The sequence below is a fragment of the Pantherophis guttatus genome, chromosome 3 (assembly GCF_059756535.1).
Source record: "Pantherophis guttatus breed Tessera chromosome 3, ASM5975653v1, whole genome shotgun sequence".
Lineage (NCBI taxonomy): Eukaryota > Metazoa > Chordata > Lepidosauria > Squamata > Colubridae > Pantherophis > Pantherophis guttatus.
In genome coordinates, this window is record NC_142065.1 from 69,725,211 (window position 1) to 70,301,926 (window position 576,716).

At 37.0% G+C, this 576,716-nt stretch overlaps 7 protein-coding genes and 2 long non-coding RNA genes across 34 annotated transcripts; 6 read left to right on the forward strand and 3 right to left on the reverse strand.

The window, feature by feature from the left end:
* Nucleotides 1-28,332: 28,332 nt before the first annotated feature.
* Nucleotides 28,333-96,957, forward strand: LEPR (leptin receptor). Of its 5 annotated transcripts, XM_034433267.3 has the most exons (20): nucleotides 28,333-28,442; nucleotides 28,714-28,772; nucleotides 50,416-50,474; nucleotides 51,901-52,179; nucleotides 52,697-52,820; nucleotides 59,537-59,742; nucleotides 65,326-65,471; nucleotides 66,508-66,652; nucleotides 67,841-68,134; nucleotides 68,223-68,340; nucleotides 71,783-71,982; nucleotides 74,931-75,079; nucleotides 75,269-75,428; nucleotides 75,536-75,618; nucleotides 76,797-77,013; nucleotides 77,912-78,094; nucleotides 78,660-78,755; nucleotides 85,931-86,033; nucleotides 86,500-86,575; nucleotides 96,026-96,957. In XM_034433267.3, exons 3-20 carry the CDS (start codon nucleotides 50,435-50,437, stop codon nucleotides 96,845-96,847), a joined length of 3,441 nt encoding a protein of 1,146 aa, XP_034289158.1. In that variant the 5' UTR covers nucleotides 28,333-28,442; nucleotides 28,714-28,772; nucleotides 50,416-50,434; the 3' UTR covers nucleotides 96,848-96,957. The 5 variants fall into 5 exon arrangements, with proteins under 5 accessions (XP_034289158.1, XP_034289159.1, XP_087747203.1 ...); XM_034433268.3 differs by lacking the exons at nucleotides 28,333-28,442; nucleotides 96,026-96,957 and adding an exon at nucleotides 87,249-89,894 and having other exon boundaries at nucleotides 28,467-28,772; XM_087891077.1 differs by lacking the exon at nucleotides 28,333-28,442 and having other exon boundaries at nucleotides 28,565-28,772.
* On the reverse strand, nucleotides 95,917-124,482 carry LOC117674989 (uncharacterized). Its single transcript, XR_004594077.3, has 3 exons — nucleotides 124,401-124,482; nucleotides 96,177-96,266; nucleotides 95,917-96,088 (listed from the first exon to the last, which is right to left on the reverse strand). It is a non-coding gene; the product is annotated as an uncharacterized LOC117674989 (long non-coding RNA).
* On the forward strand, nucleotides 120,599-124,172 carry LOC148114628 (uncharacterized). The gene is made up of 3 exons (XM_087888810.1): nucleotides 120,599-120,662; nucleotides 121,001-121,791; nucleotides 124,119-124,172. Exons 1-3 carry the CDS (start codon nucleotides 120,599-120,601, stop codon nucleotides 124,170-124,172), a joined length of 909 nt encoding a protein of 302 aa, XP_087744936.1.
* A 3,443-nt stretch (nucleotides 124,483-127,925) lies between the features above and the next one.
* PDE4B (phosphodiesterase 4B) lies at nucleotides 127,926-401,577 on the forward strand. Of its 6 annotated transcripts, none has more exons than XM_034433271.3 (18): nucleotides 127,926-128,215; nucleotides 128,774-128,917; nucleotides 168,203-168,312; nucleotides 170,466-170,695; nucleotides 340,256-340,450; nucleotides 342,828-342,864; nucleotides 345,393-345,463; nucleotides 347,207-347,256; nucleotides 371,691-371,803; nucleotides 387,597-387,690; nucleotides 388,691-388,869; nucleotides 389,619-389,717; nucleotides 389,886-390,050; nucleotides 391,492-391,591; nucleotides 392,131-392,285; nucleotides 392,390-392,512; nucleotides 395,359-395,541; nucleotides 399,565-401,577. In XM_034433271.3, exons 3-18 carry the CDS (start codon nucleotides 168,271-168,273, stop codon nucleotides 399,928-399,930), a joined length of 2,202 nt encoding a protein of 733 aa, XP_034289162.1. In that variant the 5' UTR covers nucleotides 127,926-128,215; nucleotides 128,774-128,917; nucleotides 168,203-168,270; the 3' UTR covers nucleotides 399,931-401,577. The 6 variants fall into 6 exon arrangements, with proteins under 6 accessions (XP_034289162.1, XP_087747205.1, XP_034289165.1 ...); XM_087891079.1 differs by lacking the exon at nucleotides 127,926-128,215 and adding an exon at nucleotides 128,288-128,446; XM_034433274.3 differs by lacking the exons at nucleotides 127,926-128,215; nucleotides 128,774-128,917; nucleotides 168,203-168,312; nucleotides 170,466-170,695 and adding an exon at nucleotides 225,018-225,527.
* On the forward strand, nucleotides 150,240-152,462 carry LOC148114629 (uncharacterized). Its single transcript, XM_087889797.1, has 2 exons — nucleotides 150,240-152,162; nucleotides 152,329-152,462. Exon 1 carries the CDS (start codon nucleotides 150,240-150,242, stop codon nucleotides 152,115-152,117), a length of 1,878 nt encoding a protein of 625 aa, XP_087745923.1. The 3' UTR covers nucleotides 152,118-152,162; nucleotides 152,329-152,462.
* A 27,158-nt stretch (nucleotides 401,578-428,735) lies between the features above and the next one.
* Nucleotides 428,736-429,483, reverse strand: LOC148114630 (uncharacterized). Its single transcript, XR_015733489.1, has 2 exons — nucleotides 429,454-429,483; nucleotides 428,736-428,796 (listed from the first exon to the last, which is right to left on the reverse strand). It is a non-coding gene; the product is annotated as an uncharacterized LOC148114630 (long non-coding RNA).
* Nucleotides 429,484-430,673: 1,190 nt separating this feature from the next.
* Nucleotides 430,674-555,726, forward strand: SGIP1 (SH3GL interacting endocytic adaptor 1). Of its 16 annotated transcripts, XM_060689959.2 has the most exons (26): nucleotides 430,674-430,810; nucleotides 467,023-467,086; nucleotides 471,964-471,988; nucleotides 477,168-477,245; nucleotides 479,324-479,380; nucleotides 482,489-482,543; nucleotides 483,276-483,451; nucleotides 492,165-492,176; nucleotides 493,229-493,253; nucleotides 494,378-494,429; nucleotides 497,092-497,177; nucleotides 498,463-498,561; nucleotides 499,068-499,142; nucleotides 500,841-501,296; nucleotides 507,085-507,209; nucleotides 508,980-509,106; nucleotides 513,500-513,529; nucleotides 515,876-515,935; nucleotides 540,914-541,025; nucleotides 542,160-542,315; nucleotides 542,907-543,039; nucleotides 543,191-543,393; nucleotides 546,305-546,369; nucleotides 547,621-547,785; nucleotides 548,855-548,892; nucleotides 555,569-555,726. In XM_060689959.2, exons 1-25 carry the CDS (start codon nucleotides 430,801-430,803, stop codon nucleotides 548,875-548,877), a joined length of 2,469 nt encoding a protein of 822 aa, XP_060545942.1. In that variant the 5' UTR covers nucleotides 430,674-430,800; the 3' UTR covers nucleotides 548,878-548,892; nucleotides 555,569-555,726. The 16 variants fall into 16 exon arrangements, with proteins under 16 accessions (XP_060545942.1, XP_060545944.1, XP_060545947.1 ...); XM_060689961.2 differs by lacking the exon at nucleotides 513,500-513,529; XM_060689964.2 differs by lacking the exons at nucleotides 513,500-513,529; nucleotides 515,876-515,935.
* An 8,958-nt stretch (nucleotides 555,727-564,684) lies between these two features.
* On the forward strand, nucleotides 564,685-573,197 carry DYNLT5 (dynein light chain Tctex-type family member 5). 2 transcript variants are annotated; one of them, XM_034433264.3, is made up of 5 exons: nucleotides 564,685-565,079; nucleotides 566,752-566,869; nucleotides 567,453-567,544; nucleotides 569,838-569,962; nucleotides 570,668-573,197. In XM_034433264.3, the coding sequence occupies exons 2-5, from the start codon at nucleotides 566,757-566,759 to the stop codon at nucleotides 570,869-570,871; spliced, it is 534 nt and encodes a 177-aa protein (XP_034289155.1). In that variant the 5' UTR covers nucleotides 564,685-565,079; nucleotides 566,752-566,756; the 3' UTR covers nucleotides 570,872-573,197. The 2 variants fall into 2 exon arrangements, with proteins under 2 accessions (XP_034289155.1, XP_060545959.1); XM_060689976.2 differs by having other exon boundaries at nucleotides 565,019-565,153; nucleotides 570,668-571,811.
* Nucleotides 572,625-574,240, reverse strand: INSL5 (insulin like 5). The gene is made up of 2 exons (XM_034433266.3): nucleotides 573,997-574,240; nucleotides 572,625-573,057 (listed from the first exon to the last, which is right to left on the reverse strand). Exons 1-2 carry the CDS (start codon nucleotides 574,163-574,165, stop codon nucleotides 572,864-572,866), a joined length of 363 nt encoding a protein of 120 aa, XP_034289157.1. The 5' UTR covers nucleotides 574,166-574,240; the 3' UTR covers nucleotides 572,625-572,863.
* Nucleotides 574,241-576,716: the final 2,476 nt, after the last annotated feature.

A 576,716-nucleotide genomic window follows, 5' to 3' on the forward strand; every position in this document is an offset into this window, starting at 1 on the left:
GAAAAAGATCAGCTCTCAAGTGGAGGTGAGAGTTTAAGGTACAAGAATAGAGAAGAAAGAGAACTAGATTTGGTTCTATGTATATTCTCCACTTTTGCCCCTACGCATTTACAGGAAAATAAGAAGAAAATGCAAGCTAGCCCATTATAGTAGTTACATTTGTCTGGAATTTCATTGCCATTTATTCTCATTAATTGAGATATGTTCTGAACTTGTTAAATTGCCCAGTAACTAATTCATGTCAGGTCCTGGAGATTTTTTTTCTATTGGCAAAACTTAAAAAATGAATATTTTTTTCATGTTATATACAAATTACATGCTTATTTGTTCCACAGTTCTTTCCATGTTTTTCTGTCCAAACAACTTTCGATCCAGCACGTACTTCTTATTAAGCCACAAGCAGTTTGTGTACAGCAAGGATACACAGAGTCTGCTTTTTCTACTGCATAGCATGAAAATGTATATGAGGTGCCATGCTGGTTGAGATATGCCCCATAATTAAAGAATAACTTCCCTACAACAATAAAGCAAAAGACTACTAAGAATAAATGTTAATTAAAAATGTTTCAAATTAAGAATAAACAGTGATTTCTTTGCCTGGTATTACAGGCCTGCCAAAGCTGTACACTGCCGAACTAGAAATTAAAGATCTAGCTGCATATGAGCAAAGTTAATTATAAGGCGGTGAACAGTGAAAAAGATATAGATAATTACCTGTCCCATATATAGTGGGCTTCAGAAAAGGGGTAATTAAACACTACCAAAAAGATAGATAAAATGGGCTAACCAAGGGATCTAAATAGGTATATAACATTTTATAGTATAACCAGTAAATATAGGAAAAATACTCTAAAAATATCTCTCTCCATAATTTCTTTTCCCTAGCAGCCATCAGGAACCCTGTTTTACACAAGGTTGAGAAACTTATGCCAATTTAGATTTTGCTGAATTATATTTAACTCCTGAATCGGATTTCTGAGAAAAACATAAAATTATAAATACATAAAATTATCTGCCACAATGTCCTACCTGTCAATGACTACTTCAACTTCAACCACGACAATGCACGAGCAAATAATAGATACAAACTCAAGGTAAACCGCTCCAAACTCGATTGCGGAAAATATGACTTCAGTAACACAGTGGTCAATGCCTGGAATACACTACCTGACACTGTAGTTTCTTCCCCAAACCCCCAAAACTTTAACCTTAAACTGTCTACTGTTGACCTCACCCCATTCCTAAGAGGTCTGTAAGGGGCATGCATAAGTGCACCAGCGTGTCTACCGTCCCTGTCCTAAGATTGCTTTTCATGTACTCTTTTCATGTGTTCAAATTAGGTTTATATTTTTACCTGTTATCTTATATATGCTTGACAAAATAAATAAATAAATAAAATACTATGAAAAATAAAAATAAATAAAATGTAGTTTACCAGCATGTGGAGAATCTCTGAGTGACCATTAGTTTTATGTAACTGTGGAATGAATGAGAAAGGAAAATGCTAGGCCTCAAAGATCAGTTTCCATTTTCTGAAATGGGATAGGTAAACTAACAGTGGACAATTCATCGAGTTAAATGAATACAAACCAGTATTTTTATAACAAAGAGTGAAAAATGACAGAAGAAGCAATAGGAAAAGTGTGAGGGATAAACGTTAAATGTAATCTTAACAAAAAATAGGGAATAAGCCCAGTAGTTACTATTCTATTCATAAGTGAGGAAAAAATGTAGACCTTAGTCTATCATTTGATTCCATGGAGTAGCTATTAAGGAGTAGCTAAGGGGCTCTGTAGAAGGCAGCTTTTCTTACTCATCTCTCTTTTCACTTTTCAGGGAATTTCTTAATCTAATCTTCCTAAACTTTGGAGCCTTCTTGATGGGTGCACTTTCACTCCAAAAATTCCAAGCAATGATCACAGTCTCTAGGCCAGTGGTTCTCAACCTGTGGGTCGGGACCCCTTTGGGGGTCGAATGACCCTTTCACAGGGGTCGCCTAAGACCATCGGAAAACACATATTTTCAATAGTTTTAGGAATAATTTTATGGTTGGGGGCTACCACAACATGAGGAACTGTATTAAGGGGTCACGGCATTAGGAAGGTTGAGAACCACTGCTCTAGGCAATTCTGGTTGTTGAAATCTGGATGTTGCCTAAACAAAGATTTTAACCCTTTTTGGGGGAACAATTTCCCTCAACATGTTCCCAGTTTGGTTTTGGTTTATTCAGAATTACATCTTTGGAGAGAATGGCCCCATAACATTTACAGTCAGACTACTTAAAAATTCTAGTCATCTGAAATGAATAATTGGAAATAAAGACTGTTGTACCATGAAGTGGGTGTCCAGCAAATAAGTCAGATGATTTTATTCTTTCAGGAAATGAGGTTTTGCAGGGAGGATGAGCAATGTATAAAAGGCTAAGCACTGTAATATAACCTCTTTTCCTGTTGGAGGGTCACAGGAAAGCTTCTAGTAGCAGCACAGAAGAGATGGGGTTATTTTTTTGGCTTTTGAGGAAGGGGCAGAGAATGGAATGGAAGTCTGAGACAAGTACTTCAAATCATGCAAATTCCTAAAACATCACGTTGCTGAAATTCAATATTTGGCTGATGAATTTTCACAGCCCTATCTTGTGGTGCTAGAAGGACCAGCAGTGACCTATAGGTAACAGGTTGCCTTCCATGGCTTACAATCTAATTATCTAATAATCAGAAACATAAATAATCTATTTTGAGGATTGCATCAATTTGATCCAATCACAACTTTCTCAGTTTCTTCTTCTTGACTCATAACTTTACATATTTATGTTGCCAATTAATCATTTTGTCTCAATAATGGTTTCTCCCTTTTGCATTTAATTCATATTCATTCTTGAGCCCATTGCCTGCAGTTTATTTTTATATATCTACTAAGTTACCATCTCTATTTAACAAAGTCGGCAGAATCATGCTCTTTTACATTTCTTGAAGGCATAATTGGTCACAGAAATTACCACTTCTTTATATTGGGACTTGTGAATGAAATGAAAGCCAACAAATCCCAGAACAACAACAATAACAAACCAATTATGTTATATATCTTCTTCTTCTTCTTGTGCCATATCTGTCATCAGACATTGGTAATCATGTTGGTGATCCTATTTTTATCAACAGCCTCACGAAAAAGTGCTGCTGAGTTTTGTCCAAAACAGTCCCTTAGATTTCGAAGCCATGATGTTCTTCTTCTGCCTGGACCTCATTTTCCTTCACTCTTTCCCTGGAGGATTAAGTGAAGTATGATGTATTTTTCCGGGTGTCGTATCACATGCCCAAAATATTCTGACTTTCGCTTTTTAATGGTTTTGATGATTTTCCTTTGCTTTCCCAGGCAGCTTATCACCTCCTCATTTCTGATTTTGTCAACCCAGCTTATACGTAATAGCCGTCTATAAATCCACATTTCCAATGCTTCTAGTCTCTTCAACTGGCTTTCTATCAGAGAACAACTCTGTACTCTGTAGAGCAGGATAGAAGCAATGTAACATCTGACAAGCCTGATTTTCAATATTAGTCTTATGTCGTGACTGCAGAAGACCTTTTTCATTTTGAAGAATGCTGTTTGAGCTTTCTCTATCCTTGTCTTTACTTCAGTGGTCATGTCCCAGCTTTCATGTAATTTAGAACCGAGATACATGATCCTTTCAACTTTTCTAGTGGTATTCCGAATTTATCAGTGGTAAATTAATGGGTTGTTTGCTGACAAAACCATGATCTTAGTTTTTGAGGTGTTAAGCTTCAAGTCGTATTTTTCAGATATTTCTGTGACTGTTGATGAAGAGCTGAAGGTCTTCATGCTTACTGGCAAGCAGAACTGTATCATCAGCATATTTTAAATTGTTGATCTGAACACTGTTTACTTTGAAGCCAGCATCAATGTTTTCCAGTGCTTTGTTGAAAATTGACTCAGAGTAGATATTAAACAACAGCTAAAACAGAATACAGCCCTGACAGAACATTTACATATAGAAAAAGTTATTTGGCCCAATTTTACATCTCATAATTAGACTTTAATACACAAAATCAAATTGATCAGTATTTCCATTAAACTGACAGTTCACAGGCACAGAGTAAACACATATCATTGTCCAAAAATAGAAACTTGGTGTGACATACATTACATTTACCTCAGAGAGTAATCCTTTCTACTGCACCCACGCTCAGTAAAAGAGTTAGCATAAAAAGAGGAGGTAAAACCCTACTGCTTAAGGCCACACAAACAATATAAGACAAATATAAAACAAAAGCTACCAACCACTTCCCACCCCAGTCAGTTTCAACTGCCCAGCAAAGTCCTATCCCTACCCCAAAACAGCTTTTCCAATGGATGATACTCCCTTAAATGTTGTTTCTTCAAATTTCAGCCTCTAGGGATGATCAAGAAAGGGGTCCCATCACTTTTCCAGCCCATAAGTATTATTCCAGTTTGCTGACAGATGCCATCCATGGTTTTGCTTGGTTAGCTATACTATCCGGCTGGCAGCATAATACCAATAGTTAAAACCATGAAGGTTTTAAAGTCATTCTTGATTAAGCCATCATCTCTCATATCTTGCCTTTTTGGGATGATGAAATTTAAGCCAGGTTATGCTTAATCAAAGATGATAAATTGGTCTTTAGGGTGGATACAGGAAATAGATATCAGTGCCAGGAACACCTCTCAGTTTCCAAATATATAGGGTATACTTCTTCACAGCTGAGATGAAGAGATTACTTAGAGAAAGTTCATACTCTACTTTACTTTTGTGGTTTCAGCTCATTTAAAATTCATCGGTTCATGTGATGAAAATTACAACAATTTTAAAGAAAGTGAACATACAGTACACCAGGATTGTTAATATTTTCTTGGTGGTGCTGTTATATTAGTATTCTTTCTTTCTTTCTTTCTTTCCTTCCTTCCTTCCTTCTTTCTTTCTTCCTTCCTTCCTTCCCTCGTTCCTTCATATACCTGTCATGAACTTTCCTCTCTTTTCTCTGTGATTGGTTTCAAAATAATAGCCAAAATACACCTTAATCAATGGTCTGAAGGATGTAAACTTTCAGAGGATTTTTTTATTCATTTATTGAAAAATGAATTTGTTCTAAAAAATATAAAATTTCACAGGCTAAGATTCTCTTTCTATATATTTGGCCACCAGCTTAATTGCAACCTGTGATGCAAATGTTACTATAGAAACTGATTTCATTTAAAACACTGTAAACAAGCCTGCTAAACACATGCATATGAAGAGTTGTAAAATGAGCCTGGCTGGCTTTACATTTTCCTTGCATTTTCCTAAATGATGTGGCCACCTTCTTTGTATTGTAAAACTAGGTATTTATTCTTCCATTGGTGTTATATTACCCTTAATTAGGCAGGACTCTTCACAAGTAAAGTAGAAAGAAAAAGTAATTTTCTCTTTAGCATTAGCATTACTGCAAGCTTAGCACTAAAGCTATGGTTTCTTCTTGTCTGGGGCAGACTGCAATTGCAGAAATGTGCCGAAAAATAATGTAGTTGTTGTAAGAAATGATTCCCTTTGTAGAATTCTCCCTCACTGAATATTTAGGAAGGTAGTTTTTCATATTGACCATTTTCTTTTTCCTTAAATTCAAACTTGTAAATTTTCTACTTAAGAAAACGGTGTGGCATTTTTGGCAAGATAGACACAGCATTCAGACATCAGAATAGGGTGGCCATCAGGAAGAAGAGAAGAAGATGCCATCAGAAAGAGTCAGAAATCAAGAAAAAGATATGCATATTGACTGAATTTTCTATTAAATAAAATAAATGTGTACATGGTTGCTCATAATAGGAAATTGCTTTGGATATTCTGTGGTACAGAGCCAGATTTTTTTTAAAAAAAATTGTATGTTTCAGAATTCCATAACTATTAAAATTTCACAACTGTTAAAAGTATATGACTTTTACAAATTTCCCAAAAGGGGAAGGAAGGAAATGGAAGGTATGGAAAAGCAGAGATGGTGATAGAAGGAAGTTGCAGAAAAAGCATGAGAAGCTGCTGTAATATGTTTAATGCTTAATATTTCAACAAATGCTGTCAGAAAATAGACAAAGAGCAGATCAAAATACCTTTCTGCCTAGACTGTTTGGCTTCCAGTAGCTGTCATAGCAGTACATTGATTTTTAAAACTGAAAATGTCCTCTGATTTTATCTATTCTTTGATAACATTCTGCTTCATGAATGAATCCAGTCCTTAGAAAAACTCATAAAAGTGAAAACTCTGTAGTAAAGAACATTAGCATATATTCTTTCCATGAAATGAGACACATACTAACACATGTGGGTGCACATTATAATAATGACAAAACATGATTGTGACATCACAAAGCAAGGTCTTCCCTTTCATATTTGTATCATGATGTCACATGCACATAAGGACTGTTTTCATTGCAATATTATAATACATGTTTCATCACTTGCTCCACTTTCATGAATCTTATATGAAACAACAGGGAGTTTGTTTATCACATTTATATAGCTGCCTGCCTTATAACCATATCTTGACAGCTCCCAATAAAAAACAACATAAAACCATAACAAAACTCAATTGGGACTAGAATGCTGGATTTTGAACAGGGATGATAGTTGTTATGATCAATATTTTTAGTTGAGCAGAAAAATATATAAAGATGGGAAAGTGCAGATTCAGAGAGCAGTCAAATAGCCAAAGGACAATATGTCAGGAAGCACTCATGGGAGAATAATTAGAAAGGCATAATCACATTCTAATAAGAGGTAAAATTAAAAGGGTAGAACTGGAAAGAGTCCAGGAAAAAAAATAGCCAGGCAAGCTTGGAGGAAAACTACCAAAACAGTTTCACATAATGTCTCCAGCATTTCTAGTAGTCCTAAGCAGATGTTTAAATGTTGAAAACTCCTATTCAACCCACCCTGCTAGTGCTATTCACAGTTACAGGTAGAGTAGACCTCAACTTACAACCATTTGTTTAGTGACTGTTCAAAGTTACAACAGCATTAAAAAATTATTTATAACTATTTTTCACACTTATGGCCTTTGTAGCATGCCCATAGTTAAATAATCAAAATTTGAATGCTTGGACACCTATGCTATCATTCCTGTACCTTCCTGATCTTTGAATTTCTGTGAAGCAGCAGCAATACTGACTTGTTTAAGTGGCCAAACTATGTACCAGATTGGATTTATAGGTGAAGAATCAGGAAATACGATACTTTGTTCTGCTATGATTCTGATATCCCCCTAAAATTACCTGATCTTACTTTTATTCTTTTTCTTCAGATGAAGGTTTTCTGAGAAGGGCAATGAGCTCTGTCAACCCCCTCCCCCGTAACATTAAATTTGCACAATTTTTCTAGAGTGGAGTGGAGTGGAGTGGAGTGGAGTGGAGTGGAGTAGAGTGGAGTGGAGTGGAGTGGAGTGGAGTAGAGTAGAGTAGAGTAGAGTAGAGTAGAGTAGAGTAGAGTAGAGTAGAGTAGAGTAGGCCAAGTGTGATTAGACCAGGGATCTGCAACATTAAACACTCAAAGAACCATTTGGACCGGTTTCCCACAGAAAACACCAGGAGCCACAAAACCTGGGTAGGCATGGCCAACTCAACATCACTCCCACCTAGTCACATGATTCCCCTGCAGCCATGCCTACCCAGGTTTTGTGGCTCCCGGTGTATTCTGGGGGAAATGGGTCTCTCCCTCTCTCCATAATATGTTTTTTCCTCTCCAAATTTACAAAGAGACCACCAAAGCAGAATGAATTATTTAACTGATGATGTTTATTTTACACTCTGAATTTATGGAAATCGAACCTTAAAAGTGAGATCTAGGGCTAGGCCTAAGGTTAAGGGTAACTCTAGTATTAGGGTTAGGATCAAGGTCAGGGTCATCTTTATTGTTAGGGTTAGGGTTAGGATTACCATTGGGATAATGATGGTAATCTTTTAAAGATTGGGTTAGGACTCTTATGAGTTCACTAACGAAAAACAAATCTTATGGAAAGAATAGAAAGATTCTTTATGCTTAGAAGACTTCTTCCATTTCAACTCTACCTTATTTTGTTTTCCTGGTAAAATATATGGGGGAAAAAAATCTCATTCAAGTGCAAATCCACGTGGGCTTAGTCTTAGTCTTGGGCTTGGGTTTGGGCTTGGACCTGGGGCTAGGGTTAGGGTTAGGATTAGCATTAAGGTTAGGGTTAGGGTTGGGAATGAGGTGAGGTTTAGGGCTAGGCTTAGGCTTAGGTTTAGGCTTAGGTTTCCATGAATTGTCAGACTAAAATGGACATCTCCAATAGATATGAAATGCATTGGTATGCTTAGGAGACCAGTAACTTTTTGATATGGATTTACCTGCATTTCCTGGTAAAATGTATGGAAAAATCCCATTTGTGTGTCTTAAATCAATTTAAGATTAGGGTAAGGGTTAGGGATAGTGTTAGGTTCAGAATTAGGGTTAGGTTTGTGGTTTGTTCTGCCCCAGCTCCAGATCCCAAGGAGTGTGACACACACCAAGCTCCAAAAACTCTGTTTATTACAAACAGACCCCTTTCAAAATGCAGGCTTTCAGTGCAAATGTCCTTATCAGCCTGCTATAAAGTACAAAGAATAAACGAAGTCTGACAAAGGTTGGCAACCAGCCCAGAAACCAAGATGTGATAATAAACTCACTCTCCAAAATGCACTGCGTAATAATTAAACATTGTTTCCAGCAACAATTGCTAACTGCGTGTGACTTAAATAGGCTAAGGGAGTGGCCAATTAGCCCCAAGCCTTACTCTCGAGACCTCCTCCTCCTGAGTAGCCACTCCTGCCTTTTGGCAGCCCTGCGTGCTCGAGCATTGAGGAGAGGCTCCTCCACTTCACTCTCTGCACTTGAAGGAGCCTCTGGAGGTTCTGAAGACCCTGGCTGAGTCTCTGCCTCTGTCTGGCACCACTCTTCAGCCTCCTCGCTGTTTTCGGATTAAGGTTTGGGCTAGGGCTAGGGTTAGGTTAGGGTTATGAGGGTGGGACAAAACAGAAAACTCCCAAAGGTGCTTTTCCAAAAAGCAACTGGAATTTCTTGGTTTTTTTCCTTGAAAATGTTTCACTTCTCATCCAAGAAACTTTTTCAGTTCTTCAGTTCAATCAGAATACTTGTGTATCCATTGCCAATGGATTCAGAACCCCTGGGTATGATTAGGAGGGTGTATACTTTTCAAGCCTGCCTCATCTACATTTCCTGGCAAAATACATGGGAAAATCCCATTCATGAAAAATCCATTTAGGATTAGGGTTAGGGTTAAGTCCCTATGAACTTGTAGAGCAAAATGGACATCAACATTGAATTCGGATCCCATCGGTATGGTTAGGAGGTTGCATACTTTTCAAACTTGCCTCATCTACATTTCCTGGAAAAATACATGGGAAAATCCCATTCGTAGAAAATCCATTTACGGTTAGGGTTAGGGTTAGGTTAGGTCCCCATGAATTTGGAGAGCAAAATGGACATTGTCATTGGATTTGGAGCTCATCAGTATGAGAAGATTGCATACGTTTCAAGCCTGCCTCATCTACATTTCCTCGTAAAATACATGGGAAAATCCCATTCGTGGAAAATCCTCTTAGGGTTAGGGTGAGGTCCCCATGAACTCGTAGAGCACAATGGACATGACCATTGGATTCAGATCCCATCGGTGTCGTTAGGAATTTCAAAAAATTTTGAGCCTGCTTTATCTACATTTCCTGGCAAAATACATTGGAAAATCACATTGGGGTAAAATCTGCTGAGGGTTAGGTCTCCACTGAATTTGGTGAGCAAAATGGACATCGCCAATGGATTTATAAGGTAATGATATAGTTAGGGGGCTTGGGGTATAGTTAGGAGAGTGCATGCTTTCTGCCTTATCTACGTTTAATGGAAAAATACATGGGAAAATCCTATTGGGATAAAATGCACTATGGGTAGGATTAGGTCTCCACGAATTTGGAGAGGGATTGTTTTCCCTTTATACCAGTTGACCTCAGTTCAATATCAGGCAAAATTCTGAAACAAATTATTAAGCAATAATTTTCCAGTATTTAGTTTGTTAGCATTACTTTGCATAGATTAAATTTACGATTAGGGTCATGAACCAGTCACATTACATCAATCTGATGCATCTTTTTGATACAGTAATCGGTTTAGTTGATCATGGCAATGTAGTGCATATATCTTTATTTTAGAAAAGTATTTGATATCATCTCAACAGTGAAATTCTATTACAAAAAATTACAAGCTGAACATGAGCCAACCATGTACTGTAATGCATTCTTCAGATAGCATTTGCATTCAGTTCTTAGTGTCACATTTTAGGTGCCGATATCCTATAGCATGTCCAGAGAAGAACCATAAAAAAAATACCAAGGAGGTTGGAATTGGCTGGATGTATTCAATATCCTTAGCCTGTACCTATCATCTAGATTTTGAGTTGACATCAGAAGAATTTTCTAAGAATAAGAACTGTTCAACAATGGAAAATATTGCTTGGGGGCGGGTATGCTGGAAGTATTAAAAAGAGATCAAAGGGCCACATTTTGGGTATATTGAGATAATGGAGTCCTGTACTGGGGATGGGGCTGAACCAGATCATTTCCAGGCTTCTTTCAATCCTTGTGTTGTATGATTTTATGATGTTTCATTGATAGTAATACAGAAGAGATTTGCTATTGCTTTCTTCTAGGATCCTTCCTTCCTTCCTTCCTTCCTTCCTTCCTTCCTTCCTTCCTTCCTTCCTTCCTTCCTTCCTTCCTTCTCTAACATATAGCCCGAGGATCTCTTGCTAAAAACTCATCCATATACTTGATTAGGTCTCCTGCTTATCTTTTGGGGAGAATAGTTAAGATCATCTAAGCATCAGTACTTAAAACAATAGGAACAATAACTATAATACACCTCTCTGGGTTTGCTATGGCAGATGTGTTAGAATTACTCAAACTGATTTATCACCCACTTATTTTGGAAGCAAAGATACTTTCCCCAATATTTCACCTTGCTGTATATCTTGATTGAGTCCTCAGTGGGATATTTGTGGCACTTCTTTGATCTACTCTGTACAGAATTACTAAGAAAAATATTTGCTAAAGTGAAATGTAGCTTGAAAGAATTGCAAACTAGAATAAAACTGATTGCACTTATTACCTGGAATAAGTACAGCTGTTTATTATTTAGTATACAATTATCTAATTTTGTAAAGCCTTTTTTTTTTCCTGTGTCTTCAACTGTGTTCAATTCTCAGAGACTACTGGGACAAGTCCCTGCAGTTTTCTTGATAAAGTTTTTCAGAAGTAATTTGCCATTGTCTCCTTCCTAGGACTGAAATAAAATGACTGACTCAAGATCACCCAGTCGACTTTGTGCCCAAATCGGAATTAGAACTCATGGTCTCCTGGTGCAAATATTTTGGGAGGGCAGGGGATACAGAATGTTCAGATCATTCAGCAGCTGAAACCTGTATTGAATTCTGAATTTGTGCATATCGAACATCCTGGCTTGTTTTTGGTCATTTTTATAAACTAACAAACTTTGTTCTACAACCCAGCTCAATAAACGTTAAACAATTGGAGTCTCTATATTTCAACTGTGTCCTGTGGATATTTTTGATCTACTCAGCCAGATTATACTTTCCTTGTTGCTTTTCCATCCAACCTTTTATTAACACATCAGTAGATATAGCTATTGCAATTGTGCTCCTGGCTCTGTAATAATGGTCATATCTAAAGCTGAACAAATCAGGCTTGGTACTTGCTGGTAACACTAAAACTGTAAAAATATGTCCAAGGAATAAAAGTGGTAATTGAAGATTTAAGACTGAAACAGAGTGAAGAGCTTTAACATTCTTTTTGGACACCTTATTTTTGAGACTTCAACTTCAACTTTTAAACATGTTTGGTATAGATTTTTGGGTACTTTTCATAATCAGTTATATTAGGTTAAAATTATTTATGATCACATATGATTTTTTTAAATGTTAAAGCTTTGGTTTGCAGATCAGGTCTGTCTACAAGTAATTTGATAATGCACAAGACTTAACTTATTTGTTTATATGAATGCACTAAGGAAGGGGATTTGAACACTTCAGCCTTAATACTGTATCTGAAACTCATGCATACACACAGGAATAAAGAGAGAGCAAGATCTCCAATTAGCGATAGATGATTAGCTTCTATAAAATAATAAAACAACAGAATGGAAATTCAGATTATAGAAAAGGCTAATAAATACTTAAACCAAGACAATGATGTTTATCATACAGATTTAAAACCTTAAGAGCTGTTTTGTACAGTTTGCTGTTGTTGTTAGTCACGAAGTCGTGTCTGACCCATTGCAATCTCATGAACAATGTTCCTCCAGGCCTTCCTGTCCTCTACCATCCCCTGGAGTCCATTTAAGCTCATGCCAACTTCTTCAGTGACTCCATCCAGCCACCTCGTTCTCTGTCGTCCCATTCTTCTTTTGTCCTCAATCATTCCCAGCATTAGGCTCTTCTCCAGTGAGTCCTTCCTTCGCAAAGTATTTGAGTTTCATCTTCAGGATCTGGCCTTCTAAAGAGCAGTCAGGGTTGATCTCCTCTAGGACTGACTGATTTGATCGCCTTGCAGTCCAAAGGACTCGCAGGAGTCTTCTCCAGCACCATAGTTCAAAGGCCTCAATTCTTTGGCGCTTACCCTTCCTTATGGTCCAACTTTCACAACCATACATTGCAACTGGGAAAACAATAGCCTTGACTATATGCACTTTTGTTGGCAGAGTGATGTCTTTGCTTTTTTGTACGCTGTCTAGATTTGCCATAGCTTTCCTCTCCAGGAGCAAGCATCTTTTAATTTCTTGGCTGTAGTTCCTATCTACGTTGATCTTGGAGCCCAGGAAAATAAAATCTGTCACTACCACCATTTTTTCCCCATCTATTTGCCAGGAATTGAGAAGGTCGGGAGGCATAATCTTAGTTTTCTTAATGTTGAGTTTCAAGCCAACTTTTGCACTGTCCTCCTTCATCCGCATCAAAAGGCTCTTCAGTTCCTCTTTACCTTCTGACATTAGAGTGGTATCATCTGCATATCTGAGGTTGTTGATATTTCTCCCGGCAATCTTAATTCCAATTTGTGATTTATCTAGCCCCGCTTTTCTCATGATGTGCTCTGCATATAAGTTAAATAGGCAGGGTGACAGTATACAGCCTTGCCAAATTCCTTTCTCAATTTTGAACCAATCAGTGGTTCCGTGTCCAGTTCCCACTGTTGCTTCTTGACCCACATATAGGTTTCTCAAGAGACAAATAAGATGGTCTGATACTCCCATCTCTTTAAGAACTTGCCACAATTTGTTGTGATCCACACAATAAAAGGCTTTAGCATAGTCAATGAAGCAGAAGCAGATGTTTTTCTGCACAGTTAAGGAACTTTAAAGGAAAATAAAAGGAACACTCTCTTTATTAGGAAGTACATTTATTTAATGCATTGGTTAAGGCACCAGGCTATAAAGCAGGAGACTGTGAGTTCTAGTCCCACCTTGGGCAGAAAGCCAGCTGGGTGACCTTGGGCCAGTCACTTCCTCTCAACCTTGGAAATGGGGCAATGGCAAACCACTTCTGAAAAATCTAGCTAAGAAAACTGCAGCAATTTGTCCAGTCTATAAGAATTGGACACATTTGAATGGAAGAAAAAAATGCCTTTGGTCTATATTTGTTCAATGCAAATTCTAAACTCTTTCATTCTTTTAACGATTTTATAAAGTCTGTCATATTCAATTTACATATTATATATTCATATTACATTGCAATTTAATGGAAGATTTTTGGATATTTTCCCCAAAATGGAAATTGTCTGAATGTACATATTGTTAAATAAGTAATCATTTTAGCTTTTGGAGTAAAGTTCTTTCCTAGAACTTGGAAACCAATTGGGTGTTTTTGGGCCAGTCTCTTTCTCTTAGCCCTGGACAGATGACAAGCTATTTTAATATATTCTTGCATTTAATGTATAATGCAAATAATTAATATTTAATGTATAATTAAATGTATAATATGTAATGTTAACAATGAGCATAGCAGTCTTTATAATAAAAGTAGTGATTGCATTTGTAAGAAAATGACAAAACTTAATTCTTCTTCTTTCGTGTCTAGATCAAACTTTAGACTGCCAAAATGAGGCCATTCTGATTAACACTTATCTAAAACTGCCATTTGCATTTAGAAGAAATCCCGTATTTAAACTAATATGTCCTTTCCTATTGAAACAAACAGTAGCTTATAGGAATGTAATTTTGCCAAGTGTTAAAATTTCCCCTCCCTGCTTGCAGAAATTTCAACAATTGCAGTCTCCCTAAGTGGTTTTTTTGTGTGTTGCATCCAGATTAGCCTTGACATGATTAAATATGAAAAGCCTTTCTGATTTGTCATGATTCATGTCAGATACTGCAGTACACCAAAAGTAAGTTTATGGGTAGGAAGGAGACAAAAGGCTTAAATCATAAGTTGTTCTACTCAGTGTTTTTCATCAACTCTCTCTGTCTGTTGACTGTTGATCAACTATCATTCTCATGGGTCAAAAGTAGAATATGTGCAACAGGGGGTTCACAAAAACATTTTTTTTCATCATAGGATCTGAATGCCAGTTTCCATCTGCAGTTCTTCTTTGTTAAAAGAAGTGTAAGAGCAAACTGCCTAGCAGCTATATTTGGAGATAAAGATGGGCCCCAATCATATATGAAACCCATAGACTTATTCCCTTCTCTTGCCGAATGCCAATAAAATTTTCTATGGGAAAATTTCAGATTTGATAGACCAGAAATCATTTCCATCAGTTAAACAAATGACAGGATGCTGATTAAAAGAAAGAGGGAAAATCAGTGAATGTAAGGCAGTTAAAAAAAAAGGTTTTCAGGGAATAGTGAATGTGTGGTCAAAAGTTCATTATACTATGAAATGGATATTTTTAAATAAACAGTCAATCAGTTGCCAAACCCTTTCAAAGCTCTTTCATTTGTTTGTCAACTTTCACTGATCTTTTCACTAGACAAATTAAGATTTTTGGAGCATGCTATCTCATTGTTTTGAGTTTAACTATGAAGCATACTTAAGGGAATGTTTGTTTTTGTAGTTCTGCTCTGGATAACAGCAGAATGTGAATGACTTCAAAGATTAAAAAGGGATGGTGGTAAACTGGCAAAGACAGGTTACCAGTCTTCCATCCAGTGCTTGTTCTTTTGGGATTGGTAAATGTCCTACCCTGTAACAAACAAATATTTGAATGTATAGTTACCAAAGTTTTGTTGTCTAAAGCAGCCTTCCCCAAATGTGAAAACCATCAGATGTGTTTGGACTGCAATTCCTAGAATGATGCCCACATCTGGAGTGTACCTTATTAGAAAAAGCTGCTGTTGCTTGCTAATTATATAATTTAAAGTGCTCTCATTAAAGAATCCCAATTTTCACAAAAAGCCAAATATTCTAGGAACATATTAGCTAAAATTGTAATATGTTGAATAGCTTGACTATGGGACTGCTAAAAAATAAATGAAAGAATTTATTTTTAAAAAGTTTACAGCATTTTTAAATATTAAACTTTTAAAATGGTAAATGCTTCATGAAATGAAAATACATATTTTTCTGAGTGAATAATGTTATATTATTTTAAACAATTTTAAACTAGGATAAAGTAAAATACATGTTTAAACATATTGTATACCAACAAATAAACAACTAACAAAAGGAGAAAGGAAGAAGTTTATAAACTGTGGAAAAAACTACACTTGCTTAGACAATCTGGTCATATTTTGGTTTTATTGAGGTTGACAGATTTTTTTCTGCCCAAAGAATCTCTTCACAAAATATAATTTATTGCCTCATTTTAACAGATTAGAGTATGCTGTTAGTATTTCAATATATTAAAATATAACTAGTTGAATCTCAAACATGATATTTGTAGTGGTTCTTTAAACTATTTCAAGCTGATATGTGCCCAGACTCACTTTGGATAGTTAGATGGAGGACAAACAAACAAACAAACAAACAAACAAAATATTAATTGAACGCTAATAAAGTTACAATTTCTTGTGAAGGGTCCCTGTTTCCTGTCATAAATTTAATAATGTTTGTAATATATAATTTTTCATAATTCTTATTGGACTTTTGGCTTTAACAAAATTCTAAAAATTATCAGAAAATGCTTTCCCCCCCAGGAGTTATTCTAATTTGTTCCTTCATAATTCATTTTAATAAATCTTAAGCAAAGCAGAGATCTTTTATGTTTCTTCTATCTTTTGAAGACAGAAATCTAGAAAGCATTATAGGTCTTTATTTTGATAATAACCCTGTTAGTTTTCAGGCTGTTGACATACATATTTTATGTACACTGAGAGCATATGCACCAAAACAAATTCCTTTTGTGTCCAATCATACTTGGCCAATAAAATTTGTTATTCTATTCTATTCTATTGTTTGTTGAAATCTTCTTCATAACTTGATATTAGTATCACCACAAATCATGCAGTCACGAGTTTTGTGATTCCTTGGAGCCAATGCTAAATTGAAGAAGCTTCAGCTCAGTTATTTTTTAAATTGCCATATTGTACTTTTGCATTCATTAAAGTCTTGAACATTCAGAAAATAAAATTCTGTTGATTGTTCATATGCAACTATGAATAGGCTTAGCCTGCAATACAATACTTGTTTAAATAATGTATAAAATTAAAACATTATTAAGTACTGTTTTTTTTAAATTTAAAACTGAATATACCAAAAAGCTATCAAAATAACATTTGCCCATTCTCACTTCCTCTAGATGGCAAGAAGGTATGTGTTATAGTAATAATTTCCTTCTCCTGAGGGATACAGAACACTACTTTTATTTTTCATTGTAACCCACTGAGAGATTTCTGTAATTGAAGAAGTTGTGTAAGCACTAAAACATACTAAAGGTTTAAGTTGCTGCTTGTATATCTTTTTATTTATGGATATAAACGGAAATGAAAAGCAAATGCAATTTAACATCAGGCACCAACACCTCTGATCATATTCTGAAGAAAACAACTTGGTCTTGGACCATAATAACTTTTGGACTGTTTCCTGTCATGTTCAATTTCTCCACACAAAGCAAAGAATTGTAGTTTTTCAGCTAACATTATTCAAATTCAATTGTACAGGTAGTCTTCATTTAGCAACCACAATTAGGATTGGCAATTCAGTTGTTAAGTGAAACAGTCACTAAGATTAACTATGATTATGATCTTACTTTATCTGTCCTTTGCTTTACAGACCTGCAAAAGTCATAACTGTGAGGTTTGGTTGTAAAGTTACTTTTTCATGTGAATGGTTGCTACCTGTAATAAAATTGTTTTTCTATTCCTCCCAAAGTTATAACTTGATTACCTTCAAATGCAGGAGAATGAGAGAGTTTTGCCATCATCAGTGCTCAGGGCAACTGTGGAGTAGGGTGGAAGTGCAATAAAAATAAAATCAAGATGGTGGCCAAACCTGCATGATTGAAGCACTGCTCCTTTTTCATGTGGGGGTATCCCTCTTAGTAGTATTATTTAATTTTTTTAAATTACCCATTAATTGCCTTGCAATTCAATACATCTATAGCAATTTAAGGAAGTCAAATTTATAACCAAATTATTCTCAACGTATAACAAATTCTATCATATATTCTATTTTTTTAAAATGAGGCTATAGGGCGAGCAAGTGAAACTTGTGAGAAAATCAATACTTATATTTTACTACCATGTCTTCTGCCATGACATTGCAATGGGTTTTGATGCAATTCATAGTTGCTGAGCTGGAATGATCAAATTCTATAGATCTAGAAATTTATTAATGAAAATTAGTGTTCGGTTTATAGATAACATTTTTCCTCTCCTTTTTTTTTTTTTGGCCAAATACATTAAAACTCCTTCCAAGTGTGGCATGGAAGCCTTCCGTGAATATGTTACTACAAAAGGAAATTAGAGTACACTCCTTAATTAACTTGGTGTGTGACTTAATTTAAACCTACTCAGAGCATTGCACCTATCATCAGGAGAGCATCTAACAGAACCCAATGTCTGCTACAAAGTCTTGGTAAAAGTAACAGGAAAAGTAACAGAAAATTATTCAGTATTTGTTTTTCAGAGTTTATATAAATCCTGAATGCATTTAATAATTTATCTTGGCTATTTTAAAGCACAATCTAGCATCCATTAAAACAAACATAATTAATAGGAACTAAAGTTACTTTTTATTATTATAAATTCTATCTCCAGAAGGCCTGACATGCTCCCTCATCATAGTAGTGATAGGGGCTGTTTCAAGGTGTGTATGTGGGGTGATGAGTAAAGAATGCCAGGATGCCAATGTATATATGCCATGTTATGCCAGTATTATATAATCCCAGTATGGTAGTAATCCTAGCTGTCCAGCTAAAACCAAGCAGGCATCTATATGAGGCAGTAGTGATATAGGAAGATAGAGCAGATGATCACTTTAGTGACAGAATTACAGTGGAAACATGAAACATAAGAAGTAAGAACATGGGAAAACTGAACACAGTAAAAGATGTAACGAATTGACATCTGTACACATTGACATCTTAGGCATCGGCAAATTGAAAGGGAGAGGAACTGGATATTTTCAGTCAGAAGATAACATTGTTTACTAAGGTCATAAAAAACAAAGAAGGAACAGTTTTGCTTTTTTAGGAAGGAGAGAGGCTGCTTTGGTATAATAAAAACAATGACAAAATAATATCAATTAGACTTCAGGGACCACCATTCAATATGATTATCAAAGCTTATACTTAATCACTTTAATCACTGATGCAGGAAAGAGGGGTTGATGAATTTTATAGCTAAATCAACTAAATGCAACTGATAGAACATACAAGCAAGATGTAGTTGGAAACTACATGCCAAAGTATGGAACTACATGCCACTACATGCCCTACATGCCATTAGTATGGAAAAAAAGATAGTATGTATAATCTAGGAAACATAAATGAAGAAAGAGAATTACCAGTTTCTGCCAATTCAGTGACTTCTTTTTTGTTTGCATATTCTTCAAACAACCAAAATGATATTATATACTGTATATAAACATCACCTACTGGGGTGTAACAACATCAAGTTATCTATATTGTTGGTTCACAGAGGTGGAAGAGAATAAAAATAAGTCAAGGGGCTGATTGTGATACAGAACATGAATCATTTATTTGCAAATTCCAAGTCAACCTGGAAACTGGAGGATCAAAACTAAGCAATTTCCACAATATGATATAATATTGAATGTACACCTGCCATCTTCAAGGAGAACATCTACTTAATTGATATAGAAACAGAAGAATTGTAGAATGAAATCAAATAAGTTGTTAAAGATGAACGTGACAAGAGATTGCCAAAGACTAAGAAACAGGAGAAAGTAAACTGGATGTGAGAATAGATGTTGGAAATTACCAAGAAAATAAGAGAAGCCAAACAAAAATTACAGAGATCAGGGAAACTCTTACCAAAGAATTCCAAATTGCTGTTAAAAGATACAAGGGGCAGTACAACAATGAAATCTGTAAAGACACTGAAGAAGGAAACAGGTATGGAAAAATAAGGGAAGTCTTTCAAAAGTTGGTTCTAACTTCAAATTGGTATTATAAAGCAGATAGATTCAAAGAAGATCAGAAATGGAAGGAGTATGCTTGAATTCTGTACAGCTGGGATCCAACCTATCTTAGATGTGCTATTTACAACAGCTTCTAGTTACATTCTTTTATTTGAGACTTGTGCACAACTTGTGGATCCTCCTGGACCTACAGCTACTGCCTGATGACCAGGTGGCAGCTGTGGCCTGGAGGGCCTTTGCATAAGTTCATCTTCACAGATCATTTTATTCTCATTGATGTTGTGCACCTTTTGTTACCCAGGCTTGTCTTTCATACCCTGGTCAATTCAGTCCAGGGCCCGAGTTAAATGTTGTCATCCTGTGAGACTCAGGAAGCATGCCTTCTTTGTTGTTACCCATAAGCTCTGAAACCACAACCTCCCATGGAAACATATGGCACTCACTCTCCTAAGGTTCCAGAAGGCCCTTATCATCTGGCTCAGTTCCCAATCCTTGGGGTAGTTTACTGTGAACCCCTACCATGTTTTTATTGTTCTTTTTTTTTTAATTTGATTTATATGCCGCCCTTCTCCGGAGACTCAGGGCGGCTTACAATGTGCTCAGCAATGTGCTCAGTTCTTGCTTTTAGTGGTATGTTTGTTTTTGTTAAAGCTGCCTTATCATGTTTTATGTGTTTTTAACTGAGTTATGTTATGTTATGTTATGTTATGTTATGTTATGTTATGTTATGTTATGTTATGTTATCTTATCTTATCTTATCTTATCTTATCTTATCTTATTTTATCTTATCTTATCATCTTATCTTATTGATATTGCAAGGCTAATAGAGTCTTTTAGAGTGGGTGGCCATAATGAATTTAATAAATAATAAAAAAGATTTTTATTAGAATTTGGAAAATGACATAGTAGCCAACAAATTGGAAGCGGTCAGTCTACATATTTATCTATCTATTTATTTGTTTGTTTGTTTGTTTAGTCAAGCATGTATAAGATAACAGATATAAGTATAAACATGATTATGAATACAGGAAATGGATACAGATAAATGGGGACAGTAGGACAGGGATTGTAGGCATGTTGGTGCGCTTATGCACGCCACTTACAGACCTCTTAGGAATGGGGTGAGGTCAACAGCAGACAGTCTAAGGTTAAAGTTATGGGGGTTGGGGGATGAAACCACAGAGTCAGGTAGTGCATTCTAGGCACTAGACCACTCTGTTGCTGAAGTCGTATTTTCTGCAATCGAGTTTGGATCGGTTTACCTTAACTTTATATCTACTGTGTGCTTGTGTATTGTTGTGATTGAAGCTGAAGTAATCATTGACAGGTAGGATGTTGTAGCAGATAATTTTGTGTACTACATTTAGGTCAGACCAAAGGCGGTGTAGTTCTAAGTTGTCTAAACCCAAAATTTCAAGCCTGGTGCCATAAGGTATTCTGTTGCGAGCAAAGGAGTGGAGGACTCTTCTTGTGAAATATCTCTGGATTCGCTCAATTGTATTAATGTCCTATATGCAGTGCGGGTTCCAGACAGATGAGCTGTATTCAAGAATTGTCTAGCAAAGGTTTTGTATGCCCTAGTTTGCAGTACAATATTACCGAAGAAGAAGCTTCACAAGATTAGGTTAACAACTCTTAATGCTTTTTTGGCAATGCTGTTACAGTGAGCTCTGGCACTTAAATCATTAGAGATGAGTACACCAAGGTCCTTGACAGAGTGAGGGTCATCTACCAAGTCATATCCGTCCAGCTTGTATTTTGTGTTCTGATTCTTTTTGCCAATGTGTAAGACAGAGCATTTGTTGATTGAGATTTGGAGTTGCCAATTGTTTGACCATTCTGACACATAGTCAAGGTCTCTTTGTAGGGTAACAACATTGTCGGTGGTGTTGAATAGTTTTACATCATCTGTCTCAGTTGCTTATAATATGATTGCAAAGATCATTTATGTAAAGTATAAAGAGTGTGGGTCCTAAAATGCTGCCTTGGGGGACACCACTGTTAACAGGTGCAGGGTTTGATAGGGTGCTCCCTATTTTGACTACTTGTTGCCTGTTTGATAGGAACGCAGCTAGTCACTTATGCAGGGATCCAGAAATGCCATAAAATTTTAGTTTTAGGAGTAATTTGTCGTGTACCACTGAATCAAAGGCTTTACAGAAGTCTATGTAAATTGTGTCTATTGCTTTGCTCTGGTCGAGTTGTGTAGTCCATATGTTTTTTCAGTGTAAGAGTTGCAGATTACAGGACAAATTTTTCAGGAAACCAAATTGTTTGTTGGAGAGTAGGTTGTTTGTCTCTAAGTGGAGGGTAATAGATTGGTTTATGATGGATTCCATGACTTTGCAGGTGACGCAACATAAAGAGATTGGTCTGTAATTTTCAACTAGACTGGTATATTAATACTAAATATTAAATATTAGTATATTAATACCAAAAAGGACATGTAGCAGGATATGCATATTAGAGTCTTATAAGGAAAGAGATTCCAGCTGATTTTTGAAAAGAAAAAGACATAATCAATATTATTAGTGATTCATGCTTTATAGTTATTTAAATGAATCATTAATTGACGAAATGAAACAATATTGAATACTCTTTCCTTATTTATTTACTCTATATAGGGCGAAAGGGTCTATTGGGAGAAAATGAATGTAGTTTTAAAATTGAAAGAAGAAACATCAATAACCTGTGCTATGTGGTGACACTAATTGCTGAAAATGCAGATGATCTGGAAACTCTGGTAAGGAAAGTCAAGGAGCACAGTGAAACATGTGATTAAGATTAAAATAAAAAACACCAAGGCAATGACAACAGGTACAGCAACTAGTCCGCAAACTAACAGTGAAGATATTGAAGTGTTGGATAACTTCTGATGTTTAGGCTTGATTCTCAGCCAGCATTGAAGAAATAAGCTTCAGACTAGGATTTGATCTTGGAAAAGCTATTCAGATGCTGTGTATAAAGACACTAGTCCTTTAACTCATGCTAGGATTACAGGAATGCTACATTATTGTTGTTGGGCATAACAAAAGAAACTTGAAAGCTCGCTTCATCCATCCCCTTATGCCAAATAGATTCAAAGGAGAGTTAATTTGAATAGGTTTTTCATATTTTCTTCTTATTGTCTGCCTTAAGTATTCCTGCATATCTTTTACAAGGTTGTCTTTGTATTTATCTACAAAAGATCAGAATCATGCAGGTTTACCCTGTAACACTCTAACAAAGTGAAAGTTGGGCTTTGAAGAAGTATAGAAAGAGTATTGATACTTTTAAATTTTGGTATTGGAGAAGATTTCAAAGATAAGTAAGATAACAAACAAATTAATGACTGAAAAGGTCAATTTGAGGCTTGAGGCGCAAATGGCCAGGCTCAAACTATTATATTTTGGACACATTATGAAGACTCCTTTAAGAAGCTCCTTTAAGAAATCTATAATTTTTAAAACAGCAAAGTGGACAGACTTGATTACGGCAGGAATGGGTGCACTGATAAACAACCTGAGAGGCCAAGTTGGGGACAGATTGTCCTGAGTTCATCTCCATATGGGGTCATTAATGTTGATACTGACTTGATAGCATATAACCAATCAATGAAAGTTGTTATATGAATGGCTCTAAATGATTATGGGCCTATAAGAACATCTTCAATTCATAATCACTTTCCATATTGCCAGTTTGATGAGAAAGCAGTATGCATTTAAGTTCTTACTTATATATGCAAATAAACACTATCATGTGCATATAAATTATGCTATAAATTATTCTGCATTGCCTTGTTTTTCCAGGAAATTCTCTGTATGTTATAAATACATTAATAGATATTTGCATTGCATGTGTTCGGTTCCTGGCTACAGCAATATCCAAGGCATGTATTTTGCCCTAAAATTACATGAGTTTCTAGGCACAAATGTGGAACTCTAGACAAAGATGTAGACATTCACCAATAAACAAAAAAAGACAAGGGAAAGTGTTTAATACTTTTACTACCGGTAATAAAATCATGTATGTATGTGTGTATGTATGTGTGTATGTGTATGTGTATGTATATGTGTGTGTATATATATATGTATGTGTATGTGTATGTGTATGTGTATGTGTATATATATATGTGTGTGTGTGTGTGTGTGTGTGTGTGCTGAATTTGATTCTCAAATAATCCAGTATTTAACCATAAATTTATCAAATCAGCATATCTTTATTATTATTAAACGTAATAATAATGTCATCAGTTTCATTTTACTTCATCTCTTTCATCTCCATGGAGCACAGTATTATAAGAAGCACTTCCCTTCTCATATTACTCTAGTAACATCTGCATATCAAAATTGTATGTGCTGGTGGATGAATAACCCAGCAATTGCTGCCTATTTATTTAACTTTTCTGATCCAGGAGATACATCTTAAAATCTATTGTGATCAGTTAAGAATTTTTTGCAACAATGAGAAATAAGCAGGTAAGAGCTTCAGAGAAATCAAAATCAGTTAAAATTCTGTAAATTTCAGTTCTCTAGGCAAGAACATTCTCAATGGAACTCTGCTATGAATCCAACTCATTACCTGTTCCAAGAAGAGAAATGGAGTTGACTCCTATATTTGCATTATTAGTTATCAAAGTATGAATTGGGCTTAGGTTTCCACAGTTGAATATACCGTATTTAAAATTAGAGGCAAGGACTGTGGCTTTTAGATAAATATGCTAGAGTTGACATATTTTGAAGTGATAACTAAGTTGATTAGTTAGCTCACTTATCATTTATTGAACATGCCATTACATTTTAATGACATATCAGCTGTATTAAAGTGGTGTAGTAGAGTCTCTGATATTGGTAGTATAGTCAAATTTAATAAATGCTCACCCTACAACCATCCCAACTGTGGTCATGTTACCTAGAAATTTTGATAGTTGTACTTTCAGTATATTTGGTGGATGTCAGGAAGAAGGCTGTTTTATATCTTCACTAGGTTCATAGAATATCAGAATAATGATAAGAATAATGTACCACTACAATTCATTTCAAGAAAAGTGATAAACTGTAAATTGTTCAAATTACCTTGATATACTCATTTTAAACAAATGGTTTATGTATTAATTGCATTTACAGTCAAACAGCAGAGTAAATAAAATGAATTGTTTAACTAGTGTGATGCTACAAGACGCTTTACAATTTTATATAAATTACTGCATAATTTATATTTATTTCACCTATATTACAAAAATTAGATATTCCCTGAGTAATACAGAGAAAATACTGAATCATCCCACAATGACATAAGATTTGAGAGAAGCAATATTTTAATATTTTTCATTACGCTATAGTATTTTTGTATACTGCATATTATAAAGTTATAAATAAAAATACTTGAATAAATTTAATTCTTAACAAATGCTATGGATTTCAATCAGTCCATTTTGTTGGGGAATGAGAACTTTTGGGAGTAGAGAAAGAAACAGCATGCATGCATTCACAAGATATACAAGACCTAGTGGTTAAGGCAGGCTAGAAACTGGGCGACCTTGAGTTCTGGTCCCACTTTAGGCATGAAGTCTGCTGGGTAACCTCAGTCCTAGGAAAAAAGCAATGGCAAACCACTTCTGAAAAACGTTGTCAGAGGAAACTGCAGGGACTAGTCCAGGGAGTTGCCAGAAGAAAAAAAAAGTGATCCAGAGGCACAATACACCCCTTCTTCAATCATTTTGGACTGCAATTCCTTACTTTGTGCCGTATATGACTTTTTTTTGTGTTATTGGAAAAACCTCTAGTGATGGGGAGCCCATTACCTCCCTTGATACTTTCACTATTGAACTGATATTATTTTTGGTAAAATTTCCCTAACTTTTCATCTAAATCTGTTTTCCTGTAAGCCACAGGGGTCAAACTCACCATGTCAAAATTATAACCAAAATCAGGATGCTTGGAGCTAGTAAGTCATGGTGTTTGCATCATTTGCCCCAAAGAATACCCATATAATAGGGTATTCAAAAATATGTTTCAAAAATGATTTAGAAGTGCCTATGACCTTCCACAAATACAGCACCTCTGTGCTATTTATTACAGTAGCTCAGCTTTTTTCAAGACCCAAGAAAGCCAAAAGAAAGCTACCCCGATTTTAGGAATCCAGTTACTAAATTTAAATAAACTAAAATAAATTTATGCTATTTTATTCAAACTTACCTGAATTAATCTTATAAAATATCCTTCAGAATCATTAAATATATTTTAAAATATTGGAGCTAAATGGTTGATTCAATCTGGAAGGCTGACTTGATTGAGAAACAATGTTAAGCTACATCTATTGTGAGCTGAAATGAGAACATATTTAAAATAATTCTCCTTTAAAATTGGTTAGTGGGACATGGTCTATCTTAGGTCTTATTTTTAGGATAAAAGGAGAAGTGGGGAGGACCAGGAAGAAAGGAAATAGTGAGGATTGGTATTTATTTATCTGATTTGAGGACACAATCTTCAATGTTTGGTTTGTAATTTTGTTCCACATGCAAACATATTTCAACTTATTTATCCATCTCCTTATGCTAACATCTGGCTACAAGTTCTCAGGTTGGTACAATTGTTAAAGCAGTTAAATTTGGTGAAACGGTGCTAATTGGCAAGCCAAGATTTCTTTTTGCTAAAGACGAAATACAGTTTACAATAATATTTGTACATTCTTCTTTCCCCAAAAAGACTAAATTACAATGTTTAAGACAATGAGTAGTTGTGTCCAAGGTACATCATTAGTTTGAGGAGAGCTACATACTTTGGATCAGTTTCTACTGAGCTGTTGTAATGTTATCTTTCAATGCAGCTTCTGCAGGATTATGCTACACAAAGGCTGTCATAGAAACTGACTTTCTCACCTACCGTAATACTACTGGGCAGCCTGAAAGGACCTAGAGATGTGATGGCGAACCTATGGCATGTGGGCCAGAGGTGGCATGCAGAGCCCTCTCTGTGGGCACGCCGCCATCGCCAGCTGCTCTTTAGTTTCTGCCACACGCATGCACACCAGCCAGCTGGTCTTCAGGTTTCCGGTGCTCCCACATGCATGCATGCACACTTATTCCAGTTTGGGCACTTGGTGCTGAAAAGGTTCGCCATCCCTGACCTAGAGCATCTTTTCTGACACTTGAGGACTATTCACTACAAAGAGGAAAGCTTGGTGCAAGAGGCTCAGGGGGAGAGAGAACTTCTAAAATCAAAACCATACGTTCTTCAAGCAAGAGGCTTGATAGTGTGATTCTTATCATTGAATTAGATGATATTAAACACTATAGTGATACTTGAGTATTTTCTTTTTGTATATGAAAGCCAGCTGGGTAACTGAGCCAGTCACTCTCTCTCAGCCCAACCTACCTCAAAGGGTTGTTGTTGTAGGGAAAATAGGAGTGCTGTTCATGGCCATGACTTATTTGTAAAAATAATAAAGCCAGGAGATAGATGAGGAGATAGATAGATACAGTAGATAGATATAGAGATAGATGATAGATAGATAGATAGATAGATAGATAGATAGATAGAGTACAGATAGATAAATACAGTACATATAGTAGATAGATACAGTAGATACAGTAGGTATAGATAGATAGATAGATTAGATACAGTACATAGATAGAGTAGATAGATAGAGTAGATAGATACAGATGATAGATAGATAGATAGATATAGATATAGATGTTAGATATAGATAGATATAGATATAGATTACAGTAGATAGTTTAGATACGTAGATAGATGCAGTAGATAGATACATACATACATACATAGATATAGATAGATAGATATCGATAGATAGATAATGATAGATAAGATAGATACAGTACATAGATATAGGGTAGACAGATACAGTAGACACAGTAGTAGAGATAAACAGACAGACAGACAGATAGATAGATAGATAGATAGATAAGATAGATACAGTACATAGATATAGTACATAGATACAGTAGATACATTATGTAGATATAGATAGATAAGATTGATACAGTAAATAGATATAGTAGATATATATAGATACAGTAGATCGATATAGCGATAGATGATAGATATTAGAGATGATAGATGTTAGATAGATAGATAGATAGATAGATAGAAAGATAGATAGATAGACAGAATGATAGATAGATGATAGATCAATAGAGCACATAGTTAGAGATAGATAGAGATAGATAGATAAGATAAATACAGTGCATAGATATAGTAGATACAGTAGATACCGTAGGTAGATATAGCGATAGATGATAGATGATAGATAGATATTGATGATAGATGTTAGATAGATAGATATAGATTACAGTAGATAGTTTAGATACAGTACATACATACATGCATACATACATAGAGATAGATAGATGGATAGATAGGTAGATAGATAGATAGATAGATGATAGATAGATAGATAGATAGATAGATAGATAGATAGATAGATAGATAGATAGATAGATATATGTAGACAGTAACTACCAGGGCTCCAGCCTCTTAACAAACTTTTCACTTTCACATACTTCATTTGTATATCATATCTGAAGACTATTAGCTGGCCATATGAGGGATTTCATTATACACTCAGGAAACTAACCCGAGCTGAGCATAAGACTCCAACGATTTCCTTTTCCTCAGGAGAAACTTGCACACCTTGGCGCACGCGTTAGCAGCAGGTGCGGGTCAGACCCGGGGTGGGGGTGGGGGTGGGGGTGGGGGTGGGGAAAAGACACGCCACGCTCGGGTTCTCTGCTTTGGTATCGCGCAAGGGCCCCAAAACGCCAATCTCTCCCTCCCGAAGCCCGCCGGCTTTTCCTTGCCGTCAGGAGCGAGCGAGGGAGCTGCCCAGGTAGCGCCAGCAGCAGTAGCCGCCGCCGCTTTTCCCGCCCGCCGCTCGAGAGTCGCTTGCCCTCAGGGCTGTCTCAGCAGACGGCGCCGTCGCTAAGCTGACTGGCTGGGATAAAAGCCGGCGGGGGGTTAAGCAAAGGGGAGCGGGAGGGGGGGGGCAATCCAGTACCCCGTCGCCTGACGGCGTGGCCATTGACAGGGAAAAAAAAAAAAAAACTAGAAAACGAGGAGGAGGAGGGCTCAGTTTCCTCAGCCTTCCCTCTCTTTTTCAGGAAGCCCCCTCCCGTGGAGGAGCAGTGGGGAAATGAAATGAATGCCGTCGCAACGAAAGGTACGCCTTGGTTTTTTTTTTTTTTTTTCTCTTCCCCTGCTTCCTTTCTTCCAGCTTCAGAAAGTCCCGGGTCTTTTTTTTTTTTTTTTTTAATTTTAATTATTATTTTTTGACAGAGGCTGCGCTTGGAAAAAAAAAAAAAGACATTAAGGGGGTATTTATATGTGCGTCGGTGCAGCAGCATCTCTTCTTCCGAACAGTTCAGGTAGCTGTCCGGCTACTTTTAAGCGAACTTTGGGTACCTTTAAAGAAAAGACTGATTATGAGACCAAATCTTTTCGTCCTGTAAGAGGTGGTGGGCGTGGGCGCAGGGGTTTTATTTGTATGGGTCTTTGGGCGTAAATAAAACTAAAAAACTAATGTCTTTCTTCTGGAAATATAATATGCTCACCAACCTGCCTTCATCGATCAAATGAGATGCGCATGGTGGGCTTTGGGAGACCCTCCTCCCGGATAAATTTGCTCTGGTCTGACATTTGCGCCGGTAGCCTGGGCATTGTCCTTTAATTTTCTTCCTCAGGGCAGGCTCTTTTCTGTTATTTTGGATAAAAGGAGGGAGCGGAGGGGGATGCTTTCTGCGGAGGGGGATGCTTTCTGCTCTGTCGTAGCTTGTTCGTCTTAAAGAAGCACTTGACTTGCTGGGAAAAAAAAAGTTTTAAAGTTGGACGAAAAAAGGCGAAACAAACAAAACGCCTGCGAAAGAAAGACAAGGAAGACAGGCAGCAGGACAGAGGTTTGGAAATCTGAGCTGGGCTGTTAAAGCTGGTGGCTAGGTTGCTGTTTGATTTGCTGATTTGGTTTACATCCTGTCCTTTCTCCAAGAAACTTTTCATAGTGTCTCTGTGTGGAGCATTTGTTTATGTGAATGTGCATATGTAAGAAGGATGAAGAGTTGCATTCATCAGGCTTGAATGGTCTTTGATAGTAAATGTAAAACTATATTTTATCTGACTTATACTCAACCGGAGACTGAAACAGGGGTGTTTTTGATCCACATTAAAAAAACAACAACCCTAGATTGTTCTTGATTAGAATGTACAGTACTGTTGATTTTACATGGTTTTTGCCGTCATGTTCCAAACTGTTCTTTTTCACATATAGACATGTAATGCAAGAATCCATAAGGAGACTGAAATATTAAGGGTGATGGTACTTTTGAATGAGTTCAGTTTAGAGGACTGGATATTTGAGCTCAAAAGTTTTGAGGATCCTTCATTGTGTTGTCAATCAGAGCTGAAGAAAGCCTATGGAAAACCCTCACAGTTGAAACAGTTTTCAGAAAATAAGTTGGCTTATATATATAAAATGGTTTGTCAATTAGGAAAATAACTTTTTCAGACTTAGTGCAGACATGTTACATCTAAAATGGCCCTTCCTTTTGTCTGAGTGACAATCGCAATGTGCCAACATTGCCAGTGCATGGCTCCCCAAATTTGGGGGCCTTCTGGGCACATAAATGCCCAGGTTCATTTAAAAAAATGATGTTTTCCTGATTTATAAGAATGCTACTTATCACCATATTGCCACTCCTTACCTTTTCCAGGCAGGTGGGCGTATTTACTGTGTAGTAGCTAGCCATTAACATTATGGGGTTTATTTGTGGCCCATAGACATTTGTGGAAATGAAGACGCTAAAGGCTGACATTTTGCTTTGCAACTTTAGTAAAAATAGCCTTCAGTGCAAAAAGCTATCCACAGCTTATGGGTGCCTTAGATGTCACCTTGGGAATACTTACATTAGTTTTGGGTGAAAAAATAGATTGAATAGTGAAAGGTCCTTATGAGGAGTGCTATTCATTTGCTTGGGATGTTTCTATGTAAGTTTGTATTCTGAGTTTGCCTCTTTCCGGTAGCCTTTAGTAATAATTTTTGATGCAATTAGCTCATTCATCTCCAATGCTGAGATGAAACTGAATTAAAAAGACAACCAAGGAATTGAAAGGGCTGCCCATTGTACCTGTTTATGGATCTCTGTTTTACACATGCCTTCTTCTAATCAGCCATGCACAACCCTGGGACTCATGTCAATGATTTATGGCATAAATCTGGCAATTACATTATGAATTTTGTTGGATGCAACTTCAGAAACATGGAGATATTTATAACATGTACAAATATGAATATGAGTGCAGTGTCACTGATTGGAAGACTATTACTACAGGTACTTACTATCTTGTCTGAATGTAATTGAACAAGTCAGGAATTATCATAATTCATACAAATGTTCTGACCTAGTTAATTAACTCTGATAACTAATCCAAAAGCTGTTTAGGACAAAACTGTCTTCCTCTGGTCAATACCATTAGGGAAAATGATTACCAGAAGATTAATTATCCCTTCCTACCCCTGAGACCAAAGAGAGGCCCCATGAAAATGGGGCTTTTGTAGGCACTCTATCCCCAGCTCCTGTTTGTTTCTTATATCTGAGTAGAAGAAAATATGTCAGGTACAGCCTCACAATCTCTTTTGCCATGATTGGGAAGATTCATAAAAAGCCATTTCCTAATTGACTGAATGATCCATGATTGCATGTCACCAGCTCACGGGAGTAATAGGATGTTATACAAACACAGCAATAATGATTATGTTCTAGATATCTCTGTGTAGATAGTTTTATAAAGATACTGCAAGTATTTTTTTTAAAAAATAGAATAGCTTGATTAAGTAGACTATGTAACAAGACTGTAGAATTTGAGTGCTTTATTGCACGTCTCTTTATAATATTTTTCATTTTTAAATCTTGTGGATCACGGATAAGCAAGTCATGTTAAGTCCAATCAAACTTTATTACAAGTCACTGATCCAAACTTCATTTACAAAATTAAAATGTAGTACATGAATGGCTTAAAAAGGTCTACTTTGCTATCAACAACACAAGAATTCTTCAAGCTACAAATACAAAATTTACATTTTAGGATTGTTTTGTTATCTTGGAATATTTGACAAAAGAAGCCACATAAAGAATTACGTATTTTGTCTAATGTGGAAATGAGCTTGGAGTACATACAAGTAACACATTGGGAGTGCCTTGGTAAAAATTACCCTATGGCAGATATGATCCCATGATCCAATGCTCCCATCTTTGCAGAGATAAAGTATAGGGCATTTTGAGGTCCCGTTTCCCCCCCCGCCCCGTCTTGCTATTAAACCACAACAGTATAAATGTCCTTCAAAGTTTGTAATTTGTAAGTTGAGCCAGATATAATGCTGGTTTAAAATGAGATTTGCTTTGCCCCAGTCAAGGTCTAAGTAACAACTTGGAATAAACAGCCACTTTTAATTTGTTTTGAAAATGTTAGAAGTTTATATAATTATTCAATAACATTTTAAATTATTCTTATATATCATAAATTCTAAAATAATTTTCAAACAGTAAATTAACATTGTACCATGGTTTGTGCTTGCCCTTATGTTGATGTGATGAGAGGAAAATTCTTCTTCATTAGAAGAATTTTAATCATCTTAGTTGCCTGCATTTTTGTGTGATAGTGCTATTAGTGAATTCCTTGTTGGTTAATTCCAATTAATTTAAATATTCCACCTATTTATGCCTTCATTATGGAAAAAAAAATCAGAGATGTTACAACCTATTTGTGCCTTGTATGCATCTTTTTAGAACAATTAATGTATGCTCAACTCATTCTTCCTCACATTATTTTACCTCGAAAAATAACGGTAGGTTTCCTGATTGCTTTTATGCTTGCCCTTTTGAGCAATCACCACTTCAGTCTGCTGCCAAATAAAATGGGTTTCAAAGGAGTGATACTTCACTTCTGGGATGTTGTTGGGGAAAGCACATGCTTCTTATATAAGCAGAAAAACGAAGCAGGGTAATTTTATGTAGACATTGTGAAACATGGAACATATGAATGATTAGCTTTCAAAACTCTTGCAGTCATATCACAGTATGATGTTGACTATTAGAACATAACAAGTTCCAATTACTCAGAAAAAGAAACTACTGGATAAAATTCAAGGGATACAGTGAGGAAAGAGAAAAACAACCTTTCTCCTCCGTTTCTGACCCAAAATAAACTGAGTAATTACAATATAGACCAGTAGATGAAGTGCTCAAGGGGGTGGTGGCTGATCTTGGTTGAATTGGACTCCTGGGCCTGTTAGTGGCTTTTGATGCCATCATCTATCAAATTTTTCTGAAGGGCTTGCCAGAGTTAGGGTTTTGGCAGTGCATCTGTATAGTTGTTCTCTTTAACCTTAGATGACTGCTTCCAGAAGGTGGTATTTGGAGAATTCCTGGTAGGCTTTAGGGCAGTTAAACTTTTCAAAACTTTAAGATTTCATCTTATCTCTATTCTGTTTAACAATCTGCATATTTGCAGAACAGCATCTGAGCTCCCTCCCTATGTTTTTTTAATACTATGTGGACCTTCACTATTTCACTCATCCTTTATGCTAAATAAAATATACATGAAAAGCTTAGATTGTCTTCTGAAGAATTACATTGTAGTGCCATGAGTATGCTGATAAACAAATCCAGTTTTGTTTTTACCAACCAGGTAAGGCAATGAAAATGCTGTTTGTAGAAATGATCTTGACAATGTCCAATACACTAAAGAATCACACAGGAAAATGGAGGCAGTGGAGACGGTGCTAATAGGGTTTGTGTATCTAGATGTTCAAAGGTTAGAATCTTCCTCAAAGAATCACATTTTGTGTCTGTTTACATGTATACACATGGATCCATTTCTGTTATATAGATGCACAATAATATTATTTGGTCTGGAATGCCTTTTACCAGTTTACTAGATATATTTTGCCACGTAGTATGTTACTTGAATAGAAACAATAGCTGAACATGGTTTGGGCACTTAAGTTAGAATAAAATATGGCAACTGAATAATGGAGTGAATTTGGGTATCAGGATTATCTTATGCTATTGATATATGATCTTCATTTGCTCCCAGTCTTTATAATTTAAAGACTAATTTAACATATTGGTATTAATAAATCTCTTAATTGCTTGGAGACAGAGTATTTGAAGGAATGCCTCTTCTTGTATATTCCTGTCTATTCCCTGAAATTATCACTGGAGGTCTTGCACTGTCCTTCCATGCTGAAGCACTGGGGATATTATTGTCAAGTATATTAGATTCCCCTTCTCCTCTTTCCCATATATATATATATATATATATATCGTGTTGTCTTTTAAAATAATGTATCTATCTATGACAGTTTTATATGTTCTTGTGATTCCTGTTTTAGTTATAATTGATTGCTGCTTTCTTATGTGCTGCTTTATGATGCTGCTTTTGTCCTGATTTATATGGATTTTGGATTTCATGATACTTTATTGTACAGCACATTAAGAGATGTTAGCTATAAAATGAATACATTTTTTGGGTAAAGTAATGGAACAGCTCCATGATAATAGGCATAAAAGCCTCGCCACTTGTAAACTGGAAACCCAGCTTTCTGACTGGTTTGAACTGCCTGAGACAAAACAGGTGATCAGATTTGAGAATTAGTAGATTCTTCATTGAGCGAATAGTTGTCTGTGTTACCTTCATCCTGATGTAAGAATTACTGAAATATGTTCTAAATGATTCCCTTTTTTAAGGTTAACTGGAAATTAAAATTGATCCCGTTATCTCCTTGTTGATTGGCTGTGGTAATTTTATTCAAATAACACTGATATTGTGAGAGTTGCCTTGGTCATCAATAGATTTCTTGGTACAAAAAAAAATGTCAATCATTACTGATAAGCAACTTTATGGTTCATGTTCTTATAAACTCTGGTCATAACAAGCCTGTTGGGTGATTAGGGTTACAAGTTAGGGTTAGTTGATGTTATATTTGTATTGTTGAGTCTACAACTGGGAGCCAATTTGGTGCAGTTAAATTACCAGCTTAAGGAGCCTGAGTGGCGTAGGAGGCTAATGCCTCCCAAGGCAGCATTTAACATCCAGCTGCCTGCAATTACTGCGAGTTCAATTCTCACCAGGCTCAAGGTCGACTCAGCCTTCCATCCTTTCTAAGGTGGGTAAATTGAGGACCCAGTTTATGGGGGCAATAAGCTGACTTTGTATAAATATACAAAAAGTATGAAGACTATTGCTTAATGCATTGTAAGCCGCCCTGAGTCTCCGGAGAAGGGCGGCATATAAATCAAATTTTTTTAAAAAACAAAACCTGGGGAATTGTGAATTCTAATACCACATTACAGTTACGAAGCCAAGTGGGTGATCTTGGGCCATTCGATCTCTCTCAGCCCTAGGAAGCAGGCAATGGTAAATCATTTCTGAAATCTTGCCAAGAAAACTTCAGGGAATATTCCAGGCAGCAGCCATGAGTCAACACTAACTTGAAGGCACAAAAATCACAAAGCAACAACTACACCTGGGACAGCATATAGATCACATGAAATAATGATAAATTATTAATTAAATACATTCTGAAACAAAATTTGCTATCTATGCTAACTTGACTCTGAACAGCTTCTTAAGGCAAAGGAACAGATTTCAGTGCATTTCCATTTCCTTTGACTATTATTATATATAGTATATTACTCTGCATTTTACTGTGCCACTTTTTTAAAGTTCTCTTCCCTAATGATAAACTCATAGAGAAAAAAAGTATCTAAAGTTTTCTTGTATTGACTCTTTATAGTGCTTATGAGAACAAATTAAACCAGGAGAAAATTATGGCTTAATGAATCAATGTGACAAGTTCCAGAGACTAAGAGAAAAATGGAAATGCAACAATTACTAGAAAGCAATTTTACAGAGAATAAAAAGAATGGATTGGATTAAACCTTAAATTTAAACTTAAGTCTTAAATTTAAACGTTACATGCACTATATTTGTATAATCATTTATTTATTTTTCAAATGTATTAACCACCCGACTCTATTGTACTGGTAGAATTTTGCATACCCAGTGAGAAATGGATTATATATTTCTCAAACAGAATCTACTATATAGCAAACCGTTTTGGAAGCAAAGAGAATTATAAAACTGTTTTCCATTTGGCATGAAGATCTGTTGTTGAAACACAAATGTTATTAATAAAATCAGATGAACAAGCCTAAGCTCCTAAACCTAAAATAGACTTTGGATTCTAGCCTTTGACTGATTAATTAAGAGTATTAAAGCATCATTGGATACAGCTGATTTTAACAGTATTTCATACTGTTATGGAATATTGTATAATATTTCATATTTAGCACTGAAGTTCCACAAATACTAGATGAAGTGGATGAATGTTGAGTTTGAATTTATACTGTAAATTGGCTCAATTATTTCTTAAGAAACGAGTGATTAGTGGCATTGTTGTGGGAAATTGAAAAGTCAAGATGATGGGCCTTACAAAGCAGTTAAATTCCCACCCCATTTATGCTGGTATTGATATTGCACTTATATACAATGAGGTTTGTGCACCTGTCATCTTGACTTTTTTGACCGTTCTTTGCAGACCTACTGCCAGATCCAAACCTCCAGAATCATCAAGAATTGATTGTTTTTCAGAAGTAATTCAGGCTGATACATGAAATTTAAAGTTCAGTAATTAGCAATTTAAAATAATGATTGTATGAACATAATTCCAATGATCACAGACATGTATTTACTACTCGCAAACATGGCCAAAATAAAATCTTACAGACTTGTAATGAATATTAAAACAGATGCTGATAAAAATATTGATGCATATTCAAAATTAGAATAACTACAATGTCATCTTCATATATAAATTAAAGAAAACAAAGGAAATAATTTGTCAGGCAGCTAACTCACTTTTGAATCATAGTTGGTTATCCATGATTTGAACCTTATCCTTGAATGTTTTCACTGTTTATCAGCTATATTTTTTCCTCTTTTGCTTCTATTTTTATAGAGAACATAATTTGCAATTATATCCAAACAACAAAACATTACATTGAACAAGCTGTCAAAACTAGAAATGCAAATCAAATCAAATTGGAATTTGACATTTGAATTTTCTAGAGACAAACAAATAAGAGTTTTGATATATGTGGTTTTCATTATAAAGCAGAAATAACTGGAGTATATGAAATAGAGAAAGGGAGGGAGAAAGTTTGTAATTACAAATATTCTTAATTGAATAACAACTGTTAAAACTTTCCATTTAATATGGAAGTGTGCAAGGAATGTATTCTTAAATGAAAGAGGGAAAAATATGTGGCCAGTTCCAGTCAGTATTAAGGGAGGCAGAACATAAAGCAAGAATGAAATTCAAGATAATGGTGCCAAGTATAAAGTCTTTCAAGGCTCATGATCCAAAAAAATCACTTCCCTTCCACAAGAAGTGATGGAGCCTGAGTGGCGCAGCAGACTAATGCTACTGTTAAAGGTAGTATTTAGCTTCCTGCTGCCTGCAATTACTGCAAGTTCACCAGGCTCAAGGTTGACTCAGCCTTCCATCCTTTCTAAGGTAGGTAAAATGAGGACCTGGTTTGTGGGGGCAATAAGCTGACTTTGTATAAAATATACAAAGGTATGAAGGCTATTGCTTAACGCATTGTAAGCCGCCCTGAGTCTCCGGAGAAAGGCGGCATATAAATCAAAAAAAAAAAAAAAGAGAGACCCAGATGGCTTCCACCCACCAACATTAGTGCTTAAAAATCTGGCCATTCCCTCAGGTGCTTGGGCTAGAGTGGCAATAAGACCTTATAGAAATCTTCCTATTAGTTTGAATGGGGTTTTGTTTTTTATTATATAATTAATAAAAATATATTATTATGTACTAAGCAGTGGTGAAATGTAAAATTTGTTGCTACCGGTTCTGTGGGCGGGGCTTGGACAGGGCTTGGTGGGGGGGGTAATGTGACTGGGTGAGTGTGACCATTTTTTTTTTTTTACTTTTCTAAAGCATTTTTTACTACCCGTTCAGGTGAATAGGTAGTCAAAATATTTTTAAAAAGTAAAAAAAAAAAGGTTCTGACGATCACAGCTGTGCCATGTGATCGTTGGAACCTTTTTTTTACTTTTTAAAAGCATTTTTTTACTACCTATTCACCAGAACCGGTAGTAAAAAAATGCTTTAAAAAAGTTAAAAAATGGTTCTAATGATCATGTGGCATAGCTGTGATCATCGGAACCGTTTTAAAGGCATTTTTTTTTACTACCTATTCACCGGAACCAGTAGTTAAAAAATGCTTTAAAAAAGTAAAAGAATGGTTCCAATGATCATGCGGCACAGCTGTGATCATCGGAACCTTTTTCAAAGCATTTTTTACTACCTAGTAAACCGGTAGTAAAAAAATACTTTAAAAAACTAAAAAAAAGGTTCTGACGATTGCGCAGCACAGCTGATTGACAATTGACAATCAGCTGTGCCTTGCGATCGTCGGAACCTTTTCTTTACCTTTTTAAAGCATTTTTTTTACTACCGGTTCACCCGAACCGGTAGTTTTTATCACTACCGGTTCGCCGGTAGCATTTTATCCTTGGTACTAAGTAAGTTTACAATTATTAAAGTTGTACATCATTCAAAATATTTATGGAATTGAATGGCCTTCTAAATATAATAAATAAAAAAGGATGTCTGTATCAGTGGTGGGATTTAATTTTTTTTTACTACTGGTTATGTAGGTGTGGCTTGGTGGGTGTGGCAGGGGAAGGATACTGTAAAATCTCCATTCTCACCCCACTCCAGGGGAAGGTTACTGCAAAATTCCCATTTCCTCCCGATCAGCTGGAACTCGGGAGGCAGAGAATAGATGGAGGCAGGGCCAGTCAGAGGTGGTATTTACCGGTTCTCCGAACTACTCAAAATTTCCACTACCGGTTCTCCAGAACTGGTCAGAACCTGCTGAATACCACCTCTGGTCTGTATGCGTAGGTGAAAATTAGAAGCTATTCAGCCTGAATGATGAATTTTGCTTATGTTGTAAATTTGCTTTTAGTGTTTATATGTACTCTGGTCTATAAATGTCTGCAGCTGGCCATGATGGCACTAAAATGATGAAACATGCATTGTGATGGCATGATGAGATCACTGCCCTTTTATATAGGTTGGAATCAAATATTAAGGAGCAGAATTTGCATTGTGATGTTGTGACACTTGTTTTGTTATTTCCCTTGCCCCTTTCTGGATGCCTATGATCTGACATTGTTTCATGTTCCCAGGATTGAGTAAGACAAAGATAAAACTATTTATTGGCAAGATGCATCAGATATAGTAAACTTTTCTATTATGACAAGTTCGCTGTTATTATTTTTAGTTTTAAAGTATTTAAAGGACTTTTCACTCATTCTGAATACTTTTTGTTATGTTGAGAGAGAGAGAGAGAGGGAGAAAGAGAGGGAGGGAGAGAGAGGGCTAATAATATGGAACAGTCTAATTCTTGGAAATCTGGAGTGATTCCCAGTTTCTGAAGAAATAAAACAACACACTCCCATATGTATTAGGAGTAGGATTTTATGTTTCAGAATTGTCTATTTAATATTGAAAAACAGCTGTGACATACAATTTGTTTTTCATGATAGTTTAGATACTCACATTACTATGTTGCCAATCCATATTAGCTAACACCTGTTAATATATTTAATGAAAACATAATACTGTAGTTGTTCTGGAAAGTGACTGCTAAATACTGTATATTCTTGCTCCTGTAAAGGTTACATTTGATGGTGGGTAGTGTCCTCTGAGAAAGTGCTGTTCTGGTTTTTGTGCTTTTAAAAATAGTTCTGAATACAATTATTTCATTCAAACTTAGCTGAAATAATTGGTACATACAATTGTATGAAAGTATGCATATGTTTTCACTCAATACAAAGGTGTATAGCTTTTAATTAATTTATCAAATTTATATAGCTGTCCATCTCACCAAAAGTGACTCTGAGTAGTGTCCAACAACCAAATGAAACAATAACATAAAAATAATCATTATAAAAACAATCATCATAAAATATGAAAGCTCATTATTAAAAATGAAAATACTATTAAAAATATAAAAGCCATAAACGGAAAGAGTAAATATATCAGCCACATCAACCACAATAGGGGAGCCACTTTAAAATGTCACCAGTTCCTTGAGATCCAAATCTTGATGACATAACCAGGTCTTGAGGGAAAGATCAATGGAACTAACCTGACTTTGGGAGGCAGGGAATGTTCCATAAGGCAAATGCTACAGCAGAGCAGGCATTCCTTTCGGGACCCATCAAATATAGGTGTCTTACAGATGGTACTTGCAGCATGCTCTCTCCGCCAGATCTACTGGGATAGCTCCTCAGATAATGGCCCCAGGCCATGAAGAACATTAAAGATCAAAATCAGAAGCTTGAATTGCACCTGGAAGCAAATTGGCAGCCAGCACAGCTCACAGAGCAGAAATGCAAGATGACCCAGCGGTGAAATGCACTTACCTTTGCTACCGGTTTGGATATGTGAGCGCACACACACTCGTGCACAGAGCCTTTTGAGCATGCACAGAGGATAAAAAATGGGACATAATGACATTCTGGCGTGTGGGGGGAGCCACCCATTGCTGACTACCGGTTCGCGCAAGCCAGATAGATCCGGCTGGATTTCACTGCTGGTGCCACCTTAAGTGCCCATACCACTGCATTTCATACCAGTTGAAGCTTCTGGATACTCTTCAAGAACAACGCTGTTTATCACATTACAATATTCCAATTTGGAGGCAACTAGTATATGAGTGACCATAACTAGAGCCTTCTGATGTAGGAACAGGTGCAACTAGCACTTAAAATGAAGTTGCAAGGCCCTCCTAGCCATGACTTCCACCTGCTTCTCCAGTTTAGGAAGACTCCAATATTGCACACCGGGTCTACAGTATCTGAGGCTGTACCAGTCTATCCAGCACCAAAGATAATCTTAGAACAAGTACCAGTAGATTCCAAAACTTAAAGCCATTCAGTCTTGCCATGATTCAGCTGAAGCCCACTGTTTCCTATCCAGACCCTCACAGCCTCTAGGCTTACTTCACCACGATCAGATACAATACTGTGCCAACCATCCCCATCCTCTGAGCTGATCCAGAAGGATACCAAGTTGCTGAGAGGTACAGTAGGGCAAGGATGGGTGGCACATAAATCCCTTTCCACCCTCTCCAGAAATCATCCCAAAAGTATGACCAATGCTGTTTCATCCCCTATCCTGGTTTGAATCCTGACAGGAAAGGATCCAAATAATCTACTTCATCCAAGGTCCCCTGAAGCTGTCACACAAACACTTTCTCAACCACCCAAAAGAGAAATTAAGTACAGGACAAAAATATCCTCCAAAGTATATTCATTTTTGCAAATTAAAATGTGAATTAATTTGAAGTAAATTTTGTTTTAGTTTAATTTTGTTTTAGCTTTTCTAAAATATTATATTAGAGATTCAAGACAATGATAATTCATGATACATTAAATCACTGCAACCTGTTAAAATTCATTCAAATCATCAAAGTCTTTTTCATTTTCTAATATTTATTTGTTGACATTTTATAGCTTTGTTCTGAATTTAATTTTTTAAAGGTTTAAAATGTTCATATCCTTTTGTTTCAAATCTCAATAACTGAATTGTAAATTTAAAACCCTTATGGCTCTGTTGGGGAAAACAAATAAAATACCTTTCATAAAATCAGATTTCTCTGAAGAGAGAAAAAGTTACTTCTATTAAAAAAACTTACAAATGAATATATATACACGTACACAGACACATGCATTCTTTTATCAAGGAGTCTAAAAACATATTTATAACAACATCAATTTTCTGAAATTACAGTGGAAAACTTGCTCTAAGAAGTATAATCTTAAACAAAGAAAGAAACAGAACATTTTGTCAATTCAGATTCAGATTCTCTGCATTTCCTATTATATTTATGCCAATTCCAGATACAGGTAATCCTGGATTTACCATGGACCCTCCCCAAAGATACTTATGATACGCTTCCAAAGTTCTGATGGCTAGGGGCCTGTGGCAGCCATGTGACTGCATTTGGAGCATATGGTAAATAGTGCTTATTTATGGCCATTTGCAGCATCCTGCAATCAAATGAGCATGATTTATGATGTTTTTAGCAATAGCACTTAGACTTATACACTCCATAGTGAAGAATGGGTTTGCTTAACTACCATGGATTGACATAATGACCATAGTGATTTGCTTAATGACCACCACAGAAAAAGCTCATAAAATTGAATTAATCGTATGATGACCAAGGCAATGTGGTAGCTCAGTGGTTAAAAACCAGCAGCCCAGGTTTGAGGCCTGAGTTCCACGTGATGGGATGAGCCCCCATCCTCACCTCAGCTCCTGTCAACCTAGCAGTTCGAAAGAATGCAAATGAGAGTAGATAAATAGGTACCATTCGGTGGGAAGGTAACAGCACTCCATGACATGCTGGCCATATGACGTAGAAATATCTTTGGACAGCACTGTCTCAATGGCATTGAAATGGAGATAAGCATTGCTCCACCTAGAGCCAGCGACGACTAGTGGAATAACATCTGGGAGTCCATTTGATGATCCACTTTACAACCATTGCAATTTATGACCATGATGGACAGATATTTTTATTTCACTTGCAAATTGAGATGGTGTTAAAAATGGAAAGTTTTTGATGGAGATCTCTTTTTTGTGTTGTCTTGATATTCTTATTGTTAAGAGCTTAAGAATTCCAATTTTAATCACTTATTTAATTAAGGTTATATTATTTAGCACATGATCACATGTAGCTTTTTAATAAGCACTGACCCAAAATCTGTGGAAACATCACTAACAAACACCAATGTGTTGACATAATTCTTGTATTTGTCCTTAACATGACAGAAGTTTGGCTGAAAGACTAAGGGAAATAATAGCTTCCTGAAAGCTAAAATGTCAGCAAATACATTATTTGAAGTTTCAGAAAACGCTTATTGATTTTGTTGATTTTAAGAATTCTAGTAGTCTAATATATGCATTATTTTTACATAGGTGTAATGCATTTTGGTATGAGCATGAAAATGATACCACTAGCTCAAGGAACATGTAATCTAAAGTTGACAATGAATATAAACCAAAGTTAAGTAGGAGGAGATGTGTTCTTTAAATAACTTGAACTTTAAATTATCTGACATCTCCAAGGTAGTTGAAATGAAACAAGAAACATTTTGTGAATATTCTGAAACTCAAGCAATGCTGATTAAATGCCCTTTGGATCAGATGATGTCATATAGGCCTTAAGTTTCTTCAACAAAGCTAAAAGGATATGTTGCCTATTTGAATAAAATAAATTTGCTGTCACTTTATTTCACAGTAGGCAGATGTGATTTACTCATTTCGTCCTTTTTATTTTTTCTTTTCGTAATCTAGGCTTCTATTCCATTTCTGTTACTTCAGATGTGGCAGTGAAGTTCAAACTCCCTATTTTCAGAAATATTTCCAACTTAACTTTATTGTTTTATTTATTTATCAAACAAATTTATATTCTGCCACAATCACTGAGGTGGTCAGTGGTTCCCACAAATAAGCTTAAATAATAACTATACATAAGATCATAACAACAATTTAAAATCCAAACAATTTGTGGTATCAGCCCCCATAAATCCCTCCAGAGAAGAACTTCCTTTATTTTTAATGGAAGGCAGATAGCTTTTCACAATTCTTCATAATTGAAGCCGCTGGGTGAGATCATCCGTGGCTTTGGGGTGAAGTGTCAACTGTATGCCGATGACACACAGTTGTAGATTTAAACCCCAGGCCATCCCAATGATGCCCTTGACGTGATGTCCCGTTGCCTGGAGGCCGTGCAGATCTGGAGGGGGAGGAACAGGCTCAGACTCAACCCCTCCAAGACTGAGTGGTTGTGGTTTCTGACGTCCCAATATAGCTAGCTAGAACCATCACCACTAGGGGGAGGGTTGGGTCTGGCCTCGAAGTGCGGCGGGGGGGTGGGGGACCTGGGGTCGAGGGGGGTGTTAGAGCTCATCTGGATAGTGTTTCAAACATCAATACTGTGAGTGGGAGGGGTAGATATGGCGGGAGCAGGGGGCCATATCGTGTTAGGGGAGCGCGCACCCGCTGTCTACGAGCGGTGGTGTGCTCCGGCCCCCTAGGCTCCACCCGTTCTCCAGGTTGCATAGACCCTCAGGGCCCAGGCCTTCGGCTGATGCTGTGCAATGCCAGGTCCGTAGTAAATAAAGCCCCCCTCATTTGTGATCTTATTCAGGAGGGGGGTGCGGACCTGGCAGGTATTACGGAGACCTGGTTGGGCCAGGAGGGGGGGGTTCCCCTCATTGAAATGTGCCCACCAGGTTTCCACGCATTCCATCAGCCAAGGTCACAGGGGAGGGGCGGGGGGGGTAGCGATTATCATTAAAGATGGCCTGAGACCGAGGGAGGCCACTGTTCCTCAGGCGGCCGGCTATGAATCCCTCCTTGTGAAATGGGGTCACGGGGTTCAGAGGGGTTTGCTGATCACGTACCTGGCTCCCTGCCATGTGGCAGCAGCCCTGCCTGAGCTACTCAACGTCATCGCCACGGTGGCGGTTGATACCCCTAGGCTTATGGTCATGGGGGATTTCAACCTGCCGTCCGTGGGTGAGGCGTCAGAGGTGGCTCAGGAGTTCATGGCTTCCATGACAGCCATGGACCTGACCCAGTTAATTCATGGCCCTACCCACACGGGGGGAAACACGCTGGATCTGGTTTTTGTCTCTGGACAGTGGTTGAGTGATCTCGAGATAGGGGATATAGTCACCAAGCCCTTGTCATGGTCTGATCACTCTCTCCTTTGTCTCGACCTTCGAACCGCTACACCCCGCCGCAGGGAGCCGGAGCCGGTAAGATGGTTCCGCCTCAGGCGCCTGATGGAACCTGATAGGTTCCAGATGGAGCTTGGGCCATTCCCTGAGGCTCTGGCACACGCCTCGACTGGAGACCTAGTGGCTGCCTGGGATAGGGCGGCCGCTGGACCTCTGGACCGGGTCGTGCCTTTGCGGCCTCTGACCCGGCGCCGATCTCATTTAGCTCCTTGGTTCACTGAGGAGCTGAGGGAGTTGAAGCGCTGGAAAAGACGCCTAGAGAGCAGTTGGAGGGCCAGTCTTTCTGAATCTGACCGGACACTGGTAAGATCTCATATTAGGAATTACCTAGTGGCGATAAAAGCAGCGAAATGTAGCTATTTTGCTGCTCTTATTGCGTCATCAGATAATCGCCCGGCCGCCCTGTTTAGGGTGACCCACTCCCTGCTCCACCAGGAAGCGCGGGAGGACCCCTTGGAGGGTAGAGCTGAGGATTTTGTTCAGTATCTGTATGACAAAATCACTCAGATTCGGGAAGATCTGGACTCCGACTGGGTAGTCTCAGGGGGAGGGACGGGGGCAGGTCTTGAGAATGTTATCTGGGATGAGTTTGATCCTGTGACCCCTGAGGACGTGGACAGGATTCTGGGTAGACTGAACGCGACCACTTGTTTATTGGACCCGTGTCCCTCCTGGTTAGTGCTGGCTTCTCGGGAGGTGACACGAGGCTGGTTCCAGGGGATTATAAATGCTTCGTTGGGTGAGGGTGTCTTTCCTGCCGCCTTGAAAGAGGCGGTGGTGAGGCCTCTCCTCAAGAAGCCTTCCCTGGACCCGGCAATGTTGGTAAATTATCGTCCGGTCTCCAACCTTCGTTTTGTGGCGAAGGTTGTTGAGAGTGTGGTTGCGCAACAGCTCCCCCAGCACCTGGATGAAACGACGTATCTGGATCCGTTCCAGTCGGGCTTCAGGCCCGGGTACAGCACGGAAACGGCATTGGTCGCGTTGGTTGATGATCTCTGGAGGGCTCGGGACAGGGGGTGCTCCTCTGTCCTGGTCCTGTTAGATCTCTCAGCGGCTTTTGATACCATCGACCATGGTATCATGCTGCATGGGTTGGAAGAGTTAGGGGTGAGAGGCACTGTGTTGCAGTGGTTCTCCTCCTTTCTCTCTGACCGGTCACAGTCTGTGTTGACAGGGGGACAGAGGTCAACCCCGAGGCCCCTCATATGTGGGGTGCCGCAAGGGTCGGTCCTCTCGCCTCTCCTGTTCAACATTTATGTGAAGCCGCTGGGCGAGATCATCCGTGGTTTCGGGGTGGAGTACCATCAGTACGCTGATGACACCCAGCTGTACATCTCCACCCCGGATCACCCCAACGATGCCCTTGAAGTGATGTCCCGGTGCCTGGAGGCTGTACGGATCTGGATGGGGAGGAACAGGCTCAGGCTCAACCCATCCAAGACCGAGTGGCTGTGGTTTCCGACGTCCCGATATAGTCAGTTGATGCCATCACTGACTATTGGGGGCGAATCATTGGCCCCCACGGAGAGGGCTTGCAACTTGGGCGTCCTCCTGGATTCACGGCTGTCTTTAGAAGAGCACTTGACGGCCGTGACCGGGAGGATTTTTCATCAGGTTCGTCTGATTCGCCAGTTGCGTCCCTTTCTGGATCGGGACTCGTTACGCACGGTCACTCATGCCCTCGTCACCTCCTGCCTGGAATATTGTAATGCTCTCTACATGGGGCTCCCCTTGAGGAGCACCCAGAGGCTCCAACTGGCGCAGAGTGCGGCCGTGCGGGTGGTAATGGGAGCGACATGGCGCTCCCATGTGACACCTCTCCTGCGCGAGCTGCACTGGCTCCCGGTGGTCTTCCGGGTGTGCTTCAAGGTTTTGGTTACCACCTTTAAAGCGCTCCATGGCTTAGGACCTGGTTATCTACGGGACCGCCTACTACCACCAATAGCCTCCCACCGGCCAGTACGCTCTCATAGAGAGGGACTCCTCCGGGTGCTGTCAGCCAAACAATGTCGGCTGGCGACCCCTAGGGGGAGAGCCTTCTCTGTGGGGGCACCTACCATCTGGAATGAGCTCCCCCAGAGATACGGAGGATCCCGGATCTGCGCACCTTCCGCCGCGCTGTGAAGACCTTTTTATTCCATCAGGCGGGCTTGGCCTAATCTCTTCCCTTTTTAAACATGTAAATTTTAATCTGTTTTTAAATTATTGGGGTGTTTTAAATTTGTCTGGGCCAAAATGATTTAATTTGATTTTATCTGGTTTTTTAAATTTTTTGTATCTATGTTATTTTATTGTTTGGCTGTTCACCGCCCTGAGTCCTTCGGGAGTAGGGCGGTATACAAATCAAATAAAACAAAACAAACATAAAACATATTGGGGATGAGATCTTACCCCCCTCAGAGACGGCTCGCAACTTGGGCGTTCTCCTGGACTCACGGTTGTCATTGGATGATCATATGATGGCCGTAGCCAGGGGGGCCTTTTATCAGGTTCGCTTGATTTCCCAGTTGCATCCCTTTCTGGATCGGGATGCCTTGCGCACAGTCACCCACGCCCTCGTCACTTCCCGTCTGGACTATTGCAATGTTCTCTACATGGGGCTCCCCTTGAGAAGCACCCGGAGGCTCCAACTGGTCCAGAATGCGGCCGTGCGAGTGATTATGGGGGCGACCCGTCACTCCCATGTAACACCTCTCTTGCGTGAGCTGCACTGGCTCCCGGTGGTCTTCCAGGTGCATTTCAAGGTGTTGGTTACCACCTTTAAAGTGCTCCATGGCTTAGAGCATGGATACTTACAGGACTGCCTGCTGCTACTGACAGCCTCCCACCGACCGATACGCTCCCACAGGGAGGGCCTCCTCAGGGTGCCATCAGCCAGAAAATGTCAACTGGCGAGTCCCAGGGGGAGAGCCTTCTCTGTGGGGGCTCCTGCCCTATGGAACGAATTGCCCCCGGACATACGAAGGATCCCCAACCTCCGTGCCTTCCGTCGTGCGCTGAAGACCCTGTTATTCCAACAAGCCGGTCTGATGGGACAATAATTTTAATCGGGTTTTAAATATGGGTTTTTAATATGGTTTTATAAGGGTTTTAGAATGGGAATTTTAAATTCGGCCAAAATTGAATTATTTTAATATGGTTTTTAAATTTGTCTTGTATATTGTTTTATTATGGCTGTTCACCGTCCTGAGTCCTTTGGGAGAAGGGTGGTATAGAAATATAATAAAATAAATAAATAAATAAATAAACTAACTAACTAACAAAACTTTGAAGGCTCCTTAGCTGCAATCTCTTTGGAATAAAAAGTTGAATTAGGAATATTAAAAGCTTTTTCTGTGTGTGCACGCAGGCACACACATATGTACTTTTATCCTGTCCTTTACTTTTTATATTAGGACTGACTAGAAGCAAGTGGATGGTTCAAAACTTTACAATTCATTAGCTTTAGATTTTGTAGCATTGAGATTTGACCATTTTCTTGTCTCTGCCTTATGTAATATCCATACATTAAGATATTCTGAATTTTTCATACTCCATTTTTCAGTCAAGTGTTATTGTATGCTATTCATCTAGTACTTCATAGCACAAATATGAATTATTATAGTTAGGCTTTGGTTGTTCTTTCACGCATAAATGATTCTATAAATTATTTAAGCTTTTAAAGAAATAAAGAATAGGACTGTGCAGCACTTTAGAAATAATATGGAAAGTCTGTTTTAGAGCACACTGCAGTATGATTACGTCCATCTGCAACTTTTTAAATTTTGATTTTAAGTAGATGTGATTTTTGAAAATTATTTTTCCATATTTTAGGAGATTTTTTACTCTCACCTATTCCATGATACTTTTGTAGGGCAAATACTTCTATAAGGCAATCTGGCCTAATATAAAGAGGTAGGTGCTGATACCTCCACCAGTAATTTTATAAATGTTGGGAATCTGTGGGAACCATAAACGTTTAGGGAAATTAAAAAGAAATTGAGTAATCTCCCCAAATGCTCATTTTCATCTCTTGGGAGAGGAAGTTAAGAAAGGCAAGTTGATGGATATGGAAGTACAATCAAAGCACCATTCCTTTTCTTTGTGGATCATATCACATGCTCATAGAAAAGAACAGTGCTTCCATCACACTGATGCAAATGACTTTTTTGACCTTCAGTCGCTGTGCATGCTGGTGTTGCCACTGGTTTTCACTGCACATGTGTATTTGTTATTATATTAGTGGTCACTGATTGTGCTATTCTCTACACTTTTAAAATTTCTTTTTAAAGTGAAGTAACAAAAGGGGTGTGAACATAAATTTGAGCAATACCTTCCATTAATTATGTGTTGTATGAATACACATTTTTAATGTTTTGAGACTGTACTGTAAAATATATCATTGGAAAACTTGTTTGATTGGCTACTCAGCAATCCAAAAGAAAAAAAAAATCATTGGGAGCATATGTGGACATCCCCATTGTACTTGTTGGCAACATCTTAAGGAAACCATATATTTTCCTGCATTTGGTTTAAGATGGTGCCAACAGATGCTATATATCGGCCCAGATAATTTTTTTCCTTTTCAAATCTCCTCACTGCACATCTTTTGGAATTTTCCTTCACTCTATTTGACATGTTATATATCTGTACTTTTATCTTTATGCTAAATCTATCAAAAGGGTACCTTTTTCAGAAATGCCCATTCTATATTATGGCATGATATGATGTGATGATAGATATGATGTTATTATATCCCTTGGGTTCAAAGAAAACATTTTGTTGTGCTGTTCATTTGTTGACAGGGAGACAGAGTCCCTGTTTGGAAGCACAGAGTCTAGCACAATGGGGGCAATTGCTCTGTACTAAGTGTGGATATTATTTTGTGACACTGCTCATGGTTTTCTGTCAGTTTTTGATGGCACCCATAGCACAAGGTTTATCAGCAGGTTCTGTCAGCAGCACAGCTTCTAATTTCTTGGCTGGATGTCACAGTGGCACAGGGTTTCTTTCTCAGTGTCTTTTTAGAGCTTGCATGATCGACCTCAAAGTGTCTTCACAGATTCCCGTATACTGTGGAACAATTGGCAAGGCTTATGGAACATCCATTCTGATGACATGTCCCAGTCATCTTATCAGGGCTTTGATAATGAGGTGGACTGCACACAATCCAGAACCTCCAGGTTGGAGACACAGTCTTGCCAACAAATTCCAAAGATGGAGCAGAGAGCATACCTGTGAAAATTTATTTGTTGTTTGATGTAGAGTTGAGAATTCACATCCATTTAGAAAGGAAGGGATATTCACAGCTCTGTATATTTTACCTTTGTGGTAATATGAATGTTGTGTTGAGTGCTCACTCTATATGTAGCCATCCCCGTCCTTGGTTGGCTTTACTGATCCTGTAATCAATTTTGTTGCCCAAAGACCCATCACTCATGATGATACTTCCCAAGTATTTGAAGTTGTTTATATTTGTCAGCTGGGTGGTGTCAACAGTGGTTCTACAGGCTTGGTATTTGGCACTGGCTGGTAAAGTACTTCAGTTTTGTTCAATCTGATAGTCAAGCTGAAAAGCATAGCAGCTTCTGAGAACTTGTTCAGTTATCAACCATAGATCACTATATTTGTACACTACAAGCACACAGTCATCATCAGGAAGGTTTCTTGAATTGCTGTATGGAGGCACTTCATTTGCACATTCAAGTGGCGAAGGTCAAAGAGCAAGCCATCCACTGGTTACCTGAAATGCCAAGTCCCTCTAAGACCCCCATTATTACTTTTGTCTAATAAATATCCACTCACTCCCCAAGTCTGCAATTCCTTGGAAAAGTTGAAATTTTTTTGTAAACAAAAAATTAGCTTGTGAAACATCCTTCAGATTGTATAAATGTAAATGATTTTTCTCCCTATTTTCCTCCAAGATTTATTGACCAGAACAAGATGAACTGGAACAACATTTTGACTGGATTTCTACAGTTAAGTAAGTTGAAACATTTTATCTTTGCTTCTCATTTGTAGGATGGATTCCTTTTTAAATTGCAGATGCCAGAATCTGTGCAAATGTTAAAACTAGTGATTAAGTTCAAATATATTTTATGAGTTTATAATTCTACTAACAGTTAAAACAAAACAATCATACTTATTGCCAGAGTATTTATTCCTATTCCACTGCAGAAACTGTGTCATTAGAAGATGTGTTTGACACATCTGTAATGTAATTCCACCCCTAATTACAGTATAATATCATATATGATTTCTTGTTATAGATAATTTTCTGTATAAATGTATACTGTGGGTTAGATCCAGCTTCTTCTTTACCAACTAGACTTTTTCCTGAATATAATATAATGGTAAAGACATGATTTTGCTAATTTTTCCTACCCCAAGTTCCTCAATTCTCCGGAACAGTTTTAGGAGTAGGAGTAATTTTAAACTGAAAGTCAGTTTAATGTAATGCTTAAGACACTAGGCTAGAAACCAGGATGCTATCAGTTCTAGTTCCACCTAAGCACAAAACCAACTGAGTGACCTTGGGCCAGTTCCTCTGTCTCAGGCCTACAAAGGAGGTAATGGCAAATCACTTCAAAAAAAAAGAAAAGAAAAGAAAGAAAAAAGAAAAAAAAACTTTGCCAAGAAAATGGCAGGGATTAGCCCAGGTAGTCACCAGGAGTCAACAGTGAGTTGAAGGTACCAAATAAATAAATATATAAAAATTTTACAGTGGACTAGAAGCATGCAGTCCCCAAATTAAGAATGTCCGATTTATGGATAACTCGTACTTACAAATGGAAAACTCCCTCCTCATATTGAAGCACAATATTTTCATGAACTGCTGAAGCTGCAAATTTTTAATATACAGCCTATTTTCAGTGATTCATGAAACGAAAAACACCATCCACCATTTTTAATAATAGGCAATCAATTCATATACATAATTTTGAGTTAAGGACAGACAGGGATGGATCTCACTCTTAACCCAGAGATTTTCCGTAAGCTCTGTTTACGGCAGGCAGGATCTGCACCTTGTACAATACTAAAAGAATGTTAGAATGACACATTAAGCCATTCTGAATAGTTATTAGGATTATACCAGCTCATCTTACTAAAATGGTTATAGATTTCCACAGATTTCAGTTTATTTAAGCCACCAAAGGTAGTTTAAGAATTGCAACAGATAAGAAACTGTGTGACAATTATTTCACTATTTGTATATATATTTGTCTTTCAAAACATTTTTGATATTAAAAATTGCTGCAATTAAATTCTATTGATTAATGTAACATATAATATATATCAATTAAATATATATAAATTTATGAGTATATCTAAGCTTTCCTTTACTAACAATAGAAATTTAGGTATTCCTTATTTAAAATAGTCAAACTATTCTTTTTTTTTCTCTTTAGATTTCTTTCAAATGGTCATTTCTCATTGCATGGTATATCAGATTCCTACAGAGAGCTTTGAAATGCCCTGTATACCACCTAGAATGGCAGAGGATGGTCCCGCTTGGCAGGATGTGCATGGTACCATTGGAGAAAATGCTACCGTACTGGTGGCTGGAGAGAATTTCTTATGTTGCCACTGGAGTGATACATATATGAATTGTTTTGCGTACACTGCAGAAATGGAAGCCAAAGCACTTATTTCTTCAAGAATTGTTGGTTCAACACTTCAGCAGATAGGTGTGCTTGGAAAATGTGCTTTTAGTTATTATTGAGATTATTTTAAATAGTTATAGCTGCTACACAATGAAAATATAAGCAAAGAATATACAGTAGATAAATCAAACTGTATGCAGTAAAATAGATCATGAATAAAACAGTGACCAAATTAAAACAAATTACAAAGCTTTTTTAAAAAAATTCTTTTCAGCAACAGAATTTTGACTGCTGCTTGAATGGAGTTAAAGTCAGTGTCAATTGACTTTACCTATTGCCTATAGGTATTATTGAAGGCATAAAAATATATGCCAGTAGTAGTTGTATGGAGTTATCCATGAGATGGCGGAGAAGTGGGGGATGATAAAATATGACTTAATGACACAAACTCCACCATTTTTGTATTTTCAAAAATGATTTGATATAATTTATTTTTTTACATTTATAGGACCATCAATGAGGGCATGATAAATTATTGTCAAGAGTTCAGGGTTACAAGGATGTTTTTTATTTTTTTAAAAATGTTTAACTTTGTATTTAGATTCAATTTGGAATCTGCAGTTTTGGACTAATGAAACCACAGAAGAATTGTTTTGCATTGTGAAATTATCTACTAAGTCACCATATTTGAATGAAGACTTTACAGTTAATCTATTGCATGCATTGTAAGTATAATCAAAATCCAAGTTAACATTTGTGAGGTTTTTACCTCCAGGATCTTACTCCACTGTAATATTTTGACTTCTGATAAGGGTAGCTCCAGTTTTATATTTTGCTTTAAGACTTTCTATCAGATTTACTTCATATTAGGTGATGGGGTGGGGAAATATTTCTTTAACAAGAAAAAGTTCCAATAGTGGAGAGAGGAATTTCCAAGCACCAGGTACCAAGCTGAAAGGGAAAAAAGGGCTGACATGGAACAGAGTACTAAAAACAAAATATAGCTTCTTACCCATGTTCTACATTTTAAGAACAATTTAAAAACAGTTGATTTAAGGCAAGGAAACACTCTCTTTTTTCAGAGTGAATGAGAACTTGTGTCTTCAAAATAAATTTTAAAATTTCAGTAATTATTCAGTAAGCAAGCCTATTCTCTCTGTAAAAATATGGTTTTAAATGTTATTGCATTTCAGGTATATTGTTCGTGGAACAGTTCTATTTTATAAAATTATAACATTATATCATTTTATTTAATAGATTAAACTGTAATTATGAAAAGTTTATAGTCCATACCTAACCCAATAAAATTATTCATTTTATTTGGAGAAGATATATTACACAAAATCATTCTATTGTGTTATGAGATCATAGTATCATGGCATTTAGGAACTCTGGAACCAGACCTATATTTCAAACATGAAAGGTAAACTGTTAACATTCCATCCTCTCTACTCTGTTATTTTGTAAAGTGGCATGTTTATTTTTTAGCAGGTGAAAGATATCTTCTATGAACACACTTCTTCAGCAATATCTTTTTAAGGCTTAAAACAGGAATAGCAATCGGAATAACAATCAATATTGTAGAGTTCTTTGTATTGTCATCCGATTCTTCTCTTAAAATTGTAGTTGTATTATCATGCAGCCCCTTTGAAATCTTTAAAAATGTTATTTTGTATTCCACAGTCTTCTGAATAGCAAAATATTTTGTTGACATAGTTCTTAGTTTTACTGAATGAGTACAGAAATACTTATTTTATGTGGTCTGGCCTGAATATTATGTTCCCAATATTCCTATTGGGAATATGCGTGTTTTCATTAGAAACACTATATCAAAAAGCTTTCTGCTTTAAAATCCACAGGAGGAAAAGGCATATGCATATATCATTGTGTATTTTTGCAGTGTTTATGTATCAAACTAAGCCATGATTGGTTTTAATCATGGCCAAGAGTCCAGGCATGCTGAACTCAGAAGACTTATTCTGGAATGTAGAGTTGGCTATTAAAATATCAAAAATTGAAAACTCACAACACTGGAGAATGCAATATTTGTGGTTTTATTGGCTCTCTTGTTCAGAATGAGAAGAAAGTTCTCTCATTTAAATAGAATGAGCTTCCCTTCCTTGTGCTTCTTCAAATAGATTCTCCAAGGAAACCTTGGGAATACATGGCCAACTATCGTCATTGGCCTTAATTTACCTTGTATGCCCTCTGTAAGATAAAGGAAACAAGCATAAATATTCAGGAACCAATTATAAGGATTCCCACAGACATCAAAATATATTAAGTTTGGAGGAATGGACAGATTTGAGAATCCAAAATTCTTACTATAAACCTAGTGAATGTTGATTTATATGAGAATTGATTCCCTTTAAGAGTCAGTCAGTCAGTCAGTCAGTCAGTCAGTCAGTCAGTCAGTCAGTCTGTCTATCCATCCAATCCATCCTTTTCCCCCAGATTTTACAATCATTTTTATTTTCCCCCAGAAATATTGCTTTTTCCAGATTTCTGAAATAAATTGATCTTAATGTAATATCTTTAGTTAATTTTTTGAGGGAAGTAAGATATTGAGAATTGCATCTGAATTCTCTTAAGGAGTTTAGAGGAAAATTGCAGCCAGTGGAACAATGAACATTTGCAACCAGTAAGCACAAACTTTAAACAGAGTATTCCCCCCACTACACTTCATTTATCAGAAGTGTGGTTCAAAAATATGAATTTATAACTTTATTTTTTAAAGTTATTTTTTAAAGTTAAATTACACTTTCTCTTTGCATTGAGCAGCAATGCATTCTTAATCACTATGACTCCTATTGTGAATTGGTTTATGGTATAGTAATTGTAAGATACTTGAAAAGACAAAATAAAATATCATTGTCATTGAGTATTTGTTTGTTCTATTTCTCTTAAAAAATCATTAGAATTATTCTAAAATACAAATGAAAATAAAGATAGTATAGAAATTAGAAAGGAAAATGACAAGAAAGAGAAGTATAGGGTAAAAGGGGAAAGAAAAAAAATGAAAACTTTGATTTCCAAATTCTTTCAGCACAGGTGGGAAGCGCAGAGCCCCAAGCCCTGCGGAGCCGGCCCGGGAGGCACACGGGCCCGGGTGGAAGGCGGTCTTTTCTGCAGCATCCCTCTCCCCTCTTTGGATCACCCTGCGGGGGGGGGGCTCTGCCTTTGCAGAAACGGGCCGGGCAGTTTGTACAGAGGATTGGCAGGGGGAGGATGTGCGGCCCTCCGGGATGGAGAGCGGGGCAAGAAAAGGCTCCGAGGTTCACTTGGGCAGTCAAGCCAGATGGCGGAGGGAAACTCAAAGTGTTGGGGGCTTCAGAAGGGCAGAATGTGCTTCACAATGTGCAGCTTCTGGCTCTAACAGTGAGTGAAATGAGTGACATCAAGTTGGCCATGCCCACCCAGTCACATGACCACCAAGCCATGCCCAAGCCACACCCATAGAACTGGTAGGGAAAATTTTGGATTTCACCACTGGGTAGCATTTCACCCCTGAATGTACCTTTAAAATGACATTGCCAACATATATTTGAGACCTTTATACATCTTTGACAATTTGCCAGTTGTTATATGCATCATTTTGTAACAAACTTTTTTTGCAAATTATAATTTAGTGTAAATTTTAAATCATTTGTCCACATTTTCCCCAGTACTCAAGCATTATGTTATAACAAAAATTCTAGCCCACTGAATCATACACCGTTTCACATATTCATTTTCCAGATTCAATTTCAACAACACTGGCAATAACATGGTCATTATTAGCACACCTTATATTCTATTTCTCTATAGTGTTTTTGGCTCCTTCCCTGCAATATTTTTTATGCTCTAATGTAACTAGTGACTTATGTGAGATATACTCTTTGGATATGAATCGCCTTCATGGTCTAATTTTTCCCTAATTATTGAAGGGTGGAAACAATAACTTGCAGCATCACAAACCTTTGTTCCAATGTAGTACAAAAAAAGTTCAATTACTAATATTAAATTAGTGATATTTGATACTGAGAATGTGGAACATCCATGAATCCAGATTTGGCACTTATTATTTACTATACTATAAATTAGGGCCATACATCATATAGACTGTGGTTTCATTTCAATGACACAGATGCTTTACCCATAGCCTAGCTGTGAAGTTGCCTGGAAATGAGTTCTAGGTTTTCCATTGCTAACCAGAAAGACAATGGGCTTTGATTGTGTTATTTCCGTTATGGCTTGCTACATTGCTGGAACATAGAAGAAATATTTACTTTCTTTGAAATGTTAGGGAGTAATACTGATGTGCTTTACATGTTTCTATGGAGTGTTTACATGCTGTCTCAGAATATTGGCAGTAGAATGCAAAATACAGACCGCAGAATTTATAAGCTTGGAAGAGACTGGGGATGCATCTTCCACAGGAGGAAATTATGTATTGTTCAAGCTCCAAATCCTTCAGATGCTTTTAACTTTAAGAAGAATATTTTGGGTCATTTATCTTGCTCTTCCTCCATGTACTTCTATCATAACCATTACTATGAAAAAAATGTCTCATTTAGCATAGATTGCATTGCAGAAAATTTTTGCTTCTGAATTGATCTTAATATATTAAATACAGCTTGGTATGTTAAAACTTTGAATCCAAATTCAGAGGTAGAAGAAGCTCTCATTTTGTGAAAGGTGGTCACCTTTTTCCTTCAGAAGGGGAGAAAGGAAATGAGAAGAAAATAGGTGATTGTTATTATCTGCACCATTTGAGCAACCCTATCTAACGATTGATTGTCTCTAGATTAAAAAGAATAGAACAGTGGGGTTCTTTGTGCTCTCTGAGCCTGAATGTTTTCTTGCAGACATTTCATTACCAAACTAGGTAACATCATCATATCAACCATAGTTTGGCAATGAAACGTCTGCAAGAAAACAACCAGCTGACTGCACCAAGGACCCACAGTTCAACCCTAAGCTACAAATATTCTTTTCTATCAAGAATAGAACTGTTGTCTAAAAACTAAAAAAAGATAGTAAACATAGAGATCATTCATACCAGATGACAATTCTCCATAGTATTTTTAAAAATTATTTGTTGAATTATTCATTGTTGCAGGGAAGGAAATGATCAACTGCCTTGCCCTCGCCCTCTTGCTAAACTCACTCACTGCTTAATTTATGTGTGTGTTTAGTTTATTACTTTGACAATCTGCCACAAGGACTGAGGTGTTTTGTTAGTTACTGCTTCTGTTCACACTGACACTGTTGTTGCCAAGGGCTAATTTGGTCTTTTTATTACACTTCATCTAGTACCTTCCATTTTGGATGTCACAAGTTAATATATATTCAAAAAGATGTTTGTTTCATCTGAGCACTTTTATAGTTTGGGAAAAAAACAAAATTATTTAGAGAGGTCAGCCAAAGAAGATATTTTGAACTGAATTTTTTAGAGGAAGGAAAACAAAATAGTATACTGTCAAATTAAAAAAAAACCTCAGACTTTCCATAATCTAGTCCAAATAATGAACTCAGAAGAATTTGAATTCTTTTTTTTGACAGTATTTTTTATTTTATTCAGAACATTAAAATACAAACTCCCAAAAGGAAAAAAAATACAAAAACAAAGCAAAGCTAAACAAGATAAAAAATAGATGTGCATTAAAAAAAATCATACAGATAGATGTCATGCATATTGATTCAAAAGAGTTTGAAATGAGAAAAGCATATTTATATAATTACTTAATAAACTACAGTATTAGATTTAACACCAGGAAGATAACATAAGAATATTTGAGAGATATTAATTTTGATGTTTTAGTGTAATTTTATATTTCAAAGGATATAATTTTGAAGAAAAAGCTGAAAAGAGGCATAGCCTTTTAAAAAGCAACAGATGCAATTTTATATTTCTCTTTGCAAGCCTTTTTCCTTGCCTTGTTGCATATTCTGTTAAAATTCTGTTGGTATTATGTCTGTACAGACTGAAAAAAGAAAAATTCAGATTATAACATCAAAAAAATTATACCTTTTCATTCTGAAAAGATTTCAATAGTATTCCAAGGTGAATGGATCTAATATTATAACAAATATTGTACAAAGGCAACTGTGAGTGTTTTTCAGCTGCTTCTATTTACGGTATTTCTTCCATTCTTTAACCTTCCCTAGGAATTCATTTTCCAAACAGTATAAACATGTTCAATATTTATTAACTTACTTACATTTTAAAAAACAAGATTGTAATGTAAGTGATTCTACCTGCTCCAAAAGCATGATTTTATGGTTTCAAAACAGTCTTTAAAAAGTATTTTACTCACTGAAGATTTGGTTCTTTAAAGCATCAAGCACTTTTTTTTTTTTTTTTTGCAGAAAAATAATTTCTCCTTCCCTATAGAATTTTTAAAAATATTATATAAAATTTTGAAGTTTTCAAACTTTGGCTACGTAATGGGGGAACTCACCCAAAAAATTCAACCATATGAAATTGTCCTTTAATACACAATAATATTTTGCAGGAATTTCTATTTGTCCAAAGTTTACCCAAATAACTGCCATACAGTGGTGCTAATTCTTGGATTCTTTTGAGTCTTTCTACAAAAGTGGGAAATAGCACTATTGGACTATTTCATAAACGCTACATTTACACAACAACACAATATATCACCCTACAACCATGCCTGCCTTTTGTCTGTCTTATGGTTTTTCCTTGTAAAACAATTGAACTTCTGATCATCCCCAAATTCTTTTCCCTTTGTTAAACGGGAACATTTAAAAATTGGATGTAAAACACTGAAGCGGCTTTGGACTTAGGTTTCCTCTCCCCCAGTCAAGTATTATAATTATAGAGAGCTTGTGTTGCCTTTGGATGGTTGGTGGGAGTTTTAGCGGAGAGAAGTAGCCACTAAGGTTTGGTTTTTTCCCCCTGTGGAGTGAATTTTCTGGACACTCTGCCTCCTTTCTTGTTTCTCAAATCTTTTTCCAAAAGGAGTGTCACTGCAAGCAAGCATATTTACCACTTACAGGGCAAGACAGGGAGTTCTATACACTGATCAGTGAAGATTTCATATTTTTCAACATTTTTCTTCTATTTTAAATAAAATAGATGAAATGGATAAAAATGGGATAGTTGTAATGGTACAGGCACACCATCATTCAAATGTTTGTTTTTCCGTCTGCTACAGGAATGTCTTGATAGTGCTTATAGATATTGATGTAGAAATGTATTTTAATAATATAATTGGAATGGATTGTTATAATTATATAAAATGGATGCACATTTTTTTATCATGCCTTTGTATAAGTAAAAGTGCTTTGTGGCATTTACAACACAGGGTGTTTTTTTTTTCATTTCTTGAATAGCAAAAATAATGCAAACAATTTACAGAATTTCTAATAAAGTCCTTTGCATGATCTAGTAAAAGAAATAACAAGAAAATGCCTGGTTTTCTTTCCTTTTCAGAACAGATGCATCACTGGAAAGTGCTTCTACAAATTTACTAAAGGAAAATTCTTCAGCTATTCATTGTAATATTCTAAAAGCCCAAAAATATGAATGTCAGATATCTTCAGTAAAATTGAATCATATTTACATTATGTGGCTCAAGATCACAAATGGAAATATATTACTGCAGTCACCATTGATGTCAGTCAAGCCTATAGATATTGGTAAGTTTTGATCTATTAGCAAAAACATCAAGCATGCTTGCCAAGCTCTTTCAGACTAAGCCAGAATTATTCTTGAAATTCCACAGTAATGAAGACAACCTTGGTTTATAGGTATAGATGTACATCATGGCTAAGTCAAACTTACTCTAAAGCAGGGGTGGGCAACTATGGCCCTTTTATGACTTGTGGACTTCAACTCCCAGAATTCCTGAGCCAGCCATGTTAGCTCAGGAATTTTGGGAATTGAAGTCCACAAGTCATAAAAGGGCCATAGTTGCCCACCTCTGCTTTAAAGGATAGATTCTCTCAGAACTAGGAAGAAATGGGAAAAGCAGCGCAGAACGAAATGTTTATGTTAAAATCTTTTTTTTTTTTGGCATCCCAACATGCTTTAATTAGAAGTAAAACAGTCATTCTGTTTAGTGATACTAGTCCTGAATGAATTCCCTAAAACATTGAATTAATATTATTAGTTATAAATCTAGCATTCATTGAGTATTGTGATTTATATTTTGACATTTCACTATTCTGACACTTTACTTAAATTTATTAAGTAAATTTAAATTATTTAAATTCATAATATATTATAAATAAAATTGTATTCAAGGAAGAATATATTATTTTTCATAATCTATGCTGTGGCACAAAATACACAAATGAGTGTTAAGATTTGATAAGTCAAAGATACCAATCCTATCTAATATTCTCTTATTGGTATCTTATGATATTACTTTATTGTTGTCTGTACACTGAGAGCTTATGCACAGGAGACAAATTCCTTGTGTGTCCAATCACAGTTGGCCAATAAAATATTCTATTCTATTCTATGGTACCCTTAGTTATACTGCAACCACAACTTCCAGTTTGCTAGTAATTGTGGAAATTATAGTGTCAACATATCTTGATGGAATAAAAATGGGGAAGTTGATCTGCATTCTTATTTAAAAAATCATGTTTTTAACATACTTTGTAATGCTTTATTCCAAGTGTGAAGAGTAAAAATGGGGGGGAGGGGACTTTGAGGAGATGCTGACACTCTGAAAGGTTACATTTTAGTAGCTGTATTAGTACAATGCTTGTTTCATTAAAATGTAATTTAGTTTTTTAATTTTAATTTTTTTAATTTTAATTAAATCAGAGTTTTATATAATCAGATGATGGTTGCATTTAATCTTTTGATACTTTTTGGCTTAATAAGTAGATGCTTCAAAATTACTCATTGTCTGAACTATTTTGTATTTTATTATAATAAAAATAGATAAAGAATGTTTGTTATATTAGTTTAGTAAATTATTATAAACTTTTTAGAATGAGTGTTTTATATTAGTTATAATATAGTTTAATGTTTGGGAAACATGATGGAATTACAGGCATTACACAATGTTTCTGTAAATCATGTTTTTCAATAGTCAGATATTTAAATCTTCTAGTTAGCAGAACTAAAATACCATTTGTTATAATTTAGTTACATCACTTCAAATGATGCAAGGTTTGGATCTATTTTTAAAAATATGGATTAAGATAATTTTTTACAAAAGTCAGCTATACTTTGTTGTGGAATGGAATTGCGAAAGTAAGTTTTGTGATGTTAACTTCCACTTTTAAACTTACTCTTCCAAGGCACAGGGTTTCTAGTGGTAGTTAGTTTTTAAAAATGAAGTTCTCTAATACAAGATGTAGATTTGTCCTTGTGCACACTTTTTCAAGCAGCAGCCACAGAAATGTTCATAATATAAATCAGTGTGTACTGAATTACTAGAAATGCAGTCTTGTATATATTCATAAGAATAAGCAATATTTTAAAGCAAAACTTTACATATGATCTTCTGTAAACTCCATTGCAAATATTGATTTTATTGCCTTTTCATATTTTAATCATACTTAATCATACGGTGGCGGTTGATACCCCTAGGCTTATGGTCATGGGGGATTTCAACCTGCCATCCGTGGGTGAGGCGTCAGAGGTGGCTCAGGAGTTCATGGCTTCCATGACAGCCATGGACCTGACCCAGTCAATTCATGGCCCTACCCACACGGGGGGAAACACGCTGGATCTGTTTTTTGTCTCTGGACAGTGGTTGAGTGATCTCGAGATAGGGGATATAGTCACCGAGCCCTTGTCATGGTCTGATCACTCTCTCCTTTGTCTCGACCTTCGAACCGCTACACCCCGCCGCAGGGAGCCGGAGCCGGTAAAATGGTTCCGCCCCAGGCGCCTGATGGAACCTGACAGGTTCCAGATGGACCTTAGGCCATTCCCTGAGGCTCTGGCACACGCCTCGACTGGAGACCTAGTGGCCGCCTGGGATAGGGCGGCCGCTGGAGCTCTGGACCAGGTCGTGCCTTTGCGGCCTCTGACCTGGCGCCGATCTCATTTAGCTCCTTGGTTCACTGAGGAGCTGAGGGAGTTGAAGAGCCGGAAAAGACGCCTAGAGAGCAGTTGGAGGGCCAGTCTTTCTGAATCTGACCGGACACTGGTAAGATCTCATATTAGGAATTACCTAGTGGCGATAAAAGCAGCGAAATGTAGCTATTTTGCTGCTCTTATTGCATCATCAGATAATCGCCCGGCTGCCCTGTTTAGGGTGACCCGCTCCCTGCTCCACCAGGAAGCGCGGGAGGACCCCTTGGAGGGTAGAGCCGAGGATTTTGTTCAGTATCTGTATGACAAAATCACTCAGATTCGGGAAGATCTGGACTCCGACTGGGTAGTCTCAGGGGGAGGGACTGGGGCAGGTCTTGAGAATGTTATCTGGGATGAGTTTGATCCTGTGACCCCTGAGGACGTGGACAGGATTCTGGGTAGACTGAACGCGACCACTTGTTTATTGGACCCATGTCCCTCCTGGTTAGTGCTGGCTTCTCGGGAGGTGACACGAGGCTGGTTCCAGGGGATTATAAATGCTTCGTTGGGTGAGGGTGTCTTTCCTGCCGCCTTGAAAGAGGCGGTGGTGAGGCCTCTCCTCAAGAAGCCTTTCCTGGACCCGGCAATGTTGGTAAATTATCGTCCGGTCTCCAACCTTCGTTTTGTGGCGAAGGTTGTTGAGAGTGTGGTTGCGCAACAGCTCCCCCAGCACCTGGATGAAACGATGTATCTGGATCCGTTCCAGTCGGGCTTCAGGCCCGGGTACAGCACGGAAACGGCATTGGTCGCGTTGGTTGATGATCTCTGGAGGGCTCGGGACAGGGGGTGCTCCTCTGTCCTGGTCCTGTTAGATCTCTCAGTGGCTTTTGATACCATTGACCATGGTATCATGCTGCACCGGTTGGAAGAGTTAGGGGTGGGAGGCACTGTGTTGCGGTGGTTCTCCTCCTTTCTCTCTGACCGATCGCAGTCTGTGTTGACAGGGGGACAGAGGTCGACCCCGAGGCCCCTCATATGTGGAGTGCTGCAAGGGTCGGTCCTCTCGCCTCTCCTGTTCAACATTTATGTGAAGCCGCTGGGCGAGATCATCCGTGGTTTCAGGGTGGAGTACCATCAGTACGCTGACGACACCCAGCTGTACATCTCCACTCCGGATCACCCCAACGATGCCCTTGAAGTAATGTCCCGGTGCCTGGAGGCCGTACGGATCTGGATGGGGAGGAACAGGCTCAGGCTCAACCCATCCAAGACCGAGTGGCTGTGGTTTCCGATGTCCCGATATAGTCAGTTGACGACATCACTGACTATTGGGGGTGAATCATTGGCCCCCACGGAGAGGGCTCGCAACTTGGGCGTCCTCCTGGATTCACGGCTGTCTTTAGAAGAGCACTTGACGGCCGTGACCGGGAGGATTTTTCATCAGGTTCGCCTGATTCGCCAGTTGCGTCCCTTTCTGGATCGGGACTCGTTATGCACGGTCACTCATGCCCTCGTCACCTCCCGCCTGGACTATTGCAATGCTCTCTACATGGGGCTCCCCTTGAGGAGCACCCGGAGGCTCCAACTGGCGCAGAGTGCGGCCGCGCGGGTGGTAATGGGAGCGACATGGCACTCCCATGTAACACCTCTCCTGCGCGAGCTGCACTCGCTCCCGGTGGTCTTCCGGGTGCGCTTCAAGGTTTTGGTTACCACCTTTAAAGCGCTCCATGGCTTAGGACCTGGTTATCTACGGGACCGCCTACTACCACCAATAGCCTCCCACCGGCCAGTATGCTCTCATAGAGAGGGACTCCTCCGGGTGCCGTCAGCCAAACAGTGTCGGCTGGCGACCCCTAGGGGGAGAGCCTTCTCTGTGGGGGCACCTACCGTCTGGAATGAGCTCCCCCCAGAGATACGGAGGATCCCGGATCTGCGCACCTTCCGCCGCGCTGTGAAGACCTTTTTATTCCATCAGGCAGGCTTGGCCTAATCTCTTCCCTTTTTTAAATATGTAAATTTTAATCTGTTTTTAAATTATTGGGGTGTTTTAATCTGTCTGGGCCAAAATGATTTAATTTGATTTTATCTGGTTTTTAAATTTTTTGTATCTATGTATTTTATTATTTGGCTGTTCACCGCCCTGAGTCCTTCGGGAGTAGGGCGGTATACAAATCAAATAAACTAAACTAAACTAAACTTGCTGGTTTATTAATATATTGTATGTTATTGTACATCATTTCACTCATTTTACAAATACCTTGAATAATTTGTAAATGATTAAATATTTTAATAACATGAATAATGTTTGAATTATGTCATATTGTTTGAATTATATTGCTTTAGTATGCTTATTTGCAAAGCAGTGATTCTCAAATAAATCTAGAAATGTAGTTATAGATAAAATTGTGAAATTCAAGAATAGTGATAAAAGTTGAATATTCAAATCAGTAGTACAGAATTATACATCATTTTCACATAACAGTGATTTAGATCAAATATATATTATGTGAATATAATTTATGGAAAATAAATGAAATTATTATAATATACAGGCCAAGTAAAGGTACAATGAGATGTATCATACAGTATTTAAGATTATAGCTCCTTAAACAAATACTATCAAATTCTATAATTACTTATAAAATAATTTGTATATTGTTTGATACTTGATCTTAAATATCTGTATTCAGATTTCAACCTAGCCAGGTGGCAGTTTTAGAGTTAGCATTAATATAAGGGAATATTGTTAAACTTTCCATTCCATGAATTAGAAAAACATAGTCATTTATTTATATTATTAATCTTTTTTTAAAAAAATACCTACTTTTGTTCTTTTTCTACCAAACCTATTGCCTGGTATGGGAAATCTTCCTTTCAAACTTTGACATAGTAAATAATATGAGAATTTTAATTTTATTTTGCTTCTTTTGGATACTTAACAAACTCCAGCCACAACTGTTTCAGACCACAACCACCAAGGCATTTATGCATATTATATGTTGAAATTGTTTTGTTTAACTGGAACATGAGCCAATAGGGTACTCTTTCTTGATTAAGGTGAAATTGATTGAAAAAGATGCTCTAGATATTAACTGTGTTATTTAAAAATATTCAATCCTATGTAAATAAAATAATTGTATGCACATATAGAGATGATCAAATTAAACATTTTAGCAAGCTTAAAATATTACTGTAAATAAATGTGTTTATGGCATATTGTTTATCATACTATTTTGCAGTAAAACCTGACCCTCCATTATATCTGCAAGTTGAAATGACAGACACAGGACAAATAAAAATCTCTTGGTCTCAGCCAGCATCTAAATCCAATTTATTTCTATACGAAGTGAAATGTTTTACAAACTCAACTAAAAGTTTTCAACAGGTGAGACAAATTCCTTATTCTGAGCCGCTTATAAAATAGATTTAAGAGTCACTGTAAATTTGGCAAGCTTAATTTAAGATTAAACTAATAATTTTCTTGCAACTATGAGTTTACATTTGGCAGCAGCAAGATAGAATAATGAGGAAATACATGTTGTCAGATCAATACATAAACAATATGTTTTAGATATTTGTAGCCAGTCTTCCATTATGTTTTCATTATAATGGTTTGTACTGGACACCTATGCATTGAAATGATTAAAACTAACAAACCTAATACTTCAAAATAAAAGGGATTTAATTATGCTTCATTTTCATTGGATTATACAGGTAGTCCTGGATTTACAATAGTTCATTTAGTGACTGTTCAAAGTTACAACAGCACTGAAAAGAGTGACTTATGACCATTTTTCACGCTTATGACCATTACAGCATCCCATGTTACTAATTTAACAATGTCAGTGTTCACTTAACGGATATGACCAGAAAAGGTGTAAAATGGAGCAAAACTCACTGAACAAAATTCTCACTTAACAATATAAATTTTGGGCTCAATTATGTGTCATAAATTGAGGACTACCTATATTTCATTAGCTCACAATGCAAGCACAAAAACATACTTTTAAGTGAGATGCAGTGGGATTATAATCTACTCTCCCAATTGCACATATTCACAAAAAATACTACTCCCTAAATTTACTTTAAATCTGTTTGAGGTTTGGCATGGATCATCTAGGAAGCAAGTTCTATGTGCATATGTGAAAGGTTGCACAATCCTCTCTATTTTCATTTTGTATTACTGAATGCATTTTCTATCAACCAAATTGGAAGGGGACAATGTCCCCATGGAGTGCACGTATGTAACCTTTGCATTCTGGACACATAAACTTTATATAAAGTCAGGTGTTAAAACCAAGAAATAAACCCTCTTTTGTTTTTTATTAGCTTCATTTTATCATCTCTGATTTTATATTTTTAAGTTAATTCAGTGAAAGAATGGCATTATTCTTATTATTTTTAAAAATATAATTTAATAGGTGGCTGAAATTACCATGGGAACATCGCTGACCATAAATAATGAATTACTCGAATCTTCATATATAATTCAGGTTCGGTGCAAGAACCATCAGAAATTAGGTCTTTGGAGTGATTGGAGCTCACCTTTTAACATGGATCTACAAGGTACATTCACGTAAAAAAATGTTATTAATCCAGGATATTAGATCATTTTATTTGACTGCTTTGAAAAATATAAAGCCACTTATGTATGTGTTATATAATTTGAATTGAAAAATTGAGTAGGTTCAAATTTGACATGATACATGCACTTTATGCATGGAATGATAGTCGATAATATTTGAAATCAGAGTATCTTTCTTGTAAGAATACCATGAACTATAATTCAAATGAACTTTCAATGTAATCTTAATTTGGATAAATGGAGAATTTATTCTAAATAATTGCAATTTTTAAAATAGATTTGTATTTGTATAATTATGAAAATAGTAATAATGATAGTGATGATAATAAATGTTTTATTTATTATTCGTTTTATTAAAAGAACATTTTACAAGGATTTTAAAAACTACAGAAACATAGAAGAAATAGTAAAAAGTTATAAAAGGGTAAAAGAAGCCTACAAACATAGATACACACACACTCTGCATCATGGCCCATGAGAAGTTAAACATTGTTTTTTTATTTTTACAATATCTGTAATATATCTCAATCTAAAGATCTTGAGTGGCATACAAGATGTTACTCATAACAGGTTCCAAATGTATCAAATGCATCCTGAATAGATGCCCACAATAATGAATTAAAGCTAAAGGAATGGTGGACTAATGGCTGTTTTTGTCACATTATAGAATGATTGAAAGGAGGGATTAAAATGCAAATCTGGAATCAATTAATTCTAAAATTTGGGGTATCATCTTTCATAACTAAGGAGGAAGAGCATATTATGTAATTCAGAGTTGTCCAACCCATGGTCCATGGCCTTCATGCGGCCCTGGATAGCTAATAACATGACCCCACAAGTTTTAACATTATTATGTGATTTTATATATATCAACTATATTATATATTTTATATGTGGCCCAAGATAATTCCTCTTTATTCAGTGTGGTCCAGGCAAGCCAAAAGCTTGGACGCTCATGATCTAATCTGAGGGAGAACTGCCTTTTTCATGTGTTGAAATTTGAAACTTGATTAATGAGGAAATAATTAGAAAGTATATTACAAAGTAATAAAAAATAACATGGGAAATGTGTTGTTAAAAATTCCAACATTTGTGGTTGTTTTTATAAAGAATAATGTTATAAAAATTATTTAAAATATTATAATGCTTCTTTCTTTTGTTTGTAATAGATGTCATGTATTTCCCTTCCAAACTCCTAGCAAGTGTTGGAACAAACATTTCTTTTTATTGTGTTTATAAAACCAAAGACAAAATTATCTCATCAAAGAAGATAGTCTGGTGGTTGAATTTAGCAAAAGAAATCCCAAGTAGCCAGTACACTTTTGTGAATGACTACACTAGCAAAGTTACACTTACCAACCTGCCTGCAATGAAGCCTGGAGGAAATTTTCTTTTTAATGCTTTATACTGTTGTAATGAAAACAAGGAATGTAATCACCGGTATGCTGAACTATACATAATAGGTAATATATCAGATTGTTTCTACAATTATAAATGCTGATGAACTCTTATTCTTTGTTTGCATATTCACTAATGCTGTCTTTCAAATAGATGCTAATATCAATATCACATGTGAAACCTATGGCAATTTACAAAAAATGACCTGTTTCTGGTCCATCAACCCAGATCCAATACTTTTGGAGAGTACTTTGCTGTTAAGATACTACAGGTAAATGTTCATTTCAATATAGTATTTTTGAAAAGCTTTTTCTTTCAGAGCTCAAGTTAGTACAGGGTTGAGGAAAATCCTATACAGTGATATGGAAGTGTTCATTAAAAGAAAGGTTGGATGTGATTTAAGTGGGAAAACTGAATTCTGTGCCCTTTAAAATAGCCTTTTCAAATCTGATACTTTCAGAGGTGAGTGCAACTCTCAAAATTTCAGAGAGCATGGTTAAACATAATTTAGATAATCTGGGAATTGCAGCATCTCTAATTCTAATGGGAGCTTGGGCTAGAAATTGTAGCTTTGACCGGCATCCTTTATTATATTCCCTCATCACATTAGAGCTTAATAGCAGTTTTGAGACTGAATATCTGATGCACACTATTAAGGTCCCAAATTTTGGTTTTTAAACAGCAGAAGTAGAGATATTTTGTGACCCTTTTGATTTGAAATTCAGTCCTATAAATACCAACATGCATTACATTTTTTATTCATGACACTGCTTCTTGCACTCTGGTCATAATCCTTGTTGTAATAATGCTAATTTTGTTGACTTTCTAGGGGTGAAAGATATTAAAAAATATTCAATTTAATAAATTACTAAATATATTTAGCTGGATTGGAACCATCCATTGCTGAGATCTTCCTCCTATCAAGATAATTCACTGTAATTTGGGACATATCCATGTAATTTCCATGCAATTAAAGATGTGTTTTGCCGTTACCTCCTGCAATATTTTTTTAAATGTATCAATCTTGCTGTATCACTGATATTCCATGTAGGTCAAACCAGGCCCAATCTTATATAGGTATTGAATCAACAGCAGGTTAACTAAGTGCTGCCACTTGCTGAGACAATACTTTTTTTAAGGCCAACCAAAATGGCACAAATGAATGTGCTAATAGTTTGAGTTCTTTAGAAATTTTCATCATATTATAAAATTATTGCAAGCTCCATATTGACTTCTTGGTCAAATGGTGATCAACTATACTTAATCTTATGGAACTCATCCTTCTACCTGGTTGCAATCCTTTCTGTTCCTTTGGAGTCATTTATTGGTTTTAGTGAAAGTGGTGCCTAATGAAGTTGTATGTAATGAATATGATTCTGTAAGAAAGTTCTCCACAGGTCTTTGTGCACATATATAACTTACGTGTAAATTTAATGTATAGATGACAGTTTAAAGAACGATCACTTTTTAAAGTAACCAGTTTACCAATTTTGGTAAACTGGTTACTTTGGTTTGATTGTCTGGGGTATGAATTAAGCTACCAAATTTTGTGTTACTTGCAGATTTGATAACTCCAGCTTTATTAATTCAACTCAGTCATGAAGATACAGTAGTTTGCCAAGATTATTCTTTGGGCTTAGGTTACTTAATCCAAGTTTTCTAGGGGAACTTAATGTATTAAAGATTGTAATATATAATACCCAATGTCTTTGAATCCTCAAGTCTTCCTCTTATACAACAAAACCTGTCCTTTATGAAAAATAGTGTTTATTTGTATTTATTTATTATGAAATGTATTTGTTTTTTAATGTTTTTATGTTGTAAGCCACCCAAAGTTGTTGAACACAAGATGGGTGGCAAATACATTTCATAATAAATAAATAAAATAAATAAGTAATCATTCTCCCTATCATCATTGAAGAGAAGGATGATCAGGACTGACCCTTGGGTATCTTAATTCTTTATTCTAATGTGAATCAATCTGGTGGCATGCTACCTCATCTGCTACCTTTTAGCTCTAAACAGCACCTGCTGACCAAAGCTCCTAGATAGAGTGTTCTGGGGCAGATAAACCGGTGGTCGATCATGGACTGACACTTTAAGAAATAAGTCATATAACATGGTGATCAGAAACATCCACAGGATCTAATTCTTTCTTGAAAATGTTGGAAGCTGCTTTCATAATTTGCCTTCCCTTGATCTCCCTGCGGTCATTTCTGGTAGTAACTAAGGTGTTGCAGATTCAAATCTGGCTTAATTGTGAAGACCTCTGAACTATCTTGTCTTAGTCATTGTCTCACAGCCTAATATACTCATAGTTTTATTGTTAAGCTGCAAATACAGTTCTGAGCATCTTAGAGGAAAAAAATGAGTTTCATTTAAAATCAATAAATTTAGTCTGAGGTCTTTTGCCAGGGAAAGGAGTGCGTATTACATTTGGCTTAAGGCTCCTTGGCTCAGTATTGTGGCAGTATTGGATATTAGCTTTTGCAAAGTGCTGTTCAAATCACCTTCCTTTCCTCAATCTCTGTTTCCCATTCTCAAAATGAGATTAATATTGACCTGTTTCTTAGAGTCATTGTGAAGATGAACAAGAATAAGTTTTACAAAGTTCCTTGTGTGCTAGAAGTGATCTCTGTCTCTGTCCCTCTTTTCTAACTGCAATATGGCACATACCCCTTAATAATCTTAGTTCATGTGTACACTTTCACAAAGAGAGATTATGTCACCAGTCAGTGCTATGTATGGAACTGATAATTCAATTTCCCACCCCTCCATCCCGAAGTCTGCAAAAGAAAGAGAAAACATTAATGAAAGTAAACATATTATGTACCTGTCACTTTTAGTTTTTCATCAACGCAGAGAGAAACTAGATTGATGGCAGTTCCTTTTAGTGTGGTATCTTGTAGAGACATTTATTCATTTCCTCATAGATCCTATTCATTATCAGTATCAGCATTCCCACTGATTTTAGCAGGCTTTACATCAAACTGTGAGGCTTATTTTTTTTTTTCTGGTGGATTACCAAAAAGTAAATATAAAACAGGATGACCTACCTATTTTCAAAGAGACTCTAAATCTGTGGCTTGGTTAAAGAGGCAATATATTTCATGACCAATAACAACAATCAAGTATTCAATCATGAGTACACCAGCTGTGTGTACTCAGGTTCTGGTAAGATGACACATGCCAAATGTCTTCCAGTACTTCACATAATTGACTTCCCATCTGACTGAAATGGCAGTAGGGAAAAACTCAGCCTCAAATGTAATGATGAAGCAGTAGCCTCAAACATTATAGCAAAATATGTATAGTTAGAATGAGCTTCAGGCTTGTTAGTTCATTAGACTTGAGACAATGGTGTTGATGATCTAAAATGAGAAATTCTGAGATGCAAATAGATTTTCCAGGCATTTGCCTAAAGATTTTGTTTACACCTTAATATATTATAATACATAGCTTTATTTCAGGGAGATATGCTGAAATAACGTTTAATGACATATACATTTTATAATTAAACGAATACATAAATAAAATTGTTCATTTTAGCTGAGTAAGCTGAAATAGTTAACTACAAATTTTGTAATTAAAAAATAAAAAAACTGCAAGATATGTGAAGATATTTAAATTCTTTTTTACGAAGACATTATATTACAGTACTTATGTGATCTCAAGTGCTAAGTTTATACGTATTGTTTTCTTGTTATTTTAAGGAACGATATATACTGTTCAGAATCTCCGAGCATGCATACCGATTCAGAGGTGAAAGAATGTAATTTGCTTAAGAATAATGTTTATGAGTGCATCTTTAAACCCTTTTACCTTCTGTCTGGATACACTATGTGGATAGAGATTAAGCACTCATTGGGAACAGTTACATCAAGACCAGTATGTGTCCTTCCAAAAGAAGTAGGTAAGTGAAAGGGATTTCCAACAATGGATTATAGCCTAAATTGATTTGAAGATTGTCAGGGTGGCAATTAATCCCATTCTGCTTTTGGATAATTGAGTTATCATGGGTCTTCTTCTCCAACTCCTCTTCCAACTCCTCCTCCTCCTTTTTTGTTTTCTTCTTCTCTGTTATCTTCACAGTACAAGCACCAACCAGAGGGGAGGACAGGGGAAGGGAAGATTGACATGGGGTTGTGATTTCACATCATTAATCCTTTTTTGGGGTATGCTTCCAAGTCACAGTTGATTTTGACTTGTGCCTTAACAAATCCCAGTAGTATTTTTGTTAAGGCTTTCAGAAGTGGTTTGCCAGTGCCTACTTCTTAGTGCGGAGAGAGAATGACTGGCCCAAAGTTATCCAGCTGTCTTTGTGCTTTCTCTATCCCAATTTCTGTCCTGATATCTTGATCACTACACCAAACTGACTTTCTTGTGATAAACACTACTTTACATACTATAACATTCTGTATCCCAAAGAGGCAGGGCCTGAATTTTGACTTTGAGATGATCTTTATCTTTACCTTTTATCTTTTATTAGATTTGTATACCGTCCTTCTCCGGACTCCGAAAGACTCCGTCTTTCGGACTCAGGGCGGTGAACAGCCAAAATAAAAACATTTGTACACAAAAGTTAAAATAATGTTTAAAAATAATTAAATGAAATTTGGCCCATAATTTAAAACATTTCAATTAAAAATCAGTATCAAATGTTAAAACCAACAAGGAATCATGGAGATGATGGCTGCTATTGTTGAATCTGCATGATATACTGTACGTGTTCAAATATAACTCTTTAAGGGCTTACAACAAATTTCATTTCCAAGGAAAGACAGTTTGCAAAACAGCTTTTTAAATGTAAGAATGAAAGGGAAATAAAAACTCTAGGTTTTTGCCTCCCTTTTAAGTTGTATGTAATACAGCTAATGCAAGCTGCAATACAAAATTCCTTTTAAGATGTATCCTGTATTTCAATCTGTAATTATAAAAATGTAATTGCTGCTGCTTACATATATGTACTATTGGGTTGATTTTTTTCTATTTTTTCATATTCCACCTCCAAAGTATTCCTTTCAATTGGCCATTTTAATTATTTGGTCAGCCTGTGTGGAAGATAAAGATAGCTGTTTTTATTAAAACTGAAAGAAAATTAAATGCATATGAAATTGCAATGATTTATCAGGCCTTGCAATAAACATTTAAAATAAGTTTTCATTTCTAATATGTCTTTATTATATTTCCATGTTGATAGATAGGGAGGTGATGTATAGAACAGATTATTCTCGCTCAAGAGTTACAGGATTCAATAACAAGATCATAAGGTCTTGTATGGTCATTTAAAGGTTGGTTTTGGAGATTCAGTTCTGTTGCAGCTACAGATACGACAAAGGCTGCAATGTTTGTTGTTTGCTCCTTCCACCTTTAAAGCAGCACATAAAAGACGCCTCATTTTAACATCAAAAAAGAGATGTGTGTACAGGAGTAGTTAGACGTCTCTTTGTCACCAGCTTTACCTGCCTTCAGTCCTTTGTTCTGAGCATTTTCCTTCTTACGGATCTCCAGTATTGTGCATGAGTCACCGTGCCGGGAAGGTGGTGAAGAATGAGAAAATGGGACAATGACGTGTTAAAAGGGGGAAAAATAATACATATTTACATTATAAATCCACCCCATTGCCTTCAATGGGCCTAAGATTATGGTTGCTTTCTAGCATTGCTGAAGATCAGCAACCGTTGCTGTGATTTTCTGAGCAGTTTGAACCAATCATCTTTACTGAACAGGTTTAAAGATGTTGCATTTCTAAAAGCCACAAAAAATAATTGGCTTCCTTATTAAATTATTATAAAATTTACTTAAAATTAATTTGAAAACAAAATGATTTCTAATTAGATCTTGCATCAGTGGTGGTATTCAGCTGGTTCTATCCAGTTCAAGTGAACCGGTAGCGGCGGCTGCAGGAGGCTCCGCCCACCCACCTGGACGCCATCACGTCCCATTTTTGACGCTCTGCGCATGCACAGAAGGTCCTGCGCATGCACAGAGGTGTCACACACGAGCAAAACAAGCACGAGCACACTCACATTTGCAAACCAGTAGCCAAGGTAAATGAATACCACCCCTGTCTTGCATCTGTATCATACAGAATAGAATAGAATAGAATAGAATAGAATAGAATAGAATAGAATAGAATAGAATAGAATAGAATAGAATAGAATAGAATAGAAAAACAGATTGCAAGGGACCTTGGAGGTCTTCTAATCCAACCCCTTGCTTAGGCAGGAAACACTATACCATTTCAGACATATGGTTGTCCAATCTTTTCTTAAAAACTTCCAGTGTTGGAGCAATCACAACTTCTGAAGGCAAGTTATTCCACTGATTAATTGTTCTGTCAGGAGATTTCTTCTTAGTTCTAGGTTGCTTCTCTCCTTGATTAGTTTCCATCCATTGCTTCTTATTCTTGGTAACCACTCTTCTTTCTGGAAGTTTAACATCAGAAATCCAATTCCATAAAATCTTTAGAATTGGGCAACTCAGTATTTTTCAGCTATCAGTCTTTACCAGATTATTGAGAAGCTAGATATTATATTTCTTCCAAAAATGTAAGAACACCAGAAAAACCTTGGAGGAGCAATGCTGTCCTCTGGATTTCGGGACAAGTTTAACACAGTGGTTATGAGTTAATTCTAGATTGAAAGAATCACAGATGGAGTTTTTCATGAGAAGGAACTTTTTTTTTTAAGGCAACAGGTTATTACTGCAATTGCTTACAATTAAAGTATGACAAAGACACATTTTTATAAATTGCAAGATACATTATTTTGGTGAAATGTAATAGGGAAGAACCAGTGCATAGATATCCAAGGGAGATACCCAGTAAGTCAGCCAAATTTCTTTTGTTTACCTTTCTAGTGAAGCCATTCTCTCCCTTCAATGTCAAAGCTGAGATTACAGAGGACACTGGGCAACTGAATGTGAGTTGGAAGAACCCTGAACTTCCAAAGAATGACCTTCAGTTTCAAGTTCGATATGTGGCTAGCGGAGAAGACATTAACTGGAAGGTATGTTCTGATTTAATGCAAACTAATGCTTTACTGAGGATTCTTCTGTTAGTTTTATTAGTGTCTGGTTCATCTTGGGAGGAAAAAGAACAATTTTGATATGTTTCTTTCTTTTTTCTAATCTTGGCTTTAGCCACTCAGAAATTATTTTATTATTATTGGTTAGGTTTCTTTGCTTTTTTTTTATAGATTCAGGAAGTTCCTGCTGTATCAGTTACCTCTGTGAGTATTGCTGTACAAGATCCCTGTGTAGTTTACATTATTCAGGTGCGCTGCAGGATGACTGAAGGAATTGGCTATTGGAGTGATTGGAGCAGATCTGTTTATACAGTTGTTAAGGATATCAAAGGTCAGTATATTACCTATATGCTTTTGGCTATATGCTATATTACCTATATGCTTTTCATTTAGAACAAGTTGTATGTAAACAATTTGAAATATGTGTTATTTTTTCAGCTCCTTTGAGAGGACCTGAATTCTGGAGAGTTATTAATGAAGATCCCATTATGAACCAGAAAAATGTTACTTTACTTTGGAAGGTAATTCTGAGAAGAAGAATAAGATGCTCAACATCTAATTTTTTGTATTGCTCTATTATTCTTTACAATTAGTTATATCAAACTAGCTAAAACTGTAGTTCCTTTACTGTTAATGTATGTGGGGTAATAATCAATTTGGCTTTCTCTTTCAATTAGTTAAAAATATAAAGAAGACATTTTATATATTGGCCTGATTTACACAATTCTTAAAATATATTAATCAAGAGCCTTTTTAAAAATAGAAAAGGGGAAGTTTTTAAAAATTTGAAGTTCCACAATGTAATTATTATTGTTTACATGCAACTTTCAGAAGTGTATCTTTTTTTAAGGACTATTTTTTGATTAAGCTTTGATTCAGGAAAAAAAAAATCCTAGTAGGCTTTAATGCTAAAAGTTGCCTTGGAATAGAATTTCTAAATTTGTTTTCAAAGGAATTAAAGGTAGAATTTTTTGCATTTCTGTTTGTGATAGGCATCATTCAAGTTTGCACTGCCTTTCAGGGATGCATGATCCAAACAACTTTATTATCAAAATCAGCACATCAGCAAATATATAGCATGGTTCTTTAAAATCCTACAACCTTTTAAAAAGTTGAACAACTTTTACATTGCAAGTACAAAAAGTTGTACTTGCAATGTCAACAGTTAACGCAAATAAAACCTAAAGCCAAATGGTTCTCCCTTCTCCTTTCAATATTCTACATGATTTCAAAATTTTCTCCAAAGATTCCAGGTCTAAAGATTAGATCCTGAGGATACATGAGCTGTTGCACAGAGAAGGAGAGAATATTCTCTTGTATGAGCATAAGTCTGTTCCCATGCTACTGGATTCTACCCAATGCCTTAAACTAAAAACAGTCTGTCTGTCTAAACTAACAAGTGTTTCCAATCAGAATTCTTAGAAATATGGAACCAGCACAGATAGTTTACTAAATTAGAAATCCATCTAATTGCTTTCACACTTTAAAAACCTCCAGTGCACTTTGAAAAAAATCAGTTTAAAATTCTTGATTTCTCAGCAAATTAGTTTAATTTCTGACCTAGTTGGCTACATAAGACTGTGAAAGTTAACATTTGTAGGAAATGAATCAAATATCTTCTCCTATATTATTAAAAAAAATCTAAACTTTAGTTTCAACTGCAATACAAAATATCTAATATATGTGTATTTTTTTACAGCCACTGATGAAGAATCTTTCTTTATGTAGAGTTCTAGACTATGTAGTAGAGCATAATACCTCAGAAAATATTGCTTGGTCTGACTATATAGAAAATGACACTACTTACACTTTTTCATGGTCCGAAGATATACATTCTGTTAAAATTCTAGCAATCAACTCAATTGGAGCTTCCTCTGTGAATTTTATTTTAACTCTTTCACAACAAATAAGCACAGGTAAGAGCAACCGTTTTGGATTCTTGCTCCCACATAACCCTTTTAATGTATGACTATACGTTTAATGCAGAAGGTATTTGATCTTTTGGAAAGTCCTTCCAAAAGAATGTAGGATTTTCAACCAAAATTTTGAATAGATTCATTTTTATTACTCTCATGCTGGAATGCTGATACATGTACTATATATAAAATAGCCAAAATATATGGACAGTGTTCTTATTAAAATTATACAGTGATCTGTATTTTCCTCAGCCAAGGACTATATGTCACTTTTGGATGGCATGTAGAGGCCATCCAAAAGCGTGCAAAAGTGTCAATGGAGTCATCATACATTAAAACAATGGATGAAGTTGGGTGATAAAGTCATGCTCCTTTTTACCAAGCAATGCAGATATGCATTTTATTTGATTGCCCAATTGTACACATCATTTTGACATGTTTGATTCCTCTCTCTCCACTGATGCCCTCCAGAATAGTGGAGGAGGCAAGGCAAGATCTACATTTGATTTACAAAACTACATTTATATTTAATAAATATTAAATATTATTGACTATAGTCTCTAATTATGTTTTAATACCTATTTCATTACAAAAAATAATGAAGTATAGCTATTTGGACATGTGGCCAGGGAAATTAAAGTTGGGTTTCCTGATCTAAATTTTACAGTTTTTTTATCCAAATAAATTTACTTGTATTATACATGTGAATTAAACTTGTTTCTTCTAATTGGAAATCTAGTAATATTATTCTTTTCTTTACTTATGAAGTTTACAATATTTCTAATCTACAAAATAAAATGAAGTAATTTTGTATTTTTTTTAAGAGATTGGGTGAATTCTTTCTAATTTTCTATCTGATTACCATTTTTTTATTTGTTTCTTGATTGGTTTGAATTAGTAAACATTCTGCAGTCTCTGAATATCTACCCAATGAACAGCAGTTGTGTAATAATGTCCTGGACACTTTTACCTATGGATTATGTGGTTACATCCTTTGTAATTGAATGGACCAATCTAAATGGAGAAGAACAAATTAAATGGATAACAGTTCCTTCTAATGTTAGGAGGTATCATATATTTGGTGAGTTTGAATATGAAAACATATGCTTCTGTGTTTTTGTTGTTGTTGTTACAACAATACTTATTTTGGAAGAAAAGAATTACCTGAACATGAGATAAAACATAGAAGGATAAGGAATGTTGTGTGTATATTGATTTATTGAAAAACAATTAAAAATAAAAATTCCTAAAAAGTCATGTTAAGTTATATTTAATATAGTTGCATTGATTTTTTTAAAAAAATAATTAAAAAAAAACCTTCCTTCCTTAATTTTGTTGCAACATGATTTTGCAATATTGGGGAACCATATATAAGAAGTTAAGCAACTGCAGATTGCCCCAACTTAAATTATGGTAGATGAAGAAGAATATTATTGTTATATGTGGTAACATTTTATTTGTGATTTTGAGAAGCTATTTGTAGTTCTCCAATATAGGAAAGTGCCAGTTTTCTAAACTTATAAGTCTCAAACTGGTGCTTAACTTTTTTAGCTCTGACGTTTTATGTAGCTGTGTGTCTCTTCTATGAATCTGACCAACTGTGAGTTGCTGGTACTTGTCCATTAAACATTATTGTTTCATTCCAGATAACTTTGTACTCATTGAGAAATACAGATTTAGTTTATATCCGGTCATTAACGAAGGAGTCACAAAACCTGCGATAACAGAAGGATTTTCCAAAGGTGATTTTAGTGAACTGTTATCTTATAACTTCTTAAATAATGAGAATACAAATAATACTAGGACACACTTCATAACATAAATGTGTTTTAAAAACTTTTTTACAGAGTTTAACAGAATATATTTATATTCCAGTTATGTTTATATTCCCGTTAGTAAATAGAATATAAAACATTCTTGCAAAATATAAATGGTTTGAAAGGGATTTTGTTGTTAATGACGGCTGCCACTCAGACTACAAAGGATCATGTAAGTGACACATGTGAGAACAATCAAGTATTCATCATGAAAATTGCTATCTGTCATATCTAATATATGCTCTCCAGTTAAACTCACAAGATGGCACTAGCTAATTTTGTTGGGTGTTAGAGCAGCCAAAACCATATTAGTAAGTATACTGGACTGGACTGAATTCTCCACCTTGTTCCACTTGAAAAAAGAAACACCTATAGGCAGCAATAAAACAATAGATATTATCCATGTGTACAATTCATGGCTTAATCCTTGTAGGAAAACGCTTCTGTGGTAGCATTTTTTTAATTAAAAAGAGAGTGGCTAATTGTATTTAATGTTTCAAATATCACATGAAAAAAATACGGTAAACCTGATATTGGCTAATTTAATACAGAACCAAACAGGAAACAGGGTTTCTTCAATATTTTAAGAAACAATTCATATGGAAATGTGAACTCGTTCATGGGCAATAAATTCTCCTGATTATTTTGATTAAACTGAAGCGAAAATGCTGCTCTTTCAATCTGTTCTTCAAAATTGCCTAGTTGAATGCATATCTTCTCTGAGAAGAGGGGACCAAAATAGGATTTAAGTAGTACTGCCTTTTCTTTGTTATCTGTTCTGCCCTCCTCAATGAGCAGCTGGTATATCGATTGTTTTCTTTGTTACTCTGAACATCTCTAAATAAGCCCTTTTGCTAATCTCAGTACATTCTGCTCTTAGTTTTTCTGACATCTCTCTACCAATCTAGGTATACGTGTACTGTTTCTTGGTAATATGTCTCTCATTCTACCTCTTATATGTGCCTTTTTGGATTTTCAGTTTTTTCACTTTATGAACAACCCCATTGGTTTCTTCTGCTCCTTTCTTTTTATTTCCACATTTTAATTATTTCCAAATGTTCTTTTTAGAATCTCAGTTTTCAGGTATTCCCATTAATCTGTGCATACTTTTTCCATTTTTCTCCTACTACTGTGGAGTCCTATATATAATCATTAAAAGTTTTTACAATCAGATTTCTTGATGTCTAAGATATGTATTTCACTACACTATATTTTCTGCCCCAGCCCAGTATTCTTACTTTTGTTTACGTTGTATACTGAATCATTAGTTACATGTTAGTTAAAAACAAGACAAGGAATTTAATTCTCCCTTCTCTGAAGAAAAATATTCCAAGCTAATTCCTGGGTGTCTTGGAATGATTATTTTGTTTACCAACAGATGTCTGAACTATAAAGTGTCCATCGGTTATTCCTTCTCTCTTTGAAGACTCAAAAATTGAAAAACTTCATGTATATGAAAACGTCACTTATGATTAATATTATTAAGTTGTTTGTAGTAGGTTTTCATAATAACTCAGGTTTTATTCCTTTTTCCATTTATTATCCTTATATTTCAGTACCACAACCAAGTTCTTTGCACTGAATTTCTGTGGCAATGTGGATATTTCATGTTAATGTGGTCACAAAAAAAGTAATTGGAAGGATGTTTGTGCTCCATCAGTTGTACAATGTTTATGGGGAGTGTAAAAAGTATGCTTAGTTACATGATAAAGTGAAAGAAGAGGCTGTGCATGAGAAAAAGTTTATATAAGAGAATGACTGGCAAAAAAAAAAGAGAGAGAATGATAGAAATAATATAGAGAAAAAGAGTAGTGAAGAATATAGTCAACTAGAGCAAGTAATGGTTAAATTTAAAAGGAGTAGAGAAAAACAAAATACTTAAATTGGTGGCAATTTAAAAACTTGGAAGTGAAAATTGTTAAGAGTCTCCAGCAGAACTAATGGAATTAAAAGTGATTAAATGTTTTGGGATGAAAATAAAGTGAGGGAATGCTAGAAGCAGTCTAGAGATCTACATGGGAATGATAAGTAGGTATCAAAAGTGGAATGAAAACAAATTATATAAATGTACGGGTAGTCAAGTTATGACTGGTCGGTTAAAACAAACTTCAAAAAACTTATTTATTTATTTATTTATTTATTTATTTATTTATTTATTTATTGGTTCGATTTATATGCCGCCCTTCTCCGGAGACTCAGGGCAGCTTACAATGCGTTAAGCAATAGTCTTCATACTTCTGTATATACCTGCTTAGTAGGGCTTTCGGCCCTCCCAAGCGGTATTCTTTTTTATACAAAGTCAGCTTATTGCCCCCACAATCATTTTACCTACCTTGGAAGGATGGAAGGCTGAGTCAACCTTGAGCCTGGTGAGATTTGGACTCGCAGTAATTGCAGGCAGCTGGCAGCTAACTGCTACTTAACAGCACTTTAGACCGCTGCGCCACCAAGGCTCCTTATGAACTTTTGCCGAAGTAATGACTGCTGCACTTTCCCCCTCATGGTCATGTGATCACAATTGGGACTTTGGCAACCAGCTCACATTTATAACTGGTTGCATTAACCCATGGTTACGTGACTATGATTTGCAGTGGTTTGGGTTTTTTTGCCATTTTTCAGAAAAAAACATTGCAAATCAAAATGTTTGGTGGTAAAATGGTCATAAAATCAAGTTTGTCACATGGTTCCTTGACTTATGACTCTGATGACTTACAAATGAAATTGTGGTTGTAGGTAGAGAACTACTTGTAGTCAAAGAAAAAAAGTGATGAAAGAAAAAATTTAGTGAAAATATTGACAAATCATAAGAAGACAGAAATATTAAAATACCAAGGAAAGTAAAAATACAGATATGGTTTGCTTATGAAAGGGTTGTGTGACTTATTTAATATGTGTGAAGACTTAAATATGTGTGCATAATGATTGCAAGATTCTACTATGGCTCTTCTATAGAAAAGGCAAATTACCTAATTAAATGTTCCTGAGAAAGTGTTTAACTGAATTCTGATTTTGAAAGAGTGATGGTGTGACAATGAACAAAATGTGGGAAGTACAGTGTACCTTTATACTGGGCGGGGGAGTCTGCAGATCTGATGTTTGCTCTTCAGCAGGTTGTTGAAAAATGTATGAATGTGAAATAATTTATTTTTATGTTTGCTGATTTAGAGGAACCACATGATAACTTGAATTTGGCTTTGGTAATGAAATGTTTTGTGTGAAGATGATCACAAGCTGGCAGTTGCCGAATATATTAAGAACACTCTATGATGAAGCTATTATTATTATTTCATGTGACATAACAGAATACAAGCATTAATGCAGAAAAACTCACAAAATGTGTAAATATAAAATATCAGAACAATGAACCATTAAAAAACACACAAAACAAGTGATGAATAAAATTACAAATAAAATTAAATTATGTATGAACAGTTACTAAGGTGGTTAAATCTACAGGCGAGATATCTAGATCATTTAGCTACTGGTAGAGTCTCCTTGAGACGATATATTTCATGCAGGGATCCAGAGTACCTTCTGAGGAGGCATTCCATCACAATATAATGTAAAGTTTGCAGGACTTTATGATGAAACTAATGGATGACAATAAATGCTTGTGACATTAGAAGTATATTGGTTGTTTTCACACTACACTCAGGATTTGGAAGTTAATTAGAGGAGATGGGAGTAGGGGGGGCAGGGACGCCGCACCTGCTGTATTCAGGTGGTGGCGCATTCCCGCTCTCACTGCTCACCCTGCCTCCCTGGGGGTGCGAGAGCAGGGAACCCTGGACTCTGGCTGGTGTATGTGAATGCCAGGTCCGTAGCGAATAAGGCCCCCCTCGTACAAGATCTTATCGATGAGGAGGGCGCGGACCTGGCTTGCATTACGGAGTCCTGGTTGGGGCAGGAGGGGGGAATTCCTCTCTCTGATTTATGCCCCCCAGGCTTTCGTGTACTGCACCAGCCGCGATGCCAGGGAAGGGCTGGGGTGGCGGCGGTGGTTATTAGAGAAAGTCTTAGTCCTAGGGAGGTCACTGTCCCTCAGATAGGCGGGTGTGAGTCTCTCCTATTGAAGTGGGACCCTGGAGTTCAGTCAGGTTTGTTGGTCACATACCTATCTCCCAGTTGTGTGGCCACTGCCCTGCCCGCACCGCTCGATGTCTTGGCCGAAGTGGCAGTTGAACTCCCCAGCCTTTTGGTTGTGGGAGATTTCAATCTGCCATCGATTGGCGAGACATCTGAGACAGTTCGGGAGTTCATGGCCTCCATGGCGGCCATGGACCTGACTCAGGTGATTCAGGGCCCAACTCATAGGGGTGGACACACACTTGACCTGGTTTTTCTCTCTGGGCAGTGGATAAATGGCCGGGGTAGGTAAATAAATAAATAAATAAATAAAATTATAGCTATCCAGTCTCTTAACTCGTTATTTGGTCCCTGCTTCGGCAGAAAACACTAAAAAATGACTTAGCTAGTTTATAAATTTTATATATAATCTTTAGGGCAGATAGGAATAAAGCCTTAAACACAACAGTTGATTAACCAGTTAAACACAAAGAAATCAGAAACTTTTAATACATATCTGTGCTACAGGGTTTAAATTCTAATTTTTTTTTCATCCTTCACAGTTAATGGATTCTTGGCAAGTCTTGTGAAGGCCTTGGGAGGTAGCTGAAGGATGTTTATATAACAGTTCTCTTTATTGGCAGAGAAAACAGTTCTCCCTTACCAGTCTCAATTCATATAGTTGGGGATATATTTTTCTAAGTAGATGATATGTTTTATTCAGAATCCAAGGAATTTGAAACCAGTGGTATTTAACAGAAAAATCAATTAAATAATTGAAAGTTATATATACATAGAAAAAAACTAGAATAGGTTGATATGTTTGTATACTTGATAGAATCTGTGCTAAAGATTGAAAAATGGAGAAAATTTTAAAACATGATAATTCTGGTATAAACGTAGTGTATGGTCTATTTTGAGTAGTGATTATTTGTCAGAATAAAACACTTATATATAAAATACTTCTGCTCTATTTATGTTGAAGTGAGAGTTTGGTAGGTGAAAAGAAACTGAATGTTGAATACAAGAATAAGAAATATGTTAAACATTTAAAAGATAGTAATGAATAATTAGTAAAAAAAGAAATATACTGAGAGAGTTTGTGGTATAAAGAGCATGATTGACGATTTAGTTACAGAACAAAAATATGGAAGAAGATTAAGAGGAAAGAGAAGGCCAAGAAAATCATGGTTTCATGATACAGGTAGTTCTCTACTTACAGCCACAATTTCAAAAATTGAACTCAAAATTTCCATTGCTAAGCAAAGACAGTTGTTAAGTGAGTTTTGCCCCATTTTACATCCTTTCTTGCTACAGTTGTTAAATGATCTAGCTTCCACATTGACTTGTTAGAAGGTCACAGAAGGTGATAACATGATCTGGGGATATGTTCATAAATATGAACCAGTTGCCAAATGTCCGAATTTTGGTCACATGACTATGAGGATGATGCAATGGTTGTAAGTGTGAAAAAAGGTAATGAGTCAATTTTTCAAGTGCCATTGTAACTTTGAATAGGCACTAAATTAATGGTTGTAAATCAAGGATTAGCTGTACTCAAAATAAGAGAGATTAAGTTGGAAGAACAAAAGCCATGTATGAAGTGATATATAGAAATTGTAGAAGCAAGAATGATTGCAAGGGTAGAATTGTATGAACTGAATGAATACAGTGACTGATTTTGATGGAAACTAGATTTAACTAACTTTTTTTTTCTTATATCATGCATTTTGGCGTTTTATTTTTTATTCATGTTCTGTGCTTATTTGCTTAGTTTGAGCTGGAGTGTTTGCTTGTTTGATTGATTGATTGATTTATAGAGCCACTCATCTCAACAGTGTAATGGGTATGTATGTTTGTACAAGTTATTATTAACTTTTAATTCGAAATAATAATCCTGCCATGAAATACAGCTTCAGCCATAATTTTGGTTTTTTTCTTTTTTCGGTTCAACTATTTATATTGAAAATGCAAAACAAAACAAAAAAATCCACAACAACATTTGAGAAGGATTTATGGACACAACCAAACCTTCATAACAGATAGCAGCATAGTAATAGTTTACATTTAAGTATAGAATTTTTTTTATTTCACATAAACATTTTGCCAAGTATTATAGGACGTGATTGCTACTTACAATGGCAAAGCAGGAAATTGTATCTGCCTTAAATATTGTTTTTAGTTCATATAATATAATTTTGTATAATATACATTATTAATACTTATTAATAGGGTTAGGATGCATTTCATTTCTGCTGATATATGTTTGAAGCGCCTTTGAATGCTTAGCCCTATTAAGTATGCATTACTTAGAACAGGGTTGTCAAACTCAAGGCCCGCAGGCCAGATTCTGTCGCTGGGATGCTTAAATGTGGCCCATGGAAATATCAAAGGGCTGGCCCGCAGTGCCTCTGCTGGCTAAAATGGGCCACGTGCAGCCCCCTGCGGCCCAGTTTTTGCCAGCAGAGTGCTGCTGGAGGCTGGGGAAGCAGAAAATGGGCCACAAGGCTCGTTTTTGGCCTATTTTTGGTTGTTTTTGGCCCATTTTCAGCCAGTAGACTGCTGCAGGAGGCCGTGGAGGGCGATAATGAAATTACACAGTCATTGTCATGCTTCTTTAGCAGTATTTCCTGCTTGTTAATGATATTTAATGCTGCTTCTTTTGAGTACTCATACAGAGAATTGGGATGCATGGCTAATTTAGCCAATCAATGTATTTTTAACTATATATTCAAACTTACACATTTTTAAAAAATCTGATTAATTCAAACCGGTTAAGATTTAACTTTGAGTAAATAAGAATTCAATGTTTAAAGTCTTTTAATCTTATTCTGCATTAATTAAGCTGGAGGCCTGGTGAATTTAACTTTCCTGTTCTGTACATAGGATCTGACTTGAAAAATATAATCTAGAATACAAAGATATTCAGCCTAGAATAATCTTCACCCATTCAGTTTAATGTCACTGAAGTAATATTTTGCAAGTGTATTTGGAATGTAATGGTAATGACTTTTTAAAATAAATTATTTTTCCAGATAGGATTGAAAAGCAGCACGATGTGAACTTCTACGTGATTCTACCCTTAATGATTTCATGCTCATTTCTGCTTCTTGGAGCATTGTTGATTTTGCAGCATAGGTAAAGTTTTCTTTCATGATGCTTGTTGAATCTGTTCCTAGTAGGAGAATATTACATACAATAATCTATATGATCATCCATTTAAATGGATGAATAGAGAATAAATTAAATTTAAAAATTAAAATTATGAAATATTTACCAATTATTAGAGTTTGCATTGTAGTATTATTCTTTGCAGCAACCCAGAAGCTGTAATATTTTTTCTCATCATTATTTTGTTAGATTTATATCTTAGCTTCTATTAAAGACTATACAGTATACATAGCACTGCTTCTATAATTTTTCATATAGGAAAGAATGAGCAGAGAGAGAATGCCTAGTACAAAACCATAGAGTATATCTTCATAGCTGAGGGTAGCCTTGAACCAGGATCTCTCAGGTCCTGGTTCACAGCCTTAGACACTACACCTAATTTGCTTTTGCTTATCCTTTGAACCAAATCAATTCATTATCTGCATTTTTTCAGAATTAAGAAATTATTGTGGGTTGATGTCCCAAACCCGAAGAATTGTTCTTGGGCACAAGGAGTTAATTTCCAAAAGGTATGGAATTCTATTTTAATGCATTTCATTGTTATATTTTACTTGAAAACTGAGTCTGATTACTATCATTAAATTACTAATGGGTTTTCAGGTACACTGACAAAAATAAATCCACCTGAATAGGTATCCCTTCAGAGGTAGATATACATGCATATTCTAAAAATATCCTTCCAGTTTTTTTATTATTATTACTATTATAGAATACTATTATTATTATTACTATTATACAAGCTCCAGTGCTCAAAATAAAATGTAGAGATTCCATGTTCTGCTAGGACAATATGCCACAAGCATTCAACATTTCTATTGGAACCATGGATCTTCAATCATTAGAACATTGTCTAAGAAAACTGGTCATTCTGACAGAGCAGGTCAAAACGTCTACAAAGCATTGTGAATGTATCTAATCCACTTATCTCCATCTCATCCCTCTTTATAAATCTTTCTGTTGATTTCTTGATTCTTACGTTGTGCAAATGGCAGTTTTATTAAGTTTACCATTACATACTTTGTGAATAAAACTATAGAAGTTGAATTAAATGTTCTAATAGGTAGAAAGAACCATTTGGAAAAATGATTTATTAAAAATTAATATATTATTTTCAGTTTTCATTTCCATTAAACTTTACTTTCTCATCTTTATTGTTAATTTTATTTCATTTCATTTAAACAGAGAATGGACATTCTTTGAAGTCTAATCTTGGTCACTGCCCGCTGAACCATTGTTCCAGCTCCCAGACTTCCTTTACAAGTTGTTAGAAGAATTATCTATTTGAATTCAGAAGACAGAATTACTTTCCTATCATTTCATTGTCTGCTGACTTTGTTCGTACATAATAGCGTTGGAAATAATTTTGTACAAAGGTTATAATAATGGTATATCATTCTAAGAATACTATTTTTCAGCAAGGACAGGTTTTGTTGTGTAAGAGGAGCACTTGAGGATTCAAGGACAGTAGGTACTATGTTATATTCCTTAATACATTAAGTTCCCCTAGAAAACTCTGATTAAGTAACCTAAGATGAAAGAATAGTCCGGGCAAACTATCTTTATGACTGGGTTGAATGAATAAAGCTGGGATTACGTGGTAGCCGGGGAATGTTCCCAGCACCTGATTTAGAATGATAGATATAGATATAAAGCATCATGTCCTTAAAGCAAGCGATATCAAGGTGTCTTTAATTCTACATGTTTTCCTAAAACTATTTTATTTTCTAAATAAGCAGGTACTTATTATGGAGCATGTTTCTTATTTGGAGCATCATATGCTGAATCTTTATAAGCAATCATTTCATAACAGCCACATATATGTAACTAAAACATACTCAGTGTAGGTGCTTTTCCTGATTATGGGTAGTCCTCGACTTAACAATTCATTTAGTGACCTTCAAAGTTATAACGGCACTGAAAGAAGTGACTTATGACCATTTTCCACACTTATTGTTGCAACATCTCCAAGATCACATGATTTACATTCAAATGCTTGACAACTGGTTCACATTTATGATGGTTGCAGTGTCCCAGGGTCATGTGGCCATCTTTTGCGACCTTCTGAACCAAAGTCAATGGGGAAGTCAGATTCACTTAACAATCGTGTTACTAATTTAACAATTGCGGTGATTCACTTAACAAATGTGGCTAGAAAAGTTGTAAAATGGGACAAAACTCATTTAACAAATTTCTCACTTAGCAACATAAATTCTGGGCTCAATTGTGGTCGTAAATTAAGGACTACCTGTAATCTAATCTCTCAATTTCACATTTGCTGCACCAGTTTAAAAACCACTCTTGATCTCCATATTCTCACTGTTTCAACAGGATTGGAGAATTTAGCTTACTACTTTGCTTTTTTGCTTTTTAATTTCTTGTGAGAGGAAACACTTACCTCATCCCTCCTTCTGATTCCTGACAGAAATTAGTTACAAAGGGAATGCTGGCTTAATGATTTTGCAGCGAATAAACAAAGATGACATTGACAAGAGATTAATCAGATTTCCTCTCCAGCCCAGATGGAAAAATGCCTGCAAAGAACTGGAGGACTGCAGCAGCTTGGTCAGGGCAATACTTGTGTTTCATATTAGCAGAAGGAAAGACAGCTAGGCCTACAAATTGCTTCAGGGGGCTTTGGAAGTGAGAACAGTATGACTTTGATGTGCCTTTAGTTGAATTGTGCCAAGAAGCAGGGAAGAATAGAGTAAATGTTTTAGACAGACGAGACAATGAAAATTATTATCAGGAAAAACAACCCTATTTAATTTATTTTAAAGTGTGTGTAAATGGCCTTCTGAAATTTCTCCTATATTTGCAATCAGTGGGAGAATCATTTTATCAGATTTTCCAATAAAAGTGAAATTGTATAATAATGTCAGTGGCTCTATGCCAGTGGTCTCCAACCTTTCCAGCTCAGTGGACAAGCAGAGGCGGCGGAGGCTGCAGTGGCAGTGGGGAGAAGAGGGAATGGTTTTGTGTGGGCACATTGCTTTCAAAAATGCAGCGGCGAACAACACACTTGTCCACTGCTTCCATGCTCTGATTCCAAATGAGCTGTGGCCCAGCACTGGGCTGTGGCCTGGGGCATGGGGACTCCTGCTTTATGCAACATGACATATCTTGGTGTTTTCAGAAGGTCATGAACTTTCAGATTACTATTGGTGAAAGCTACCACAAAAAGTTACAAATTACACGATGGCATCCATTACAAAGTAGATTTCCCCCCCTAAAATGATTAGGTAAGGGGATAGAGGCCAAAAGACTGCATTATCTGCTCTAGTTAGTAGAAACTGTCTCTGAGATTACAGTCAGAATTGGGAAACAGGAAATTCAATAGAATAGAACTCCTACATAAAATTCTATTAAAATGCACTCAAGTCTCATATGTTAATGGCATCTTTTATATTCTATGAATTTTCAATCTTAATATAACAGAAAGTTTGAAAACTCAGAAATATTTAAGAGCTTATTTAGAAGGTACAAACTTATTCTGTCCAATTTAATGCTAAATGCAATACATACAAGGGCCATGTAGCTTTTGCTGAGATTATTCTACTACATTTAACATCATATTCAAATTATTTTTGAAATGAAAATTATGAACGTTCTGAAAGCTTTATTTCTGAACATTTTAGCTTTTATTTAGTCTAACTCCAATGATAATTTTATCTTCTGTTTTAGCTTGTTTACTTCATTAAAATGAATATAAATGAGCAGGATTTTCCTTGTCCTGATTTCTAATTTGTTCAGGCACTTGGAAAAGAGCTGTATATTTTGAAATAACTTCCGAAAGCTATATAAGAAAAATTAATAAAGTATTTATCAAAAGACAAGTATTCTTCCTAATTTGGACATAATATTTATTATCAAATGAATGATAGAAACTCAGAACAATCTTTTGTCCACTCTCACTTTTCAGCAAACTTGAGAACAGGGCCGGATTTAGATTGAAAGAGGCCCTAGGCTATTCCACTTATGAGGCCCTTTCACCAGTGGTGGGATTCAATTTTTTAACAACAGGTTCTGTGGGCGTGGCTTAGTTGGGGGTGTGGCTTGGCAATCATGTGACTGGGTGGGCGTGGCTAGCTGGTCACGTGACTGTGTAGGCGTGGGTAGCTCGTCATGTGACCAGGTGGGCGTGGCTATGTGCATAGACTTTTTTCAGAGGGCTGAAAAAAGTCATTTCTGACTGGGCCTCGCACTTTTGACTGGTCCTCACACTTATGACCATCCTCACATTTATGCCCGTGCAGCTTTCTTAACAACCATGTCACTCATTTCACAACTGCTTCTCTTCACCATGGTGACAAGATAGGGCAAAAACGTAAAATGTGAGGACAGTCGTAAGTTCGAGGACTGGTCAAAAGTGCGAGGACCAGTCAGAAATAACTTTTTCAGCTCTCTGAGTAGTCCATATGCACAAAAGGACTACCCAGAGGGCTGAAAAAAGTCATTTCTGACTGGGCCTCGCACTTTTGACCGGTCCTCACACTTATGACCATCCTCACATTTATGCCTGTGCAGCTTTCTTAACAACCATGTCACTCATTTCACAACTGCTTTTCTTCACCATGGTGACAAGATAGGGCAAAAACGTAAAATGTGAGGACAGTCGTAAGTTCGAGGACTGGTCAAAAGTGCGAGGACCAGTCAGAAATAACTTTTTCAGCCCTCTGTGTAGTCCATATGCATAAAAGGATACAGCAATAGAGAGGGATGAAGGAAGGGAAGGGAAATTAGAGTAGGAGAGAGAGGGAGGAAGGGAGGAGGAGAAGGAGAAAGGAAGAGGAAGTAGGGAGGAGAAGAAGAGGGGGAGGAAGAGAAAGTAAGAAGGAAAGAAAAGAGAGGTGGTAGGTTTGAGGAGAAAGATTGCTGTACAATAAAAAAGATGAAAGGGAAGAAAGCCAACCCCAAACAAATATAAAGATATTAAGATAAAGAATGAATTGTTAAACTTTAAAGAATAAAAGAGAACAAATATGAATAAATAACAATAATTAGAAACACACATACAAACATACAATGTATTTTCTTTGAACAGAGTATTTGTCCGGTTCACAAATTTAAACAGTGTTTAGTCATTTCAATTAAATTTACAATTTCTATATTTCCTTTTTGCCATATTTATTCCTCATCTATTTTTGTAAAAAACCAATATTACCCTCCATCCTCATCTCTAATCTTAATCAAATTCAATTTTTCCCTTCTATTCTATATTATACCCCTTCCCATTGTCATCTATTTTTATATCCATCCTCACATTGGTTAATTATGTAATATTAGTTGTTTAATATAAATTCAACATTTTAATATAAATCAATTAGTTATATAACTACCTTTTTTGTATATTAATCAATATGAACATGAATATTCCAATTATTTCCATGCAATCCAATTTCTTACAAATCCATTAATTATATTTACCAATAATAATAAACCAAATAATTTCCCCCATATATTCCTCCAAACCACAACTTAACCATTTTTCCTTTCAGAAATATACAATTAATAGTATCTCAATTATTACAATTCCCTAGTTAAATAGAGCTTTTTTTTCTTTTGTGTTTTAAAATCCTGAACTCTTCTCTTTTTCCCTAAATTTCCCATTGTTTGTACCTACCTTTTTTGGTGAGGAAAAAGAAAAGAATTCTGCCTGCCTAATTTTCCAACCTTGCAGCAACAGCAAAGCAGTTTCACTTTTGTTTCTCAGTATAGCTAGGGGGAAAAAAATCAGCACTCTTTGGAAGGAAGCAAAACAGCGGAGACAAATCAGCTGAGAGCCGGGAGGCCAATTAGCCTATGCTGAAGCTCCGGGGGCCAATAACATTACAAAAAAAACACCGAACCCTTTGTTAAATTGCTGGCTCCCCCGCCCCTCGCCCACCACTATTTATTGGCAATAAATAGTGGTGCGGAGGGGCGGGGCAAGCCAGCAATTTAACAAAGGGTTCGGCTGCACCACTGGCTCTAGGGCGGCCCTTTGAAGCCCAGAGGCAAGAATTTGAAGTTTTTTTTTCCTCTAGCCATCGGAGGCAGCAATAGATTGGGAGTGGGCGGGGTAAACGAACGGCTGGCGATCCAACAGAGCAGAGAGAGTGAGGGTGAGTGAAGGCGTGGAAGCTGCTTTCTCCATCCTGCTTTCTCCATCCGGAGCCGGTGGGGAACCACGTGGCAGCCCACGTGGATCCCAGGCAACGGAACTCAGGCTAGGGAAGGGGTGGGCAATTGTGGCTCTTTTACAACCGGTGGCCTTCAACTCCCAGAATGCCTGAGACAGCCAAGCTGTCTCAGGAATTCTGGAAGTTGAAGTCCACCGGTTGTAAAAGAGCCACAATTGCCTACCCCTGGCTACGGTAGGCTGGCGCCGCGCGGGTGGGAGGCGAGGGGCGGGCGAGCCAGCAATTTAACAAAGGGTTCGGCCGAGCCACCTAGAACCCCCAGAATCCCACCACTGTGTAGGCCCCTCTTGATCTTGAGGCCCTAGGCTGAAGCCTAGTTAGCCTATAGGAAAATCTGGCCCTGCTTGAGAAACACAAGCAGGCAGACCACCAGCAAATCATAGGGAGTAAGAAATCTATCCTATTTTTAGGAGAAAAAAAATGAATAGATAAAAAACCTAGTCTGGATATTATAATTACAAACAATAAAAAAAATGCAGCATAAGCAAGAATGACAGAAATTATTCCTTGATAAATATTTGACAAGCTCAGGGGGATAGTTTCTGGAATTTTCTCAACACCTTTAGCAGCAGTGGCCATAAGTATTTGTATGTGTTCTGTGTAATAAAGTATTGTGTGTGTGTTTGTGTATGTGCACTTTCTTCTCAGAAACTAATCAGGATATGTGCACACCACTGTTGTATGCATGGGACAAGGGGTTGAATGAAGAAGTTTCACAAATTGTTTTCTATGGAACCCTAAACTCTGGAACAATCTGATGGGATTTCATGAGAAACTAAGTGCAAAAGGGAAAAGACATCACTCAAACACAATGAATTTACTATCATGAGCTTTGCTTCTTGATTAGAGATTCCATTAATTTCTTTAGAAAGAAATTACAGGTTCTGTAAAAAAGGTTTGAAAATATTGCACCAAAGCATCTCTGATTGATCATGCCTGGAGCCTCTTTAGCCCTATAGCAAAAAGTTTATCACCTCACATGGCTGCCTGTTTCATGGGCTGACAGTTTATAAAATTAGGAAGTTCCTCCTAATGTCTGGCTGAACCTACTTACTTGCATTTTAATCCATTAGTTCTCATCCTGACCTTTGGAGCAATAGAGAATAACTCTGTTCCTTCCTCTATGTGACAACTCTTCAGATATTTGAAGACTGATTTAATATCCACTCATCAGCTGTGTACAGGTCAAACATACCCTAGCATTTCTTCATAAAGCTTTATTTTAGATCCCTTACTATCTCAGCCTTTCTATGAATTTAATTTGTCACTGTTCTCTCTGAACCGTGGAGCCTAGAACATGACACCGTATTCAGGTAGGGTATCTCGATATGTATGTGAATATGTGTGCAGTGGGAAGGAAGGGACAGGCCACACACATCCTCTTCTGCGTTGTATGACCAAAAGGAGGATCTTAGGGTGAAGTGCTGGCCAGTATTCTGACCTGCCTTTCAAAATGAGATTCATTGGAAAATTTTCTGGAATCCTTGTCTCCATAATCCATCTTCCATCTCATTCTTTATCTGGCTAAATTTTCCCTGCTGCAAATTTGATTTCATTCTGTTCTATTTACAGAGAATTATCCTGTTGACAGTCACAAAGTTCTTAACCTCTTTTACGTAAGAAATAAAAATAGTTTATTTTCTTAGTATTTGTTGCCCTGTGTATGTTTGCATGTGCCACATACACATATACACACATGCTATAGTTTGTGTGTATGTCTATTTCAGACATATAAATAGAATCTTATAGATTCTTTTGGCTGTTTCTTGCAAATATATTTCAGTTGTCACGTCATAAATGATTCCACATTCAAGTGTCAATAGCAGGTAAACTTAAACCTATTCTGTAATCATAGTATTATATTTTATCAGATAATAATTTGTCTAACACATAAGGTTTTCATTAATTCATTATCTCCTACCCAACAGAATATTGGGATCAAATTCTGCAAAGGAGGCCAGCGTTGTGTCTGTCTGTCCATCCTAACTGAAAACAGCACAGAACAGGACTTACATATGAATAAATATAAACACCCCTCTTCATTACAATGTTGTAATAGAATACTGTATGTCATACCTCAGCCACATTAGCTGTTGGCCACCCTCAAAAACTCTCAGAATCCAAGGTATTTCTGAAAGTCTTACATTGTAGGCCCTCTTCACCCATTTCAGCTGTTATCAAAACTTTGTTAATCCTCCCTTTCTTTTTCTCTCTCTCATTGTGCACTGCATATTTTAGCAGCATATCTATGCAGGGTTGTGACAAACAGAATATTAAAGACACTCCATGTGGGCAGTGTGCAAATTCCGTGCTGTTAACTGAACATCATTTTTCAAAGATCCATGAGTATCCATTAAAGCTTTTGCCAAAACCTTGGCAGTTAGGCTGAACTCTTTCTAGTTGGCCAGTAAAGGAACAAAGAAATCAGTATCCAGCCGGCCACCCATTTCCCCCACATTAATTTCCTCACACAGGTTTGTGGCAAAGAAAAGTAGATACCTGGTATTGTTGCAAGAGCCCCAGAACCTTATACAAGGGCACTATGTTGCTTTAGAGACATTGTAAACGGGGAGGGGAGAACAAAGAACTTGAAATGGAGCACTGATAGAAATTCTTATGAATGAAAAAGCTACCTCCAAGCATTCTAGAACTCAATTTAAATTGCAATGATTCCCTTGATTACCCAATGATGCTAACATAACTTGGAAACAAAGATGTGCATTGCCACTACAGAAGCTGCATCAAATCCTCATAGGCCTTCTCCATCTCAATGTATGCTGATACTGATTTGTATTAGGTCACTAGGCACTAACTTTCCAGCAACAAAAAAAATATGAAAGGTCAGCTCCATAATACATTTTAAATAAAGTTCAATAAAGCTAAACTAAGAAATTGCCCAGAAAAATGTTTTTTAGGGAATGGTGACAGAAGCAATATTTCCAAGATGCAAAACATCTCCCAATTTTGGAGATCTCCTTAACCACTCACAAAGAAAGGCAGAAAATTTTGCCAGCAGTTGAACTGAACAAGAGTTTAATAGGACAATAAAGAGTATCTTTGAACTTAGGGAATATCACCCTATATTGTTGATGTAGTCTACATGAGAAATACACTTAACTTCCTTCTGGATGTTGGAGAGGAATAGCAAAACCTGATAAACACTTGTACTGCATATCAATGAGTGATGATTTCTGGAGACACAGCTGTACCATAGAATATAAACTCTGGCCAGAATAAAATATTTTCAGCTGTTTTATTGACAGGTAAGTGTGCATAGAATTGCAGGTTTGCTTTGTAGTTATTTTGATTATGACTTATTTTATTTATCAATTATTTTTAGAGCCACTGTATTCTTAATTTCCTCTTTATTGAAAGGAAGATGAATTATATCCATAATTCTAATCGAGAAGACAGAAAACAGATGCCTCTAAAACTAGGGTTTAAACAATTACTTTAAAGCATATAAAACTTAAATATCTAAAATGGCATATTTAAAACTTGCAGATATATCTTTGTTTACTTTAACGTGTTTGCCTTATGTTAATGCACTTTATTTAATCTGAACTATATAGGTGAAGACATCCAGATTCAATACCATAATTTGGTTCCCCTCCCAAAAAGAGATTATTTCAAAAATGTAATTCATCTTGTTTTGAAAATGAAGAACCAGATTCAAATATAATAAAATATTTATTTGCTTAATTTTTCTTATTCTTGTATTCTTTTCAGTATGAACAATTAACTGATAAATGAGCTTTACAATGTGTCTTGTTTTTTTAGCCTGAAACCTTTGAGCATCTCTTTCTCAAGCATCCTGAAGCATTGTCATTTGGTCCGCTACTTCTGGAATCAGAAATAGTATTGGAAGATATCAGTATTGATAAAGCAATGAAACATGAAGATAAACAAGAGTTACTAGCAGTTGACTCACTGTTTTCTACCATTCAGGACTTTGAGCATGACTCAATTTGCTCTAGTGGTCATTTCAATAGCGACAGTCTCTCTGAGAATGTCCATGATGCTAAAAATAAAAGAGGCATGTCAGAACAATGTAATGTAAAATATGCAACTATTATAAGTGGCTCCATGTCAAGTGGGCTTTATGAGCCTCCAAAGGATTCAAGTAGTCCTTTTGACAGAAGTTTTGTGAACCTTAAGTCTTCAGTTCCAGCTTCTTTCTCTAGCATTTCTTGGGCAGTAGGAAATCAAGCATTTTTGATATTACCTGAATATTTTCAAGACCCTCCCAGAAAAACTCACTCTCTGTCTGTTGTTTCCTCTGAAGGTTTCTCAGAATCTTCAGAACAGGATAAAACTTTCACTGAAGGTGACAGTCCAGAGAGAAGTTTGTTCTATTTAGGCATGGGCCCACTCAAAAATAACGAAAATGATATATTTTTAACAGAAAATTCAAATGTGGCACCATATAACTTTCATACCAATACTCTCATTAGAAGCATGAGGATTTCTCAAAATGTAACAGCTGATCTAAATCCTTTTATCTGTAACTGTGAGAGACCCCTTCAAACTTTCATACCATATATGCCACAGTTTCAAACATTGACAGTTAAAATACAAGAGACAGCTAGTAGCAAAGCTTAATTAATCCATACGTCTAATTTATTTTGATTATAATGTTGTATGTCCAACAAGTTTTCTTCATGCAGAACATTTTGGCAAATTCTGTATTTTGCAAGTGAATAGCTAGATGTTCAAGTTTTATTAATAATCCATATTATTTAATTCCCAAGTAGTGCAATATTGTGTTTTCCTGAAGGAGAACAACCAGACAGTTTTAATATATGCTTGATTATCTGGAAAGGCAAAGTAAATTCTATCTTTCCAAATAAGAAGGTTCTTTTTTCCATAGTTAACTTGCACTTGTGAATAAACTGCTGTTGTATTGTCAAATTTCTGCAATTAATTGAATGATAATTGAGCTTCAGCAATATTCTCAGGATGATGTCTGTACTATTTTCTGATTGAGGCTTCAATGAAAGCTTGAAATAACCAAACTTGTGCCAGCATGTCTTAAGTCTCTAATCTTGCAAGTTTAATATCAGTGTATTATTCTCTACCGACATAGGAACCATAGCAGGTCAATGGGCATGGCTACAATTATCCTATTACATAGAGGGAAACCTTTTCCAATACATGAATACTGATACAGGTAATATATTTATGCAGCCCTTGAATATACTCTTTATGAATGAAACTGCACATGTTCACCCTTTGACACAGTATTGTATCTCAGATTTTTATTTGCAAGAGAATGAACAGTATTATCTTCAGAACCAAATTTAGAAAGTTGGCATGCTTTTATTCATGATTTGCATAAAAAATGAACAGTGTTTGTCCATGTACAGTTTTGTGACAGCTTCTAGATATTTCCTAAGTAATTTTCCATCATAAATTTTGTTAGAAATGTTTCTGATATAAAATTAATTGTTCTAATTATATTTTAACTGTTAAATAAACAATAATAGCAAAGTTTCTGAGTATTAGATGATGGACAAAGGAACTGATGTAGAAGAGTTCTAATCTTGAATGCATTAAATTGGAGATTTGTGATATGTATTTCTTTTATAGATTAATACTGCTGAAAAATATTTGAAACAATCAACTGTATATAAATGGTTAAAAATGTGCTTGAATCACTGGTTTAAAAAGTATGATAGGTAAAACTGAATGTGGTCAAACTAAGATGAAACAGAATATATCTATTTTGCATTATATCTTACTTAACAGATTCTGTTAAGTGAGTAACAGATACATAATTTGCATAAATCCTTTAACTTTAACTTTTGGTTTTCCCCAGAAAAAAAACCCATAAAAAACATTTAGTAGAGAAAAATATTTTTGTCACTTCTTTTTTATGTTTTACAGTTTGGGAAATCCAAATTCAAACTTATTTTAAAGCTTTTTGTTCTATAATAATAATTAGAATCAGATTAAAATGATGATTTACATACAAAATGAACATTCCAAATTAAACAAGAACAACAATTATGAATTATTTAGTGTATACTATAAGCAGGAGGAGGAGGAGGAGGAAAAAATAATACTCAGATACATTTCCTAATGTTATGCAAACTCCTGGAGAATTATCTCTTTTCCTTTCTCAGCTTTAACCATCAACGTCCAGTGCAAGTTTGCTTTTACAAAGGCTGAACAGATTGCTATTATCTATAATAAATAAGTATTATCTATCCTGGAAAAGCTGTGTATCAATAGCCAATGTCATGTATTTGAATGTATAAATATGTTTTTGATGATGTAATCTGGATAAATTTAGCTATATGCTATGTGTTATGCCATAGCAACTATTGTGGAGTCTTTTGATTGTAATTGTACTATTTGCTAGTAGCACTTTAAATGTTCTAACTGCTGTTGTCTCTGAATTCTTAATACTGTGCCTTATGATGTGTTTGTTTGCCAACTTCATTGTAGTATTTTGAAACCTAGCTTACAATAATGTAGGCACCAGTTAATGAAGTGTACAGTACATATACCATGAAATTTATGGTATAACTGTTTATGCTATGATAAACCAGAACCCTATTTCTGTAAGATGTATAAACTATTCATTCAGTTACAATCCATTCATCTGAGTATGTTCTCCTTCTATGTGCTTCTGAAATATTCTTAAAAGTATTTAGATAAGCTTACAGTAGTTTTGCAAGGAGTCTGTTTATCAGAAAGATGCAATATAGCAAGCTAGATTGTCATAGGTACAGTAGCAACTGGATAAATTAATGCTGGTTATGTGAAAATGGCAAGCAATTTTTATTTAAATAAAATTTCTATGAGTGTCCATTGATCCCAAGGACAATGCACTTGATCCAAAGGATAGGATAGTCTCAATAATAGGTTACTGATTTATAGTATTTAGCTGCATGCTTATTCAAATTTAGCCTAGATATCCACAGAACATAATACAGGGTGGTTCAGGAAAGTGCAGATATTGACTCTTCACTATAGAAGTGAAATGTGCTTCTATATTACTGTTTTATACTTTTAACATAACAGAGGAATACTATTAAATTCATAGAGGATAATCCATTAACTGTATTTAAATAGATATATGGAATAATAAAGTGATAGTGTCATACAGTTGAAGGAAGCTACTTAGTTTGTCCATCAGATAGTAATCTGCCCAGATCAAGAATCCAAAGCACTGATTAATATCTGAGGACCCAGATTGTTGGGGGCAATATGCTGACTTTGTAAACCGCTTAGAGAGGGCTGTAAAGTACTATGAAGCAGTATATAAGTCTAAGTGCTATTGCTATTCCTAATATCTATCTAATCTCTGCTAGCATTGCTGAAGAAATTGGTTCCAATGCAGAATTATTCTTACTGCTAGGAAGGTTTCCATAATATTCAGCTGGAATTTGTGTTCTTGTTAATTTTAATTCATTGTCCCATATCCTGAATTCTGGAATGAAGTAAACATTTAGGTATTAAAGAGTGCTACCACATTCAGTTACATTTACTTAAAGCTGAATACATACAATCTTTCTCTGTCTCCCTTCCCCTCAGACTTAGTTTCTAGTTTCCTAAAGATACTTCATGTCATCAAGGCACCTTGACATAAGACAAAACTTTTGTAGCTGACTCTACAGTCTATTGATAAATCACTTTGTTCTAATAGTGTTTATTCTATTTTAGAGCTTCCCAAAGCTTAAGCAAAAACCTTTCCCAGCCTTTAATTTAGCCAAAGTACGCTGGGGATAAGATCTGAAAAAATGTCCCACTTGTTAAACAGAACAACACTGATATTTTCTCTTTGGCACTTAAAACACAAAACAACACTTCTGAGACTAGCAAGAAATAGGAAAAATGAAACATATTTCATCAAATATGAAATCCCAAACTAAGAGCGTTATCCATATGATTTCTTAAAGATAGGCCACTGCAGCTTTAGTGTACAGCCTTTCCTTACAAGATCTTGGTTGATTCTGGAAAAAACTAAGAGGGATGGATCTGCTAGCATTTGGTTGAGGGACTGCATTGCTTAGTAACAGAAATTCCAGTCCCAATTTCCTTTGTAATCTGAAGACTATCTGTAATAGGACTTTAGGCTAGAGTGGTACATTGAAAAATATTCTGGAAGACAGCATTGAGAAGCTACTTCCAAATTCTCAGCAAGAAAACTAGATGTCTTCATGCAGCCTCTCAGATCTTGGGCAAGATCTGAAAGAAATATTATTCCTCTATTTCCACACTTTTACAAATAAATTCATATTATCTCATAGGTCCATTATTAGTTGCAAATGGTTTCCCCCCCTTCTGTTTAACCATGTTTGATTTCGGAGGCTGTCTGGACAAGTCCCTGCAGTTTTCTTGGCAGGTTTTTCAGCAATAGTTTATCATTGCTTCTTTCCTAGGACTGAGAGAGTGACTGGCCCCGAGATCACTAATTGGCTTTCTGTCTAAGATGGAACTAGAATTCACAGACTCCCACTTTCTACTCTGATGTCTTAACTACTACACCAGATCCACTCTCTGCTAATGTTTAAGAGAACTTAATCACTAGTCTTCTCTTTCACATAATGCTTCTAAATTTAACAGGGATATACTCCCTGTCCTACAAACACACATGCATACAGTGTGTGAGTGTGTGTCTGTGTGTGCTTGTGTATCCTATTCACAGAAATTAACCTAAGAGCTCTATGAATTAGTTGTCCAATGTCTGGTTAATTACATATTTATGTTTGGGAAAGAATCTTTGTGCAGATTAGTAAACTAATGATCCTTGAAAACAGCACCTTTACAATAGCAAATAGCTTGGCTAATTTGAGCCAACAGGTGCTATTCTTTTTTCATTGGTACAGCACACTGATTTCACAACAAAACCAGCAAACTGATATTATTATTATTATTATTATTATTATTATTATTATTATTATTATTATTATTATTATTATTTTTACATGATACAAATAGACCAGATGCTGATAAAATGGTTCATACTCATTTTGGGCTATATTTACTTTGTCCAGCTCACCCAGTATAAAGAATATACTGATTAATGCAATTAGAAATGATGGCAATACCATTGTCAATGGTATTCATGGAACAGTAGCTATACTGCTGAGTGCAGAAGAGATAGGTTTTTATGATTTTGGTAGTATAGTTGTCTTATTTGTGGGGTGATACAGTATATCTACATTATGCTTGAATATACAGTATATATAGGTGGAATTCATGTTCATAATAATTTCTGCTATCTTCAAAAACAGAGCTCAGTTTGAATTTATATGTGCTTTTGAATTCACGGGTGATATTTAATATTAACGGGTCATTTGAAAAAGCTTTTTCTCTGGATGAATTTAATACATACTATTTTTCAAACTACGAATAACATTTGTATCAAGGGTGGCTCTGCTTTTTATATCCTATATATGTCCAAAGAATTATTACCTCTCACATTATGCTATTTGATTAGTCTTAGTATTTGAATTTGAATGAAAAATGGGTTTTGAACTTTATTCCTGCCAAATGTTGGCTTTAGGATTTCAACCATAATTTCTTAACTGTTCAAACACAATTTGAGTTCATGTTTTAAAATACTTGCCAAAGTAATTTTGTATCTACTTTTGTGAATAAAAGGTTCACTGTTGAAGTTGCATTGCAACTGTATTTTGTAATCTTTTGTGCATGGGATCTTTGTTTGAATGTTTTCAGAGAAATGTAATTTGAGAATTACAAAAAAGAACAGGAGCCAATAAATATATTGAATTAGCACATGGTAGAATAGGGGAACATAATGCCCTGGTTAAAGCTGAATTGCTATGTTGCTCTTCAAGACCGTGTTTCTAAGTGGTAATCACCAAATTGTTGGAATATGATTCATAGCATATTTATGAAACTGGAGTTGACAAATAGGATTAGGCCAATCCTATTCGTCAACGGCCAAGAGAATAAGAGACACAAGAAGGGAAATAATATAACATTGTACCAAATCCTTAGAAATTATGCTAGGCTAGGGCATTGTTTGCAGAATCTTGCTTAATTTTGAACTAAGAAGTGAGATATAACAGCTTGTCACTTATTTGTTCTCAGAAGTGACTTTCCAAGTATTGTTGAATCACAACATTCTAAGGCCATAATTTGTGGATCCTTTGGCTGAATTTCCAGCCCTGCCCAACATGGGAAAAGCCTTCAGTTTTTTCACTGATTACTTCATACATTGCATTTTTTATTTCCCATTAAACCATTAATAGAACGAACTTTAATTTTAAAAAAATATTTGAGTTTACTAGTCAATCATATCAATTGTTAGGTGGCAACAAAGAGTGACACTTTTTGCCTGACTTAAGTGCCATTTAATTGCCATCCAGATTTTTGTATCTGAAACACAATCAGGGAATAAATCCTACTGAACAGGGATCTGAGGAAGAGCTTTCACTATAATGATTGGTGTGGAAGCTATAAATGACCCTAAGAACAGCATGTAGACATGTGCTTGAGAAAGGGATAGTATCCCATACTCACATCAGGGATTTGCTCAAAATTCAGATGTTGAAATTGAATCATGAGAAAACTCAAAATCACTTGGGCATTGTGCTTTCATCATCAAAAGACAAACATATAGGACACTTTTTGAGTCATTTGGTGGTGAAAAAAAGCTATGTCCCCATAGACACATTTTTCCTTTTATATGCTCTGAAGCTGACATTCAAAACAATTTCCAGGAATAAGCTTAGTTTAATGTTAAGCTCTATTTTTCCTGGAAAGTTCTGGATATTCAGCCTGATGCTTCTGTAAATGAAAGGGCTCCTTTCATTCACAGAAACCTGGAATCCAGTGGAGGATTCAGTCCCATAGAGCGATGGTTGAAGGAATATAGGAATATGGAGGGAAGGAAGGAATGAATTCCTTCACTGCCAGCTTTCCACAGACAAACTCACTGATGAAATCAACAAGAAGTTGGAACTCTTTCCTGCTCCCACTGATTTTTTGCCTACCTGTTGTTACTCTGTAATTTGGCACCTTTGTATATAAACAGGGAGCAAAACCCACACTCTAGATGACGTTACTGAGTTGGGTAATGAAACATCTGCAAGCAAACAACCAAACTCATAGAGCACCACAGACTCCACTATTCAGCCTTGAACTATAGATATTTGCTACTATTGGAATTTATGAAGTTGCCTTATATTTTTTGCAAGTACCGTATACCTACATAGATTGTGTATTTACATTTCACTCCGCTAAAATCAGAAAAGTAGAAGTGAAGTTGCCTTTTTTTTAAAAAAAAAATTGATTTATATGCCGCCCTTCTCTGGAGACTCAGGGCAGCTTACAATGCATTAAGCAATAGCCTTCATACTTTTGTATATTTATACAAAGTCAGCTTATTGCCCCCACAATTGGGTCCTCAATTTACCTAGCTTAGAAAGGATGGAAGGCTGAGTCAACCTTGAGCCTGGTGAGATTCGAACTTACAGTAATTGCAGACAGCTGGTGTTAATCACAATGCTATCAGTCTGCTGAGCCACCAGGCCCCTTCCCACAACTGTCTTGATTTTAAAACCAACCCAACCCAACTGTATAGTGACATTTTAAGTGTCATCTTTTTTGTGTGTCTGCTATGCCTTTCTTGGCATTTGTTCTTCATTCAAAACTTCCCAGAGGAGCAGTGACTTATTTCAGTGGCAGATATTGGATACATTAATTATGACCAAACGCCACATTGTCTTTTATATCTCAGTTGGAGCTTAACACTCTTTATAAATAAGTGCAGGTCAAACAACAGGAGATTTCCAGCAGAGGAATCATTTAAGCAAGTTTTGAGTCTGAGCTGCTGTAATTCATCTTCTTCCAGAGTTACTAAGCAAAAAAATGGGTTTTCCTTTTCTACCTCGTTTTCTGCACTGGACTGCCATCTAGTGGACTCTAAAAGTTTTGATTATCATCTATGCTGAAATAAATGGGAACATGTTTTATCCTGTGAAAATAAATTTCTTCTGGTCTGCAAAAGGCAACACAGCAAGCTTTTGTGTGAAACACATTTCATGAGTGTAGATCACTTGAAATATTGAATTTACTTATTCTTATCCCGAGAACTGATCTCAGGAACAATTATGCAGAAGGGGGGATTCAGAATTGCAGTCAAACAGTCAAGTTTATCTATAAATTATAAAAAGGAATGATTCCTTTTTCAATGAGATAAAACAGAAAACAGTATTATGTAAGGTAGCTACTAAAAAGCTCTAGATCTGTGGCTGCACTTCAAGAAATGATGAATATGAATTTTAGATGATAACAAGATGCTGTTAAAATATTGGGTCAATGTTCATATTTTAATGTAGAACATTCTCAAGATTTTCAAAATGAATATAAAATTTAAACTTTCCTTTTAGGTTTATTGGATAAGGATCTTGAAAAAAATCTGTAATGTTGTTGTATATGCTGACTACAGTGAAAAAGCTTTATTTGTAAAAATGAAAAGATATGCTGATTCCCACAACGGAATAATGGATGGAAAGACTGATGGAGTTAGCAGAAATGATTAAATTAATGGTTTTAATCAAAGAAAAGAATATATCCAACTTTGGTTCTATTTGGAAACTGCTTCTAAATTTTGGGCTTGAGACAGAAAAAAAATGAAATTCTGGCTTTGGGATTTGTTGATTAGATATACATTTATTATTGAAAGTATTGAAATGGCTAGTACAGTGATGGCGAACCTTTTCGGCACCAAGTGCCCAAACCAGAATGCACGTGCACGTGCATGTGCTGGAGCACTGGAAACCTGAAGACCAGCTGGCCGGTGTTCACATGCCTGTTTTTGGGCTGTCTTTGGGCCAAAAAATGCCCCCCAAATGCCCTGAAAATGGCCTGAAAAACGCCCCCCCAAAAGCTGGGAAACCACCTGTTTTTTGGCCGTTTTTCAGGCTATTTTCCAGCACTCCGGTGCCCGTGTAGACCAGCTAGCCAGCACCCATGTGCACACCAGAAACCAGAAGAACAACTGGCAACGGTGTGCGTGCCCACAAAGAGGGCTCTGTATGCCACCTCTGACACGCGTGCCATAGGTTCGCCATCACGGGGCTAGTATATACCAAGTATGCAAAAGTAAAAAGTTCTGTACTTGTGTTCCAGTGCCTAGTGCCAGTAATAATTCACAGCATTTGCATGATGATGCACATTTTTCAACATTTGCTTTCCACACAGATGCTCATGAATGGAGCCCTTAAAAACCCCCAGATTACAGCAATTTAAAATATTAAATAACCATGATCCATGCTTACAACAGGCACAATTCAGCTAATCTAGGAATTAAAATAGCTGGACTCCTTACTAAATTTTGCACCAGATGCAAATTCCAAATTCTTTTCAACAGCGTTCCATCGTGGACTGAGTCACACAAATGACTATGTCAAAACCCAGAATTTGGAAAAGATAGTCTTCACAATCAATGTAACTGACAATTATAGTAAGAATACGGTATCCGTATATCATTTATTACAAAAGACATAACCATCACCATTGGTGCTCCAGCATTAGACATTTGTACTAGGATGGGGTGCCCATGACTTGCATGCCGTTCCAACAGTCAATTTGAACTTCCCAACATCCTCTAACTGCAAAACATGATAGCAAAATAGCAATAAGTGCCTTTGGCCTTTATACAACATGAATATTTGGAATAATTCACGCATGGCTGCAACTTTGTCTAAGACTTCTAATTTTAAAAATGCATCTGGTTCTCTGTGCCCCATTCTCTAGTGCATTTGGTTATACAGTTTTTGTGATTGCAATTCTTTGTTGCTCTTGCTGCATCTTCTCACAATTTAGTTCAAATAAATCTAAGAGTACCATTCATGAGCAATTTTCAATTGTTGATAGTATAAAAATGATTGTTATTTAGTCTTAAATCACAGCTATTCTCTGTGATCTATTTTATTGAGGGCAGACCTGATTCCAGATTTGAAAAATATAAAGGATCTTTGATTCTTAAAATGAGTATCTCTTCTTTGCCTAACAATAGAATTTTACAGAGCTTCTTCTGGTTGAGGTGATCTTTTGTTTGTTTAGTAAAAGATAGATTTATAATCATTCTGTTCAGCAAACCTGTCTTTCTCTTTACTAAAAACAGAAGTTTCTGCAGATTCAAAACAGACACCATCTGGTGGCCCATTTGTTCCTGCATTCATTGTTTTATGTTCTTTTTAGCCTTTTTCTTATATTGAGCTAAGTGAAATATCACCTTTGGAATGTAACCTTCTCTTGTCACTTTTCCAAGGATAACTGAGGTGCAAATGACCCATGCCACTCTAAATGCAGCAATTCTTCCTTTTCTTGAGACCAGCAATTTGACACATAATAATTACTAGTTATCCCAGGAATGTAAACCAGATAGGCAACCTGAATAGGCAAACTAATTATACTTTACTATGAGGCTACATTAACAGATGTTGCAAGTCTGAAAGTACAAACTCCTTGCCACTGCTTGATCAACTAGGGTGGGTCCTTTTTAAGTTACTTTCTCTATCCATTAAGCCACTGGGGGTTCCCGTGTCTCTTGTCTGATTGTTTCCTAGGTAGCATCACTCCCCTTCAAGGTCATGTACATATTCTATTACAGTAATGAAGCAGATTTTATAACTCTAACAGAAATGAGATTTGTTTACATGGAATATATGATAAGCCAAGCCAAGCATCTAGCTATCTATACCTTATCAAGAGAAGAATAAAAAAGAAAATAAGTGTTCTGTGTCATGTGCCTGAATGGGAAGGCAAAAGAAAGTCCTCAGATTAGCAGACTCTTAAACAAAGAGTTCACTGGATGATAGGCAAAAACAGGCTACAGAGTTATTATGTAACCCTTTATTTAGGCTCTACTGTTCCCTTATGATCAGTAAGTCATGAAAGGCTAAAGACTCTATGCCACTGGATTCACACCTCCAATATAAAAATATATAAAATGTGGGTTATTAATTATGTTGTTGATTTGAGCTCTGAGCTTGGCAATTTGGTTGCAAACGTTTGTTTAGGATTGTGCTTGTCTGGGGGAGCACTGGCCTTTAAGTACCTTGCTGAGTCCTGGTCTGATTTCTGGCTGTGTGATTGGTTGGCTATAGTTACTGATCCATAGTCCTTGGTTTTAAGTACCGTCTGTGTGATGTAAATTAGTGCTGGTGTTGTTGTTCGGATGTCTTCTGATGATGTCATGGTCATGGACCTAGAACAACTACAGATCATAGACCTCAGCAATTACAGCTAGCCAATTACACAACCAGAAATCAGGCCAGTGCTCCCACAGACAAACACAATCCAAAATGCCCTGAAGATGTCTCCTCGAATGGTGATGAAACATTTGCAACCAAATTGCCAAGCTTGGAGCTCAAACCAACAACATAACTACCTACCTGAGCTACTAATATTCAAAGACGTGGGTCATTAATATTGCAAAGATTTTGTCAAAATTCTCATGGTCCATAAGATGAAGACAAACTGAAGTTATTTTAATACTGCAGGTCCTAAGTCCCCAGTGTGAAAGTCTTGGGTATCATTTTCCTGAAGATGTTTTCTTCAAGCTTTCCTGTCTCCGTATGATTTTTTAAAAAATAATTTAAAAGGAAAAAAAAGAAATGGGGACCACACAATGCAAAATAAAGCACCAGGTTTAAGAATAATGTGATATGTCTGATTCTTCCAGATCTAGAATTGATTCCAGACTATGTTCAACATGTAACTTGGCACTTGTGTACAAAAATAGGGTTTTTTAAAGATTTGAGACCATTGAACAATTTCATATGCTGTGACTGTAGAGTCAAAATAAACAAAAAACCAAGAAATCCACTGTAGCTTTTATTGCATAACCAACTATGTGAAGGCTCAGCCTAGATTAGTCATTTACTTTATAACCCACTCACATATACCTCATAATGTAAGAGGCTAGAATCAACACCTACCTAGCTGCCTCTGAGTCACCTGCTACAATATTCTTCTTTAGCTCATAAAAGTTCCTCAGTGATCCTGATCTGTTGAATACATTAACTTGCTTTCAAATTCTATAATAAGACAGTACTGACATATTCAATGAATAAAAAGAAGCCTGGCAAGTTGTCTTTATGATGGCTTCTCTACTAGGTTAGATTTTAGAACAGAGGCAAGCAACCTGGCATCCTCTAAAAATATGGGCTGTTCTTCCCTGTTCCCTTGCCTTTAGGTGAGTTGGGGGATGGATCAAAGTGCAGATCATCAAGAGGGCATTAATTTCTTGGCTTAGATCTAGTGGTTGAAGACAATCTAAATGTTAAAGGAAAAGCATAACTAAGCTTTAATGTTCTGAAGCATACAAAACTGAGGAAGGCAAGAGAAAGAAGAGAGAGGCAAAGATTAGGAATAGGAATACCCACATTTCTAGTGAACTTTCAGGGTCAATATGACACATTAGTTTTATAAGATTTCAATCACAAAGTATACATTGTTAATTAAAACAAGGGAGAGAGAGGGAGGGAGAGGGAGGGAAGCATAAAAGCAAATCCTATAAATGCATGTTGCTCTTTTGCTTCTTTGTGGTACTTGCATCAATTTAGAGTGCCTGTTAACTCAATAAAATAATAAATCATTCAAATGTCCTCATGGTTTTTTTTGGGTGAAATAAGAGATTCTTAATTCTTATTATGGCACATCAGTAGAAGGGTAACTTCCATGGGCTTGGAAGTTGACTAATAACCATGAGTCGAGTTATCTACATGATTTCATTACAATTATCACTGAAATAACATGTTACTGGACCATGAAGATTTCAGGAAATTAGCCCACAAGGGCCCTAACCCATTTTTTCCCCTCAGAAAAGTCATGGAGGTCTTTAAAAACTCCATTCATGGGATTTGTTTTGGCCTCAGGAAAATAAGTCCAGATAGCATGTTGGTGGCTGCAGGAATAAAAATGGTACAAAGACATAATGATAAAAGATGTTAAATCTAGTCTAAACATCTGACTGTGTGATGGACCATGATAATAATACTAACATCTATATACCAGGTCCTTGGGAAGGACTCAATAAATGAATAAAAATGCCAAATCCAGTCTAAACTTCTGGCTAACTCTGTGACCAACCATTACAATGGTGCAAGAAATTCCATTTCCCTGCAAAGCAATAGAAAATGAAGAAGTTAAGATGCTCTGGGACTTTAGAATTCAAACAGATAAGCATCTGCCACATAACACCCTAGATTTAACAACTATTGATAATAAGGACAAAAATGACTGGATGGTGGACATGGCAGCATCTGGGGACAACAGAAGAGAAGAAAGATAAATTCACAAAATATAAAAACCTGCAAACCTGCAAATAGAAATAAAATATCTATGACAAAAGAAAGCAAAACTGGTAGTTATAGGTACATTGGTACAATTCCAAAATAATGTCCTGAGTACCACTTGAATACCTCTGCAGTGACCGAATCACCATCAGTCAATTGCAAAAGTCAGTTTTACTTTGAAAACGCACATCCTACAATGGTACTTTTTTTTTTTTGATACTTTTTTTTTATTTTTTAAAACAAAAAAAATAAAAAAAAATAGAACACATCTTTTCAAAACGAAGCTTTTGCTCTGGTCACAAATTGAAACAAATCATTAACAAATCTTATTTTCAATTAATACAACTCAATATTTTAAACAGATATTTCCCTCAAATCTATCTATACCATTATCCCCCAAAACCCGTTACTTAAATCTTAAATCCTATCCAGTTAACAATTCATTTTTCTCTTTCATTTGCTTAGATGGATATTTTGACAATATAAATCATACAATTATATTAGACAAATTAAACATTCATTATTTAATTAAGCTAATTTATGCATTTTATCTTAACTATCACTCTCAACATGCACCTCGTTTTGATCATCCCATCTCTTTTTATTATCTTTGATGTTAAACCAATCATTTCTACTTCTTGACTGTTAATCACAGCATAACCCTTTGTTTTAGCTATTAAATATAGCATATTTTTATTTTTTGGCCATTACCCAGCATGCCCTTTGTTTGGCTATTGAACACGGCATATTAGTTTTGTTTTTTGGCCGTTACACAGCATCTACAGGTTTGTTTGGCTGTTGAACCCAGCATCTCTATTTTTGTTTTTTGGCCGTTACACGGCATATTAAATTTCATTTTGGCTGATACCCAGCATGACCGTTTGTTTGGTTGTTCTATACAGCATATTATAACTTTTTGGCTGTTAAATACAGTATATTCATAGCATAGCATATTCATTTAACAATCTCTACTTAAACCTTTCTTTGTTGTTTCCCTTCATCTATGCATTGCTTTTCATTTAGTCATATTTTTCTTTATCTTTTTTCATAGCAATCATAACATTTTAACCTTGAGACATGGTTCTTGCTTAAAACATATTTTTAAGTATATTTTTAAATTTCTTTTAACATTTTCAATTAATCATATTCACCCTTATTCTTTATCTTGACATTTTACCATTAAAACATAGTTCTTGCATTAAACATATCTTTACATGTATTAATTAGTTTCATTTAACAATCTTAATTTCTATAAAAGCCTTCCTTTAATTTATTACAATCATCTTTACTTTATTTTATTTTTAATCACATTATCTTCATTTCCTTGTCTGCAAACATAAATTTGGTTGATGATCTCTGGAGGGCTCGGGACAGGGGTTGTTCCTCTGTCCTGGTCCTATTAGATCTCTCAGCGGCTTTTGATACCATTGACCATGTTATCATGCTGCAGCGGTTGAGGGGGTTAGGAATTGGAGGCACCGTGTTACGGTGGTTCTCCTCCTACGTCTCCGACCGCTCGCAGTTTGTGTTGGCAGGGGGGCAGAGGTCAACCTCGAGGCACCTCGCTTGGGGAGTGCCGCGGGGTCACTCCTCTCGCCCCTTCTGTTCAACATTTATGTGAAGATGCTGGGTGAGATCATCTGTGGTTTTGGGGTGAGAGTCCACCAGTACGCTGATGACATCCAGCTGTACATTTCCATCCCAAACCATCCCAATGATGCCCTTGATGTGATGTACCACTGCCTGGAGGCCGTGCGGGTCTGGATGGGGAGAAATAGGCTCAAGCTCAACCCTTCCAAGACTGAGTGGCTGTGGCTCCCGGCATCCCAGTACAGTCAGCTGGTGCCATCGCTGACTATTGGGGGTGAATCTTTGCCCCCCACAGAGAGGGCCCACAATCTGGGTGTCCTCCTGGACTCACAGCTGTCTTTAGAAGATCATATGACGGCCGTAGCCAGGGGGGCTTTTTATCAGGTTCGCCTGATCTGCTGTTGTGGCTTCGTTACCTGAGCCTGTGTCATCGGCAGGAGAGGACTCCGAGAGTGAAGGAGAGGAGTTGGCAAGGCCTCCCTCTCCAGGACCCTCCTCTCTGGCAATGCCTTTGGTGTCCACCAAAGGGCAAGAGATAGGGCCGGGGCCAAGCATGTCCACGCAGCCACAGATGGACAGTGATGAGGGTAATGAGTCTTGGCTGGATCCATGCCAGCGTCGCAGAGATAAGCGCGTGCAACAGAAGAAAAGGCGTGCCCGAGATTAGGCTGAGTCACTGGACCACACCCCACAGGATATAAAAGGGAGCGTGGTGGCCAGTCAAACCTTGTGACGAACAAAGCTGAAAGCTTCCATGCCATTCTGCATTGCCGGACTTTTGCTATAGACTTTGCTGGATTATCTCTGGACTTGATTGTAATTATTGAGCTCTTTTGATGTACCAGAAGTGGGGAGACAGAACATCCGCCAGTTGCGTCCCTTTCTGGACCGGGATGCCTTGCACAGGGTCACTCATGCCCTCGTCACCTCCTGTCTGGACTATTGTAATGCTCTCTACATGGGGCTCCCCTTGAAGAGCACTCGGAGGCTCCAACTGGTCCAGAATGTGGCCGCGCGGGTGGTTATGGGCGTACCTTGTTACGCCCATGTGACACCTCTCCTGCGCGAGCTGCACTGGCTCCCAGTGGTCTTCCGAGTGCAATTCAAGGTGTTGGTCGCCACCTTTAAAGCACTCCATGGCATAGGACCAGGATATCTATGGGACCGCCTTCTGCCACCAACAGCCTCCCACTGACCAGTTCGCTCCCACAGAGAGGGACTCCTCAGGGTACCGTCGGCCAAGTTATGTGGGCTGGTGAAACCCAGGAGGAGAGCCTTCTCTGTCGGAGCTTCTGCCCTTTGGTATGAATTGCCCCCGGATATTCGTAACATCTCTGACCTCCGGGTCTTTCGCTGTGCCCTCAAGACCCTACTGTTCTGACAGGCAGGGCAGTCTAACTGAATGATTTTAAATTGGGTTTTAATTTTGGGTTTTAAAATTCAGCCAAAACTATTTAATGATTTTAATTAATTTTAACTATGATATTGTATATTTATATTTTAATTCTGGCTTCAGGAGAAGGGCGGTATATAAATAAAATTATTATTATTATTACTATATTATTATTATTATTATTATTATTATTATTATTATTATTAAATTTCTTTCCATTTTCCAAGTTTTTAATTTTATTCTCCATAAATCCAATTAGATCTCTTTTCATATTTTTATTCTGGATATAATGTATCAAATCTCTTTCTTTTGGGGCTGCGCTAAATCCTTCTTCTATTCCTGTGCCAACATTCAAGTTCAACCATAGGAGTTCCATTGTAAATTCCTTTTCTTTTCACTCAAGTCCAGCTGCTTGCAGTCAGGAAAGAAAAATTCTCCTCCACAGTTCAGAATTTTTTTTTTCTGTAGAGCTCAAAGTTCTCATAACAAAGGGAGGTTACAAAGTTCCTCTTTGTGCCAGATGGTGTCTCTCTATAATTCACATTTCCCATTAGTCATGCAAGACTCCATTTTATTTCTTATTATATAACTATCGACTTTATTTTCTTCTTTTGGTTAACAAAGTATCAAATCTTCTTTCCCCCCCTCCCCTTAATCCAATTCAGATTTAAAGTGTTTAGTCCTTTTACCAAATCTCAAAATTAAGTCTCTTAAATCTTGTTCCAAAATTAGTTGTTTCTCGGGTCTTTGTTCTTTAAAGTTGCAGTTTAAAAAATTTTTTTCAAAGCCCCTTTGTTACTTAGCTGCTGTTTTAGGTTAGGGGTCTTCTAGTTACTGATATAGCTCCAAACGTTGTTACAAGCCTGGGTTGTTGTCACTCACCCGGCTTCAAAAGGCTCCGTTTTACTTCGCTTTCCTCCAGCATTTTTCTTGCCCGGTTGTCCCAGCTTCGTGGCAGCTGACATGGCTGCCGCCCCCCACCGCCGATTCACACAGGGTTCCCTCTGACCTCTGAGGAACTTGCCTGTTCCTCTCGGTCTTCCGAGATGCCCCTCTTCTTCCCCCGTCCCTGCAGGACAGGTTCGGTCCGCAGACCCATCGGCAGCGGTTCGGCAACAGGGGTTTTCGCGGGACTCATAAGAGCCCGCTATTTCCCTGACTGTCTTGCCACGACATCAACCGGAATTCCCTACAACAGTACTTTTAACACCATTAAAAAACACCTGACTTTAGGTGGATAAAAATGCCACATCCAGTGTAAACATCTGGTTACTGTGTGATCAACCATGATAATACAATAGCCATGCTTATACATTAGACTACGACTTTTTATAACACTGATTTACCACACTGGCAGATTTCATATATGTTAATGATAAACTACAATTTAAAAACTATAAAGGCTGGGTCAATATTGCATGTTAACACAAATTCAACCATACTATGTGAACCTACTGTGGGAAAAGTACTAGCAGAGTTCGTGATAAGGCTGGGTCCTAATTAGCACTTAATTAGAGCACAACCTTTTCCTGACAACTGCATTGGGATTTGGCTTAAACAAGATAGTGGGAATAAAAAAATTAATGCCACTGTTGTTTGCTGGGGATTTAAGGAGGATTGGATAGTATTTCAGTTTAGCAATGAAAAAAAAGTTCTAAAACTGGAAGTTAACAGTTAAATTGGACTTTGAGTAATTGTATTATTATTTAATCAGAAGGGACAAAATATTGAGTTTGCCAAAGAACCTGGTTAGTGCAAAGCTACCTATCAAAGAAGATGGAGAATCACTGACTGCACCAAAGTCATTTATATACTACTATAGTAAGATCCAGGAGTTATTTCTGCTAGAAGATTGATCTATCCTACTTCAGTTTACATGCCTCCTAGCTTTTTGTTAGATTAGGAGACTTTACTGTGTTGATCAAGTAATTTCCACCTTATTTTCTGATGCAATTTTGCTTGATGGCATTTTTATTTTACCAAAGGCGATTAGGCTTGATCTGTTTGAATTACAATTTAAGCTGTTCTTGCAGCATTTTTCACTACTTTCCACAAAATGTTTGCAAGAGACCACTCTAGGGGGGAAGCTCCAGAGGAGAGTACAAAAACCTCTTTAAATGCTATTTTGTGTGTGGCAATTAATATAACTGTTTGTTATTGCTAGAAACATAGAAAAAAAGGGCTATAGAGCATATTCGCTAAACATTATTTTCCTTCCCAATGAGTCTACTGAAAAAAAAAGGGAGGTATGAACTTAACAAAATATGGCAAAGCTATAGCAGAGACATTTGTCTGAAAAGAGCAAAGGAATGAAGCTACCATTCTTCTGAGCCAGGGTTTCTCAACCTTGGCAAGTTGAAAATGGGTGAACCTCAGTTCCCAGAATTCCTCAGCCAGCTGAGAGATTCTGGGAGTTGAAGTCCATCCATCTTTAATTTTCCAAGGTTGGGAAACACTGTTCTAAGTTGTGTAGTGCAAACTCAAAGGAAAAATGGAGCATTGCAGCAAATAGAGCTACTTCTACCTATCTTTCCTTAAACCCAATGAACCTTTTCCTGGAAATGGTCTGCAGCTTAGCCATGACTTCTCAGGAAAAGATACAATTGGCAGGTGTTACAAAAACGCCACTCAAGTTCTTAGCAGGTTTTTCGTTTGAATCCAAAGTACCGTAAAACCTAATGCTTACTTTATTGCTGATGCATGGCTTGACTTCTTTACTCTTTCACTGACCCAAGTACTAACTGGACATTAGTAATTGAATTTTCTTCTCCAGTTACTGACTTCCACTTCTAGGAATCTCAATTCTTAGATGAAAGCTTCCACATGGCACTGTAATAATTCCATCCTTCTCATCTCTGTTTATATATAAGAGATATACAAAAGTAGTCTTTTTTTCTCCAACAACACTTTACAAACTACATCAGAGGCAGGATGCTGCCTAAAAGAACATGTTAAAAATCCCTTGAAGCTATCGTGGCCCAAACATCTGTTTTTGCTAAGTTGTGTTAGAAGGGCCATAATTTCATTACAGTGGAGCTTCGGATTCAATAAAGTTTGACATGATGTTGGCATAAATGTTCTTTCGTAGATGATAGTCTTCTGGAGGAGAAATCAGTTAACAAAATCAACAGCAAAATTAGACGTCTATTGTCTTTATTGCATGAGACCTTGAATGTATTGGAGAAATGATCAAGAATCACCTGATCTAAAGCAACTGTATTATACAGTACTTGGCCTATTGTGGGCAATTCTTGTTATTATGCTTCGACATAGATCTTATAGAACCAGAAAAGATAAAGAAACAATAAATAGTTAGCCAAAATATCACAAATTTAAAACAATTCTCTGTGGTGAAAAGTTAACATGTCTAGAACTGTGCAATTTAGAGAAAAGTAACATGGACGAAAATAGAATACAAACATACTAAAATATAAAATGATGCCTTCCAGGCAGGCTAATCAAATTTATGCTCAGACCTATAAAGCATCAGCAAAACTCCAATATTTAAAATTTGTATTCTTAAAGAAAATACTTTGGCATTTAAAATAACAGCTGAGTTGTGTTACACAGTATTTTTAACATTGACAAAACAAATGATTGAACTTGGTCTGAAATATAGCAGTCAGCTTTGCATCTGAATGCTTACAATTGGGCCTTGGGAGATTTTTGAGTTTACTATTTGCAGTAATAGATTAAAGAAAGCTTACTTTGCAAGATTGCTTTTCTTACTGAATGCTATGACAATTCTCCCCTCTCTAATGTTCTCCCAGACTGTGGGGTAGGATGAATGGGATCCCTCCTGCTGTTGGATGAACTTTTGTACATGTTATGTATTGACTGGTCAAATGCTAAGTAGCACAATCTGATAGCCAAGCCAAAACCTTTTAGAGAAGACTATCTTTACCTGGGACACAAAATCAAAACTGCATGGTTTTGCTTTTTAGTCATGATTGCCACTAATAATTCCATCCCTGATTGAAAAAAAAACCAGTATGACTTGACCTATAGTTAGAGATAGTGATGTCATTATCATTGGACTTGCACAGCAACTTTGCTTCTGATTATGTAATAAGATTTTTAAAAGCTTCTCTTATCACTGACCTTTTTAAATGGAATGTCTGGCTGGCATGATCCATTCTATAATAACAGAACTGTTTTCACCAGCACTCAGGAGTTCACTTTGTCTGAGATCAATGCTTGAGTGGTCAAGCTGGTGAGTGTTATTTGTCTTCACTGACTGAGACACACATTGGTCAGTAACAATCTCTGATTCTCTGTTATACAGGAGGACAGGAGGTTTGAAAGCCAAGCCAACATTTGGGAAACACTGGCTTTCCTTTTGCTTCTGACTCTTTTCTTCAGCCTTCTGCATTTTCTTCATTGTGTTCCTTAAAAAGCAAACTAACCTTTGCTTTCATGTTCTTTCTTCTCTTTCTCAACTGTTATTCTGTGTACCATTGTGAAGTTTGCTGCTTTGCATCTCTGCTACTTGGTGTTATTTGTCTGATTGTTTCTCTTGACTTTTTTTTAAAAAACAAATAACTTCTCAAAACTGGAGTTTATATAAACCTCAGTACTTTGATGGAGATTCAAATATGTTTTGTTCTGAAGTAGTAATCAATAAACCATGGTTTATAGTTTATGTCTTATCAGGCAATCTCAGCTAACTCTGGGTTATTTGATAATCAGCAGTTAAACAAAGTTGCTAGGATCATATATAAATCTGTACTGATGTCACTTGGGAGGCAATGTGTGCAATTTTTGCCAACCTAATTAAATCATTGATTGCAGAACTCACATAAAATCCTAATAATACAAAAATGGGTTCACTTTCCTATTAAAAGTATTAAAATGGAATATGATATACCGTATAATTTAAACAAATTACAACAAACAATTAAATTATGTCTTACAAAGAGAAAACTAGGATTTAGTTTTATGTGAAAGATTGATCTGACTGATATAACACTATATAGGTCACCTGATGAAATTAAGGAGAAAGTTATTCCTGCTGTAGTATATATTTAATTTATGGAATATGTTAAGACTAAAGGGATTGCTGGTTATTGGCTTAGATGACACTAAAAAAGATTAAACAAATAAAAGTAGGATAAGACATAAGGATCAAACAAAGGCACTGTTTCTCTGAACATTAGATTTTGGAACATTCTTTGTGGGGGAATTTTTATTTGCTGTTCAGTTTGTGGGACTGGGGGACAATGCATTTGGTGGGTATGCTTGAGAGAGGATAATGGCAAGATAGAACATTCTAAAGTTGGAGGCAGTGTCTCTGAAGACTTCATCTGACATTGCTTGAACACTTTAAATCTTACTTCAATGGCAGGAATATTACTCCTTTACTTTATCAAATTTTGTGGTGAAATATACACAGTCCATGCTGGCAAACTAAGCCAACCAATTAAAGTATTATTATTCTCTGCTCACAACAAATTATATATAATGTAATAGTATAATATAAAATTATAAGCAAACTAAAAGCAAATAAATTATTTTTCAAATACATAAAAGGTGACATCCTCAAATAAACATTTAGTCTATTGTATTTATCAACATATAAATACATTTACTTATCAACATGACTAATTGGTGCTAATCTAAATGAGCATAACGTGCTCTTAATAGCATGACTTCCTGAATTGTAATTATGTTTAGTTTGTTTGCTTATTCACTGATGTACATAACCCAGATAACCACAGCAGGGTTTCACTTGGGAAAATTAGTGAGAATCTGTCTCACAGCTTCCAATTAAATTATTATAGAGACAAAAAAGATGTTTGTAACTTAAGAAATTAATTCAGTGACTTTTTCTACACTGTCATAATTTATTTGCGCTTTTGCATCCATGTCATTGTAGATATAATTTCTCACAAATTGAGTGACTGCTTTTGAGTGTATGGACATCAGCGATGGGTTGCTCCACCACTGTCTGGTTCTATAGAACTGGTAGTAAAATCGGCGGGAGGCTCCACCTACCTGCCCGGACGTCATAAATGATGATTTGCGCATGTGCAGAAGTGCGTGCGAGCGAAGCAAGCACGCAGGCGCGGCCCTGTTGCGAACCAGTAGTAATGCTAAGTAGAACCCATCCCTGATGGATATGTTCATATTTTTCTCATTGTAATAATATGGAAGTGATTTGCCATTGACTTCTTCTCAAATCTTGTGACTTCTAGTTTAACCCACAATCTTCAGATTTTCTGATGGTCTTCTGTTTTTAAGTATTAACCCAATATGACCTATTATAAGATTTACCAATAAAATAAAATCTAGTTGGGCCTCTCCAGATTGGTATACACATACAGCAAATTATTAACTAAATTATAGATGAACTCAAAATGAACTCAACATTTATTTCATTTATACTTTAAACCTATACCTGTTATACTTTCTTGATTCATATCTAATGAGAAACTGATGGCCTGGTTTTGAATAAGTGAGACCTAAAAGATGTCTGCCAATTTTATAGCATTCAAGGAAAAAATTAGTTCGTAGATTTTATAATAAAATGCATGTGCTTTTTAAAATATTTTGTATGTTGCCTTGAGCATAGTTTACTGTTGATAAATACATTAAATACAAATATAAATGTCATTTATGAAACAGAATTATCTGGCTATATCACGCACATTTGTATTTCATAATTACATTGATAAAATATTATGAGCGGAAGTTAGATTTCCTTGTATTCATGCCAACATAAAACGTCAGATTGATTATTCACATTTAACACCATGGTGTTTTCTAGTTATTTTGATGGCAATAAGTCTGGTGGTAATTTGAAGTGTATAATCATGTTGGCTGGTTAGGGCTTAATAGGGCTAATCAAGGGACCAGTATAAGAAAATATTTTAGTATAATTATAATCTTTGATAATATCACACAGTCAGGTTTCACATATGATGGTGGCAGTGAGGAGGGTGGAGACATCTGGAGGCTGCCATAGAAGAAGTTGGTGATGCAGGAGGCTCAGGATTTGCTCTAAGTTTAGGGCGATCTGGATACCCCCTTTTTCTGATCTGCAGGGGGACTAGTAGTCATCTAAGGCTGAGGGGCCTTTGAAAAAGAAGTCTGGAGGAGTACGGTTGAGTGGGCGGAAGACTACAAGAAGGGGATGTTGATTGATTTCCCCCTTCGATAAATCTCTCCCCCCCCATCAGGCCTAGGCCTAGTATGGCCTCTCAACTCAATTTAATGATTCCCTGCTTTGACACCCCCACCTGAATATTTCTCCCTCGCTGTGTTACCCCATCAGCTGTTGTTCCATCAGCACTTACTCCGCTCTTTGATATATCATCCTACCCCTTTAATTCCATCCCGGCTTCCACGGATATCGAAGGGAATGAAGACAATGACACTGTGAATCCTTATTTGCCCCCTGTTTATTTTGTAGGGGAACGGACCATCTCCTCTTAAATCCTTTTGGACTCTGGACTGATCATCATGAGAAGGCGGCCATTAAGACCTTTATTTCCCCCTGGACAGAATTGTAATTTTCAGATTTCTCATCGCTATGAGAGGGCCATTATTGTTCTAGTATGTTGGTGCTCTACATAACATCTTCTTCCCCTCTACTATGACCATCTCCAACACCTTCAGAAGATTGTCTCTCATCCCCTCCAGCCTTTTTTTCTATTTACGGTGTACTCAGCTGTGGAATCCTTGCACTGCGAGACTCCCCCCTGTGGCAGGTTTGGCCCTCTCAACTATCGAGGGCCGCCCTTGATGATGGGTTTTGGAACCCCGAGAGGTGGTATGCTAAAAAACAGAGGATCTGGGGTTTTTTAAATAGATTTTTAGATCCAATTTTAAGGGGATCCGGGAGGAGGGTGGTTTTTAACAACAAAAATGAGACTGGGGGGTCTCTTAAGGATCAGCAGCCATGCCATTCTGATGGTCCCAGCGGATTGGGGGGGTTGGGAGTCATAGAGGATGTTTGGAGAGGTTCCAGAGGAAGCTGACAGGTGGGACATTTTATACCTGTGATGGTGGGATGGGGCAGAAGAAATGGAAGTAGGGGCCGGGAGCATCACACCAGATGCATTCAGGTGGTGACTTGCTCCCATGTCTCCTGTTCACCCTGCTTTCCTGGGGATGCGAGAGCAAGGGACCCTGGTCTTCGTCTGGTGTATGTGAATGCCAGGTCCATGGTGAATAAGGCCCCCCTCATACGAGATCTTATTGATGAAGAGGGTGCGGACCTGGCCTGTATCACGGAGACCTGGTTGGGGCAGGAGGGGGGAAGCCCTCTCTCTGATTTATGCCCCCCAGGCTTTCGTGTGCTGCACCAGCCACGACACCAGGGAAGGGGCAGAGGGGTGGCGGTGGTTGTTAGAGAAAGTCTTAGTCCTAAGGAGGTCACTGTCCCTCAGATAGGCGGGTGTGAGTCTCTTCTATTGAAGTGGGACCCTGGAGTTCAGTCGGGCTTGTTGGTCACATACCTATCTCCCAGCTACATTGCCACAGCCCTGCCCACACTGCTCGATGTCTTGACTGAAGTGGCACTTGAACTCCCCAAGCTTTTGGTTGTGGGAGATTTCAATCTGCCTTTGATCGGTGAATCATCGGCGACAGTCCGGGAGTTCATGGCTTCCATGGCAGCCATGGACCTGACTCAGGTTATTCAGGGCCCAACTCATAGGGGAGGACACACACTTAACCTGGTTTTTCTCTCTGGGCAGTGGATAAATGGTCGTGGTAGGGGGGAACTTTCCATCGCCCCCCTGTCATGGACCAACCATTCCCTCCTTAGACTAGACTTTCAATCTGCCAACCCTTGCTGCTGGGAGGCGGGACCCATAAAATGGTTCCGCCCCAGGCGCCTGATGGAACCAGAGAGGTTCTTGACGGAGATTGGGACATTCCCCACCTCTCAATCCTGCGATTTGGCTGAGGCTCTGGTGGCATCCTGGGAACGGGCGACTGCCGACGCCTTGGACCGAATTGCACCTTTGCGGCCTCTGACCCGACGCAGATCCTGGGTCGCTCCTTGGTTTTCCATGGAGCTGCGGGAAATGAAATGTTGGAAAAGACACCTAGAGGAGAGTTGGAGGTCCTCCCAGTCTGAATCTGATCGAACACAGTTAAGAACCCATATTAGGTCTTATCTAGTGGTGATGGAAGCGGCGAAGCGAGATTACTTCGCCACCCTCATTGCATCTGCAGAAAACCGCCCAGTGGCCCTGTTTCGTGTGACCCGCTACCTCCTCAATCAGGGAGCGAGGGAAGACCCTTTACAGGGCAGAGCTGAGGATTTTGTACAGTTTCTGCATGATAAAATCGCTCCGATCCGGATCGGATTGGACTCTGACTGGGCAGAATCCAAGGGGGAGACTAGGGTAGGTCTTGAGAGTAATATCTGGGTTGAGTTTGACCCTGTTTCTGTCAAGGAAGTGGACAAGATTATGGGTAAACTTGGTTCCTCCACTTGCTTATTGGATCCTTGTCCCTCCTGGTTGGTTTTGGCTGCCAGGGAGGTGACTAGAGCCTGGATCCAGGCAACTGTGAACGCTTCGTTGAAGGAGGGCATCTTTCCTGCCTCTCTTAAGGAGGTGGTGGTTCGACCTCTCCTCAAAAAGCCTTCCCCGGATCCAGACTCACTTAATAACTATTGTCCCATCTCCAACCTTCGCTTCATTACGAAGGCTGTTGAGACTGTGGTGGCGCAACAGCTCCCACAGTTCCTGGAGGAAATGGAATACCTAGACCCATACCAATCGGGCTTCCCACGCGGGCACAGCATGGAAACGGCATTGGTCGCTCTGGTGAATGATCTCTGGCGGGCTCGGGATGGTGGTTGTTCCTTCATCCTGGTCCTACTTGACCTCTCAGCGGTTTTTGATACCATCGACCATGGTATCCTACTGCAGCGACTTGTGGAGTTGGGGGTGGGAGGCACTGTTTTACAGTGGTTCTCCTCCTACCTCTCAGGTCGCTTGCAGTTTGTATGGGGGGGGCAGAGGTCCACCCTGAGGCCCCTAAATTGTGGGGTGTCTCAGGGATCGGTTCTCTCCCCCCTGCTCTTTAACATCTATATGAAGCCGCTGGGTGAGATCATTTGTGGCTTCGGGGTGAGATATCATCAATATGCTGATGATATCCAGTTATACATCTCTACCCCAGACCACCCCAGAGATGCTCTTTCCATGATGTCCTGTTGCCTGGAGGCGGGCCTGGATGGGTAGAAACAGACTCAGACTCAACCCCTCCAAAACTGAGTGGCTGTGGCATCTCGGGTTACAGAGATCCCATCACTTTTGATGGGTGGGGAAAAACTTGCCCCCATTGATAGGGCTCGCAACTTGGGTGTCCTCCTGGATGCTCGGCTGTCTCTAGAAGACCACCTGATGGCCATGACCAGGGAGGCCTTCGCACAGGTTCGCCTGGTGCGTCAGTTTTGCCCTTTCCTGGACCGAGATGACCTTCGCACTGTCACTCATGCCCTGGTTACTTCCCGCTTGGATTACTGCAATTCCCTCTACATGGGCCTGCCCCTGAGATGCACCCGGAGACTCCAGCTGATCCAGAATGCAGCCGCACAGATTGTTACGGGAGCCCCTCGTTACTCCCATATAACACCTCTCCTGCGTGAGCTGCACTGGTTACCAGTGGTTCTCTGGGTCCGCTTCAAGGTGCTGGTTCTCCTATAAGGCCCTACATGACTTAGGTCCGGGATATTTGCAGGACCTTCTCCTGCCTGCCTCTCACCGTCCTGTTCGCTCACATAGGGCTGCTCTCCTGAGGGTTCCGATGGCGAGCCAATGTCGTCTGGCGGCGCCCAGGGGTAGGGCGTTCTCTGTGGGTGCTCCCACCCTCTGGAATGAGTTGCCTACTGAGCTCCGGACGGCTCCTGATCTCCGCTCCTTCCGTCAGGACCTGAAGACTTGGCTGTTCAAGCAAATAGGCTGACTCTGATTCTGGTTTTTATTATATATTATTTATTAGTTAATTTGGTTTAAAATAGGATTTTGTTGTACATGTTTTTAACTTGTGTTCGCCACCCTGAGTCCTTCTGGAGAAGAGCAGCATATAAATACGTGAAATAAATAAATAAATAAATAAATAAATAAATAAATAAATAAATAAATAAACAAGCATATAGGAAGACTTTGAAGTAAGAATTATAGTAAGTATCAAGGAGCATAATCCAATTAAGGGACTATAGTAAAGTTACCTGATCTACAATTGCAAGATTGTATACTCCCACTTTCCACAAACCTTGGTATGCTGCACAATCTCCTGTGTAACTTGCCATCCCAGTTGTAATTTTTATAATAAGAGAACAGGCAAAGCATTAAAAGAATATGCTTGCAATTTCATGATTTGCATCAAATTAATAACATTTAAAAGTAACATAAAATCTAATGAATTTAATTTTTGCCCTAGCTCCCTTCTACTTCTTGATTTTGTCTTTACTCGTTTGTGGCAGTTCAGGGTTTGCCATGCCAAACAGAAAAAAACAAACTTCTGTGCCTGGCAGAAGTGCTATTGTTGTGCCGTTTGCCACTGTATGGATTCCCTTGCTTTAGCAATACTGACACACTAGGATGTGGCTATTGTAATTTCTGTTATGCATTTCTTCCAGGTCCAACTTTGCATCGAACCACAACACACTGCATCTACCATTCAGATGATATAGCAGTCATCTCCTCATAAATCCATATCACTCCAGCCTCATTTATATTCAGAATGCAAAAAGGAGAGACCTAATAATGAACACTATAAAGAAAGAGTCCATAGTGCAAGACAAATTAAAAAGAAAAGGAATTATTGCTGCCTTTGCTGTATCAGCACCTCTGGGACTGATTGATTGATTGATATCCCACCTTTGTTATTTTTTATAAATAACTCAAGCTAATGAACATACCTAATATTCCTTCCTCCTCTTATTTTCCACACAACAAAAACTCTGTGAGATGAAATGGCACCAATTTGGGAAGAGCTTTCCAAGGACTGTGCCTTTCTTCTTTCTTCTTGAGCTGTAAAATAAGATAGACATCATTCCAGTATAATATGATGCATATTAGACCCCATCCCAATCCCTCCAGAATAAAACGGCATCTGCTCTCCCATGATACCAGAAAGCTTTGAAAACTTTGTTTTGGTCTTAAATCAAAGCTGAAGATGTTTGTTATTTGTTTAATGGCCCTTATTTTTTTTTACTTTTTTACTGTTAGCCTGGGCTGTCTGTTGATTTAGTATTTTAGCTATTTTTATGCTTCTTTCTCCTGGCAAATATATGGGGAAGAAATGGAGGTAGTGACAGATTTTATTTTCCTGGGCTCCAAGATCACCGCAGATGGGGTCTGCAGCCAAGAAATTAAAAGATGCTTGCTCCTGGGAGGAAAGCTATGGCAAATCTAGACACCATACTAAAAAGCAGAGACATCACCCTGCAAACAAAAGTGCATATAGTCAAGGCTATGGTTTTCCCAGTTGCAATGTATGGCTGTGAAAGTTGGACCATAAGAAAGGCTGAGAACCAAAGAATTGAGGCCTTTGAACTATGGTGCTGGAGAAGACTCCTGCGAGTCCCTTGGACTGCAAGGCAATCAAGCCGGTCAGCCATAGAGGAGATCAACTGCTGACTGCTCTTTAGAAGGCCAGATCCTGAAGATGAAACTCAAATATTTTGGCCACCTAATGAGAAGGAAGGACTCACTGGAGAAGAACCTAATGCTCAGAAAGATTGAGGGCAAAAGAAGAAAGGGATGACAGAAAACAAGGTGGCTGGATGGAGTCACTGAAGCAGTAGGTGTGAGCTTAAATGGACTCCAGAGGATGGTAGAGACCAGGAAGGCCTGGAGGAACATTGTCCATGGGGTTGCGATGGGTCGGACACGACTTCGCAACTAACAACAAAATGCTTCTTTTAGTTTTGTGTGCCATCCAGAGTTCACCGGAAATGGTAAGCCAATAAATGTAAATAAATAAATAAAACCAAACTACCAATCTATGAAAGTAGGTTAGTATTGCATTTCTGCTTTTAGTTTAGAAATTGAGATCCTTATTACTTACTGCACAATTTCTTCACTGCTGAGTGAAGTCAAGGTTGAATATTGCACAACGTAGATGGTTTTCAACAACTTTCCCTTAACTGGTTTTCTATTTCTTATTAAGATTGAACTGCATGTTCCTCTGAATGTATATGATGCAGTTACATCTTTGTTTTTATCTTTTATTACTTAAAGTCACAGAAGGGGATTTGAAGTATATCGATGAAATAATCTTTTCACCCCAACAGTTAGGAACATACAATTGCTTTCATACTGGATGAAGCAATGCACAGTAAAGGAAAAACAATTCTTTTTCAGCTCTGATCAGTATTTTTTAGAAATACCCTCCCTTCATAATTGAGATGTAAGGGGGAAAAAATTCTCCACTTCATGGGACTGGAATGAGTAATGAAAGGCCATCATTAAAAGGCCATCAGGGCCCCATACACACATCTCCCACGTATAATTCTGATTAGTTGGAAAAAGGCAACCAATATCATAAAGTAAACACTATAATATGAATATATGGCATGACATATGGAAAATGAAGATATTTCAAAGGTTGTCTTGCTCTTACAATATTAGATTTGGCCATTGAAGCTAAATAGAGATTATTAAATGTAGAGAGATTCAAGACCAGAAAAAGAAGATAAGACATATTTAAATGACTAAATATACATAATCAATCAAATAAACAATATTGATTTAATTGGATAGGACAAACATACAGAATATAAAGCCAGCAATGTCTACTAGTTATTACCTATTACTAGCTACTATACTAAATGAATTAGCAGTTGATTTTCAATATTTTCAATAGTTCCTGGCTAAGAGTGGAGCAAACTCTTGTTTTGCTTGTGTCTTTCCCAACAGAATGTTATTGGTTATGCATAATATAGAATATTGAATTAGATAGAATATAGAAACAGCTTGAATGTTTTTCAATTATTGTTTTTATGGTGCAACAGTAATGGGAGATGGGGCAAAAAGTGATATTGCACTTTACAGCTGTCTTGAAGCAGTTTACAGAGTCAGCATATTGCCCCCAACAATCTGGATCCTCATTGGTGGATGAAAGGCTGAGTCAACCTTGAGCTGGTGAGACTTGAACTGCTGACAGTCAGCAGAATTAGACTGCAATACCGCATTCTAACCACTGCACCACCACAGTAAATAAATGTAATTTTGATAGTTGGCATTTCACTTTGCAATACCTTTTTGAAATCAGATCCAGGTAAGACCCTGAAGTAATCGGGACTACCCTTGATTTTATTTCAAAGTGATACTAAAAATAATCTGTGTCACTGATAAATGTGCCTAGTTCTTTGTGTACATTGATAAAAACAACTGAATTAGATCTTGCTTTGACATAATTCACAGGCATACCTTTAATATCAGCATAAAAGGATTTTTTCGATCTGAAACCCCAAATTTGATAATTTCACCCCAGGACTGATTGTAGAATAGTTGAAAGATAAATTCCTCCACAAAAAGAATATTTTTTTTTCCTGGAAACTAATATTTCTATCTCCAATTATGAAATTCATGTGATTCTTTATCAAATGAAAGCCCTAAGAATAATAGTTGTTTAATGGGATAAAATACCCCACCCAACAAGGAATATTCATATTCCCCACCCAACGACAGGATTTTATTAGAAATATTTTGTCTCAGCATTTGTATTGAAAAATGTCTCCTTAGAGTAACTTATTAAATGTAACATTAGGAGAATTCATATTACACTAGATATGTAATTAGGAAATAATCTGCATTCAATCCCATAACCTACCCATAGCTATAAAAGTGCTTGATATAAAAAAGGGTCTGCAGATGCTCTTCAGATGATATTCTAAGAATCCCAGTGTAATACTGTTTCATTGTGATAAATCACAGAAGACCTGGGAAATCTCAATGCTATTGCTAATATTATCCGTGGGGGGCTTTTTATAGAAAAGCAGACGACTTTCAAATGTGGAGAAATTCTTAAAAAAAAAACCCAAACATCTGTTTAGGCCAACATGGCTAGATGTTAATATTGGATAGCATCATAAAAGGCCTCTTCCTTAGAGCGATGGTGATATTCAGGCTCGTTGAGAAGAGTGGGAGGAATGGGGGGGGGGGAATAGTGGAAAGGAGACTGATGTGGATCATTTCTTTTCCACTGATCTTCAAGGTTAATCTTTTCATTTCCCCCCACACTCCCCAAGAGATTAATATTTTTTATTTCCCCACCTCTCCATTCCCTAGAGATTTATGCTGCCTTCCCATTAACTAGGGCATCTGGCGTGGGGTCTGCTTACGCATGGAGTTGCCTGGGTTAGCTGGCAACATCGACAGGTGGTGGCCCGCGTTTTCTCTTTCTCTCTCTCTCTCTCTCTCACCACACACACACAAGCACACACTAGAAAGAGGCAGAGAGAGAGAAACGACGCACGCACACACACACTTAGTCAAAGCAACATTGTCATTCAAAGCAGCAGGCAGAGCTGCCTGCCTGCCTGCTTGCCGCTGCTGCTGCTGCAGGCGGAAAGGCGCTGAGGGGAACGGAGACGGTTGGGCTGCCCCATCTCCAGGCAGCGACAGGTTGGACGAGAGCCGCAGTCAGGGGAAGAAAAAAGCCCAGCCGTGGCTCAGCGCCTCCTTTGGGTGAGAAAAAACAAACGCCGCTGACGGGCTATCGGCAAAGGTAAGAGCGCCGCAAGGGCCAGGGCCGGCCGGGGGGTGGGGGGTGGGGAGCGCGTGTCAGGTGTCCGCCTTTGAGGGAAAGCAACACTGCGGGGGTCCTCTCCTCACTTCGCCTTCGTCAACTGAGGCGCAGTGGCCGCGCGTTGGGTCCTGTAATAGCCAGCCCTCACGGGCAGAGGTGGCTGGGTGGGGGGAAGAGGAGAAAGAAATACCTCGTCGAGGGAAATGTAAGGTGTGTGTGTGGGGGGGGGGGGAGCGGGCAGCGCTCGTTTAGGTCGCAAAGCGCGACCTAAAAGGAAGTGCGCCCGCGCGCGCGTGTTTGTGTGAATCCTTTCTCTCCTCCCCCCCCCCCCAAAAAAAAAAAAAAAAAAGTAACCGGTTGGTTTGTTTGAATCCAGTAAAGAGAGAGAGAGAGAGAGAGAGAGAGAGAGAGAGAGAAACAAAATGCCTCCCCATCTGCGCGGGAAACGTGCCTCGGCGGCTGGAACGGCTAGTGCCTTCTCTCCGCCTGAGCTGTCTGGCGAGCGGCAGATTGAAAACTCCTTTCTCGCCTTTTCAGCGAAGCCCCAGCAGGAAGAAGATCTCGGTGAACTTTGAGGCGAGGCGAGGCGGCCACCCCCCCCCCATCCCCGCTTTCTCTTCCACGGATCTTCTGAGAAGAGGAAGAGGAGGAGGAGGAAGCTGCCTTTTCAGGCACTGACAGGTGGGACGAAGCACTTCTTTTATTATTGTTATTAAAGCCGGGGTTGGAAAGGGAAAGGGGTGAAGTTTTACAAACCGGGAACGGAAACAAACTCTTACTGTGGGAAACATTTTTTTAAAAAAAGATTCTACTGGAATGTCAATTTAAAAGTAAACATGAGGGCATTTGATGATGTTCTATCTATGGGAGTGCTATAATTATCTTTTTTTTTTTTTTTAGAAAAACAAACAACCTGGTGTTTTACCTATATTTTGTGCTGGATAAATGGGGTGCAGATAGCTGGAGAATTGTGACATTGCTAGTTAATATATTCTAGGTTACCATAACATGTTGATTTAATTCTGGTTTTACTGTATCCATATGTATGTATGTATGTATGTATGTATGTATGTATGTATATATATTATACACAGATGATTGAACTTAGTTTAGACTTTGAGCTGGAGCCAAAATTTATTTATAAGATGGCACAATATATCATGGAATAGATCTTAGTTTTGAGAGTTTCAGTTTTGCATTTATATAATTTGAATACATGGCAATATTCATAATTTCCTCACAATAATGCACTAGGACTTTTTTTTGTTTGGTTTGAATAGAACCAGAAAACTATTCAATAGTTAACATCTCTTTTAGCTTTTCTATCCTTCTGCTAATAGAAGTTTATAATAGAAAGATATGACATCGGTTTGAGCATTGCCTCCAGCAATATTTAGGGAAATAGAATATATTGCCCCGAATTGTTCTCTATTTATATTTATATTGGTTTTCAATTTTTTTCATTTTATTTTACAATAAATACTGTTTCCCCCATTGTTGGGGATCTTGTTATATAAACAAAGTCTAGTTGACTCTCATTTTTTGCACAATGTGAAATATTCTTTGGATGTAGGAAACAGTTGGGGATTTACATCTGCTGATTTATTAGGTGTACAATTTTATATGTATAATTTACTTTGTGTGATTGGTTCATGTTAGGGGCAATCATATATGATACTAGAAGTTTGGATCAATTCAATAGATGTTCTTTTTTTCCCCCTAAACAAGAATAATGATCAACTAAATTGCTGACTATGTAATAATAGTTGTACAGATATACATATATAAGTACCCAAAATAAACTCTTTTATTGGATCATTGCTAAAAACTAATTGCTAAAACACCTCAGAATGTTAATGGAACTACAGTAAATTTATACTTTCTAAACTCTTATCACACAAACTCATATACACATTTGAAAATCTCCAAATACACCATATCCAAAACTACTAAAGTATAGGAATTATTTGTAGATGACAAATTAGCATAGATTACTCCACTGATTTTTATAAAAAATTCATGTCCTACTGTATATTGTAATTTTTTTTGAAAATGTAATCTGATAAAGACAGATAGGAAGGCAGATATGATTTTCCATGACAGATTATGGGAAAATATATTTTCTGAATCTTACCTTAGATTTAGATTGGTCTAATTCTAGATCATTTGTGGAGTTCTGAATTGAATCCTGAGCCCAGTTCTGTGAATGATGTAATTTCATAGGAAGGTCACAAGAAAGAAAAATCTTAATAAAATTAAAATGTCACCCTCAAAGCTAAATTGAAGTGTTATCTATGTATGTAAACTATTGCATAAAATCTATGTTTTTAGTTCATTTTTTATCTTTATGTAGAAATATTGCTTAATCTAAAAGGTAATTTTAGATTAAATTGAACCTGTATTGAAAATTGAACCTGTATTGAAAAATATTATTCAAGTTCTCTTGCTGTTATTGTTGTGCTGTGATTTATGAAATGCTACATTTCCCCAATATATTGCTTGTAGCATCCAGGGCATCTGCTTCTATAAAATATCTTTTTTTAAAAAACAACAATGCCTTGATATGGTTTCCTTCAAATAAATACTATTATTCAATTACTGGATTCACAGTGATCTAATCACAAATATTCAAAGCATTTAATTTTGTGCCAATGCATAGATCTCCCTGGATGAAGAGAAGCAAACATTGCTGACTCCTCTTCCTCCTCACCACTTTTCATTCCCATTGGAAGGATTCCCTCCTGTGCTCTAGATAAAGATTTTAAGAGATGGTGTTAGGTGTGAACAAACCCACAAGTACAGAAGTCAAACTAGCTACTTTTATTGTGACTCTAGTCTAATTCCATGCTTCACCCTTCTCCTTTGCCAGCCTGGAGCTTTCCAGCATGGGTATTTCACAAATAGGAGGCATTTAAAAGACTTCTCCCTAGTCCCCAGATTCTAGCACAAATGGAAAGCTTCTAACGTATTCCTAATCCAAACAGTATGTTCTGAAATAGCATGCATTCTATGGTTAATAATTACGAGTATCAACAAACCATCAATTACTTGATGACAATATGACTTTGAAGCACGGGTGAAATCCAGGTTCTTACAGGTTCTGGAGAATTGGTAGCGGAAATTTTGAGTAGTTTGAAGAACCAGCAAATACCACCTCTGGCTGGCCCCAGAGTGGGGTGGGAATGGAGATTTTGCAGTATCCTTCCCCTGCCACGCCCACCAAGCCATGCCCACCAAGCCACACCCACAGAACCGGTAGTAAAATAATTTGGATTTCACCACTGCTTTGAAGTAAGATATTGCATATATTAAAATATTATGCATATGTCCTATTTTACTTAGGTTTTTTTAGATGAGTGAATTGATACATTATGCATTTTAATAAATTTCCCCCTGTCCCATTGTAAATGTAGTGAGGATGAGGTTATCTGTAACAAGTATCTCTTTTCAATTTCCTGGTGGTTTCTTTAAGACCTGCCTTATTTTTAAATTTAAAGTACTGTTGAGATTTTTCTTTTCCTTTTCCTGTTGTCTTTTCTTCAGACAATATGCATGTCTACAGGGTGCTGGATTCAGATTTTGTCATGTTTAATATATTGAAATCAATAGGATGAATTGATTATGACGATGTTAAGGCACACTGATTTTTGGAGTCTTTTTGAAACATAATAGAAAGCTTATCCTTACAGAATGTCAGGTTATTTCAGCAACACTAAAAAGGACTGTATAGAATCTATTAAGGTGGGAAAAAATGGAAACAGGGAAAATGTTATTTTAAAGGAGGTTGTTGTACTGGAGATTGTATGTACATATTGTTGCTTTGTACCTTGTTCATTCAAACGTGTGTGTGTATTATATATATATCTATATATATATCTATATATGTTTATGTAAGTTTTGTAACACAGTTTGCCCATAAGCACCAAACCGAGAACTTCAGCCAGAAGATGATGAATGCGATTTCGTCGAAACGTCGCTACTACCCTTTTAAGGATATGTTTACAATTACACGGGAAGGAATCCGAAATATTAACTGTACATATATATATATATATATATATATATATATATATATATATATATATATATGTCTTCTTAAGTTTTCGCGGGTGTGCATATGCAAAAAATTAAAATCTTGGGTGTTTTCCCGCGTCATTACAAATAAGTTGGTTAAAATATTTAAGCTGGGATTTTAACCAGGATTTTAAATATTTTAACCAACTTATTTGTAATGATGCAAGAAAACACCCGAGCTTTTAATTTTTTGCATATACACACACACACACACACACACACACACACACACACACACCACACAGACATAGACATGTACACATATATGTATATATATATATACATATACATCTGTGTGTATTAAACATGTATGTATATGTGCATACACATATATGTATACACTCACACACATATAAAAGTATATATGTATATTCAGAAAGATCTGCCCACATGAAGAAAAACAAATGGAAAAGAAATGGAGGAGGACAAAGCAGCAAAGGAATTTTCCAGTGAGACGATAGTAGGCTCTTGTCCAGATTGAATATCTTGCAAGTTATTGCTAAAGTGTCCTAATCTGGATAGTATTTTCTTAAGATGGCTTTGAGTTAAGCTGGCATGAACATAGGACAGAGCAGCTTAAATTGTAAGTGCTTTTATGTCCTAAATCTGATTCAAACTCAGTATGTAAAGGTATTATGTACTTTTATGCATATTTTAGAGTAGATAGTTAAAAGTATAACCTTAAAGTAAGTTCAACACTTGATATTTTCCAGTGGAAATTGCTCACATCTACAGCTGAAAGCCATTCATAGGCTAGTGGTATATATCCAATATTCAGTTTTTCTACTGAAACATATATTCATATTCCAATTAGAATAGGATGGTAAAATGATGATAAACTATAAAAGGAATAAAAATGCATCTTTCATTTTTAACACAGCAAGAGTAAATTATATTTATTTCTAGATATCTTCTTCAATAATATGTTTTGAACAGAAACTTTTATGTATCATTAGAAGCATGACTTCTCCAAATTTGGCTTTTCTTGGGAACCATATTATTATTATTATTATTATTATTGTTATTGTTATTGTTATTGTTATTGTTATTGTTATTGTTATTGTTATTGTTATTGTTATTGTTATTATTTAATTAATTAAGCTTATATGCCGCCCTCTCTCCGGATAGTGATTTGTGCCTTCTTCTGGCATATTACTTTGACTTTCTTGTACATACTACAATCTTGAGTTTCCTGATTGCCTGATCCTACTTAGTTACCTAATCTGGTGTGCAAAGGTTTGTTGCCAGAATTAATACTTTACAGAAAGATAGGCACTTGAAGATGACCTGAATTTTCAGAAAGTTGTAGAGTAAGGAATATGACCTTGACAGAGACATGCAAGCTCCATTGCAAGGATGATGGGGGGTGAAAAATAATTTAAATATGCAACAGATAATATTCAAAAGTGAATCAGACAAGCAGTTTCCTAATTCATTGAACTATAAGCAACAGGAGGAAATACAACACAATCAGACTTGCAAGACTAATATCAGCCTTACTAGGCAGTGCAGACCAAGAAATCAAGTATTCATTTATCATTTGGATAAATGGTCAAATCATTCCTTCTTTGCTGTAGAATTCAATAGTGCTATGAACTCCTACCATAAACTTTTATTTGATCAGTCTTAATAGATCTTTTGGTTTCCAGAAGGTGTTTGGGGGTTTTCCTGCAATTATGATGGACAATTCTGCTAAGAACTTGATAGATTCCTATAGTGATGGTAGCATCCTTGGATATGATTACATCTGGACAATCTCTTCCTGTTTGCTAATATAGAGGAATTCCTTGGTTTAATAAGGAACTCTGAGAGATGAAGAGAAAGAGAAAACACCTAAAATGATGCTGACAGAAGACAAGGACCGAATCTGATCAAACATGGAGTTAGATCTGAACCTACAGTGTGGTGAAACAAAAGACAATATGTTCATAACAATGACAGTATGTCATTTTTGGGGAAGAAATCCTGAGGTTGGTTTGGGAATACCCCTAAGAATTTTAGGAGTTGACACATTCAAACAACTCTACCTACTCAGATTCCTTTAATCAACTTGTTTCAGATTGAAGCTACTTGGATGGGCAGTGAAACATCTCAAGCCAACAGGAAAATAAATCCAGTTGCCATGCTTCAATTTAAACATTGCTCTGTTCTTAAAGCAAATGGCCATCACTTATCCTATGCAAGGTGATCCAGACCCATTCTGGGAAGAACAAGTCAGACAAATGGTTATTAGGCCTCTGTGAGAAATTTGCTGAGTATCTGGAGGATAAAATTGCTGCGCTAAACATGAGTTTAGCCCAGGACCATAAACATTGCTTGTGAGGAAGAACACAGGGTTATCCATGACAACAATCCCATCAATTTATGCTCCACATTTCTTGTCCGTTTATCTTTTAGGATCTAAACAGGGGCTCCTTTTGACCCTACATCTAGGGAATGTCTGGGCATTCTCCTTCACTAGCAATGTTCTATGGCAATAATATTCCTTTAGAAATCAGGTTGTTCTCTACACTTTGGATGTTTTGTAGCACCATCAAAATAATAATAATAATAATAATAATAATAATAATAATAATAATAATAATAATAATAATAATGGCCAATACTTGAAGGCAAAGCTGACCAGAAACTAACTTGGAACTGGTTAAGATCAGGAGTACTGAAAAAAGAAACAGAAAGCTTTATTTTGGCTCAAGAACAAGCCCTAGCCACAAACTTCATGAAGGCAAAAATTCAACATGTTATCACCAACAGCAAATGCTGCCTCTGCAATGAGAAGGATGAGACAGTCGACCACCTGATCAGTGGGTGCAACAAAATTTCACAAACTGACTACCTACAATGCCATGACCGTGTTGCTAAGATCATTCACTGGAAATTGTGCCAGAAGTTTGGATTTGAGTTCAGCAAAAACCACTGGGAACATCAGGTTGAGAAAGTTTTAGAGAATGAGAAACTCAAGATCTTGTGGGACTTCAGGATTCAGACTGACAGGCACTTGGTCCACTACACACCTGACATAACAATAGTTGAAAAGAAAAAAGTATGGTTCATTGACATTGCAATACCTGGTGATGCACGGATTGAAGATAAGCAGCAAGAAAAAATCACCAAGTACCGGGACTTACAAATTGAAGTTGAGCGACTGGAAAAAGAAATCGTGTGTTGTCCCGATTGTAATTGGAGCCCTTGGAGCAATACCCAAAGGGCTACCCCACTATTTAGAAATTCTAAAATTGCCGGACTTGAACATTTTGACTCTACAAAAAACCACCTTACTCGGAACAGCTTACATCCTCCGACGATACCTTAACAGTTCCTAGGTCCTTGGTTAGGACTCGAGCTGCTGAGCTATTAACCAGCCTCAAAGGCTGTGAATCTCACTAAAGATTAAATAATAATAATAATAATAATAATAATAATAATAATAATAATAATAATAATTTTTAAAAATTTATTTAGACTTCTATACTGCTTCATAGTGCTTTACAGCCCTCTCTAAGCGGTTTACAAAATTAGCATATTGCATATTAGCATATTGCATTAGCATTAGCATATTGCCCCCAACAATCTGGGTCCTCATTTTACCCACCTCGGAAGGATGGAAGGCTGAGTCAACCTTGAGATTTGATCTGCTGATCTGCTGAACTAGCAGTCAGCTGAAGTAGCTGCAGTACTGCACTCTAACCACTGCGCCACCTTGGCTCCAACAGCTCACTGATGGTGGCCCTTTAGTTCATTGTTGAGTGCAATTATAGCTCTGGGATAAAAACTTCAGAAAACATGTGATCCGAGTTTTAATTGTTCTGCCAGAAGGCAACAGTCCAAAAAGATTGTAAGCAGGATGGGAAGAGAATGTTATACAACTTCCTCAAACAGCGAGATTTGAAGATGTCATCCAGGGCTGGTAGCTGGAGCCCAATGATATTCTGGGCAGTTTTAATGATTCTCTGTAGAGAATCTCTTTTTGTCTGCTGCAGAACTGCTCCCATACCATGCAAGAATGCCATATGTCAGGACACTCTCAATGGTGCTGCGATAGTAGCAGCATCTGTTAGTTTCAGCAAGCATTTGGAGTCTCAAAGATAGGAAGTTTCTTTCTTAGTGTTCTCAACCTTGGCAACCAGGAGATATGTAGACTTGAAGTGGCTAGGAAATTCAGGGGGTTGAAGTCTACATATCTTCAGGTTGCCAAGGATGAGGAACATTGCTTTTAGGGGAATGATTTTTGCTTATGTAATTCTTCTGGTACTATGGTTTTTTTCTTGTTGAATTGATTATTAATATGCTTTGTCTTTGTTATTATGATTTTGTATTTTTAAAATTTGGTCAATGAATGAGGCATATTAACTCTCAAGTTACTTGCATTGGCCAGTAAATGCTGGTGAGGCTCATTTAGTCACTGCCTTGTACAATGACTATTGTCAATGAAGATGGTGATGGAGAAATAAATTTGTGACCAATTTTCGCATTTATAACCATACACAGAAGAGAAATTCTGGAGTCTACAAGTTTTCAGCTACCGTCAGTTCCCTCCACTGGCTTCCCAATTGATTTTTTGGGGAAGCCAGCAGAGAAAATTACAAATGGTGATCACATGATTGGCAGTTGGCAACGGCTCACAATTACAACCAATTGCAAAGTGCCCCAAATGTAGTCATGTGACCATGGGGTGAGCACAATCTTTTATGACAGTTGGAAGTGCTTTACCAGCAATAAAGTTTGCTTGAAGGTAGATAATCCAATCGTAATTTATGAAGATAACCAAGCTGCTATAAAAATGGTGACCAATTTAGCGGTTAAGACAAGGTCTAAGTATACTGATATTCGTTATTTAAATGTTCGTCGGAGTATTCAAAGCGATATGGTCCAGCTGGAATATTGTATGTCCGAAAATAATATTGCCGATAATTTCACCAAAGCGCAGGGTGCAGTCAAACATAAGATGTGTTGCGAAAGCTATGGCTGAGAATATGAACTGGTATATATTAGCCTGTCCAAAGGGGAGAATGTTAGGATATGGTGTAAGCCTAACAGGTTGTCCAGGCAATATATGGACAATATATGTGTTCTATGACTTTAACATGAATATGTATTATATGACTTTAAGAAGTACTGCTAAGTTATTGTAATGCTGAGTCATTGTATCCTGATTGGATAAGCTCTGTTGTAACTGTATTTAAGAAGGGAGCTGAAATGTAGTCATTGATGATATGCTACCATCGTGTGTGGAGATGCTATCATCGTGGGTGGATATGTTACCAGCGTGAAGGTGCTGCTATTTATTACCTACTGCTGTTTTGTATGGTAAGAAGACTTTTGTATCACTGGATTGATTTGACTGGCAAAGACTTGGATTGATTAAAGACTATGAGATTGTTTTTCACCACAAAGTAAAAACTTTGATAAACCAGTTTGTATGTATTTTATTTATTGCTCTCAGCATCGTTTCCCTGTGCTCTACGCTCTGCTGGTTGGTTAACACAACAATATCCTTAACAGTGCTTTACCAGCAATAAAGTTTGTCATAATTTTGAACAGTCCTTAGATGACTAGTTATAACTTGAGCACTACATGTATAGAATTGCAACACTTGGTGCTACTCATCTTGCTGTGATGGTGCACACTACACACAAGCTACCAAAGGAAAAATGTGCTCTCCATTTCAAAATTGAACAAAAGCTGATAAGCTTTATTCGTCTTCCGGGGGAGATGGTGAATGGTGAAATGTGGGATATATCACACAAATGCTGTGACTGACTTACTTGAGTCAGACATCAGAATGCATGTACTTAATCACGACATTTACATCATGACATCACTATGTGTGTCATCATTTTGGGGTTTACCTAGGAAGCATCTGGCTGTGTTTTGTCTGTAGATTTGAATAATAAACTTATAGAAAATAAGTGCTATGGTTTCAATGTTTATGGAGGGCTGTATATATTCCCAAGAGTGACAATGTGTGATTGCTTAGCTATTTATATGCATTTATTAATGCCTTCCTGGCATGACTGCTAGGCTACTATCTGCAGCCAGTGTTATGATTTCCAGTATCATTATTGTCAGAGATGATGTGACATATATCTATGGACCTCCTGTTAGCTTTTTCTTTCTTTCTTTATTCTGCTGCTGGCCGTGCATAGATTGATTGTCCATAAGGTATAGGCTGTTTTAGCCTAAGATTTTTAATTTACTTATACGTCGTACGTCATACATCATACACATATACATATACACACACAGGTGCGTACGCATACACACACACACACACACACACACACACAGAGAGAGAGAGAGAGAGAGAGAGAGAGAGAGAGAGAGAGAGAGAGAGAGAGATCCATACCCAAGACTTAGTAATTTATGTGAGTATTATACTGAGATTTTTAGCGGGAGAAAGAAAACAGCAGACACTAAACTAACTTATGTAATGAAAAACTACAATGTAGTTTGTATGAGTAAGTTAGTTTCAGGATAGTTTTATCTATCTTTTCTTTTTATACAGCAACTACGAGTAATTTTCAGACTGTCTTGAGCTTTTGCTTCCATTTTAAGCTAAATAAGCCTGATTTCTATCACAAAATCCAATAAGCTATTGAAAAATTCAGTTTTAGTTTAAGGAAATAATGAAGATCACTTTCTATGATACTTTTAATGTTAATTGTCTTGTTTATAAATCAGATTTTGAATGTTTTGTAAAAATTCAGTGTTTTAATTTAGTTTTGAATATCGCTCAAACCATTTTATTACTTTTATTACATTTCATTTTTCTACATGAGAGAAAAGTAGAGATGGACATGAGCGAAACATTCTGATGTGAAAATGGAGAATTTTCATTATTAAAAGCTTATAATAGTTGTGTGCATTATGTGTGAACATTTATAGCAGAGATGTATGATAATTTGCTACACTTTAGAAAACTGTAGAATTCATTGTGCATAAATATAACAATGTTAAAGACCAGAGGGAAATTTCATTGAGCATCTATTACTCATACAAAATGCAATTATTTTTACATTGTGACTAATCTTTATAGCAGATGACAAGTAGAACTGACTAATACATATTTTTTTTAATTAGAGTGATAGAATTGTTCAGAGATCACATTTTCTATATTTCAGCGCACTCCTGGTTTGACAAAAATATATTGATCTTTAAAAATTTGAAGAGAAATTACTAACTTAAAATAATAGAAACTATTCTTAACTCCTCACAGATAAAACAAATTAAAAAGTTATGATATTTATGTAGTTATTTACCAAGCAAATCTAAATTATATTAAAGTAACTAAAATATCTTTATAATCTCCAAGGCATGCCACAACTTTTGAGCACCCTTAATGTTTGGAAATTGACACACCCTAATTATTGTATATTCTAAAATGTGCTAAGTCTATAGCTTTCTCTGTAATTTATAATCAGTTTATATTGTATATTAATGGCTATATATCATATTATATACACACACATGCACACATATAAATATATAGTATTTATTATAATTTCATTTTGCTTTTTCTTGAGAAAGACTCATTCTTCCTTTCAAACAGCTGAAATAACCAAAGATATTTAATATAAAAATATTAGGTGCTTTTCCTGATAATAATAGAAAGTGATTAATTCATGTAAATACATTTTAAAAGCCATTTGAAAGTTTCCCTGGAATAGATTGCATTTTTCTGTGTTTAATGAATTGGTTTTACATATGAAAAACAAAGAATTAATGGCTTTTAGTCAATTGAATTGCTCTGAACACAGAGAATTATTAATTTCAGTAGCTCATTTTGGACATCTCTAAGTAATTAAATTGTTCGTTTAAGTACTTGAGTAGCTTCCTCTAATTTGTGCCTCCCTAGTAAGTCTCACACTGAGTTATGGATTATTCAGAAGATCATGTAACCTCACTGTGGGATGCACACAATTATTAGAAAGTTAACTTTTAGTTCCATCATATTGTCCATTGAGTTGTCAATGGCTAGTATTACAAATATGTAATCAGTTACTTCGCAAATGAAACTTTCTTACGTAAACATATAACTATAATGGCTGGAATCTTGGCTCTACATCAGTAGATGCATTGGTCATGACGAGGGCATTGTCTTACAATATTAACTGGATTACTTTTGCCCTGTAAACTGCAAGGATGTAAATAAGGTGCTGTCTAGCTTGTCCTTGCTACCTAATGTTTGGATCTCTGCCTGTTCTAGTTACTCTTGGGAGTGGGTAAGGAGGTAGCTACTTGGTTCTGAGATATTGCCAATGCCTCTATTGGGAAAGGAAATTATGAGCAATTGTGCCTTCTGCTAAAGAGGCCGGTCCTGTCAGAAGACAACCTAGTCAACATCATAACTAGATTACCACCTACTTTGCAGTTCTTTCCCTTTTAGGGGAAGGATGTTGAGACAATGGGGGTGGAGCCAAATTGTAGCATCCTAGAAGAAATGCATTATTTTGACCATTTCCAATCAAGATTCTGTATGGGGCAGAAAGTATTGGTTGCTCTCTTAGTTGGCATCTAATGAGCTGGATGGAAGCAGTGTTCCTCTTCTTGTGGTTTGGACCTCTTGCAAGTTTTGATACCATTGACCATGCATTGTTCTGCAGTGGTTCTGTTTCATTCTCAGTGAGTAGGGGGTGGGAGGCCATTCTTGTGCCTCCTGATATATTCTCTTTCCCTTGTTTTTTAACATATATATGACACTGCTAGGAAGAGATCATGTGACGATTCCATGCCGTCACAAGCTGTAGGGGAAATGCCATTGATGCCTGTGCTAGTCTCCTGGAGGCTGTAAGGTTCTGGCTGGGAAAGAACAAGCTAAAATTTTGGAATTTATTTTTATTTATTTTTATTTATTTTAATCTAATTTTTATACCGCCCTTCTTCCGAAGGACTCAGGACGGTGTACAGCCAAAGATAAAGCAAGTACATATAAAATTTAAAAACAATTTAAAAAAAACATTAAATAATTTGGCCCCAACGTCATTAAAACAAAAATTAAAATTAATGCTTAGGCCAACCCAGCTTGTTGGACCAATAACGTCTTGAGGGCACGGCGAAAGGTGCGCAAGTCAGGGATCATCCATATCTCCGGGAGCAATTCATTCCAGAGGGTGAGTGCCCCCACAGAGAAGGCTCTCCCCCTGGGTGTCACCAGTCGACATTGTTTGACCGACGGTAACCTGAGGAGTCCCTGTCTGTGGGAGCGCACTGGCTGGTGGGAGGCTATCGGTAGCAGAAGGCGATTTCGTAAGTACCCAGGTCCTAAGCCATGGAGCACTCTAAAGATGGTAACCAACACCTTGAATCGCACCCGGAAGACCACCGGGAGCCAGTGCAGCTTGCGCAGGAGTGGTGTTACATGGGAGCGCTGTGTCGCTCCCATAATCACCTGCGCGGCCGCATTCTGGACCAGTTGGAGCCTCTGGGTGCTCTTCAAGGGGAGCCTCCTGTAGAGAGTGTTACAGTAGTCCAGATGGGAAGTGACGAGGGCATGAGTGACTGTGCCCAAGGAGTCCCGATCCAGAAAGGGACGCAACTGGTGAATCAGGCGAACCTGATAAAAAGTCCCCCTGGCCACAGCCGTCATATGATCTTCTAGAGACAACCACGCATCCAGGAGGACACCCAAGTTACGAGCCCTCTCTGAGGGGGCTAAGATCTCACCCCCAATAATCAGTGATGGCACCAGCTGGCTATAATGGGACGCCGGAAACCACAGCCACTTGGTCTTGGAGGGGTTGAGTCTGAGCCTGTTTCTCCCCATCCAGATCCGCACAGCTTCCAGGCACCGGGACATCACATCAAGGGCATCATTGGGGTGGTCCGGGGTAGAGATGTACAGCTGAGTATCATCAGCATACTGATGGAACTTCACCCCAAAACCACGGATGATCTCACCCAGCGGCTTCACATAAATGTTGAATAGGAGGGGCGAGAGGACCGACCCTTGCAGCACCCCACAAACAAGGCGCCTCGGGGTCGACCTCTGCCCCCCTGCCAACACAGACTGCATACAGTCAGAGAGGAAGGAGGAGAACCACCGGAACACGGTGCCCCCTATTCCTAACCCCTCCAACCGGCACAGCATGATACCATGGTCGATGGTATCAAAAGCCGCTGAGAGGTCTAATAGGACCAGGACAGAGGAACAACCCCTGTCCCGAGCCCTTCAGAGATCATCAACCAATGCAACCAATGCCGTTTCTGTGCTGTACCCAGGCCTGAAACCTGACTGGTACGGATCTAGATAAACAGCTTCATCCAGGTACTAGGGAAGTTGTCGCGCCACCACACTCTCAACAACCTTCGCCACAAAGCGAAGGTTGGAGACTGGACAATAGTTCGTTAATACGGCCAGGTTCAGGGAAGGCTTATTGAGAAGCACTCAGAGAAGCGTTAATAATCTCCTGGAGCCAGCCTCGTGTGACTGCCTGGGAGGCCAGCACCAACCAGGAGGGACACGGGTCCAATAAACATGTGGCAGCGCTAAGCCTACCCAGAATCCTGTCCACATCGTCGGGAGTCACAGGGTCAAACTCCTCCCAGATTACACTCTCAAGACCCACCTCCATCACTCCATTTGAATCTACCCAGTCGGAGCCAAAGCCTTCCCGAATCTGAGCGAATTCATTCTGAGCGAATGAATGAGCATGTTGTGGCTCCGTCCTCCGAGCCTATCTTATCGGAGGAAGAAGGCTCCGAACATGAAGGAGAGGAGCCGGCCAGGCCTCCCTCTCCAGGCCCCTCCTCTCTGGCAATGCCTCAGGTGTCTGCTGAGGGAGAGGAGATTGACCAGGAGCCAGGTGTCTCCGATGACAGCTATGGGAGTGATAAGTCGTTCCTGGATCCACGCCAACGAAGGCGAGATAAACGTTTGCAGCAGATGAGGAGGCGTGCCAGGGATTAAGCTGAGTCACTGGACCACACCCCACAGGCTATATAAGAGAGTGTGGTGGCCATTTAGACTCTGTGACGGACAAAGCTAACTTCTGGCTAGTCACTTTGTACAACGCCAAATCTGCTGAAGGTTTCATGTTTGAGCTGGACTGTTTTGAAAACTGTGTGTATACGTTGGTGTTATCTGGTGGAGGAACACTCCCTCTTCTTGTAGTAAAGCACTTGGCAGATGGTTATCGTATTGCTGCCAAGTTCCTGATAACGAACCTTGTGTGAGTACTTCTTTAACCCCTGGCTGGCTGTTTGTGTGTGTGTGTGGGGACGGGGACAGAACAGAGCATCCAAACTGGATCAGGATAGTTTCTTCTTGGTCATCAAGAAAATATTGAAAAAGTGTAATTCTAGCGGGTTTTTTTGTTGTTACTGTCTTTGCTAGGGGTTTTATTATTGCTATTTGCTAGGGGTTTTATTATTGCTATTTTAACCATATTGTGGCTATTTTAAATTCTGTTACATACTTTGTGGGCAGCCAAAATAATCAAGACTACAGCAGATTATAAGTTTAATAAACAAAAACCCATATGAAGAAAGAAAATAACCAGCATTATACTAAATATTTGATTTTAGGGATGTCCATTCAGTGGTATTCAGATATATTGGACAAAGTTTTAGTTTAGACTTCCAAATTTTCAAAATTAATTCCATTAATTCTAATATATTACAAATAGATGATATAATCTTTGTCATTTAGAAAAGTTTATATAATTTGCATGGTTGCATAATCAGTATAAATTTCTGTGAAATAATTACATATTTTCTGTAACTAAATGAATAAGTTGATGTTAATGAATTAATTATATATCAGTAGTGTAAAACACATCAATTATATACATTTGGATTTATTGGACATGTGGATTTAAGATATACCTGTCTTCCCTGATAGTTCTGCAAAATCAAAATTTTATTATATTTTAGTAACTGACCTCAATTAGGTAAGATCTTTTGAAATCAATGAATGTCATCAGTTAAGACATGCTGTATAAAATAAATATAAAATATAGTTCTAAAATTGAAATACATACATATCTATAGAAAATAGAAAATTTGGTATGACTATGATTCATCTTGGAATAATCTCCAAGTATGTTTCCTATGAGGTGACTCATTGAAATGGTATGATTAAAATAATTGATTTAAACCAAATTCAGTGAGTGGGGAGAGATTAGGAGTATATTAAATAGGATTAACAGTAGCAATGCTCACAGCAGCCATAGGGATCTCTTGATCTTTTGCCACTGATTCTTTAAAAAGCACATTAGCATGCCTAGGAACTGAAGTGGAATTTTAGAGAAATATAGTTAAGTGACTATAGTCTTAAATAGTGCATCAACATTCTTCATGAGAAACATACAGACAAACCAGTGGTAAAACCGGTCTGTAGTAAAACCGGTGGGAGGCTCCGCCCACTGACCTTGACATCATCAGAAGTGATCTGCGCATGCGTGCGTGAAGCAAGCGCATGCGTGCGATCCCGTTGTGAACCGGTAGTAAAGGTAAGTAGAACCTACCCCTGATACAAACACATTTTAAAGCAACTGTTGTGGAAGATGTATTTTTTTTTAAATGAATATAATTCTACACTAGTTGTTAGTTACGTCAGAATAGGTATAGAATAGGTATTTTAAAAAAATTAATAAACTACATCGTATTGTTTATTCAAACATGAGAACACTCCAAGGTTAAAATAGATGCAATGGTAAGGTTTAAAATGCATCTTTTGTACAGCTTCTTGAATGTACAGGTAGTCCTTAACTTACAACCTCAATTGAGCTCAAAATTTATATTGCTAAGTGAAACATTTGTTAAGTGACCTTTGCCCCAGTTTCTGACTTTTCTTGCCACTGCTGTTAAGTAAATCATTGCAATCGTTAAGTTAGTAACACTGTTAAGTGAACCTGGCTTCCCCATTGACTTTGCTTGTCAAAAGGTTAAAAAAAGCTGATCACATGACCTCAGGACCAACCGTCATAAATATGAATCAGTTAGCAAGCACCTGAATTTTGATCATATGACCATGGGGATGCTACAACAGTCCTAAGTGTGAAAAATGGTCATAAGTCATTTTTTTCAGTGCCGTTGTAACTTTAAACAGTCACTAAATGAACTGTTGTTAGTCAAGGACTACCTGTATAGGTAAAATATTAACTTATAAGAATGAAGTTTTTGGTGGAGTTAACTAGTCCTAAATTCAAGCTTTAAATTTCTATTGATATTTTTTAAAATAAATGTTAAGTAATGTCTTGTTATCAAATGTCATCCAGATACTTAAGATAGAAAACATGTAGGTGGAAATTCAAGGACACAGCTCTTGATAAACCAGTTTTATTGCAGATGTTAAAAAAAGCATAATCAGAGCAAAAAATGAGCAAGTGCAAACTATAAGCCATTTGCATTCCAGGCCCAAGGATCAGATCTTATGTGTGTCTTTTTTCTTACCTATGTCTCCCAACAGAGCAGAATTAGTTGCATCTTTGGGGGAGGAGGAGTTGTTTAAATTGGTACAGTATTGTTGTTACAGAACTGTCTAGTCTTAGGTAATGTCTGTTTTTGACTGTCTTACCCTCAGACATACATCGTGATAATGCTACATCAAAAATTAATTGAAGCTTGAATTTTAGAATAATTTTAATATGAGATTATAAAGTGGGAAGAGTCATCATGTTCAATTCCCTATTCACTGGAGTAGGTAAACAAAGCACTAACAACAGCTGTTTTGTTTTAATTGAACACATTAAGTGAAAGAGTGTTTATCACCAACAATATATTATTTGTTTTAGGACATTCAGTCAAAAATTCAGTAGAAATATGCCTTCTTGTAATTTAAATTCATGATCTTGTGTCCAGTCCTCTAGTTGACAGAATCAATTCTATATCCTGCTCCTTGATTTTTTTAAACAAAGAAATTTGAATTTGTAGTCCCAAAGTATCCTCATTGGTCTTCTCTGCATCTGTTCTAACTTGTTTGACTCCTTAATGGAGTGCTCCAAATTTGGTACAATACTACGGTAGGTTTGAATAAAATAGAATAAAGTGGAACTATTACTCCTTGCAATTTAGAAACATAATTGTATCAATGCAGCTAAAATTTCATTTTTTATTTTTTGAAGCCACATCGCATTTAGTGACGTATATTTAATATAAATCAAATATTATTTCATTTTTTTTCCAGAAATACAATTGCCATGCTAGGAATTCTTGTATATTTTGTGTCCATACTTTACATTTATTTCTATGAAAGTTCATTTGATTGTTTTCAACCCATTTCTTTCTAACAACAACAACAACAACTACTACTACTACTACTACTACTACTATTATTATTATTATTATTATTATTATTATTATTATTATTATTAAATCTTTAGTGAGATTCACAGCCTTTGAGGCTGATTAATAGCTCAGCAGCTTGAGTCCTAACCAAGGACCTAGGAACTGTTAAGGTATCATCGGAGGATGTAAGCTGTTCCGAGTAAGGTGGTTTTTTGTAGAGTAAAAATGTTCAAGTCCGGCAAATTTAGAATTTCTAAATAGCGGGGTAGCCCTTTGGGTATTGCTCCAAGGGCTCCAATTACAATCGGGACAACACACGATTTCTTTTTCCACAGTCGCTCAACTTCAATTTGCAAGTACCGCTACTTTGTGATTCTCCGAGATGAAGAAACGCCAGTCAGGCTGGGGAAAACGGCTCCTTTATCCAGCGTGGACCGGGTCTGCACTAATTTAAATAACTCCGCCCTCTTCCCCAGTGTTTCGACTCGGTCCTCGCTGGATGGTCGTGTCTTCCATTCTCGCTAGCATTTCAGCAATATTTCAAAGAATTTAGCTAATTAGACTTCCTAAATCTCCTTCTTGTGGTGGGAAGCTTATTGGATTGCCGCCAGCCGGGGCTCCGGCTTGGAATCTGTCGGCCGACAGATTCCCTCGTGAACGGCAATTTCCTCAACCAGCGCTGCGTTTTAAAGGCGATTAGCCAAGCAGCAGCTCTCCTACAATCTACTAGCCCTCTGATCGCATTAATAGCCTAGAGCTAGCGATCCCGTCACGTTGCTTGCCTCCCGCTGCGAGCGCTGAGGATTCTTCGGAGCAACTCGTTTCAGTAAGTTACTGGGCGGTTTTTATTTGGCGCGCTTGGGGACGGCGGCCATTTAAGGAGGCACAGCATTCACAGGAGCGGTTTATTTTGGCGCGTTTGTGACGGCGGCCATTTTAAAAGGCAAAAAAATTTAACTGGGCAATGGCTGAGAAGAACAGGGGCCGTAAGCACTCTCACAAGTCCTCCGGCCACGATCACTCATCCGCTGATCCTCTAGAGGGTCCTTCTGGCCTGGCCAAACCAACGAGGTCTCACAAGGCCAAAAAGATACCGGCAGCGCCTTCCAAGGAGGAACAGAGGCGCCACAAGGCCATGGAGAAGGCCTTTAACAAGGCTTCCTCTAGAGTAACACCCATGCCTCCTGAGCGCCCCCTTCCAGTTGCCGCTTCAGGGCCAGTTATCCAAGAGGAGGCCCGCAGTATAAGGAGCCTGTCCCCTGACCGCCCAGCCCCGTTGGGGCCTGCCCTCCCTCCGGGTAAGGAGCCTCTCTTCCAGACCGAGGCTGGACCAGTTCCTTCTCCCAGCCCCTGTCAGACAGCCCAGCCTCCTGCTCCTGTACTTTCTCCATCTCTCCAGGAGCCTATTCCTCCTCTCCCAGAGGCATTTGAAGCTCTCCTCACCAGAGCTCTCCGCCAGAGCTTTGCCCAATGCCTCCAACAGGCAGGGCTTCAGCCTTCTGCTCCAGCCCCAGCTCAATCCTCTACCGGGGAGTTTCATCATATTTCAACTACTGATCATTCCTCGGAGATGGATCAAGACGAATTGGAATTGGCCGCAGAAGAAGCAACCATCTCTGAACCCGACGAGGCCCCGGACTCCGCTCTTTCTGAGGATGAAGGTCTGAGCCCAGACCAGTCCCCCTTTATAGGGCTCTTTCGTCCTCAAATGTTCCGCTCTCTCCTCTTTAAAGCCATAGCTACCACCCGTTTAGGCGAAGTTCCATCTTCGGAGGTCTCTTCTTCCTCTGCTGACCCAGCTTCAGCCTTATTCGCGGAACCAACTGTGGCGCCTGAGACCATCCCAGCACCAAAACTGTTCCTGGATGTTCTTCGTCGCCAATGGTCTCTGCCGGGGGCTGGTCCAAGTCCTAATAACCTGGACAAACGCCTCTACAACGCAGCTTCAGCTATGTCTGATTTACTTCAGCCTCCCACTGTGGATGCTCCTATCGTGCCGTTGTCCAACCCCTCTCATCCCACGGGACCGCCAGAAGACTTTCTGCGTCCTGAGGACAAGCGCGCCGAAAAAACGCTGGTCAAGGGTCACCTCGCCGCCGCCTGGTCTATTAGATCGTCCTCGGCGGCCTCTTTCTTTAACAGGGCCGCCATCCTGTGGATCAAACAACTTCAAGAACACTTACCTCACTCGGATTCCAGGGTTCAACAAGACATCAACAAAATCATGGCAGCCCTGGAATATTCGGCAGACGCAACTCTGAACGCTACCCGGTTTGCGGCTAGAGCCCTGGGTTCTTCTGTTACTTCACGCCGCCTTCTATGGCTCAGGGGTTGGCAGGCTGACATGCGCAGCAAGTGGCAGTTGGCATCCTCCCCTTACACTCCCGGTAATCTCTTTGGTCCACCTCTGGAACCTCTTCTGGTCGAGACAAGGGATCGACGCAAGATTCTCCCATCTCAACACCGGCGCTCCGACTCCCGCTACTCACCCTATCCTCGGCTCCAGCCCTTTCGGTCAGCTGATTCCACCTTCCAGTCTCGCTTCCAACGCACGTCCCAGCCAAGATCATCCCAACCCGACTCTCAGGTCAGATCGGGGGGTCGTTTCCCACCTAGACGGTCCTTTCGGGGGGGAAGGGGTCGTTTTCAACGCAGAGGTAGATAGGTCCAAAGGGGAACCTCCCATTGGGGGCCGCCTTTCTCTTTTTTATAACCAATGGCGGTCTTCTATTTCTGACGCTTGGGTTTTGTCAACTATAGAAACAGGTCTTTTGTTGGAATTTTCTTCCCCTCCCCCCTCAGTTTTTCTGTCCTGTCCTGTCTCCAAGGATCCTGTTAAACAAGCTCTTGTTTCCTCGGCCATAACCCACCTCTTGGCTATTAGGGCCGTTCAACCCGTTCCCCCTGAACAACGGGGCCTGGGTTTTTACTCCCGCCTCTTCATTGTAAAGAAATCCTCGGGAGGCTGGCGGCCCATTTTAGATCTCAAGGCCTTGAACCGGTACATAACCTACCGCCGGTTCAAGATGCACACGTTGTTTTCTATTTTGGAATGTCTCAGGCCCGGTGATTTTCTTGCTTCTATTGACTTAACGGAGGCCTATCTCCACATCCTTATCCACCCTTCCCACCGCCAATTTCTTCGTTTCCACTACAGAGGTTCCCATTTCCAGTACCGTGCCCTGCCCTTCGGTCTGTCTTCAGCCCCTAGGGTTTTTACAAAGATTATGGCCTCCTTAATTGGACATATTCGCTCCCTCCCCATTCGCTTACAATTCTATTTGGATGACATTTTAGTTATGTCCTCTTCGGTTTCTACGGCACTCTCGGACCTTTCTACGGTACTGGCCCTTTTACAAGGCCATGGTTTCTCCATAAATTGGGCCAAAAGCCACCTTTCACCGTCTACCCGCATTGTCCATCTTGGGGCGTCCATTGATACAATTTCTTCCCAGGTTTTCCTTTCACCCGATCGCCAAGTCAGTCTGAAGGCCTTGGCCACTCAATGCATCTCACAAAGGTCTGCTTCCCTGTTAAAGTTATCTGGCCTTCTTGGCAAAATGGTATCCACGTTTGGGATTGTCCCATGGGCCCGGTTGCATAGTAGAGAGCTCCAGTGGCTTCTCCTTCCCCATCAACGATCGGGTCAAAGTTCCTCCCAATCCTGTGTCCGCCTGCCTCGATTAGTCATCTCTTCCCTTAGATGGTGGACTTCGGACGCTATCTCCAAAGGCTCATGTTTCAGAGAGCCTTCTCGACTGGTCATCACAACGGACGCCAGCTTGACAGGTTGGGGGGCCCATGTTCTTCACCACATGGCTCAGGGTCAGTGGTCCCAGAGGGACCTCCTCCACAACATCAATTATCTGGAGCTACGCGCAGTCCGGTTAGCTCTTCTCCGCTTCCAACCTCTGGTAGAGGGCAAAGACATTCTTGTTCTAACCGACAACATGGCCACAAAGGCTCATATAAACAAGATGGGGGGGACTCACTCCAGAGCCCTGCTGGCAGAGACGGTCCTCCTGGGTCGGTGGGCCGAAGCGCATCTCGCCTCAATAAGGGCGGATCACATATCGGGGACAAGCAACATTCAAGCGGATGCCCTCAGCCGGTCACGGCTGGACCACGGGGAGTGGAGTCTTCCCCTCCCTCTATTCCACGAGATCACGAACCGTTTCGGCCTCCCAGTGGTCGACCTTTTTGCCTCGAACCTGAACAACAGGCTCCCCAGGTACTTCTCCCGCTTTCCAGACCCTCGAGCCGAGGCCACGGATGCCCTCCGCAACCCGTGGCCACCAGGCCTCCTGTATGCCTTTCCCCCTCTGCCTCTCATTCCCCGAGTACTCAGAAAGATGTTGGAAGTGAAGGCGGAACTCATCCTCATCGCGCCTCACTGGCCCCGCAGGCCTTGGTATGCGGACCTTCTTTCTCTGTCGGTAGCGCCGCATTGGCGCATTCCGGACTCCAGGATAGTACTCACTCAAGGGTCTCTTCATCACCCGGACCCCGCTTGGCTCCATCTAACCGCCTGGAGGCTGAGCGGTTCCTTTTAAAGGAGGCCAGAATCCCTACCAGGGTAATTTCCACGATGCAAGCAGCTCGCCGTCCATCTACTTCACGGATTTATGAAGCTACGTGGCAGGCCTTTTCCAAATGGTGTCGAAAATCCTCCATCGACCCACTGTCAGCTTCAGTCCTTCAAGTCCTTTCCTTTCTTCAGGATGGGTTTGATTCCGGCTTGACTCCAAATACCCTACGACGACAAGTGGCTGCTATCGCCTCAATTCTCTCCTGCAATTCTCCGGACTCTATCGCCCGTCACCCTCATATTCGCATCTTCCTTCGGGGGGCGGTCAACCTCCGTCCTCCCCCAATTCATCGCTTCCCCACATGGAACCTCAACAAGGTCCTAAACGCCTTAACTCTGTCTCCGTTTGAACCCCTCCGTCAGGTGTCCCTCCGTTTTTTGTCTTTCAAGGTGGCATTCCTGGTTGCCATAACCTCAGCCCGACGAATCTCTGAACTGGCATCTCTATCTGTCCGCAGTGATCTCTGCATTTTTCATACGGACAGGGTGGTTCTCCGCCTTGATCCGGCTTTCTTACCCAAAATCAACTCTAGATTCCACCGAGCTCAAGAGCTCGTCCTTCCGGATTTTTGTCCTCGACCTGCTCACCGGTTGGAAAAGTCCTGGCATCTCCTCGACGTCCGTCGGGCGCTTAAAATTTACATCTCTCGGACAGCCCCCCTACGTAGGACGGAGGCTCTGTTCATATCCTTTCAGCCTGCTTCCATCGGGACCAGAGTCTCCAGTACCTCTCTGGGTCGCTGGATCAGGGCTACGATCGCCACGGCCTATCAACAACAACACCTTCCAGTTCCACCTCACATTACTGCGCACTCAACGAGGAGCGCTGCCACTTCGGCGGCTTGGGCCACTCAAGCCACTCTAGAAGAAGTTTGCCGGGCAGCAACATGGACATCGATCTCACCGTTCATTCGCCATTACCGGGTGGATTCCTTCGCCTCCGCGGACGCTGCCTTTGGTCGCCGGGTCCTACAGGAGGTGCTTCGATCTTAGAACCGGCGGCCCGGACTTTCCCCTCCCTGGTGACAACTGGCTTTGGTATGTCCCCAGCCTGACTGGCGTTTCTTCGTCTCGGAGAATGGACGTTGGTCTTACCTGATACGTCCGTTCTCGAGTAGATAGAAACGCCAGTCAGCCCCACCCTGGTCCGGCCCTCCGGTTTGGATGGGAGGGGGGTTTGGATATTAATTCTCTCTCATTTCAGGATGACACGACGGTCTGCACTACGGCCCTCGCCGAAACACTGGAGAAGAGGGCGGAGTTATTTAAATTAGTGCAGACCCGGTCCACGCTGGATAAAGGAGCCGTTTTCCCCAGCCTGACTGGCGTTTCTATCTACTCGAGAACGGACGTATCAGGTAAGACCAACGTCCATTTTTTCTTGCTGCTTATCTTCAGTCTGTGCATCACCAGGTATTGCAATGTCAATGAACCATACTTTTTTCTTTTCAGTTATTGTTATGTCAGGTGTGTTGTGGACCAAGTGCCTGACAGTCTGAATCCTGAAGTCCCACAAGATGGGAACCTGATGTTCCCAGTGGTTTTTGCTGTACTCAAATCCAAACTTCTGGCACAATTTCCAGTGAATGATCTTAGCAACGCGGTCATGGCGTTGTAGGTAGTCAGTTTGTGAAATAATAATAATAATAATAATAATAATAATAATAATAATAATAATAATAATAATAATTATTATTATTATTATTATTATTATTATTATTATTATTATTATTTCAATTTATATGCCGCCTTTCTCAGGGTGGTTTACAATGCATTAAAAAAAAACCATTATAAAAACATTTAAAAATTAAAACATTAAAACCCATTCACACCATTCATGGCCGGATCTCACAACAGCGAGATCAAGGGCCCCAGGCCTGCCAGAAAAGCCAGGTCTTCACCGCTTTTCAGAAGTCCAATAGGGTGGGGGTGGTCCGGACCTCATGAGGTAACTGGTTCCAGAGAGCTGGGGCAGCCACAGAGAAGGCCCTCCCCCGCGGGCCCGCCAGCCGGCATTGTTTAGCTGATGGGACCTGGAGGAGACCAACTCTGTGGGATCTTACCGGTCGCTGGGATCTATGTGGTAGAAGGCGGTCTCGAAGATAAATTTTAAAGACTGAATTTTAATACATTTTATAGTTTATTAGCTATCCCACTTATGTTGTTCTATCTACATATCTGTATATTTTATAAGGGTTTCCTCCACATCCTCACCCAAGTCATGAATAAAAATAATAAAGAATAAGGGCTCAAGACCCCCTCAGAGAGGGCTCGCAACTTGGGTGTTCTCCTGGATGCACGGCTGTCTTTAGAAGACCATATGACGGCTGTGGCCAGGGGAGCTTTTTATCAGGTTCGCCTGATTCACCAGTTGCGTCCCTTTCTGGACCGGGACGCCTTGTGCACGGTCATTCACGCCCTTGTCCTGTCCCGTCTGGACTACTGTAATGCTCTCTACATGGGGCTCCCCTTGAAGAGCACTCGGAGGCTCCAACTGGTCCAGAATGCGGCCGTGTGGGTGATTATGGGGGCAACACGGCACACCCATGTAACACCTGCGCGAGCTGCACTGGCTCCCGGTGGTCTTCCGGGGGTGATTCAAGCTTTTGGTTACCACCTTTAAAGCACTCCATGGCTTAGGACCTGGGTATGTACGAGATCGCCTTCTTCCACCGATAGCCTCCCACCAACCAATACGCTGTCACAGAGAGGGACTCCTCAGGGTGCCGTCGGCCAAACAATGTCGACTGGCAACACCCAGGGGGAGAGCCTTCTCTGTGGGGGCATCTGCCCGGAGATTCGCATGATCACAGACCTACGCACCTTTCACTGTGCCCTTAAGACTCTTTTGTTTCAACAGGCCGGGCTGGCTTAGTAAATGAATTTTAACTGGGTGTTTGTAGCTTTTAACATAAGGGCCAAATTTTATATATTTTAAATTTTAAATTGTTTTTAAATTTTATGGGTATATGTTTGTTTTAATATGGCTGTACACCGCCCTGAGTCCTTCGGGAGAAGGGCGGTATAATTTTTTTAATAATAATAATAATAATAATAATAATAATAATAATAATAATAATAATAATAATAATAAAGACCAATCATGTAGTACCCTACTTGATATCTCTCTTTAATTGAATCATTTATGAGCACTCTTTGAATATGATTTCCAAGCCAGCTGTGTCCTGTTATGCATCCACACTTATCTAACTTGATAATTAGAATATTATGAAAATAATTTGCTGAAATAAAAAAACGATGCATCTAGCATCTCCACAATTTGCTAAAGAAATAACATAGTTTAAAAAAATGAGATGACTTAGTCTTGTCGAAGTACTGTACTCTTTTCAAGGTGCTTCTAGATCATTGGTTTTATCTGTTTAGAATTTTCCCAGGAATCCATGTCAGAAAGCCAACAGTTCTTTTTCTTATCCTCTTTTGAGGGCAGAGGCCACTTTTCTCTCTTCAGTCAACTGGCAACTAGCCTTTTTCCAGCGTTTCACAAAAATATATATAAAGGTTCAGTCAGACTACAATGTGTTCCTTTTGTGCTATAGGAGGGACATCTTGCCTTACTGTAAGTATATAAGCACAGCTAAGAAAAAAGAAATCTCTCAGTATATTTTTATTGGCATCAGGTTTTGATTCTACCCTTTCTGCAATAGTTGAAGAACTGATGATTACTTGCAGTTGGTCAAATGGATTCAGAATTTATCTGGGATAATAATATGATTTTAGGAATTAGAAGCTTAGAAATGCTGTTTGGTAATAATGTTATAGTGCTTAACATGATATAGACAACTGACATTGAAGTGGATTTGGTGTGCAACATAGTGTGCATGAATGGGTAAAGAGTAATTCATTTGAAAAGGGTTTTAGTAAAGTCAAAATGTTTTCCTTCTTCAACTTTAGAATAACTCAGTTGTTGATCCTTGAACAAGAAAAGATTATCTTCAAATTCTGAAGAGTCTTTGATGAATTAAACTCAGACACAAGCTAAGAAGAGATTTCCTGCATTCAATATGCAATTAAAATATTTTGTGTAAATGCCTTCATGTTACCTAAATGATTAGTTTTTCCATATCCAATGCACTATAAGAACTCTGAGAGATGAAAAAAATAAAGGAATCATAAATATTTTGAAACTTTTCTATATAAAAAAGTTTACAAGGCTGTAATTGTAATTAAAACAATGTTTAAAATGGAGTAAAATGTTATTAGATAATTAATTCAACCATTAGGTTATTAGTTTTCACTAAAGTATATATATTTCTTTCTATAGGGTTCAAATTGTGACATTAGATGAGAGATGGAAGCTACAACTTTCTAATATAGATAGTGCATGAGGTAATGTTTTCATTATACTGGACATTCCATTCCATTCCATTCCATTCCATTCCATTCCATTCCATTCCATTCCATTCCATTCCATTCCATTTCTTTACTGTGATAAATGTTACTTCAATTAAATGATAGAAATGAGGGAGGAAAAAGAAACATGGATTAATATTAGTGCCCTGTGATTCAGAGGAGATAAACCGGCTTAAATAGAATAATTCAATGAAATTGTATGAAGGGTGTAACTATTATAAGCTAAACAGAATTTTAGCTCTACACAGTAAGGATGTTTGTCTAAGAATGATTGTGTTCTTTAGCTATTAAAATATTGTTTCAGTACCTTCATTTACTTCACACAATGCTGTTTATTTACAGTCCCTAACAGTAACAGTATAACAGAGTTGGAAGTGACCTTGGATTTCTTCTAGTCCAACCCACTGCTCAAGCAGGTGATCTATTCCATTCTGGACAAATGGTTGTCCAATCTCTCCTTTAAAACCTCCAGTGATGGAGCACCCACAACTTCTGGAAGCAAGGCACTCCACTTATTAATTTTCTCACTCTCAGGAAATTTCTCCTTGGTTCTTCATTGGCTGTCTCCTTGATAAGTTTCCAACTGTTAACTTCTTGTCCCAGTCTCAGGTGCTTTGGAGAATAGGTTGACCCCCTCTTCTCTGTAGCAGCCCCTCAAATATTGGAAGACTGCTATCAAGTCATCCATAATTATTTTAGTTCCTGGGTTAGGAATGTCCGACTTAAGGACAACTCCTAGATATGAACTATCTATTAGTAAAAATAGTGGATGACACTGTCCTTCCTTGAGTCAACAAAGTGCCGAAGCTGCACAATGCTTTCAGAAAGTACTGAAACCTCACATTTCTAATATACAGATGTTTTCTGCAGTTTCTAAAAAGTTTGCATGACTGCAGCACTTTGTCATCTTAAGAAAGGGCAATGCCAACCACCATTTTTAGTAATAGGCACTCTGTAAGTACAAATTCTGACTTAAATACAAATTTCGGTTAAAGACAGAGTTAGGAAATGAAACTCATTTTTAACCTAGAGACTGCCCGTATTTCTTTTAACAAGGCAAGTGCAATATTTTTATGCATCCCTAGTCTATGCCTAACAACTGTCTCAAGCTATTTGTTTGTTTGTTTGTTGATGGATGGATGGATGGATGACAGAACAGATGATATTGTGATGATATTGTGCCTCAAAAGTGTATGCTGAGGGAATGTTTATCAGTACCATAACCACACCCTTAAAAATGGTGATAATCTGCTGTATTTAAGCAAATTTGTTCCCTTGTGTCATAGATATTCAACACTTTCGGCAGCAGCAAATGTATTACTCTTTAAGATGTCAAAGGACAATTATTTTCTCCCTTGCAGCAGATTAAAACAAAAGTGATCTTTTTTTGTTGCTGTTGTTTCTTTCCCTCTTTTTGTTAATCAGCACTCCATTAATGGAAGAAGGCCTGTTTCACTGATTATCCACTTCATTTGAATAGTAAATAAAAGCAATGTTCTCCCAAGTCACATTTACTTAAAGAAAAACATCTTTTTGGAAACACTTTTTAATAATTTGCAATAAACATAGATAGCCAGAAGAACATAACTGTTGGTAATCTACTATGTATGTTTGCAAAAAGAAGAAACCTAAGTGGACTATCTAATATAGGTAATCCTCATTTCATGATTATTTTACTCATAAGCAGAATTGAACTTTCATTTAGCAATCATTCCACTTAATCACAAAGTTGCTAATTCTCATTGTGGTTACTCAATGAGAATCCCTTGTAAGCAACTTGTTATGCACATTATGCTTATTGCTATTTTGCAGATATACTTTCCATTAACCTGTTTGGTCACATATATATGAGTGGGGATGTGACCAAACAGGATAATGGAAAGCGATTTTGCAAAATAGCAATAAACTTACTGTATTGTATGAATGAGATCCAGTTTGATGCAGTGGTTACGGCATCATGCTAGAGCCTGGGAAATCATGTGTTTTAATCCTGTCTTAGGTGCAAAACCAGCTGATGGACTTTGAGCCAATTCACCCTCAGCCCTAGGAAGGAAGGAGGCAGGGACAAACAACTTCTGAAATCTTTCCAAGAAAATTGCAGGGACTGTCCAGGCAGTTGCCAGAAGTCAAGGCTGACTCAAAGACGCATACACAAACACACACAAGTTGTATTGAATGACTCTTTATTGAAATTTAGTAGTATACACTATACCTGTGATGGTGAACTATGGAACACGTGCCAGAGATGGCATGCAGAGCCCTCTCTGTAGACACGCGCACCGGCCAGCTGCTCTTCTGGATTCCAGCGCGCCAACTGTTCACCAGCATGCGCGCACCGGAACATGGCACTTCAGCAAGGATGGCGAGGGCCTAATTTCAAGAGTCTGTTTTTCTGGTGGGTTTGTCTGTCCCTCCTCCAATATCTATCTTGTTGAGATCTCCCAAGTTATGGGAAATAAAGAAATGTGTATAGAATTGACAAAATTCTCCCAGAGAGGAGGAGAGCATCTCAAAATTGTCATTCTTTGTAATCTCTCAAGATTATGCTGATCATGCTCTCGAGAAATTATGCTGTTTCAGATGATGCAATTTTAGGAACTTTACCTAAAACTACAACATTATTCTGGTTTTTTTTTTCAGCCATTTATTCAACTTTTTATGTGTTTTTACTGCCATATTTCCATTTTCTGGCTATGATGTCGAACACACAATAGAACAGGGGTCTCAACTCCTGAGCTGCAGCCCATTATCGGGGCTTGGCCTATTCGGAATTGGGTTGTGCAAGTGGCTGGCCAGCGTGTGCACATGCGTGTGTGCAACTCAACTTGTGTGAGTGGTGGGCCAACGGGAATTGTGCACATGTGTGCTAGCCTGCCGCTCGTGCAAGGGCTGCATGTGTGCAGGTGTGTGCGACCAGTTCCCCTCTCCCCCTGTGCCAGGTTGCCAAGCTACAAAGGTTGAGGACCAGTGCAATAGAACATAGAATAACAGGTTGGAAGTAATCTTGCAGGTCTTCTAGTCCAACCCCTCTGCTCAAGCAGGGGATGGATACACACACACATACAGAGTACAGGAAGCCCTATATTAAAGCATGACTTTAATATTTTCTGTGTCTCATTGTGACTTGCAAAGAAGTCTTCAAAGCATTGTGAATGAAGCAGTGGGGAATTGGAGAAGAGGTCTGCTACAGCAGATAAATTATACAGCTTTTAAGGAACATTGTAAAGAAGCAGAGCAAAACTGGCAGCTTTATAGGCAAAAGTATCTTTTAGTGTTCTTATATTTACATCGTTTAAAACATTGTTGATTATGATTAAAGTTACCATCTGGTTTATTTGAGATTCAGTACAAAAAAGGAAGAAATACTGTATTAACAATTTATTGCTGAGAAGAATATTTATGGTAGATCAAGATTATTTTTCCTGGATCCAGCTTCTTGAAAGCTTGGCATGTTTTTTAGATAAAAGCCCATGTTATGCACAACATTTTTGATGACACCAGAAACCTTTCAATTATTACACAGAGATATCTGGGCCATTACATAAAATATTGGTTTGTAAGCATTCTAGGGCAGACTGTTCCTGACTGTAATAAAATCATAATGCTGTCATCTGTCATATTTAATACAAAATGAAAACTGTTCTCCTGTTTTCCAGTAATTGGAGTAGAAAGACATCCACAGCCAACTTACTGTATATATAAATATTGTTATAAATATCAAATTAGACCTTTCATCTTTCTCTGCTTTAGTTTTTGTTACTTGACATTGTAGATAATGCTTAGTATTTGGGATATGAGGTTTTAATATAAATTATGTAAATTAGGTATTATTTACTTCTTATATTAGTATAAGGTTTTCTAACTTGTTTGGACCGAGAAGTTTCAATACAGTCTCATATGTATATACAACACCTTTCAATTATTTTAGATCATTTTTCAATCAAAACAATCTGGGAAATAATTCTACAGAGTATCAGACTGAGATCTTTCTCATTCTGCTATACAAAATCCTTTGTAATGATGGCATGAAGAATTAGACCTGGCATTTCTTTGCAAGCAGCATGCTTTATATAACTACAAATACCAACCTATCCAACAAAGTTAATCAAATTTTAATATGTATATATTTATTGCAGGTAGTGCTATATTTTCAGGAATGTACTACACTTCCAATATGTAATGTCTCCAATGGGATAAAAAGCAGTGGTGGAATCTAAATTTCTTTCCTACTGGTTCTGTGGGCATAGCTTGGTGAGTGTGGCTTGGTGGGGGTCATGTGACTGGGTGGGCGTGGCTATGTAAACATGCCCACCCATGGGGGATCAAAAGACAGAAACTCACTAAGAATATCCTGCTGGAGCAAGGTTGGACTAGATGACCTCCAGGTCCCTTCCAGTCCTGGATTATTCTCTGAAGCTGTGTCTAGTGCCAGGTTTGTAGTCCTTCCTTTTTCTTTCCCTCCCTCCCTTCCTTCCTTCCTTCCTTTCTCTCTCTTTCTTCAAAAACGGACCCCCATCCCCCATTTTTGCCTCCCCCCCATTTTTGAAACCTGCTGGGAGCAAAAATGGAACCCCCATCTAACCCTCGTAAAAAAAAATGTTCCGACGATCATGTGCCACAGCTGTGATCCTTGGAGCCTTTTTTTTTACCTTTTAAAAGTGTTTTTTACTACTGGCTTGAGTGAATAGGTAGTAAAAAAATGCTTTAAAAAGTAAAAAAAAAAAAGTTCCAATGATCAGATGAGCAATGTCAGAACTTTTTTTTTTTTACTTTTTAAAGCATTTTTAACTGCCGGTTCTGGCATGTACCCCTGCATGTGCAGAGAGTACAAAACATTACTTCCTGATTAAAACCAGGCAGTAACAACAACTGGACGGGTGGGCGGAGCCTTATGCCAGGATCGCTACCGGTTCTCCAAACCACCTGCCAGGATTGTTACCGGATCGGGTGATCTGGTCCGAACCGGGAGCATTTCACCCCTGATAAAAAGTCTCTTGAATATTTGATGATGAAAACTTGCAAAATTATGCTCTATAATCTTCAAAGGAATTCCACACAATATTCTCTCTCTCTCCCTCCCTCCCTCCCTCCCTCCCTCCCTCCCCCTCTCCTTCTCCCTCTCTCCTCCCTCTCCCCCCTCCCCATCTCTCTCACACACAATCAAACCAACTAATAAAAATGTAGCTGAGTTAAGAATTATTATTATTAAAATTAATACAACTCTTAAAGCAGCAGCAGCCTTTTACAGTCTCCCATAAAAGCACGAAAAAGCAGGCTTGCAAATCTATGTGAGGGCTGAAGCAGTTCTTCCTAATTATTTTCAAACTATACCAAACTATGCTATAGAGTAATAATTTTCCATGAATAATTTCTGTACAGTAACTTTTAGCACTAACAAAGCTCTGTACTGCTATCATATAGAATAACTATAATTACTACTGGTGAATAAAATAGTTGCTATACATTGTGTTGTACATTGGGTGGCATGATGGCTCAGAGGTAAGATGCTGGACTTGTCGGCTGGAAAATCAACAGCCCAGGTTCAAGACCCAGGTGCGATGTGGTAAGCTCCTGTTCTCATCCCAGCTCCTAACAACCTACCAGTTTAGAAGTATGCAGATGTGAATAGATAAATAAGCACCACTTTAATGGGTACGTAACAATGCTCCGGAGTGCTCATGGAAATGTCTTCAGACAGGGCTGATTCAGTGGTCTTGAAATGGAGAGAAGCACCACCCCCTAAAGTCAGCTACAGCTAGCAGAGTAAAATCAGCAGGGATTCCTTTACCTTTTTATACATTGTGTCATCTATATGTTGTTTTGATTTGATCCATGGAATATTTTAATATTTCTTTGTGTATCCTAAGAAATCTGTTCATGAAATTTCTTAGCTCAGTTTTTGACTGTTAAGAGATGAATGTATGCTATATCTCTATCTGACTGAAATTCAGTTTCTGGCAAAGCAATATGTGTGCATCACATTCATATGCCAAGCAAAATAACTTCAGGGTACATCCTGTACAATGGATTTGTTTATTTCTTTCCTTTGTCTTGAGTAGCTACGGAGCACATTTTTGCAGGAATGAGAGCAAATCTGTTTCCAGAAGTACAGTATAGAGTAGACTATTCGATATTGCCCATTAATTCTTAGAATTTGTATATCTGCAATTTTGTGCCTTATTACCTGTGACTCAGTCCCCTTGAGTTTAACTTTGCATGCTTTCACTTATAAAACAGATTGTAAAACACATTGAATAGAAATTCTTCAGGCAATTCTTCAGTATTTCTAATGTTTATTATGAATAATAGAAATAGAATGCTTGTAAATCAGGTTTAGTACCAGAGTGATATGCAGACTATGGACAGTTTTGGTCAATGTCAATGCTGGTTGATAAATATCATACCTTTTTATATGTCTGACTGGCTGATGCTACTGTTTTTGTGAAAACTAATAGTTCTACAGAGGATTATTAGCAATCAGAGCTACAACATAAGATGCGCAGGAAGTTGAGTTTTTTTCTACCTTCTTTATACATTCATTTTACTACCTTTGTAATCTGGTGGGTACATGGGGAGTTAACCATAGATGAAAATCCCAGTCAGATTTACATGACTCAGGGAGCCATGACTGAAATATGTAAATCTTTAACAAACTATGGGTACTCCTTTTCAATTTAAGTTAGCTGTTGATCCAAGTTCACACTGTGTGTTATTCATAACCATACCATGATTTCACACTCTGTAAGAAGTAGCTTGCCCTTACCTATTAAAGAAGATCCATTAATTATGCAGAGTTTCTGACTGTTAAATCATTACTACTCCTGGAAAGGGGGGGAACCCTGGAGAACTGTTCTGCCCACCTGTGTATTCAAAAATAACATCAATTGTTCTTCTGTGTCAATGATGTAAGAGCATGAGACATCTTCAACTGTTTTGGTCCTCATTTGGATTACTTCTAGTGTTAACCCATTAGTTAACTTTAGATCAGAAAGTTGCTGTTCAAATTTTATAAAGTTTATGCAGAAGGAATTTGGATTGCTAATGCATGCAGAATGTCTGAGTGATTTAAAACAATTTTGGTTTCCCAATTTGATCTAAATGTATTAGCAGTGACTAGTACTCATGAAATATTATCAATTATAAAATATGCTTTTCTTAATTTGAACATTTTTAATGGACAGATAAAAATGTTGCAAATAAAGGAGAATATTTGTAGCTCAGGGTTGACATGAGAGGTCCTTGGTGCTCTCTGAGCTTGCTTGTTTTATTGCAGACATGCTAGCAGTGATGATGTTACCTAGTTTGGGTAATGAAATGTCTGAAAGAAAACAAGCAAGCTTAGCACCAAGGACCCCTCAGATAAAAATGTTTTCATGTGGATCTTATTTGCAAGAACATTGAAATAAAGTGTTGGAATACACTATATTAAAAAACTACTATGTAAGAAAGGCATATTTCTTACAGTCTTACTGTAATTTAGCATTTTATGTGTAAAATTGTACAGTTCTATATACTTAGTACAATATAGAACTAACATTGCTAAGCTGGAAAATGTGGGAAATTCTTTCCTTTTTCCTTTCTTTACCCCTCATAACTTTAACCTTAGACTGTCTACTGTTGATCTCACCCCATTCCTAAGAGGTCTGTAAGGGGCGTGCATAAGCGCACCTATGTGCCTACTGTCCCTGTCCTACTGTCTCCATTTATTTGTATCCATTTCCTGTATTCATAATCATGTTTATATTTATATCTATTATCTTATACATGCTTGACAAACAAACAAACAAATAAATAAAATCTTATCCTTTCACATGAAACATCCAATGCCACAAGTTAAAGTAGTTTCCTCTTTATTTATGTATCCAGGCAAAACTTCAACATATAATTGTCATGGGCTAATATATGGAATCTGGAAGATTTGATTGAAATTTAAATCTCTTCAGCAGTACAATACTGCCTAATCCAGTTCAGTTTTTCCAACTCACATTATTCTTTAATAGCCATTTGCTATCTATGTGAAGCCTACAAAAAACTACAGTGATTGGATGAGTACCACAATTATTTTAAAGAACAAGAAATATAATAATTTACATAATTATTTAATATAATTTACATAATTATTTAATATAATAATTTACATAATTATTTAATATAATAATTTGCATAATTATTTAATATAATTTGCATAATTATTTAATATAATAATTTACATAATTATAGAATCATAAAACTAAGATTTGACATGATAATGAGCTTATTTTAGGATGGTGTGGTACAGAATTTTATGTAATTAATTTTAGATAGAGAGGAGGTTCCATCTTGACGAAGTAAATCTGGTTAAATATCATGTACATAGTACTATTCAGTTTATTTCTAGAAAGTTATTTAAGAATACAAATAAATCCTTCAATACAGTTTGACTTTTCCTTATTAGATATGGAGAATGAGAGTGAATGTCTAAAATGCAATGCTCCTCAAGAAACTGCTGATAAATAGCTTGCTACTATACTCCTTTTAAAAATTAAATTTATATTATATTTATACTAAAATAGTCAAAACTATTTCCTTGTAAAAGTACAAAAAAGTGTGTATGTATTAAAATTGCTAATTGTTAACTGCTTAACAATTTATGTGCGCTCTATCTATTGAAGGTGTGTAAAAGCCCAAGTAAATGAATAAATAAGTAACAATAAAATGAACTGATAATTAAAAGCTAGACTTATTATATACTGAGAGACAGCAGATCATTTGTGAACATAGTATAACATTCTTTCCTGTATATTTATTTCCTAGATAAATAAGTCTGGCCAGGGTGGATTTGATTTAAATCGAGTCGATTTAAATTATGATTTAAATCATGATTTAAATCACTAGTAAAAAGACTTGATTTAAATCAACTCGATTTAAATCATAATTTTTAAAGAGCAACTGTCATCTGCTACTCCTTTGACCCGCTGTTGACTCACCGATAGTCCCAGTGTTGCAGAATATACAGCCTTGTGCTACATAACTAAGCTCCATTTCATGCTGAATAAACTAAATTATTTATGTATCTTAAATAGAAAACTATCTTACGATAGATTTTTACCCCAAAAGTTTTTTATTAAAATAAATCCAATAAAAATCAAAAAAATCCAATTTAAATCAAAAAAGTCATTGATTTTTATCCACCCTGAGTCTGGCATTAGATCAGGAACGTGTTCAGAATGACTACTTCTACAGATCTTAAGGCCTACAAAGTTGGTTTTGGAAAACAAGGTCCCTCAATAGTCAAATCATAATCCATTAAAAGCTTTAAAAGTTAATATCAACAACTTAGATTGTGCCTTGTAAACAACTGGCATCCAGTGCAGCTCTTCCAGTACAAGCATGAAACAATCCTAGTATGTTGAACAGTTATCAAGTGTAGTTACCATATTTACACCAGTTGTAACTTCTAGACTTCTTTCTCAGGTGCCCTGAGATGCATTACAATGTTCAAGATGGGATAAAATTAATAGAAACCCTAACTGATGTATTTGTAAACCTGTATGAAAATGGTGGCTCGGCGGTTAAAGACGCTGAGTTTGTCAGTGGGAAAGCTGCCATCTCAGGTTTGAGACCTGAATGCTACACGATGGGGTGAGCTCCCATTACTTGCCTCAGCTCCTACCAGTGGTGGGTTGCTCCCGGTTCGGTCTGGTTCTATAGAACCGGTAGTAAAACCGGCAGGAGGCTCCACCCACCCTCCACAACGTCATCATGGGTGATCTGCTCATGCCACAGCGAATCGGTAGTAAAGGTAAGTGGAACCCACCCCGGCTCCTACCCACCTAGCAGTTTGAAAGCATGCAAATGCAAGAACATAAATAGGTACCATTTCGGTGGGAAGATAATAGCTTTCCATATGTCTTCGTGTATAGTCATGCTGGCCATATGACTACAGAAATGTCTTCGGATGATACTTGCTCCCTCAGGTAATAAACAGAGATGAGCCCCTAGAATTGGAAGTAACTGGATAGGGAAAAACTTTACTTTTATGAATAATTTCTCATTAAATCAATTTTAATTACAGTCATAATTCAGCTTAAGTAGGGTAAAATATAGTCAATTATAAAGCATAGAAAATACATCAGTCTAAAATGTTATGAAAAGTTAGAAGGTATTAAAACAAAGTAGTTATAAAAAGAGAAGTCTAAAATAATCTAAAAGGAGGAGTAAGAACATTAAATATAATAAATCCATTCTCCAAAATCAATCTATCTTCCCAAAAGAGTCCAGATGAAACTATTTGCCAGTTGAGTATAATAAATCCATTTCTCAATCTTCTTCAGGCTTCTTAAGGGAATCCATTTATCACTCATCCACTCAGTCAGTTCTAAGTCTCTAATATCTATATTTCTTTCAGTCTTCACCGAATCTGCTAATTTCAAACCAAGTTCCTTTTGTAAATCTGGTTTGACTGCAGTTACTTGGATATGAGCATTCTTTGTAGCCATTATTATATTGTCAAACTTTTTATAAATGTTTTCAGATTGGGTTTGTATGTTAAAAAATAGTCTTTGCTTAAATGTCAGCTACAGTGTCTTGTCTGTAAACTGATATATTATTTGCTATCTTGTAAGCTGGCAACCAAAGATAAGACAGCTTTTCAAGGTTGGGAACAAAGAACGTTCATGTAATTTCTTCAGAGTAAAAAAAAAAATGGATCAAGAAACGAGAAAATTTTTGGAGTATTTCGATCCAAAATTAAAAGAAAATTTTAAAAAATAAGCTCCAAACTTTGTAAATTAATAAAATGCAAAATCCCTGTAGTGAAAGTGCAATATACTGTATTTTTCGGAGTATAAGACGCACCGGAGTATAAAACGCACCTACTTTTTTTGGTTGTTTTTTTTAAAGTTTTTTTTTATTTTTTAGACAAACACACATACAAACATACAATGTATTTTCTTTGAACAGAGTATTTGGCTGATTCACAAATTTAAACATTGATTAGTCATTTCAATTAAATTTACAATTTCTATATTTCCTTTTTGCCATATTTATTCCTCATCTATTTTTTTTAAAAAAACCAATATTACCCTTTACCCTTATCTCTAATCTTAATCAAATTCAATTTTTCTCTTCTATATTATAGCCCTTCCCATTGTCATCTATTTTTATATCCATCCTCACATTGGTTAATTATGTAATATTACAATTGTTTAATACAAATTCAACATTTTAATATAAATCAATTAGTTATATAACTATTTTTTTTGTATATTAATCAATATGAACATGAATATTCCAATTATTTCCATGCAATCCAATTTCTTACAAATCAATTATATTTACCAATAATAATAAACCAAATAATTTCCTCCTCTTAATGTTACTCATTTTCACATCTTAAACTCTCCCAATAACCCACATAGTTTTGGCCATATAATCCTCCAAATCACAACTTAATCGTTTCTACTTTCATCACAATATATAATTAAAAATATTTCAATCATTACAATTTCCCTAATTAAATTTAAAAATGTTCTAGCTGTTATTCAAGCTATAATTTAATCCTTTTTACTTTCACCACCATATACCATTAAAGGTATTTCAATTGTTACAGTTTATACTTATTCATATTTCTAAAAAAATAAAAATTTATCATTGTCTAGATTTCAAAATTACAAAGACAAATATTCCAATTATTATTCATTTCATTTTTACAATCATGATTTTCCATTTATTTCTTACTACTGTTCATATTTCAATTCTAAATATGTATAACATTTTTTTCTTTCATTTCTTTTTCTTTTTCTCCCTTCCCATTTTTATTTTTGCCTTTTTCTTTCTCCTTTTTTTCTTTTGTGTTTAAAATCTTGAACTCTCCTCTTTTGCCCTAAATTTCCCATTGTTTGCACCTACCTTTTTTAGTGAGGAAAAAGAAGAATAAGTAATCTCCCTCTGCCTCTGCCTAATTTTGCCTCGTTGCAGCAAACAGCCTGCTTTACTTTCAGTTTCGGTTTCACCATAGCTTGATTAACACAAGGAAAAAAAAATCTGCTCCAGCAATCTTTGCAGCAAGCAGCAGAGCCCTGCGCAAAACAGCTGAGAACAAATCAGCTGAGAGTCGGGAGGCCGATCTAATCAACTTGTGCTAATTAGTCTATGCTGAAGCTGAAAGGAGCTGTTTTTTCTTGCTGTTTGCTTGCAAGGAGGTAACTGCTGCGAGGCACAAGCCAAAGGTTGGGGGCCAGTGGGTGGGCAGGACTACACTTGGTGTATAAGACGCACCTAAATTTTCACCCTCTTTTAGGAGGGAAAAGGGTGCGTTTTATACTCCGAAAAATACGGTAAGTGTAAATGAAGTCAAGATACTTTTCATTACCCAAACATGCACTGTGTGTTTAGAGTTATCTGAAAGTTGTCTTGGGTCATTCTTAAGTGCTCCTGTTTGAATCCAGGAAGTAGCACTGCCAAAAAAAAAACAGCTTTGGCAGCAAAATCAGCAGATTGGCAGGAGAGAAAAATTCTCCTACTGTTCAGCAGCCATCATGGGGGTGGATCTCCGAGGAGTATTTTTCAGTTAGATAATACTTACCTAGTAGGGAAAATATCATGTTAATGAATAATTTGTCAAACATTTCTACCATTTTTGATAATGTACAAGCCAGACCTTGTTTCCATTCCGAAATTTGAAGACAAATACTGAAATATGGTTTTCTTCTTCCTTTTTTGACCAGGTTTATTGGTTAGGCAGAAGCACAATTGAAAAGGGTGCTTATAATTGAAGTGATTTACTATTGCCATCATGAAGAAAAGTAGGAGTGTAATGACTGTCCCTACAGAAGGTGTAAGTATAAACACACATACGTCTGTCCGTCTATCTCTTTCAGATAAAACATAACTAATCCTGTATTGCTGTATTACTTACTTACAGGTAGTTCTCGATTTACAACAGTTCACTTAGTGATCGTTCGAAGTCACAACATCACTGAAAGAAGTGATTTATGACCGTTTTTCACACTTATGACCATTATACATCCCCCATGGTCATGTGATTTACATTTAGATGCTTGAAAACTGACTCACATTTATGATGATTGCAGTATCCTGACGTTAGGTGATCACCTTTTGTGACCTTCTGACAAGCAAAGTGAATGAGGAAGCCAGATTCATTTAACAACCGTGTTACTAATTTAACAGCTGCGGAGATTCACTTAACAAATGTGGCAAGAAAAGTCGTAAAATGGGGCAAAACTCACTTTAAAAAATTTTCACTTAACAATGTAAATTTTGGTCTCAATTGTGGTCCTAAGTTAAGGATTACCTGTCTTAAGGCTTTAATGTTGATTATATTAATGGCTTTTAACTTGTATGTAATGTCTTACAGTTTCTGATGCAGAACATTGTTCAAATATATATTCATTGAATTAATGCTTTGGGAAGAAAGCATTAATGAAGAAATTAATGCTTTGTTATTATAAACTGATGATTGAAGATGATGAAACTTTCAGAGATGGCTAAAGAAACTTTTTTGCATAGAGAGAAAACAATATATTTATGGCTGACTGGAAACACCTTATGTACTGTTGGCATCAAATGGGGAAAATGCATTTATCATTTGTGGTTTTGATGATCAGAAAAATACTGGATAATAGAAAGGAATTAGTTTTCTTTTCTAATCATAAAATAAGAGATAATTGTGTAACTATTTATTTTTGCTGCAAAGGACATAGGAACCACCTTCATTTTATTTTCTTCTTTCTGCATTTTTGTCTTTTTTCTTTCTTTTTCTTTCTTTTTTGTCTTTTTCTGCTTTTTCTTTTTATTAGTTTGTGCTATTTTTTATGTTCTTTGTAAAACTCTTAATAAACATTTATATAAAAAATGAAACATTGTCTATAAATGTTATTTATATAAATATCTTATTGTGTCAACTAGGATAGTCTTCAAATATAAGCGGCAACCCTAATATGTCTGATGTTGATCAGTGTTCTAATACATTTTTTTAAAAAAAGCTCAAACACTGAATTCTATTAGGGATATTGTTCTATCCTTGATAATTTTAGGTAATTTTGTGGTATATTTTTTAGTTCTAATACGTTTTAAAGAAGAAGCAGGTGTAGTGTTTGAAATATGGTTATCCCATAAGATCTTGGCATTTTTATTTCCAACATTTTTTCTTAATGACCAATAACAAAGAATTTGGCTTTTAACAGTATCTGTACATAATGTCAACATTTTGGCACCCTATCCAAAGTTTTTTTCTGATTTGTATGTAAATGAAATTAAAATTTTGTTTTTGCCCAGTGTATATCTCTTTAGATATACTATATTCAATGCTTCCAATTTTGTTGTCTGTTAGCTCAATTTGGGCAAATCTTCTTTGTCTTTTTTCAAGCCTTTTTAGTCAACATTACTCTTTTACTATTGTTGAAAGGTTATTGCCTCCATTCCAATGGGACTCTTTACTTATATTTAGCTGAAATACTGTTTCTAATTATTTCAACAATACAACCATATTCAGTTTCAATATCTTGGCCATTTCATGGAAAGAGAGGTGTATCTGTGTTTGTAGACACTGATAATTCTTACATCCCATTAGTACAGTTTTCATTTAGTGCCTGAATAGGGTTCAAACCCTAGTTGGGATTTGCAAAAGTTGAAAGGAAATTTTGGGACGACATGGAATAAATTAATGCTTTGTGAAGAAAGAAAACAATTTATTATAAAATTAACACTATAACCTATTGAGTCACATGTAAGAGTTAATTATGTGCTTAACATATGCATTCAGACTAATGATTGAATTGCAGCACGTTTCATTTTTCCTTATTTGTAACTTTTCTCTTTAGTATGAAATTTAATGTTTATTTTAAGAATCTCTTTTATAGGAACTGTGTGTTCAATTTTGTAATTAAATTGTGCTGCAATTCTAAATTTTTATATTTAGCTTTATGAAATTGCTTCTTATATAATTCAGCTTTCTATTTGTTCTTTTAGATTGCTAAAGATTATTTAGAATGTCGTCTCAGCAAATCTTATAGTGCATCCAGCAACACCCTTGGCATAGATCTCTGGAGAGGAAGAAGGTGCTGCTCTGCTAATTTACTATTACCACCGTTATCTCAACGACAGAGTGAAAAAGCAAGAACACCAGATAACATTTCTAGACCCACAACTTTGCCTTTATTGACGCTTCCTAGTATTGCCATCACTACTTATCAGGATAGGTAAGTTGCATGTTTAAGATTTAATCGTAGAACTCTCTTCCTAGTACTGAGGTTGTAGACATATTTAATAGGGGATACTCTACTACACAGATTTATTTTAAACAAAAAAATCATTTTCCTAATACTGAACTAATCATGATGGGAAATACATTTTTTCAGTGTGGCAAGCATAATTTTTTGACCATGTCATGAGGGTTTTCACAAAATGGCTACCACAAATAGGTTTTGCCTAGCCATGGACCTTAACATTCATTTATCAATCTGTCCATGACATTTTTTATAACCTTCTAGGATGTCTCTATTTTACACTTCTCTTTCTCTTTTGTCTTTCCGGGCTCATTTCCCTTTATTGGGGCTAGAGACATCTAGTAAATAAAGGAGGTTCTAGAGACTATTAATTTATTTTTGCAGCATGTTACCTTACAAGTTTTTAAAAACAAAAATAAGATTATTTCTTTTTCATAAAAGTCATGTTGAATAGAGTGTCTAATGTGTACAAAGAGAGGTGGCCACAAGCAGAATATTGATAGGTGTAAAGTTGCTTCTTCTTAGCTCAACAGGTTAGATTTATACTTGGTTCACAAAAGGTGGAAGAATTATTTCTTTTTATCTAGTACCTGTAAATCTTTTCTACTTACAAATGTTGGCAATTTTACTAATTCTTCTACCTGCAGTCCACTTTTCTACCCCCACCCCAATTGTTCTTCACTTATAAAAACACAGGAGATTGGCAAACAGTAACAAGCACTGCATTGTATGAATGCATATGTGTGCATGAAGAGAAAGAGAAATTATTGCTTCTTTTACACAATAACATTGAAGTTAAAACATTTGCTTGTATGATTTAAGGAAGACTATAAACATATTATGAATGTGTAATTATATAAAACTATGCTGAGAAAAAAACAAGAAAGGAAAATAATTAAATAATATCTCGTGATAAACTATGGCACATTGATTAAATCATTATTTGATTCCAGTGAAATATATAATAATGATTAATAACATTGTGAATGTGAAGAAATCATATGGCAAAAAGTCCCGGTGTTGTGATGGAGATTACTACCGCAACAGATTTTATTCCTTTATTGTGGATCAATTACAATTTCCCAGGACTTTGTGGTCAGATTCCATATTTAATTTTAAATTTATATCCCATGTCATGGTCACCTGAAATCATCAGGAATTAACATATTTTGTGCTGTATCTGATGAGACAGACACAGCCATTCCTGACTGCAATGCAAAACTGATGGAAAACTGATCTAGAAACATTCCTTCAAATATAAAACATCATAAGAGGACAGCAACATCCACAGCAAACTGCAATTTGCCAAATAACATGATTGTTGATCGAAAGGTCGGCAGTTCAGCGGTTCGAATCCCTAGTGCTGAGTAATGGGATGAGCTCCTGTTACTTGTCCCAGCTTCTGCCAACCTAACAATTGGAAAGCATGTAAAAAATGCAAGTAGAAAAATAGGGACCACCTTTGGTGGGAAGGTAACAGCGTTCCATGCGCCCTTGGCTTTTAGTCATGCTGGCCACATGACATGGAGATGTCTTCGGACAGCCCTGGCTCTTTGGCTTTGAAACGGAGATGAGCACCGCCCCCTAGAGTCGGGAACAACTAGCACATATGTGCTAGGAGATCCTTTACCTTTACCTTAATAACATGATGTTTAATGCAAATACATAAGTCACAGAATGTATGTGATTATGTCCTTGTGCGTGTTATTTAACCCAGATGCCCATGTGTGAGGATAATACAAAATGACACATGGGAACATATTTTGACTTCATCATCTTAAGACTGTGCGACAGATTGTGGATAAGAAGTTTAAAATGTTCTTATGGCAGAGATGCACAACCTGTAGCCAGCCAGATGATCAGGCCCTATTGTTTCCTCAACTTCTGTTTTCCACTAGCCACAGGGTTCCAATTTCATATGGTCATATACTTTTTAAGGTGATTCCTTGAGAATGTACCTCTGTGTTAAGTTTTAAGAAGTAAATTCAAGGTAAAAATACATTTTTAGGATCTTGTTATGTAAACCTCTTTGACATGTATCAAAGTGGTTTGTCTGCTTCTTAACTGAATGAAAAGTTTCTCACTCCTACTCAGGAGGAACATTAGCACATTTCCAGGGCAGTGAACTCATTTGTACAAAAGCAGTCAGTTTGCAATTTTCCTTGAATTTCTTTAGTACACTTTTGATAGGTTTTTTTCATAAAGTTAATCGCATGTAAAGGAGAGTTTTCAATAATCCGGGGAAAAAGCAGAAAGAAAAGATGCTGGGTTTAAACTCAAGAGAGTTTGAAATGTAGATACCTTACACCCTCTTCATTTTTTTTATGATGTTTAATTTCTAGACTACCTTTCAACAGATAAAATGAAAACTTTATTTCAATTTATTATTCCAAGTAATACTCTATATCCTAAAAAAATATCCAAACTTCAGTGTTTTTCTGCTTGGATGTCTTTTACTGTCTATAACCCTGAAAATAAGTTTGTGTCAAAATGTCCATAGTCTATATTATAACTTTGATGGTATGAACTGAAGATTTTTGTTAGATGACTTAAAATAATTTCTATTAAATGAAAGTGATGTCTTATTGCACTAAATAAAATAAAATAAAAAAATCCCATATTTATTTGTTCTTACAACTTCAGAATAAACAATAACAAAATCATGCATTTTAACTTACATTTCCTAACAGATTATGTTTGAACAGCTTGTCTCCATCTTACTCTTTAATCTTTATAGGTTTCTGTTATTCTGTGAAATGGTCTTTAAACACAACACTTCTGTGTACATTTTAAAAACTCAAAACATATTCAATTTAAAGACATATAACATCCAGGCAATAAAAATTAACAAAAGTATTTAACAAAATTCCATATGTCTCATGTGGGTGGATAAATATGCTTTTAACAGCCTCTGTGTTAGAAATACAGATATAATGAATTCTAGGCTAAGTTTTATGATCAATTTATTTTATTTTAACATTTGGTATTAATTTACAGGAATCTTAGGTTACAGGAAATTAGACAAAAAGTTCAGATTTTGATACATTATTGAAAAACACATTATTGTAATAAAAACTGAGCTTTATATATAATTGCTTCATAATCATTATAAACAGGTTTTTGGGGAGATAACCATACGCAAAAAAAATTTCAAGTAGTTTTTAAAATGTATTTTTGTACTTACCTGAAAAAGGAGAAAAGGGAAAAACTCCCCCAAATTAAAATATTCATATATAAATCAAAGCTAATATTACATATACTCATTTTACTTAGTTAAACTATTAACGTTTAAGTCATTTATTTAACAATAAGAGAAGAGGAATTTATATGAATGAGATATGCAGTTCAAGTTTTTAAATTGTCTTCAGCTAGGATTACCAATTTGAATTTTTTAGCAATAAAATACTTGTTCAAATGCAAAAGAAATATTTAGATCAAATATAATTGCTGAAGATTAGTAACTGAATGTGCAATATAGTATCCATTTCAATTGTCTTCCTGCTAATTTTAAAACTACTAGTCATTGAAAGTTCATTAACATTTGCCGATTTAATTAATCTTGCAGACCAAAATTAATCTGTACAATAACTACTCAAATGTATCCACGATATCACATAAGCACATTATATGAATCAGTGTGTTGAAGATGATATCTTCAGCAGCTAGCTGAACATTTTTATCTAGATATTCAAAAGACACTAACATGATCATAAAGTTCAAATCTGAATTAGCATGCTATTACACAGCCTATCTGTCTAGTAGCCAATATAAAACATTGAGAATTCCATATTCGCAGAAATAATTGGACTGTAACAGATTTCCACTTTTTAGGGGTGTCAAATATGCCAATTCCAAGATGTTATTTGAAGGCGAATTTCCTACATACAAAACTTCCCATTCAATATTCTGAGAAAGAATATATGCTTTACAAAACATTATGAAACTGTAAAATTATTTTCTGTCTCTAACAGCTTATAATATCTATATCTGCTTTATCTGACCCTATAAGAAAATAATTTGACCTTTAAATTTACTATGAGAGAGAGAGAAGGAGGGGATTATGTGTATGTGTGTGTGTGTTGGTAAGAGTTTGGAAGTATTATGCCATTGTCTCCTTCCTAGGGCTTCTTAGGGTTGAGAGAGATTGACTGACCCGAGCTGAAACAAACACCATATGGTTTGATTATATTCATAGAGTTAGAAGGGATCCATTAGGTCACCAAGCTGAAACCCTTGCTCAGCGCTGGTATCCAAAATAACACATCCATAACATGTGGTTCTTTAGTCTCCACTTGAACATATCCAGATAAAGTGATTATTGGCTCTAGTGTCAAACTATTCTCATTTTAGAAAAAGTGTGTGTGGTGTTTATTTTTCATTTTGAAAATCCATTCAATTGGAAACAGCCATCCTGTAACTGAAATTAATTATACTATATCTTTGCTCTGGAATCATGGACAGCATGTTTTGTCCTTTCCTGTGACATTTTTCATTAGTGCTTTCTTATCTCCTCTCAGGTGTTCTTTTCTAGATAACACATACACATTTTCAACAATATCTGTTCAGAACTTAATTTTTAGATCCCTCCTTCTCTGAAATTATTCTTTAAGAATTTTTGAGTGTGGTGGTCAGAACCCACACAGCATCTCACAATGGATTCTGAGCATAGCACAATAAAATAAAAGTTACTTTCCATAATTTGAAAATTATATTCATCTTAAGGTGATCTAAATTTATATTTGCCTTTTTTATAAGCAATTATTCTGGTGACTTGCACTTACTTTGAGGCCAACCACTTTTCCAAGATTTATTTTTTACAATTTCTTTCATCAAGTCAGCCAATTCTTATCCTGCAATCAGGTATTCTAGTTTTGCCCCCTAAGTTAAAAATACTGATTTGTCTCTGTTAAATTTATGTTGTTGTTTTCAGCCCTCTTCAGTTTAATGCTGAATATTATTTCTGTCATCCGGAACTAAGCATGCCTTGTATCCCTTTATCCAAATAATTTCTATAATTACTGAAGAGTAGAAAACTGAAAGGAAATACATTTCTCTAGTTAGTAAAGGAAGCATTGATGAGTACTCTTTGAATATGATCTTCAAATCAGCTATATTCTATATAACTGATTCAATTTTAACAAAGTATTTGACCCCAAACTCCTATGACATTCTTATGTGTATGATTGTGAAGTATAAACTAAGTAACGTGGCAATTAAATGAACATAAAATTGAATTAGTATACTACATGATTTACTTGTCACAATCATATAATAAGAATAAAAACGCCATAGTTTTGTTTGATCAAACACTTTGCTAAAATTAATTTATATTATATTTAAAGCAACCTCATAATCTATAAATGAAGTTACCCAATCAGAAAAGGAGAATCATATTGATAAATACATTTTGAACAGATTGTTTACAAGGTGATTTCATATTAATCTATTCTAGAATTTTCCTAGTTACTGATGTCAAATCGCCTATTCAGTTTTTTCTTTGCATTTCCTTCTCCTCTTGGGTTCACATGTCCCTTTTAAAACCTTCATGCATTCTTAATGATGAGAAATGAAGCTACTGCAATTAGCTGGGGCACATCAGAGAGATGCATTTATCTAACTGGCTAGTTGAATTTTTGCTGGGGATGAGTTTAGCTTCTATACTGAACTTGTCAAGGTAAAAACTATTTGATATTTCAGGAATATGTTCAGAGGACAGTAATACATAAAGCATCTCTAAGCACATATGGACAATCTATTTCTGTTTCCTTCCCCCAAGAATATAAATAACCAGACTGTTTAGCACTAATGGCTTGATGTTTGAATTTCTAATGTGCAGTATCCGAAATGTAAATAAGTGCAGAAATAATAGCATGTCATTCAATGAAATTGCTATGTTGTGATAGTTTGGGGCCTAAGAAAGATATTAGGATATGCTTATTTCTGGGGTAATTTGCATTTGCATCTTTTCAGCACAAGGACTCTGTACTCGGTTGAAAGCAACTATGGTCTTCTGTGATTGTATGATGACAATATGTTCAAGAGCTGTACAATTTATTTTAATGTCTGCTGTAGGGTATTTAAAACTAGAACTATACTCTTTTTTAAAATGCTGAACATCTGTGGCGCTTGTGGGTGGTCAGTTTTCCATTGGCAGAATCTCTGCCTCTGTATACTATGCCTCCTTGCTCCTAGACTTCAGGAGTTAAGACAGCTTGAAACATTCGTAGCTCCTTTTCATAGGAACCGATGGTCATACAATTAGACAAATGCATTCACCCCTAAGTAAGAATATTAGAGTAGGCAAACTGTAGGGGTACCTGAAGAGGGCCTAAAAAATTGTGGTCACACAATTGAAGCCTTGAACATTTTCCACATGTTTAAATATCATACAATGAAGCAGTGCTGTATTCATGCAGTTGCAACTGATATTTTTATACTTTGACCTCCCCCAGCCTATGGAGGCTGCTGAGTGAGAATATTTTTTTTTTGTTATGTCAGGACCTGGAGTAGAACGAGTGGGACAGTGATTCTTATTACGTGTTTCAGCAGTTTTGATTACAGACTATCTTCAAACTATTTTGAAGAAGTGGGCAAATAAGAGTAATAACAGTATGAGGCTGTTCTCGAAATATTATGTTTGGTATTAGATCTGTTTCAAGTTCTGTTCCATAATACAGTGTAGGGTCAATCCAAGCTTGAAAAATAGATATCATATAATCTGTGTTTATATTATTTAGATTTTGAGGTAGAAAAACATTAATGAATTAGATTAATCTCAAATTCCCATTGAGGTTATATAGACTTAAGAGTATTTATGGTCAGTTCCTTAATTAGTTCCACATTTAAAATCTTTTCTGGCCTCTATTAATTTATTTCAACTGATCGAAGCCGAAAGATATATCAATAATTGCATCCAGTCATTAGCCTTGGACATCCTGGTCAATCTTTCTTTTATTGCTATCCTGTCAATAAAATATTCAGTTGCTCCTAGGAGCTTTCTGGAAGATGCAATTATTGACTTTTTAAAAATGACGTTCTTGAACAACAGGTAAATAGTCTATAATTCTCCAGTGTGGTTGTGGCATCGGCCAGACATGGGTTGCTACAATCGGATCTGCCTAGAGACTGAGTCATAGTTCTTTGGCTACGCTGCTTGTTCCTTCCTCTCAGGCCCAGTTTTGACTCAGTCTACCTGAGAGAAACATATCTAGGCAGATTCGGCTATTTTAGCCCATGTCTGTTCAGATTCCTTTGAAAATCAGTTTTTTCGCTTTTAAAATTACTAGCTTGTTCAGAACACACCGGTCTACTGCCTCTTTTCAGAGTGCACCAGTCTACTGATTCTTTCGGAGCGTCCTGGTCTACTTACTGAAAAATCTTGACTTGCAGGCAATAGTTCGGTATGCACCGGGCCACTGGCCTGCGATCGGGCATCATTTTTTCAGCCACTTCTGAGTGGCTTTGCCGAAGCTGTCTCGCCCGTGGTGAAGGGTTTTGGGGCAACTACGCCAGCAATGAGGTTTTGGCAGCTCCTGCTCCTTACCACCAACGATCTACGGCCTCCGTAGCAGCTCTGGCACCTCCGTCTAGTAGCTCTGGAGCCTCGCTGTTGCTTCCATGAATGCCTACAGTGCCAATCAGCTGTAGCACGGCCCTTTGAAGTGCCACGGAGAGTCACCCAGCCGTTTTTGTACCGCTTCACTACCAACGAGAGGGAGAAGCCTGGGCCCCACCGACACAGCTCGCCCCGGGGCCTGGACTGGCGACAGCGGAGCACCCACGGAGCCTCTACCTCCATAAGCCTCCACAAGTGGCCAACTGGTCTAGCCTCACTATGACCTCCAGCCATTGGTGCTGGGTGCTGGCACGTCCTAGATCTAACCTAGGCAAGCCGCCCCTTTAGGCAGAGTAATTCCTGCTTGCGAGTGTACTGGTTTTACCAGCACAGCCGCCACTGCTGAATTGACACGAGGTGCGTCTGAGGCCTGCACTACTACCAGATGCCATTTTGACGCAGTAAGTACATTGTTTTCATTAAAATGTCGGATTAATCCTCAAACACAGAGGTGGCTGGGACTTCTAGGAGAGAAAGGCTTCTTGCAAATCCAAGGGGACTAAAAGCAAAAAGCCTTCCAAGGCAGAACTCAAAGATCTTGAGCGGAGACAAAAAGCCTTAGAAAGGCAAATCTCCAAGGCTGTCCTTCTGCAGGCCTCAATGGCTCAATCTCAGTGAGTCTGCTGTCCCACATCTGCCTCAGAGCCACTCCTTGTCTCCTTCAGCACAGGCCTGGTCCCCAGAGGGTGCAGGAGAGTCCTCCACACATCCAGTCCCTCTAGATAGTGGTGATCAAGGCCCCACTAATAACCCCTTTGCTTGCATGCTAGCACCCGGGGTAACTGCAGACCTTGGAGGCAAAACTGCCTTGGTCAATCAACCAAGCACTTCAGCCTCTACTATCAGGCCTTGTTTAGACCCTTTACAATATCTACCTGAAAGCATCCAATTGCTTATTGACCAAGCCATTGCCAAACGCATAGCGGCAGCCTTTCAACGGCACCATTCTGAATCTGTGGTCTCTGAGTCATTCTCACAGGGTTGGGTCACTACATCTGCACACCTGACAAGCCCTCAACAGCATTCCCCTACGGCTTCCAGGGATAGTGAGGATTTCACTCTTGAAGGGGAAACTCACTCTGATTTTTCGGAGGATAAAGGCATCTGTCCTGACATCCCTGCCTTCACTGGGCTTTTCCCCCCAAACCAGTTCAAGTGCTTATTGCATAAGGCATGAACCACGACCTCCTTGAAGGAGGATGATTTCCGCAGGAAACCCCACAGGGCCAGAACGAAGGTCTTTTTTCAGAACCAATGCCGGAACAACTTTTCATTCTGCCCCCCCCCAATTATTCATGGATGCTGTCCAAAAGCAGTGGTTGAGCCCAGCAGCTATTCCCGCACCCAGTGGGTCGGATTAGAAATATTATTCCATAGCGCCCAAGTTTGCTCAGCTGTTACAGGTTCCCCATGTAACAGCAGGCCCATTGCGGCTCTTTCTTCTTCCTCTTCTTCTTATTTGGCCAGGGATACATCTGAAGGTCTTTGTCCTGAGGACAAGAAATTTGATCTCTTGTTTAGGAAGAACCACCAAGCTGCTGCATGGGCAATCCAGGCGGCTTACTCCGCTTCCTTCTTCAACCGAACGTCCATTCTATGGCTCCAGCAGCTGCAATCCAGGATACCTCCTACTGAGACCCGGATTCATCAAGACCTCCATAAAATCATCGCCACAACCCAGTTTTCTGTGGACACAATGTTGAACACCGCCAAATATGCATCGAGGGCACTGGCTTCCTCACTGTCATCACGAAACTTACTTTGGCTTCGCCAATGGCCAGCGGAATTGCGGACCAAATGGCGGTTGGCATTGGTGCCTTATACGGGATCTAAGCTATTCGGTGAGGCATTGGATCCGCTCCTCATCGAAATCAAGGACAAGTGCAAAATTTTACCTTCATCAACTAGACAGACTTACAGGAGATTCACTACCCCTTATAGGAAGCAGTCCTTTTGTGGCTATACGTAAGGGGGCCCTTCCCAACAGTACTTTTCACAAGGACAGACTCGCCAATCAGATCGGCAGTCCTTTTGGGACAGGTCCAGGCAATTCTCCCAGTCTAAACGTCCCTTTCAAGGTTCCGGTTATCGCCAGGCTCGAGGCCGCAAATGACTCGCCGCCCAATCCGCCCATAGGGGGCCGATTGGCACTGTTCGCAAACAGGTGGGTACACTCAACATCGGACAACTGGGTCCTAAATTCGATCAAATTCGGACTTCCCCTAGAATTCCTCTCCAGTCCCCCGAACCACTTCGTATTCTGCCTGGTCTCCCACAACAATATCAAACAAAGGCTCATGGAACAGGCCATCCAACACCTCCTTGAAATTCAAGCCACAGAGGTGGTTCCAGAAAGCCAGTGGAGACAGGGCTACTATTCAATTTTGTTCATAGTGCCGAAGCGCTTGGCGGGGTGGAGAGCAATTCTAGATTTAAAAAACCTCAATACCCACCTTGTCTATCGAAGATTCAAAATGAGTTCCCTAGCATCTATACTGCAGGGGATTCATCACGGGGATTTTCTGGTCTCGATAAACCTCATGGAGGCCTACCTCCATATTACCATCCTGCTGAACCATCGCAAGTACTTAAGATTCTGCTACATGGGCAGGCACCTCCAATACAGGGCCATGCTATTTGGCCTGGCCTCGGCCCCCCGGTGTTTCACAAATATTTTGGCTGCCATAGTGGCTCACCTGCGGCAGAAACCGGTAAGGTTACAGGCATACCTGGACGACATCTTAGTCCAAGCCCCGTCCTTCAACAACACTCAGACGGATCTCGATCTTACCATTCAGACGCTACTCGACCACAGGTTTCTAGTCAACTACAAGAAAAGCCACCTGGTCCCAGTCACCAGGATTCTTCATGTGGGCGCCATCATCAACTTCATGACGGGAGAAGACCTCCTCTCACCGGAGCGGAGGATCGACATCAGGGAATTGGCTTCCCGCATTCACAAGAACCCCACGGTTCCCCTAGCCATCTTGTCCAAATTGTTGGGTAAGATGGTATCCTGCATAAAAATAGACCCCTGGGCGAGACTTCATGTACGGCATCTTCAGTGGTTTATGCTGCCATTCCAACGAGCGTGAACCTCTCACACCTTGACCATGGTCAGAGTCCCACTGCCAGTCAGAAGGTCTGGTGGATTTCACCAGCACTAGACAGAGGGTGCTCCTTCAGGGACCTCCAGAGACTCACTCTTACGACAGATGCCAATCTGTTCGGCTGGGGGACTCACTTCATTACAGGACCTCGTCAACCCAATCATCTGGCTGGAGCTGAAGGTGATTCGCCTGGCCCTCCAGCACTTTCAATTAGCCCTACAAGACCATCATGTGCTTGTCTTGATGGACAATGTTGCTGCAAAAGCATATGTCAACCGCCAGGGAGGAACCCGCTCCAGATGACTCATGGAAGAGTCTTTTTGTCTGGGCAGGTAGGCAGAGAAAAACATCCCCTCTCTCCGGGTGGAGCACATCTCAGGGACATCAAACGCTCGGGCAGACTATCTGAGCAGGACAACGGTGGAAAACACCAAATGGCAACTCTACCCAGACATATTCTTGGAATTTTGCAACAGGTTCGGAACACCTTCCATAGACCTGTTTGCGTCGAGCCTGAACAATCAACTCCCGTGCTATTTCACGAGGTTCCAGTCTGAGGGAGCGGAAAGGACTGATGCTCTTTGATGCACGTGGCCCCCTGTTCTCCTCTATGCCTTTCCCCCGCTGCCCCTGATACTAGCAGTGGTTCGGAAGGTCATTTTGGATAGAGTTGATCCTAGTGGTTTCTCATCGGCCTCGTCAACCCTGGTTCGCAGACCTAGTCGCCCTCTCCATATCGAGGCCCTGGAGAATCCCTTTTGACAGGATTGCCCTCCACCAGGGGGTCCTGCTCCATCCGGAGCCTCAGTGGCTCCAACTGACCACCTGGCACTTGAGGGGGTCCTTCTGAGGCAAGACAATTACTCCGACAGGGTCATTCGTACCATCCAGGCAGCCAGACGACAATCCACAGTCCACATTTACAACGCTACCTGTGCCTCCTTCTCCAAATGGTGTGCTATGCGTTGCGTTGAACCTCTCTCAGCTTCTATTCCGCAGGTGCTTGAGTTTCTACAGGAGGCCTGGACCAGGGATTGGCTCACAGTACCATTTTGAGGCTTGTGGCGGTCATTTCTACGGTATTAACACGCCACCCGGTTATCCTTAGATTTCTGAGAAGAGCCCCGGACTATTCAGATATATCCCACCTGAGGTTTGCCCAAAGTCCTCAGGGCACTTACTCAACCTCCCTTTGACCCCCTCAGGTCCACTAGCCTCAGGCACCTCACCATTAAAGTCACCTTCTTAGTATCTCCGAGCTTGACGTATTTCCGAGCTGGCAGTGCTATCAATCAGAGAAAATCTTTGTGTCTTCCATCCAGAGAAGGTGGTCCTGAGGCTTGACCCAGAGGACGGACATTCAGGTAGGACCAATGTCCATTTTCTCAATAATTTTCTCATGTCAGACTGCCTTTCAGCACATTTCCTTGTATGCTCTTTGTTTATTGTTTTCCATCCAGTTTATTACTTCATAGTGTTATGAATGTTCATCTGGCCAGTAAATGCTCAGTTCCATTCAGTTGCCCTGATTCTACCCCGAATTAAGGGATTACAGGGTTGTAAAAAGGGAATTTTTTTAGTGTTATGAATGTTCATAAACATTCCATTAAATGTTTATGTTTACTTCATAGTTTTCTTTTGTCAAATGTTTGATTGCAGAGTAGGCAAATTGACTAAGGAAACCTGGATTTATATAAGTAATATGTAATTTAATAATAATTTAATCAATTGTATCAAATAGCTCTTACTATATAAATAAATTCCTCTTTGTATTATAAAGAAACTAGCCACTTTATTTGTTATTATAATAATAAATATGGTGGCTAGTTTCTTTATAACATCATCATCATCATCATCATCATCATCATCATCATCATTATTATTATACTACAATTATTATAATAAACATAGATTAAATAATTCAACTATCAAATCATTTTAATTCCCTCCCTTTGATCAAATATAGTAAGGGGCTTTTTCAGTGTAAATGTAGATAGAAATAAATTTATTGCTGAACACATGGGAATTCTTGCCTCTCAGAAATGATATTACTTAACCATTGCTATTCTTAAAACAACTTTTAACTGAGCAGCCACTTTCACTGGACAGGCCATGTAAACTGAGAATGTTAACTGAGAATTCTGAAAGTTTCAGTCCCAATTGATATGGAAGAGCTGAGATTGCAGACACTTGATCAGGAAGATTGAACATAAAACCTTTTTCCTGCTTGAGTGATTATCTATACAGTATGTAGATAACATAATTTTTAACATTTCTCTTTTCAAAGTTGCAATAGAAAAAAATTCCATATATTTGTATCTTAAAATAGTTTTATTGTGAAATGTAAGATTATTTGAGATAAAAACTTACTGCTTTACAACACAAGAGGGCATTGCTGCTGCTTTTTTCGCTTGTAGTAAGATGGTATTACTTGTTCTTAATAAAATACTTGTTCCATTGATTATAATCATGAAACCATCTTTTTAAAGCATGTTTGAATTTGACATTAGATGTACTTGGTATAAATGTATATTACTATATTGCAATGTTTTAATAACAAAACCATTATCCTGATCTATAAGGAAAAAAATAAATGTCATAATTAGACATTACTTGCTTTATGAGATCAATCAAATATACACAATACTGGGAGTTGGGTGTTATAAAAAGTGAAGAAAAGATGGGCGGGGAAATCTGACTTTTGGTTGGATTCATACAAAGGGATAAAGAATCGATTTAAACCTAAGAACCATAAGGGCTTTCTGAAGTTAAGTCAATTATCTTTTGGTTCAGCTGTGATGCTGCCCAAAATACTTGTTTTATGTTATTAAAACTGGAGTTGCGAGATGGATAGTTTCCTAACCAGTTCTCAACTTGTGCTACCTCTAGATCCCCTTTTCTCATCTTGGCAAAATAAAAGGGCTTGACATCTTATCCAATTTCACCTTGTTTTTTAAACTGAGTGACTGCTTTGGATAGAGAAATACTGAATGGGAAATGAGGAGAATGAAAGCGGAGATGCTAATCATGATGCTTTCCCGTTGCTGGAGATGGGATGGTGAAAAGCTCATGGAATATATTAAATATTGTAAGGATGGCAACAATGAGGATAATTGCAGGGCAAAATGAACAGCTTCTGCAGAGACTTTGGGAATTGAACTTGGCAATGTAGAAGTGGTCTTAAACAAATAAGGTTCTCTTAAGTAATGTGCCAGTTTCAAATTACACTTTAGACCGTTGAGACAAATATGCAACAGGTGAGATTCTCTTATGTTTGAACATTTAAATCTCCAATTTTATTTGGAGATTTATTATTTGAAACATGCAGATTTTTTAATAGCAGAACAAAAAGAAAGACAGCAACTTCTTTTAAAATTTACAAAGGAAGGAATTAATTTCAGGTAGTGAAAGTTGTGTAGTTTCTTCATAGTTAAAGAGAAACTTTTTAGTGAAATACGGAGATCAATTTATTATTATTCATATTTTCACTATTTTTTATTTTATGATTATTTTGCTATATTTGCTTCTTGCAAACAATAATGATTTATTTAAAATTTCCAATAAAAGATAATTATGATAGGCTGCCCTATTGGGCTGAATCTTGTAATATTCCTCTTAGCTTTTTTAATTGGGGAGGTTTTAGCTCTTTTACCAATAACTTCTCTCTTCAGACAAGGCCTAAAAAATAGAAGGGAAAATGTGCTATATCCGCATATAGATACAATACTTAACAAACCTTATGCCAGTGATGTAACCAAGCATTCAGGTATATGAGAAAGGTTTATATGAGAAATTCCCTTATTAAGTCAATGAAGCCTCTGTATGGCAGCAGATTCAGACAGTGAGTAGGTTGGGGAGGAACATGGGCCAGTCCTGGAGTCTGGGGAAGGCTCGGACGAGGGCTCTGAGTCGGAGGCAGAGAGGGGGCCAAGGCCATCTGGTAGTTCTTCACTGCCTCTAGAGTCTGACATCAGTGAGGCATAAGAACAGCGTCAGCCTTTTCCCAGTGTGCTCATGCGCAGAGCTGCCAGAAGACAGGAACAATTAAGAAAACAGGATCGACTTGGGAGTAAGGCTTGGAGATGATACAACATAAAAGAGAAGCGAACGGGACGTGAGCTTTTGCAGGAAGCAATTAGTTCATCTGGTCGGTAAAAGCTCTGGAAAAGTTCTGTTTGACTCTGTGCTAAGTTTGACCTTGCCCTGCATTTGGCAATTAGTTCTCTGGCAGCATTCCAAGGGAGATAAAGTGAGTGTTTGTAAATACTCCCCTGATAGACTGTTTGAGAAGCCTTTTGGACTGGGAATGACCCGCCCCCTGCGCATCCCAAAAATCAGCTGGCCAGCGGGAGGTGCACATGTACATGTGCAGTGGAACTAAGCTGGGCGAAGGCTTGTGTGCCTGCAGAGAGGGCTCTGTGTGCCAGCTGTGGCACACGTCCATAGGTTCACCATCACGGATCTAGGGCTAAACCTTCCTTACTTGGTGGAATAATAAAGCCCAACCTGGTTTTCATCCGAGTAAATGGGATTGCATGGCAGAAGCTTTTAGAGGAAACAAAACTGAATTCCATTTCTTTAGATTTCTCAGCATGGGATTAGTTAATTGGGTGTTTTAGGAACACTGTTGTGCCATTCCAAAACAAAGGGGATGTCACAACATCAATTAATTCTGTCTATATATTTTATTGTAATTGTTCTTCAGTATTTGAGGGGCTGCCACAAACAAGAGGGGATCAACTTATTTTCTAAAGCACTAGAAGGCAAGACAAGAAACAGTGATGGAAACTAATCAAGGAGAGAAGCAACCTGGAATTAAGGAGAAACTTCGTAACAGTGGGGACAATTAACCAGTGGAACAGCTTGCCTTCACAAGTTGTAGGTGGTTCATCATTGGAGGTTTTTAAGAAAAAACTGGACAGATACTTGTCTGAATAGGGTTTCTTTCTTGAGCTGGAGGTTGGACTAGAAGACCTCCAAGGACTCTTTCAGTTCTATTCTGATTGACTGATTTTGGCTCTTCCAATGGACTCAATTACAGTTCGTTATTCAGACCTGTACATAATTGTCTCACACTCTAGTTCTTTCCCTGCTTGCCTCTCCCTTGCCCACCTCCAAGCATACCAGTTCTTAGAACCCGGTGTGCATATTTTTTGTTCTCATTGGTGCATTTTTAAAACACCATTTTTAAAAACAAGGTGGAATATCTATTGGAATTTCTCAGTCATTGTTTTAGAATAGAAATTACACCTCGTTTTTAAAAATGGTTTTAGAACAATGACTGAGAAGATAAAAATTGATTATTCTAAAGCACAGGTGTCAAACTCGATTGTGTCACATGGCATCAAGTGACATATTATGATTTTTTTGCCTTTGCAGAGCCAGGGTGGGCGTGGCCTGCGCTTGATGCATCTGGCCCATGGACCGCCAGTTTGACTCCCCTGTTCTAAAGGCTGTAAGTCAAACTTGCAGAATTCCATGGTGAAATAATTCATTTTTAAAGTGAAGAACTAAAAATGGGTTCAGTAATTACTTGGTAGAAAAGAAATTAAAGTTGCAGAGCATATTTCAAAATGTTAACCTTGGAATATTTTGCTAACGGTAGGCAAAGAAAAAGTGGGCAAGGAGAGCTCATTTAGCTCTTAAAGCCAAACACACAAATGCTGTGGAAGGAAGTTCTACCTTTAACAAATAGTGGCTTAATAGATTAAGGAAAAATGGATGAAAAGGATTATAGGATTCAGTGTGCTGATCTGGGAGATATATGCATTTCTCCTTAATTTGTAATTAAAGAAATACATACCCCCAACTTGTCTCCAGCCTTAGTTGAATTAGAAGTTCTCTGAAAGGATAGGCTCAAGAAAGGTCATCTGCCAAGTTAAGGATGAATTCCACTTTTTTTTTTAATAAACAGTGCAAAACTTATCCTTTTATAACTCAGAATAAAGTTTTTGTTTTTTTTATAGCACTTGCAATGTAAGGAATAAAGTGAGCAGGTAAAGGAGACAATGATTGTCCTGGATAAAAATTTTGGATATGCAATAGAATTAAATAAATGGCAGAAACTGTGGATAGAAATGTAAAATTGACTATGTCAACTGCATATAAAGAACATTTGTATAAAATATTTTATAGATGGAATTTGGCACTGGCAAGACTGGCAAAAATGTTTAAAGATAGATCCGCTAAATGTTGGAAGTGCAATCAAATACCTGGTTCCTATTACCATATGTGGTGGACATGCCCAAAGTTAAAAAAATATTGAACGAAAATACATACTTGGTTGGAACAAATGATAAAACAACACATAGACTTGAAATTCCTTGAGGGGATAGATGGGGAACTCATCAAATTTGCAGATGACACCAAGCTGGCAGGAATAGCTAACACTCCAGAAGATAGGCTCAAGATACAGAAGGATCTTGACAGACTTGAACATTGGGCGCTATCTAACAAAATGAAATTCAACTGTGAAAAAAGCAAGGTTCTACATTTAGGGAAGAAAAACAAAATGCACAGGTACCGTATATGTGGTTCCTTGCTCAATAGTAGTAACTGTGAGAGGGATCTTGGAGTCCTAGTGGACAGCCATTTACATATAAGCCAGCAGTGTGCAGCAGCTGCCAAAAAAGCCAACACAGTTCTGGCCCGCATAAACACAAGGATAGAATCAAGATCATGTGAAGTGTTAATAACACTTTATAATGCCTTGGTAAGGCCACACTTGGAATATTGCATTCAGTTTTGGTTGCCACGATGTAAAAAAGATGTTGAGACTCTAGAAAGAGTGCAGAGAAGAGCAACAAAGGGGATTAGGGGACTGGAGGCTAAAACATATGAACGGTTGCAGGAACTGGGTATGTCTAGTTCAATGAAGAGAAGGACCAGGGGAGACATGATAGCAGTGTTCCAATATCTCAGGGGTTGCCACAAAGAAGAGGGAGTCAAACTATTCTTCAAAGCACCTGAGGGTTGAACAAGAAGCAATGTGTGGAAACTAATCAAGGAGAGAAGCAATTTAAAAATAAGGAGAAATTTCCTGACAGTTAGAACAATTAATAAGTGGAACAACTTGCCTGCAGAAGTTGTGAATGCTCCAACACTGGAACTTTTTAAGAAGATGTTGGATAACCATTTGTCTGAAGTGGTGTAGGTTTTCCTGCCTGGGCAAGGGGTTGGACTAGAAGACCTCCAAGATCCCTTCCAACTCTGTTTATTCTATTCTATTCTATTCTATTCTATTCTATTCTATTCTATTCTATTCTATTCTATTCTATTCTATTCTATTCTATTCTAGAATACTATATGCCAAATCAGAGATATTTTTATTGGCCTTTTACTGGAAAAATACGATAAAAGGACTATATATTTGATTTTACATATACTAACTGCAGCCAGAATTGTATTTGCACAACAGTGGAAGAATGATGAGATCCTGACAGATAAGAGTGTAATTAAGAAAATATTAGAATATGCAGAAATGGATAGAATAATGCTTACTATTGAGGATCAAGATGAAACTGAATATTTTTTGATATGGGACTTATTTTATCAATGATTAGACAACAGAAATAAGTTAGAAATGGGGAGATATAAAAAGAGGAAATGTTAAAGTGGAGAGTTGTTAAAGTAGATAATGTTAAATATTATTACTATATTATCAATGTTATTGTGATGAATACTACTGTAAACATTTGGATTATGACTGCTTCAAAAACCAATTATACCCAGACTACACACTGTTTGAAATTGAATTTTATGTTATATAAATAAAATAAATAAAACATTAAAAAAAAGAAATGTAAGAAATAAAGTGCTATCAATATAAATGAAATAATTCAGTAAAATAAGAGGGAAAAATTACCATAAAGGAAATGAAAGCCATTATGGCATAAAACTCATTTTCAGTCAGATCTTAAATCCAATATTATTTATCTGATGAGATGTAAAATATATATAGAATTGAGTATATTTGGAGCTTGGTGAGGCACAGAAAAATGCAGTTATATGTTGAAGAGATTTCTGTACAGACTGAACAAATAAATAAATGAAATGAAAATTTCTAGAAAATTTGAATCCAGTTTACCCTATTCCCTCCAATTTTTGATATGTTTGTTTGATTTTTTTTATACAAAAAAAATCTGCATAATTTGGATCTAAAGTGCTTAAATAATAAGCATACTTAGATCAGTAAAGGATATTGGAACATTTTTAACTTCCTTTATTGATCTAAAGTATGCTTATTATTTTAGGATCATATAAATATGTTTTGCTCATAAAATATGTGGAAAGTTAGATATTAAAGTGTAATTGTTAAACATATGATTTTGATATGTTATATTCAAAATGCATATTTTTCATACAAATAGTATACCATTATTTCTTTCAGGTACTTTTTTGTTCTATGAATCTAAAGAGCAACAAAAGAAATTAAAGTCCAACATTGTCCAGCTAATTTTTTTTAGTAACAATTTTATAATTTCAGCTATTTTTAATCTGATTTTATTTATTATTGGATTTTTATCCCATCTTTATTATTTTTATAAATAACTCAAGGTGGTGAACACACACAATACTCCTTCCTCCTTCTATTTTTCCCCCACAGGGTAATGTTGTGAGGTAATTTGGACTGAGAGAGACTGGCTAAAAGTCAGCCAGCCAACTTAAATGCCTAAGGCAAGACTAGAGCTCAAAGTCTCCTGGTTTCTAGGCCAGCATCTTAGCCATTTTACCAAGCTGGATCTTTTTCCTTTTTCCGATTACTGAAGTTACAGATAGACCGTTGTTCATTTTTGTGTACTGCCAAACCTTTGAGGCTTAATCAGCAAGAGAAAAGAATAGATACCCACCACATATTTTTTCCAAATGTAAATAGCATTGTCATCTGAAAACACAGTGCAAATTATATTTGCAGAAATTGTAATTATATAAAGGAAATCTTACATTACATAGTTTTGGAATATCAATTTGAGATAAAAGCAATTATATATATAAATATCTTACCTTAAAAATACTCTAGAAATTTCCATAATTCTTTTTCTACTTTTTAAAATTCTACAATGAAACAATGAAATAAATGATTTAATATTTTTTAAAAGGGTTCTCTCAATTTTTTTCAGATACTTATTTATCCTCTAGACATAGAAATTTTTTATTTATTTATCCAATTTTTATATCCATTCATCTCACAAAACAAATGATTCTGAGTCGCATGCAGCAAGAAATTTATATTAACTATTTCATATACTGAATTTACTGGGCTTATACAGTATATGAGAAACAACCTGAATTGACATCTGTAGACACTATTTCTTCATTAATCAATGATTTTAAAAGGAATGTGCATAATTAGCTTTATATATTTTTGCTTTATATCTGATGGAAGAAAGAGAAAAACAGCTCTTGACAAAGCAAGGGAACAGAACTGAACAATTATTTCACAACCAATGCTATTTCATCTTGTGATATTGAGAGATGATGCAGAATGAAATTGACTCGTCTTTCTATAAAATTCAAGAGTGTCAAAAAGAAAATGAAATGTAAAAACCTCTTGCATATGGACTGTAAGAATCATTAACTACTTCTTAAAACTTTTTAATTTCTACTTTTTAAACAGGTAAGGTTTAAAATTTACATCAAAATGACTCATTAATCACTGACATCTTCAGAAACGTACCAATTAGTCATGTTTTGAATTATGACTGTAAGCTTTGAAATGTGACTTCTGACTAAAGTCATGACAGGTCATTTGTTCTCACATCATAATTCTAAAATATGTTTTTCCTTGTCCTTGGAGTTATTTTTGTACTATCATTAGCTCTGGCTAATAAAGATGGGCCTGGGTGGGGAGGGGAAGCAAGATAATCACTAACAGGCAGGAAAGCATTAGAATTTTTCAAGCTTTGCTGCAACTTTATAGTTGCAGTTCAGATCTGGTAGTCCTACAAAATGCACAGATACCATATATGTGGTACCTTGCTCAATAGTAACTGTGAGAGGGATCTTGGAGTCCTAGTGGATAGCCATTTAGATATAAGCCAGCAGTGTGCAGCAGCTGCCAAAAAAGCTAACACAGTTCTGGGCTACATAAACACAAGGATAGAATCAAGATCACGTGAAGTGTTAATACCACTTTATAATGCCTTGATAAGGCCACACTTGGAATATTGCATTCAGTTTTGGTCGCAACGATGTAAAAAAGATGTTGAGACTCTAGAAAGAGTGCAGAGAAGAGCAACAAAGATGATTAGGGGACTGGAGGCTAAAACATGAAGAATGGTTGCAGGAACTGGGTATGTCTAGTTCAATGAAGAGAAGGACTAGGGGAGACATGATAGCAGTGTTCCAATATCTCAGGGGTTACCACAAGAAGAGGGAGTCAAACTTTTCTTCAAAGCACCTGAGGGTAGAACAAGAAGCAATGGGTGGAAACTAATCAAGGAGAGAAGCAATTTAGAACTAAGGATAAATTTTCTGACAGAACAATTAAAAAATGGAACAACTTGCCTGCAGAAGTTGTGAATGGAACTTTTTAAGAAGATGTTGGATAACAATTTGTCTGAAGTGGTGTAGGACTTCCTGCCTGGGCAGGGGGTTGGACTAGAAGACCTCCAAGGTCCCTTCCAACTCTGTTATTTTATTATATTCTATTCTAGAAATAAAAACTACAGCAGAATCTTGAAAATAATGGATTAAGTCATAAATTAAATTTTATTACTGAACTTTTATTTATTAGCTTGGGCTACCAGATCCACAAGTAACTGAAAAGTTGGTTTTGCTCCGAGGCCTGAGTTCAGCCCCAGTTGTTTTTTCTCTGGGGTATTTTTGAAGTATTATGGTTGTTCCTTCCATGTGTTCAGGACTTCTTATAATACTCTTAATTTTTCTGTCTTTTATCTTATTATATAAGACACCCAGAGTTGTCTGGAACTGACCAGCCTCTTGATTTAGTATTATTCTATATTTTTAATATGCATGATATGAATTTGCATTGTAACAATATTTCTTAAGGAAAACTGGATAAAAGACCAACACTACAGTAACTGCAGGTATCTCAGATGTCTGATAGGAATTCCCATTGTTTGTTTGTTCACTTTAGGTTTGATAGTTGATGCTATGTTCTTACTTTTGGATAGAGAGCAATTATCTGAAATCCTATGATTTGAAATAGCAACCAGTAGTTTAATGAATCACCCTGCTAAACAGCAAGGAATTTAAGTGTAAAACATGCTTCTAACCATTTACTTAGCATCTGTTTGCAGACTTCAAAGAAGCTGCATCTTTTTCTCAGAATCAGATAGCTCATTAATTATTGGGATAATTCAGTGATGAAAATAATAATAGCAGTACGTTTTCTTAATAGGGAAAGGATTTCAGATGCATTCTGTGGGGCATGCTGAGTTACATGGGGCAATAAGGAAGCTTGACCAAAGTTTACATCAATTAAACTCAGATTTTTTTTTAATGTTCAGTTTAATTTATAATACATTGGAGTGTAGTAGGAAAAATATATTAGTATATACTGTGTTTCCCCAAAACTAAGACCCTGTCTTATATTTTTTTTAACCCTGAAATAAGCGCTTGGCCTTATTGCCATGCGCTCAAAAGCCCATTGGGCTTATTATCAGGGGATGTCTTATTTTGGGGGAAACAGGGTAATTATAGAAAGGCTATACAGGGTAACTACCCTGTAAACAGGGTAGTTACAGTATACCACCCCTGGTCTAAATGTGGCTACCCTTGAAGTGTATTTGGAAGCTACAATTGGTACAGAATGCAGTGATACAAGCCCTTTGGGTGGCGCATATGACCTTGCTGTTATGTGAGCTACACTGTCTGCCAGTTTGCTTTCAGGTCCAATTCAAGGTGTTTGTCATCACCTTTAAAGCCCTTTATGGCATGGGTGCATGGTATTCAATATAAATTGAATTAAATTGAAAATTGAAATTGAATCCGAGAAACTGCCTTTCCCTGATGGCATTAACCCACCTCGCTCATTCCAGCAGAAAGGGCCTACTTTGCATCCCATCAACCAAACAATTTCAGGTGGTTCTTAATTTTTAATATTTTTAATTCTAATTTTAATTGTTGTTTAATACTTTTAAACTTTTTATTATATTGTAAGCTGCCCAGAATTGCTGTATGAGTGAGATGGGTGGCATAGAAATTTAATTAATAAAATAACATTTTACTAAAATTGTCTGATTTGTATTGTTTTCATGGACATATTAGAATATTATTAGTCTATATTATATATATGGTATATATTATAAAAGTATAATAACAAAGGGTTAATATTTTGACTTATTCATCAATCTTGTCCTTAATATTTACAACACTTTTCTACAGAGCAAGCATGCATTAAAAAACAAAGGTTAAAAAGAGACCAGAGCTGTTTATAACATCCAATATAGTCTATAGGAAAATAGTTTTAATTACAATCTACTGTTTCTGGGCAATATAAATGATAGCTTAGTTTGGAAAAGAGAATTACTATGATTAAACACAAGTTTCCTTGACAACCAGCTAGATGTCGTGAATGCTGAATTGTTTGGGAGCTGTATATAGTCTTCAAGATTTCATCTAGAAAGTGATCTTTTTGTTTGCTTACATTTTGGTATGATATTACTAACATTTTGTACAAAAGGTTTAGAAGCCTTAAAAGAATTTTAGAGCCCAGCTTACTAAATTACTGAGGATTAACTAACTGCATTATTGTTTTGTTGTTTGTGCATTTATTTAAAGACTGGTTTGTTTGTCCATTGAACCATGAGAATGTGTCAACAATACTGGAAAGGGTTATTTAAGGCCATATGCCTTTTAGATAAGCTTCAAGTACTTCCTTGCAAGAATTTATTACATGCACACATACCCCCGATGTTATTTTCTTTCAGGAGTGGAAAACATTATGCAGAATATAGAAAAGTAATAAGAAATAATAAGCCAGAGGAAAGAAAGACATGAGAATAAGAAAAAGGAAAAGGAAAGGAAACATAGCTAAATCCAGTTTATGCCCATACTGTCCACTGTACTTCTCCATTTCTTTCTGTCCTTGCAAACCATTATTGCTACCGATACATCCATACACTGCTTCATACTTTCATACAGTTATCATTTCTACTATGAAAATGTTCAGAATATTACCGTGTTTCCCCGAAAATAAGACCCTGTCATATTTTTTTGAACCCTGAAATAAACGCTTGGCCTTATTGCCATGCACTCAAAAGCCCAATAGGGCTTATTATCAGGGGATATCTTATTTTGGGGAAAATAGGTTAATATATATCCTTTGTCATTATTTTGGGATGGAGTGGCAGTCTGACAGTTAAAATCATTATTTTGGACATGAAAGAACATGAGTTTAATAATAGCAGACAGACAATGAGTTAATTCTAGCATTTGTGCTTGTTCCATATTTTCTGCCTGTTTACAATATATATTTTGTGACTAATGTTAATTTTTATGACAATCACTCAGAGCTTACAGTACATGATAACTGTGGGTTGGGTAACTGTGTAAAGTACAATAAACAAAACTCAAAATGTAAGGCTGCCATATGAGCCAAGGAGAAAAATGTTATAGTAATAATTATAATGACAACAATGGGATATTATAATGAACTTGCCATACTAAGAATATTTATTTTCAAGAACATATCCTGGGCATAATATAGAATCAACAATGATGTGCTTTTCAAATTTCACCATAGAAACATATGACGAGCCTTGTGATCTACAGACTGCAGTGAACATAGATTTAAAGGAGCTGGACTGAAGCTGATTGCTGGAATGAAAAAATGAATTAAATAACAAAAGTCTCTTGACTTATGAGGTAAAGAAAAAAGCAGACAATTTATAAGATCATAATACTCCAAAGTTTGAATTACTGCTATAAAAACAGTCCAATTTTTAAAAAAGATATTCAAAAAGCCAAACAATATTTGATTTTAAAGCTTGGCCTGCCAGTTGGAGCACAAGAAGACAAAAAGGAAGACATCTTCTCTTTTACTGGATGCTTGGTCAGCCCAGTCTTGACAGGACAAGGAAGCATTGATCATCAAAATAATGTTCAGACTGTTATCATTCATAAACAGATGAATATATAGAGAAGCACTCTTACTCAGTAACCTCTAGCTAGGTATAGCATTATTTGGTTGCAATTGTTAAACAAAAGCGGTGATGTGTAATGGTGTTCCTAATGGTAGATTATTTTTTTTGTAATAGTTGTTAATGTGATATCTCACTACATCCATTTAGGTGCAGACTTTAAACAAATATATTTTAGGAGCAGAATTTTTTTCTAGATGGGTAACCCAAGAATTAGAATATATCTGAATGATTGCTGCTTCTATTCTTCTGCTTTATTTACTGTAATTTTAGTTGTTCTTAGTCTAAAGCAAGGATTGGCAATTAGTTTTCCAAGAGGCCACATGAGGAACTGGGTCTGTTGTGGAGGGCCACTGCCGTCATTGCTGCTGCTACATACTACTGTCAATTTCTGACGTATTACTTTGTTTTCACTAATATGAATAGCTTAAGTAGCAAGCTATGTGTGATGACCAGGGCATAGCACACAAACAGCTAGCAATTCAAACAGCCCCTTTATTGCTCCAAATCTCCCCAAATGCTCCCACATTACTGGCAAGTCCCAAAGCAGAGTGAGAACAAACCCCTGCACAAATCTCAAACAGCCTCGGCTGCAATTAGTCCAGCCTAGTGCTGTCTGCATACAGGCTGCACGGCAATAAATCTCAAATGTATTTGGCAAAACAAGAGCCAAGCAATGAGTTCAGGGAGCAGAAGATCCAGATAATTAGTCCAGAACACCAACAAGGAATGCAAGTTCAAACGTCGGCCCACAACACTTCAGGAACTCAGCGTTTGTTCCCAACAAATGCCCCTCCCCACAGCGTCTCCTTAAATCTCATTCTCCAGGTGTTCCTGGTGAAGTTGGGCAAGGCACTCTCCTCATACGTGGCCTTCTCTGCCTGCACTGATCCCATCTTCTCTGCACTCTCCTAGCCCTTGCATCAGGAGGGGGTGGTTCTTGCTCCTCGTCTGAGCTCTGTCTTTCCTCCCTGCCTGCAGGCCTTGCTAATTCTGAACAGCCTTGCCTGGACTGACTCTGCCCTTCCCCAATTTCCTCCAAGGCCAATGGAGCTGCCCTCTCACTCACTGTCAGTTCTTGTTCCAGCTCATCTTCCGCCGCAGATTCAGACTCCGACAGGGGCATGACCAGTGGTGGGTTGCCCCCGGTTTGCACCGGTTCTATAGAACCAGTAGTAAAACTGGCGGGACGCTCTGCCCACTGACCCCGATGTCAGCAGAAGAGCACACATGCGGTCCCATTGCGAACCAGTAGTAAAGATAAGTAGAACCCACCCCTGGGCATGACGCTGTGCTCCACATATCAGACTGGAATTCTGGTTGCAGTCATCGCATTACCAACCCAAGGGTTTTTTGGTTTTTTGTTTTTTTTTTTTACCATTTTTTCCTGCAAATAAATTGCAGTATCTGAATTATCATCACATAACTGGGGAGTGGTACAACAATTGTAACTTCAAGAATGGATCACAAGTCACTTTTCCCAAGGCTGTTGTAACTTTGAACTAGTATATGAATGGTCATAAGTCAAGGGCTGCCTAGACTAGTGCATATGCATATGTATAATGCAGATGCAAATAAATATGGGCATATATTTAATTTACGATTTATTCTCTGTAATTTAGACTCCCTACCTACATAGAGAGTCTTAATCACATTCCTATCCAAAGGCACTAGAGGTACTCTGGATGCTAGTTCTCAGTTATTCCAGATAATTATCATTTCCTTAAGGATGAGTTCAGCCTGCAACCCTTTCATTATAATTGCCTTAATCACAATGTCTTGGATATACAACTTGGAATTGAAAAGTATCTTCTATATGGGTCTCCTTTTTGTAACTCTCATTTAGGTAGTGATGTAATAGATTTATCAGGTATAAATATACATTGATTGAATGTATATAAAATATCAAATTTGACCTTTCATCTGTCATTAGGCTGAAAACTATCGTTAAATGGAATTAAAATTAAATTAATTTGAAATTACAGTAAGACTGAAAACTTTTAGTTCTAGTTCCAGTCCTATTTTAGGTATGAAAGTCAGCTGGGTGGCTTGGGCCAGTCAGAAATGTCATTATGGGAAAAATAAGAGAAGAAAGGTGTATTAGGTACATTTGCTGTGTAAAAATTTATAAAAATAAAGTTAGGATAGGAAAAAAAAATGAATTGTATTGCCTACAGAAAGAGGCATTATCATTACTCTTTGCCTAAAATACTGTTCCTCCAAGTTAACTATGAAGTACTTAATAGGGAAAAAAAGAAAGCTTTTGGAATGTTTGCAAGTTCTATATTTAAATATTACTGAAAATCTGTAGGGAGATCTCGAACATAAACACAAAGACATAAGAATGTACTTGAGTTAAAAGACTTTTGCAAGGAACAGAAAGACTTGCAGTATGGAAAAATTCTTAGCTAGATATAGGAAATGTTTGAAAGCTGTTATTTCTGCCAAAGGTTTTATAAAGTACTAATTAAAACAGTGTACAAAGCTTTGCACCTACTATAAAAAACATTTTAAAAAATTTTTACTCTGTAAAAAACTGCACACAAACAGTAAATATGCATTCAGTTTTCCAGATATCATATTTAAATTTCATACCAGGTTGTGGTTGTGTCAAATTATTTTTAATTAGGGATTCACTGAAACATACAATTTCACCAAGTCTATATTTTTGGATATAACTATCTCAACTTATCTGCATGAAATTTGACACAGACGTTTTACACCTGCACTTTTTACAATCTCCCAAATCTTCCTACATATCAAATGGGTACTTAGAAAAAAATTAAAGCGACAGATTTTTTTAAAAAAATCCCCAATCAATTAATATTGCAGAGTTCATTAAGTCATAGAGCTGTAGTTTGTCTACAAACTTTATTTCATTCTGCTGGGGCAAAAAGGCATTAGTCTTTTTTCTATGCTTCAAGTATTGGAAGACTGTTTTCCTGAAATTTATTTTGACTTTGATATCAAATGAATTAGGGTTACTTCCAGAGCAGCCCAGAATAGATTGAGTCCAGTGGTGGGTTGTTTCCGATTCTGTCCGGTTCTTGTGAACTGGTAGTAAAAGCGGCGGGAGGCTCAGCCCACCCATTCGGATGTCATAATGGATGATCGGCGCATGCGCAGAAGTGCGCGCACGCACATGAGTGAAGCAAGCGCGCGCACGCTCCCGTTGTGAACCAGTAGTAAAGGTAAGTAGAACCCATCCCTGATTGAGTCCAAACTGGATTGCAGGGCCTCTATGTACACCTAATAGTGTATGAATAATTTAGTGTATCCTAATTAGCAACTGACAGAATTACATATATTTAGTCGTGTTTCATTCTAATGCAGTGGTCACCAACCGGTGGTCCGTGGACCACTTGTGGTCCACGAGAAAATTTTGGTGGTCCGCAGAAAAATTATTTGAATTTTTTTACATTGCACTAAATCAGGGGGTCCTCAAACAATAGCCCCTGGGCCAGATACATGCAATGAACGTTTGTGTTGCTGCAGAGAGTCTCTCTCTTTAGGGTCTTTGTGTGTGGGTTGGAGGGGGGCAGAAATTCCAACTTGGGGTCTGTTTCAGGCTCCTGATGTGGGGCTTTGGGCGAAGGCTGGAGGGAAGCGTCGCTGGTGGCAAGGAGCCAGAAGGCCTTGTTCCAGTGGGACTGTATCATGGCCTGGAACTTGCTGATCATCTCAGCCCACTGAGCCTCCAGGCACTGATACCTGGCCTTGCACTCCTGTAGGTCTTCCCTCTGCTTGGAAAGCCTATGCTCATAGTCCTTAGTGAGGTGCTTCTGCTGAGCCTCCTTCTTGGTCAGATCCAATTTGAACTGAGCCAGCTGTTTTGCCAACTTTTTCTCATGGTGGCTGCTTAGCTCCAACAACTGTTTCCTGTTGGGGCCCTTAGGAGCCCAGGCGGGGAGGTGAGGAGTGGCTGGCAGGGGAGGGGTGAGTAGAGGTCGGTGAGTGACATCGAGTTGGCCATGCCCACCCAGTCACATGACCACCTAGCCACACCCACCCAGCTGGTCATTAGGCAGATCATATTAATGGTCTGTGGGATTTAAAATTATGAATTTAGTGGTCCCTGAGGTCCGAAAGGTTGGGGACACCTGTTCTTTTTTTTTTTTTTTTTTTTTTTTTAAATTTTTATTATAGTCCAACATACACAGACAAACACAAACATTTAAACAAACTATACATAAACTAACTATACAATGAAATCAAGTCCTGAGACTTGAGCTTTGAAGTGGAGATACTTCGGTAATTGTATATCAATATATCTGTACATATTATACTTCATCATATATCAATATTTATATAACGGTATTTCATTTTGTTTCTGTATTTGGATATAGTTGGATGGTATTTCCTTAATTCGTGTCCTTTTTTTCTAACCAGTTATACCATTTTTGCCAAATTAGATAATAGTCTGAGTCTTCTTTTCCCTGAATTTCTTTGGTCAGTTTATCCATTTCCGCACATTCCATTGTTTTTTGTATTACTTTTTCCTGTGTTGGCGTATTTTCCAATTTCCACATCTGTGCAAAAGCGATTCTGGCAGCGGTTAGGATGTGTATAATTAAGTATTGTATCTCTTTTTTATAATCTTTTGTGAGTATTCCTAATAAGTATGTTTCCGGTCTAAGGGGTACTTTTTGGGTGGTGATTTCTTCTAATTGACTTTGAATTGTTTTCCAAAATTTTTTAACTTTTGGACATGACCACCACATGTGGTAGTAAGTCCCCTTCTGTGTTTTACATTTCCAGCAATTTTGATTGGTGTTGGGGAACATCTTTGCCAGCCGTGCAGGGGGGAGATGCCATCTGTAAAACATCTTGTATGTATTTTCCTTGTAGGGCACGGACATTGTCAGTTTAGTATTGACTTTCCACATTTTTCCCCATTTTTCTAGATTAATATTATATCCAAAATTTTTAGCCCAAATAATCATATTTTCCTTCACCACTTCTTCTTCCAGTTTGTATTTAAGCAAATAATTGTATATTTTAGTTATTAATTTGTCATCTGATTGCATTATAATTTTGTCTAATTCATTTCTTTCTTTTTGGATTCCAAATTTTTTCATATCACTTTTATATCTTGATTTTATCTGTAAATACGTCCACCAATCAATGTCCGTGCCCTGTTGTCTCAGTTCCTCTGTTGTTTTTATATCTCCCTCTGTATTCAGCAATTCGTCGTAGGTCTTCATTTTATTCATATCCATTGTATTCGGGTAGATTTGTGCTTCCATGGTTGATATCCATCTTGGAATTTTATCGTAATGTTTCCTTCTTATTTCAATCCAAATTTTTGCCAGTGCTCCTCTAATGTAGTGTCTCCTAAAGTGTTCATGCTGTCTGGGCTTTTCCTCCCATAGGAATGCGTGCCAACCTTTGAACAGATCGAATCCTTCTAGAGCTAATATTCGTTTATCTTTGAGTGTCATCCAATCCTTAATCCAGGTTAGGGCTGTTGCAATGTAATAGGTTTGCCAATCTGGTAATCCCAAGCCGCCTCTTTCTTTGGTATCTTGCAAGTGTTTCAATTTAATCCTGGCTCTCTTCCCCTGCCATATATATTTGGATATCATTTTGTCGAGGTCTTTAAAATATGTTTTCCCCGGATTTATCGGTATTGTTCTGAATAAATATAACATTTTTGGTAGAATAGTCATTTTAATTGACGCAATTTTGCCTAATAATGATAGTTTTAATTTACTCCATGCCTCTAAGTCCTTCTGTATCTGTTTAACCAATTTAATGTAGTTATCTTCTTTTAATGATGATACTTTATTGGTGAGCCAAATTCCTAAGTATTTTATTTTAGTTGTTGTTTGTATTCCTAGTGCCTCTTCCAGCTCTTCCTCCTGGGGTTTTGTCAAATTTTTGGTTAGTAATTTAGTTTTTTGTCTATTAATTTTCAAACCTGTTCTAATGTATTTGAGTTAGTTTGTAGTGAGATAAACTGACAAGGTTAATTTGAGCTGTTTGTGGTTACCAGTAATGTAATTTCAACTGAAAATATACTGAGCAGTTTGGCTGTTTATATTTAGCTTTCATCTGTTGCTGTTACAGTTTTTAAATATCTTGGATTTCAATTGCACATAATTATTATATTTATGATTCACCTAAGTCCTATACAATGATTATCTTTTGTAATGATTGTAGCTCATCATAGGCAATGCATGTGGATTATTTATTAATAACCCCTGGTTCAAAATATGAATCATTTATATAACGGTCCCTATGTTATGATCTGTGGTTACAACAACAAACTAATTTGATAAATGCAGATATCCTCTGCATTTTGTTTTGGGGAAGATGAGTTCTACTTTTTTGGGGTTTTGCAGATATAAAAATTATTTTTTTAATCTTCAAAATTTTACTGCATTTGCCCTTAAATTTCATTTTATATACCAAATAAATCCATAAGTCTGTAATGAGTATCATAGGCTACCATTTGTTCCTACAATGTTCCAAGACATAGTTTACTTAATCATGATTTTATCAAATAAAGCTGTCAGATCAAGTTTTTCTCAAATACCTGCTGCCCATAGAAGTATGTTACTGTTATATTAGAGCTCTAGCTCTAAGGCCCCCTTTGAAACTGTTCAAACAAAATTTGCATTGTTAGGCACATCCCATTGATTTTCTAATTATCTGTCAGGCTACAGATGGGCCTAATTTTAATTGAGGTATGAAGGTGCCTTTGACACTTAAAATATAAGCTTGAATTGGTGTTTTAGGAGAGCCTGTAACTGTCCATTGCAACTCTCTATTCATATAGCTAATTAGAATAAATGTAATTCTAAAAGAGTTTGAAGACTTCTGTTCAAATTCTAACCTTGGTTAGAATTAAAGAACCTGTATAGAAGAGAAATGGTAGATGTTTTATATAGATTTTCAGAAGTGTAACCTCTAGCTTAGTGTCTTACCACTTCATATAACTCAATAGACTTCATCTATGCCCAGAACACAAAAAAAACTTTATCCTAGCTGGATATGACACTTGGTCATTAGGCTAATTAGACAATACATTCAATTCTCCTTTGCAGAAACATCTCTGTTTATGTTTCATGGAGAAAATTGAATCTGTAGGCCACATTATTCTCCACTACCCTTTTTACATACCTTGACATAATTATTCAATTATGTTGCTTTTATTGCAGAAACCTAAATGACAAGATTGTTTGTTTCCTGCTCATAGACATGTCAACAAAGATTTCTTAAAATGTCACAACATCTGATGTAATTGCCATATCAATCTAGCACAAGATTATTTAGACTAGGAGAGATTGCATTTATTTTTCCCAATTTTTATAATAGCCAGGTTGGTTATTACCTATGAAATATAATGTATATTGGCAGATTTTACAGATTTTATAGGTTTTTAATTGATTGCTGTGGTATAAGAAGACAATAAAGTCTTATCTATTAAAGTCTTATCCACACTTGGCTTTATTCACACAACAAGTTAAATTCTAAATCAGGGATGTCAAACTGGTGATCCATGGGCTAGATGTGTCACACGCAGCCCACACCCACCCCAGCTCCGTGAAGGGAAAAAATGTGGCAGAACATCACATGATGGCAACATGATGCTGCAAGTTTGACACCCATGTTCTAAATGATGCTACAGATGATAGTAACTAGGTTTACACAACAAGTTAAGCTCCATAGATATTACTTGAATATTGGAGTGTAAACAATATGATTTAGTGTTTAGTGTTCCTCATGACTTGTTCAACGTCATAATCCAGGTTCAATTATCTGAAAGCATAAATATCTTAGAATGCAGAATCATAAAATTATGATTAATTATAATATGGTCTTGTATATTCAGAAGTAAAACAATGGAAGTTACTCTCATGTAAGTGGCTATAAATAGTTTAAGGTAAGTAACTGTATTACTATTGCATATTCTCTGCTCAAGTAAAGTAGGGCAGCTTGAAAAGTATCTAAAAGTGGGAGAACAGCATCAGCAGTACTAATTAGCAAGAGAATTTGAGGCTGCTGAAAAAAACCGCAATATTTTCAGCCTACAAAATTCTAAAATAGGACTAACCATATTTAGGATTATGATTAAAAAAGAAGAATGTTCTGAAAAAATCCTGAGTTAAAATATTTTCCCAGTTTAGAATAGTGGGGAAATGTTGTATGTTGATATTCCTAGATTTGAACCAAATGATACGTTTCTAAGAACCAAGACTTTTAGAACATGCAGATGAAAAAATTAATTTTAGTAAATAATAGCCTCATCAAAAAAAAACCAGTTAAAATGGTTTAATTATGTTATCTAATATAAGAAAATGGTATATCAGTTTAAAGCAAAGTATCTTACTTAGGTGAGAATTGCATTTTAATGCCATTTTCAATGCTAAAAGCTCTGTCAGTGAGAATATTTATAAAGAGCAGATGATGGCCAATATTTATCTATCTGGACTATATATAACAGAAATGAAAGAAATATATATTGGTTTTTTCTTACATACTTTAAGAATGCAGCTGAAGATATTTTATGCATTTTTTTTGAAGTTTGAAGAATTTGTGCAATTTAGCCTGCTCTGCCTATTAAGTATTATCTTATAATTTAATATTATAGAAGCTGACCTTTCCTCATTTGGCTGCCTAGGCTAGGTTACATATTAGTATCTTAGTCCAATTTTCTAAAAGCTTTATTGATTAAAAACTGAGATCAACACACACTGTTTCATTGCAGTAAAGTATTATACAAGATATTCAGAATTTAAAAGAATAATTTCTTCTGGAACACTGCCTGAAATCTACATGTAGCCAAAATACATAATATCAGAGAGTTGTTTATTGGCAATAACAAATAAGCCGAATCCAATAAATTGTCCATAAGATTCTTAATGTGTGTGCTTGCATCTTGTGCATATGTCAGAGCTGTTTCATTTGCTATTCATTATTGAATAATGATATAATAATAATAATAATAATAATAATAATAATAATAATAATTTTATTTCTATACCGCCCTTCTCCTGAAGGACTCAGGGCGGTGTACAGCCAATTTAAAAACACAAGACACAACAATGATTAAAAATTAAAATAATTAAATAGATTTGGCCGGTTTAAAACCCCAAAAATTTAAAATACCCCAATTTAAAATCATTATGTTGATAGCCCGGCCTGGCGGAACAACAGGGTCTTCAATGCGCAACGAAACACCCGGAGCTCGGAGATCTTATGTATTTCCGGGGGCAGTTCATTCCACAGGGTTGGGGCTCCCACAGAGAAGGCCCTCCCCCTGGGTGTCACCAGCCGACATAACTTGGCCAATGGCACCCTGAGGAGACCCTCTCTGTGGGAGCGGACTGGCCGGTGGGAGGCTACTGGTGGCAGAAGTCGGTCTCGAAGGTACCCGGGTCCTATGCCATGGAGCGCTTTAAAGGTGGTAACCAGCACCTTGAATCGCACCCGGAAGACCACTGGGAGCCAGTGCAGCTCGCGCAGGAGGGGTGTCACATGGGCACAACGAGTTGCGCCCATAACCACCCGCGCGGCCGCATTCTGGACCAGTTGGAGCCTCCGAGTGCTCTTCAAGGGGAGCCCCATGTAGAGAGCATTACAATAGTCCAGCCGGGAGGTGACAAGGGCATGAGTGACCGTGCGCAAGGCGTCCCGGTCCAGAAAGGGCTGCAACTGGCGGATCAGGTGAACCTGATAAAAGGCCCCCCTGGCCATGGCCGTCATATGTTCTTCTAAAGACAGCAGCACATCCAGGAGGACACCCAGATTGCGAGCCCTCTCTGTGGGGGGCAAAGATTCACCCCCAATAGTCAGCGATGGCACCTGCTGACTATATCGGGATGCCGGCAGCCACAGCCACTCAGTCTTGTATGGGTTGAGTCTGAGCCTGTTCCTCCCCATCCAGACCCGCACGGCCTCCAGGCAGCGAGACATCACATCAAGGGCATCGTTGGGGTGGTCTGGGGTGGAGATGTACAGCTGAGTGTCGTCAGTGTACAGATGACACTTCACCCCAAAACCACGGATGATCTCACCCAGTGGCTTCACATAAATGTTGAACAGAAGGGGCGAGAGGACCGACTCCCCATGCGAGACACCTCGAGGTCGACCTCTGCCCTCCTGCCAACACGAACTGCGAGCGGTCGGAGAGGAAGGAGGAGAACCACCGCAGAACGGTGCCCCCTATTCCTAACCATCTCAACCGTTGCAGCATGATACCATGGTCGATGGTATCAAAAGCCGCTGAGAGATCTAATAGGACTAGGACAGAGGAGCAACCCCTAATACAAAGTATTAGCCTGAAGTGGTCAAGGATCAATATAACAGTAAAAGCTGAATATCAATGAACCGGCTATTTGCCCTTCCTTTTGGTGGAGTAATGGAACTTCCCAATTATTCACGTTTTTCTACATATTTCTCTGTAGAAAGCTTTCTTAGGTTTTGAAGTCATTAATAAAATATCCATCTGCACACTTCAGAAGAATATTCTAAAGCAGTTCACATCTCATTTTGCCAACTGTGATTACCCATGAATAATAGAGCAACTGTTAAATATTTTTGATAAATATTCTAAACTGACTAGATTTAAATGCTGAAGAAGTTCTCAATGAGGAATCAGCTACAATTATTTTAACTACAGCTTGCTTTATAGTTCATAAATTACATCATATTTTATCATTCATTTTATCTAATGTGCTGTACAAGAGTATACTTGATGTAATTAATTAATTGTATATATTATATATATCATTTTTACATAGCCATCCATCTCGGAGATTTGTGACTCTGGGTGGTGTACAATAAAAAGTAATAATAAAAAACTAAGAATTAAAAAAAATCAGCAATTAAAACACAATCAAGGTTACCAATAACAGAGTAGCAGAGAGAGTTGTTTTTTGGGGGAACAAAGCCATCTCACTAATTTACTGCTTTGAGACCCCTGAATCTGTTGGCATAGTCATGTTTTAAGGGTTAGGATATGATATCAGGGATAACACCAATATCAGGATAATATTCCATGGAGGTGTCATGAGAGAAAAGACTTGTCTCTTCGGTCCTGCTGTATGTGATGGGACTTGTTATTGGTAAAAGTCTTGTTTTACTAATAATTTATCTGGCATTAAATAGCAGGATTTTCAGGTTTGAAAATTGAATGATTTCAATGATTTACAGAATAAGAGAGTTGGAAGGGCCATTGGAGACTTTGCAGTTGAGCCCCCTGCTCAGGCAGGAAGCCCTATAGCATTTCAGTCAAATGGTTGTCCAATCTCTTCTTAAAAACTTCCAGTGTTGTTTGAAAGATTACTCAACATTTCTTTGTCCAAAGTAATGGTTGGAATACAATAACTGTAACAAACTGTGTAGGGTGTGTCCCCAAAAGTATTCGATGATCTTTAAACCAGGGGTGGGTTCTAAATTTTTTTACTACCGGTTCTGTGGGCGTGACTTATTTTGTGGGTGTGGCTTGGAGGTCATGTGACTAGGTGGGCATGGCTAGCTGGTCAGAGTCATTTCTGGAAGGTCCTCACACTTACGACCAGTCCTCGCACTTACGACCTGACTCATTTGTTTGCTTTTAACACTGATTAGCTGTAGGACGGCCCTTTGAAGCCCCGCGGCAAGAGTTTAAACAGTTTTTTTCCCTCTAGTCATCAGCTGGGACTCAGGAGGCAGCAATAGATTGGGGGTGGGACCAAATAAAAGGTAAGAATAATGTGGGAGGGTGGGGGGGAAGAACTGGTTCGGTGACATCATATCATCACCGCTACCGGCTCGGCCGAACCGGACCGAACCTGGAGGAACCCACCACTGCTTTAAATCCATTTATGGAGGTCTTGGAAAACAATATGCTGGCTTGAATGTGTTATTTTTGCTTTTTGGAGACCCTGAATTAAAGATCTACCATTAAAGTGAAAATACTTAGAACTGATAATTATTACTACTAGTAAATATAATTTAAATATTTAAATAGTTACCTTTTGCTTAAATGTATTTTTTAAAAACATAAGTGTGGAAGAAATACTTTGCATATTTTTTTTCTGTATCAACCTGCTATTCACTAAAGCACCATGATGCCTCCTTATAATTGTTAAACATTTTAGTTTTTGGAAAGACTTCAGAGACATTCAATGCCACATGTGATAATTTACATATAAACAATTTAAAATCCTAATTCCATTGTTTGTTATGGAATATAGTACCGTAATTGAAGGAATTAAAATGCATTTAAAATTTCCATTTGAATATTCAAGTCTTATTTTTACTGAATCATAGAATTTAAATCACATTCTGTGGTTTCTGGTTAATAGAACATCTTACAAATTTCAAGTAAAAGATGAGGACAGTTTCCTTTTTAAAAGAACATCTTAGAGGCTAGCTTCTGGAAGAATTCAGCTATGAAATAGCTGATGTTACCAACAAACTGGGAAGGGAAGAATGGGATAATTCTTTCTCATAAAATATAAGAAACAGGTGCCACTTGTTCCACAAATAGCCTTCCTCCTTCACCAACAGTGTATTGCATTAGGAGCATGTTGTTCACGCCTTTTTTTTTCTCTGCATCAATCAACAACATTTTCTTTGTCTGGATCAATGGATTTTTGAGAGGGACTTTATCATTGTCCATTGTAACAAAAAACATCTAGCTTTGGTGGCACAGTGATGCCTTTTAAAGTATCTAGTGACTTGACCCCAAACTGAGACTGAAAATTCAAAACTTAAAAACAAAATAGATTTTTTTTCTTGGGAGTGTTGTTTGCCATTGGAGATGAAGAAACCAGGACATGAGAGAAGGAACCTTGAGCTGTAAATAGAACTAGTCTGAATAATTGGGAGCAGAACACAATTATGAGATACCAGACATCCAACTTCCCAAAACAAACAACATTGATTGCCTATTCACCACATATTAAAAAAAGGTCCATAAAATTTTTGGAATACCTTAGGAATAACATGTGAAATATATTTGCTCTCAAATCACTGTTGGATTTGAGATGGTATACAGAGATTTTGCAGACGGATATAATTAGAGTATTAGACTTGAACTAAGAAGACCTGGTCAAGTCCCCAATGAAAAGCTGAGCTTGTTGAAAAAATTTAGTCTGCGTCAGATCTACCTATCTCATAGGAATGAATGGTGATTAAATTAGGAGGCAAACTATGTGGGATGCCTTGAGGTCTCAGAGATGAGACATACAGTAAATGCTATGAATGAATTAAAAAACGAAACTAGTATTTTAATTCATTTACTCAGAGTATAATCATATATATATATATTTTCTTTTCGTAGGCCTTTATGTGTGTGTGTGTGTATGTATGTATATATATATTATATATATATATATATATATATATATATATATATATATATATTATATATATATATATATATATATATATATATATATATATATATATATATATATATATATATATATATATATTGATATTGTGTGTGTGTCTGTGTGTATTTCTCTTTAGCTAGGTTCTTCCTACGTAAACCAAGATTTTTATGCAGCACTAGTTCAGTGATTTAGTTTAGTGGATTGGGATTTTAATATATATATATATTATTCAGATCAGATAAAGAGAACTGAGAACATGTTGACTTGCCCAAGGCTATCCAATTAGTGAACCCAGATTTCCCAAACTAAACAGCATTTTACCATATTGGTTGTAAAGAGTTGTTTAAACCGAAATGTGATATTTTTGTACAGAATAGAAACATCTGTTAAATGGAATTTCCCAAAGTTCCATTTTTGTTCTTTTATGTGGAGGTGGGGGAACTAGTGCCAGTTTATCTGTAATTTGTTGAAATCACGCTTTTTAGTTAAGTTGACAGGGTTATCATTATCATTTGACTTTTAAAGTACATTGTGCTAAGAAGATATAGCATCTGTTTATATGAAGTTTTCTTTCTTTTGGTTTGACTCATTGTTGCTAATCCTTTTTATATGGTACAATAACCTAAGTGACAGAAAGAAAAATCTTGTAACTAATTTTATCTAAATAATGTGCTTTCATAGAATGTACCTTCTGGGAGAAGCATCCAATTACTCTGCCATTAGTATTATAAGGAAAGAATCAACCAAACCTCCTATACTTTGTAAGCAAGGAATATAAAGTGCACCAATTCTGTACTATGCCCTGTCATTATACTGACAATTTGACTTCTATAGTGCAGATAGTCCAAAATGTTTTAGTGTTGAAAATCTTAATTAAAATGCATATTTGTTAATAGTAATTCAAAGTGATAGCATACACATCTTAAGAGTTTTTAAAAATAAATCCAGTCTATTCTTAAGGATCACGACCAAAATATAAAGTCATTATTGGTAAGAAAGATTTTCTTTCTTGATTTTTTATTTCAAAATAAAATCACTTTTGTATTGATTCCATAAACTCATTTGGGAGTGTACACATTTAGTATAATTGCTGAGAATAATTAATGTATTTATCCTTTCTGCATGGTTTATGTTGTACACATGTAATGAGTGATAGTCTGAAGAGTGGGAGATATAACTTGATTCTATATATGTTTAGCTAATTTGGGTTACTACATTAAAACTCAAGTAGTTTGATGGCATTTAGACCCAAAAAATCTAGCCTGTATGTATCCAAATTTACAACCTAAGTGTTGGCGATGTGAGTGTGAAGATGCTACATATTTTCATATATGGTGGACATGTAAAAAAATTAAGGCTTTTTGGATAAAAATATGTTGGATTATTCAAAATATTTTAAGGAAAAAAATTAAATTTACATCACAGTTTTTTCTGCTGGGAATTGTTACGGATTGTACTGTAATAGAGACTAAGTTGGTTTTGAACTTAATAACAGCTGCCAGGTTACTGGTGGCACAGTATTGGAAGAAGGAAGATCCACCCACCATTGAGGAATGGATACTAAAAGTTGTGCATTTGGCAGAGATGGCAAAAATTTCATCATACCTTAAAGACCATTCAAATGAAATATATATATCGGAATGGAGAAGATGGATTGACTTTATACAAAAAAAGTATCCGAACAAGAAGATACATATAGCTTATGAATGAAATAATTTTTAAGTAGTTTATGTTTATAGTCTTTTGAGTTATAAGGAGTTAAAGACTTAGGAAGAATATAAATGCAATAATTTGTTAGCATATTTTAGCTTTATGCTTGTGAATGTTATACCCTGTGCTTGTTCTGGGAAGTCTAGGGAGGGGGGTGGGGAGGAAGGAGGGTGGGTGGGTGGGAGGTGGGGGGAGGGGTTGAGGGGGGAAGGGTGGGGGGGAGAAAATGTTTGTATTTCCTATAAAACTTTTCAATAAAAAAAAAACCTCAAGTAGTTATGGATAAGTCAACACCAGTGTATTGCCTTCTATTTGTATATAGCAGAGTTTAGGCCTTAAACTATTTGTCACGGTATTTTATAAGGAGCTTCCATTATCAGAAGACAGGACATTTTCTAATATGTAATAACTACAGGATTGCAAATCTTCCAATTAGGATTTAGGACAATCTTACAATATTAGCAGTTTAACAAAAAGAACTTTAACTGGATTTATTTTCTCACTTCAGAGAGTGGAACATTTTCCTCAAATTTCTGACTCACTTAGAAAATAGGTAGTTTTATCTCCTTTTTCTTTTATGTTCTAAAAGATGTTCTAATTATGATTCAGCCTAATCATCTCTCCCTGAGCCTACCTGCATACAATTCAACCTAACAGCAGCACAGCTAAGCCTACATTCAGTTGGTCAGTTTAACCAGTTCCAGCTTTCATCACTGCTCCGCAGACTGAAAGCATTGTGATTAACACCAGCTGTCTGCAATTACTGTAAGTTCGAATCTCACCAGGCTCAAGGTTGACTCAGCCTTCCATCCTTTCTAAGGTAGGTAAAATGAGGACCCAGTTTGTGGGGGTAATAAGCCGACTTTGTATAAATATAAAAGTATGAAGGCTATTGCTTAACGCATTGTAAGCCGCCCTGAGTCTCCGGAGAAGGGTGGCATATAAATCAATTTTTTTAAAAAAATAAAATTCTGCCTTAATCACTGTCCCCTTCCCCTTCCCCTGTCTGCTTTCTATCTGCCTCTATCTGTCCAGTATTTCTTATATTGACATTCTTCTCTGGTTTTAATTTAAACTTTCTTCCTCTCTTCTGCTTTGATACTATGATTTGCTGTCATAGTTGTCATTACTTTTAAAAACAGCACAAAACAAGCATATATGCAGCCTCCTGGAGCCATTTTGAGCAACACTAAAAAAATATCATCTTAGGATACTTGCTTTTCTCGATTTCTAAAAAACTAACAAGCTGAGATTATAATAACTTTAAGAGGAACTGACATTCTGAGAGATCTAAAAAACCTTGGTCAACACCATAAAATGGAAAAGTAGCAACAAGAACACATCCCCAAAACAAAAATATATAGATTATCAATCAGGTAAATTGTTCTTTTTGACATTCCTGTTTCTTGTTGAAAGGCTTTCATAATCCATGATGTCAACTTGTTTTTGAAACATTGGATTAGAATGATATACAGTTAATTTCCTCTGTTGAAGAATTAGCAGATGAAGGGGGCAATTTGGCTTCTTGAACACCTATTATATACTTCATGCAGAAGCTTGGGGGAAATTGATAGAGGATAAGGAGGCTCAGGCTGAGAAGGGAAGATCCAGTGTATAATGTTAAATTTTGCATTTAGTAACAATTAAGATAAAGATAAAAGCCAATGGGATTTAAGCCACTCATCAAATTTTGTTGCTATGAAAACAATAGAATTAAATGTAACAAATGCAAAGTCCTCTACTTAGAAAACAGAAATCAAATGCTGAGGTACAGAATGGCTTCAGAACTCTATTTGTAGAAAAGGTGGTGACATCATAATTGAATAGAAATTAAATATAAAACAGCAAGTGACAGGGTTCCAAAAAGCTACATAAAAAGTATAGTTTTCAGATAATATGAAGTATTATTTCTATTCAGTTTTGACCTTGAATACTGTATCCAAATGGAATTCGGACAAAGTGGAACTGGTTCAGAGAATGGCAAGAATAATAACCAGGAGACTAGAAACCAAGTCATAAAAAGAAAGATAGAAAGAACAATGAGTTTAGTTTTGTAAAAAGACTGAGGACAGAGGTATCTCAGGGACAAATGGCAAAAAAAGTCAAGATGGTAGTTATGACTGCATCACCAAAACCTTTTACATGAACATAAAAAATGAACTGGGCTTCACAGCTGTGGTTTGGATGTTTTGATCCTCCTGTAAATACTCTGATGGAAGGGGAAGAGCATCTTTCAAATAATCTGATATTCATCTACCTAATAAGTTCTCACCTGTGTTTAGATTGCTATACATGTATGTTGTGAAGTATTGGAACTAGCACCCTAAAAGGCCCCTTTCTATTTTTCCTTAAATCCTATACATGTTTTAGTACATCTACTTTAATTATAGCCAAGTCTGTTTTTGAAAAAAATAAGTTAATACTGATAGTATAGTATAGTATAGTATAGTATAGTATAGTATAGTATAGTATAGTATAGTATAGTATAAATAATAAACAAAGATAGTTGGTCTTTGACTTACTTAAAACTAACTATCTAGTATAAATAATAATATACTAGATTGCTAGTTTTAAGTAAGTCAAAGACCGACTGTCAATATGCATTACAGCCATTCTTTGTTTAGGGGCTACCTTGTAAGTTACACAAATATAATTGTAATACCGGTAGTAATAATAAATCATTTTTTGATCAATGCACAGATTTACAACTAAATTTTATGTTCTTGACAATAAAAGTCTTCAAGGTGAAACAGTTTAAGATCTGGTCAGTTTCAAGATGCAGCCTCAGTTGGCAGGAAGATTCTAAGCAACTAATTAAGGTCACAGATGTTAGCTCTTTTTAGGAAAGCCTTGTACCATGGAGAAAAGCAGCTCAAGAAGAGATAGCTTGTTTAGGCAATCTCTCTACTCTGTGAGTACCGTATTTTTTGACATCTAAGACGCACCTACCTTTTTTGGCGAGGAAAAGAAGAAAAAGAAATCTCCCTCTGCCTCTGCCTCTGAGCAATTTTGCCTCGTTGCAGCAAATAGCCTGCTTTACTTTCATTTTCGTTTTCAGCATAGCTTGATTAGCACAAGGGGAAAAAAAATCTGCTCCAGCAATTTTCTTCCTTGCAGCAAGCAGCAGAATGCAGCCTGCGCCAGACAGCTGAGGCCAAAATAGCTGAGAGTCGGGAGGCTGATCTAATCAACTTGTGCTAATTAGGATGTGCTGAAGCTGAAAGGAGCTGTTTTTTCTTGCTGTTTGCTGCAAGGAGGTAACTGCTGGGAGACAGAGGCCAAAGGCTGGGGGGCCAATGGATGGGCGGGGTTACATTCGGTGTATAAGATGCACCTAAATTGTCACCCCCTTTTAGGGGGGAAAAGGTGTGTCTTATACTCCAAAAAATACGGTAATTCCTTAAGTCTATTTGTCACCTCTACTGTATACTCATCAGGGATATGATTTAGTTCATACCTGAGTGGCCTAGTGCTTTTCCCTACTTTCTTCAATTTAAGCCTAAATTTTGCAACAAGAAGCTCATGATCTGAGCTACAATCAGATCCTGGTCTTGTTTTTACTGACTGTATAGAGCTTCTCCATCTTTGGCTGCAGAGAACATAGTCAATCTGATTTCTGTGTTGACTGTCTGGTGATGTCCATGTGTAGAGTCTTGGGTTGTTGGAAAAGAGTGTTTGCTATGACCATCGTATTCTCTTGACAAAATTCTATCAGCCTGTGCCCTGCTTCATTTTGTACTCCAAGGCCAAACTTGCCTGTTATTCCGGTTATCTTTTGGCTTCCTACTTTAGCATTCCAATCCCCCATGATAAGGACATCATTTTTTGGTGTTAATCCTATAAGGTGCTGTAGAGCTTCATAAAATCGGTCAATTTCATCCTCTTCAGCACTAGTGGTTGGGGCATAGACTTGGACTACTCTGATATTGAATGGTTTGCCTTGAATTCGAACTGAGATCATTCTGTCATTTTGGGGATTGTATCCCAATATTGCTTTTCCTACTCTTTTATTGACTATGAAGGCTACTCTATTTCTTCTGAGGGATTCTTGCCCACAGTAGTGTACCTGATGGTCATCTGAATTAAATTCACGCATTCCTGTCTATTTTAATTTGCAGTCATCTCTTGTTTGACCATGTCCAGCTTGCCTTGATTCATGGATCTTACATTCCAGGTTCCTGTGGAGAATAGATCTTTACAGCATCAGACTTTCCTTTCAGCATCAGATACATCCACAGCTGAGCGTCCTTTCGGCTTTGGCCCAGTCGCTTCATTCTTTCTGGCACTACTCGTACAAGCCCTCTGCTCTTCCCCAGTAGCATATTGGACACCTTCCGACCTGAGGGGCTCATCTTCTAGTGTCATATCTTTTTGCCCCTTTGCCACGACAAGGCAGTAATACATGAAGGGGTTCTCTAGACTAGCCATACCCAATGCCTGCAATCGTTCTTCATATGTTTTTGTCTCCAGGCCTTTAATCATCTTAGTTGCTCCCATTCCATCAAAACTAGCCAAGGCAATTCTGTGGCAAAGAGTTTATTAATTCTACACTCTTAGCATTATAGTATGAGCAGCACAACAAGATATGCATGACAGATTAAGTTTCCCCATTGGGTAGGGTTTTAATCAATGTTGTATAAGGATGTTGTTATATCTCCTTTCACAAGGTCAGATGGGAATACACTGAAGCAGGGAGAAATGGGGCATGTGTGGGTGTTTGATAATAGTTAGCTGGAATGAAATCTTCAAATTTCATAGCTACACAATAAGGATAAATTTTACCACTATCATTCTGGAGCTCAGTGCCAAAGACACATTGCTTCTGTTAGAAATTTTTTCTCATATGTCCAAATGGGATTAAATATTGGTCTGGATGATCCCAGAATCTGGGGTTTTGTTCAGTGCTTCTTATCCATGGTGACTGCAAACTATGCAAAAAGGTGAAAAAAGCCAAATACCTCTCACTGAAGGTGAGTTTTGATCAGAATTCAAAGTGGAAAAGCTTCATCTGAGCCTTTAAAGGAACTAGTCCAGATTGTAAGAATAATAAAATCTTGGACACACTCTGAAGAACTGAGCAAAGCTTTAAAACATTTGAATTTGACCATTTTAAGGAGTCTTGAATCTTGGTAAATGCAATTTCATGAACCCACAGCAGAAGGCTAATCACCTTAGCTTTTAAAATGTGTATAGCTATGAGCTTATGATTGCTGCCAGCAAAATGCAGAATTTTGTTGGCCGTCCTAGAGGCCCAATAAGTGACATTTCTTATTTTTTTCTTCCAAGGAACATAAAAATGAAAAATAATTCTGAGATATTTTAAAGCCTTGATTTATTTTATATTGATCTAATTTATTTCCACATGATAATTACAGCTACTAAACCTTTTAGTAAAAATTGCTACTTTTGTCTTGAAAGGCTTGATGCAGAGTTTTACTACAGAGTTTTATGTAGACCAAGGAAAAGATTTGGAGGCTCCACTATTAGCCTATTTGCTTGGTGGAAAGATTGGATACATGACATAAAGAAGAATTGAAACAGGAATGCTTGCTGGCTTAGGGGGATGAAATTCATTATTTTTCATTATTTTTAATAGCTTGAGTTAAAGAGTTAATATAAATGTTGAAAATAAGGAATGTTACGAATTGCTGCAGAGAGACAACCTGAGGCAAACAGGACTTGCACTGAAATATTATTATGCAGTTTCGTAATCCAAAGTATTGCACTTTGACTGATACAGAACACTTCACTTCTACTCAAAACCTATTTTTAAGAATTGAATCAAATGCCCCTTTTAGGCTAATAAAGGCAACAATATTATGATTATTTCAAAAAAAAATTATATGTCTGTCATTCTCCTTAATAGCTTTGGGTGGCTTACAAAGAACAATAAAACAATAAAACGTAACTGATACAAACTGTAAAAGGTAAGCATTAGTATTAAAAGGCCAATGAAAATAAATATGTTTTGAACTCTCCCGTAAATTGTATTAAGGATGGCTGCTGCTTCAAATCCAGTAGCAATTTATTCCATAAAATCCAAGCTGCCGCAGAGAAATATGCAGTGATTGGTGATGTCAATATATCCATAAAAACATGAATGACCTAAGAATCCAAGGAGGCTATTCAGGAGTAGAAAGTCCTGTACATAGCTTAGACCTAAAATGTGCAAGGCTTTATGTATCATTGTGTACTTTGACTTTACTTGGACTTTAATTGGTTTTGGAAACCAATGAAACTGAGTCAACATTTAATTAATGAGGGATGTTATGATTTTTTTTAAAAAAAGTAGCGGTTTTACTTGCCAAAGAATGATCTGAGCACATTGACAGCATAGAATTGTTAGAAATATTTATACTGTAAGTGAAACTACGGTACAGGAGGGCTTTTTTCACACACATCCCGACTTAATAATTGTGGGGTAAGAAAAATAAAAAAAAGTCTGGATAGTGGACATTACTATGGCTGGAGATAATAGAAAAGAAAGAACAGGAGAATGACAAAATATAAAGATCCGCAAATAGAATTAGAATGACTGAAAGAAAAAAAGCAAAGATAGCACCAATAGCAAAAGCTCTTTGGATGCATTTCCAAAACTTCTGGAGCATCACCTGAACATTACCAGCATTGACAAAATCACTATCAGTCAATTGCAAAAGGCAACTTTACTTGGAACAGTTTACATCCTGTGATGATACATTTAATATTAATCATTATTATCTGCCTATCCTTGGTCCTTGGAAATGACTCAAAGCTAGAAAAAAAATGTCAAGTACAGTCTAAATATCTGGTTTACTATGTGACCAGCCATAATTTATTAAACTTGTATGCTACCCAACTCTCAAGGATTCTGGGTGACTCAGGATAGCATATTAAATAGGCAATATGGGATATTAAATTAAGCCAGGGAGAAAGTTCTCTGATACAGTATTGTATTCACAAATACCTTGCAAAAAAAGTATTCCATTCACTATCTAGCTTGCAGTATCTATGGGTTATGGCAGGATTCTTTCAATATCAAATGGTCAGTGTTTGATTTTTGGCTTTCTTCCATCAAATCCCAGCAACACTACAAAATTGACATGAAATATCACACTTTTGAAAAAAATCTTTCTGTTTCCCCCACCCCCCCAAGGCTGAGATATAATTTTGAAATACTCATGCCAACAAAGGCCAGAAGGGAAAAAGAATCTGATTCTGATTAAGACAGACTTGTCTCTGCCAGAAGGGAAAATGTCTCTAGCCAGTGTTTACCTTCAAGCTTGCACCTCTGAAAACATCATCCTTGTTTCCAGAGATATGGTGCATTCAAAATATATCTAGAAAACTGGAAGATGTCTCTCAAAATAAGCTAAATTGTTCCCTGATAGTGCATATGTATGCTTGAAAGGCACATAGCATATGATTAATTTTCCTTTTAAAGTTCATACAAAAATTGATATACAGTTGTCCTCTCTATTATGCAAAATGTATTAGGATACACATAAGAGAGTGGCGTGGTGGCCTAGAGATGAAGCCTCTCGTCTCCCACTCGAAAGGTTCAGAGTTCAATCCTAGGCAGAGGCAGAGGTTTCTCTATCAGGGCGCAAAGAGAAAATATCTGCTGCAAACTCCATGTAGGCATCAGGAAGGGCATCTGGCCAGTAAGTCCTCAGCTCCAATCAGTTTCCCTATTCCACCCCAAAACAAATTAAAAAGTCGTAAAAAGAAAAAATTAGGATGCACACTTTTTATGCCTTTAAACAAATTGGTTTAATTTGTTCCTTCCAAGCTACTAAAATCTAGAAGATAACCAAAGAACTTTATGCTATCTGCTGTTGGTATCCACAGCATGCTGGGTTCTGGAAAAACTATGCCATTATTTTTAAATTAAGCATGTTTAATTTACTTCCTTGCAGTATGTTATCAATTTATGCAGGCCCCTGTAAGTAAGTATATAAGGAAGCAAATAAATGGATATTGTGTTTTTATTTCTATAGTATTGGAAATCTGATTAAAGATAACTGGAAAAACTTTATTCAGAAAAATGTTGATGAAGATTCTCAATCATCCAGGTAAAGTCCGAATGTTATATCACAGAAACTGGACATATTTTTATTTTAAAAACAATTGATTTTTTTTCCAAAAGTGCAATTTTTCAAGTCAGTTTTTTTAGTGTTGCTGGATTTATTCAAAAAAGCATAATTTAAACCCTCCAATACTGTAGGAATAAAAATCAGCATATATCTTACATATTTTGAAGGCTGGCACGGTTTCTGCTGATTGTGCAAGTTTGTCACCTAATTTCTTTCTCAATGTTGATGCCAAGATTTTGTCAGTGCTCCTAGCACATAAGCTGAGAAAATATTACTTTTGTGACTTCATCCTATGCAATCTGGTTTTATAAAGAGGAAATAGTCTTGGGTGATGTTAGGTTAGTAATTGGCATTTTTTTTTTCATTTTATCATTTCTTTATTAAACTTGTTTCTGCCCATCTCACCACGAGGTGTCTCTGGGTGGCTTACAACATTAAAGGCAATAAAATCATTAACATACATATAACTAATCACAATAAAAATACAGATTACGACTAAAAGATGGGGAGAGAGGGAGCAGAATGTTTGGGGGGAGAGATGAGATCTGCTATTGATCCAGCCACTACTCCTTTGTGATACATCCCCATTGGGAGCCCAAGCCAACTAGCAGAGTCAGATCTTCAGGCCCTTACAGAAGGTCAGGAGAATGGGAGCCAATTTCACCTCAGTGGGCAAAATGTTCTAAAACCTACCCAGCCACTGCATGCTACATCGGTTGTAGCTTCTGAATATTCTTCAAGGTAGCCCCATGTAGAGTGCATTGTAGTAGTCCAGACTGACAGAGCACAGGAGCTCCTGATTCAGAAGAGGTTGCAACTGGTGCAACCAAAAATGGCCCCTGCAACAAGCAGGAACCTCACACAGCCACAAAAAGCCCAAAAAACCAGCTTTCACACTTTACACACACAAAATTCCACATATAGCTTTGTGAGATTTTGTGTGTTTGTGTAGTTAGAGTGAAACACTACAGAAACACACTAAAGCTCAGAAAGCTGCACAAATATTATTTTATTTTTATTTTTATATAAACAGCTAAATTTAAAACTTCCTAAACTTTAAATGGCTAAGTCTAAAAAAAGAACAACTAAAAAAACCCCCAATTAACTATTTTTTTTAAAGCTCCCAAAGGGGAAAAAAACTTACCCAATAGAACAGGGATCTCCAACCTTGGCAACTTTAAGACTTGAGGACTTCAACTCCCAGAATTCCTCAGCCAGCTTTGCTGGGAGTTGAAGTCCACAAATCTTAAAGTTGCAGATAGAGCTGCTCACCGATTAGTTTGATTGCAGGCAGGGAGATCCAGTTGCTTGCTGATGCATGGATTGCGATCATGCGATCAGCAGCTAAGGTAAGCAAGCTGGAGGAAAAAAAGGCTCTGATGATCGCGGGGCTCAGCTGGGCATGGGGGGCGGGGGCAGGGATTTTTGCTACCGGTTCTCCGAACTGCCCGCCGCCATCGCTACCTACTCGCCCGAGCCAGTCCTAACCGGGACCATTTCACCCCTGTGTTAAATGAATATATATTCAGGAAACAGGAATCAACAGAAGTGATTTTGTGGAAAGCCTTTCATATAGTACAATTCAAATTCATGGAGAAAGTTTTGGCTGAATATGGATTTGTTTGTTAATTGGATTAAAATGTGCTATTCATATTCTCTTGTCAGCCTTTGTACAAATGGAATTATTTCCACATTTATCAAGATGTCTTACTGAAGATTTCTTTATTTCATCTTATGTTTAATACAGGAACAGAGAATCAAAAGGCATTGTGGACATAAAATTCAGGTGGTGCTGAATTTAACTTTTCCTTGTATGCTGAAATACAGGTAGTCCTCAACTTACAACTACAATTGAGCCCAAAATTTCTATTGTTAAGTGAGACATTTGTTAAGTGAGTTTTGCCCCATTTTACAACCTTCTTTGCCACAGTTGTTAAGTGAATCACTGCAGTTGATAAATTAGTAACCTGGTTGTTAAGTAATCTGGCTCCCCCATTGACTTTGCTTATTAGAAGGTCACAAAAAGTGATCACATGACCTTAGGACACAGCAACGGTCATAAGTATGAACCAGTTGCCAAGTGTCTGAATTTTGATCACATGATCATGGGGATGCTACAAAGACTAATTGTGAAAAATGATTATAAGTCACTTTTTTTCAGTGCCGTTGTAACTTTGAACAGTCAATAAATGAACTGTTGTAAGTCGGGGACTACCTGTATAATGACATATAAATAATTATGAATATTCTGTGCCAAAATATATTGATAAAATACCACTGTTTGGTAAAATCTTAGGTAACTCTGCTAATTAGAATAAGCCTCATATGGTTGATAGAGACTAATGTATTTATAAGTATGTATAAAAATGGAGACTTCATTTGGTATTTGAAATCTTTTAAGTATATTGGAATATTTATTCCAAAGGAAAAATATAGTAGTAAATATTTCAAAGTGATATTGAATAAATAAGAAGTTAGAAGCACCAATTAGCTTATGGCAAAAGATAAAAATGGAAATGAATATTAGTTCAAGATGTTTATATGTACCCAGATGAATTCCCATATTAATATCTTTGAAATAATTCTAGCAGATTGACAAATTATTTTTTAAAAAATTATGGGAAGATTAAAACCCTAGATTTATTATATCTGAGATGTAAGATTTATATAATCTGAAGATAAACCAATTACATCTGTTAAATCAGTCACCATGTGATTGTGCTATTAACTTTCTGAATTTTTTGCTTTATTGTTTTTGTACATACATATGTGAAATGTATACATCTCATACATATATGCAGAAATATATTTTAACTTCTGTTTCTCTATGGAATTCAAGCAATGAACTCCCAAAACAGTTACAGACAAAATTTTAAAAATTGCTGTTTGACACCTATGACATCAGCCTATGGTAGAGACTCATTTAAATGATTTTGGGACGAAAGAAGAATGTTCACCTTTGTTCACATTTTAAATTTATACTTTGGGATAAATCCAGTGTGAAACATGTAGGAGTTTTTTTGGAAGAGTGAAATATGTAGGAATTTATGGGCTAATTGTGTTAACCCAGATCAGCTAATTACTGATCAAGTTTCTGAGTTTTTGCAAGAGGAATCTGGATAGTCTAAAACTGTCCCACATAGCACTTTATCCACTTTAATGGCAACAGTCCACTAAGTACATTCTGATTTCACAATTTTGTTCAGATGCATTAGCAACATCTAAGCCTTCTAAATTATTCTCGGCACTAAAATAAGACATTTCAGTAGGCTATTTCAAATGTGCAACCTTTTTTTAAAAGCACTGTTAGGGTAAATATTAATTATTTGGAATAACTTTGGAATAAATAATGGAGATACACCATATTAAAAATGCATCATTAAGGGCTTTAAAATATATTCAGTACTTTTCTTAGTAAAATGAAATCCATTCAACAAAATGTTCTTTTCTTACATTTATCAGATACTTTGTTGGAAAAGAGTTGGCTGTCACCTTTGTTATATTGGAAGTCAAAATGATGGAGAAAACATGAAATATATATTTGATATGAACTTATCCAACCATCATCTCATTTCAGTTTAATATCTATTTGTTTGTCAATGTGTTGATACAGATATCAAGACAGTTTAGAGACATGAATATGCTTTCAAATTATATATCCAATTTTGGAATCATGAAGGACTGTAATTGTAGTGCAGGCTCAAATTATGTAAAGACCTAGGTGTTGGAAAAGACTCTAATGCAGGGAAAGGAAAGAGCAGAAGATGAAGACCAGCAACAAGGTCGATATAATACTTAATTACAGTGGCAATGTTAGAAGACACGAAAGACCAGGTTAGGAACAGAACATCATGATGTAGAAAATCTATCTATGTGGTCACTAAGAATTGAAAACAACTTGACAGCCCATAATCAAGTGCATGTAGAGCATGTGGAACATACGCCAAAGGTGTTTTTTCAAGAGGCAACTGGGCTTTCTTGTTTTCCTTTTTCTTTGAAGACGTTTTGCTTTTCATCAAAGAAGCTTCTTCAGCTCATGTGGGACATAGCAAAACATTTTTCATTTTTTCCAGTTTGTTTTTTCATTTGTATTATTCTTTTTTCTTTGTATTTATATATTAAAGCAAACATATTTTAAAAATAAAATAATTTTAATAAATTATCAACACATTTAATAAAATTTAAATTTAAAAATAAAATATTTTAAAAAGTTATTTACATATGGGTCACTATAGAGCCTATGTATTTGAACTAGGACTATAGGACTTTTATTTAAGACCTACCACTCATATTTCTTTCCAATATAATCAGAATTTCTCCACTCTTAGCCAAAACCTAACACTAGCCATATTTCACTGATGACTCCATTTTGATTGAGATTTAAATCCAGAAAGGAACCATTTGTTTATTCATTTAAAACATTTACATGGCCACCCATCTTAAAAACCAAACTCTGGATAGCTCACAATCAAACCTTCTCCTACTCTGACTTCATACTATTCCAACATTGGAGAAGCCAGTTCTTTCTGTTTTTCAGAAAATAAAAAGGCACCTGCTGGATCTCAAGAGGGAGGATGTTTCATAGGACAGGGCCCAAAACACCTATCAGGCCGAAAACCCAAAAATGACACATGGTGATACTTCCAAGCTGAGTTCTTTATTGTTTCCACACCTATAGGCAGAATCTTGCCAGACTAAGCACTCTACTATGCATTGATCTATTCTTGAGAATTATTAGGGAGGGAACTGTCTTCACCCTCTTTCTCTCACACAAAATATCTTGACTGAGTTGCCTCTTATTTCTCTGGAATGCACCTCTCCCCTTTCCTGGGAATCCAGCCTACTACATTCCTTCACATCCTACAGTCGACAAAGGACCCTGTTTAGGTCCCGCAAAATGGAAACATTTAAGGAATGAGATCTGGAACATGCCTATCCTAGCCAATCTGTTGGGAAGAACAGATGTTCTGAGTTCCACAAATAACCTGATCCCATGCTATCGTCTTTCCCTGAAAATAAGACCCTGTCTTATATTTTTTTGAACCCCGAAATAAGTGCTTGGCCTTATTTTCGGGGAGGTTTTATTATTTTGGGGCACAATGGAGCAAGACGGGGCTCCTCGTGCCATCTTACCTGATTTCCAGCTCTGTCTCCCTAGCCCTAACCAGAGGAAATAGTGGGGATCAGCTGCGCATGCGGTTAAACATTTTTGGGTAGGATTTATTTTCAGGGAGGGCTTATTTTCAGGGGGGGTTATTTTAGCACATGCGCTCAAAAGCCCGATTGGGCTTATTATCGGGGAATGTCCTATTTTCAGGGAAACAGGGTATATAAGACTTTAAAGATGAAGGGGAATAACCATCATTGTAAATTGCCCCTAGGAGCCAATGTAGCTCTCTTTTGCCACCAAGAAAAATATAAAATGTAATATTTGATTAGCCTCAGCTAGGTGATAGGGCTGAAATTTGCTGATGAGTATCCAAGATGTAAGTTCCAAAATGTAGTATACTAGATAAAACAGTATTCCTATTTCAATTAAAAAGGTTTGATTTAAGAATCATTAGAGCGAGTCAAGCACTAACTCACCATCTTTTTGCATTTCTGATTATAAAGTTTTGAAGTTTTTTGCCTGATTTCAGCAGTTGCTATGTTAATTGTTTCTTTGCAGATGTTAGCAATCATTTAATTCTTAAATGTGTTTAAGTGCTTTCTGCCTGTCTACCCTACTACTCTTGGTTTTCACCCTAGCATTGACATTTCCCTTCTGGTCTTAAAGTTTTTAGGAAACATAGGATTAGTAAAGCTATAGTTCATTATTGATCTTTTTTTTATTGTTGGTGTAGAGCATATTTCAATTTGCCCTAAATTCCTAACAAGTCTTATTTCACATTCTTATGATAGCCTTTGTATTTGTTCAAAGATTATAAAACGGGTGTCTTGTATACAATCTGTTCTGAAGCTGTCAGACTGATAAAATGTGCTGTTTTAATGTATAGGGAAGGATGAGCACCCAGTTGTCAAAATAATTTGAACCAATCAGCATGTTGTAGGAGGAGCAGTTGCAATCTGAGCTGTGAACAGATAATTCTGAATGAAAACCCTTTCAAACAAAACAAGCTGAATATCAACTAACCATTTTCAATTAGGTCTGATAATGGGAAGGGGAACAGTCATTTTTCAGAGATCAGGGAGAAACAACATCACCATGTTCTATTTCTGTTGATTAGGTATTTTAATCCGAACATTATCTGGCAAAGGACTTACGGGGAGTCCTTATGAATTTTTCATGAGCTGCATATGCTGCTGAATGAATTCAGTGAGTGTCACACCATGTAGCTTGCAGACAACCCACATCCACAAGGAGGCTACCGAAACAGAAAGCACTTTGGTGCATTTTCAGAGGCAAAGCCAAGCCTGATAAAGCTCTTTTCTGACAGGATTGATTTATCCATTCTTCGATTATGCTGCCATTTCTTTAGGCAGCCTTTTCATTCAGATCTACATGCGATGAATGATCAGCACAGAGCTTGTCGAGTTATCAGCATTTGAATCCCTAGCAATGTCTTTGGGCTGTGCTATTGTTGTGTTTTCTGTATGGTGAGAGCTAACATAATCTCCAAGCTATGACAGCAAAAGATTCTTCTAGGGAACTTGCTTCTCCGGAGACCGATGTTTATATAAAGACTTTCAAAGAACAAATGCATTTAGAACTTGAGCTGCCCAGAGTGTCCGGGAACAGAACCACTTCTCCGAAAATATCCCCCCGCAGTTCTCCAAGGAACTCTCCATGCTTTTTCAGAAAGTTGCTGGTGAATAAAAGCATCCGTCAACGTCGACGTTTCACAGTGGCACATACATGGTAAGATGACTTTGGTATTGATATTTATTCAGCAGGGGATATGTGGTTTTTTCTTTTACACTTTACAGAATCAGCTGCAGTAATAAAAGAATGTATAATTGGATCATTTGTGTAGCTCCTGTCCATATATAAACAATTACTATATTTGTGAATTTAGATTAACCTTTGCTAATTTTTTAAAATTATTTCACTGAATTATTCATTTTCTTAGTCTGATGTAATTGATATTATCCTGCTTTGGGGTGTTTTGAGAACCCAAGGCTGCTATATTTTGATTTTCATTTGACTGTAGGGTAAAATAACCCTCTGTGAAGCATCTTGAAGGAAGGTCTAGCAGTCAGATAGCTTAGATTGAACATTTTGGGTGTTTCAGCTCCTTGTGTTTTTGACTGAAACTGATCTGGTTTGAACTGCATTAATTAAAGTCTATACTAAAGAATGAGTAGGTTTTTCTCTCTTAATTTCTGCTTCTTTTCTATCTGTTCCATAGTTATGCCTTCTATTTCTACATAATCATTTAAAACTTGTAATGTTTTCTGTCTTAATTCATTTTTTAAAAGCTTCAGTTATATTTGCAAATAAAAAACCAAATTGTGAAAGGGTAAGTGTTAGGAGGAGAAACAATCTCAAGTATGTAGATGTTCTACTGTGGTTGAATTAGGATTTTTGTCCTTCTTTGGCATTTTTAGCTATAGAATAGATAAATAATGTAAAAGACTTCATGTTATAAAAAGTTTATTTTTCCACTGAGCAATAACTTTTTTTAAAAAAAGAACTTTATCTTTGCCTGTTTCTATATATATGCTTATAGCACTCTGGAATTGATGGAGTTCTGACCAATAGAAAGACCATTATGAAAAGAAAGTGTCACATGATCACAAACTAAAATAATATTCATCACGGACTGTAGACTATAGGACTATCAAGTTTGTCTAATTTGGGACAATTTTTAAAAATATAAATTATAGTATCTTTGAATTCATTCTTTTGAATAGCTTACCATTCCAAATTGAAATGTGTCATAGTGTTAGAAGTAAGTGCTACTGATCTATTCTCAATATTTCATAGTTTTAAAATTCTTCACACCTATCAGTTATACAGTGTTGCAGTGGCTATTATTTAAATTCATTTCCCATAAATGTGAGCTGATATGATAGTGCCCATGTTTTAAAAAAAGGAACTGGAGAGAGAAATGTGGAAGATATGCATTAAAGTATAGATAAGCATGGGGAAAATATATACTTGTTTTCTTCTGAGATTGTCCAAACATTTCCATTTGGACTAAACAGTTCCATTTCGATGAAAATATAGATAGCAAATTTAATTTTCTACATTATAAAGGGATAATAGAAAAATACAATATTCCAAAAAAAATTTATATGTAATAAGAGATGTGAGGAATGTTTTGTTTTAGCAGTGAGAGATAATTACATTATTATATCTGGGGTTGTCTTTGCATATGATTCAGAAACTTCAGTGTAAAATACATTATTCCCACCTGTTTATTACTTGATGGAAGCATGTGCTTAATTTTACAGATAAAATTTAATGAGATTGGAATGCTTAGTTTCTGCAGAAAATAGTTACAACTTGGTTATGAAACATCAATGAATTGGCAAAGTTATCTTGATTTGGCTACTGTTCACTGTTTCCAGAACCTGGTATACTACTCCAATGGCAGATCTGAATTCTTATAGCTGCCTCTAAAACTATTCAGATCCTCCCAAATCAAGCAAACATTGCACAGTTGGAACTTGGATAATTTGTTATGGAATTCTGGTGATACCATTTGAAAGGGGAGCTTTGCGTTAGCAAACGGGTTGCTAGGGACTATGGTTCAGAAGCTATGAGATGTCCATCTCTTTGCCACAGAAAAAATGGATAATTATTTTTTTATATTCTGGGGAAGCAAGAAGAACACTGTTAAAATCCAGATTTTTTAAAAAAAACTAAAATTTGATCCTTACTGTTTTCATTAATTGGAAATATTTTTTAAACTTTCCCTTTAGAGCATTTGATCCAGAAAGGGCAAACAAAGTCATTAAAACAACTATTCATTAGAAATTGTAAAGAAAGCAATAATATTAGGTAATCATAAATTAATTAGGGTAGTTGAAAAATATCCTGGAATAAGATAATGGCAAACTATTTTCATATTAACTGCCAAGAAATTTTTTTGAAGGAAATTCATCTAAAAAAAATCCATAAGCTAATAAAATAGTAGATTATTTTACTACAATAATTAGTAAACACACAGTACTTCATTACATAGAATGGCCTCCTAGGGCCACTGCCAGAAAAGGGATTGGAAAGAATTCAAGAAATGCTACTCTGCATGTTTTCCCTGTTTGTTTTAGATCTTCATGTCCCGGTTCTGTTAACAATGGCATTGGAACTAGATAGGCAATCCCTTCCTGACAATATTATTTTGTTTGGTTTTTTAAAAACACATGGAAAAATAAGTGTCAATCTGTTAGATGTAACAAATATATAAATTGCATTTGTGCATAGAATTGGTTAATAATACCTATCCCCACTGATTGCAGTGGGAAAGTGGCTCAGAGCATACGATTGTGTTGGATATGCTTGTGTAAGAATGAACTGAGCATACTTCCACTTAATACAAAACCTGAACTCAAAGGTGATTGGGACAATTTGAGTCATTTGAAGCAGATCAAATGACACTCATATTTCCTATCTCTTATTCAAAAATTATCTTTGATACATTTTTAAAATTTATTTTGATTTATATGCCGCCCTTCTCCGGAGACTCAGGGCGGCTTACAAGGCGTTAAGCAATTGTAATACATTGCTTTTGATATATATATTTCAGGGATTCTACCACATGTTATATCATACGCTACTTGATTTCTAAAGCAGTTGGAGCTTGGTCTTACAAAACACCTTGATGGGAAAGAAAAGAAGAGGGGTTATTAAACTCAGTCCACTGACATTCCTGCCCTCAAATCGTAACACCTTGAGACAGGAGAGAATAATTTCCTGGAATGCTAAATGTTTAACCACTTGTTCCTCTCACTATTTCCCTTTTCCCATCCATAGAAAAAATAAGTGTTGTTTTATCTACCTGAATGGGTTAAAGGCTACATTTTAAAGAAAAAAATATTTTAACAATTTATCCTTGCCGTTACTCTCTGACAATCAGTTTTATCATATCTAAGAAGGGCACTATAATTTGTCACAAGGTCTTCCATTTCCATCTGTGAACACTTTGAAATAGACCACATCAGGAAACACTCTATAGGAAGGCCCGAATATGCTTCATAGAAATAGATTACAAATTTTGCAAGTCTGATTATGCTTCTCCTGCTTTCCTGTTTAAATCCCAGTGAGTCAGGGGGGAGTCATTTTCTTAATACTATCTCCTATCTCAGAGCTTTGGAATACTTCTGTCCTTCTTATTTATGTAACAGTTTCTGAATATTTGTTTCCAGGTCATCTCCCTCACTCTCTACATCTAGCTAGCTAGCTGAAAATTGCTATACGTTCTTTATTATAATGTTCAATCTGTGTGGCAAATTTCATTAGGTCTCAAAACAAAAGATTCATGGGCATTTACCTGAAATACTTAATGAAAGGAGTGTTGTTTTAAAATCTTTCCCTAAATCCTAGTTACTGTGTGAACAGCTATTAGGATTTCTTGTCCCATCTGCTGTGATATAAAATAAAAGGTACTAATTACTAAGGAATTTGGCATGTTTCATCCACTTACATTGTTTCAGAAATGTTATTCCATCCTATGAATAAAATTATAAACTTTTATTTATATTTTTCTCAATATTCATAAGGGGAGAGATTTTAGAAAGGTAGACAAGCCAGACGGACTATTCTGTTAACAGACACAAAATAAGTTGAGTTCCTTTAATATCTGAGGATCTGGATGCAATTGATTGGGAAGTGCTTGTTTTACTCTAGAAATTACTTGTTTTGTTTTATTTCCTTAATTGTGAATATTGTGTCAAAAAAATGACTAGTCTTGGTGAGCAAATATAATATACTTTGAGCATTATCACTACTGCTACTTGAAGCAATATAGAAATGCATTAAACTGATTTGACAGGTAACCATGACAGAAGAGAATGTATTCAGTACTGGCAGTGAAATCCACATAACCACGTCCAATTTTTGTACAAGTCATCATTTATACAAAACAGCTTTCCAGTCTGTTCTATTTTAGCTGTTTACTTTTCTATTTCAGTTAAATATATACAGGAAGAGTTTCTCCCAATATTATTTTTCCATCACTGAATTGAACACTGAAATTTTAAATTATTATCTCTTTTATTCATTAAACATGAAACTCAGTCAACTGGATATTTAAAAACGGGTCACAAATACCATTGGCTGGTGCTAATGGTCGATACGGGTTGCTGCCAGCGTCCTAGGTATCAACCAAGTATCTTCTTAAAATATACGATGTTCGAAGTAGATAAAAAACTGCAGATTTTTTGCAGTTCCGCTGGTGTTATTGCAGGAAGCTGTAATTTCTTGATATGTTTTGTAAAGTTCTTGGACATGGTACCAAGTTTGTTTGTTTGTTTGTTTATTTGATTTATATACCGCCCTACTCCCGAAGGGCAGTGAACAGCCACAGGATAAAAACACATAAATACAAAATTTAAAACTGAATAAAACCGAATTAAACAATTTGGCCGAAGACAGATTTAAAACACCCAATAAATTAAGAACAAATTAAAATTTGCGTTTTAAAAAGGGAAAAAAGGGAAAAAAATTAGGCTAGGCCAGCCTGATAGAATAAAAAGATCTTGAGAGCCTGGCAGAAGGTGCATAGATCCGGGATCCTCCGTATCTCTGGGGGGAGCTCATTCCAGATAGTAGGTGCCCCCACAGAGAAGGCTCTCCTCCTGGGGGCCGCCAGTCGACATTGTTTGGCCAACGGCAATCGGAGGAGTCCCTCTCTATGAGAGCGTACCGGCCGGTGGGAGGCTACTAGTGGCAGCAGGCGGTCCCGTAGATAACCAGGTCCTAAGCCATGGAGCGCTCTAAAGGTGGTAACCAAGACCTTGAAGCGCACCCGGAAGACCACCGGGAGCCAGTGCAGCTCGCGCAGGAGAGGTGTTACATGGGAACACCATGTCGCTCCCATAACCACCCGCGCAGCCGCACTCTGCGCCAGTTGGAGCCTCCGGGTGCTCCTCAAGGGGAGCCCCATGTAGAGAGCGTTGCAGTAGTCCAGGCGGGAAATGACGAGGGCATGAGTGACCGTGCGTAAGGAGTCCTAATCCAGAAAGGGACGCAACTGGCGAATCAGGCGAACCTGATGAAAAATCCTCCTGGTCATGGCTGTCAATGCTCTTCTAAAGACAGCCGTGAGTCCAGGAGGACACCCAAGTTGTGAGCCCTCTCCATGGGGGCCAGCGATTTGCCCCCAATAGTCAGTGATGGCACCAACTGACTATATCGGGACGTCAGAAACCACAGCCACTCGGTCTTGGATGGGTTGAGCCTGAGCCTGTTTCTCCCCATCCAGATCCGCACGGCCTCCAGGCACCGGGACATCACTTCAAGGGCATCGTTGGGGTGGCCCGGGTGGAGATGTACAGCTGAGTATCATCAGCGTACTGATGGTACTTCACCCCAAAACCACGAATGATCTCGCCCAGCGGCTTTACATAATTGTTGAACAGAAGGGGCGAGAGGACCAACCCCTGTGGCACCCCACATAGAGTGCCTCGCGGTCGACCTCTGCCCCCCTGCCAACACAGACTGCAACCGGTCGGAGAGAAAGGAGGAGAACCACTGCAACACAGTGCCCCCCACCCCTAACTCTTCCAACCGGTGCAGCATGATACCATGGTCGATGGTATCAAAAGCCTCTGAGAGATCTAATAGGACCAGGACAGAGGAGCAACCTCTGTCCCGAGCCCCCCAGAGATCATCAACCAACGCGACCAATGCCGTTTCTGTGCTATACCCAGGCTTGAAGCCCGACTGGAACGGATCCAGATACACCATTTCATCCAGGTGCTGGGCGAGCTGTCGTGCAACCACACTCTCAACAACCTTCGCCACAAAGCGAAGGTTGGAGACTGGACGATAATTAGACAACACTGCCGGGTCCAGGGAAGGCTTCTTGAGGAGAGGCCTCACCACCGCCTCTTTCAAGGAGGCGGGGAAGTCACCCTCACTCAATGAAGCATTTATAATCCCCTGGAGCCAGCCTCGCGTCACCTCCCGAGAAGCCATCACTAACCAGGAGCGACACAGGTCCAACAAATATGTGGTCGCATTCAGTCTACCCAGAATCCTGTCCACGTCAGGAGTCACAGGATCAAACTCATCCCAGATAACATTCTCAGTCCTGCCTCAGTCATCCCCCCTGAAATACCCAGTCGGAGTCCAGTCCTTCCTGAATCTGAGTAATTTTGTCATGCAGATACTGTACAAAGTCCTCGGCTCTACCTTCCAAGGGGTCCTCCCGCGCTCCCTGGTGGAGCAAGGAGCGGGTCACCCTAACAAGGGCGTCCGGGCGGTTCAGATTCAGAAAGACTGGCCCTCCAACTGCTCTCCAGGCGTCTTTTTCAGCGCTTCATCTACCTCAGCTCCTCGGTAAACCAAGGAGCCAAGTGAGACCGGCGCCGGGTCAGAGACCGCAAAGGCACGACCCGATCCAAAGCTCCAGCGGCCGCCCTGTCCCAGGCGGCAATTAGGTCTCCAGTTGGGGCGTGAGCCAGAGCCTCGGGGAATGGCCCAAGCTCCATCTGGAATCTGTCAGGCTCCATCAGGCGCCTGGGGCGGAACCATCTTACCAGCTCCGCCTCCCTGCGGCGAGGTGCAGCTGTTCGAAGGTCAAAGCGAAGGAGAGAGTGATCCGACCATGACAAGGGCTCGGTGACTATATCCCCTATCTCGAAATCACTCAACCACTGTCCAGAGACAAAAACAAAGTCCAGCGTGTTTCCCCCCGTATGGGTAGGGCCATGAATTAGTTGGGTCAGGTCCATAGCTGTCATGGAAGCCATGAACTCCTGAGCCACCTCAGACGTCTCACCCACAGATGGCAAGTTAAAATCCCCCATGACCATAAGCCTGGGGGTGTCAATTGCCACCGCGGCTATAACGTTGAGTAGCTCGGGCAGGGCTGCTGCCACATGGCAGGGAGCCAGGTACGTGATCAGCAAACCCATCTGTACCCCATGACCCCACTTCACAAGGAGGGACTCACATCCGGCAGTCTGAGGAACAGTGGCCTCCCTTGGCCTAAGACCTTCTTTAATGACAACCGCCACCCCCCCGCCCCTCCCTTGTGACCTCGGCTGATGGAATGCACGGAAACCTGGTGGGCACATTTCAACGAGGGGGACCCCCCCTCCTGGCCCCGATGACAATGGGTATCACTGTTACATGTTTCATGCATAACTGTGTAGTTTCGCTGGCCAGGTTGCGATATTTTGTGATTTTTTCCAGTTCTTTTTCTTCGACTCTGGCATCTCCTGGTACAGCAATATCAATAAACTGTACACTTCAGCCCTCGATAACCGTGATATCTGGCATGTTGTGTTCCAAATGACGATCTGTCTGTATTCGAAAGTCCCACCTGATCTTCACCATCTCAATTTCAACAACTTTTATTTATTATTATTATTATTGGTTAATCTTTAGTGAGATTCACAGCCTTTGAGGCTGGTTAATAGCTCAGCAGCTTGAGTCCTAACCAAGGACCTAGGAACTGTTAAGGTATCGTCGGAGGATGTAAGCTGTTCCGAGTAAGGTAGTTTTTTGTAGAGTCAAAATATTCAAGTCCGGCAAATTTAGAATTTCTAAATAGTGGGATAGCCCTTTGGGTATTGCTTCAAGGGCTCCAATTACAATCGGGACAACACACGATTTCTTTTTCCACAGTCGCTCAACTTCAATTTGCAAGTCCCGGTACTTTGTGATTTTTTCTTGCTGCTTATCTTCAATCTGTGCATCACCAGGTATTGCAATGTCAATGAACCATACTTTTTTCTTTTCAACTATTGTTATGTCAGGTGTGTTGTGGACCAAGTGCCTGTCAGTCTGAATCCTAAAGTCCCACAAGATCTTGAGTTTCTCATTTTCTAGAACTTTCTCAACCTGATGTTCCCAGTGGTTTTTGCTGTACTCAAATCCAAACTTCTGCCACAATTTCCAGTGAATGATCTTAGCAACACGGTCATGGCGTTGTAGGTAGTCAGTTTGTGAAATTTTGCTGCATCCACTGATCAGGTGGTCGACTGTCTCATCTTTCTCATTGCAGAGGCAGCATTTGCTGTTGGTGGTAACATGTTGAATTTTTGCCTTCATACAGTTTGTGGCTAGGGCTTGTCCTTGAACTGCCAAAATAAAGCTTTCTGTTTCTTTTTTCAGTACTCCTGATCTTAACCAGTTCCAAGTTAGTTTCTGGTCAGCTTTGCCTTCAATACTTTTCAAGTATTGGCCATGCAGAGCTTTGCTTTTCCAATTTTCAGCTCGCTGCTCAATTACTTCTTTCTTATATTCTGCTTTTGTTTTAGTTGTCTTTAAAAGGCCTCCTTTATTTACTTCCTTAATCATTGGTTCTTCACTTTTCTGGATGTAATCATTCAAGCTGCGTTTTTCTTCTTCCACAGTCTGCTTTACTTGTAAGAGTCCTCAACCACCCTCTGCTCTTGGTAAATATAATTGGTCAACATCACTTTTAGGGTGCAAGGCATGATTCATTGTCATAAGCTTCCTTGTTTTTCTGTCCAAATTGTCTAACTCCATCTGGGTCCAGTCAATTATTCCCGCAGAGTATCGAATCACAGGTATAGCCCAGGTATTTATGGCTTTTATGATGTTTTCCTCCACTCAATTTGGATATTAGTATCTTATGAATTCGCCAAATGTACTTGGCTGAAGTTGATTCCTTGACTTTATTATGCATTAAGTCAAAGGCTTAATTATTATTAATAATTATATTTATTAATTATTAATATATTATTATTATTATTATTATTATTATTATTATTATTATTATTATTATTATTGATTTAATCTTCAATTTGGATTCACAGTCTGGGACTGGTAAAAACTTAATATTTCAAATCCTAACCAAGGACATAAGAGCTGTTAAGTTAGCTTCTGAGTATATAGGCAGTTCTGAGTAGAGTGTGTTTTTTGCAAAGTCAGGATATTCAGATCTAATAAGTACAAAATTTCCATGTATCTAGGCAGCCTTTGGGTATTGCTCCAAGGCTCCTTTTACAAGCATTTTCTTCCTCCATAATTGCTCAACTTCAATTTGCAATCACGATATTTTGTTATTTTTTCTAGTTGTGCCAATTTAATGCAATATCTGCATTGATTGCAATATCAACGAACCAGACTTTTTTATTTTCTACAATAGTGATGTCAGGCGTGGTGTGGGCCAGATGTCTGTCTGTTTGGATCCGAAAGTTCCACAGGCTCTTGACTTCCTCATTTTCAAGAACTTTGTCAATTTGTTGTTCCCAGTAACTTTTTCTGCATTCGAACCCAAACTTCTGGCAAAACTCTCAATGTATGATTTTGGCAATTCGATCATGACGTAGATAATTAGTCTGTGAGATTTTGCTGCAGAAAGTGATAAGGTGATCCACTGTTTCATCTTTCTCGTTGCATAAACAACATTTGTTGTTGTTGCTGTCATGTAGAATTTTTGCTTTCATGGATTTGGTCTGCAAAGCTTGTTCTTCGGCATCCAAAATGAAGCCTTCTGTTTCTTTCTTCAGCACTCCTGATCTCAACAAGATCCATGTTAGCTTTGTATCTGCCTTTCCTTCAATGTCCTTCAGATATTGACTTTTTCAAGTTAGAAACCCGATGCTCAATTGTTTCCTTTTGATCTCCTGCTTTTAATTTTGTTGTTTTCAAGAGGTTTCCCTTGTTCACCTCTTTCAGCAGAGGCTCCTTTGTCTTTTTTATGTAGTCATTTAAGCCATGTTTTTCCTCTTCCACAGTTCGTTTCACCTCTAAGAGACCTCTGCCACCCTGAGATCTTGACAAATACAATAGATCAACATCACTTTTTGGGTGCAGAGCATGGTGGATTTTCATTAGTTTTCTTGTTTTTCGATCCAAGTTATCAAGTTCTAGCTGAGTCCAATCAATTATTCTAGCTGAGTAACGTATTACAGGCACTGCCCAGGTGTTAATTGCCTTTATGATATTTCCTCAACTCAGCTTTGATCTCAAGATTTTCCAGACTTGCTTTATATATTTTGTTGAAGTAGCTTCCTTGACTTGGTTATGCAACAGGTCTGAAGCTTCCAAAACCCCTAAGTACTTGTACCCCTATTATTATGATCATTTAAATTTATTAGCCAGCTATTTTATCACATGGTAACTCCTAAGGCCTTTCTATGTCTTATTGTCTTAGGGTTTTCCAAGAACCAAAGCTAAAATTGCATTAAAATGAAAGATTTAAAGATGAGAACTGTTTTATATGACATGTCAGTTACACAAGCTGAAAGAGGGTGACTGGCCCGTAACCTCATTGCCAATTCGGAGTTTGAATAGGGACAAACTTAGAGCTTCCTGATACAACTCTAACACCTTAACAACTACATTTCATTGTCAAATGAATTCCCACTATAATTACATTTATTGGAATTGTTTGTAAATCTGTGGGAACAGAATGAAACTTTCCACACATAGAAATCTGTTTAGTACTCAGTATGGCATCTCTATTTTTTATTCTCATCAGGAACTATTGTAATGCTATATATATTTTGCTTTTTCCTCAAAGATTAATTTTTAAATATTATTTTGAGTTAGATTTTTTTTAAAAAAATCATTATTTTGAGTTGTTCTTTGCTGAAATGCTGGAGTTGGGTTAAATTAATTGGTTTACCATGTTTGGACTTTCCGGGATTCACTTGTCCCTGCAGACAGAGATTGTCTCTTAGTATTAAATTTAGATCTTACATAGCTAATTATAGGTTTCTTTGGTGAATGCTGTTTGTTGCCTGCAGTTTGTGTTAATACATGAGTGAAATCAGCATATTATACAAATGGACAGATGTAGCCTTCCCACTCTTTTTTATAGAGTAGTAAGTTTTGAAAATCTTCATGGGAATTTTTAAGTAGAAACAGATTTGTCTTCATAGCTTCCAGGAATGTCAGCTTTTTCTTTTCCTCTACAGATTCCAAAGAGTCAATCCTACTATAGACATCACTTACAGAAAGCATAGTATCAGTATTCAGTATTAGAAAAACTCCAGAGAAGGATAGAAACGAAATCAAAACAAGTCACTGATCATGCTTAGTGTCTGTGAAAACTGCAAGATAGAGATGGGAATAAAAAGAAAACTGGTAGGAAATGGAATTGTTTTAAGAAAAGTCATGAATAGATCTCTACCCACTAAACGCCTCACCAAAGCAGGACAACTTAAGGTGATGATGTGGCACTCATTTCCTTTCAGCTGATATTTTCTGCCACCATCCTTTTTCCTCATCGGAACCAGGATTATAATGTTATCAAATGAAGAAAACGTTTTCCTTTTTCTTGTAGTTGAAAAACATAAGGCAATTTGCTCTCCACATCATCATTGCAGCCAGGATCTCATTCGCGCAAGAATGGAAATCCAAAAATATCCCATCGGAGGCTATGTTAATTGCAAAGATCATGGACTGTGCAGAAGCAGACAAGCTTACTGGACTTTTGCGAGATAGACAAGAATCGGGATTATATAGGAGCTGGGACAGATGGTATGCTTGGCTGCAAAAAAAGAAATCTTAAGAAGAATGAAAATATTAACCTTAATGTGAATGTGGGTAAATATTTCCAGGAGTATTGCATGACAATTGAGAATTTTTTTCTGGTTAAACTTTTCTTTCTTTTGATGAGTTAGCTTAATGGAAGTTTGTACTTTCTCCAGGTGAAAATTGATACTTTAAAACTCTATATGTATTATATTACTCTCTGCAATTCTATCCATATTATTATATTTTTTTCTGTATTTTTTAATAATTTTCAATAATAAAAAAAAAAAACATAAGGCAATTTAAAGGGAATTTAAACCCAGAATCTTGATAGTGAATCTGGAGAGTCCTAAGCTTACTGAAGCATGTTAACTGATGATATTTTCCCCCCCAGGCATATAAGTTATCACCAAAGGTCAATGTAAAATAGCATTTAGACTTTTTAAATAAATAAACAGAAAAAGTAAACATGGAAGAGCATCAGATTTGTGGAAAAGGATTAGGCTTCAAAAGTGATAAGGTGTCAGCTCCACTAGGTAGACCAGACTAAGGGTCGATTCTACTTACCTTTACTACTGGTTTGCAGTGGGGCTGCGCATGTGCACGCTCTTCTGCACAAGCGCAGAAGCATTTTGATGACATCGGGGTTGGTGGGTGGAGCCTTCCACCAGTTTTACTACCGGTTCCATAGAACCGGTGCGAACTGGGGGCAACCCACCACTGGCTCAGACCAAGAGATCTACTCTACAGAAAAGCTAAAACGTTTGTTGGGATTGGCTATAATAACAGACTCCTGCAAGTATGATTGTAGTGAATCTCTTCTTATACTTCAGTAAATTAGTAAGATGTCTATCTGAGTCACTTCTGAATATTATCTCTGTGTTGTAGACTTAAATATGTTTCATCTCATCCCTCTGCCATATATCCATCAATGTCACCTTCCTTATGATATACGGTGAACAAAACAAACAATGGAAAGTGAAACAATGGAAGGCCAAAGTAGATAATAACTTTTAGAGGGAGAAAATGTGACTGAAAAATCAGGCAAACTTAGCATATTCAAAAACAAAATAAGAATCCTAACATGCCCTGATTGCCTACTGCATGTGGAAGACTATGTACAAATGTAGATAAAGATTTAACCAATTGGCTTTCATAAACTTTTTGACTTCAGGTAGAAGTGTTTAACCTATAGTTGTGTGTATTTTATGATCAAATGAACATCTCTAACACTTGTATCCTCAGAGTTGCCCATTACATTTATGGGATGGAAAATTCTGAAAAAGAATTGGCTGACAAGCACAAGTGTAATGTTATTTCACATTACGATTTTTAGGGCAACTTTTATTAAATTGCCTTTACATTTTGAAATTTTATAATTTTAATTATATATTCAAAATTTTGTGGTATTAATTTTGCCCATTTTAAGAACTTCTGCACAACTATAGTATACAATTTCTCCAGGAAGCAAAAAAAAAAAAAAAAAAAAAAGTTGAGAGCACAATCTCAGAAATATACACAAAGATTTTATATTAGTTTGCTAAATTTTCTGTGGTTTATCTGCCTAGAATGTATTAATGGTTATTTCTGTATTGCTTCTGAACATTTCAGAAGAAAAAGAGTGTGAGCAGTTATTTATTTAAACTGATAAATCACATTTGGAAAGTTTTTAATTTATTGTGTGCTTAATTTATAGGAACAGGTGGATAGATAATTGTCAGATATTTGTCTTCCCAATTTGCATTTGCTCTGAAGACTTCATAGGCCTTTTCGAGTAGAATGGGATGAAAGTAAAAGAATCATCAGTAATTAGGTGCCTCTGCCTTCCTTGTCAGATATTTCTACTGGATCAAAGAACTTTCTGACACCAAATAAACCAAAGTCATCTTTTTGTTTTGCTTGTGGGTCCGTCCCCCCCCAAAAGGACAGAATACAGAATAAATTCATTTTTTTTCCTGTTCAGCCAAACAAGCGCTAATAAAAAAAGAATTAACAAAATAATAGTAAGAAAATATTTAGAAATTGTTATATAGCATCTGGTTCTGATAAGACAAATGGCTGCTTATTAATAATAACTTTTATTTAACTTTAGTAGAGAAAATTAATATTGAAAGAAGACTAATTTTTAACAGAACATACGTTATGGAGTCATAAGAGTATTATAAAGGGGAAAATGGGTCCACTGAACAAAACATTTTAGAAAATCCAGATGTCTGTTTTCAAAGATAATTATTTCCATAATTCCTCCCCAAACACATTTCATGCTTTTTGATGTTAGAATAACATTTGTCAGTTGTACCCACCATCAGCCTAGGAAACCTTCTCCAAACTCATTTTTAATAGCAAAGCTACCAGAAGTGAAAATATAAACGATTTAAAAATTGTTCACTCTCTTAGCAAATGAACCATCTCCTTAACCATCTCCTGTTTGAACTTCCCCTTGTTTCTGGAAAACTGAATGCTGCACAGTTTTGGCATCCACTGACACTTGAACATTTTCGTAGGATTCGATAAGAAGGCATGATAAGTAGACATGTGCCTTCCCCGTTGCATTCAAAGCTTCCAAATGTATTCCTTCCAGAATTTTCCATAGTATTTAACCACAGTGCTAACCTATATTATGGACTTACTTCCCTATAGTTTCTTCTAAGTTGCTGGGATCTCTATAGGATTCAAAATTCACTATCTCTTGCTTTTGTGGTGTTTAGATTTTTACTTTTATCTCTTACTAATAGTAGTAAGTAACATAATGTAATACCTTTTGTCTATTATATTTTATCAAAAAGATAAGCAATGCATAAAATCAGCTATTCAATTGAAGTGAGGAAATAAATCCATATATTTCATATGCCCATATGGATTTTTTTTTATGCACAGGCCGTTTAAATTATTCTTTCCAATATACATATATTACAGATTGTCCTCATTTAGTGATCACATTTGGAATTGACAACTCAGTCATTAAGCAAAGCAGTCACTGAGTGAAACCTTGACTGTGCTTATGATCTGACTTCAGCTTTCCTTTCCTTTATAGACCTGTGAAGGTCATAAATGGAAAGATTGGTTATTTTTCATCACTGTTGTAACTGACCAGTTATTAAACAAGGCAGTTGTTAAATAAAGACTGAATTCACATTCATCTATCAGATGATAATTATCGAAAGAGTGGAATCTGTTTATAATATGCATCCATTCTCTTCAATACACAGAATATCTTCCCTTCTTAGCCTGTGTGTAAAAATCAGTTGTCACTAGGTTTGGATATTTTGCTAATAAGGAGCTCTCTATGTTTATCTGCAGAGTCTCTGTTGGAAATTTCAGTTGTAACTTTCTACTGTCTGTCCTCCAGGCGGGTGTCTATAGAAAGTGGTAGTTTTAAACATTTTGTTGACTGAAACAGAGGACTTAGGGTTAGGGTGAACTAATTCTTAACCAAGTAAAGATAATACCAAAGTAATGAATTAATCTTTGGAAATTCTATAGGACATCTTTTTCCCTAGGTGTAAAATAACACTAATAAAATGATAAATTTCTTCAGAAATTCAGAGATTGTTAACTACATCAAAATGATGGCCACACTAAAACTGTGTGTGTTTTCCCTGCAAAATGAAATTAGTATACAATTGTCTTTTGTTTCTAGAATCCTAAAATGGCTCTCAAAATAGGACAGTAAAAATGTTAAAAATTTTGGTTCATATATTGTAATACTTCGGTATGTCTTAATTCATGAAGTAGAGGGTAAATAAGTCTGTCTTATGTTAATTTTTTCTGACATAGTCTCTTACCTATTCATTAACAATGCCATCAAATAAATTAAAATTAGAGACAAGGTAAAATATAATCAAGTAGACTTTCTATAATCAAACATGCATTGATCTGTTTTAATCAAACATTGTACCTTTGCCCAGTTGGATAAATCATAGTCTGGAAAAATTATAACCAGTCTTTATTGTGCAAATGGAGCAGCTATTCTGACAAAGTTTGATGCCATGATTTAAATGGGCTTATCCTTCAGTTGGTTATGAGCCAGTGTTTTTGTTAACTTGATAAAAGGTTTTCCTGCATGCTCAAAATGAAGCTGCTGCTGTAAACATTACACTTAACTGGCTGCAAAACACTCAGGATACTGCTTTTCAGGATGCTCCTTCGTCTTTTTTTTCTTGGCAAAGAGGACTATATAAACATTAACAGATGTAGTCACCATTGAACACAGATTGGAATTCCTGTGTTATTACTCAATTAAAGTTCTTGGAGGTACCAAGGTTTTTGAGAGGAGGGAGAAGAAGTCCAACTATTCAGATTCTTGTTTCAAAAATGGCTGTAATAATATTAAATTGGAAATCAAGTAACATATATTAATCAGAAACCTGTTTACATGACACAATCATGCACAATACAAAATGTAATTGATCAATAGATTTTCCCTTTCTATTCTTGTGTCAGTAATTTGGCTAATATATTTTATTAGTATCTTTTACATCACAGATCTGTCTGTTCATATTAAAGGTAGGGCACGTTGGTAGAGTACAGATTTTAATGCAAAGATTAGTTGGTTTAACACTGAATTATTGATATCTAAGAGAATAGATTGGATATGATTTTTCTGCAACTATTCTGGCACCTTATTCTGAAGATTATAATTGGTTCAGTTACAGTAGTTTTCTGCTCTGTATAGTTGTTTTCCTTTACTTCTTTACAAGAATGATATATTTTAGTTAATAATCAACTGAGCAAACAGAGTAAAGCTTTGATTTGCAATTAAGTCCCTTTAAAAAGTAGCTGTAGTTATGGTCCAAATTACAGTAATAGTTTTGCAGTGTGTTGAACTCTTTCATTCTGTCCCAGGGAAGTTCTTAGGGCAAAAGCCACAAAACCAACAAGTTGAATACGTATTAGGAACAGAAAATTCCTCATCTTATCTTGTTTTCTTCATTTTTCTGTTCATTTGCTTCTTTTCACTGAGTTTTTCCTTTATATTACCACTATTAATCAAATTAAATGACTATTCATATAAGCATGTATTTATGCACATAATTCATGAACTTGGTTTTTCTTTCATAAGAAGAAACTTCATTACTTTTTACAGTATATGCCATCTAAACACAAAATTATATGTCACTTTTCTAGTGTAAGTGTCTTCTAAATCTGAGTACAGATGTTCTGCAGCTTGCTTCCTGTAAAGTCTATTGGACTTTTATTATTCATTTATTCATTTCACCTATTTCATCCTTCACACCTGCTTCTTGGCTGTTAAGAAAAGAACTATCTCTTACGGTACTCTATTTTTTTATGGAAACGGCCTTCTGAAATCTAATTGGACTTACTAATCATATAGGGAATATGTAATATATCATTTTTAAATGATGGAGGAACTCATACCAACTTTTTTTTTCAATATTCTATGTTTACTTAAAATTATATTATCAGAAAAAAGAGAATTATAATACAATGGCAAGAAGAACTTTCTGAAAACTATTCATCAAAAGAAATTTATCTAAGTTGATAGCTGAGATTATGCAGAACCAAATAAAAAATTATGCAAACAAAATGTAATAAAAGGGAATCAACTCTGTCTCTTCAGTATTATATTATCCTCAAATCTATCACTATAATTTAAGTTCCTTGCTTTCAAATAGTTGAGGTCAGTTTCTTTTATAAGATCAAATTCCACTCTCCCCAAATGACTTCTGCCCAACATGTCTGAGGCTGACTGATGGACTGTGCTATGTTCAGTAAAACTTATTGGACAGTCTCATTACCCCTAAGCAGATATGAAAGAAGGAATGAACACTACACAGAACAGAATATTGTGATTTGTCACAATCTCTACTGATCACAACACATGTCCCAAAACCTTAGGTAAATTAAGCCCATATGTATATATCTGCTCAGTTACTCACTCTTTCTCCAACATCAGCGAAGAGAATGAGCAGTAATCCGGCATTATCCAATGATTAAATGCCAATAGTATAGTCAATTCTCAAAGATGAGCAAAAGTTTATCTAAAATATTGCTTATGTTAAAGATAATCCACAAAGGTTTCTAGGGAACAAACATATTTTTAACTAGTAAACGGGGAAAGGCAAGGGAGAGAAGAGAGTGACCAGAGAATTGACAAGGAGCAGTGAGCTATAGGGAGTGAAAAGGTTATCTCCTGAATAGCTGCTGATTGTGAAAGGTTCAGCTAACAGTTGCTGATTATCCATTGGTTTTTTTTTTTTTTTGGTTTGTTTTTTTCTGCTGTTTTCTGTTGAGTGAGTAAGTAACAGAATTGAAGGGGAAATTAACAGTCCATTGGAAGACAGTCAAACATAAGAACAATTGCAGAAGAAACTATCAGAAGCACATAACACATTTTTCATCACTGAAACTAGATTTTCAGGTCCTTGCAGAAGAAAAAGGGGAAAGAAAAGAGTCAATGTAGAACAGGAAATAGAAGAATGCTTCTCTGAAAGGCAGAGTGGAGATAGTTGTGGCCTGCAAGAAAACAAAGGGATGATTTGTAGTAGCTGGTGACCCATTAATACAAATTGCCAATCAGTTCCACCAATTCATGAAGTGTGATGGCTGTGTACAGCAAGAAGGGATATGACATAAAAGCTTTGAAGACTTATCAGGTTCACTGGCAATTATGCCTTCATTCTAATCCGTAAAAGAAGTAATGATACCAAAAAAGAACAGCTACAACCATAACACTAGTTACTTTAATGCAGCGGTCCCCAACCTTTCTGGCTCTGTGGCGATAGCAGGGAGGGAGAGGAGATGGTTTTCAACACATGCCTTCTGCATCCGTGGCCCAATTCCTAATGGGTTGTGGCCCGGTATCGGGCAGCAGACCAGGGGTTGGGGACTCCTGCTTTCATGGAGAAGTTTTGAACAAGGACATTCAAAATTTTGAGGACTCATATGGTGGCATCATCTATTGTTCCAGTCCAGAAAAGGAAATACTATTGTAAGTACTGACTGATTTAGTTTCTGGGATTTTCAATTATGGCTGCTGACACAAAACAAATTACAACTCACAAATTTGAATCAGGTTGTAAAATGAACCCTGTGAGTACTGATGATGAAAACACTGAAATATATGGATTGTGTGCTATAGGAGAAAGGGGGACAGTAGTTACAGTAAGTTACCTACATTCATGCAGTATCTGTTCTACTTCCTATGTAGATAATATTATACAGAGTGTGGGAAAGGAATAAAACTGTTAAGACAAAAACATAAGAAGATAGATGAGGGTGCAACAATGGATTTATACCAACACTAATCCCTGTAGCTTTTCATATCTTTCTTTTTGAAGATTTCATCAACTATACCCAACCACAGTCTTTTATCTTGATCTATCCAGCTTTCCTTCATCTACTGTGTTTCTCCGAAAATAACACTGGGTCTTATTTTCTTTTGGGTCCCAAAATAGGCACTAGGGCTTATTTTCAGGGATATCTTATTCCCTCCCCCCCCCCATGTACAGAAGGCCTACTTCTTCTGCTTGCTCATGGTGGGGCAGGAGGCTGGCTGTGCTGGCTCTTAAGTAGAGCTTATTTTGGGGGTAAGGCTTATATTAGGCACATATAAAAACCATGCTAGGTCTTATTTTCAGGATAGGTCTTATTTTCAGGGAAACGGTATTTGTTTTGCAAGCTGGTTCTCGTTGATTCTCTCTTCACTACAGGACAACATTAATCTATTTTTTTCAAAGTAGTCATTCACTTTTATATTCAACTCACATTCATTCAGACCAATTAGTTTTTAACCCTGTTACTTCTCATTTTGCTGTGAACAATACACTATCCATACTGCATTAATTTTTTTTTATTTCTATAAAATACTAAAATTTGCTGTCTATATTAATGAAGAGGCCAGAAAACCCCTCTTATTATCCAAAGACATTTCTTTCATTGGTCATTTTTTACAACATACCATAAACTACTTATCAATTTTCTATTAGTATTTGCAGACCTTAACATTTCTCTATCAATTTCCCCAAATTTATTAAATGATGTAGCAAGATAAATTTGTGTACTTTGTCTAACATTCCACTATTTATGTATAACTTGTAGTCATCCACTTCATTTTCTTTATAAAATACATCTGTTTTGGTATGGTATGTGATATATTACTTTTCAGATCTATATTGTCTGAATCTCCACTGGTAGTCCTGAAGAAAATCTTAGCCATCTATTAGGATTGTTTTAATTTGAATTCCTTCATTGAATAGGTAAAAGGTAAAGGTTTCCCCTGTCCAGTCATATCCAACTCTAGGGGACAGTGCTCATCTCTGTTTCTTAGCAAAGGAGCCAGCATTGTCCGAAGACCTTTTCCGTGGTCATGTGGCCAGCATGACCATACACTGAGGCACACAGAAGATGTTATATTCTCACCTAAGTGGTACCTAGTTATCTACTTGCATTTGAATTACTAGGTGAGCAGAAGCTGGAGCAAGTAACAGAACTTCACCCTGTTGTGCAGTGTTCAGGTCTTGAACCCAGGCTCTCAGTTTTCTACCTGACAAGCATGTTTAACTGCCATCACACCCCCTCATTGAATAGGAGACTGGACTTAATGGGGTAGAGGCCACTTTTGAATCTTTTAATTCTATATTGTTGTGAATCTGTAATTGAAAAAAAAAAATCTTCTTCCCAAGATGGGTTTTAAAGCAAAATTATAAAATTGATGATTTTTGTGATTAACAATGATAAAAACAAAATCAATCCAATGAGTAATTTCTTTATGGATAAAAACTACTCTTCAAATTTTATCAATGGCTTTACAGCATAATTTTTAGTTCAAAAAAAATAAATAATTGAATTTGATTATCATGATGATTTTACACACTCTCCAGTTACAAAGGTTTATTATTGTAACTAATAATTGTAACTCAAATCTAAAAAAGATATTTTTCCATAACTAGTTAAACTTAATAAAAGATTAAATTTGGATACTCTAAAAGAGACGAAGGTTTTTAAGGCCGTATTATGAGAAGATCATCAGAGTTTAATTTCTTCACTTCTAAAAGCATTTTTGAAAACCTTTGGGACTTCTGTATAGACCATGGATATATGGAAATCTTTAATAAGGAATATATTTCAAACAAGAGGTAAAACGAGGCACAAATAAAAAGAGAATGGGACTTCCCTTTTAGATTTAATACATTTTCTATTTTGGAAAGCTAGAATCTTGTTTTCCATCAAGAATTAATTAGTGTTTAAGCTTGCTATAATTGTGAGTAGAACAGACTGGTCCAGAAAAAAATAAGGCAGAATTATAGTTTCATTGAATTTGATCTCTTAGCAACAATAGTTTTAATCTTTTCCATTTATATGTCTGTTTTTATCTGACCCAACACCGGATTTTAATTTTTATGAACTAAATTACTACCTCTTTCATTATAAAAATGCCAAAATATGTAAATGAAAAATAATTAAGCTAGAAGCCTGACATTCTTGAAGTTCATGCTGTACAAAAGATAACCAGTTTGTTTTTCTTTACTTTGAAATCAAATATCACCCAATTGTTGCTTGAAATACTGTGTACATTAATAAATTATCAAGCATGAATATTGATCACAAGGATTAAAAAGGGTTGCAAACCTATCATTTGAGAAAACTATTAAACATGCTTTAATCCCACTTTACACTTTTAGAAGATAATTAGAATTAATGGTATTCCTGTGCAGAGTGACAGTGATTTAAAATTAATATGAGAGGATTTCATCTTGTGATTGAATTCTATATACATGTTTGAACAATTCAGGTTGCCTAAAGACTAAGAAAGCTTTTTATTCAGGTTCAATAAACATAAGTAATGGGTTAAAATGTACATTTCAAAAACTATAAAAATGAAAACAATCCAGTTTACTGATCTAAATACCATCTGAACTAACTATTTTACCAATCTGAATATTAAAAAGCAGAGACATCACCCTGCCAATAAAAGTGTGTATAGTCAAGGCTATGGTTTTCCCAGTTACAATGTATGGCTGTGAAAGTTGGACCAATTCTTTCAATTCTGAAAGCTGAGCACTAAAGAATTGAAGCCTTTGAACTATGGTGCTGGAGAAGACTCCTGTGAGTCCCTTGGACCGGTCAGTCCTAGACGAGATCAACCCAGACTGCTCTTTAGAAGGCCAGATCCTGAAGATGAAACTCAAATACTTTGGCCACCTAATGAGAAGGAGGGACTCACTGGAGAAGAGCCTAATGCTGGGAAAGATTGAGGGCAAAAGAAGAAGGGGATGACAGAGAATGAGGTGGTATAAGCGTGACCTTAAATGTACTCCAGAGGATGGAGTAGGAGGACAGGAAGGCCTGGAGGAATGGCGTCGCGATGGGTCAGACACGACTTCGTAACTAACAACAACAATGTATTCAGTTATACATACAGTTACAGTTATAGTTACAGTTACAATTAGTGCCCAATTCCTTGTCCAAGCATTCATAAATCCAAAGACTCACTGTGTTAAACACAAATATCTACTCTGGAGCACTGCCTAAGTCAGGATCTTGCATGGTTCTCCTGTTTGTAGAAAGTTGATTTCATGTCAGTGGGCAGGGTTTTATCAGAGTGGTCAAATGGAGTAACAATCTTAAACCTATTACCTCAAAAATAAGAATGGAAAAAAACTGGTCTAAAGACCATTGTCACCCAAACCCTTGTTGATGGGTTTGCAGCTAGCTAGTATGCAATGCTCACGTGTATGCTTTTATATTAGAGAAGGGCAGAAATTTTAGTTACAATTGTACACCATTGTACTTAAAGGAACCCAAGATAAGCTTTGTTAAGTTGCCTTTCTATGTACATTATTTATCTAGTTATTGTATGATTCTGGAAGACTAATAGTTAAAAATTGAATAAAACACTTATTTAAACAAAAAAAAATTAAAAATGACAAAATACAGTATCATAGTGGCTGAGAAGTTACAGTACACAGAAGCGGTCATTTGAATATTAGTTTTTTTTTAAAACCACAACACACAATATTTTTATTTATTTGTTAGCAACATTTCTAATAGTTAACTTGCAGACACTCCCAGCAATTCATATAAAAGCATGAAACATATCCTCACTCTTGCTAAAAAAAAATTAGTTTATCCTGATATTACCAGTAATTCCTTCTTACTCATTAAATGTTCTGGAAAGGAATTCTGTCTTCAAGGCTCAATGGAAAATTGTCAGGGTAGGTATTGTTCTAATCTCTGGAGGTAGAATATTTTATGACAAAGAAAGGTACTTATATAGAGAAGTAGCATATTTTGTTCCTCCTCTTGGAATTGAATTTAGAGTGAGTATTTTACATCCCCATCCCACCAGCACCAAAAGTCATCAGACATTTAGTGGCCAAGCCAATAGAGGGCTTGATAGTTTACCTCTAAAACGTTGAAATCTTTTGAAAGTTGATTGTTAATCTATGCAGAATTTGCAAAATCAATGTTTAATTAATGGCACCATCAGGTATCATACATCAGCAGGTTTTCAACTAAATAGAGCTCATAGCAATAGTTGATGAAATTACATGGGAATGGGGTAAAAAGTACTAGTCTTTGCAACTTTTATTCTGGTCAAAGTCACTCTAAAATGAAGTGGGAAATATTGGCTGAAATGAAATTATGCTTATTTGTAGAGTTTTCTTTATTCAGAGATAAAGAAAGTTGGATGGGCATTTGGACTTCTCAGACACCTGTCCCTTTTTAGCTATGGGGAGTATATCATAGGCAGCTAAATGAGAAACATTTTCAAGGAAAGAATATTATAGTTTTTATTTCTTTACTGAACTGATTTAAATCCAGTTTTAAGAAATGAATAATTTAATAATTTTATACAATCTTACACTGGAGTATCAATCTGAATTCAATTTCAGAGATAATTATTTTCCTGGAAACCGTAGATTACATACATTTAGATAAGATATAATACACACACACACACACACAAATCTTTTCAAGATATGTATGTATAGCTGCCAAGCAAAGAGTATTTTTCAGCTTTTTTGTTTTGCTTTGTTTTAAACGTTAAATTGAGAGTGCAGCACTGGAATCATACAACTATACTGAAAAAAAAGATGATTGTTCTTTATTTCTGTGGCAATGCATATACCTGTAAATAAGTCTGATTTTAGAAATAATAAGTTGCTGTTATTTTTCTTTCTAGTGCTTGTTGCAGGATCCACTTCTTTTTGCATTATGCTTACCTAGTTCTTGTCACAGACCCTGATACTGATTAGGATGGAGAGGGAGTGACTGACCCCACTTCACCCAGCTGGCTTCTATGCCTAAGGGAGGATTAAAACCTGGATCTTCCTGTTATTTGCTCAGCACTTAAACCACCATATAATGCTGGCTCTCTCAGAAATACTACATTCACCTATATTCATTGTCTGCCAGTCATATACTTGTGAATTCAGTGGCTGAAGATGAATGTACATTGATTTTCTATGTGGAGTAATGCTAAGGCTAATAATAAAACATGCTTCTCTGCTGATTTTTCTCTGAAAGTTTTAGAATCATATATTTCTATAATGGAAAGATTACCCTTATTTTACAGTTTGGAAATGGATCTCTGAACTCATTGGTGTTTGAAATTATCTCTTATATCAGAGACAAGAAGCATGACTGACATTTTGTACAGCAATGTTGTAACCATGGCACTAATGACGTCATTCAAATCGTTTGTGAAACAAAGCTAGTGCTGCTCTGTTCTTTGTGCTATTGAAGGATCCTTTACTAAATTTTACCGGTGAAATGTATACATTTCATTTATGGAGAGGTCAGAAGTTTTATCATCAGTTTTTCCGCATCTATTTTAAATAATTTGGAAATTTAAGATTGCACTTAAAAATATAGTATCAATTTCAAGCATTGTTTATCTTCAGGCCAAAAAATCCTTTTTTTTTTTTTTTTTTTTTTTTTTTTAGTAAAAGAGAAAGAGAAGACCTGGGCAGGCTTTTTAATTCAATGCCATCTGATTATTTAGTTGACTTCAACTTGTTTCAAGTGCTGGAGGAAGGAATACTGAAGCTTTCTTTTCAGTAACTTTTCTTGAATTGCAACTTCACTTATTCAAGAGCACTCAGTTTTATCAATTCTTCACTAATTGGGAAGAAGGGAAACTAATGAAAAATCTGCATCAACAATTGTTAATACATGAAAGAAATAATTGAAGCCATTTTCACTGTTACTATAGGAGGAAACTTAGAAATTGTATATAAATATAATAGCAAAGCAAGCAAAAAATAAATAAATGTGTGCTCAGAAATGGACGACATAGATATGATAGACTGGTCTAAGTTAAGAAAATCCTGAGAAATAACTAAATTAAAGTTGTTGTTTCTAATAATGTTGCTATTTTGTTAATCTTCATGCATTCTATTATTTTACTGTAATAATTCAACTCCTGCAATTGCTTATTATTATTATTACTCAGAATGGACATTTTATGCTTTATAACTATGATGTTACTCTCTTGCCAGCAGCCTATACTAGAAATTTTTATTTGTTTGGGCCTCTCTGATTTGGGTGTGCAATTAAATCCCAGAAAAATTTTGCCCATCAATCTATGTTCTTCCTACATGAAAATTCTAAAATCTCATATAAAAGAAAACACAAAACGGTATTGGTGTAAATTGCTGTATTGAAGAGCAAATGCAATCCGCAATCAACAAAACAGCTCTGTAATAATTTTTAGAATCATCTAATTTTCTCATACAGCTTCTCTGTATGAAAAGCAAACATACATCCTCTGTATGACCAGAATGGCAAAATATTTGTGATAGGAAATTAATCTGTAATAGGTCAGCTGTAGCTAGTTTAATAAAATTACAGATTTGAAAGGGCCATTTGGGCCAAAAAATAATCATCCTGCTCCGTGCAGGAATCCAAATTAAAGTATTACGTGCCTCTATTTTTTTACATACAGTGATATCAAATTGCACTGCAAAAATTAGTTTGTCCTGGCTTTATATAATATTACATATTTTACGTTTTTTATATTTGTCAGTTGATTCTGAATATTAAACAAAGTATATTATGTCACGTACCCCGAGTTCAAAAATTTGTAGTGTGTTAGTTTGTTTTCTCTGTACTCAATAAGTAGTTTACTATTCAACAGAAGAAGCAATCAGCCATTTAATTTCTATTTCAGTTTGGGAAAATTTATGCAGCATAAAGTTTAATAGGAATCTCTAGAAACCGGGATTCCAACTAATATTTGAAGCAATCCATTTCAGTTTATCTAGATTATTTATCTGTTTAATATTTGTTTTACTGGTTTTATGTAAAATGCAATATTAACTTTTCAAGTGGCCATAAAATAATATAATAATGAAAAACAATAGAATTCTGATAATATTGGCCATGCAAGTGAACAAATAGTTCTTTATTTGTTGTAACATTTGGGAAGCACCCGAGCTTGAAAACAATGTTAAATAGTAAGGCTATGTAATTGTGTTTGCTGACTATATAAGGTATTTTCTTAGTGAATAAATAAGGCTTGATTAATTTTATCTCTTTTAGGATAGAATTACTATTACAGTAGACATTGGTTAATTCATAGATAAGTGTGGTATAAGTTGGTTCTTTAGGTCCAGTAGGTTTACAATTGGTTGAACAGCAATACTCATTTATAAGGTGCTTGGTTATTAATGCTGTTACATCCAACTGAAAGAAATTGTGAAACAGGATCATTCAGGATTCTTTCCTTAACTCAAAGCTAATCAACATTTTTATAAAAGATGTAGAAGTTGGAAGGGATTTTACCAAATTAGCAGATGAACTTAAGTTATGGGTATTAAATGATAGTTTAAAGGACAACACCGGACAATAGTTTAGACAGCAAAATTCCAATTAGAAATAAACTTGAAAGCTTCAGCACTTAGCCAATTGGGTATAAACTGATAGCATAAGGTCCTGTATCTGGGTAAGGAAAATTAAATGCATACAGTAAATACAGGATTTAGGAATGTTGACATATCTATATAGAGGACCTAGAAGTATTAATGGTCATCACATAAGTTTTAGCAGGTTGATATTACAGATTAAAATTTAATCTTGGATTTAATTAACAAAAGCATTGTGTCTAGGTCCAGAAGACAAAAAAAAAAAAATCATTTTACTTTGCACTGGTTGGATTCAGTTTTCTGAATCCAGTTTAGGCACCACATTTTTAAAAGGACCTAGAGCCGTCATGGCGAACTTATGGCACACATGCCACAGGTGGCATGCAGAGCCATATCGGTGGGCACATGAGCTCAGCTCTGGTGTGCATATGCACGCTGGCCAGCTTATTTTTGGGCCTTCTGGGCCCACCGGAAGTCGGGAAACAGGTTGTTTCCAGCCTCCGGAGGGCCACCGGAGAAGTGGGGAAGGCCGTTTTCGCCCTCCCCAGGCTCCTAGAAAGCCTCTGGAGCCTGGGGAGGGTGAAAAACAGGCCTACCAGGCCCACGTGCCATCATGTGTCAAAAGCAGGGGGAGTGCAGGGGGGTCGTGCGCATGCGCGGGAGGGCAGGGCACATAGAATTATGGGTGTGGGGATGCGCGTGTCCAACCCACCCACCCCGCACTCTCCCCGCTTTTGGCACACAATGGCAAAAAGGTTAGCCATCACTGACCTAGAGCATCTGGAGTCAGTTCAGAACAAAGCTACAGATTTAGTAACTAAGTTGTATCAGAAAAGAGGAATTGGGCATATTTAACTTACAAAGAGAAGACTAAAGTAATAAACGATAGTGGTCTACAAATATCTAAGACTTTCATGTAAGTGTTCTCTAATAAAACTGGGAAGATATGGTACAATCCCAGTAAGATGTAAAGCAGTGGGAGTTTCCACAATACTATAAAGGACTTATCATCTCTGGAGATTTTCAAATATGAGCTGAGTAACCCAGTACTGGAGATGGTTTAATGTATTTCAACAATGGATGGACACCTGATGGGTGATCTATAAGTCCTTTCTTATTCATACATTCCCATTCAAACCTATAGATCCTTTCTCGCATCACAATCTGTGATAAATGTTACACATAATAATGAAGCAGATGAGAGAGAGTGTGTGTTTTGGAACTCGAGTAGTTATTCAAATGTATAAGATAAATAGTGCAGACAGCGTTAAACATCATGTTTATATTTTTAATTTGCATTCAAATTTGAAGAGACATTTCAGAAGCTTAAATAATTTTTTGCATACATTTAACCTTTCCAGAATTTAGGATATAATTTGGATTCTATTTTTAAAAAATTAATAAGTATTTTCTGATGTGGAATTATGTATAATATCTGCATTTTTTTTTCATTTTAGAGTCAGGTATGTCACATTTAAATATCTACTAATCAGCTTTACTCATTGGCAAACCAGATGCAGTTTGTTTTTTCACTCAAGTAGTTAGGAACTTGAAAATGTAGAAAATACTTTCAAAGTTCTTGCTTTTAGCTTGTGATCTGTGAAGACTGCTTTATATTTCTAAATGTTTTCTGTAGTCCTAAGCAGACGAGAGGTAAAAAAAACCCAACTAAGATAATTCTACCTCTATTCATCCCAAGATAATACCTGACTGAGGTTGACTTAACAAATTGAATTTTGACTTAAGTTAAATTACATTCTTGAGCCAACTGGCATCTGTGATAATGAACAAACACATACCATTATCTTACATTTTTTATTCTGTTAAGAACTTTACGTTTTATTGTAAAATGTTATTGTTATTGAAAGCTCAGCACCCAGCAAAATAGACAGAGAGTTTTGACTGAAAAGATTCTTGTAAATTTTGGCATATATCACTATCTAAATATGAAACTAAATAAATATGAATATTTCTACCCTAAACTCAGAAGAAAATATATATTAACAAATATATTAAATGTTAAAAGGAAATTGTTTAGTTAAATTATGTATTTTAGAAAAACAATATTTCATATAGTTTTTTATAGCAAGAGATATTTATTTATTAGCATATGTGATTATTTTCAAAATTGGCTTATTTCCACTATGTCTGTTCTTTCCTGTTTAATAAATAGTTTCAGATACTAAACTCTAAGAGACCTAGTATATCAGTCCAAAAGTAATACTAAGTTCCTGATGTTTCCAGAAAGATATGTTACAAATAAAATTAAGCATAGATATATAATATAGAAGACTAGTGCAATTACATACGTTAAGAGCCTAGACGTTAGTAGCATGAGAAGTGTCATCTTGACTTAAACATATCCAGAGTACTGAAGCATACAATCTTCATGTTATTTCCAAAGTTCAACACCGATATATTTCTATATAGCAGCCTCGAGCAAAATGTTCTGAAGATAATTTGGTGCTTATATCACATGAATCTGCCCTCTTGACAAAAAATATTTTTGATAGATAGATAATTATAATAGCAAAAACATACAGATTAATAATGTGACAAGGATCGCTTCTTTTTTAATCTCACAATAAATATTCTCTTCCCAAATCACCTTGTGCACTTATTTATCACTGAAATTACTTAGCTGTTTTGCTAAATGTTTTTATTGTAAAGAATTTGACTTTGATATGATTTAATACTATTTTTATTGTCGCAGTCTAAAAATAAATTCTGAACTAAGTTAGGTTATAGATTAATTGAGGATGATCATTGAATATAATCATTTTGAGAGCTCTCTCGGGAGTTCTCCTAAATCTCTATCTGTGATGATAGAGATTGTATTGATTTTAGTGGAATTAAATGTTTGGCGAAATACTATTAATTATTGGTTGCCTCATATTATCCAACTATGGTTAAAATAGTAAACGATAAAATCAATACCATATTAAAAATTAGAATGGAACATTTTTCTAAATCTAAATAAAATTATAACTTGATTATTTATGACTTACTTGATAATTTATTTTAAAACCATCAGATTCTTTAACATATAGTGTCATGCCCCCACTGGAGTTTGAATCTGCAGCGGAAGATGAGCTGGAACAAGAACTGACAGCGAGTGAGGGGGCAGCTCCGTTGGCCTTGGAGGAAACTGGGGAAGGGCAGAGTCAGTCCATGCAAGGCTGTTCGGAATTAGTAAGGCCTGCAGGTAGGGAGAAGAGACAGAGTTCAGACGAGGAGCAAGAACCACCTCCTCCTGATGCAAGGGCTCGGATAGTGCAGAGAAGGCTGGATCAGTGCAGATGGAGCAGGCCATGTGCAAGGAGAGTGCTCCGCCCAGCTTCACCAGGCACACCTGGGGAATGAGACTTAAGAAGATGCCATGGGGAGGGGCATTTGTTGGGAACAAACGCTGAGTTCCTGAAGTGTTGTGTGCCAACGTTTGAACTTGCCAAGAATCCTTGAATTCCTTGTTGGCATTCTGTACTAATTATCTGAAACTTGTACTCCCTGAACTCCTTGTTTGACTCTTGTTTTGCCAAAGACATTTGGGATTTATTGCCGTGCAGCCTTTGTGCAGATAGCGCTGGGCTGGACTACTTGCAGCCAGAGGCTGGTTGAGGTTTGTGTGGGAGTTTGTTCCCACTCTGCTCTGGGACTTGCCAGAAACGTGGGAGCATTTGGGGAGCTTTGGAGCAATAAAGGGGCGGTTTGAACTGCCAGCTGTTTGTGTCATCTCTGCTGTACCCTGGGTCATCACATATAGCATGATGACAATTTATGTAGCTTTTAATTGCATGTAGTTGTAATACCGATTGTTGTTGGTTTTTGATTATATAGAATGTAGAAAATCTTCTGTCTGTACAGAAAATGAACTTTAATTATAAGCAATTTTTTCAGATTAGGAAGGCATAGAAGTTTTCAAGTTAAGATTTAGGTATAACATCAAATGTTGCATGTTGGGCATTAATGTCCAAGGATTCCTTTCTTTTCAGTATATTAGAACTAAATGAGCTTTTCAATCCTTAGAAAGCTTACAAGAAAATGGATATATTTTTCTTAATCTCCTGTTCTTCTCTCAAATGATTATTTAAAGGCTTAATACTAGTTCCCAGTAGCTACATATTGAATGAACTGTGAGTTTCTCAAGGCAGAAAAGCCAAAGCCATCAATAACTAATAACTGGCTGCCACCAAATACAAAAAGGTATCAGTTAAGTTGTGAATAAAGCAGAAGAAAGAAGTTCAAGCCCTGTAAAACAATGTTTACAGTGATTTCAGTCAAGTGTTCAATAAAATTCTTAACTGGTTGTGTCAAGGCTGGGAAGATGCAACCAAGTTGAAGTCAATTAAAGAAGAGAGCCTGCCTTTAGCAGACAAAAACAGTGGAGAAACATTTTTATTAACATAGCATGAAAAAAAAGTGTATGTGTGTTTTCATTCCGTTTTGTAAAAATATTTTTTTTTCTTGCATTCAATTCTGTCCAGAGAGGCTGATTGGACAAATCCCTGCAGTTTTTCAAAAGAAATTTGCCATTGCTTCTTTCCTAGGGCTGAGAGAAAGTGATTGGCCCAAGTTCACCCAGCTGGCTTTGTGCCCAAGTCAAAACTAAAATTCATAGGCTCTTAATTCTAGCCTGATACTTTAACCACTACACCAAACTGGCTGTCAGTTTATGTTACTTGAAAGGAACTGCTATTTATCATTTAGGTTTTGATTAACTGGTAAGATTCTTCCTCTACAACACAATATTATAGTTTAATTATTTTTGGAATATGTAAGAAGTTAATATTAATTTAGAAAAAAATTCAAATTAAACATTAAAAGTAGTAAAAACTAATTAAAACTGTTAAGTGTATATTTGCTGCATTTTCTCATTAAATTAGTATGAAACTATTTGGAACAATAAACCAATTCAAAGTTTACATAGCTTAAATCTTTTGTACTATTATTATTGAGGATGGGGATTATGATTATAAATCGTTATACACTGATATGGTATCATTAATATTCATATAATTTTCACAGTTACAAAAATAAAAGCTTGATCAGGGACCCATTATTAAATATTAACACAAGGGGCAGTAAACAGAACGAAACGGAGCTAATGGTTAACAGAAGGGCATATAGAAAAGAATGAGAAAATTACTCCAAAGCCTTCATACTCAAGGTAGGATTTGAATGAAATAAAAATATTTGCACCTAGGGAAGTGTAGATTAGTTTGACTATGTCCAGCCCAAGCCCAAGGATGACACAGTGAAATCCAATTGGGTTCTATTTGCTTACATCTAATAGACAGAATCATGCCAAACTAAAGCTATAACCTTCTAACCTACTAGATACAGTATATCCAGAGTGTGTCTACTCTGAACCTCTTCTCCTCTCCCCCATTTAGCTTGGAACTGGGCAGTCTCTTAATCTGGATATCTCTCTGGGAAAGCTCTACATTGCCTAAATGATCCCCGTTATTCCTCCATGTCTGAAATAATATCCCAATCTATTTTATTTGTATTTATAGATTTAAAAAAAAGATCCATTTGTTTGCACAAATGTTTGTTTTCAAATCTTCCCATTCTACATAACTTTTATCTGCCCCTATTTTATAGTCACTAATGTAAATTTTTTATTTATTTTATTTATTTATTTGTCAAGAACGTATTAGGTAATAAGTATAAACATAGATTGGATACATAAAATAGATACAAATAGAGGAAACATTAGGACAGGGACGGTAGGCACGCTGGTGCTCCTATGCACGTCCCTTACAGACCTCTTAGGAAGGGGTGAGGTCAACAGTAGACAGTCTTAGGTTAAAATTTTGAGGGTTTGGGGATGAAACCAGTCAGGTAGTGCATTCCAGGCATTGACCACTCTGTTGCTGAAGTCATATTTTCTGCAATCGAGTTTGGAGCAGTTCACTTTAAGTTTGTATCTATTGTGTGCTTGTGTATTGTTGTGGTTGAAGCTGAAGTAGTCATCGACAGATAGGACATTGTAGCAGATAATTTTATGAGCTACGCTTAGGTCATACCAAAGGTGGCGTAGTTCTAAGTTTTCTAAGCCTAGAATTTAAAGTCTGGTGGCATAAGGTATTTTGTTGCGAGCAGAGGAGTGGAGGACTCTTCTTGTGAAATATTTCTGGACGCGCTCAATTGTATTAATGTCCGAAATGCAGTGCGGGTTCCAGACAGATGAGCTATATTCCAGAATTGGTCTAGCAAATGTTTTGTATGCTTTGGTTAGTAGTGTGATATTACCGGAGAAGAAGCTACGGAAGATTAGGTTTACAACTCTTAATGCCTTTTTGGTAATGTTGTTACTGTGGGCTTTGGCACTTAGATCATTAAATATGAGTACTCCAAGGTCATGTCCACTCAGTTTGTATTTTGTGTTCTGGTTCTTTTTGCCAATGTGTAAGACAGCATTTGTTGGCTGAGATTTGGCGTTGCCAATTGTTTGACCATTCCGACACAAAGTCAAGGTCTTTTTGAAGGGTAGCAGCATTGTCTGTGGTGTTAAATATTTTTACATCATCGGTGAAGAGAACACAGTTGCTTATATTATGATCGCAAAGATCAATATTATATATTGATGTATACATTTCCCTGAAGTTGATTCATGTTCTTTCCCCCAGGACCCTTCTGTGTATATAAGTATAGTTGTGCAATTCCTTCTGTGTATCAAATTTGTTTTAGCCATAGGGGCTAAAATTCGTAATAGTGATGTTAGATAATAATAGTTTTCTTACTTTGAATTTATCAATTCATGATAAATGCAGTGCCTTGCAAGATCGGTTACTTTTAAATAATCTCTTTACTTGGATTGAGTATTAGTTTTACTGTATTCTTTTGGTTTACTTTTTTAATATTCCCAAGCACCAGTTAGCATGCATAAATAATTAATATTTAAACAAATAAACTATCTGAGGTCATCAATAGAAACTGAGGTCATCCAGGTAGGCTGGAACTTTGAACAGGTGAGGATGATTAACTAAATCAACCTAGCATAGACGGATATATTCGGTAGCAAATTTGCTTAAATGTTTAGCAAGATGTTTAGTCTACTTCAAAAAAAATTCCTAAGGCAGTAGAATATTAAATCCCAAGCTAAACTAATACTCTACCTTATAGTTAAGAGCAATGGATTTCCCTAAGATGTTTGATTATAGCTCCTATTAAAATGTTGGATTTTATCTTTGTACATTGTGGTTACATAATGAATTGCTATTGGCATTTATCATGAAAACAATTACCTTAAAGTATTGATTTGAAGCAGAATAGATTAGTAAACATAGAAGGACTAAGTTTGTTGCCATAGAAACTTAGATATTTAGAGCAAGAGAATGCCTTAATTCTTGTTATTTAGTCATAGAACAATACAAAATAACTTTGCTCCTTGTCATAACATTTAAAAAAAAATTTTTTTACAAAGTGTTAGCTAATCCAATTATTTACTTTTTTAAAAATACCATTATCTCAAATATCATGAAGGAAACTAGTCTTTTAAAGCAGGAGTCCCCAACCCTAGGCCACAGACCAACACTGGTCCCTGCCTTTTAGGAACCAGGCCGCATATCTGAAAGAGAGCAGGAGGTGAGCAAGCAAAACCGAAACAATCCCGCCCCCGCCCCCCAGTCTGTGGAAAAATTGTCTTCCATGAAACCAGTTCCTGATGCTAAAAAGGTTGGGGTTTACTGTTTTAAAGGAATGATCTTTGGTTGGAAAAGGAGCATGTTTTAAAATTTTAGAAAGTTATGGCTGAAAATTTTGCTAATCTGATAGATTTTTTTCTTCCTCCAAAAGTTCTAAAGAATATTCCTCCGAACACATCTGAAATCTAAATGTATTATGCCTAGGCTATTAGATTCATTTTTATTTGCTTTAGTTGGCATTAATTGGAATTCTAATGCTGACAAAAATGTACTTTTTCAGTCAGAGAATATTCTCCCTGTCTCTGAATTTAAAAAGAATTGGAAAGAAAAATATTTTTTAATTGCACAAAAAGAAATAGAAAACATTTCTCTGGGATAACTGATTAAGTAAATGTGTTTCCTTTCTTTACTCTATTAAAAACCTTTTTAATTAAATTATCTGTGGAAATCCTTTGTGTCAGCAAACCTCTTTAAACAGAGTTTAAAGTTATTATAGATCTATTAATGTACATTGCTTTAGTTTCTTTAAAAGGATGAAAAGAAGTTTTTCTTTAAAAAATTAACAGCAAGAAATGTTGGAAATGAAGCAACCTGAAGGAACATTTTATCATGCTTGGTTAACAAGTAAAAAAGTTAAAAAATTGTGATACAGAGGATTTTCAAGATCAATATTCAATTGAAACTGGAACCTTTCCTTTTAGGATTAATGGATAAACAAAAAACTCATAGAAGATTATTTCAATATATGATTATCGTGGCAAGATTAATATATGCACAGAGATTGAAAGATTTTACACATGGGCTAGTTTTGCAATGCAACAATTATACCTCATCAGGATATGGCAGTATCAACAATAAAAAGGTAGTTAAAAATAATTAAGAATGTATAGTCAGATAAGTAAAAGTTCATATTGTCCTGAAATAATGTCCGAATTGGTGCTAACCAAGATTACCTGAGAAAGATTTTTAAACATATGTCATGACAAGGAAAATTCTCTGATTATGGCTTTGAATAAGAATCTATATGGAACAAAATAGCCCAGAAAAAAAATAGTGTTAATATGTTGCTAATATAAAAATGAGTATGTAATGAGTAAGATAGACTTCATCTGGAAATAACAGCAATAATAAGTTGGGAGGAAAATATTCAGCTTTAACTAAAGCTTCACTGGTACTTTGCCCACAGTAAGCTTATTGTAACTGTCAATGAGTATAAAGAAGTTGTTATGACCTTAATACTTCATAGTTAGATCTGTCAGCTTACATATTAGACAAGAAGATTCAAAAGGTCAGGGTTTTTTAGGTCATTTATGAACAAATATATAGTTGGCTCTCATTGGTTCATTTATAAGCCAATGAACTGGAAGAGGTAGGTCATTTACAGAGGAGGGATTAGTGTTTTAAAAAGTCAGCAGAAGCAGCTTATTTATCAATGGAAGAAGAATCAGTTTCAGGGAACTAGAAAACAAGCTGAGATTACCAAAAGTAGAGGTGAAAACTGTTAAAACAATCTCAAATGCGACTGTGTACAGAAGAAATTTATCTTCACAGAAGACTTCAGAAAGCAGAATAGAAGCCTTCACTGGTCCAATTATAGGTTTCCAGCTACTTTAACAGAGTCAAAGAATGTCATTACAGCTAAAAAAAACATAAATACATTTATTTTAACAGAGAGAAGCAAATTGGTAGTTAAGAATTTAAAATCTACCTTAAGTAACTGGGTAGGTGTAATGTAAGCCTTATTTATACTCTAATATAATACTAGTATCAGCAAATAAGTTATTAAAATATTCTACTTTTATGCACAACTAAGAGCAGCTAAGAACAAGTAAAACCAATACAGAGTTGTTTAATTTTTAACAAGCTTTAGAAAATGTCACTGTCCAAAACATTAAAAAATATTTTTATTTTGTTAAAGACCTTTTAATTGCCCTTCAACTCTTCAAAATGATTTTTGTTAGAAAATCAGAATAGGCAGGTGACTCAACAATTTCCCTCTGATATTTGCCAGATTGTATAAAAATAATACTGCAGCTCATGCATTTAATTGACAGCATGAGATCTATTATTTACGGGGAATATCTTGCTTGCTTTCCTATTTTTCATTTTCATAAATACACCGGTTTCTAAATTTTGCAATCTGGTCTTGACTTTATTTTCGTTAATAATTAGTATGTTTGTGAATTTTGTTATGCCATATGGACAGAACAGAAATAAAACCAATTTGTTGCTTTCATCTAAAAATACAACTGGCATTTATAAAACTAACATTCATAATAATAATTAATCTATGTGTACTAAGCACAATAGTTTTAAAGTAGATGAAAAAAGGTACTGGCAGCAATGGAAATCCACAGTACACCTCTTGTGCATGAGATAAATATTAGTAATTCTCTGGTTAAGAAGTCCTTGCTCTTCCATTTACTGAGTAATTGGTTATAAGCTCAAAGCACAGTTAATAAAAGTGAAACAGTGGTAAATGTCTGGCCTACAGTGACTCATGAGAGCTCTGAGATGGAAATGTTAAATGGTCTAAAAGTTGCTTTTGAGAATTACTGTCCTACTTTAGGGCTAGAAACTAAATATTGACACACAGGTGATAGACTTTACCTTGTGATTTTTCTGGGTGGAATCTAAGGCATAATTATATTTTTGTGAACATTATCCAAGGAAAAGTATAGTTTAAGGCCAAAGAATTATATCTGGAAGTAATGTAATATCAATAAGAGGTGATCTTTAGCTTTATTACAGCACTCTTTTGTCTTGTGTGCTAGCAAGACTTCTAATATGAAAATAATCAAATAATCTTCTCTTAAATTTCTTTAACTTGAAATTAAACTTTCTTCCTGGCCTAGCATATCTCACTAATTGGCAAGTTTCATTTTGTCCACATGGCTCTCACTAAAAACATGCTTCATGCAGGAGAGATCCAAAAAAATAGTTCTCCATTTTGGAGGTGGGGTTGCTGATTTCTGAAGCTTTACATGAGACAAATCAAGATTGCATACATCTTTTTAATTTCTTCTCCATAATGGCCTGTTGATTTCTGTATGCACCCCTTAGAACGTACTTTTCTGTCTTCCAACTTGTCACTGTAAGAACATACAGCTTTGGACACACCTCTTGGAAATGTGCCAGTTGTCTATTTGACAGTCTGCTAGTGTTTTTCCCTTACAATTTACAGGGTTTTTAAAATATTATTTATTTTATTCAATTTTCTATAGTTGCCCAACTCAACCAGGTGACTCTGGGTGGCTATATAATAATGTGAGAAATGCAAGTGGAAAGATTTGTACAGTGTCAGTAGTTTTGTTTACCTTGTTTACAATCAACTTTTCCTCATGGAGGAATTCTGGTTTTTTTAGATTATTTTTGGTGATTTCCATCTCCACTCTCAATCAAGTACATAGAAGATCATGTATTAAAAGACAATCAGAGGAAATAAACCAGAAATGTATTTACTTTCTGTGAGGAATGGGATTCTTGGATGTGAGGAATAAATTACTTGACCTTTTAATGTTCTCTTAGTATATTCAGTTGGAGAGAAAGGTTATTATATACACTGTTTTCTTCATGTTGATTTTCAAAGTCAACAAAACATAATAACCATTTTTGAACTCTTTTGTGAGAAACTGAGGAATGAAGAAATTGGTATGTTGAACCAATGTATTGCCTTTCTTTCATCTTGGACTCCAAGGTAAGATAATTTTCTGTCCCTGAGGCAAAATAGGCCTACCTGAGAATCAGTCTCACTCTTCTATTCCATGATTCTCTTATAAGATAAGTTAACCTCATAAAAGTAAACCTGTAATGAATTTTTATAATATTCTTACTCCATTTAATACATCTGAAATATACCAGTATCTGAATCATACATGAGTTAAATTCTAATTATCTTGAAGCATGGCTCCAGTTGCTCACTTTCAGGTTGTGGAATTGTCTGAGGTTACTAATGGGGGAATTCTATTAGTATTAATGTTCTACATAATAAATATGATATTCTGCTTTTCTAAGAAGAATTTCTGCAGCTAAGAATGTCTTCTGTTTTTTAATCTTTTATTCTCCTTCTGTCTAGTTTCTTCCCTTGTACTTTGGATGGCTCAACCTGCTAGCCTATTCCATGCATCATGCAGCTGTTACCGCAGAGATCATTGATAGATTTGGCATTGCTCCCATCCTCTAATTAGTTACTGTAATAGCTATCCCTCAAGATGGCTTAATGATTGTTGTCAATTTTCTTGAATAGTGAAAAAGCATCCACACCCACACTATGAAGATCAAACTAAAATCTTAACTATCTCAAAGTGTCTACTTCTGACAGATTCTTAAACCTTGGTAATCCTGGTTAGGTAGAGTCCTTGTTCCACAATCACATAACCCTGGGTATATGGTTGGATGATGGTAAGGGGTACTGATTTTTAGGAAATTTCTAAGATAATAAACTCTTCTAAACTTATATCTGTCCAAGGAATTGTAAGATTTATTCAGATAGTTGCTAATCTGGTTCATGTGGTAAAGTAAGCCATTATATGGCTCTAATTAAATTGGCCTATCCATTACAAAACTGTTCAGTCACCAGTAAATATCCTAGGTTTTAACTTGGTTGAGCAATATTTTCCATAGTCAGGTTTTGTGTGTCTGTGTCTGTGTGTATATATGTTGTTTTTGTAATTTTATGTTATTCTCTTTTGTTCCTAGAATATCATACTTAGATTTTATATAATTTTATCTAGCAGTTGTATTATTCACACCCAGTATATGCCAGGGACCCACAAATAGAAAAAACAATGTACATGTGATATTCTATCAGCCATGTATGGCAGAAGCCTTAACCCATTCTTTCTCTACCATTTTCTTGTTGCTATGATTAAGGAAGTATTTTAGTTGCGTACAAAAATACATCTAAAAATCTAGAAGAAGTAAACTAATCAAGCATGTAATTTGAAGAAATTAAATAGTAAATGTCTTCTTCCAAGTAGTTTTTCTAAGAAAACTTTATTTCTGTTACTTACAAAATGGACTGTATTTTGCAAAAAACAAAACAAAACCCAACCCTTCTGTTTTATAATGCTGAAGAAAATATAAAAAGTATATAAAGATATGAATTGGGAGGCAGTAGATATTTCCTTCAGGCAAAACTCACAGAAAATTAGGTTGTTCAGTTAATTAATACCAACACAAAGTAGAATAAAGGGATATTGCCAGAGTTTAAATATAATTTTGTGGGCTTTCAAATGAAAACATCTGTGCTGCACTTTCCTTAGCAAGTTATTAATATTAATATATATCTAAATGAATATGTAATGAGTATGAGGCAGGAAGATTATACTATCAACTTCATCTCCATGTATTTTGTGCTGATGCAGAAGCAAGTCTTATGATAAGATTATAAAAGTAGTTTACAATAATAATTTTATAACAATAAAGACCCAAACCTATTAAAAAAAGAGGAAAACTTCCCTAATATCACTCACTACATTCTTATCCCACTTTGACTTCACCCTATCCCAATGCCTGGGGGAAGAGCAAGATCTTAAGTGCTCTCTGGAAGGTTAAAAGGGTGGGGTCTGTTGGATCAGAAAGCTGTTCCTTAGGGCAGAGGCTGCAATAGAGGAGGCATACTTCCAAGGAGCTACAAGATGGCAATGTTTACAGGAATAGACCTGGAGTATGTCTACCCTATCCACTCTGGTGGGACAGGTAGATAACATCAGGGAGGCATAATCCCACAGATAACCTGGTGTCATGCCATTTAGGGTTTTAAAGATGGTAACCTGCACCTTGAATTGCACCTGACAGGAAACTGGAAGCCAATGCAGCTCATTCAATAGGGCCATTATATCGGCAAACTTAATTATTTTAAGTTGGAGGCCTTTTTAATTTCTTAAGTAAGCAAAATCAAGTTTGTATTATATGACAACATTTTAAATATTATTAGTATATTTTGATGTATAGAATGAATAATGATGCTGTTGCAGCCATCCATGTATTTTGAGAAGATACTTAATTAATGATTTTTACTAATAGTTTAGAGAGAATGTCTGCTTTATACAGTACTTTATCTATAGGGATTCCAATCTCTTAAGTCAAGGATAGTCCCCTTTCTATACCCTTCTGGAAGACTACAAAACTTGGGTGCTTGAAAGGGCTTTTGGGGCATTAGTACTGTAGTTCCCAATATCAGCAATATTAATTATAATTTTTAAGCCATAATATATGTTGTGTTCCTTATATCATTGTACAGCATTGTTGCTTATATCGTTATATTTTATTATTATTACATTGACTACGGATGTTTCTCTTATATACCGCTTATGTTACCTGAAGCACTTTGTAGGTAAGTAGATAGGTGGGTAGGTAGGTAGGTAAGCAGATAGGCAGGCAGGCAGGCAGACAAACAGACTGTTGAACCTGTTGAAACTCTCTAATGCTGTTTGCCTGATACATTTTTGACTTTGTAGTTTTCTATATGATTTGTAACCCAGCACCTTTGTCATATATTTACCATTTCATTCTGCTAATACAGTTAGAATTAAACTGTTCCATTTATTTTTATTCTGCAGTGGTGTTTAATAACTCATGCTTTCCACAGTCCCACAAAATAGATATCCAATTTTTTTTAATATAAACAGGTTTCTTCCAGAGAACTGATTCATTCATTATATTACTAGCAGAGGAAAATGTGAATATCACTCATGCTTCTATATTCCCTTCAGTAATAAAATATGAAATTAACTTTCTGTGGGATCAGTGTTCTAACATTTACCATTGATACATATATCCCAGTCTTACGTACTAAAGCCAATTTAAGCCCTCTTTTTTCTTTAGCATTTGCAGTACAATGGCACCGGTCAAATAATTGCCTTCTATTATATTTTTTAAAAATAAGGAAACCAAGCTACAGAATCTTGATTGCTGCATAAATTCCACTGGTTCTAATGGATTTAGATGTGTTTTTCTAGTTTCCTATGGAATCAACTAAGTTATTATGGAATATTTATTTATAAAAGAACATTGACAAACCATCACTAGTATTTTTTAAAAAATATATCCTTTTTTTTAATAGAGCATCTTATTTTATTATATGTTTTTTTAATGAAATATTTGTCAAAAGTCATTTATTTAATTTGAAATATTTCCCAGAAGCAATATACTTCATAAGGGTAGCAAATTATGACTGATAATGACAAACGAGATAATTTTTATGAAACATCTAAAGGTTACAACTGTCTCTTGGGTTTGTAACTGTTAAAATCAATATACTGTGATGCAAATATTCATTTAAAATTGAAGTCCCATGAATCTTCTCATTGTAGCAAAAATCTAAAGTTTAGCTCTTGGATCTTTTGAAGGAAATCACACCTCTTTAGTATTTGACTGAGAAGTCTTTTATTCCAAAAAGATCTTTTGCTTCTTCTGTCAACATGAAAAAAAGGAATCTCCCTGTGGCCCAACTTTTCTCTAAGGAACAATGTGATTAGCTGTCTACTAACCAAACACACTTTAGATTACAAATGTTGTGCAATAATAAATATGTGTCTTTGAGATGGCATGGCCATGTATTGTACAAAACATCCTGTATTATCTTTTAAATACCGCAATCTTTCTTATTATTAGTATATTTTGATGTATAGAATGAATAATGACTCTGCTGCATCCATGTATTTTGAGAAAATATTTAATTAATGATATGGAGAGGATGTAAAAGAGAAGTCTATTGTGAAATTTTGTAATATTACAATTCTATTTATCTCAGCTTAACAGTAATATCAAACATTTCTATACTTTAATTGTGCTTTCTTTAAAAAAAAGTTAGACATTGAGCTTATTTTTGGGGGGAAGCTTTGAATTACATAATCAATAATTCATTGAACTGTATGTTTCTATTTGTTGTGTATATCTGAAGTCAGTTAGCATTACTGTTGCCATTTATTGCAGGATATTTAATCAAATAGCTAGAGAAAGGTCTTGCTTAGGTGAATGGAATTATTTCAGAGACAACTTTAGAGTTATTATGATCCCTGAATAGAATAGGGAGGAACTTCTGCTTGAATTAGTTATAGACTATTACAAGTGACTACTGATTACTTATTAAAGGGAACATACTCAAATTAATAGAACCAACTCCCTTTAGAGGTCATCTTCCAGGGTGCTCTTTTCTGGCAAGCTATGTTGCTAATTCTAGTGCCTGATAGTCTTAAATTATTCCCTGATGTTGGAAAAGACGTCACAGAGCAATCTGTAAACATATATTTTCAGCCAGAAAAATATCTCACATTCTCAGTCAGAGAAGCTCTCCGTAAAGCTCAGTAGATAAGCTCCACTATTCATTATCTCTCTTGTAAAATTGGCAAATTCCTGTTTGCTCTTATTCATTCCTTCACTCTGGTCACCATCTCACAGTTTCTTGTCCTATTGCTAAAGAGTACTGGCTATGACTCTTGGCATTTTCTAAAATAATCCTCTGTTGTAATGTAATGTAAACATTACAACTACAGTTATTAAAAAATAAAATACATACTAAAAGAGAGAAAGTACAGAAACAAGAAAGCAGAAAATAAATGGGGGGAAAAAGAATATAGAAAAAAGAAAGAAATTTATAAAGATATTACTTCCCCCTTCATCACAACAAGTATAAACAATTTCAGAACTTTATCACCTTCTCTTAAAGGCCAGCAAATGATCTCTTCTTCCCATATCCCATTTCTTATCTATAAACATAGTATTAAAATCTTTGTCATTTCAGTCATGATCAGCAAAAGTCGATTAAGGGTTACCAGAGATAACAACCTACCAATTTTAACCTTGATCAAATAAACTTTATATTCTTTCCTTTTACTTTTAACAATCTTAATCCCTTCAAATAATGTCCTAGAACTTGATTTATTTTCATTTTCTTCTTCTCATAAAATTATTTAAAGCCTGTTTCCAATATAGGAAAATTATCTAGGTCACTCACCCACTTCCTGTTTCCTCCTTCCTAAGAAACACTTTACTGTAGTCCGTCACATCACCTCCCTCTTCGTAGAAACAATCCATCACACCATCTTCAGTCCACTTCTTCTGCAGAAGTGCACACTTGGCATTTTCAAAATGGGAAACAACAAGTAAGGAAAGGCTAGAAACCTATAAACCTTCTCCTTCAAAGGATGTTGTTTTCAAAACAAAACAAATATATCAGAACACTCTTGAATTGCATATCCATTGTTGAAATATTGGCAATATAGTTCTTGGATGTCATGGTAAAAACACATGTTCAAACTATATTGAAGGAGTGGTAATTATAGAAAAACATGCCACATTTTGTTTTTAGCTTGTCCATTCCAAACATAGTAGCCAAATTTCTACAGATCCTTCTGTGCTAGAATTGGCAAGGAATGTATTCCTCTTTGAGAAGACTTTTTTGTTTTTTTTAAAGGGAAAAAAAGAGGAAAATTCTGGGGGGTTTTCCCATAAGAACCATCTCAAAACTAATGCAAACATTCCCATTCCCATGCCTTTCCTTGTACTTTCTGGATAGAATCTCTGAGCTCATTAGCGGTTTATCAGGCTGAGGAAATTGCAGTGCTAATTATACATATAAATTGCAACTGAACATCAGAGAAAAAAGGAAGGGCGCTTTAAAAAATTAGAAGAAATGTTGAGGAAATAGATGTTTTTAAATGACACTGTGTCTATCCAAACATCAATAATCATTCTTACATTAGAAATAGTAAAGGACAGAACATTACTAAAAAAGGCATTTTAAATTTATCTCTCATGAGTATGGATGAGAACTAATCAGCTACAGTGCAAAGGTGATTTTAAGATAACCTTGTAGTCTCTTTGATCTCATACAGAACTGTATAATCTGCTGCTTTTACAAATGGAACCAGAGGCTTGCATTTTTGTCCCCCGTTGCTTGATTTAGCAAGATTTAGCATACAAGAAGAACTGTGAGTCATTATTACATTACCTTGAAAACCTTCTCATTATAAGGGCTCTAGGACTTCTCTCTTTTTGGTCTCTCGGTGAAAAATGTTAAGTAAAATCACCATTGTCCCTGTGATGCTGACATTGTTTCTGCAAAATTATTTATTATCTTTCACAAAAATACAAATAAAAACTAGGCAAATGAGTTTTAGATAGTGAAGCATCCATACTTCAGTATAAACATTATTACATAGTTGAAAAATGTGAGAGACATCAAGAGATTTGTTTATGCTGTCATGCATTTTCTATGACATTGTCATAATTCAACTCTCAATAACTGTCAGAGTTTTCCATGAATTATTTTAACTTTAAAAAATGATATCTTAGTGGGAATGAGTTCACATTTTCCAGAAGTATTGATATAATGTCTTGATTTTACTGTTAAGAAAATGTGAATGTTTGTGTTATAATACAGTGCATTGATTTGGAAAAGTGGACCTTTTATTTATATCCAGAAACTCATTAAAAAGTTAAAAAACGTTTAAATAATCACATTAACATTAAATTCCAGCAGTACCACTATGTTTTAGCAACTTTGATTTTATTCTCCTTCTGATTATATGTTAGGTATACTAACAGATGTTTATTAGTCATATTGAGTATGGTTTAAGGATAATGTTTCTGTTAATAAGATAGGTCTTGAAAAGTGACTGCACTAAACCATTCATTAATATCTTGATATTTAAGGACATTCTGACAGCCAGCTCTTATTTCTAATGACTACTCTTGCTAAAACTGACTATGATACCAGCTGATGTATTTTCTAATACATTCAAGGCAGGATTACAACTGCAGCTTTAATCACTAATGATCAAAACTTTATTGGCAAAGAATTTGAAAAAAAAACTTCTGCTTGCTTCACAACAGTTTTCCCCAACAACCATGCTCAGCCTTTTAAATAAAGCATTTTAAAAGACTAGGTATCTTCTCTTTCAAGAGTAGAGGAGTATAACCTTGAAGGCAGAAAGGCATGCAGTATAATGTATAGTATTATTTTTATAGCCAGAGATTTAATCTGTTAAATTAAAAAAAGTAAAATAAATGCATTTTGCAGTGAAATATTTTAATCTGGATTTAAAATTTGAAAAAGTACAAATATAAATGTCATATTCCTTATGCAACAGAATAAAAGTAAACTATATTTTGCTTGCAGGTGGGAAAGACTATATCTGTGTGTGTGAGGGGGGGTATAATTAAGTTACACAATCCTTTCCCACATTGTGATTAATGAACTAGTGCTGGACCATATATTCTTGCTGTTTAGTTACTCTTCCTACTTATAGTTACACCCTCTTGGATAAGTAGGCAAAAATTACTGCTATAATTATATGTATTCAGTATACTGAATGTAGATATTTATCTTTCCAATAATTATCTGTCCAGCCCTGTTGCCTAATTATTTTGTCTTTGCCCCTTCATTTTAAAACTTTTAAAAATTATTATCACTGTTATTATTGTTGTTGCATTCAGACAGAAAAAGATAAACTACACAGTACCAAACAAAATAAAAATAAACCAAAGGTGTGAGGGGGCAAAAAGACAATAAAAACCTAAACAAAGGCTCAGTTTAAATATAGGGATAATAGCAGTTATTTCAGATTTTTATATAGACTGTGAGAGCTAATATAAAACGCAAGACAACAATTGTTCATGTGTAGGCAGACAACTTTGTTTAACCATAGTGATAAACAGCAATTATGAAAATACATGCTAATCAAGGGAGGCAATGAATTCTTTCTCTTCCCTCTTTTTTTTATTGTATTAAACAAAAATAATGTAATTAAAGTAAAAATAAAATCAATGTTATAAAAAGCATTTAATTTAGACTTCTGGCTACTAATGAGGATACACAAGGCTTCTGCTCAGTTGTGCTCTACTTTGATGTTGTTATGTGTCAATGTCAAATGGGAAGTTAAAATATTATTATTAATCTTTCTACCGAGATAGAACTATCACCATATCCATTTTGATTAATATTAATCTACAGATTGTGCTTTACATTAGCAGAAATGATGTGCAGTTTGTTTCTGAAAAGCTACCTGATTAAATGATAAATGAGCTGAATTTTCAGATATAAATTGTTTTAACTTTTTAAAATCAATTTGTCTTTCTAATATGTTACTTAATTTCAAATGCACTTTTTAATATTATAGCTTCAAGTTTAGAACAGAGTTGAAAACGATAGCTTCTGTTTACTGTCAGCAAGACAAATGTGAGCAAATAAACTTTGTGCCATCACTGCATTTAGCACAAAGAGCTGGAAGAAACTAATCAGCATATTTACTGGTAACTGAAGACATTCGGGAATTCTCCATGTTTGGGAATTCTACACAAGTACCTATACAAGGATAACCAAATCTCTTACAGGGCTTCAGCCTACATAGACAGAACGATGTGTGGGGTGGGACTTGCCACCCCCAGCTTAACTTTCTGCTTTTGCAAATGAAACCCATGTACTGTATTTCTAGATCATAATCAGGCCATTTCCCTGGCTCTTCCCGTAAGAATGAGATCTTCTTTCTGGTAATTTTCACCGCATCTGATTCAAATTGATTTCATTCTGATTGATCACTGGTAATTAAAATAGGGAGCCACCCAAGTTTCTTTTATCTAATGAATTAATGATTTCTACACTTTAGAAATTACTATAAATAAATGATTATAAATTGACTATAAACTAGAAATGGTAATAATAAATAAATATCTCATGTTTGCTGATGTTTAAGAAATAAACATCAAGCTGTATTTTTGCTAGTTTCTAACGGCATTTCTGCTTGCTGTGATCTGGATATAGGGACTGATGAGGGATATGCTAAGGACAAAATAAACTGGAAATTATCCAGAGTAATAGTCCAATAAAACCATATAATAAGAACTACTGTATCTTATAGATTTGTTTTTTTTTTTGTTGTTTTTTTTTTTTTGCTTGTTTACTATTTTCCTTTGCCATATAGTTGAAGTTCTGTGGGCAGAATGTAAAGTTACTAGTAAAATTTACTAAGGTCCCTCATTATAAAATGAAGCTAATAAGTAGCAAAGTAGGTTTACTAAAATTCTTAAATATGATTTATTGTGAAATTTCAAAATAATTTATCAGATTAGGAAGAGAGGTTTTTTTTACTAATTTAGTAAAATGCAAACATTTCATATTGATCATTAACACAGGTAAAGTAGGCTACATGTTGGCAACAATATTTTGAATTGTAGAAGCATTTTGAAAAATGTATGTTATATCACTTCACTAGTTCTGTCACAAGAGAAAACTAAACTATAATTCAATTATAGTCATTCAAGCAAATAATATTTTTGTACTCAATAAGTTGTCTTGCTCATTGTCATGAGAAAATTGTTTCAATGAAGATATGATCCTCCTAACACACAAACACATGCACATCGGCATGTGTCTGTTATAAATTAAAATAACATGGCATTATATTATTAATTTCTAGTGATTAAGTTTATTCAATGAAGGTGAAAGGTGCTGTTTCCAAGGAAACAAAATATATTAAGGTTTTTATTGCATATAACATTTTTGTAAGTATATTCCAAAGCTGTACTCAGCTGTATTTTCATGAAGTATAACTGAATATAGTTAATACACTATTCACCCACCATCACTGATGAAGACCTAAACACAATTTCATATACCGTGTTTTCCTGAAAATAAGACCCTGTCTTATATTTTTTGAACCCCGAAATAAGCATTTGCCCTTATTTTCAGGGAGGTCTTATTATTTTGGGGCAAATATAGTGGAGCAAGACAGGGCTCCTCTTGCCATCTTACCTGATTTCCTGTCTCCCTAACCAGAGGAAATGGCAGGGACTGGCTGCACATGTGTTTACATTTTTGGGGGGAGGGCTTATTTTCATGGGGGGGGGTTATTTTAGTGCATGTGCTCAAAAGCCTGATTGGGCTTATTATCAGGGGATGTCTTATTTTGGGGAAAACGGTATTAAAACTACCTATGGTGTGTCAAAAGATAATTGATCAGGCAAATTTGGACACTCAATGTTAGACAGACATGTATAAGCACTACAGTTGTATTAGTAGCTCTGGATCAGAGGTGGGTTTCAGCAGGTTCTGACCAGTTCTGGAGAACCAATAGCAGAAATTTTGAGTAGTTCGGAGAACTGGTAAATACCACCTCTGACTGGCCCCGCCCCATCTATTCTCTGCTTCCTGAGTCCCAGCTGATTGGGAGGAAATGTGGATTTTGCAGTAACTTTCCCCTGGAGTGGGGTGGGAATGGAGATTTTACAGTATCCTTCCCCTGCCATGCCCATCAAGCCATGCCATGCCCACCAAGCCATGCCCACAGAACCAGTAGTAATTTTTTTTGAATCCCACTACTGCTCTGGATGTACATATCTGGTACTTATGTTGTGCTTCACCTTGTATCTTGCTTAGTAAGCTTTATAATCTTGTGGATGAAACCATGCAAGGTACAGTGGTTGTGTTCCAGCATTTCCCAGGTGGTTGTGTGTCTGTATCAAGAAACTTCAGGGAGGCCTTTAGTGTGTCTTTGAAATGTTTCTTCTGCCTTCCATTTGAGTTATCAAAAGTTGCTGCTTGGGTATGCATTCATCTTGTATATGAGTGACATGACCTGTCCAATTATTATGTATCCAAAGTATTGAAGCTTCAGTTTCTCTGTTAATGTTTTTAGTAAATAGTAAAATAGTAAATTTGCTGCATTACAGAATAATCTGTTCTCCTTGTGATCCAAGGTGGTCTCATTTTTTTCCCCTTTGTCCAGCCTTTTTGACAATTTGGAATTCACAGACTGATGTTACAACCAGAATCTAGACTATGAAAAAGAAAGGGTATTCTTCTGAAATATAGCAGGAAACAAAATGTGAAGACCATCTAATTATGGTGAATAACCAGAGTTGTCCTTCATTGAGGAATACATATTTGCATCCCTGATGCAAAATTTCATCTGAATTTCTAAGGTGCAACAGAAATATTGGAAGCTACCTTAATACTTTTTTGTTTATCTGTATGCCAGTGCTGATGCCAGTTCCAGCAACTGCCTAATTTAATTTACTGACGTATTCTGAGCAGAATCAGAGGTGGTATTCAGCAGGTTCTGACCAGTTCTGGAGAACAGAAAAGCGGAAATTTTGAACAGTTTGGAGAACCAGTAAATATCACATCTGACTGGCCCCGTCTCCATCTATTCTCTGCCTCCCAAGTCCCAGCTGATCGGGAGGAAATGGGGATTTTCCAGTATCCTTTCCCTGCCATGCCCACCAAGCTATGCCACGCCCACCAAGCCATGCCCACAGAACAGGTAGTAAAATTTTTTGAATTCCACCACTGGGAAGAATGATTATGGTAAAAGGAAGTAAATATAATATCAAAAAGAGTGTTGATATGTTTGCCACCTTGAATAAGGCGGGATAGGGAAAAAAAACCCAAATAAATAGGCACCTTGCTGCAATCCAAAACAGCTAGAGCACCACTTGAACACCATAGGATGATGAAAACACCAGTTGATTGCAAAAAAACAGCTTTATTTGGAACAACTTACATCCTGTCTCGATACCTTTAACACCATCAAACAACATTTACCTATTTCAGGTCCTTGGGATCAATAGGTGAATAAAAATGTCAAATTGCTTAGCGCATTGTAAGCCGCCCTGAGTCTCCAGAGAAGGGCAGCATATAAATCAAATTAAAAAAAAAAAATCCAAAACAACTGGCTGTGTGATCAATCATAATAATTACAATAATTTGCTGATTTTCATTTTGAATTTTTGTTGATAGGCAGCATGGATGCAGCATCCCCATCCTCGAATTTAATATCAAATATGACTGCAAAATAGGCAGAGTTTTTATCTATACGGTTCAAGAATTAAATAATATCAATTAGTGGTTCCCACCTCCCCTCCCGATGATACGCTTTCCTTCCTAGAACTCAGCACAATATGGCAGACAATCTTAGTATGGAGAAATAGTAGCAGTGCTTCATGGAAGCCATCTGTTGATGCTAACCCAGAAGCCCCAAGAACTAAGCAGGTGGCAAGGTGCTACCCCTTAATGCCAAGGAGACAGCTAAGGAGAAGGAGGGCAGACCCCTCACTATGGAAGCTGAGTATATTGATCCTGATGCTGCCTCCCACTATTTGGCTTGCCCTGGCTCTGAGCTTCTTAGGAACTGGCTGTCTGTTTTAAACAGGATAGCACACTACAGTTTAAAACTGCAGTTTACTTCTGGTTTCCTGAAGTAACTATAACAGGTAAACACAGAGTTTGTTTTGTCAAAAGGCCCCAAAGATGCTAATTGTTGTTTTCTCTTTTGAAATGAAGCTCTTAAGTACAAGAAGCATGCAATATTAGAAAAAGAAAAAACCCCACAGTATTACATAAGGTATACGAACAGTGAGGGGGGAAAAAGGGATATAGGGTTGACCATCCTCAAAATATTGGCATATTTAAAAAAAATAATTTGGGAAACAGTTACTGTTTTACATTGGTTTGCGTGTGTGTGTGTGTGTGTGTGTGTGTGTGTGTTTGAAGTAAGATGTATGAAAGCTGTATGAAAATAGTGATTAAATATTCATACATGGGTTATCTAACTAAACCAAAATAACTCTGAAGTGGAAGAAATGACAATCCTGTGAGTAAACTTCATTTGCATAGTTAAGTGGCAGCAACTTGTTGACCTTGACTAATTGGGAGTGCTTGGATAGAAGAATACAGATAAATGCCAAGCAGTGGTGAAATGTAAAATTTGTTACTACCGGTTCTGTGGGTGTGGCTTGGTGGTGGTGGGTGGTAATGTGACTGGGTGGGCGTGGCCAACTTTTTTTTTTTTTTTTTTTACTTTTAAAAGCATTTTTTCTACAACCTCTTCGGCCGAAGAGGTTGCAAAAAAAAATGCTTTTAAAAGCCTCTGACGATCCCAGCTGAGCCGTGTGATCATCAGAGGCTTTTTTTTTTTTTTACTTTTAAAAGCATTTTTTTGGCCGAAGAGGTTGTAGAAAAAATGTTTTTAAAAGTAAAAACAGCCTCTGATGATCAGCTGGGCATGGGGGTAGGGGCGCAGGGATTTTTGCTACCGGTTCTCTGAGCCACCTGCCGCCATCGCTACCGGATCGGGTGATCCAGTCCGAACCAGGAGCATTTCACCCCTGATGCCAAGCCTATAGACTTGACTGGAAAGTGATCCTGAAATAAGCTGATGGCAAACCACATCACTAGAAAACCCCATTATTACATCCAGGATATCATCAGGGGTTAGCTATACTGTCAGCGTTCCAAATTAGGCTTTCTTCCAGCGCTGACATAAGTTGAAGCAGAAAGAGCGGAAGCTTGATTTATTGCTGAGATGAACTTTTACCTAGTTTTGTATGTACAGATAGTGTTTCCTGGGAGACGAGGATGGGGGCTGCATTCCTGTGAAAAGAACGTGCCGGGATGTAGAGATGGATCTGTATGATGGCCAATGGGACATTGGGGTTGGAGAGCGGAAGAGGAGGGGGTTGGAAGGAGGGGCCAGTTTGGCTGCAATTTGAATCAGAAATGTCGGATTCTGCTATTCTTAAAAATAAAATGATTCATTAGACAGCTTGCGCTTGAGAATGAAGTTTATTCAAGATAGCACCGAAACCTGACATATACCTTTACTAAACCCCATTTAACTCAAAATGACTTATTTCAGTGCAGGATTCACATTCTATAGCACTCCGTGTATACTATCATTAGATTTCTTCCAAATTACAACTTTTGTAAATGAAAGAAAATCAAATGTGTCAGAACTTCTTGAGTAAATGTGAAAGTAAAAGAAGATCTTCCCCAAAAAATGGCAACTACATAACTGATAAATGTTATTTCATGTAAAAGGATAAAGTATGATAGACAGACAGACAGATTCGATTACAATTTATTCCCATTGTAAAGTTTATCTGTTTTGAGACAGTTCTATGAACTATTCTAACAGAAAATATGTAACAAAATATGATCCTGATGGAGATCTTTTAAAATATTGATCATGATGTTTTAATATTTTGATGTTCTGTCTTCGGATATGTGTGACATACTACAGTAGTTTGTCATATTTAAATGAAATCACAATATGCATAAAACTAAATGAAATTAGATTTTGTTTCTAATGCAATTTTTGATTGACAGATACTGAAAACTCTTAATATTTATTGAATATAATTATTTTATAGCTCTTATAAGATTTTCTCCAAATCTGCCTTCTTTCAGTACGTTTAATATTCCCTTTTAGTATTCCATAGAAATTATATAGTTTTTGTTTTTCAGACTTGTGGTATTTGATATTTTATGCTGGTATAGTACTGGGTCCACTTTTGTCTTTTTTCCCTAGAAAGGTGAAAAAGATAGTTGTATCAAATCCATAAATCCATAAATGCAGTATTCTAATTTAAAGACTTCCCACATCAGGATGTATTTCCAGGGATTTTTAGAAATTATTGCAATACAGTAGCTAGCACCATATATAAATTGATGCTCAGCAATTTAAGATTGCAAAGTGGATTTCAGCTCTTCCTTTGAATAGTGTTATTTATCAAGCACCGCTTTTAAAATTCCTTTGTTTCAAAGCAGCTTTCCTTAGCAGCCTTCAAAGACAAATTGTTTGAAAAAGAAAAGTTTAGAGCAGCTTTTGACACACAAAAATAGTCAAACTTTTTTGGGACTAAGCTACTTCTGCACTGCTTTAGGCATGTCATGATGAAAGATGCTCATAAAAACACATTTAGATATTTAAATAAAAGCACGAAAGTATTAAGACATTTATCTTGACTGAGGCAAGGCTGAGTGGGTTTTTTAAAGTAGTTCTTTATTTGTATTACACAAATAAAGATGCATACATGTGCACTAAAACTAGCCGACACAAGTGATTGGACATTATTTTCCTGGAACAAAAGAAAGAGAAAGTGCAGCAACAGGAGAAATGTCCATTGGAGTGATATTTTGCAGCCCGAATACCATGAGAGCTCTTATCATAATCCACACAGCATTTGTTAAAACCAGTTTACCTTTAAATTACCGTAAGGGTAGGACAGTAGCAACTTAAATGGGAAGTGCACATATAGTATTAGAATCTGATAAATCTAGTTGCTGAAATAAAGTGTGCAGCAGAAGATTTTATCAGAAATAGTTCACAACAAATTTGCCCTGCTTGCAAAGCTTTCCTTTTCAATTGTTAGCATTGTGGTAGCCATTCAGTTTTGCTGGGATGTTGACTGCAGTGGCAGTAAATTGTTACTGGTGGCATTTCATCAAAGCAAAAAAGCAAAAACAGTAAAAAGAATTCAATGTTTATGATGGGCCTAAGCTCCCTTTATGTCAACTGAGAAGTCATGATTTAAGTCACAATTATCTATCTGCTCAGTATATAAATGATCTCAGTTATTGCACTTCAATATATCAAACAATATTTTGTCAAAACGTCTTTGGTTCACAATATAAAATAAGATTTAGCTTAAGTACAATTATGTAGATTGTTCAACTTCACCGTCATATCTTGTCAGTGAAATTCTTAATGATTGCTGTGCACAGAAGGACCAAATCTATTAAACCAGATTATGTTTATTTTTTTTATTGGTGTATTTTCTTTCACTCCTATCTTTTTCTCTCTATAAACATTTTAGCTATCAATATTCCCATTTTACTTTTTTTCCCCAGAGGTAAGTTACTGTTGGTTATGACTAAATTCTTTGACTTTGGTTGCTAGGTATCATTTTCAGGATCAATACAGAATACACATGCAATTCCACGAGGAGCATGAGCACTCATTACAAGCTAAGATTAAAATCTTACGTATTCTGGAATCCTTTCAGATAATTCACAAATAATTATCAGGAAAAAAGCCAATTAATTGTACCAGCCCACCTGTAAGAACAGGTTAGCAGCTAACAATGTTCAGTGGTTGAACTTCAACATATATGTATATGTAGATATTGTATAGATAGATATGTGAAATTAAATGTTTCCTCCCTTTATTGTTTATTCTGGCAATTTGGACAGATGTCTTTTGTCCTTTCACAAAGCTACAAGAACTGAAAGATAATATCTTCACAAGTGTTGCGATTTCTGTAACTGTTAAAAGATACAGATGCTCACTTTTAAGTTGCACTATAAGTGCAGATAGTCTTGTTGAGTTCTATATATGAGTAAGTATGCTACATTTTAGCTCACAGTATTCTTTTTTATCCTTTCTTTTTTAAAAAAATGACCATCCAAAAGAGTTCAATGAAAGAAAAGCCAAACAACAACCAACTTAAATCATGGCATTTTTTAAAAAGCTGACTCTTCTGTTTGTCAGGTTATGTTAAGCCAATCATATATCTGCACATTATTAATTGTGACATTTTTTTTTTAAAAAGGAAGCTTTTTTTGACTATACCAAGCTGAATGACTTAATCAAATGGCTAGGTGAATGAATGAATGTACATATGTATATGTTTATATATATATATGTATACGTATTACAATTAACCTCAGGAGAGAATAGTTTCATAATCATAATATATATAGATTTCCTTTTGTCTGTTATTCTTTAGCACCTTTTTCTAGTGTTCATTTTCATAATGACACTTCTAGCAATGTCTATAAATATGTATTGTGTTCCTGAAGGAATTAAAAACAAAGTATATTACATGTAGTTAATTCTTTCTCATGTTCATTTTTTATTCTAATTCCTAAAAAGTTTTTTCCTACAAAATTTACTGATGTAGACTTAAGAAACAAACCAATATATTAATTCACTTTTAGTTGCTGAATAGTAAAAAATGTGCATATGTATGTATATGTGAATGAGAAAGAGACATGGAAAGATGGAACCTACCAAGTTTCTGAATTAAAATAAAACTTTTAAAATTAAATTATTGAGTTCCAAGATGTAATACTTCTATTGATAACTGCCCTTTATGTGCTACTTTTACATGTATGTCACATATTTAAATTTACCAATTTTAAAGAAAACAAAAGAGTGAATGGAGATATTAGGAAAACACATTTAAGAGAATGGTGAATATAAATATGGAAAGCATATATGGCAGGCAATAAACAAAAATAATTGCAGAACTGCAGTTTTCTGCATGATCTCCATAATATGAACATTAATTATATAGACAAAGAAGTTAATTGTAAGCATTAAAGCAATATAATATAAATTTGTGGTTCTGTCTAAAAACCTGTCCACAGAAGAAGAGTGTGTTTCTAGAACTATTTTTCTTCAATTATTGTGAAATATTATAATCCATTATGTTTTTGTCATGTAAATAATATTTCCTTTTAAAATGAAGTTGGGGCTACAATAAAAAGTAAAGAACTAAAAAAAATGGAAGGAAACAATGGCAAACTACCATATATCTTCTAACAAAAATTCATAAATATGTCTAAAAATCATCAAGAGGTGACCTGAAAATGACTACTATTTTAGAGCCTCTGTTAAAAAAAAACAACTTAATAAAAAATAGAAAATCTTATCTTCCTTTTTACTCATGCCACTTGAATTCACAGACTTTGTTAGCCAACACTGGATTCAGACGACAAGGCAACCACAATGATATTTTTCTAGCAGTGACAATGAAATGTTGTTGGCAGTTTACAGTATAACTAGTTGTGCAGTTGATAGCTGGGGTTCTTTCAGTAGCATTGTGCTGTTAATCTATTACAAGTCTGCCTACAGGATGTTCTTTTGTATGGCAGTAGTATAACATCCTATTTTGGAATCTAATGAAGCAAACATATTTTATAATATAAAAGATATAATATATAAGAGCTTCCTGATATATATTTCCTTATCACTGTCTTCATCTTCTGTTTTGAAATCAGCTGAGCACTGAGCACGTGCAAGTAATTTCTATACTGAAAGTACCTATTTGTATGGATGGATCTGGAATAGGCATTTAAATAGACATTGTTTTAAATATACCTTTTCTTCACAATTAGCAAAATGGTGAATGTTGAATGGATCCTTCCATGTGGGATTTCCGTGAAAGTAATCTACTCATTGAAATGCAAATCTTCTTTCACAACATTTTCCCCGGGTTTTACATTCATACCTCAAAGTTTTGAATATCTTAATCGCAATATGATTCCACAGCACTCAAAGATATTTGTCAATGTATTTTTTTAGGTTCATAGTTCCAGGAAAAAAAATAAGCATGGCATGCAATAAATTGCTTGTATTTTATGGAAGCAGCTGGAAGCAATCAATTGGTAAAAGCTAGCTTGTTTGGCTAGCACCAATTTGAGCAGGATGATCACACAACTTGTTAATATATCCAATGTTATAAAATTGGCCACATGCATAGCTAATCCTACACGCCAGGAATGCTTATTGAAATTCTTATAAATATATTCATGTTAACAAAGTGCTACTGCTAAAAGTCTATAGAGATTCTCAGTTATCCAGGTCATGGTTGTCCCAAAGGTGCTTTTTCAGGAGGCAACTGGAAAACAAGAAAGTCCAGTTGTCTCCTGGAAAAACACCTTTGGGACAAAGTGCTACTGCTGAAATCATTTTTTTAAAAAAATTCCCTGGCAATAGCTATTAATAAGGAAAATATAATTTAAACCCTCTGCAGCTTTAGCAGCAATATTCATTAAAGAAATTTGGGGCTCTCTGATAGGTTTATAGCTAACAAGCTCAGCATATAGAATCAAAAGGGGGGGGTGTTACAGCTACATGAATAATACAAAGTAAGGAAAGATGAATGTAAGTAATATGAGGCTTCAGTATATACAGTATATTACACTATCCATATTTGAACTGCATCATGTGCTTAACTTTGAAGCTGTTGCTGGATTCTGGATAAATTTCCTGCTTATAGTTCTAGTTTTATATTTCATTATCATTGTGAAGATATATGAATACAAACAGGAAACCTCCATTAAAGCTATTTTGTGGAGGAAATAAACATAACTCTTGAAGAAATCTGAGCAGTTCTGAGTAATATCTTGCTCTTTACAATAAGAAAAATTGGAAGTATTGAAAAATGGAGGCTATCTGCCACAGTAAACTAGTTAGAGAAGAATTTGTCTTACAGAAGATAAAATACAAGATGGCACTAAAACAGAGGCACACACAGAGAGACACACAACCAATATTTTGTCAGGAGGAATCACCAGTTAGTACAGAATTATATTTTAGTTTTTAATGAACAAAGAGTATGTTTTATTGGAGTAAAGGTATGTTTCTTCAGTTTTCAAAGTTTATTATTATTCCTATGATCACAAACATTTAGCTCCTCATTTTACCCATTCTTCCTGATTACAAGAACATCTATCCTTTCAATCTACACTATATTTTTTAACATTTACATATTTTTTTTACATTTATACCAGGAATTCTCAAACTTTATGGTGCCTGGAATCACCTGCATTAATAAACGAATTTCTGTGATTACTCCCTCCTTTGAATAATATATACGGATATACTAGATACCATACCAGAAATCCCCAGCTGCCAAATTGCTAATAATTAAAATAATCAGAGAGCAAAAGAGAGAGAGAGATAGACAGACAGACAGTCAGTCAGAGAGAGAGACTAATGCAGTGTCTCCTTTCTATTCCTTATTAATCTTAAGTTGCCAACTCTAACTGAAACCAGTCCGGGAGAAAGTAACACAGGCACATAGACATCTTCCCTCATCTTCTTAAAATAAAATGAAGTGCAAAGCCTAGCCTGCAGTTCTTCGACACCCAGCTTTGGGAAGTTCAAAAAGCTCAATATAGTTTTGCTGTTTGTAGCAGTAAAACCAGCTTATATGATAAAATAATACCAGTGTTACAGTAGGACACAACCATTTACACAGATACAAAAAATGGTTACCGTTTTCATCGGTGCCATGTAGTGGTAGATGTATGTAAACAATACTAAGTAACCAGCTTCCTTTTTTTGTAGGTTATCTGGGAATAGTTTGAGCCTGTTAATAGGTCCTCTGTGACAGCAGCAATGCCACATAGAATAGAATAGAATAGAATAGAATAGAATAGAATAGAATAGAATAGAATAGAATAGAATAGAATAGAATAGAATAGAATAGAATAGAATAGAATAGAATAGAATAGAACAGAACAGAACAGAACAGAACAACAGAACAGAACAGAACAGAACAGAATAGAATAGAATTCTTTATTGGCCAAGTGTGATTGGACACACAAGGAATTTGTCTTGGTGCTCTCGGAGTACAGGAAAGAAAAGATCCATTCGTCAAGAATCATAAGGTACAACACTTAATGATAGTCATAGGATTAGATAACTGCCTCACTTGTTTTGTGAAAGCTGGTAAGGAGATACCAGAAGACTGGATAAGGGCATTAGGTAATTCTTGGGAGGAGACTATTGTGTCACTCAATTTAGCTATTTTAAGCAACTGTTTCCAACCTTGCCTTTCTGGGAAGTGATGATCCTTTAGTTATAGAGAGCTCTGGTCATAGCAGATTATCTAGAGTTTTTCAACCAGCTTTCAGGCAGTGAGATGACACTGATCACTTTTGTGAATGATCTCTGATAGGATTGGAGTGGATGTGTTCAACCTTTTGGTCTTGCTAGATCTTACAGCTGCCATCAATCATGGTATCTTTTTGAGCTCTCTGTGTAATATCTGTGGGCAATTTTGGCAAACAATTCCATGGTTGCCTCCCCTCTACTTTGGAACAGCATATCCTGTATAATTTTACAGCATACTTTCATATCTTCATGTGAGATGGGCAGCCATATAAATTTGACAAAATAAACATAGCCCCAGAGATAGAGGAAGGATTATTCCTGCTGTTGTTTCAGAAACCAGTTAAGACTTTGTTCTTTGTTCTTTCATAGGACCTTTGGGGATGGTATAAGAAGCTAAATTGTCCTGGAGAATTAGTGCTGGCATTTACTGAGAATTATGATAAGTCCAGTTGTGTTGATGGTTATGATTTATTTTGCTGGTTTTTATGGCTTTTAATATTTTTGGTTCTAAGTTGCATTTTAATAAGGTATTTAATCATATGTAATAATTATATGTAATAAATCGTATGTAATAAGTAATGTTCTCAACTTCATTTCCTGATTGGAGTGGTATATAAGTTGTAGTACAACAAATTTACATCTAAACTTCCTTCTTCCTGGACATACATTTTGTTGGAATGAAAGCTGGAGAAATAACTATAACAACACAGCAAGTAAGTCCCAGCATCTGTTCTTTTACAAATACTCATTAGTTTTAAATTCTGCTTGGGACCCCAAGGTTTGACCAGAATATGTCCGTCCATGAAGTTTGCAGTGGTATCTGGGTTAACAGCTATATGATGATACAAATATCTTCGCACAGACATGGACTTTCCCATTGATTTTCACGGGTGATACTACCAAGGTTATTTTTAGGCTGTTTCTGTCTCCACTGAGAAGAAATGAAGCAGGAGCCTCAGCAAATAGAATGTGTGATGCCATCTTTACAGGTACAGAAAGAAATGGTGGCTTCATCCAAGAACTAAACAAAGACAAATAATATTTGTATCCTGGCTCTGGCAGCTGCAACTCCTCAAATTGCTCATCATTTCTCAGTGCACTGCAAACACAGTTTAAGAATATGAATTTTAATTTCTATTGTGTGAAACTGGTATTAAATTTTCAGCAAAGCATGGTATAATAGTGTGTATTGACTGATAAGATGAGAATTAAATTAATTAAGGCAGAGTTCTCCAACCTTTTTGGCTTTGTGGATTGACAAGGAGAGAGTGGAGATGGCTCTGCCCATGCGGTAGGCAAGTGCATGTGCGCGGGGCTCCATTTGCATGAATGGCGGGCATACTTGACTGCCGCTCATGCAAATGGAATGTGTATGCATTCACCTGCTCACCCAGGTGGGGAGGTGCGCGCAGGTGTTTGCCCACCACTTCCATGGCCCGGTTCCGAAAAGTTCAAGGCCTAGTAGTGGGCTAAGGCCTGGGTATTGGGGACCCTTGAATTAAGGTATCATTCTTTAAAAAAATTCAATAAGTACAGTTATTCCTCGACTTATTACCACAATTGAGTTGAAAATTTCTGTTGCTAAGTCACACAGTTGTTAAGTGAGTTTTACCCCACTTTATGACCTTTCTTGTTACAGTTGTTATGCAAATCACTGCAGCTGTTAAGTTAGAAACAAGGTTGTTAAATGAATCTGGCTTCCCCATTGACTTTGCTGGTCAGAAGGTCACAAAAGATGATTATATGACTCTGGGACACTGCAGCTGTCATAAATATGAACCAGTTGCCAAGCATCTCAGTTTTTATCATGTGACAATGATGATGCTGCAACGGTTGCTAAGTGTGAAAAATGGTCATAAGCAGTGATCGGTTTCAAAAATTTTTGCTACCGGTTCAGTGGGCGTGGCTAGGTGAGGGTATGTGACTGAGTGGGTGGCCAACTTGACATCACTCACTCCCACGTCCACTCAGTCACATGACCCCCCCCCTTAGCCAAATCCACAGGAAAAGGTAGGAAAATTTTTGGAATTTCCACCTATCTACCTCTGCCCTCCCTTTGCCAGTCTCCCCCGTTTCTCCTCCTTTAGTGGCCCTGGCCCTAGCCCCACTTCCTCCCCCACCACAGCCTCTTTGTTTGGGGTGCTTGCCTTCCATGGCAGCTGGTCCAGAGTCCAGAAGGCAAGTTGACCAGAGTTTTCGGCGGCCTCCAGCCAGCCACCGCTGTTGGAAAGCGGCTGGCAAAGAAGCCTCCCAGCTGCCGCCTCTTTGAGAGCTGTTTTGTGGCTGTGGCGACTGGCTGCAGGCTGCTGAAAAGTACCGGAGGTTGCAGATAAAGCTGTTGCCGTCACCGCCATGTTCTTCGCGCATGCACATTCCATTGGACTTGCAAGGCAATGGGATGCACATGCATGAAGAACATGGTGGTGATGAACATGGCAACCGGTAACTGGGGGACCGGTTCAGGGGCATGGCCAGCTGGCCATCGCTAGCGGTTTGGCGACCTTGGCCAAATTTCCACCAATAGTTTGAGTGAACCGGCTGAAATACCACCTCTGGCCACAAGACACTTTTTTCAGTGCTGTTGTGACTTCAAATGGTCACTAAATGAATGGTTGCAATTCGAGAAATACTTTTTATCAAGAGGCACGGGAGTATTTTTTCAGCACTGGCAACAGGGCAGCATTGTTCATCACATCTAAGGGCAGCAGACAAATTGGATGGTACAAGGATGTCTAGATGTTTCTCAAAGGAAATGTTCAGGATATCATCTCGTATTTTCTTTCTCATTATGACTAATGGTACAATCCCAAGTTCATAGTGGATAAGAGCATTGTTTCTGTATATTCATACTGTACAGTTCCTAAATGATTGTAAACAAACATGGGTGATAATTATCTCTATAACAACTTACTATTGATTATCATTAACATCAGGTAAACGGTAACTTGTGCCCTATACATTTGGGACATTGTCTTAATTTTATGCTTAGTATCATAATAGCTAATTAAGAATCCTAACTGAATAATCTCCAGATTCCAGACTCTGAGATTGTGAAATGTGATTAAGTTTTAGCATCGTTGTATTCTGCCTAAACTGTTTATAATTCTAATAATATTTATTATGACTTTAAAGAGAAAATAAATTGTATAAAGCTGCCTTGTTACAGATAGTAGATTAAAGCCTAAAATTCATTAAAATAATTTAAGTTTTGTAATCTTGTTTTCTTCTTTAATACATGCACACAGAGACAGAGAAACAAAGAAAGGCAATTTGTCCTGTGCATAAAATAAATAATAGGGATTTAAATAAATCTAGATGAATACAGAATTAATTGATTAATGCCACAAAGAAGGGGGGAGTCAACCTATTATCCAAAGTACCTGAGGGCAGAACAAGAAGCAATGGATGGAAACTAATCAAGGAGAGAACCAACCTAGAATTAAGGAGAAATTTCCTGATAGTTAGAACAATTAATCAGTGGAATGACTTGTCTCCAGAAGTTCTGTGTGCTCCAACACTGGAGGTTTCTAAGAAAAAAATTGGACAACCATTTGTCTGAAATAGTTTAGGTTCTCCTACTCAAACAGGATTAGAAGACCTCCAAGTTCCTTCCAACTCTGTTATTCTGTTATTCAGAAAGCAAACCTTGAACTCTGAGTTTAAATTACACATAAGGTAAATTCTCTACAGAGTTAGATTTGTAATGGGTTTTTAAAAATCAGTTTCATTTTCCTAAAAAATAAAAATCAATTATTTGGGCTAAGCCTTCTATTCCTTCAATTTCACTCAGAATTGGCATATTTGCAAATACACACAAAATAGGATCAGATCTTTTCTCCAAGATCTGTTGCAACTCAGGACACTTAATACAGATGACTGTATTACACTAAGAGATTGTCTTTCCTACATCTCATAAATTAAACTCAATTATTAATATTGGAGATAAAGTTTTTTTAAAATCAGTTTTATCTCCATGTTTTAGAGAGAGCAAATTATTTATTCTTTTAAGACATCACTAAAAAAAGTCTTCGGTTATTCTCCCCCCTTTTACTTTCTATTTAGGACAGAGAAAGCAGGATCTGAAAATATTTTCATAAACTTAGAATTTACTTTAAATGAAGGCAAAGAATGCATATTTAAATGAAGACAAAGAATGCATGAATTATTGATTTTAATTATGAAAAGCTCATAGAACAAATCAATCCAGATTCTTATTTGGAACACAAAATGACTAAGCTCAAACTTAGCATACTTTGGATACATGTGTGAAGATCTAAGTCTCTTGAGAAGTTTTGATGCTGAGAAAGATGAAGGAAAGAATCTGCCACAAGGTGAATGGACTCAATTATTGAGTGAGGAAGGCTGCATTATAGGCAGACCTGAAGGACCAGGTTAGGGACAGATAATCCTGGAGATCTAGAGTATCTATGTCATCTCTAAGTAGCAACACTAACTTGATGACACATCATCAAATCAAATTATTATGAAAAGCAACTAGAGAATTTATTTTGAGAAAGCTTCAGTGCTTTTTTTAACGTTCTATAATTTTTTTCAATATAATTGACTTCTACCATCAGTAACAATTTTTACTATTTTGTAGACAATACGTAGCAAATATTGGATACTTTGCCATTCCTATTGTCTTGCCATAATATCAGAAAAAAGAGGAAACAGTATAATTTCTTGAAATGTGTGCAAAATAATTTTCATAAGCATATCAATTAAAGTATTTGATAATGCTAAAATGCAGTTTTTGCTATTTAAGGTGACTCATAGCCTATTGGGAAACATAGAAAGAATGATCTCACTTAAGGTAGTTGAGGTAGGTTTGCAAGACATTTTCCTCACAAAATCATTTGCATTCACTTAGTCAGATACAAGTGGGAGAACTGGAGTCAACCGGAGTGAAGTTATCTGGCATTCTATTGATTGCGTAGAGTTTGAAAATGTGTACATAGTTCTTAATGGCAAGAATTTTGCCAAATGTCGGTTAGGCGCCTGTCCTACCTGGCTCCTTTGAGTAGCTACAACAGAATATGTACAGTTGGATTTGGGATGTGGTAAATATTTCCTTAAGGGGAGGGGTCATATCTCTTGCTTTGAACGATACAGTTATATACAATCTGTGTGAATGCTGGGGGAGAGAGCTTAGAAATGTTCTTCCCCCCTGCAGTACTCTTTTTATTCTTAAGGACTTAACCTCTAATGTCCAAAACATCTCAGCACTTTTACAATTTAGGAAGGTGGCAAAGTTTTAGGGAGGAAATGCTGGTTTTAATAAGGCTTCTTTTAGGTGGTGTTATTTTTATGGAATTTGTGATATTTTGATTTACAATTTGATTTAATTGCCCAAACTACAAGATGGGTGGCTTATAAATGTAACAAATAAATAAATAAATTTTATACAAGCTGCACAGAATCTGTGAGATTGGGCCAATGAGGCAAATAGGCAATCCTGACTAAATATAAATATGTAAATCGAATATAATTGGTTGTAGCCAACTTCCTAGTATCTCCAACTTCTTCAGTGAAAATAATCCTAAAAATATGTCACTGTTGTTATTTCTCCCCAAATGGGTAGGGAAGTTCTGGCTCCAAAGACTTGAAGATCCTTTCCCTGTTAATTTAAGAATAATATGACTGCCCATTTTGTGACACACAACTTTGGGCAATTCTCACAACAATAATTAAACCAAGGATTTTTTTTTTTTTAAGCAAGAAAACCAAGAGAATTGTGAGCCAGTGAAGCTCATGCAGCAGTGGTATGGTATGGACATACTATAATATGCCCATTGCCCACTGCTTGACCTGCAGCTTCCAAATGCTCTTGAAAGGCAACATGAACCAATAGGGAGGTGACAAAGGTCTGAGATCCAGACATCTCTGATCTTACCTGTTTTTCATAAGGTGTTGATGACCAGGTTCTTTCTCCCAGCCATTGAATGAGATTAGGTAAGCCTGTTCTAAGAGTATAATTGTTATGGATGCATCCGCTACCTCAGGTGGAATATGTTTTAATAGTTGTTCCATTCTTTGATTAATGTTTTTAGTTGGGTGTTAACTGCCTAGAGTCACATAGTAGATGGGCAGCCGTATATATTGAATAAATGAATGAATAAATTATGGAAAAGCATATTTAGAAATACACCCATATTCTATGTAACCAATATGGAAGCTGTTTGCGAAAAACTGGCAAATACTTAGGACTCATAAAAAAATAGTTGCGTATCTCTGCATCGTGGTATTCATTCAAAAAAAAAATCCAATTGATTTCTTTATCGAGTGCTCAGTTTAATGAGTAAACAATAGGACTCAGTTTGGCTGTGTTTGTACTTTAATGATGCTGAACCTCACAGCAATTTATTTGACTGGCAAAACTCGGAATACATCATATCATTGTATTGTCTTGAAGCAAAAAAAAAAAAATAGCAACAGTGACCTACAGATGTTTTTCCCTATGGCTGTCAGGGGCTCATATACAATTACTCATTCTGAACATGGGGAAAGCTTTTAACTGCAAACTCAAGAGAGCATAAGGCATATGCAGATAAAAAAACAACAACACATGGGTTTATATTAAATAGTTGCTTGAGGAGAAAATCCAAATGATTATGTTTCGTATGCATGCATATATATGACTACAGAAATATCTGAATGCTATACAAATTGTTTCAGCTGAGATTTCCCCAAGTTTTCCCAAACGAATTTTGTTAGTCTCAGATCCCTGAAAGCAATTGATTTTGATTCTTTTAAGATGATGTGTGAGCCTGTGGCATTATGATTCAGGTCTTTGGGGGAATCCGACCATACGGCTTGTTAATTTTTATAAAATCCTGGTTTAGTGTAATATATGAACTAACCTGTTTTGCTATGCTTCCTGAACATTTTTTACATTTTTTACGAAAGAAAAAATGTACAGGCAAAGTCTTAATGATTAGGAAAAATGTGGAAAAAAATGGACCTTCAGGTATCTCAGCTGAAACAATTTGTGTAGCGCTCAGATATTTCTGTAGAAATTGACTTAGTATTATAGCAGTTGATCCATGCATTGGGCAGGAGGTTGGATTGAATGATCTCCAAGTTCCCTTCTGATCTTCTGAGTTCCTGTTTTATAGATTTAGGTTTTGCAGAGCAGAATCAGCCCCTTCACTAGTGCAAGAAAACGAAGAGAAAACCAGTGAACCAAATTCACAAGTTCCCAAATTTGGAATTGTTCCCAAATTATCTGCATTTACTATTTTGCACTGTACTTTATGAACACTTTTCAAGGACTGCCATACATTCAATAATCCAAATGAGATATAATTAATAAATATGATCAATTATTTTCCCATAAAAGGAACTTAGCTGGAATGGCCAGGCAAAAGGGTCTTGGCCATCTCTGCCAATTAAGTTTCTAAAGCCAGCATTGGATTCAGGAAACTAGAACACGTCTTACTGACAGTTAACTAACATAGCCAAATACAAAAACTGGACATCAGTTCTAGTTCTCCTTTTAGAGAAGTTCTTCTACAAGAAACAATAGTTGGAAACTAATCAAAGGGAGAAGCAACCTGAAATTAAGGAGAAACTTCCTAACAGTGAGGACAATTAATCAGTGGTTAATTGCCTTCAGAAATCATAGGCGCTCCATCACTGGAGGTTTTTAAGAAGAGAGTAGACAGTCACTTGTCTGAAATGATATAGGTTCTGTTTGAGCAGGGGGCTGGACTAGAAGACCTCCAAGGTCCCTTCCAAGTTCTATTCTATTCTATTCTATTCTATTCTATTCTATTCTATTCTATTCTATTCTTCTAGCAAAAAAATCACAACATAACTCCAGGAAATTCAATAGAAGAGACAGTTACAGAATTTCATTTATACATTGTCAAATACTGTATATACCGTAACATACTGTATATGTTGAATTGTACCCTTAAGTGTTCTGTTTAAGTAGAAAAGGGGGAAGAGAAAAGGTAATGGGGGGAGTTAAGTAGACTTTTTAAATTGTATCTTCCTTTAGATTCATAGGTCTGGAAAGGTTTATAGATAGCAAATGCCTATAGCTATCATCCATAGTCCCTTTGCTGGAAGCTACAATTGGAATTTGAATTGAACATCTATACTTCACATATCTATTGTGTCTCTGTCTGTCTGTCTGTCTATCTCAGTATATGCATTTATAAGCTTCTTTAACATATAAAAAAAGAGTTTTTTTCAGAGTTGCTGAAGGATTGCAAGTGAGTTTATTTGGTAGGATTAATAATATGGTTACTAATCAAGCTGCAGTTCCCCTCACTTCAAAATGCCTCATGTGTACTTATATTCACTTTTTAACTTTTTATAATTCAATGGGCCACAACTTTTTAATGTCAGTACAATTTTCATTTTATAAGTTGTGGCCCAGTAACAATAGGTGTTCTGTCTTCCTTCCCTCCTTCCATATCAGTCTTGACTCCTGGCAATTGTCTGGACAAATCAATGCAGTTTTCGTGGCAACCTTTTCAGAAATGGGTTGCTGTTGCCTGCTTCTTGAGGCTCAAAGACTCACAATCTCGTGGTTTCCAGCCTGGCATCTTATTTACTACTCCAAACTGGCTGTCACTAATCTAATATAAAGGCATAATTTCCTTTTTCTTTCTTTTCCCTTTCCTTCTTCTTCTTTGGTTGACTTGGAAACTAAACGTGTACACAGCCCCAGGGAGTAGAATCTCTGAAGCACCGTCCAATTTCTTACAGAGAAATCCCCTGTTTCAATCATGCATTTTCCTAACCAGAGAGGCAAAGCTGTTTTATTGTTATTTCCTGGTTTGTTTGTTCATATTTTTCCTTCCTGTAATAAGACAATAAACAAGCTAGTATTACAACTGAATGATAAAGTCATCTGATGCCATTGTAACGTTGTGTGAATCAGGGGCTGTGACTGCATATTAAAAACTTTTCTTGGAATAATCCTTGGTCATGAGTTGGAAAAGGTTAGGAAAAAAAAAAGCGGGGGGCGCACAGGAATTGTGTGTTGGCTGCTTGCTAAATTCTCTGTCCATAGTCTGAATTTTCTTTCACCTTGTATGGCCTTAAAATCAGCAGCTGTGTCCATTAGATACCATGGTGATGAACACTCTTCCATGTGGAAGGAACTTGGGATAGTCCATCTGAAGAAGGAGCAAATCTCTCCTACATCTCATGATGGCATGTAATTTAATAAGAGATACAAATCCTCACTACTATATTTTATACTATCTTATGTAATATTTTCTAATTATTTCCCTAACGTCAAGTTTAGTACGTAATGCAAGGCAGGATTCCACTAGGAAAAAAAATGTAACCAGAAAATATTGTAAAATCAATATAAGCTGCAATAAGGCAAAAAGAAATAACTAAGAGTACTTGAGTGAGATCAATTTGCTTTACACATATAGAGTTAGTGCTATTTTTAGTAGCCAGAGAAGCTAGAATGCTTTGTAGGAATGTGTGAATTACTGTATATACGGTGTATAATTGGTCCATAATTTATTGGGGTGTGTGTGTGTGCATGAGAGAGAGAGAGAGAGAGAGAGAGAGAGAGAGAGAGAGAGAGAGAGAATTTGTATTCAAGATCTTCTTTTTAAAGGTATGTTTTCTTGAACCGTGCTACTTACTTATTGGGCTTTTAAGTTAACGCCACAAAAGAACAAAGGTACATGTTATGGAAAGAGAAGTAAATGAAAACCATCACTTTTGTTTTCTCTATAAAACAACGCTTGCCCTCTTGAAAAAAAATGTTGGAGATCAGTAATAAGCTTTTGCAGTGAATGTCTGTGCAGCTTTATTAAAGCAACTATTTCTTTTGTTATTAATAATCACAATGTGCAACAGAATTTCAGAGATTCTCTGACCTGTTCTAATTGCATCCATTTCCAGATACTGAATGTGGAAACACTGTCATTTTGGTGCTGTTCCAGGAGTGTCTGGTGGATAATATCTGTCTTGGGTGTCACCATGAGAGAAAAGAATAAAGCCTCTGTAGATTCAGTGCACTGCAGCTGTCTAGCTTAGCTCTAATTTCTCTGGCCCATTGACGTCATTAGGTGGTTTCAAACCAATCCAAGACGTCTAGTAAACTTGCTCATAAATGAAATGAAGGAATAAAAATGCACTGATTGTATAACCCGCTGCTCAGGAAAAGCTAAGGGTTTTGTTTTCTCATTCCAGTGTGCTAATTCCTATAGTAATTATTTTCTCTTTTAAAATCAAAATATTTTAGAGCTACAGCTAGAAAAAGGGAAATGCATTTAAAAAAAACAAAAAATAAAACCCCAGTGTAAAAATAACTGTAAAGGGATGTGAAATAGCACTTTATAAGGGAAGCTTTGCACATAAGTCTAAAAGAACATGAGAAAAATACATCAATTAAAACATTAAAAATAATAGGATGCTGGCTTTATGTTTCAAGAACTACAAGGTTTAGATTTAATCTGCTTTGCTTGTATGGTATTTTAATTTTATAGAAAATCATCTTGGTAGCCGTAATGTACCCTCTGGTTTATCTATATGTTATTTTAAAAATTAGAAATATTCACAGTTCATAATTGATATTTTGTTTACTAACTGGGGAAACTGTTTTGTTTCTAAAAATATATATTTGTCGTAAGCACAATCTTTTCAGTAATAATGAATGCTTATAGACCTGACGATATTAAAATAATGTGGGTTTGTTCCTAATCATTTATAATGTGGGTTTATTCCTAATCATTTATAATGTGGGTTTATTCCTAATCATTTATAATGCATTATTACTGAAAATAATTCATAATAAAATCAGTGTTTCATCGAACTATTTAGAATGTAGGTGATATCAAATTAGCTGTCTGTATTGATTTCTTCTAAATAGCACTCTTTGGTATAGAATAGTATATGAGTTTGTGTGCATGCGTGGAGACAGAGAGACTAACAATCTCTCTCTCTCTCTCTCTCTCTCTCTCTCTCTCACACACACACACACACACACACACACACACAACCCTTTCCATCACTAAGCCATATAAGCAATTGATAGAAAAATATAAAAACCATGTAAAAGAGTTAAAACGAGAAATGCATGAAACATTTTATCCTAGAACATTCTGTTCTTTAAAAGAGTCATTATGATTCATTCTGGATGTGGTCTAACCTCAAAATGGGCCATTTCCAGAACAATTGGCAGTTCTGGAACATCTGTTTCAGAGTTGCAATGTTCTAGGATGGAACATTTTGCACAATTCTAGTTAAAGCCATTTTATAAAAACTAGACCACATAAGAGCTAAAGTTATCATCAATTAAATCAAAGATAACTTAAGAAAATGGGAAAAAATGGGAACTAAACCTAATTCCTATAGAAATGCGTTCCATAGCTTCAGAAACACACATACACATACTTCCTTTAGAATCCAGAATATCTTTAAATTTCACAGGTTCATACAAAATATGAAAAGGAATAATTTCTAATCAATTTAAGAATTGAATAAAATCAGCAGCCTTGAATATGTTTTCTCCCAAGCCATTTACAATAAGAAGGCATGTGAGATTAAAATCAACAGATGCCAGTAAAACAGATAACAAAATAACAAAAATAATTAAAGCTAACTGTAAGGCAGTTTGACATAATTCTGTTACGGTTCAGGCTTTGTTTGTTTTCATTTTTTAATTGAAATCACATGTAAAAAAAAAACATACATTTTTTTTAGCCTCCTCATCTCTTTTCTCCATAAACTTTCTTGGAAAAGTTAGCTAGTTACATAATAGAGTTGGAAGAGACCTTGGAGGTCTTCTAGTCCAATCCCCTGCTTCTTAAAAACCTCCAGTGATGAAGCACCCACAACTTCTGAAGGCAATCTGTTCCACTGGTTAATTGTTTCCACTGTTAGGAAGTTCTCCTTGATTCTAGCTTGCTTCTCTCCTTGATTAGTTTCTATCCATCATTTCTTGTCTTGCCTTCTGGTGCTTTGGAAAATAAGTTGACCCTCTCTTTTTTGTGACAGCCCCTCAAATATTGAAATACTGCTATCATGTCACCATAGACTAGTCATCACCATAATTGCTCTTTTCTGTACTTTTTCCAAAGTTTCAACATCTTTTTTTCTAACGTGGTGACCAAAACTGGATGCAATATTCTAGATGTGGTCTTACTAATATTTTATAAAGCGGTTCTGATACTTCAGGTGATCTTGACTCTATGCCTCTGTTTATGCAACCAAGGACTTCATTAGCTTTTTTGGCTGCTGCCGCACACTGCTGCCAAAAAAACTAATGCAATCCTTGCATTCCTGTATTCTGTACTCTTGTATAGTCCTCTTTTGTGGTTAACAATATGGCATCATACTGTCCTTCTACCATACTCTTTTTCCAGGCCACTTTCATACTCCCAGATCACACAGCAAAAGGATAATAAACTTCTGGTGATGCTGCATTGTGCTTCCACATGGGACAGGGTGCCTATTTTATATCTCTGTGTGACCCTGCAGGGTAAATCAAGTTTGAGGTTTATATGGATAAAATTTAAGGTGGACTTTAAAGATACCTGAAATACAAGCAAATGGAAATTAGTTTTGTTATTCCAACAATGAGTTGTATATTTATTACCAGATTAATCCAGATGTTCCATCCTATCTTCTAGTTACTTGATCAAGAAAAATGTGAGATCAACAAATATTGCATATAGGTAATATCTTGTTTATTTAAAATTTAGTCCAAGGGACAAGAACTCAGACAAAAGCCTGCTAATTCTTATACCATAATGTTTCTTTATTTCAGTCCAGCCTATCATAAAGAATTGTATATATTTCACTTTTATGCTTAAAGGCTAATAACAATTAGGATGAAGCTCTGTATCATCCTTTTTGTAATAAATTGGAATAATTATTACAATTCCCTAATCTTTTGGAATGTGTTGGCACCCACCAAAACAGATTGCTCTAAATTGCTTTAGCAGAGATAAAATCAATACCAAGTGCCTTATCTGATTTAAATATCTTGGATAGGCCTGCAGTAGCAGGAGTTGTGATAGGGACACACATAAATGACAGTTCAAGTGCAGTTGAAATTCAAGGTCTAGAGAAGGCTCCCTGCCTTTCTGTTTGATATATAATTTACAAGAGTGGTCTTCCTACACAACTGGGAAGATGTGACAATTTTGATAGGAAGATTACCAGGAAGGTAGCTGTCAACTTCTTACTGGAATAAGAAAGAGTTATTTGAGCATGGAACAAAAATACAGAGGTTGTCTTCTCTTTTTACTTTTGAAAAACTGATTGTAAGATTTCTTTTGCTGTAGCAACTCAAAAACCGTGATCAATACTTAGTCAATTTTATATTTCTAAAAGGCTTTAGTAAGGTCTTTTGGGGCATTTAAACAATCATAATCAAAAGGTACCACATACATTTAAAGAAGGATCTTTTTAAACCATATTTAATGTAACATAGCCTAAGTTTGTTTAACAGAATAAGATAATAATAGAGTTGGATGGGACCTTGGAGATCTTTTATTTCAATGCCCTGTTCAAGCAGGAGACCCTATACCAGAGGTGTATTCAGCAGATTCTGACCAGTTCTGGAGAACCAGTAGTGGAAATTTTGAGTAGTTCGGAGAAGCAGTAAATACCACCTCTAACTGGCCCTGCCCCCATCTATTCTCTGCCTGAGTCCCAGCTGATCGGGAGGAAATGGGGATTTTGCAGTAACCTTCACCTGGAGTGGGGAGGGAATAGAGATTTTACAGTATCCTTCCCCTGCCACTCCCACCAAGCCATGCCCACAGAACTGGTAGTAAAAATTGTTGAATCCCACCACTGCCCTAAACCATTTCAGATAAATGCCAAAGACTATTTGTTTGAATGTTTCTTAACTGTCAGATCTGTTTGAAATGGGAACTGAATGGAAAATCCATATCATGACATTGTTTTTATGATTCAAAATCTGCTCCTTAAAGCAGAATATTCAGGCATTAATTAAATTCTTTAATTATGGGATTCTGTGCATCGATATAGATAGCTAAACAGACTGACTGACTGATAGAGAGACCATTTAGAGTAAGTTTTAGACTGGAAAAGATTGAACCTCAATGAATTTTCAAATAAGTTTGAAGATCAAATAACAATGACAAGTATGTCTGCAATCATGAGCAAACTGATGCTAACTTTTTGAAGAATTGATGATTTTGAATGCTTCGTTTCTATTTATTGAATTAAAGCCCCCCCTTTTTTTGACAAATCGCAAACATTTTACAGTCCAGGATAGTTTATTTCTCATAATATACCAAAAGAAATATGCTTTGGGATATAATCTTAGTAATGTTGAATTATCAGCTGAAGCACTATAACAATATGAGCTTATTCCTAGCACTTTCTCCATTGAGAGTGGAGACAGCAGCCAGTGTGGGTAGTGCTCATCCAATCAGACTGAAGGACTGAGTCTGTCAATTATTCTTAGTCCCGCCCTTGTTGCCGGGCAGGCCAGCTTTTGACTCAGTCCTTCAGCGTTGGCTGGCGTGTGGGTCTTCTCTCTGGCTATTTCTCCACTCTCTCTCTCATTGCTATTGAATTTCTGGTTTTTTTGACTCGGATTGTTTGACTGTGGATTGTCTACTCGATTTGGACCTTGGATTGTTATTTTGGCTGACTCTGGACTGTTTTCTGACCTCGAGTTTGTGAGTTGACTGGGCCCTTGGGTTCCTTCGGTCCCCTCTGGCTTTGCCAGGGGTTAGGGGATTCCCTTCCCTCGATCTTCCATGGGATAGAGTTGGGACATTCATCCTCCTTTCCGCCCTCATCGTTATCGGCCCGATCTTTCTCATTTGAACTGTTCGGAGCTTTGGCAGGCGCGCCGTAACGGTGCCGGCCATTTTGAATTGCCTTTTTTCCTGCCGTTGACTTCAGCGCCACTAACAGGAGCCTTCTCCCTCACTTCTGATGGCCTGACTTCTGCTCGGCCCTACCACCGCTAGTCCTTCATCGGCTGCACCCTGCGCATCGGATCGCCTTTCGTTGCAGCCTTCTTCCTGCCGGGCCAATTGATTTCCAAAGGGACATTGCTGGACGTTTGTGGAGCCTCGCGCCCCCTTTTCTGCGCTGCGGCGGCCCGGATCTGTGGGCTTATATATCAAACCTTGTGGAGCTTCGCACCCCCTCTTCGTGTGCTGCAGCAGCCCGGCTCTGCGCTGGTCATCGTTTGAGGTTGGTGGAGCTTCGCGCCCCCCCCCCCGTTTGTGCTACATCGGCTGCAGGACTGTAACTTTGCTTGATTGACGGCTTCCTTCTTCACCAGCGCTCTGCGGTCTCTGGGCCTCACCCTGATCCGCCCACCAGTTTGTGGAGTTTTTTACGCTCCCTACCCGCAATTGTCTGGCCCTTGCCTGGTGGCCCTTCATAATCAGCTGCTCTCTATCCGCCCCTCTGTGGAGTTTCTCACGCTCCCTTTATGTCTCTCAGAGCCATTTCATTGGGGCGTGAGTTTATTCGAGGGGTCTATTACTACCGCCTGGGTCGGCCTAATTGGCTGTGAAGTGTCCTGCAATGCCAAAGGCCCTTTCTAAGTCCAAGCACGGCCTTAGGGCTAGTGCCGGTGAAGGTGGCCAATCAGACTCCACATCTGTTACCCAACAATCTGCCCAAGAGGGCCCCAGGGCTCCACCTGCGCCCTCGCATCCCTCGCATTCTCGCCACAAGTCAACCAGGCATGGCTTGTCTTCCTCATCTAAAGTGGAAAAACGGAGGGACAAAGTTTAACAAAATTATGTGACAAGGCGTGCGCCCAGTTGCCTTCTTTTACTCTTCAACCGCCTTCTGGTTCGTCCGATTCGGCTCCTTCTGCTGTATCCTGCCCTCCTTCGCCTGACCAGCTGTCTCTACAGGACTGCCCGGTTACTATTTCTAACGACAATTTGTGGGGCTCCGATCCAGCGACTCAACGGGCTACTCCGGATCCAGCGACGGTATAGGCTGCTCCCCCTGTGGCAGCTCCCCCTGCCCCTCCTTCAGATTCGGTGGTTTGTCCGCTTCCTCCAGCTCAACTTCAGCAAATGATTGAGGCTGCGGTACAACGGTCCTTGGCTGCCCGTTCCTGCTCTTCAAGTCGACAGGGATCGGTGAGGGCTACTTCTCCTGTTTCGTCTGGACTCAGAGACCAGGACTGTTCTCACTCTGTTCGGTCCTCCTCTCCCGCCTGTTCTCATTCCAGCCATCCTTCGGCCTTGACTGATGTGGAATTTCCTGATTCTGATTTGTCAGAGGATGAGAACCTTCCCCCGGATCAACCAACCTTCACAGGACTTTTCCCGCAGGCCTTGTTCAAATCATTACTGTTCAAGGCCGTTAACACAGCCCGTTTGTCCTCACCTACCGCAGATCCTGCTCCTGTGCCGCCTTCCTCTGGCTCCTTAGATCCCATGTTCGCAGAACCTCCTCGTCCTATTACATCTATACCTACGCCTCCTCTCTTTTTGGACGTGGTGAAACGTCAATGGGAGTCTCCGGTGTCTGCTCCTCTCCCCTCGTCAAACGACAAGAGGAATTTCCACGTCTCCTCGGATCTTGATGCTCTTCAAGTTCCTTCAATTAACGCCCCCGTTGCTGCGCTATTCCCTAACGCTAATGTCCCGGGCAAGCCTGACGAGGGTCTTCGCCCTGAGGAACGTCGCTCGGATCAGGTGCTTCAGAAGACCTTTCAGAGTTCTGCCTGGGCGATTAGGGCGGCCACCACGGCCTCCTTCTTCAATTGGACGACCTTGCTTTGGTTGCGTCAATTACAAGAGACGTTAACCCCGGGTGATGCCCGTATCAGGCAGGACTTGAACAAAATCATTGCGGCCGTACAGTTTTCCGCTGACTCTACCCTGAATGCTGCCAGATTCGCTGCTAAGTCTTTGACTTCTTCTGTCACGGCTCGTCGTTTGGTCTGGCTCCGTCACTGGCAGGCGGATGCCAGGCATAAGTGGTGATTGGCGTCGGTTCCCTTTCGGAGAACTAAGTTGTTTGGGGAGGCTCTAGATCCGTTCCTCACAGAAACCAGGGACAAAAAGAAAGTGCTGGTGGCTACCTACCGTAGAGGGGACTCCCGTTTTTCACCATACCCCTCTCGTCCAATGTCTCGAGGTGCTGAAGGGGCGGGCTCTTCCTCTTCTTCCTTTCCCCTTTCTAGACGGGAGGGTCCATTTCATAGGCAACGAGGTTCTAACGATAGGTCAGCCAGGGGACGTCCCTTCCTTTCCAAACGGCCCTTTCGAGGGGGAGGAGGTCGTTTCACCCATCGCCGTCGCTGATTGCATTCTGGATCCTCCCATTGGCGGCAGGTTGGGCCTTTTTGCAGCCATTTGGGAGAGGTCCAACTCAGACAAGTGGGTCCAGGCCACTTTGAGATCTGGGCTGGCCATTGAATTCGGTTCTACTCCCCCTAACACCTTTGTCTGCTGTCCGATTTCTCGTAACCCAGGATGCAGGTCCCTTATGGACGCATCGGTTCAGCATCTCCTGACTATTAAGGCAATCCAATTTGTGCCTCCGGGTCAGGAAGGATCAGGATTCTATTCACGGATGTTTCTTGTCCCTAAGTCATCGGGAGGATGGCGCCTTATTCTGGACCTAAAACATTTGAACAGGTACGTCGTGTACCGGAAATTTAAAATGCAATCTTTAAAGACCATCCTTGACGGTGTCCGGAGGGGCGATCTCCTCTCTTCCATTGATCTGACTGAGGCCTATCTACATATCCCTATCCTCCCTTCCCATAGACGGTTTTTAAGGTTTTGTTATGGCAGAGTACATTATCAGTATAGGGCCCTGCCCTTTGGCCTCTCTTCTGCCCCCCGCACCTTTACGAAGGTGCTGGCTGCTTTGGCTGCCTGTCTCCGCCTCCGTTCCGTCCGTCTGTTATGTTATCTTGATGATATTCTCCTTCTGTCCCCCTCTGTCCAGCAAGCTGCCTTAGATGTCCGTTTGACGGTTGAGACGTTAGCGGCTCACGGTTTCTCCATTAATTTGGAAAAGAGCCATCTCTCTCCCTCCACTAGTCTGGTGCATTTGGGTGCCCTGATTGACACTCTTCAGGGCAAGGTTTTTCTCTCTCCCGACAGGCAGAACAGCCTGCAGCAGTTAGTCTCCCAGGTGGAGGGATGTCGAGTCGTTTCTCCCTATGTCCTGTCCCAGCTATTAGGGAAAATGATATCTGCTATAGCCATAGTTCCCTGGACTCAACTGCATGTCAGGGAACTACAATGGTTTCTCTTGCCGTTGCAGAAAGCGGGCAGAGGCACCTTGTCGAGGCCGGTTCCGCTCCCTCCTCCGGTACGCCGATCTCTCTGGTGGTGGCGCTCCCCTGATCTCGCTGCGGGTTGCTACTTCCTCGAGCCCCCGAGGGTGGTAATGACGACAGATGCCAGCCTCCTAGGCTGGGGGGCCCACTGCCAGGGTCAACTGGCTCAGGGGACTTGGACCCCCTCGGAATCTCGTCGGCCCATCAATTGGCTGAAACTGCAAGCGGTCTTCCTCGCCCTGAAGGCATTCCGTCATCTGGTCACCGGAGCTCACGTCCTCGTCCTGACCTACAATGTCGCCGCCAAAGTGCAGCTGAACAAGTTGGGGGCACCAGATCGAAATCCCTCCTCACGGTGGCATTCAAAGTGGGACTCTGGTCAGAGCGCCACCTCTGTTCCCTTCGGGCGGAGCACATTTCCGGGGAGCAGAACGTTCAAGCGGATTGGCTGAGTCGCCGCCGGATAGACAACGCGGAATGGCACCTTTACCCGAACATTTTCAGGGACCTATCGCTTCGCTTCGGGTCTCCGATAGTCAACCTGTTCGTGACTCACGAGAATGCTCAGCTTCCGCTCTTCTTCTCCTGATACCCGGATCCTCGGTCGGCCGGTGTCGATGCTCTTCGGATTCCATGGCCGTCGGGCCTTCTTTATGCCTTTCCCCCGACGTCTCTCCTTCCCAGGGTCATCCGCAAGATTCTCTCCGAGCGGGCGGAAGTGATCCTTGTGGCTCCTCATTGGCCTCGGAGACTCTGGTTTGCCGACCTCGTGTCCCTATCGGTGACTCCATCGTGGCACATTCCCCTCGAGGATGATACTCTCTCGCAGGGTGCTCTGACACACCCAGACTTAGCCTGGCTCAACCTGACCGCTTGGAGGTTGAGCGGAGCACGTTGAGGGCCGTGCATATCCCGGCGGATGTCATTCGGACATTACAATCCTCCCGACGTCCTTCTACGGACCGCATTTATTCTGCCACATGGCGGATTTTCTGCAACTGGTGTGACCAGGTCGGCGTTTCACCTCTACAGCCGTCTATTGTACATATTCTGATGTTTTTGCAGAGGGGCCTTGCCCAAGGTCTCACTCCCAACACTCTGCGTCGGCAAGTTGCCACCTTATCCTCAGTGCTTACCTGCGGTGCCTTGTTGTCTCTAGCCCAGCACCCCTTGATCCGCCGGTTTCTCCGGGGTGCTAAGAACTTGTGCCCTCCTGTGCTTCATCGCTACCCTACCTGGGATCTTCCCCTGGTCTTGGAGTCACTTACGGGCTCTCCATACGAGCCGCTGCGGACCACCAGTCTCAGACTTCTCACCTGCAAGGTTGCCTTCTTGGTTGCCATAACTTCGGCCCGCCGCATCTCTGAACTCGCTGCCTTATCCACACGTTCAGACCTTTGTGTTTTCCACGCAGACCGGGTGGTCCTCCGCTTGGACCCTACCTTTGTACCGAAGGTAAATTCGGTGTTTCACCGTTCGCAGGAACTTGTATTACCTAATTTCTGCCCCCGGCCTTCTCACCCACGGGAGCGACATTGGCACGCCCTGGATGTCAGGCGGGCATTGCAAATCTACCTGAAGAGGATGGTTCCCTTCCGCCGATCGGAATTGCTTTTTGTCTCCTTCCTACCTACCTCTCAGGGATGTAAAGTCTTGTCTTCTACCATTGGTCGTTGGATTAGGCAGACTATGGCCTTGGCCTACGATATTCGTTCTCTCCCACGTCCTTCGAGATTGACGGCTCACTCTACCCGCAGCGCGGCTACGACGGCAGCATGGGTGACGCAGGCCCCCTTGCTTGAAATTTGTAGGGCGGCTACGTGGACTTCGCCCGGCCCTTTCATACGTCATTATAAGCTGGACCAGTTTGCGTCGGCTGAAGCCGCATTTGGACACCGGGTCCTTCAAAGGGTGGTTGCCGGGGAGGGCGCTGCAGTCCAGCATGATCCCATCCTGATTCCGGGATAGTGAACTTGGATATGTCCCACACTGGCTGCTTTCTCCACTCTCAATGGAGAAGGAGCGTTGGTCCTACCTGATACGTTCCTTCTCGTTGAGTGGAGACAGCAGCCAGGCCCTCCCTTTCTTGAGCTGGACCTTGCTGGTATGTCTGTCCTATCTGTCTTCTGGTGTTTTTTTCTTATCCCACACGCCGAGTCTCTCTTCCAGTCTTCGCCAAAAGCTGGCCTGCCCGGCAACAAGGGCGGGACTAAGAATAATTGACAGACTCAGTCCTTCAGTCTGATTGGATGAGCACTACCCACACTGGCTGCTGTCTCCACTCAACGAGAAGGAACGTATCAGGTAGGACCAACGCTCCTTCTCTTCATGTGGATAAAGTTTTTTCCCCTGCTTAGCTACACAGCTGTTTCTAAGCACTTTGTATTAACCAAAAGTTCATCTATTTATTAATGTAGCCACTGTAGAAAGAAAGAGTGAGACCAATAAGGCAGTGCAGGCAGATAGATAGGTGCAGCAGTTGAGTCAGCTGCCTGCCTGTTCAACTTGTTATTTCTACCATTATTAACATAAAGATATTGGGTTAATCATACACAGAAGATACACACGTATGCACACAAACACACCTCAAAGCTTTTGGATTAATTTCCAATAAATGTTACTTCTTGATATTATTAGAGCAAGTTCTACTAATAACTGGATAGGCTCTATGCAACCTTAATATAACCTCTATATATTGAGAAGCATATAGCAAAATCAAATTACAAATTTCTATCTTTTTGTGTAGCCAAGTCTATAACTCCTTGGTTATAAGTACAATGTACTTTGTACATTGTACTTAAGATAGTGAGCCCATCCAATATTTTATGTACCAAAACATTGTAAATGGAAGAGTTCTTAGTTTTTCATTTTTTTTTCCTTGGATTTTATCTGAGTAGAGAAACTTAAAGCCTAAAGGACTCATTCAAACCTTAAGGGCAGGAGCCCTTAAACTTTTCCTAGAAACTAAATTGATTAAGTGCTGTAAAAATGCAATCCATGTTGCTTTCTTTCCCAAAAGTGGATAACTTTCCATTCTTGGTTTTCAAATGTATATGGTTTTGAAACAGTAGTTAGGCACATGCTGTAGTTACACAAAGTAACACTCAGCTGGTTGGGGCTAATGGTTTTCCATCACAATGCACCACCAACAGATAATGGCATGCATTTATTCTTTTTTTTTGCAGTAGTCATTTTAAACTATTATTTAGAACTACCTACGGTTAAGAAATAATCTTTTTACATTTTATTATTTTCAATAGTTCACCATAGTGGATGAATAAAAAATTATTTGAAGAGCAACTTTTATGATTGTATGAAATGGTTTTATTGAAAAAGGCTACATTTTTTATGTACTTGTCTGAACCTTTTGAAAGATTAACTGGATTCTGCTGTATTTAGATATTTCAGAATCAGACTAGAACTGGAAGGAACCTCGCAGGCTTTCTAGTCCAGATCCCTGTTCCAGCAGGAGACCCTATATCCATGATGGCGAACCTATGGCACGCGTGCCACAGGTGGCACACGGAGCCATATTGGTGGGTACGCGAGCGTTGCCCTAGCTCAGGTCCGGCACGCATGCGTGCACTGGCCAGCTGATTTTCGGGCCTTCCAAGCCCACCGGAAGTCGGGAAACAGGCTGTTTCTGGCCTCCAGAGGGCCTCCAGAGGGGGTAGGGATGGCCGTTTTCACCCTCCCCAGGCTCCTAGAAAGACTCTAGAGACTGGGAAGAGTGAAAAACAGGCTTACCGGGCCCACCGGGCCATCGTGTGCTAAAAGTGGGGGGAGGGGTTCAGGGGGATGGGGCGCATTGAATTATGGGTGTGGGCACGCATGCACACGACCCCCTGCGCGCCCCCTGCTTTTGGCACGCGATGACAAAAAGGTTAGCCATCACTGCCCTATACCATTTCAGTGACTGTCCAGTCTCTTAAAAACCTCCAGTGGTGAATCACCCACAATTCCTGAAGGCAAGCTGTTCTACTGGAACAACTTTGTCCAAGAACTGACTATTTATTTTATCATTCAGTTCACATCATTTAATTTTAACTGGATATTATTTTGCTGCAATCCTATTAACAAGGCTGTGAGTCTTAAGGAGATGTTTATTTTATGCTGTTTATATACTGCTGAAGGATATATAGGGTGATGTTTATATACTGCTGAAGAATAGACATATAACATGGGGTGGGAGGAAGCAAAACAAGTTTCCAGCTTGAATGGGATTCATGTACGCTGGTTTTATGCCAATTTCCAAACAGTTATTTCTCCGGATAGGAGGGAAACGGCAGTCAGGCTGGGAATGACTCCTCTATGCAGCATGCAACCGAGTCTGCTAAATTTGCATGGCTCCGCCCTCCTGGCCCAGTGTTTCGACTCGGTCTATGCTGGACAGACATGTCTTCTCAGCCTGACCGTGTTTTCCTTCCTACAAGTAAATTTGAGAGAATTTTTTCTGTTCTTTGGCTTTTTTTTTCCTGATTGCTGACAATCAGCTTGGACTCTGTCGGTTGACAGACTTCAGTGAAGGCGGGCAAACTTGCCTAATTGAAGCTTCCCCAGGGGAAGCGTTGCTGCGTTTTAACGGCCTTCGCCTAGCAGCCTTATTCACCGCAAGCCGAAGCCTCTCCTTCTCAGCGATCACATTTATAGCTGGCCGAATAGCGATCTGGAAGGGTATCGCCCGACAGCAGAGGACTGCACCGCCATTGTCGACCGCTTTGACCGGACAGCTAGTGGTCTGGTGCCTTCACCTGTCAGTGCAGAGTGCGCTCCCGCCTTTGCCAACATCGCCGATCGTTTTAATAGCCGGACGGCTAGCGATCTTACTAAACTGCCGCCTGAGACGAGCTCGTGCCGAGCTGCCTGTCCGGAGGATCGCTCACGGCACTTAACGATCAGAGGAGATTACGATCTGGACGGCTCTGCAAGCAGTGAGTTTTGCCTCCATCACCTTCTAAGCTAAGCGGGCGGCCATCTTAACAGCTATTGGACCTGCTCAAAATGGCGGACGCCATGCGGTCCAAGGCTTCGATGAGCTCCAGAGGATCGGGGAAGCGGCGCCCTCTTGACGACCCACTGGAGGGCTCTTTGGGTCTCCCTCCCCCTTTTAAACGGGCCAAGAAGTCCAAGTCAGCCCCTTCAGCCTCCCTAGCCTCTTCCTCCAAGGAGGATCAGCGACGCCACAGGGCGATCGAGAAGGCTTTCCTTAAGGCCCAATCGGAGGCTGGGCTCCAGGTTCAGCAACCCAGGCCAGACGGGGCCTCGAGGGCTCACTCACCAGCTCCTTCTCAAGATGGTCGCTCTATTAGAGAGCTATCTCTGGATCTCCCACAATCTGCGGGTCCAGCGCCCACCCGAGGGAATGAGCCCCTTTTTCAATCATTGCCAACTGATGAGCCCCCCCCCTCAGCAACCTTGAGGCTCCACAGGTTCCATCGCCTCAACCCCAGGGTCCTCCGCCTCCATTGCCAGAGACCTTTGAGGTCATCATAGCAAGGGCTATTAGACAAGGCCTGGCCCAATGCATGCAACAGGGCAGTTTCCTGCCTGAGCCATCCCCCTGTGTTCAACCTCACCAGACCAGCCACATGGAGGACTCCAGGTCTTGCTCCGACTCCTTGCTGTTGGAGCAAGACCTGGCTGAGTCTCCGGTGTTAGCTGATCAGGCTTCCTTTTCGGGGGCAACAGAGGCCCAGGAATCTGCTCTCTCAGATAATGAGGGGTTGGCTCCTGACCATCCGCCTTTCATCGGTCTCTTTCGACCTCAAGTATTCCGCTCTTTGCTTCATAAAGCCATCTCGATTACATGCCTGGGGGTAGCTCCCTCCGCCTCTACCACTACCACTTCTTCTGATCCGGGGTCGGCACTTTTCGCAGAGCCTACAGTTGATCCAGAGACTGTTCTGGCTCCGAAGTTATTTTTGGATGTCCTTCACTGTCAATGGTCTCTTCCGGGGGCTGGGCCCAGCCCCAACAGACTTGACAAACGGCTTTATAATTCAGCTTCTGCTCTCTCCGATCTCTTGCTGCCACCAGCCGTGGATCCACCCGTTGTGGCTCTTTGCAACACTTCCCATCCAATTGGACCATCAGAGGATTCACTACGACCTGAGGACAGATGCGTGGAGAAGACGCTGCTCAAAGGGCATCAAGCAGCTGCTTGGTCTATCAGAGCCTCAACCTCAGCCTCTTTCTTCAATAGGGCCGCCCTCCTTTGGCTCAAACAGCTTCGAGAGCGTCTTCCTCCATCCGACACTAGGTCTCATCAAGACCTTAACAAGATATCGGCAGCTCTCAAATACTCCGCGGATGCGACCCTGAATGCCACCAGATTCGCTGCCAAGGCACTGGGCTCTTCAGTGACATCGCGTCACCTCCTGTGGCTCAGGAACTGGAACGCGGACATGAGAAGTAAATGGCAGCTGGCATCCGCGCCTTACTCCTCAGGATCCCTATTTGGTCCTCCTCTGGAACCTCTCCTCGTAGAGATGAGAGCAGACGCAAGGTACTTCCCTCTGCGTCCAGACGGTCGGACTCTCACTACTCCTCCCTTCCTCGATTCCAGTCCTTTCGGACCTCCGAGTCTTCATTTTACCAGTCCCGTTATCAATGGTCCTTTCCAGCAAGATCCCAGCAACTGGATTCCCAGGTCAGACAGGGGGGCAAATTCCTGCCCAAACATTTCTTTGGTGGGAGGGGGCGCGCTTCCCTAGATGAACCAGATAGGTCCATCTCAGAACCTCCCATTGGGGGTCATTTGTCTCTCTTCTTTCATCAATGGGAGGCTTCGACTTCGGACGCCTGGGTCCTATCAACTATCAAATCGGGTCTTTTTCTGGAATTCCACTCTCTTTCCCTGACCATTATGTGTCCGGTCTCCCGGGACAGGGCTAAGCTTGATCTGGTCCGTTCAGCCATTTCTCACCTTTTGGCTATCAGGGCCATTCAACGGGTTCCCCAGTGTCAACGGGGTCACAGGTTCTATTCCCGGTTATTCATCGTAAGGAAATCTTCGGGGGGATGGCGTGCAATCCTAGACCTTGAGGTACCTTGAACCGGCACATAATTTATCGCCGGTTCAAGATGCACACTCTTTTTTCCATCCTCGAGAGTGTCAGGCCCGGAGACTTTCTGTCCTCCATTGACCTAACGGAGGCCTATCTCCACATCCCTATTGCTTGACCCAACCGTCAATATCTCAGATTTCATTTCCTGGGTGAGCATTACCAATACTGGGCCCTTCCATTCGGCCTCTCCTCGGCTCCGAGGGTATTTACAAAGATCATGGCCGCTCTGATTGGATGCATTCGTACCATTCCCATCCGTCTTCAGTTTTATTTAGATGACATTTTAGTTATGTCACCCTCCCTCCCAGCCGTTCACCAGGACCTGTCTACGGTTCTATCCCTCCTATGAAGTCATCGGTTCTCCATAAATTGGGCCAAGAGTCACCTCTCCTCTGGTCTTCATATCCTGCATTTGGGAGCGGTCATTGATACCAGGTCTTCCGTGGTATCTCTCTCTCCTGACCGCCAGGATAGCCTCCGAGCCCTTGCCAATCAGTGTAGTTCAGAAGGCTCGGTCACAATTCTCAAACTATCCTGCCTATTGGGGAAGATGGTGTCCACGTTCGGAATAGTACCTTGGTCTCGCTTGCATAGCAGGGAGCTCCAGAGGTTCCTCCTGCCGCATCAAAGGACCGATCACAGCACCTCGCTTGCCCGTCTTCGGTTGACTCCCCAAGTCAGATCCTCCCTACGGTGGTGGACATCGCCGGCCATATCAAAGGGAACTTATTACAGAGAGCCTCTCGCTTGTTACCAACGCCAGCCTCCCTGGATGGGAGGCCCACCTGCAACATCACATGGCTCAGGGTCAGTGGTCCACTTGCGAGAGTCAGCACAACATCAATTTCCTAGAACTGAGGGCCGTCCGACTGGCTCTTCTTCACTTCCAGGACCTAGTGGAAGGCAAGGACATTCTAGTCCTCACGGACAACATGTCCACAAAGGCCCACATCAACAAGATGGGGGGCACACACTCGCGCCTTCTCCTAGCAGAAACCCTTCGCCTGGGACGCTGGGCTGAGCTCCATCTCAGCTCAATCAGGGCGGACTACATATCTAGGGTGACGAACATTCAGGTGGATGCCCTCAGCCAGCATTGGATAGACCAGGGAGAATGGAGCATTCCACAATCCCTCTTTCAGGAAGTTGAGAACCGGTTCGGGACCCCTCTGGTCGATTTGTTCGCTTTGGCATCTAATCACCAGGTCCCAAGGTATTCTCAAGGTACCCAGATCCTCAGGCGGAAGCCACAAATGCCCTGCGCAGCCCGTGGCCATCCGGCCTCCTCTACGCATTCCCTCCTCTGCCTCTGATCTCCAGGACCATTCGGAGGATGCTGGAGGAGAAAGCAGAACTCATCCTCCTAGCGCCGCACTGGCTCAGTCAGCCATGGTACGTGGACTTGAAGTCCCTGTCCGTCGCCAACCATTGGCTCATACCAGCCTCCAAGCTAGTTCTCACTCAGGGTACCCTCTTGCACCTGGATCCCACGGGCCTCCGTCTGACCGCTTGGCGGCTGAACGGCGCCTTTTAGAAGCAGCCTGTATCCCGGCCCACATCATTTCCACTATGCAGACTGCCCGTCATGGCTCGACTAATCGTATTTATGAAGCCACTTGGGCTTCCTTCTCTTCCTGGTGTCGACAGGCCAACATCGATCCTCTCTCCGCCTCTGTTGTTCAAGTCCTTACATTTCTTCAAGATGGTTTCGAAGCAGGTTTGGCCCCTAACACTCTACGCCGCCAGCTAGCCGCCTTAGCTTCGGTCCTGTCCTGCGGCTCAACGGATTCCCTCTCCAGGCATCCATTTCTTCGCAACTTTCTAAGGGGAGCAACGAACTTGAGACCTCCGGTCGTTCATCGCTTCCTGACGTGGAATTTGAACAAGGTCCTTCAAGCCCTAACAGTGGCTCCATTCGAACCTCTCCGACAGGTGTCTTTGCATTTCATGTCCTTCAAGGTGTCCTTCCTCCTTGTCATCACCTTGGTTCGCCGCATATCAGAACTGGCGGCTCTCCATCCGCCAAGACCTATGTATATTACATAGCGACAGAGTCGTCCTTCCCCTCGACCCAGCCTTTCTGCCTAAGGTAAATTCTTTCTTCCACTGGGCACAGGAACTAGTTCTCCCAGATTTCTGCCCCCGTCCAGTCCATAGTCTGGAGCGCTCTTGGCACACCCTCGACGTTCGCAGGGCCCTGAAAATCTACATCTCCAGGATGCCTCCCTTCCGCAAAACATATCTTCGTATCTTTCCAGACAGACTCGGTGGGCACCCGGGTCAAGGGACCGACTCTAGGTCGATGGATCAGGGCTACAATAACTACTGCTTACCAGCAGTTGAACCTTCAAGTGCCACGACACATCACGGCTCACTCGACCCGGAGCGCGGCCACATCGGCAGCCTGGGCCACCCAGGTATCATTGGAAGAAGTCTGCAGGGCTGCAACTTGGACGACGCTTACTCCTTTCATCCGTCATTACCGGGTAGACTCGTTCGCATTGGCGGATGCGGCCTTCGGCCGTCGAGTCCTGCAGGCGGTGCATCGCTGTTAACGGCTACTGGGCCGGAGGTCTCCCTCCCTGAGGACATTCAGCTTTGGCATGTCCCCAGCCTGACTGCCGTTTCCCTCCTATCCGGAGAATGGACGTTGGTCTTACCTGATATGTCCGTTCTCGATCAGGAGGAAACGGCAGTCAGCCCCGCCCTTCTGGGTCCGGCCTGGATGGTCGGGCAGGGTGAGGGGTTATTAACTCTCTCTCGTTGCAGGAAGACATGTCAGTCTGCGTCAGCACCCTCGCCGAAACACTGGGCCAGGAGGGCGGAGCCATGCAAATTTAGCAGACTCGGTCCTATGCTACATAGAGGAGTCATCTCCAGCCTGACTACCGTTTCCTCCTGATCGAGAACGGATGTATCAGGTAAGACCAACGCCCATTCTGTAATTTAAAATTGCACAAAAGTCACATTTTGATGTATTTCTGGAATAGAAATTTGCAACAAGCTTTTCTCCTATGACAAGTACTTTTGGGGAAAGTAGAGTGTTGATGCAGAACACAAATTTATGGCCTATCAGGAAGTCCCAGTTATTATCCAGACTGCAACTGATACATTGGGGGAGAGTGATTCGGTTTAAGAAGAGGGATTAGTTAAAACGACAGCAGCAGTTGCAGTAGCAGAACAGACGACAGAGCAAAAGAAAGAAAGAAAATCGGTATAGGAAAGGCAAGTAGATTGAAGAAGATAGAAGTTGAAGGAGAGTCATCAATGTGAGGCAACAAGGGAGGTCCTGAAGGTGGATGATAAGACAAAAAAGAGGCTGTGGCCAAGTAAAACCGAAGACGTGAGAAGAAAAAAAAGGGTGTCAGAATATAAAAGCTAAAGCTAAAAAAAAGCAGAATAAATCTGTGTTACTGGCCCACAGTGGGTCAACCTTATTCAGGGCACTAAGTATTCTGCATTTAGCCAATTGTCCTCAAGGTTATCGTACCAGCCAAGTCTCTTGACCAACACTAGGGCTCCTGACTTTCCCGCAATTGTGATTGCAGAGTCCAATAGACAGCCCTCACTCTCCGATTGAATCCATTGTTTGGCAAAGCCAAACACTTTGTTTTTCTGAACTGTGGGAATGTAATTGCAAATAGGAATGTTTTAATTTGGAATTTTAATTCTGCAATGGAATTAATGAATGAAGCAGATTTGTTTTGCCCCTATTTCCAACACAAACCAATTGAAATAATACTCCCAGTTCTTAGATCAATTGGTCTCCCTCTGTTTTTCAACAACTTTAGCTTTATATGATTCCAATTCTGCTCTACAATCAATGTACATTCAACATAATATTCAAACGTAACATCAAAACATTACTTCTCTTCATGCATATATAATTAAATATGTGTATCACAACTGTCACTCAATAACAGGGCATGGTATTCTTTTTAGGAGATAATCTCATAAAATCTAATCTGTGTTTATTATAAATTAAGGCTGCCAAGCTAAACCTGCAAGCCAGTCATTGAGTGTTGCTGCTTGCCCTATAGAATAAATTGAAACTTTAAATATTTCTGAACAGAGAAATGAAATAATAGCCTTCTGTTTTCAGTGTCAGTTATAGGACAAAACAATAGCTTCTCCTATATTATCTAAATTAGAATATCACCAGGCTCGTTTCTAGATTTAATTAGCAGGTCATATCTCATTTTTTGATTTCATGCATGCCAGTACTCACTCGAATTCAGTTCATAGAAACAAGGATCTGTCCATGTTCTTGTCCAATATATAGATCTGATAACAGTTGTAACAGAACTGGATACTTTGATAGGCAGCTCTTTAAATATTAATAACCTCAACAAATAGGCTTATGAGAAAAACACATGGTTTATACATATTATAATTTAAAGCATACATATAATATGTATAATTTAAATTATACATATCATAATTTAAAACTTGATTTCTAAAATTTGATCATTTTAAACTGCAAATTCCTTAAATAGAATTTGTCTTCTAGGGAAATGATTAAGATGGTAAAATATACATTAATATTCAGAAGTATACAACTAAAAATAGAGATTTTTCATTAAAATAGCAAAATAATTGCTAAAAATTCATTTTCAAATCTGACTGAAACTGCACAAATCAAATAATTATGCTTACTATATAAAGTAGTCACTATTTTTGTTTTGGCTCTGCTAGAGGAGAGGTGTGTCTTTTCTACAAAGCTGCAAATTGAAGGCCCGAGCAGACTTCTCTGGCACTGTATGAAGGAACATATGCATCTGTTGTTTGGGAACAGTTGCATAGATGTTCCTTTTATATGTTAATGAATTTCAACGTTCTGGTTAGGGGGTCACTCAAAGCATAGAACAGGAAGTTGGATCAACCAATCAGCACACAGGGCATGCACTTCTGCACAATGTGCTGTGAAGCATAGATATGCAACAATGGCTATGGGCAGTTGTGGGCAATTCTAAATTAGCTTTAAATCTTATGAGTAAGGGAAAAAAGTGTTATGTACATATTAAAATTGTGGCCAGAGTAGGTTGCAACTTTTTCAAAGGTAGTATAACTCTACCTAGTATAACTCTAGTATCAAATAATAATTTCATCAGATTTTGCCAATTGCTCTGAGCAATCAATCTTTCAAGAATTGCTGATGCTTTCAGTTGGCACCGCAGGGATACAGATGGGGAAATGGCGAGCTCTGTGGAGCTTTGCCAAAACCCGATCTGCCAAGCTGCCGCCGACAGGTCTTCGGACCTCCCCTGTCTTGAAGGGACAGGGGGACAAGAAGGGACCCCTTGGGCGGTCGAGAGGAATGGGCAGATTCCTCGGGGGCGGAGGCTTTCTGTTCATGCCGGCAGTGGAACGACAGCCATGGCGGCTGTCCCGAAACCGTGGCAACTGGGAACAAAGATTGTGCTGGAGGAGAGGAGGAGAAGCGGAGAGCAGAGCAGGGAGTTTGAAAGCCGGGTGAGTTGACTTCTGCCCAGGCGAGAACTGCCCATAAATGCCGGATTTACAAAAAGTGTGCCCCAGCTTTAACAGCGGCTGAGAAACATCGGGGCAAAAAGACTCAAATGAATGGTGGAGAAAAGACCTGTTGATAGACAGCATTAATTATAGACTTTTTGGAAATGACTTTATTACAGATTTGGTTTTCTTTTTTTATTTTTCTAGCTATTTCTTGTGGCTAAACGAGATTGGATTATGTTTGAGAGAGAGGAAGGAGAAGAGGAAATAAATATGCTTTTAAAAGTAAAGTAAACCCATCCAAGACCGAGTGGCTGTGGTTTCCGACGTCCCGATATAGTCAGTTGACGCCATCTCTGACTATTGGGGGCGAATCACTGGCCCCCACGGAGAGGGCTCGCAACTTGGGCGTCCTCCTGGATTCACGGCTGTCTTTAGAAGAGCACTTGACGGCCGTGACCGGGAGGACTTTTTATCAGGTTCGCCTGATTCGCCAGTTGCGTCCCTTTCTGGATCGGGACTCGTTACGTACAGTCACTCATGCCCTCGTCACCTCCCGCCTGGACTATTGTAATGCTCTCTACATGGGGCTCCCCTTGAGGAGCACCCGGAGGCTCCAACTGGCGCAGAGTGCGGCCGCGCGGGTGGTAATGGGAGCGTCATGGCGCTCCCATGTGACACCTCTCCTGCGCGAGCTGCACTGGCTCCCGGTGGTCTTCCGGGTGCGCTTCAAGGTTTTGGTTACCACCTTTAAAGCGCTCCATGGCTTAGGACCTGGTTATCTACGGGACCGCCTACTACCACCAATAGCCTCCCACCGGCCAGTACGCTCTCATAGAGAGGGACTCCTCCGGGTGCCGTCAGCCAAACAATGTCGGCTGGCGACCCCTAGGGGGAGAGCCTTCTCTGTGGGGGCACCTACCGTCTGGAATGAGCTCCCCCCAGAGATATGGAGGATCCTGGATCTGCGCACCTTCCGCCGCGCTGTGAAGACTCTTTTATTCCATCAAGCAGGCTTGGCCTAATCTCCTCCCTCTTTTAATATATAAATTTTAAATCTGTTCTTAAATTATTGGGGTGTTTTAATTTGTCTGGGCCAAAATGATTTAATTGGATTTTAACTGGTTTTTTAAATTTTTGTATTTATGTATTTTATTGCTTGGCTGTTCACCGCCCTGAGTCCTTCGGGAGTAGGGCGGTATACAAATCAAATAAACTTAAACTTAAACTTAAAGATAAAAGACAAACGGAGATGGAAAAGATGACTTCCAGCTGAAAAATTAAAGTGTAAATTCCAGACTTCTTGTTACTTGAAAGAGAAACTTTAATGAGTGGAATTTATAAAATATTGTTGGAGGAAGAGGAGAGGGAAAATTTAGGAAAGATGGTATGGGAAACCGATTTGAAGATACAAATAGGGCAACAGAGTTGGGACAGAATTTGGCAACAAAGAGTGTTGAGAAATATGTCAGTAAGAATAAAAGAGAATTATTACAAAATGGTATGGAGGTGGTACTTAACTCCGGTTAGATTAAGCAATATGAATCAGCACTATTCAGATAACTGTTGGAGAGGTTGTGGGGGAAAAGGAACGTATTTACATATGTGGTGGGATTGTAAATTTGTGCAAAAACTCTGGAAGATGGTGTTTAAGGAGATTGAAGAAATTGTAGGAATAAAGGTAGAAGAGGCACCAAAGGTAGCATTACTCTCACTATTGGAAGATATAAAGTGTAAAAAAGAGACGAAAGAATTGATAACAAATTTGTTGACCGCAGCAAGGTTAATGATTTCTAGGAACTGGAAGACACGAGGTGATTATTGTTTGGAAGAATGGTATAAGGAAGTATGGGATATTGCCATAAATGATAAATTGTAATATTAAAGTAAGGAGGGGCATAATGAAAGTAAATGAATTCAATGGAATCTGGAAACAGTTCCTAATATATGTGTTTTCTGGAGGAAGGGGGATACCACCACCAGAAGAAGCTTTAAGATTTTGGAAGCAGGAATGATCCCAAGGGGTGGGGAGCACTCGTTGATTGTTTGTATTGTGTATATTGTTATATATTATATATTATGATTCATGTATGTTATTTTTGTTAATTTTTTTTTAATAATAAAAAAATATGAAAAAAAAAGAAAGAAAGAGAAACTTTGTTGCTTGCTACTTAAAGTGGATTATTTTGAGAAAAATTTCAAGAGGCTTGACTTTGGACGTATAATCTGTGTATTGGAGGATATTGAAGACCAGAAAGAAGAAATTAAATGGAATAATGAAAACTGATTTATTAAGCGTGGCAACAAGAGAAAAAGGGCGTGGCAACAAAAGAAGAACATGATGATACCATATATGGAACAGTCAATTCAGAATTAACTTTATAGAATTTATAACTTTGAGGACATTGAAATGGAAAATAAATATACTCAGATAGATTGGAGAAGGGGAAAAAAATGGAATATAAAGTAACAAGATAACAAAATACCATAGTTTGAATTAAATGGATGTAATGGTGTCTGGGAGTTTGATCTTTGAATAATTTTAGGAGATACTTTCCTTCTTTTCTGGGCTCTCTCTCAATTCTATTTTTTTTTCTTTCCTTTTTTTTTTCTTTCCTTTGTCCCTTTCCCCCTCTCAATTTTTTCTAATTCTCTTTTCAATTTCTTTTGTTATATTTCTATTCTCCTTCCTATTTGTATTCTTGTTTTTTCTTTTGTTTTTCTTTTAACTATTATTAATATTGTTACTATTCTCTCTTTTTTCATTATTATTTTTATTTAAGTTGATTTTATGAATATACAACAATTTGATTTGGAAAAAATGAGTATAAATGATTGAAAATTATGATTTTTGGATGTTTTAATACTTTTTAAAATTTGGAATTTTTAAGCTCTATTTAGAGATCTAATAATTTAGAAGAAAATGTTCTCTAAGGTGCTGGATATTAAGAAGAATTAATTACAGATTTAATAATTATAGAAAATTGATTTTAAAGTGATTTAAAATGTTGATATTCACTGGAAATAAATATGGCACGGGAGAAAGCCTAGGAGAGAATAGGAGCTAAGATATTCGTCGACATACTTTTTCATTTTTAATCAGTTAAAAACATGGAGGAGAATGGATTTAAAAATGAATATGAGTAATATATTGTGAATTAATTTAAGGTTAAATAATTGAATAAGAGATGTAGAAATGGAGGAAAACATAAAGCTGGACAATAATTAAAATAAAATGTTATGAATTAGTTAAACAAATGAAGTTAGGAGTGGAGGGAAGCATGATTCTGGAGAACAGTGAAAGTAAACTGTGATCTAGTCTTACAAATAAGGTAGGAGTGGAGGAAAGCATCATACTGGAGAATAGTTAAGGCAAAACTGGGAACCAGTTAAAAATAAAAATAAGAGTTAAGAGTGGAGGAAAGCACTGGCTGGAAAATAGCCAATAAAGCTGTGAACCAGCCATTAGAGTTAGGAGTGGAGGGAAGCATACGCTAGGTAACAGTTAAAGCAAAACTGTGAACTAGCCAAAAAATAAAAAGTTAAGAGTGGAGGAAAATATATCTGGAGAGCAACTGAAATACAGTTGTGAACCAGTTAAAAATAGAGGTTGGAGCGGAGGAAAGCATTGCTGGGAAGCAACTATTTGAGTTGCGAACCAGTTTCATAATAGATTTAGGAGGATTGAAGGAGATAACGTTGGTATGCAGTTAAATTATACTGTGACCCAGCTCAAATAAGTAAAGTTAGGAGTGGAGGAAAGCATCACTGGAAAGCAACTGATTAAGTTGCGAACCAGCCAAAAAATAAATTCAGGAGGAAGTGGAGGAGACAATATTGGAGAATAGTTAAGACAAACTGTGAACCAGTTAAATAAATAGAGATAGAAGTGACGGAAAACACTGTTGGGAAATAGCTATTTAAATTATGAATCAGTTAAATATTAGACTTTAAAATAAAGTATTTTGGGAGTGACAAATTTTAGATAGAAATGTTGATTGATTTAGAAACAAGAGAGGAGGAAAATATTCTTTGTTAAGATTATGGATATTAGTTGTCATTTAAAAGAGGTACAAACTTGATGTAATGGGTCTTAGAAATGAGGAATATATATGAAATATTGATTGTTAAAATGACAAAGATTTGGAATGATGTCTATTTGGAAATAATTGTTTAGAATTTAGGGTGACATAGTAGAATGTTTAAAATCTAAATGTTTAGAATAAGATTTCTTTTTCTTTTCTTTTTTTTCTTTTTTCTTTTTTTTTTTTAAAGAGGTAAATAGATAAAATTTGGAACAAAATTGGTTGAGGGAATGTGAGTAATTGTATTTACTTTATACCGGATCAAATCCTTGCTCTAAAAAGATGTATTTTATGTTTCATGTTTTAAAAAATAAAAAAAAAATAAAAAAAAAAATCTTTCAAGAATTGCTCATCACTGTGCTTCTATTGTCTTTCTAAGTCTATGCAGAACAGATTATTTCTAGGGGCATTGTCTTCGAATTCAATTTATCTTTTAGTATAGTTTGTTTTATCAGGTTGGTTTTTATCAAAGATTCTTGTCACCTGATTAAAAAAAAAACCCAGGCTGAGTACTTAGAAGAGGATCTAAGCCAGGGGTGTCAAACTTGATTTCATTGAAGGCTGCATCACGGTTGTGTTTGACATCGGAGGGTCAGGGGGTGTGGCCATGGTAGACATTTGATACAGGCTCAAGATGCATTTTATCTCCTTTGCATTCAAAACAGCTATTCCAGACAAAGGGAGATTTACTTTCTGGCACAAAAAGTCTCAATTCCATAATGTAGAGATTAAAGACATGTAGAATCCCCAGCCGCTATGGGGCTTGATTCTTTTGTATAGGAGCAGAGCATAAATGAACTGACAATTTCTCCAGATGTGTCTAAAAACTGTCTATCCAACAGTCTATCAATCTTTGTTTTCCCTCTGACACAGCCCTAGAGGAAGACTTAATATTAGTAATAATTTACAAAATTGATATATCACCCAATTCTCAATGATCCTGGGTGGCTCACAACAATAAAAAAAATTACAATTAAATCAGTCACAGGTAAAAGATTTAGATAAAAGATGACAAACTCAGTGATATGAGGCAACTCACTCACTCTCATCCAGCAGCCATCCAGATCTTGGAAGGTACCTAATTCTAGTTGGCAGATGCTGTTAAAAGAAGGTGCTGCCTCCTGAAGCACTCTGCTGGCCAAAATGGGCCGTGCCCCCCCAACCCGTTTTTGGCCGGCAGAGTTCTGCAGGAGGCAGAATGGGCCATGGGGTCTGTGTGAGCCCTCCCACCTCATGGCTTGTTTTGGCCAGCACAGGCACTGTGGGCTGGTCCTTTGATATTTCCAGGCCTGCCTGGTGGGTCAGATCTAACCAACCCGTGGTGCTGGATCCAGCTCACGGGCCTTGAGTTTGACACCCTTGCAATGGGTCATGATGAATGCAATTTCGTCGAAATGTCGCTACTACCCTTTTAAGGATATGTTTACAATTACACGGGAAGAAACCCGAGATATCAACTGTACACACACACACACACACACATATATACACATATAGATAGATAGATAGATAGATAGATAGATAGATAGATAGATAGATATAGATTTAATTACTCATACCTGAAATCTAATTCTCTTTAGTTATTTAACTGACATGTCTTTCTTCCCAGCTGATAAAAAAAATTAAAAAGACATTTCAAAGCATTATTTCTTATGGCTTCCATAAAAGAATATGTTTAGTGATGCAATATGAACTAAGTTTTAAAATGTGAATACTTGGCTAGTCAACATCTGCAACCCTAACCCCAGAAATAAACACTGTGACCTAATTAATCCATCAGCCCTACCAAATAAAATGGGGGATCCAAATAGAGGCGTTTGGGTTAAATAATCATACACATGCTGAGCTAAGGAAGTATCTTTTTAAATTTTTTGATTCTTTAAAATTGGTTGAACTTTCTCAACATCATCTCGTTTTAAAGATGTGCAGTTGCAATACTTTTAAGAAATATAAACTCAAGCAATGGCTTAATGAATAAAACATGACTACATGTTCTGAATGTGCAGGAAAACAGTATGGAGCTCAAAATAATTATAGGGAAGTATCTAAAACTCAAATCTAACTACTTGCAAGTAGTTAGTTAGTTTGGATTTAATTCTTCCAGATATTTTTCATTTCACAATATAAAAACAATTATAAAAAAGAAAGAAAAAAAGCAATTTTATTTCAAAAACTAATAACGTGCAAAAAATACATGAATACTGGAATATATATATATATAGTTTTGATTTGAAAGAATCTGTTCACATCTGAACAGTTCTACAAATGAATGTCCATGTACAATAATTTGAACACCTGAAAAAAGGAGCATTCAGCAGAGGGGAATACCTGCCTCGCAACTTTGCAAATTCCCTTCCTCTTTGAAAAAGGAGAAGTTTTTTAAAAACCTTATTCTCAGGGTGCTTGAGAATTTCTTTTGATTTTCTCTTGGTGCTGATTCTGAAACCACTTTGTTGTGATGATGGTTACTGCTGCTCATAATTCTGTTTTTTATTGCCTTTCAATTACTGTGAAGTTTCTGGACCTATTTCTAATTCCAGTGGAAGAAATTTCATCATTTTATATATAAGGATACTTAATACTTAGCATCATATAGTTTCACAAAGGATTTGTCATGAGAAAGACCACATGAGTGGTCTTACTTGTTCCTTTCCAGGCATTTCCTGAAGCTCAGTTATAGACAGATAATTATTTGATTACCTCATTGTTGATTAGTACTTTGGACAGCACTCAGCCTTAAATGCTAAAATTGTTTCAGAAAGGTCCTTCAGAACTGGTATTTCTGAAGAGCATGAAGATTATTACACATATAGGTAACACAGACACATATTCAAAGGCACTACCTTATATTTCCAGACATTTTAATGTGAAACAGGAGTATCCATGTACAGTGGTTGTTAACTTGGAGGGGTTGTTGTTTGTAAAGCACGTATAATCAATGACACAAGTCATTTCTGAGTCTGTTTGCAAGAATTAGCTTGTGGTCTTCATTTTGGATCTGAAAGGAACTTAGATTCTTTTTTGGAAAGACTGTGATGCTTACCTCAATGAAACTAAGTTTATTTTTCCCCAAAGCAGAGTTTACCCAGTATTTCCATCTTACAATGTGCAGAAATGCAAAAACAGCGTTGATCTAATATAGGATTTATTTCAAAAGGGCTGTAATGAAATTTTAAAAGATTTCACTGATTTATTTTTTGGATCTCTTTAATGCTATGGTTGCTGCTAAGTTAGTATTTTGTTATAAGCTTACCATTTCCATGCTGTCGTGGTCTCCTTCTTTTCAAAAACTGAGGGAAAATAAGAGGAAACTGTACTGGGAGAATGTCAAGATTTGGGGAGCAATCAGCCACCTTAGGCTGACTCTGAATAATCTGGAAGATACAGGAAGTAACAAATGCTGAAAGTCTCAATTCAAAATGCCTACCCAGCCTAAGAACACCTGCCGGCTTAACTTGGTTTGAAAAAAGTCTGAGTAGAGATGCTCTGTTTAGCTTCTCGAGAAACGAAAGAGGTACTAGTTCACATTCGTGCCAGCTTATACCAGTGCAATCACCGGACACTGCATCCTTTTCGGGAAAAGCCACTTCAACCTCAACCTCAATCATGTCCATGATTCCTGTGCACTGCTTGAACCTTGTATATTTTTTTTATCTCAGACCATCTGACTACCATTCTGTAAGGTCTAAACTCCTTGATTGCTTATGGACTATGCTACTCATAAGTCTATTGTGGTTTGGACTATGGAGAAGGATCTGGAAAAATCATTTTGTTCTCTGTAGTTCATTCCAAAGATCGTGTTTGCCCAAGATAAATACAAGATACGACTCTGAATTGTAGAGCATAAAAACTTCACCACAATAGGTCTGGGTTTTTGCATCGGATGGAAATGGAAATCCATACAAAAAGCACTTTTGATTTTCACTTTGTCTTCCATCTTCATTGCAAAGATCTCGTGAAATTCTCCATAAACACTGCTAAAAATTTATTTTACTCATTAATGTAAGGAATAGTTTAAAGTCATTAATTATTTTTACAAAGTGGACACTGTAAATGGATAGTTTCATCTTGAACATTTTTATATTTAATACTGTTTCAACTTCTATCAGAATTGCGAGATTTTATCAGAATTCCCAAGTTGGGCAATGCCTTTCATGTGTTTCAGTCATTAAGGTTTTTAATTTCACCATTTTTCTGATCAATCAAATTTATGTTACATTTCCAGCTGAGGTTATTTTTGAGGCTTCACCTACTCATTGAGGTTATTATTTGCATGAAATATGTTTTTCTAAAAAGATTATAAACACGTAAAGCTTTTAAAGAGATAAGGAAACAACTTTCTTTCTGCATTACTACATTCCCTTTCTGGCCTGGAATAAATTCAGGTTTTTAGAGTTCAGCTGAGGAAAGGTAATTTCTTTATCTTCTCAACTTCAGACCCATAATTTATTACCCTATATCAGTAATTAAAATGATGAAAAAAGGCTGCTCTGTTTATGAATTTAGCAATCAAGATATGAAGAGGCAGCATTTTAATTCAGTAGAGGACCAAGTTTGCAAATTCACATCAGTCCTTTTCTTCCTTTTGTTTTTATCAGTAAAAATCACATCAAAAAGGAAAATCAGCTTTGTGCTTTCTGAAATCCAATGGTTTAAATGATTGAGTTTGATGCAAATTAATTATCAATTTCTGTTGATAATTCTGTTTAGTGGCTTTATAACGTATCATGTATCTGGTGGTTAAATGATTACTGCTTGTGTTGTGTGTTAACTCTAGAAATGTTTTTTTCCTTTCTTTCTTCTGCTGAATAGCTGAAAGTTGCTCAAAGTAAGCCAGCACTAATGTGGGTGGTTAACAGATTCCATTGTTCATTTCTCCGTTAGCCAATCTCATTATATAGCTAAGTCATGGATCGGATAGAGCCTTTTTTGTTATTCAGCTTTTCCCATTTGGAATAAAGATGTCCATATCGGTTGCCGATATGATTGATATTTCGTTTTACAATTTGTTTTTGTTTTTGATATTGTAAGTATACCCTATGTATCTTTTGGCATGGAATCACGTGATCTGAAATCAGGTCATTAAATTGTAATATGATTTCCTCTTTGGATGACAAGGTATATGATGTGTAAGTTTTTCTGCCACTTAAATACTCCTTCAGTTCTTTTCTTCAACATTTTTCCGCATAAAACATTTGTTTAAATATCTCCTAGAGTCAGATTCATTTGGTGCTTTATTCCAGTGCCCATTAGTTAAGTCTTCACTTTCAAATGGCCAAAATGATCATCTCAATTTTGGAATGTAAGCTTTCCATAGGATAGGGAGTGACAGAAAGCACAAGAGTTACACTTTAAAAAATGAGATTATCCAGTTCCGATTATTCCAGGTTATCCCAAATTTGGAATCAGAAGTACAACAATATGAAACTGGAGAGAACTTGATTGCTATTAAGAAACTAGAGAATTTGTAAACTGTATCCTGCTGATTATTGTTTTCAATATTTTTTTTTTCTACAAAAGCTTCATAGACATTCACAACCTCAAATATTTCTGTGTAACCAGGAATTGCATCTCTGTTTTGTAGTAGATTGCCCTGGATATTTTATTTTTATATTGAGGTATGTTTTCTCAAAAAAGCTATGATCATTTTTCTTAGCACCTGGACAGTTAAAATTACAGAAATATAACGTGTTTTACATTATATAATGCCTAGAAAATGTGGTGGTGTTATATTTTTAAACCCAAGCACTTTGAATGAAAGAATATATGAGACTTAATTAGTACATATTTATCTTGACACTGCATCTTATTTGTCTATTTTCTAAAACGTATTTCTTAAACTTCCTTCCTTCCTTCCTCCCTCCCTCCCTCCCTCCTCCATGTATGTTATTTACCATACAGACAAGCAATGCTACAGAGCCACCTACTGCCTTCGCTTTGATTAACAACCAAATAATGGAAAAATAACTAGCATGCTGGTTTTATTAATTTTACTTTAGCAGTAATGAACATAAGCACCAGCTGATCAATGTTATTCTGCAGTGATAGTTTTTAGCTTTGGTTTCTTATGTAAGCAGTTTTATTAAATGTGAGTTCTAGCTTTTAAACAGTCTCATTTTATAGGTGCTACTGGCAGAAGTAGGATTAGATCTTATCTATTTTATTTTATTTATTTATTTTCATCAAGCATGCATTAGATAACAGATATAAGTATAAACCTGATTATGAATACATGAAATGGATACAAATAAAAGGGAAAATTAGGACAGGGATGGTAGGCACGCTGCTGCGCTTATGCACGCCCCTTAAAGACCTCTTAAGAATGGGGTGAGGTCGACAGTAGACAGTCTACGGTTGAATCTAATCTAATGAAATCTAATGAAAGGAATTTAATTCTTTCTTTTCTATTTCATTCTCATATTCAAATTATCTCCGAAGCACTTCCCTGCCCCTTCCATCAAAATCCCGTTTATTGTTCAAGGCAAATACTCCCTAGTATACTAATGTAAAGCAAAAAAAAAAAAAAAAGATTTTATTAACTTTTGAAAAGTGGGAGCAGTGGTTGACATTTTGTCAATACAGTACAGTATAGAATTCTAATCTATTATCCTATATTATTATCTCTTCTTTTTTCTTGTTCTTTCAACATTGAAATCAGATTTTGTACCTCCCAGTCCTGCTGATTCTAATGTAAAATGCCACTGAAGCTAATGCCAGTTGTTTTTACTTTGTACATCATTCCTTATTTTCTCTCCCTTGCAGCTCCTTCCCTGTAGCCCAAAATAAGTGAGTAGGAGGACACTTGACCTAAATTAATTAGCGTTAGACCAGGTATTAGCAAACTATGGGCTGACTGAGGTTTATGGGCCCTCATCTGTAGAAATAATGGGGATCTCTTGAGTTTTTAGGTCATTGTGATTTCCTGTGGCTGGATTAAGTCAGAATTAAGACTGCCCCTTTGTCTACCATTCTATATGCAATTATGCATAGAGCGCACAAAGTGGCATTATGGAATCAATGGTAACTTTGCACCTGTTTTGGAGTCAGGATGGAGAAAGCAAGAGGGTAAAAAGGTGTTTATATTATGTTTTTCTGCTACTAATTTCACATTGGCCTGTGTTACAGCTATAAAATAACAACTGTATCTATAATCATGGAGTATTATTGATGTACTGCAAACTCATTACAACAAAAAGAACAATTTTTTAAAAAAATCAGTAGTGATTGGGAGTAGGCCATTAAGAGGAACAAAGCCTTTAAAAAATGTTCAACCATACTGCTCATCTGATACTTCAATTGTCCTTTTAGATTGACTGACAAGTTTTTACATGTTTAAAGTAGGCTTTACATTAATGTGCTGGAGTGATGTAGATTCAGTTGCCTAGCTAAAACGCTTTCAAAAAGTTTACAGACTATCAATGAAACTTGATCTCGGCTCTTCTGATCCGTGGCTGGGCGGCACTTCAGATGAATCACCAAACGGGAAAACAGAGTTTAGCCAAACAATCTTTAATCCGCAACAGTTGGATATCAAGGAAAAGCCAAGTACGGATGTAACAAAGTCAGCGCTGAATGTTAGGTTTCGTCAGCGCTTTTTAAAAGCAGCGCGCCGACCACACCCACACCCCACCCACATACATTTGTCTTTCACAGCTGCTCCTCATTTCCTCTTTTCCGAGCCGCCAGTACTTCCGCATTTTGAGAGTTGCAGACGGCGTTGCAGATGACGATTTCTTTACAGGCAGCCCTGACCCGCATCCTATGCACAAGTATTAGCAATCACCACCACCAGAACCCATCGAACCCGTCACCACTCCTAACCCGAATGCCTAACAACAATCCCCACTGCCCTTCTGTGGTTTTGCTAGTCGGCCTTGGATGCCTCTCTCGCCAACAAATGTGTCAAGCTGATGTTGGGCTCGACACTTGATCATAATTAGTCTTTCTCTGCCTTAGAAAAGGGACAGTTACATATTAAGAATTAGACTAGATGACCCCTGAGGTCCATTTCAACTTTATGATTCTATGATAAATATTTAACGGCAATAAAAACTATCTATCTATCTATCTATGCACACAATTTAACTGTATTCTTAACAGCTGGTTAAAGATAAGATTGCCAGTACATACCTGAAACTAGAAACATACAATGATGTCATTACTGAATAACTATGTATACCGGGGTGTCAAACTTGCAGCCCACAAACCGGATGCATCACGCCCTGGCTATGCCCACTTCCATTTTAGCAAAGGGGGGGGGAAAGTCACGATATGTCATGTGACGACGTGACGATGTGAGTTTGACACCCTTGTTGTACACTATTTGAATAACATATGATCTGATCTTATGTTATTCTGTATAATAATACAATGTTTTCATTGTATTATTTGCAAATAATACAATAAAGACATTTCTTAAAACAAGGATGACTGAAAATGACATATTTTCTAGAGTGAATCATCTAAGGAAGCTGTAAATTTGATAGATCAATGATTAAGGCTAAGGTAGGGATATAATAGAACTGCAGCTGGAAGCATTCACTCAGGCACCCAAGAATTTCAAGGGAAACTATCTGAATGCTTGAGAGGCCAGCTATGGCTGAGAAGTGTTGTTTCAGTAGATGGCACTACGTTACTTCAGTAGCTTCTTGGTATCCAGCTTGTTTCATTCTTGTCAATATGACATTAGTTTGCCTGTTGATCTTAAAATGTTTTTCTACTTGTCACTTTTCAGCTGGCTTTTTCAGTTAAAATTTCAAAATACATGACTGTTTTTAACCCCAGGCCTATGGCTGATGCATTATTATTCATCTAGGGCCCCTTATTTGTTTTGTTTGTGGTCTACGAGATTATTTCAATCTGGGCTGTCTGCTTGGTTTAATGGTTTTATTTTTTTAAATAGTTTTTCTAGTTTTGTACACCATCCTTTGGCATTGGGTGTCTGGTAAATTCAAAGTAATATGGAAATAAACATAGACATCAACTTGATTCCTTTAAACATGGTCCTTTACCTGTGTCCTTATGATGAACAGGTAGAAGGGAGGAGGCAAGACGGAAAAGAGCAGTATACGTTTATAAAAGCTGCAGCAATTCCTTTATTTTTTATTTATTTATTAGATTTTTATTCTGCCTTTATAAGTAACTCAAAGCAGCAAATATACATCATACTCCTTCCTCCTTCTGTATTCCTCACAACAACAACCCTGTGAGGTAGGCTGGGCTGAGAGAGAATGACTGGCCCAAGCTGACCCAGCTGGCTTTCATGCGTAACACAGGACTAGAACTCACAGGCTCCTGGTTTCCAGGCTTTAGATTTTTCTGTTTGTCTCCTATTTCTTAACTGGCTGCAAAAGCTAAGACTTTCTTAATTATTGTTCGAATCCAAACTCCCCTGCCAATGAATGTCAGATACATAACAGCTTTAACAACATATTTCTCCAAAGAGGCAATAGTAGAGATAAAAAGGAGGGTAAACCTAACTGCCCCAAAATGGCAAAAACATTCTGGGTTAAGAAAGAATGCTGCTTCTAATCAACTTACAATTGAAAACTTTCTACCCGTCAATACCTGTGTAGGTGAGTCAAATTCTTGTTTCACCATCCAACACTTCGTTATATTGGGAAAGCAAGGAACTTATGCTCCTCCAGGAAAGAGAGCAATTTGAGACTGCAGAAGAAAAAAGATCTGAAACCCCCTCCACCGAAACCGATGTGGAGCTGCTAGCTAAGATCTGTCTGTTAACAGCTCAGATGGTAATCTCAATCTGTGACAAGCTGCTGACAGCTAGTAACAAGATGAATGAGCTAAAATGTCTTCTGGACCAGTAACTCTTGGACCAGAGAACCTGGTCACATGAAGACCAAGACTGGCTGACAGCACTAAGACCCAGCTATATGAGAATTGAGGGTGGGGGCTGGGAGGCGGAGAAGCAATGCTGCTGTAGATCAATCCTTTGCCATTTAAGTTTTCACTGTTACCAGCTCAAACAACTCACGTTTCTTACAACCACACAGACTCAGGCTTTTGATTGCTAATAACCAAATTAATTTTGGCAAATGTCAGACAAAGAAGGCTGCAATGCACTCCATCTCACAGATTCTTCACTGCCCAATGCTCCAATGGGAGCGTTATTAGATTTGGACTGGCTCCCCTCTTCACCCCCCAATATATTAAATTAGTGCCTTACCATTAAATCCACTCTCTATACTTTCGTATTAATCCGAATTAAGGACTTTAGAAGCCAGCTCACAAAACTTCAGCACTAACTCCTGGCAACTGAGGAGGAGGATTGATCAGCTGGACTGCAGTCAGACTCTCTTTTCTGACTCAGAAGGCAGATGAGGTATCTACTCCCTCCTTATCTGAGAATGAATTCATTTCCCCCTTAAATGAAGTCCAAAGCTCTTCAACATCTTCCAGGTCCTCACCAAGGACCCTTTTGTCCTGGCTTCTGGCAGAGAGGCTCAACCAACTGATTTATTCATCTCTGGGATTAGCTTTACATAAACAAAATTTCAGTTCTTTCACCCAGCCAGATACCTCAGTTCCATAAAGGTAAAGGTAAAAGTTCCCCTAGCACATATGTGCTAGTCATTTCCGACTCTAGGGGGCGGTGCTCATCTCCGTTTCAAAGCCGAAGAGCCAGCACTGTCCGAAGATGTCTCCGTAATCAAGTGGCCGGCATGACTAAATGCCAAAGGCGCACGGAACGCTGTTACCTTCCCACGAAAGGTGGTCCCTATTTTTCTACTTGCATTTTTTATGGGCTTTTGAACTGCTAGGTTGCCAGAAGCTGGGACAAGTAACTGAAGCTCACCCCGTTACGTGGCCCTTGGGATTCGAGCCACTGAACTGCCGACCTTTCGATTGACAAGCTCAGCGTCTTAGTCACTGACCCCTAAATTTGAAGGACTTTGTCCTTGGCTAGATTCAATGCCCACCCAACAGCAGATATTGAAGGAAGATTCTGGAACATCCCTTTTGAGTGGAGATTTGTGTTCATGCAGTGAAGAATATTGCTCCCTCTATGCTGATGCATACCGGAAGTTAGTATTTCTACTCATGATAAAACATCGGGGCCACACAGATTCTTTCTAATTTAAATTGCTACTATTAGTCTATCTCAGTGGTCTGCAACCCCTGGGGAACTGCAACGTCATCACAGGGGGTCACGGAGGCTTAAAGAAATGATAGGATTTAAATCTTGAGTTAAGTCTGGACAGATGCTGTAATTTCTGTTTAAACATCTCCTAAATATTTTCTGTTTGGAAACATTTCAAATGTAGCATTAGTTTCTACTTTTTATCAATCATCTATTTGTTTGTTTGTTTGTTTGTTTGTTTGTTTGTTTGTTTATTTATTTATTTATTTATTTAATTATTTAATTATTTATTTATTGGTTCGATTTATATGCCGCCCTTTTCCAGAGACTCAGGGCGGCTTACAATGCATTAAGCAATAGCCTTCATACTTTTATATTTACCTGCTTAGTAGGGCTTTCGCGCCCCCCCCCCCAGCAGTGTTCTTTTTTTTTTTTTTATACAAAGTCACAAACCGGGTCCTCATTTTACCTACCTCGAAAGGATGGAAGGCTGAGTCAACCTTGAGCCTGGTAAGATTTGAACTTGCAGTAATTGCAAGCAGCTGGTGTTACTTAACAGTGCTTTAGTCTGCTGCGCCACCTATCTCCTTATTCTCAGCTGAAACCTATTTTCCATTAATTTCATTAGCTGTCAATGTCATTTTAACAATATAGATAATCATTATAAGTTGCATCACTACATACATTTTCTCTAGACATAATAATAATTTGTCCATTGCATTCAATATTATGATGGTTATATATATTTCAAATTGGTAATTCTTCTATTCTATTATTCTAGACAATCATTTAATTTCCTTACATAAATTGTATTATACTTTATATGTTAATTTTTGTACCCTAAATTCTTAAACCTCAACTTACAATTTTGCATGTATTGTTATATGTGTCAGCTTTGGAAGCCATATTAGCACCAGAAGCGTCCACGCTGCCAATTCCATGCGCCTGGGAAAGTAGGAGGAGGGATTTAGGAGAGTGGATATAGTTAGACATAATAGCATTCTTCCCTTCGGTCAAGGTCATGGTGTCTATGCATCTAGAGGAGGAGTGGTTGCAGGGATGGCTCAAGTTGGGACGGATGATGATTGGGACATGTGACAGACTGATGGGTGAAGGGGCTGGATTTGGGGTTTTAATTTACTGAGGGGAAACCCGGAGCCCTCAGATTCATGTTTTCCCAGATGTGCCAGTATACCTACTCTAATAAAATGGAACTTTGAGAAATGCCTGCCTTGGAGTTTTTACTTGGATTTGGGGACTTTCTGGAATGCTGACAATATGGCTTTATAGCATTTTTTTACCCTAATCAAAATAAAATGACTAAGATAAACATTTTTCTGTGTAACTTCATTTGCTCATATTTACTCAGTCATAAAATTTCTATTATCCGTTCTCTTAAACTCTGTTAATCATTTATTGTAGATAGTCTGTGAGAAAATTATACAGCTTTTAAAAAATGTATTTTAAAGTTCACAATTGTGGATCTTCCTGCCACATCATTTAATAAAGATCCCACACATAATGCAGTGTGAAGCAATATTGATTCAGTTATAAAAATCCTATTAATAGCAATATTTCTAACATATTCTTAAGCAATAAAATCAATAAAATGCTTATAAGTGAACAATAATAACTCACAAATAAGCAACAAACAAAATGGAATGTTGCTATAGTCAATAAAACTTAAGTGGCTGGATAGACCTATCATGTTTCAACTTTTCTTTTGTTTGTTTTTAGTTACTGTAAACCTCTGAAAATCTAATTGAGTGGAGTGGGTATAGTTGAGATAGATGAATGAATGAATGAATGTCTGGGCTATAGAACTCCAAAATTAAAGTTTTCTCTACTTCTTTGTTGCTTATTTTTAGTTGTCCAAACTTTTGCATCCCAGACATAGTAGACCTATGCTAATAATTAGGTCTTAACTTGGCAATGAAATAAAACCGGGCAACTGCTGTTAAGAACATATTCCAAAATAAACTTGCTCAAAGAAAAGTAGTAGCTCAGTTTCCCTCACTTCGCTGTGCCACTAATTCCAAATCAATTTATTTATTTATTGTATTTATTTGATTTGATTTGATTTCTATACCGCCCTACTCCCGAAGGACTCAGGGCGGTGCACAGCCAAACAATAAAACACATACATACAAAATTTAAAAGTAGAATTAAAATCAAATTAAATAATTTTGGCCCAGACAAATTTAAAACCCCAAACTATTTAAAACCAATTTTAAAATTGAATATATAAAATACTAAAAGATATTTAAAAATTAAAAATCTTTTATAAAAGAGGGAGAAAATTAGGCCAGGCCCGCCTGGTGAAATAATAAGGTCTTTAAAGCACGGCGGAAGGTGCGCAGATCCGGGATCCTCCTCTCTATGGGAGCGTACCGGCCGGTGGGAGGCTATTGGTGGTAGTAGGCGGTCCCGCAAGTACCCAGGTCCTAAGCCATGGAGCGCTTTAAAGGTGGTAACCAAAACCTTGAAGCGCATCCGGAAGATCACTGGGAGCCAGTGCAGCTCGCGCAGGAGGGGTGTTACATGGGAACGCCATGTCGCTCCCATTACCACCCGCGCGGCCGCACTCTGCGCCAGTTGGAGCCTCCGGGTGCTCCTCAAGGGGAGCCCCATGTAGAGAGCGTTGCAATAGTCCAGGCAGGAGGTGACAAGGGCATGAGTGACCGTGCGTAACGAGTCCTGATCCAGAAAGGGTCTACAGACTTTTTCCTCTAAAGGGCCTGCTCAGGGATTATCTTTCTAAGCAAGGAGCTATATGCATATTTTGTAATTGTTTATTCACTCATATACTGCCCACTTCCAAGGACTCAGAAAAGTTTACAAACAAATAAAATACAGTTTAAAAATAAAATAGAATAGAATTGGCCAAGTATGATTGGACACACAAGGAATTTGTCTTTGGTGCATATGCTCTCAGTGTACATAAAAAGAAAAGATACATTCGTCAAGAATCATAAAGTACAACACTTAATGATAGTCATAGGGTACAAATAAGCAATCGAATCATACTAGGAAACAATCAATATAAATTGTAAGGATACAAGCAACAAGTTACAGTCATACAGTCATAAGTGGGAGGAGATGGGTGATAGGAATGATGAGAAGATTAATAGTAATAGTAATGCAGACTTAGTGAATAGTTTGACAGTGTTGAGGGAATTATTTGTTTAGCAGAGTGATGGCGTTCGGGGAAAAAACTATTCTTGTGTCTAGTTGTTCTAGTGTGCAGTGCTCTATAGCGTCGTTTTGAGAGTAGGAGTTGAAACAGTTTATGTCCAGGATGCGAGGGGTCTGTAAATATTTTTTACAGACCCCTCTTTTTGACTCATATAGTATACAGGTCCTCAATGGAAGACAGGTTGATCGTAATCGTTTTTTCTGCAATTCTAATTATCCTCTGAAGTCTGTGTCTTTCTTGTTGGGTTGCAGAACCAAACCAGACAGTTATAGAGGTGCAGATGACAGACTCAATAATTCCTCTGTAGAACTGAATCAGCAGCTCCTTGGGCAGTTTGAGCTTTCTCAGTTGGCGCAGAAAGAACATTCTTTGTTGTGCTTTTTTGATGATGTTTTTGATGCTAGGTGTCCATTTTAGGTCTTGAGATATGATAGAACCTAGAAATATGAAGGTCTCTATTGTTGATACTGTGTTGTCTAGTATTGTATAAATACTACATAAAGCAATAAGCTTACAAAAACAAAACAAAACAATAAGTTAACAATAGTTTTACAAGTCATCCATATCAAAATTCAATGGAAGAATGTAGTTTTCAAAAACCTTAAAAAATAACCAGAATGGGGTCTATAATATGGGCCTTCCACTCAGAAAGGAAGGCCCATATTATACAGAGACCTAAGACAAGTCTGTATGTCCCTACTTTTCTTTCCTCCTGAAGAGTGAGAATTTTAAGTAGCTCCTCAGGGGATGAATGCATGAACATTGAGCTAAATTTGGGTAGGAAAGGAGATTAGTTAAGTCTCATGGTGCCAAGACAAGTAAGACTTCAATAAGTGATATCCTTCATTTTGAACTGGACCTGGAAATCATTAGCAGTTAATGCAGCAACCAAAAAACAGGCGTAACACAACTAAATCCAAACCTCCCTATTAGTAGCCAAGCCAATTGGAACAATTGCAGTTTTCAAGTTGTTTTCAAGGGCACATTACAAGTGTAGCACATTATTAGTGTAAGGTGATCATGATGTGAATTGCATGTGATGTATCACGACTTTCCCTCCCTTCGTTAACCGGGCATGGGCGTGGCCAGTACATGACACATCCGGCCTGTGGGCTGCGAATTTGACACCCCTGATCTAGGCCCTCATAGGCTCCAGATATTGAACCAGAAAATCTTCAGTCCAGGCTAGAATGATATATAATTGAGCATCATCATCATGATACATTCTTTTTTTTTTTCTGAACACTTATACATATCCCTTTTATTTTGCACCTATCAGGTTGAATCTCTTTTTTTTTTCCCCTGATATTCTTTCTCTGAAGATAAATGTAAATTACTAGGTTTATAAAATAACTTTATTTTCTTTCATAATAAAGAAAAAGTAGTATTTTTATTAGAAAAATGATCACAAATATCTAGCCAGGCATCAGAAGAACTTGATGACTAACTTAAAAGATGGAAATTTTTATCTGAATGATAATGGAAATTATCGCTTGGAAAACATGGCTGAGTTCATTCTAACTGGAATGACTCTAATGAAAGCTTGGTCAATAATTACTTGCTGTTTCAAGTGAAGAAAGAACTGTAACAATAGCTGAGGTTGGCCATAAAAATACATTATTCAATTTGTTATCAGTCATTTCAATACATTCTTTCTGAGACTTGAAAGAGGAAAATAATTCCAAACAAATGCATTGGGATTAATGAGATGTACAATATGGCTGTATGTTTATGCTCAAAACAAAAAGGAAAGCAATTTATTTTGCACTAATCAAATTATTTGCCATACAAATTAATCTCTTCCAAAATAAATGTTTGTGGAAGCTTCAAAGACTCTTTTTAGGAACTCTGAAGTTCTTTCAAAATCAGCTATAACAAAATCATAACAAAAATTGTCAGGAGTTTTGTACTCATACTGTGTGGTCATATATAAAGATAAATTTTCCCACACCCTCTGCAAATAATATTACTACAGAATTGGCTGCAATGAGAGCAGTGTAACAGAAAAGCTAAGTGGGTTGATGTAGCATATGAATCATGTATGTATGTATGTATGTATGATATAGAAACTTCAGTTTTAAATAAACATACTTCTACTTATAGAAAAAGCTGAAGCTGGATATATCATAAGCTTTATTAGAAAATCATGGATATAAACCCTTATACTCAAGAGGATTACTAAAATTCTGAGGAGAAAGCTAGATAATGAATAATTTTTCACACTTTCTACTGCCTTAAAGATTACAGTCAAACCCAGTTTCTACCCTATGTCTCAAGAAATGTTATGGAGATAGTTTTGGAAAAACTTCATTCTCTAACACAATGTTTCTCAACCTTGGAAGCTTGAAGCGCTGCTGGCTGGGGGATTCTGGGAGTTGAAGTCCACCCATCTTCAAGCTACCAAGGTTGAGAAATTCTGCTCTAACATCTCTTGGGAGATGAAGTGGAAGCTAAGTGCAAAGTTCTTCAACTGTGAAAACATTCTCTGTTTGGCTCATATTAGAATTTAGATCTCGTCCACCCATTCTCTGGGCAAAGTAGATTCAGATTTCTCAAGTCAGGAATGAATTTTGTGAAGATTGACATGAAATACAGTTGAGGTTCTTAAAACTTTATAATTATAGTAATTAAATATGAATAATAGTTAGAATTAATCATCTGCAAGCATTATCATATAGTTGAAATCTTGTAACTTAATGTGATGTTGAATGAAGAGTAATGGCCAGCAAAGAACAACTAAATTTGAAACTGGCAAAACCAGCTATGTAAAGAAGCATCATTGAGAACAGAATAAATAAATAAGTAAACAAACACACCTTCTCGGACCTTATTATATAAGCAGTAAAAAGATAGATGTTATTAAGAAGTCAAGCATTAGCAATTTCAGTTCAGTTCAGAGTCATTGTTATTATTTAAATTTCTAGTTTCAATCTGATTTTGATATGGAATAAATTATAGTCCTGGGTGTAGGGAGGAAGGGAGACAAATAACTCTCTGTGTCTGACACAGATTATATAATTCATGACCTTTGTGAGTTGACTTCATGGTACATGTGGAATCATTGTGGAGTATTGTGATTTTAACAAGAAAAAAAAATAGAATTCTTATCTCTTGAGTGTAAGGATTTATTATATTACTTCAGAACATCTGTTTTAGATAGTGTGTTTTGAATGTATGAATGCATGAAGTATAATAGCTGTTTTTCCTGCCTTGATAAATCTGCTGAATTCTTAAATTGTTCAGATTACCAGAATTTAGCTACTCATCGCCATGTTGAATAATCAATGACAAATGTAGTGCTCACAACAAACTCATTGGAATGAGTTCCAAGTAATCAACCGTACTCCAGATGAACTGTAATTCCAAACATCCCCAGCTGCACAGATGCTGGGAATCATAACTCAGCACCATCTGGAATGTGACAGCTTCTGTACTGTATCTCTGTTCTAAGTGAGTGCTGAGCTGAGTTAATAACATTGTTAGTGTATGTCAGCCTTCCTATACTGGTACCCTCCAGGTGTTTTGTTACTTCAGTATCCAGAAGTTTTCAGAATGGCAAACTTTTAAAACATGATTTAGTGGCTATTTTGTTCTTCTTCTGTATTTTTAGAGGTATTAGAAAAGTTTCTTTTTCTCAGTGGTTTATGGACATCTAATGCTTTTCCATCAATGTAGAGCATGGGTGTCAAACTTGCCACATCACATTGCCGTCACATGACATATCGCGACATTTTTCCCTTCGTGGAGCTGGGGTGGGCGTGGCCTATGCGTGATGCATCTGGCCCACAGGCCACCAGTTTGACACCCCTGATGTAGAGTCAATAAGCCATAAATGAAATCTGGCTTCATCATGATGGATATGTTTAATGTCAAAAATTGCAGATTTGCACAGTATTGACTAAATCATGGACGCTGAAAAACGTTATTGTTCAGTGAACGTTATATATTCTGTGCATATAAGCTCTTAAATTTTCATTTCAGGATCTGAAAACACCATAGGTGATTTATAAAAGATTTGTTAATATGATAGAAATCTAAGATAATGTTGAGGACAGAATGATGGATTTAATCTAAAGACATGCAATCTGATTTCTGCTAACTTTTTATATATTTATAATGATATAGGGCCAGATGAATATAATTAGATTGCAAGATGGGTGTCATCAAGTCAGCTCTTGGGAGCTGCCCAGAAAAAAACTGCACCTCATCTTGTTCTTTTCTCTTGCAAATTTCCAAGGGCATTCTAGTAACCTTTTTGATCCAGTCCATCCACCTTGTCCATTTTCTTCTACTTTCATCCTAGAGTGATCAATTTTTCTAATCCATTGTCTGGTCACACTACATGTTCAAGATATGTAATTTTTTGGTTTGTTCATTGTGCCAAGGCAGCAAGTCAGACTTCATTTGGATGAGAATTGATTGATTGGTTCTTCTTACAGTTTATAGTCCTGTCCAAATCTATAATTCAGAGGCATCTATTTTCTTTGTCTTTCAGGTTCAGGGCCTTTCACAAGCACACATTAATATTTAAAGGACCAAATTATCCTTTTACAAATTATATTTTAATGTATCTATGGCCAACTTTTCTATAGAAAATTTAACTCAGGAGGGGTGGAATTAAAGATGAGAAATTAGAGAAGAGGAGGATAACTATGCAAAATGCTGTTTGATGAAATTCCAAAGATAAATATTCAATCCAGCTAGAAAGCTGCGAGAGAGCCATCTCGAATGGGAAAAATGGTTGGGAGAGAAAGGACAATGTACTGTTCCTCCATAGGCTGCTAAAGTGAATTTCCTTCCATAATTTGTTTAATTCATCCTTCATTTTAAATGTAACAGCTCCTGGTATTTTCATGAATACACATGAAGCAAGTATAGTATAACAAGAATCTATGACCAATGGAAAAACTATTACGTAGGAATGTGAAGATTATGGATGATGGCCTCCAGATGAAGCACTTGTGGATGTGTATTGCTAATTGAGTTGAGGCTGGCTTACTTTGATTAACAGATACAACCTGCTGACTGAGCTTTTTTGCCTACACAGAAGCAGTATTACTGAGTGAAGTGAAGCAGCTGCTCCACTGCATTGCATAGAAACGGGAGTACCTATTTGCTTTTTGGAATAGTTTCAAAGAAATGCTACACTTGAATCAACAAAGTAGGAATTCCTTCAAAGATCTGGAAGGCCCTACTGATTTGCATTGTATTTGACTCAGAGCAGGAAGGATATGAGTATGAGGGGCACATACTTAGGTAATGTTCTGCATTCTAAATCTAAACTGCAGGGAGTATTTCATTCCCTAGGTGAGAACTGATGTAACTACTTCATAAATAAAATCCTTCCTATTAAAAAAAATAAGTTGGAAAGAGGATTCTAGATTCATTTTTTCCCCCAAAATTCCCTAATCTATCATCACATACAATTTGTAAGAGAAGATAATAAATATTACATATTGTTCAGTTGGGCAATTTATCTGTAGAAATATTTATTTTAAAATTGTTAGACTTAACAATGAATGGAAGAAAGCTGCTGAGCCATATGTTTGCTATTGCAATTATAAAAGTTGCCGGAGGTTATTCTTGGTGATAAAATCTATGAAATATAAAACCTGAATTACTTACTTATTGATAATTTTTCAGACTTGCAAAATTGATGTCAGCCTTGCAAGGCAGTCCAGACAAGAAGCACATCTAGAGTATTAGTCTATCTGTACTGTAAAATTAACGGAACGTAAATCTCTTCCCTCCCTCCCACTTTTAGTCCAAGAAACTAGAGATGGTTCCTTCTGAGACTTTTGCCATCCCCCCCCCATTTCTTTTGCATGCTCAGTTGATTTTTGTCCAATCTGCAGCTCTTCCCCCTGTCTCCAAAAGTCATTTCCGCAAACCATTAGAGTAAGATGGAGAAAAACTGAAAAGAGTACAGTTCCTTAACTACAATACTTTTTGTACAACCCCTTTGTTCTTACAGATTCAGTTCTTTCAATAGCTTCGTCTTCATTATAAGATTCTTGAGGAAAATAAATAAAGTTTTCTGTATACCTGTTAGTTTTAACATGGTTTATATTCTGCTATGACCTACATGATGAAAGGTTTTGACTGTTGTCAGTGAAGCAAAAATAAAACTCCTTTTATTCTCTTCCTTTTTTGTTATCCACTTTATATTAGCTACCTGATTTCATTACTCTTTGTCTTTTCAGAAATTTCCCTGTTCCTCTGGCTTGCCTTTCTATATGTATGGATCAGTCTTTGTAAAATGTTAAACAAATATTTTCTAGTTTAAGAAATTAATGGGTTTTTTCCTATTTGCACCACTTTTTTCAGTATAAGTCCATATTCTGATTTTTTTCCAATTTCTAGCCATATAGTCTTGTTCCATATTTCTAGACAAAGAACTGGTAGCATTTTATGAGATTGTTTGTAAATATCCTATCAATAGTTCAGTAACTTTAAATTACTTGAAAACAGGGTTCTTGCAACTAAGTGCCAAAAATAGACATGCGTTTATTTTTTTAACAACTGTTTTAAGAAATAAATTTTCACATCCATAGTTTTCTTTGTACTGTAGATCTCTATAACACGATTTGATATCTTGTTTCTTTTTTCCCACACTGTAATCAATACTTTTAAGAAATACTCAAAGCTGACTTTAATTTCACAGATAGATGCCTATATTTCTCAGTATCTCTTAGGATAGAAGGATCCTTGGAAAATGAATTCTGGGAATCACTAAAGATTCAAGCTGCAGGGAAACAAAAACTAAACAATAGCAAAGTTAGAAATGCCTTCAAGAATATAAAGGCAGTCAGCTTTCAAAAAACATTATTCTGATTAGGTGTTTACCCACTGTTTTCCAGTTGTGATAAGATGTATGAGATTGTAATTTTTAGCTTTGAAAATGTAAAATGAAGTCATAATTAAGATGATAAATATGTAATGTCAGTCATATTCATGAATTTCTTGTTCACAGCTTTGATGTCGAAAATGGCCCTTCACCTGGTCGTAGCCCACTTGATCCTCAGGCTGGCTCTTCTTCAGGGCTTGTGCTTCACACCACATTTCCAGGGCATAGCCAGCGTAGAGAGTCATTTCTTTATCGATCGGACAGTGACTATGACCTGTCACCAAAGACCATGTCACGGAATTCTTCTGTTCCAAGTGAACAGTAAGTAGATCTATTATATTCTAGAATTTCTACTGAGCAGACTGGAATTCTAATTTCAACAGATCTGAAGGCAACAAATTGGAAAATGTTGATCTAGAATAATCCTGGGGCAACTTCTTAAAGGAAGAATTTTCTCAGAAAAGTGAAACCAGTTTGCAAGCTGCTAATATCAGAAAAGTATGTGTATCTAATCATCATGTGGGTAGTTGTTGCTATCAGCTCCATGAATATCATCATCAGGCAAACAGCAATAACCTCTTTCTAATACAAAAATTCAGTACCTCCATATCATCAGGTCTGAAGCGTAACAACAGAGAGAACAGAATATGCCGACTTGAAAAAGAAAAGAAAGATGTTTGTATATTCTGTGGAATCCAAGGGAACATTCTCCTTCTACTTGCCAAAACCACAACCCAATAAAGAATGAGTTTTTAGTGATCATCAGGACTTGGGAGAACAAGGAGTGGAATGACTGGGAAGCTGGAATTCTGGACAACTTAGAAACTAAGAATATAGAACATTATTCTGTTACACTCCAACTTCTGGAACAACAGTGGTAATGGTGGGCTTGAATAATCACAGTTTACATGAGGAACACCTGTTTATTTTTATTTCTTGCATACTTATTATCTAATTTTCCATATTGAAAATCCAGACAAATTGTCTGTATTTAAATAGATTAAAAGCCGGGTATGTCAACAAAAGCCAGGAAATCCAAAACTGGCCTTTTTTTCATAATGTTATGCCCTTTTTCCGACTGAGAGTTAGTATATAAACCTAACTGGAATTTCCTAGTCTTTATTGCCTTATGTTACAAGAAGAAAATGATAATTTCTCATTGGATTATTTCATTTCTTTGGATATACATTCTGATTAGAGAACCATTTAAATTAGCAGCAATTATTCATGGCCAAATAAAATAGAAAATTATCAGAGTGATTTAAACAAAAAGGTTTTTAACAAGGCTGTTGTTATTCCAAAAGTTTGTGCCACGTGATTACTGGGTCTGCTCATTTTGTACTGCATTCATTGTAATTCTTAGAGCAGTATCTTCAATGCATGATTCAATTAGGTGTTTTATTTTTCAATGACTTGTTATATAGACTAATATTGGTATGAACTGAGAGGAACAACTTGTCTAAGGTCACCCAGCTGCCTTATGTGCCTATGGGGAGTTTGAACCTGGGTTTAGACTATCACTTTATTATAATAACATATTTTTTTTAAAGTAAGAAACATTTCAAGTCAGCAACATATATTAAAATGATTCACTGGACTCACTTTGTAATTAAGTAGGGCATTTAGACAGAAAATATTTCAATAATTAAACACAAACAACTCCAAAACTTCATGATTTAACTTGATAAACAGTTTATCCATGCATTTTAAATACTAGGACTCTGCATGATTAAATTTTTTTTGCAAGGGGTACTTTAAAATGCACAGAAATTGCAACCTGTCAGCCCAAAACCAAGAATGACATGTGGCAAATCTTCCAAGCTGAGTTCTTTATTGCTATAGACAAAATCTTGCCAAACTCTACTATCTGCATATATAATATAGTCTGTAAACTATTAGGAAGGGGCTGTTTCATCCACTTTGTCTCACACATAATATCTGGGCTAAGGTGAGTTGCCTCTTACTTTTGTGGAAATCACTCCTTCCTCCTGGGAATCAAGTTCCTCACTACATTCCATCATAGAATCCAGCATCTCTTTAAAGCAGCCGTGTCTTTTTCAGGCCTCATACAAGCTTGAATAAAGACATGGCTGCTTTAAGGACTCACTTGAAAGAGGCAGCTGCTATAATCAATCAGTTCATTAAAGTAGCCATGGCTTTTTCATATGGAAAGCTGAAAAAAGAAATGCCTACATAAAAGAGGCACTGAATGCCCATTCTCATACTTTCTGAGGTATCTCTTAAAATCATTTTTGTGCATAGATCTACTACTAAAATGCATAAAATGCTAAATATTTTTTTAATTTTTAAAAATAGAAAGGCATCTCTAACCTGTACACTGAAAGTCGCCATTTCTAATACATATGCTGTGGAAAATGTATATAGGATCAAATGAAGAAACTCTTTTGAATCAATTATAAAAATAAGTCAGAAAGCAAAAGGTAGAATCCTGAACAACTCCAACTCTGGAGAGAAAAAAAACTATACAGCAAAAAATTTCCCATTCTAATTTAAAATCACTATTCACAAGTTTGGTTGTATATAATCTTAATTTGTGCATTGGCCATGAAATTTACAGCCATTAAACTTAAAGTTAGTCAACGTTTTAGAACAAGATATTGTGATGATTGTTAGTTATACAGTTATTTTTCAAAATCTTCTAAAATACATGCTCCTTTTTGTTTTCATTTTTTATTAGACATGGAGATGACCTGATAGTGACACCATTTGCACAGGTATGTTCCAAATATTGTAATACAATTTCTAACACTAACAAGATTGGATTAAAACATTTGAGAACCAAACTGAAGGTGTAAATACTGTTTGTTTTTCACTTAGACATGGCCTCAGGATCCCTACACTCATCACACCTGCCCACATTGTCCTTCTCAGTTCCCCTAGGCACATTAGACCTCAAAGTCTTTAAATTCTCCACTCGTTTTCTAAAACCCTTTCTGAAAACTTATCTGATAAACTGCTACAGTTGTTTTATGCCTTTAACAGCAACTAATTCAGTTGTCAGATTATCTCATAATGTCACAAGGAAAGATCTGGTAAAAAGCATTCAAAATATTCAAAAAGACAACTTTCTTATGACCTCACAATAAAAGACCTGGACATTCCTATTTCAGTTCTGTATTTACTACAGATTAGCATTACATTTATTTTACTGTAAATCGTTGCTTCCTTAATCTTCCCAGCTATGTTATGCTAAATTTACTTCCATTTTGCTGCTCACAGTATGCTTTTCCTATAGAAGTACTGTACTAAAAGCCTAAATATGGCTTTTAAAATTTTATTTTATTTACTTATTTGTATCTTACCTTTATTGTTTTTACAAATAACTCAGGGCGGTGAACATATCCAACTCAACTTCTTCCTCTATTTTCCCCATAACAACAACTTTATGAAGTGAATTGGCCGAGAGAGGGACTGGCCCAAAGTCACCCAGCTGGCTTTCATGCCTAAGGTGGGACTAGAACTCACAGTCTTCCTGTATCTAGCCTGGTGCCTTAACCACTAAACCAAACTGGCCCTCTTTATCTCTTTAATGTGACTAACATTCCCAATAACAATGCACAATTTATAAATGCCAGACTTGGAAATAGAAAAACTAATTTATTTCAGAAGAAAAAAATACAAGCAATAGATTATATTTGTGCCAAAGTAATTAAGTTTCTTTGCGTTTTGCGGCATTGCTACTGTTTTCAAGATTTCAGTAATTCCAGGGCCTATAGCCCTGTTTTAACTGTTAAGCTATTAACAACTTTTTATAGTCACACAATAAACTTTTATTCTCTTTTCCAGTTATTGTCTATTGTATACCTTCAAACTATTATTGGTAATAAATAGACTGTAATTTTCTATTTTCAAACATATGAATATAAAACTCAAATATGTATTATATAAATCTGGGCTGCAAAAAATCTATATGGCCATTAAGCGGAAGCAAAGAATTAGAATTTTTATTATCTCTTTGCTGCCATCTGGTGATTTTCCAGATTTTTGCAACATATATCTAGTATTAGATATATAGCAGTGGCCAAAATTGTGGAAACCTTTTGGGGAAAGTGTATTCTTGAAGTTTCATGGTTAATAACACTACTTTTTTTATAGTAGTACCATAAAATTATATATCAATGGAAATAATTTAATCAAGAATTTAATGCTTTTCAACCTTTGTTTGAGAAATAAAAGTGGCTTTTTTTGTGGAATTCTAGATTTTAGGCCAAATTCCTGCAGTCTGCGCCGAACAGTCCTTGCACTCAACTTCACACTGCATTGCGCAATTTCATCTTGTATGCACCCAGATGATTTTCTTCTGTCACGTAGGCACAGTCTCTTAATTCCTCTATCATCACTTGCTGCTGTGCACCTTTTCGTGCCTTTACCAGTGTGGTTTTGTAGTGACTGAGTCTCCTTATACCTCTTCAAAAACTTAAAAATGCCACCTTTGGTTAAGTTTCCACCATTTTTTCTTCTAATTTCTTTATAACTGTAGCCTTGTTCACTTAATAATACTATTTTAAATCACTTTCTGGGTAACCAGTTAACTCTTTGCACCATTACTTTAATTTTATTAGGTTTTACAAGCTGACTAAATGAAAGAACACAAAAAACCCCAACCAACTTGATAGTGATCACATAACACACTGACAAATGTCCTCCTCTCAGCTTCAATACATGACATTAATAACTGAATCCTACTGTGATCTGATTGGCCAAAACAAGATGACACCTGATTGGCTCTCTAAACACTCATGCTCATTCGCTACAATCAGATGAAGGAAAGTTACCTGATATCAATCTGAGCAAGTTGTGCTTCCTTTTTCTGGTTATTTGGCTATAATTTTTCATCGAATACAGATAATTGAACAACCTGTGTTGCATTACATTCTTGACTAAATTATATTTCCATTGATATATAATTTTATGTTACTGCTGCAAAAAAAAAGTTGTGTTATTAGCCATTAAACCTCAAAAATACACTTTCCCCAAAAGATTTCCACAATTTTGGCCACTACTGTATATGATGTGAGCTATAATATTGTTTAATCAATTAGAATAATATAAGTCCTTGTTATTTTATGGCTTTAAACATAATTTTAAAAACTGAAACCAATTTGTTTTAATACAAATATTTTTGCTTAATTCTCTTCAGACATTTGTGGGACTTCAAAGAACACCTGCATATTTATATAATTCTACATTTTGAGTTCTTCCAATGTATTATGTTATTCAGTGTACTCTTACATTTTAATAGGTCTTGGCAAGTTTGAGAAGTGTAAGAAATAATTTTACAATACTGACTAATCTGCAGGGAACGTCAAACAAGTAAGCTGCTTTTTTTCATTTTTATTTTTAATTAACTGTTGTAATCATACCTTAAGGTTGTAAAACTATGAATTATCTATTTAGAAGTAGGTCCTGTTTAAAATCAGTGGAAGTTTCAATCCAAATATTGGTTGGATTGAAATACAAGCTAATCCCCAAAGCAGTTATTTGGAGTTTAGATCTGAATTGCAGAAACATAATTATGGCTTTGGTCTTCATGTAGGAATGTCAGTTTGGTTCATCTTGGTTTTTCATTTTTTCTATTGTTAGTTTATTCTATCTCTTAGGTGCAACAACTTCTGGTTTCTTTAAAATGACAAATTCTTAATGAAAAATCATATGTATATCATTCACATTTTTCCTAATATATTTATTGTGTTTAAGGTGTATTTTAAAAATAGATTTCTCCTAATATATTTTGTGTGTGTGTATGTCCTATTTTTGAAAATCACATTAAATTTAGTTTACCGTATTGGAATGAATTATGAAAAAAATTAAATTGTTCAATAATGACACCATTTGTACTGAAATTTTCACTATCTGTTAATTGGCAGATTTTGAAAATGTCCTGTCAATGTTCAAATATAACAGAAATTGTGGTACAGCATTTGGAGAAACCTGTTTAAGATTTACAGTTATCCTCATGTGACTGGACCCAATTTTACAGCATTTTTTGCAGCAGTTGTTAAATGAGCCACTGTGTTCATTAACCGAATCTGCAGTCATTAAGCAAATGCCACAGTTTTAAGTGCAAATTCATTCTTCTGAATGGGCATTTTCCCCAGAAAATTACAAATTGCAGTCACATGAAGGCAAAGTGGTTGCCAAGCACCTAAAATGTGGTCACGTGATTGGGGGGAAGTTGGGGCGATGGCCAGGAGTGTTTTACGGCCTGTAAAAGCACCTGTTCCAAGCCTGGCATAATTTTAAATGGAAGTATTTGTAAAATATTTATTACTTTTCATTGTCCATTGTTCAGATCCGTTATTTAGCTGTTCGGGTTACTTAATGTTTATTTGAGGAAACTAGGTTTTTCTTCCCTGTGGAATCTCATGAGGGCAAAATCAGAAGGATGATACTTACATGTTTAAAAGTATTATCATCAGTTTGTGTCGACTGATCAGAGTAATCTAATGCAGATGCACCCATGCCCTTCACATTTCCTCTCAGTCATGAGAACATGCAGTATGATTTCACTTTACATTCCTAAACAAGCAGTATGGAAGCCCTTGACACTGAATCTGGGTGACAGCTGCTTTTTGAGGCAAGCAGTTTGTAGGTATTGACTTGCCAGGTGGATAGGCCAATGTTTGAAGGTTCCTCCACATGAAAAGATGCACTTAGCTGTTTTAGACTGCATGCAGAAGCATTTCTCAACTTTAAGAGACGTGGACTTCAATTCCCAGAATTCCCCCATACTGTATTGCTGACTGTGGCTTTCCCGGAGTCAAAGTCCACACCTCTTAAAATTGCAAAAGTTGGGAAACACTAGCATGGATGGATCACCTCACTGGCAGCTGATGTTAAACTTACAAATGTTTACAAATTTGAAGGGAAGATACTATGTGGCGTATCCTCCATTCAAATTTGGGTTTAGCTGGTATCTCTAGCCTTCAGCTACCCATTACTCCTATAGAGTGAACCCTTAATCTATATTAATAGGGAGGAAAACTGCATTGTATTCACAGGCATCTCTGAATCCCAGTGCAGCCATATAATAAACTTCAATTCATTCCTCTACAGGAGGTCTCCAGCAGCAAGTCAGCTACCCATCTCCAAAGTAAACATTCAAGGTATGTGTTCTGTTGGGGGGCGGGGGAATATTGCTTTGTTCAATTACAGGGCCTGTCCTGTACATTTACAGCATCAAGCAGAGAGGTATCATTATGCATTTTTATAATGGATGTTTGCTGGTCGAGCATAGCTTACCCAAGCTGTTTTGTCATTAGTTGTGTTTTGCAGCACAACTGAGTAGCAGAGATGAGAAAGAACCTTTGTGAGGAGAACAGAAACAGATGGTATGCACACACAAAAAATGCCTAAAAGAAGAGTGGTATAGGGGCAGACAGGAAGAGGATGGAGGAAATGATTCATTGTTGAAATGCAAACGGTTCATTGTTGAAGACTTTACAGTAAAGGGGACACAAAAAAACAATTGTGAGCAATCATTTCATTTAACAAAGGGATGGATTTCATTGCTCAATATGCTCTTTACAAAAACAGTATGCCTAACTATTAATGGTATGTGTCAACTGAAATGCAACAATTCTTCATGCATAAACGTTCTAGGTCACTGCAACAATTCCATGAATAAATCTTCCCTTTTTTGGAAATAATTTTATTAAAGGTTATATTATACACATAGAACTAATACGTGTTACATAGAATTGCATAAGAAAGAAGAAACCTTCCTAATCACCTCTTTATGCCATACCCATCCATTCTCTATATACAAATCTTTAAAATTTCTTCACTCCATCTTAATCAGAAAAAGTCAATTAAGGATGATAACATATTATTATTACAAATTACATTAATAAACCCACTTTGAATCTTTCCTTTTTCTATTTAAACAAATTCCTCCATCTCGTTTTTAAATAAACATTTTAAAACATTGTCATACAACCCTAATTTTAAAATGCATTAAACTTCATCAGAGATAAGATCTGATTTATTCTAACCCTAATCAAATAAACCAATTTTATCTTCTTTCCTTTTTTCTCCCAGCAATCTTTAATCCTCTCAAATAATATTTTAGTATCCGCTTTTTTTACAAGCCCTCTTCATCTTTTCTCCCAGACTTATTAAGACTTCTATCAACCCTTGTTGTAAATCCAATATAAAATGGTTATCTAGATCATATTTTCACTATTTGTCACAAAACTGTTAACAACTTCAATAAGTCCCTTTTGTAACTCCATTGGAAAGAAGTTATCCAAACTACACTTGTGGTTTAGTATTTTTGAGTGTTTTTTATCTATGGAGGTTCTCAGTCATCCAGGTCATGATTGTCCCAAATGTGCTTTTTCAAGAGGCAACTGGACTTTCTATTTTTTCTTTGAAGACATTTCACTTCTCATTCAAGAAGCTTCTTCAGTTCTGTGTGTTTTGTAGTTGTTTGGTCTTTACATCAGTTAGTTTGGTTTTTACATCCAATATATCATATTTTTATATATCCTTTATTTCATCTTTTTCCTTGCAGGGTACCATTTTTAAAGTCACATTCATATCACTTTCAGTTTTATTCAATGGAGGTTGTTCTTTAAAGGCATAGTAAAGTTTTCCTATTATAGAAGATAACTTTAAAATCATTTTGGGCATGCATGCAATAATTACAAATTTCTCTTAAAGAAATCCATTGATCTATTTATCTCTTTATGCCCTCTAAAAACCAACCTTCAAAGTCATCTTATTACTTATTTTGTTTCCAGATGTAAATATAAAAAAGATTATCACAAGAAAGGATTGTTAAAATTAGTTTCAGAGTTCTGATCCAAATCCATCTGAACCCTTAATCCATTTAAAACTTTCTGAAATCTAGACTTATTATCCCTCTTTGGCTGTATATTCAGAAAATAAATTTTCAATATAAAAAATACCTTTGTTAAATGATTGCGGAAAAATTCACCTGGTGATCAAATTTGCAGTTTTGAAGGATAAAAAGAGCAATAGAAAAAAATAAAAATAAAATTCAACATGATTCTGAGGTTCAGCCAGAACTTTTAAGTTCTTAAAGGCTACATTGACAGCTGTGAGCTCAATGTAATCCTGTGACCTCTAGCTGCCTACAAGCCAACCACAAAAATGCAGTTTATGCCATCTACTCTCTCACAAAGAGAGAGACGAAGACCACCTGTCTGGAGTACTTAAAGCTGATCTCAGTATGTCTCCTTACTCCAGAAAGATTTTAATAGTCAGAATCCAGCATTCAGCTGCCGTTTTTAGCTGTAATGTCTCCTACTGGCAATGGGATGTCAGTTATAATTCCTCACCAGAAGCAACTCCTGCAGACATAAATCTTCCTGAAATTCATGCTTAGCCTTATTTCTAAGCATGGTAGTACAACTGAGATTACTGGGGACACTGATTCAGATGTTTGCTCTCTAGAATAGAGGAATACAATGGGATCAAATATATTGCCACAATTTTTAAAAGTTTCCTTTTAACATTTGCAAAAGCGAATTCAAATTTTCTCCAATACCCCTTTGTTACTTTAAATAGGCCAATTTTCTGTTCAGTGGCGGCCCCTATCCACCACTGATGATCTCAGAAAGCTAGGCAAGATCATAACTGATCTATGCTTAGATGGGAAGTTGGAAAGTTTTTAGATGAAATTGAAAAGTTGAAAAAGCAAATTCTCTAAAGTTGCCAATAAACTAACATGGATGTTGAATCAAATTAAATGAAGGTTTACTTTTTTAAGCATTTATTTCAATATTCCCAGGACTCGGAATAAGGTAACCATTCTGAGTTATCTTTCTTTAGCTGTATGATTGTTAACTCATATAATTTGATTATTTAGTTTTTTCACTATATGACCCTGAATTATCTGTCTGTATCTATCTATCTATCTATCTATCTATCTATCTATCTATCTATCTATCTATCTATCTATCTCTATTTTTAAAATATTTATAAATTTATAAATATTTAGAAACTACCTATCTCTTATCCAGAGGGGCTCTACCCTAGGTACAATGAAAATAGTAAAATGTTAAAAATATAACAACTGAATATAAAAAAATTAAAATTAGGGACAAGGATAATAAAATTTAAATTCTGTTGGAATTTGGAGAACATTGATAACTAGGGCAATATATGTTTTTCATTGTAATAATAAAGCCAGATGGAACTAGAATATTAGAATTTTTTTTAAAAAAATGGTTTCCTCTATTACACAGATTTGGAAGAAAATAATATCCAAATTTAGTAAGCATAATTGATTTGGAAACAGTTGGCCACTAGAATTCCAGCCAGTATCCCTGACGTTCAGAAAGACAGCTTCCATTCTTTTTGAGAAATGGGTCATGTTTTCTTTATTTCATCTGCATTAAATAAAGACTAAAGTAAAATTAATTCTTAGCTGTATCATCAATGTGTTCTACTTCTTTTCATTATTTGTATAGTATTAAATGGATTTTTATTCAACAAAAGGCAGGCACCTTGTATCAAGAGTCACTTGATACAATTGAATCTTTGAGCAGATATATTCCATTTGAAGTGTATTCTATCAGCCTGCAATTTTGTTGTGAGGGTATAGTATTATTCTGAAATAAGCCTAGCATATTTTGGCATTAGAAAATGTTGATCATTCTTCGAAGGTTATGCACTGTTTTTCTAAAATCTCAAATACTACCTGGGTTAGTCATTGGTATAGGTTACTACTTCAAAAGTGCACAATTCAGTTTTCCTTCTGTAATGCTTCCTGTTCTTTGGTTTTCTTTATTTTTAGAAGAATACAAATGGTCCTGTGCTTAATTGCAACATCAGTTTTCTTGCCCCTTTTTGTCTCTGCTTTCTTTTAAAGTGGAAACTAGTTTTCAGATATCTGCCCCAAACCCAGCAAGATTTCTCTAGAAAATGTACGCTTGATCTAAACTACAGCAACAAATGATAAATTAGATGTTGGGAAATATTTAATTGACACCACCACTTAGATGACTCACTCTGTACAGAGAAAGGAGTAAGTGAATTTGCTAACTAATGTTGTGGCAAAATTCCCTTTTCTTGTATGCTAGATTAGATGCCTTGAATCTTGCCAAGGCTTAAACAGACTTAATGTACCTATACAGGTTATAGACCACAGGTTATAGACTTATGACCACAATTGAACCCAAAATTTCTCTTGTTAAGTGAGACATCTGTTAAGTGAATTTTGCAGTTTTTATGACCTTTCTTTCAGTTGATAATTTAGCAACCCAGTTTTTAAGTGAATATGGCTGCTCCATTAACTTTGCTTATCAGAAGGTCACAAAAGGTGATCACATGATCTTGGAGCACAGTAACGGTCATAAATATGAACCACTTGCCAAGCATTTTTATGACATGAGCATGTGGATGCTCCAAAGGTTATAACTGAAAAACGGTCAAAAGTCTGTTTTTTCAGTGCCATTATAACCTTGAACTGTTGTAAATGAACTGTTGTAAGTCAAGGAGTACCTGTATTATCCCTTTGTTTCTACACAGACACACACACCACATTTTAAAAATTATACCGGTACTTCAGAAATTAATAATTTATACCAATGAATTTTTCCCATACACTCTTTAGACTGTGGCTGTGATTGTAGGTCTCGATTCCTAATTCAGGAAGACTTAAGAATTTTGATCATTACAGAATAATTAGATTGGCATTAGATTTGGTATAGCTGAGGGAGATGGAAAACGAGCAAATATCATTTCTCTTTTAGGCTGCCATATTTCTTTTGCCACCCTTGTTCTATTAAGTTCAACTAGAAAATAGATCTTGGTCTAAATTATTTTGAAGAAAACTTCTGAGTAAGTGTAAATCAAGCTGCAGTTAGTCAAAATATTGAATAACAGTGATGATGAGTCTTTAGTTTATATTCAGCCTTCCAGGAGTTTGTGGTGTTCAGATCACTCTTTCCTCTACTTTTTCTCCCAAAGTGGTGTAAATTGGACTGAGAGCGACTGGCCCACAGTCACCCAGTGAGTTTCCATGGTTGAAGGTGGACTTCTTGGTCCTTAACAACTCCACCAAATTGGCATAATTAATATGCCAATAACAGAAGCAATGTTATGCCTAACTGAACAGTACACATTGATTCAATGTCAATGCAACCTGAGTGATGCTTGAACATAAAAGAACAAGTTGTAATAAGTGATCTTTTAAAATATTTCTCTAGTTATAATAATAAGATTTAGTCCCAACATGAAATGTAAAGACAAAAGTAATCATCATATGCTGCTTAAGTAGCAGCTTCAGTATTTGGCATACATTATATCTTATCTATTATATCTTATTAGCTCGATGTGAATTATTGTTCTTAAGTCTTATTATTTTAGGAATAATATACTTTTTTACCCTAATTTGAAACATGATCCTTTATTGTGTGCACATTTATCCAGTATAGAAATTGAAATATATTTTGATGTAATATATGGAATGTGGTTTCCCATTTCTTAGTAACAAGCCTTGTGCTCCATTTACTACACTATTATATTTTGATTCATAGCACTGACACAGTAAATTAATGTATTCATTCTGTGATCATTTTCTTTGCTTTAAAAATCTGATTTAGTTTCTGTAAGGAGACATGCAAAACTCCTAAAATTAAAATAGAAAAATATGCAACAGGCTTCATTCAACATTTTCAGTATAAGTTAAGGGAATATATCTGATTCTAAGAGTCAATTTAGCATGGTAAATAAATGGCATTCAGTCAGCACTATCTTAAACAATTATCTAGAATTACCAGTACTTTTGCCCACAGAGAACTTCTGACATTGAAGGACTACATTTTTAGAGTTGAAAAGACTTCACTTTCACTGTCTTTTATGAGACTGAGCCCTTTATGTTACATTAATATTATGGGCACCATATTGTCACTGCGGGCTATGAGAAATTTGGCTTCCTTGTCTATACATTGAAATTGAGTTTGAAGCCAACCTACAACCTTTTCCACTGCTACACCAGTTGCTGAACTAAATTTTCTTGAAGCATCTATTCAGTCTTATTGTAACATAGTGTACTTGCTTCATCCTTAAACCTACAAGAGTACAAAAATATTACATATACAGACGGGGGAGGGGGGCGCATGCACACACACACACACACACACACACACTTCTAGTAATACATCCTGTCTTTTTTTTAAAAAATGTGAAATTGTTCCCTTTTATTTTGTTTCAATTACAGACCATAGGAACATACAGAAATGTGTTCATTAATTTAAAAGGTTCTTGTGGGATAATAAAGGAAAGTATTGTACAAATAAACAAATAGAGTGTTGGAACACGAATTCTGCAATTGCATAATAAACAGTTTTCAAGTGGAGTACTGTGGGCTGTTAAGTTGAGCTGAGGTTAAGAAGGCCAGGTTGAAACCCTTATAGTATTTCTTTGTGAATGGCTTCTCTGAATGACATCCAGCTGTTATCTCTCAATAAAGTTGTTAAGAGATTAGGGGTTGGGGGATAAAATGGAATAGAAGATGCCCATGTGTATGCGCGTGTGTGTCTTTTCACATCCGGATGTATTTATTAACCCAGTTTGTTAAACTGATACATTTTGAAATTCAAAACAGGATGAAGTATTACACTCTTCCACAGGAGATTCTTCTGAAGGTAGCTTTAAAAACAAACAAAATATTACACATTTATGAAAACAAAAACATTTCTTGGTAGTGAATTATGTTTTACATTCAAATGGCATCAACCTAGAAGTCTTAGAAAGTGGCAAATCACTTGCATGAATATCGTCATGAAAACTGCATCATTTGAAGGCATCTTCACCTTATTGTAGATAAAATAATAACTTTATTTTTATTTTTAAAAGAGAGAATCCAGTATTAGCTAGAAACTGAATCACAACTCTGGATAACAAGCTACCCAAAAAAGTGTTATTTTCCCTATTATTTATAGAAAACCAACATTGGAAGGATATATTTGATTTTAGATAAAATAGAAGAAGACTTTGAAAAGTTGGTTATTAGGAAAATTTGGGAGTAGGCAGACAGGAAAGAAGTGCCATGGTGGGACATAAGCAGTAGTGTCAATTGAAGGGAAGGATGTTTTAGTAGATTAAAGGCAGATAGGAAATGCCTTCAGCTTTGGATTGTATGTGCTGACTGAAAATAGTTTAGAAACTTTGGGGTTGCAACTATCTTACTTACATCTTGAAACTAAGCATTTTCTGTTCTGGGTATATTCTGACATGTTTTGTCTCACTTTACCATTATTTAAGTTCTTTGAATGACTTTACATGAAAAATATGTATAGATTCATGTTTTAGATCATTGTGTTTTTGTGTACGAATTACCCAAAAAGTGAATTGTTAGATTATCAATTAGCTACCATAATTATTCATTCAGACTCTGTAAGGCATTCTCAAGATTGTCCCAAAGGTGCTTATTTCAAGAGGCAACTGGATTTTCTGGTTTTTCTTTGAAGACATTTCACTTCTCATCTAAGAAGCTTCTTCAGCTTTGACTGGATGATGGGAAATGGAAAGATTTATACTCCTTGCAGACAGCTGGACATTTGCATTCTTTTAGCGTGTCATTAAGGTCATCTGGAGGTTTATCTGCGTCATCAGAGTCACCCATGTGGTGCAAATTGGTGTGAAGCCTTCTTGGAACTGTTGAAAGGACTGTGTTGTAGATTGGAGATAGATGATGTTGTCTCCCTCCCCCTCTGTTGCGAGAGGGCTTTTCAATTTTGACATAGATGGCCTCTTTAACCCCAACCATGACCTGGATGACTGAGAATCTCCATAGACATTTTCAAAATTGCTATGAGATGTATAGCTTTGGCACTAGAACCTCCTAGTTTACAATAGATAGATTAAATAAATTAACCATGAGACACTAGTACCATTGCCCATAATCTCATGAAAACCCTGAAAATTTTCTGACCTGGCTCAGGGAGTAAGTACTGTGTTTCCCCCAAAATAAGACCCTGTCTTATATTTTTTTTGAACCCTGAAACAAGTACTTGGCCTTATTGCCATGTGCTCAAAAGCCCAATTGGACTTATTATTAGGGGATGCCTTATTTTGGGGGAAACAGGGTAATAATGCTTTATGTAGATAAATTGTGGTACTTCCACATAAGCAATTTATTTGGTTTTGGAATATGGTCAGAAGTTGTTTTATCTCACGACATCTCTCACAGTTTTGAGAGCTGCTTTTCTTTGTATTGCATTAACTATTTTCTCATTGGTGGAGAGTCATCTGCTTTCATCTGCCTCCTGGATTGGAACAGTCAGTCTTGTCTCTTAGCAAGATTCAGCATCCTATTCCTGAATTACTTAGAATTTCACTTACCTCTCTACCATTTCAGCACCTTAGCAATATGAAAGTCTGATTACTGGTATCGAGGAGAAAAACTGATTGCAAAATTGCCAGCATGTTATGATTTCACTTTCACAACTAACCATGAATTTGAAAAGCAACATAGGGATGGTGGTTTGATTGCTGGGATAGCTTTGCAGAATTTCAATCATTTCGTTCATTTTCCTTTTTTTACAACAAGCTTCTCTGTTTGTTTTTTTCAGAGTATCAGTGAAATACACACAAAGGCATGTTCTGAAAAAATGTGGGTTGGTGATTGCTAGCAATTTATTTCTTTTTTGCTGTTATGGAAAGAGAGAGAATTCAGGGTTGCTGTCAAAAGTGCTTTATAGGGTATGCGGGAATGAAAACATTGGAGGTATGTAAGTGTTCTTGGTCCTATCAATACCATTATCAATAAAGGGCTGCCAAACACCTTTCAGCAATCACTAGAAAAGGAAGCCAACCCAGATGGGAATTCCAGGGTGCAGATTTTTGCTTTGTAGGTTTAGCATATGGTTAAAAACTAATTGGGCCATTAGTATAGAATTCCCGTGGCTACTAATGAAATCAGGTTTAAACCCTTGCATCTTTTTTTAAAAAAATTAATTTATTTTATTTAGTTTGTCAAACATGTACGAGAAAACAGATTATAAGTATAAACATGAACATGAACACAAGAAATGAGTACAAATAAATGGGGACAGTAGGACAGTGACAGTAGGCACACTGGTGCCCTTATGCCCGCCCCCTTACAGACCTCTTAGGAATGGGGTGAGGTCCACAGTAGACAGTTTATGGTTGAAGTTTGAGGAGTTTGAAGATGTAACCACAGAGTCAAGTAGTGCATTCCAGGCATTGACCACTCTGTTGCTGAAGTCGTATTTTCTGCAATCAAGTTTGGAGCAATTTACCTTGAGTTTATATCTATTGTTTGCCTGTGTATTATTGCGGTTGAAGCTGAAGTAGTCATTGACAGGTAGGACGTTGTAGCAGACAATTTTGTATACTACGCTTCGGTCAGACCGAAGTTGGTTTTCTGGTGTCATGCTCAGGTTTTACTTCTGATCTTGCTAGAACTAATTCTCACAAAGACTTTTGCTTTTCATGCACAATGATGTCATGAGATATACACCAAATCCTTTCAGGCAGTTGTTTAGATGCAAGTACATCTTTCAGTGCTAGTCAAGTCTCAAATCACATGATGAGCTTTCAGGTCAATGTGAGCAAATCAAATCAATGTGAGTGTATTTCACATTCAGAGGGACAAAGAAGAGCTCTGTATACACCACCTCTGTTTTTTTAAACTGTGAGCTCTTTATGTGTTAATGTGGACCCTGAAAAGAGAAGTGTAATTGAGGCAGAAGGGACTATTCTGTCACCAACAAAGAATAACAAGCGCCATATTTTGCTATCTAGCCCTATTTTTTTCTTAATACAAATGTAATGTTTGTATTATTATTTGTAGTAAAACTGGATGATGCAGACAGCTGGAACCAGCAGATATGTTAGCTATCGTTCTGTGCCAGAAGTCAGTAAGAGAACTCTTTATAATGCAACAAAGTATTATTGAGAAAAATAAATTAATTGTTCTAAAATCGGCAGAGATCAAAGAGTTACTTGGTTTATGCCAGTGCATCTTCAGATTCTGTCCTGCCACACGGCTAAGAGTGAATTGACTAGTGTTTGAAAGATACTGCTTACAACCTAAATGTTATTTCCTGCATTGCAGATGTAGTTCATTCCCACAGCGAATCCACTTCTCATTTTCCTATTGCTTAGAAACAAGCTTCCCCCTGAAAGTTGGAATCATGCATCTTAGTAAGTATTTCAGTTATGCTATTGACGTCAATGCAGTCATTAAATAGATTGTCTGCCCTCCTGACAGTAAGCTTATGCCGAAGACCTAGAGGCAGACACATTTTAAAAGAAGAACATCAGGTTTTCTTTCAGCAGATTGAGAGAATAAGGAGGGGGGATTCTTTCTTAGTATTTCTGTACAATTTCCCTGCATGTCAAAATTGCATTGCTGAGAATCACTAGTAGACTCAGATGTTGCTGTTCAGTTCCTAGGTTCACCAACAATTTTAAATGAGTAACTCAAAAATTACTTCTTATGATCAGCTTCAACTGGGAAATGCCACAAATTTTACGTCTTGGTTCATTTATCTTGCATGCATCATGTAACTTTAATCAACTAAACCTTTTTAGCCGTTGACTCCAAACCTTCTGGGATTGATTTCATGAGCCTATTAAAAAATAGCTGCCGTGTCTCCTGTGGGCTCTGAAGACATGTCAGCCAATCATGTATCCATAGCAACCGATGTAAACTGTTCCCCCTCAGCCACACCTGTGAACTTTCATGTTAGACATTCCACACGTGCTACACTCATCATGCGCTCTGCCATTCCATCCAGTCCAAATGCCATCTATGGCAGCTGAGCAAGTTATGATGATGTCAGTGGGACTCCCCAAGTGTAGTCAAGGAACCCTTCTGAGGTTCCAGGAGGAGGGAGGGGACTTTTTCCGGGTGAATTACTGACAGATTCATTCATTATCCTGACCAGTTGCAGTCTAGAGCTTCCCATCTTCTGTCATGCACAGTAAAGGATATGCAGCTGTCCGAAACTGACAGATAAGATTTTTCTTTAAAAAGGCTATTAAAGATTCACAGCTGAGGATATATGGCAGCTATAAATATGTGGGAGACAACTTTGCCCTTTGATGGAACAATCAGGTATGTTTAAGAGAAAAGTAGATAATTTTCCAGTGTTTTCTTATTGGTTGCTTTTCGTTAGGTTTAGAAATGTTCTTCCTACCTTGTTTTTTTCAATCTTCACTTATTAACCTGAAGCACTCTAAATATTTCTCTATAATCCATAATTTAGGTTCATAAAACTGATATTTGACCTGCTTTACAGGGGAAAAAAAGTTTATGTTTAAACTCAGCTTGAACGACAATTGCAATTTTAACTAATGGTGCTTTATTACATTTTAAATAGTACAGTTCTGGTTTGGGGATGATTTTTATCATTTTTATTTTCATTTCTTCATCCAATTTCATTTGAATCTGTTGTTTATTAAAATATTGTTTAAAACGTCATGGTCCTACCTTGAATCATTCCAGCAAGCTCTCCTGATTTCATAGATTTACGTCAACTGAGAATGGGAAAGATAAAACCTAAATCTCCACAAGGTAGTGGATACATTTTATATAATGAAGATATGCACATATTGAAGAATTCATAAATCAAAATTTTAACTGTGTGCAACTTCAAAAGATCATATTTATACAGTATTTTGCAGTTGAGCTTTGGAAAATGTGTTGCCACTAAAAAATAATTCAGGAATCAAGAAAGCATATGGCAACAATTACTCGTAAGTCTTTTATTAACTCTTGTTCTTATGGAATCCATGCCATGTCTTATGCTAATGTCAGTGATTGTAAGAAATGTCCAGGAAAAGACTAGGAACCATAACATGAAACAATTATGGAAACATTAAAACATTCTGAGGCAAGTCAAACTCAAAAAAGTGAAAGTTAATACTGTTTTCCATACTGTAGTGCTTTCCAGTACATTCCTTAATAGGAAAAATAGTTTTTCATTTGCCTTCCTTAGTTGTTTGATAAGAACTTTTATTTCAATTTTTTACCAAGTGTATAAATTACATACAATTTTTTTTTTTGCCAAGTGTATAAATTACATGCTAATCCTACAAGGAATCTTAAGGTAATTCAGATAACTACAAGGGAAATGAATTAAAGTCAGGTCAATAATAAGAATAAAAATATAGTCATAAACATAAGTGAAATGGCTATAGTTAGAATTACCAGCACCTCTTAATCATATATTTTGTTAACACTTAAAAAACACAAATTATACTGTTAATTGATATTTCACTATATCATACTTAAAGTTTTCAAAACAAAGTATTTTAATATTTAATGATATTGACTTTTGTTTTACTCAAAATATACTCATGTATGTTTTATACAAATGGAAATATTTTCAGTGTATAGAAAACATAGCCATAAATATTAATTCCTCATAAAGTTAGAATTCTAATCAAATGTCTCAATAATGTCTATTCTGAAGATGTTATTAAATTTAAAATAGTTATCTTTCCTTAATTTGTTCAGTTGGGAGCTCTTGGGATGTTTACTCAGAAACAGGTTTTATTCTGTCAATTGGTATTTAGTCTCAAGTCTGCTTAGAAAGTGACCTTAAATATAGAAAAATAACCTTTAATCATCTTTCATGTTTTGGATTAAATTTTCCATGTTTTAATTAAATTGAAGGGTTTAGTATTGAAATAAATTCCATCATTCTCCTGCAAAAATGCTTCATCTCTGCTATTTTTGCCTACAAAAAAATAAAAATAAAACCTGAGATGCACTTAAACACATTTTATTGGGAGAAGTTGCTGTAAGAAATATTTAAAAATCGGAGGTATCAAAGCTTTTTTATTAATGTATTAATAAAAGTAATGATAAAAAAATCGAAACCCTGGAACAAAAAATAGGGACAGATCTTTTTTTTCTTTTTGTCAATATTTATTCTTGTTATGATGAATAACGACCCTTCCCTTATTTTGAATATAAGCATATTTCTAAATATTAGACTGTAGGAAAATACTTAAAGTAGTTCCCAACTCATGATTCTAAGGACATCTTCACTATCCTCACTTTCAAATTCTTGAAGTAGTCTGAAGGTGATCAATGATGGCTGATTCTGGCCAACTTGAAATCTTGAAAATAAGGAATGAACATAATTGCTCCACTCCAAGCTGTTATAGATACAGCAAAAATATTGGGCCGTCCCCCCCACTCCATTTCACTGAAAACAGAAAGGGACATAACTCTGTTCTTTGCGGGCTTTTGACCCCTGCAGAAAAGAAAGGAGAATCAAATGCTTCATCTCTGCTCACAAATGCTTCATCTCTGGTTGTTTTGCCTGGTATGCTAAGTAGATGCAAAGCTATCGAGTTAACGTTTTCTCTACAGGATCTTAAGCTCAAAAACCAGAAAGGAAAGGGAGGTATAAGTTCTTTCCAACAGGGAAACTGAGCCACATAGCGTCCCAAAGAATATTTCATCTTTATTTAAGATGAAAATAAATTGAGTCCATTCTCTAATACCTTGAAGATTGACGGGGCTCAGCCCAGAGGTTTAGAGTGCTTTCCAAGTGGCTTAGAATCCTTATTTCAAAGTGCTTAGTAAACTAGAAAATTGCTACCTGGTCAAGAGTCTAAAATGGATGTACAATTAACATCATATTTTTCATAAAAAGAAATAACCCTGCATAAGTTTAAATAGCTGTGATTCTTAAGTAATAACAACTATTTAGAAAATTGGTCGTCGTCATCGTCCCCCAAATATTATAGTACAAGAAACAATTTAACAATTATGGCTAAATAAGCTAGAAATCCTCAGAATGATATACCTTTACTATTATCCTTACACTGAGTGACATTTTTTCCTTCTTAACTCTTTCAGGTAGGGTGGGAAACATTTGTGGGCTACATGGGCTTTTATGAACGGAAACATAATTTAGCTAACGCTGATCTCTTGTTGATAGATGATTCAGGTAGCTATGGAAATACTACTTCATACTACTTCACTATTTGATCTCTTCTAGATTGACAATGGTCCCGTTCATACTGGGACACACTTTAGATTGATAATGCTTGTATTTTATTCAACAGGGTAATATTCCCAAATAAGTTGTTGGGTATATTAAGATTACCATGTCAAGAAATAGCTCTGTGTTTACATAAAAAGAGAATGGCAAATAGATGCAAGTCTGTACTACATTTTGCTTCCGATTCTGACTGGCCTAATAGGACTAGTGTATACAACTAAATAGCAAAAGAACAATGCTAATATCGGGTTTTTAGAAGCCATTAGCCATGCTTTGGGTTCCCATTCTGAGTCAGGCATTGCTAGAGCATATCTGCTACCATTTCTGACCGCTGGTCTTATCGGTTGGTCATTATGATTATGAATACTAAATTCAAACAACATTTAGGGACCGTTGTTTTAATAGGATATAGTACATTATCTTTTACATTGTCTTTATTACCTACCTGTTATAATAGTGTTGAAGGTGGTGAACAATACACAGATCAGACAAGAGTCCAAAGGTGTGCAAAGAAACAGTTTCATGTTGCAAGAAACAGTTTGCCAAAATATTAGGCATAAAGTATTTCAATGGACAGAAATTAGGTACCAGAAAAATAGTTGAACTGAGAATAGTCTTTGATTTAGCTATGGCTAAGTGAAGCATTTATGTTCCTCTATTCAGTATTTTACTTCAATCCAAGGGCCAACAAGTAAATGGTACTGTACAGAAGGGGAGACATAGTCCTGATAGAGGTCAATTCAACACTCCACAGATACCAGTCATTTTGCAGACCAAATAGATAGCCTTAAATACCTTGTCTCTATAGGACTCTGAAGTGTATTTGTGAACATATAGAGGATATAGGGAGGAAAAGACAAGGGAAAACACTCTTATAAACACACTTCTGTAGTATATGATCTCTATAATATGTAAAAATGAATAGTCTTTCGTATAATCATAGGCGTACTAAGTTTGGCTGTAAATATCCAGATATTACAATGTTCTGTATCTTGTTGCTGTCATCTCATGTTCCTCTCAAATTTTGTAGGCCATATATGCAATGCCTACATACAAGCATGTATGCATATACCTCTTCTGTTATTCCCTATTTTGAGTGACATATATAAACCACACAAAACGAGAACAAGCCAAAGCTATGATAAAATAAAAACTATATTTCTCTCATCCTCATTTTTTGGGCAATCATTTTCACACATGCATTCTTTTTCACATCCAAAGCCATTTCATCCTCCCACCAAACTTCTTTTTCATACTTTTCTCAGGCATAACTGAACTTACTTTCCTGGCACTCTGTAATATAATTTTTTCACTGTATACCAAGTAGTTTCCATGTCCTTCTTCCTTATGTCCCTTTTGAATTCATTCTGTTGGGAGATTAATCTAGAATAGAATAGAATAGAATAGAATAGAATAGAATAGAATAGAATAGAATAGAATAGAATAGAATAGAATAGAATAGAATAGAATAGAATTCTTTATTGGCCAAGTGTGTTTGGACACACAAGAAATTTGTCTTCAGTGTACATAAAATAAAAGATACATTCGTCAAGAATCATAAGGTACAACACTTAATGATAGTCATAGGGAACAGATAAGCAATCAAATCATATTAGGAAATAGTCAATATAAATTGTAAGGATACCAGCAAGAAGGTTACAGTCATACACTCATAAGTGGGAGGAGATAGGAACGATGAGAAGATTAGTGGTAATGCAGACTTATTTGACAATGTTGAGGGAATTATTTGTTTAGCATAATGATGGTATTCAGGGGAAAAAACTGTTCTTGTGTCTAGTTGTTCTGGTGTGCAGTGCTCTATAGCGTCGTTTTGAAGGTAGGAGTTGAAACAGTTTATGTCCAGGATGCGAGGGGTCAGTATACAGGTCCTCAATGGAAGCAGGTTGGTAGTAATTGTTTTTTCTGCAGTTCTAATTATCCTCTGAAGTCTGTGTCTATCTTGTTGGTTGCAGAACCAAACCAGACAGTTATAGAGGTGCAGATGACGGATTCAATAATTCCTCTGTAGAACTGTATCAGCAGCTCCTTGGGCAGTTTGAGCTTTCTGAGTTAGCACAGAAAGAACATTCTTTGTTGTGCTTTTTTGATGACATTTTTGATGTTAGGTGTCTATTTTAAGTCTTGAGATATAACCTAAAAATTTGAAGGTCTCTACTGTTGATACTGTGTTGTCTAGTATTGTAAGAGGTGGTAGTATGGGAGGGTTTCTCCTAAAGTTCACCACTATTTCTATGGTTTTGAGTGTGTTCAGTTCCAGATTGAGGCTAATAGTTCAACCTCCCGTCTGTATGCAGATTCATCATTGTCTCGAATGAGACCGATCACTGTTGTGTCATCTGCGAACTTCAATAGTTTAACAGTTGGATCGTTTGAGATTCAGTCATTGATATATAGAGAGAAGTGGAGAGAGCACACAGCCTTGTGAGGCTCCTATGCTAATTGTACAGGTATCTGATGTGATTCTGCTTAGCTTCACCTGCTTTTTCATCCAAAGCCATTTCATCCTCCCACCAAACTTCTTTTTCATACTTTTCTCAGGCGTAACTGAACTTACTTTTCTGGCACTCTGCAATATAATTTTTTCACTGTATACCAAGTAGTTTCCATGTCCTTCTTCCTTATGTCCCTTTTGAATTCATTCTATTGGGAGATTAATCTAACTTCTAGTACTTCTTCTGAAGTAGTTTACTTTCTCTTCCAGCAGTTTTCCACTTTCACTGTTCTTTCAACATTTTTTTCCTTCAGGTCCATTTCTCCCTGCAGTTCACTGTTGAAACAAACAACAACAACAACTAATCCATACATTTGAAATAAACAAGACTTTTCTAAGCAGGTAGAAAAAACTTCATTCTTGTTAATTTTGGGGTCTCTGAATGGCTCAATTATTTTTTTTCTGAATTCTCATTTTATTCCCAGTCATTCATTTGTGTTATGTACCAAAATAATTTCTCCTTTAGACTGCACTCTTTCAGAATGTAGCACACTTATTCCAGACAACTATTCTTTCATTATTATTGTGGAGTGTAAAATTCACCTATCACTAGGCTGTGGATTTCTATATTCATATGCATCTACAACAATGTTTTGTCATGCATTTTAGTTCTTTGATTCAGAATTCCATGTATTCATTTTCTACTCAGGATTAAGTGACTGTCTACCAGTCATGACTTTGTCAATAGAAACTTTCATATAATACTTTATATATTTTACTCTGAGAAGGAAAGAGTGGATTAGTCTACCATTTTTAGTTATGCCCATTCCAATAGATAAGGATATACTATTCAGTTTTGGCATATTCTGTTCATTAAAGCACGAGCGCAGTCAAAGCACAGTTTTACCCGAGGCATGTTCAGTCTATTTTATGCAAATTCAGCTTCAAATCTAGAGACAACCTTGGAAGCCATCATACTATTTATTTATTCAATTTCTATAGTCACCCATCTCAACCAATGATTCTAGGTGGCTTACAATTCAAAAACATATACTACAAATAAAAGAATAAAAACATTTTAAAGCAAATAGCAATAGCACTTAGATTTATATACCACTCCATGGTGCATTACAGCAAACTCTGAACAATTTGCAATGTCAGCAAGGTCAGACTCCAACCATCTGGGTCCTTTTACCGACCTCAGAAGAATGGAGGGCTCAGTCAATCTTGAGCCAGTCAGGATCGAACTCCTGGCAGTGGGCAGAGTTAGCTTATAATATTGCATTCTAACCACTGTGCCATCATGACTCCTGACAATAAAATAAAACAAAACAATAAAAACTATTTTAAAAAACCATCCAAAATAAATATACCCAGTAGTCAAGATACTTGGCATACTGTTGACTGCTTCCACCCAATTAAAACAGAAATATACAATGTACTGAGATACACGCCTAGTAATTGGCCAATCAAATTGACAAGACTTGGATATGACTGAATGGATATCATCATCATCAATTATTAATTACAGCCAAATACCATTCCTAAAAGGAAATTTGGGTTGTGTATAATGCTTTACATTATATTTCATTCTGCCTACAAAGCAGTATTAGTGCAGAGCATTTCATATTCTGACAGAATTATATTTCCCAGAACTGCACAAAACAAACAGTATGTACTAAAACTACCTCAAATCATTTTAAAAAAATAATAATAATCGTAATTGAATGGCACCTGGTAGAAATCACAAAATGCAGGAAATATATCAAATGTCATTTCACATTAATATGTTAGGAAACCTTCAAAATGAAATTTACCTACATACTTAGAAGTATTCTGATCACTGAATAAGCAGGAATAACAAGAAAAAAAGAAACTTATCTTGGAGCATGGACTGGAAGGAAATCTACACAGATCTGGTTCATTGAGGAAATGATGATTTCACATATAATCATTTTATTGACTAACCTTAGTTCTCCAATGCCCAGTGGAATTTTTGCAAGCATTCATGAATCAGTGAGGAAATTACCATTTGCCTGCAAATTCTATTAAGTTGGAGCATTGTGAGAAGTCCCTAACAGTCAACAAGTGCATCTTTCAGGAAAATATTTTAAATGAGGTAATTAGCTTCAGAAGACAATATTCACAGAGACAATATTACACAATAAAAATACATTACGTTTGCATAATTACATGTGAGAAACAGCATCAATCAGTTCAAATGTTTGTCCTCCAAAAAAGTCTCATAACATTCTGAATTATGTTGATTATATATTTTTATAATATCTATGTGAAACACATCCTTATGTAAATTTCTTCAAATTAAGGGCTTCTCTAAAGACACTGCGATCGCCACAATGGATGAATGGCTGCAAAAGTTGATGGAGTTAGCAGAGATAGCTAAACTGACTGCTTTAATAAAAGAAAAAGATACAGTTACTTTGTTTCTACTTGGAAACCGCTTCTGGACTTTGTGCTTGAGGTGGAAAAAAATAAAACTTTGAATTTGGGTTTTACCAATTCAATAGTTATGTTGTTATAGAAATGACTAGTTTATACTATTATGTAAAATTAAAAAGTTGAGGTTTGGTATTATTATCTTATTCTACTGCACCAAAGGGAGTCATTTTATCCTAAAATCATTCAAATAACAGCTGCATAGCTTTCAGACTAACTTCTAATACATTTCAGGTTGATATATTTATTTTTTATATCTGAATGTAAGTATTATTTAATGGAAGTACAAACTCTTAGATATGCATTCAATGCTGAAAACCCAGAACTGATGTCGGCTATTTCATATACTGTAATTGTATTTCATGTTTTGGCATGTCAAAATAATAAGATGCAGCTCTTTTGGCTTTGAAAGTTAAATGAAGGGTGTTTCTCATATACATGTTTTAATTTGGGATTATTGAATGATCACCTGAACCCTGCCCAAATGTCTGCCGTCAGCTGCTGTAGATTATTTTTCTCCTTCTCTATTACGTCTCTAAACGCCAGCGTGACTTTCATGCACATGGCTAGTGCTCTGTAAACTTATAGACACATTTTTCCTTGGATTGGGGCTAACTTTGATTTAATTTTGTTCTTTTATAACAGTTATCTGCAAAAGAAAAAGCCGTAGTTAAAGAGTAATGATAGGAAATACTCATTTAGCCTTTTCTCATATTTATACATAGCTAAAGAAGGGGCCACACAAATAACTTCTTCCCACTGGAGAATCAGTCAAATCAATTAATACCCTTATTTCAGTTTTTAATTTTCATGACATAAAAAATACAGCATATGGAACAATCCACATGCAGGTGCTTTAAGCATAGTAATTACAGACTTTAAAAGATTGTAAGACAAAAACTGTAAGGTAGAATGAAGCCGAATATACATGTCCCAGGATAATGTTGCTGTCAATAAGAAAGACAAAAAAGTGTGGGTAGTGGATGTGGCAGTGCCTGGAGACAGCAGAAGAGAAGTAAAAGAACTGGATACAAAGACCTACAAACAGAAATAGAACGACTGTGGCACAGGCAAGCAAGGGTAGTACCAATAGTAATAAGTACCTTGGGTCCAATCCCAAAACAACTGGAGCACCACTTGAACACCATTGGCATTGTCAAATTCGCCATCAATTTTGCAATGTAGTCAATTGCAAAAAGCGGCTTTACTTGGAACAGTTTCCATCCTGCAACAATATCTAACACAATCAAACATTCAGATCTGCCTATCCCAGATCCTTTGTAAGTACTCAATAACTAGGCAAAAATGCCAAATCCAGTCTGAACATCTGGCTGACTGTGCTACGAATACTAATATTAATAATACTAATACTAATAATACTAATAATAGATAAATTAAAAAATAAAAGAACTGGAAAAAATCACAGAATATCGCAACCTCGCTGTTAAGGATATTGTTGTTGTGTTACCAACCAGCAGAGTGTAGAGCACAGAGAAACGTTGCTGAGAGCAATGAATAAGAGATGTGCAAACTGGTTTATCAAAAGTTTACTTTATAGTGAAAAAACAATCTCATAGTCTTTAAATCAATCCAAGTCTTTGCCAGTTAAATCAGTCCAGTGATATAAGAATCTTCTTACCACACAAACAGTAGTTGGTTAGAATAACAAACTCACTCTGGTAACAAACCACGATGGTAGCAGATCCATCCAACTGATGATAGCACAATGGTTGCAACTCCACACACAATGGTAGCTTATCATCAACTGAATACGTTACAGTACCTTTCTTAAATACGTTCACAACTAATTACAACATGACTCAGCATTACAATGAATCAGCAGGAAAACTTTAAAGTCACACAATACATATTCATATTAAAGTCACAGAACACATATATTGCCTGGACAACTTGTTAGGCTCAAACCATATCCTAACACTCGCTATTGAAACTACGTGATTATAGACGAAACTTGTAACAGTGATACCCATTGTCATAGGGGAACTGGTACCATGTCCAAGAATTATACAAAATACATCAAGAAATTGCAGCTTCCTGCAATAACACCAGCGGAACTACAAAAAAACTGTGCTACTCAGAACATCGTACATTTTAAGAAGATACTTGGTTGATACCTAGGATGCTGGTATCAACCATCAACAAGAGGCAAAATAGCTGCATAAAGCCTCTGATGCACATAAGCTACCCCAAGAGTCTGTAGAGTCATCTCAGTCACAGATAAACCTCCAAGTGAAGGAAGTATTGTGTGTGCATGCCATTAGTTATTTATAAAAAATAATAAAAGTGGGATAAAAATAAATGAAATGTATCCAAAAATTAGCTAGCTGGCTAAAGGCATTTGGGCTCCCAAATGAAGTGTTATTTTAATGGTTATATTATCTTGAAGATTTTTTTAAAAAAAAATATTTTCCTTGATTTGTAGAAAGAAAAAAGAGTGACAGTACTAACAATAAATATATAATTAAATTTAAACAAGTAAAGAAATAATTGCACAACAGCATCTGATGAACATGTATATAAAAAAGGAACATTAGCAACTGCTTAAAGCACCATCCCTGTTTGTGTACACCACGGGTGTCAAACGCGCAGCATCACATACTGCAATGTTTTTTTCTTAAGAAAAGAACTTTTCCGTAAGAAATCTGCAGTGCTATGGTAGAAATAGTGGAAGGAGAGAAAAAAAGGAGACAACAGCAGCAAAGTGGATAGATTCAATTACAGTGGTAATGGGTATACCATTAGAAAACCTGAGGGACCAGGCTAAGAACAAATCACCCTGGAGAAATGTTGGTTGCTAAGAGTTTATGCTGACTTGATGGCACATTGTGATCATTACAGGAACAGGAACCTTAAGCTCATTTGTGTGGGTGGGTGTCAGGTGTTCTATCTTTTTTCAAAATTATATTAAATAAAAGGTGGTTTCATTTCACTTGTTTCAGTAAGTTCTATATAAACTATTGCTTTACACCCAGAGTTTGATCATTGAAACTCCTTATTCAGACATAATGAGAAACCAACCCTTTTTTGATGATTGAATTTTACTCCACCCTAAGCTTTCAACTTACTTAGTTTTACTTCAACCAGTAAAGGGGAATGGATGAGGAATGCCATGCTTTCTCATAATAAGATGGGAGCCTCCATGCTGTTTAAGTGAGATTCCCCCTTTAATTATGATATGCTAAAACTGCTGCCAACAATCTCAGAACCATCAAGAGCTCAGCACAGCAAAAACATTCATGTATCAAATAGCTAGAGGTCAAGTTAAAACTTTTTCTTTCATTGTTGATGAAAGATTCACATAATTATTGGTTTGAAATTGATTTGACCCAAGTGTGGTCAATATGGCTTCAGTAAAAGGTTAAAAAAAGTATGCTTTCATAGGGTTGGGATCATAAAATTGGAACAGGAGCTAAATCCTTGCTATAGTAGATTTTTGATAATACATCTCTGTTGAGTGTGAAACCGCTACTATTAAAAAAAAAATCTTGGAGAGGCATGTCATATAACCCCTGGTTTTGTAAGAGGTGGTTTCTCAGATTTGCCAAATTTCTTCTTGCTCAATTTATAAGGAATGTTTAAGTGAAATAGCTCAAGTTTAAAAGAACATCCTCTTTTCCAGACTAAGATATCTAATATTTTCAGGAAACACTACTGAACTCTAACTTTACTTCCCCAGAATGCATACTTTGTGATTGCAGTAAGAGTGAACAGTAATTTACCTCAGACCAGGAGCATCTCTGTAGTCCTTTTTAGGCTTTTAGCCTGCATGTAGTTGATTAGCTATCAGATTGAAAAGAAACTGTAGAAAAGATGAGAGTACATTGGCTAGTATCAATTTTTTTATTACAAGGGAGCTGATGACGAAGCTGGACCAAGAATGGGGAGGCCCGGGTTCAAGTCCATTCTTATCTATGAAACTCCTTGAGTTATTTAGGGCCAATCATTCTCTCTCAGCCTAACCTACCTCACAAGGTTCCTGGGGACATAACAAATGCGCCATATAAATTACCTTCTGCTCTTGGATGAAAAGCAAGTTATAAATCCAGCAAATGTACAAAATAAACTTATTCAAAAAAACATATTAAAGACTGCCAAGAGTTGCAAATATTCCCAACCAAACCTGCTGAAAACAGTGATCACAATCATATGATTTCAGCCAAATGTACTTACAACCCTCCTGAAGACACCAATAGCTATTAACATAATTGAAGATGAGCAAACCTATGCGTGCCTAGAATGTATTATGAGCATTGTTAGGATTGCTGGTCCTGGGGTATTATGAAGTTCCAGATCTTAAAGAAGACTAAGGAATATTCTGGCCTTACACTCTAGACAGAAAATCTAAAATCTAGACAGAAAATCTAAAATCCGGACATATGTACAATAAGTCTACCTTACTGCTGTCCTTATCAACAGGCATTCTCCTGGTTGTACCATATTTGTGGATGTTCATTTGGTATTAATAAAAAAGGGTGTTTTTTCCAGCTTTGGCACCATTCTGTAGGGCAGTCTCTTACTAGACATAAGTTTTTACCGGTTTTTTTATATGTGCATAGTGGAAACAGCATGGTAGGGCTCAGCTATCGTAACTGAAATAGTGATAGCAAGAAAAAAAAATCTTTGAAATTTGTCATCTTTGCCATTACTTTAAATCTATTGGATCTGGGTTGCAAAAGTCTGAATGTCCACTAGATGGTAGCAAATGGGGTCTAGAAGTTTGGGATTTTATAGCCCAGCTTTGGTAGCTTTCCCAAGGCTCCTAAGACTACAACTTTAGAATATCTTTTGAAAAATTCTGTTTCAAAAGGGAAGAACAACTGACAGAAAGAGTAAATGTTTTGGAAATCCCTTCTAGAAATTCAGTCTAAAATTTCTTTGTGACTTCGGCATGAACAAAATGGAAATTTAATAATTTAAGAAAAGCCATACTTTCTATTTGTTTCCTAATTGTTAGATACTTCAAAAATGTAATGAACTAAACCTTAATTAATGGATGGGGGGTTGTAGCACCTACGAAAATACTCTGAAACAGATAATCAAATTTGAACAAGTTTAAAAACTTGAACACGTTTATTTTGAATTATTTCTGCATTTCTTTTTTCAGAAAAATCTGAATCTGTTTTCTAACAAGGGAAAAAAGACGAGTAACACTGATGGCCTAATCTCCCTTGATGATATTTTAAATGTCTTATAAAAATGTCATCACTTTAATAGTAGAAATGGTGAGATGAGTAATGTTTAAGTGGAGGGAAATTTTTTTTTGCTTTTCCTCTGCTCTTCTGTGAGTGCACACATATGCAGATGAGACTGTCAGAGAGTATCCCTCCTCCTACACCACTTCGTAGAGGAAGTTTGTTGATATATTACAGAAACTGATTCTTCAAAGCCTGCAAGGAAGGACAAAAAAGAAAGCAAGGAACACTCCTCCCCACACACACACATACACAAAACCACAACGACCATTCAAAAGCTTGGACGTGCATTGATTTGTTCTACTAGAGAGTGGAACAGCAGCCTGAAGAACTTATGATGAAAGAGCACTGCAGTCCCTACAGCAGTGTTGGACCAAGTCGGATCAGCAATTCCACCATGGAAAGCCTGCCGTCACTCAAGCCTAACTACATGTCTGTGTGTTTATTTGCAGAAGAATCTTACCAAAAATTAGCAATGGAAACTTTGGAGGAATTGGACTGGTGTTTAGACCAACTTGAAACTATTCAGACCTATCGATCTGTTAGTGAGATGGCATCCAATAAGGTAAGAGAGAAAAATTACATGCAAACAAATGTATTTTAAGAACAAAGTGAAAAGTTATGAATTTTTCTGCCTTCCCTTGATAGGTCAGATTGCTGACCTATTGTAAAAAATTAAAGCAATATAAACAAAGGAGTCCAAATTTTCAAAATCCTTACCAGAATGCTATTGAAGTTAATCAAGTATTGCTACTTTTAATGTTATAAAATTAAATATAACATTGCTATTATTAATAAAAACAGCAATTTAGAAAGCTGGAAAACAAATTATAGCATATACCATAACTGTAATGCCAAAAGTAATTCTAGAAATATTCTAATATTATTTCTACAATGTATACCAGCAGTAGCAATCATCAGCAAATCAACTGAAAAGAATGATATAGATAAAAAGTACAACTATCCTTATGAAACTTTTGCTAGTTTTTTTTTTCCCTTCAATAAATTAAATTGCTTATAAGGTGCACATTTCAACCTACAATCTTTAGTTACCATGGATTGTATATGTGGAGCTTGTTTTAATTTTAGTTATATATTTTATATAAATTTTTGCATATGGTAATGTTACCTGCATGTATCTTGTATATGTTTGGAACAGCTAACCAGTTAAGCTTGACAATAATATGCTTAAGCTCATAAATGCCAAACAAGAAACTTAAAAGTAGCAATACATATAAAATACTGCTTCATCAGTGGAGATATTTCTAAACTCTGTAAGAAGGTATAATGGGAAGTTGATTTTTAGACTTGAGATATCTAAAATATTTGATTCTTATTATAATTTAGTATTTATGCGTTTGCATTCTAAAGTGTTTATTTTTTTTCTAAAGACAAATACACTTACCTCTTTTAATATCTAAGAGTTGGATATTATTTAAAGTTGAAACCACTCCTTAGTTGGCTAGCCAAACCTTTGGTTAACAGAAGGCCAATGTATTCCCTGATGGCATGGATATCACCTCAACCATAATCTTAGGCATTTTTGAGAGAAAACATGGCTTGTGTCTGACTGAAGGACTTAATAAATTTTTGCCCAGTGTTAAAGCAAAGACTTTACACTCTGGTCTGATTAGTGAATAACATGTATAACTTTCTTCAGAGGCTTTCAACTCCCAATTTACTTAGAACTCTATTGTTAACTCTCTTTTATCAGTCTCATTCAAAGTGTGCATTCATATATATTTATAAGTATAGTCTAGAAGTCATTTACAATGGTCATTATAGGATGGTCACTAGGCTGGAGCCTTATGCAGATACTTTGTAGTTTGTTTCTATTATTAAGTAAAGAATAATCAACTTAAATGAGATGAAGATGATACAACTGTTCTCCATAGGAAAAAAGCTATTCAGGCAAATACTATATCAATTTTTGAGTACAAATAAAATTAAAACTAGATTTTTTCTAAATAAACCACATAAATAAAATTGCATTGTCCCAATTTTACTTCTCTTAGAAGTAAAATTATATCCTACATATATACTGTATATGAAATGAGTTTACATTGCCCTTCTTATTTTGTCTCTACTATGTCATATTTATTCTGTGTTGCAATTTTTGAAAAACCATTTGAAAATTGAATGCTTACAGCTGAAAATAGAGCAAACTGAACTTTTCAGAACCTAAGAAGCCTTTTGAAATATGCTGAGTTATTGTCAAATTTCCCACATCTGTGAAGTATCTGAATAATCTGTCTTCCTTCCGTCAAAGACTTCTGCATAGAAATTTGCTAATTGCAAAACAATCAAATGTTTTGAAAACAGGATGTTTCTAGCTCCCCATAGTAAAGAGCAGAAAAACAGAAGAGAAAGGAAGGCAGCAAGTAGATCCTGCAGGATTCCAAGTGTGAGGGCTGTAAAAACAGTGACCTATCTTCCTGACCTCTGCTATTGCTAAGTTCCTGGCTCCGTGCCATTGAAGCCCAAACTACGTCATTTCAGAATGATAGTGGGCATGGCACAGCTGTTGTAAGTGTGACTCGAATTTCCTGTCTCCTTCCTGACAGACGTAGTTTTAAAAGTACAGCATTGCAAAAACAGGAGACAACAGAGGAAAGATTGGTTTTGAAAAGCTTTTCAGAATTGCTTCCCAAAAGATGATTCTTGATATTGATAAACACCAAGAGATCCTACGTGAAAATATTCAGGGTTTTTTCTTTCTTTCAGTAAACAAGCTGGAAATGTTTAAGTACTTAGAATACGAGGAATTTATTCCCTGCTATTCAGGAGAGAGATTCAGAAACTTTTAAAAACAATTGTGAAGATGCAAAAAACAAACACCCTCAGCAACCACTCCCTCATACAGCACATCAATATGTGTGGTTTGGCATATATATTTTATTAAAATGATAAACAAATATTTTCAGTTCTATTCAATCACTGATATCAGTTACTGCTGCTAGCCCTACAGCTTCATGATGTTTTTCTGATGTAGTTTCTACATTGCCAAAGTTTCCAATCTCTAATTTGAATTAACATTCATTATGCTCATTTCTGAATCCTATCCATAGTCTTAGTCATCTATTACCATAGGTGTAGATCAAATAATAATAAGTTATTGTATTCATTGGGCAGATGGGTCTGCTTTTAATATAACCAAGGTCTCTAAAAGCAGGCAGAGATTGAGTGCGTCCTCATGTTATATGATTGTTGGTATTTCTAGTAAGCATTAATCTATATGATCATTGTATTAACGAATAATAATTGGTATTTATGACTTGCAACTTTGTGATTATATAGCATGGCCTCTTAATTAGACAAAACACTGGACCAAATAATATTCCCAACATATTTATCTGTCTGCTAATATGAAGGGTTTGTAATTCTATGTTTTAATATGACTTTATATACAACTGAGATTAGTGAATTTAAAATATTATGTTCCTATTAAACATTTTATGTTATACAATTAGGACTTCAATTTGCCAGGACAGTGTATTTTTAGTTCTCCTAGACAATAATTTTTATAATGTTGAAGACTTGAATATCAGTTTTCAAGTCTTTTACTTAGGTAATTATATTGCATATTATGTTTATGACTGAAGAATTTACCAAGCTTCTTTTCCCACATTTGAGTCTAGCTATTTTATATATGGCGTGACTGATGTAAGGAGAACAGCAGCAGTCACAGAATCAGACAGGCTGAGATTTTTAGAGTCACTCAAATGACCCCAAGGGAGATGCATCCTTCCATCACGTAGGCACTTTCTGAAATGTCTCATTATACCTCCTCTCCTTTGTTAGCAATGTCACATATTAGACCATTGTCCTCCTTATCTGTAAACTAAAATCTATTGATGTATACAAAACTTTTGCTACACTCCTTCTAAAGGGTTTTCAGGCACATAGGACACTCACGTCTTGGTTTTAGGAGGCTAAATAAACTAAACATGAGTACTCTAATGTAAACTTTGGAGGTAATTCCTGGCTGCTTGCCCCTTGCCTATGTGCTTCATTGCACAATGTCCATATTGAGAAATGGGGGGGACCTGATGTGAATTTGCCAGGACTGAATCTAGCTCACTTGGTACGTGATGTTTTGCTTAAGGTGTGCCAAGCTGTTCTTGCTTTTGAGTTTACTGTAATTTCCTTTGTTTAATCTGCATTACAAAATAGTCATACATCTCTAAAAGATTTACTTGGATTAACTGCTGGCAGTCAACTAGAAAACCTGCTACTTCCATTTTCTTTGTTTCTTACGAGGGGGCTTTAACAGCTGTAAATCATAGAATTTTTTGGGATTCCCTTTTTGTTGATTGCCATTTGTCCTTAGGAACTGTGGCCTAAGCAAAGAAATGTTTCTAGAAATGAAAGACTAATAAGCCATAAGAGTGGACTCAGAATTACCCATGGTTTTATAAAAAGCATAATAAACATATGATAAATCTCAAATGAACTCAAGCTAGAGAAAGTAAATGCTTGCAAGTATGAGGTTGTTCAAATATAATGATTTAATTTAATTAATTTTAAATTTAATGTTACAATGTAAAGACTTGTTTCTTATTGAGCCTGGGGAACATTTAATATGATAACCTCTGAACCTCATCACTTAGTTTCAGGTGGAATAAGAAACCATATTGTTTCTTATTCAAAGAAGTGAATTGTGCAAATATTTGGGTCTATTTGAGGTCATGTTTCTCAATCTCAGCATCTTTAAAATATGTAATCTTCAACTCAATAAAAAAAGAACACAACTAAACAATTGCTATTGGTATGATTAAATGACTGCCTGCCACTAAAAAACAAACTAAGGAAGTGTCAGAAAAAGAATTGCTAGTATTTCATTAGTTGCTTTGCTTGTAACCCACTCTGATATTTGCTGGATTCAATAGTTATATACTGTATATTAAAGAAATACAGCATTTTTATAGAATCCATAAATTTTGCTTTACTACTGTTATTTACTTATAGGTCCAAAGGCCTTTATTACTGGGCTTTATTCTTTATGAATAAAGATCTTAGATCTCATCAAAATGCATCCTTTCAATTTTCTGGTTTTGTCCTTATCCTTAAGGCCTTTATCCTTTTTGTCACTGGATACCTTTCAGAATATTCTTTTCATGTGTCACTTACCAGAATGGAACTTCTCTTACCTCATTTAACAGTAACCCCACTGTTCACTTTAATATCCTAGAATATGGATGATGGAGGATGTCTTCCATCACTGTGAAATAATGGTTGCCTGATAAAATGTATACATAGCCTACAAGATGTTAGTTGGTTATTTTAAGCTATTTTCTAAAAGACAAAATAACCATTAAACATGTCTTTGAAATCGGATGCAGAAAGATCAAATTGTGTCATAAAATTTCCTCCAGCCAACCAAACTCAGGGTTTTATCAAAGAGTGTTGTAAATTAGCACAATAAACATGGGAAAGTATAGTCAAGAAAGTCAGAATGATGACACTTCTGGAATGGATATGGTTGAACAAATTAACCATTTGTATTCTTGCCCAATGTGTTTAGATACCATTCCTCCTCTTCATAAATAGGTTGAAGGAGTTTTGTCATGATTCATTTGTTTCATAGATAACCACATGTTTAATATGACTTTTGTTTGTCTGCATATAAAGTACCATATTTTCAACAGGTCACCTTTTCCACATGATGAGGGGGAGGTGTTAAAGATGGTTTTAATAGGTGGGAACACCTGGTTGATTTTTCCTGGGCAGCAACCTAAGCAGAGTTGGACCTAGTAGATGGGAAACCCAGAGGGAATACCAGGGCTGTGGTTCAGACTGGGAAGCAAAACAAAAAGGAAATCTTGGAAGAAGGCAGTAGCAAACTATTTCACTTGTCAAGAAAACCAAATGGATATTATGCATATAGTGTACAAGAATCAAGTTTGATTCAGAGGAGACCTATTTTTCATGATATATGAATAGAACAATTCAGGACAACAGAAAGAAAAAAATGTTATGTGAGCTGGGAAGTAACTAGTGATTTAATTATGGCCCATTATTGATGATTTAATTAATATGGATAATTATTATGGCCCATTATTAGTGTTTCCTTGAATAAAATGTGCACGTACTGATTGTCTGAAAATCATTTGAAAAATATTAGCAACAGAAGCCACACTTTTGGCCCTTGTTGCCAAAATGATTTTTCAGAGGAAAGGGAAGGATTACTTGTTAGATTGGAAGGTGATATTCAAGGAAATGTGTGCTTTTAAAATATTTTTGGTCTTGAGCCAGAATTTAGTGATGTGCATTCGTGCATAACTTGTCTCTAGCTCTGTACTATTTATTATCCTTTGTTTAAACTGGATTATAGAGTCAAATAAAGCATTTAGTAGAACTGAGATTTCCCAAACATACCATCAGCCGATGCCAACTTCTCCTGCACGTTTTCCTGCATTGTGTTTTCACATCACATGAAGACAGGTCTTTGTACCTGTATCTCTTTTTATAAGACGTATATTTAAAGGCAGGTGCTAAATTAAAAGAGTGCTAAGTTCTTCCTTTGTTTTTAGAGAAGCAAACTCATCCTGGAAAAGAGAGGTTTTATTCTGACAAGATTCCTAATGCTATTACACTTGACATTGGCCCAAACATCCATACAATATAGTAAATTCTATCTAAAAATATTCTAGTTTTCTTCTAAAGCAATTGTGGAAGAAAAATGTGTACAAGAGCTAAAATAGGTTGCATGTAACTACATACTATTTTGTTATATTTTGTTAAAGTGGCATGAAACAAAGCACTAGTATATATACATGTTGGTACTCGGAAGGGACATAGTGGCTCAGTGGCTAAGATGCTGAGCTTGTCGATCGAAAGGTTGGCAGTTCAGCGGTTTGAAACCCTAGTGCCACGTAACGGGGTGAGATCCCATTACTTGTCCCAGCTTCTGCCAACCTAACAGTTCGAAAGCATGTAAAAAATGCAAGTAGAAAATTAGGGACCACCTTTGGTGGGAAGGTAACAGCATTCCGTGTGCCTTTGGCATTTAGTCATGCCGGCTACATGACCACGGAGACGTCTTCAGATAGTGCTGGCTCTTCGGCTTTGAAATGAAGATGAGCACCACCCCCTAGATTCGGGAACGACTAGCACATATGTGCGAGGGGAACCTTTACCTTTAGCTACCTAGTCCACTTTAATCTCTTTGCATGATATTAAGCTTTTTCACCCTAGAATTAACCATAAAGGGAGGAGGTCAGGGAAGAAATTTTGCTCCTTTTCTTTTAAATATCTTACTGCCTAAAGTTAATTTAATAAACCCATGCCTTTCCATCTTGGTCTAGCTCCTGGAAATTATTATAAGGGGGAAATTATCTTATTTTAATTTAGTTTATGATGATAAATTCAAAAAGTTAAATAAGTTCAAGAGACAACAGAAATACATCTTACTTCCATATTATTTGTACAGTGACAAAACAAAAGGTATGTGTTGTTGATAAAGGCTAAACAGTATTAAGACCAAGAGAAGTAAATTAAAATAATTTTTAAAAGTTTAACTTCACTGAAATCAGTAAGGCTTCATCTTGACTGGAACATATCCAAAATCTGGTACAAAATGGGCATTGTGTTTTTATTTCAGAACTATATGCACAATCTTGATATTTAGGAAACAAGCATTCTGCCAAAGTTATAACTATAGCATAATTAGCTAATCTATCTAAGCTGAAAAGTGCTTTTCCTTCCAGTCTTGTGTTTACATAAGTAATAAAGGAATTACTATAATGTTTTCAAAGAGAAACATAACATTTAGATTTCTGCCTGCAATGCTCACACAGAAACCCTGGCTAATTAAATGAGAGTATGTATTGGTTCTTCTCGCAAAACAAGGGAATAACCAGAACATTTTTACTATCTGTTACTTTCTAAGAGGCCTTGAAGCTACGTTCATCATAAGCCAGTTTTAAATCATGGACCGAAAGTAGCTTATTCATCCTAAGGGAGCAATTAACCATAATTCAAACATACATGTAATGGGAAGCTCCTGTGAAGTACAGATTTCCAGAGAGTTTCCAAATCTATGGAAAAGAAAAAACTGAGAACAAAGAGCTTTTATGTAATTAAAGCTGCTTGTGCATATTCTGGCTTTGTTAGGATAGTATTTTCTTAATTTTATTACATGTGAACATGAACCAGCAATGAGCCATAAGATAAATACAAAAAATGGAAACACCAGAACAGAGACTACGGTATGTACATTACATACATTTACATTTTCATATGGGCAGTCATATTATCTATTTCATCTGTAGATGCGCTCGTGCTATAAACTACACTAATAGTATTTTCCTTTGTTAGATTTATATATTAGCTTTTGTCAAGGAGTTTAGAACAGAGGAAACGTCAGTCCCCCTGTCTGTTGTTCTCATAAATACCATCCTATGTTGCTTGGGGTGAGAAATAGCAACTGATGTAAGTGGCTTCCATGGAAGAGCCTGGATTTACTGACTCTTCATGGAAAACGGGGAAATCTTTACTTAACCCTTCTGACACAAATGCCTCCAACCCAAGACATATTTTTTGGTTTGCAAGTTATTTTGATGCAATTGCAAATTACTGAATAGGGCTTGACAAACCTGTACTGAAAAGGAAAAGTACTATTTTGAAATAAATGTGTATTGTGTAAATAGGTATTGGCTTTTGTCTGTAAAGAAATGCAATCAGTGGTGCACTAAGACTTGTTTAATAGGGAAACTCTTCAAATTGAGATTTGCTCCTGGTGAGACATCCATGCATAGAAGATCCAGTGGAATTTTTCTCTGTACTAATCAACCACACCAAGTAGATTGTGAATCTTTCTCTTTCATTCATAAATTCCTCAATTTTTTTGGCAGATATCTTTGCCCCTAAGAATGTTTAGACATAACAGATGCAGCCAAGTTTAATTTCTTCGAAAAGAACCAAAACCATCTGGAAATTAGATTATAGAGGATATACACTCTATATAAACTAGGCAAGGAATATAGAATTCTAGAAATGCTTCCTAACAACAGATACTATTTTAAGACTATGAAGAAAATAAGTCCTTTCTTTTATTTGGAGAATTTTATTGGATAGATTTTTTTTTACATCTGAACCAATTATTTCTCACACATATGCAAAAATGAGCAAGAGAGGGGATAGGCATGATATAAACATCACTTTCATACCTACCGTACATGCAATGTGCAACAGAAATATAGAAAGGCAAAGTTTTTGATATTTTAATGTACATTGCATCATTTTGGCATCACTGTGTCAGCAAATATTGCCTATAGTGGATAAGAATATATTATATATTGCCATCACCATCGCGCAGTTGTTTATCTATAATCTATTTCAGTTTACTGTATTCACTCATTATCAAACTGTCAGTTTGAATCATAAAAATACATATCAGTTCTTTCCTATAAAATTAGCTTCCCCCAATGGCTGCTTCCCTGACATATTGTATCTGTACCTTTAATCATTCCTAGCAAATCACTGACTGTGCTGGCTGATTTAATGAAAGTTGCAGTCTATCGTGTGGATAGCTTGGAGAAGGCAAAATCATCAACAAGGCTGCAAAAATGAAAAATGAAACTTTACCTAGCTTTAGTGTAAATCTAAAATAGTAACACCCAAAGATTTTTTTTTTTTTAATTTGATTTATATGCCGCCCTTCTCCGGAGACTCAGGGCGGCTTACAATGCGTTAAGCAATAGCCTTCATTCTTTTGTATATTTTATACAAAGTCAGCTTATTGCCCCCACAAACTGGGTCCTCATTTCACCTACCTTAGAATGGATGGAAGGCTGAGTCAACCTTGAGCCTTGGAGAGATTCGAACTAGCAGAAATTGCAGGCAGCTGTGTTAATAACAGGGTGCACTAAACCCCTGTACTATCAAGGCTCTTTGATCAAGCATTTGAGAGTAAAAATGTCACAATGTTTTTAAAACAAAGCAAGGCCTCCATCACACTTAATCACTGTTACAATAGGCAGATCAATTTGCTGAATGACTCAATGTCAGGAAAACTTAATCAGGTAACCATTATTTTATAGTAATTTCAAAACTTGTATAACAGGAAACTGACACAACTAGAATCTGTTTTTCACAACTTTATGTATACTTCAACCATTGTTTAAAGGTTTTAGAATTTTAGAATAAATGTCTAATCAGATGTGAAACATGATGTGTAATCTTGCAATACATCATATGTGCAGCATTGTTGATTAAAAATATAAAATGTAATTTGATTTTAAATGAAGAATACCATTCAAACCTACATATTCTTTTAAACACATGGTGCTGCATTTATATGAGTCAATGCAAACTACTTAATCCAAAGTATTTATTTTCTTTGCTTTATTACCAATTTTACAAAAGAATACACTTCAGAGCATTCATGGGTTTATGTGATAAAAAGACATTGTTCAATGTATAGGCATTTATCAGGATTATCACCTGATAATCAAAAATAGGTAGCTGTTGGTTGTTTTTTTCTATCCCATAGAACTATATAATGACAGTGAAATATGGTCCTTTCCTGAAAAAAATTACTGGAAACAGAAATTATTTATCTAAAATGTTTGTATACTACTTCCCATTAAATAAAGTTTAAATAATTAGTTTTTTAAATTAAATTATTGATAAAAATAGGCACTCAGTATGGTATAAAATGTACAAAATAAACAATAAATTAATATATAGTATGAGAGAAGTTAATAATGCATTCCTGGGCAAGAAAAAATAGAATGAAACTGTATTTGCTTGCTTTACAAAAATATAACTAAACCAGTGCCAGACATTTATCACTGAACAGAACTTTTCACAAGGAGGTAGCTACCACTGCTCAGGAGACTCCTGTGAATCTGCTCGAGCAGGTCCCCCCTTTAGATTCTCTTAAAATATGGTCAGGAATATAGTGGAAGTTGTTCCTTCAAATACTGTGGCACAAGCTGAAAACATTTACCTACATTTTGAAATCAGTGGAACCATGTGTTCAGTTAAGCACTTGTCTGAATTCAATGAGATCCCTAAGCTGTTTCCATTTAGATTGGTTTTCCTTTGAATTGCTACATCCTGAAGGAATCTGTTATTGTCAGGCTCAGTTGTCAAGATAAGAATCTTTACTGCATACTAAAACCACTAAAACAGTTAAATGTTGTCTGTCAGCCTGAAGGTGCAGTTCCCAGCTTTATATGCACTATTGTTTAATTCCAGACCTTATTACTCCCACCCACATTGTTTAATCGTCTTTTCAGGTTGCAGTTCTTGACTATAAAGCTAGATGTGGATATAACTCGCATCTCTACTCTGAGAAATTCAGGGTCTCAACTCTCACTATTATGAATATGGCAAATCAATAAGTACTTGCAACATTCATGCTGTTTTCATAGAAAACTTTGTGCCAGTTTTTATTATCTAAGTCAGGGGTGTCAAACTCGCGTCGTCACGGCGTTGTCACGTGACGTATCACAACTTTTTTCCCCTTCGCTAAACCAGGCGTGGGCAGCGCATGACTCATCTAGTCCACGGGCCGCAAGTTTGACAGCCCTGATCTAGGTAGGTAACCAGGCTCTCAAAAAATGAATAAAATAAAAGGAATTCTCCATTATCAAATTTTAACCTAAGAGACAATCTCTTCTTAATAATTTCAATCTCCTTTTCAGATTTTTAGCATTTATATTGCAGCGTTTTATTTTGTGATTACAAGTATGAAACTAAATATATTAAGCTGCATTTTTGTTCCCAATTTCTGGGATACTTTAAGGCTTGCCTACTGATCCTTTGATGTGAGTCTTAAATGAGATTCATCAGCCGAAAGTTATTCTCCCATGTGCCCACACAGCTAGGATTTCTGACCTTCACATTGAGCATCATTTACACCTTGTCCTGTCTATATCTTATGACATTTTCGGCAGTAAACCTCCATGAGCTAGAGGAGAGTGACGCAGATCAGAAGTTACCACTGTTCATGTGACTGCTTCTGTAGTATCTTCTTTGAAGCAGAAATTCAAACAGGCAATTCCAAAGGTTCCTATTCAGTTTATCTATCGTTGTAGGCAGCTGTCCATTTAGCATTTAACTCACCAGAGGTAATATTTTATAAGCATATTGCAGTTTATATTTCAAAGCCTCAAAGTTATATGTAGCTGTTAAATAAATACAATGACTGTGCCTGGCCTTTTAGCATTTCAAATTTTGGTTACAGGTGTACTTAAAATTCAAAGCATTTCCATATTCAATATTTAAGACACAAATAAAAATAACAGAAACATTATTAACATAGTACACTATTAGCATAAGGTAGCCATGGTAGCCATGTCGCTGTTTCAGAGAGGTGTTTTAACAGAAAGCATGGGTCATAGCAGAGTTAATAGGAATAATAACCCAAGGGTACTAAACATGGATGTTCTTCTAAATCACATCCTGACACCTTTCACTTTTTTTTTTTTTTTTGACAAATCATAGCTAGGCTGGATGTTCTAGGATTTTTATTCATTCATATTGAGGCCACCTAACTCCCAAAATTTTACATCATTAGAAATATATCAACAATTCCTATTAGCAAGGCAATTTTGGTATTGAAATATTTATTGGCTTGATTTTTCAACTATTAAAGAGTATGTAATCACTCTACCATATCTTTATATGCCAAAGTAAAATGAGATAAGCATTAGATGGAGGGCGCTAAAGAGTTTGTTCTGATGAGATGGCTACAAACTTTTGTATCTGCAGTCTCTGATGGATATTTCTGAGATCAAAATACTGCCTGATTTTTGATCAGTTGTTTACAGAAACTCCATAAAAACTAAAACTAGTATTAAATTTGAAAGACCCCTATTTAGTTCTGTGACTAAGATGAAGCATCACCAACTTTTATGTGTTATGATTCATTGGAATATTGTTTCTGGTGGTTAGGAAGAAGCAAACTTCCAAATAATTTGATAATGAGTGATCATACTTATTTACAATGTAGGTTTTTTTAGTCAGGTTTCTGCAAGATAATACTAACAATTTTAGATACAGTTACTAATTATGAACACTCTCATACCACAATGAATTTTTAAAAAATCCTAGTCAAGCATCCTAAGTACCTATTTCAAATTTTAGAAACCAACATTTAGCAAATTGAAATAGGATATTCTCACTTTATATTGGACAATTTGGGTATAATTTGCATGCTATTCATATAACTCGTGACAATACATTGATTTCTGAATGTACTGGTTTCTTATTGGTTTTGAAGACAAGGAACTGGTTGTTTTCCACATCAACATCTACCTTAACAGTGGCTAAAACATCTGCACTTTATTTTTTAATTTTTTATGATAAACACTAATTTTAAAAAGGGGAAGAATCTTTGCTGTTTTTTGTTTTTTTTTTAATAATCTGCTCTGCCTTCTCTCTGTCATGGGTTGGATAACAGGAGAGCCTTAAAATGGGAAAGGCAATAAAGATATTGGGGTTGCCAAAAGTCCTTGCTTCAAAGAGTCATTCTCATTCCAGACTCTGAAAGCTGCAGGAAATTGAGTACCACATTTATAAAATGGTTAGAATCCTTTCGGCCCTTCATTTTTTCATAACTTTGTTGTTATTCAAAGCTGAGGTTTCATGGCGCAGAGATGGATAATGTAAAAATAAGCAGGGAGGAGGCCAGGCTTATTCCACAGAGGCAGCAGGCATACAGTTGCTATCATGCTGTTGGCTGCCCTATCACTTGATCTCCCTGAGGTATTCATTCCATTGATTTCTGAAAGGGGAAAGGCATGCTGTTGGGCAAGGCAATGATGCAAGAAACGGGGCTCATCTGTAGCTATGGTTAAAAAAGGGTAGCCTAAGAGCAATTAAGGTAGCAGCTGAATAAGGGGACATATACACATTCAGGATGCAAGATAAGTTAAATATCAGGGTTCTCTAAAATTAACCCAAACTCATTAAACTGTTCAGAGCTCCTAAATTAGGGTGCTGTGTTTATTATTAAGATTTTGAAAACCCTGGTGGCAGAGTAGTTAGAATGCAGTACTGCAGGCTACTTCTGCTGACTGCTTGACAGTTCGAATCTCACCAGGCTCAAGGTTGACTCAGCCTTCCATCCTTCCCGTGGTCTGTAAAACGAGGACCCAAGATTGTTGGGGGCAATATGCTGACTCTGTAAACCGCTTAGAGAGGGCTGTGAAGTGGTATATGAGTCTCAAGTGTTATTGCTGTTATTAAGATTTTAACTGGCTTTTCTGTTAAGGAGGAGAAGATGATTTCCTGAAAGCAGCTTTTATAGATCCCGTTCGGATCTGCTAATTAGCTATTTAGCCCTTCCTTTCCCCACCCCACCCCCTTCTCTCTTTTTAACCATAAGAAATTTTATGCCGGGATACTGGGCTCTTTAAGACTGTGAAATTAGCTTCTAATTGGTTTCCACCGCTTGCGGGGTTCTTGCGGCAGAGCCGTCACCGCTGCGACACGGGGATCGGGAGGGAAGCCTTCCAGTAAGAGAGACCGGCGGTCACGTGGCCCTGTTGCCATGGCATTCTCTTGACCCGATGAATGGGAGCCCTTAACAAGGGACACGGGGGGGGGCGGAGGAAATCGTCACGTTATGAAACAACTCTGGCTGCTAATTAGGAAAAAAAGCATTGTGCCCCCAGTTGTATTCTTAGGAATTTCCTGATGGCTGAAAGGTGGAGAGGGAAAGAGTAATTGGCGTAGGTTTTCATTGGCAATCGTTATTTCATCTTGGATTATCTCCCATTTAGTGGTAACGCATCTTGCCTCAGAGGAGCTGGTTCTGTTTGACACTTGGCACACACACACACACACAGGACACACGAAAAATACTCCAAAAAATATTCCAAAAAATACCGTTTTGGAAAAAGTCAGGCATCTCAAGTTGCATTGTTTAGACTGCAGTCTTTAACAGACGCAAGGGAAGAAATGTCTTATTGAAGGTTGGAAGGCTTGCTTCTCGGAACGGATGTTGTAGCAAGATAATACGACAATAATCTCAGGTTTCGAGCTGCACGAATAACATGTTGCAGGAATGAACACGATTTGGTATTGCTCGTTCGAACGTGGCTAATACCTTGAGATGCATTCTCCATGATTTAAAAAAAAAAAACCCTAAGAAAACATGAAGTACACTAATAATGAGGTAGAAAACATATACAATGTGGATGGAGAGGGATTTAATGCAATCACAAAAGCCCTGACTGAGAGGAGCACTGATTGCTCACTTCCTTTTTTTGTTGTTTGCATATAACACAGGGATTCCTCCGTTTTATCTTTAGATGAGTCTGTTGCTAAAGACGGCAATATCTGTGAAAAGCAACTGCTATTCCTCTTTTTTTCTCTCTCTGTGTTCAAGTGCACGGTTCTTTCTGGAAGGGGATACCCCTTCAGCCTGCCAAACATCAAAGCGCTTTAAGATAACTTGCTGCAAACATTTGGATTAGATCTTCTGGTTCCTTCATGCAGCCAATCGTATCATTTGTACGTGTGTGTGTGTGTGTGCTTGCGCCTGCAATTTCCAACACCACAGTCTTCATGCTAGGCTGGAAAGCAATGCTAACTGATGTGTAGTCAGGAGTACCCAGGATTGCTGGAATTTTAGGCTTTCACTGACAAAGGCTCCAGACTGTTCTTGCTATTGAGAGATTCCTCCTCCTGATCTGCAGATTCTGCATAGGAGATTTCTTGTTTTGCTCTGCAAAATCTTCCAAAAATGCCTGAGGCAAACTATTTGTTATCTGTATCTTGGGGATACATCAAGGTGGGTTTAAATAATAAAAAAGAAATAGTCCAGTTGCTCTATATATGTCAGATATAAGTATACTTTGTGTTACTATATATCATAAAGAGAAAAACAGGTTTATCACTAATCAGTAATAAACTCATACTGGATTAAAATCAAATAACTGTAAATGTTAATAGGACGGCATGCAAACTGACAGCATTGTTTTATGTTGAATAGCAATGTATATAAACTATATAAGCATGATTAATGTTCCTGTCAGAAATATCTGCAAGTTGAAATTGCCTTTATATTATAAGTAGAAAAATGACAGACTAATGACAGGTCTTTAAAGGACACCTGAAATCAAAAACTGCTATAAAATCTAAATAGTTTTCCAGAGTTATGTAAAAGTGTAATTACCTTTTGTTTTGTTTTTTTAAAAATGATATTTTAAACCTTAAACTTATGTAACAGTGGATGATTGCATGACAACTAGGAAATATTTTTTATTTGTTTTAATGTATTTCTGACTGTCTTGTTTAGTCATGTGGTATATGTTCTAATTAATATGGATTTTAATGCATTGTATATCCACCAGTAAGCAGACTCTTAACCTGAATTTTTATGTTCTAATTACCAACAGTTCAAGAGAATGTTAAACCGGGAGCTGACACATCTTTCAGAAATGAGCCGATCAGGGAATCAAGTCTCTGAATATATTTCTAATACTTTCCTAGGTATGCTAAGTTAACATTGGATCTGTTTCTTGTAAAAAAAAAAAATTGAGCAAAGCCAACCTCAACATTTCAGTATCTTTAAGGAAACAATCTCCGTGGTAGTGAAAGGATCTCTTTTCAGAAAAGGAGATTGAGGAAACAGGAAGTTATCTAGGAAGCTATAAAATTAACAGGGCAAAATGTGGTGGAACAAATTCTTTGATAACCTTTCTTCATTTGCATGCTCTCCAGCTGAGAGTAATTTAACTCTCTGACTTTCAAGAATTCTCAGCTCTGGCCATGGAGGCTAAGGAATGCTGGGAATTGAAGTCCTCTCTCAAGAGTACAAAACTGGGGAAGGTTCTCCGATGTCAACATTAGAGATGTGCACACCATAACCACATATCCATAAGCTTGGGTAGTAACGTGCAGTATTAATTATAACATTATTAATTATAACATTAGTGCAGGCAAATATTTAATTTGTTGAATTTATATGGCTGCCTATCTCACTTCCGTGACTCTGTGGCTTACGGTATTAATAATATTATTGTTAATAACAATAATATTTACAAGTAGAGAAACATTGAGGAAGATTGTTACTTAGCAACCATTAATGCTTTCCAGGATTCTGGAAGGGGTAGAGAAGTGCTTCCTTGGCAAAAGATTGTTTTCTCAAGAAATTTTGCTCTAGCTTAGAGCAGATAATCATGGATCGTTTGGGGCTAGTCATGGTCTCTCAACCCATCTTACCTCACAGTTTATTATTGGTCAAAATAAGTGGAGGGGACGGTCACTGTTTTGCTAAGTTTCTGAATAAAAAGCAGGATATAAATCTAATTAAAAAATAACAAAGGAATGAAGGCATTCTTCATTTTGTGTCTGACAATTTTGAAAACAATTCTGAAATTCTATATCTGCCCATTTTCAAAAGCTTGTCAGGTACAAAATAATCTATTTGGATCTAACTCAATGTGTTTAATAAATATTTGAAATTATTTTTTATCCTTTTTTAATACAGACAAGCAGAATGATGTGGAGATTCCTTCTCCTACACAGAAGGACAGAGAGAAAAAGAAGAAGCAACAGGTTATGACACAGATCAGTGGTGTAAAAAAGTTAATGCACAGTTCAAGCTTGAATAACACTAGTATTTCAAGATTTGGTGTGAAAACAGAAAAGGAAGATCATTTAGCTAAGGTCAGTGTGATTCATAATATTTGTATTTTTAATGAAGACTGCAAATACATGTGTAAACTAGACATATTAGTCATACTTCACAAATCCTTTTTCCTTTTCCATCTGTTTTGAGGAGACTGCTTTGAAAGACAGAAATGGTAATAGTAACTTCCTCCATGGAATATGTTGCTAATTACTGAAAATAAAACTGTAAAAATTAATTTAGCTAAAGGGAATAGTTTAATCTGCCCCCCACCCCCAATGATCTTGGCAATTTTCTGCTGTGTTGTGGAAAAATTTACTCAGAGGTTTAGATACAGCTTTGGAAAATAACAATGCAAGTGGATTAGGACAAATATGTTCTTAAGAAGAAAGTTCTAATCCTAAAGTGTTAGAAACTATTGTTAAGAGGAAAAAATATATTGATACAATTATCTGGAAGACTTCAAATTAATTTCTGAACTATCCCAGCCCTGAAACTGATATAGATCAACTCTCAGTTAAACAGTTTCAATGGGAGGGATAAGGAAAAATGGGAGATAGGGAATGTCACACTTTCAGAAACTAGTTAATATAATAAATTATTTCTCCTTTCATATGTCATATTTTTGGGATAACTGTAATTCTAACTGTAGTTAGAATTTGTATCCTTAGGATTTAAGGAAAAAGTGATTTGATATCTCTATATAAATGCAATTATAATCTACATATGGCCTCATTCTCCTTATGATGCATTATGCATTCATTATTTTATATATATTTTTCTTTAGGAGCTAGAAGATCTGAATAAATGGGGATTGAATATATTTAATGTTGCAAGATACTCACACAGTAGACCTCTCACTTGCATTATGTATGCAATTTTCCAGGTTAGTAATTGTGATATTATTATTATTATTATCATTATCATCATCATCATCATCATCTTCCAATTGCTATATCTTTAAAACAGTACTAATTTCATCTTTTCTTAGTAATAAAGGCTTTGGGTTTTTAATCATACTTTGACTACTTGTAATTTCTATTACTCTGTACAGGAAAGAGATCTACTGAAGACATTCAAAATCTCATCAGACACCTTTATAGCTTACACTATGACTTTGGAAGACCACTACCACACAGATGTAGCTTACCATAATAGTCTCCATGCAGCTGATGTAGCCCAATCTACTCATGTTCTTCTGTCCACACCAGCTTTGGATGTGAGTTGCTTCCCCCCACCCCTGACAAACAATAATTTGCTTACACTTGGTAATTTGTCATAGCCTCGTGCTTTAATTAATAGGCTGAATGTAAAAATAAGTAAAATTTCATGCACCATTCATTAGCTTTGATACCTCTGGCACAGCACGACTGTTTCTACAAGTTCCTTCACACAAGGCAATTGAATTAATTAACCAATTTCCAATCTGTTACATAAAGAAAATAGGTGAGCTTATAGAATTTCACAGTGTAATCTGTCATCTTGATATAGGTCCATGATTGCTTGAAGCGAACAGTACAGTATAGACAATCCCATAATATTTTAGAAGATTAAAAAACATGTGATGAGAAGTAGACATCCATTTCTCAAATCTTCTGTTGAACCCAGTGGTGAAATCTAAAATTTGTTACTACTGGTTCTGTGGGCATGGCTTGGTGGTGGTGGGGTAATGTGACTGGGTGGGCGTGGCCATTTTTTTTTTTACTTTTAAAACCATTTTTTACATGTAAAACCATGTTAAAAAATGCTTTCAAAAAGCTCTGACGATCCCAGCTGAGTTGCCTGATCATCAGAGGGTTTTTTAAAAACCCTCGTCAGAGCTTGGATCATCAGAGCCATTTAAAAGAAAAAAACTTTTTTTCTTTTAAATGGCTCTGACGATCCCAGCTGAGTTGCCTGATCGGCAGGCAACTCAGCCGGGATCGTCAGAGCTTGGATTGTCAGAGGCATTTAAAAGAAAAAAAGCCTCTGATGATCGCGTGGCTCAGCTGGGCATGGGGGACGGGGGCAAGGATGTTTGCTACTGGTTCTCCGAACTGCCTGCCGCCATCGCTACCTACTCGCCCGAGCCGGTCCGAACCGGGAGCATTTCACCTCTGGTTGAACCCCATTTAATGTTTCTTTGTTTATTCTCAGCAATCATGCCCTTCTGCAAGCTCACCTCCTTCCCAAATGAATGGAATCTTATACTCCTTAATATGCCTTTATGTCATCTCACTAATGTAAAAGCTAGATTTTCACCAATTAAGTCTTATAGTTTAGTTCAGATTTATTTATTTCAAGTTTATTGCTAAGAATATAAATGTGGGTTTACATTTTTGAGATAAGATCGTATTAATAGCTTCCTATGCAATATTCTGCTTTTTTTGATATTTTAAAAAATTACTTGAACGTGAGTTGCAAAACTTACATTTTTACTTTTTTACTGTTTTGTCGAGGATGTATTGGAATTACTGCATCCCCACAAAAAACTGTAGCAAAACACAGATACATAGCCAAATGAATTGGCAGTAGCTAATAATTTTTTTAAAAAAGATTTCAGTTCTTTATGTACAGTTTTAATTGCGCATTTTTTTTCCTATGGAGGTTGTAATAAGTTAATAGATACGATGAGCTATATTTATCATTGAAGTCTATGTGTTGATCTTTTCTGTTTCTAGGCTGTATTCACTGATTTAGAAATTTTGGCAGCAATTTTTGCAGCAGCAATTCACGATGTAGATCACCCTGGTGTCTCCAATCAGTTCCTTATTAATACAAGTGAGTTCTGTGTTCATTTAATGTGCGCACATATACGCATACAATGGGTATAATTAATTCTCATGAACTCTCTTATTAAGAATAAAGAAAATCTAGAATACTCATTAAGAAATGAAGTTGAGAATATCAGAGTTTACTTATCAATAGAGGCCACATCTGCACATTACAAAGGTTTTCCAATTTCCATGATACTTAATAATAGTACACAGAAACAATCATAACTAACGAAGTATGTAATCAGTAAAATTATGCTCAATTTACACACTGGGAGTTTATCTGAAGTGAGTTGAGAGTATCTTAATGGATTAATAAACCTGTGGCCTTTTTATTTCGGCTACCATTGAATTCTTTTTAAAATTCTTTAATAATTTTAAAGAATTTTTTAAATTCTTTCATTAATTTTATTTACATTCTCTTTTAAAAATAAATTATTTCAAACATAATGAAGGATGTCGTAGCTATAAAAGCCATTCCTTAGATATAAAATCATATATGGTACTTAAGGATCCTTTTAAATACATGACTTCTCTCTTATTTAGATTCTGAACTTGCTTTAATGTACAATGATGAGTCCGTCTTGGAAAACCACCATCTTGCTGTTGGCTTTAAGCTTCTACAAGAAGAGCATTGTGACATCTTCCACAATCTGACCAAGAAACAACGTCAAAGTCTCAGGAAAATGGTGATAGACATGGTAAGAATGTGATTCTGTATAATATTCTAGCTGTTTGTTAAAACAGAAAATGACGCTTTGCTCCCGAAAACAAAAAATAAAACAATCTTTCTCCTTTCATGTAGGTCTTGGCAACAGATATGTCCAAGCACATGTCACTTCTGGCAGATTTAAAGACGATGGTAGAAACTAAAAAAGTTACAAGCTCTGGAGTCCTCCTGCTAGATAACTACACTGATAGAATACAGGTCTGTTTGGGAAGCTATCTTGCTGTCATACCTTCTCTCTCCCTCCCTCCCCCTCACTCAACCCTATGAGCTTCCCATGTAACACATTCTTGCTCTGGTGCAGGGAACTAGTCTTTCTGTAGCACATGTATATTTCTTTTAAGAAAGGCCACTTTTAACATAGCAGTGAATAAGGCAGTGTTTGAAGAAAGAGGATTGAAAAAAATAGTTGGGAGTTTTAGAGGGAGTCATCTAGATACTTCTGAGGCTCTCTCAGTATAAATGTCTGCCTATGTTGTTACTATTGTTAGGGATGGGACTGAACCGATAAGCACTTTTGTGTATTGTAATTAATATAATCACACAAATTATTCCTCAAGTTAAGAATTTAATAGTCTGTGGTGGCTTGCATTCTATTTGGAGGAAAACAGGAATACAATTTACAATTTAGAGTTCCCTTGGATTAATAGTGTGGTAAATGTTGTGCAATTCACACAACATGTTCTTTACATGTTATGGATTAAGTATTTAGCCCCAGGAATGGGGAAATGTTAACAAAGATATTTTACTTAAAAATAGGGAATTCAGTTAAAAATTTTCTCTACTTATTTGCCTATTAAATGGTGATAGACACAGGAACATTTACCTCATTATTTTCCTGTATTGAATATCTCTATATATCTTCAGAATAAGATGCATATTAAGATGTCACTTGAGGAAAATATTCAAAAGGATGTTTAAAATCTTCAAATAGGACACAAAGCAGCGCAAATGTTAGAACAGATTTCTTCACTCTATGAATCTCTTTTATTCTATAGTTATGCAGATTCTAATCCTTTGTGCTTCATATATTCATGTCACAGAATATAATTTCCAGAACAGGAGAAATTAACTTGGTGGCAATATTTAGTGTAGAAGATATTTGTTGCTCTCCTGTTTAATGGTAACTTGACTGATACAGATTTTCCATTTCTAACATGGCAATAGTTAATCATTAAAAGCAAATCCCTTTAGTGTGATAATAGTTACTCTTTTGTTCATAAAAATGTCCTATATAGAAAGAATTAAACTGAAGAAATTTGCACCAGCCTGGAATGACAATCCGACCCAAATAGCTCTTTTCATTAGTGTGGCAAGTTGTCTTTGGGGCCCTTTTGATGCTTAGTTAATGTGACAGTAATTTGGCTCTTCCATGGTGATTTGGCTCTTATAATATTGTTGTGCAGAAAAACCTACCAGCTTAAAGAAGAAATAAGTACAATGTAAACCCATACCAAACCTCAACACTGAAGCAGAACAGAGATTCTGTCCATACTCAAAACCCCAGAAGTAGAGGGAAGAGAGAGGGACTGAGAGAAATGCTTTCTTTGGCACTAGTGGCTAAATACTGTGGGATCAGAGTTCTGGCACTAAAAAAGCTATTTTCTGTTGCTTCTCTCCCCTCACTTCTGCCATTGATGGCAAGAGAAGCCAGGGAGAAAAGAGACCTTTCCCTCAATCCTAGTATTCCCACTACTTTTTGTAACTAAAAGAGAGAGCAAATGGATCTTCTGTATCAGTTCTCCAATCCTACGGCATAATTCCTTGGTGGAATTGAAAAATTGATGGCAATTCTCTGGATGGATGCTCTGAGGAAATGGGCAGCTGTAATTGGAGGTGCTGTTTCCTTATGCATAAGCTTGCCACCAGCTGGTTGCAAAGATGGAATGTCTTTTTGGCTCTGCTTTCCCATGCCAAAAAGCCAATGATTCTGAAAATCAGTAGCCTGCTATAATCTCGTGTGGTCAATAGGAGCAAAGCAGGCGCTCACCCTAAAGTTTCCTAAGAGTTTACAACTGATTGGACCCTTTAGCATAGCTTCTGCTGGCAGAAAAAAAAAATTTTCAAGTCACTTTTGAAGCAAAGGAAGAAAGGTGGAAACTTTCTTTCAGAGTAGATCTGGAGTGAAGAAGACATGTCTTCATGTCCTCAACAAAAGGCTAGTTGTAGAAGTGTCTTCACACTGCAGCAAGCAGAACATGAGTTCTAAGAATTACTTCAGGTAATCCTCCAGTTCAAAAGAGATTTGCCAGGACAAAAGAAACATATCTAGGTAAACACTTTGTACAGACTTCAGTGGACAATCAGATACTATTTTATCTATGCCTAACCTCCTTAAATCTGGACCATGCATTCTTCATCAAAGTCATGAAGGCTACATGTACTTATTTTTCATTATATATTTTTATTTTTGTTAATTTTATTATATATTTGTTATACTCCTTATTATAGTTTTGTGAACTATATCTTATGTGAAGATATAGTTTATCTTCACATAAGACTGAGAAATACTGACAGCCCATAAGCATTAAGATGAGATGAGATGAAAGTTACCCTAAACTACCTAGTCATAATCCTAATCATTTGTCGCTAGATTACTCTGATTTTACTGGAGGTGCCAGTGCCCACAATTGAAACAGAGACCTTTAAATCTTCTGTTTATCTCCAGTTCATTAATCTTCTATGTGGACTTGTCCAATAAGATATGAGAAGAATATAACTATTCAAAGCAATTTTCTATTAAAGAAAATGATAGATACTGTACCTTAAATTGGCTTGAAATTATGCTTGGATAATTCAGGTGACCAGTACAATTTGTAACACTTTATTCTGCATATCTACAATTAATCTTCCTTCAAATAATTTAATATGTCTCTTGATGAAAATGTACTTTAGATATGTTTCATACATTTTTCTAAAACAAATCTCTTTAATCAAAAAGTGCATTAATGTGAAACTGCTTTCAAAGTACCAACAAGTACAGGACAAAATGTTGCCCTGTTTTACATGATTACATGAGTCTTCATGTTATCATTTTTGCATTGCAGGTTCTCCGAAATATGGTCCATTGTGCTGATTTAAGTAATCCTACAAAATCTCTTGAACTCTATCGGCAGTGGACAGATAGAATTATGGAGGAGTTTTTCCAGCAAGGGGACAAAGAACGGGAGAGGGGAATGGAAATCAGCCCAATGTGTGACAAGCACACAGCTTCTGTGGAGAAGTCTCAGGTATTTGACTTTTCTCTTTTTGATCTGTCAGGAATGTTCCAATTTAGGATTAATAATGTTGCTCTGTTACCAGTAAGTCTTGGGGAAACACATCCTTTTAAAAATGTCATGCGAAATTCCCCAGTAGATTTCTCTCTTTAGCGTACCAGATAGATTAATCACATCTTTTCAAATGCCTTTTGCACTTTTGTAAAAACATACCTGCAACATTATACATAATAAATTCCACTGAATGATAGAGGATAATGCAGACATTTTCTAACATCAGCACAAGGAGATTTTGTCAATAGAAGGCGATCTGTTTGCCATAAATCCCACATTATGCTCCTGGAAAACTCTGAAAGGCTACCTGCAGAGCATTTCAATGATGGTGCTGCTTCACATAAACTGGACCAGTATGTGTTCTTAGCAAGGGCCAAGGTTAGCCAAACATATGCCAGTTTCTGGCTTGGCACCATTGTTTCTTCTCTTGTAATATAGTCAACAAGTAGCAGAGATTTCAAGATTGGAAAGGGTAGGTCCTCTTACTCCAACCACTTACGTTTTGTGAAGAAACAAGATGCAGCACCTTTCCTCCGTTAGCTGATAGGACATGGTTTTCAATTCTCACTTTTTCATTTTCCAAGGAAGTAATCAGTGTTAACTGTGAGCACTTTAGAGCCATTTTCATGCTGTGGTTAAAGTGTCAGGGTTAGGCTGCAGAGGCTTCCTTTGTTTGAGCCACTGTGAGACCTTTCATCAGCCTCTAATGTTCCTTCTATCTATATACTACTAAAACTCTCAGGTCTGTAACCTTTCACTGGGCAAAACATTCATGATACAGCAAAATTTTTTGAACCAAGCCAGTGGTGGGCTGCTGCTGTTTCGGGACTGGTTTGGGTGAGCCGGTAGTTGGGATCCGGCCCACCTGCCCCGGCGCTATGCCGTCCTATTTAGCTGCATTTTTAAGCCACGTGCATGTGTGCAAGCCGTGCGCGTGAGCGAAGCACATGCACAGAAGGGCGCGCGCGTACACACTCACATTTTCGGTGCTGGGCAAACCGGTTGTTAATTTATGTGCCACGCACCTCTGAACCAAGCTATCTCAAATGGACTAACTTATAAAATACATCCAAAATCCAGGGCTCATGTGGAATTCAAATTTGACAAATTTTATAAAATATTTTATGACATAAAACTTATCATAAAAGTATTTTATGACATAATGCAAAATGTCGTAAAAACGTTCCCTGTGGCCAACTCCTCAGGTTTGAATGCTATATATTCAGCATGGGCTACTTTCAAGACAGATACATCTCTGAATATCTCTTGAATTTTAAAGAATTGAAGCTCTGCCATTGTTAAAGGCATTGAGGAATCTGATAAGGAAATATCTCTGAAACAATGACCCGGTTTGTTTGTATGTTTGGGTTTTTTTTGTTTTGTTTTTTGGACCTGAGCTAATACTGTAAAAATTAATTCTCAACTTAGTTCTGGAGGTTTCCTTAAATGGATGTAAAGAGCTAAAGTTCTCCATGTTGTGATAACCAAACAAAGTGATTTTACTAAAAAGTCTCCACTGAATATAGGTTGCAGGAACTTTCTGTCACTTTTTGGCTTAAGGTACCTCAGCAGTTACAATAGAATTGTACTGGCTTGTTCAACATCCTGTTGTGTCTGAAGGAGTCAAATGTGATTTCCAAACCAAACATCCTAGCCAGAGATGGGTTCCTTTGAGAACTATTTTCCTGTTCCGCTGAATTGCCACCCAGCGGTTTTTGGAGTTAAGCAAGGAAATCCAGTCAGACAAGAAACTTTTCCATAGCTTTTATTGTTCATTCACTTTCCTCAATCCAGTTCATCCTGCTTGTCAACTAAGAATTTATGTTATCCTGAGCTTTATTACATAATGGATAATACCAGGAACAGTCATTATTTCCCCTTAATGTCATACATTTCTCCATTGAATGATATTATATTCAAGCAAGTTAACCATAAATAAATTCCACAAAACAGCAAAATAACATGAAAGTTCTAAACAGATCCCAGAAAAAGTCAGCTTTTTAACACTAACCCTAAAAATCACATCAATTCCAAAGTTTTAGTGAAGTAAAGATTTTCATCATGTCATAGTGTACCAGCATTTTTATCTACATTGTTTAAGAGATACTTGGAGGAGTAATATTTCTCCTTTTTAAAAAAAAATAAGATACCATCAGTTTAGTGAGGTGGTAATTTTCACTGAAGTGCATTAATACAGTAACCACATCCAATAAGCATTTCTTTTATAGTTAGACTTCTACATCACACCAAACAATTTAAATGTTAATAAGTCCTTTCATAATACACCGTTTAATGTGACGGGCTGTTAACAGCTTTTTCCCTGAGTCCTGATATCTTAAAAAATAGTTACTAACCAGTTTTAATTTTGGAACAGAAACTTAAGAACTCCTCTATGTTCTTTTTCCTCGGAGGAGGAAGGCATCCAAGATTCACTTCAGCTCAAGCAGGCAACAGATGCCATGATTTCCATTACGTCTGAATACCCTAATAATTAAAAATAGCTCCCACTGACAGTACCTTGTAGTTTCTTCATATGCAAATACTGCTATACAGATGTTTCTTATATAATTGCCATAAATTATATAGCAACAGCGTGACATGATTAAAAAAATAAAACAAACTTACTGAGCAGCAGCAGCAAACTTGCTGCTACAGTAATGGCAGCTTTTAATTTATGAATTTTGTTAGAAGTGTTTTTTAGGGCAAAGCTAATTATTTGGGCTTTGTCTAACCTGATTATAGGATAGAAAGAGCCTTGATCTTGGCCTACGCTGAGATTTAGACAATGGGTGGAAAAATCAGTGTTAGTTCCACTGGACATTTGATTCTAATGTTAGACTATCATTTTATGATTGAAGGTTACCAACCCAGAGCTGCATTTGTAGGATGGAAATCTTGGAAATGCAAGTGATCTGGGTACTGATCTGGAAAGAATTGTGGCAATAGGAGTCAGTCAGGAATGCTTTCTTTAAGCTTTGCTAATGCAATATCTGCATCCCTTCCTGAAGAAAACAAATCTAAGCCACTCATGCCTCAGTCACTCCAGATTGGACAATTTCAATGTGCTCTATAATTGCTCTTGAAGAGTACCCAGAAGCCTCAGCTGGTACAGTTATCTGCATTCCTAGAACAGAGCATGTTACATCCATGCTCTGCAAGTGCATAGATTGCCAGTTTGCTTCAAAGTCCAATTCAAGGTTCTGGTTTTGACCTTTAAAGCCATTAATGGCCTGGGGCCGGGCTGTCTGAGAGACCACCCCATCCCCCCATCCCATTAGATCCTTCAGAAAAGGTGTCTTGCAGATATCATCAGCTACGGATCTTCATTTGGTGGGTCCCAGGACATGTGTCTTCCCTGCCTTGGTGCCAGTTTTATGGAACATCTCCCTCCCCCCGGAATTAGATTAGCTTCATCACTTTTGATATTCCAGAAGACCCTCAAAATTTAGTTATGTTGTCAGGCCTGAGCCTCCCAAGGAAACCAGGACCATGATTAGATAGCTCCATTGCTATGCTGGCTATTCTTATCCTTTCTTTACCTAGGGTTTGTATTTCTATTTTTATAATATTTACTTTTATCAGTAAGATGAGTAGCTATATAAATTTGAGTAATAAATAAAATAAACAAATCTGGCCATAATGATCCACGCCCAATAAATTTCCCCCAAATACACAGAAAGCAATATTCTTCTTTAATATCAGCATTCTGGTTTTGGCAATTCCCCTCTAAACAGGTTAGATCACTCCTTCTTTAGATATATCATAACAGCAGAGATTATATGATCCCATCTAGTTTTTAATGGTTTTTAGTACTCACTCTGTTTTATCCTTTAAAAAAATTGAGCGATTTGTTAGATAAATCGCAGCATAAATAAATACTAATGTACCGTAATTTCTAGTTGCTTTAAATGTAAAGCTGAGAGAAAATTCATAAATATTGAAACAACATTTCATTACAAATCGATTGTACTTGCATTGCAGGTGGGATTCATTGATTATATTGTTCATCCACTTTGGGAGACCTGGGCAGACCTAGTACAGCCCGATGCTCAAGATATTTTGGACACCCTGGAAGACAACCGTAATTGGTATCAAAGTATGATCCCTCAGAGCCCTTCCCCTCCCCTCGAAGAACGCAGCCAAGACTGTCAGGGCCTGATGGAGAAGTTCCAGTTTGACCTTACTCTTGAAGAGGAAGACTCTGATGGGCCTGAGAAAGAGAGTGACAGTATCCATTATTACAGCAGTACCAAGACACTTTGTGTCATTGACACAGGAAAAAGGGATTCCCAGCAGGACACTAATATAGAGATTGTGACAAAAGATGCATCGCCGATTGATACTTAACACACTGTATTCGTGATGGTGATTTTATTCACGCACATGCAGATTGTCTCATGTGCTATAGCCTGAAAGTCTGGCTCTTAGGCCAGCACCTGTTATTGGCTAGAAGACTTTCCAATTACTCGAGATTGGAGTCAGGGTTAAAGAGTGTGTAATGACTGCTCAGGAATTAACAGGTGATATCTACTGCAGCTTAAGTTTTATCAGCCAAAAACAAAATAAACCTGGTGATAGGGAGGCAGTATGAGCTGTTACTGAACAAGCCCGCTAGGGAATGACACACAATCATAATATTTTCTATTCTTAATAGATTCTGACATCCAGTTCGGTCCAACAGCTCAAAATACGGTTTCGTAATTTTGCATTTAAAATTTGTGCACCTGTCTCAGACCCGTGTGCCTTTTTTATAAATACTTCCACATCTTTTCGAGACGCCTACTAAATACACAACAAAACTTGTTTGATACCAATATATATTTTATATTATTACTAATCCTGTTTAATGAAGAAAGTCTTCCTCTCTACGGGCAATACTTGTGTTTACCGCAGTTTAATTGTTTTGACTCACTAAATAAAGCAGGGTGCCCTCCTCCTTGCATTACTGCATCACTGGTCACTTTATTAGTCCCACAAAATCTAGGTTTCTCTTGTGTTACTTGCCACACATAAACAAATGGTTTTCCACTCAACTGTTTTTGATTTTTGTTGTACACAGGATGAAGTAGTGTTGCATTCTCATTAGACAATGCAGTACGTATAAAAACCAACATGTTGTAATATGATGGACAATCTCCCCTTTAAAAAAACAAAACTCAGTTGAATTTTTGTGTTTGGTCCTACTGTGCTCCCCACCCACCCCCATTCTTCATGTTCGCTAGGCTGAGTCTCCTTTTCTTCTCCTCAACTTGCCTTGAGCTATTACATGTCCAGTACTGTTTATAACAGTGTATTTATTATGTATTGTATATAATGTAATGTTTTGTAAGTATTAATTTATATAAATTAACATTGCCTGTCAGTGGTGATGTTATTTGTGTAGAAGACTCTGAATGAGAGTTGCCTTTCTTGTAATTTTTTGTACTGCGTAAAATGGAAAGAACCTGAGCACAGTGAAAGAGACATATGGAACCCAGAAAGGGCATTCAGACATTGGCTCCCATTTGATTTCATTTTCATTTGGATTCTGGAAATCGGGGTTTGGTAACTGCTGAGGAACTAGGATGGTTTGTTCATCAGAAATGAAACTACTGAAATGTTGAAAAGGACGCGCCCAGTAAATGCCACAAAACCACCTGTCATTTTCCAATTTTCAAAGTAGCCAATGTGAGTTTCTATGACAAAATGTGAACTGATACTATAATTGTGCTGTGAAACCTCTTCCAACAAAGCTTGTGAGGCATGTATACAGTGCCGATTTGTAAAGCTATGTTTCAAGCTTTCAGTCCAACTTGTGACTAATTAGTTGATGAAAATAGCACAGCTGTGCATGATACATGGGTTTATATGTCTGTTGAACACTGCATTGTTCCAGGTGGTTATTTTATTGTCTGAAAGTTTCACACAATGTATGTTGTTATAGTATTATATATTGTGTTGAGATGCATTCTGAAGAGATTTTTATATGAAGTGAATAAATGAAAGCATGATTTAGTCTGGACTTTCCTGGATGATCTTTTCAGGTAAACACACATACACACACACAACTTCCTTCAAACTACCTTAGTTTTTATATGCTTTTTCAAATGTAACATATATACATTCACTTGGAACTAAATTACCTATATTCTTATACTATTGATAAAACTTGGAAATAGATAACTTTAAGGACATTTTTAAAAATAATTTTAGGTTCAAACTGCAAGTAAATTTCTCCATTATAATTGCTTTACTTCTATATTTCTTTGGAAGAAAATCTTACTTAATCTAATGAGACATAATCTGAATTAAATAGATGGTAGGCCTTATCTTTAACACTCCATGAACCTGATTTACTAGTTTCATTTGCAAGAGCGCCTGATTTTAAATAATTAAAGTTATTTAGGCACAAATAGAGATTATGGTTAACCAAATCAGTTACAAAGAGCAAGTGTTTCATTTGCCTCTGTTCAAAAGTATATGCAATCAGTTATTAGAAAAAGAAATTTTCTAGATTTTTTAAATTCCACCTTTATTTTTATAAATGATCCAAGGCAATAAATATACCTAATACACCTTCCTCTTAACTTCCACACAAGAACCTGTGAGGTGAATTGGGCTGAAAGGGAGCGACTTCTAAGAACATTACTAATTGCAATTTTGAGGAATCTGAAGTCTTCTGCAGTCCCTATCACTGTCCATTGTAGAAGCAGCAACTTTCTTAATTTATATAACACGGTGTCATGTGCATATTTCAGCTGTAGAGATAGAGATGTGTAAGCCTATAACGTGTTTGCAAGGTAGTAATAGTAGAAGACAAGCACGCAATTGTTGCAGATAAACTGGCAAACCTTTATATCACTTTTTAAAACATATTTGGTAGCTTTTAGTCATCTATTTCATTGATAAGAGCTCTGGACTGCAAAGCTGCAAATAATATAAAATGCCATAGCACAATTAAAGTCACATCCTTATCCCAAAATGGTCATTTTTGCAGGTCTCAGAACACTGAGAACACATCCAGACCACCATGAGCCAAACGTTCCCCTCTCTGGCTGAGGAATAAGACAAGACCACGAATATAATTCAACCAGTACTTCACCCAAAGTTATCCTTGGTTCTGCCACAACGAAAATCCTCTCAGTTTCATTCCACACAAAAGGAATTAAAATAAATTACCGGCACCTTCCACATTTGGCATTTTTAGTCAATATTCTTGTCTGCATTTGTCTGATCCTTTGCAAAATTTAAAACAATAATATTAAATATGCATAGTTGCTGTAGGAAAATGCCTTGATTGCAAAGCCTTCCTTCTTCTGCATATAAACACACCTAGTAAGTAGTCAGGGTGAAACAAATGCATGTTGGTACCTTTGAAACCAGATGTTTTTCCCATTACTAGAACCGTGGTTGCACAGAAGGGTTTGGAGACAGCTGCTAATAGCCATCAGGAACCAAGTGACAGTAGTGGTCCCATATTTAAGGAGCTACCACAAAGAATAGGGCCGTGATGGCAAGCCGTATCAGATGGCACGCGTAGCCATATCAGTGGGCACGGCAGCTCAGCTGATTTTCGGCCCTTTCTGGGCCCACAAGAAATAGTGAAACAGGCTGTTTCCTGCCTCCGGAGGGCCTGGGGTGGGTGGGGAAGGCCCATTTTTCTTTCTCACTTGGTTCCAGATCCTATCTATGCATCTGGGGAAGGCAAAAACAGCCTTTCCTACTGCCTCGGAGGCCTCTCTAGGAGTCCCTGGAGGTGGGGGGACAGCAAAAAAAGTACTTCCTGTCCTACCGGGAGTTGGGAAATGGGCTGTTTCAGGCTTCTGGAGGGCCTCCGAGGGAGTACGAAAAGCTGTTTTCGCCCTTCCCAGATGCATAGAGAGGATCTGGAGCCAGGTGAGAAAGAAAAATGGGCCTACCGGGCCATCGCATGCCAGTAGTGGGGGGTGGAGGGGTTGTGCCGCATGTGCAGGGCAGGGCACATAGAATTATGGGTGTGGTCACATACATGCGCGAACCTCCCCTGCCCCCCCTGGCACACGATGGCCAAAAGGTTAGCCATCACTGGAATAGGAGGTCAATCTATTCTCCAAAATATCTGAAGGGAGGACAAGAAGCAATGGATGGCAAGAAGCAAATTAATTTCCTAACAGTTCAAACAATTAATCAGTGGAACAGCTTGCCTCCAGAAGTTGTGCTCCATCGCTTTTAAGAAACACTCCAACACATTTATAAAAAGAGATTGGACAATCATCTGTCTGAAATGATACAAGGTTTCCTACCTGAGCAGGGGCTTGGATTAGAAGATCCCTTCCAAGTCTGTTATTCTGAGTGTGGAACAACCAGAGCCAATAGGTAAAGGTTGCTCTGAGCTAAAGATCCAGGAAGTGATGTGAGGCCAGAGTTCCTATCAGTGAGAAAATATTCACAGGCTCTGCAATGATGTAGCTTTGTAAGGGAAAAAGCCAACTTTGTTGTGATTTTCAATAAACCAGCATTGAGCTTGAAAGGGTTCAACCCGGCTCCCAGACAAATTTGTGTCATAAAACAGATTTCTACAATTACGGTACTTCTGACTTGCTGTACAGTTTAGAGCAGTGGTGGGATTCAAATTTTTTTACTATCGGTTCTGTGAGCATGACTTGGTGGGCATGGCCAGGGGATGTAACAAGTAGCACTCGGCCTCCTGCACCCCCCTGGGCTGAGCAAAATAGGTTGCAGGGGGATGTATCACCCACTCCCCCATGCCTTGTTTTGGGCTTAGTAGGCTTTCCTGAAGCCGCCTGGGAACGAAAATGGGGTGCAGGCCACCCCTCGTGCCTGTTTTGGGCCTAAGAGACCTCCCTGAAGCCTTCTGAGAGCAAAAATGGGCCGTGGGGGGTGCACCTTCCTCCCACGCCCTATTATGGGCCTAGGAGGCCTCCCTGCACTTACCTGGGAGCCAAAATGGGGTGCATGGGGACTCCTGGAAGGGCGGGGCAGGAAGGGGTGGGGCCAGCCAACAGTTTAACTACTGGTTCACCTGAACTGGCCTGAACCGGCTGAATCCCGTCACTGGTTTAGAGGCACCCAGGTAAAGTATCTTCAAAAATCCAGCAATACAAGAAAAACATAGCCTTTCCAGAAATGGAGTAAAGTCCCACTCATTTTTCAGCATCATTCTGACTATTGTGGTCTTTCCCCTTCTCCATAACCAATGTTTGCACAACACTAAATCAACACAAACTGCAATGGCAGCATTCATACAACATGCTAAACCAAAACGAAACCCCATTATGCTTAATCCAAAAAGGTAAATTTATACAACGTGGGAAGCCAGCATGTGTTTACTTTTGCAGGAGACATTAAGTGTGATTCTTACCAGCAAAACAGTGTCTATACTACATGTGTAGTCATGGATAATAAGCTATCATGGCTATTCACACAGGAGGTCAAAAGCAAATTAGATTGTCATTATCCTGGGGGGGAGGGATGTTGTGTTGTATAAGAAAGATAACTTTGAATGAGTGTTTAGTCTGAATAAAATGTGAAAAGACCACACCCTGAGCAAGACTAACTTTGAAAGTACAAAATTAATCTGCATTCAAGTAAGCAAATGAACATGTACATAGGGTGTAACTTCACTCATTTAGTAGTAAGTCAGTCTTCCTGAAAATATACCTTTGTAATGGAGTAAATTCACTTATGCTTGTTCTATCATCCTACCAGGCTAGCAAAAAAATGTTTTGTACAGTTACTTTAAAATTTTCACTGAGATGGAAAGAAATTATATCTATTTCATGGAGGTTAATTACAGACATTATACCAACTGCATAAAAATAGGAAGGACAATTCAGATTTCTTTTGCAATTTCTGTTTCCTCCTTGGTCAGAGCAGCTATCATATGAATAGTTTACTCCTTAAGAGCAAAGTAAATCATCACTAGCATTTTTTACGTGTATATTTTCATCTTTTCAAGATTGGCAAGGTCAAAAAACAGGCACAGCAGGGATTCTAACAATTCTCTTTTTTGCTATAGAGCAGGGCTGTCAAACTCGCAGCCCATGGGCCAGATGTGTCATGCAGTGGCCACACCCATGCCCGGTTTAGGGAAGGGGGGAAATTCCCAATATGTCATGTGATGCTGCCGTGATGGCACGAGTTTGACATCCCTGCTATAGAGTATAATAATAGAATCTTGAATCCAAATTTCTCTCCACTTCCTCTTATAGCAAACAAAATTGAGGCAAAGTTGTTTTGATTTTCTTTCTCACACTTTCCTCTTCCTCAGAACTAAGATTTTTTTAAAGTTCCCCTTTAATGATTCGTTCATTTCTTCCTCAGTCAGAGGTCTACATGATCTCCTCACCTCCACTGAACCACATTTTAGTTAACATGCTGTGTGAAGCCAGCTTGTGGTTAGTGGACAGGCAGTTTGAAGTAATGGAACATTCTGAGCTTAAGTGACCCTAAGTAAGTGTATCTTTAAACACTATTATTATAAATAGAAACCCAGTTGTACAGTTACAGTAGCACAACTACTGTATAAAACAGGCTTCTCCAAACTAGTATCTTCAAAAGGAATTGGATTTCAACTTGTGGAATCCCCCTATCAATCATAGAGGGTTTGGAATTATGGGAACTGATCCAACACATTTGGAGATCATCAGCTGGTGGAAGCTTATATAAAGTTTAAAAAATAAGTGCTATTTATTCTACTCACCTCAAACAACTTTGATCCATCTTCCTCCACATTTTCCATTCTGATGGAAACACAGTTCTATTGATACTTAATAGCATTACATTCTTCTCCTGCAGTCGTAGCAATGCTTGACTATCATCTTATCATTAGTAGATGTTACTAGCAGGCAGCAGCAGGCAGATAAAGTTGAAGGGCATAATTAGGTGTACCTCATCATCCATCTTACTTTCTTGGCTGTCCTCAGGTGCCCTGTTGTCAAGGTAGAAGTAAGAGTCAAGTGTCAATCGGATTAACTTCCCTACTTGAGAGTAGAAGTGTCAATTTGGTATTTAATAAAAGTAGCAAATGCCTCATTGGTCCTGACAATGCCTTCAAGTCAATGTTGACTCCTGATGACTGCCTAAACATTTTCTTGGCAAGATTTTCAGCAGCGTTTTGCCATTGCCCATTTCTGGGTCTGAGAATATGTGACTGGCCCAAGATCATCATCAGGCTTTGTACCTATGGTGAGACTAGTACTCATGATCTCCTCATTTCTAACCTGTTGGCTTAACCACTACAACAAACTGGCTTTCTAGGATTTATATAACATTTCTGAAAGTTTAAAACAGGCCAGACATTTGTTTAATTCTTGTATGGATTTCTCCTTGGTTCTTACCTTTTCTCTGTCTTACTGAACTTTCTCCTTTAAAAAGTTTATTTTAAATGCTGAACAGCAGTGGTTTTTAATATCTTTGAAAGAGTAGAAGTGTATCTATAGTAGTGTTCCTTAGCTTCAACAACTATAAAGTTTTTAAAGTTGCTACGGTTGGGAAAAAACAATTTATAGCCTGCAACTAAAGTAGGTATCTGGGAACAAAAGGTTTAAAAGACTATTCCCCTGACCCTTAAAAAGGTTTTGGGAAAATATCCTTGAGGCCAGATTAAGGAAAGACAGGTAGAAACAAGTTTTGCCTTTGGGTAAATGAACATTTACATTTTGCTAGCATTACTGTTGTTCTTGCACAGCATTTGTGACAAGGTAAGCACCCAAAGGCAGCTTGTTTATATATATAAACAAGTACTGCAGGCTAATTGAGCTGACTGCTAGCTGCAGTTCGGCAGTTCAAATCTCACCGGCTCAAGGTTGACTCAGCCTTCCATCCTTCCGAGGTTGGTATAATGAGGACCCAGATTGTTGGGGGCAATATGCTGACTCTCTAAACCCTTAGAGAGGGCTGTAAAAGCACTATGAAGCAGTATATGAATCTAAGTCCTATTGCTAGTGACATATATATATATATATATGAGATATCACCCCACTATGGCTATACAAACATCTTGAGCTACGTAAGAAAAAACCCTGACTAGAAAAGTATTATACATATGAACTTACGAATTAAAAGAACAAAATAAAAATAAATATTTGACCTTTACAGGGAGGAGTCATAAAATAAGGGTGTGGCTGGCTGATGAAGTCTCATAAGACAGAAATAGTACTATCCCAGTCTCCCTTAAGTCAACAGACAACACAAAATGTCTGATAAAGCCTGGAGCTCCTGGAAGCACGAAGCCGAGAACACCAGCCTGAAGATGATGAATGAGACTTTGTCAAAACGTCGCCAAGACACTTCCAATTTTACGTGGGAGAAGACCCGAATAACCAAAGACCTACATACAAACACCCGCGAAAACCTGAGAAAACAAACATATATATATATATATATATATATATATATATATATATATATATATATTCCTTTTAATTATATAAATATATTTTAATTATATATATATATCTCGCTGCAGCAGCATCCTGCTTTCACATAATCCATTATGTGACAAACCAGCTATATTGTAGTCTATCATATCATGGAAATCAAGCAAATTAGATTAACTGAAATCCTATAGATTTATGGTGGGAGTATAGACCCAGGCTCAACAAGATGGCTTTACAGCATTTTTGTAAAGACAATCTATATAAGCCAATGCTACAAGTCAGAAAGAAATTGTAGCCATTTAATAATGTCAACTGTAAAAAGAGATTCAAATTGAGCAACTCCTGATTCATAACTAAGTCTCTGTGCCTATAATGCTATAAAAGTGTTTGTCTATCTCAGCAACTTGAACTTATAAGGACTTCAAATCCCAGAACTCCCCATCTAGCCTGCTGGTTTGAGAATTTGGGAAGTTGAAGTCCATCTTAACATTGCTGAGGCTGAACACAGTTACACAGTTCTATACTAACTCGGTGCCGATTATTTTTTAGTGGAATTGTACAGAATTGCCATTGTACTTAATTAGTCTTTAAACTATGCAAAATCCCAGTTCTTGCTCTACATATTATACCACTTACTGCCAGTGGTGGATTGCCCCAGATCCGGCCAACCAGTAGCGGCGGCTCCACCCACCCGCCCAAACACTTCTGCGTATGCGCAGAAGCATCACGCACATGCACAAGCACACACCCACGAGCAAACCAGTAGCGATGGATTTTGAAACCTGCCCCTGCTTACTGCTCAATCAATACGATTTTAAAACCAAGCTCATCTGCTGCTCTTTATTCCCTGTTTATGACATAGAAAAGTGTACCACATGCATTCAATCATAGATTAATAGCACCATCTGGTGGGAAAAGGTATAATAGATTTTTAAACAGGGGTTTAATAGCAGTGGGGATGGTTTCACAGTTGGAACATGAGGCATTTTCTGACAATACAATTGAAGTATAAATTCAATTATTTTTATGACTGATACAAGGCTAAGATCGCTTCCCACCCAATTCTGCATAACAGAAGCCAAATACACTGGCAGTTGAATATTTCTTGAAAACAATAAGGGGGCAGTCAGATTGCTGCCTCTCTCTTACCACATTGCTGCCTCTGTGCCATATACCCACACTTTAGCAGCATGTCATTGACTATATGAAACCATGTTCACAATTCCCCTAATAATTGAGTCAATCTCATTTTTTAAACATTACAATCAAATATATATTTTTAGGTGAGGGCTGTATAGTATTTCCATTTCAGAGAAAGTTTAGGTGAAAAATCACTGTCCAAATTTCAAATTGCATGCTATAAAAAATTAATACTTCATTTTTAATTCTATTGATTTTTTTTTTTTAAAGCTGATGAAATTTCAGGGTTCAGCCCATCCACACTGTGCTTTGCTGCCATGAATAAAATAGAAATTTTGTATGAGAAAGTTGCATTTAGTTATGCAGGCAGTGCTGTGATCAGAAGCAGCAATACAACAGAACAGAAGAGAAGAGGTAGCACCCAGAACAGCATTTAAGTACAAATAGACTCTGTAAAGTTTGGCTTCCTGATCACTTTAGATGCCAAGTTTGGTCTTCCTGGAATACAAATTATATGTGCTCATAAAGATAAGAAGTTCAGGATCTTGGCATAGCTATAGTGAGCAACAGAGTAATTGAAGCTGGTGCTCTTTTCACCTCTGCTGTATTTCGTGTGGACAAGGCTATTTATCTTAAAAAGTGTTTTTAAAAGTGCAAAAGTTCCATTCAATCAAACAACTTTCAGCATGATATCCAATCGGCATTATTACATACTTAGCTTTTCCAGAGAAGTTGTAAACTATTTTCCCCTCACAGAATAACTAATGACTATTGGAAGTAACTTAGACCAATGGTTTGTTTTTGCCTCAGATATTGCATCATAAACCAGTATCTATAAACTGATTTATGTTAGTATTTATATTAGTCACTTCTGAAAGCTTTTGAGAACCATTCAAAAGACAGCAGCATGGTACCTTAAGCCCTACTTGAATCTCCCAATGGTGTCCTCAGAATATAGTTGATAAAATCTTTCTTTTTTTTTAATTTTTTTATTGAAATTATTAAAAAATACCAAAAAAAGTATAACAATATGGATAGAATTGCAGAGAGTAATATAATATATATAGAGTTTTAAAGTATCAATTTTCGCCTAGAGAAAGTACAGACCTCCATTAAACCAACTCATCAAAAGAAAGAAAAGTTTCTCCAGAAGAAAAAATTCTCAACTGCCATGCAATGCTCCTATAGATATTTACCCACATTCACACATTGATAAAATCTTTCAAGATAACAGATCATGAGATTTAAGCCTTGTGGAGAAACAATCCACAGATGTTTGGGACAAACAAAAACACTGCCCAGAATCACTTGGCATCAGGTAGTATATACATTTAATTGATTGATTGATTGATTGATTGATTGATTAAATCAACATGAGAAATTTTGTGATGTCTGAGGCTTTACCCACTTTGAAAATACTTTTATTTATTTAATATCTATTTCACTTATTTGGCTCACACTCAGACCACCAGTGATCATTGGACTGTAAATTGAGAGATACTATCAAACACCTTTTGCTGCTAAAGATAGATATAAACAGATCTAAGATAGATAGACTTAAAGTGTCAACTGAGTTGGAGTGTGCCTCTACTTAGGTCTTGTGATTCTGGAGGATTTGGGTGTTTTATGTTGTTTTGAATGTTTTCAGCCTTTATACCTGGGTATTGGAGACTTTGGAAGCCAATGCATAGTCTGTTGTGACAGGTATCAAAAGAAATGTTTGGTTTGAAAAACCACCAATGGAATGCTTTGTTATGCAAAGTTAGTTGTTTTACTGACTTTGCCTACAGCCTACAACCATGGGGATCTTTTATTACCACTGCTTTTTGATTAAGAGGTTGGAAGCTGTAGAGCAGAGGTCTTCAAACTTGGCAGCTTTAGGACTTGTGGACTTCAACTTCCAGAATTCTCCAGCCAGCATAGCTGGCTGGAGAATTCTGGGAGTTGAAGTTCACAAGTCTTAAAGTTCACAAGTCTTAAAGATGCCAAGTTTGAAGACCTCTGCTGTAGAGATTAAGGAAGACGACTTTGACAGAGATATCGTATAACTTTGCCTAGGCAAAAGGTGCTGAAGCAATTTTAAAGTTCAGATAACATTTGGGAGTGGTTCAGACAGATTCCTTCCTAATTCACTAGAGTATAAGAAGGATGAAGATGTACAGTACAATCAGACTTGCAAGATTCTACTAGTATAGCCATTAGCCAATCTCAATAAAAGTGTAGCCTTCCTATGAAATTGATTCATGGTCTGGTCTACCTAGTGGGGCTGGTAGAGGTGATGGCCTTCAAACTGGATGTTAACTAAGTTAGCTTAGCAAGCATAGGCACTACTGACACCATTGTGGCTTGGCAGAACCAGCAGTTGAATCAAGAATGGAGACACTTGAGAGGGCAATTGCTTGGACCTGAGAACTTGGGGTTACCCAGGATTATCTCTCAATGGCTCTCCCTTTACTTTGATTTTAATCATTCCAGGCTAGTTGGCTTAGATTCTTACAGACATTTATGAGTTGCTCAACAGGGTTTAGGTAAAAAGAATGGTTGGATGATGACCATGACAATGACGGTGACGGTGACGGTGACGGTGATGGTGATGGTGATGGTAATGGTGATGATAGTCTTGGGTATCTGGTTGAGTCACCACTATTGGAAGATGAAGAGAAGCAGGGCATTGTACAGCTCCAATGCCTTTTCAGGCAAGAGAGAGAGAGAGAGGGTAACTAGACTAGACTAGACTAGACTAGACTAGACTAGACTAGACTAGACTAGACTAGACTAGACTAGACTAGACTAGAATAGAATAGAATAGAATAGAATAGAATAGAATAGAATAGAATAGAACAGAACAGAACAGAATAGAATAGAATAACAGAGTTGGAAGGGACCTTGGAGGTCTTCTAATCCAACCCCCCCTCCAGGCAGGAAACCCTATGCCAAATGGTCAGACATATGGTTATTCAACATCTGCATGAAAATTTCCAGTGTTGGAGCATTCACAACTTCTGCAGGCAAGTTGTTCCATTTATTAATTGTTCTAACTGCCAGGAAATTTCTCCTTAGTTCTAAGTTGCTTCTCTCCTTGATTAGTTTCCACTCATTGCTTCTTGTTCTATCCTGAGGTGCTTTGGAGAATAGTTTGACTCCCTCTTCTTTGTGGCAACCCCTGAGATATTGGAACACTGCTTTCATGTCTCCCCTAGTCCTTCTCTTCATTGAACGAGACATACCCAGTTCCTGCAACCGTTCTTCATATATTTTAGCCTCCAGTCCCCTAATCATCTTTGTTGCTCTTCTCTGCACTCTTTCTAGAGTCTCAACATCTTTTTTACATTGTGGCGACCAAAACTAAATGCAATATTCCAAGTGTGGCCTTACCAAGGCATTATAAAGTGGTATTAACACTTCACGTGATCTTGATTCTACCCTTCTGTTTATGCAGCCCAGAACTGTATTGGCTTTTTTGGCAGCTGCTGCACACTGCTGGCTATTTAAATGGTTGTCCACTAGGACTCCAAGATCCCTCTCACAGTTACTACTATTGAGCAAGGTACCACATATACGGTACCTGTGCATTTTGTTTTTCTTCCCTAAATGTAGAACCTTACTTTTTTCACTGTTGAATTTCATTTTGTTCAAGTCTGTCAAGATCCTTCTGTATCTTGAGCCTATCTTCTGGAGTGTTGGCTATTCCTGCCAGCTTGGTGTCATCTGCAAATTTGATGAGTTCCCCATCTATCCCCTCGTCCAAGTCATTGATGAAGATGTTGAAGAGTACTAGGCCTAAAACAGAGCCCTGGGGTACTCCACTGCATACTTCCCTCCACGTAGATGCAGTTCCATTGAGGACTACACGTTGAGTGCGGTTGGTCAGCCAGTTACGAATCCATCTGCTGGTGATGCTGTTTAACCCACATTTTTCTAGTTTATCTAGTAGTAGGTTATGGTCTACTTTATCAAATGCTTTACTGAAGTCCAAGTAAATTATATCGACAGTGTTCCTCTGGTCCGTTAATTTTGTCACTTTGTCAAAGAATGCAATAAGATTAGTCTGGCATGATCTATTTTTGACAAACCCATGTTGGCTTTTAGTTATTACTTTGTTTGCTTCTAGATGTTCGCTGATTTGTTGCTTGATTATCTTTTCCAGAATCTTCCCTGGTATTGAGGCTAGTAGTGAACCTGGATCTGGAGACTTTTCCCTAAGGAATAGCTAGTTTATTTCCCTTTTCCTGCCTTCTTAGGGATTGCACTGGGTGAGAGATAGGGCAAGGGCATGGAAGTCCTGCTTAAGGTGAGAGGCAAACAAGGTGAGAATTGAGGTGTGAGAGTTTGCAAAAGCTATGGGTGCTACGAGAGGCTAGGAAAGGGCCTTTGGGATCTTGAAGCTTTGTACCAGTTGATTGTAATGTTTCTGACATCTGTAGCCAGCATGAGAGTGGTTGTAAGTGGTCATGCAGTGCCCAGCAGAGGAAGCTCTCTGATAGTTGGGTCTTGGTCGGACTGTAGAAGTTTTTTGTTCTTTTTTTTCTAATGGGGAAGAGAACTAATTAACCTTGCTAGGATGCAGATTTTGTTAATCTTACTGCCTTTGTTGTTGGCTCAAGGGATATAATGGTGTGTGGCATCATATGGACCATTTCATGTATATTCATATATATGTATATTCATATAGATTACACTTTTCATTCTGTTCACTAAATTCTAAGTGCCTACAATATTTATCCTATCCTGGGTGGAATAATTCCAGATTTAGGTTATTTTATATCAGGGTCTTTTAATGTGGCTGAGACATTGTTCTTATGCAATCAGGTGTAATGCAGGTGTAAGTATTGGCATTTTCATAATCCCATTAAGGAATAATGGTTTATATAGTGGCTTGGTTTGGTTTTGATTCAAGAAAGGTGCTTCAGAACATGCAGTAGTACAAAGGTAGCTTCGGTCGGCGACTCTTTAAAGTAGCTGCATCTTTTCTTACAATCTTAGAGCAGCTGCAGAAGGTAGCAGTGTGATCCCAAAAAAAGATATAACAGGCTGGTGCTATGCTCACACTCCTTCACATGGAATTGCATCTGACTTGCTCCATTGCCCTCCTATATTACTTGATACCTAAGAACATAAGTCGATAACAGTCTACTTTACTCAGAAGAAAGGAAGTCCTCTGCATTGTCAAGTAGGCATTTCCTTCCTACATCCTGTGGCATATTTATGACTTCCTGCTCTGTGCAGCAGTCTCTAATTTTTGGAATCCTTATTGGATGCAGGGAAGGATTTTTTTTTATTTCTTAGTTTTTAAAATCATTTTTCCCTTACACAAGTACAGTTTTTTGCAATTAAAGTGACAAACAAGGGGGGAGAAATCATAATTAAAATGTTTATATGAATAGGAAACTGTAAAAATAATACAGATAATATATTATTTTATAAATAATAATATAAAACCAAGTTCAAATTGGCAAAATATCTTAATAGGAACCCTCCAAATAATCCCAGATCTTCTTTAAAAATTTTCTCAAAAATTAGGTCACGAATCAAAATATTGGTTGTTCAGTGAAAATGACAAATAAGTAATACTAATAACTAACAAAAAAGTAGTACATCTTAATAATCTGTTTTGCTTCGGTTGTTTTCCAACAAAAGGGCATTTATTCTTTCAGGAACTTCTGAAGACCAAGAGTGATATGAAAAGAAGAAGAAATATGTTTGGGAATTTCAATTTTGAATTAATTTAAATCCCCAGGGCCAGATAAATTGCAATTCTACAGAATTGAGGGAATATGATGGTCTCACTGGAACTTTATTTATTATCTTTGATAAGTTCTGGAGAAATAGTGAAGAGCAAAATAACCCAGCTTCAAAAGATGGGGAGGGAGGATCTGGATGACTCCGGTCATTCAATTGGCTATCAATTCTTGAGTTTGATACTAAAGATTCTTGAGACGTTCATAAAGTTCAGTTTAAATACCTTGAACATAATAGAATAATTACCAGAAGCCAGAATGGATTTGTTTAAAGTAAATCTTAGCAGGCTAATCTTTATATATATCAGGAAATCATTTCACAAAGTAATCCGTGACATTCTGATTACCAAACTAGTTTTGTGTGGGCTGAATGGCATGGAAATTTAGGACTCATAGTTCAAAGCCAGCTCATTAATAGTTCATCATTCTAGAAAGAAGCAATAAATAGGTCTCTATTTTCCAATTCTTTTTTTAAATTAAAGTTCAGACGAAGAAGTAGAACAAATGCTTATTCAGTCTGAAGATGACACAAAATTGGGATGATTTATACTCTAGCAGATAAGAATAGTTGAATGAGGTGTAATAGACACAAATTCATATGGGATAATAATCAAATGAACAGCTGTAAGGTAGAGGGTACTACTTGATTCAGGGTAGCAGTTGACTGCAAATATAAATTACAGTAATGTAGTTGCAAAAGAAACAAAAAACCAAGTTAGATTCAGTATAGTTTCCTGACTTTAAAATAACTTTATTTTTCCTTGCTTTGTACAGACTGTACCCATTGTTAAGGCCTTGGTACCACACTTTAAGAAGTACTTATGGCCCAAAATTTCTAATGCTAAGCATGCTGTTACTTTAAATGGTCATTAAACAAATGGTTGTAAGTCAAGGATTACCTGTAACTAGAACAGATTCAGAGAAGAGCAACAATGATTACCAGGAACAACTGTATATGTTTAGCTTTTACTTAAAAGATTTCTTAAAAATTAAATTATTTGTCAAACATAACCAACAAAATGAATATTACCTCAGCAATAATGCACTTAAGAAACTGCATATAAAATAAATGTAGGTGGAGGAACAGTGAAGAAAGAAAAAAGAAGAAACAATATCCTTATGCTATCAATATAAATTTAATACAAACCTTAATGTGAATAAGTTCTAGACCATATGGCTGCACCTTTTCATTTTTAGAATGTAAAGACATTTCAAGGATGGATAAGAATGCATATCTTGAATGTATTCCTTAACATCAGAGGTATACATTTCTTTTCATCTACATAAAATAATTCCCCTTGTTGAAGCCCAGGCTTGACAAAGCCGGAGTCCTTCATTAAAATGTCACATTCTATATTTAGGAGTATAATTCAACACCACATTTACATCTTTAATGACTCTGTTCTTTTTCTCCAAGACTCTGCACACATAGGGAGAAATGTGAAACTAAAAGAGTGGCTAAATCACACAAAAATCCTCAATCTTCCAATGCCAGCCCAAGAATCTTCAGCCTTGAGAAGATCACAGTGGAACTACGAGAGCATTCTTTTGATGCCAGAAAACATGTTGTATACAGGAAAGACTTAACTTACGCTCTGAAGTGCCAGTCATGAAATAAAGCTATTAAGTTCCAAAAAAGCAAGCTCCAACTGAATATCAGAAAAAGCTTCACAAGATAAGAGCAGCTTGATAGGACAACCAATGATCCAGAGAGGCCATAGCTCCCTCCACCAAATAGATAGCTATTTATTAGGGATAGTTGAGTCTGATTCCTGCACTGAAAACAGGAATCCGTCGGATTCAGTAGGCCCATCTGATTAATACTACACGGTACTACAGGAAACCTGAACTATCTTCACCAGTAACATTAAACTCCACAAAAATGACATCTCTGAGATTCTCTACAAAAGATAAACCAATCTAGGATGGTAATACCCAATTAAATTGTTGCATATGAAAGCAGGGTTGGTATAAAACAAATTTATATTAGAAAGAAACTTCTAGCAATCTTTACAGTTAGAAGAATGGAGGCAATTTGAATTTGGCAATTTGGATTTTTTTCTGCTGGGACCTTATCACATATCACCAGCCTTGCTGAAATAGATAAATCACAAGAGAGGGAAAACAGTGCATGAACATTTTGCTGAGATTTCAGAAACTTGAATGAATGAATGAATGAATGAATGAATGAATGAATGAATGAATGAATGAGCTGGAAGGGACCTTGGAGGTCTTCTAGTCCAGTCCCCTGCTCAAGCAAGAGAACCTATACCATTTCAGATAGGTGACTCTTCTTAAAAAAATCCAGTGATGGAGTGCCCATGATTTCTGGATGCAAGCTGTTCCACTGGTTAATTGTCCTCACTGTTAGGAACTTTCTTCTTAATTCCAGGTTGCTTCTGTCTTTGATTAGTTTCCAACCATTGTTTCTTGTCCTGCCCTCTGGTGCTTTGGAGGATAATTTGACCCCTTCTTCTTGTGGAAAAATTATGAGAAAAATTGCAAAACAAAACTATTTAAAAAAATCTCCTGTAGGTTTATTCTTGGGTGCTCTTGTTCTCTCTTTCACTTGGTAAAACTAGGAGTAACCTTATATTCATTTTGAGAGGGAAACCAATTGATAAGGGTTAAATTTATATATAGTTTTTTGCTCTGATTTTATCATAAGCTAGTTTTTCATTTGAAAAGGATGGCACACAATTTCCATTGGAAACCAATAACAATATTGTCTGCTTGGAAGTCGTTCAGTAGGCGCTAATTGCTACAGAGGGATGATCATAGCTACTGTCAAATGGTATTTGTCAGATTTGATTATCATAAGTTCTAGAAAGGAAAGTCAGCATTTTCTTTCAGCGTGCATATACGAGGGTGAATAAAATGTGCCCAGCGTGAAATATGAGATGTTTCAGATTCAGAATGCTCGAAAAGGTCAAAGGCATTAGATGCAACATATTAAATGGGCTGAACTGAATAATAGGGTAGGAATACAATAAACATGTCCATGATGTATAGTACATGGCTTCATTTTGAATGCATTATCTAGATTTAGAGCCAAGACATATATTGTGTGTCATTTTTTTCACTAATCAATTCTTGAGCTGTCAGGACTGAATGTGGGAATACTCGTTTACTTCTGAAAAAAAGCCCAAAACGCATGGATCATTCTCTTGTTTTTGTTTGTGCTCTTAGTGTCTACTGTCACTATATTTTGACTGGAGATGAAGCTGGTGGATTTGAGCTTTATTTAGCAAATCCCTTCCTATCAGAATGTAAAGCTCCTTGTACTTAGCAGGATAACAAGACAGGGAGTATCACTTTGAGATGTAAGTGAAGCAGCAAAGGTAGAATTGCTTGAGCAGGATGTGTCACATCTAGTAAAACATAATTTCATTCTTGGCTTTGATGATTCTCTGACAATTAAAAAAAAAATCCTTGTGGTGAATTCAGTTTGCTTTACGTTTCTATACATAGGCTGCAAAACCTCAAAACCTTCCTTAAAGGTTCAGATTATAGTCCAAGGGATTTTGCTGTGCATCTTCTTATGTTAGGACTGTGAACATCCTAAATTCTAGATGACAATTGAGAATAGTAAAGATAGAGCATGTTTTAATGGTATTTCAATATTTTTATTCTGCCTTTCTATTAAGAACAATGCACACCTGATAAGGATGATTCATGGAATATTTATAACCTTTGTCTTTCCCTGAAAACTCACTGAGAATTTCAATCATATATTTATTTCAATATTAATATGAGATACACAATTTGAAATAATTGCATTTACAAATAAAGCATTTTTCCATAATAATTATTCCAAGATATTTAAGAAAATTCAAATATAAAGATAGCCCCAATTTTCACAGATTTCTATAGATACATGAAAGTTTATTAGAAGACTACAAAACTTTGCTCTGATCAATTGAATATCCTGATAATTTACTAAAGAGTTGTGCTATGTCCTATTGGTGTAGAACAGGGGTGTTGAATTCAATTTCATTGAGGGCAACATCAGGGTTGTGGATGACCTTGTGGGGCTGGGTGGTTGTGGCCGGGATGGTCATGGCCAACTCAATGTTGCTCACATTGGGGGGGGTGCCTGTGGTGGCCCGGGTGGGGCTGGGGGGATCCATTGTCTCCAGTGAGTGCCCATAGGGCAGTGGTGGCCCCTCGCTGACTCCAGGGCGGCCCTGTGGATCTAAGGCTGACAGTGTTCAGGCCCAGATGGCCGCTACCAAGTTTTAGATCAGTGCCCCGCCAACCTGGGCCAGGGCTGAGGCGCTGGGGGGCAGTCCTTCACTGTTTCCAGGGCAGCCTTGCGGGCCACATCTAACCACATTGCAGGCTGGATTTGGCCCCTGGGCCTTGAATTTGACACCCCTGGTGTAGAACATTCATAATAATCAATTGATTATGTGCCATCAAATAATGTTCACTTCCTAGCAACCACATAGATAGATATTCTTCATGATGACCTTTGTCCTTGGAGGAATCAGATTATCTAGATCTGTTTCAAGTGGGCTTCAGGCCAGGATTTAACACAGAGCAGCCTTGGTCAGACTTATTGATGACCTGTGGCAGAGAGGAATGGAGGCAGTACATTCATCTTTGTTTTCCTGATCCCTCAGTGGATTTTAATACTGTCAACCACAGCAGGAGAGGAGAGGAGAGGAGAGGAGAGGAGAGGAGAGGAGGAAGGAAGGAAGGAAGGAAGGAAGGAAGGAAGGAAGGAAGGAAGGAAGGAAGGATCCAATCTGAACCATCTACTAGTATCTTTTAGAGATGATGAGTCAGAACATTAAATATGTTATAATTGCATGGCTGGTACTATTAAAAAGTACCACCTGGATCAAGGTGTGAAAACTTGTGAGCATAAGCATCTATAACTTGCATGGCATTGGAATAGCTGAGATTCCCACAAGAGCTATGCTGAATCTCCCAACTACCTTTCATCCACATGACATGGGGAAAAGAAGGGCATTCTCTTTCTACTTTCCTTCCCTTTAAGTGTGTGTATAGAGTGATACCCAGATCTAAACTTGTGGAATATTTTCTAATGAATTAGTTAGAAACCAATCAGCCATGCTCCTGGCATGCACGATGGAAACTTCACTGAGTGTGCTCTGACATATAATATCCTATCTTCTTTTTAAAAGACGTCCAGTGAAACAGTAACAATTTAGTGGCTGAAGAATATCTATCCTACCCAGTGTCTAAAAAGGTAAAAGAAATTATACCAAGGAGCAAGTTGAAGCAGGGATGTTTCTTAAAACAGTGTATAGTAACTCAATATCTGTAATGGCATGTAGAAATGCGACAGGGAGAAGAAACATAGTCAAGGAACCATCAGTTTAAAAATAACTTAGATGTCAGCCTTGCACGATAAATCAGACAGGAATCATGGCCACGTGTATATTTCTCCCTCCTTCCCTTTTACAGCCCAAGAAAACTAGGGAGAGACTCTTCTGAGGTGCTTGCCCCATCCACCTTCCTGCTCCAGACAAAGCTGCCTTTCATTTGTTCCCTTGGCTGCATCTCTTCTCCCTGTCTCCTAAGGTCATTTCCACATACCATTACAACAGCACAACCAGTCCCTTCCACCCTCCCTCCCTCCCTCCCTCCCTTCTCTCTCTCTCTCTCTCTCTCTCTCTCTCTCTCTCTCTCTCTCTCTCTCTCTCTCTCTCTCTCTCTCTCTTTCTTTCTTCAGGTTCTTTAACATTTTTATTTTTGCTTTATCTCCTTCCCTAAATATTGGATATTATGTCTTAAAGAACTGCCTTTGCAAAAAGCTGATTGTTATCATCTTTCCCTTTGCATTTACAGAAATTATTGTTTAGTTCCCTTGTTTGCCAATTGGGCCCGCAATACTTGCTGATGTCATCGATCCATCTTTTTTATGGATGCTTTTTATCAAGTGAGATCCATTCTATCCCTGCCTTGGTCCACCTGCCATCAGATCTTCTTGCTATGTGGCCAGCCCATCCCCATTTCAATTCTTTTACTCTCTTGATGATACCATATTCTTTCATTTCTCTCTAATTCATGTGCAGGTATTTCTCTCCTGTCTTGTAATGCCGACCATGTCTCTTTCCATGGCTCTTTGCACCACTTGTAGCTTTTGTATCGATTGCAAGGTTAGTGTCCATGTTTCACTGGCATATTACATCTTTCTAAGGCTTGAAATATAGATTAGAAATTCATGAAGAAACAAAGATGAGGAACTGAAATTAAAGTGGAACTATAAATAGATACTTAGTAGTTTCCCAACTTTTAACAAGAAACCAAGTGTGCATATTTGTGGTTTGTTCCTTCTTTTCTTATGAGGTAGCTAACATAAATTGGGAATTTAAGGCTACTATTGAGGATGGGGGACTGGATCTATGGCTCTTAACAGACCCAGTCTTGGGAACGTGGTAGCTTGTGTGGTTAGGACACTGAGTCAGAAGACCTTTGAGAGGCTGACAGGTTGGCAGTTCAGAACTTAAGAGTGTGGGTTACGTGAAGGAATGAGCTCCCTCCAGTTTGTCCCAGCTCGTGCTAAACTAGCAGTTGGAAAGCATGCAAATGCAAGTAGTTAAAGAGGTACCACATCAGTGGGAAAATAACAGGGATGTGAAAGGAACCCCCTTGGGAGTCCCCTGGGCAATGGTGATGTCACCGGCTAATCCTTCAACCCAGAAGCCCCTTGGTAGGTGCTTCTGACACCAATGCAGCAGCAGCAGCAGACACAACCATCAAACTAATATTGTGAAAAGGTATTTTTGTAATATTTGGACTTTTCTTTTTCAGAAACATTGTCCAACATCCTGTTGTAATTTAATGAACATGCAGCTAGGTACACCCACATTACACCAATTCTCTGCGAGCTGCACTGGCTCCCTATCAGTCTCCGGACGCAATTCAAGGTGTTGGTTATTACCTTTAAAGCCCTACATGGCTCAGGGCCAGGTTATCTTTGAGACCGCATTCTAGCACTTAGCTCCCAGTGACTGGTAAGATCTCACAGAGCTGGTCTCCTCAGGGCCCCATCAGCTAAACAATGTCGGTTGGTGGGCCCGCGAGGGAGGGCCTTCTCTGTGGCTGCTCCGGCTCTCTGGAACCAATTACCTCCTGAGGTCCGGACCGCCCCCACCCTATTGGCCTTCCGGAAAGCGGGGAAGACCTGGCTTTTTCGGCAGGCCTGGGGCCATTGTTCTCGCTACGGAGATCTTGGAGACTCGCTACGGAGATCTTGGCCATGGAATGGAATGTATGGGTTTTTAATGTTTTCTTTTAAAAAAAGTTTACGGGATATTGTTCACATTGTTTTTTGCTGTAAGCCACCTAGGGACTCAGCATAGAAATGCGACTAATAAATAATTATGTGTGTATATTTTCTTTTCAAAATTTAGCTATTTTCATGTAAGAGTTCAACACCTGTTATTTTCTGTAATTAGACAATAGATATGTATTATCCTTAAAATTAAATGTATTTCTTATTTAAGTTAATTTTATTTATTTATTTATTTATTTATTCGCATTTCTATACCGCCCTTCTCCTTTCGGACTCAGGGCGGTGAACAGCCAGATAAAAAACATCTATACAAACATCACAATTAAAATAGAATTAAGATAATTTATAAATTTGGCTCATAATTTAAAACTTGTCAATTAAAATAAATATTAAAATTTTAAAAATTTTAAAACTAACCCTAAAATCAGGACAGACCGGCTAGTTGAAAAAAATGAGTTTTTAGGGCCCGACGAAAAATCCGGAGGTCGGAGATCACTCGTATCTCTGGGGGTAGATTGTTCCATAGGGTAGGTGCCACCACAGAGAAGGCTCTCCTCCTGGGGGTCGTCAGCCGGCATTGTCTGGCCGACGGCACCCTGAGGAGGCCCTCTCTGTGGGAGCGAACCGGCCGGTGGGAGGCTATTGGTGGCAGAAGGCGGTCCCGTAAGTACCCTGGCCCTAAGCCATGGAGCGCTTTAAAGGTAATCACCAACACCTTGAAGCGCACCCGGAAGTCCACCGGAAGCCAATGCAGCTCGCGCAGGAGAGGAGTCACATGGGAGCGCCCCGTCGCTCCCATAATCCCCCGCGCAGCCGCATTCTGCACCAGTTGGAGCCTCCGGGTGCACCCCAAGGGGAGCCCCATGTAGAGAGCGTTACAATAGTCCAGACGAGAAGTGACGAGTGCTTGAGTGACCGTGCGTAGGGAGTCCCGGTCCAGAAAGGGACGCAACTGGCGTATCAGGCGAACCTGACAAAAAGCCCTCCTGGCCACGGCTGTCATATGCCCTTCTAAGGACAGCCGCGCATCCAGGAGGACACCCAAGTTGCGGGCCCTCTCTGTGGGGGCCAATGATTCGCCCCCAATAACCAGCGATGGCGTCAGCTGGCTATACCGGGACGCCGGCAGCCACAGCCACTCGGTCTTGGAAGGGTTGAGTCGAAGCCTGTTTCTCCCCATCCAGACCCGCACGGCCTCCAGGCACTGGGACATCACTTCCAAGGCATCATTGGGATGGTCTGGGGTGGAAATGTACAGCTGAGTGTCATCAGCGTACTGATGGAACTCCACCCCAAAACCACGGATGATCTCACCCAGCGGCTTCACATAAATGTTGAACAGGAGGGGCGAGAGGACCGACCCTTGCGGCACCCCACAAACAAGGTGCCTTGGGGTCGACCGCTGCCCCCCTGTCAACACAGATTGCGACCGGTCGGAGAGATAGGAGGAGAACCACCGCAAAACAGTGCCCCCCACTCCCAGTCCCTCCAGCCGGCGCAACATGATACCATGGTCGATGGTATCAAAAGCCGCTGAGAGGTCTAATAGGACCAGGATAGAGGAATAACCCCTATCCCGGGCCCTCCAGAGATCATCCACCAACGCGACCAATGCCGTTTCCGTGCTGTACCCAGGTCTGAAGCCGGACTGGAGCGGATCCAGATAGACAGCTTCATCCAGGTACTGGGGAAGCTGTCGCGCCACCACACTCTCAACAACCTTCGCAATAAAGCGAAGGTTGGAGACTGGACGATAGTTAGCCAAAATAGCCGGATCCAGGGATGGCTTCTTGAGGAGAGGCCTCACCACCGCCTCTTTCAATTAACAACAATAAAATATTGTAGATTCCATGAAAGCAATATTTCAAATGTGCTTTACTGAAGTATTTTCCTTTACTACTGTTTAAGCAGCTAATCGTGGTTTCATCTTTAAATAACAAAATCTTAAATATGACTCCCATAGAGCATCATTCTGCAAAATAATCGTCCTTTCTTGTTGGTTAGCTTGTAAAGTCCAGTTAAGTTCTTTTCATGAGGGAGGAGAGAGAGGCAGGGCATTTCTACTGTATAGAAAGACTGCATAAATCTTGCATTTCTCAAAGCTTCTTTGCTTCCAACAGGCATCTAGATTTCTTCAATGTGTGTACCCTTATCCTACTAAAATGCCTTCTGTTCTTTAATTAATTTGAAATAAGACCCTTAGCTTTCAGTAGAATAAGAGCTTGTTATGTAGAGAGTCCTTAGTAAATCAAGTGTTCCGCCAAGAGACTTTTGATTAAATTGAGAAGAAATTAAAAGAAAAATCGAAGAATTGCAGCAGGAACTGGGTCTGCTGTGTTAAAGAGTTACAGGGACATCGTGACTGCAGACACTGTATTTATTTTATAATTCATTCGTTGTGCTTCAAAACGATACACTTTGGAACTTTCTACATTTGCGGTTTTTATTTTTATTTTGTGCCTTTCTCGGCGTTGATTTTTGGAAACTGCCTGAACTAGTTCCTACAGTTTTCTTGGCAAGTTTTTTCAAATCTTGGAGGAACATCTGACAGCTGTAACCAGGGGGACCTTTGGTCAGGTTCGCCTGATTCGCCAGTTGTGGCCCTTTCTTGATCGGGATTCCCTGTGCACAGTCACTCATCCCCTCGTCACCTCTCGCCTTGACTACTGCAATGCTCTCTACATGGGGCTCCCCTTGAAGAGCACCCGGAGGCTCCAACTGGTCCAGAATGCAGCAGCGCGGGTAGTGATGGGAGCAGCATGGCGCTCCCATGTAACACCGCTCCTGCGCGAGCTGCACTGGCTCCCAGTGGTCTTCCGGGTGCGCTTCAAGGTGCTGGTTATCACCTTTAAAGCGCTCCATGGCATCGGGCCTAGCTATCTTCGAGACCGCCTGCTGCTACCGACGACCTCCCATCGTCCCGTGCGCTCCCACAGAGAGGGCCTCCTCAGGGTGCCATCAGCCAATCAATGTAGGCTGGTGACCCCCAGGGGGAGGGCCTTCTCTGTGGGGGCACCTACCCTCTGGAATCAGTTGCCCCCAGAGATAAGGAGAATCCAAGACCTTAGTGCCTTCCGCCGTGCCCTTAAAACCCACTTTTTCCAGCAAGCCGGGCTGGCTTAAGAAGAAATTTTAAATGTTTTAATTGGTTTGTATTTTTAATTTTGGGCCAAATTTATATATATTTTAACTGTTTTTTAATATTTGTATTTTATGTTTTTTAATTTTGGCTGTACACCGCCCTGAGTCCTCAGGGAGAAGGGCGGTATATAAATTTAAAATTAAAAAAAAAATGTGATTTGCCATTGTCTTCTTTTGGGGGCTGATGCAGAATGATTGGTCCAAGTCACCCAGCTGGCTTTGCATTTCAGGTGGGACTAGAACTCACAATCTTCTGGTAAAATTCCACATATGAGATAACTCCCCCTCTCTCCCCCTCCCTCCCTCCCTCCCTCTCCCTCTTCCCCTCTCTCTCCAACTGCCAGCCTCTCCAAGGCCAGTTCCTGCTATCTGTCTCTGGATCCTGCTCCGATATGACTGAGAGATATTGTAAGTAACTCAGTATCTTAAAGATGACCTTAAGATATTGTAAGCTTGCAGAACTTTTCTTGCTGGGATTAATGGATAGTCAGTTAGAAAGAGTCAATTACAAAGATCATTTTTATATTCCATTACTGCTGTGAGACTCTTCTAGATGCAAAAACAGAAAGACTCTGAAATAGCCACCATGGAGGAATGGTTGGTGAAGATGACAGAACTACCAGAGATAGCAAAATTAACTTGTTTGGCTAGTGAAAGCTCAACAACTAAATTTATCAGTAACGGGAAACCCTTTGTGGGTTTTTTGCTGAAAAAAGAAAAGAAAAATGAACATGTGATTTATAGATTTGAAGATTAGAAAAGGTAGCTTATATAAAGAAGGAAATTATGATATAAATTTAGAGAGAGAGAGAGAGGGTAAAATATAAATCTTTTTTCTTTTTTTTTCTTTTCTATTTTTTCTATTTTTTCTATATTTCTTTTTCAGTTTCTTATTACTTTATTTTTCCTTCATTCAAAAATCCTAATGTTTTTGATTCTGTTGAAAAGTGACATTTTTTTCTTAAATAGGAAGCAATAGCATTACAGACACATTTCTCCACTACATATATAGAATGTATGAATAGTGTTACATATATGTTGGGCACATTCACACCGCATTGATCCACCTATCATACCTGAGCAAAAAGAAGGCAAAGACATACAAATGACTGAAGGAAAAATGTGTCACCTTATATTATAAGGATTCCTGAATTTGTATAAATATGGTAATTCCCAAATAACTGTATTGTGAGAGGAATATGGAGATAGCTACTAAAGGGCAATAGCTATTAAGCAGTTATTCTTAGACTAGACTATTCTTAGCTTTAATAGTACCATCCCTCCATGATAGGTGAAAAATGGGGATTTCTTGACGCAATGGAAGCACCATGGGTCTACCACCATTGCTAGAAAAACTCAGTGCCATCTGCAAATCCTGGATACCCATAAAACCGTTAATCTGTCTCAGCCTGATTTATTAAAGCATTGAGGAAGCAGTTCCTTGTAGTCTCACACACCCAGGTGATGAAAAACATGTATGATAGAAGACATTGGTTCATAGTTCACAAATCCCACTTTGGAGATCTAAATAAATAAATAAACTTTATTACGGTCACAGACCAGCAATAGACAAGAATTATCACTGTTTACAATAGTGTTAAAAGATATTACTTATAATAATGGTAAGTAATAACATCCATAATAATAAAACACATGGTACTGTCATGGAAAAATCCAATCAAAGAAACAGAAGACAGTAATACAAACCAATAATTCTTACTTTGAGATTCAGAGGTTTATTTCAGTAATAATTTGGATCATAAACAATAATAATACAACTTACATTAACAACCCATTGCAATGAGGTCCATTGACATAGCTGGTTCAGCAAGGACAGCTATAGGCCCTTAACTCATTTCGAGACATACTTTTTATACTCTTCTGCTCACATTTCACAACTTACTTCCTTGTTCTTTCTGATAGTCAGTTCTTTCTCCCTCAGTATCAAACTTCAGTACATGCCCTTGGTTACTTGATGGGAGAGTGGGTAAGTATGTGTGTAAATATAGATTCACTTTGGAGATCTGGCTACCCTATCTACTTGATGGCTTCCAGAAGATTGTTTAAAAAAATGAGTTTTTCATTAAATGTTTCAGTAATGGTTTACCTGCTGCATCAACACTTACATTTATTTTTTATTTTTGTTATTGCTATGCTCTTATTTTTGTCATTACAATAATGTTATGATTTATTTCTGGAGTGTGTGTGTATAATTTCTATTTGTTAATAATAATAATAATTGTTAATCGCACTAACACAAACTAAAGTAGAATGAGAAGGAAGGGGGAAAAAAGGAGAAATAAAAGAAAAAGTGCAAAAAAAGAAAAGCAGAAGGAAAGATATAAAGAAGCGGCTTCTGATCTTCTTCGCGGCAGTTATAAGTACATTTGTAATTTAACCTTTCTCTCAGGTTATATCCTGATTCTCTTCTTTCTATAGTCTGTCCTGCTAAATTATCAAAATCATAAATCACAAATTCATTTTTTTATTTTATGAGTTTATGTTTGTTGTTTTAATCGCCACTATGGATGTTTTAATTTTTGCATATGCCTGTAAACTATTAAGTATTGTGATGGGATAATCAATCAACCAATCCAACCAACCAACCAACCAGCCCTGAACTAGCAGCCCAAATCCTCCCCCACTCTCCCTCCTCCATTTATAATTGAAGAGAAAAACTCCCCCCCATCTCTCTCTCTCTCTCTCTCTCTCTCTCTCTCTCTCTCTCTCTCTCTCTCTCTCTATCTATCTATCTATCTATCTATCTATAAAGTGTTTTTTCTGTCGAAGCACCTGGTCTACCCCAATATGGGAGGGAGCATACCGCTTCCCTTTCGCCTTTCAGCTCCAATCCAGGAACCATCAGGCAGTCGCTTTCATGACAAACTATTTTGTATCAAATTTATATTTGCTGATAAAGAAATAAAGGGAGACTAGTATAGATCTATTTCTGATGAGAGCTAAATAGTTTGAAATAGATCTATACTAGTTTCTCTTTATTTCTTTGTCAGTAAATATAAATTTAACACAAAATACATACATGCATATATATATATATATATATATATATATATATATATATATATATATATATATAAATATTGTGTGTGTGTCTGTATATATATATATATATATATCTTTTCTTTTCTTTTCGTAGGCCTTTATGTGTATTTCTCTTTAGCCAGGTTCTTCTTATGTAAACCAAGATTTTTATGCAGCCCTAGTTCAGTGAAATTACAATCCACTAGTTTCTAGGCTTTTTTCAGGCAGCCAGCAAGCACCAATGGGCTGCCTGAAAAAAGCTTAGAAAGCCTAGTGGATTGTGATTTCACTGAACTAGGGTTGCATAAAAATCTTGGTTTATGTAAGAAGAACTTGGCTAAAGAGAAATACATACATACATACATACATACATACATACATACATACATACATAGTTTTAGCGTATGCTATCCCAACTGAATATTTTACTGATTCTGACTTGTAAAATATAGGTTCAGCATCTACCAAAGTTTTTTATTTGGATTCTTCCTCTGTAAACTATCAAGATGCAACTGGGTTGAATCTAAAGATAAAGTACATATTTTTTTTTCAAATGGAGGTTGTACATCTGAAATTCTTTCTGAGTCATCAAAACTTGTCCTGAATGAGAATTTGCAAATTCAAATTCCATGCACCTGAATTTCCAAACCCAAATTAAATTATCTGCTTGCGATTTGTGCTAATTAAAAATATCTACAGATAAAGAGCAAAAATAATAATAATAATAAAAAGACCTCAAAGCCCTTGTGCAAGACGGGTCATTGGAAATATGTAGGATCCGGTTTGTCAGAATAGATCCTCTAGCAAAATGTATACAGTTAAACAAATGGAAAAAAAAGATATTTGTCTGTCAGCTTCACCAAGTTCTTCTAATCCTGGTGTCATCTGGAAGCTGTTTGCTTTTCCAAATCAGTAAGAGCATCTCAAACAAATTCTCAATGAACCAAATGTTAACTTCTTCTAGCCACTGCCCAGGCTAAGAGTGCTCCTGCCCTATGCAAAAATTTCCATAGAGGAAAAAAATAGCAGCGGTTAGAGAAATGCTATCGGGCTTGATTAAATATGGATGTCATGGAAAGGAGGTAAAAGAGAAACTGGAGATGCTTAGAAGTGGCTCTGCATCTCTCTCTTCCCCTCCCTAATTGAAAACAGTTTGGCTTGTCAGAAGGAAAACAATCACCTGTTTGTTGTTCCCTTGCATGTGCCAATTTTTCCAAATTAAAGGAGGCTGTAGTAGCTCTGTTGGTGTCTTTGCAGGATAAGAGCTGGGAGTCATAAAAAGCTCAGCTGGAAATCCCAGGTTTTTTTGTTTTTTTAAAAAAATATTTTTGAGTTGAGAATGAAGAGTGTGGTTGTTGGGTTGTTTTTTTTTTTTTTGTTTGTTCCTCTGCACTAGCATTGCAGGGAAACGTGTGTGTTTCGAAGGCTGCTGATGTGAAAATCCTTCTCCTGGGCCTTTTGTTTCCTTTTTCGTGACAATTCCCTGCCCTTTGGCACGGATGCACTAGGAGCGAAATTAATTTCAAGATTCCCGTGGAAGATGGCCTCGATGAAATTCCCTCTGCATCCTCCTCCTGGGGATAATTGGGATGTGACGTCATATGAATTGATTCTTCTCCTGAATGGTTGGGAAGGGGGAGAGAGATTGACAGGGAGGGGAGAGAGAGAGGGAGGGAAGGAGGGAGGGAGAGAGAGAGAGAGAGAAGCTCATCAGCCAATACATAAATGTGAAACCACATTAACAGCTCCTCTGTTACGAGAACCTGACATCTTGGCTTTCCCAAGCCTGATTATTGCATTGCAGCCTATAATTCTCAGGCTGGTTTTTTGCTACCTGGTTTTTTGTTTTTTTAATTTCCATTGATTCCATTGATTTCTTCCCCCCCACCCTCCACCTTCCTGGCAGGATCTGTTGATCAAACGTGCTGCTCCAGAAGCTGATAGAGATGGGAAACGCATCACGACAGAGAGATCCAGAGGGGCTGGGCATGCATGTTGAAAGCGAGGGAGGCAAAGAGGGGAAAAAATTGGTTCCTGTGTTCTCCAGGGGTATTGTGTCAGGAGATGCAAGCAAGGGACCATGTGACGAGCGAGAAAGCTGGAGGGATTGGTTGAGATGCTAGCAGCAAGTGTGTGAGCTAAGCTGGCTCCTTCCACCACCACCCCTCCCTCCCTTTCTCTGCTCTCTGCTCTCTCTCTCTCTCTTACGCGTTCTCTCTCTCTCTCAGCATCTTTCTGTGATTCTGTAGGTGATACAGTCACAGCAGCATCCATGGCCTGCCTTTTGCCTTAGCCCACTCTCCTTCTGTTTTGATTCCCCATATTTCTTCTCCTTTCCTCCTCCCTCCCTCCCTTCCTCCCTCCCTCCCTTCCTTTTTTTTTTTTCTTCCCCCTCTGACAGTTTCACCAGCGATGCATCTGAGATCCCGGCACTGAGAGTTTACATGAAGCATCTGCTCAACTGGAGTCATAATTTCCCGTATTTTTTTCAGCCTCTGTAGAAACTGAGGAATGCAATTCTGCCACCATGATGGAAGGTAGGTCCTTTGGCTGTTTTAGGCTCGGTGTTTCTGCTGCTGTTTCTCAGGGCAGCATTTGCAGGGCAGATAATGAGGATGCTGGAGGTGCTGTCATTTAGTCTCAGTTATGAGGATTGATTTTTTTTTTTTTTAAAAAGAGCCCAGTTTTGGATTATGACGATAGTTGTCTTTCTGGATACCCTTTGCGGTGATCAAATTGTCAGTTCTGTTGGTGCATCTGAGGAGCTGTAGTATTATTATTATTCATGGAGCTTTTTATTTGCAGGATGGAAAATAAAATCCAGTAGTCTATGGCCTGTAGAAATAGTCTCAGCCCAAGGAAAGAGAGAAGTAGTTGCCCCAAAAGACTGAGATGTTTTTGCTTTGGTCCGATCCCTCCCCCCCACCATCAAAATTGATGCTTGAGAGAATATTGTCATTTTAAAAAACAAGGGAAAGAGGAGATAGAATATCAAGTATCATTCTAAGCTGATGTTCTGCAATCTTTTCAGAGGAAAGATTTTATTTTATGTAATGGAATTCTTTATTTATTTATCCTTATTTCAAGGTATGCCCTTCAAATAACTGGTGGAAATTGGTTAAAGGAAGAGCCTTTTGATATCTATCTGCTTGTATGAGGTTTGTGGTCTGCAGCTTGCATGTTCAGCAGTTGTAGCCGTGGGTTATGGTGCTTATAGGCAGAAAGTACAAGAAGTCCAGGCAGCTTCCTTGGGCCTGCAGTAACAGGATAGGATGAGCCGGTTGGGCCTTCAGGCTTTAAAACCACCCAATGTGCCTATGATCTACTGCAGGCCCACCATATAGCCATCATGGAACATGGGCATTTGCTAGGTTAAGGTGATGGGTGAAAGTAGGACAGGAGGTAGGTTGCATTGCAGTAGCCAGGGCAATTTGACTAGGGACAACAGCAGATGGCAGCAAAGAAATAGAGACATCCATAACTCTCTGCTGTCATCTAGTGGTGGTCGGGATTTTTCACCTAGTTGTCTGGATTTTTTTTTCAGATTTAATCATTGCTTAGGGGCAAAACAACTTCCACTCCAAAGAGGGTGCCTAGGGCGACTGACTGCTGCCTGTCTTGTGGGCAGCTGGTGGACACCACCCCAGGAAGCAGAACAAAACCTCTCACTAGTTTAAGTGGCAACTAATTTGGGGGTGACAGAATTGCCCAACAGTTTACTAGAGTGAAATGGATGAGAGTTTACATAAAACATTGAAGTATATACATTTAAACATGTAGTAGAATGTAAGGCCGTCTGATTGGTTTCTGGAATGGAATTTAATGAAGATGAGGAGTATGTTTTGATTTCATATGTTCTTAAGTACCTCAAGTCCAGGCCAAAGAAAACATGTTATGGAGTTACGATAAAAATTCTGAAATGTAGATGGTGTACAGATCACAATGACAGATGGAGTGATGAGGTTTAAGAGTACTAAGTGCATAAATAGAGCAGTTAGTATATAAATAGAGTACTAAGTCTCTATTTCTTCTGGTCTCCATGCTGTAGATGATACTTTTGGCAAAAATTGACTGACATTTGCAAAGGCCTGCATCTCAAACCTGAAAATTGCACCTATGCTGCATATTCATTCCAGATTTGTCATTTCAACACTCCCCACCCCCCCACACACACTTCAAACCCTGTTTGAACATCTGCCTGGATGTTGCTTCCTTTAATCTAATCATGAAAATGCTACCTACAGCCTATTCTTAACCATGCCAAATCTTTTCACTGATCTTAATGAAATTAGATTACCATTTGACATTTTATAAACTCAGGAATTTCCAATAATGGAAATTGCCTATTTAAGGATTAAAATTCCTGAAATTGATCAGTATTTTCTATTATCGGATATATAGTCTGGAACTGAATGATTTGAATACATTTACATTCATTTCTTTAAATGATGTCTGTGTTTTAAATTTCTGACCTAACTTGCAAGATGAGTATAGATAATTGAAGCCAAGTTATGGGTTTTTTTCAGGAGGGATGAATAGGAGGAACTATTGATATTTTAATATATCTTATTAATAACTTTGGTTTCATTTTTCCTTTACAAATTACGTTTTTCATGACAGACATGAGTACCATATGTAATATTAGGATTAATTACCATTGTACTTAATTTAAAATATGTGAAATAACTACATACACAAATGATTTTTGTGCTATATACAGTGCATTCAGAAGGTATTCAGACCCCCTTCACTTTTGTCAATTTTGCTATGCTGCAGCCTGATTTTACAGTTGTTGAAATTCATTTTTTTCTCATTAATCTACACTCAGTATCCCATAATGACAAAGTGAAAACAGAATTTTATAAATGGCTGTAAATTTATTAAAAATAAAACACTGAAATAGCACATTGGCATAAGTATTCAGACCCTTCATTCAGTACTTTGTTGAAGCACCTTTGGCAGTAATTACAGCTGCGAATCTTTTGGGGTATGACACGGCAAGCTTTGCACACCTGGATTGGGGAATTTTCTGCCATTCTTCCTTGCAAATCCTCTCAAGCTCAGTCAGGTTGGATGGCGACCGTCGATGGACAGCCATCTACAGGTCTCTCTAGAGATGTTCAATAGGGTTCAAGTCAGGGCTCTGGCTACGCCACTCTAGGACATTCACAGAGTTGTCCCTAAGCCACTCCTGTCTTGTCTTGGTTGTGTGCTTAGGATCATTGTCATGTTGGAAAGTGAACCTGTGGCCCAGTCTGAGGTCCTGAGCACTGTAGAACAGGTTTTCATTGAGGATATCCCTGTACTTCGTTCCATTCAGCTTTCCCTCAACCCTGATCAATCTCCCAGTCCCTGCTGCTGAAAAACACCCCCACAGCATGATGTTGTTACCACCATGCTTCACTATTGGGATATTGGGCAGGTGATGAACAGTGCCTTGTTTCCTTCAGACATAATGTTTAGAATTGAAGCCAAATAGTTCAATCTTGGTTTCATCAGATCAGAGAATCTTGTTCCTCACTGTCTGAGAGTGCTTTTTTTGCAAAGTCCAAGTGGGCTTTCATGTGTTTTCCACTGAGGAGAGTTTTCCGTCTACCCACTCTGCCATAAAGCCCAGATCAGTGGAGGGCTTCAATGATGGTTGTCCTTCTGGAACTGTGTCCTATCTCCACACAGGATCTCTGCAGCTCAGTCAGGGTGACCATCAGGTTCTTGGTCACTTCTCTTACTAAGACCCTTACCCCTCTTGCCCGATTGCTCAGTTTGACTGGGCAACAAGCTCTTGGAAGAGTCTTGGTTGTGCCAAACTTCTTCCATTTGAGAATTATGGAGGCCACTATGCTCTTAGGAACCTTCAGTGCAGCAGAAATTTTATTGCAGCCTTCCCCAGATCTGTGCCTTGCAATAATCCTCTCTGAGCTGTGTAGGCAGATCCTTTGATCTCATGGCTTTTGCTCTTCTACAGTATGCATTGTTGGCTGTGAGGCCTTCTATAGAGAGGTGTGTGCCTTTCCAAATCATGTTCAATTAATTTAATTTACCACAGGTGGACTCCAGTGGTGGGTTGCTACCAGTTCTCCCAGATTTGGGCGAACTGGTAGCAGTGGCAGCAGGAGGCTCCACCCACCTGCCCGCACATCATTAAATACTCTCTGCGCATGTGCAGAAGTTTCTGCACGTGTGCAGAAGTGGCACACGTGTGCAGAAGTGGCACACGTGTGCAGAAGTGGCACACGCGTGAGCAAAGCAGTACATGCGAGTGAGCGAACCGGTAGCAAACGTAAGTGAAACCCACTCCTTGTGGACTCCAATTAAACATGTCAGCAATGTGTAAAACATGTTTTTACATGTGTAAGAATGTGTCAGCAATGATCAAGAGAAATGGGAGGCACCCGAGCTAAATTTCAAGTTGCAAAGGTTCTGAATAATGCCAATGTGATATTTTAGTTTTTTCATTTTTATAAATTTACAGACATTTCTAAAATTCTGTTTTCACTTTGTCATTATGGGGTACTGAGTGTAGGTTAATGAGAAAAGAATTAATTTCATCAACTGTAGAATCAGGCTGCAGCATAACAAAATTAACCAATATGAAGAGGGTCTGATTGCATTGTACTACAAAGTATCTACAGGTACATGAATTGATGTTATTGGAGATCAAAGAATGTTATATTTGCTGTGAAAAGGACATTTGTATATATGCTCTCATTAAGACAAGTTTGATCATTGGTTACCTGGCTTCTAATTAGCATAATGCTTTAGGGAGAACCAGAATATCAAAGAATTAAAAGGTAATATTACTATGCCATCTGATTGTGATTGACCAAGTTGAATTCTGTTAGAATATTGTTATGATTATTTTTTTAAGCTTAATCGTAATCTTCATTTTTCCAAGACTCTCAGGTGAGACTGAAGAACTGAAGTTCAGTATCTCAGAAAAACAGAGATTGGCTTTTCAAATTCCATACAAATAAGTCCTCAAATCAGAAGAGCCTTGAGAGTTATTTTATAATTTCTGTATTTTAAATAATATAAAGTATTTTGGGTGAAGTTAAAGTCATTTATGGACTTAATTTATGAAATCAATGGACAAATTAATGTGGCTTTTGCCCTGTTTATTTAATTGGCAATGGTATGTGCCAAAGTATGGATTTCAGAATAATTTTAAACATACAACAAAATAAGCCTGTGAAACTTATTGGCTCAAAATAACTTAAACATTTTAAGACTATTTAGCATTGTTATTAATCAATTTTCAAAGCTTTATTCTATCAAATTTATTGGAAAGGCAACATGATAGTTTTATAGTTAAGTGATACAATCCTTACCAGAAACATTTTAAACCTGTGTTGAACATACTGTTACAAGTACAATACTTTAAAAATAGTACATTATGGATCTTCATCAACGTAGACATTGGCCAACCAATGAATAGACTGAATGAACCTCCATTTTATTATGAAGCCTTCTATGTACTAGTGTCTCTTAAGAGATACCAAACTTCCTATTAATTGATGGAGAAGCAGACTGAAATATATTTCTCTTACTTTAACGTACCTGTTCTAATGCTAGAAGGAAATAAAATATTTTGAAGCATCTCTAGAAGAAAGAAGCAGGAGAAATTCAAGCCTAGGGAAGCCAGAACTAAGGGAAACAGGGAGATTTAAAAGAAAATACGCCATGGAAGAAAAATAATTAAAAGCATACCTGTATTCAGGAAAGCTGAAAATAAAACAACGAGTAAAATAATGAATTGGCCAGGACCCAAGTAAGATGAGATCACAGTGTTGAAAAAGAAATAATCTTGGTAATCCTGGTAATCCATTTTCATCCATTTGAGAAGACTTAAAGATCAAATAAAATACAGCAAAAGTGTGTCAGAGGATGATAATCAAGAAAAGTGGTTTGAAAGTAGATCAAAATATTGCCAAAAATGTTGGTGCATTTTTATGTAGTATTGCTGAAACGCAATGGAATCTGTAAAACTGATAGGTTGCAGGAGATTCTTTGAAATGGCTAGGCCAAGTCTATACTGCTGAAGCATTTTGGGGTTAATGTTTGGGCCAAACCTTTGTCTTGCTGAAGATTTGGGCACTATGACTGACCTGAAAAGCAGGAAATATATGTTATATATGTGAAATGTAGCTATTTGGAAGTAGTTTGACATAAAAGTGCTATCTGTGCAGCATATTCACATATGTATTCTGCATTAGACATTTGTTTTCTGCATATGGTAAGGATATTAACAGGATCTAGCCTTATAACGTAAGCTTCAACCACACCATCTGAACATTTTCTTTTATGGCACACAGACTGTGCTTTTATTTATTCATTTCAAATGTTTTTTTATGCTGTTTCATTCCTCTAATTCTAAATGGCAGGCAGCAGCAACATACCATGCCTAACATCATAGTAATTATCAGAATATGAGAATTAACATAAAAGCAATGTGTTTATACACAAGCGGCATAAATCATGTTGCAGCCATTAAAAATCATGTCACCTTCTACTAGTGCTTCCCAAACTTCTCATTACCCCAAACCAGGGGTGGGTTCTAAAATTTTTTACTACCGGTTCTGTGGGCGTGGCTTATTTTGTGGGCGTGGCTTGGAAGTCATGCGACTGGGTGGCCATGGCTATGTGTATAGGGACTACTCAGAGGGCTGAAAAAAGTCATTTCTGACAGGTCCTCGCACTTTTGACTGGTCCTCACACTTACGACTGGTCATCATTTATGCTCATTGTAGCATTCTTAACAACCGTGTCACTCATTTCACAATTGCTTTTCTTCACCATGGTGACAAGATAGGGCAAAAAACATAAAATGTGAGGACAGTCGTAAGTTCGAGGACTGGTCAAAAGTGCGAGGACCAGTCAAAAATAACTTTTTCAGCCCTCTCAGTAGTCCATATGCACAAAAGGATACAACAATAAAGAGGGATGAAGGAAGGAGAAGAGAGATGGAAGAAGGAAGGAGAGAGAGGGAAGGAGGAGAAGGAGAAAGGAAGAGGAAGTAGGTAGGAGAAGAAGAGGGGGAGGAAGAGAAAGTAAGAAGAAAGAAAGAAAGAAAGAGATGGTAGGTTTGAGGAGAAAGATTGCTGTACAATAAAAAAGATGAAAGGGAAGAAAGCCAACCCCAAACAAATATAAAGATATTAAGATAAAGAATGAATGGTTAAACTTTAAAGAATAAAAGAGAACAAATATGAATAAATAGCAATAATTAGAAACACACAAACGGGTAATTAACCTATGCTGAAGCTGAAAGGAGTTGTTTTTTCTTGCTGTTTGCTTGCAAGGAGGTAACTGCTGCGAAGCACAGGCCAAAGGGTGGGGGCCACCCTCCTTGCCACTTAGTGCCCCCCTGCCGCCCCCTTGCCTCTTACCACCCCCCACTTTGGGAACCACTGTCTTAACTACTTAACAACCGGTTCTACCGAAGTAGAATCCCACCACTGGGTCTACCCATTTATTTTTGCAGGCACCGGTCTACTCATTTGTTTTCTTTTAACACTGATCAGCTGTAGGGCAGCCCTTTGAAGCCCCGCAGCAAGAGTTTAAACAGTTTTTTTCCCTCTAGCCATCACCTGGGACTCAGGAGGCAACAATAGATTGGGAGTGGGGCCAAATAAAAGATAAGAATAATGCGGGTGGGGGTGGGGAGGGGCAAGGGGGAGAAAGAACTGGTTCGGTGACATCATATCGTCACCGCTACCAGCTCGGCCGAACTGGGCCGAACCGGGAGGAACCCACCACTGCCCCAAACCATTTATTAGAAGGTTCTTTTTACCCAATGTTAGGCAAAACACTTTAAGTCCATTTAAATGTCCCAGCTGTCATTTTTTAAAGCAGAGGTCTTCAAATTTGGCAGCTTTAAGACTTGTGGACTTCTGGGAGTAGAAGTCCACAAGTCTTAAAGCTGCCAAGTTTGAAGACCTCTGCTTTAAACAATGGCAGCTGGGACATTTTTTTTAAAAAAAATTGATTTATATGCCGCCCTTCTCTGGAGACTCAGGGCGGCTTACAATGCGTTTTAAAGCTATGCTGGCTGGAGAATTCTGGGAGTTGAAGTCCCCAAGTCTTAAAGCTGTCAAGTTTGAAGACCTCTGCTTTAAAGGCCTGTGGGTCATTATTTCCCTCTAAAAAGTACCTTTATCCAATTTTGGGTAATTTTCCAAGGTTTGGGAAGCACTGCCTTATGCAGTACAGGTAGTTTTGCCTTATGACCACAACTGATCCCAAAACTTTTGTTGATCAGCAAGGCAGTTGTTTAGTGGATTTTGATCCATTTTACGACCTTTCTTGCCAGAGTTGTTAAGCGAATCGCTGCGGTTCTTAAGTTAGCAACACGGTTGTTAAATGAATCCAGCTTCCCCATTGACTTTGCTTGTCAAAAGATCACAAAACAGGATCACAGGATCCCAAGACATTGCAACTGTCATAAATTCGTGTGAGTTGCCAATTTGATCCAAATTTTGTTCACGTGACCATGGGGATGTTGCAACAGTTGTAAAGTGTGAAAACTGGTCATAAGTCACCTTTTTCAGTGTTGTTGTAAAACTTCGAACAATCAGTAGATGAGTGGTTGTAAATGGAGAATTATCTTCAAAACAGCACATTTGCTCAGCTAGCTTGCCTAGTCTTACCTCTTTCTCCAAATGCAAATTGAATAAAATGAGTTTTTGGAAATTTCCTATAAATCAAAAGTGAAATTATGGTTCCTCTATCTGGTGGGAGAGTCTTCCATGGCAGGGGAGCTCCTGCAGGGAATCCATGTTTCTACGTCTCCTCCTTTCAGGCAGCAGAAGGCGTGTGGGGACTCTCAGCAAGCAAGAGAAGGCAGATTTTATTTGGAGCAAAGTGATCTTGGAGATGGCCAAGCCCCAGCAAGGAAGGGCTTTATGGGAGATCACCAATACCTCAAATTGCTCCTTCATGCGTTGATCTCAATATACATTTGTTCCTTATTTAGTAATAATATTTGGACAGTTTGATGTATTAAAGCAGTTTCTTTTGTGCCTTCTTCAGAATATTTCAGTACGTTCTTCCCCACACTATTCATTTTTCTTCTCCGTTCATGCATTCCGGGCCATTAAAAGCACTCATCCACTATGGGCTGCAGTTTGAATAGGTATCCCTCAGGGTTTAATTTCAAAGACATTTTATATCTCTGCAAATCTTTAGCTTTATCCCCCTAGTTTATTACTTGCCGTACTCTGAATACGTAACAAATAGCACTCCAAATTTAAACTCATCACAAGCAGAAGTGATTGGAAGCAAAAAAAAAAAAAAACTTCTTGCCAGCTAGAGATACTTCAGGGTAAGTGCTACAACTAAGAAGCACAGAGTGTTGTCAATGGGCAGCTTCACTGGTTACACATCAGCACACTGTCATTTTATGGATGAATTGAATGGGCTTATTTTCATTGTCACAGCTTGTCTCTTCATGGGCATTGTTTACCAGAACATTTTTTTCTAGGTCTCTGTTGCCTTTGCCTTCCTTCAGCTGCTTAAATGTATCGGCAGCCAACCATTTGTGTTCTTTTTATTGTTTGTTAAGATATTTTTGTTTGCTTCATCTTCAACAATGCCATGATTTCCAGCTCAGAGTTCTACAAGCCCTCTGCTCATCAGATATTAAATCTATTCTTTATTTTCACCACATAATATATGAAATATTCCTGAGATAATATCTTGTTGGTTAATCATTTGTTTTCTTTAGCTGAAGTTTGTGATCTGAGAAGAGGTCTTTTTTTTTTTTTTTAATTTGATTTATATGCCGCCCTTCTCCGGAGACTCAGGGCGGCTTACAAGGCGTTAAGCAATAGCCTTCATACTTTTGTATATTTATACAAAGTCAGCTTATTGCCCCCACAACTGGGTCCTCAATTTACCTACCTTAGAAAGGATGGAAGGCTGAGTCAACCTTGAGCCTTGGCGAGATTCGAACCCTGCAGTAATTGCAGGCAACTGGTCTTAATAACCAGCTTAATAACAGGGTGCCTTAAGCCCCTGTACTACCAAGGCTCTTGGCTTTTGTTTCCTGACCATCTTTGCTAAGAGAATATGTAGTCAGTTTGATTTTTGGAGTTGTTCATTTTGTAGTTCCACATATAAATTAAGTTCTAGGCTATTGGAAGAAGGCATTTCCTGTAAACATGAATTTGTCTCAGCAAAATTATATTAGTCTGTGTCCTGCTTTATTTTGTACATTTTTTTCTATTATTCCAGATACTGCTTTGCTTCAAACTTCTATAATTAGTATGCTTCCAGTGTGCGTTTGTGTTTGTGTGTTGTGAAAACAAAGTAATACAAATTGCCATAGAATTACTCAACTTCTGTTTCCTCTCTATATCTAGGAGAGAATAGCATCAGGTCATTCTACTATTAACCTTAAGGCTGTAATTAAATTTGTTTTTTTTTTCTGTTGCAGATTATTATAGCGAAGCAGTAAATAAATAAAATATATGTGATTTTCTGTTTATGAGAGAAGATATTCATATATTTATCTAAATCTAATAGATGGATGAAAAGATGGATGGATGGATGGATGGATGGATGAATAAAGAGATAGACAGACACATATATACATACATTGTTTGTTGGGTAGACTTTTGAAAACATTTTCAATAAAGTACCCTGAACATTTTAAAATTATGGCAATCCATTTTTCAAATTCTTTTTAATAATATATTTAGATTTCATTGAATCTAACTGAATGCTGCTGCTGCTTGTTGTTGTTGTTAGTTGTGAAGTCATATCCATCCCCTTGCGACCCCATGGACAATGTTCCTCCAGGCCTTCCTGTCCTCTACCATCCTCTGGAGTCCATTTAAGCTCACACCGACTGCTTCAGTGACTCCATCCAGCCACCTTGTTCTCTGTCGTCCCCTTCTTCTTTTGCCCTCAATCTTTCCCAGCATTAAGCTCTTCTCCAGTGAGTCCTTCCTTCTCATTAGGTGACCAAAATATTTGAGTTTCATCTTCAGGATCTGGCCTTCTAAAGAGCAGTCAGGGTTGATCTCCTCTAGGACTGACCTGTTCGATCGCCTTGCAGTCCAAGGGACTCGCAGGAGTCTTCTCCAGCTCCATAGTTCAAAGGCCTCAATTCTTTGGCATGCTGCTGCTACTATCTATGAAATTCAATTAGAAATTGCGATCATACAATTTTTAGTATGTTGTTGATAATTTAGTTGGGTCTTTTTTTATAAAATGTATTTATTTATCAGACATATAGCTGCCTATTTTTTGCACCGCAACTGGGAGGCTTACAAACAACAATAAAAACTGCAAACAAGCAAGTAAAAAAAAAATTAAACTCCCAAAGGACACACCCTGCACCCACACATCCACACCAATTCTACAGAGCTCCAGCCTCACTGTACCCCCACTTGTAGGAAAACCCAGTTGTTCAACGCTTTCTAGAAGACTAAGAAGATAAGGCTCTCCCAGATCTCTGGGCTAAAGAGCGTTCCAAAATTTATACTTCACCTTAAGAGCTTTTCTGTATCAATCATTTCTTTGTGGGATGTCCTATTAGAATAGCCTCTCCTTGTGATTTAGTCTCCATATTGCAAGAAAGAGCATTTTTGATTAAAAGCAGCATTTGGTAGCACAGTTTCTTTTTTTTTTTCAATACTCTGAACCCAGAAGCAGTGGTTGTAGTTTTACAAAGGGGAGAACATTGCGTGGTTGTTTAAATGAATGGAACTCCTTAAAATAATTTATAAAGGTCTTCAAGACAAAAACATTGTCGCTTTGCTGCCAATGCCATGATGAATTCCATATATGAAGTCAGGGAGGAAGAAAGATTATTTCTTGCAAGTGCTGAAAGAGAAGTGTTGCATATGAAGTAAAAAACTCCTTTTGCTTTCTTCCTTAGCTTAACCTGTCCTCGTATTGAGATATGTCTCTGCCTGTCACTGTTGCTCTTTTTAGTTCCTCCATCTTTTATGCCCCCGAAGACATTATCCTTTGATTAATTATCCAATTTCCCCAACCACTTCAAGGGTGTCTTTCCTCCTTTCCTTCTTCTTCTTTTTATTTTACACACTGTAGAGTGCCCGGGATGTTTCTTAGTGCTACAGAATCATTGATATCCTTGTTTGAAAAGTTTATAGGCCATCTATAGTCAAAGGAGCCTCCAGACAGCAAGGAACAGATGGTGATTTGGTCTCTGCATGTGCCGATGATCCGTGCAACCCAGTAGCTCGATCCTTTTGGGCCATACAAAGTGGTTGCTTGGATGCATTTCAAAGTACAACAATTAATGCAGCTGTGCAGCGTGATGTCTACATCTGGCTATTTTATTTTGAGGGTAAAAGACAGACTCAAAAAAAAAAAAGGTACAAGGCAAATTGCATGTGAGGGCTAGACATGGCTTCAGTTATTATTGCTTCTAACTGGAAGCTGCCTGAATGAAACCTGTTTTGTCTTTCCAGAGGCCATTTTAGACAAGTAGAGGCATAATTCTAAACATTCCCACATCAAGAAGACATATCAAATATAGTCCCTAGAAAGTTAGAAGATCTTAGCCACTTCTCATCTAAAGTGGATAAGTTTCGTCTGTTTTTTGAGAGCCATATTTTACATAAACAAAAAACCCCATATGAAACTACTTATTAATAGGGCTAATGCAGAGCGTATATTTGCAGAGACTGGTACAGTATTTGCAGCTTTGCATAGATTCTGGGTCACAGGGAATCTTCTGAATAATTCAAGCACAAGGCCACTACTTTCCAGACATTTATGCTGTAGAGGGTTAGAGTGTAGAGCAGTGAAGGGTTAGGTAATGTGCCAACATCGGGGGCAGTTTTACTCAGTTGGGCCCAATTTGCACTAAGCAGTGTCAATAGGATTTATTTTAAAAAATGTAGCATTTGTACTGGTATACCGATGAGTTAAATTTAGAGCTGTGATCCAGGAAAGGAGTAATAAAACCCACACAAATACAACCTGACACAACAGACTGGTTTACATCATAATGGAGCAATATGTAATCACTTAAAAGGGGCTCCCAAGAGACCATTAAGGGCAGTTCCATATAAGGATTCAATGCTACTTTGAAAGCAACTCCAGACTTCTGTGATTCCACAAGTTCAGCTATGCTGAGAGGTGAGTGTGAGACTCAGTGGTCATGTAGTTAACACAAATCAACCATTTTATCAAAACGAGAGGTTGATGGAAACCCAGCCTCCAGCCCAAAAGAGAGCGTTATCCAGTGTCAGAGAAATGACACTGAGAGCATTTTATATTCAGTACAGCAGGGGTGTCAAACCGTGGGTCAAACGAGGCCCATTGGCCAGATCCAACCCACGGGGTGCTTAGATCTGGCCCATGGGGTTGCCCTGGAAACAGCGAAGGACCAGCCCGTGGTGCCTCTGCCAGAGAAAACAGAGCTCGGGAGGGTCATGTGTGGGCCTACTGGTAGAGGGTTGCAGGAGGCCATCCCAGCCGAAACTGGAGCTCAGGATTCCATTTTCACTGACAGAGAATTTGGACTGCCACAAGTGCCCCCCCAACATGAGTGATGTCAAGCTGGCCACACCCACCATGGCCATGCTGACCCCAGCCCCCCGAAGTCAAACACAACCCACATGTGGATCTCAATGAAATTGAGTTTGACATCCCTGCAGTACAGGACTCTGTTTTGATATACAGCAGTCATTGGAATTCTTTTAGAATAGCATTTTGCTTTTTAAAAAAGAAACCAATGAAGATCCTTATTAGGATCCTTATTCCTGCCTGTTGGTTTTGGTTCCAGTCAGGTTTGGCAGGGAGAAACTGGCCATAGGCCAATTTATCATCATTCTGGGTAGTTGTGGGCAATCTGTTCCCTCATCTGTAGGAACTCCTCACCTCTGGATCTCAGGTCTTTCAAGAGAAATGTGTTGTCTTTCTAGCTCTCCTTTATAGGAAGTGCTGTCATTTTCTTTGCAAAGAAATGCACAAAATCCAGGAAGAAAGGTCACAGAGGGAGAACAGATGTACCGTTGACAACCGTTCTGCACAGAGGGAGTTGAGGGCATTTATGTTATTTCAGGATGTCTGGAAACTCAGTTAGGCAGTAACTTTCTCCCTGCCTCCAGCATTTTAAAGCTGGTAACTTTGAAGATGGATTGCTTTAAATTAATATTTCAATTTTTGAGGTAGCCCTGACTCCATAATAACTTTTGGAGGCTTACCCTAAACATCTTTTGAAGGCCTAGAGAATGGAAGTGATGATGATGTGGAAAGATCTATAGTCTTCATGGTGGGTTTGCTGCGTGGACTGAAATTCTCTTTGCCTCTGCAGAGGAATGAAACTGATCCCCCTTCCAATTAGATAAGGAGAGTTTTGGTAAACTGAGGAGTATTTATTAGCCATTCACTTTTTCAGTCATAATAGACTTCTGAGACATCACTTCCCCACCACCTGGTTGCCATGGCGCTGTCAGAGATGCATTCACTGCAGTCAGTTAAAGAGGGAGATTTTATTCTCCTGTTTCCCAGAAAGATGGAGAAGATGGAGGCTACTGCTGATGACTCAAAGTCATTCCCTACTCTCTGAATACTGCAGATTCAGAGGGTAGTGGCATTTTTTACATGATCCTTGCAATCAAAAGTGCAGATGGAAGACTCAGCTGATGATATCTCATACGATACAAGGACTGCAGGGCTTCAGTGCAGCAATGCAAAGAAAGAAAATGATGGCTCATTATCTAATAGGAATGAACGTAAGTTCCAGATGGAGGGAGATGAAATTGATTATGCTTCTTAGGCTTCCAAAAGAAAAAAAAAAAGCCAAAGGAATTATTTTTCCCTCTTCTGTTCATTCATGTCCAATTCTCACAGACTGCCAGGATCCGTCATGTCCCTGCAGTTTTATTAGCAAGGATTTCCAGAAGTGGTTTGCCATTGCCTCCTCATTAGGGCTGAGAGAAAGTGACTGGCTCAAGGTCACTTGGGGGGTTTTCTGCCTAAGGCACGACTGGAACTCTCCAACTCCTAGTTTTTAGCCTGATACCTTAACCACTACACCAAACTGGCTTTCAAAGGAACCAATATATGTAGTAAACTCAATTGTATGATATCAACTAAATTCAGTGGTACATGCCATTTTTTTATGGAGGAAATAAGTATAAAGAATAGAAGGAACTCTAGAATAAGCAGCAAATTAAACATGAGCTAAACTTTTTGCAGCTTTTAAAACCATGGGATGCCATTTTGGTTTTCTTCCCTTCCTGGCTTTCTGGCTAGGATACTGATTTCTGTGGATCAGTGGCTGCAATCCAAATCAGAATTTCAGCCAAGTGATGCTTTGATTCTTGTTGTGTGTATAAAACTTATAATACTTTTTGAAGCTTTTCTTTTTAATTATTATTTCTAGAGCACTGAATTCTGTTAGTTCTAGTCCAGTGCCTGCAGCAGGATACCTAGATATACTAATATTAATAATAACACCATAACATCTGATGGTAGAGAGAGCTATGTTGCTTGTCATTAGTGATATTCAATAGCCACAGGGATCATTATACTTGTGTAATAGAGCTATAAGAGGTATGCTGTAAAAGGAAATAATCCTTTTTCTCGTAACAAAACCCTAATGTTTGAAACGTTTTAAATTTTGCTGTAAGATACTTAGTCCTGTATCTTAGAAGCATTGCCTGTGAGATGTGCTTCTAATATTTCTAGAATTGAATCAGCGAGGAAAAGCAAGGTATTGAATTAAAAAATCATTTCTAAGCCTCCATGCCTGGAATATGAAAGCACCATTTTTCTTGTGGGATTGATAAAAAAGCATTTAAGAACTCCTTCCCCCCCCCAGTTCATAAAGCTCTCAATCTTGCCTGTGTTGAATCATGTTTATCTTAGCCTCCTCACCAGGAAAATTTTCTCATCGAGGATAGCAGGAATGCCTTTATCTGACAGCTGCCAATCTAGTTATCCTGGGTTTTAAGCCTGTGCTTAAAACAAGGACCCGAAAAAAAGCCTCAAATTCAACATAGTGGAGCCATCTATTCTAATTAGTCAATGCAGTTTTACAATTGCTTCATGCGGTGAAGGAAGACATAGCCACTAAGGCTGCTTCTGAAACATTTATAGCTAGGCTGATTGATGATTTTAGCAATGTAGTAAAGCTTTCAAAAAAAAAAAAAAGGAAGAAAGGAAGAAAGAAAGAAAGAAAGAAAAAAGAAGCCAAAACATTGATTGATCACAGTCTATAGTACCAAATGGATTGTTCTAAATACATTCCTTAAACTGTCATGCAGGAGATATTTCAGCTGCAATTAATGGATCAACTCACAAGGATCCCATAATTAAAAAAACTTGTGTTTTTTAAAAAATCTTTCTCCTAAATTACTCAGGACCTGCACAATATCTTTAGTTTATCGTTTTTCTTAGAGCAAAGGATGCAATCTGTTTCACAGGCAATCTGAGGGGGAAGTTTAGGGATGTAAATAAAGAAAAAGGAACAGCCAGCGTGGTGAGTGAGGCCTGGAAATGTTCACTACGAGGAAAGGCTTTGGGGATCTCTAGCTTGGAATGAAGAATAGACTGGAGACATGCTAGAACAGTGTTTCTCAACCTTGGCATCTTGAAGAAGTGTGGATTTCAACTCCCAGAATTCCCCAGCCAGCCATGTTGGCAGACGAATCCTGGGAATTGAAGTTAACACATCTTCAAAATGCCTGGATGGAGAAATATTGTGCTAGAATCATAAAGCAATGGAAGAATTGGGTCATGTAGATAGCTGTTTCTCTCTCTTAGGTTTAGAACTCAGAGTCATTTGCTAAAACCAGTAAAGGAAGAATCAGGACTGGTATAAAAAAAAAACAGAACAGCTATTGTTTTTTAAAACCTTTTTGCTGATTCCAAGGAGGTTGGAAGGATTTTCTCGGGGAAGATTTGGATGTGGCCCAAAATACCTGAAACTAAATCTAGTATTTAGTGAAAGTATCAAGAAATCCAGAAGGAGACATTCCACCTTCCAGATTGGTTGATTTAGGAACTGTCTTTTAATGCAGCTTGCTTCCGATTTTTATTAAAAACACTTTTTATAGGTGTTGGAAGAAATATCCATCTGGGTTCAGTTCCAAGTGGGGAGAAAGACACTGGAAACATGGAGGCTGATTGGAAAGATGGTTTTATTGATGAAGAGGGCCACATGGATTTTAAGTCCTGGGCAGCTGAACACACGGAGTGGAGAGTGAGAGATATTTATGCCTTCTCTTGGGCCTTGCTTTGACCTTCCTGTTCCTGTGGCATGGGCAGGTATTCTATTGGTTGCAGACTCCCATGTGGAGTCATGTTTGTCTGAATCAATTGGTTGCAGACTCACATTTGGAGCAGGGGTGGGTTCTACTTACCTGTACTATCGGTTCTCAATGCGCCTACGCGCTCTTCTGTGCATGCACTGAAGCTTCTGTGCATGCGCAGATCACCTATGAGGACATCTGAATCAGTGGGCGGAACCTCCTGCCGGTTTTACTACCCGTTCTTGCGAACCGGTCCGAACCAGGGGCAACACAACCACTGATGTGGAGTCATGTTTGTCTGAATCAAGTTTGGTTGAACCTTGCTGGGTGATGCAATGAAGGGCAATTCCTACTGTGGCTGAATGGCTTTGCCCTGAAGGATAATCCCATCATCCTGGAGCCAAAGGTCTTTTGTTTTATAGATAAACTGGCACCAAAATATCTGCTGGTGGCAGGGAGCTGGGGCTGAGTTTCTGTCTCCAAGAACATGTTTCTCAATTTCTCATCCAGGGAAATATAATATTCTGCCTTTTTAATATTTCCTAAAATATTTCATTCTTCTAAGAGGGGTGGTGCTAACTTTCTTCATAGGCTTTAATCTAGTAATAAATCATAACTTGACAAAAAGCTGCTTTTGTCCCATAATCCCATAATAATGTATTGAAATATAATGGTTATAATATACTGTATCAGGGCATCCTTGAAAAATATTATTTATCAGAGCTACTTATTCCTTTTAAAATGTCTTAATTATTGGAGATCTGAATATGGCTTAGAGCCCAGGTACTTTTAAGACTGTATTTTCCTATATGAACATTCTTTTGGTCATGCCTATTTTCATGAAATAAAAGGAACAGAAACTGGAAGATATTGCTGTTCTAGACTCATAGGAAACTCCCTTCTTAGTGGGAAGACGTTGTGCATCTTTTCTAACAGTCTGCAAAATTACTGAAGACAGAACTTTCCTTAATAGCATTTGAATAGATTATTGTTCCTGTCTTTAATTTGTTTCATTTTGAATTAGTACTTAAAATAGATTTATTCCCTGAAATGTTATTTGGTTCTGTTTATTTTTCATTACTGCTAATATCCTTGTATTTTGTAACTTTGATTTGTTGTTGGTTGTTTATATTTATTTCTATTTAGTGCGGATTTTTTTAACCATTAGGGATGTTTCTGTTGATCGTTTCATAAACCACTGTAACTCTATGTCGATGCAGCAGTATTTATTTATTTATTTAGAAAATTTATATAGCCACCTACTCTCTCATTCAATACAAATAAACGAATCAACGAATGCATGAATATTTCAGGGCATGCTTCTATTTCCATGAGCCTGCCTGCAAACATAAGTAACTGAGGGGAAACCTTTTTCCGAATGCCATTATTTGTCCCAAAGTAGAATACAGTGGCTTATTATGGGACAGTCTCTAAACTGTTGGTTGTTTTCACTATGAGAAAGGCAACTAACTTCTATAAATAATACTTAATTTAAATATAACTTCTATAAATAATACTTAATTTAAATATACCTATTTAAATATAAATATTTAAATCTGATTTTGGCAGCTATTTCTGTTTTGCGGCAGTGATTTTTTTAGTTCTTTGCTGACAATAACCATTCTTCAGTCTGAGAGCTCTTTAGAATGGAATGAAGTGTAGAACATAATGTAAGAATGTATTATGTAAGGTGCCAAGGGTCTAAACCCTAACTGAAAGTAAAGCATTTTACATTTACATCTGACTCTGTCCTGAAGCTTCATTTGCTGTCTGTCGGATATATAAAGGTGTAACCAAAATAATTGGTGTCAGACCAGGAACGCACAGAAGTTGCCTAAAACTGATGTGACCAATCTTTAGGCAGTAATAGTATGTAACTTCACTATATAGGTTCTTTTTTGTTCCACATCAGAGGAAAGAGACCAAGCTAATAAACCCTGTCAGATCACCACTTCTGGCATTGCAAGAGACAAAACATTCTTAGCCAATTTGTCCCCTTGACTACTAGAGAATAGTAGTTAACTTTAACTTAAAAGAAAACATTTCACTGGATGTTGTAGTGTTTTCTTTATTAGCTATTATTTAAATCTGAAATTTTCAGGAACAATTCAGTTATGTTTTTCCTAGTTATTATCCTGGCCTGTTTGAATCATTGGGTATTTAATTACCTGTGATATGTACTATAATATCTTACGTCTTTATTAATTTACAGCCCATTGTCCATACTGAGAGCTTAAATAAATCTTAAAATAATAGCAAGGTTATTATTTTCATATAAACTGCAGGGTGAATGGAGAGGGTAAAGTGTCTAGGTAGATTGTTTAAGGAATATACCCAGAGAGCTGTGACATGTTTTTGTCAACTGATAATTATGCCCAGTTTTGTGAAGATATAATTAGATATTTGTAGATTACCTCATCCAGCAATAACTAGCTATTTGTAAACTATCCAAATATTAAAATTAGAGGCCAAATGTCAGAACTGAAAAGGAGAGACTAATGTTATGTTTCTCATATTTTCCCATGAATCCATTTCCCTTGCTTTATAATGGGACATTCCAGCTTCATTTGTCTAAAAGAGTTTTACAGAATTATATTTGTACATTTAGTTTGGTCAATGCCATCATATGTGAAGTGTTGAATCTTGTCAATTTGCTGCTGCTAGCCTGTTTCTAGCTTTAGAAACTTTAAAGCTTGGAACTTTTAAAGTCTAAAAGTTTTAGAACCTAGAGTTGTCTTCACCAAGATCCCTTCCTACAATACTTCAGATCCTAGGGGAGCTTGTGTACTCCTTTTATTCCACAAATCTCCACAAACCAAATTATTGACCACGGTCATCTTCACTGCTGTATTGATTGATACCAGATGTATGGATCAGCCAGTCCATGCTTCTGATGGCCAATAGGGAAACACACATCAAGATGCCTTCTCCCTTCCTTAAAACCTGCATTCAAAAAGAATGAATGGACACTACCTCTCCCAAGCACAGCTACAAATCTCAGTTCTCCAAACATTAATCCTGAATTCTAGAACAGGTTACTTGGCAAACATAGGATGTCTTGATTGATTTCTTTATTGCATGAAGCCATAGACAGATATGTCTATGCAGTAACATAACAGTAGGTTGGTAGGTAGTAGTCAGTATGGGTATGGGTATGCGTATGGGTATGGGTATGGGTGTGTCTTAGGGATGCGGTGGCTAAGATGTTGAGCTTGTCGATCGAAAGGTTGGCAGTTCAGCGGTTCAAATCCCTAGTGCCACGTAACAGAGTGAGCTCCCGTTACTTGTCCCAGCTTCTGCCAACCTAGCAGTTCGAAAGCACGTAAAAAATGCAAGTAGAAAAATAGGTACCACCTTTGGTGGGAAGGTAACAGCATTCCGTGCACTTTGGCATTGAGTCATGCCGGCCACATGACCACAGAGATGTCTTTGGACAGTGTTCTTCCAGCAATTCCTCTTGGGCTGCAGCTGACCTGGAAGTTATCAGCTCAGTTCTACACTGACAGCATAGAAACCCTGGCATACATCACCAAATAGGGTACCTCCTGCTTATATGAGAATACCTTCAGAAAAATTTGCCCTATTCTTCTAAATTTCTGATGTCATTCTAAGGCATCGAGTCTTCCTGACATTGAAAAAATTAGAGCATCAAATAATATTTTTCTTGTTATTGTAAGCAAGAGTTTATCATTGCTGTATTTATTTTTTCTTTAAATAAATTCAGACATAAAACTAGTAAATAAATAAGATTTTTTTTTACATTGGTGAAAATTTTATAGAAAACTTCTGAATATAAAGACAGATTAAGGAACCAAAGCCATTGTGTAAAACAAAGAGGTATTTAAAGAAATACAGTAACATAAAAGAAGCACAAGTTAATTTTTCTGATTCATTTTCAGACTGACAAGGTTTAATTTAAATTAGGGGTCTCCAACCTTGGCAACTTTAAGCCTGGCGGACTTCAACTCCCAGAATTCCTCAGCCAGCAAAGCAAAGCTGACTGAGGAATTCTGGGAGTTGAAATCCACCAGGCTTAAAATTGCCAAGGTTGGAGACCCCTGATTTAAAGGATATTACAGTCCCTACAGAAATGTGTTCACATATAAGTACTAGTTTATTTCACAATTATGTTTACTTTTTTTTGGTTTCCATTTGCCGTTTGACATGTATATTTGATACACTTCCCGCAAAATCTTATCTATATACAGAACTACTAAAATTATCATTCCTATGTAACCTATAACTGGGCAAAGCCATAGGGCAAAACTTTTTGAACCCAGTTACTCAAATGGGCTAATCTACAGAATGTGTCCAAAATCTAGGGACCATGATTCCCGTGGAATTGAAATTTGTTAAATTTTATAAAACATTTTATGATATAAACATTATCATAAAACAGTTTTATGACATAAGACAAAATGTCATAAAACATTTCCTGTGCTGATGTTTGACTGTGCTACCCAGTTCAGCATGGGCTAAACAGTTTATGGCATAATAGAAAATGTCACAAATGTTTCCTGTGTTGATATTTGTGCTACACAGTTCAACATGGGCTATTTTCACCCCAGCTTTTCCAGTGAAGGTAGTATATTGTCATTGTTGAAGCTCTGTCATTGTTGAAGACCTTGAGGAATCTGGTAAGAAATATCTCTGAAATGATGATCAGTGGGGCACAGATTGTCTAGTGAATATTAACAGTAAATCTCACTAAGTTCAATAAAACCTGGTAGAGACTATATCTGTATTTTATATCTTCAGATATTTACACAAAATACCGTAATGGTGCCTGCAAATAAAAAGGATTTGGATGCTAACTTAAAGGGGATAATAAACATTTTTAAAATGCTAAAATGGCAGTTTGTTCAAAGTTTTACACAGATGTTAATGTTGGTACTGAAGTGAATTTTCCTACAGAAGTTAACTTAGCACTATACAAAAATTCTTAGAACTTCTCTATAAGCTGGATGGGGTTAGCACCAAATATGGGTTTTTGCCCTTGGGTGGTCCAACTATATTACCGCAAATATGATTTTCTCTCATTAGTTTGAAGTGGATCATAGCATCATTAATTAACTGCCCAAATGGTCAGATCCTGGGTGTACTCAACTCATCAATGTCTTCTATGGGTTGCTACTCGAAGACAAAATATTCTTAGAATTCAGAGATTTGAAAAATCTATGTTCTTAATCGTTTCTAGCATTCTTTCTCACAGCTGTCAGGCAGATGGCTAGAATACTCCATAACAAGAAATAAATGGGTTATTCACTCAACAACATCTACCATTCAAAAGTATCATGCTTCCCCTGACGCTTCATATATGTGTATTAAGAAATAGTTTGGTGTAGTGGTTCAAAAACCTAGGACCATTAGATCTAGTTCTGCCTTAGTTACAAAGCCAGGGCTGAGTGACTGTGGGCAAATCACTTCCAAAAAAATGCAAGGATTTGTCTTCTCATTTAGTGTTTGGAGAGGAGGGCCATATTATCCATACTCTAAATCAGTGATGGCTAACCTTTTCGGCCGCACAACCTCTCCTATGTGTCTCGCCCTCCATGCATGCGTGTGTACCTCCTCTGCATGTGCCCTGCCCCCATGCATGTGTGCATGACCCCCCCGGTGTGTCCCGCCCCCATGAATGCATGTGCAACCCCCACATGCGCCCCCGCATGCTCTGACCTGACCCCTGTGCATGCGCACGCATCCCCCGCATGCACCCTGCCCCGTGCGCATGCATGGCAGAGACCTGAAAACCAGCTGGCCAACGGGAGATACATGCACAGGCACGGTGGAGCGCAGCTGGGGCAATGGTTCGCGTACCCGCAGAGACAGCTCTGTGTACCACCTGTGTGCCATAGGTTTGCCATCACGGCTCTAAATCATTTTATATACTTCTATATTACAGTATTCCCCACTTTATTCACCATATTTCTAGGCAAAAAAACCCAGAGTTGTAATCCTCCTACATATGGGGATAGTTCCAATCCTTGGATCACGGAGGAAAAGTCTGCTCTTTGATTTTCCAGGGTCAGCAGTGACACGTTGGCTGTTTGTGCTGTTTTTACAACATTAGAGTTCATTAGAGGGAATTGCTGGCCCTTTTGGTACATTTTTTTTTTAAACTGTGTGAAATTGACAAGAGTTCTGCTTTGTTGCTGTTAATTTTGTTTATTCCTAATCTTAAAGTAGCCACGCAAATTCTGTTAGAATTAATAGGGCTTGTTTGTTGCAAATAGCCTGACCTATTGATGAGCTGATACAATTAATTTCCTTATTATTAAGGCTTCTTTTGTTTTAATCTACCTAAATTGATGAATTGGTTGTCTAATTTTCCAGCTGACTAAATTTGGCTAGATCTTACCCATTGTTCTGAATGGCTGTCTCTTTCTGAAAATCCCCTTGGAATTCAGCTCAATGCACGATGACTACATAGTCATGTATATATTGTTTTCTCAAGGGTAGCTTCTGCTGAGATGCCTTTTTTTAAATCTAATCCGCAGCTTTGTGATTTCCTGGTGATTTTCCATCCAATCAGGTCTGAGCCTGCTTAGCATTTTTCAAGATCAGCCAAAGTCAGCTAGTTGCTGACCATTAACCATTTGGCCCAATAGGCCATATAGAAATAAGCAACAGCATAAACTGAAAAAGAACCACAGGCTAGTCTGGAAACCTTTAACTATATTTTAGATGACATCATAATTATTATCGATAAGTAGTGTAGACTTTTGTTTATTGTTGGTGATTTATTCGTGCTTCCGATCCTACCTTCCCTAGGTTTATTTGTGATGAACTAGCACCATTTCAAACTCTACCTCCAAATTGTAAAGCTGTGACTTTTCAAACTATATAAAGACTGGTGCTTTGCAACATGTACTTTAAAAATACCTAGTGTGTATGATATTTTCTGGAGGCTAAATAGCAGCTGGATTGCAATGTTCTCTGTTCGGTATTTATACTTCATAAATGAGTAAGAGGCTTAAGCCAGCAAAATGAATATTTTCAAATATTTAGAAAGTGGGTTTAAAGATGGATGTCCTTTCAGCAGCAATCTGTCTAACATTTAAAAGATGACATTCTTTGATTTGATTAAGTAATTTGGATGTCCATATACCGTAGGGACATACATGGTCTCTGTGCAAATGTATAGTATTACTTGTGTTTCAAATGAATAATCCTCAATCTGTAAGAAACATTATTATTAATCCAATGGACACAGTGGTCACTAAAAATTAATCCAGTGGACACAGTGGACACTAAAAATCTAAATATCAACATACATATTATAACTTATTTTTTGTTTGATTCTTGGCTGGCCTTAATTTAAAATGTTGTTTGATTTTATAAGGCACATCAGAGTAAATTAAAAAACAATTTTTCTCTGTGTTTAAACTGCTGCAGATGTAATATTTGATACTTACTTTGTTAGACAATTCTGAAAACTACAGACATTTCTCCAGCCAGTCTCCAGGAGTCCATGCTGACTCAAAAGAGAGAGGGAGGGAGGGAGAGAGAGGGGGGGGAGAATGAATATCTTACATCAGCAATTACATTTCAAAGTGATCCAGTCCTAGCCCCCCCTGCAATGTGGGGTACCCCAGGTCGTGGACCTTCCTCCTTTTTACACCACTCCCCTTTTGCTAGGGGAGGTTATCCTTCAGTATGCCTTTGCACAGATTTGTTAATGCACCAATTGCACCCTTTCCTGGACTGCTCACAATCCCTCATGCTGATGGAAGAGAATATTTGTGGCTCAGCATTGAAATGAAGGGTCTTTGGTGCTCTCTGAGCTTGGTTTTTTTCTTGCAATTATAATTTTACCCAAATTACATACCTTTATAAGTGTTAGTAGAGAGTGGGGTGTTTTTTTTGGGGGGGGGGTCATTTTATGTTCTAGTGGCTTGCCCTGCCAGTGTTCATGGGAATGGTCTTTGGTTAGGCTGTTTACTGTTAGCTTCTTTGGCAATTCCTTGATTGGGATATTATTCTTTATCGTTAATCTAACAGTAGTCTTTGTGTTAACATCTGCTTATCTGGGTATTAATTGCTGCTAAGGAGGTGTTCTGGTCTTTTTGTTCCCTTTTGGGTTTAGTGATTCTCTTTTGAATGGTATATAGATATTGTATATCTCTATGTGCCTATTGATAGACAATTTGTCAGAGGGCCAGGCTTCCAGGAATTCTCTAGCATTTTTGGACTTGCCTTGGTCTAGGATGGTCACAGTTTCCCATTAGTACTAATGTTCGGTTCTTCAGTTTATGAGTTAATAAGTTCAGCCGCATGCTCATCTTGGGAGAAAGATGTCATGTTCAGCTATGCTCTTTCAAGGCAGATTCAATGACCTAAAGAATATTTATATAATAATATAATATAATATTTTCCAACTCTGTGGTTCAATGATTCAATAGCCAATTCACTTTAAGCACAGTGCATATTAGCAGTGCAATGTGCAAAATAGTCACATTATAATACTGAGTAATTGAGTACATACACATGTTCTATATCTGGGGAAAAGAAAATGTGAGACTTTCCTTGCTCATTTATCAATAGACTGGCTTTGGGACTGAATCTTTCACAGCAAAACCGAGAAACTTCACAATAAATGGTCAAGATATTTCAGCTATTAAAGAAAAAGAAAAGCTGGAACAAAATGGCCCTTCCCAATATCTATCTAACAGCAATAGCAATAGCACTTAGACTTATATACTGCTTCTCAGTGCTTTACAGCCCTCTCTAAGCGGTTTACAGAGTTAGCATATTGCCCCCAATGATCTGGGTCCTCATTTTACCAACCTCGGAAGGATGGATGGCTAAGTCAACCTTGAGCCTGGTGAGATTCGGTCTGCCAAACTGCTGGCAGCCAGTGATAATCTGACAAAACTAATATTTCACACAGTTGTGCTTTTTCTCTTCTTTAGGAATTCCTAACATGCATATATTGGATCCAAGACATTTTAAGTATTTGATAAGTCCTGAAAGCTATTATTAGACTTCATTAAATCACTTATAGCTGTGATAACACGTTTCTTGTGATCTTGCAGCTGAGATAGTCTGTTCTCAGCCACCTCCAGTTTGGTAGTTAACAAAATTAATGATAATTTTAATTTGTTATTTATCCTTCTCTTCTCTATATGCACAGATTTTATAACTCTCTCATGGTTTGTGGCTGTCACCTTTGTGCCAGAGCTTTATTGGGAGTTATTTAAGGACTCAAAAATATATTCCATCGAATAAAATTTAGTACACTATTATTAATACATCTCCTGAAGTACAAGCCATTGCCTATCTGAGTAGACAACCATCTTGAATGAAAGTCAGCCTTTCATCTTTGTTGACTTTTTTATTTGTCAAATTTATATAACTGCCCATCTCACAAACAAGTGACTGGATAGCCTACAACTAGGCTAAAAAAACAAGTTAGCTAATAAATACCAAAGTTGTTACCATTATTTTAAAAAAACATTACAGGTGATAAAAAACAAAGCTAGAAGAGAAGAAATATTGGACGAAGGTATATTTATCCTACAGATAGTTCTTGACATGCAACTATTTGTTTAGTAACCATTTGAAATTACGATGGTGCTGAACAAAGGCACTTACAATCTGTACCCAAAGTTCTGCCACTGCAGTGCCCCATGACCACAAGATCACAATTTGGTGCTTGGCCTGCCCTTACACTACCTGTATAGGGGTACTTGACTTGCCCGCACTCACTTAACTTTCCCCCATCCTTCCCCTTGAGCCTATTTCCTGCTTGGCTGGGTTCCCACAGGGTTTACATCTGCTTCCTGTCCCACTGGTCCCACACCTTGAATCTCCTCACACCTTGCACCATCTACTTCTTCTGGAAATTGCTTTTCTGAAAAAGCGCCAAGTCCATCCACCAGGCAGCCTTCCTTTTACAGAAACTGTCTCATACCATCACAGATGTCGGTGTCATTTTGGAAGGATTTTTGAATTTTTTGGATTTTGAATTCTCAGATTGCAAGAATTGTGGCCACTTCCAAAATGGTGTCCGCTTCCGGGATACCACAAGTGTAGGAAGTCTGTACAGTGCATCGGCTGATTCTGTTTCATAATATGTGCCAGGTCATCCCTCTAATCAACAATTAAATCACAGATGAGGGAGGCTTTATTATAGACTAAGCTGACCTTGAGAAGCAGCATCTGAAACTCCCTGGAGTCTCTGAAAGTCTGATGACTGGGTACAGGGATTGAGATCAATGAGTTGGGACATGAAACTGATAGGAGACCTCAATCCTACATTCCCCCCCAAATGGCTCACCCCTTGCCTCCTGCCATATTTCCCCATGCCCATTGCCATTGTAATATCTTTGCCTACATCAGCCAAAGGCTACATTATCCTCCAATCCATGCCCCTCAATTTCTAAGGCGGGGGGTCCTCTTATAGTGCTCAGTGCCATCCATCTATCCCAGGAAACGGAAGCTAGGCACCCTGAGACCAGTAGTGGGATTCAAATCCCGGCACTACCAATTCACTATTGGTAACTCATGAACATGCAATGTTTCTGCACATGCACAGAGCACATGATTTCTAGGGGGGGCGGAGCCTCCCACCACCCCCACTACCAGTTCTCCTGAACCGGAGCGAACCAGGAGCAACCCACCACTGCCTGACACATTTCAGCTGCCTTGGCTCCCACTGCCATCAGGGTGCCCAGTGTCCATCTCCCCCACAGTACCCACACATACTCACACATAGACATATACAAATACATCACAGGAATACCCTTCCTATTACACTCACTAAGGGTTTCCTTCAGTCGTGAAATGTAAAATTTGTTACTACCGGTTCTGTGGGCATGGCTTGGTGGGGGGGGGGGGTAACATGACTGAGTGGGCATGGCCAACTTTTTTTTTTTAAACTTTTAAAACCATTTTTTCTGCAAACTCTTCGGCTGAAGAGGTTGTAAAAAAATGCTTTTAAAAGCCTCTGACGATCCCAGCTGACTTGCCTGATCAGCAGAGGCTTTTTTTCCATTTAAAAACATTTTTTCTACAACCTCTTCGGCTGAGGTTGTAGAAAAGGTTGTAGAAAAAATGCTTTTAAAAGTAAAAAAAACAGCCTCTGATGATCGCGCGGCTCAGCTGGGCATGGGCGGGGCAGGGATTTTTGCTACCGGTTCTCCGACCCACCCGCCTCCATCACTACTGGATCGGGTGATCCGGTCCGAACCGGAAACATTTCACCCCTGATTTCCTTCCAATTTACCTCCACCCAACCAATTTTCTCCTCTGGTCTCACCCAAAGGAGGGGGGGGTCACACAATTAAAGGCAGATGGAGTCACCTACCTACCTAACAGATGGAGTCACACCACATGTTCATCTCTTCTCTAGAGCTAATAGAGACAAAGGCAAGATGGACTCTGCAGGAGAAAGGTCTAACCACCTCATCTCTGCCTAGTCACCAATTTCCATAAACTCTAGCGTTCTGGTCAGTCTCTTCAGATGAAGGGTCGCACAAAGTCATATAGTCCATGTGAGTTGAGGCACTGACAGCAAAAAGGACACAAACCCAGAAAACATGACCCCAAACAGCCAGCACTGCAAATGAAGCCCATCTTCCAAGCCATTCCTTCAACCAGCACCAAGCCCACAATCACAATTTCATCCTCAGTGTCCCTAATCTATAGGCATGATAATGCAGCAAATGTGGCAGCACATCTCAGTAGCAAACATAGCCCCATTCACCAGCTTCTCCAGCTGAGGAAATCCAAATGCACATCCAATCAACCAATCCATAGCAGTCCACAGAGGTGCCAATGAAATCACTAAGGGGACCATCATTATGTCTATTGTGTTTCTCAGTCATCTATGTCATGGTTGTCCCAAAGATGTTTTTTTTTAAAGGGAACTTTTGAAGCGATCTCCAGTCAGAATTGAAGAAACTTAATTTAATTTAATTTAATTAATTCAATTTATATGCCGCCCCTCTCCGAAGACTCAGGGCGGCTCACAATACATTTTTAAAAATCATTACAAAAAAATTTTTAAAAATTAAAAACATTAAAAACTCATTCACGCCATTCATGGCTGGATCTGCCAGATCACAAGAGTGAGATCAACGGCCCCAGGCTGGCTGGAAAAGCCAGGTCTTCACCGCTTTTCGGAAGGCCAATATGGTGGGGATGGTCCAGACCTCAGGAGGTAACTGGTTCCAGAGAGCTGGGGCAGCCACAGAGAAGGCCCTCCCCCGCGGGCCCGCCAGCCAGCATTGTTTAGCTGACAGGACCCAGAGGAGACCAACTCTGTGGGATCTTACCGGTCGCTGGGAACTATGCGGCAGAAGGCGGTCTCGAAGATAACCTGGCCCTGAGCCATGTGGGGTTTTAAAGGTAATAACCAACACCTTGAATTGTGAATAACCAACACTTCTTGAATGAGAAACAAAATTTCTTCAAGGAAAAACAAAATCTAGTTGCCTTTTGCAAAAGCACTTTTAAGACTTGTCTTGGCTTCTGTTCTCCACCACCATGTTGCAATGTCCTGCGGTGCCACTGCTCTTATAAGAACAATTGTAAATGTGAACTAATTTAACATTGGGAGGTTTATACTTATTTGAATTGTGTTGTACAGTATCTTCTTCTTAAATCAGATGGATGAAATTTGATTGAAATGATATGCCCTATGGTGTATAATATCTTCACCAGTTTGAGCTGAGCTAAGGTTTGAATTGGAGACTTTGCAGCTCATAGTATATTCTACTCATCTGATAGAGAGCTATGAGTGCAAGCAACCTGTCAGCTTCCCAATCTAAGCCAGAGCAGGAAATCAATTCCACAGGAAGACTAAAACTACTCTTATTGAGATTGACTATACTAAAATAATCTTGCAAGTCTGATTGTGCTGCACCTCTTCCTCCTTTCATTGTTCAGTAAATCAGTAAATTAGGGAGATGTCTGCCTGAAATGTCATTTCGAAATGAATGAAATGTACCCTGGACTTAAAAATGATTTGGCCACTTCTGCCTTGGCAACAAACCCTGCATATCTGTATCAAAGTCACCTTCTCTACTGTCTACAATACCAGTATCTGAGGATACCAGACTGAGATCTAATACTGTGATATGCAACTATGAAGTCAGGTATTATTTTCCTTGGATAACTGTCTTTAAACAGCGATCATAAAAACTCTGGTTTACTTGATCAGAAAAAGGCAAAATTTCATATTCTTTAGTGAAAAATGTCTCAAGATGATTACTGGTGTATCCATCGTTGATCTTGCAAATATTTTACAAGATGAGTAGACTGTGTATACCTAGCGTAAGAAAATCTACAAAGCACTGCAGGAAAGATAAATTAATCCCGAAAAAGGCAATATATTTATTGATGGGGGAGGTAAGACAGTTATTTTATTTTATTTTAAAAATGAATGATTTGAACAGCATCTGCAGAGGGAAAGATAGAAAATTAAGAGATGCATCTTCTCCATCCCAAATTTCCCTGAACAGTTAGAGCTCTTCCAGAAAATTCAACTGCATGTCCGGACTTGAATCACAAGAGAGAAAGATAGTTTTCCGAGGGGAGAAAGAGTGTCCATATCTCATCTCTTACTCAGTAGTTGTGGAAACAATATAAGTATGCAAAAGGTGTGAAGAGATTTAATATATGTACTGTAAACAACTTTTATCGTTTCACTTGAATTTCATGAAATGTTTTCCTCTACCTCTAGCCTGAAATAATATGGAATAACTAATAAACTGATAATATAGTAAAAGAAAATAAACTGCCTATAAATTAGGATTTCTGTCCTAACCATTTCTGACTCTAAAGAAAAATATGGCAATATCAATCCATCAAGAGTGGGTGGCAAATCTCTGTTTGAGGGAGTTTTTGATCATTTCTTCTTCTTCTTCTTCTTCTTCTTCTTCTTCTTCTTCTTCTTCTTCTTCTTCTTCTTCTTCTTCTTCTTCTCCTTCTCCTTCTCCTTCTCCTTCTCCTTCTTCTTTTTCTTCTTCTTCCTCCTCCTCCTCTAAAATGTTGTAGTTAAGGGGTGGTTTTCTGATCACTTAAAAATAACAATTTATCACTTTTCTTTCAAATAATTCTCAGTCTAACAGTTTTCCTCTTATAAGTAAGTGAGAATCCATTGCAAACCGACCATCTGCCTTTATGGAAACATTTAGATGGTTATAATCAGTGGTGGGATTCAGCCAGTTCGCACCACTTCGGGAGAACCGGTTGTTAACTTTCTGAGCAGTTTGGCAAACTGGTTGTTGGAAGAAATCATTAGGGCAGAGAACCGGTTGTTAAATTACTTGAATCCCACCACTGGTTATAATATCTCACTATTGATGGTGTCTTTGACAACTTGGTGATATCAAAGAAAATATCTGATTAATTTGGAGGGAGTGTGATATCTGTGCTTAATTTGAATGTTCTATTGCAAATATGTTGTGTCTTTATTGTTTTTAATACCTTCAAGTCAATATTGACTTCTGGTGACTGCCTGGATCCCTGCAGTTCTGGCAAGACCTTGGAAGTGTCTGCTCTCTAGGTCTGAGAGAGAGAGTGATTGGCCCAAGGTTAACCAAGTGGCTTTGTGCCTATGGTGCTGTCTCCAGGTTTCTAGTCTGGTACCTTAATTACACCAAATTGGTTTTCATTATGTTTACTTACAATTCTGCATGACTCCAGATCTTGATATTTAAACTATTAGCCATCATCCATGGTTTCCAACATTCTAACTTAAATTTAGAGTTATGTATTTTCACTTTTAAGGCTACTGTCTCATGCCAGTATTTCTAAGCATTTTAGCATTAGTCCCCTCTATGTGACATCTGCAATTCTTTCTTGTAAATGAGTTCAGTAAAATATTAATGAGCATATCAAACTGCCATGCCAACCAATCAAATTGTTCTTCTGTCTCTGAAGATAATTGTCTCCTCTCCTTTTTCCCCCAACAACGAAATACATTGAAGAAGTCAGAAAAATACAAAGCATTGTTTGACTTCACACTAAATTTACACAAAATATTTTGTGTCATTCAAGTTCTGAAAATACTGGGAATGGTTTAAATACCTGGATTATATGCAATATCTGATGTAGTACCTTGTACAAAAAATAAAATATATTTAATTAATAGTAGTAAATGGTCCTATACATACCTACATTTTCCATCCTCTCCTTTCTAGTTTGCAGCAAAAGTTACTATTATACCTGAACGAGGGAACAATGATAAGAGTAACATGTTGCTTGTCACACAACCTAAGGAAGAATGAAATTGCACTGTAGATAAAAATGAAGGAGAAAAGAAAGAACACATGTGTTCAAAGCTCCAGAATTAATATAATTAATTTCTGTTTCCTGCTTATAGTTAACTGTGAATATTCAAAGATAATAACTATAATCAGTGTGCATTCAAGACCATAACACTTTCCGCTGGGGTTACAATATTTTTTCCATTATTATTTTGATAGACAGAATGGCATGGCACATAACCTTAGACTGCCATTTGGAATCAGAAATGATTGCACTAAAAAAATATTTTTTGATCTTTTTCAGACACCTAAGCTGAATGATCAGCATATACAGTAATATTTTCAAAGAGTGAAAAGCATCCAATATATATTGTCATCTTGTACAGTGGAAACAAAGATTGAACGCAGTGATTTTGATTCCTATGAAAGCTAATGAATCAACACAGAGCATAGTCTGCTCACTCCGATTTAATCTTTCAAAATGTACAGAACATGAAAATGTGTATAAATTCATATTATTAGTACTTTCTGTTAACATTATGTAACAAAGTGCAGCTCTTGATTATGTTAGTGGAAAGATTCTTCTAAAATTCCACTTTGTACTATGAAGCAAATTCCCCCACCAGCAGAGCTGACTGGGAAGTTTATATTTATTATTTATTTATTTATTGGTTCGATTTATATGCCTCCCTTTTCCGGAGACTTGGGGCGGCTTACAATACGTTATATTACTTTGTTTAATTTTAACTGTGGATGCTAATGTACTGTGTAGAAAACATGCATTTCTACCTATTCACACATCAATACCTTCTGCATAAAACAGAGAAGTACAGGCACTTCAATATGCTTTTAGACAATCACGTTTTATTTTAGAATATTCTGATTTAGTCATATATTTTACTTTTGGCTTCTTATTTATTTTCTTCCTAAACTACTTGTCCTATTGCAAAATTAGAATTGTCACTTAAGTATCCTTAGTGAAAGGAAGTAAAAGAAAAAGACCATTATTATATATTGGGTTTCTAATAGGAATTTATCATGCAACTGCAGTTAAAGTATCTCATATGAACTATGAGGCTGCCTTATATTTTAGATGTAATTATTATTGTTAATGTTATTCCTTCTAAATATGCGTAGTGACAAGTATGTTTATAAATACCTTTATTATACAGATAGTCCTTGACTTACAACCGTTCGTTTAGTGATCGGAGTTACAACTCCACTGAAAAAAAGAACTTATGACCATTTTTCACACTAGGACCATTGCAGCACCCCCACAGTCATGTGATAAAAATTCAGATGCTTGGCAACTGACTCATATTTATGACGGTTGCAATGTCCCAGGGCCATGTGATCACCTTTTGTGACCTTCTGACAAGTAAAGTCAATGGGGAAGCCAGATTCACTTAACAACTATGTTACTCACTTAACAATTGTAGTGATTCACTTAACAACTGTGGCAAGAAAGGTGGTAAAATGGGGCAAAGCTCACTTAACAAATGTTTCATTTAGCAACAGAAACATCGGGTTCTATTGTGGTTGTAAGTCGAGGATTATCTACCCAATTTCCCCAAAAATAAGACCCAACCGGAAAATAAATCCTAGCATGATTTTTCAGGATGCTTATAAGCCTTACCCCCAAAATAAGCCCCAGTTAATATTGTCAGCCAGATGGATGCATTTAGTACCGTATTTCCCCCAAAATAAGACCTAATCAGAAAATAAGCCCTAATGCACCTTTTGGAGCAAAAATTAATATAAGACCTGATCTTCTTTTCGGGGAAACATGGTACATAAGGTATAAAGACTCAGAACTGCTGTTGTTGGCTGCAATGAATAGCAAATTCCATAGCAGATTTAGATTTGACTCCTTATAATCTCTGATGTAGCCTATAGTTGGACGGAAAGAGTGTTCAAAATGTGTGTTTTAGTTTTATCTTTGCAGTAGCCTGGTCTGGTTACACAATGCCTAGGATATCAGATTTTCATTGCTTCCACTCTCAGTCCTTATGTATCTGTCCTTCTGATGACCCCTGTTGCCCCAGCAAACTAACACAGTTGTGCAGACTCTACTCTCTAAAGATACTTTCAGGAAACGAAGGTGTGTTTGTGTAGCAAGACAATCATTAGTTTGGCCTCTAGAGGTTAAATGGGTGGGTGTCACTGTAGCAACAAGTTGTGAGCTAGCTCTGCAAAGCTAAGAGAAGCTGTTTTGTTCTGGCTGATACAATGTTCATGTAAATGTGGGTAGGGATGTTTCAATGGAGGTTTTTATTTTCATCCAAGGATTGAAAAAAGGAGATGGATTGTACCACAGGGAAAACTGTATAGAATTGCTTGCAGCCCTAAAATAGGTGGAGACAGGTGCAATGCTTCTGTTCCCAGCATTGTATTGCAATGAAGGCAGTACTGATAGTAGCAATCAATAATATTTATTTGATCAGTGACCAGCAGAAATTTATAAGAACGAAAACAGAGTGAAGCAAGTAAATAACAATAATAATCCAACAAGTACCAGAATAAATCATACAATATAACATTTACTCCTCCGTTATTATGTTAATACAATTGTTACCTGGGTGATAAATCTAAAACATTGATAAGTGCAAAACAAAAATAGCAGTTGTATAGCCCTACAGTTTATTAGTTAAAATACTAAATAGATTTATAAGAAAATAACAAAATAACAATCTGCTGCAGGTTGTTTAAAAAACAATAATCTACCAAATTACAGGTCCATGAAGCAGCTTTTTAGCTGTAGAAGATTGTTGTGAGATCAGTGTCTTCTGTATTTAGTTTTTTTTACTTATTCTCATCCAGTTTGATAAAAAGAACTTTTTCATTTTTCTTTTTTTTCCAAAGAGAGTAAACATAACTTATTTACTTAATAACTAAAGGTGGACAACATACCTAATATTCTTCCTCTTCTTCTTTTCCCAACAACAACAACAACAACAACAATCCTGTGAAGTGGGTTGGGCTGAGAGAAGTCACCTGGCTCAAAGTCACTTAGTTGACTTTTACACCTAAGGCAGGACTAGAACTCACAGCGTCCTAGTTTTGAGGCCAGCACCTTCACCATTAGACCATATTGGCTCTTCTCCTGTGAGGGGAAGTTTTGGATGTGGTTCTCTTAAGCATTTAACAAATATAAGTAATGTACTTGGTAATATAATGTAATTTAATAAATATAAGAAATGTCAATCAAAACTGTTTGCTTTTATAATATGTGTGTGTGTGTGTGTGCACGTGTGAATTTATTAACGTAGAAAAGTATGACAGGAATACCAAAATAGCCTTGGTAGTACAGTGGTCTAAAGCACCCTGTTATTAAGACCAGCTGCCTGCAATTACTGCAGGTTCATATCTCGCCACGCTCAAGGTTGACTCAGCCTTCCATCCTTTCTAAGGTAGGTAAATTGAGGACCCAGTTGTGGGGGCAATAAGCTGACTTTGTATAAAATATACAAAAGGATGAAGGCTATTGCTTAGCTCATTGTAAGCCGCCCTAAGTCTCCGGAGAAGGGCGGCATATAAATCAAATAAAAAAAAAATAGCATTTTCTAAACAGCTTGTAAAAAAACATCAAAAATATATCTATAGATACATTTTTGATTTTTTTTTTATAAATGGCAAATTCCCTCAGCAGAGTAAATAAAACTAAAATAAAGTTTTTCGTTATAAAGCTTTTATAAAGTTATACATTTTTATTTATAAAAATAAAACTAAAATATTTAGTTTTATTTACTCTGCTGAGGGAATTTGCCATTTATAATTTAGTCCTAGACAGAGCCATCATTCACTTGTAATTGTCTATTAAGCCAGTAAAACTCAATAGTAAATCATATCAGAATTCCTTTTGTGTGAAAAAAGCCTTCTACATTCTATGCTTTAATTGAGCTATGTAATATAAAGTCCTCTATAATTCTTTATTTATTATATGACAATACTGTTTATTTTTAAAACACAACTCTCTATATGCTTCAGTAAGATTTAACTTCTAAGTATGTTGAATTGGATTGCCCACTAAGCCATCTGCAAGGGTCTCCAACCCCTGACCTGTGGATTGGCACCGGGCAGTGGGATGCCAAAAACCGGGCCGCGCAAACAAGCGAAGCCCCATCCGCGGGATGCAGTCAGCATGCGAAATCCCGCCTCCTCCAGTCCATGGAAAAACCTCTCTCCACAACAAGTGCCTGGTGCCCCAAAACTTGGGGACCACTGATCTACTGTATTACTTAGCCCAATTTAAAGCTGTCTGATGTAGTCCATTATTTTTTTCTCCTGTCTCCACAGGATTGAAAAAGCGTACAAGGAAAGCCTTTGGAATACGGAAGAAAGAAAAGGATACCGATTCCACGTAAGTATGTACTGTGAATTAACAGTCTGAAGAGTAAGATAGAGAGAGTTAGATTGAATCCAGTCCCACCCTTAAAACAGTGCCCTCTAATGAGATCTAAATGGTATGCCTTCCCTTTCGTGGTTCCTGGCCTCTGGAACAGTATGTATATATGTACTTGTACCCTGCCTTTATCATTTTTACAAAGAACCCTTGAGGATACAAATAAATAAATATAAATAAATAAAACTCAAGGCAGTGAGCATATCTAACATACCTTCCTTCTCTTACAGTATTTTCCCCACAACAATCCTGTCAGGTGGGTTGGGCTGAGAGAGAGTGACTGGCCCAAAGAACTCCAGTTGGCTTTCATGCCTAAGGCAGGACTTGAAATTGTGGTCTCCTGCTTTCTAGCTTGGTGCCTTCAACACTGAGCCAAGGTCCTGAGTTGGGAGTATGTCCCTTGATGGCAATTTTATTATGCCATGGATTATTTTAGTTATTTTAGTTGGTGCTGTTCTCATCTGTTTATCTAATACACCATATTTCCCTTTTTGTGATTCTGAATTTATTTTTAATTGTCATTCAAAATATTTTTTTAGTTGGGTGGGTGGCGTATAAATATGAATTGTAGACAAATACACAAATACATACTGTAAGTAGAGCTGTTTCATGAATGAGGCTGTTTTACATAAACAATGAAAGCACAGTTGCTCATTTATCTGGTTCCCAGATAGGATGACTATATTTTATCTAAATTGCCAAAGAGATGAAGCTTGCAAGTTTGATTGAAGTCATTCAACACTGTGAATATAGAGACATACTGAAGATAGAGGCCAAATTCTCAAAAAAGAAAGCTTTTCTGATGTCCGTGAAGAATTGTCTTGGATTTTCAGTTATATCACAGAATTCTATTGTTAGTTTATAAGAGTTTTTAAAAATGAAATTGTTTTCATGGTGCGGTACTTAACAGTTCCTGGATGATGTGTAAAGGGAAAAATATTTTAAGTATGTTGCTGCTTTCTGTTTCTCGAAGACATTTTTCCACACCTACACCTTTTTTTCCCCCTGAGAAGGTTTATAGCAAATACCAGAAAAGCTAAAAAAAAAAAAAAAAGGAAAGTAGAGAGATCAAGGAAATCCACAAGATTTTTCCCATTTTTGACATATGTGAAAATGCTTTTGATCATCCTGCACCAATCTTTTGGAGTACTGTGATTACTGCTGATCAAGTACCTCTCCTTTAATTATGTTTATTTGACATGTTTTAAATCATGTTTTTGAATAATGTGTAAAATAAAATAATTTCTGTCGATTAGATTTATGGAGTTGTTTATCAAATCTGTTGGATGCATCACCTCCACCCACTAAATTGTTCAAATGTGCAGAATAGAGGAAATACCACTCAATGTCCCACTTTCCATCTCTATTCTACTTTGTTAAGTATATGCAAAGGTTAATGCTGGAATAAACCAAAGGCGGAAATAACCCTTTTGGGATTCTTCTTGCTTATTACCTACAGTATTGTTTTCAATGGTTCTGGAAAGTTCTGTTATGTCCTACCCAAAATGTGAAGCCAAGTTTCGCATAAGAGGTAAAACTCTACCACAGACTTGGTTTGACTAAATTCCTTAATAACATGCTAGAGGAAGATGCTTTCAGCTAGTCATAAAATCCACTTAAAATGACTAGGGGGAGCCCCATTGAGTGCATTGAAACTCCTGGATTTTTTGCCTATTGAATATATGAGGCAGTAGATTAAAGATAGAAAACATGTATGTGTTTGTATGTGTATAAAAAAGGAGGCAAATCAGCTAAGAAATCAAATGTCCAGTTGGTGTTAGCACACAGGCTGTTTCTTACCATCAGATTAGGGAGACCCATAAAACAGTTGGGGTGGACTAGCTGCATCACTAAAACAGATTGTAACCTAGGGCTTTCAGCGGAAATTATCTAAATGAATGTTTGTAGTGAATTGAGTGTGTATATATATATGTATGTGTATATATATATATATATATATATATATATATATATATATATATATAGTCAGAATATAAACTGTTCTCTGTCCCACTTGTCAGACGCTGGACCATTTTTGGACATACAGTAGGTCAACCAGTTTTCCAGAAGATGATAGATCTATGTTCAGCAACAGCTCAAGTATCTCTGCACCAATTATCTGTCATTGACACAATCTGAAAAATGGCCAAGGTTTCCATCCTGATAACTGCACATATTTGCTCATGCCTGCCTGTCACACTTAAAGGAGAGCATTAGTTAATGCTCTTTCCTGATGGCTGCTAATACTAACTAGATTGAAAAACAACACCAATTGAATTGACCAATCATTGTCCTTCAGTGTCTTATAGTAAGCCTGTCAAGATATATCAATTTACAAGCTTTAATGAGACAGATTAGGGTTCAGATTTCAGGGCAGTGCAAATTATGCTGTGATATACTTTTTCAAGGACTGGAAGGATGTATATTGATATAGCCATGAAGAAAAGTCCTTTAGCTGATATATTCCCCAACAGTGGCCACGTTCACTGAGAATTGTTGAAATTGTAATCTAACATATCTCTGTCAGGCTCCCAAAATCAAGAAAGACACGTGGTAGATTTCCAGGAAGATTTCTTTATTGTTCCACACCTATAGACAGAATCTTGCCAAACTGGAGCACCCTACTATCTACATCAAAGATATAATCTGAGAACTATTAAGGAGCAACTGTCTTCACACTCTTTCTCTCACAGAAACCATCTGAACTGAACTGGCTCTTATTCCTCTGGAATACACCCCATCCCTCCTGGGAATCCTGCTCACAACATAACATCACATCCTGCCAAGGAAATAAATTGGATTAGGTTGAATTATATTAAAAAGAAATATGGACTATACATGAAAGGAACACATCTGAATAGGAGATGTAAACATGAGTCAACTTGTGTTGTCAATTATCCAGATGTTTGTCTGACAGTCACACTCATAACTTCATAACTGTGCTGAAATTCAGTCACAGCAATCCAATAACAGAAATGTGAAAAGGAAGAACTTATAATGAATGACATCTAGCCTTGTAGGTACATCAAACTAAATGCTAGCATTATTCTGAATAATTTAAAAGGACCTTTTCTAAGCACTCTGGAATCACCAAATAAAGTGGAAATAGAAGTGTCTAATTTTTAATGAGCTAGCTTAGAAACAGATGAATTAACAAGACATCAACAAGCACCTTATACGATTCCATTGTTGATTATTTTATGTCTTTTCAGTGATGCTCCAGCATCAATTCTGAAATAATTATAGAGAGAGGTGGACGAAAATAATTATTTTTATTGAGAAAAACTTTTTCCAAGCATTCTAGGAAACAGAAATTTGTAGAAATTTTGCATTGGTAGCTCTATTTTATTGCTACAGCAATTAAGGTGGTTATTAATGTATGGGCCTTTTCACTTGAATGTTGTGTGAATGTTGCTGAGTCCTGTGAAACACCACATTTTGTATAAATAAGTAAACTACTTTCATGCTACCTCACCACTAGTGAGTATCCATCTCTGGGGTCATGCAATTGCATAGTCCTCCATATATATGCAAATGTGTGCCAGTAGTGGGTTTCACTTACCTTCGCTACCGGTTCGGAACTGTGATCTGCATGGCGCTGTTGTGACCCAGGCCCAAGTAGGTAATATTAGATGCAAGCAGTTCCAAAACAAACAGACTTGATTAGAACAGCTGAAAATTAACTCATTCTCAGCATAGTCCAAACTAAATCAAAACAAATTCTTCATAACACAAATTCTTCAGTCTAATCACCAACCTTGGTATAATTAGGCAAACTGCCAAAGGCTTCTCTTGGCAAAAGTTCAGAAGCAGAAGATGCCAATAAGAGATAAGTGCAGCAAGACAAGAACAAGTCTATTAACATTGTTTTCCGACAAAGAGCCCAAGAGCCATTGCTGGTCTTTTAAGCCTTATGGGAGGGGCCAATCATCTCTTGGCCCTACTCCTGAGTCATCCTCTTTGCTTTAGCTATTCTTGCCTTCTGGCAGCTCTTCTCATACGTGCACTAGGAACAGGCTCTCTTGTTGCTCTGCCTCTCTACTGTCAGCCTCTGGAGGCTCTGGAGTCTGCACATCACTTCCAGATGGCCCTGGCCCCCTCTCTGCCTCTGATGCAGAGGCCTCATCTGGGTCTTCCCCAGTCTCCAAGACTGGCCCATGTTCTTCCTCAGCCTCATCACTATCCGACTCCGCTGCCAGTTCCGCAGGCTGCTGGCGGACCACAACAGGTACTTCAGCGCATAAGCAGAAAGTTCTGTACATGCGCAGAGCATCTGTAATGACGTCTGGGCGGAGCCTCCCACTGCCGCAGCTGCTACCAGTTCGCCCAAACTGGGGCAAACCGGTAGAAACCCACCACTGATGTGTGCGGAGGAAAGCATATGTCTGCATAGAACAGCTTTCCCCGGTGTTGACATTTTCCACATTTGCAGATTTCAACTCAGAATCCTCAGTTGTAGCTATGCTGACAGGGGAATCTGGAAGCTGAAGTCCACTGGGAAAAGAGGGAGGCAGAATTGATGTTGGTATAATTTTTGCCAATTAAAAATGGGAGGAATGTAGGTTAAGGAGGCAGTAAGGAAAAATCCTATTTATGATATGAGATTTATGTACAGAGGCAGCAGTGCAGCTTAATAATTTTATTTTGGGGAGTATGTTTGTTGCTTTATTCTTTATTATAGTACTATTTCATTAGAAACACTTGAAGCAAAAATATGATTTTAAGAAGTAAAGTCATTTTCAGTGCAACTATTTTATTCAGCAGTGGTGATTATTAAATTAATGTAGATTTTTTGATTCTTTATAGTAATAGAACCTATTTTAATTTTATTACAGAGGATCACCAGACCGAGATGGAACTGTAAGTTTTAAAGATATATCTTTCTGAAATTAGCCTTTATTTTCAATTAGGTGTATTCAATAGAAAATATGCCTGAAGCGTTCTTAAATCTTCTTCCCTATTTCTATTTTAATACTTTGAATATATTAACTATATTCTATAGTTAATATAGAATAGTCTATATTTTAAATTTAGAAAATAAATTTCAATATATTCTGATTTTACTTGAATCCAGTCTAAACCCTTTACCTCCTCTTCAAATTTCAAAAAGTTTAAAATATTATATTAAGATTTAAAATTGTAAAATCAGTTTCTTCAACTGGAGAAAATAGAAAGAAGAAAGAAGGGCTGCTCTTAAATTATTGTTGCTTTCATTTATGGTCTTAGGATTTTCATACATACTAGAACTAATTTTAGAAAGAAACTTACATCGGCTATTAGACTTTATGTTTGCAATAAAGAATGTTGGGCTCAGATACAAATTTAACTTTGTTTTATATTGATTCCTGATTTCAGAAGACTTCCTCATATTGATCTGGTGAGAAAAAAATGGGGGTAATTGTTGACTATGCTCAATAGATCTTCACAAACAGAACGAAGACCCAGAAATTTCCTATTATTTGCTTTCATATTTTTGTATTTTATTCTATAATCTAATAAAAAATGTTATTAAAAAAAAGAATGAAGATCTAGAAATTATGAATCCTAAGGGCCTTTCCAGATGATACTTTTCTGAACAGTGAATGGACTTCGAGTACATGGGTTATAAGCTGGTTTCATGAAGTCCAATTGATGTCCAGAAAAAAGCATTTTCCCAGCATATTTAAGTCACTGGTGAATGTGAGTTCTCCTAGCTGGCATGTCCTTCTTGTTTGGCGGGGAAAGCTGTATTGGTTGAATTGTGGACTGAATCATATAAAATCTGTCTCATCATTAATGACCAGCATACTCAACCTATTCTTTTATGATTCCTGATTGAAAGTTTCTTCCATTCTTTCTTTAAAAAAGTTTGTGTAATCCCTTACACAATACAGAAATACAGAATTCCATATGTTTATCCTTTTTAAGAAGTGATAAACATAAAGAATGTTTTTATTTCCTTTTTAAAAGTAATCATCTATTATAAAAATTGTTTCTTTTAATTGAGTTCTTAGTTCGGAAGGTTTTATTAATATAGAAGTAATATGCCTTCCAGATACTTTTTTAAAAAGTGTCTTCTGTGAAGTAAGGCATCTTCTGCTTCCTCACAGTTACACTTCTTAGTACTGCTGTTAGTTGAGAGTGAGCTTTGTCTTCTGGAAAGGTCCTAATACAATTTTTGCTGGCCTAACTTTTTGAACATCTGACCCAAGATCCTTAATCCTCCCACCTTAACATAATTCCTTTTCAGCCCAATAGCAGTGATTTCCAAAGAACTGAATTGGGTAGAAATGCTTGTAGTTGCAATCGTAGGTTGAAAAAAGCTGGCATCTACACATCATCCTGCATCCCCTTTATGTTCCGCTCATTGCATTTAATTTTTTTCCCTTTTTCTTTTTAAACAATAGTAGACCACACCTGGAACACTTATGTATAACAGTTTGGTCAAAGCTCTGTTCAGCAGAAGAAGAAGAAAAAAAAGACATAGACTTTCCTAACTTGCAAGCTGATTCATTCCTCAAGTCCCATTCGTAGTGCAGTCTAGTCTGTACTGATAATTTAAACTAGTGGTTCTTGAACTGCTTGACAAATTACACCTTTTCCCAGTCTTGGCTAACTTCATTCAATCATTCATTCATTCAATCAATCAATCAATCATTCAATCAAATTTTTATGGCCATTGATCTCAGTCAACAAATCTGGGCAACAATAAAGCAATAAAAACAGTCAAACCAATAAAAATACTAAACCCATCCAATGAAATATGCATAGGAGCAATATACTTGGTACACTCCCGCTCTCAGTGTACCAAGTATATTGCCATGTATGCACCAAGACAAATTCCTTGTGTGTCCAATCACAAGTAGCCAATAAAAAATTCTATTCTATTCTGTTCTATTCTATTCTATTCTATTCTATTCTATTCTATTCTATTCTATTCTATTCTATTCTATTCTATTCTATACATGGCTAGTTAGCAACATAGCCAGGAAATGGGACCCTTGACACAGTCAGTGGCCCAGTACATAGCCAGAAGTTTAAGGTATTATGAAAAGCTAACATGGTTTGAACCATTCTGATCTCTGAAAGAAAAATGTTCTATAGAGCAAGGGTCACTGTTCTGGTCCTGCCAGCTGACATTCTTAGATCAGTGGTGGTTAAACTAGGGATAATTACCCAAATTTATAATTTGGCATTTTTTTTTTTTTTTAATTTGATTTATATGCCGCCCTTCTCCGGAGACTCAGGGCGGCTTACAGTGCGTTAAGCAATAGCCTTCATACTTTTGTATATTTATACAAAGTCAGCTTATTGCCCCCACAAACTGGGCCCTCATTTAACCTACCTTAGAAAGGATGGAAGGCTGAGTCAACCTTGAGCCTTGGAGAGATTTGAACCAGCAGTAAATTGCAGGCAGCTGTGTTAATAACAGGGTGCTTTAAACCACTGTAGTACCAAGGCTCTTTCCTGGGAACAATGGAACAATTCATAATAGAGCCTTTTTTCTGTGTGTGTAATGACTCCAACTGGTGCAGAATGCGTTGTGCAGAATGACAACCTGGTTGGACAGGAAGAAACTCTTGAAAAAGGTGATCCCTCTGCTATCCCAGTCCTAAGCCATGTAAGGCTTTAAAGGTAATCCAACAGTACCTTGAATTGCACCTGGAAACACATCAGTAAGTGTAAGCAGTGCTGCTCACACGGAAGTAGTGTTACATGTGCCAAATATCTGGCAACATTTACTGTCCGTGCAACCACATTCTGCACCAGTTGGAGTCATTACTCCCACAGAAAAAAAAGGGTTTATTGTTTTACACAAGCATCTCAGTAATAGTTGTCTCAATCCAGATCCTCAACTCACAAACAAGCCATTATGAATTGTTCCATTGTCCCAGGATATGCCAAATTGTCAATTTGGGTAATTATCCCTGGTTTAACTATCACTGATCTAAGCACAAGAAAGAGTTGGTAGCTTTCCTGGAGCTGCTATTAGACATGGAGGCAACAAAATACAGTCCTTTCTTTTTTAAACACATCCCAGATTGTCTACATCATTCTGAAAGTGGAGCCCATAGGTTTTGCATATAGCATGTCCACCATGACTTTGTCACACAGATGAAATAATTGTGTTCTTGGATCTCAGTGTTTGAAGCAAATACAGAAGCCAGATCATTTGCATGATGATGTCATGACAGATGTGTTGTCCTTTGCCTTTGTTATCATCCTACAAATATCCTAAAATCTGTGTTTTGCCCTTGCCGTATCTTACTAGCAACTTGGGGAGACAAGCAGTTTATATTGTGGAAATAAAGGGGGAATGAGTAAGTCTTCCCTGCCATTACTCGCTGTCTTGATCTATTTTTCCTTCCCACTTTCTGCAATCTTGGTTAGTGGATTATTTTTAACAGCCAAGCATGTTTTTTTCCACACAACTTCGAATTTGGCTCACAGAGTTTAAATCAAATCAAATCTTCCTTAAAGTCATAGACCAGCATTGACTCAGCCATACTGATAATGTGCTTGTGTAGTTTTCCGTTCCTCCTATCTTTCCATTTTCAAGCAAAATCATATTTCTGAAAACTTTAAAACGAGAAAGGGAGCTTATCAAGCAGGCAACTTTCTTATAAGTTTGCCTTCTGTCTTCAGTCTTTGGCTTCATCATTACTACAGTTAGTCTAGTGCAGAGGTGGGCAAATGTGGCTCTTTTACAACCTGTGGACTTCAACTCCCAGAACAGCTGTCTCAGGAATTCTGGGAGTTGAAGTTCACAGGTTGTAAAAGAGCCACATTTGCCCACCCCTGGTCTAGTGTATTCACTGTCTGTGACAGTGACATCTAGTCCTTTTTCTGGGTTTCAGTACTGCTGAAGCCTGAAACTGAAGATTATTTTTATCTAATAATTTTGCATTCTTTCAAATGACATTACTTGCTTTTCTATGTGACTATGGAGATTCTCAGTCATCCAGGTCATGGTTGTCCCAAAGATGCTTTTTCAAGACGCAACTGGACTTTCTGGTTTTTCTTTGATGACATTTCGCTTCTCATCCAAGAAGCTTCTTCAGCTCTGACACCATTCCCCACTATCCTGTCAGCTCTGAAGAAGCTTCTTGGATGAAAAGTGAAACGTCTTCAAAGAAAAACCAGAAAGTTCAATTGCCTCTTGAAAAAGCACCTTTGGGATTTCTATTCTATAGTTTCTAAAATATGTTAAATGTCTCTTAAAATGGTATAAGAAATTTTCTTGCTTTGTGGGACACGTTTACTCTGACTAAAATGATTGGGGCTATATTCCAGTCAGTGGATTTCCCATCCCAAAAGTTCCCAATTTTGTTCCTAGTTTCAAAGTTTGATATTGTAAATAATCCTAAATCTAAGAAGAGCTGTTTATTTTGTAAACTCAAGGATTAATTGCAAATTTTTGGATGTGGCATCTCCATTATTACAAAACAAATTTTCAATTTTTATAGTTTCTATCCCATCTTGGAGTAACAACCCAATACAATCCATGACTACAGTTTCTAGTCCTAAGAAAATACCTTCTTTCCTACAACTATTCAAAATTTACGGAACACCAAAATACTATTGACCTCTTTTCTTACAGACAAACAGAATGAATTTAGGATCTCATCCCTTTTATATAGTTCAATGATTGCTTAATTAAATTATTCCTAAGATTGATCTGTCCAGTTTTATTGGAAAAGATATACTGCATTGAAATACAAAATTGAAAAGGCTATTGACCAATGAAAAAAAAGAGAGGAGGAAGGTGTGGTTTTGAAATACATAGCAATCTAATGTTCTGTTAATAGACCATGAGATGGTATTTTAAAATCATGATAGCTGTCAGCTGAATTCCCTTAAAATGCCTAACATCTGCTGAATAGAGCGGTACTCTATGTTCCAAAATAGTCTGCTGATAGCAACATTAATTTGGCAAATAATTCCTTCAGAAAATGCATTTTCAGCTTGCTTACTCCATGTAGTTTCATGTATTTTTTTTTTAAGTCAAACCACCAAACACTTTAACCCTTTTTCTACAAAAAAACAAAATCCATTCCAGCCACCCAGCCCTCATCCTCATGATCCATCCTACAATAGCAAACCAGAATATACCCAGGAAGGCGGAAAAGCAGTTTCGGTAAGAATGTGAATATTGGCTTAAAGCTTCAAGTGGGTTGGTTACAATAATGTTGAAACTGCAACAGTTTTGTTTTGTCTTTAAAATACACCAATACGTGTTCGATATTCTTCATGTGTTACTTATTTCAATGTACTTTCACCGTTGGTGCTCCAGATAGGATGACTAACTCTTCACTTTTACACAAAGTACAATCTAAGTGGTGTAGCTCTTTGTAATTGGCAAGTGGATTTTTGTCAATGAACAGATTTTCTAAGTTCTGTTCAAGGTTTTCTGGTATGGCACCCAGTGTGCCAATAGCCACTGCAGCAACCATGGATGGTTCTTACATGTTTCTAATATATGTTCATATTTATTTATTAGATTTTTATCCTGCCTTTACTATTTTGATAAATAACTCAAGGCGGTGAACATACCTAATACTCCTTCCTTTTCCTATTTTCCCCAGAACAACAACCTTTGAGGTGGGTTGGGCTGGTAGAGAGGTGACTGGCCCAAAGTCACCTGGCCAGCTTTCATGTTTAAGGCGGGACTTGAACTCACAGTCTCCTTCTTTCTAGGCTAGCACCTTAAAGCATATATATACGGTACCTAATCATGGTTAGATATTAATTAGTGTTTTGTAATAGAAAGCTTTTGGAGGGGGGGGAATTAAGTAATAATAATTCAAATAAATTAGATGAAAACAGAATGTTTGTTTTATGAAGCTTGGCTTAAAATGGTATTTATAAAAGAAAACCTTGGCTATATTATGTTAATAATACATTATTTTGAAATGAAACTATACATATTATATGCCAACAAACCTTTAAATATTCTAGGATTGTTATTATTGTTATATATACTGTTGGACAGCATTACTTGGTCTGCTGTGTGGATGCTTGGGTGGTTTAGGGGTGGAGAATTTTTGGTGGGTGGGGGTGTGTCTGGGAATTGTCATGTGTGTTGGGCTTGGTCTCTGGGTGTTATGTGAATTTCGTTGTATGGGTATACTGTGTATATACATACAATGACAATATACTTTATATATATATACAACATTGGGAAATCATGTCATAATGTACCAGCATAGTAAATGTGTAGATTCAAGCAGTATGTCCTTTTGCAATTGACAGATGGAAATTTTGTCAATGCACAGATTTTCTAACTGTTGTTCAAGATTTTCTGGTATGGCACCCGGCATGCCGATAACAATTGGGGCCACTAGTTATGCTATAATCTTTTGATTTTAATTTTCAGATCTTTATACTTTGTGATTTTCTCCAATTCTTTGTCTTCTATTCCAGCTATCCCCTAGTATTGCCACATCAATTATCCACACTTTCTTCTTTTCAATCACAATTAGGTCTGGTGTATTATGAGCCAATAATTTATCAGTTTATATTTGGATATCCCACAGTATAACTCAGCATTCTTTCTCTCAATGACTTCAGGGTCTTAGGCTAAGCCATCTAAAAACCTGCTATATGAGCCTATGATGCAGGGTGGCGGGAATTAAATCTGGGACTTTTGCCACTGAGTTATCATCTCTTGCATAGTTGTCTTATACTTATAAGAGCTGAGGTGGTGCAATGGTTAGAATGCAATACTGCAGGACACTTCTGCTGACTTCCGGCTACCTGCAATTTGCAGATCGAATCTCACCAGGCTCAAGGTTGACTCAGCCTTCCATCCTTCCAAAGTCGGTAAAATGAGGACCCAGATTGTTGGGGGCAATATGCTGACTCTGTAAACCGCTTAGAGAGGGCTGTAAAAGCACTTTGAAGTGGTATATAAGTCTTAAGTGCTATTGCTATACTCTATTTTGCCAATGAAAATTATCATATTTATTTACAATTCCTACACTCTCAGCTTTGGAATAGTTGAGAGTTCAAGAATGAAAAGCAGAGTACTCTCCAGATGCAGAGTAAAGAATCTGGAATGGCCTTTTTAGTTATTCGTAATGGAGTGATCGATGTCGGGGCATTCCTCCATTGAAAATATTGAGTTTTTCATGTCTTCTAAGAAATTACAGCATTTAATTTTTTCCCTTCTTTTAACAACAAAAACAAAAACATTGTTTAAACTATGTATTACAGAAGAGAACAAATGGTGCTCCAAATGGATTTTATTCAGAGATTGACTGGGAAAGATATGTAAGTAATAGTAATTTTAAAAACCCTGCTGTTGACAGCAGTCTTTTAAAACATTGTTCCAGTGAGACTTGGTTACTTATTTGCATGCTTATTATTGTATCATAGTGATTATGAATTATGTTTTTAGCTCATCCTATCATGTCAGCACAAAATCAATAACAACACCTGCACGTAAAGTATTCTGCTGATACATCCGCTTACCAGATATATCCCTGCAATTGGCCAGGACTGATTCCCCCCCCCCATGAAACTAATAGGTTATGTATAGAAGAGATCAGCCATGTCTATCTTTGCCCTTGCTAATAAGCTCCACCAACTGACGAATTGAAAGGATCCCGAACTTAATAAACCTTTGCTGATTGTTTGGGACACTGAAAAGTAAAGAAATAGCAATGGAGTCTATTATCTTCCCCAAATTTGTGGTCAGTGAGACCTCAACTACTTTTTTGAACCTTCCAGCAAAAGCTAAGGCTAGAAGGAGCTGAAATATGTGAAATATACACATTTACCAGTGGTGAAATCCAATTTTTTTAATTACTGGTTCTGTGGGGGTGGCTCGGTAGGTGTGATGTGGCTTGGTGAGTGTGGCAGGGGAAGGATACTGCAAAATCCCCATTCCCATCCCACTCCAGGGGAAGGATATTGCAAAATCTCCATTCCCATCCCACTCTGGGGCCAGCTAGAGGTGGTATTTGCCTGTTCTCTGAACTTCTCAAAATTTCCACTACCAGTTCTCCAGAACCTATCAGAACCTGCTGGATTTCACTCCTGACAATTACTTAATAAATAAATAAATAAATAAATCTAGCTTCACTAGAGCAGAAATTTAAAACTTTTCCACATAACCAACTTTTTGTCTCCCAACCCTACTCAGTTCAGTTTAAAAGGTATCCAAGGGTGATTTGAGCTGTGTTCACTGATTTAAGATCTATTTGGACATCAAACCAGTACAAGTGCAGTCATGTTTATTATATCTTTGTGAGGCAACACTTCACTGTTTCTTCACCCCTCTGGCCAAGAGCTGAGCGAAGAGAACTGCAAACTGGTCATGGCTCACTGGTTATCCTTCCAAGCTGGAAATAACCAAAGACCTTGTCCATTCCCTCAGTTTATCAGATGCACGCCTATAAAAGAATATCGCATTCTCTCAGAACAAACAGAAGAGGAAATAAATTGTTAGTCTTCCCCATCTAATGTTTCATATGAATATGAACACTTGGCCCATTTGATTTGGAAACAAAAGAAATATTACAAATCATTTGAAGGGAAGCTCAGTTTGAAGGGAAGCTCAGTTTCAGACATATTGCTAATATGAAAACCATCCTCAAAGGAGAAATTTACATTTTGCCTGATAATGTTTTAACTTAACTTGAAAAGACATTGCACACGCTTATAGTTTTTACTTTAGTATTTGCAGAGCTGAATTAGTCAAGATAGAGCATGGGTGTCAAACTCGATTTTATTGAGGGCCACATCAGGGTTGTGCTTGACCTCGGGGGGCAGGGGGGCATGGCCAGGGTGGGTGTGGGCAGGGTGAGTGTGGCCAGCTTGATGTCACTCAAGGGGGGGGCTGTGGTAGCCCAAGAACTCTGCCAGCGAAAACGGGCTCCCAAACTGTTTTTGCTGGCAGAGGCACCATGGACCGGTCCTTTGCTTCTTTCCAGGGTGGCCCAGGGCCAGATCTAAGCACTCTGTGGGCCGGATCCAGCCCCCGGGTCTTTAGTTTGACACCCCTGAGATAGAGTATGTAGCTTTGTTTAATCTCTGATCGTATATGTCTTCAATTCCTATGTGTATTCTTTATTTTGTTAGGTAGAGAAATATCTATGCATCATAAACGGTGTAGATATATAGTAATACTATTTTGCAAGATATCCCCTAGGAGGTTAGATGTTTAAATTAAAATATTTTTATGTTTACTGTCTAATAAATTGAATGACACATATGCAGGTACAGTATGTATTTAATGCTCAGGTGGTCCTCAACTTACAATCACAATTGCGATCAGAACTTCTCAGTTGTTAAGTGAATCACACCTGATTTTAGTATCTTTTTTTGCTATGGCTGTTAAGCAAATCATGCGGTCATTAGACAAATTCCCCCACTGACTGCTTGCTGAAAGTCAGCTGGGAAAGTCACAAATGGCAATCATATGACCTCTGGACTCTGCAACCATTGTAAATACATGCCAGGTGCTAAGTGCCCAAATTTTATCATATGACCTTGGGAATGCTGTGATGGTTGAGGACTGCTTATAAGTCATTTTTTTCAGTGCTATTGTAACTTTGAACGGTTGCAAAATGAATGATTATAAATTGAAAACTACCTGTATATAATCATCTACTTGTAGAGCATGTTCAAGATAGTTAACAGAGTTGGGAAAAAAATTACAGTATAAAAACAATGGTAAAGAAATAAAATACACACCCTGTCAGGAATAAAGCCCAACAAAAATATATTATTTATATTACAATACTAGCTGGCTCATATGCCCAGTACCAGGGAGAAGAACCAAGTCTTTAAAGACCAGCAAATTTGGGGCCAGCTAAATTTTGGTGGGGGAAGGGAGGATATTCTATAGCACACAATAGATGGGATTTGGAAAATGTAAATTCTCTCAGATTTTGTAGAATAGGCAGAAATTGGAGAGATAGTCCTTCGAATCACCAATGTCTATGCTGTGTAGAGCTTTAGAGATAACCACTGCACCTTGAATTGTATCTGAAAACCCACTGATATCCAGTGCACCTAATACAATAACAGTATTACATAGACTTATTGAGGGGAACCCATAACTGCTTGCTCTCACTTTTTGGATCAGCTGTAGCTTTAAGGACAGTCCCATATATAGAATTCATTGCTGCAGTCCAAATAAGGTATGAATGATTGTGCCCAGATGTTATATGTCGGATTACTTTTTAATGATATATGGCTGGATTTTTTTTTTCTGTTAATGATTATTTTTGTTGTAGCAATTTTTTTGAATTAGGAGGCCTTATAAATTCTCAAAATGAATAAGTAAAAGCCTCATTAATGAAATTTTGAATAAAAGGGGAAAAAGAAAAGAATGTGTATATTTTGACTCCTTCACTATATTTGCCATACCAGAATTCACCTGAACTTGATGAAGAAGGATACAGCATCAGACCCGAAGAACTAGGCTATATCCTTTATTTTTAATTTGCAACTTCTTTGCTCAGACAGGTGGCTTGCAGATGATCTAGCTACACCTGCCAGAATTCCCAGCTCCTTCTCAAACCTAGTCACATAATCTTCCCAATGTCTAACTTTTCTGATATCGGGGAAAAAAAAAATCCAACAGAGAGAAAAAGAATAGGATTCCAATATTATCAGCATTTTTAATCCTAAATTCCCAGTAGATATATATTGTGCCATTGGGAAGAGATTGCCTAATTCCAGATGCCATCTGCTCCTATAATGGTGAACTCTCTAAAAGGAAGCTTTTTCAAGAGGCAACTGGACTTTCTGTTTTTTCTTTGAAGGTGTTTCATTTCTCATTCAAGAAGCTTCTTCAGCTCTCTTCTTCTTGGATGGGAAGTGGAACATCTTCAAAGAAAAATCTGAAAGTTGTCTCTTGAAAAAGCACCTTTGGGACAACTATGACCTGGATGTCTGAGAATCTCCATAGACATCTCTACAATGGACCGTATTCAAGGCTCTTTCGAGCTCCTTAGCACTGTCTGATTTCCCCCTCTAAGTTTAGAGCTTCGTTCCAACTTATGCAATGTACTGTACTATACTAAAATTGTATTGTATGCCACTGGAATGATACCATTCATTTAAAACTGGTGCCTTGATAGGTGTATCCTGAAACTGAAATAATGTTGTATTGTAGCCTACAGATTGGTTGCATTTTTCTTTAACTGTGATCTACCTACCAAAGGAAAGCACTTTTATTCTTCAAGTGAATCTGAAGAGGAAGAGGAGGCACACAAGAAATTCAACATTAAGATTAAACCTTTGCAATCTAAAGACACTCTTAAGAGTGCAGCAACTGTTGATGAACTGAAAGCTTCTATAGGCAATATCGCACTTTCACCTTCGCCAGTGGTAAGCAACATATTTTTAATTTGCTACTTCCTAAGACGTCCCAAATTGCATTTGGCTTATTTTCCAGGTATGCCATACAATCAGTTTATGTTATTCATCTCCTCCAAATTTGGTTTTGTCAAGTATTTCACACAACATAAGGGCTTCCTACAAACCATTTGAGGTTCAAGATACAGTGAAAAATATCATGACTTCCATAGCTACTTCGTGCTTTTGACAGATCTTTTAAAGAGAGAAGTTACAGTTAAGGAAGTCACAGCAATTTTCTCTGCATGCTGCTATTACGGTTTTAGACATGAATACATGGCATGGATATGATCTATATTTTAAAAAGCATTTTGAAAAGCATTTGAAAGAGAAATAAGAGGCCACTTATTCGAAATAGTCATGAAATGGCTACAATTCAGAGATTTTTTTTAAAAAAAAATTAAACTGAGCTGTTTGCTCTCCCATTTTTATGTCACTTATTGGAAATTGGGTTTCCAATTTCCAAAAGGGATCCAGTATAAAAAGATGAAGAATGTCATTAGAAATTTGCAGGTCAGAGATAAGAGATTTAAGAGATGCAGAAGTGATTGGTAGCATTACTAGGACCTGAATAATGTACCTTTTACTCTCAATAGTGCAAAGCTTTTATTTCTAGAAGTTTAACATGACAAGAATTCTCAAGACCTGATATTTTTAGTCAGAGTAATTCTGGCCAATTTGTTGGCAATGTCTAGAGTGACAAGATGCTCTCTATTATAGCACTATCTCAGTATGTCCTTCCTTTCACCTATCTGTTCAGAGATGGCTGCATTCTGTGGTTTTTGTTATGACTTTTGTATCTCTATTCTTCAAAATTAAGCCTTCAGTTTTCCTCTCTTGGCTTGAGACTAATACCATTAGTGTTCCCAGGCTAGCTTTGTCTCTACCCCAATATTGTTACGAATACAAGTTTTCTGTATAACTGTTTGATCACTACGGCTTAATAACATGTTCTATGCTTGTGTCCTGTTACCTACTGATCACATATGGGTGATCAGTATTTTTTTTATTCCAAAGAGATTCATCTCAAACTGAATGAACTTCTTAGCATTTCTTTCTTTCTACCCCTCCCGATTCCTGTAGAAGACAATATAAACATGAATGATTTGGTATTATTATTATTAAGCATGACAAATGGGCCCTGTCCCTTTTGCATACTTACTGCTTATCCTAAAGTGTTGTCTATCTCTAACAAATTGAATAGCCAGATTATTTTTTTATCAAAACATTGTTTTTTTTTTAAAAAAAAACTAGCTAACGTCATATGCTGAATAAGTAGGATTTCAGGAAAAACAACTTTACAGATTGCAGCTTTCAGTTTCCAATTACCTATATACATTTGGCTTCTAGAATGTTATAAGAACATTGGAGGTCAGTGTCATTAATAGAGTTCTGTATTGTTATCACTGCTTCTGAACACCGTCAATTTATCTAGATCACCTTTCCCCAATCTTTCCAGCTTCATGGACTGGCAGAGACAGCAACTGGGGGTGGGGGGGGGGGGAAGGGGATGGTTTTGTTCACAAATGTAGCTGAGTGCATGCGCACTCGCCTACCACTTCAGTAGCCCAGTTCTGAACAGGCTGTAGCCTGGCAGAGAGCCATGGCCCGGGGGTTAGGAATCCCTGATCTAGATGGCATGTGCTAGCTTCTAACCCTTACATCAGTTAGCCAAGTCATTGGCTGATCCACCAAGGTTTCTAGATACATATAACTCTATTTCTTATCAAAACTCCATTTTCAGAAATGGATACCTGCTCATTGTCCTGTCTAAGAGATCTTCCCACTTCCTCAAAGCAATAGGCTCTTTCTCCAATGCAGCACATGGCTGTCAATATGGAAAAAGGCACTCAAATAAGTACCATTCAGTGGTAAACAGGAGATATACTGTAAGTCAGTGGTGGGTTGCTACCGGTTTGCCCCGAATCGGGTGAACTGGTAGCGGCGGTGGCAGGAAGCTCCGCCCACCCTCCCAGACGCTTCTGTGCATGCACAGAAGTGTCGCGCATGCGCACGCCCACAAGCGAACCAGTAGTGACAGGTTTTGAAACCCGTCCCTGATATAAGTCCAGTGGTCTTACGTCAGAACACCTTAGAGTTTGTACTTTACAGATACCCGAGGATGAATTATATTAGCCAGTTCAAGGCTTCTCTGTCCAAACAGAACTACTCAAACAACATATTGACCCAGGATTTTTATTGAGATTTGTTTCTGCTGCATCTGATGATTAATTCATTAAACACTAAATAGTACTTACTTTCATCCCACACAGGTGATTAGCTTCTAATTGCCTCAACTATGATTCAATGGGGTGATTTGTTCATCAGGTAGATATTTATATATCTACTTTGGACATCAACCATTTTAAGAGCCTTGGTAGTACAGTGGTTTAATGCACCCTGTTATTAACACAGCTGCCTGCAATTTCTGCAGGTTCGAATCTTACCAGGCTCAAGGTCAACTCAGCCTTCCATCCTTTCTAAGGTAGGTTAAATGAGGACCCAGTTTGTGGGGGCAATAAGCTGACTTTGTATAAATATACAAAAGTATGAAGGCTATTGCTTAACGCATTGTAAGCCGCCCTGAGTCTCCGGAGAAGGGCGGCATATAAATCAATTTTTTTAAAAAAATAGCATTCCTTCACAAAAATTATGCAAATGAATTCTAAGTCTATAATTTTATCACTCTCATCATAATAGTATCTGACCATTCTTTTGTTGAAAAGGCAGCAGTACAAAAAGAAGATAATTGCAACATTCCCCAAATGGTCCCTGAGTATTATTAATTGCTAGATTTATAAGAAATGATTAGGAGTAAATAATAAAGTTGTACATGCCCTAATTGCATAAAGTTTCCGAATTTCCAGTTAAAGAAACTATATGGCTTTGTTTCTTCTATCATTTGGCTTTAACAACATAGAATCCAACAACGTACTGGATACACAACTGGAAACAAATTTAGCTAATCTAAAGTTGTGCAAATTGTTTGAAACCTAATGTTGGGATAACATCTATGCCTTCATCATTTATTACTGCACGAAGTCCCAACTTTTATGCATTGCGGGTGTATGTGCTATTTGGTGATCTTTATTTCAGTAAACGAACCTTGCAATCGTTATGAATTCACAAGGCTGATGCAGCTGGGTTTGAAAGCAACAGTGTGTTATATTGTAGTATATGGAAATCAAGTTCAAGAGGTGATTTGTAACACTCATTTCCTGGACTGTAGAAGACATGGAAGCTGTTAATCAGAATGATGACTTTGTTGCATTGGAGAGAATGCAGCTTCCTAATCAAGTGATGCCATACAGTTTAAGGAAGCTTCTAGAGCTGTAATGTTTTTCATGAATGCAGGATGCTGAAAAGAATAACTTAAATGGCTTTATACTATGAAAAGGGAAATTTAGAATGTACAGTGTCATTTTTTTAAATTGAGTAGGGCTATACTTTATATTAGTGAGATGTATTGTGTATACAACTGTTTGCATAATAACGTAAAATCTCTGGAGCATTTAAACCAAGCTCTCTTGATTTGAAAAGTAATATCCCTTGATTAGCAGCATTTGAATTCAATTTTATGTGCAAAAACTATTATATATTTATTTTGGAATTTGCTTTTGGCAAAAAGAGGGTTTTTCTAAGGTTTCTGTGAGCTGTTGTCAATCATGCTACCTTGATCGGAAAGTTAGATATGCTGGATTCAAATCCTTTTTTCTTTTTTTTTAGTATTTCTAGTCAGAATATAATTGGCTTTTTCAAGAACTTGTTTTGTTTCTTAGAGCAGTTTTCCCTTTATAGTTGTAGTAGTATAGATGTTGATTCTAATTGTTGCAGCAAAATTCAGGAGAAATGATACCCTTTTTAAAATATTTCAAAAGAAGTTTGTTCAGGTAGTATTACAAAAGTAAATAGTAATTGGAATATTATTATGGTAGTCTAGAAGTTCTCTAATAGCCAGATTTAGTTTACTCAAGAAGAGAGAATTACATACTATATATGGGAAAGTGTGCTTACATGGTTCATAATGTATATCTAATGGATTTAGACCCAGATGTACATAAAACAGAATTTAATATATTTGGGGGGAAAACACTTTTTGTGGTTTGGTTTCTCCTTTCCCTGCAGCTTCTTCTAAAACTGCTCTAAGAGTTGAAAAGCTACCTAAAACAGCATAAGAACAACACAGTGGGGAAATATGAAATGTCCCAAAATTGTTATCTCACCTTTTGTTCTAGCAGAACACTTTTTTTAAAATGCTGATTTCCTTTGGAAATAAAGTCATGTGATTCACAAAGGTCCAGAGATAACCAATTTAAATTTAAAAGTGCTATATTTTTGAAGCAAATTGAAATGCTATAATCCAACTCTTGTTTTGCCCCATAGAGTTGATTATATAACTAACATTTTCTTCTTTTGCTCCTGAATATATGACTCCTAGTGATGCTAATTTAAGGTTTAGATGTCTCATGAGCTGAAAATCCACCACGAGTCTCTTTTTCTTGCTTTAAAGCAGCACCTGAAAAAATTAGAGCCAAACTAATAGCAGGACTGAAATTACTTCATCTGCATCTTTGTGCAGTATTAGGACAGAAATGGAGAACATTTGCCCTGTTAAAATGTAAAAGGAAAGGCTAGTACAAAGCATATATTTTATATAAGCCTGTTGTTGCTCAACAAGAAGTCATTCCCATTTTATATGACTTTGGGGGGATATATGGTTGCAGCATATATTTTGGCTATAATTCTTTCTATAATGGGATTAATTATGCCTTTCTTTAAAGAGATTAGTGAGCAGCAGAGCTACAGTCTTTTAAAACTGTTTTTTCCAGGTATCATTGCTGTTTAATTTATTTTGGAAATGCAAGAAACATAAGCCCTTCTTAAAAATTTTGCCTCAAACATCACTGTTATAAAATCATGACTCACTGGTTATAGCAGGGTTTGCTTGAAATCTGATGGAAGAAATGTTAAATAAATTTAGCAATTATTTGCTCTTAGAAACATTATGATTAGCTCAATAACGTATTATAAGCCACTAGATGATGCATTAGTTTTCTACGAAGAAAATCTGATGATGGTGTGTGTTTCTGTGTGATGAATGTTGAAGAGCTGTTCTTCAAGGTGATGTGTTAACAAAATAATTTTTGTGAGATGGTAATACTGCCAACCTCATCGTTGAGAATTTATGCCCAAATAATTCAATGTAGTTAGACGAAGAGGAAAAGATCAGTCTGCCCTTTTTCCCTCCTTCTTTCTTCCTACTTACTCTAATAGACTTAGCAAGGCTTTGCCATACTCCATAGTCTACTTTAGATAATGACCATCTGCTCAAGCATAGAAAAAATATGATGGGGGAGCACTTGGGAGCAAGTAACATTTTTAATGTCCTACACTATTTAAAAGGAAAAAGAAGGGGGGGAAATAATTAGGAATTGACACATGATAGAAAAGATTGGTTTAGTTTAAACCCTTTTGTGGTACTTTGTCAAAGAAGAACTACCTTCTCAACTAACTCATCTCATACCTTATGGAGATGGTTAATAGATAATTATGGGCTGAAAATGAAGCGGCAGCAAAGATTTCATTTCTTGTATCTGGTGAAGGAATTAGTATTTAGAGCCTTCTGTTGAATTTTAATTGGATTCTATTTGATTACGAAAGGAAGTGTGCTGTTCCAATACATAATCAGTAAGTTTTCTTCTCAATTCAATTGTTTAATAGTTTCTGACTGCAAAGCTATGCACCATTACTTGTGAGCAAGTCTCATTGAACACAATATGTCTTGCATCAACAGATATGCATAAGATCTGAACCTGCTTAAACTGAGAACAATCTGTCAGTTTTTTTTACGATTATATTTATCATCCCATGTTATCAGAAACCAGTATGTTTTATATTTTGTTATCCTTCTTAGCCAGGATAATAACCTTATGACTGGTATTTCTTGAGCATTTACTTTTTTTCAAGGCAATTACATTAGTTAGATGTTGGATTTTAATTGGAAGTTTAACAAAGCAGGCTGTATCACCATTTTTTTCTTTAATGGATAACAGTGGAACTCATTTTAAATTTAAATTTTTTTCTGATTGATCAGAGACAAATAAAATAACACCAAAATAATACAAATATGCTTAGTCTCTTTGATGGGTCACAGATAATCATTAAGGTCCATCACATTTGTTTGATTTTAATTAATAGCTAAGCTAATCGATTACGCATTGAGAAATATTAGAGTGTACATCAATTATGAGTAATTGGATCTTTGCAATGTTTCGGTGTTATGATTCTATGCGAACTCATGCTAAATAGTCTTCTCTATTTTGGCTACTGTCCAGTGGTGTGTGAACAACTTTGGCCACTGCTGGGCATTCTGGGAGTTGAAAAATGTCCAGGCTAAGGAAGGCTGCTTTACGGTGAACCTCTTTAATCCCATTGCAATTTGTTTCTGAATAAGTAGGCATAGCCTATGAATTTTATGAATGCCCATTTCTTTTTGACGTTCTCTTTTGTCTATGGTAATAAAACTTTTAGTCTTTTCATTGTTACAAATTTATCTTCATGGGAACTTTTGAAAGTAAGTTTAATTAAAATTAATTTATTTCTGAATAGATGTCTTTAGGACTGATCTGTAAAATATTTAATGTATCATTTCATTAGTTTTTTCATGGATGATGTACAGTGGAAAATGCCTATTTTTTTTTTTCTCTTCTTTATCTTAATGCATTTTGCAGAGGAAAAGTCCGGTAAGAAGCCTTCTTCTTCCCTAATACTCTCATTTTATTGGATGTAAGCAGTTTCTGCATGTGTGTGTATGCACATGCACATACATACATACTTTGTAATATTTGGGAGGTAGTGGTGTCAGGTTGTTCATTCATGTCATTTCATAAGAAGGAATAAACGAAGGACAATTTTGGGAATTTAGGCTCTGAGAAGGAAGCACAGTCCTTCCCCACATATTGCCAGCAGCACTAATGGGAAATAAAAAATAGCTGCATGTTATTTGAATTATTTCCTTTCCCTGAAGAAGCAGGAACCATGTTATCCATGCAGGCCACCTGTGCCTCTCAAGCTAATTGTCCTTCTAAAATTGTTGGAATAAATAGGCAATCAGTGAGGATTTGAGATGTGAGATTCCAAGGTAACAAAATTCATTTTGAACTTTTGAGGTACAACTTGATAAAAGATTTGAAGATTAAATACCGTTCAGTATAACAGGGAAGCATCAAAGTATCATCAATCTTCCAATGAGAATGGGATAAAAAAAAAGCATGGGTAAAAGATCTTTTAGGGAATATTTAGCCTGCAGGTTTTGAGCCAGATAGGTTCAAAGTTTGACACAATAAAGCAGGGCTGTCAAACTCCCGACCCACAGGCCGGATGCATCACGCGCTGGCCATATCCATGCCTGGTAGCGAAGTGGGGAAAAGTCCCGATACGTCACGTGATGCTGCCAGAACGACGTGAGTTTGACACCCCTGCAATAAAACATTGAAATATTCTTACTAAATGTCTTTAAAGGCAGAAGAAGCAAGGATAGGAAATGAAAAGCAAAGCAGCTTTAAAATTGCCCAGCAGAGAATCTATAGAGAATTTGCACTGAATTCACACAGCACGTGTCCTATTCCAAATTAATTTTGTTACTGAAGATTGACACGTTTACTACTCTCATAAACACATACTCTTCTAGACTAGGAGATATATTATCATGGCTCAGTGGCAAAATTAGACTGTTCCAGGAATAACTTATTAGACATTGCTTATGCAACAATATTTAAAATATATGAAAGTTTTGTATATGACTCTTTTGTACATAACATATATGATATAAAGAATAGTTTGCATTATATGGAATAGGCTAAAAGCAAAGCATACTGCCTCAAACCACACACAGTGAAGAGACCAGAAATCACAGATTCTCACTATTTTGGGTCTCAATGAGCTGTCGAATTGCAGACAGACTGGACACAAAGACTAACAAAAACTTAACTACAGATATGATACATAGAATGAGACAAAAGTGAACATAAGGTAAAAGTTAGGAAGAGAAGCAATAGGGATACATGACTATTGACAACATCCAAAGTGTGCTCTGTGTTTTTCAGGAAAAAAAGAAAGAGAAAAGGTAGAAGAATATTTAACTCCATACTATGGCCCTTTTCCAAAACAAGGACTAATTGCCAATTTTTAAAAATATAAGAAACTGACAATATATGCAAGACATTTTTAAGACAGTGCACATGTTTTTGAATTTCCAAATAAGTACTGGAAGTAATTGCAAATATGAAAAGGCCAGTCTTCGAAACTGCCCAAAATATATAAAGAAAGTGGACATGGTTTTTGATTAATTTGAAATTTTAATTAAATGTAGATCTCTAACACTTCAATTAATGTTAGAACTATAACCATGTTTTAGCAATTAATATGTGGGATAAAATAAGCAAATGTGGATTTTCTGTTGCTGTTGTTACTGCAAATATCTTCATAGTATAAGTTCATTTTTAAAATCAAGCTTAAACAAGCCCAAGACCTTAAGTGGATTTAGAAGAGAGCTTTCTGAAGAAAAATAGTTGAAATTGATATTTTGTGAAGCTAGAAGATCTCCTACCATCCAAAGACATTTTTACTACTGATCTTTCACTCTCTGACTAGGTATCTCTTCTCTCTTCCTTTTTGCTGATCACAGAGACGCAGTCCGGTAGGTCATGAATTCATGTTGAAACAGTTGTGTAAATGACTGCGGGTTATTTAACATAGGATTAATTTAAATTTATTTGGGGAATATACCTCACATATCCTGCAGAGAGTGTTTGGGAGATAACAATCCTTGCCAAGCTTAATAAGGATCACGTTGATTAAGAAATATTTCCCGTTTTATTCTCTTTAAAATCTTCCCTACTGAACTCTTGATCATTCAGTTTTTCTTGATCTTCCCTTTTCCTTGGCTGTGATGTTATGGCCTCATTTTCTGATGTTAATATATTTCATGGAATATGGTTTGAAAAGAAAAGAGCTGCCTTGAAAAACACATGCAGAAATGGACAGAATAATCATTCTGGATCCAATCCTCTGGCACCCTCTATTCCAGAGGTCTTCAAACTTGGCAGCTTTAAGACTTGTGGACTTCAACTCCCAGAATTCTCCATGGCTGGCTGGAGAATTCTGGGAGTTCACGAGTCTTAAAGCTGCCAAGTTTGAAGACCTCTGCTCTGATATATAAAGTATAAGGAGCTATTAAAGAGCATGTAATAACACCTTTTGCATAGATATGTCCTGTTTATGTTTCATACTTCCTCAGAATTCTATTTTCTGTTTCTATGGGTTTTTTTTTTTCATATTCTGCAATATTACAGTCTAGATTTTTAGTTAAAAAAAATTAGACATAAACCAATGTTCAAGCAAAAGAGATTTTATGAATGTATAATCCAGCTCTGGGGCTATAAACATGTTCTAGGATTTTTGGGCAAATTGAGTACGTGTGAAATTCTTGTGGAAATACATTTGTAACTATTACCTTCAGTTCTATTCAAAAGATGTTTGAATAGTTTGCATGTGTATGTAAATATGAGTGAATGAATAAACTGGCAAAGGAACCCATAAAGTGTACTCTATAAACCCAATTTAGTGTATGTTTTGTTTTACAAATATTATTTATCTATGGCTTTTCAGCATTTCAAAATGGAGCAATGTTCCCTTTATGTAAATATAATCCTTTAATTCTAAACTGTAATTTTCTGTATTTAATTTTAGGGTACAGTTAAGAGGAACCTATCTAGTAAGTATCATTTAAAGACACATTGGGCTTTAACTGGTGAATATCCATAGATGGAGTAGATTTCTTTCATAATTTTCATATCCTAAAAGAGCAGCAGCAGCAAATTAACAAGACTGTATTCAGAATATTAGTGAAACAGACCTCAAAACAGATTGAGAATACATCTGCATACTGCTATGAAATTCTATACAAAGGCATAAACATAATTAATAGATGCATTTTAAATCAAAGTGCCCATGCAGAATTTGCAGGTAGCTGACTGCACAGAGCATATCAATCAGAATTCATGGAATATTCTCATATATCTAATAAAAATACACATATTTAATGAAAATGTTTTCATTGCATTTATTTTTCATAAAAACACATATGTAGCCTAGAATGTGAAATGTTACAATATATGTAGAAAGACTGGGGCATAATTAATCTCAGTTGAAATGGTTTATGAAATCTTGTATTATGTTAAGCGGCCACAGTTAGGTTTTTGCCTGATTTATTAAGTATTAGTATGCATTAAGTAGAAAAATGTAAATTGCCTAATTATAATTTTAATATTATACAGTTGTTGGCCATATGATCGTATTTTAAAGATATATTGACAATATAATCTAATATTGTCCAAAGTTATCATAACCTTTCACACAAAACAACTTTACTAGTGTTCCTTCTAGTTGTCCAACCATGGAATATAGGTTTTCATTCAGCTCTAGCTTCCCATCCTTAGCCTTGTCTAATGAGCAAAGAAAGAAAATACCCTTTGGTAAAATTTAAAGTCAATGAAAGGGTGGCAAGGTAGAATAGGAAAAATGCTGAGGAGCCAGGAGGCAAGAAAGTTGAGAATTCTTGTAAAGACAAGAATTCTCCCATAGCTTAGGAGGTAACATTGCAGAATTGTTCTTGCAGTAATAACTCCTGCACTCCTGTAAAATTAATAGCCTCAACTGCAAAAAGTTTACAAAAGTCACAATATTATGCAAAAGGGTCTCAAACTTGTGGTCTCAGATCAGCACCAATGACACATCTTCATGGGCCCACTGTTCAGTTGGTTTTATTTAATATTCAGCAGACAGTTTGTCTACACTGTACTCCCAAGAAAACAATTTTAAATGTATATTTTGTGCTAGGTGAAGAGATAGCAAGACCCCGGCGTTCAACTCCTACTCCAGAGCTTCTCAGGTTAGTGTAAAACTGAGTCCCCAAAGATGTGGAATTCTTATTCCCAAAATGGACATGTGCAGAGGGATTATTGTTTTGTGCTTGATTGCATTAAAAGATTAATTCTACATTTGTTTCCTATGAAAATGTATAAAATTATAATCTCTTAGCTAATTTAGCACCAATTTTTCAACACTGTATGTGGGTCTATATGCAAAATGGCCTTCCCTTTTTATTTATATCTTGAGTATGAAAAGAATACTGTAATGCATTTTTTTAGATTCTGGGGAGGACTTCCATCTGTATCAGACTGTGAATTTACACAGATATGATAGCTTGGTTGCCAGATAATATTATCAGCCTATTAGCAGAAATGTGTAAAAAAAATTACAATATTGGAGCCAGTTTTTGCCATCTATTTATATTTACTTACTCTATTATTTATATTCATAATACTCCAAATACATAAATAAAATGGATTCAAAATATACTGGTAATTGATTTATTATTTTACAGTATTCATTTTCATTTATCCAAAAATGTGTAATGTATGAACCATTGATTAAGACAGAACCTTGGGCAAAGAAGAAACAAATTATACCAAAACAACCATTAGAGTTTTACAAAAGGAAAGATACTATTGATCAACATTTCTTTGATATCATTTGATTATTAAATATGTCCAGGAACAAACACAGGGAATAACTGGTACCAAATGGCTTTGAATCAAAATATTTGAAGAATAACTTTTTTATTCCAATATGCTATGATAGAGCAAATACATAAACAATCTGATATCACAGATTTATATATACACACACACATTTGCAGACACGTGTGTTTGTGCATGTGTGTGTGTGTATACACACACACACACACACACAAAATGAGAGGGAGAGGGGGAAGGGGAATGGGGGAGAGAGAGAGAGAGAGAGAGAGAGAAAGAGAGAGAGAGAGAGAGAGAGAGAGAGAGAGAAAATATTAACCCAATCTACACAATAGTTAGTGACTGATACTAATTATTGAAATATATCTTGAGATTTTTTTTTTAAATGCCTTAATCATTTCAGGTAGTAGACGCATTACTTCATTCCATTTTAAGAAATAGTAATTGTAGGGATAGTTTTCATCCCCTAAATTCTTCTACCATATGTGTAAATTCTTTTGGCAGCATAAATTCATTGTAGAGGCGCTACATATTTTTTTAGTAGTAAGCCATTTCTCCTTTATATAGAGAGAAATCAATGGGAATTGAAGTATAATTGTCATTAGTGCCATTATCTGTTGAAATGTTATTTGTATTCAGGCATTTTTAAATGAGAGGCAGATTTTTTTAAATGTCTTATAGAGGTTTTAGGCACTTGATCTGTTTTCTGATGTTTTCTTACTATATTATACTGGGATATATTTTAGAGGATTTCTTGCTTCTATTATGCTATCATTCTGATATCCTTGAATGGAAAATGTAACAAAATGCCGTTTAATATATGTAATCCTGGCGGAAAATGTTATACAAAAAGATAGGTGTAATATTATGCATATTGGGGTAAACTATTCATATATTTGATAACTTTTGGTCTGTTGACATTTAATTTCTGGATTTTTAAATAACTAAATCATATTGTCTGTTATGCTGTAAATAAACTGAATAGGGCTCTTTAAAAAAAAAAAAAGGAACTTTCACAATTGGTTGTGAAATGCTGCTTCCAGTATTTATTTCCTGGCTTGTGGGTTTTTACTTACAAGAATAACATTTTATTTTTGGATGGAGTGTGTATATGTGTGTCTGCATTTTTAAAGAAACAGAACAGTATTCCAAAGGCTCAATTTAAGATCTCCAGAGCTGAATGGGCACAATTTTCTAAATATTAAGGAAGGTTTTTCAGAGGATTCTCTGCTTCTACTGCAGAACCAGAAAATCACAATCGTGTTTTCAAGGAAATTGAGCCCCATTTGTCTTAACTATTTCAAAATCTGGTTCCTTTGCTTCCCTTTACAACTATAGAAAGTAACATGAATAACATGAAATAAAATGCAGTAAACAGTACTCCTATTCAGGTAGCCCAGGGGTGGGCAACTATGACAACTTTATGGCTGGGTCGGGAATTCTGGGATTTGAAGTCCATAGGTTATAAAGTTGTCATATTTACCCACCTCTGAGGTACTGACTCTTTAAATTCGATTCCATTCTCCCAACACTTAGAATTTTCTATGACTGAGCAGGTTTAGTTTTTAGTGGCTCTTGGGAGGTTAATAAATTGACCGTTTCATCTTCATGTGTCCAAATCCTGGCAGTATTCAAGTCTGGTAATATGGATAGCATTCTTTGATTTCTTAAGGATTAGCACTTAAGAATCTAATTTGTTTTTAATATGTAAAGTTTTATAAAATTATTCATATGTAAACTTTTGAGCATTGAATGGCTACATTGACAACAGTATATCTTTCAGTATAACTTAAAACCGCATAGTTGCTGCGGTACATAATATTTTCCTTACATAGATATGGCAATGGTTATTAGCAGAACTATAACAAGCAATGCCAAAACAAAACTCAATTCTTGTGTACATATATAAAATGACATTTAAAAGTTTGACGTTTGTGTTTATGGAAAATATTTTTTAAAAAAATCTAACCAATTTGTCACATCTGCTGATATCAAATAACTATTTTTTTTCTGTAGCAAAAGAACTTCAGAAGACGCTGCTGTCCTAGCACCATTATTTGGTCCACCCCTAGAATCTGCATTTGAAGAAGACAAATTGGAAGGTAAATTATTAAATTGTATTTATGTATTAGAGCTATAGCTTGCCTTTCTCTCAGGTGGGAATACCTAGCTTTCTCTCTATTTGAGTTTGTTCCTATAGCCCTTGTGTTATTTTGGATTGAAAAATGTGATTGTTACCCAATTAACTTCTATGATTGGAACTTGGATCTTACCTGCTCCAGTTCAATATCATTCCCATACCACTACTCCATGTAGATTTTGCATCAGACGGGTTCACCTGAAATAATCATGGATTCATTATTTGATTAATTATGTCCATTTCACCAGAGTTTGTTGCTTTATTCAGAATAACAAAAGCAGTTTTACCCCAGGCTCTGCCTCTTTTGTATCTGTATGCAACCTCTTGGTGCAGGTCTAGAAAGGGTGGGATGTGTATTCCAATGCTGCTTTCATTATGCTGTCCTCTGATCTCCTAGCACAGTGATGGCTAACCTTTTTGCCATCACGTGCCAAAAGCGGGGGGACTGCAGGGGGGGTTGCATGCACGCATTCCCACACCCATAATTCAATGCGCCCCAGCCCCCCGCACCTGCACGCGACCCCCTCTTTTGGCATGCAATGGCATGATGGGCCCAGAAGCTTTCTTAGAGCCTGGGGAGGGCAAAAATGGCCTTCCCCAGCCCCCACGGAGGCCCTCCAGAGGCCGGAAACAGTACATTTCCCAACTTCTGGTGGGCCCGGAAGGCCAGAAAATTAGCTGGCCGGCACATGCATGTTCGCTGGAGCTGAGCTAGGGCAATGCTTGCATGTCCACAGATATGGCTCCACGTGCCACCTGTGGCATGCATACCATAGGTTCGCCATCACGGTCCTAGCAGATGCAGCTGATTGTTTCTTTCTTACTGTGAGTGTATCTATGCTCCCCTGGGGTGCTGATTTGCTAATCTAAGAAAAACATGGAATCAAATCTATGTTAAGTTTCTTTTCTTTCTTTTTTTTGCTCCTATCTGAATCATTTTTAACAAGCATTTTGATATTTTTTAAAAAATATGTGCCATATTAGATGAATGAGAAATGTGAAATGGATATGTGCATCAGGAAGCCACTGGTTCCAATATTATACTGTACATTTCATGGTAAAACAAACACTCAAAATACTATTTACAAGTATTCAGATTAATTTGTTTTTATTTCTTTTATTTGAATAGCTGCTGCAATTCGGTAATACCTAAAGTTCAGAGTTAAACTCTTACTGGAAATAAAAAAGAATCAAGTTCTTGTGTTACTTCTAGATTAATATGTTGTTATATATTTGCTTATATATAGCTTCAGGTTCCATAGATCAGTGTGAAGTCTGGGGTTCTGTGCAACCAGCGAACTCAAGTGTAGAATCTCCAAATGGATCACGACCCTTCCCATCTGGAAGTAAGTTAGATTAATTCTTGGTAGAAAAAGTGGTTTAATGTGTTGGGTATGTTTAATTGAAAAATTGTGAAATATAGAAAGAAGTAAACCTACTAGGGATCATAGCTCATTATACTCTGTGGAAACAGAGATACTAATTCAACTGTGCAATGAAAACTCACCTTTCTGCCAATATAATATATTAGAAAGAGAAATTAATCAGAAAACAGAAATTTATCATTAAAATTGCTATGTTTATTTTAAAATGTATAATGTTTAGCAACAATATTATGTCTGTTTCCATATTAAACGTGTATTTCTGATGGTAAAAATACTCTGCATAAAAATTATGGGATGTTCTTTGAAGGTCAGAAGCTAACAACTGGCATTCCTACACAAGTGGAAATGTCTTCTGCTTGTACAATGAACTCTCTGAATTGCAGCAACATCTACATGAGACAAGATCTCAATCTTTGTGATTGAGCTTTGTCTATCCTTGTCTTTAAAATGTTCCTTTTATGTTACAGCACCTCCACCACTTCCACCCAAAAACATTCCTGCTACACCTCCCCATGCTGGTTCTCCTTTAACAATTGGAGTAGGTAAGAATATTTGACACACATAGTTAAGTCTAATACTTGTATATTTTGCTGCATAATAATGATGACCTTGTTTAGTGTACATTATGAAACATTAATATGAACTCAATCATAGTTTCTTAATGTTATGCATATACTGTGTGTGTTTAATATTTTGTTCACAAAATATTTTAAGCAGGTTTCTCTTTTAGATATCAAAAAATAACTGATGAAGCTTTATACATTATTTTCTCAACCCTTGAAATTTTGAAATCCTTCTGTTACCTGTGCTATATTAAGTACTCAAATTTGAATCTTTTTTGGTAATTTTATTAGTAAGCTTTTGTTTACAAGACTCAATTTTGTATAAGAAAAGAAGTTGGGAAGCTTAAATATGTTTGTCTTGGATCGCAGTGCATTTAGGGTTTTTTCCTCAATCAATGTGGTTCTGTTATATAAGGAAAACTGCCATGCATACAAACTCAATTTTTTAAACATTTCTTTACAAACATATGTAACATTTTGGATCAGAATTTTTTCTCTTATATTTCATTTATATATACATGGCCTATGGTAGATGGTTACCCCCCTTGGTGTGCTACACTTTGATAGAAAGGTAGATTACAAATATACTAAAATATATAATGATTATCTTTCTCAAATGTAGCCTTCTCCAATCTGGAATATAGCAATCAGGAAAGGGGGAAATTGAATAAAAAATGTATATAATTTTGCATTCCTAAAGGAATTCGGCATTTTGGTTTTATATATATTTATTCATAATTATAGAATAATAATTACAAAAATTATATTCCATCAATGAATTTACTAGCTACAATCCAGAGCTCTGCACATATGGAATAGTCTTCTTTTTATGAAAAGAAAATAGTTCTACATTCTTTTCTATTTTGTATGCAGATTTGGAAAATTGCAGCCATTTCAGATAAAATGGAGGCCAGGGATGTATCTCTTGTTGTCATTGGGAATTAAATTTGCTTAACTTTTGTTGAATGATGACTAATCACAGAGCTTAAGACGCATACTGAACTTTAAACAATTTCTTTCACAGAAGGAAAAGAATTTAGAAACTGTTTATTTAATTTCAGATTATCCCAAGCACTGAAATTTAGTAATGCAACAATTATTTGAATATAGCAACCATTAATTAATTTTTCATTAAGAATCTTTTCCTGTCACTTAACACATCTGTTGTCAAATGTTCTGCTACATTTACTAAAATTATTTTTGCAATAATGATGATTCAGCTGAAGCATAGAAATGCATTACGAATTATATTCTTTTTGATTTGCTAAAATAATGTCACATTGCATATCACATAATTCAATGCATTATGCAATATACATGTTCATATGTGCACATACATCACCTTGTTAAATTTTTATTGTTTTGCCATTTCTCTTCTAATATCTAGTAATAAAGTCAGAATGTCAATTGTGTTGCCGAGGTAATTTTCTCTATCAATATACAACGTATGATATGTGATTTTGAAAGAAGAATGTAATTTACATGGAATGTACTTCAAAGTTATATGGATACCTGCACACAACTATGTTCTCAAAAGCACCTTTTAAATGTGTTATCAAAATGTCTTTGTGCTAGAATGTAGCTTGAATTTTAAAAGCCCCATACATACATAGAGCAATAATACAACTTAACTGTACCAGTTGATGTTAAAGTTTGAAACAACTACTTTGACCACAGGAAATGACCAGACAGCAACAGAGGTCAAAAGTGACAAACTACCATCAATCAATGACTTGGACAGCATTTTTGGCCCAGTATTGTCCCCCAATTCTGTTGCTGATAACGCAGAGGATAAATGGATCAGTTTTTCTGATCAGACCCTGGAAAATGTAACTCCAGAGGTGACTTCAAGGGAAAAAGTGGTGTCCCCACCTGTGGCATCCGAAATCCCAGAAGAGCCTCCAGAGGCTGAAGTCTCTCGCAATGTTCCTTCTCCACTCAATTTAGAAGAGGTTCAGAAGAAAGTTTCAGAGCAGACCCACGTTAAAGATGATAACTTAGCACCAGCAGCATCTCCTAAAGATTTTGGGGTGGGACAGAGAGCAACACCGCCTCCCCCTCCACCTCCTACCTACAGGACAGTGGTGTCATCACCTGGACCCAGCCCTGGCGGTGGCACAGGAAGCACCAGTGGTATGTCTAAACAGCTTTGAGTGTGCTTCAGTGTGCCCATGAATGCTGCAGTGTGAAACAACAAGCCTTTTTAGCTGTTAGTTTTTTGTTTTTGTTTTTTGGCTTTTAGCATCAATCATTCCCTTTTGTTTGATTGTACTGTGCCCAGTGGCCTTTTTTTTTCCCTTTAATTCCGTGCTCTTGTGACCCAACTCAACTGTGAATCCTTGATAGTATGTTTTATTTTCCTACCATTGCTGAATGTTTAATTGTTGATGGGAGAGCTTTATGTCTTAAGCACCAGGTAAAGGTGGAAATGTATTATCATTGATCAGGATTGCTCTAAATTTATTAAAGCTCTGGATCAAGAAATGAAGTATTTTATTTTACTTCACTTGGGAATTTTCCTCAGGAGGAAAGCGTAAGAAAAAAATCCGTACTTTGCCAGGTTGCCACAGTTCCTTCATGAACTTTTTGCAGAAAAAAAAAAAGTCTAATAGGACTTTCCCCCTTCATCTATATAATTCAGGACTTCTATAATCAGTAGTCATGAAAAAACAATTTGATAGCACTTAAACAATAGCAAAGATCACATCTGTCTAAGAAATACTTTTTATGGAAAGTATAAGCACATATTAATATATTACATCTTAAATGAAGGATTTTTTCCCCTCGCAGGACCTATATCTACTGTAGGATCTTTGTCCCACCACAGAGTGGTGCTTGCAAATGGTACAGGAAATATTGAGGACATAGATTGGTGGACTTCCCTGTCTTACTTCTCCCAAAAAACAACATCAACCAAACTCTCATTAAATGGGATGGGGATCTGGGAGAATGTGAATTAATTGGCAATCAAAAGGAGCCTCTCAATTAGCTTATATTCAGCTGATAAGCTCTTTTTTTAAAGAGAACTGTAATGCTATTCAAGAATAGTGCCATACCCTCATGAGAATCAGCCCAGACATCAGATAACATGTATAATAAGAATTATACTGTTAATGAACAGAGAAAGAGTCAATTTTGTCTTTCCTGCTTCACTAACCTCTAGATGTGAGATTGGGAAAAAATGGACATGTCCATACAGTCATCAGGAGATGAACTCAATTTAAGAGAGATAATAATTTAATCTAAATATAGTAATCCCAATAGCAAGTTATAGATAGTGCTATTTCATTGGAAATACAAGTGTTGGTATAACAAATGACTGTAGTAGCCCAAGAAAGTAGGTAGCATGAAAAATTATCATAGTTCCCTGGAAATTCATTCATCTACTTCCAAAGCTGTTGTTGTGTACCATGGACTCTAAGGTGCTCCAAATGACATCAAGACAAACTCCTATCCTTTGTGGGGATAAGAAAATATCTGTGGCTATTCTCAGACTAATAGGAGTTCTGAGGGGAATTTAGCAAGAGAGAAAAGTATTTAAATCTCAGATCAATGATCAACACTTCAGGAGAGCAACACTTTGGGTTGCTTTCCCTGCACATACTTTAAAATTTTGTTATGTTTTCTAATGTATCCTTTGAGTAGTTTAGAAAATAAAAATGGAGGGATGAGAGTGAAACATGCACCCCGTTATTTCTACAAGCAACAAGTTAAACTCATCTCCCTTTGTAACTAAAAACAATTGTCCAGAGTCTGAAAAAGAACTGTAACTTCTTCTTATATGGGAATAATTTCTTGAGCGTGTAAGTAACTTGCTTTGGGCTTTGTATTTTTTCTCTGACTCCCAATTCAATTTTGGAAGGAAATGAAAACTACCTATTGCCTAATTACAAATAGGAAATCAACAATGTGTTCATCTAAGATGAGACTGAAGAATTCTCTCTTGTCTTTGATAACCTCTCCCTGTTGATGCTTATATAATCCATATTTTCAAAGAAAATGCCAAGAGTGGCAAGAGTGAACTCTGAGAGGGGAACAGAAGGATATATTCAAACGCTATTTTGAGGCAAACCCTCTCCCCATTCTAGGGGTCTTAGAACTTATCCTTCCATGTTGTATATTTTCCTTAATATCAAATTTCATCATTACTATTTTTAGGAAACAGAATAAATATTATCATTAGTCTTCAAAATTATTGTTTCGTTTAAAGCAGGAAATGCCCTTATATGTTCCAGATATGATTAATGGAATAGCTTAAAGCTTGTATATATATCTATCCATAGATGGATGATGAAATGAATAGCTGCTGGTTTAGGTACAAACAGTTTCGTATGGCTTGTCATTGAAATAAAAAATCAGTTTTTCAAGTTTGAAATGTGCTAGGTGGAAGAAATCCTTTTTTAATTTAAATTATTTTCCAAAAAACAGTAAGTAACCAAACTTTCAGTTAATTTTATTTTGGGGTAAAACACTTCTCTTATTTCTTGAAGTGTTTTATTTTCCTGAAGTTTGATAGTTGATTTTGATTAGGATGTTCTCCCTGAAAAATACAAGTTGGGCCTGTGGTTGGATCTGCAATATAATTGCAACATTTACAGAAATCTAAGATTCATCTTTTTTATAAAAAGCAAGTGGAAAAATAGATTGTGTATTTTCTGTTTCAGTTATTATTCCCACAAGTGACTGGAACTGGAAGTTAATCGGGCTTTTAGCATCTCTTACAGTTCTATATAATAATATGTGCAGTTAAGGAAGATAGGGGTCTATAGACACATATGCTTTCCTATTTCAAAATTCCTTTCCTGTGTAACTATAATCAATTATTACAATATATTTTGGGGTTGTTGTGTTTTTGCTTGTTTTGACACTTTCAAGGACACAGTTGATGGCTATTGAGGAAGTTTCTTCTTGTGTACTTACTACAACAGATTTCCATGAAGTTTTATGTGTGAATTTAAGTGGAGCAAAGGAGTGTATTTTCAGATACCAGTCCCAATAAAAATAATGTAACTTAATCCAGTCATTCTGAATTCTGCAGTGTATGTCAAGAACTCAAAAAGGATGAATACATTTGCTTAATAATTAGATAGAAGCAGAGTTAAAGTTTGGCTTTACCTTTTCCTTTCCTTTCCTTTCCTTTCCTTTCCTTTCCTTTCCTTTCCTTTCCTTTCCTTTCCTCTACTCTACTCTACTCTACTCTACTCTACTCTACTCTACTCTACTCTACTGGTTACAATAAAAAAAAAATAGGAAACAACCAGGAAGCTAAATCATAAAGAAAAAAATCTAAGCAAATCTAGGAAACATACAATATAACCAAAAATTGTGTGTGTGTGTGAATAGCCATTCTAGCCCTTTGAAATGTCAGTTACTGCCAAAATTATTTATAATGATTGATTAGAGTTAGATACAAAATAGTTCTTCAGTTCTGACTGGAGAAGAAGCTTCTTGGTTGAGAAGCGAAACGTCTTCAAGAAAAAACAAAGAAAGTCCAGTTACCTTTTGAAAAAGCACCTTTGGGACAGCCGTGACCTGGATGATTGAGAATCTCCATAGACATATTCATCAATATACATTCCTTTTTTATTTCATTTGTCACTAATAGAGAAACCTGAACTATCCAACAGTACACAATTAATATTTGTGCAATCATTTTGCAGATTTTTTTTTTTTTTGATAATGAAGGAAAGGAAAAAGGGTAGGGCAGGGCAGGAAGGAAAGGAAAGGAAAGGAAAGGAAAGGAAAGGAAGGGAAGGGAAGGAAAGGAAAGGAAAGGAAAGGAAAGGAAAGGAAAGGAAAGGAAAGGAAAGGAAAGGAAAGGAAAGGAAAGGAAAGGAAAGGAAGTTTCAGAGCAAAAAATGTACTACTCCAGCAGTATAGGGTCACTAAAAAAACCTAAATTATCAACTTTTTCCAAAGCCTCATCTTGCATAAGCAAATTATTCAGAGCATGCTTAGCAAATGGAACATTATTAATGCAATAAATATTACATAATAATTTATGATGCTGTATTTTAAAGCTCCATCCATCCACCCTCTCCTCGCAGCTGAGTGTTTTACTGACTGCATGAAGCATGTGATCAGTCAGTGCTTATAAGTTTCACTTATACTGACATGATAGATCAACCCTCCTGACAAGAATGTCTTGTTTGATGCTAAAGGGTTCAATTTAAGACTTAGGAAAACACCACAAAAATCTGATTGGTTGAATATAGACCTCCTTTCTTGCTTCCCTTGAAATAAATCTTTGTCATTTGATAGGGCTGTGCCAAATGTTTAAAATGGGATCTTTGTAAAGTATTGCAATATTTGGCTTACCCAAGCCAAATATTCATCCTTAAAGCATCCAAGTCACCTCTTCCTAAAGACTTTCTTAGCTGCCTGTGGATTTGTTTGTAGGTACAATTTTGCTATGCTGACTGCCTCCAAAGTGGCATTGCATGCACACCTACAATACACGCAGACAATCAGGCAAATCCTTCCAGCATTTACTCCAAGCCATCTGGAGGATGTATCTGCATTCACTCTTTAAGGAGGGGCACTTCATTCACACTACTTGTTTCACAAAGCATCCCTTCCAAATGCTTTGTGTAGCTCTATGTATATACTTTCTATCTTTGGAGAAAGAAGATGTACTATTCATTGGAACGGATAATATAATAAGTATGTATATTTGCAAGTTTTATTGGCCATTTTTATATTTTCCCTTTGGCAGCGTGAGAGCAATTGCAGCATACTTCCTTCCTGTGATACACACTAATCACTGCTGTACGCTCACTGGGCATACAAGGAGTCCATGCTGTGAATTCCTTCCATGCTGCAATTGTTCTAGTTTCCAGGAAGAATACTGATAGAGTAGAAAGAAGACACAGCTTGAATTCTTCCAATTAAAACAAACTTTTGATGTTACCAAACATAAGTAATAGCTTAGATGTCATTGGAAGTCATTTGGGGTATGATATTGGAGTCCTGTTTTTAAAGATACCTCATATTCTTAAGTTTCAAAAAAGACATTCTAGTTTGTTGGCAAAAAATAAAACAAAAAAATTTATTTGGTAGTTGGATTGACATTGGCATGTGACTAAAATCAGTTTCAGTATTATTCTTTTATAATGAATGATTATACTTAAATGAAACAGCTTGTTTAACAACTGTCAGTGGCAATTTAGAAAATGTGTTCGGCGATTTGGGAAAAATTATCTCGAAAGAGTAAGAAATATTTCTTAAATTCTGGACATTCATTTTCTCCAGAGTAATATCAGATTTTCACTAATTTTCATGAATCGTCCTTGGTTGTTATCTGATTTGCCAGCTTTTTATCCTTTTTACTGTGATTTACCATTCACTAAGGTTGCAAATCCATTTACATGGGAGTATATTCATATTTCTAAATAAATATATGTAGGTTTGCAGTGTACCTATTTTTATCATTATTAATTGATTGCAGCGTCCCCGATTAAATTTTTGGAACAATAACATACTGTCCATTTATTTACAAGTTAATATTAAAGAAAGAAGGCAATATTTTGGAATGCTGAGCAGCCACACTTAATCTAAAATGGTGCAGTTCAACCAGTGTTCCTTTTGAATTAAACTTTGTAAGATTTATGCGCAAGCAAATATAGCCAAAGCATATATATTGTTACGTATGTGTGAAAACTGCACTGGCACAAAAGCAGAGAAATAAGCTGTTCTACTTCATGGTGACCTATCTGGTTAGCAACTGTCTATTTCATCCAGTTTGAGTCCACATATATGAATGTATATGTTTACTCAGTAACCCCTGACCCAAATCCCAAGCTGGTTTTGCAGTTGTTTAGCTTGATTGACTCTTCACACTGTGGGATATATACTTTAAAGGTACGAGGGAGCTATCATGAGGGCAGTTTAATCCCATACTGATAGCGTACATTTCTTTCAGGGTCATCATCACCTGCTCGCCCTGCGACCCCGTTGACATCTTGCAGCAGCCCTACCCCACCACCCCCGCCACCTAGACCCCCATCTCGTCCAAAGTTACCTCCAGGAAAGCCAGGTGTTGATGTGGTATGTTTTAGATTTTTTTTACAAATTGCTAACTGCACTGAGTTGGGACATCTCTTGCCTACTATAGAGACTCTAAATACTGTAGATATGAAAAAAAAAATTATTATATTAACCACTGTAGGCTGGCTTGGTTGTGAGTATGAGGAATAGAAGTATAATAATTAAGTAAATGAATAAAAAATGTAAAATTATGTTTGTTAGGTCTCTAGTTAAATTCTTGATTTAAAAATAGCCAGAAAAGTGTTATAATTTAATGTTGGATTTTTAAAATGAATTAAATTTAAAATTGTGGGGTAGTTTTGTTGACTTTTATGAAGTTTTTTTTTTAATTATTACTTTAGCAAGAATATCAAGCTTTTCTCATGCAAAGAAATGATAATAATGTATAGTTCTTTATCATTTCAAATCAATCACCGTTGTTATTACTTGCAACTATTTCTTGACAAAGTAATCCCATATTTATTAAAAATATAGGATTGGAAAAGACTTGTACTTAATAGACTGAAAGATAAATGGAATGTGACTTTTGCTAAAATACCTTCACCTGTTTTTCATGACTCCAGCCTTACCCAAGAAGGAGGAATAGGAAAGAATTACTGGATAGTTGCTACAGAGAAGTCTAGCCAAATAGCAATTCTGATACAAAGAATTCAGAATTCAGTATACTATAAGATTGTACTACTCTTGCTTCACCAAGAGACACCAAAAATGAGACCACTCAACCCCCAGGAGCATCGTTAGCTTTGGGCACCGAACTAGAAGATAGAGAGAAAAGTCTATACCTGCAGCCCATAGTACGAGGAGGGTTTATTATAATTAATATATGCTTTTCAAGTGGTACGTGCCCTTGAAATTAGAACCGATAGACATCTGAAGGCTGATAGCATTAATGCTTTGTCCATTATAGTTAAAACTGGAAGAGTTTCTTATTATGACCTTATTTTCAAGGGCCCATAAGTGTATTACTCTTCTCTGCTGGAATTCTCAATTTCTTGTCTTGCCCCTTGAGACCAGTTTCCTGGGATGGAACTCTAGACTTGAACATAGATTGAATTAAACTGTCAGCTTTCCTTACAAATTAATTAAAAACACCTAGTTAATTTACAACTTGCTGAAAGCCAGTAGGTCAGTACACTGTGCTCCTTTGATAAACTGTTCTCTGAGAGCATGGGAGATAGGGTTGACGTTTGTGGGAGGCAAAGGGAAATTAATTAACAATTTAGTTCCAATCTCCTATCAGGTGAATCCTTATTACAATATTCCCATTTCCTGAGAGGCAAGTCTGAATTCAGAACCTATAGATTTGGTTGGAGTATGTAACTTTTGTCAGCTATTGACCTTTCAAATGTGATAAAATCATACATGGTTTTGGGGTTGGTTTGGGGATTTATAAAAATGAATGGATGGTTTTGCCTCTTAAGAAAGGAAAGATTCCATTTTGATTCTTCAAAGCCTTCAAAACAAAACAAAACAAAATTCAAAAGTGGCCCATATCTTTGGCATCACACTCTTCTTGGATGAAGAGAGGAAGCTGGCCAATCAAAGATTATATTAATTATTAATTAATATAAAGATGAAACTTGCAATCAATTGTAGTCAGGAAATGGCTGCTGAGAAATCAGAGTAAGTATCTATTTGATATTTATGGATTAATCCTCACTTTATCCCCAAATTTAAGACTATGTAGAGTTATGAATATTTTTGAGTACTGAGTGGGTTTATTAAGTGATTATTGTGTGTATTTTTAATGTTCTTTGTGTTTATCTATAGTCCAGACCTTTCAGCCCTCCAATTCACTCATCTAGTCCTCCTCCAATAGCACCTTTAGCTCGTGCCGAAAGCACCTCTTCTATTTCATCCACCAATTCCTTGAGCGCAGCTACTACTCCTACAATTGGTAACAACTTTTTTTATTCTTTTGAACAATAGTTTCTGTTAGCAGAATGGTTTAAATCCTTTGGTTTTTGACATTTTTTATTTCGGTTATGTTTTCTTTGTGTCGTTGTCATCATCATGCTGCATGGAAAGAGAAAAAAAAACAGGGAAAAATCATAACACAGAATTGCAGCTGTGATTCTCTTTAGACCACTAAATTTTTTACATATCTTTATATACGTAATAGTAAGATCTTGTGGATCAGGGGTCCCCAATCCCCAGGCCGTGGGCCAGTGCCGGTCCGCAGCCTGTTAGGAAGTTTTGGAGCAAGCGAGGGAAGGTTCATCTGTGCATGCGCAGGATCTAGGTTGCGCATGAAAGCATCCTTCTCCCTGTTTCCAGGAAGATAATTTTTCTTCCGAAACTGCTCCCTGGCACCAGAAAGTTTGGGGAACGCTTATAGATTACAAAAAGTATTATACAGATTATATATGATAGTAGTATCTAAAGGAGAAAACATTCATATTCTGGACACACACTCATTTTTTTCCTAAATTATACAGACAGAACAGACTCCTAACTAACATACATTGGGACAGAAAATTACATCTTTAACTGTGCCTTTTTCCAAAAAGGAATTGGAGCAAGAAAGAAATAGATCTCATGCAATGTCAGATTTTTACATTAAAAAGTTCTTAGTTAAAACCAACATAGTTTTAAACTACTGCTTTGTGCTAAATTAAATTGAAGTATGTGCTTTCTGATAAGCTATGCAGAAGATGTATGTGTATAGAATTGTCATGTATATCCCTTAATATCTTGGCAATTTAATAGAGACCAAAGGAAGAAAGAAAGGGAAGCTAGCTTTGCATCACCCAAGTATTCTAATTTTACATTTCAAAGGAAACAGAATGTGAAAGGGCTGCTGCGTCTAACCATTGGTGGCATAGTGGTTAAAATGCAGTATTGCAAACAAACTCTCCCCACAGCCTGGAGTTCGATCCTGACCGGGCTGAAGGTTGACTCAGCCTTCCATCCTTCCGAGGTCAGTAAAATGAGGACCCAGATTATTGGGGACAATGTGTTGACATTGTAAACTGCCCAAAGTGTGCTGTAAAGCACTGTGAAGTGGTTTATAAATCTAAGTGCTATTGCTATTATAAGCTCCTCTCTGCTACACGTCTATGGCATTGGCAGAAAACTAACTGCATACCGGAACACAACCTTTCTAATCAATATAGGAGGACAAAGGTGTGTTGATATGTTCACCACCTTGAGTTATTTGTAAAAAATAATACAGGTGGAATATAAATAAATTTTTAAACAATGATGGCCAGTATCCAAGAGCATCTTCCTTGTCCCTTAGTGTCCATCATCAAAGAAATCCTCCCCCTCCCCCCCCAAAAAAGGAGTCATCTGAAATGTATTTGAATATAAGCAGCTCGGGTTGGTAGTTGGGCTGTTGGTCTGAGCTCCGAGCTTGGCAATTTGGTTGCAAACGTTTCGTCACCATTCGAGGAGACGTCTTCAGTGCGCTTTGAATTGTGCTCGTATGAATTGTGCACAGACGAGCACAATTCAAAGCGCACTGACGACGTCACCTCAAATGCTAACGAAAAGTTTGCAACAAAATTGCCAAGCTCGAAGCTCAGACCATCAGCCCAGTCATCTTGTCATCATGCTGGCACATACCTTGGCAGACTATTTCTGGAATTTGATCTTTTTAATCATGCCCTTCAACCCTGTGATGTTATTGGGAATGTAGAAATTGGGAGGTGGTGAATTGTCAGGCATTTCCTCTTATGGCCACATGGGGTGCCCAGTTAAAGATAAGATGTGGATTGCCATTATTTGCTGCCTGCAGAGAGAAATTCCTCATTTTTGTAGATCATGACCACAGGTGGAGGATGCCCAATCTAAGTAAAACAGCAATTCATCAGCAGTGAGCTTGTTTGGGAAAGACTAAAGGTAGATAGCTTGGTGCCTTCTAGATATTTTTTTTAAGTTTATTTCTCCTCTGCCTTGATTACTGTAGTTTTAATAGCAAACAACTATAGTACCATTCCAGTTGAAAACATCTGGAATGGGTCAAGCTTATACTTGCTCAAGAGTCTGTAAAGAAGAACAGCAGTCTGACCATTTGATAGTTGTAGGAATCATTTCTAAATTAAATATACTTATGCTAAATACATGCAATATTCCAGAAATGCAATTGTGAGTAGAAAAAGCAGGAACTAGCTACAGATTGACATTGTCAAACTAGTGCTATGAACAAGATATAGTTTTTTAAAAAAAAAATTGAACTGCAGAAAATAAATAACAATAAAACTTTAAGAGTATCTAAAAATATTTGATATGAACCTTCTAAGAATTTGAAATGTGAAAAAAAAACTTAAAATATTATTCCTCCCTAAAGAAACTGCATTGTTAGAATCATAAATTCTGTATTTACTCTTTCCTTTTGTTTCGTTGTTTCTTTAGTCTTTCTTGTTCTTCCTGCCCTTTTCTTTGCGGCTTCTTTCACTTTTGTTTTCATTCTCATCTTCTTGAATCATATATTGTGATTCCCACTGCCACCCTCAGTTTCAGTTGCATAACTTTATTTTAAAAAATTCTTTTGTCAGATACAGTTCATTCTGCTGCAGATTTCAGATTTGCTCTTTGATCTGCTTCTTTTTCATCAGTATTTGTGCCCTTTTATGCATCAATTTTGTGGCATTTAATTCTCATTTATTGCTAGGCTACATCCTTTTCTTTGCTGTTATTTTACATAGTTGGTCTCCTTCTACTATTAATGCAAACTCTGCTTTATCACCATTTCTGTTATGCCCCTCTTATGTCAATATTCTCTCAACTCTTTTCTAGTCTATGTGGACAGAAAAGGCATTTTGATTTTCTACCTACTGTGTTTTCCTGAAAATAAGACCCTGTCTTATATTTTTTTGAACCCTGAAATAAGCGTTTGGCCTTATTGCCATGCGCTCAAAAGCCCAATTGGGCTTATTATCAGGGGATTTCTTATTTTGGGTAAACAGGGTAATTATTCTGATTGAAGTCAGACTGGCAACAATTTGAATATTCTTTCAAAATAAATCAAAGTTGACAATATGAGAAATCAGAATCAATTGATATGATTGTATTTTTCTTTATACGCTGAACACTCTGATTTCTTACCCTTTACAGAAAGTTTTGCATCTTTTAACACTTATGTTATTGTAATTGCTTTTGTTATTAGGAAATGAATTTCCTTTTGGCTAGAGCATGCATTCAACTAATAAGTTGTTCAACATTTAATCAAGTGCTTCAAAATCTTTGTTGCCTTTCTGAAAAATCTAAATTCAATTTCATTGCCTATTATGCATAATGTGAAATTGGGAAGAGGGTCTGAGGCACTTTTCTGACTTCTTTGCAAATTCATTATTTATCTCTGTTTTTATTTGCTGTTGGTCAATTGAACTGTGAACGTTTTATCAGTGTATATCAATCAGTGGAATGAATAGCACCTTACTTAATGCTATAATATTGTAAAATGTGGTCTCTTAGTAGGCTGTGTCATCAGTGACTCAAAAGTTTGTATTGTACGTGAAGCTGAGTGGTATTAGTGCATTTTATAGAAAACTGAATTTATTCAATACAGTGTTTAAGGAGCATGCATCAAATCTTCAAACAGCAAGGGTATTTCAGAAATTACAGTTGCAAATCTTGCAGACTGATTTGTAAAAACTATAAAGATAAAACAAAAGCATGCTTAATTAACCATATATAATTTACCTTAGAATAATTACTTTATTTAGGGGAACTGCTCAGATATCCTTAATGAAACCTTCTATAGAAATTAAAATTACCAAAATATACCAGCTGTATTTACAGTAGATTGATGGTCTTGGAGATTTTGTTAAATATATAATGGGATATAGACAGGCTGTAGTACAAAATGATTATGAGAATTCTGAAAGAAAAATGGCTAAGAAATCATATTGGCTCTTATTTTATCATTGTTATATTTAATAATTATTTATGTGTTACAAATAAATGGCTAAGTATTATTTATGCTTAGAATATTAAAATAACTAAAACTATATATATATATATATATATATATATATATATATATATATATATAACAATGCAATTTTAATTCTTAATTTCTATATTTGAAATTTGTTGAATCTGTATTTCTGTACTACAGAGAGCCATAGTAATGGTCACATTCTTGGCAAACCATTTTTAAGACTATTTTTAATGTGTTACTGAACGCAAGAATTGTTTTTCTTGTATTAAAGCAAGCTGTTTTGTCCTTTTGATATTGTTGGATGTCTGTGGCTGTGCTCAAAAATTTGTTTCATTGTTCTAAATGAAGAAAACAATTATTAAAATGTCAAATTCTGTATTCTCCCCATGCTCTCGCTGAGCAGGGACGGAGGGAAGGACCGTATTTCCCACAGGTACCCTAATTTTAACAATCTCCCTTAAATTTTTCTTACAAGATGAGGGGGAAAAATACACACCAGGGGAATGTTTCAGAATGTATTGGCTTTGGAAGAATATAAATGGAATTTAGTCTTCTAAAAACAAGAGTGTTTACTTACCATATCTGTTCAAAAGCATCATATACTCCAAAAGCCTGTCGAAATTGGTAATGTAGTTGGTTATTGAAAGAGGTGGAATGAGCTTGGCCAACTGCATATGTCACAAGGTGTGCTGAATATTCTGAATGGCTTAGCATGTAATAATTTCTAGCTGAAGTCAAAAACTTGATGAACAGTTTCTATTGTGGGGATGAAGTGGCTATTACAGTTGAACCAATCTTGGTTGTACAAAGATTAGTTTGGGCCTTTCATTTGAACAATCAATATAGATTTCAAAATACATGCTAGGAACTTGTCCCTTGGAGCAGGACTCTTTCTTGCTGGGTCTTCATCACAGCTGGATCACAAAATATGCAAGCTACTCCCATTTACAGCAAAACAGATGGGGGGGGGTATACATTGGGAAAAATCTTCATATTGCAAGAAAGATTGAATGAAATATACTTGAAAACAGAGAAATCCATTAAGGTTTTGGATTAAAAAACAATAACACTTCCACAGGTATAATTGCAATACGCAGGAGGAGGTGGGAAGACCAAGATTTTAAATCTATGAATGTAAAAAAAAATGAAGTGGTTGCCCACACTTTCATTTGAAATAAAGAATAATGCTTAGCAGCAGAGAGATTTCATGCTTCTCAGTCTTACGTTATTTTATCACACATTGTTCTTTTAGTTTCTGAGATTTATTCCGTACATTTATACTTTGCCCAAAAGAATACCGCTTAGCTTTTGTTCATTCATTTGCCTTTTCTTATATTTGTTTTTGTGTTAGTGATAGTATTGAACATGACTTTGATAATAAAAGAGATGTGTCCACCATTTCTATGTAAAACTTTTTTCATTGTAATATTTGTGGATTTGGTTAATAAGGAACCTCTTGGTTTTCATTTAGAATTTGTGTTTTCATTATTTTTCTTTTGCGTTTCTTTTGTTTGTGGGTTTCGGAAGATGATACTTATAATGACAAATTGTCCATGTTTGCAAGGCACTGTGAAACATCTGCAGGTACCGTACAAGCAGAGTTGTGTGTTTTTTAAATGCTTTCTTCACTACCACTCTCACTGCTATGAGAGTCAAACGCATTAAATGCATAGCTGATATAGAGGAACTCATGTTGCACATAAAAATGCAGTGTTCTGAATGCTCGAATGAGTTTCTGAGTGGCGAGATAATGTTTGATGCTTTGATGCAGGAATAACAAAATTTACTAAGGACTATTATGCACAAAAAATTAATTATATATGTTGTTCTTCCAAGCCTAAGACAGAAAGACATCCATGCATACATACATACATGCCTATATGGATACATATATTGTTTCCAGGAATTTCAGAATTAGGTGTGCATTAACTTCAGTAATAGAGGTTCATCATGTAATTCCAATTGTTGGGCATGTCGCTTGAAGCCTTAAGTAATGAAAGTCAAAGAAACTTCTAATTGCTGACAAGTAATGTTAAAAGCTTCTTTGTTTGGAATTTTAACAAAGTAAAAAGGATGGCTAAAATTCTGCACTTAACAAGCATTACAGAAATTCTGTCCACTAGTTTATTAATTAAGCATTGCTACTTGGATAAACTCTGAGCCAGATATTAACGTCCCCTTGGGAAGGCTATCAATTTTGAAGATCCATTATATCAGATTTACAGTGTATGTTGCCTTTACGAATAGTGCATGTGACTCCAGAAACTTTTTCAGGCCTCCCCTTGATTCATGATTGTTTAAAGTCATAATTGTAGCATTATTTGGTTCTCTACTTTTAAATGTTTCATGCTCGAACAACTTTGCAAGATTTCAGCTTCATCTTTCAAAGGGAAAAGACACGTAAATGGCAAATTCCACACAAAGCTATTGGAATTAAACTATATTAAACTGATACCAGGCATTGATATTATACCCCACCAAGAAAAAATAAAATAGCATTAAAGAAGAGAGAGAGAAAAAAATCTCAATCACTTTTTCAGAAGTTCACAGTTATCCCCATCTAGTAGGATTCCATATTTGCTTATTTTGTTTCTTCCCAAAACAAAACAAGACCGTTGTCGATTAAAATCCTCCCCAATTTTCCTTGCACATTAACAACTTGCAGCACCTCCTCTTTCCCTGTAGTGAGATTAATAACCTGCCTTTCTGACTCACACTTATGTCCTTCTCTCTCCTCTCCTTAACCTTTCCCATTCCGCTTCAACTCCCGGCCATACAGAAAATGAACAGCCTTCTCTCGTCTGGTTTGACAGAGGAAAGTTTTATTTGACTTTTGAAGGTAAGTAGTGCATAGCATATTGGCTTGGACCTTTAAAAACCCTTCTTCTTATAGTTTAATAGAAGCCCATTGGCTTCTCCTAAATAAAGAAACCTATTCTATTTTTCAGTATAGTTAATGCTATGGCTACTTAGTGGACATGATAGGCTCAATCAGAATCATTTTTAAATTGGGTTATTGCTACAATGTCCATTCGACTGTTATAATTATTTTCATATAAAGGTAAAAAGAGAGGCTATTTATACAGTAAATATAAAAAACAACAACAACTTCAGTTACTGATCACCAAGGAACTTGACTCTGTCAACCAAGGCTTCTGGTATGCTTTGCAATCAAGTTTGCATTTTATATAAAGATAATGTTTGTGCTACTACTTATAGAATTTGCCATCATACTGAAAATCTCCCAAATAATTAATAAACTACCATATTATTCCATTAATTAGTGTAATTAATTAATTATACTAATTAACCGCTTGAATTATACATTAGCATTTTTAGAAAGTAAAAGTTATTTTTTTCCCCTGTAAACTAGTGTTGTTCAGTTTATAACAATTATGAATTACCCGTTTATACTTTAGCATTATCCAATGACACTCATCATGTATGGTCATCATGTAAACTACAGTATATATGTCTTTTTCCAGCTTTGCTAATAATGAGATTTACATCTTGCCTCATCCTTGTTGTAGCTGGAAAAATAATCATCTAACTTTAATCTATGGCATTTTGTACTTATATATTCATGATCTCTATGGGATTTTATAGCACTTCTCCATACTTTTTCAATCTAAACCCCTCAATCTTAGAGAAGTGTACACTGTAGGTTGGATCAAGAGTTCAATCATGATCCAGAATTTTGATCATGATATCTGATACTGGTTGGTCTCCAATCCTTTTTGTTAATTATTATTTTGTATCTCCATAAAATCCTCTCTAGAGAATTGGAGTTTCTCTTAGGTGGCATTGAAGAACGGACCTGAAGGGAAACTAGTAAAATTACTTTCTCTTGACTATCTGCAGAGGTTATGTTGGAGCCAATAGCTTCCATGAATCTTTAGGATCAATTAATTTTTGCAGAGGAATGTTACTTTGTGGACAAGTCTTGTAATTGCTCTGTGCTTTTTTCTTTTTTTTAATTGAATTAATATATCTTGACCTGGAAGAAAAAACAACTAATGGCCTAAGAGGAACTAAATGTAACATTGAGTAATTCCATATATGTGCTACATCTAATTTGCCATTTGTGATGTACTTATAAGAAAAACAATGCAGTTTGGTTGCTTTAGGAATCAATCATTTCTTTTTCATCTATGTGCTAGACACAGCAAATGTGAAAGAGGAATTTTCCTTAATTAGGAAGCACCTGCCTAAATCTGTCCTAAGAAGTCAAGCTAATTTGTAGATAGTTATTTGTTATTTTTGCGGTTTCTGTCTTTCAGGAAAACATTTCAGGGTTTTAAGAGGCCTAGACATAGTGCAGCTATTCCAATTGCAAATGTCATATCCCTTCTGTGATCAGTAGTTTGGAAACCACTCAGGACGGAGTGATTGTGCTGATCTAGAAAACAGCAATGAAACAGGATTTTAATTGCATAATGCGTGCATTTCTCTCAATCATTCAAACATTGAGTCAATCTGCACCCATATCCTTGCTTCCAATCATATTGGTCCCTACCTAACCTCAAATTGCTCATATCCTTGTTTGGTTTTAACAGATGTTCAAGGCTTCAGCCTTCAAGATAGGGGAGGAGGCAGATTTACCTTCCATTACATTTAACAATGCAAGCTGGTGGCGACTGCAGGCAATCTCAGATTCTCATAAAACATATTTTTATTATTTGGCCGGGGCTAAACTTTCTAATAGGAATTTTGCAATGCATATACTATCATTAAAAAAAATTACATTATCACTACATTCCTCATTCTCTCTGTGCTCATCAGCTTTTTCTTTCTGAGATTCCTACTGTATTTTCAAAACAATAGCATCACATAGACATAGTTTTCAGAATAAGATTTTCATTTGCTTTTCCTTTGTAACCCTTTTTACAGTAGGTGTGCTGAGAACGTGTTGATGATGATAACATAGCTTCCTGAACTGTTGAATTTTTGATAATATTCCACCAATTTTCTTAATAATTATAGAGTGGTTTAGTGCTACAAATGCAGTAGAATGCAATACAACATATACAGGACAGTGTCCTTGACATCACATCTGAAAATATCTAACAGTCTTTTATAGAATGATATTGCTGTTAATTGCCTTGGATGGTATGGAAAAGTAAGCAATTTTAAAACCATGCAAAAATTTAGGTTTTGTTTGATAGAATATGTGCCATCTAGTTGGTGTTGACTTTTAGTGATCCCGCTGATAGATTTTCTCCTTGATAATCTTCCCTAACCTGTTCTATCAGGTCATCCAATGATGCATTCATCAGTACTGTAACTGAATCAATCCACCATACTGCTGATCCTTCTCCTCTTCTCTTTCCTTCCACTTTACTCAGCATTAGAGCTTTCCCTAGCAGCCAGGTTTTCTCACTATGGTTCACTATGGTTCACTATGTTTCCAAAGTAGGATAAGTGAGGACTTTGGATGGATTTGCTTGAGGGTCCTTTTGTTCGTTATCTTCATATTCTCAGGAGTCCTCTACAATACCAAAGTTCAAAAGCATCAATACTTCTTGAACCTTTTTCTTTTATTCTTCATGGTTGATCCTAGAAGCTATTTCAGTACCTTAATTGTCCATTCTAAGGCTGTTGCCATACCTATTGTAATTAGTTTAGTTTTCTTTTATTTTAATCCCATTTGTTCACTTAACTTTTTATTACTAGAACTTGCAGATCCTTTGCAATTTTGGCTATCAGGGTAGTGTCTTCCTTTAATGTGTGTGTGAGAGTGTGTGTGCGTGTTTACATGCATATACCATATAGGTTAAATACATAAGGGAAGCACTTATTTGCTGACTCCTTTGCTGACCTAGAACCAGTTGAGGACAATGAGATGTTCTTGGATTCCCATTTTTCTGAGCACACTGACATGATTGACTCCATTGAAGGCCTTTCTATAATCAATGAAATGTATACTGACTTTTTCACATTCTTTGGCTTTCCCAATTACCCCACATGCATAAGCAATAAAATCTCATTTTCTTTTTTCTAAAGCCAGCTTAAACATCTGGCCTCTCTTTTTCGATGCAGCGCTGTAATCTGTATTGGATGATCCAAAGCATTATTTTGCAAGCTTGTGAAATCAAGAATATTGTATAATAGTTTGCACACTGTGTTAAGTCTCTGTCGCTCTCTCGCTCTCTCCCCTCCCTCCCCCTCTCCCTCCCTCTCCCCTCTCTCTCCGTATTAGTAGATTGATCTCCTCTAATCAGTTGGTCACTGTGTTATTCTCCAGATTTACTGCCATAGTTCAGCTAGAAACTTTGCTGCTTTTTCTTTTGTTGCTTGCCAAAGCAACTAGACACAAAGGCATCACTCTGCTAAACACCTAATTATCACAGTACTGTCTTATGTCTAAGAATATTTACCCCTGTAGTAGGGCTATATTACTATTATTCTACTCATCTTTTCTACTACCTTCTCTTATTTGTATTTTATATTACCTGTTGTTTGTATGTATACTTGTTGTTTGAGTGTACATACTGTTTGTATATTTGTATGTACACTGATTATATTACCTTATTGTCTGTATATACACTGATAGCTTATGCACCAGAGACAAATTCCATGTGTGTCCAATCATACTTCGCCAATAAAGTATTCTGCTCTGTTCTGTTCTGTTCTGTTCTGTTCTGTTCTGTTCTGTTCTGTTCTACTCTACTCTACTCTACTCTACTCTACTCTACTCTACTCTACTCTACTCTACTCTATTCTTTTAAGTGGGTATTCCATCGGTTCTTACAGGCTTCCAAGTTGGTAATGACTGGAGTTTTGAGCTAGTAGTCTAGTACTAGAAGTTCTTGTAAGTAGGGAATGACTTCTATGTTATCATGGATGTTGGCATCTTTACTGTGAAGTACTTCCGTATATTCCTTCCAACTTTGTTTGATCTTCTTTGATTCGTTTATTAGTATCCATCCATTTGTGTCCTTTAGCATATCAGTTCAAGGTTTGAAATGCCTTCTGAGTTCAGATGATGTTTTTGGACATATTTTATATTAAAGATGCATTTAGTGTGCATTTGACTTTTATATTAAGAAATATGGATATACAATTATTTATGTAAATAAACATGTGGTATATCTCTACAAAAGGTATTAAACTGCATGCTTTTAACACAACCTTCCTTTAAAAAAAATTACATTTTGAAAGCAAATCAACATAAATCGTGAGATACAAACAGCAAAGTTATAGTCATAAGAAGCTAAGGAAATAGGTAATAGGAAAGATGAGAAGGATAAGAGTAATAGTAATACAGCCCTACTAGGTAGTTTGACACCCCAGGATATAAGACAGTGTTGTGGGAATTAATTGTTTAGCAAAGTGATAGCATGTGGGGGGGAACTGTCTGGTTGTTTAGCATTGTCTCGAGGGAAGGAGTTGAAACAGTTCATGTTCAGGATGTGAGGGGTCTGTGATGTGATGTGAGCATGGTGGGTTTCAAATTTTTTTACTACTGGTTCTGTGGCTGTGGCTTGGTGGGCATGGCATGGCTTGGTGGGTGTGGCTTGGTGGGCGTGGCAGGGGAAGGATATTGTAAAATCTCCATTCTCTCCCCAATCCAGGGGAAGGTTACTGCAAAATCCCCATTCCCTCCCGATCAGCTGGGACTTGGGAGGCAGAGAATAGATGGGGGTGGGGCCAGTCAGAATTTTTACTACCCGTTCTCCGAACTACTCAAAATTTCCACTACCGGTTCTCCAGAACTGGTCAGAACCTGCTGAAACCCACCTCTGGTCTGTAGATATTTTCACAGCCTTCTTTTCAGCTCGTGAGTATACAATGGAAGGCAGGATGGTTGCAGTTATTTTTTCTGCAGTCCTAACTAGTTGAAGTCTTTGTCTGTCTTGTTTGTTTGCTGTGCCAAACCAGACACTTATAGAGGTGCAAATGACAGATTCAATAATTGCTCTGCAGAACTGTATCTGCAGGTCCTTGGAAGCCAAAACAGAGTGGGAGAATCCATTGTGATTTTAATCTCTATACAACATATATTCTCATGAAAGAAAGCACTATTTTATATTGGATGAACTACATTTTGTTTTGTTTAAAGAACCAGAAGAAAAAATGACTCAAGAAAAATGTGAGTCATAGTGCTCGGTCTCTGATTTGAACACTTTCTTTTCTGGTTTTGAAAATCATGTTTTAAATTAACTTTGGTCTCTTCCTTTTGCACCCTTACTAGTCCTTACAAGTATTAAATTATAATCCCATTAAATGGAGATTATGTTATTTGTGACTGCATTTTTATATACAGTAAATAGCACACTAGTGCAAAAAACAGTTTTATATTTTGGCAATTCTATCCATTAGGAGCATAATTGTTCAAATGCTACTATATATAAAATTCAAAAGCATATTATAGGATTTTTTAATTCAAATTTTATTCCCCCATTCCAAAACATTGTGCTTCTGATATCCCTTGTTTTGCTGTAATTGTTAATCTTACCAACTACAGATATTAGATTCCCAAATTATACAAAAAATGTTTGTAAATGATCTCTTTCTATGCATAGGGCCCTTTTTTTTTTACCAAGTAGATACCGATTCATTTATTTAGCAATACTGATTTTCATTTGCTGTGTATAATTCTGAAAACTTTAGAAATTATGATAAAGTTTTCCATGTGTCTAAAATATTTTTTCGTTTCTGATTCTTCGAAGTTAGAAGTTATAATCCATAGACACGTGTTAGTGTCACCTGGTACTGATTATTTATTATTATTATTATTATTATTATTATTATTATTATTATTATTATTATCATCATCATCATCATCATCATCATCATCATCATCATCTTATTGGAATGTGTCAAACAAAAACGAGAACAAGAATAAGAGAATAAAAATACAATGACAGGGACAATAGCAGAGGTGATATTCAGCAGGTTCTGACCAGTTCTGGAGAACCGGTAGAGGAAATTTTGAGTAGTTCAGAGAACTGGTAAATACCACCTCTGACTAGCCCCGCCCCCATCTATTCTCTGCCTCCCAAGTCCCAGCTGATTGGGAGGAAATGTGGATTTTGCAATAACCTTCCCCTGGAGTGGGGTGGAAATGGAGATTTTACAGTATCCTTCCCCTGCCATGTCCAAGCCACGCCCACCAAGCCCCACTGCGCCCACCAAGCCACACCCACAGAACTGGTAGTAAAAAAATTTGAATCCCACCACTGGATGATAGGCACGTTAGTGCACTTATGCATGCCCCCTCTTACTTTATATACTTTATTATATCAAGTTCTGAAATTGTTTATCTCAGGAATAAGTATTCTGATGGGATTGCTGGTCTTTTTTAAAAATACTTGTTCAAAACAAAATAAAAGGATGTTTTATTCAACAATTGAAGCCTTCTTTAGCCTATTATAAGGTAATAGATATGTACAGAAATGATTTAGGGGCTTTAGAGCAGGAGGAAATGATCCTCCAGCTTTTGATTTGAGGAGATGCAGAAATTAAGCATATGTGGGGTGGTTTTTCTTCCCTTGTACACAGATCAAGCAGTAATGATAAGAAGTGATATGAGGTTGAAAAGTGTTTAAAATTTAGCTTGTGACATTTTCTCATATAAAATCAGTAACTAACTGGACCGCTGGCAATGAACAAATATCAAAAATAACCTTTCAAATAATCATTATTATTATTAGAAAAGTACATTGCCTTAAATATGGTTTTGTTTTTTTTGTTTTTTTTAGTTTTTCAATAGCTTCATTTTCAGTAGCTGGTATGCAGAATGGTTTCGACTGTGTATCTGAATAATTAAAATACATTAGTTGATTGTGTTTTCTTATTGAGAAAGAAAAATATTTTCTTTAGAGAATTTTAGGTTGTAATAGTTAAGTTTTAATGAGCTATGCAGTCCAGCTATTTCAGTTTTACCTAGCTCCTGGTATAATACCTTCTATATTGATAGTAAAGGTTCAGAGAAGGACATTTTGACTGCTATAATTAATTAAATTTGTTCATGTATAAAAAGATTTAATATAATCAGAGGCAATTAATATTCTGAAAAATATTATATAGAAGTAGATTATATTATGTTGCGCATTGATTGCCCAAAGTCAACATTATGTATAATGAACGGTTCTGTAATTTTCTTTATGTTTCATTTTGGTTTTAAATCAAAGAAAATAATAAGAACTTAGGAGTTGGTAGCAGATAGGCAACATGTAGGTGGAGGGTGTCTTAATAATTTTCACATTACAATAGACTTTGCTTAATCACTGCCCTGTTTAGTGATGGTTTGACATTACAATGGTCAGGGAAAAAAATAAATTTATGACCAGTCCTTACATTTACAATCATCCCTCTGGTCACATTTGGACACTTTGCAACCAGCAGGTGTTTACAATTGTTACAATCCCATGGTCATAGGATTGCTTTAGGATTGCCACATTTCACATATGGCTTCCAACAAGCTGAGTTCAATGGAGAAATTGTAAAATCACAAGTTGCAGTCATGGGATATCTTGCTTAATGACCCATAAATCCCAATAACCAAATGTGATATTGTAAGTCCATCGTGGTCATGTGTTATTTTTCACACTGAATGCATCACTTAGTGACAGAGTTGCTGGTCCCAATTGAGGTTGGTAAGTGAGAACTATTTATTTGTATTTATGTAGTTAAACCTTCCCAGAGCTGCTTTATTGCCTTCGTATGGGATATGCCTGGATGGAGTCAGGTTGTGTAGAAATAAACTTCTCCCTTCACATCCAATGTTAGTTTACTAAAGCTACTTTCCACTTAGGGATTAAAAATGAGAGGAAGAATAATAGAATTGCTGGTTATGTGTAGATATGATTCTGCTAAGATTGTGTTTTTTTTTCATTGTTTCTCTTTATAGTCTTGTGGTTTTTATTGTTTCTATTTGCTACAGTAAACAATGACAATCATATCAAGTTGCTTTCCCCAGTTATAAATGGTAATTCTACTGTACATAATTTATGTATTTGTGCTTAAGCTACTCTGACTTCTTCAGACTTGGAGGAAGATATTGAGGTAGTAAACAGAGCAGGTTTCTAGCCTGGATTCTCTCTTCCATAAGTCCAAAAGATCTTCTCATTAAAGTGATAGTATTCATAACTATTTAGATCAAATGCTGGATTAAATGCACAATTAAATGATCAAGTGGGCTGTTTTCATAACTGAAAACAGATTAGTTATTTGGGCACAATTAGGCTTGAACACTTCGAGATGTTTAAGAATGCAATGGAATTGATTGAAAATGGAATTGATTGAAAATGGAATTGATTGAAAATGAATTGAATGTACAATCTGGGCAATAAACAATGACAAATCAGTCTCTGTTAGGATGAGCAGGATAATTTTATGTTTTCAATTAATTTTGTAGAATAAATGGTTGGGTAATCATCTATAATCAAGAAAGACAACCAAATAATTTGACAAATGTGCTTTCATTCCCTTCTACCAGAGTTTCACGACTTCGGCAACTTGAAGATATGTGGACTTCAACTCCCAGAATTCCCCAGCCAATAGAGTTCACAAATTTTCAAGTTGCCAAGATTGAGAAACAGTGCCTTACACTATTGCAACTATTGCAGCCTTTTTAAAAAAACTGGAATTCTTGTAATTGTAAAGTTTATTGTCATTGTACGTATATACACAGTGTACCGATACAACGAAATTCACATAACACCCACAGACCAAGCCCAACATACATGACAATCCCCAGACATACCCCCACCCACCAAAAATTCCAATCACTGGTGCAGATTATATTATAGATCGATTTCATTGAGAGCTGCATCTGGGTTGTGTTTGACTTCGGGGCTGGAGTGGGTGTGGCCAGGGTGGCTGTGGCCAGCTCGACATCACTTGTGTCGGGAGTGCCTGTGGTGGCCCAAGTGCTCTACCGGTGAAAGCGGGATCCCAACCTCCGTTTTCGGCTGCAACAGCCTCCTGCAACTGTTTGCCAGCAAAAATGGAGCTCAGGAGGGCCACCCATTGCCCTCCTGAGCTTCATTTTCACTGGCAGAGACACTGCAAGCCAGTCCTTCGCTGTTTCCAGGGCAGCCCTGCAGGCCAGATCTAAGCACCTCGTGGGCCGGATCCAGCCCCCAGGCCGTGAGTTTGACACCACTGTTATAGATTGACAAAACAGCCAGCATCTGTTATTTCCAGTGCCAATGTTTCTGTACTATGCCAAATTGCCTCCCTCCAACCAAGAAACAAAATATTTGAGAAGGTTATTTTAAAAAAGAGAGATAAAACAAGAACATTTTTATATAACTACGCATGGTAGATAAATCTCTAATAAATGAATCATATTCCATTATACTAATTAAATAAGCACTAAATCTATAAAATGTGTGATTTCAGATGCAATGGGAATTATTTTCAGGTTGTTTTTCTGATGCCTAAATTGGCTCGTTTGAAATACAACAAAACACAATAAATCAGCAACTGACACTTCAAATTGAATAACATAATTAAAAATATAAAACACATTCTTAAAAATATATTGGGATTCATTAAATTAATACAAAAGATTGAATGATAAAGACTTTTATGATTTTTCTAAAGAGCTTTATAGCCCAATTTCAATATAAATATACTCTTTCTGCAGTACATTGTTCCCAAGCTGAAGAAATATAGACACTTATAGGGAGCCAGTGTTGCTGTGCTCCAAAGCATTCTGTAATGTTCATTGGAAGGAAGCAGCAGCATATTATATAAATTACAGCTTATAAATGACATTCAGTCTCATGCATAATGCATTGCACTAGATCAAAGTAAGCAATATTAACAATACAAGTGTCATAGAATTGATTCCCATCTTCAAAAAAAAAAGGGGGGGGGAACAGACCCAGAAACTACAGACCAAACAGCCTAACATCAATACCTGGGAAGATACTGGAAAAAATAATAAATAAAACCTGTGAACATAGAGAAACAAATAAAGTTATAACTAGTAGTCAGCACAGGTTTGTTAAAAACAGATCATGCCAGACCAATCTTATTTCATTCTTTGACAAAGTGACTAAATTAGTAGACCAGCAAAATGTTGTGGGCATAGTATACTTAGACTTCAGCAAGGCATTCAACAAAGTAGACCACAACCTACTTCTTGGTAAACTAGAAAAATGTGGGATACCAGTAAACAGCACCACCACCAGATGGATTTGTAACTGGCTGACAAACCATATTCAACATGTAGTCCTTAATGATACTGCAACTACATGGAGGGAGGTAAGCAGTGGGGTACCCCAGGGTTCTGTCTTAGAGCCAGTACTCTTCAATATCTTCATAAATGACCTAGATGAGGGAATAGAAGGGGAACTTGTCAAATTTGCAGATGACACTAAGCTGGCAGGAATAGCCAACACCCCAGAAGACAAGCTCAGAATCCCAAAAAATCTTGACAAATTTGAACAATGGGTCCTATCCAACAACATGAAATTTAATGTGGAGAAAAGCAAGGTTTTACATCTAGGTAGGAAAAACCAAAGGCACAAGTACGGAATAGGCAAAACCTGGCTCAAAAACAGTAACTCTGAGAGGGATCTTGGAGTCCTAGTGGGTGATCGCTTAAACATGAGCCAGCAGTGTGCAGCAGCAGCCAAAAAAGCAAATACAATTCTTTGTTGTATAAACAGAGGCGTAGAATCAAAATCACGTAAAGTATTAATACCACTTTATAAAGTGTTATAAAGTGGTATATTAGTAAGGCTGCATCTGGAATACTGCATCCAATTTTGGTCACCACATTACAAAAAAGTTGTTGAGACTTTGGAAAAAGTGCAAAGAAAATCAACTAAGATGATTGAAGATCTGGAGACAAAAACGTATGAAGAATGGTTGCAGGAATTGGATATGACCAGTCTAGAGAAAAGAAGGACTAAGGGTGACATAATTGCAGTACTCCAGTATTTGAGGGGCTGCCACAAAGAAGAGGGAGTCAACTTCAACTTATTTTCCAAACTATAGGGTTTCCTGCTTGAGCAGGGGGTTGGACTAGAAAATTTCCAAGGTCCCTTCCAGCTGATTGATTTATGATAATCAGACTTCAACATTTGGAGGTTCCCACTCTGCCCATTTCAGAAGTAGTTTAAAGTTTTGTTGTTGTTCAGTTGCCAGGTTATGTCTGCCTCTTTGCAACCCCATGGCCATAGCATGCCAGGCCCCTCTGTCCTCCACTGTCTCCCAGAGTTCGCCCAAATTCATGTTCATTGCGTCAATAACACCATCCAACCATCTTAATCTCTGCTTTCCCCTTCTCCTTTTCCCTTCAATCTTTTCCAACATCAGGTCTTTTCCAATGAGCCCTCTCTTCTCGTTTGATGGCCAGAGTATTTGAGCTCCAGTTTCAGTATCTGTCTTTCCAAAGGACAGTCAGGATTGATTTCCTTTAGAATTGACTAATTTGACCTCCTTGTAGTCCAAGGGACTTTCAAAAGTCTTCTCCAACACCACAATTCCAAGGCATCAATTTTTTGGCACTCAGCTTTCCTTATGGTCCAACTCTCATAGCCATACATTACTGCTGTGAAAACCATAGCTTTCACTATACAGATCTTAGTGAAAGTTACCGAATAATTTAAGGAAGAAGGGTAGCTTAATGTTTTAGCTCTTATTTCTGTTCCAGTAGTCTCAGATTCAGTGCCTAGTTGAATTTAGGGTTAATAGCCATTTAGCTATTTTCGCTTCCAAAATCTTTGGGAACTACACACATCTCTACATTGTGGCCAGTACTGTGCTTGATTTAACCATATACTTGCATATACTTTCCCTACATTTCTAACAAGACTCCTATTAATTAGATAGTAACTGATAAAGATGTTTTGTTTTTACAAGAGCAAGAAAGCTTCAAACACCCTATTGTACTCTGAATATATTTATCCACAGTTGTCATAAATTTGGCATAAAACAGGATCCATAGATGTTTTAGAGAAATAATTAGGTTCTAGCCTGTCTCTGAGGAGACAGAAATATCATATAGATATTAAATAGAAACCCTTATAAGCTGCTTGGATATCTACATGTCAGAGCCGGTGAAGCTAAGGTGCCACTCCCACTAATCACACTACATCTTGTCCTGTCTCTAAAATGAGTGAAATTGAAAGAGTTTCCCAGACAAGTTAAGAATTTTTAACTAAAAGGCATAAAAATAATATTAGCTCTGTCTTAGAGATCCAATAGATAAATAAGAAAAATTCCTTCTATGGATCTGAAATTAAAAATTAACCAAGCTATCTTAGTTATAAACAAAACTTTTTTTATCATTAAAAATTGTAAAAAAATACTACCTATGTCAATCCTTTGAAATTGTTTTGTTATGGAGATGCAATAGCAGATTCTATAAAGATTATTTAGATCTCATAGTTGAGTAATCAGCACTAAAATTCCTTAAAATGAAAAAGACTGGAGCTTCAAACATTGCTGAGGACTTATTATTATTATTACCTTAATTCTATTCAATGTAGATGTTATTATGCCTTAAGAAGGGAAAGATTAGGCTTTTACAAACAGAAATACATGGAGCCTATTCAGATTGCTTCTCCTTGAAAATTGCTTCAATAAAAGAGAGAAGAATAACATTTCATAGTTATACCTTTCAGGTGGGCTGGTGTCCATCATCATGTTCTTGGCCACTCTAACTAGGAATTATGGACATTAGGTACCTGGTGTACCTATTTAAAAATTGGCATACCTACCCACTATCCAGAACTTCCTTTCTTGGCAATTGGCTTACAAGGGCTTCTTATAACCTGCTAGCAAAATCCCCCATTAGATTTTTCTCTCCCCAACGTTCTTCCTGATTCCACATTGCCATTAGATAACAGTGCAAATAGTTGGCAAATGAATCATGTTTATTTTTCCCTCTTTCCTTCTCATCTTTTATATCATGACTGTTATATTATAAACTTACTTCCACTATAAGTCACTTTGAGTGTTTTAAGAGAAAGGCAGGTATAAATATATTGACTGCCATCTACTCATCTGAAAGGGGAAATGGATTTTCAGTAGATTTCCATGAAGTCAATGGAATTCCATTCCATTCCATCAATGGATTTTAAGTAGATTTCCATGAAGTGAAAATGCCTTTCAGATGCTGTGTTGTTGATCCCTGGTAAATCTGTCCCTCACCAGAACCAGATGCACATACATGCACGTCTTACCCTAACAGTGATGTACAACCACATCCTAAGTGCCTCTGCAAAGCACTTTTACAAAAAGCAGCTGTTGAGTTGAAGTCAGGAAGAGCTTTGTAGAATAGAACTATTAGCCCCTGTACAAAAGCAGCATTAAATATTTGAGAATATTGCCTATTACCTGTATACTGTATGGCGGTGTGTGTAAATGGGCTTGTTTTCTTTGAGCCAAGAGCTGTGTGTGTCATTAATGACTCATGAGTTCTTCTAAGTACTTTTTATGACTTGAATTCAATAATATGATGGATAGTATTTAACAAATTGAAATTTAATCCACACACAAAAGAGGTATTTTTGGTTAGGTAGACTCTGAAATTTCTTTGGGATGGGTAGTATTGCCCCCCCCCCAAATCAGTTTTCCAATCTGGAAGTACTTCCAGACTCAGCTTTGTATTTAGATGTTAACAAATAAATGCTTAAGCTTGTATTTCTAGTTCATCTGTTGGGGGGGGGGGGGAATATGGCCTGGCCATAATATAAAGCATCTCCAGTGGTTTATTGCTTTTGAATAGTTTTTGAATTTATTATTCTCAAAAACAGAAGTTAATTTAAAAACCCTTGAATAATCAAATACTCTTGCTGTTAAATAAATTATATGTAAGTTATATTTATAGTATGAATTGCTGAGTAGAGAATAGAAGCATGCAAATTCAAAAGTTATTTCTAATAAGAACTAAACAACATTTGATATATAGGCATTTGTTGTGCTTAATTTTGAAGCAAAGTTATGAGCCATTATTAATAGAAGCATATAACTTCAGAAGTTATTTCAAATAAGAACTAAATAACATTTGATATATAAGCATTTGTTATATTTAACTTTGAAGCAAAGTTATGAGCCATTATTCAACTGTTTTAGTGCTATTTTCCACTGCCCTGAAATTATCTATACCAACTGTTTGTGGTTTGCAAAAGAAAAATGCAAGAAAGTCAATCATATAATAACAATGGGTTTAATAATATATCACATATTGGCCAGACAAGAGAGGCACCAAATAATCCTAGCTCTTATTTTATTTCTGGGGTATATTTTGGCATCTAAAATTGTCAACTTACTTGCGAATGTATATGGTAGCTGCACTTCTAATAGAACAGAATCTGAGAGAGAGATAAAACTGAAATGTGGATCTAAAATTTAAATAAGTGATCCAGAACTTCAAGGTTTCTAACATACAGTATGTATTTCAACCAAAATAATTACATTGTTTGAGTTTTGGGAAGTTAGATGAAAGAAAAAAAAGACAAAATGCATACCTTCTATTCTTTCCTTAGATATGGGAGGATTTGTTCAGGTTGCATTATATTCTGTAATTATCAAAGGACAAGAGAATTTTGGGGAAAAAAAGAAAGTAAAAAGTGTCAGAATTATTACTTTCAAAATTCTTTTATACAGGGTGAATTGAAAATTAATTGCAAATATTTGTTTTTGGACGCAAGAAAAAAACCCTCTTTTTTTGCACTACCTTTCTGGACACTAATCCATTATTAATCTTGATTCTGTTGTCCCAAATAAATAGAAGTCATGCCTGTAGACCAGTGGTGGGTTTCAACCGGTGTTACCACCGGTTCGCTTCATGCACACGCTTCACGCATGCTTCGCCCGCATGTGCTCACTTTGCTTGCATGCACATCAAACTTGTGCTCCACGCAAGCACAATGTATTACGGAACAGCTGAGATGCAGCAATCCGCTCTGCCGCACCTTTCAGCTGGGTTAAAAACAACTGAATATAAGGTATGTATAATTCAGGGGCGGGCAGGAATGCCAAGCTAACTGTCAGAGAGAAGAGAGAACTGGTTTGCTCTCAGCTCACCATTGCCGCTACCGGCTCACCCAAACCGGGCTGAGTTGGTGGAAACCCACCACTGCTGTAGACTAAATATCAGCATAAAATGTTTTAATCTTCTGTTGAATTCAGTACAATATAGACCCATATTTCAATGAAAAGCAATAGACTACCTTGTTTTTCACTCCAGAACTGCCAGAATTTATAAGGAACAGTTCATATTCACTAGTATACAATGCCAAAGTTGCAAAATAAAAATAATTTCAATTAGTTTATTTTTAAAAATTGTTTCAAAACATCTTAAAAATCTATTAAAGGGTAGAATTGACTGAATCAGTAATCAGGAATAACCCCTCACTTTCTCAATAGAGAGAATGTTTCAATTTCTTAAATTAATCCCCAACACAGTATATAGGCAAGTATAATGACACACAAACAACAAAAGGTAATCTATTAAACAAATATATTTTCAGTTACAATTTACGTAGATGTTTAAGCAGCTTAACAGGAGCAAACAATCTCTCCCTGAAAAGAACAAACAGAAATAAAATCTTAAACTATGCTGTGGCTTCCCTCCCACCCCCGTTTTCAAAGAATTATTAAAAGTAATTTTGTACTCAGTGCCCCAATGCAAAATTCCTTTTAATAATTATTTGTATTAATAAATATAAAAATTTAAATACTAATATTTAATAATATTAGTATTAACACTTTTAGTGCTAATAATCAGGACCCAGATTATTGGGAGCAATATGCTGACTCTGTAAACCGCTTAGAGAGGGCTGTGAAATGGTATATAAGTCTAAGTGCTATTGCTATTAATAAATAGTAACTGTGGCTATATTAACTGCACTAATAAATAGAAATTGTAGATATGGCCAGATAGTGAACAAGAAAAGAAGCAAATCCACTAATTTAGAGGTAAGTCAGCAAAACTTGAAAAACAGACGTTAGCACAAACTTTGCAGTTTTAAATGGGCTCTGAAAGAGCACACCCAGAATGCATACCAAAAGTCAGACAGATCAACCAACATTAGACAAATTATTTTAATACCATTTTAACAGTCACTTATTTATTAAATGTATTAATGCAAGCCCATGCACATATACTTTTGCATTACATCTGTAACATTAAATATAGTACATGGATTGTACCCACTGATCCAGATAAATTCTAACTGCCATGGCGCACTCGGATTAAAATCCACCCTCTCCCCCTGAAGCTTCCTTTGGGCCTTTCACTGTCTTTTATCTCCTCTCCTTCAGAGGGTTGTTATTGTTTAGAAAAAAATGAGTTCCTGAAAGAAAAAACAGGATATCAATCTGTTGTCCCCAATTCGGGTCTGAGCCTGGTGCCGAAGCCAATGATGGACGCCAGACACGAGGTGCAGGTTTTCTGATTTCTTTTTATTGGAGTACTCCAAGGAAAAGGGCTCCTGGCCAAAATGCCAAAAACCAAGAACTAAGGATTAAGTAAGCTTTATACATTTTCACTAAAAGAAAAGGCGAAACAAGGCGAGATAATAAGTAATATCATCTAATAAACATTTTAGTAATAATTCTACAATTTGTTCTATTGGTCTCTAGCTGTCCCTATTCCTAAACCTTGGCTAATGAATGCCCCAGGGGTTATCTAATACACATTTTATTGGCTGCAGGCCATCTATATTCCTAATTGTTAGCAGAGGTCTGCAAGTTGTCTAACTCTTGTTACTTTTACAAGATTTACCCATGCATATTTCCTGTAGATAAGCATTCTTTGTTCTTGCCAGACGCACTCCCCAATTATTGGCTTCCTGATTTACTTTCATGTGTGTGTTATGACCTGGCTTTATTTTAGCATACAGCCCATCAAATCTGACAAATGAATAAATTAAAGTTGTCTCCAGGACAATGTTTTTTTTGGGGGGGGGGGAACAGTAGTCACTTTCCAGGTATCTGCAAACAACAATTTCTTCTGCCTATGCATTAAACTGCTGTTTTCCTCTTAACACTCCAATCCCACCGTGTCCCATTCTTCAAAGGGCAATAGTAGCAGTGGTATAACCAGCCGCTGCTAATAGATTACCTAGGTTGGGAACAGATTGGAAAAACAGAAACTTATTAGAAGTCACAAGACAGCAGCAACACTTGGGACAATAGAAGAGAATATTTGTCTACCTATTAATTTTTTGACTGCCTATTAAATTATGTAAAGAGCATTGCTTCATAGCTGTTTGGAAGAATCAGGAACAAATCTCACAAATGAAGGCAAATATATGTGCCCCAGGATATTGTTGCAGGATCCAATCTGGGTTTGTCACCTGGACCAGAGGTTTTGTCTTCTGGGCTTTTGGACTGGACCCCATCTTCAGAGAGCTTCTCTCTAGCAAAGTGTGTGCATTGGGCTATTCTGTGTGGTATTTATATGGTGGCTGTTGGGTGTTGCTTTGCAGAAGTGCTGATTTACCCCAGGTTATCCAGTACTTAGAAGTCAGGGGCTTAGCATCACAAGGCAACAACAGCCAATGATTAATAGCCATCAACACCCCAATTCTATATCTAAAAAGATACACTCTGGTCTTGGTGACTGACTCTGTAGGAACAAATCTCTTTTTTGTGTGCCTTCAAGTTAGCCTTGATTCCTAGCAACTTACTGAACAAGCCCCTGCAGTTTTCTCCACAACTTTTATGGAAGTGGTTTGTCATTGCTTTTTTCCTTGGGCTAAAAGACTGTGACTGGCTCAAAGTCAGCAGTTGCCTTCATAACCAAGGCAGGACTAGAAATCATGGCCCCCTGATTTCTATAGTGCCTTAATCTCTATACCAGGCTAACTGAAGAAATCTCTGCAGTATGGTACATAATAAAATATTTGTGCATTTGTGGTAATTAAGTAGACAGTAATATTTATCCTTAAAAAGAAATGCACTGAAGTGAATAGCAATTCTCCATGCATTTATTCTGGAAAATGAAGCTTTTCTCTTTTGACATATCTGTGCATCTGGGTATTAAGAGTGAGACAGACTAGAAATTGACTTACATAATAGATGTATTCATATGCTGTTACTCATGATTTCTGCCCAGCAGTGTATTTTCAGAACATTTTTATCTTCTGAAAAAAAAAAAAGCCTGATTCTATTTGCAAATAGCTTATTCAACAGAGTGTTTACATCCAAACGTTGACACATTGGCACAATGCTGGTCTTCAGGTGAATAATTACATGTTATTTAGAATTGTTTGCCTCATATGCATCAAGAAAAAAAAACAGACTTGAATTGTTTCAGATGTATTGCTATATTTTGACAATAATGAAAGTAATTAAAAATACAGGAAGTATAGTATATAGGGATACAATCAACAACACCCAAAGAGTGCTAAAGTAATAACTTACTACAATTCTTAATGTTTCTTAAACATTAAGTCAAAAATGTTAAAGTCAAAAATAGAATTTTAAAAAACCCTCAGAAGCCTGAATATAGAAGACCATATATTCGTAAACGAGTTTATTCAAAACTGTAAAAACTATCTGTAGGAAATTAAATGAAAAAGTGTAATTCCTTGTGTGCCTCCTGTCTTAAATGTTTATCAATTTATTGGTAAATTCCAACTTCTATCTTCTGTTGTTCTTCATGAACTAGGCAAAACTCTAGAGCCTAAGCCAGGGGTCCCCAAATGCCAGCAACCGGTCTGTGTAAACAAGTGAAACTCCATCTGCAGAATGCAGGCAGCATGCAAAGCTATGCTCCCTCGTGGTTTTCCATGCTGCTGATGCCTAAAAGGTTGAGGGCTGCTGGTCTAAGCTGCTTGCCTCCTTTACAGCTCCTGGCCATTTCTGAAGCCAGCTTTACAAATTCCTCTCTGTATGGCAGAGGGTTGTCAATGGGATCAGGTTGGTGATCAGATGGACCAATCTAGGGCTATCATAGAACTTGACTGGTTCTTCCCCTCTTTCTTGCTTTCTGCATTTGGGCAGATAAAGCTCATTGTCTGGCTCTTTGTGGGTTGGTCCACCCATCCATATCTTTTCCTTTGCTACTTTTTGACTGATCCCCATTCTATTCCTGTGCTTTCCCAGATGTTTGCAAGCACAGTTGTTCTGTATTCTCTCCATTAACATTAATACAGGCCTATTCTCTCCTCCTCCTGCCCATTTTTACCTTGATGCTACAATAAATAATGTCAGCCTTGTGGGGTGGATCAGACCCAGTGGTGGGATTCAAATAATTTAACAACCGGTTCTCTGCCCTAATGATCTCTTCCAACAACCAATTCACCAAACTGCTCAGAAAGTTAACAACCGATTCTCCCAAAGTGGTACAAACTGAATCCCATCACTGATCAGACCAAAAAAATCAACTCCCCAAGAAAACTAGAAGTGTACTTGATTGATTATGTCCATCATATCATAGACCCACGATGGCGAATCTATGGCATGTGTGCCAGAGGTGGCATGGACCCATCGGCCAGCTGGTCTTTGGGTCTCTGTTGTGCATGTGCGGGGGGCAGGGCACATGTGGGGGACATGCACATATGTGGGGGGTGGGGCGCATGCAGGGCAGCCATGCGCACATGTGGGGGGGCAGGGGCATGGGGGCGCATGCATGTGGGGGAATGGGACACATGCATGGCGTGTGTGCATGCGCGAGGGCGAGACACGTACTTGGGGCATGCATGCGCATTGCATTTGGGGGTTTGGCCATGCACGCGCATTCACACGCATTCACGCACACTTCGGGCACCTGGTTTGGAAAAGGTTAGCCATCACTGTCATAGGCAGATGTTCTACATTAGCACTTTATTGAGATAAGCTACTTTGATTGTACTTTTTCTCCCCACCCTGTTATATCCCAGTGAATCAAGGAGAACCCTGCCTGAGTCTTTTCCAAATACTATCTTGATTCCCAGGACTTCAGGAAAGTTTCAGTCCCTCTTTATCTGTATAACAGTTCCTGCCTATTTCTCACAAGGTCAATTCTCCCATTCTCTGTACAGGTAGTCCTTGACTTACAATCATTGTTTGAAATTATAACAGAACTGAAAAAGTGATTTATAACTGATTTTCACACTTACAAATGTTGCAGAATCCCCATGGTCACATGATAAAAATTCAGGGGCTTGGCAAGTGACATATATTTATATATTTTCCAGCCGGCTATTGACAAACAAAGCCAATGGGGGAAGCCAGATTCAGTTAACAATTATATGATTCACTTAATATCTGCAATTTAACAACTGTGGCAAAAAAGGTTGTAAAAATGGGAAAAAACTCACAACAACCAACTTGTTTAGCAACAGAAATTTTGGGCTTGATTGTGGTTGTAAATTGAGGACTACCTATACTAGATTATTTTTGTTCTTTCCATACAAAATAAGTATTAATTTTGCAGTATTAAAGAACTGATGATTCAGATTCATGGAAGCAAAGAAATTCCATTCTCAGCCTTCCATCCTTCTGCGGTGGGTAAAATGAGAATCCAGATTGTTGGGGGCAATATGTTGACTTTGTAAGCCGCTTAGAGGGGACTGTAAAATGGTATATAAGTGCTATTGCTATTGCTATTTACTGAAATTTTGTACCTGTATTCCAACATGCCTACACTGCAGCTAAAAGAGTTTTAAAAAGAGATGTGTGGAGGAGGGAGCCTTTGCAATACAATAAACACAGAAGGAGAAAGAAATAAGGGTATGGTTCAACCAGCCTATGCAAATTATGGTCACCTGAAAATGTAAGGATAGAACAAAGCTATTTTGCAAAAACGGGAATCACATGGTAGTCAGGAAACTTTTTTGGACTTTGTTCCCTTTATGAGCCATCAATGAGTCAACTGAAAGAAGAACAGGAGGAAAGTGGAAGGATGAAATAATCATACAGGCAGAAACTTGGTGCTTAGGTGTGGGGAGCATGCAAGATGCTGTAGTCAAATAGTGCTAGGGTTATGTTAGATTGGAATGAAATGTGATAGATCAATCACTTGGAAATGTTTAAGATTGCTCAGAATAGAAATAGTATCTTTGAAGCAGAGCTTCAAATCATAGGCAGGGCATATATTTGTGATGGGCTGAGAGTTGGTGGAGGATGATATCTGTTCGTGTATTCAAGAAGCAGTGGATGGCCCATAGTTATAATGGGACCTGGCCAAATTCTAAATCACAGATTTTTTTACTTTAGGCTTAATCCCTGTTGTTGCATAGTTGTTCCATTCACTTGCATGACAAAAATACAGTACAGTATTATTATTATCTGTTCACAACAATGTGAAGTCAGAGTTGCCAGTTCTTTAGCTGATGTTGGTCTCCATACGCATCAAGTTCTTCCTAAGAATCTAGGATTTTATAATGCATCTGTGTAGTATATAGGTGAATCCAAGTATTGTGGCCTTTTGCAATTGACAGCTGGATTTTTTTTTCCTCTTCTAAGTTCTGCCCAAGATTTTTTCGTATGGCACCCAGTATGCCAATAAAACTGGGATCACCGTAGCTACTTTATGCCATAATCTTTCCGTTTCAATTTTCAGATCTTGTTACTTTGTGTTCTTCTTCAATTCTTTATCTTCTATTCTACTATCCTCTAGTATTGCCACAATAATTTATCCAGACATTTTTTTTTCAACCACAGTTATGTCTGATGTATTATGAGCTAAAACTTTATCAGTCTGTACTTGAAAATCCCATAATATTTTCACTTGCTCATTGTCAACTTTTTTTTCAACTTAATATTCCCACCAATTTTTCATAATTTGTATATGATAATTTTTTTTACAGATATTCCAATGAATCAGTTTTGGCAATTGATTATAATCAGTTTGTGCCATCTTGCATAAGTGAAGTATATGATCTACTGTTTCTTTTACTTCTTTGCACAATCTGCATTTTTAATCAATTAATTTTTCAGTTCTGGCCTTGATTGCATTAGTTCTAATAGCTTGCTCTTGCACAGCCAAAGTGGACCCTTCGATTTCTTTTTTTAAATGTTCCAATTATAAGCCATTGCCAGATTTTATCTTTATCCACTTTCCCCTTGATCTTTTGCAGAAGTTCACCATATAATGCTTTTCTTTACCAGAATTTTGTTCAGGACTTTTTTTTACACCATTTTGATATTCACTTTTTGTTTTCTGTACATTTAGTAACTTTACTAAAGTCTTTAATTTGCATCAGTGCTTGTTATTGGCTGTCTTTTACATAAACACTTTTGTTCTCTGACAGTTTGGATGATAATGATGATGATGATGTTGATGATGATCTGTCCCAAAAAAAATCTTTAGACTAGGACTTTTCTAATTATTCGGGTTCTAAGTGTTTGGAAAGAATTATTATTACTATTACTGCGTTGTTAAAAAGGAACAAATAAGTTATTTTAATTTATTTCTTAATTTATGTTCATATGTATGTATAGAACTTTATTTATTTATTTTAGAAGTTTAAATGTACATAAATGTATTTACATTTTTCTCTGAACGGGCACACATATTGTAGGCAGGCGAGATGAAGGACTTTCATTAAATAGGATATTTAAAAACTGAGGAGTACTAAAAAGTTAAAATGCATAAAATGCAAGGATAGTCAGTGAGAAGGTGTGGAATAGAGTTTTTACTCCCGATGCAAAAAATTACCTATTTGGGGGGAACCTAGAACTCAGAAAGCAGAAATTCCTAAAGAGGGATGGATAGAAGCACTACAAAGCTGTTTAACAATGTACTTAGAGAATTAAATGGCTGGGATTTGCTATAGTAAATGCTTTACTATATATTACTATCTTTTACTGGGTTGAATCTTGAAGCTTTCTGAACTACTAAATATGGTCTCCTCTTGCACAGAAAACACCTGCTCACAACTCTATAATATATTCAAGTCTATTTTACTGTCGTAACAGTTGAATTGAACCCATTCTAGTTAAATCGTCATCTTCTAGTTTTAGTTTAAAATCATAGAATAGCTTTTTGTTGATCGTATGCAAGGATTCAATATCCATAATAGGCTCTGAAAATAAATCTGTACCTTTTCTTCCTGACTTGGTTTCTAAATTTGACCCTAATCCCAGTGTATTCTTTGAAAATTAAAATATATGCACACTGCCAGAGGAAGCACGCTATTGCTTAAGTATTTAAAAAGAGATGATTAATTAATGAAATTCTCATCTTTTGTAATTTGTAAGTGTAATATACAAAAACCCAGAGTTTTTTTTTTCTTGTAATCATTGATGTATCAGGAATGGGAGGGGAACATTTGACCTTCAGTTTCTCACTATTCTAAATCAAATATAATAGAAAAATCATATGGACATCATACAGTATATCTGCATATACTGGCTATTAAGAAAATAGCAGCCAACAATTGCTTATAGCTTAGACACTATTACTAAAAAAGTCATAAATTATTATAATGCTTCTGATGCATGTTCTTTTAGTATAATCCATATGAATAATAATCAGCCTTTCCCAAACCTGAAACCCTCCAGATATGCTAGGACTTCAATTTCTGGATTTCTAGTCGACAACTTCAGAGGTTCATAAAACAAAAAAACTAACTGCACATCTCAAAGTAATTTCCACTGGAATACATTCTCCTTTTTTTCAGAGAACTCATCTGTTGAATTTTTGGCGCTGCCTTGTTTTAAACTGGGAGAGGAGGAAGGAATGGCAAGGCAAATGGTCTTTCTTAGCGTGGTTGTTCTTCCTTCCAGCCAAGGCTGTCATTCTCCAGCCATTCTCCCATGTTTCTGAACATCATAATCAGATCTATTAAACCAGTGGTTCTCAATCTGTGGGTCGGGACCCCTTTGGGGGTCAAACAACCCTTTCACAGGGGTTGCCTAAGACCATCGGAAAACACATATTTTCAATGGTTTTAGGAATAATTTTATGGTTGGGGGTCACCACAACATGAGGAACTCTATTAAAGGGTCGCAGCATTAGGAAGGTTGAGACCCACTGTGTTAAACACTAAGTCTTCTTTGGCTAATCATATGGGGCAACCACCACACACTTTTAGGTTTTCTCTTGTTGGCTTCCCCTTTTTTTCCTTCGTATACATTAGAGGTCTTCAAACTCGGCAGCTTTAAGACTTGTGGACTTCAACTCCACAAGTCTTAAAGCTGCCAAGTTTGAAGACCTCTGATATACATTGTCCTTTAAGCAACATTTGAGTACTCACTATTACCAGCAGATTATTATGATCTTAAATTCAACTACCACTAGACTGCCATTATATAAATCCTCAAATGATTGGCCCAAATGGTCATGTTCTACTGTACAACCATGCAAAAAACTGTGTTTCAATTAAAATGTTTCAGGCATCCCTCTTGTTTTGATATTGTCTGAGTTATGTTGGCTTAGCTGTTTAAAGAAATGTATAAATATTGTATATATCTGTAGACTGCTTTTGTGATTAAAAAAAAAACCCACAAGTTTGCTTTTAGAGGTAGTCCTTGCCAAACGACCATTCATTTAGTGACTGTTCAAAGTTGCAACAGTGCTAAAAAAAAAAAAGTGTGACTGATCATCAGCCTTTGCACTTGTCACACATTCCCACAGTGATGTGGTTGTAATTCAGGCACTTAGGAACCGTTGTGTATTTATGAAAGTCCCAACATCCTATAGTCACATTTAAGATCTTCCCAGCTGGCTTCTTGACAAGTAAAGTCTGTGGAAAAGCCAACAGGAAAACCACAAATTGTAGTCATGTGATGCCTCACTTAATGATTCCACCACTTAACAATAAACTTTTGGGCCCCTAGTGTGGTTGTAAATCAAGGACTACCTGTGCTTTTAACTCCACCTCTATCTTTTCTTAACATTGATTTGAAATTGATTTTTTTAAAAAAAGATTTAGTGAGAAAAAGGCTGTCTGGGTTTCATTGGTTGCAGGCTCTTCCAGAGGACCCAGCCCCTTAACAATGGGTGCACAAGACACCCTCCCTGTAGCTGCAGCTTTCACTGAAACTGTCAATGCATACTTCAAAGGAGCCGATCCTAACAAGTAAGTGTTGTGCCTTTTTTCCCTTCCTCTTCCCATTTAGTTAGCAGTTCAGAATTGGATTTATACCACCCATTTCCTCTGGAGGAGCATTTGTTCACAATATAGCAACAAATCTAGAGAAGATGTTTACCTTCATCAGACACATATGTTGGGGAAAAAATGTGGAATGGCAATGGGACATGATATTTTTCAAAAAATGACAGTCCTTTAAATTATAGTTTCCAAGACTAAATTATATTCTTCCTAATGCTACCCATTTTGTCAGAGTTCTTAATATACCCCTTAACGTCCATGTATTAATATGCCACTTAATTCTTCAAATATCCCTTAATATCCAGAGATGACAAATTAGGATCTAATGTACTTTCACATGAGTGGAAGGAGATAATGAACTGTATTAGAGATTTCCTATTACTCCCCCACCCCCACCCCCATGCTATCAGTCTCTGGGAAACCTGGAGCAAATTTCCAATGCTTAGGAGCTGGAAATAGAAGAGGAGAGCAAGTGCCATATTTCTCCCTCAGTCTTTTGCCCTCAGAAGTACACTTAGTGAAAGTCTACACTATGCAACTCCAGATTTAACCCGGAGATAGTTTCCTTAGTTTTGTACCACATTTTCAGAATCACTAAAAACAGCACAAGTACATCCTAAGGCTACTTCAGGCCATATGTTATAACCTTTCATCTTTAGGACACTCATCAGTTCTGTTCATGCTAAGGTAGATAGATACTCATGTAATTCAGAGGAACATAATAAATCAAAGCATGTAGCCTCATACATTTTTCCTTGCCATTGATCTTGCTTTCTAAAAACTGCTTTCTAAAACATTTTGACTACCTTTTGTAGTCATTTTTTAAAAGATGAAAATTATGGATATAACTCAATTTGTAATTCTGACACATTTGAAGAACTTGCATTCTTTTTAACAATAGCACAAATTTCTGAGCACCACTTTTCATGTTTCCAAATGAGTGTATGATAGATTAATTCTATACGGATGTCTGAAGTGAGAGTAGAATATGCTGAAAATAAGAAATCAAACTATACATGCATATGTTTTGATTCAAAACTCGCTAGTTATGCATAATTTGTGTGCTCTTTTTTTCTGCCTGCCATTCTTTTGATTCTGAAGATGTATAGTAAAGATTACCGGAGAAATGGTGCTGTCATTTCCTGCGGGAATTACTAGACATTTTGCCAATAACCCCGCTCCAGCTGTTCTAACATTTCGTGTGACAAATTACAACAGATTGGAACATGTTTTGCCAAATCCTCAACTTCTTTGCTGGTAAATATCATTGTAATAACTTTTTTTTTTTACAGGAAACAGTAATGTTTGCAAGTTTTGCATAAGGCATGTTTACGGCTTATGTTGTTGATTTTATTAATTAATTTTTAAATTGCACTGAAACCTTTTTTTTAAAATGTTCTTTGAAAAGGCTCCCAAATCAAACTGGCTCTAGTGTAATACTTAGGTTAGGTTATATGGTGGTGTAGGGTTTCCTGCCTGGGCAGGGGGTTGGACTAGAAGATGTCCAAGGTCCCTTCCAACTCTGTTATTCTATTCTATTCTATTCTATTCTATTCTATTCTATTCTATTCTATTCTATTCTATTCTATTCTATTCTATTCTATATCGTTTTTAAAAAGCATGAACACTATTTCAATACTCAGAAGAAAACAATCTGTTACCCCAAGAGACTGTGACATCGGTCCATCGGTCTTCTTTACACGACTAGATCACACATTGTGGGGTTTATTTCCCCTAGCCTAAAGAGAAATTCTGCAGCTGGAATTAGCTATAATTTTAATACAAAACTGACAAATATTTTGCATTGATGAAAATGGCATGTGTTCCTCCTGTTTTAAATTAATGCAGTGACAGCACTCATGCTGATGCCAACACAAAGGAGTTCTGGGTAAACATGCCAAATTTGATGACTCACTTGAAGAAAGTGTCTGAACAGAAACCACAAGCAACATACTATAATGTGGATATGCTTAAATACCAGGTATGAGCTCCTTTCTGATCTTGCAGAGTCTCTAATCATAGTTTAATCATAAACCCTTCAGGGGTTCATTATGAAACATTTCTCTCACACTCTTTTCCTTTCTGTGTCTGATGGCTCATACAGATACTAAATGTTCTTTTTGTCTTACAAGGTATCAACACAGGGTATTCAATCTACTCCCCTGAATCTTGCAGTGAACTGGCGGTGTGAACCCACAAGCACAGATCTACGCATTGACTACAAGTATAATATAGAGGCAATGACTACACCAGTAGCTTTAAACAATGTGCAATTCCTTGTTCCTATCGATGGTGGAGTGACAAAATTACAAGCTGTGCTTCCACCTGCCATTTGGTATGAACCAGAGGTGTCCCTTGCCTCTTTCTTATTCCATAAATGCATTTTCTTGGTAACTGAAGTTGAGCAAAACCTTTGGAGAGACTGAAATAGTCTTGGCAAACTATAGCCATGAAGAGCCATATGCTGATTAAAACTTTGGCACAACTTTGTCTGAATTTAGCATTTCAAGTATGATGAGAAAGAGGGAATGGCGTTCAGAAAAAGCCATCTCTGTTCCTTTTGGGGGTTTATTTTTGTGTTTAAGATATTTCTTGTGTTCTTATTTGTTTTTAAGTGTTTTTACAATTGGAAACAGCCCAGAGTCACTAGGAGTTGTGTGGTATATACATTTCGTAAATTATTAATAAAGGTTTCAGACCAAAGTGTGGTATTTCTCTGCAATTTATTAGGGCAGCCATGCCTTTTTTCAGGCTTCTTCACAAATGCAAGGGGAAAAAGGCCATGACTTCAGTGAGTCAACTCCTTAAGGCAATTTTTAAACAGAAGCCTCAAGATACGGTTGCTTTAATGCAATATTTTTCAAAGTGTGGTCTCAGGATCCCTAGAAATCCCCCCAAACCCTCTCAAGGGCCCTAACTATCAAAATTATTTGCCAGCCAATGTTGAAACGTAATACAAATATTTTAATTTTGAGTTCAGTAAATATCAAAAAATATAACTCCTACAAACAAAAGCTCTTTTAAGATTCTCCATAATTTGTAAATTGATCCCTGCTTTAAAAGTTTACAGCTAGTAGTGGCAGTGATGAGACTTTTCTCAATGGTTTTCTTCTTTTTTTTTAACTTTTACCATTACCTTTATTGTAAAAACAGCTTATTTACACATTAATTCAAGCTGCTCTAAAGTGGGCTTTCTGAAAGTTCTTTTTTTTTTCCAATTTTTTATTTATAAGTATAAACTAAACAGAACAATGAAACGTACAAAACATAAAAACATATAAACATCCATTTCAATACATGTCCAGTTTGTTGCAACTGTAATATACATTTCTCTTTGTATTTTGACTCTTCTTTATTTGGTCATTCCCTTTTGTCTATCTACTATTGATCTTTGTTGACCTATGTCTGTTCTTTGTTTCCATCATATTATATTTGGTCATTTTGTTTACTTCCTATTGCTTCATCTCTTTCCTATCTTTCAACCATTTCTCAATGGTTTTCTATGCCTCAGCAAGGAAAAAAATACAGCAGACAGATTGCAGAGAAATAAGAGAAAGTTTGCCAGAGTTTGAAAGTTTGAAAGTTTATTAGATTTCTATATTGCCCTTCTCCCGAAGGACTCAGGGCGGTGTACAGCCATATTAAAAACACATAGATTTATAAAATTTAAAACCAATTAAAATCAAATATATAAAATTGGCCCTCAATTTAAAAACACACATACAGAGTGGGAAGAGAAAGGATTACCTACCTATCCATCTCTTTTCTTTTTAGATTTCCCTTGGCAAATCTCACTGTAGACTTAATTGCAGGAAAGTAATGGACAGGAAGCAGTCTATTGTTGCTATGGTACTATTTGTATCACAAGTTATTGATTCTGATATACCATATTTTTCGGAGTATAAGACGCACCTTTTTACCCCCCAAAAGGGGGTGAAAATTTAGGTGCACCTTATACACCAAATGTAGCCCTGCCCATCCACTGGCCCCCACCCTTTGGCCTGTGCCTCACAGCAGTTACCTCCTTGCAAGCAAACAGCAAGAAAAAACAGCCCCTTTCAGCTTCATCATAGCACAAGTTAATTAATTAGCACAAGTTGATTGGATCGGCCTCCTGACTCTCAGCTGATTTGCTCTCAGCTGTTTTGCGCAGGGCTCTGCTGCTAGCTCCAAAGAGTGCTGGAGCAGATTTTTTTTTCCCCTAGCTATCCTGAAAAAACAAAACTGAAAGTAAAGCAGGCTCTTTGCTGCAACATGACAAAATGAGGCAGGGAGAGATTTCTTTTTCTTTTTGCTCACCAAAAAAGGTAGGTGAAAACAATGGGAAATTTAGGGCAAAAGAGGAGAGTTCAAGATTTTAAAACACAAAAGAAAAAAAGTTCTATTTAACTAGGGAATTGTAATAATTGAGATACTATTAATTGTATATTGTGTGGAAAGCAGAAATGGTTAAGTTGTGGTTTGGAGGAACATATGGGGAAAATTATTTGGTTTATTATTATTGGTAAATATAATTAATTGATTTGTAAGAAATTGGATTGCATGGAAATAATTGGAATATTCATGTTCATATTGATTAATATACAAAAAAGATAGTTATAACTAATAGATTTATATAAAAATGTTAAATTTGTATTAAACAATTGTAATATTAAATAATTAACCAATGTGAGGATGGATATAAAAATAGATGACAATGGGAAGGGGTATAATATAGAATAGAAGGGAAAAATTGAATTTGATTAAGATTAGAGAAGAGGATGAAGGGTAATATTGGTTTTTTTTAAAAAAAAATAGATGAGGAATAAATATGGCAAAAAGGAAATATAGAAATTGTAAATTTAATTGAAATGACTAAACACTGTTTAAATTTGTGAACCAGCAAATACGCTGTTCAAAGAAAATACATTGTATGTTTGTATGTGTGTTTGTCTAAAAAATTAAAAAAAAACTTTAAAAAAGAACAACCAAAAAAGGTAGGTGCATCTTGTACTCCGTTGCGTCTTATACTCCGAAAAATATGGTATGTACAGAATACAAATGTATCTGGAACTAACTGAATTCTTAACATTTTAGTATTAAGCTTAAAATACAGAAAATAAATCTAACAAACTCATTTTAGAGCATGGCATGCTAAACATTTCAAATTCAAATTTGCTTACTGTATATTCTAGAATGGAATACAATTTTGCTGGAAGTGTTCTTCAGTGTTCTCTATCTTGAGCAATTTTTTTTCATATTTTTAGGAATACTGAACAACAAAGGATATTGTGGAGAATTCCTGATATTTCTCAAAAATCTGAAAATGGAGGTAATCATACAAGTTTATATTCCTGGTAAAACTTTCTATTCTTTCATCATTCTTTGACCAATCACTCATATCTTTTCAAGGTCCAGTTAGTCTAGTAGTTAAGGTATTCAACTCGAAATAGAAATAGAAAGCATAGAAAACATATGATATATACAATACAATCAATAACAAACAATACAAAGAATGTTGTTATATAATTCAAAAATATATTCATATGTTGAACAATTATCTTTGTAACACCCAGTTAACAATTTTGTGAATATTAAACCAAAACAGAACTCTAACAGAACAAACCAATATTATCTGAGTGCCTAAATAGATATAAAAAATAAACTTTTTATTACTAATGGGAGATATATTTAATATTTTTGAACCATGGACTGATTCCATGATACAAAACACTTTAGTCTGTTCCAAAGTTTTCAAACATAGCTTAATTTATCACAGTCGTAACTTCTTTGTAAAATTTACATGTTGTAATAGTTATACTAATACAAGACTTTCAGATTCATCCAGTATATCTGAGATAAATTGTGAATTCCAAAGATACCGTAGGTTAATCCAAAGGTTTCCAAACTTGGCATGCTGACTGTGGAATTCTGGGATTGAAGTCCACAGGTCTTAAAGTTGCTAAATTTGGAGACCCCTGGGTTAATTGAATACCCTGCCATTTTGCAATTTAGAGTAGTTTAAATTCCTCAACGAGTGGCTCAAATGGCTTAAAGCATAATTTGCAATAAACTGATTTAAGCTTGAATACTTTAAGTTTCAAAACAAAAGAGCCTTGGTAGTACAGTGGTCTAAGGCACCCTGTTATTAAGCTGGTTATTAAGACCAGCTGCTGCAATTACTGCAGGTTCGAATCTCGCCAAGGCTCAAGGTTGACTCAGCCTTCCATCCTTTCTAAGGTAGGTAAATTGAGGACCCAGTTTGTGGGGGCAATAAGCTGACTTTGTATAAATATACAAAAGAATGAAGGCTATTGCTTAGCGCATTGTAAGCCGCCCTGAGTCTCCGGAGAAGGGCGACATATAAATCAAATTTTAAAAAAAAGTTACTCATGCCTTAAAAAAAAGTTTACAAAATGGTTTCAAAGTTCAATTATCTCAGGGCATAAGTTTGTCATGTGAAAAGACTAGGATGCAATCCAAAACTAATGTTACACCAGTATTTTACTAATGGGCCTTCTAATGGGCACAAGACTGCATTGTGTTCTATATTAATGTATTTTAATGAATTTTCTGTCTGAAGGAGTGGGTTCCTTGCTTGCACGATTCCAGTTATCTGAGGGACCAAGTAAACCTTCACCCCTGGTTGTGCAATTCACCAGCGAAGGGAGCACTCTGTCCAGCTGTGATATTGAACTTGTTGGAGCTGGGTATCGTTTTTCACTTATAAAAAAGAGATTTGCAGCAGGTAAGGAAAAGCTAAATGCTGTTTTCCTAAGGTAATATTAATGATAATTATAAGCCCATCTCATTGTTGGGAAAGATTCAATAGGAAAAATGCCAAACTCAGTCTAAACATCTGTTTTAGACCAACAACAACAATAATAATTAATAACGGAACTGTATATCAACAACAAGAAGAATTGGGTTATTAGATGTGATAAGTATGGTCTCAGTGTCATTTGCACCTAGTTGTCAAGGTGTTAGAAGGTGCCTAGGCAAATCTACCAACTCAGGATTTCATGAACAATGACAGGCACATATTTTAGTTCATAATTCAAGCATGAAAACAAGTCAATCAAACACTGAACTGCACATTTGCAGGCAAAGAATGCAACTTCTCTTTCTTATTTATTTTCCCATTTGTCTTCTCGTGCACTTCTTCTCAGTCTGTTAAGCAGATGAAGGAGACAATTAAAGAATAAAGGTATTATCAGATGGTTGGTTGATTATATGTTTCAACCATATTCAGTAGTTTAATATATTAATTTTATATAATTTGCTGAATCAGGAAGCAGGCCAATGTTCTCCACTGTAGTTCCAGTTGTGTGTGAACTAGAACTTTGTCAACTTCAGCACATAGGAAGGATACCACGTGGAGAAATGTGGACTTATGTCACATCTTGACCATTTTTATTTAAGATATTTATCAGTATGAAAAATGTACCTTTTATTACTGCATTAAGTCTTTTTTGCTTGATGTGTATCCCCCACCTCGCCCCGCAGTGGATATATATGATCTGCTTTTCTAGTTTTTGCTTTTTTCTTTCCTGAAGTGTAAGATGTCCAGAAACATCTGGAGTTGGGTAGCCTCCAAACTGTATATGAGTAAATAAATAAATCTATACTTCTTCCTCTTGCACCACAAAACTGTACAATGAAGTTCATGTTTCATAATGGTCTCATCAAATATTTAGACCTCACTTTGATTTAACTGGTAATATATTTAGTTGACAATGGTGTGTTTATAAAAATAAATCTAGACCTTACAAATGTCATTAACTTTCCTTTTTACATGCCTTTAATCATTTTTACAGGAAAGTACCTGGCAGATAACTAACCGAAGTATATGCAAGTATGTTGAAAATCCATATAGCTGAGGACTGCAGTGGTTGGATGGTTTTTATATGCTGTTGAGGGGAAACTAACTGAATCCTGTATTCAGGACATTTCTGTTGAAAGCATCAGCAATTCAACATTTCTCTCTCAGAAAATGCCATGTTGATCAGTCCTACAGTATTTACTTCTAGATGTAATATTGTTCATGTTTTAAATTGTAATTATTGTATTTGTAAATTGTACTCATTCTAGTAAGGCTGTATTTTGGCAGTTAGACACTTGAGTTTTAGCATTTTATCGTTCAAGAAATGGGTGTAATTTAAACTGTGATATATATAAATTTAATAGTAGTAATGCTGAATGAGACAAGCTTTCAGAGGCAGATGCATTTTGTCAATGTATACAATTTGAACACAACGCTAACAGCTGTGAGAAAAGGAGTGCCTCAAAAAGAATGTCAAAATTAGCTCACCTGCAAATTCATTGATTATTTTTTTTTCAGTTGATAGCCTATGTCATACAAATATAGTCACATAAATAAACAGATATGACTTTAAGTATTTAATTGGTTTAACTTCAGAACATCTCAGAGTAAATGTTGAGGTGACTATGGTACAAACGTAGTTTTTCAGCTTTAAACATTCCCATCATGTCTGAAGTAAGTTTAAAAAGGGGTGGGGGTGGGGAAGAAACTTTTGAATAACTGTTAGAACCTGTGGCTGAGATAAAGCTTGTACTGAGATAGCTGTTTCTTTTGTTAGTCTAACATGAGTGAACATGAAGGTAAAGGAAGAGCACAATGGTTTAGAAATATTTCTGCTATGCAAGCTCTATGCGGCCTTCCTCATCCTGGTACCTTGCAGATATGTTGGACATCAGCTGGCATGCGAGCACCGGTTGGGAAGCCTGGCATAGAAAAAAGAAGGAAAGCACAGAAAAGGCAGCAAGGCGCACTTCCCACTATTTTCACTACACCTGGTGCAAGGGGAAGCTGACTAACAAATAACCAGCAATGAAGAGAAATCCTGTGGTGGTGGTTTTATTTTTTACCTGAGCAAGCCTCTGGTTTCATGGATGCGCTTGTTTATTTTTACAGGACAATTTGCATGCCAAAAACTGGCTCTGACCAACATTGTGTTCTTCAGCTAGATTTTAACTTATGTGTAAGTTAAGAAGCATGTCTGAGTGTGTGTGTCTTGTGCATACACATTAGATATCATCCATACATATCAAGATTAATAGCCTGGCCGATCTGTATTTGAAAGCGGGACAAAAAAGGAAAGAAAGAACCCATTTGAACAGACAGAACAGGTGACAAAATAATTGCTGAATTTTTGTTTCCGTTCCTTAAACACCAGGATACTCTACTTCAAACAGGTTTCAATTTGCTAGTCAGTGTTACATTTCTTAGGGTCTGAAAAAGCAAAAGGTTTGATTCTCCATTGCTAACATACTAGGTGTGTGTAAATGCTGCACATCTATCTGTTCAAATGGTACCTGAACTATAGCTGAATGCAGTAGGAATGAGGAATATTGTATGAGAAGTCATTGTAAAGAAGTGCAGAGTATCTGTTCTGCTATTTTCTGTGCTTGCGACTAGTATTTTTATAAACTGTGGTCTAACTAGGTTGGCATCCAACTGTCTCACTTGCATGTGAAAATAGCTGTGCTTGACAAGCAGCTATGTCTGCATTAAAACAAGCAGACAAAATTAAAGGCTCTATCTGGACATGAATATATTTGTTTATCATCCAGTATGAAAAATATATATCTTGCAGTGATAGAAATTGAAATTCCACATACATCAAATGCCTTGTTTTGTTAGTTCCTTTTGGTATGAGTCTTGTATTTGAAAACTATAGAGCTAATTTTATGGAAAATATAATATACAATCCAAAAAATATGTCCTCCACTTAAGCTTCACTGGCTTCTCAATCTCACTGATAAATATGATAAAGATTGATTTTTGCTAGAGCTCTGCATGGTTTGAAATGGAAAAGTTATCTTTGTGTTTATACTTTGCATTTTTATAATTCTTACCATGTTTGCTCTTTTCTCTAAAAATGAAATTGGCCTAACGCTAGGATTTGTTACTCAGTATCACAAAAGCTTGACAAAGCACATTTTTGCTTCCTTAATGAATAGACAATTTTTTTACTCTGGAATTGTTTCATTTTTGTTTTACAATGCATACCAGTAACCAAGTAATTGGGTTACTATTGGCCATTTCAGATATCTGTGCATTTCCTGATTAGTGCCAACAGAAATTTGATATATTCTGCTTCGAACTAAAAATGTAATTTTATGCAAAGGAAATAATTTACTTCTAAGTAGTTTTTCAAATGTGGAGAGCCCCCTTCATTTTTCAGAAATATAATATTAAAGCTAATAAAGGTGACTGAAAATCTTTAAACTCTTCATTGATAAATATAAAATGAAAATTCAGTTTAAATTAAAATAATTTGCTATGTCTGTAACATAAAGATTAGTTCAGAAAGTTTATATGGATTCCAAGAAAGGTGTTAGAAACAACATGACATATATATATATATATATATATATATATATATATATATATATATATAGGTCTTTGGTTATTCGGGTTTTCTCCCGCGTAAAATTGGAGGTTTCTTGGCGACGTTTCGACGAAGTCTCATTCGTCATCTTCAGGCTGGTGTTCTCGGCTTCGTGCTTCCAGGAGCAAATTGCAAATTGCTCCTGGAAGCACGAAGCCGAGAACACCAGCCTGAAGATGACGAATGAGACTTCGTCGAAACGTCGCCAAGAAACCTCCAATTTTACGTGGGAGAAAACCCGAATAACCAAAGACCTACATACAAACACCCGCGAAAACCTCAGAAAACAAATATATATATGATTTGGATTGCAATGATTTGGAATATAGGCCTTACATTGCATCTAAAATAATAGCATCCAGCAATATATATATATATATATATATATATATATATATATATATATATATATATATATATATATATATATATAAAATCATTTTAGCAATTTAGCCACCTGGGATACATTTACTGGCATTTCTTTAGAAAGTCTTGATTTACTCCTGAAAAAAGAAAAATAGTTATTGAATCTTTAGCCAATTACACAATTCTAATTTTTTACCAGATTTAATAGCAAAAAAACCCCACTCTTACTGAAACTTGATTTATGTACCTGTTTAATCTCAAATAACTATAGGCTTTTTGTTGTTGATGATTCCTGTTTCCTTAGTACAATTAAAATTATTAATTAGGATTATTAAAAATATGAATAATGTCATGTAAGACAGGTCTTTTTTAAAATTATGCTTGTAGATTGTTTCTGAGCTTATTTACCAAAAATAAACTTTCAAGTAGAAGTTTAACTTAGCTTAGCTTTCCTCAAGTTGGGGCCGTTCAAAGGTCCATTCCACAGAATTCCTAACCAGCGTGGTTTGTGGCTCTACTGACAGGTCATCCTGAAAGTGGCTATTGTAATGTATCAGCCTTTAAAATCTGGGAAATAAATTATTACGCAGAGAAAAAGACACAGGTTAAAAGGTTGTTATAAATCATTGTTCCTTAGTAACAATATAACAATGGACAAAAACATAAGTATTGCTCTTGCTTAGCGATACAATTGTTCTTTACAAACATCCTTCTCCTAGTTTTATGTGAGCAAAGCTAGGGAATAAATGAGAATGTTTTACCCCTGAAACTCCTCATTCTAGCCATTACTACAGGATTTTATTCTAAGATAAAGTCTTACTGAGATCTATAAAACTAGGAAGGACTTTATAAAGCATTTTAACCCAAATCAGGTTATAATCACATTTTTGTGTCCAGCTTGATATTTCATAGCTTGAAACAAAATGAAGAAATATCTTAGCTGAAAGTAAGAACATTAATCAACAGGGTGAGCATACAGATATATGAATTCTGTGCTGCAGCTGGATGAATCATCTTTATAAAAAGCATATTCCAGAAACCCTGCTTCATAAAAGAAAAGAAAATGAAATATTTAGCATGCCTTTTAAACAAGCTACGATGGGAAGCAATTGCCTAAATTGGTGTGCTAGGCCTGTCAAATGGATCGTGTCACCATTATAGCTGTAAGCAGAGCCCTATTCTGGTGCACACTTATTCGCAAGAAAATCTGTGATGGGGCTGTCTGCAAATATCCATAGGATCAGGCTCAAGATTGCTCTATATAGAAGAAATTATTATTTTAAAATAAAAAATATTTCTATAAAAAAATAGATATTTTGTTTCTTCTAAAAGCCAAGCCATCATAAATTACTATGCTAATTTCAAAGACTTCAATAGGTTCAGGAAAAAGTAAAATTGGTTTTAAGCCCATTTAGAAAATGAATATCATTTATACTACTTAGGTAGCCATCTAGGTTTGGTGGACTTATATTTTTATTATGAATTTAAGACCGCAATTAGAATATAAAGGATCTTTGTTCTTCCTCCTTTTTGTTGTTCTTATTTAGTTTCAGCATCTGTTGGTTTTCCACTGAGACTGCTTAGTATTGATTGTGATAGCAGAAGAGGTGTTATTTTTCACCTAGATTGTTGCAGAGCTGGATACTGATTAGGGCTGAAAGGGAATGACTGGCCCAATGATCACCCCAGTTAGCTTTGGTGCCTAGGGAAGGATTAGAACCTGGATCTTTGTGTTCCTAGTTCAACACCATAACCCACGGCTGTTAAATTCGATTGCATCATGTGACGTATCATGACATTTTTTGCCTTTGTGGAGCCAGGGTGGGCGTGGCCTGCATGTGACACATCTGGCCCATGGGCCACCAGTTTGACACCCCTGCCCTAACTATTATACGTAATCCTGGACCACAAATGTGACCAGAATTTATTTTGCTAAGTTAAGGTGGTTGTTAAGTGAATTGTGCCTGATTTTACAATCTTCTTTGCAAGGTTGTTAAGTGAATCACTGTGATAGTTTACTGAATCACATGGTTGATAAGTGAATAAGGCTTCCTCTGCTGACTTTGCTTGGCAGAAGCTGGATGGGAAGGTCACAAATGACGATCACATGACTAGAGGACACGGCAACGATTGCAGATACATGCTGATTGCCAAATGCTCAAATTTTGAGCATGTGACTGTGGGGAAGCTTGCAATGGTTGTAAGAGTGAAAAACGGTCATAAGTGCTGTCTAACTTCGAACAGTCACTAAATGAATGGTTGTAAGTCAAGGACTACCTGTATTCTCCACTGGCTTGCTTCCTACTTCACGCTTCCACATTTTCCTCTAATTTTATTTCCTTGATTTATTGGAATGTGAGAATGGCCTTAGAAAATGGGGGGGGCGGGGGGCAGGTGAGGGGAGATGCTGCTCTGGGAGCAATGAGAGAAAAAGGAAATAATCCACCATTGAGTAAATCGGCAGAGAAAGGAAGTTAGAAAAGATCTTTCCTAAGTTATCAGAAGGCAGAAAGTGACTGCAGGAGATTTTTACTTTCAGACTTGCAAGGTTCTGATAGATTGAACCCTTACAATAAAATAAAATTAACTCATCATGTCACGTTTCCTGTCTGATCTACTTGGGAGGCTGATATTTATGACGTGCCTCTCTGTTTGAAAAATTGGTTTTATTTTAAGAAGTAATTCAGCCAATTTTTTCTTCATGGTGCCATAAAAGTACTGCTTTTATCATCTACACAGCACTCTATGTATTTCAGATAGTATATATTTTAATTGTGCAAGGATAAGACAGTTTCTCCAATAATCATACCATTCTAATTTGAAATTATGCTGTAAAGTATGTGGGTGCATATATATGTACAGTGTGTGTGTATACATATATATATACAGAGAGAGAGAGAGAGAGAGAGAGGGCAAGCGCTTAACAGGTAGTTCTGGAATTACAACTGTAACGGAGCCTGGACATTTTGCTTGTAGATTGCCATGATTATAAAGTGGATTGGTCATGTTACGGACCTGATTTTTCTACCTTTTTTTGCAGTGGTCATTAAGCCATGGTCGTTAAGCAAATGCCATGGTCATTAAGTGAACCATGGTTTGCCATGGGGCCAATTTTGGTGAAAACTGGAACCAACTGTCAGTTTTTCACAAAATTATTGTAAAACATCACATGTCCGCAGGACACTGCAAATGACTATAAATGCGGCCCAGATATACTTGATCCAAGTGTGGTCATTAGGTGATTCATCATTAGTTGAGGACTACCTGTACCATGTTTTAATGTGTATATTAAAATACATTTCAAAGATCATTCAAGAGTTGTGGTGGCGCAGTGGTTAGGATACAGTACTGCAGGCTAATTCTGATGACCACTAACAGTTCGATTCCCACTGGCTCAAAGTTGACTCAGCTTTCCATCCTTGTGAGGTTGGTAAAATGAGGACACAGCTTGTTGAGACCAATGTGCTGACTTTGTAAACCACTTAGAGAAGGCTGTAAAGCATTATGAAGCGGTATATAAGTCTAAGTGCTGTTGACTACTGCTATCATCTTTGTATAGAAAGATATGTGTGTTTCAGTTGTTCCTTTACATCATGGGGGTTCACAAAATAATAGTTTACTTCTTGGTCCCAGTGAGTAGAATATGCTCATGGTGAACCAATCTTGTTCTTGGATATGCACTCTCCCAATAGCTTGAAAATCTTGCAAGTCTGGTACCCTCCATGTGTGATTTTCTATTATGATTCCTAGGTACAGCAGCCATCGTTAATGTTAGCTCTGAATCTGGAGAGTTATACTCCAATGCATATGAAGGGTAAGAGATGGGATATCCTGATCCTGTGTCAAGGTAGTTCCAGAGGATGGAAATATCTACTCTGTAACATATGAAATAAAGTGTACCTACTGTTGAGGGTGTGTATATGTGTTATATGTGGGCGTAATTCTTCTGCCTGTGTTCCATCTGAGACTTAGGTGAACTATTTTTTATCATTATGTCAACCATCAAGTCTAGTTTATGAAGAAATTGCTCATTATTTTATTTATCAGTATGTATTATCTAATTGATCTGGGCATTTCTTAGATATGACAAAATAAATGCATTAGCTGAAGAATGCATATTTTTATAATTTTCATAATAATTATAATTTCATATTTTCATAATTTTCCCCATTCTAAATTCCTAATTTAAAAATTTACTATGATATTTTATCATGATAGGCAACATGTTTGATTACTTCAAAATCAAACTGTTCAATGGTTGGGTCAAACAATTCAACCATTTTTGCTTCCAAATGTACAAGTCTGCTCCTGGCAGATACTGAAAGTAACATACTTTCTTTAATCAGTTGATGCAAGAGCCAGTGATGCTAATCTTCTTAAGTGATTAAAAATTTGTCCCATAAAGTCATTAGAAATGCAAATCACTCAGAACAATTTCTCTTTTTTAAGTGATAGAAAGGATTTTCCATAGGTGGAGGTGGTACCTTTTAAATTTCAAATGTTAGGGTATTTATTTATTAGATCTATATCCCATCTTTCATTCAGCTCAAGATGTCACACATGACATCATTCATCCCATTTTTCCTTGTAACTATCTTAAATATCAGGATCTAAATGAGAGGAGCAAAGCAAGGAATGTGCATCAGAATAACACAAGGAGCACTGCAATACAAGCCCTCTTTTCTATGTTCATCACATCACATACCCCACGAAATGTATAGATAGACCTTATACCTGTTGTAGGAAAAATGACGGACTAGGACAAGCTCTTCAGTGCAGGAAAGAGTTTTTATTTGCGCAAAGGTTCAAACAGTCCGAAGACCCCAAAAGTTTGAACAAAGATGGATGATTTCAACCAGATATTTATACAGTATAAAGACAAAGTTATTACGAAGAGTACAACATTTCACACGTAGAAGTTACCCTTTAATCTATCTCTAGGAAAGACATAACAGCATGGTTCCCACAGGCTCAGGCTTTCAGCTCCGGAGCTCAAGACATAACAAAAGGAGATAAGATAAGATAATATTAGTAATGGATCAGAAAGGTAATCTGTCATATAATAAGGGTAAGGATGGAGACTGGACCTTGACTACTAGTCTGGTAGGGAATGTTTGTTTTTGGAGAAAAATTGTGCCAGGCTGTCATCAGGTGGGAAACCTCATATGTACAGGAAAATGGGAAAGTAAGGTATGGTGGTCAGGAGCTAATGCCACAGAGGGAACTGATGAAAGGGCCCTGTTTAAAGTAAACGGGTTATCCTTTTTAAAGGATCCAGATAATCAGACCCTTGAATGGCTGGCTCCTGATGGACTATACTGGATATGTGGTAAGATGGCATATGGGGTTCTACCAAAATCTTGGTGTGGAGCTTGGGTCCTGGGAATAATTGGACCAGGATTTTTTTTTTTTTTTTTGCTTCCCCTTAAAACCCGACAGGTGTTAGGTGTCCCGGTATATGATGAGGTGGGAAATTTAAGACAGAGAAGACACAATTCTTTACATAAGAATTTTAATTGATCCTTTGATCCTTTCAGATAGGAAGGGTTGCTAAAATACTTGTCAAAACCTTTTAACATGCATGCCAACGGAGTATTTGGCACGCTCTGAACCCCATCCCTTCTACCACACTGCCGTCGACTCATAGCCCCGGAAACTCACAGCCACTAATGAGAAATGCGACGGTTTAACCACCCACACAACCTGACATGGACTTCAGTAGGGTAGCCTACCCCGAGTCCGAGGGAGTGATCAATTCCCTCCTTCTGCTTTCAAATGAAGCAGGTACAATTCTTTTACAATATACTTACTTAAAACGCTCCCACTCCGTAGATTCCTGGCCAGGAATTTGTTCAGACCACCTTTCCTGTACCGCAGGGTTCTTGGACTCGATCAGAGCACCGTCGGGCCCACCGGGTTATCGCGGCTGTCTCCCAGAGATGTATCTCTGTGGCGCCTGGAGAATGTTCAGGAGCGACCTCCCGATGGTCCCGAGGGGTCAAAACGGTCCTCAGCGAAATATCGCCTTGTACCCAGTCCCGGCGGCGTCGCCAGCTGTTGTAGGAAAAATGACGGACTAGGACAAGCTCTTCAGTGCAGGAAAGAGTTTTTATTTGCGCAAAGGTTCAAACAGTCCGAAGACCCCAAAAGTTTGAACAAAGATGGATGATTTCAACCAGATATTTATACAGTATAAAGACAAAGTTATTACGAAGAGTACAACATTTCACACGTAGAAGTTACCCTTTAATCTATCTCTAGGAAAGACATAACAGCATGGTTCCCACAGGCTCAGGCTTTCAGCTCCGGAGCTCAAGACATAACAAAAGGAGATAAGAGGCTAGAAGACGCCTCAAGGGCAATAAGGAAGCAGCACCCGTTATCCAGGGATATGCATGACATTTGGGATGCAATAAACATTAAACAACAGAATGTATCTGTTTAGGGTCAGTTTGCCCTTCTACAATTCTGTACCTACGTCAAATACCGTTTGTCATTTCAGCACCTTGGCACGGGAGAGGCACTTCTGTCTTGACCAAAGATTTGGATTTCTAATATTTGAGTTTTATCCCAATATCGAATCTTAGCCTGGCTCATACCCAGTGCCACTTTCACCATTGTGACCAGTCTGAAATCACTTAATGGATTCTTGTAGCCGAAAGGGGTCTAGAACTTAGGTTTCCCCAGTCCAATATCACACTGGCAATGATTAAATTTGGTTGTTGATTGTTTTATGAGCAGCATTTCAGTGCAGACCAAGCAATCTGTGGAAGTCTAAAATCTGCCTTACACACTTATTAACATCTTAAAAAGTATGTAATTGTGTTTCAGATGACTGCGCATATGAGAACTGTTACCTTCAATCTGTGAGTCTAAAAAATGCATCTCAGTTGGACACCCTAACACACTAGTCATACTAGTGTATTAGAAGATACTAATTTTCTGAAGTTATGTTTTAATGGCTGATAAACTATAGGCATGCATGTATTTTGGATTAAAGGCTCAGAAAAACTAAATATTAAATTTCAGTCATGTTGAACTGTTGTAAACCTTATATTAAAAAAACATTATTTACAGGCATGCAGTTTAGCATTTGCAGATCCTGGGTTTTACTTCTAAAAGATACAGTATTTGAGTCCTGAAATAGATTCCATGGTGTTTTATCAGATATCATACTGTATCATTTTATATTTTAAAAATCTGTGTACAAACTGTTTATAGATATTTGTGGACACAAAATACACATGTATATTTTTAAACATTAAAGTTTAAGTCTGGACATCTCAGATTTTGTGTGAAATGAAATACACTATCCTTGTAGTCTAGTTGGCTGTTTATTGCTTAGTTTATGATGAAACATTGCTGCCAACATGATGGTATCCCCCCAAAAAATGTAAATTGTAGAAAAAGTTTGTGGCATCAGAGTTCCTGCAGCAAAACTCTGAATCAAACCACTGGTGATATGAATGTGTTGTATTGACTTGTTGAAGATAATCATAAAACCACATATTTTCAATGTTTCTTTTCCTTTTAGATTAGAAAACAAATGTCTATTTTTTTGTAAATAATGATTTTTATAAATGGATTTTCTTCATAATTTCCCTTAAACATTCATTTCACAAAAACCCAAAATATGCAATTATTTATCATACATATTATACAAATGGGGTCCCCATTTCAGAACAAACTTTATGAAATTCTATATACAAGGAAAACATTAAATAACAATTAAACTGTAATTTAAATGTGACTTTCTTTTCCCTTTGAAAATAAATGAGAAATCTAAAAATAACATTTTGCTTTGGCTTTTTGTTTTGCTTCTTCCAGTTCACACTACTTTTAACTAATAGTTCTATTTGTTTAATACTCTCTTAACATTAGCCGTACTGGCAAGACTAATAATAACTAATATAGAATTAGTTTTTGAAGGAAGTCTGAAACAAATGATGCTCCAAGGAGTATTACAAATGAGGCAGCTTTGATGCTGGTATTAGTCTTCTCTCATTGAACTCTTCAAAAGCATTGGCAAATAAACATACTTTTTATTTGAGGCAGAATAATTTCAGAAGAACAAATTCATATCAGGTCTGAGGCTGCCTCCTCCTACTGATACGGGAAGCACTCACAGATCCTGATTCTGACAGCATAAATTCAGCAATGTTAGAGACAGGTGATTCTATTGTGTGTGGTATAGAATCAAAGGAGATTTTTGCTCTGGTGAAGGTACTAATACCTCAATAGGTAGATACATTCCATTCTTCCAAGATGATTTTTCACCTTTCCAATCCGGCCAATAGCCCTGGAATTTCCAAATGGTCTCCATCTAATGCTAACCAGTTTCTGATTTTACTCAGTTTCTGAGATCAGACAATGTAAGACCCTACCATCCGCAAAGGCATCACAGCTAGGATGCTGATGCTAATGATGTTATCCGTTCAATCATGTCCAATTTTCAGCAATTGCCTGGATCAGCTCTTTTTACATTTTCTGATTTTGAACAAACTTGTCTGACTTTTTCAGGTTTTTTTAATAATCTGGCTGCTATTGGCTTTGATGTTATCTGGCCAGCACGTTGTTTTGTGGCCTCATTTCCATTTATTACTGATCATTCCAAGTATAACTGCTTTTCTAATAAATTTGATCAATTGATATATTTATTTGCAACCCCACTGGTTTCATAGCCTGCTTCAAACCTTACATGCAGGGAAAGGAAGTGGATAACAATGTTTACGCTCTGCAAGACGACCAAGGTAATGGAAACCCAACAATCTTTTCTTTCACTTTTGTCTTCAGCAAATCATAAATATTTCAGGAGCCCAACACAATTAGCTAAATAAATGGGAAAGCCTAGCTGGGTAGCCATGGTCTAGTGGGCAGCCAGTTTTTCTAATGAAAAAAAACAGTGTGAAAGATACATGTAGGAATGTACAGTCCACCGACACAAAGACATGGAAGTAGAGGAAAAAGATATCAAAAGGCTGGAAAGCAATCAGAATATTTGCTATTTTCAGTGTACTAACACTAGTTTTCATTGAGCGGTGATAAGGGCAGATCCAGTAGCATATATGGGGGGAGGGAATTCCTTGGGTGGTAAAGTTTTCACCAGGGCATATTGTTTTGTATTCCACCCTACGTCTTTTAAGTTGTCTTCATGTGCACCCCATTTTAATTATGTTCCTTTTAGTTCATTTCCTACCCAAAAATCAGTCTTAATGATGACCACAATATGTATCTAAGATACAATTCTTAACAATAAAAGAATGTCCCAGACATTTAGATCAGAAAGGGATAATTACCGGTAGGTTGATGGCAAATGTCTCTGCAAAACTGACAATACCAAAAAAATCTGGGTGTGGTTTCTATAGCATCCATGTCATAGGGGAAGTGTCAAGTTTCATGAAGGGTTTTCCTAAATTTCCCTTCCAATACACCTGTGGGGAGAATATTAAATCAAGCTAAAAATAAAACTCTTCTGAATTTGGGACTGTGTTATGATATAAATATTAAGCTGGTATAGGAGCTAAAATGTGATTATTTACAAATACGTTGTAAAATAAATTTTAATGTATGCCACCCAGAGTCACTGTTGGGCAGCTATATCAATTTATTTAATAAATAATAAGTGATGTGAGAAAAAACAGCAATCCTCTAGATGTGAAATCCTTTGCCTTAAAACAATCTGGCCCTAAAATTAAGATAGCATCACTGGAAAAGCCCTAATGACTTTTTAATTATAATTTTTTTGGATAGCTGTTTCCCAATATGATTTGAAGTTGTCTGCCAATATTAGACCAGCATTAGATAGGGCCAGGCAACCAGGATTGTGGTATCGTTTTATCCATTAGGAAAATATATTTATCCAGAGATTAGATTCAAGTTTATTGCTTCCCATCAAAGTACTGAATTTGGGATGCAGCAGGTAACCTAAAAGATGCTTCTCGAAAATTTTGTTTAACTCTTTTTAAGGTGATTATGCTTTTGTATGATTTTGATTGTGCTTGGACTTTAGCTAAAAGGTAAAGGTAAAGGTTCCCCTCACACATATGTGCTAGTCGTTCCCGACTCTAGGGGGCAGTGCTCATCTCCTTTACAAAGCCGAAGAGCCAACGCGGTCCGAAGACGTCTCCATGTCATGTGACTGGCATGACTAAACGCCAAAGGCTCACAGAACACTGTTACCTTCCCACCAAAGGTGATCCCCGTTTTTCTACTTGCATTTTTTACGTGCTTTTGAACTGCTAGGTTGACAGAAGTTGGGACAAGTAACAGGAGCTCACCCTGTTACACGGCACTAGGGATTCGAACCACTGAACTGCTGACCTTTCGATCAACAACCTCAGTGTCTTAGCCACTGAGCTACAAACAACTTAATTGCAGCAGGGATAAACTGTGGCAAAATAATAAGTTTGAATTGCTAAAGCAGATCTCAACGCAGTACAAGATAAACCCTTGTGAGCATTTCTGCTTCTGGAAGTTTGTAAAACTGTCCCTAAATATTTAAAAATCTTAACCTGCTCAAAGGACTGGCCACCTATGTTCCAGCTTCTCTGTTTTGGATATTTGGAGAAAGTGTCAATCTTAATCTTGGAATAATGTATTATTTCCCCCTCAACAGGATAATATATAAGTCATGGGTGTCCAATCTTGGCAACTTTAAAACTTGTGGACCTTAACTCCCACAATTCCCCAGCCAAGCTGGCTGGGGAATTCTGGGAGTTGAAGTTCAAAGGTCCAAGTTTGGACACTCCTGGTATAAGTCATGGTAAGGCTCTTTTAAGGCCAATGGAAGTTAATGACAGAATTACATCATCAGCATGCAGTAACAAATTAATAGGTCTATGAGCTAATTTGGAAGAATGAAAAGTATAGAACTAATGAGTTTATATAATAATTATATAAAATTGACACCAATACACATCCCTGTCTAACTCCCCTCTTTACCAATATTTCTGTGGTGACATGTCCTTGGTTATTAAACCTGATCTTTAATCTAGTATTCTCATGAATTATTATGAGTAGCAGAAGCATTGCATATACACCACAATTTAGAGTGTGATACTATATCAAAAGCTGATCTAAAGTCAATAAATGCTGCATAAAGAGATTGTCCAGATTTGTGGATATACTTTTCTACAAGGTGTTGCAGAACCATAGCATGGTTTAACATTGTTCAACCTGCTCTAAACTCAACCTGTTCATCTATGACAGAATAATAGTATTACTGAGTTGAAAGGGATCTTGGAGGTCTTCTAGTCCAACCCTCTGCTCAAGCAGATGATCTTATTCCATTTCAGACAAATGACTTTTCAACCTCTTCTTTAAAACCTCCGTTGTTGAAGTACTCACAACTTCTGAAGCCAACCCATTCCACTGACTGTTCTCACTGTCAGAAAAATTCTTAGTTCTAAACTGATCCTTTCCTTGATAAATTTCCATCCATTACTTCTAGTCCTGTTTTCAGGTGCTTTGGAGAAGAGTAGACCCCCCTCTTCTTTGCGGCAGCCCCTTCAATATTGGAAGACTGTTCTCATATCACCTCTAGTCTTTCTCTTTCTTAGACCAGAGAAGGACTAGAGATGACATGTTAACACTCTTCCAGAACTATTCTAGCCAATCAGTTGAACATCTTCATATTCTAGCCAATCAGTTAATTTATCTAGCATACATTTTGCCAATATGAGTTAACACTCATTGAACAAAAGTGAGCTGGATCATCTCTTTTGCCATTCTTCTCTATTGGTACTGTAATAGCCAAGCTCCAGGCCTTTGATATGAATTACCCTGAAAAGTGCTGTTAACATTGGGACTCACCATCCCAAATAATTTGTATTACTTTATTACATAGTAAGACCTGAACTGGGGACTTAACCCTTTCATTATATTTCTGTGTCCATAAAGGAGAGAGGGCTGGGTGACTTTCGATCAGTCACTCCTTTTATGACCTCAGGCTCTGGCAATAAGCCAAGTCAGTCAATTCCTGTCACAATCAGTAGATCACCACTTGGTTGATCTGAAAGAAAGTGGATCTGGCATTTGAGGGAAAATGCTAGGAAGGAGCAACAATTTTAAAAAATGACCTGGATAAAATCAACTACAGCCTGACTTGACCATTTTATATATTAGCCAAACACTGTAAGTCATATTCTCAGGAAGCCAAAGTTGCCTCATGAGCCAATAAACTGTTAAGGGGCTTTCCTCAGTACCCCCCCTCCAATCACGGGGAGGACCAAAAGGTTGCTGGCCGAGGAATTCAGAGACATGAACTGCAAGATACTGGAGGTCCGGAATGGGACAACTCATCACAGGCCAATTTAACAATTCAATTTAATTATTCGAAATATATAAACAATTATTTTAATTTTTGCCATTCACATTCCGTTCTGGCCAGTGGTGAAATCCAATTTTTTTTTTACTACCGGTTCTGTGGGCATGGCTTGGTGGGCATGGCAGGGGAAGGATACTGCAAAATCCCCATTCCCATCCCACTCTGGGGCCAGCCAGAGGTGGTATTTGCCGGTTCTCCGAACTGCTCAAAATTTCCACTACCGGTTCTCCAGAACCTGTCAGAACCTGCTGGATTTCACCCCTGGTTCTGTCCCTCCTTTCGCATCCTTTCTTTGATGATTCTATTCCACCATTTCTTTGATATTAGTGTAACTCTTATCCCACAGCAAATAGTCCCACGGCGAGTTGGCCGTGGCTAATTGTCATAGATCCCCTGGAGATCGCGGCTCAAGGCAGCCCGGAGGAAAGGAGAAGCACGCGCGCTTTCCTTGCCCCGCTGGTGTTTTCGAAGCCCGAGCGCGCAAGATTCCAAGGCGGAGCAATCCCTCAGCGGGGAGATGAAAACGGAAGCCGAAATCCACGCGCGGACTCGGGAGACAAAAGCTGCCGCTCGGGAAAGGAGCCGGCGGGGTGGGTGCGCGCGCAGAGCTTTTGCTCTAATCTCCTTTTTGGCTGGCGGCTAGTCAGCTCTGCAGCTCGAACGGTGGAGCGGACTTTCAGTGGCATTCTTCCCGCGCTGAGCCCACCTAGCCGGGCAGCCTCCTCCTCCTCCTCCTCAACACGGGCGCCTGAAGCCACAAATGCCACCCTGTCTTTCTCCCCGCCGCGAGTCGTTCCGCTCCACTCCCGCACGGCCTCTCTTGGAGGCGGGGGCAAAGCTGAGGCCGCCCTTCTCTCTCAGCCGTCCAGGGGCCGGGTTGTCGCCCGGGAAACCAGCAACATCTCCGGCTTCCCAGGGCGGCTTGCGGCGAAAGCGGTAAGGACCGCGGCTGTCGTCCTTCGGGTGCCAACGTCCGGAATAGCTGGCAGAAACGCAGCACGGAGTCAAAGGTTGCTTCTCACTTGGATGCCACTTAGCGGTGGTTCGGATATTGGCAGCCGAGAATAGGGCGGCGCGGTGGGCAGCTAGCGGACTAGATGGCTCATTTTGCGGGGATTCCAGAATCGGGTGAATGGGGTAAAAGCGCGTTTTTGTCGGCACTGGGTTGGGTTCGGGCTCAAGTTGGAGACCTGAAAACGTCCCACAAGGGCAAATGAAAGCCCCTTTGATCTCCTCCAGGCGATCGGTCGAAGTCAGATTCCCCTGGGAGAAAGACTGTCGAGCAGAGGTCTTCAAACTTGGCAGCTTTAAGACTTGTGGACTTCAACTCCCAGAATTCTCCAGCCAGCTATGCTGGCTGGAGAATTCTGGGAGTTGAAGTCCACAAGTCTAAAGCTGCCAAGTTTGAAGACCTCTGCTGTAGAGATTCTCAGTCATCCTTGGTCACGATTGTCCCAAAGGTGCTTTTTCAGGAGGCAACTGGACTTTCTTGTTTTTTTTTTCTTTTAAAGACGTTTTGCTTCTCATCCTAGAAGCTTCTTCAGCTCTGACACCATTCCCCACTATCCTGTCAAGAAAAAACAAGGAAGTCCAGTTGCCTCCTGAAAAAACACCTTTGGGATACCTGGGAGAAAGAGTTTTTGTGGACTGCAGACAGGGTGGGATGCTTCATTCAAAGCAGAATATAGTGCTTGAAATAAGTACACGGATCACTGATTTCATTTCACTAGGCATTAAAATCCCCAAAGTGCTTCCCCCCCCCTCAAAAAGTAACTGGACTTTCTTGGTTTTTTTTTTTTCTTTGAAGACTTTTTGCTTCTCATCCAAGACCTGAAGAAGCTTCTTGGATGAGAAGCAAAAAGTTTCCAAAAGAAAAAACAACCAAGAAAGTCCAGTTGCCTTTCGAAAAAAAAGCACTTTTGGGACAAGTGTGACCTGGACGATTGAGACACTGAGCAATAAACTTACCAGTATGTATGTTAAAAGTTTAGTTTTCTCCAAGTATTCACAGTTATTGGCTTGAAAGGACAAAAATAGAAGGGGAAAACATAAATAGGGATATCTCCTGAGAAGAATGTAGAGTTTGTGGAGCATGAGTTGAATGTTCAACTTATGGATTTCTTATAGTATTAAAAAAATAACCTTAGAAAACACACTGAATGTATGATTGAAGGATAACTGGCTGTGGGTTTTCCCAAGAATAAAATTGTTATTTTAAGGTGTCACTTGTTGAATCTGGATAATAAATGCTGATTCTGAATCCCTGAATTATATCATAACAATTTTCTCTAAAGTACTCTTGATTTTTGTTAGTGCCCCTTTCCTGTCATTTTGATTGCAGATTAGGGAGTTGCAAAATCTTGTTTGTAGTGGTGCTGTGAATCTACTTCTGGTGATCATAGGTGGTTCTCAATTCCATTTTGCAGGTTACAAAAGAAAAAAACCCACAATTAAGTGGCCATGTAATTGTTCTTCCCAAAGACTTAAAAGGCTATATTTACACTGCCTCTTCAGTTACTTGATTTTGTAAAATGGACATTCATTACTTTATCAGCTGCCAATACCTTTTCAGCTAAATTTTAGGTTTAAAAATGTAATTCCTGTCTAGTAAATATGTCAGAGATCATGAAGGATAAAGTCACCCGCTTGGCCAAGAACAGAGGCAGCATATCTTCTTTGGGGAGCCATGAGATCAGAGCAAAGGATTTCTTTGGAAGAAACAAAGAGTAAGTAGCAGTGTTATATTGTCTTATTTTTCATCTTGTTAATTCTTTGTTAGTTCTATTGGTTATTTCCTTTGAGCACCTTGAGGTTAAAACTGTTTTATATTTTGCCATAAATATGTGCCCAGTGATAGTTGAAAATTCCTACAGTATTTAGCTATTTTTAAGAAGCTGGCCTGTTCTGAGAGCCATATTGAATAAAGATTCTATACTGACTTCATAACATGTTGTTCTGCCATAATGGGGAATGTACAGAAATCCTGTTCCAGTTGCAAGATGAAATTGGAAGGGAATCAAAACGGCAGTTTTCAAGTAACTAAAAGCTTGTCATGCAAAGAACAGAGTTGTTGTAGAGCAGTATTCCTCAACCTCAGCAACTTTAAGATTTCTGGACTAGTACTTCCTCAGGTATGGAGGTAATTCTATATCAAGGCTATACTTAATATTATGTACAAAATCAATGGGGCTTAACATACCAAGAATCCTTATTCTGGTAGTTCCTACATTCCTTGATGAATCTTCACAGGTGGTTCATTTTTTAATTAATATGGCAATGAATGCAGTTATTGTTGGTTATTATGTTTAGCTCTGTAAGTACTGTGTCATATATGGATGAACCTGGCCACCATGAGGATAGCCTGCGCCCAGCTATTCAGATGGAGAACACATACCAATTAAGTAAGTATAAATTTCATATTGATCGTCCAGTTCCCGGTGTAAGATATTTAGGATTTACTGTATTCTCTAGGTCGGACTAGACTTATGCAAGACTGATGATGATGATGGCCAAACAAGTATATTTAATAAAGGTGATTGCACCTTGCAGTAGGAGCATCCTAGGTGTTTCATAACCGGACATCATTCTTCTGTTTCTAGGTCATGCTGTTTCCTTCTGTTTCCAGCTTTGACATTCTAGTCTCCAATCACAAGAATATATCTTACTTGCATGTTCCATCAATTCCAGACTAAATCTGATTGTCAAAGTCATCAACCTCTAAAGTCATTATCTGTCTTGAGCATCTTCTTTTATTAACCGATATAGTTGCCTCTCCTTTTAGCTGGGGAGCTGGAATGAGCTTCATAACTTTAGTATGAACACTGGGAGTATATACTCTTAGCACGCCTGCAGGCATTCTTTGCACATCCCTCCCAGGATTACCCATCCTAGTATAATGACACAATATGGCAGGATTTGAGGATGGATATGCTTTATAGTAAGGTCCTTAAAAAGGCTTTATCTTTTGTTATCAGCAGGGTTAAAACAGTTTAGTGCAAATAAATTTGCCTTTCTGCTTCCAATTGGGTAGGAATGAAAAACATAGATGCAGTACAAATAAAGTATACAATTTAGAAAATTATCTGTTGGAAGGAAATATTAGCTTATGACTCTATTGAAACATTGCCTTGTGAAGATTATTAATGTCTTGCTGGCGATCAATTTTTTTGGTATGGAGCTGCCAAACTTTTTATCAATTAGGAATTATTTCATAATACTGTATAATTTCATGCATACACTGCACTTTGAAAATAAAGATATAGGTTAAAAAGACCACCCAAAAGTATTATATACCATACCTTGACAAATGTATTGATATTAAAAATAATTTTAAAAGAGAAATGAAATTTTAAAAAGGGAAGGTTCATAAACCATAATATGGTCCTTTTTATAAAAATGCTAGTATTCGATCGTTTTGTAAAATCAACAGTTTTATACTATTTAAATCCAGTTGGAAAAAAATGTCATTCACAGATACTAAATATATGCATTCTACTTTAATGTAATTCAAAGTTTCAGGGAGATGCTCGTTAAAATATAAAGTTGCCATTCATGAGAGACCAGCAAAAAGCACATTTAACACAGAAAGCTGCTAACAAAAAACATTGCTCCAAATAATTCAAGTATGCAACAGTTTTGCAATGTAGCTCTTTTCCATCAGTTGGTTTTGAGAAGGAAGGGTTAAGTAACTACTTTTTGAAATCACAGATCATTTACCTGCTTTGTCTCAAAGCATTATATTTAGTCCTCCATGCTGTTCAACATCTAGATTCAGTCACTTGGGAAATCAGATCCTTGGAGTGAAGTGCCATCAGTACATCAACAAAACCCACCATTATTCTAAAAATCCTCTTTACTGAGCTTGATAATGGGCTGAATGGGGGGGGGATTGAAATTAAAATTTAACAAGATAGAAATGCTGATGATAAATAGGAAATGTCTTAGGGCACTTGAGCACTGAATTAGGGCACTGAATCCATTTTTCCAAGAAAGGCTCCGCAGATTTCACCAGATTCTCAAAGAGAACAAACACAAAAATTAAGAACCTCTGCTCTAAACAGCCTGAGGACCAACTGTTTGAAGGAGAACCCCCCTGAGGGTAAATCTGTTCAGGCATTAAGAGCAGAGGCCCTTCTAAAGATTCCCCTTTTATGAAGATTACAAAGTGGGCATCTGCAAGAAGCCTGAATCCTTTCAGGCTGTGGAATGGAATGGAATGGAATGGAATGGAATGGAATGGAATGGAATGGAATGGAATGGAATGGAACGGAACAGAACAGAACAGAACAGAACAGAACAGAACAGAATAGAATTCTTTATTGGCCAAGTGTGATTGGATACACAAGGAATTTGTCTTGGTGCATACGCTCTCGGAGTACATAAAAGAAAAGATATATTCGTCAAGAATCATAAGGTACAACACTTAATGATAGTCATAGGGAAGCAGTCAATATAAATCTTAAGGATACCAGCAACAAAGTTATTTCCTTAGAAATTACCCTGGCTCCCTTTTCTCTCTGTGTTTAGCAAATTTATAAAAAAGGGACACTTTTGTCAAATTTTAACTGATGATTAATATTAAACTCAGTTTACGCATCTTTCCTATTTCTGTTTTAATAATTGTTATCTACCTTTTAATCGAATAGAAAGGCATGACATGGATTAAATAAAATGAGTTCTCTCTCTGCTTCTCAGGTCCTACAAAGTATTTCCCAATCACTGCTGTGAATAACATCTTGAAGGATGTGGTAGTAAGTTATCTACAGGAAGAACAATATGAAGCAGAGTTGTGCAGGCAAATGACTAAAACTATATCTGAGGTACAAAATTATCACTTAAGTCAGAATTAAAATCAGTATTGGAATAGATCTTATAGAAACCCTAAAGTGCAGATAGAGGGGAGCCTATCTTAAGCTTTATTTGAAGGAAGTTTCAATTGCTTTTCAGCAACAGAGTTCTACAATGGAGCATTGAGAGTGAAATATTAAGAAAGCTTTAAAAATATTTGATAATTGTGTTAGCCTATGTTAGGACATATTCAAATGAACTTTTTCAGCTATGATTTTATATCTCAAGTTATTTGTTGAGAAGCTCTTGGTGCTACTTTACTATTCTTTTGTAAAATAAAAAAGAAATTGCAAAGAACTTTTCAGGCTATTCAGAATATACTTTTCTCTATTATATGCCCTTATATATTTCTCATATGTTGAATATGATGTCACTGCTGCATGAGGGAACAGTTGAAGGTCAAGATTTTATGATCCAATTTATAATTTAGGAATTTATAACTGTCTATAACATAGGAGTAAGTTGCCCTGACTAACTATAGAATCAGCTTTTGTGACTTTCAATCAACGGTACTTGATCTTCTAAATTATTTGGAATTATAAATCCAATTTCATAATACATTGTAATTAGAATGGAATGGTTAAATACATAAACAGATTTGTACTGTATTCTAAGAACTTCTAATTCTAACTCTCTAACAGTAACTAAGAGTTTAAGCAAGTATATTTTTCTCCTAGGTAATAAAAGCCAGGATAAAAGACCTGATGGTACCAAGATACAAAATTATTGTGATTATATATATTGGACAGCTAGGTAAACAGAGCATGCAGATTGGAAGCAGATGCCTTTGGGACACTACAAGTGATACTTTTTCTTCATACTCCTTTAAAAATAGATCATTGTTTGCTCTTGCAAATGTCTATGCCCTTTACTCTGAATGATGATGCAAAAGATGTGAGCTGAAAAACAAACTAGATCTTATTTTTGAATTATACTTCTATCCACATTGACATGGTGATAAGTTGTATTAATAAACTAATGTGCATAGTTGTTACGTTTGCTAAATAATCTATTAATTATGGAAGAAAAAGTTAAAGTACTTTTTGAGACACCACTATTGTAATTGCAACTAAGGACGCAGTTATTTGGTCCTGAATACAGTGGTGCTTAAAAATTTGTGAGCCCTTTTGACTTTTCAGTGGCTCTGCATTAATGACATAAATGTGTAGTTTGGTATCATTTTCCTCAATAAAAAAATGAACAAGTATAATGTTCTTGACTCATTAGTTTAATTGGGTTCTCTTTAGTGTGGAGAACAAGTCCTACTTTAAGTAATATTTGTGCAGAAATGTTGAAAATTCAGAAGGGTTCACAAACCATTGCAGGTTTTCAGGAAGAGATTCAGTATCCCTGATATAATTACCTGTGATGGAATAATAGGTTTAAATGTGAGATCCAATTACCTGTTTACATTCTTGAATAATGATTGGTGTATAAGCATAATAAGCAGATTTGTTTATACTTATACAGGTAATTAGTTTGAAAGATAAACTGATCCATTAGAAACACGATTTGGCTTTTCAGAGAAATGTATTTGTGTTAATAGAAAGGCAATGGGAAACTATATGGTACTGTGCAAATTAGATAATAGCAGTAGTAATTAAAGTGTTGTTCCCTTTCTTTTTGTAAAATGATTAGAGAAGAATATGACTCGTTAAGGAATAGTCCACCTCCTAAGAGGCTGCCTATTGAGCAGCTACAACTAAATAATATAATAATATAAATATAAATAAATCACTTGTTAAATGTATTGATAAATTGGATAAAGTTTAAAAAAAGAAATCTAAAGATTTGATTTGAAATAAAAACATGTAGAAACCATTTATGGTTACTTTTTGTCTATTTGTATTTATATTTTTCCATTAATAAGTACATCATAACTCGTCTTAAAAGATCAAGATGCACAAGAATAAATAGCCCAGATGATAGCACCTGATTTGAAGCTGATTTAAATTTCAGGCATGAAATGTTGGAATCACAGTAAGGCAGTCACAAAACTTTGTGGCTTATGAGTAGAGATTATGAGTAGAGACATCAGTCACCACCTGAAATCTGTAGTCCAATGGAGGCAATATCCCCCCCCCCAACCCACCATTAAAATGCATCTGGAATGAGGCTATGAGGTGAGAGTAGTGGGGAATATCTGACTGCTATCTGCAATTGTTCTGGAGCACTGACCATTTCTTGAAACCAAATGTTTTTAAACCAAGAATGTTGGTAAGCCTTTCCCTATCTCTTTAAAAAAAAAATTGCAACATTCTCTTTCCTGCACTCCTCCCCCAAGTAGTTTCCCCCCCCCCCACCAAACATTTATCGTCACTATTTGCAAGTTTCTTTGCAAAAACCTCAGAAGCATCATTATTTCGAGATCAGTCCAGGCAAAAAGTAATTAGAAGAATAAACACTGAAATGCATAGATCAATATTGTCTCTTCTGGCTGTCATTCCAGGATTTGTCAGGATTTTTATTAGCTTTATCATGGATTAAAGCTCCTAAACTGAACCACTGAGCTCTAGTCATTCATTCAAACTATTCTTTGAACTCCCTAAGAAAGTGAAACATGTTCAGAGATTTTTTAATTTGCAAGCCCAATACTATTTTTAAACATTGACAAGAACAATTTAGAGAAACTAGTTTACTGAATTGCACATTTATTTCAAAAGTTAGGAAACAAAGCAGCTAACTTCAGATGACTGATACAAAAGTATGGAAAAAATGTTTCTAATTTGTGTAACATCCTAAACAGAATAGCAGCTTGGAGCATCTGCAGAGCTGGGAAATACAAAGTGTAACAAAAAAGATATGAAAACGCTATATTGTAGATATGATGTAGATATATTTAGATAAGCTTCTACGGCAGAATTTTAATATTTTTAGCACAGTGAATTTATAGTGTTTGCACTGCATCCAATAGTACAACAAGTGATTGTAAGCTCCACAACATCCTTGCTTCTTTTGTGAACAGACTTCTGTTGCATGTCTTGCAAATCTTTCTCAGACTCCATGTAGTACTGGATTAATTCGTTGCTTTGGGATTTTGACTTCTCCATGTAATTTCCATTGGCATCTGTGGAATGAAATTAAATTATAAATATGTATGCATTTCTTGTTTCATTACATAAAAATGAGAGACAAGCAAATTCAGATTTTATCTCCACAAACCTAAAATCTAAAACCATTATCAAATAAAAGCTGGTTTTAAATTTTTCCTGTGTGCATAGTCTGTGTTGTTAATATTTTCAAGATCAATCTGGAGGTTTCAGTTTAAGAATTTATACTGGAACAACAGCATTGCTTTCAGAAAGCTTTGCTTTCCCAGAAAGTATATCCCAAATTGAAGCTAACTTCTTTTCAAAAGAATGAAGAAAATTATATTTTCTTCCAAATGCTTCTCCAACTAGAATAGGAATTATATATTAACTTCAAAAATCAAAAGCAAACTGATTTGTGAGTTTTATAATCTTGGTCATGCACCTGATTTCAGTGAGCCTTAAGAGATGTTGCTTCATTCACCAAAATATATTTCTGAACAGACTCATTTAAAGTTCTGAATTTCTATATTCTATATTCAATTCTCTATATCTGTACCTATATACTGTATCTATCTATATCTAGCTATCTACTAAAAACAAAATAATCCCAACAGTTATCATTAAAAAAATAATTTGTAAAAATCTAAAAACTGATTAATATGTATTATCCTATGCAATATTATAGCAGATTTTGAAGCTTGCAAAGGTTGAGGCATAGGGACTTGAAAAGGTAACTGCCAGCTCTGGTCCGTTTAAGAATCTCTTCTGGTGTCCCTACCATCAAAATAGGGCAGAATGAGATTTCTCCGTGATAGTTTCTTTTTTATAAATTATGTTATTACTTTTATAATATAACTCATCTTTAAAATGTTTTTATTAAACCATAGCATAGTAAAATCAAGATAATGGTAAATTTATTGCAATGACTGATTGCATGCCAAAATTATGAATATTGGGGCAATTCATATGCTTACCTATGAGCCCTTCTGAGAAAGGGTCACCAAGTTGTCTTCTCCACCGTGATCCTCCACAAGCAAAGACAATAGCTCTGACAAATTCTCTCCCACAGAGTTTAATAGTTGTTGTTTCAGAATGTATGGCCATGACGCAGAGGAAAAGCAGCCCTACTAGTACCACCTTCATTTTGTAGATAAAACACCTTGTAGCAATTTGAGCAGGAAAGAAGTAAAGAGCCACTAGAGGTTCATGCTGAGATCTGGCATCAATTTATATGTATCTGGGCTGTTGGTTGAATGACGTGGGCAGAACTAGTAAAATGTTTTTTCTGATGGCTTTAAGTGCTGTAAGTAATGTGCCTGAGTTGTTCTCAAATAGTTACTGATGTTTTAGTATATCACTATATTGGCCAAGAACAGCAGCCAGTCAGTGTTCCAGAACATTTATAGAATTATTCTGTCTTAGATCAATATTATAAATGTGCACTTCATCCCCACATCCCAAAATTTTGCTTGTGATATTTAACTAAGTGCAAGTTATTGTGGCTGCTATAAAGTTTAAGCAGTGGATTAATTTAGCTAGTGCGAACATTCCAGGTTGCTTTGGAACATTTAGCAGAATTATTGGATTCTCTGAGTTTTTCCAATGCTTTAATCATAGATGTGCTGGTCCAGCAATTGATCTTTTGTATTTACATTTTGCAGATTTTGAAAACCATCAGTGAATAATTTTGGAACGAGAGAGAATTTTGTGTTTTGATTTGTTTTTCTATGTTTCTACTGCACTCTGATATAATCTATTTTAAGATAGTATCAGTTTCTGAAATTATGGATTTCACTTAGCAAGGATGACATAGGATGTTGCAGAGTTGAAACTCTGAGAAAAAGCCTTTAGATCATAAAAGTGTCTTGCTTCAGCTTGTGTGTGTAGATAAAACTAAAAATAACTGTGAGCTGTTGATGATAACAGAATTAACTTTTGATAGAACTCATAGATGTCCACAGCTAGCCATAGTGATATTAAAAATAACATGCATGGATGACATTATAACTCAAACTCACCATATATAATTGCATCCTGATATCCATACAAAATGTTAACACAGACCTTGCATTGGGTCTTCATGATCAATGTTTTGCCACCTGACTCCACATGCCTATATAAGTACTAAAACGATCATTTTTGATTGCCTGATCCTTGAAAAGTGAGTTGAGCTTGCTAACTTTTGTCTTTTCCAGGGACTCTATTTCCATCACTAGAAACAAGAGAGACAGCCAGATTGGTCTAGCAGTTAAGGCACCAGGTTAGAAATAAGGAGACAGTGAGTTCTAGTCCCACTTTAGGCATGAAAGTTGACTGGGTGACTTTGGGCTGGTCACTCTCTCTCAGCCAATCTACCTCACAGAGCTGTTGTTGTGGAGAAAATAGGAGGTGGGAGGACTATTAGATATATTTGCTGCTTTTGAGTTGTGTATAAAAATCATAAAGGCAGTATATGTATAAACAAAAGAAATAGACACAAGGCTAACACTGTTGTCAGGCTAGTAGCCTGTTAGAACAGTAGGATACCATCCTAAGAGAGCTGTTTACAGCCCATTTCCAGTCTGTGTGCAGTAAATTATGCAAGATGCAATATTGGAGCAGGAACAGCAAAACAATCCCCAAGTACAATGACAGAAATTCCTGATAAGCATAACATGAGGAAACACAGATAATCTTCAGTTACTATATGTTACTCTGTGAAACTCACAAAATTGCAGTTTGGAGTGCAATGCAAGCTACTTTTTGCCCTCTGGAAAAAGAAAGCATCCATATCTTTTCTGTAAGGAAGCAAGCTAGCTCAGAGAACCTTGTATCATTAAGAAAAGCAACCTGTCAGTATACAAATGTAGATCTTCATTTTTCCTTTGACAAATTCCGATCTGGATTGTTTGATCAATTGTAATTGTAGTTCATTACACACTTGGTAGTTTGGGGTATGGAGATTTTTTAGAATTTGTTATATGGGTTTTTTTTTTTTACGGATGTTTTTGGAGGTTGGCGCATGTACTCATTTTATGGGCTTCTGCCATCCCAAATCCTTTGGAATATCTACTAAAAATTAATTTAAGAATAATTTACCTTTGGATTAGAAAGAAAGTAGTTCGCTCAGAATCCCTTGAATAGTGGCCAGCTATAAGTACAAATGAGTCTCTTTCTAATTTTTATATTATAAAAAGTAGCTGAGACTAGTTGCTCATCTATTTATGCTTTGAAATACATAGTAGCTATAATATAAAGAAACTTATTGATACCTTACATCACACATATTCTCCAACTTCAAGACATGTGTTGATGACTGTTAACTTTGACATAGAATACCATTAACCTTGATGATATATTTCATTTACAAAAGCATTAAAATATTCAGTTCTTTAGTAGAACCAACGAATAAAAAGGATCTCTATCTGCTCTTAAAGAAAGGATGCATCCTTTTGTCACTTTTAGAAGGATAATGATTAACACATTGTTCACTTTAATGCATGCCCTCTTTAGAAACACGACAGGAGACAGTTGTCACATAATTTCTTCATAAAAATATGTAACCTGCACTTAGGGATAGGTGTTAATGCTTTCTTATAATTTGATCTGTTTAAGCATTCATTTCTTGTTGCCATGCTTGGGAAGCCAATTTGATGATACAACTAAAAATTATAATATTTGTTTGTGACAGCTCCCTAGCTTACAAGGTTTAGAA

Excerpts from the sequence above, each read along its gene's own strand:
- LOC148114628 (XM_087888810.1), top strand. The coding sequence starts at position 120,599 with ATGTCTCCTGTTCACCCTGCTTTCCTGGGGATGCGAGAGCAAGGGACC. Across the intron at positions 120,663-121,000 it reads GACCCTGGTCTTCGTCTGGT|CCCTGCCCACACTGCTCGAT; the intron begins GTATGTGAATGC and ends ACATTGCCACAG. Across the intron at positions 121,792-124,118 it reads AGGGCAGAGCTGAGGATTTT|GTCCAACTTTGCATCGAACC; the intron begins GTACAGTTTCTG and ends CATTTCTTCCAG.
- LEPR (XM_034433267.3), top strand. The coding sequence starts at position 50,435 with ATGAACTGGAACAACATTTTGACTGGATTTCTACAGTTAA. Across the intron at positions 52,821-59,536 it reads GTTAATCTATTGCATGCATT|AACAGATGCATCACTGGAAA; the intron begins GTAAGTATAATC and ends TTTCCTTTTCAG. Across the intron at positions 75,619-76,796 it reads ATGTTACTTTACTTTGGAAG|CCACTGATGAAGAATCTTTC; the intron begins GTAATTCTGAGA and ends ATTTTTTTACAG.
- PDE4B (XM_034433271.3), top strand. The coding sequence starts at position 168,271 with ATGAAGAAAAGTAGGAGTGTAATGACTGTCCCTACAGAAGGT. Across the intron at positions 168,313-170,465 it reads TGACTGTCCCTACAGAAGGT|ATTGCTAAAGATTATTTAGA; the intron begins GTAAGTATAAAC and ends TTGTTCTTTTAG. Across the intron at positions 392,286-392,389 it reads GGAAAATGGTGATAGACATG|GTCTTGGCAACAGATATGTC; the intron begins GTAAGAATGTGA and ends CCTTTCATGTAG.
- SGIP1 (XM_060689959.2), top strand. Across the intron at positions 493,254-494,377 it reads AGTTAAGAGGAACCTATCTA|GTGAAGAGATAGCAAGACCC; the intron begins GTAAGTATCATT and ends ATTTTGTGCTAG. Across the intron at positions 541,026-542,159 it reads AAAGGAGCCGATCCTAACAA|ATGTATAGTAAAGATTACCG; the intron begins GTAAGTGTTGTG and ends TTGATTCTGAAG.
- INSL5 (XM_034433266.3), bottom strand. The coding sequence starts at position 574,165 with ATGAAGGTGGTACTAGTAGGGCTGCTTTTCCTCTGCGTCATGGCCATA. Across the intron at positions 573,058-573,996 it reads TTTCTCAGAAGGGCTCATAG|ATGCCAATGGAAATTACATG; the intron begins GTAAGCATATGA and ends TTCATTCCACAG.
- LOC148114629 (XM_087889797.1), top strand. The coding sequence starts at position 150,240 with ATGGTGGACTTCGGACGCTATCTCCAAAGGCTCATGTTTCAGAGAGCC.
- DYNLT5 (XM_034433264.3), top strand. The coding sequence starts at position 566,757 with ATGTCAGAGATCATGAAGGATAAAGTCACCCGCTTGGCCAAGAACAGA. Across the intron at positions 566,870-567,452 it reads TTCTTTGGAAGAAACAAAGA|CTCTGTAAGTACTGTGTCAT; the intron begins GTAAGTAGCAGT and ends TATTATGTTTAG. Across the intron at positions 567,545-569,837 it reads GGAGAACACATACCAATTAA|GTCCTACAAAGTATTTCCCA; the intron begins GTAAGTATAAAT and ends TCTGCTTCTCAG.